The following is a 576,716-nucleotide window of genomic DNA, read 5'->3' as shown; positions in this document are numbered from 1 at the left end:
TGTCCATCATTTGACTAAATGCTAAGTAACAAAAATTTTAGAATCCTCAATCCCCATATTAGAAATCATCTCTTTTCTCATATCCAAGCAAAATAATTCTTAATTTTTTATTTTCCAATATTTAAGTGATTAAGGAAATGTTTTCTGTACCATTTTCAGTTTCTCTGATTTCTTTGAATTTTGTGAACTTCAGTTCTATGTGAGTACTAGGATAAAAGTGATTACTTTTAAGTACTCACCACCCTATTCCAAAATGTTAGCCTCTTCTACATAGCCTTTAGCTCACTAGTTTTTAACTTTCACCCTCATCTGCCACTTCACCTCCTGGAAAAATCTGGCAAACAACAACAAACACATACCAAGAAATTTTTTACCTTCCTACTTAGAAAGCTTGCTTAAGTTTATAGAGAAAATGTAAAATAAAATTGATCCTTGAGCTTATATATTATGGCTATCCTCTGAGAAATACATTTTTCTTAATAGGTAAGTAAGTAAATTTATAAATAACAGAAAAAGTGAGTTCAGGGTTAGGCAGTTCCTTGATTCTTGAAGTCTTCTGAATACAAGTCTATGGTTTTCATAGTCCTCAGCGAGGACTTCCTTCCTAAGATTTTGCATCAGGAGGGTCATTGGCAGCACTGCAGCTCACGGCAGCCAGGATAGCTCTCCCCACTGCAGGCCCACTGCAGGAGCCAATTCAACCCAGACTTATTGAGCATTTACTACGTGCTGAGGATGGTATGCACATTATCTCATGTAATGCTCCCATTAGTTCTGCACGCTGTGTCATACTGTTAGTTCACACATGAGGAAATGAATACTTAGAAGCACTGCATTCTCTATTCAAGGTCAACAGCCCATATCTGACAGAGTTCAGAACTCAAATCCCAGGCCTATTTGACTGCAAAGTCAATAACTTTACCCTTCCTGCTCTCATCAAATCTGTCCCTCTCATCATGTCCTTCCCACATTCAAACCAAGTGACAAATTCTGGGAATTTGTTATTTATCATCTCTATTTGATAAATTTTAACATGTTTTAAGTTGAAGAGGAAGCAACTTGGTACATAAATGACCTGCAAATTAACACAAATTTCAATGGCAAATGGGAACTACTGAAATAAAGTACCTGAAATACAATTGAATTAAATTGTAGTCTTTTTTACAAAAACACAACATAATGAGTGAAATAATTATCTGTTGCAGGGTACATTGTATCCCCTGACCTCAAGAGGCCTATTTTAACTAGGATGTGTAGGTTATGCTCAGATTAAAATACCTGCTTCAATAAAGCATTTTCACATTTAATATATTGCCATATTGGAGAGGGTATAGGCTGGGCTGAGGGACAACCCCCCTCCGTGCACGAATTTCGTGTACCGGGCCTCTAGTCATAAATATAATAGAGCAATTATTATCTCACAACATAAGAGATGAGGAATAGCCACATTTCGCCAAAGAACAATATTATTATTTGTTAAAATTTTATGGCTTTAAAAAATAATTCTGTTTCACTTGAATTTCACTAATTGACCAGTAAACAAAAATGAAAAAGTAAGTTCGAATAATGTTATAATGTTGAACAATAAGCAAAATTACAAAATATTTCTCCTTGGCTGACAAGTTTTTCTTTGTGTTAGGAGTATAATCCAGTTTCCAGTGAAAGTAGTCTGGCTTTGCTTTGAAAGCTACTTATTTGCTTCTTGACTACAATCATGTGCTTTCAATTTCTTTTGCATTTTACCACTTACTTTCTACAGGAGTCTTTTATGGATGAACGACTGCCTGGCAAAATAGAAACTGAACCACAGTATATAATTAAGTTCTTTGCACAATGGAAGTTAGTCATCGACACAATTAAACCACTGGCTTCGGAATCCAGCACTGAAAGAATGAACAGCATAACCAAAAAACACTCATTCCAATAAGATTTTCCTACATCACGGGACTGAAGGCCTCTGCCTGCTTTTATGGTGTCATGACAAGAATTCAAAATAAATCATCTTTCTAAAACTGAAAAGAATTCATGTCAGATAGTATCTTGTTTCTTCTACATTGTTTTTCTAAAATTATTTTATGGTTTTTAAACTCTGAAGAGAGATTTCAGAATTTTGGTGGCAAGATATAATAATGTAGATAGTTTTTGGTCAAAGCCTGGAAACAATTTTATAACATAAAAATGTATTTTCTTACACAGAATTATTTAATAATATTTTGCTGTTTTAATATAGTGCATAATGTAATAAGTGCAATAAAATATAATTGAAAGAGTTAAATGTATTTTAATATTTTTAGTTTTAATTAGAAATGATATACTTGGGAATGTTCCCAAACTATTTTAACTTATGATGCAAAATTAAACTTCAAGTGAATGGTCAGACATGGATCTAGAGTTTTAAAATCTAATAGAGAGCCACTATGTTGGTGAAAATGTAATGAAAGAAACAAGGAAACTGACTAGGTATGGTTTGTTTTTGAAATTTCATTTTTCAAGTGAGATGTGAGACTAACATTTTTTAAGACGAAACAATGCAAGGTCAATTAATTAATACAAATGTTTCAAATTAGCTCTTGCTCTTTGGTCAGGTTATTGAGTGAAATCATATTGATAGGTTCTATAGAAGCACCTACGCATACAGATAAAAACATAAAAAGAAGAATAACACATTTAAATAGATGTCATGAAGGTGTGATAATTTTTACTCTTCTGGTGACTGCAATTATTTTTGATACTGATACAGTGTCTAAAGTATTTCATGTAAAGAAGACTGAATGTAATATGGTCTTATTGTTTGTAAGATTCCTAAAAAAATTCCTCCTTTGATATTTTGTCATCAAGTTTTCATTATAATTACTATTTCATAGAGATTTGACTACAAACATATATATAAAAACATAAATATCTAGAGAACTCCAAAGATATGCTGCAATTAGCATTTCTGACACAACTTTTGACTCAGTGGGTTATTTTATAGAGGATCACAATTTCTGATAGATAGTAATTAAGTGTGATCACTTGACTTACTCCTATAACCCTCTGTCGTATTTTATAAAATTTTAATATGAGGTAAGGGGGAGGATACCCATTAATTTGCTGGAAGATTAATAAAGGAAATATAAAATATTGTAAGTACAGTTTGAGTTTGGTTTTCTAAAACCTTTTTTTTGTTGTTGTTGTTGTCAAATTGCCTATGATCCCCCTGCACTCACCTCTCACTGGATCACACCATCCTTAGCTTTTCCCTTAGGATATTAAAAACCCATTTCTCTTTCTTCCTTGAATGTTACTATTCCCTCACAGTACTCTGCTCAGGATTTCACTATGGCTATTTTCTCCAAGGAATTTATCTGTTAATTCATTGGTGGATATCTGTGGATTAATAAATTACCTCTTTAGGGAAAGCGAGGAAGTCATTGTGCTTTATACCATAGCAAACTCATACATGTGAAAACTTTCAGGTCCCGTGAGTTTTTGTTGGGAATGTACTGAGACAGATTTCCCTTTCCACACACGAGGCAGGCAGCCACGTACTGACCTAAAGCAGGGAAAGTCAACATCTGGCTTTGGGGTTGATATTACACAGACCATCATCGAATCTGATTTAAATAAGGTTGAAGTAATCTGGGTCACTGAAGAATAGAGTGGAAGGTATAATTAAGTATCCCAAGATCAAGTTGGAGAGTGACACAAGTGGGTGGTAAGAAAAAAAAAAAACTGGATTAAAAAAATAAAATATACATTGGATGAAAACATTGGCAGAGTGGAACTTATTAGTTTATGATTCAAAACATTTTCCAAGAGATTAGTTATAAAATGCGATGCTGCCTGGTGGTCATGCAAAGGGATCCGTGGAATGTCCAGGCATACGAGCTGCAGTCTGGTCAATGAAGCTGAGTCAGAGGTGGATAGCTGGGACAACATCAGGGGCAGCGTTATTCTGACCAGCAGCTGAGACCTTGAAAGTCTGGCAGCTCGTCTTTCTTGGCCTCTTGTGGAAATATTACTGAGACTGAACTATTTTAAAGAAGATTGATGTTCAATTCAATATGTTTATTCCTTTATGCATCTGCCAAAAATCATTATTGAGTGATTGTCATGTGTCACATAGTCAGCTACAATAAGGTATGACTCTTGATAACTAGGAAGATGTTAGATTCCAGCTAAAGAGAGAAATAGTGCCTGAATGAGACACCACAAGGGGCTTGATGAGAAAAGAGAATGTAGACGTGACCTGGACTAAGGGGTTCAGAGAGTTCTCAGTGAACAGGGCTCCTCAGCAGTAATGAAAGACAAAGAGGAGTAAGATGAAGAAAGATCAGAATGCTCCAGGGAGCTGTCATGCAAGGCTTTGAGGTGAAGGCTGTCCGATACGTTAGAATCATACAGAGTATGCAAGAGGGCAAGCAGCCCTTGACCCTGAAGGATATTTAATGCCCTGAACATAAACTTGGACTTTACCATCTAAGTTACGGAGAGCAATTGAAGAGTTCCAAGTACAGAGGGTAACACTTGTAGAATTGCCTTTTTTTTTTCTTTTTTTATTGTTGAAAGTATTACAAATAGTAGTACATATGTCTCCTTTTTTTCCCCAATTGACCTTCCCCAAGCCTCCCCTAGCCCCCAGCACATGCAACCGAGAGACTTGTATGCATGCAAATAAGCATAACCAATGGATGTAAGACACTGGGAGGGGGTGAGGGCATGTGTAGAATTGCCTTTTAAAATTGTTCTAGACACAGTGAAGAAAATTGTTTGATTAGAAGCAAGATTAGAGTCAGGGAAACCAGTTGGGCAGTTGTTGAAGTTAGGAGGAGAAATGAGAAGAATTTATTTCTTTTTAAAGTGGTGACCATGAAGATTATATTTACTGTAACTTCTTATTTGTTTAATATAGCACTCATCACATTATAAGCTTGCCTGCTTGCTTTTAAACTTTAAAAAATGTGATTTTTATTGCTTTAAGATTTTCTTCCTTGGCCTCACAACTAATTCATAGTTTCTGGACAAAGAATGTAATGGACTCTATCACATATGAATAAACCTTAATCAAGAGAAGATACCTTCAACAGATAAATTTATATATTAAGTAGTTAATTCAGAAATTGAGTATCATATGCTAAATACCTTTTTATAATTAATTTCAAGAGCGACATTTTATAAGAAAATTGTCCTCTAAAACAGTGTTCACTTATCAAGCATCAGGAAGGACTCATGCTTTTGGGGAGTGTGATTCAATTTTAAGGGTAGTTTGATCACTTATGAAAAAATATTATATTAGCAAAAAACTTAACTTTTCCTTTTCTACATCTTCACTAGTAGAAGCTTCATATACAGAAATAAAATTATTTTTTAAATGAGAGGAAATAATTGAAATGGACATTTATAGAATATTAAAAGTAACAAAAATCTGGCATATTGGTAATAAGAAAGCAAAATGTTACTTTTAGAGAGTAAGTCCTAGAAATTCTGCCTTCTGTTACATTACATTCAAATCAATAATTCTATTTTTTTATTATAGTTGGGCCATATTAATGTATAAAATGCCTGGGCTTATAATCAAAATATATAGGTTTGAATTTTAGTTTCTTCTGTACTTACAGACTATTGCCATTGTTTGTTTGTTTGTTTTTTGTGTGTGTGTATGTGTGTGTGTGTGTGTGTGTGTGTGTGTGTGTGCTGATTGTGAAGCCATGCAATAGTCTAACACTCACCACTTAAGAAATAGTGCTGATAGCTAGGTCACTATGTCAAGTGTTCAAAAAACACAAAAAGTACCTAAATACATAGATACACTTTTAAAAAAATTAGATATACAAAGTTCAAAATTAGCCTCAAGGCATCCTATTTATAAATGTTATATAACACAATTGTTAAATATATTTAACTATGACAGATACTATATGTTGATATTTATTTATCTTACCATTTTTTAATTTTTTGTTGAATTTACTTGGGGGGACTTTGGTTTAATAAAATTATATAGGTTTTAGGTGTATAATGCTATAATACATTATCTGTATATTGTATTGTGTGTTCACCACCCTGAGTCAAGTGTCTTTCCATCATCATTTATTCTCAATTTTTAAACAGAATTTTATTCGTACATGAGAGGTCTAATACCTAAGGCACTACAGAATCCTAATTTACTATAAACCTTTCAAGTTTATGATTATTCTCAAAGCAATGAGATAGAATCTGCCTTAAGTATGACTTAAATGTTCTCCACCAGTGCTACACTGTAGTGTTTAAGAAAAAAACTACATTGCAGAAATTTGAAAATTATGCTTTGACACCCAAAACTTTTTCTCAGGAGACCATAAACTCTGATGACTTGCTAATAGCCACAAGCTTGGAAAACATGAGAGTTTTATATGAACATTTCTTTTAGACATCTACTATTTTTTCCCATGTTACTTACAAGCTATATATTTGCATATATTCTGTCCAGTACATAAGGATGCTCCCAGTTGCAGAGAATTTGTATGTTTCGGTAACACTAGACAAAGGTTTGGAGAGTCTGACTGCTGGGATCACGGCTAAAATAAATTAAACGTCTGTGTGTATGTGATCCTTAGTGCCAAGGGTTAATATTCACTTCAAAAATATAAATGCATCTTGGAAAATGTCAAATGCTACTACATAAAATATGAACATTTTGATATTTTATACCATTTTTAAAAATTGCAACTTTACTCAACATGGTTTCTCTAGGTTAGCAAAATAAATGTTTCCACTGTATCTTCAACCAAGCATTGTAATTGTACTTTTTTGAGTTGAGGAAGAATGTCTCAAGTACAGCCAAATCAAAGTATGGGCAGTGGGGGGGTGCAATGAAATATAGATCTCAAAATCCAGATGTTCACTATTGAAAATTAAATTTCCACATATAAAGATTGATATATCTTAGGGTTGATCAAATAACTGAAGTTTCATAGTCTTGTGGGCTGTCCTTAGTAGGATCTAGAAGGATCTAGTTGGTGTGTGTCTATGCTTACTGATCACAGAGTTTTAAAAATTTTTTGAGACAACATTAAAAATTAGAAATTTCCATATAACAATCCAAGTATTACTCTTTTATGAAAAGCAGGAATTATATGGAACTGAATAAAGGTTTCTGTTTTGCACTTGTTCACATTCATTTGAGACCTATAAACATTTGAGTTTGAAACACAGTTTTATACCAACTTTAAGAGTTTTTGTTTGTTTGACACATTGCACAAAAGCAGCAAATTCCCACTAATATTATGGAAAGAAAATATATGACATCATTGATTATATACAGGGTCAAAAGCTGGCAAGATAGACTTTAATTTTAATGTTTGTACAAATACTTTAATTTCTTGCTCAATGTCAGATGCTATTCCTAAAAATCAGCCTTCCTTCATGAAAATACTAATTTAAGCCTGTTTCATGTTATTAGAAATACTAGAGGCCCGATGCAAAAAATTCCTGCAAGAGTAGGCCTTCACAGCCACGGTGGCTGCCTCCCTCCCTCCCTCGCAGCTGCGGTGGCTGCCTCAATCCTGTGGCTGCAGCCCCGGCTTCATCTGGAAGATTGTCTGGAAAGATGTCTGGTCTAATTAGCATGTTATGCTTTTATTATTATAGATAAGAAATCATAATACACCTTGCAGACTCAAGGTGTATTAGTTATTGTATGAATCTTTATGCAAGTCTGTGATATCTATTTTCACTCTTTATAAATCTGTTTTATTAAATAACTTGTTTTTAAGAGATACAATTTATGGATAATTAAATTAATCAGAGGTGATATTATTATATAACCAAAATAGATCTTCATTACAATAGACGATGAAGATTATAAAGGAGGACGAAATACTAAGAGAGAGGTTTGGAGACATCATAGTTAATCATGCCTATAGTTTTCTATCGAAAATGTCAGGCTTATTATAATAATCTGACAATATATTTTCTTGCTGAACATAGTCGTCAGATTTTTAAAATTTTGCTTTGGAGAAAAGCATATTTTAAGCTTCTTTACTAGAGGAGCTCTCAATTGTCAAGTAATCCTCTCACCAACTTTGCTTTTTAAGCCATGGTAAGTGAACATAAATTTGTTTAATGACAATAAAGGGAAATACTATTCTCACCATAGGCAATCAATTAGTATTGTAACTGCTTGCATCTACTTTGCAGAATTACAACACTACAAAATATATCAATAAATGTCCCTGTACTTACAGACTATCGCCATTGTTTTTGGTGTGTGTGTGTGTGTGTGTGTGTGTGTGTGTGTGTGTGTGTGTGTTGTTTGTGAAGCCATGCAACAGTTTAACACTCACCACTGAAGAAATAGTGCTGATAGTTAGGTCACTATTTCAAGTGTTCAAAAAACATAAAAAGTACCTAAATACATAGATGCACTTTAAAAAAAATTAAATATGCAAAGTTCTCTGAGAAATCATATTGGTTTTGTGCTGTAAAAATATTTTTTGAAAATGCATACAATTACACACATACACACATTTCAGATAGACATATTTCACTGTCAGTTTTCAGATAATAATAGGAAACATAATTTTATGAGTTATAGCCTGCTTGACTTTAATCCTTTTAGACATTGCAACCACTTGATTAAGTGCTATATGAGTTTTCTCCCCCAACACTTTCAAAGTGTCATCTGTCATAGCCTTGCTGTCACAGCTATGAAATATGATTGTCTAATGATATTAGAGCCAAGAAATATGAGGTTGGGTCTGGCATCTTAGACCACAATGATTCCTTCCTGTAAACTGTGTAGCATAGTCCTTGTGTACAGAATGAAAGAGAAGATATTAATTGAAACCAAGAATATGGCAGATATGGGGAAAAAATAAACTAAAACTGTAACTTTACTTTTCTACCATATTAAATGCAGAATATCATGAATAAAGGATATTGCCTGCTAATTTTGATTTTGTCTAAGTAATAATTTTAAATGCATCATTGTCAGCAAATGAAAAATTATGTATTTGGGCTAAATCACTTGATCAGAACATTTGCAATGGCTTCAGTTGCCTACCTTAATATTGCATCAGATTTGTTGTTATGTAGTCCCTAAAAATATTCTAATATGCTGTTGATTCTAACTGTCAACTAAATATGAAGCATGACCTTATGGGCTTTGAAATAAGAAAAAGTATTTCACAGGAACATGTAATTCAGCTGTGTATCACTGAACAAGTTATTTGTGTTCTCTTTTCCTTCTTACATTTCTTCTTTGTAAAACTGCTTCCAGGATCTGACTGGAAGAGTTTTGTGGGGTTTTTTTTGTTAAGTAAAAAAATGCTTATATATGAAAGTTTAGCAGAGTGCTTAACACATTGTAGGTGCTCAATAAAAGATAACTATATTTATCATTGTAAATATTATTGGAGGCGTATTGTAAATATATTCATGTCTTTGTACAATAATGTGGTTTAGACTTATAATTTGGAAATTCAGGTCACCATTCCTGAACATGATTATACAAGTTGTAGAGAATGTATGTAATTTTAGTCTTTGCTCCCTTTTCTCCCTCAGCTCAGTGTGGTAAAAGCTCTACTCCAGGAAGGTGCAACCAAGAAGGTAAGATTCACTCTTCTCCCAGCTTCTTGTTTAGGTGATGGTTTCTCCTTGAGAAAAACAGGCTGTGGCCATTACTCATACTCTCCCTTGAGATCCATGTTGCAGAAATTCTATTTCAGGAAACACAGCCAAGAAGTCTTGAGCTCCTTCTTCCATTCACTTTGTAAGATGTGCTAATAAATTCTGACACAGGAGTGCCTGGCTAAGAATACAGTGCCCAGTCTTAAGGTGAAGTTGTCGCTGAAAGCGTAGAGGGTCACTGTCCCTGGCTCCAGCTCTGAAGCAGCAGCATAGAGTTTCTGCACAGGGACAGATTCAGTCCATGAGAACATAAATTGCTATAGCTCTCTCTAGAAGAATTTACTTTATTTGAAACATAGGAGAAACATTCATGCCAACATCAGGATTAAGATCAGTGGAGTTCTTGGTGCAGAGACAACAACAATCTCCATTACTAGAGTAGACCAGTTAGAAGTTTACCATGAGGAGTAAGGAAATAATTAGACAACAGATCCTTCCTGGAGTTAAAGCAAGTTTCAAAGACTGACCTGAAAGAAGTTCCTGAGTCTACCACTGCAAATGGGGCCATACTTTATTTTGATAAAAATGTTGAAGAATTTGTACTCCAGTGATTTGTTGAAAATAGTTTATCAATCAGCTCATAATTGGTGGAAGGTAACTGAAGGTGATGCCACTATAGCTAAACCATTCAAAGTTTAACAGGGAGATCAGGAAAAGAGACGGTCAAAGAGCTCAGCTAAAACTGCGGTTGCCTCTGTGTAGGTTCAGGGTGCGCTGTGCACAAGCCCGAGGCTGCATCCTCTGAAGACCAATTTCAGAAGCTGTACACTGTGAGAGAAATAAAATTAACTAAGATAGCCCAGCCAAGTCCCTAAATAAATAAAAAAACAAACAATAAGACTGAGGGAATAAAGTCAGGATCAAGTGTTACTACAATATATTTTCAAAAATGTATAGCTTTAACAAAGAAATTAATCAGTAGTGAAAACAAAACACACCCAGAAATATGTGATCTGTACACAAGAAAAAAATATAATAAACAGGTGATATAAATTGCCTTTGTGAGTACTAAATGATGCATTTAGAAGACAAATACTTCTATTCAGCTTTTATTAGTATTTTCAAAGAAAAAAGATAACGATGCTTAAACAATTAAAGAAAGGCATGATAACAGTGTCTTGTTAAGTAGTGAATACTGATAAAAAGATAGAAAAATGTTCTTTAAAAAATAAAAAAAATGAAAACTCTGGAACTGAAGTTATTAGAACCAAAATGAAAACTTACTAGAGAGGTAAATTCTTTTATCTGGCAGAACTCAAAAATCTGTGAATTTGAAGATAAGTCAATAAAAATTATGCAATGGAAAAATATAGAGAAAAAATATAAGGAAAAACAAATATACCCTCAGAGAAGTGTAGAACATTATTAAATGAAACAGAACATGCATAATAGAATTTTGAAAGTCAAGGTCAAAGAGAAATATCTTGAAAGCAGCAAGCAAAACTGATCTGTCACATATAAGGGAATTCCAATAAGAAGATCTACTTCTCTTAGGAAACAATGGAAGTCAGAAGACAGTGGTATGACATATTCAAAGTGCTGAAAGAAAAACCCTTCAATATAGAATCTTATAATTAGTAACTAGAGGCCCGGTGCACAAAATTAGTGCACAGGTGCAGTCCCTAGGCCTGGCCGGCAATCAAAGCGTGAACCTCTGGCATGGAAGGGAAGGTCCCAGCTGACCTCTGGGCTCTGGGCAGCACCTGGGCACCTGAGCCCCAGCACATCCCCCTCTGCTTGAGTCATGGGGCCCCTGCCCAGCTCCCTCAGTGCCTGGGAGCTGGAGGGCAGCCTCACCCACCACTTCTGCCACTGGTCGCTGTCTGCAGGGCAATCAGAGGTGCAATCAGGCCCCCACTCACAGCCACCTTGGCCTGGCGACATCTGCTCACCTGCTCCACCATCCTGCCACAGTCCTGCTGTTGTGGGGGCCCATCAGAACCAGCAGCAACTCCACTGCCGCCCACTGCCAGGGCCATGCTGCCGATGCCCACAATGTTTTGTGCTGGCCCCTAGTGGTTGAATTCCATGTTCAACTCCTGGCCAAGGGGACAATTTACATATTAGGCTTTCATTATACAGGACTAGAGGCCTGGTGCACGAAATTCGTGCACTCAGGGAGCGGGGGGGGGGGGGAGGGGTCGGTCCCTCAGCCCTGGCCTGTGCCCTTTTGCACAGATATCAGACTGTCACAGAAGTGGGAAAGGCACCCACCACCACTGCTGCACTCTCCAGCAGTGATCCCAGCTTTGGCTGAGCACAGTGACCACCAGGGGGCAGCCACATCTGACCTGGAGCATTATAATGCCTGCATTAAGCGTCTGCCCCCTGGTGGTCTGTGCATGTCATAGTGACTGGTGGTTCCACTGTTTGTTTTTGCATATTAAGCTTTTATTATATAGGATATCCTGAAGGAAGTAGAATTAAATACCATGACTCCTCCCACTTAACACAGGCCCTATTTTTGCTTGAGGAAACTTTTAGTTTGTTCATTTTTGTGTTTCATCATTCCACTATACTGCACAAGTGCCTAACCTTGAAAAAGCGAAGCCACCCCCCCACCCCCCGCCATTCCTTGATGAGAAGTGGGATAGCACACTACAGACACTTTGGACAACACCTGGGATGCCAGTTCCCAAATCTCCCTCTGCAAAGCCTCAAAGATAATCAAGTTTTACCAATTGAGTTTACTGCTGAAGTACTAACAATTATGCTACCTGCTGATTCATCATAGTTGTCAAGAACCAAAATGCTTGAACTTGCATATTTAAAAAGAAAAACTGCACCTCTTTATGAGGATTCGGTGACTTATAGGAAGGATGTGGCTGTGGGAACAGCCGCTCATCCTGGTCAGCCAAGCGGCACTCTCACTGTGGGAGCGCACTGACCACCAGGGGGCAGCTCTTGCATTGAGTGTGCATCATAGCGACTGATCAATCAGTAGTTCTGGTTGTTCTGCCATTTGGTCTCTGGGCTTTTATAAATATAGATACTTTCAAAAAAGTTTTTGAAAAAACATCCCAGATTTTTTTTACTTTATTTTTTAATGTTTACTGTTCAGACTAGGGGCCTGGTGCATGAAATTCGTGCACTGGAGAGGGGTCCCTCAGCCCAGCCTGCCCACTCTCACATACTGGGAGCCCTCAGGGGATGTCCTATTGATGGCTTAGGCCCGCTCCCCATTGGGAACGGACCTAAGCCGCAGTCTGGCCTCCCTTTGCGGGAGGCGACCAGGCTGATCAGGGGAAGGCACCAGCCCCATCACCCCACTGCTGTAGCCACTGCCAGTCACTGCAGCCACCAAGGTATTTTCATCAACACAGACTCCGGTCCCTTCACAATGAAAAAATGACAATTTTCTTTAAGCATTTTCAAGATGTGTCTTTCATAGGATATGACATTTCTTTTTTTATTTTTTTTTATCCTTACCTGAGGATATGTTTCCATTGATTTTCCCCTTCCCTCCGATCCCAGGCTCGGCCCCTGCCCAAGCCTAAAGCCTCCACCCAAGGTTTTAGGCTTGGGAAGGGGGACCCCCAGCACCTCCGATCGCAGGCTCGGCCCCTTCCCAAGCCTAAAGTCTCTGCCCCAGGCTTTAGGCTTGGGAAGGGGACTCCCCCGCCCCTCTGATCACAGGCTCAACCCTTCCCAAGCCTAAAGCCTCCACCCCAGGCTTTAGGCTTGGGAAGGGGAACCCCCGCCTCTCCGATCGCAGGCTCAGCCCCTTCCCAAGCCTAAAGCCTCCACCTGATGGCCAACTGGGAGTGACCTGGGTGCCGAGGAGGTTCCCGGGATCCAGGTATGTATGCAAATTAACCGCCATCTTTGTTGGGTTAATTTGCATACTCACTCTGATGGGCTGTGGGCATAGTGGAGGTATGGTCAATTTACATGTTTCTCTATTATTAAGTAATATTATTACAGATGTCTCTATTTTTTCCCCCATAGCTTCCCTCCATCTGGTTCCAACCCCACCCCAGGCCCTTGCCACCCCACTGTCCACATCCATAGGTACTGCATACATGCATATAAGATCTTTGTCCAATCTCTTCCCGCACCCGCAAGAACTGTCAGTCTGCTCCATTCCCATGCCCCTGATTCTATTACCTTCACCAGTTTATCCTGTTCCTCAGATTTTTTATTTATTTGATTTTTAGATCCACTTGTTGATAGATATGTATTTGTTGTCACTTTGTTGTTCATAATTTTTTATCTTTACCTTTTTCTTCTTCTTCCTCTTCTTAAAGAATACCCTTTCATATAATACTGGTTTGGTTGTGATAAACTCCTTTAGCTTTATCTCGTCTGTGAAGCTCTTTATCTGACCTTCAATTCTACATGATAACTTTGCTGGGTAGAGTAATCTTGTTTGTAGGTTCTACAGTTACTCAATAGTCTTCTAGAAACCTCTTGAACTTAGTGAGACCTTCAAGGATCTTAGTGAGAATGCCAAAAAAATGGAAAAGGATCAGTCAGAAATTAAGCATACACTGACTGAAATAAAGAATAATATACAGAGATTCAACAGCAGACTAGAGGATCCCAAGAATCAAGTCAAAGATTTGAAATATGAGGAAGCAAAAAATACCCAACCAGAAGAGCAAAAAGAAAAAAGAATCCAAAAATATCAAGATAGTGTAAGGAGCCTCTGGGACAACTTCAAGCGTACCAACATCAGAATTATGGGGGTGCCAGAAGAAGAGAGAGAGCAAGATATTGAAAACCTATTTGAAGAAATAATGACAGAAAACTTCCCCCACCTGGTGAAAGAAATAGACTTACAAGTCCAGGAAATACAGAGAACCCCAAACAAGAAGAATCCAAAGAGGACCACACCAAGACACATCATAATTAAAATGCCAAGGGCAAAAGACAAAGAGAGAATATTAAAAGCAGCAAGAGAAAAACAGTTAGTTACCTACAAGGAAGTACCCATACGACTGTCAGCTGATTACTCAACAGAAACTATGCAGGCCAGACAGGAGTGGCAAGAAATATTCAAAGTGATGAATAGCAAGAACCTACAACCAAGATTACTCTACCTATATTTTTTTTAATGAGCATTTTTTGCTAGCAGATTCATTATACAAGAAATACTAATGGAGTATATCAGGATGAATACAAGAAGCATCCGGCAGTAATTTGAAACCACACACACTCAATAAAAAGAAATAAATAAATAAAAGAGTGCTAGTAAATATGACTATGTAGGTAATCATAAAAGACATTATAATTGCATACTACTTTTCCCTCTTTCATAATTCATTCTAAGAGGTCAGTATTAGCTTGAGACCAATGTCAGGCTGAAATATCACAAAAAAGAAAATGGAAGACAATAGATCAATATCTCTACTTAATAAAAAATGCAAAAATCCTCGACAAAATACCAGGAAAACAAATTCTACATATAAAAGAAATATGATGACCAAATTGGATTTATCCCAGAAATCCAAGATTGGTTAAACATATAAAAGTAAATTGATTAACCATATTAATAGAAAAAGGATAAAAACACATAATTATCTCAATGAGCACAAAAGATATTTGAAAATTCTAACACCCTTTTATGATAAATTTCTTTTAAAAGCTAACAATAAAGGGAAATTACTCAACCTGATAGAATATATGAATAAAAACAGAGATATCATCATACTTAATAGTGAAAGACTAAAAGCTTTCCCTCGAAGACCAGGACAAAGACAAGTAAATCCACTCTCTCCACTTCTATTCAATATTTCACTTGATTCTACTCAGGCAATTCATATGTGTGTTTGTGTGTGTGTGTATGTATATATATATATACATATATATATATATGTATATATATATATATATATATATATATATACAGACCTACTTATACATAGATACACACAAATTTTAAAGAAGGAATTAAAATATATTTTTAAAGCTGTTATGGTTATGTAGGCAAAAAATCTGAATGAATCAACTAAAATGTGATTACAACTAATAAAACTAATAAACTAGTTAGAAAAATTTGCAGGATTCAATAAAAAAAATTCAGTCAATTGCATTAATATATACTAGTAATAAATAATCATCAAATTAAATTAAGAAATCAATTTTAATTACAATAATATCAATAGAGAATAAAATAAAAATGAATCAATTTAACAAAAGAAGTACAATACCTGTCTTCTAAGGACTACAATACATTTCAACAGAAACTAAAGAAGACCTAATAGAAAGACATCCCACTTTCATAGGTTGGAAGACTTAATATAAGTAAGATGCCAATAAACCCAAATTAATCTTGATGCAATGCAAACCTATCAAAATTCCAATTGCTTGTTTTGAAGGAAATTAAAAAGTTCATGGTAGAAATTTATGTAGTAATTCAAAAGAATCAAAGCAATCTTGAAAAATAACAGAGGATTCATATTTTCAGATTTTCAAACAAATTATAAAGTTGCTATGATCAAGACAGGTTGTTATTGGCATAAAGATAGACACAAAGATAAATGGAATAAGACTTGGAATTCAAAAATAATCCTTTACATTAATGGTTAAATGATTTTTAACTGGCATGTCAAAAATTAATGGAGAAAGAATAATCTTTTCAAGTAATGGTGAAGGAAAACTAGATATCTATATCCAAAAGAAGAAAGTTGGACTCCTTCCTTATACCGTATCCAAGAATTAATTCAAGATGAAAATATAAGATCTAAAACTATATAAGTCTTAGAACAAAGGGTAAGTCTCTATTACCTTAGATTAGGTAAAGCCTAATGATAACAGAAGCACAAGCAACAACAAAAAAATAATTTTCAGTTCATCAAAATTGAATATTATTTGCATAAATTCACAGAATGAGAAAATATTTCCAAATCATACGTCTGATAATGGATTGTGTCTGTAATATATAAAGGACTATTGCAACACAAAAAGACAAATGACTCATAAATTAGGCAAAGGATCTGAATAGATATTTCTCCAAAGAAGATATACAAATAGCCAATCCTATATAATAAAAGCTCAGCGACCGAACGGCAGAACAACCAGAACAACCGTGGCCCCTCACCCCAGCCAGACCTGCCCCCTACCAGGATCCTTCACCCTGATTGGGGGCGGGTCTGGCTGGCAAATCGCCAGCAGGCCCTTGCCCTGACAAGTCCCACCCTCTATCAGCCCCCATTGAGGCAGGCTGGCTGGATCCCACCAGTGCACGAATTTGTGCACCAGGCCTCTAGTAGATATGTAATAAGATGATTAACATTATCTGTTAAGAAAATGTAAATCAAAACTACAATAAGATACCATTTCCATCCACTAGAATGACCATAATAAAGAGTAGATAACCAAAAAATTTGGTGAGGACTTGGAGAAATTTTAATACTTTTATATTGCTGCTGGCAATGTAAAGTGTTGGAAAACAATATGAAAGTTCCTGAAATATTAAACACTAGAGGCCTGGTGCACGAAATTCGTGCATGGGGGGGGGTGTCCCTCAGCCCAGTTTGCACCCTTTCCAATCTGGGACCCATCAAGGGATGTCCAACTGCCTGTTTAGACCTGATCCTGGTGGGATCGGGCCTAAACAGGCAGTTGGACATCCCTCTTACAATCCAGGACTGCTGGCTCCCAACCACTCGCCAGCCTGCCTGCCTGATTGCCCCTAACCGCTTCTGCCTGCTAGCCTGATCACCCCCTAACCACTCCCCTGCCAGCCTGATCAACGCCTAATTGCTCCTCTGCTGGCCCGATTACCCCTAACTGCCCTCCCCGGCTGGACCGGTAACCCCTAACTGCCCTCCCTGCAGGCCTGGTCCCCCCTAACTGTCCTCCCCTGCTGTCCTGGTCCCCCCCAACTGCCCTCCCTGCAAGCCTGGTCTCCCCCCAACTGCCCTCCCCACTTGGTCCCTGTGACCCCTGGCTGGGCAGACAGGCCCAAGCACTCCAGCCTCACTGCTAAGCCCCAGACACTCCAGAGGCGGCAGAGCAGCTAGGCTTGATCCGCTACTGGAATGGGCGGATCCGGCCTCTCAGCTTGGTCCCCGTGACCCCTGGGCTGGCCGACAGGCCCAAACACTCCAGCGGTGGGGCTGAGGAGAATGGGCACTGCCATCTTTGTGATGGAGTGACAGTTAATTTGCATATAGTTTTTAGATAGGACTAGAGGCCCGGTGCATGAATTTGTGCACCAGTGAGGTCCCTCAGCCTGGCCTGCAGGATCGGGCCGAAACACCAGCTCTCTGACATCCCCTGAGGGGTCCCAGATTGTGAGAGGGTGCAGGCCAGGCCAAGGGACCCCACTGGTGCACAATTGAGGCCAGGGAGGGATGCAGGAGGTTGGCCAGCCAGGAAGTGACCACAGGAGGGCTCCAGGGCATGTCTGGCCATCTCACTCAGTCCTGATCAGATGGACCCCAGCAGCAAGCTAACCTACCGGTCGGAGCATCTGCCCCCTGGTGGTCAGTGCATGTCATAATGAGCTGTTGAGTGGCCTTAGCATATCATTAGCATATTACTCTTTGATTGATTGAACAGACACCCAGACAACTGGATATTTAGCATATTAGGCTTTTATTATATGGGATTGTGTTATAATGTTACTCAGCAATTCCGCTTTTAGGTATATACCCAAGAAAAATGTAAAAAATACTTCCAAACAAAACTTGTGCATGAAGGTTCATGGCATCATTATTTATTATAAAAAAAAAAAAAATGGGAAAAAAAACTTAAATCCCCATTACCTAGTAAATTCTATATAATAAAAGGGTAATATGCAAATCGACCAAAGAGAAGAACGACCAGTCGCAATGACGCACACTGACCACCAGGGGGCAGACGCTCAATGCAGGAGCTGCCCCCTGGTGGTCAGTGTGCTCTCACAGGGGGAACACTGCTCAGTCACAAGCCGGGCTGACGGCTGGTAAGCGCAGTAGCCTGCCTCTGCGCCAACACTAAGGATGTCAGACTGCAGCTTAGGCCTGCTTCCCACAGGGAGCATGCCTAAGCCATCAGTCGGACATCCCCCGAGCGCTCCCAGACTGTGAAAGTGTGCTGGCTGGGCTGAGGGACTCCCTGCCACCAGTGAATGAATGTTGTGCATAGGGCCTCTAGTGTATAAATAAAATGTGATATATCCATACAAAAGAATTTTATTTGGCAATAAGAAGAAACGAAGTATCGATAAATGATACAACATGGATAAACCTTAAAAACATTATGGTCAGTGAAAAAAGCCAGTCATAAGAAACTACATATTATATGATCCCATTTACATGAACTGCCCAAAATAGGCAAATCTATAGAGACAGAAAGTAGGTTGATGGTTGCCAAGAGCTGGAACAGGGGTCAGCAATGACTACTGATAGGTATAAGGTTTCTTTTTTCTTTCTTTCTTTTTTACAATTTATCTTTATTGTTGAAAGTATTACAGATGTCCCCTTTGTGTGTGTGTGTGTGTGTGTGTGTGTGTGTGTGTGTGTGTGTTTCCCATTGACCCCCCTCTAAGGCATACCTGCCCCTCCCAGGCCTTCACCATTCCATTGTCTGTGTCCATGGGTTACACATATCTTATATAATAAAAGGGTAATATGCAAATAGATGGAACAGCAGAATAACCAACAACCAATCAAAGCATAATATGCTAATGATATGCTAAGGCTGCTCAACCACTCACTGTGACATGCACTGACCACCAGGGGGCAGATGCTCCAACAGGTAGGTTTGCTTGCTGCTGGGATCTGGCCAATTGATCGGGACTGAGCGAGAAGGGCCAGACATGCCCTGGAGCCCTCCCATGGTCCTTCCCTGGCCCAATCGTGTACCAGTGGGGTCCCTCAGCCTGGCCTGCACCCTCTCATAATCCAGGACCCCTAGGGGGATGTCGGAGAGCCGGTTTCAGCCTGGTCCTACAGACCACTCCACTTTGGAGGGCACCAGACGCAGGGCTTATGGCTGGTGAGCGCTGCTGAGGCAGTGCGAGTCTCTCCCAATCAGGACTGATTGGGCGCTAGCCCACATCAGGCACAGTGGGGCCGGGATCAGCGGGAGCAGCAGGTAGGAGCTGCAGGCAGCTTTGGACTGCGAGTTTTGGCCCGATCCCTGCAGGCCACCCAGAGGGAACCCACCCATGCACGAATTTGTGCACTGAGCCTCTAGTATGCATATAAGTTCTCTGGTTAATCATTCCTCTCCCTACTTCTCCCTTCCCCTCTAAAATTCTACAGTCTGTTCCATGCTTCTCTGTTTCTGGTTCTATCTTATTTCATCAGTTTATTTTGTTCATTAAATTCTACATATGAGTGAGATCATGTGATACTTATCTTTCTCTGACTGGCTTATTTTGCTAAGCATAATGCTCTCCAGGTCCATCCATGCTATTACAAATGGTAAGAGTTCTTTATTTTTTGCAGCTGCATAGTAGTCCATTGTGTAAATGTACCACAACTTTTTTATCCACTCATCTGCTGATGGGCACTTGGGCTGTTTCCAAATCTTAGCTATTGTAAATTGTGCTGCTATGAACATAGAGGTGCATGTATACTTTCTGATTGTTGTTTCTGGTTTCTTGGAATATATTCCTAGAAGTGGGGTCACTGGGTCAAATGGCAGTTCCATTTTTAACTTTTTTGAGGAAACTCCATACTGTTCTCCACAGTGGCTGCACCAGTCTGCATTCCCACCAGCAGTGTAGGAGGGTTCCCTTTTCTCCACATCCTGGCCAACACTTGTCATTTGTTGATTTGTTGATGATAGCCATTCTGGCAAGTGTGAGGTAATACCTCATTGGTATAAGGTTTCTTATTGGGTAATAAAAATATTCTGAAATTAGATTGTGCTAATCATTGCACAATTCTGTGGAGCACTGGTACATATGGCAATGTGGATGAACCTTAAAAATGAAAAGTCTCAAAGAGGCAACCCTGTGGAGACGGAGAGTGCATTAGTGATTTTAGAGGTGCCTGGGGTTTGGGGGTTGAGGGGTGAGGACAGGGGTTGTGAATGACTGATAATAGGTAGCAGGGTTTTTTTTAGGATAACAACAATGTTTTAAAATTAAATTGTAATGATGGCTACATAACTGTGAATATAAAAAGCTAATTGAGTTATACAATTTAATGGGTGAATTGTATGACATATGAATTATATCTCAATAAAGCTGTTAAAAACTGTAAGAAGGAAATGCAGTTAAACTTAGTAGAAATTTAAATGGGGGAAACTCAGGTAACATATGGCCATCACCAAATCAAGGAAGAGATAACATGTATTGATACATGGGTAGAGTCATCCCCAGGAGCATAGGAGCAGAAAAAATGTAAAATAATAAATTCAGATAATAGATATCTGAAAATTTTAATACTGGACATTTTCATAGATTTTTTTTTTCATTCTTATTCTTTTCCAAAGGATCTGGAAAAGAATAAGAATGAAGGTTTTTGTGAAGTGGTCACATCTAGAAAGAATGGAAAGTTTCACTGTCAAAGAACTAAACTGAGTCAGAGCTGACCCGGTAAACTGAATGAGGTAAAAAGTAGGGGAATAAATCTTGAAATACAAATAATAGAGAATTTTAAAAATGTATTTTAATTTTATTTTGCTCTACCATTCATATTAGGAATGAAAATAGCCTTATGATATTACTGTTATGTGAAGCAAATATACAATACATATATTTACCTATACTAAAACACTTCCTACTGTCTCCAGAAATTAGTGATTTACTAAAAGTCTGTGGGACTTTATCAGATCTATTTTAGTTTTTATTGACAGATTTTAATTTACACAGCTATTATCAAAACTATTTTTATTATATGTTATCAATAGACTTGTATTTTCATATTTTTAGAATTAAAATATTTTTATCGTCCATGAAAATTTGCATGGCATATTTTTAGGGCTTACACATCTGAAATACTCAAGATCTGCTACAAAATTCAATAATTTAATTAATATACTCTGGAACTTTCACCAATAATAATTTATAGGCAAACAAATGCTATGACCAAACAATTAATTAGCATTAGCTAGTATTTCATTATTACTACTAGAGGCCCGTTGCATGAAGAGATTCGTGCAATAGGCCTTCCTTCCCTTGGCTTCCAGCACCTGTTTTCCTCCAGCACCCGGGACCCAGGCCTTCGCTCCGGCCGGAGTCTGCCGTCTTCATCTTCGCTGCAGACTCCAGAGTCTGCAGTCTTCGCCTTTGCTGCACTGGAGTGCCGCTCCTGTAGATCCCTTCCTCCCCTCCCCCCCGCCTGCCCTCCCTCTCATAGCAGGCATCCTTCCCCGCCTGGCCACTCCCCGCCTGGAGCAGCTGGGTGGCCGCCATCTTTGGCCTTCTAATTTGCATACTCACTCTGGCTGTGGGCGTAGCAGAGGTACGGTCAATTTACATGTTTGTCTATTATTAGGCAAGATATATTTTTTAATTTTAACATGATGATGTCATGGAGAACCTGAATGTAGCACTTTAGTTTTGCCTTATGTATGCTAAGGCTCATGTTAGAGCTTTACCCATCCTCGAACATGGGTAATTCAACTAAAAAAGAGTCTTTAACTTTAAAGCGATAACTACTGTCTTTGGATTGAACAAATATCTGTTATGTCCACACACATAAAACAAACCAGATTCCTGTTGACTATCTCCAGTTTATATCCTTTCATTTCCAGTCAGACAAGAAGAATTTCACAGATAAAAAGTGATGCATTATTGGAGTTTAGAAATGGTGGTATTAGTTTTGCAGGCTTTCACCCTGAGCCAGTGACATGGGCAGATTTATATTAATTCTAGAATTGGCTGGGAAAACTTCAGTTAAGCATGGGAAGGAGCGTGAGATGTGAGTCACAACCACAAAATGCTTTATTTCATGTGAAACGGGTGTAAGTGGGAACTTTAAATGGTATTGACAGGAGTGTGAATTTTCTTTTTTGAGCGTCCCACCTGCCTAAAAGTGGGAGCTCCTCCTGCTGCCGCCCATGCTGTCCTCGTTTGAGGGATAAACAAAAGCCCTCTCCAAAAGTCTGTCAATCCAGCACTTTTGTGAGGCACTGAATTCATTTAAAGGGAAAAAAAAAGTGCTAAACGAATACATTGTCAAACTAAAAATGATTTTAATTTTTTAAAAGGAAACTTGGCATACCAATTATTCTGAATAATTATCTCAGCAATGTGTAGTTTTGGGTTACCAACTGCTGTGATAGAGAGAAATACTATGTTATGCACACTATTTCAATCAGTAGTTAACATTGGTCTCCAGAGTATAACCAGCAAGAAATGGCTACTAAATTTGCACACAAATACCATAGAGAGTGGGAAAGTAAAACTGCTGTTTCAATAAATAAACATTATTAGAATAAATGTTAATATCATTTAAGATGGTCTGCTTTCATTGTCCAACATTAAACATAAATCGTGTATAATTCAGGTATTTTGAAACAAATAATTATTTCATTACTTTTTGACAGATTCACACTAACTTATTCATAGAAAAATTTATTGAAGTATTAACTTTCTACCTTTGATTTTTACTTTTTTTATCTTTCTATTTTGGTTCAAGCAAGTTATTTTTTTTTTTAAATGCTTCATTATGATTTATTGAGGTAAAGAAAAACAATGCTGGGCGTCTCTTTCAACTAAGAGGTTATTATAAGTCATTCGTTTATGTTTATACAATGGAAACAATGTCTCCAGTCACGATACATCACCGTTTTCTCCTTCCCAATAATCCAGTTGGGAACATTTTTTCATGGGCTTCTTTGGAGTGCTGCGCTTTCATTTCGATTCATCGCCTTGTACACAGGACCTGATAAAAGATGGGATCCAGTTAATGCTCCAGATCCATTGTGCTCATATCGGCTGCCTCTGTGGTACTGTGATCATAAGCAGTTCACAAGAGGAGGCATTTTGGTACTTATGGTGCATAATTATTAAGGTGTGACAAAAGGATGAAGGAATTGTAGAGGCAATCTGTTCTTCAATCTGGGCTGTCTGGGACCCTTTCAGAGCAGAGGAGTGTTAATTTCCTGAGCATCTCATGATAAGCAAAACAAGCTTCTCGGACAAGGAGGTGCCATGAAAACATGCCATGGGTGCGTGATTTATCCCCAGTGTAATAAACCCCCGTGACATAGAGGGTGAGCTCTCTTAGGTAAAGACACTCTGGAGCTTTTATAAACAATTGATGTCCTCCTGCCAAGGGGGTGGGGGGAAAATTGTTTACATTTTGAAAGTTAATTTTATTTCCCTCAATTTACAGTACTTTTTATTTTATGTAAACAGTGATGAAAAAGATAATTTTTATGGTAATTCCTAGTGATATGAAAGTCCATTCTTCTTCAGAGAGAGTAGTTTGCAAAATAACCAGTTATAGAAGTAGTATTTACCAGCTAATAAATATTGTTTACTGGTGCATTGGTTCCAGATAACTGTGAAAATTAGGAAACACAGTAAAATTTCAAATCTATATACCATATATTTAAGTTTTTACTTTGAAAATAAAAACAGATCTGTTTTAGTAGGATGCGCTTGAAAATAAAGCCTGGGTACTTTTGCTTTACTAGCCTTCAACAGATGATCTTTAAATCAAATGTTCTAGTCAGGAAAACGAAATGAACAATTTGTCTCTCTTAACGTACCTGAAGCAGAGAAAAAGAAGTTTTATAATAAATAAAACAAAATACCCATTTTTCCCCTGAGTTGGAAATATCACGTTACATTATGAAATTTTGGTCCTAAATAAAAAGCCATGTTTCATTTCCTCCTGTGAGATTCCAGACTTAGCTACCTTGAGAATTACTGCCTGTCTTACTGTACACCTCAGGAGTTTCCGAATCATCCAGAGAGCTGAAAGCAGTGGTCTTCAGTCTAAGCCTTTTGAGAGGAAAGGGAAAAAAATCAAAAGCAGTAGCAGTTTGGGATATATTCCTTCTCGGTTCTTTTAAGATTTGACTCTATTGGAATGCTCAGTGGTTTAGGCAGTTCAGCTCTATATGAGTGGTTTTTAGATGTCTCTTATGATGCCTTTAAACATAGTTTCAACCACTTCTTTTTCTCGACCACATGGCTGGGAGTCCAGGTAGATCAACCCAGATACCATTTCAAACGGAGTGCCCATTCCATGTAGAGAAAAACCACAACCCATTCCCATTAGGGTGTTCACTAGGGAAGGTGTTATGAGTCTTAAACTGAGGTATGGAACAAAAAGGGAATATTTTAGCCTGACTCTGAAGATTATTGCTTCTAAAATTCAGTTCTATCAGAGAGCCTCACTCAGCTCCTGGTTAATGCCTGGGACTCTGCTGAATGTTGAACAGGTGCCTCCAGAGCCTCTGAGAAACGCCCTCTGATAGAGCTCACAATAAGTTCATTATTATCAAATGTACGGATATTTTAACCAATTACTGAACTTTACAACTAATCTCAAGCTATGATGTGGTGTAAGAATAGTTTTTATTCCATCTCTGCTCTGACAGAAGGACTGGAAACATTTACAGAATCAGCTATGTTTCTCCATGAAATGGCCTGACTGCTTGTTTCCTCTGCTTTGGACATTTTTTTGCTTTCAATATCTTATGTGAGGTGGTTTTGCCCATTTCTCCAAAATATTTTTCAAAGTCTACATATCTGTTTGCCATAGTTTTTATACTGATTACCAATCCTTAGATGTGCTGAAAATTAAAAAGGAAAACTATTTTTCTCAGGCTTCTTCATTACCACTTTTCCCAGAACTCAAGGTGAGGGTGGGATTGCTTATGCAGGAAATCTCTACTTCAGAAATGCAATGTCGCCTAACTTTCTGACAGTGCTTATAGGAAGTGTTGGCGCATTTTTACACAGCTGTCAGTGCGCTGCACACTGCTACTTATGTGGGTCGTCCAACGTGAGCATCCTGAAAACCAGGGTGCACACAAAGAGACTGTTAACTGCTCTGTAGAGGAACAACAACAACCACAAAAATTAGGGTGAAAGAGAACAGAGAAGAATAAAAATGTGGCAGAGGAAAGAGAGGAGTGAAAATGTATGTTTCCAGTAGCTGCTGCAAAAGTTAGCACAGACTTGATGGCAGAAAGCAACAGAAATTGATTATCTCACAATTCTGGGATCCAAAAGTCCAAAATCAGTGTCACTGTGTTTCAATAAGATATGGGCAAAGCTGCCGAAACCGTTTTGGCTCAGTGGATAGAGCATCGGCCTGCGGACTCAAGGGTCCCAGGTTCGATTCCGGTCAAGGGCATGTACCTTGGTTGCGGGCATATCCCCAGTGGGGGGTGTGCAAGAGGCAGCTGATTGATGTTTCTCTCTCATCGATGTTTCTAGCTCTCTGTCCCTCTCTCTTCCTCTCTGTAAAAAATCAATAAAATATATTTAAAAAAAAAGATATGGGCAAAGCTGTGGTCCCTCCGGAGACTATAAGGGAGAATCCATTCCTCACCTCTTTGAGCTTCTGATGGCTTCTGGCATTCCTTGGCTTGTGGCCACATCACTATAATCTTTGAGGTCAGCATCTTCAAATGTCTTTCTGCTCCATCTGCATATTATCTTCCCCTCTTTATATCTTCTTGTAAATTCTCCCACTGTCTCCTTCTTATAAATGCACATGTGATTGCATTTAGGGGTGAACCAGACAGAATACTCTGTTTCAAGATCATTAACTTGATCATATTGGTCTTGTGTGGACCAGATATAAGGTGACATTCACAGGTTTCAGGATTAAAATGAGGATACCTTTGAGGGGGGCATTTTTTAGTTTACACAGGCAGAAAAAGAGGAAAGCGAGAACCTATGTCAGGAGGCTGACACTAGGACAGAAAGTGGTCACGAGAACAGACACAGGCTGGACTAGGAAGATCTGCACTTAATTTTAAGAAGTGACCCTTGCTGAGATTTAAAAAAAAAATAGCTTGGTATTACTAAGCTGTCAATGAACACTGCTTCAAAAACAAAGAATTGTGGGAGAAACCATCTGGGTATCACAGAGGTAAAAACATCTTCCAGAAATGACCATGAGAATTTTAATGCTTGCACGTATTGGGATGGGACTCCCCACAGAACTTGGGATAAAAACTTGAGCTAATTTTATCTCACTATCAAAGGCCAGTGTTGCTTAGCTGAAATCTGGATCCCACTGTATTTACTGTGGTCTGCACTGAATTTTAACTATGACATTAGGGTTTTGTTATTTTGTTTTGCTTTGCTTCTGTGCTTCTTTCTGTCCTTTCTTGGCTGCCTACACATTTCTGGAAGCCATCTCAATTTACTCTCTATGACCTTTTCTATCTTCTTTGCTAGTCCATGTGTCCTGGATTCCTTCTCCCTAAGCTTGGATGAACTATTTTATTGACATACATTTCTATCCAATCTGCCTGCCCATTGGTTCATAGATTGCACCTATTAACTCTTTATTTTCCAATCTATAATGAGACAGCTTTTTAATCTCCATCAGCAAATACTCTGGTCTGAAAGGAAAGGAAAAACTCTGCCAAATGGACTTGAGAACTATGTAAGTGCTGTGTATACAAGGTATTGCCCACCCTACAGTAACTTGCCACATCTCCAAGACAGGCCTTCTGTGGCTAATGGCAAGGTTCACATCAGAGCTTATGAGGAGACAGAAAAAGGTTAGCCGGCCATGAGCCTGCAGGAACTGGGCTAAGAGAAGGACGCTAGTGCTGTGGAGCCTCCTGTGTGTGGGTTACAAAGCGTTCATTATGGTTCATGTCCACTTACATGTCCAGGTTCGTAGACATTCCCTAATGCCAAAAGTAGAGAGGCAGTTCCCAGTGAGGTGCCAGGCCGCCTCAGCAGAGCATGAAGCAGGCTGCATTTGAGCTGCTTCCTCTCCAGCATGGAGTTGAACAGTTGAGGACACAGGACTCGCCGCCAGGGTTAAGCACATGCACAGAGCCGGACGCACTTCCCCTCTGCCTCCTCAGGAAGCTTTAGGTATTCCCTCTAGAGCTTGAGAAGCCAGTGTGTAAAGTGTGTAAGTCTTGACAAGTAAAGTTTAAAGTCAGGGAACTGTGCCCAAAATGGATTCTTCTGACTGTACAAGGAGAAAGACTCTATGGGGTGAGCTGTGTAGTTAATTGCTGTTTGCGTGGTTAGACTTGCTCTACTTTAAATTATACATTTTCCGGTACTCTGCCAGACCAACATATTTATTTATTCTTTAATTTAATAAATGCTTGTTGAATATCTATTGTGCTCAAAAGACTGTGGGAACAGTCTTAAATAAACAGATTTTATCTAGGATAGTCGTCAGTAAAATAATAGTATTAAATATATGTTCTAAAGAAACAGCAAATAAAACATCAGTTAAATGCATCTCTGCACATATAATACCATATGTAGTAAAATGTGATACATGAAAAGCTATGAGTGTTCAACTATAGTGAGGTAGTGCCCTGGATCAGAGGCAAATTTCCTGGATTTCCTGGGTTACAAGTGGGGTCTTGCTAACAACTCTTTAATAATCCTGTATAAATCTGTTTACTTTTCCAATAAGATAACATGATACAGAAATATACTAGACATTCTTGTATCAAATTCTATGCAAGAGGGAAAGAATTGAAAGATGAATATAATCTATTCCCTGGCCTCAAATAAGGTTTGAACTCAATGGAAGCAATGAACATTTGTGGAAATTATTCTAATGAAACAGGTGTGTGTGTTTTGAAAATTGAGGTCCACACAAAGTGCTCAACCCTGTTGAGAAAAGTCAGGAGATGGGGAAAGAGAAAATCAATAATGATTTTAGAAAGAGCAGACTCTATTTCAGTATAAGTTTTTCTTACCCAAACCAAAGAGAGTCTAAATCCAAAAGTGGGTTTCAAGAAGCCAAGGAGATTGATTTAGTTTGAAGGGTTATTTGCCGCTCACTCTAACTGTCCTCAGTGGCCAAACAATATGTACCCCACGTGTCACCAGCAGCAGGACACAGCCCCTGGCACCACATGAAAGGAAACTTCCCTTCAGCACACACTCTGCTGACATGATGCTGGTTCTCTGCGGCAGTTTTACTGGACATAGAATCCAATTCTTTTCTGCATTAATGATCTCTACTACTAACCCTGCTGCTCTTTCTCCCATTTTATTTCTCTAAACTTCAAGTCCCTTTTTAATATTTAAAACTCTTTCCTGAAAACCATTTACTCTCTCAATAAGTTTGTGTGTGTGGTTTTTTTTTACAAAGGTTACTCTTAGGGTCATGTGTGTAAATATAGCTCCCACATTTATTAAGCTTTTTAACACTAACACCCAGAACATTACACTATCATCAAACATGCCCTGGGCAAAAGGGTGATGTTTAGACATTCTTCAAAAATGCCACTGTTCACAAATGTCAATAAAATAGGATTGATTGCTCAACAGAGATTATTAAGGTTTACAAGGAAAAAAAATGGAGAGCAAATTTAATTGTTTTTGAATGCCAGATGGCTTTTCTAACGTATATTTGAGTTAGTGAAATGTAAATACTCTGAAAGTATAAGTTCTGGAAGAACAAACTTTCCATGAAATATGTACTAAATATAGTATGGACTCACAATTTAACCTTGAGAAAATAAACCACTGAAGATAAAAAAAAAAAAAAAACTACAACTAAGAGCAGAACCAATTATAACGTTGCTAATTTGACAGGGAACAACAATTTAAATGTCTGGGGACTTAAATTTTATAAAATGCACACAGAAAAGACTGGGGAAAAAAGGAAAATACTAGTATATACTTTTTTCTCTTTTTACAAGGCTTAGCCAGCCATATCAGAAAGACCATATGTTAGTTGCAAGAAAAGTTTGCTCTAAGGGGTTTTAATTAGAATTTTGCATTTTGATTTCTCCAAATAAAAAAGATAGGCTTTCAGGAAGGAATTAAGACTCTTTGATAATGATAATGCAATTGAACTACATTATAATGCCAAGGGTTGTTACATTAGAGGTATCTATGTCAAAATAACCAAAATGCATTTTGTTGTGGTCACCCCATAGAGGTAACATGGATCCTCTAAAACTTAAGATTTCATTAGATATCAAGATTGATGATGCCACAGTCTCACAAAGAGAATATGAAAAGGTTTGTTACTAACAAATGAGACTTTCTGGGGCAAACCAGAATATGCTCACAAGCAGGTCTAAGAAAGGCTTGAAAAAGCAGAGAACTGAGGTTGTGTTTAGGGTATTGATGGTAGATAGAAGGGATGGGGGTAGGGTGAGAGTTCTTTCCTATGGGATGTGGCTTATGTGGTTTGGAATTCCCACCAGTACCAAAGGAGGGACATCAAGCTTCTTATCTACTTCCAAATATAGAGCAGAAAGAGAAAAGATAGTTATGGGGCTTGTCAGCAGTCAAACACTGAAAACTGAATCTGACTCTTCATTATAGCCCACCTCTAATAGTTGACTGTTGGCTAAAGTGTGCATCATTTCAATTAACTGAATTTGAACTTATTTAAATAAGCCAGAATCATGCTTTATAAGGCCTATAGTCTGAGGCTGGTAAGGAAGCCAAATGTTCCATTAATGTGTTGTTCAAGGATACAGGATTGTATAGTTTTGAGAGTGAAATGAGTGCCTTGGTTTCTATCAATAATAGGGTATGAAACTTTGAAAGGAGGAGGGTGTATTTTGGTAGTGCCTTGTATTGTGACTATAGTAAGTGCAAGAACTTGTGTGATCTTTATTTTATGCATTTTTATGGAACAAGAAATCATCAGAGTTTTTCTACACCAAAAGAGTCAACTTTGGTTAAACAACTGTTGTCATTGCCATACCAGATGGCCAAATCATTAGCAATGACCAGGAGTCTGTAAAAATGTTCAGATCGGGCCAATTATTGGCCAGGATACTCAGTGTTGAGATGGCTGCTTAAAGTATAGTCAATTATGCTGACCTTTAGATCCCATTTTTAATTAGGAACATCCTGTTAAAAGAATAAAAAGTAGAAGCCCTTCAGTGTGTCCCTCACATATGATGGTGGTACTGCTGTTCATATAGTATGAGAACTCACTTTGCTGTTCACTAAGGAACCCAAGGGATTACCCAATTGGCCAAGGGGGTTCAGGACAGAGGAGTCTTCCACTAGAAACCTGGTACCTGGCAAGATATGCTGGAGGACTTGCATTTGACACTATCCTTTAGAAGAAAGGCTCTTTGGTTGTGCTAAACTTGTGGGGTGCTGCTTCTATGACCCAAGACATAAGGGAGGTTATATATGGATCATCTTGGACTTAGGGCCTATTAGAACCTCTGTTTCTTTAAGAGCCCAGCATGCATCCAGAATGGCCACTCCAGTGGTAAGTACTGTAGAATCTAAGAGGGCCATTTCTTATACCAGAAGTCTGTGGGCAACTTATGGCCATCTTGGCTGGTACAAAGACTTTAGAAGGCAAGGGAGAAGATTGACAAAGTCTATACAGTGAAGTCTCTAGGGAACACTGATTAAAATGCTTGGTGTCTTTCCATTTGGGCAGATTCTTGAGCATTTTGTTGTAGAATGTCCCCATTCAAGGTAGGTTGATTTTCAGGTAACAGTATGAGTTGCTTAAAATGTTACAACTGAGGAGTATATTGCCTCAAAGAACCCTCAAAGGCCTAAAAGATGTTTGGCTTGTTTTAAAATTATGGATGCTGAGAGGGTCAATGGTTGTTTCTTGACAGTATCAGAGTGGTCTCAGTTTACCTAATAATTTTTAGGAATTTAAGTAGGGCTGTGGGGAAATGACCCAGTCTTCTTTTGTGAGCTTTTTTGCAAGTATTAGTATGTCTTAAATGAGTATATCAAATGAACCTCTTTGGAAGGGGATATCATAAATACAATGTCATACATGTGTTCCTTTATAGAGTTAAATGTGGTTAAGAACTTGCCTGCAAAGACTGTGCGTGATGGCAGGGCTGTTGCAGTACTCCTGTGCAGTTGGATAAAGATTATTTCTCCCTTTAGAGGTGAAGGCAAATTGCAGCTGAGAGGCTGTTGAAATAGGAACTGACTGGAGTATATTAGCTAAATTTATGACTCCAAGGTATTTACCAATTGCTGAATGGATGGAGTCAGTAATTTTATCAATACTGAGTATGTGGCCTTAATGCGTGAGACAGGACATTAAGGTTGGGGTAATGCAACATTAGGTGTCATCAAATTGAAAAACAGGCAGATTGGGCTGTTAAATAGAGAAGCAATGCAAATAATTACCCCTTCTCTCAATAGATGTTGCATAATGGTTTTCAATCCTTGGTGGTTCTGTTTTAATTTACATTGGTATGTGTTAACTATTTTAACCGGGGAGGAAAATGACCATGGAGTCTCATTTTCTCAAGCCATTTATAAATATCAGAAATGTAATTCATTGTAATTTATTATTCACATTGTAAAAGCCTCTATGGGCTATTTTAGGCCAATGGGCACTATGGCCGTGGGGAATTTTGCCAAGGTTAAGGTGAGGCATATCTTTTTGTCCACTATTTTATATTTAGGAATTCCTGTAAGGTTATAGGGAAAATTGTATTTAAATGCAGTGAGATCCCAGGTTGAACTGTAATTGAGCTCCAGTATTGATTATGGGTGTGAAGGTTTGCCAGTTGATGTATTTCAGCAGATGTTAAGGTTAATTCTGGATCAATATTATAGAGGCACAAAAGCCAATCATCACTCTTTCAGTTTTTATTGTACAATGTTTTTAGTAAATTTTGGATTTGCAATTGTGTTGAATTGTAGACCTGTGTTTTAGATTTTATCTCTTTCTCTTGTACTTCAGGTTTTTTTCCTTTATTTATTTATTTATTTATTTATTTATTTATTTATTTTTGTTTCATTGTTTATGAATGTAGAAATAGCATAGATTTTAGAGTCAGACAGACCAGAATTCACATCCCTAATCGGCTATTATTTATTCTTTGCCCTTGGGAAAATATACTTAAACTTTCCAGTTTCCTCCACTATGTAAAATAGAAACCTCATAGAACTGTTGGGGAGAAGAGGCCAAAGTGTGAATTCATGTGAACAGTGTGGCATGGTTCTTGGCATATGGTAGGTATTATTCATGCTAGTTTTGTTTCTTTTCCTTCAGTCATCCTGTGACTTCTATTCATTTCTGAATGGAAACTCTGGCACTAGTAAGGTTTTCCTGTGCAGCCAATTTCTGATTATTCACAAGTGACTTCTCCTCCTTGGGGATAAAGTGATGCCCCAGGATTTTCCCAGCTCTCATTTTAGCTGGCCAGCATTGTTCATCTTAGGGTAAGGCATGAGTCAAACTAACTAATGTAATCACATGTTAAAATTGGATTATTCAAGGTTGCTTTCTCAAATATGTGCCCTTACACCATAGAAAATATATTTGAACATTTCTATTCAATCCCTGTGATTCAATTATTTTCAGCTATGCATTGTGGGATGCTTATTTTGTGTATATTTATCACTCTATTCTTTCTTTCAATAAACATGTATTGAAAGCCTAGTGACCCACTAAGCTTCATGATAGGATATGATGTAAAGATAAGATGACAGTAAGAAAAATAAAAATAATTGAAAATAGCAAATCAAAATATGCTATTCATTAGTAGGTAGACTAAGTTACTTTACCTGATGGCATTGACATCAAAGGCTAAGAAAGCATGACTATGAGCCCCTCTAACATGTGGTTTCTTCATGCCATGTGGGCTATTTTTAGCACTGTAGTTGACACTTTGTTACCCCAATCACATAGCTTTAATCTTACAATTTCAGTGGACACAAGTTGATTCCAACTCCTATAGATACATTTTTTTATCCTAATGGCTTAATCCAGATACAACTTTGCCCATGCCAGGCATCTTGGAAAGCCAAGTATTTAATACCCCTCAAGATTAGCTCTTAATCAATGGATGTTGGGAATTCCCATATAAATATCCCATCATACTATCTCTTAGATGGAATAACTCTGAAGTTTTACCTTGACTTCTAGAGTTTTTATAGTGGGATAAAATCCATTACCCACACTAACAAGTGACTTTATATAATTATGCTTTTCTGATTGTTCTCTTCTTTGTTGCATTTCTCTATTCAACTAACAGTATTTTCTGCAATTTGTAAATAAGCTACTTATACTCACATCCTTGATTCAGGGTCTGCTTCAGGGAAAAGTCAAATTAAGATAATTTAGGTTTATTTTGTTGTGGAATTAGGAAATAATCAAGATGTTATAGTCATTTGCATCTTTCAAGAACTGTGAAAATTATTGGATTTCACTTAATTCTGAGTTAATAAGTTGTCATGGTTCTATTTCATGGTTATTGGAATAAGACACAAGGCATGCCACTCCTGCATCAGAGGTAAAGCACCTCATCACTTACAGCATAACAGGCATCATCAGCTTCCTGTTTATGTCAGTTCTCTTTGCCAGGCCCTAGGAGGGAGATACAGAGGGACCCATATGACTGCTGGATACATAACAGAATTATGTTATGACTTAGAAATACTAAATTTGAGGGCTTCACTGTTTTTATCATGAGTAACAAGCGATTCTGCTTTTAGATTGCATCCGTCTTTGAAGATGCAACCCTACGAAATAGTCCACGTATAGAGAAGTCAGTCTCACATTTTTTTATATACCCAGCAAGAATTCCCAGGTCATTCAGGGCCCAAGCCAAATAATTTCTCTCAATGGCACCTGGTTTATATTCGTTTTAGTTATATGCCCTTTTACCCACTAACTGGAATAAGCAGTTAGTCATCATTTTCACTCTAACATAGAGCATGTCTTTGTGTTCTGGCCTAACTCCTATAAGACAACAAGAGCTAAATGCTTTAAAACTTTCCTTATCTTGTAGGCACTAGTACTCAACTAGAGAGAATGCAATGTAGGAAGCCCAAGAAAAGAAGCGTAAATAAAGAATAATGGAATCGCGTAGACCAGCACCTCAATTTTCACAAGTGCCATTTGAGAGCTCAAGCCAAATGATTAGTTTTACAATGAAAGAGAAGATGGGTCACAAATGGAGGGGGAGCCTAGTTAAAGGCATTAAGATGTGGAAGCCTCATGGTGTACCCAGGGATGGTCAGTAGGTCAGTAGGAAGCTTAAAGGAAGGAAAGAAGTGACTAAAGTAAGTTTGGCAAAACAGCAGATTATGAGGGGTATTGAACACATTTAAAGTGTAATTAATAAGTGTAATTGCACTTCTACTATAAGCTGATCCAAAAATATAAGCTACTCTCCCAGGGTCTCCATTTGCTATTCTTCCCTCACCATTCCCCTCCTCAACTCTCTAATTAAGGTAACAGTGTCAGAGCCTTAGATCAGGTAAAATGAAATCTATAATCCCTTCTCTCCTGCTATCCAGAGGATCCTATTGTAGGTGTAAGGTAAAGGCCTCTGTTGAGATTGCCACCTCCATCAAACATTTTAGCAGTACAGTGCAATACATACGGGAATCTATGGCAATGGCATTTGCAGAAGCTATTATATTAGTTTCTGAATTCAAATTAAGTTATTCAATATCACAGATGAGACTTCATAGCCATGTGATCTTGGACAAACCACATAACATAAGGACTCAGTTTCCATCTCTGTAAAATGGATATGGTGGTGTTACATGCTTCATACAAAATGTTCTCTTGATTGAATAAGGTAATTCATGTACAGTGCGTGGTGGAAGCCTGGCACATTATTTTCATCATTGTTTCTGATGCAAATTGTTATAATCATCAGGTTTATATTATTATCACAGATGGTTGGAAGGTGGCAGCATTTAATAAAACAGCACATCTAAAATTAATCTACTAGATTTGTCTCCTGTTAAAGAATTTACAAAGAACTTTCCAAATAGAAACTAATCATAATGTTTACAAGTTTAACATCCTTACTAAAACTGAAATCTGCAACTACATCAAAACCTGATTGTGGTTTCTAAAGACTGGCTACACATTTTCAAATACTTTCTGAGAGATGGAACTGTGGTTTATTTTTTAGAAAATCCCCACACATTTATAAGCAAGGCCCAATGCATTATCTTTATATAAATTATTTTCAAATATCATAGTGGGTTGAAAGAATTAATGTAGTTGCAAAACACTTTTAAGCAACTCACAGTAGTTTAAATTGGAGGAAAGTATTTACAGAATGTAATAGTACAAACATGAAACATAGAACACATGGTTCAATACCTGATGTTATTCCAGTGTTTGTTATAATTAGAAATGAAAAAGATAAGTATACGTAACACTGTACCACAAGTGCCTATAACACTCCTCTTGGCCAAGTCCTAACCCAGAAGCCACAAAATATACCCTGTTGGATAAATCTGGGTCTTTCCCACTGGCATGGCTGCTGACACAAGTCACAAACAATGCTTGTGCCAACAATGACATAACTTGCTTGGTAGCTATAGTAATCTTGCTCCTTCCTCTCTGGGGCCTACTCACTCATTGCTCTTTTATTTTGTTTCAGGCTGGCCTGTTCACTTTATCCCCTTCCTTTAAGCCCTGGGACCCACACTCTTCACCGCTCAGCTCACTCCATGCAGGTTGGCATTAAAACTGAGCACATGGCCAGGGATTTTCCTCTAGCAGTCACCTCTAATGTGACCCTGCCTCCTCCAAGTTCATTTCTGAACCCTTCTGCTGCATCTACCTTTCTTTGCATTTGGCATAGATGTAATATAATTATTCGGGATGACCCTCTCATCCAACTCTCTCACTTTACAGATGATGAAATGATCTCACTTTAGTTACTTTTAGATTAGAATATTTCACATAGGCTTTTTGCAGATATATTTATCAATCTGTTCAAATATTAGGGTAAATTCTAGAAGGTCCCCACAGTGACTGGTCTTCCCCTCTGTGTTATACTGATTCCTAATAGCTTTATTCAGAGGATAAGATTTCTATATTGTTCCCTGGCTTTTTATTGATAAATTAGTGGCTAAGAAGAGAGAATCTATTGTCTGAAAGTAGATACACAGCATAATTTAAATTTTATTTATAAACATACAATGGAGTCAAGACAGTCTCTTCAATAAATGGTGTTGGGAAAATTGGACAGATACATGCAAAAAAAAATGAAACTAGACCACCATCTTACACCATACACAAAAATAAACTCAAAATGGATAAAGGACTTAAACATAAGACAGGAAACCATAGAAATACTAGAGGAATCCACAGGCAGTGAAATCTCAGACATATGCCGAAGCAATTTCTTCACCCCAGAATATATCCCAAGAAACTAGAAACACCAATCAGAAAAGATATATGCACCCCTATGTTCATAGTAGCACAATTCACCATAGCTAATATTTAGAAACAGCCTAACTGCCCATCAGCAGATGAGTGGATTAGAAAACCATGGTACATCTACACAATGGAATACTACGCTGCTATAAAAAAGAAGGAATTCTTACCATTTGCAGCAGCATGGATGGAACTAGAGAGCATTATACTAAGTGAAATAATCCAGGCAATGAAATAAAAATACCACATGATCTCACTCATTTATGGAAAATAAAAACATTATAACCTGATGAACAAAAAGATAGATACAGAGGCAGTAAAGCATCCAAGAGACTGTCAAATTACAGCAGGAAGGCTGGGGAGTGGTGGAGAGTGGGGGAAAGAGATCAACCGAAGGACTTGTATGCATGCATATAAGCACAACCCATGGATACAGGACACTGGTGGGGGTGGGGGGAGATGAGAGCATGTGTCAGGGGGTAGGGGAGGCTGGGAGAAGGTCAATGGGGGAAAAAAAGGAGATATATGTCCTACTATTTATAATACTTTAAATAATAAAAAATAAAAAATAAATTCTTTATACAAGGTTTTACCTCGTCATAAATCTTTATTAATTCACTCTCAAATTTATTTCCTCTTTACTTAGTTTCCCTGAAATTTACATTTTTATTTATATAGTACTTTAAGGGGTTTAAAGTATATTACCCCATATTCTACTAATAACAATGGATATTGTTGGGTGAGAAAATATACTACTCTATTTTATAAATGAATAAACCATGGATCATTTCTAGCTTTGTAGATTAGACCATTGAAAGAAGAAAAATAAATTGTGAAAATACCAAGGTCACTGGTGAAAAATGGAATGTTTATATACCTGAGATCCCCAAATTCCATAGTTTTATCTCCCCAAAGGGCACGTATTTTAAAATACTCACACATGGTAAAAATATCCAAGGTACTGTCCCATAATATGTCATTCTATGAGTGAGCCAAAATCAAGTCTTTAGGCACTTTAGAAACTAAATCCTCTAATGGAGTGCATTTCACAGTGAATTCTCTGCCTGTCTCACATTGGCTGCAAGGATCCAGTGTCTATAAGTGTCTTTTGAATTTGTTTGGATAGATGCTGAGAACAAACTTACTTGGAATTTTAACTATTTTGTTGTCTAAATAACTATATCAATAAAGCATAGGATGAATAATTGATTTAAAAAAAAACAACTGTCAAGGTATTTCAAAGTCTAGGAGAAAAATATCATTTAATGTTCACCCTGGGCAGGGAACATTTGAAAAAAGAAGACTAATGCCATGTCATTTTTTTCCCCCTCAAACCAATTTCCTGGTGTTCATTTGGAAACCTTGGCATAAGATCATGTTGAGGAAAATCAAAAGTGAAGCCATTCATGATTTCAGTGGCATGCATCCATCTTAAACATGAAGACCTTTCCACCCACTTACTGTTCTGTCCCAGTCTGGCACACTAATCCTCCCTTCTTTGTCTAGAATATGACAACTTCCTCTTCTACTTTGAAAGAACTTCAGTCAAAATACTCTATCAACTCTCTCTCTCTCTGTCCTTCTAAGACTGCTTCTTTCATGTCATTTCAAAGACTTCTGTAAAATCATTTTTTTTTTTTTTTTACTGTTTAAAATGTCAAGTTTTACTACTTAAAATATATATGCTACTATACCTCCATAAACCACCCGCCGGGCCTAGTGATTGAGTATGAGTTGGCTTCTTCTTAGGAAAGATGCTATATTTTTCCAACACCACCTCTACCCTGTAGCACGTGGCCTCCAAGTCTTATTTAACAGACCTTTTCTGTTGAAAAAGCAAAACACTTAACATAAAAATTAGATAAAATGGTTGATTATCTTGATGTTTTTTAATCAACTATTGCTTTATACTAACCTTTGCTCTTTGCATTGTCAACAAAAAATATTTTATTCAGAGTAATGTGTAATGCAGATGGTCACACTGTTACTAATTATATAAAATAAATTATGTGGCAATTATTTATTAATCCAATAATAGAACTAGCAGCAACATAAATCAGCAACATTTTAGCTTTGGTGTTCTTATATACATAGGAACTGAGTCTACTTCAAGTGTTTTAAAAGCCTGACTTATATCTTCCTGGTTGGCTGTAATACATTGGTTCTTTTTCCAGGGCTCCAGAGGAAGCAAGATAGTTCAATTCTTTAGCTAACTCTGCAGAAAAATATCTTTGTGACTCTAGGCCCGGGTGGCTCACTTTTGATCTACAAGCTGAAGAGTCTGAATGATGATCGATAGATGATAGATAGATAGATAGATAGATAGATGATAGATAGATAGATAGATAGATAGATAGATAGATAGATAGATAGATGATAGGTAGATAAATGTAAAGGTAGAGACATTTGTATAGCTATATATATGTAGATGTAGACATAGATGTAGATGTAGATATCAACCTAAATATAGTGACCTATGCCCTAGCTGGTTTGGTTCAGTGGATAGAGTGTCGGCCTGCAGACCAAAGGGTCCCGAGTTCAATCCTGGTCAAGGACACCTACCTTGGTTGCAGGCTTCTCCCAGCCTAGGCCCTGGTCCGGACTCCTGCAGGAGCCAACCAATCGGTGTGTTTCTCTCACATCTTTCCTTCTCTAATCCACTGTTTCTAAAAAATCAAAGGAAAAATATCCTGGGGTGAGGATTAACAACAAAAAATAAACAAACAAAGAAATAAAGTGAGGTATGGGTATATAGATTTAGATAGACTAGCATAAAGCCTCTTTCACTATGCTGTGCTATACTGTTTTACTCCTAAATTTATGAAAACTGCCTGGTTCCTGTAGGTCTGTGAGTTCCCATCCTTTATCTTAAGAAATGTGTAGCGGCCGTAAGATTTTGCTTCACAGCCAAAGGTCTTTCCATGCTTGGGGTAAGTCAAAGCCACTTGTCAGATGTGCTCATACAGCTCTTATTGAAGCATGGAGTCAACAAAGCATAGCAAATACTTGGCAAAGGATTGAGCCTATGCAATCTTCTGAGAATCTTATTAAGAAAGGTGTCGGTGTCCTATTACAAGTCACAGATGAGAATCTCTAAGTTACTCTTAAGAAACCTTCCTTCCAGCTTTAATGGCCGTTTTCTCAACTTTATTTAAAATTGAAGTTTATTTGCTTATGTTATGTAAATGGAGACTAACATGTTGGTAGAAAAAGCAAGCCATTTCTTGAAAGATCAATTGATTCATAGAGCAGTGAATGTATTAAAACACATACAAATGCACAAAGACACAGTGTACATACATACTTACATGCTATTTCAAATTAATTTATTAAAAATGATTTTAATAGACCACAGTGATACACAGATATAATTTTTAATTACTCTTTTTCCACCAGATATATATTTAAAATATATCCAATTCATCTAAGAAGTGATGAAGGTCAAACCAGGGTTAAACTGTTCCACCTTTAATTGGCAGGTCAGTAACTCAAATTTACATTTTTATTGAACTAGAAACCATTATATTCCCTAAATAGTAGTACTGAGTGACAATAGAAGGGAAAATAAAAACTGTAAAAGCAATACATTTATATGATAGATAGTGTGTTTGATATATATGTTTGATGTATATTGACTAAGTGGCAGTTTGCATTAGTAGTTGTAGATTTATCTGCCATGTACACTATATTCCTACATGTTGATATAAATTTGATTGGTGTTTACTTGTTCTGTGCACAAATGTTTTTGACTCATAGAAGATCCCTAGTTTATAAACTATTTTCCCCCGGGCTGAAGTAATTGGTTGCAAACATAGTATAAAATGCAAGACCCTTAGAGCTTAGGAACTGCCTAGATTATCCAGTGCATTTACATAGCTGACTAATGTTGAACCTGAGGAGAAAAACAATAAAACAATTGAAAAGAACCTATAAATAAATGGTATTTTATAAGCTCCCATTAAAGAAGATATTCCAGAACTCTCAAATTAATTTTGTTATGTCCTTAGGAAAAAAAAAAAATCAAAGTTTCTTTGAGTCAGGGAAATTAAAGGTAAAGACAATTATTTGAGAGGAGCACTTATTTTCAAACTTTATTGATTGAATACCTACTATTTACCATTCACTAATCTAGGCATTAAATATAAAGAAAAACAAAGCAGGACCAAAAAACAAAACAAAACAAAAAAAACTCTGCCTTATTTGGAATTCATGTTTTGGTGGAGGTGAGGTAAAGGAATAAAATTATGCACATTGTGTTTATAAAGATATAAACTGTAAGCAAATATTGTTACTCAGTAGTATGGTTACTTACATAGAGTGACAGAGAAATTATCACAGAATCAAAAGCCCCGAGTATTAGTCTGGAGTCTGAAACAAGCAAGACACTTCATAGGTTATTGACATTTTATAGCTCCAGGTTCACCCGAGGTCAACTGTGAATCCCAATATGCACCCGTCCTCCTCATAATATTTCTCTAAATCTACAAGGTGCTCCAAGGGAATTATAGCTTTTTTGTAAAATTGTATCAAGCTCTACACAAATTAAGGCATTATTTGGGAGCTTTGGTGTGGGGACAGAAGTGAACTGCAACATAGTAAACAAAACCCAGAGAGCATTCCTGGATCTTAGCAAGTGCTGGACACTGGCCAGCAAATTGACATAATTTACATGAGTCTCGTGAATGAAGACAGCAAGAATTTAGGACACGTGCACGCTTGGCTTTGCCCTATAAGATACACCTCTGGCCTGAAATATTCTAGGGAGTTCCCCTCAGTCAGTCCAATGACCTAAGGGGACTATTTTGCTGGGTGGTGAGTGGAAGTAATGCAAAGAAAACTGAAATGGAATAGCCATTCAGGTGGGATGAAAAGAAAGCACTCTCCCAACCTGTGCTAACAATCACTAAGGCTAACATTACAACAGGCTAAAGGTGAGTGATGACTCCTGTTTCAGGATTCACACTCTTATTTTTGATTTAAATTTGCTCTCAATGTTCATTTTAAACAGACTGCATCTGCTTTTAAAATGTTGGCATTGGGTCTGAAGTTAAAATGAGAACTACAGCAAGTATTTTATCTTAGATTCTATGGTTTCTATATCAGTGGTTTTCATATTAATGTAGGTTTAAAATCAACTGTTTATTTTGGAAAATACTGGCATCCCTGGGCCCTGGCACAAATATTCTGATTCAGTAAATTTGGCATGAGTTCGGGAATCTGAATATTACATAATACCTACCCCTCTCCCCATTCTAATTCAGTTGACCTTAAGAGTACATTTTTAAAAAAATATTTTCTCTATAGATAATAGAAAACCCTAAAAATAATCCAATTTTTAAAGTTTGCAAATAATTTTTACATAAAATCTTGATTTAGATATTTTTGTAAAATTTATTACAAAAAAGCTAGCTGTGGTAGGAAATAAAATGAGCTCACATAGACCTGTTTAAATCCTGCTCAGCTGCCATTTTAAATATGTGTTTTTTTCAATTGTTTAAAGTATTACAAATAGTAGTACATATGTCTCCTTTTCCCCCCCATGTACCTCCCCCGGCTTTCCCCAGGCACAGGCCCTCACCCCCGTAGGGTCTCTGTCCATTGGTTATGCTTATATGTATGCAAACAAGTTCTTTGATCTTTTACCTCCCCTACCTTCCCTCTGAAGTTTGACAGTCTGTTCGATGCTTCTTTGTCTCTGTATCTATTTTTGTTTATCAGTTTATGTTGTTCATTATATTCCACAAATGAGTGAGGTCATGTGATACTTATCTTTCTCTGACTGGCTATTTCACTTAGCATAATGCTCTCCAGTTCCATCCATGCTGTTGCAAATAGTAAGAATTCCTTCTTTTGTACAGCAGCATAGTATTCCATTGTGTAGATGTACCACAGTTTTCTAATCCACTCATCTACTGATGGGCACTTAGGCTGTTTCCAGATCTTAGCTATTGTAAATTGTGCTGCTATGAACATAGGGGTGCATATATCCTTTCTGATTGTTGTTTCTGTTTTCTTGGGATATATTTCTAGAAGTGAGATTACTGGCTCAAATGGAAGTTCTATTTTTAATTTTTTGAGGAAATGCCATATTGTGTTTTTGTTTGTTTTGTTTTTTACTGTTTTTATTCCAATTTGTTCTTTTTGCTTTCCTTGAGAAGGTTTTTCCAACTACCTAAAAAAAAAATCAGGAAAATGATGAGAAATAGTCATCTTTTTGGCTTTTACCCCAAAATAGAATATATTTCCTACAATAACCTTAATGGATGTTTGTTAGAAAATAACAAGTAAAATAACATTGATAAGAGAAGGAAAAATGTATTAATAAAGCAAGCTCAGGATCCCAGAAGATTTCATATTCAACTTAGGAACTCCCAATAAAAACCCTTTGTATTTGAGAACTTGTGTTTGATAGAGGTGGGAGGAGAAACAGAGAGAGAGAGAGAGAGAGAGAGAGAAGATGTAACTGATTGTGCACACAAAGCAGCATGCAGAACACATACATGTATGTAATACCACAAAATAATAAACTAATCTGTCTATGGTTTTGTTTTTGTGTTAAACATGATGCTGATACTTTTAAGAATGCATACTTCAAAGACAGCATGTGAAAATATATTTTTCTTTTGAAATATAAAATAAAAGGGAGGAGAGGAGAAGAATGGTTTTGATTAAGGTTTTCAATTGTCTTATATATGTCAAGAACTTCCCTTTCTCTTCCTAAATTTTAAAAGGTTTAGAAACTTTTGATGGGATTTGATTTTCCTCTTGGTATTTTCTTGGCTATTCTCTTGGGTTCTGAGAGTCATTACTCAATTAAATGAAGTTGGGGCAACTCCAAAGTTGAAAATAAATAGCAAAGGCTTAGGAAATAGTATGTATGCAGAATGGTAATAGAAACAAGAATTATTTTTGCTTTGGAATACATGAATAAAAGGCACTACAACTCTTTCAGCGATATCAAGGGCAATTACGTTGAGCACTTGTCCAGGTGTTCATCTTTGTTGAGGGCAGAACGAGAGGTAATGGATCAAATTGGGTTATTTACTTTGAAATAAGAAATAAATTCCTGAGATTGAAAATCAAATGCATTGCAGTTTTTGTTGTTGTGTTTTTGTTTTGTATTTTTTTAATGATTTAAGGAACCTTGTAATTTATTACAATAAGATTTTCAAATTGGAACTCCTTGATCTCAGCTGGTTTAGAGAAGTTTCCAATGAGGGAAAAAGTAGAGTAAGAAAACTCTTAGAATACATTCTATACTTATCATTCTGAAAAGTAAAAATTGAAGTGAATATTTTCTTTAGTCTTACACTATCTCATGAGATATTTGGGAGTTTTCCCTGAATTAAAGATAGATTTATCTCTCATGCCCCTCTTCTCCTTTTACTCTTCATCTCATTCATTACCAATTATTTTTCTCATGATAATGGTAAGAATGGTGTGACAAAGAGAGAATGTTTTCGATATAATCCTTTCTACATAAGTAAAAAAAAAAGCAGTGTTTGAAAATGTTCTGATATCATAAATTAAAAACTATTAGAATTACTTTCATGGAAAAAAATCCATAAGAGTAGTAGAAATTCTAAAATTTAGGGGGGGTGGGCATTGGGGGGATAAGGACACATGAAATAGCTTAATTAATAAAGAAAAAAAGGTGAAAGAATTAAGCAAAATAAAACAACAAAAATAGTTTATAAATGTAAAATGCCACTTTAATCATAATGGGGAATTTTGATTGCTCACTTGATTAATTTAAGAAATGCCAACTGTATCTTTCAGTTGCTATATTCTGTAGAGGTACAATGCAATGTAAGGTACAAAGAAAAGATGATATCAAAAACATATAATGTACTATCTGTGCCCATAGGTTATGCATATATGCATATAACTTCTTGGTTAATCCCCCTCCTTCCTTCCGAGATTCCTTAGTCTGTTCCATGCTTTCATGTCTCTGGGTCTATTTTGTTCATTAGTTTCAACATATAGGTGAGATCATGTGATACCTGTTTTTCTCTGACTAGTTTATTTCGCTTAGCATAATACTCTCCAGGTCCCTCCATGCTGTCTCAAAGGGAAAGAGATCCATCTTTTTTACAGCTGCATAGTATTCCATTGTATAAATGTACCACAGCTTTTTTATGCACTTATCTACTGATGGGCACTTGGGCTGTGTCCATATCGTAGCTATTGTAAATAGTACTGACATTAATGTATGCCTGCATATATTCTTTCTGATTGATGTTTCAGGTTCTTAGAATCTAAGGCCTGGGGCAGGTGTGGCAGTGGTGGTGAAGAGACTCAATGGGGAAAACAAAGGGACATCTATAATACTTTTAACAATAAACATAAATTTTAAAAAAAGAAAAAAAATGTAATATATCATATTGGATATGAGGTAGCTATTTTGCTTTCTAAAACAAACCCTATACTGTATTCTAAAGATAATAATTAACTTTCCATTCATATAATATTTTACAGCTTACATTTTTTAAATTTAATTTTATCCCAAAATACTTTTCAATAGTTCATTGTTTTCTGTCAGTAAAAATGTATATAACAAAGATATATATATATATATATATATATATATATATATATCTTACATCCTACTTCTCCAGCCTAATAAATAAAAATTATTTAAAATTAAATAAAAATAATGCTTGGTAACTGTTTCACTCTATCCTCTATTATGTTATAAAAAGAGTCATGATTTGGGGGCGGGGGTACAATGTTCCCAAATTCACGTTTCTTTCTTTGCCAAATGATTGTTTTCCTGGCTTTCTTGCAGCCAGAAGTGGCCATGTGACAAGCTTCTGGCCAGTAAGACACAGGGGAAATATTCTGAGAGTTTTCCAAAATTAGTATTGCCTCTTTTTCTTTGTGCCTTAAACCTGCATGTGGACCTAGAATTAAAGCAGCCATTTTTTGACCATAAGGAAAAAAAAAAATTTTAAAGCTCTGCAAAGCAGCAAATAAAGAAAGAGTTTCGTGATGATGAAAGTCTGTAAACTAACTCTAGAATGTTTATATGCAAGTTTCTGGTTAGTAAAATAATAAATGTTTTTATGATTTAAGCCACTTTAACAGAAAGTTCAGTTACTTGCAGCTGAACACATTGCTCAGTGGTGTATTCCCAAGTGAGTTTTCAGATTTCACGTTGGTGATAAGGAGAGGATGTGTGACCCAAATGTCAACCTATCAATAATCTTCAATTGGAAAATCGAATGCCATTTATTTTTTTACCTTTCAAAAGTTATCTCACAATTTCTTGGTTATAGAAAAGTATTTAATTTTACATGAGACCACATTCTATTCCTGTTAGCTTATACCAAGCACATTTTATATTTCTAAGATATTCATTTTCATAAGTCTAAATGTCCAGTACTTATATGTGGAAATCACTACATAAAACTTTATCAAAGGACTAACAGGTAAAACACATAAAAATATATCCTTAACAGAACACTTTTGGATGAAAATTAATATTTGTAATTATTGTGATTGCTGAAGTATTACTGAGTTATTTAAAACTAGAGGCCCGGTGCATAAAATTCATGCACGGAGATGGGGGTGTGTGTCCCTCAGCCCAGCCTGCACCCTTTTCAATCTGGGACCCCTCTCACAGTCCAGGACTGCTGGCTCCCAACCGCTCCCCTGCCTGCCTGCCTGATCACCCCTTAACCACTCCCCTGCCAGCCTGATCAATGCCTAACTGCTCCCCTGCCAGCCCGATTGCCCCTAACTGCCCTCCCCTGCAGGCCTGGTTGCCCCTAACTTCCCTCCCCTGCTGGCCTGGTCAATCCCAACTGCCCTCCCCTGCTGGCCTGGTCACCCCTAACTGTCCTCTCCTGCAAGCCCTGTCACCACTAACTGCCCTCCCCTGCAGGCCTGATGGCCCACAACTGCCCTCCCCTGCTGGCCATCTTGTGGTGGCCATCTTTGACCACATGGGGGCGGCCATCTTGTGTGTTGGAGTGATGGTCAATTTGCATATTACCTCATTATTATATAGTATAATTAAACTTGTTTTCAACAACTATACATTTTATTCACATTGAAGACAAATATTTGCTTATCAAAAGAATATAAACGTAATTTCTGCTCAGAATAAATACTATATTCAAAGTGTTTCTGTATGTCTTTATAATAAATACTGAAAAAATGCAGAAATATTTGCATTTGTTCCCCAGCACTCCTGCTGTATATATAATAAATGCAAGTAGCTCTATGTTTACATATTAATGTTTGCACACATTTATATTCCAATACACACTGGAATATATTTGATATTAGTATATTTACATAATTTTAGATACAGTATACTTGCTGAATTTTGAGATCTTGTAAAGGAGATTCTTTATTCCCATAGTGACTTTGAAGATATGAAAATAAACATTTAGGAATTATCAAAATTTTAATTCAATGTATCCTGAATTTAGGCAATTTAAATAAATACTTTGTATTGTACTTAATAAAAAGAGTTAAAAAGTTTTCCATTGTTTTACAATTTACCAGAAAATTTTTTAAAGAAGTTATCTTCCCCCTTTAATTAAATGAAATCAGAATAAGAATTTATGGTTTTTATTTTTGTTATTTTGTGAATCTATCTGAATGTGACACAGAACATTTAAACTTTTATAATGTAAATAAATTGGATTCCAATAAATTTATAAAAACTGTGGAATGCCACAATTTAACACATGTTGATACAAATATTATTATAATTAAGCCTCTATTATGTATTATATGGGGTTATCGAACAAAATAAATAAAGATAACAACTCGTTTGGTTTTCACAAACTTTTTTTTTAATAGTTGTTGAGTAGTGTGGTAAATTAATAAAAGTGAAAATAGCTCAGCCAGCATGGCTCATTGGTTGAGTATTGACCTATAAACCAGGAGGTCACGGTAATGTCCAGTGTCGGGCATGCAGGAGACAGCCTATCAATGATTCTCCCTCATCATTGAAAATGAAAATAAATCTGTCTTTTCATCAGATGAGAAAGGTAGTTGTATAATTTTAAAAAATAACTATTGTATCCATTATTGAGAAAATATACATTTTTTTAATGAATCTTTATTGTTCAGATTACAATTGTTTTTCCTTTTTCCCCACATATCTCCCCACCACCCAGTTCTCACCCCCCCTCTGCCCTTACCTCCCCCCCCTCCCCGCTGTCCTTATCCATAGGTGTATGATTTTTGTCCAGTCTCTTCCCATACTCCCCACACAGACACCCCTTTCCCCCTGAGAATTATCAATCCACTCCCATTCTATGCCTCTGATTCTATTAAGTTCACCAGTTTATTCTGTTCCTCAGATTTTTAATTCACTTGACTTTTAGATTCACTTGTTGATAGATATGTATTTGTTGTTCATGATTTTTATCTTTCTTCTTCTTTTTCCTCTTTTTAAAGAATACCTTTCAGCATTTCATATAATGCTGGTTTGGTGGTGATGAACTCCTTTAGCTTTTTCTTATCTGTGAAGCTCTTTATCTGCCCTTCAATTCTGAATGATAACTTTGCTGGGTAGAGTAGTCTTGGTTGTAGGTTCCTGCTATTCATCACATTGAAAATTTCTTGCCACTCCCGTCTGGCCTGCATGGTTTCTGTTGAGAAATTAGCTGATAATCGTATGGGAGCTCCCTGGTAGGTAACTAACTGTTTTTCTCTTGCTGCTTGTAAGATTCTCTCTTTGTCTTTTGCTCTTGGCATTTTAATTATGATGTGTCTTGGTGTGGTCCTCTTTGGATTCCTTTTGTTTGGGGTTCTGTGCGCTTCCTGGACTTGTAAGTCTATTTCTTTCATCAGGTGGGGGAAGTTTTCGTTCATTATTTCTTCAAATAGGTTTTCAGCATCTTGCTCTCTCTCTTCTTCTGGTACCCCCATAATTCTGATGTTGGTTCGCTTGAAGTTGTCCCAGAGGCTTCTTACACTATCTTCAACTTTCTGAATTCTCTTTTCTTCATGCTTCTCTGGAGGAGTGTCCTTGGCCTCTTTGTATTCCAAATCTTTGAGTTGATTCTTGCAATCCTCTAGTCTGCTTTTGGGTCTCTGTATAATATTTTTTATCTCAGTCAGTGTATGTTTAATTTCTAGTTGGTCCTTTTTCATATCCTCAAGGGTCTCAATGAATTTATCGGCCTTTTCCATGAAATTCTTGAAAAACCTTATAACCGTGGTTTTGAACTCTATGTCCAGTCGCTTGTTTTCCTCCATTTCTTTGGTTTGTGATCTGTTTCCTTGCCTTCTCATATTCTCTGCTTCCCTAAGTTGGTAGGGTAGTTTTGTGTACTAGGTGTCCTATTGGTTCAACGGGTCAGCCTCCCAGTTACTTGAGGTGGACACTCTTGGTGTACCCTTGTGTACTGTGTGTCCCCCAGCAGGAGCTACAGCAAGGGCTAGTTTTCTCCTCCTTTGCTTGGGCGGTTTTTGAGCAGTCTGACTGGAGCTGCAGTTAATTTGGTTGAGCTGCCCCAGAACAGGCCATTTATATGCAAAAGCCGCTGTGTGGAGCCTGGGCGGGTTTGTAGAATGTGTGGGGCGGGGCCTCAGGGCGGGGCCTCAGGGCTGGGCGGGGTCTCAGGGCGTCACTAGGCTGGGGCGTGGCCAACAGCGATGGCTGCCGTCAGCCGTCTCTGCCTTTCCACTTTTCCAAGTCCCTGCGCCCTGCGGTCCAGCGCAGTAAACAATGATTGCTGGGCGCACCTCTGCAAAAAAGTCACTCTCACTTTCCGAACCGATGGCCGAGAGTCCAGCCTCTCCCCGTAGGTGTCTGGGTCCCCCGAGTGTCCCCAGAAACTGGATTTCAGAGTGATCGGGAGCTTGTCTCCCTGCGGGTTGAAGAAAAGCCGCGCACCCAGCCGCCTGCCACCGGCCCGATTCGCGTGCCTCCGTACCTCAGCTTTTCAGCGATTGGGCTCCTTTCTCTTCTTAGTTGTAAATCTTCCACTCAGCCAGCTTTCCTGTGGTTCTGGGTGGTAGACGTTTTTGTCCTTTAGTTGTATTTTTGAAATTGTTGTGTGAGGCAGCAGATTAGTTGTTTAACTATGCCGCCATCTTGGTTCCTCTCACATGGCTCGAGAAAATATACATTTTCTTTGTGAAGAATAAATTACTTCAAAAGAGATTAAGGATACTTAAGAAAAGTATTGATGAAATAATAAATTTGGAGACTTGGAAATAAAGTGAATTTGTAAATTACTGCATATAATTCTGATTTTCTCTTGTAGGTACAGAAAGTCTGTCAGAAAATTTTTTCTAAATTTATTATGTCTTGCAAATTTGTGCACGGGGGTGGGTTGGGGGTGGGTTGGGGGGGTGTTCCTCAGCCCAGCCTGCACCCTCTCCAATCTGGGACCCTTCAAAGGATGTCCTACTGCCGGTTTACAGGGATTGGGTCTAAACCGGCAGTTAGACATCCCTCTCACAATCGGGGACTGCTGACTCCAGCTGCTCACCTGCCTGCCTGCCTGCCTGATTGCCCCTAACCATTCTGCCTGCCAGCCTGCTCACCCCCAACTGTCCCCCACTGCCGGCCTGCTCACCCCCAACTGCCCCCTGTGCCAGCCTGCTCACCCCCAACTGTCTATCCTGCTGGCCTGTTCTCCCCCACCTTCCCTCCCCACTAGCCTGCTCACTCCAAACTGGCCCCCCTCCCCACTGTCCTGATCAACCCCAACTGGCCCCCTTGCTGGTCTGCTTACCCCCAATGGCCCTTGCCATCCCATTCTGGCCTGATCACCCCCTGGCAACCCAAGGTCCCAGCCCCTCCTTTTTTTCTTTTTCTTTTTTTTTTTTTTTCCCAGCGCCTCCTTGAGTGGAGGCCAGGGCCAGCTGGAAGCAAGTATCTAGATTTATTTATCTTCTAAAATTGAAACTTTGTAGCCTTGAGCAGAGGCCAGGGCCGGCCAGGGTGGGAAACTTGGCTTCCTCCATCGCAGGGGGCAACCCAAGCCTCCTGCTCAGCTCCAGCTCCATGGCTGGCTGCCATCTTGGTTGGGTTAATTTGCATACTCACTCTTGATTGGCTAGTGGGCGTGGCTTGTGGGTGTAGCAGAGTGATGGTTAATTTGCATGTTTCTTTTTTATCAGTGTAGATTCTATTTCATGGTCACTAACTCAATTATCTTTGACACTATCATGGTACCTATTTTTTTTTAAATATATTTTATTGATTTTTTACAGAGAGGAAAAGAGAGGGATAAAGAGTTAGAAACATCGATGAGAGTGAAACATTGATCAGCTGCCTCTTGCACACCCCCTACTGGGGATGTACCCACAACCAAGGTACATGCCCTTGACCGGACTCGAACCTGGGACCCTTGAGTCCGCAGGCCAACACTCTATCCACTGAGCCAAACCGGTTTCAGCTATCATGATACCTATTACAGATTCAGGTTGAAAAATTCTAAATTCTTTATGGGAAATGTCTCAAGTGGAACTGTAAGCTGTTAATAGACTTTCATTTATTTCTTCTGAACTTATTTTATTAAACCATGTATAATACAATATGTAATAAACTTAACCATTAATGATTTTAACTTTTAGTTGCAAGATCTGGACAAAACACATAGTTCCTATCTTTTCTCTACCCTCTACTATACTACTTAGGAGGGGGTGGATTAGAAAAGGACTTACTTAATCAAACCAGGTAATTTGTATACAAATCTTTCTAGAACAATCAGAAATTTGATCAGATAAAAATAAGTCTCAGTTGACATTGATAAGAATGAGTATGCACTGAAAACAAGTCCTTAATCATTTTCACTATGGAATAATTTTTAAAAAGAGAGAGACCATAAACTTTACTATCAAATGAACAGAGGGGAACATTAGGCCTTCATGATAAGGAGTTACAATGCAGCATTTCTTAGAATTTTTCTTATCAAACCAATTTTCACACATGGAACAAAGAAACCAATGCTTTTTCTCTCATCTTTTTCTTGTCCCTACTGGTTTTAATATTGTATGTCTGACATGCTAACAATCAAGCACATGTTCTCTCATTGTTGTCTGATCTCAGCGATCTGATAATGACTTAAGAGGAATGATGAGTGGAATCACACATCAAGGGTCTGCTTTGTTGATAGTACAACCTGGGGTGTATTTCCAATTTGCAATTTGGTGCAGGAGCTTTAGAAGTGCCCCATTTGTTTGATATCTGCTTGGCTGTGCCATTGATCTACCAAACTCAGGGTCAACTGGTCTAGCAATGTGTGAATGAGAAATCAAAGATTTGGACTTTGCAGGAGTTTGTGAAAAATAAAGGAAACAGTTTGTTGTTTCCCTAGTTATTTTTTTTTTAAATTTCCACACATAAAACAATAAACTACCATACTGCAAAAATCTAAGTATACCATATGATATGTACATACGTTCTATACCATCTAGAGATTGGACCTAAAAAATGTTTCATATTATCCATAATGAATGAAGAGTCAATCTGTTCTGTATTCTGTCATTTGGAATTAATCCAAAACCAATTATTCTCACAAATTTTCTACATCTCAAACTTTTCTTTGGGGGAAAGATACATCTTTTCAATATTTTAAACTTGATCTACAATGATCATGTGCTACTTGAATAGTAATAAAATTATGTTTAAAATATAGACTGTAAAATTTGATAAAGACTTTCAAAAAAGTCTATGATTTCAAAATTAGAAAAGGCTTATGTTACAATATTAACTTTTACTCCTGCCAATAGTAACATGTTGTTTTAATAAAGTCCTCTTTCTGAGAGGAATGCCCCTCTCTGATTAACAAAAATGCATAACATTGATAATATATATTTTGTCTTATATAAACTAATAGTGATGGAAATTAAACCTTTTCAGGTGTTGAGGCCACATTCACAGTTAAGAAGTTTGAATTCATCTATGAAACATTTGTATTTTTAGAATATAAACTGAGTGGCCAGATTATTATGATCTCTGAACGCATAATAATCTGGCCACTCAGTGTATATCCTATATAATAAAAGGCTACTATGCAAATTTGTCCCCTCAACCAGGAGTTTGACCAGCAGGCAGGCCAGCCAACTGCCCAAGTCCCCTCCCCCTAGCCAGGCTGGCCGAACCCCATCCATGCACAAATTCATGCACTGGTCCTCTAATATATATATATTCCTTTCCTGTTTTCACTTTGATTAACACTAAAGGAAAAAAGAATCTATTACATACATATGACTTACAACATTTCAACATTAATTATTATCTCTCAGAACCTTATGTACAAATTAATATTTTAGATAAGCCTACTTTTTATGTAAGCACTTCTTTTAGAATTGGTTTTGACTCTAAAGCACAATTTTATGAAAGATTTTAGGAATACTCTTAGTTACATACTCAAATTGTGTCAATATGACAATACAGATATATTTAGGATAAGATTTTCTGTGCATGTGTGGTGGTTACTTGAACTTAGTATGTGGTAAATTTATCATTATACCATTTTTGTTCTTGTTATGATTGTCTTTTACTAAGGTGCTGTGCATAATAAGAAAAGAAAAAATTACTATGCATCAGTTTGGTGAATACCATTTAAATTAATGTTTGAAAAGAATAAGTGAAGAAAAATACAAAATCTGTGAAGCAAAGGGTTATCTATAGGTTTGGAATTCTTAAATTAATCAATCTGCTGTGCACTAATTTATGTCAATTCAATGAAAACTCCCCTGAAAAGAAAACTTGCTAAGAAAAGAAACTTTTTAATGAATACTGTTATTTAATTCAAAGTCTAAATACTTAAGGGAACTATTATATCCACTTCTCAAGGGGAAATGTACTAACCTCAAAGTTTCTGCAATAAACAATCCATTTTAGCTCTTTTCCTTTCATTATGCATTTTTAAGGTAGCAATTCCCCTGAAATTAGTAACATTTGAAATCAGCTTGTATATTATCTCTTCCAAAGACTCAGAATTCCAACTCTTACAATTCATATAATCCTTCTAGCTATATAAAAAAGGAAGTTTCAAGTGCTAAAATAGGCTGTATAAACCATGAGGGTGAGAATAACCTTTAATGGGACCTACACATAAACTATGACTTGAGCAAAAGGTTCTCCTGAAGCCTTTGTGTGATTAGATTTTCCCTGCAATGGTAACTCTAATTGCATGAGACAAAGGTGGGTTTTAATCATGGAAGAAAGGTAAGTATTATAGTATTTCTCTGGGTAAGGAAGAAGGATAGCATTATAATCACCAAAGCAGGTTCCATGGCAAGTACAAGTGGGACAGTTTACCCCTAAATAAACACTCCTTCGAGCTCCTGAATAGGTAGTACTGTTTCTAGGTTTTCAATAATGTCTCTCAATAGAACATAACATAAATTAAATGTTACAAGGTCTCTCATGCTAGGATGTCTCCAAATTTTAACAGGACCAAATTTTACCTTACAATGACTTATTAATTAAGTAGAACTTTTATGAAATACATAGCTGTGATATTGATAACAATTATTTTCATTTGGGATAAAAATAAATACTTAAAGAAAGTTTATATTATTACTGTCAAAAGATACCTTTTTTATAGGTGAAGTAAAATTGCATTATTTTAAATTCATTTTGAACATCAAAATGTCAAAGTTGTCTTCCTAATAATCTTTGACAGAGTTTATTTTCATTTCCTAAACATACATACTTTGAGGAAAATGCTAGTTGCCAGAGAAATGTTGATATACTTCCCTATATAATAATTTTTGTAAGATAATAGTCATCCACTTTGTCACAAAGAAAATGGAGGTTAAGTGTGATACAGAATTAAAAAGTAATAGGAACTACCAAGTAGAATTAATATAATATTAAACACTCTATCTCCAAAATACAGCAAGGTAGCAAAGTTATTCATATTAAAATGTGGGTGCAAAAAAGAAAAGTAGTTTTTTAAAATCTCATTTTTCATAAGGCCAAACTCTGCTAAATAAGAGAGATAACTTAACAATTGGACAAATATTCCAGTATTTTCTAGTTTAACAGACTCGTTTTTGGTTTAAACACTAGCTATTCAAGGTTTCTTTTCTATAGAATTAATTTCACTAACTCTCTTTAGACCAATGTTCTTTCACATTTTATCCTGTTTCCCTTCCCTCACCCCCAAGATGGTTAGGAGTGTGTGTGGAGAGGGACAGTGTGTTTAGCAACAAGGCAGCAGGGCCCCTTGGATGCAGAATACCCTGGGGACCCCTGGTCTTTCCTCGAACCTAGGCAAGACTCATGGCCAAGCCGTCATTGATAAAATGGCTTCTTCTCTTCATTGTGCAAGTAACTCTTGAGCCCTTTTTCTCCAGGTTTGTTTCTTAATATGTCAAAAAGTTAAAAATTCCTGTTTTCTCAAACTCTGAATTTGCAAAATTATAATTTGAATGCCATCTGTTAAATACAATGTGTTCTTTGTTTTCATACCTTTTGCAATAACCCTTCACAAATCTACTACCTTCAGATTAATAGGAGACAATGAAAAAAGCACAGAAGAAAAACAATATATTTAATATATCTTTTTTTTAATTTTGCTTTTTAAATATATTTTTTTTATTGATTTCAGAGGGGAAGGGAGAGGGAGATAGAAACATCAATGATGAGAGAGAATCATTAATCAGCTGACTCCTGCACGCCCCCTACTGGATATAGAGCATGCAACCTGGGCATGTGCCTTTGACCAGAATTGAACCTAGGACCTTTCAGTCTGCAGGCTGACACTCTATCCACTGAGCCAAACCGACTAGGGCTTTAGTTGTGTGTGTGTGTGTGTGTGTTTTTTTTTTTAATATGTTTTTATTGATTTTTAGAGAGAGAGGAGATGAGAGAGAGAGAGAGAGAGAGAGAGAGATGTGTCAAATATCAAATATTCACTGGCTGCCTCTAATCTGCAACCTGTGTATGTGCCCTGACCAGGAATTGAACTGGTGACCTTTTGGTACATGTGACAATGCTCAACCAATTGAGCCACACTGGCCAGGGCACATTTAATATTTTTTCAAAAGTGAAGATATTTGAGATATAAAGTAATTAAAATAAAATTGAATCTTAATAATAGTTCCTTTAATTACTTAATTAATGGATTTGTTCACCTAACAAACATTTAATGAGTCTTCATATATTCTAAGTAATATTCTGTGCTGTGGAAATACATCAAATAAGCTCTAGAATACACCAGATAAAGAGACAAATTCCTGCCTTATTTTAGCTATTTTCTTATGAACAGCATAGTTGTCAATCTTATTCTTTCCCTGACTTCCAGTATCATCAATATTCTGATAACTACTATCCTTGAGAGTCTAATCTGGAAAATAGAAACCACTGCAAGAATTTTTTTTTAAAAAAGAACTTTAATATATTCAATTGCTACATAGGTTATAAAATCGCTAAAAAGAGAAAACAATGAGGTAACCAACATGTTACCAATATCTACACTCTTAGAAAAGAGGACCAAAGAATGGAGATAGATTTAGCAGATATCAGAGGCAGGGACTCTGCAAATGGAAGCTAGAATGACAGCCAGTCTATGGTGCAGTAGCTGGAGTCACAAAAGGTATTCAGTCACTGCTAACGATGTTATTCAAGGCAAACAGAGGGAAAGAGAAATACCCATGATTCTCCACTCTTTTAACTTTCAGTCTTTTACCAGTGTCTGCCATCAGCCAAACCCAGTGTGAGACATTGGACTAGCAGAGGTCAGCCCACTTGTGATACAGAGCAGAAGAGGGAGGGATGGGAGTGTATCTGAGAATAAACAGGACAAGGTTGGCACAAATACCAAACTTATATCTCCTGTCGTTATTGCCCTCCTGAACTTTAGACTTACATGCTCAAATGCCTTTATGATATCTCCCTTGGATATGTAAAAGGCACATTATACTGAATACTAAAAAAAATCAAACTTTGATTTCTGCCAAACATGCACATGTCCCAACAAACCTTAACTAACTAAAATATGAGCCCCTATTTTTCCCTGGTGCACTAAAAACTGCATCATTTATCACAGTTGCTCAAGCATTAGTTAGGGATGCATCTTTCAATTTTCTCTCACCTTGACCTCCTTTCTCCTGACCCTATCCATTGCATACATAAGTCCTATCTCCAAAACATTCTGGGTCTATCTACATCCTCTTCATTCCCACAGCTAACACTCTTGTCTAAGCCGCCATTATATTTATCCTGAAGGTTTACAATATCTACTAACTGTTCTTCTGTGGAACACTGTATTTTTCATAGGTGGCCATATCAGAATATCTTATCTCACACAATGTTATGACACATGACCTTGCTATATCCCTATCAGGAGTTAAAAATCCATTTTCTACCTATCTGAATGTGAGAGAACCTGTGATAGTTTTGACCAGTAGGATGAAGTAGATATATTACCAAACTAGTATCAAGGCTTCCATTTCCTGCCTCCTGAAGCCAGGAGTCATGTTAAGAAATGCACCACCATGTCCAGGTAGCTTAGTTGGAACATTGACGTGACATGACAAGGTTGCAGGTTTAATCTCCAGTCAGGACACAAAGAAGTAACCAATGAATGCATAAATGGGTGAAACAGCAAGTCAGTGTTTCTCTCTCTCTCTCTCTCTCTCTCTCTCTCTCTCTCTCTCTCTCTCTCTCTCAAATCAATCAACAAAAATAATGAAGAAAAAAGCAATGTACCTACCAGAAACTATGATGCTGTGAGATGGCCAAGCCTTCTGGAGATCTCCTGGAGGATGAGGCCTCTATGAAGAGAGAGCAGCCAAGAAGCACTTATATATGAACAAGAAAGCTATCTTGGAGCCCCAGTTGCCCAAATGATTTCCTCAAACTGCCCAAGAACTCAGCAATTCCACCTCTAGATATCTACCCAATAGAAATTAAAATATATGTTCACATAAAAACTTGTACATGAATGTTCATAGTAGCATTATTCATAATTGGTAAAAAGTGGAAACAATTTAAACATTCATAAACTGAGGAATCCTATATAATAAAAGCCTAATGTGCTAAGTGTCCAGTCAGCCAGTCAGCCGTTCAACCAATCAAAGTGTACTATGCTAATGATATGCTAAGGCCACTCAACCACTTGCTATCATGTACACTGACCGACCACTAGGGGCAGACACTCCAACCAGTAGGTTAGCTTGCTGCTGAGGTCCAGCTGATTGGGAATGAGCGAGATGGGCCAGACACACCCTGGAGCCCTCCTGGGGTCCCTCTCTGGCTGGCCAACCTCTGCATCCCTCCCTGGCCCTGATCGTGCACAGGTGGGGTCCCTCAGCCTGGCCTGCATCCTCTCACAATCCAGGACCCCTTGGGGGATGCCAGAAAACTGCTTTTGGCTTGATCCCGCAGGCCAGGCTCAGGGACCCCACTGGTGCATGAATTCGTGCACCAGGCCTCTAGTGGATAAATAAATTGTGGTATATCCATACATATACATGGAGTATTATATATAGATATAAAGAGGTAATATGCTAATTGTCTGTATGGTGTCCCAGTAATGACCAATTTGCATATTGACAGACCAGCAGGAGGCTGCTCGCGCAGCAGGGGGCGGGCGGCCAGCCAAAGCCAAATTCCCGGGGGTCTGAGGAGAGTGCTTGACAGGAGCCCGGACTGCAAAGAAGGAAGAAGTGGCCACAGGGAGCTCTTCCAATCCCCCTACATGGACACCTTACCCCAGCCCCCAAACCCCTAGCGGGGGACGGGGAGGCTGACTGGACAGGGAGAAGACTCAGCCTCAGAGGGTAGCTACAGCCCACACCTCCAACTCCTGATCTCTTCCACCACCACCCCCACCAGGGGTGCCCACAACAATAGCACGCTGTCGACCACCCCTCAGTGCCCCCAAGGCCTGCAGCCCACCACTGACGGGCCCCCTCCACTGGGGCCGGGCACACCTCTCCTCCCTACAACTCCAGACCCAGGTGGAGGCAGGCCTGAGCAGCCCCCAGGGTCAGGCCCTTCCCCCCAACAGTAGCAGCACCATCTCTGCAGCTGAAGCGTGCTGAACCCGCCCTCCTAGCCTGCCTGGCTCCACCCTGGCCCAGCCCCCACCCCACTCCAGGAGATTGGAGCCCCACCCTGAGCAGGTACAGCTGCGAAACAGCCACATACGATTTAAAGAATGGTGCCAAGCAGGAAGGTTTGACAGTTAATCCCCCTTCGGCATAGTCGCTCCCCTAATGCCCCCTAACTCCCTGCCCCCCGCCAGTGCCTCTAGGGATGACCACCGCTACAGGGATGCTGGCCAGAACTTTAGACTTACATGTCCCTACGAGGCCTGCAGAACCCTCTGCAAAGCTTCCATAGCTACAGTCCCAGGAAACAATCATGCCCTCCTCCCCTAATCAGCACCTGCTACCTGCGAGGGTACCCATGGGCTTAAAAATAACAATCCCTTCCCGTTTAGATATCACTTACTTGATGAAACATTTCTAGGTTTATTAGCTCAGAACCTCCTCATGACAACCTAGTGAGGTAGGCGGAGAAGAGATTACAGTTCCCATGGTATATGTGTATGTATTCAGAAATGAAGCTCACAGAGAAAAAGTGTCAAGCCCAGTGGTTCCCAAGGTGCAGCACACGCCCCACAGAGGGGGTTGAGGCAATTTGATTTTAAGGGGGGGATAATTCCCTGTGAGAGGGCGCAGGCCAGGCTTAGGGACCGCCCCCCCCCTCACACACACACACACACACACACACACACACACACACAAGTGCACAAATTTCATGCATCGGTCCTCTATTTCAGTAATAAAAAGGAATGGAGTACTGATATAAGCTACAATATAAATGAACCTTGAAAAAAATATTAAGTGAAAGAAGCCAGTCATCAAAGACCACATATTGTATGACCTAGTATCTTTGAAATTTCCAAAATAAACAGAGCTATAGAGAAAAAATGTAGATTAATGGCTGCATAAGACAAGGTGGGATGTGTGTGTTGGTGGAAAAGGGTGAGTGGGTGGTGAGTGAAAATGGGTAAACGTACTGAATATAAGATTTGTTTTGGGGATGATAAAAATATTCTAAAATTAAATTAGAGTGATAGATTCATAAATCAGTGAATACACTGAAAAGTATTGAATTTAAACTTTAAATGAGGAATCTATGTAGTTTGTAAATTATATCTCAGTAAAGCTCTTAAATAATACTCTAATCAGATCTCTAATCAGATCATGTCAATCCCTTATTCAAACCCTTCTTTAACTTTATGTTCACCCAGAATAAATTACAAACTCTTATCCTATCCTAGGCCTATAACCCTAATAAGAAATACCTGAACAACATGATTTGAACTGCCTGGGACCATTTATAAGTGGCTTTTTTCCTCATAAATACCTGTACTCTTCTCAATCCTTGGTTGGGAGTCTTCGGATGCCGAGGGTTGAATACGTGCATTGATCTATGCCATTTTATACAGGGGACTTTAGCCATCCACAGTTTTTGGTATCCATGGGGATCTTGGAACCAATCCCCTATGGGAACTGAGGGACAACTAAGTTTTGGGAGAATCATAGGTTATACTCAGATTTTCTACAGCACAGAGATCTGAACCCTGAAACCAACCCCTCCCTCAGGGTGTTCAAGAGTCAACTATACGTATAGTCACAGTTATTGATTTAGTTGTCTGCCTATCCTTGAGACATTGGAACTGGGACAATGTTTCGATTTACATGTTGCCATTTTTATCATAGTATCTGGAATGAAATGAGAGGTAAGAATAATATATAAATTTATTCAGTGTTTAATGTCATCATACTTTTAATCTTCACAACAAATTTATGACTTAGGTACTATTATGACTTAGGTAATAACCCCATATTACAGATGAGGAACAAAAACCCAGAGGGAATAAGTCATTTGCATAATGTCACAGAACTCAATAAAAGTGAGCTGAGATTTTAATTCAGAGACTAACTCCAGGCCCATTAGACTATGCTATATTGCATTCAATCACTGCTTACTAAATGTAGAATAAGTTAATAAATTCTAAGTACCAAATGTTACAAAGTGGTTAAAAACTTTACTATAATCAGATAGGCTTTCCAACTCAATAGCTGCATGAATTTAAATAAATTGTCTCATCTTTCAGGGTCTCTTTGCCTTCATTGCTAACATGTAGATAAATAGTGCATCATCTGTTTTTAGAATTAAATGACATAACTTAAAGTAATATCACAGCAGAGTGAGTGATACTTAGTAGGTAACTGTCAGTTAAAGGAAGTTAATAAATATCTGAATTACTTCATATACACTTAGTTATTCTACATTAAACAAAAACACCAATATCTAGGTTGCTTAAAATAACTTTATATTTTTACTCATGTTACATGTGCTTTGTTGGACCCAGGCTGAGGGAGGGTCTATGAACTGGAATGTGAAAGGCCTCTAAGAGAAAAAGAAGAGAAGATAAAGAATTAGGGACTGCCTTTTAATTATTTGCTCCCTGGAAATGACATCTATTACTCTATTCACATGTCTTAGGTCACTTAGCTATATCTATCATCAAGAGGTTGGGTAACTTTCAATCTTACTATGGCTCAGAAATGGAAAGTAAGAAATATTAGTTAGCTATGGTAATGTCTATCACAGTATTCAGCATATGTTCACTATTCTTATTTTTTATATAAGTATTATTTTTAAAGGTCTCATATAACTGGATTGTTAGGAAAATAGACCCTATTCAATTCAATTTACAAAATTGTTTTTTAATCATTCTCATGTGCAGGCACTAGGGTTACCTGAAGAAGAACCAGAGTTCTGATGCTCAAGAAGCTTTATATTGATATGATGCAGACTGATTTGTATATGATTGATATTGGAGGTACAATATAAATGAGAAGGATGCTTTTATAAATAAATAATCTTGGGTCACAAAAATGCAGTAATATATTCTAACTGAAGAACTAAAGATCCACACTGATGACAGCCCAAGTAAATTATACTAAATGATTACCATCCACTAGAGGAGGATGGAGAAGTTGGGGAACACACCCCCAGGAAAGGAGGCAAGAAGAACAAAGAAAGCATAGTGTGAAAGTGCCTTGTGACTAGCCTTTAGGCCTTGTGAAGGTATAGGCCTTGTGAAGGTATGGAGATTTTGGAAAATAGAGCTGGGCCTTTATTAGCACTATGGATACTATGCTAAAGAGGACATGCTTTGTTCTTTGGGAAATTGGTACCCAACTGAGTGTAGATCAGGGACATAGATAATCAGAGTTATATTTTTAGAGAGGTGAATATGTGATTGTAAGTTTTTTTTTCCTCCTGGAGGGAAGTGGGAAGAAGTTTCTCGATACATTGATGAATTCCCTCCAAAGATATCAGAAGGCACTTTAGAAATGAAAAGAACTATCAAAGAATCATTAAAATGGCAGTGTAGTCCTGGCTGGGTGGCTAAGTCTCTTGGAGCATCGTCCCATATGCCAAAAGTTTGAGGATTTGATTCTGGTCAGGTCATATACCTAGGTTTTGGGTTCTATTCTCAGTTGGTGCACATATAGGAGGCAGCCAATCAATGTCTCTGTCTCACATTTCTTTCTCTCTCTCTGTCTCTGTCTCTGTCTCTGTCTCTCTTCTCTTTCTAAAATCAATAAAAATACATCATTGGGTGAATATTTAAAAAAATATGACAGTGTAGCTGTCAAACCCATAGGAATGGTGACCAGTGGAATGTAATTGTTAAGAACAGAGGAACAAATTGGGTAAGGATTGGGTATGGCAATAGGGTTCTTAGTACATTAGAAGAGGTAATGAAGCAACATCCAATTGAAGGTAAAAAAAGAAGGGAAGGGAGTAGTAATGAAGAAGTAGATTTGATTTACATAATATGAGTTAGAGGTATTTTTAGGAAATTCACATATAAACCTGTTTATAAATTAGCTAGGGATTCAAACACAAAAAGACTACAAACAAACAAACAAACAAAAACAAACAAAAACAGACAAGTCAAGGAGATAAAGATTGTGTGTGCCCAGAAGTGGATGGGGAATTAGATTCAAAGTCAGATACAAGATACATTTATGGAGAGGCTTGGCAACATAGCAATTAGAAAACCATTGGTGATTTTTTAAAATTTTGTCTTAGTTAAATAACGAGGGCAGAAGCTGCTTGTAGTAAAAGATATGAAAGGAGCAAATTAGGGATGATGAAGTGGATTATGAATGCAAGAAGTTTGGCAGAATGAGAAGTTATCACATTTCTCCACTGCTCTAACCCCTCCAGTCACTTCCAATCTCACTCCAAATGAAATATGAAGTGCTTATCACAGCCCAGAAGCCTCTGCCTCATTCAGCCTTCTGCGAATTCTGTGAAGTCATCTCCTCCACTCTCCTTGTGCTCTTACAGCCAACTCTGTAAGCACATGGGTATTCTGGTTATTTCTCCAACAAACACACAGGCCTTTTGCCCTGTCTCAGGTCTTCGCAATTCCTGTAATTTTCCCAGTTATTTACACAGCGCTGCAACAATTCTTTCTGAAAATGTCACCATAACAAATAGACTTTTCATGACCACCTGATTAAAAGAGCATACTCTCTTTCATCACTACTATCCTGCCGTATTAAAGCTCCTTCTTTTGAGCACTTATTACAACCTGACATATTAAAAGTGTATCCTTTTTCCTTCTTCTCCACTTTCAGTATATAAGCTACCATAGAGCAGAGATGTCCTCTGTTTCCTAGTACATACTAGTAGTTCAGTAAATATTGGTGAAATGTATGAATAGAAGTATGACAGCATGGGGATCTACTTAGAAAAAGGAATTGAAGTAAATACAATATTTTTTCAGCAGGAGGCAGTCTTGAGCATATCTGTGTCTGGGACTCTATGTGTCAACATGGAGGAAGAGGTTGATGAGACCTTGTAAACAGGCGATGAAGAAATACTCTGGAAAGGCTGTGCAGAAAAGGGTTGGATCAAGGCCACAGGTCAGGAATGAATCTCAGGCAGAAACAGGAGAATATTCCCATCTGAAATGAAGGGAAAGCAAAGGGATGGATAGAAATAAATTCCGTGGAAGGAAATTGGAAGACTCGGTTCTTAAACAATGAAGGAGAATTGAATATTTTGAAAAAGGCCAGGGGAAAGGCAGTGCCGTGCCTTGAGGAGAGCCAGAGGAGGGCGGCCTGGACATGCTGCTTAGACAAAGGAGAAAACCTGGAGCTCTCCTGGAAGTCAGTTCAGAGCAGGATTCCTTCCTCCTCCTCACACTTGTCTTGCAAATTGTTTTAATGAAATAATCTTCCCAAAAGAGATCCATTTAAACCATTTAAAATAATGTTTTACTCTACTAAGTTATTCAGGTATAGTATAATTTTTTTGAGATAGGCTAATATGGAATACCAGGGTATTTTATCTATCTATCTATCTATCTATCTATCTATCTATCTATCATCTATCTATCTATCATCTATCTTCTACTATTTATATGTATATACGCAAGAATCAAGACCTATCTTGATACCATTAATAGGTTTTTGGAAACTGTGACTTTAAACGAAAGGGCATGTAACAGAACCAATTTTTACCTTACACGGATTGATATAATCAAGAGTTAAATTCATACAGCATATTTCTGGTCACAAAAACATTACCAAATATCTAGATAAAGCCCCCAACTGCATTTAATGATAAACATTGTAATAAGTGTGAGTGATGAATAAAAACAAATAATTATTTTCCAACATGCTTATTCCACTTCAGGATGGGGGTGGGGGAGTGGCAGGAGTAGATCTTGCCTGCTCCGAGCACAAGGCAGGAACCAGCTCTGGACAGGATGCCCTTCCTTCACAGGCAGCACTCACACACACACTCACACACACACTCACACCCGCACCCACACCCACACTCACACACACACTCACACCCACACTCGGTCTGGGACGATTTTCACTTAATGATTCACCGCATGTGCACATTGTTCTGATGTGTGAGGAAACAGCACCTGGAGAAAACCCACACACATGGGAAGAACATGAAAACTCCAGGTAGACAGTGCTCTGGTTGGGAATTGATTTTTTTCTTCTCTTCAATGTTATAACAAATGACATGGAATGAAACAACATTATTTGAAGACCTTTTGTGTGTACATATTTATATATGTGTACATACATTTAGTGTATGTAGCTTCAATATAGTACATAATATAAGCTGAGTTTTAGTTTCCTTAGAATTATCTAGTGGACTTAAAAGAATCTAGTACCTTTCTACATGGAAACTACATTTTCCACTGGAGCCATCGTCATCTATTCAGAATGACAGCTGTTGTTTAAGTTTTAATGGTAGAAACCACAGAATATTTATACCCCTCTGATGATCCAGCTGCTTAATCAGATGTTATTTATTCAAACTGGCATGAAATCAAATGACAACATTTTTTTCTATCTATATACAACAAAGAACATAAAAGTTACCCATGATTTTACTACCCAGTGTAATTGTTTGGTAATTTTTTAATTGGTGTTTTTCTACATGTATATGAATATGTCCAATTTTTAAGTATTTTATCTAATAATGTATATAGTTCTATATTCTTTTGTGTTTGATTTTTTTACATTTTCTATCATTATCATATCTCAGGTAATTAAATGCTTTTGGAAAAAGTAGTTTTTATAGCTGCATTATATTTCATTTATGGCATTTATTTTACCATTGTTCTATTTGGGATGGTTTTGGCTCTTTATTTTTGTTGTAAATATTATTACAAAATTTATTCTACATAAATTCTTCATCTTATAAGTTTTAAAAATTCTTTGAAACATGGTTATTGTTTCTGTGAAAGATTATCATTATAACTGCTGTTAGAGTTTGTTTTTAAAGCAATATATCAGACAGAACATGGAATGCTAATATGTAATTATATGTTTATATATTGATGCTGATAAAGTCTGAAAAGTTGAATTTTGAGTTGTTACATTATCTCACCCAAATGTTTATATTTGTGAATTTTCATGAATTTATATCCTGACTGTTTTATATTATGCACTAGTGGCCCAGGGCACAAAATTTGTGCAAGGAGGGGGGGGGGGGGGGCGGTTCCCTCAGCCCATCCTGCACCCTCTCCAATTGGGGACATCCCTCTTGCAATCTGGGACCGCTGGCTCCTTACTGCTCACCTGTCTGCCTGCCTGATTGCCCCTAAACCCTCTGCCTGCCTGCCTGATTGCCCCTAACTGCCTCTGCCTATCTGCCTGATCTCACCCCCAACTGCCTTCCCTTCTGGCCTGAACTCACCCCAACTGCCCTCCTCTGCTGGCCTGATCTCATTCCCAATGCCCTCCTCTGCTGGCCAATTTAGTTCTAATTGGTCAGTTTCTATGCCAGTCAGTGTCAAAATCTCCACCTTCTAGTCAGCCATTGGTTCCTCACACTTCACCCAGATTTGGTTCTGATTGGTCGGTTTCTATGCCAGTCAGTGTCAAAAGCTCCGCCTCCTAGATAACCATTGGCTCCTCACAGTTGACCCAGATTTGGTTCTGATTGATCAGTTTCTATGCCAGTCAGCTTCACAAGCTCCACCTCCTAGGCAGCCATTGGTTCCTCACACTTCAGCCAGATTTGGTTCTGATTGGTTGGTTTCTATGCCAGTCAGTGTCTCTGGGCCTATCAACAGGGCCTGATCAGAAAGGCAGGGCTGATCAGCAGCCCCTGTGGAGGCCTGGAGAGAAATGGAGGCCTGGCTGCTGGCCAGACTGGGAGAGAAAAAGAGAGGCAAGTGCTGATCAAAAGCTACCACAGAGGCAATGGATCAGTCCCTCTTTCTCTCTTCAGGTCTCTCTCTGGTCCTGATTTGCAGCCCCCTCAGCAGTCAGTGCTTGGGCACTGGGCCTGGAGCTGAAGCAATCAGTCTGCAGGACTGACTTCTGGTTGGTAGAGCCTCGATTGTTACGGTTGTTAAGACCCAGGGTTTTTATACCTTAGTATTTGTTAAACTTAGTGAAGTTAAAATAAATAAATGTGCCATATGTGTTCTTGGATACACTGTTAGAAATAGCACTAAACTTTGTATTTTGGTCATACATTTGATAATTATCATGCAGGACTATATTGTTATAAATTTTGTTGCAATAGTAGATAATATTGTCATCATGCCCAATAGTCTGACACTGGGAATTACTTTGAAAAAAATATTTTTAACCTAAGTAATTTTTTGTATCAAAATATTCCCTGATAGCATTAAAACTGACATTATAAAACCTTTACAATATACCTTAAAATGAAATACATTTATGTGAAATATTTATTTTTCCCTGAGCAGAAATATCCTGCCTTGTTGCATTTCAAGAGCTATTTCTTTTGCTGTTCTTTTTCCAGGAACATAAGTGCTCTTGAGTGAATGAATATGTTGGTTGAGAGACAAGCATAGAGGAGGATAAATCTCACTTGTTTCTATTTGGAATTCATCAATGGCATCTTACTGATGTTCAAGGTGGACTAAGTTCCTTAAAATGCAGACTTTTTGCTGTTCCCACCACAATCAATATCTCACATCTTTCATTTTTTACTGATTTTACTGTAAATCTTCTGACAGTCCTCAGGTGATAAACAGCAGGCTTTTAGGGACCAGACCATTTCAACTAACATGGCATCTATATTTATATGATTAAGATCTATTAAAAATAAAATGAACTGTGTTTCTTATATAACAGCAAGAAAAAAAAAAAAAATGGAAGAATGACCATCATTTTTATCACTTCTGATGGCAAATCATAGGATGGTTATAACACACAGGCAGTGTTTAATTTCATTTGTGTGTGTATGTTTCTTATTGGAACTTAAAATGCTCTTCTTTAGAGCAGAGTAGTGTAAATAAAAGAAAGCCTTTTAAAAATATGGTACTTCTTGGATCACTTTCCTCTTAGGAAGTATATGTAATTTATAATGATTATTAAATATATAATATTTTCTGGGGAAATTATTACAAAGAGAATTTAGGAAAAGTTAATATAGTCTTAAAGTGTAATAATGTATAGAATAATTTATATATTATATAAAAATATATGTCTTTTAAATATACCAAGAAAATCAACAACTTAAGTGAAATGGACAAATTCTTTGAAGAAATATAACAAAAAAATTGACACAAAATAAAACAGAAATCTAAATTTACAATAAAATAATTTTAAAAAGATATAGAGAGAATTACAGTGAAAATTTTAAAACATTGCTGAGACGAATTATATAAGATCCAAATGTATTATAGAAATTGAATTCCTTGCTTAAGCTTGTCCATGAAGATATCTACAGGCCCAGAAGAGCTGATTGGTGATTACTATTAACCATGCAAGGAATTGTACATAAATACTGTCAGAAGTGAGAAGGAGGAAACCGATTGTAACACATTTTAGAGGCCTAATAACAAAACCTAAAAAATGTATTACTAAAAATTGTAGATTAATATTTTTCATGAACATATATTCAGAAATCATTAAAATATTAGCAAATTAAATACAAAAATATATTGAAGGATAATAGATTGTAAGTACATAGAGTTATTTCAGGAATACAAATTTAACAGTCAAAATCAATCGTTTTAATTTACCATATAAAAAATGAAGGATAAAAACCACCTGATGGAAGCTCCATACTGTTCTCCACAGTGGAAGCTCCATACTGTTCTCCACAGTGGCTGTACCAGTCTGCATTCCCACCAGCTGTGCATAAGGGTTCCTTTTTCTCTGCATCCTCGCCAGCACTTGTCATTTGTTGATTTGTTGATGATAGCCATTCTGACAGGTGTGAGAAGGTACCTCATTGTCCTTTTGATTTGCAACTCTCCAATGATAAGTGACTTTGAGCATGTTTTCATATGTCTCTTGGTCTTCTGTATATTTTCTTTCAAAAAGTATCTCTTTAGGTCTGTTGACCATTTTTTGATTGGGTTGTTTATCTTCCTTTTGTTAAGTTGTATGAATTCCCTGTAAATGTTGGAGGTTAAGCCCTAATCAGAGATAACATTGGCAAATATGTTCTCTCATGCAGTGGGCTTTCTTGTTGTTTTGTTGATAGTTTCTTTTGCTGTGTAGAAGCTTTCTATTTTGATGTAGTCCCATTTGTTTATTTTATCTTTATTTTCTATTACTCTAGGAGCTTATCTGTGAAGATATTGTTTTAGCAGATGTCTGAGATTTTGCTGCCTGTGGATTCCTCTAAGATATTTATGGTTTCCTGTCTTACATTTAAGTCCTTTATCCATTTTTAGTTTATTTTTGTGTATGGCATAAGTTGGTGGTCTAGTTTCATTTTCTTTTGCATGTATTTGTCAAATTTTCCTAACACCATTTATTGAAGAGACTGTCTTCACTCCATTGTATGCTCTTGCTTCCTTTGTCAAATATTAATTGAGCATAGTGGTTTGGGTTGATTTCTGGGTTCTCTATTCTATTCCATTGGTCTCTATGTCTGTTCTTGTGCCAGTATCAGGCATTTTTGAGAACAGTGGCTTTGTAATATAGCTTGATATTTGGTATTGAGATCTCTCTTACTTTGTTCTTCTTTCTCAGGATTGCTGCAGCTATTCGGGGTCTTGTTTTTATTCCAGATAAATTTATGGAGAGTTCCTTCTAGATCTTTGAAATATGCCATTGGTATTTTAATGGAGATTGCATTGAATCTATAGATTGCTTTGAGTAGTATGGATATTTTAATGATGTTGATTCTACCAATCTATGAACACGATATGTCCTTCTACTTCTAGGAATATATCCCAAGAAATTGGAAACACCAATAAGAAAGGACATATGCACCACTAGGTTCATAGCAGTGTAATTTACAATAGTTAAGATTTGGAAACAGCCTAAGTGCCTATCAGCAAATGAGTGGATTAGAAAACTGTGGTACATCTACACAATGGAATACTATGCTGCTGTAAAAAGGAAGGAATTCCTACCACTTGCAACAGCATGGATGGACCTGGAGAGCATTATGCTAAGTGAAATAAGTCAGTTGGAGAAAGATAACTATCACATGATCTCACTCATTTGTGGAATATAATGAACAATATAAACTGATAAACAAAAACAGATACAGAGACAGAGAATCATTGATCAGACCATCAAACCAGAAAGGGAAGGCAGAGAAGGGTTGGGGGAAGGGGGAGTGATCAACCAAAGGGCTTGTATGCATGCATATAAGCATAACCAATGGACACAGACACTAAGGGGGTGAGGGCATGAGTGGGTGACGGTTGTGGGGGCACAATAGGGGGGATAAGGACACATATATAATACCTTTGTTGATAAAGAAAAAAGAAAAAAGAAATTTAAGAAACCACACCTGATTCTTTCAAAAGAAACAGAAAAAGGATTTGACAACATTCAACATTCATTCATAAGAAAAGCTGTTCCCAAAAATTTCAATTAACTGCATAATTAATGTTGATTGTGATAGTTAATTTTATGTGTCAACTTGGCTGAGCCACAGGGTGCACAGACATGTAGTAAAATATTATTTTGGGTGTTTTATGAGAATGTTTTTGGATGAGAGGAACACAAATTGGCTGATTTGCATACAGTGGATTACCCTCCAATACTTTAAAGCCTGAACTGAACAAAAAGAGCAGCCTACTCTACTCTGAGGAAGAGAGAATTCTCCAGTAGACTGCCTTCAAACTTCATCTGTAACATTGGCTTTTCCTGGTTCTACAGCAGATAACCTATAGACTCAAACTGAAACATTGGCATCCTGTGTCTCCAGTTTGCTGGCTTCCAGACTTAATGCAGCATTAAGTTTCCTGAGTGCTCAGTTTGCCAGCCTACCCTGCAGAATTTGTACTTGCCAGCAGTCTTCATAGTTAAGTCAACCAATTCCTTATAATAAATATCTTTATACACATAAACACATACACACCTTATTGGTTCTGTTTCTATGGAGAACTCTAATTTAGTGATGTATTAAATGCTTCCCCCATAATATCAGGAAGGCAAGATTGAATGTTCTCATTACTTTTTTTAAAAAAAAAAACACATTGTACTAAAGATCCCAGTCATTGTAATAACACAAGGAAAAAAAGAAAAAGAAAAGTCATGAAGAGTCAAAAGATACAAGTAAACTTCATCTTTTCAGAGATGGAATGATTGTTTTCATAGAATATCCTAAGAACTATACAGGACTACTAAAACAAGTGAATATATCAAGGCTGCAAGACAGAGGTCAATAAAACTGGTAAATATACATTTGTATATTAGCAACAAAAAAGAAAATTAAAATCTGCAGTAGCATTAAACACAAAAAACAATAATAAATTTAACAAAATATTTGCAAGGCATTCCCTGAAAATTTCAAATTTCCCTGAGATAAATTACAGAATATAGCAATAAATAGATGACTAAATATTGTTACAATAGAAATTTCTAGAGTGCAATCTGTCATATTTTGTTTTTGTTTTTTCTTTCAAATGACTTTTCTTAATATTTATTCACATATTTGCACCCTAAGAAGTTTCCATGAAGCCTGCAGCCTCCAGAAAAATGTGTACTGCTTATAAATCAAGAAGGCTCAAACATTATCATAGATCAGTCATATTTTTTTAAATATATTTTATTGATTTTTTTACAGAGAGGAAGGGTGAGGGATAGAGAGTCATAAACATCGATGAGAGAGAAACATCGATCAGCCGCCTCCTGCACGCCCCCCCACTGGGGATATGCCCGCAACCAAGGTACATGCCCTTGACCGGAATCGAACCTGGGACTTTCCAGTCCGCAGGACAACGTTCTATCCACTGAGCCAAACCGGTTTCAGCAGATCAGTCATATTCTTAAAGCATTATTTTCACAGAAATTTTCAATCTCATGGAAAATTGTGTATAGAAATGTAAATGGCATAGAACGCCTAAAGCATGTTTAGATGGAAGAACTATGTTGTACGACAAAGTTATCTTAAGAATTATTCTATCTAAATCTCTAGTAATCAAGGTAGTGTGTTATTGGTGAAAGGATAGACATTATAGATCAATGAAACCCTAGATAATTCAGAAATAGGCCTACAAATATATGCTATATTGTTTTTGTTAAAAAAAGTCAAAACAATTCAATTAGTAAGGTAAGTCCTTTTAACAAATAGTGTTATAACAACTAGACATTCATATATCAAATTCACTCTAAAGAAACCAAATACTTAAATAGAAAAGCTAGACTTGTCTATAAAAAACACACAGAACTAAAACTTACCCACACTGAAGTACACAAAGAGTGCTTAGAGAAAACACAAAAGCACAATATGTTAAAGAAGGATGTATACATTTCAAATTTATCAAAATTGAAAACTTGTTATTTCAAAATTCAGTATTAAGACAAAAAAAAAGGTTAACCAAAAAAAGAGAGAAAGTATTCACAGAATGCAGTGTGAGTAGTGTCATTTCTGTTGCTGGCTGTTTGCAGTTGGGAAACCTAGGCAGGCTCCAACTTCCCCTAGTTCACAATAGAAAGCATCAACAGTAGAATAGAAGAAGCTTCAGAGGTCTGCATCAGTGAGCTAGAAGACAAGGTAGGAAAAAAATACCCAAGCAGAGCAGCAACTGGAAAAAAACTAAAAAAAAAACAAACAAAACAAAACAAAACAAAAAAACACAGGAGGAGAGCCTAAGGGAACTTTGGGACAACACAAAACAAAACAACATCCGCATTATAGGGGTCCCAGAAGGAGCGTAACCTGAGCAAGGAATAGAAAACCTGTTTGAAGAAATAATGACAGAAAACTTCCCTGATATTGGGAAGAAGAAAAAACTCACACAATTCCAAGAAGCTCAGAGTCCCAAACAAGATGAATCCAAAAAGACCGACACCAAGACACATTATAATTAAATTGGCAAACGCCAACGACAAAGTAAGAATCTTAAAGGCTGCCAGAGAGAGCCAGAAAGTTACCTTAAAGGGATCTCCCATCAGACTATTGACTGATTTCTCAAAAGAAACACATCAGGCCAGAAGGGAATGGAATGAAATATACAAAGTCATGCAAAGGAAGGGTCTGAATCCCAGCATGTCTATCAATCAAAGTTGAGGGTGAAATCAGGAGCTTCACAGACAAAAAAGGACTAAGGAAGTTTATTACCACCAAACCAGAAATGCAAGAAATGCTAAAGGGACTGCTGTAAAAAGAAAAAAAATAAGAAGGGAAGAAGGAACACAGGCATAAAGAATAAAAATGGTGACTAACAAATACCTATCAATAATAACTTTAAATGTAAATGGTTTAAATGCCCCAATCAAAAGACATAGGGTAACTGAGTGGATAAGAAAACATGACCCATATATCTTCTGTCCACAGGAGACCCACCTCAGAACAAAGGACTCACATAGACTGATGGTAAAAGGATGGAAAAAGGTTTTTCAGGTGAATGGAAAGGAAAAAAAGCTGGGGTAGCAATACTTATATATGACAAATTAGACCTCAAAGTGAAGGACATAACAAGAGATAAGGAAGGCCACTTCATAATACTAAAGGGAGCAATTCAACAAGAAGACATAACTCTGGTAAACATATAAGCACCCAATACAGAAGTACCCAAATACATTAAAAAAAGTCTGGAGGATATCAAAGAAGAGATTGACAGCAATACAGTCATAGTAGGGGACTTGAATACCCCACTAACACCACTGGACAAATCCTCTAAACAAAATATCAGCAAAGAAACAGCAATCCTAACTGACTCACTGGATCAGATGGAATTAATTGACATCTTCAGAACATTTCACCCCAAAGCCACAGAATATACATTATTCCCAAGTGCACATGGGTCATTTTCAAAGATAGACCACATATTGGGACACATGCAAAGTCCTGCAATTTCAAGAAGATAGAATTCATATCAAGCATCTTCTCAAATCACAAATGCATAAAATTAAAAATCAACTACAATAAAAACAATGAAAAAATATCAAACACCTGGAGGCTAAATAGCATGCAATTAAACAATGAGGATTGGGTTAGCAAAGAGATCAAAGAAGAAATAAAAGCATCATGGCAACAAACAACAATGAAAACACAACAATCCAAAATCTATGGGACACAGTGAAAGCAGTCTTTAGAAGGAAGCTCATATCTCTACAGGCCTACCTCAAAAAACAAGAAAAAATGACAATAAATTATCTAACCATACAACTCAAAGAATTAGAAAGAGAGCAACAAGAAAAGCCCAGTGTAAGCAGAAGGGAAGGAAATAATAAAGATCAGAGTAGAAATAAATGACAGAGACCAAAAAACAACAACAACAACAACGAAAAAAAGGTCAACAAAACCAAGAGCTGGTTCTTAGAAAGGATAAACAATATTGATGAACCTCTAGCCAGGCTCATCAAGAAGCAAAGAGAGAGGACCCAAATAAACAAAATCAGAAATGAAAGAGGACAAGTAACAACAGAAATACAAAGGATTATGAAAAAATACTATGAACCACTCTATTCCAACAAAATGGACAACCTAGATGAAATGGACATATTCTTAGAAAAATACAAGCTCCCAAAACTCAATCAGGAAGAATAAAAAACCTGAATAGGCCGATAACTTCCAAAGAAATTGAAACAGCAATCAAAAATCTTCCAGCAAACAAAAGCCCTGGTCCGGATGGCTTTACAGGAGAGTTCTACCAAGCATTCAAAGAAAAATTAAAATCTATCCTCCTGAGATTATTCCAAAAAATTCAAAAGGAAGGCACACTTCCAAGCTCTTTCTATGAAGCCAGCATTACCCTAATTCCAAAACCAGATAAAGACACCACAAAAAAAGAGAACTACAGGCCAATATCCTTGATGAACATAGATGCTAAAATTCTCAACAAAATTATAGCAAATCAGATCCAGATCAATAGAACAGAACAGAGAACCCAGAAATAGACCCAAGCCATTATGCTCATTAATATTTGACAAAGGAGGCAAGAGCATACAATGGAGTCAAGACAGTCTCTTCAATAAATGGTGCTGGGAAATTTGGTCAGATACATGCAAAATAATGAAACTAGATCATCAACTTACACCGTACACAAAAACAAACTCAAAATGGCTAAAGGACTTAAATGTAAGATGGAAACCATAAAAATCCTACAAGACTGCATAGGCAGCAAAAAAGCAAACATATGTCATAGCTGTATCTTTATGGACACAACTCCTAGGGCAATGGAAACTAAGGAGAAAATAAACAAAAGGTACTACATGAAAATAAATAGCTTCTGCCCAGCAAAAGAAACCATCAACAAAATGACAAGAAAGCCCACTGCATGGGAGAACATATTTGCCAATGATATTTTAGATAAGGGTTTAATCTCCAAAATTTACAGAGAACTCATACAACTTAACAAAAGGAAGATAAACAATCAAATTAAAAATGGGCAAAGGATCTAAATGGACACTTTTTGAAAGAGGACATACAGAAGGCCGAGAGACATATGAAAACATGTTCAAAGTCACTAATCATCTGAGAGATACAAATCATTACAATGTGAAATATACCATCTCACACCTGTCAGAATGGCTATCATCAACAAATCAACAAACAAGTGCTGGCAAGTATGTGGAGAAAAAGGAACCCTCGTGCACTGCTGGTGGGAATGCAGACTGGTGCAGCCACTGTGGAAGACAGTATGGAGTTTCCTCAAAAAGTTAAAAATGGAACTCCCATTTGACCTAGTGATCCCACTTCTAAGGAAATATCCCAGGAAACCAGAAACACCAATCAGAAAGGTTATCTGCACCCCTATGTTCATAGCAGCTCAATTTACAATAGCTAAGATTTGGAAACAGCCTAAGTGTCCATCAACAGATGAGTGGATTAAAAAACTGTGATACATCTATGCAATGGAATACTCTGCTGCTATAAAAAAGAAGGAACTTTTACCATTTGCAACAGCATGAATGGAACTAGAGAGCATTATGCTAAGTGAAATAAGCCAATTGGAGAAAGATAAATATCACATGATCTCACTAATATGTGGGATATAATGATGAACATAATTTGATGAACAAGAATAGATCCAGAGACAAATGGCAGTGGAGGGGGGTTAGGGAGCAACCAAAGGACTAGTATTCATGCATATTAGCATAACCAATGGACACAGACACTGGGGTGGTGGGGGCTTGCCTGGAGTGAGAATGGCTTGGGGCAGGGTCAAGCGGGAAAAAATAAGACATATGTAAAATTTTAGACAATTAAAAAAAAATAGTTGACTGGTACTCCTAAAAACTGTCAACAGAACAGAAAAAATCTAGAGAACCCAGATATCGACCCAAACCACTATGCTCAATTAATATTTGACAAAGGAGGCATGAACATACAATGGAGTCAAGACAGTCTCTTCAATAAATGGTGTTGGGAAAACTGGACAGATACATGCAAAAAAATGAAACTAGATCACCAACTTACACCATACACAAAAATAAACTCAAAATGGATACAGGACTTAAACATAAGACAGGAAACCATAAAAATACTAGAGGAATCCACAGGCAACAAAATCTCAGACATATGCCACAAGAACTTCTTCACTGACACTGCCCCTAGGGCAATGGAAGCTAAAGAGAAAATTAACAAATGGGACTACATCAAAATAAAAAGCTTTTTTACAGCAAAAGAAACCATCAACAAAACAACAAGAAAGCCCACTGCATGGGAAAACATATTTGCAAATGCTATCACTGATAAAGGTTTAATCTCCAACATCTACAGGCAGCTTATGCAACTCAATAAGAGGAAGATAAATGATCCAATAAAAAAAATGGGCAACAGACCTAAACAGAATATTTTCAAAAGAAGACAGAAGGAAGGCCAAGAGACACATGAAAACATGTTCAAAGTCACTTATTATCCGAGAGATGCAAATCAAAACAACAATGAGGTACCATCTCACACCTGTCAGAATGGCTATCAATCATCAACAAATCAACAAACGACAAGTGTTGGCGAGGATGCGGAGAAAAAGGAACCCTCGTGCACTGCTGGTGGGAATGCAGACTGGTGCAGCCACTGTGGAGAACAGTATGGAGTTTCCTCAAAAAACTGAAAATGGAACTCCCATTTGACCCAGTAATCCCACTCCTGGGAATATATCCGAAGAAACTAGAAACACCAATCAGAAAGGATATATGCACCACTATGTTCATAGCAGCACAATTTACAATAGCTAAGATTTGGAAACAGCCTAGGTGCCCATCAGCAGATGACTGGATCGGAAAACTGTGGTACATCTACACAATGGAATACTATGCTGCCATAAAAAAGAAGGAATTCTCATCATTTGCAGCAACCTGGATGGAATTGGAGAACATTATGCTAAGTGAAATAAGCCAGTCAATGAAAGAACAATACCACATGATCTCACTCATTTAGGGATAGTAAAGAACATTATAAAGTGGTGAACAAAAAGATAGATACAGAGACAGTAAAGCATCAAACAGACTTTCAAATTACAGGGGGAAAGTTTGGGAAAGGTGGGGGAGTTATGAAATCAAACGAAGGACTTGTATGCGTGCATATAAGCATAAACAATGGACGCAAAACTCTGGGGGGGAGGGCATGTGTGGCTGTGGGGTGGGGGGGTAACAGTAAGATATGTACACATATAATACCTCAATAAAAATATTTAAAAAAAAAAACAAAACAGAAGAAATCTGACAAATCGTCACAGCCAAGAGGAGCCTAAGGAGACATGACGACTAACTGCGATGTGGTCTCCTGGGTAGGCTCCTGACACAGAAGCAACAGGTAAAAGCTAAGGACGGGGGAGTAAGCCATGGCTTGAATTAATAACAATGCATCAATATGGGTTCTTTAATTGTATCAAATGTGCTGTATTAATGTGCAATCTTAATAATGGAAGAAACGGAGTACAGCATTTATGGGAATTTTCTGTTATCATCACAAGTTTCTGTAAATTTAAAACTGTCCTAAAAATATCATCTACTTAAAAAATAAAATATTTTTAAAAAGCAAAAAAAAGAAAAAAGAAAATATTCACAATACAATTTATGTTATATAGAGTTTATATTCAGAACATATAATTAATCTTCATAACTCAATAATGCACAGGCAATGAATTTTAAAAATAGGTGAAAGATTTGAATCAATATCACCAAGAAGAAATAAAATGGTCAATAAGCACAAGAAACAATGAATCACATAAAAAAAAAAAAAGATCCATCAATCATCAGGAGAAATGCAAATTAAAATTACAGTGAGAAACCATTACTCATCATTAGAAAGGCTCAAATTAAAATGCTAAGTATTCTCAAAGATATAGAACAGCTGGATCTCATATACACTGTTTTGTACAAGTCAGAAAGTTGCTTTATTGTTTAAAATAATGCTACTTTATGATCTAGCCATTTAATTTCTAGGTTTTTATGCAATAGAAATTAAAACAAATATTCACAAAATGCTTATATGTGAATGTCTACAGCAACGTTATTTACAATAGCTAAAAACTGGGCAAAACCAAATGTATATCCAGAGGTAAATGGGTTGAAAAAAATTCCATTTGTTTAATTGAATAATTCTTGGCAATAAAAAGAAGAAGATTACTGATGCATGCAACAACACGGATGACCTGAAACTCATTTCCCTGCGTGAAAAAAGTTAGACACAAAATAATCTATATAAAGAGCCAGGGTCATAACACCCACAACGACTGGAGGCTCGACTGATTGCCAGGCTGCATGCCCAGCAGGTAAGCAGGCTAACCTGCTGACCTCTGGGACAGAGAGAGAGGTGGGGCTGTTCAGCAGTGGCAGCGGCTACTGGTGAGGCCTGGATAGAGAAGCAGGGTGTTCAGACCCTGCTTCTCTCTCCCGGCTTCACCAGCAGCCAAGCCTCTCTCTCTCCCAAAGGTCAGCAGTTCAGCCCTCTCACCAGCAGCCTGGACTGAACGCCAGGCTGTGCACAGCAGGCTAGCAAGCTGAACTGCTGATATCTTGGAGAGAGAATGAGGCGGGGCTGATCAGCAGCAGAAGCGGCTGCTGGTGAGGCCAGGAGAGAGAAGCAGCCCTGGACTCACCAGCAGCCAAGCCTCTCTCTCCCCCAGAGGTCAGCAGTTCAGCTGCTCACCAGCAGCCTCGGGCAGCTGCTGATAAGTCCTGCTGCTATGATCAGGCCCGGAGATAGGCCCAGAGATGCTGACTGGCATAGAAACTGACCAATCAGAGAGAGAGAGAGAGAGAGAGAGAGAGAGAGAGAGAGAGAGAGAGAGAGATTTTTAGAGAGAGAAATTTTTAGAGAGAGAGAAAGGGAGGGAGGAAAGAGAGAGAAACATCAATGTCAGAGTGAAACATGGCGCTTGAAACCCCAGCATGTGCCCTGACAAAGAATGGAACCAGTAACCTTTTGGTGCATGGACGATGCCCAACCAACTGAGCCATACCATCCAGGGCTATAACATGTTTTTAAATGCTACAAAATGAATGACCTGATAGAGACTGTTGTTGTTGTTTTTAGAAAGATCAAAACTATGTAAATGTATACATGCACAATAAAAGTATATTTAACGTATGAAACTGAAAGTACATTTAAGTTATCTTTCAGTTTTTTCCCCTAGTTTTTGTGAATTACAAGCATTTTACACATAACAGAAATATCCCTTTTGTTGTAAAACTTCTTTTAAGTGATGTTGATGTGACAAAGGCAGTAGGATGGGCAACGATCCAGGGAATTTCCATGAACCTTTTCCCTTCACTGTGTCATGTTTCTTCTGAAGAGACTTGCCTAACAAGCTTCCTCAAAGTCAGATGAGAAGACAACCAGTAACTTAGTCATCACCTCTAATCTAATAATATTTGAAGCTGTGGCTTAAAAGAAATGGCAAAATATACAATAATGGCAATATACACTGATCAAGTAGGCAAGTACATTGCTATTGAGATTACTTGCTTGTCATACCAGTTAGCATAACCAATAGTATAATTCTTCAGGTGAAATATATAAAAGACAATGATGTACTATACAGAAGGTAATTGTACTTCAATTTACTCTACATGTATAATTGTTAGAGTTACACATGAACTTATAAATCATTAGCCAAAAAACTGATTTTGTAGATTAAAATGGTAAACAAAACACAGACTCTTGTGTAGAATGATACACCAATTTGGGGCAGAAATGAGACAAGTGTTTTTTAGAAGTAGGCTGTTTTTATTAATTCATGAATTTAATTCATCTATGGAAAATTACGGTATTAATTTTAAGTAAACTTTTGTGTTTTCTTCACTTAAAAAGTCTGGGAAGGTGTCATTTTTTTTATTCATTACTTACATGTCTTTTAATTCCTATTTTACAGAAAACAAACCAAATTATTGTATTTTCATGTTATTACTAAAGGTTTATATTTACATTACAATAAATCCTCTTCTTAAAGTTCCTAGTCTAATGAACTGTATCACTGTACAATCATAGGTAAATTATATAACCTGACTCCCATAATCATGATAAAATACTCAAATAAATTGGGTTTGTAAAATATAATAGAGAAAAAAATCCTTTTTAACTTTAACCTCTGGATTTCTCAGTCTTTTCTTTCTAGTGGTATAATATTAGGTCATAACATGACAAAAAATAATTATTTCTCTTTGATATTCCCTATTGAAAAAATAATCTCAAGAGCCTTTGTGTATTTTCACATGTGCTTTAACTAAAACAGTTTGGTGTCGACATTCTAATCATTACCTTCAAGTGGTTGTCATCATTTCCTTAACCAAACACGTTGATCTTAAATCTCCTTGGAGTTCATGTCACTGTGTGAAATTACCCTGTTTACCCTGGTTAGCGTGAACTTGCACGTTCTGATCAAGGACAAGAATTTTCTCTTTCTCCGACTAAATAAAATGTCAATGTTTTCACAATATTTTTGATATCTTTTGTAAACAGTGGAGCTCTACAGACAAGCTGTAGCTGATGCACTCTCTTCATGCCATTACAGTTAACATTTGATTGTGGTCATAAGTCTAAAATTAAGTGTTGCTATTGTAAGAGACAGATCATTTTAGTTAGAGATTATAGGGTTTATACACAGTAGGTGGTCCTGGATATTTAATTCCATAATACATGTTCTAACATTTTCTTGCTGGTAAGGTTTTGTTTTGTTTTTTCTACCATTGAAACAATTCAAATATTAAAGTGACTATGGATAGGTCCTTCCACCAAAATCGGTAAGTGGGATATTTAAATTATGCAGTTTTCCTTGGGGGCTTTTTCACCTAAGAAAATTTTGTCACTCCAATTTCTGTTGAAACATTTTTGGAAGAATATAATTGACAAAATTATTCTCTCTCCCAAACCACAGATACACCTTCTTTCAAATTTCCAAAAGAATGTATTTTATCATTTTGATCTAGTTTAGCCGATTTAAAAGCCCAGTAAGAAATATAAACTAATAATATAATTTCAAATAGAAAATACATTTAACTAATCAAAATATTTTATTAATATGTACCTTCAGTTGGTACTTTTTAAATTAAAATTTTAAAACACTGAGCTTCTGGAATTCTGAAACCCATGAAATAAGATTTAATTGTTCATAATTAAGTTACTCTTTTCAGGAAAATAACTTACATTAAAAGCCACTAAGAGGGGTGATAACTATTAAAGTGGAAATGTATTTGTGTGTTTGTGTGTATGTGTGTGAGTGTGTCTGCACTCTTTAAGTGTCATAATATCACATTGCTTTTTACTTTCACTTGCCATTTTTTGGGGGGTGTGGAAGAAAAATACAGGATCACTAAGAATTAGGAAAAATTCCTTCGTATAAGTAACAAATAAAATGTGTCTACTGATCTCTACCTGTGTCCTGCTATCAAATTAATTTTAAAAAATAATTTTTAATTTATTTTTAGAGAAAAAGGACAGGAGAGGGATAGAGAAATAGAAGCATCCATAAGAGGGCAGGGAATCATAATCTATTGGCTGCCTCCTGCCTGCCCCAACATGCCTTGACCAGGAACCAAACCAGTGACCTCTTGGTTCCTGGGTTGACACTCAACCACTGAGCAACACCAGTGGGGCTATCAAATTAATTTTAAAGAATGCATGCCTTCTGAGTGTCTGGAGCTTAAATATTTACTCTCATCTTTAGTTCTTGTTCTAGTTGCTGCCTATCATTGCTCAATTACCCAGCCAGCTTCCTCTGGAAGTCATTCATTAGCAAGCAATGAGATATATTTCATCATGATGATGCTTCTTCCCCAAACATGCAAAGCTCTGATTTTCCAGCTGTTAAGTAAGGAAGTTCAGATGAAAATTTTGTTCTTAGGAAGGTCTCTTGAAAAGGTACTAATAATGAGATCATGCAGGAATTTCTAAATATTTAGCAAATATTCATTCACAGAGTTAAATGTTGGAAAGTGGTGTCTTGATCAAGTGGTTTGAATCATTGTTTGTATCACTTAATATTATATTTATCTTATTTCTTAAAAAACGTACAGCTTTCTAGATACTTTGTTATTGAGCAAAACTCTTACTAGAACTTATCTGGTTGTTAGAATGATTTGAGGATGTTATAAATTTTTTATACTGATAATTTACATCTGCATTTTCTTTTCATTTTATTTATGCTACTTATTAATTATGCTACTTATATTGCAATATAACCTGGTGAAGTATGTTTCAAGAATTCCATGGCCTAAGATGTCTTTGAAGAATTCCTCAGTGAGGCAGGTCTTACTGAAACATCCTTCACTGAATTAATTCTTGGATTTCAATGATCTGTAAAGAAAATAAGCATCCAAGGGAATAAAGTTGCAAAACTTTTCAATAATATTCAGAAACTGTGTTAAATAGGTTAACTTCTATTTTCAGTACAACAAGGAAGTTTTTCTTCATCCAAAGCTAAGCCCATTTATTCTTAAATCCTTGGGTAACTAGATAGATATAAATAAATATGGAGGGGCTAGGTTTTTCTTTTAACCTCAAAAATCATGATTCAAAATTTCTCTAGGTACTTTCCTTATAGTCTTAAATTGATAAACTGAAAGTGGCTACAAAAGGCTTTTTAGGTAATTGTACATTGATGATTTTAAACAAATAAAAGACTATATATTAGGTATGAATTAACCCATCAAAATAGAGGGAGTTGGGTGGCATTATCTTTTTCTACATATGCTTGCCCTGAGAACAAATAAGGACTTTAAATCTCACAGATGCTGACCAGGCTCTCTGTATAAATCAGATGCTATGTTTATTCTATCCCACACTGAGTTATTTTTCATTCAAAAAAGTATTGCTAGTTTGCTAAATATCAATGCCACTAAAATAAAGATCACTTACATGTGGTATAAAGTTAATGAAAATATAAATTAAACTTTGTGGACATTAAATAGCCTTTTTAGAGGAAGTACAAAGATTGAAATTTGACTGAGCATAATAATTGCTTTCTTCTGCAGTCATTTAAAATATTCATACATATTTTCTTACTAGAGGCCTGGTGCATGAAATTCGGCATGAGTAGGGTCCTTAGGCCTGGCTGGTGATCAGGGCTGACCGGGGCCTTCTGTCTGCCAGCCAGGACCTTCCTTCCCTGGTTGCCAGCTGACGGCCGGAGCTTTCTTTCATTCCACACTGCCCCCTGGAGGTCAGTGCACATTATAGTAAGCCATAGAGCTTCCGGTCTCCCAGTCAAACTCCTGCTGGGACACTTTGAATATTAGCCTTTATATATATAGATAGATTGTTGTTGTAAGCATGAGGTCTAGAGCTCTCTGATAGTGAGATTTGATTTTCGGGGAGTGTAAACGTATCAGAATGCCCTTCTTCCCATTTAGGGGGAAAACTCACCAAATAAAATATTCCATTTTGAGGATGTTAAATTTCACAGAGTAAAAGTAAAGAGAACAATTTTAAAGATTGAACATATTTTCACTTTTAAAAAAATTATATTTAGTTTTGCTTCTATCACCTTTTAAATTTTTCTGCATAAAATCAATTTATCATGAATAATAATAAATTAACTAATGTAAAGATTGTTAGATAAATTCAATGGATATACAAAATATATTTGCTATTTTTATATTGGTTGCCTTAAGAATAATTTCTGGATCTTCCTCTCTCTAAGGTCAATATTTCATTTCAACAGCCCTTCATATTGTCACCCTAGTTGGCTTTCTTTTTAAAGGGGTAAGGGTGTAAGATTACTAGCATAATTTTTTCTATCAAAATGCAATAAATGTATTAATTTATTCAAATACAAGGAAATAAGTCTTATTAACAAACTGTTATGTAACTTCTTCTGCCTACATTTCGGGGTGATGTTAAACTGTTTGTAAAAGAAGATTATAGGAGAAATTTAGTAAGTTGAGTGTTGGAGTCTGATCTTAAATAAATCCCAAGAGAACAGCAAACCCCAAAACTTTAAGTGTATTATTGCATATGTGAATTATGCTTATAATTTTTTAAATTTCATAATTTGAAAAATATTGATTGCAAACCAATTATGTGCTCAGTACTGCTCTAGATGCTGGGAAGACAGCAGTGAACAAAACAGACCAACATCTCTGTTTTTCTGGAATTTACATTTTATTTGCTTAATTGCATAGTGTTTTGGATGCAGTCATCTTTTCACTGGCTCAGGCATTGGTCACAGGTGGTTCGTAGGCTACTTAGCAACCATAAGCATATTTGTATTTCTAATAATAGAGTACTGTGGACTTCATCAGGCTTGTAATAATAGAGAGTATGGCATGTCTTAGGTGCGATATATAATTTCATCAGTGAGAGGACTCTAGCAACCCACCAAATATAGTTCAGAGTTAGGAGATTCTTAAACAAGAACATTGTTGTGGGAATTATGCAAACTTGAACTCTAAAGGATATTAAACAATAGGGAATTCAAGTTTTTACAAAGAAGTTTCAAAACATTTATTTTTACATGTTCTGCATATTCCCCTCTGAAAGAAAAAGCTCATCCTTACAAGATCTTTTTATACTTATTCAAAGAGTGTATCATGTCACTCTTGATATTCATGGTGGGGTAAATCACTTTTACTGATAGAAGCATGACACATTCCATAGGAATATCAGGTATGTTGCTATCCCAAAAGGATTAAGACATTTGGTCTATTCTTCTTCTTCATTTTCTTTCTTTCTTTTTTTATTTTTTGATCTTTTCTTGAAGTTGTACACCTTAAAATTTAAAGTGCTAAGACCAAATTACTCCATTTTGCTGTAGTGGCTGCTCTCTGCAAAGGGCTTTACCATAAATGCTACAGGAGAGCCCTGTCTTCTCTTCGCCGTACACTAAGGGGGCTTCCTAGGCGATGTCTATCCATTTTGGAGATCCTGTTTACTTCAATGCCAGCTTTATTATATCTCCTCACTTTTTCCAGTACATTGTACTTAACCATATATTTTGCAGAAAATACCTTTAATGCATTGCAAATCGTACATTAAGGTCATTTTCATATATTTTATTGGGAAAATTTAATTAGGGAAAGCTGTGTATGAAGGAGAATTATAAAGAAGAAATCATGTCACTCATCTCAACATTTTTCAGTGTGGAAATAAATAGATTTATCTGGACCGTTAATTAAATGTGACACTTTATTTTCTTGGTTCCTCAGGGCTATGGTGAACTCATCACAGCATCCAGATAAGTAAAAGAATGTATGTTATCAGATAAACCCACACATAGGCATCCATAACCATTTTTAATTACTACCAATCAGGAAAGTAATTAAACTAAACCTAAAAATAAAGTTGTGCTAATTCCTGTGATGACCTCTGGGCTTTGTGTCAATGAGCTGTTCTAAACACCAGCAGCAGTGGCTGCTGCCTCTACAGAGCCCTCTAGTGGAGTGTATGGTCTATAACAGTTTTCAAAGCCAGGGCCTTAACAACAAAACATTTTTCATGAAATCAAGTGAAGTGAGTACTGACATATGACATTACTCCTTCATGTGTTTAGATATGGCAGTATTTCCTACAGACAGACTTCATATATGTGAACTTGAGTTGTAAATTTATTCCAGCTTTTCTACTTTAAAGATAATTGAAAAAGGTCCAACTCTTGTTTCAAAAAAATAATTATTAAATATCTGAGCCTAAACTAACTAAATAATAGAAATTGCAGAGTGAACACATTTTAAATAATAATAAGAGGGCATAGAGGGGATAAATGGTGATGACCGAATAAATAAAAAATAAAATAATTTTAAAAAAGAATATAACCTGTATATTTGAACTTTTTCATGGCCATAATTAAGAACTGGAGGAGGGTATATTTTTCTAAAAAATTGTATATCCTTATATTTTTAATTATTTCAAAACTAGAGGCCCAGTGCACAAATTTGTGCACGGGTGGGGTCCCATGGCCTGGCCGGCGATCTGGGCCAATCAGGGCCCTCTTGCCCAGTCCTGATCAGGACCTATCCAAACCAGCAGACCAGGGGGAGGAACCATGGAAGGTTAGCTGTGGGAGCACACTGACCACCAGGGGGCAGCTCCTGCATTGAGCGTCTTGTCCCCTGGTGGTCTGGTGGTCAGGTCATAATGGTCGATTAGGCTTATATATATACATAAACAGATGTTTTAGGTGCAATCTTTCTTACCTGGATTTATATTTTCAAATTTATTAACTTTTTGAGCTTCAATCGCCTTGTGAGTATGTATTTCTTTATTTGATAAAATATATTTGGGTGTATAAAAATTTAGAGTTTGAAATAGAAGTAGCTTCCATTTTAACTTGGGAAATACTGCATGGGTTAAGATGATTGACATTAAGAACTGGATAACCTGCCACATTTTAAATTATTTATCATTATTTAACCACTGTATTGACATGACATAATAGGGATCGCTGACCCATAGCACATTCTGGGAGACAAATTGGAAAAGCAGGTGAGGTTATTTGGGCACTTGTGGAAACCAGAGCATCCGTGAAAAATCACAAATGTTTGACACTGTTGAATATAAGATCCCTATGACTTAATATGAATAATTTTTCTGGTTCCCAGCTGAACTGACGACTATAGTTAGACAAGCACATAATCAGTTAATTTTTCTGTAATGAGTAATGCTATTTTATGATCAGGCTTACAAGATACTTGAGAAACAAAATTGAAGCCATGTGTTCTCAAAATATACTTCTATAGAGCATTTAATAATCCTATACCACCTTTTTTTTTTGTTTGTTTAAAAAATACTCAGGATATACCTACATTTTTCCCTGAGCCATAAATATAGCTTCAATTATGACATCTTTAAAAACATTTTCCTTCAATTAATAAGCCATATTATAATTATTTGTTTTACTGAACAAATCGATATATCAAGAAAATTAAAATTCTTTTTTTCTATAATTTAAAAAAAATTGATTTGAAAGAGAGAGAGAGAGAGAGAGAGAGAGAGAGAGAGAGAGAGAGAGAGAGAAAGGCAGAGGGAGAGAAAGAGAGAGATTGTTTAGTTGGTTGCCTCCCTTACACTTTGATTGACCCAAAACCTGGGCATGTGCCCTGACTGGAAATGGAACCATGACCCTTTGGTGCACAGGATGATGCTGCCACCTGGCCAGGGCTAAAATGCTGTTTTGTATTTAAAATTAGTTCATTATAAATGAGGGACATTACTTTTTAATCTTTAGATAAACTTTGTAATACCTATAAACACAAATTCATGTCATATTAAGTCATGGGTTTATTTTTACAATGATTTTCTTATGTTAGTTAAGCTTTGCAAATCTCCTTGAATTGTTGAAAAGTGGTCTTTTAATACATATTTTGGAAAATTTTCATCAAACTATAATTATCACATATTCAACATATTCAAAATAAAATGGAGCTTATAATACATGCCTGGTGTCTTCTCTCTTCTAAATAACATTTTGTATTTATTTCACCATTAAGGAACTTGAAATATTGGGCAGACAGTTCATACCACAGAAAAATTTAAGTAGCAATGCAGATTAATAAATTATATAAATGCTTACAAGAGCCCTGGCTGGTGTGCCTCAGTTGGTTGGGCATCCTACCCTGCACTGCAAGGTTGCCTGTTCTATTCCTAGTCATGGCACATGCCCTAGTTTCAGGCTCGATCCCCAGTAGGGAACAGGCAGGAAGAAGCCAATTGACGTTGCTCTCACATGATGTTTCTCTCCATCTACTTCTTTCTCTCTCTCTCTCTAAAATAATAATAATAATAATAATAATAATAATAATAAATATTTTTAAATACTTAGAAGAGTGATTTAGATAAAAGTGAAATAAAAGTTCACAATAGATCATTTAGTCTTGACTTCATACCTTCAATAACATAAGCACTTAAAGAAATATAGTATTATCTAACTAATTTGTGGGAGGGAGCATTAGGTTTATCTTAAAGTTTGTTGGTCAATAAGTTTGAATTGATTGAGCTGTGCATTTTTACCTCTGACTTTAAAATATTTAATGTTTGTATTTAAATATATATATCTACATATTTATACTCACATTCCAAGCAAAATTTATGTATTCTAGATCTTTGCAATACAAAATGTGGTCAGACCTCAGAGGACATCACTTAGGAACTTGTCAGAACTGCAGAGTCTCGGGCCGCATCCTAGATTTACTAAATTAAAGTCTGAATTTTAACAAGCGCCCAGTCTTCCCCATAGTAACATTGAGGCGTCCTGCCCTGGAGAACACTATTGGGTAAGTATATTAATGCAATATTTCATGTGTGTGCGTGTGTGTGTAATGTACATGCATATATTCATGTATACATGTGCAATTATATATGATTATTTCTCAAAAATGGACTTACAAGGACTGTGGTATAGGTTTTATATCAACCGAAACATTCCCTTCTCACCCCCACCACTGCATATCCCATATGTTCTTGCTCAGAGTTGGCTCAAAGCTTTGGGATGTTTTCCTTAGATTTTAAGATGAACTTTTGGTGTGTTTTGACTGTCTTTTGGCAAGAGAAAGAGAAGACTAGGAAGTAATGGTAGTAGTAAAGTTTGTTTTTTAAAAATGGAGAAATGTTCCAGAAGTAATTATAAAAGTGAGTTGAAAGTATGTTTTAAATAGCATCAGTTAATTCTAACAAGCAAATTACAATTATGACTCATTTCTTGCTTTTTTGATGATTTTATAAAAACTGTATTAAATCTTTCTAGTTTAAAATTACCATTTTTTAATTAATTCAGGCATGCTAATTTTTATATCAAATGCATAAACTTTCATGTTTAAATGGAAGGCATATTAATTCAGTGGTTATCAGTTAAAATACAGCAAATTATTTTGTGCAACCTACTGTGACGATTTTCAAATCCAAAATTCAGCAATTGTTCCTCAAAATATCAGCCCTTCAAGAAGTGTTCTTGGGTTATTTTATTCTTCTAATCACCCTGAAACACTTTAGAAACAAAATGTACCCTGTAAAGTTACTCATAAGTATATGTTTCCTAATAATTTCTTTGAATAATGGCAAGATCTTTCAGATACTGTCCTGTCCCTATTGGTGCTTTTGACTGTGAACATAATAAAGTCACTGATGTTTTAGTCTTTTTCTGTAAAATGATAGGCTCTAAAGAATTCTGCAGCTCTAAAGTTTTTCTGGGAGGGGATTCCCAACCCTGTGGTCTTTCCATTAGCTGGAGAAACTATTTGTTTTCAATTTTCATCAAACTCTTCCTTTTTTCCCACCTCTTTTGCTTGATTGCCCCCCTCCTGAAAATTTTATCTCTCTTGTCATTTCTGACTCTCTCTCTTTACCTATCTTTTATAATTTTTAAGTCTACTCAATTAATTATGATAATTATACATCCTCTGTTTGAATTTTGAACATTTTAGTTAACAGAATTGATATTCCCCTCACTGTTTTTGATCTTCCTAATTAATTTCATCTACTCCAGTGGATTAAGCTACTATCAATTGTCAAATGATTGCTTAACTTCCTGTTTTCAACCTGCCTTCCCTTCTAGAATTCTTATTTCATATCTTACTCACTTGAATATATTCATTTATATCACAACATGTCCTAAAGGAAGTTGATATTTTTCCCACCTTTTCTCCACATTCCAAATTTGATTCACTAAATTCTTGTCAATTAATTGTATTACTAGTCAGCAGAGTACATGAGAGAGAAATCTTATACGCCTCTCCAATTTTTATAATACTCTCATTACACCTCGCTTTCCCCTTTTCTTGGGCTTGCCTTCTCCTCTAAGCTTACCTACTTGAAAGTATAGTACACTTACTGTTTCTAATACTACTTGCAACCCAATTACTCCACCAAAACTGTTCTCATAGAAGTCATCAAAACTTTCTGTTCTCAAATCCAATTGTCGCTTTTAGTAAATGTCTAATTGGATATTTTTCATGCAGGTACTGTTGACCATGAACTGTTTGTGAAACCTTTAAAATGTCCAGCTTCTATTACACTAATTTAGTCTAGTTCTTTGCTCTTCTCTGTTTCTGCTTGTCTTTTAAATATTGATATACTAGAAGCCCGGTGCATGAAATTCGTGCATGGGGGTGTGTGTCCCTTAGCCCAGCCTGCACCCTCTCCAATCTGGGACCCCTCGAGTGATGTCTGACTGCCCGTTTAGGCCCGATCCTCCCGGGATCTGGCCTAAACGGGCAGTTGGACATCCCTCTCACAATCCAGGACTGCTGGCTCCCAACTGCTCGCCTGCCTGCCTTCCTGATTGCCCCTAACTGCTTCTGCCTGCCAGCCTGATCACCCCCTAACCACTCCCCTGACAGTCTGATAGATGCTTAACTGCTCCCCTGCAGACGTGGTCACCCCTAACTGCCTTCCCCTGCAGGCCTGGTCTCCCCCCCCCCCCAACTGGTCTCCCCTGCAGGCCTGATGGCCCACAACTGCCCTCCATTGCAGACCTGGTCCCTCCCAACTGTCCTCCCCTGCTGGCCATCTTGTGTCCACATGGGGGCAGCTATCTTGTGTGTTGGAGTGATGGTCAATTTGCATATTACTCTTTTATTAGATAGGATGGTAGGGTTTCAACTTTGGTCAACTGATCTTTCTGCCAACACTCTGCTTATGTGAATTTACCTACTTATTTTTTTATATACCAATTATTTGAAAATACTTTTTTTTTTCCAAAGAAACAATTTCAATCAAGATGTTTGTGTACTAACTGTCCATCTACCTTGTCTTTCACTCAGGTCACTTCAAGTAGATAAACCCACAATAGAAATGTTTGCATCTCATGCCCATTTTCTCTCCTCAAACATCTCTTGTAATTCCTGACTGCTTCTTCACTCAAGCCAGAGATTGAAAGGCCTCCTAAACATATCCATCTACTTTATTTTCATAATCAATCTATTATGAAGTTTTGTCTATTCCCCCAACTTATATTTGTGTGATTGGTAGTTCTACTGTCACTGTTCAATATGGTAACCCCTACATTTCTCTTCTAGATCAAGATAAAAATGTACTGAATGCTTTTAACATACACTTACACTTTATCTGTACCATACCAAATCTCATATAATCCTTACAAGATCCCTATAAGATAGGATCTGTTATTATTAGACTTTTACTAAGAGTAACAGAGCCTGGGCAGCTCCCTAGCTCATTCTGATTCAAGAGCCCCACTTAACATGATATTGGCTATCCTGTTGTAAATGAATCCTAATTGATCTCTTAGTTCCTAATTTATATTTTTGCTTCAATTTTACTCCCTCCCTTTAAGTATGCCAAAATGATCTTTTTAAAAATATGAATTGAATGTCTCTCTTCTGTTCCATATTACCCTCAAGTCCAAGCTCCTTAGAAAAGCTCTTCATTACTGCATGCCTTCATCCTGTCACCTCTTTCCCATACCACCTGACACTATGTCAAAATCCATGCTCTATGAATAGAGGTATTTGCCATTTCCTCCAGAAAGCATGCTTTTCATGTTTATTTTCTTTTCTTGGGCTCTTTTCATTAAAACTCATCTTTCTAGGTTCCAATCAATTGCCATCTACTCCAAGAAAGTATCCTTTAACCGCGAACTTGAATTACCTACCCCCTTCCCTGTACTATGAAATACTCTACCCAGACCTCTATTTAACACTTGCCATACTGTCTCCTTGTGATTATAAATTATTTTAAAGGAAGGGGCAAGTCTTATTCATGTTTTTACCCTCAGTGTCTAGCACATTATCAGGTACATGTTAGGCACTCACATTCAGTTGAACTGAACTATTACACAAACTAAATATTGCGAATGTCTTCGTTATCGTCCTCTTCTTCACCTCCAAATCCAGTATTTCTTGGAGAATATTATCTGTTTCACCTAAACACGTGTCTTAGTTTCATCTTGTATTTTCATTTTTTCCTGTTAGATGGATTCTTATTCAATTCTTTATTACTTTAGTTTTACTTCAAAAGTAGCCTTGCATCTCACCATCCTGCATGTGATCTTCCCTCCCCTCACACTCAGCAGTGGCTCTCAAATGTCCTGGGCCACAGGATCACCTGAGCAGCTTGTCCAAGTTTCAGGCTTCTGGGACCAACCTCAGAGATTCAGATACAGTGAATCTGTGGTGGGCAGGAGGCATATGCACTTTTTATTTATTTTTTAAATATACTGTTATTGACTTCAGAGAGGAAGGTAGGGGGAGAGAGAGAAAAACATCAATGATAAGAGAGAATCTTCGATCGGCTGCCTCCTGCACTGCCTCCTGCATGCCCCCTACTGAATGGGGGAATGAGCCTGCAAGAACCCAGGACCCTTCTGTCCCTAGGCCGGCACTCTATCCACTCAGCCAAACTGGCTAGGGCAAGGCATATGCACTTTTAACAGGCATTCCAGGTACTTCAATGGCAGGTGATCGATATACCACAGGTGGAGACATTCTGCTATCAGTAAAATTTCTTCCTAAAACTCATATTAGATCAAATTATTACTTGCTGAAATGCTTTTGATGTCTCCCTTTCATCTAAAAATACATTGTAAAATCATTATCATGTGGCCTAGAAATTTCTGCAGTTTCCCTGTCTGGCCTTTGAAGAACATCTCTGTCCCCACCGCTCACCTCCTTGTATCCTGTCCCTTTTTGTATCACACACACTCTGTGCTCTATTTATGCCAGATGCTTTCTTTGCCCTCACTTGGAAATTATTAAGATTTTATTTCTGTTACATCTGCATATCTGCAGTGCCTTCTGAGCCATTCTCCAGCTAGGAGCCTGCGGCTCGTCCTGCCAGCTACAATTCCCTTATTACTTTCCTGGTGAAGCTCTCTCTGAATCGGCTGCCTCACGGCCATCCTTCCTCTTCCTATTCTGGCCAAATTCTTGCTCCCCTGTTTCTTGGCATCACTCTTTCTCACACATCCAGAACATTGCTCAGATTATGCAAACTCTTTCTTATCTGGTGTCAGTTGACCTAGAGAGTCCATAATTGAGAGAACCTATATTGTTTATATTTTATTCCCAGGCCAGGAATTGCTTTTTACTAAAATTTCACACTATTGTAGCTTCCTTCAAACGGGAATGCCTCTTTCCACAGTGACAAGCAGCTTCAGTGTGAAAAGAGAAGTAATTTGAGGGAAAGCCAGTGTATGTGGATATCAGCACATTGGCATGCTTTGCCAAAATATTTTTAAATTGTCACTTCCAAATAAGATATTATTTTTTTTTCAAGTTTCAGAAAATTTTTATCTAACCCCAGAACAATGGAACTGTGCCTTCTGGAAAGACTAGAGTTGTGTTGGAACTTTAAAATATGCCAGAGTCACCACTATCTGAGTCCTCTGTTCAGTGTCTGTCAGTGTTTTCAGCTCTGACAGACTTGGCAGTGAAGTGGGCTCTACATCCAGTGACATAATGTGGGAAGGAGTTGGAGATGCAGAGTAAGGAGGAACACAGAGAGAAGTGAGCAGGGTCACTCCCCCGCCCCCTTCCGCTACCTTCCCTGACCCCCACTCAGGCAACAAAGGATTATGAGAAGTCACTAATTTAAATCCATGTACAAATCTGTGTTCTCTCCTTAAAAACAGTGTTTGTGAAATGAATGCCTTATTAAGGAGGGTTGTTCAAAGCCTTGTTGAAATTGATCTTCAAGTTGTTGACCTTTCTTTACTTTTCCCAATTGTGCAAAGAATGTAAGTCTTGTTTTGTTGTTGTTTTGTTTACGATAGTAAATGATGGATAAATGGGAGGATATTTGAGCAATCATCCTTTGGGGGATGCTTTAAAGATTAGTGAGAATAGTTTTCAAAATATGAATTACACAACGATTTTGCTGAAATAGATTGCAATCATGCTGTTCAACAGGGAACTGGAAGTAAGAGAAACCATTGATAATCCCACAGTGCAAAGTAAGTGAGAAAGCACAAGGACACTATGATTTACCCATCGGATTGGTAATGTTAAGGAAGAACAGTCTCCAACTGTTATCAGATTGGAAGTGGCAGAAAGCTGAATGAGGAGCTGTGAATTATTCAATGTTTATCTCACCGGTCCCAGCGATCCTAATGTAGAGGGTGAGGGAGGGCGGTGGTGACATGCTGCCAAGAGCTTCAGGTTTGGTTCGTGTTACTTTTATTGGTACCCACAGCACAGAACAAAGGGCGGGTGCTGACCTGCAGCTATTCCTAGGGCTGGCTTGCTCACTTCCTTCGGATAATGGTTACTTCCCAGTTCGGAAAAGCAAAGTGCACCCTCTGAGCACGGAATCGCTGTGCCCAATCTCTTTAAAAGCCCTGGTAGCGCTTGGTGTGAAACTGAAAAGACTTCCAGATCCGGGGTGTGTACTAATGGCCTTATGTCCCACAAAGGACTCGCGGAGAGTATGATCCCATTGAGCAGAGTAAAGACATAATCCCAACTTTCCTTTGAATTATACAATCATCATTGCTTTTTTAAAGCAAAAGGCTCCGTTCTTTAAATAAACATTTCTCTGGCATTTCAGTTTCTTTTCCACTCATTCTGCTATATGACACTCCTATGGGGTTTTCTGGTTCTTCATGGAATTAGCCTACAGAGCATGCACAGCAAACAATAAAATAGCTGCTTTTCATTGACAATAAAGAAGAGGGGGTGTTTTTCGCTCCCCAACACTACTCCCCATCACTGCCCCATCACGACTTTTTGCATTTCCTGCCCTATTGGCAAGACGAACCCCCACCCCCACCTTCTCCCTGCCCAGCTCCCCGTGCTTCAGGGCGGTTTTCCGAGCCTCCGCGTGCAGTCCGGTCCTTCAGCGTTCGCTTCCGTCGGCACTAGGACCCAGGGAAGTCCCCGAGCGAGGTTCGCGGAAAGGCAGCCAGACTCCTCCTTATCTCCAGTGTCAAACTTGACATCAGCCTGCGAGCGGAGCATGGTAACTTCTCCAGCAATCAGAGCGCTCCCCCTCACATCAGTGGCACGCTTCATGGAGATATGCTCCTCTCACTGCCCTCTGCACCAGCAACATGGACTGTCACCTCTCCATCCTCCTCCTCCTCAGCAGCTCTGTCCTCCGCTGCCGCGGGGAACTGAGTCCCCCTCCGTCCAATGAAGGTAAGCCAGGTACCGCGGCCGGCGCTGCCCCGCGGGGCGTCTGCTCCTCTGAGCACTTTCTCACCCAAACATTTTCAGGTCCTTAAGGTGCTCCCGAAAAGGAGCAGTTTGCTCTGGGAGGAAACTGAAGATATGTTTTTTTTTATTTTCGGCTGTCTTCTAAAGCATTTTAAGAGATAATTTTGGATTGCCTCAACCTAAAATGTGTTTTCAGTCGGATACCAATGCAAAGGACTACCTCGTTTGACAATGTTAAGCAGAAAGAAAGAAAAAGTCTCTAGTTTTTCAACCCAGGATGTTAGTTGTCAGATAGCCATGGCAGTATTTTATTTTCTAATTATGACCATGTAGTTAGTACTCTGAGAAGTTTAAAGAAAATTTAACCCACCCTCTCTGGATTTTTTTAGTAGGTTTTACCGTAATGACAGGTTGTTCCTACTTAGGATCATGGCATTTATGAATGAACTAAAAGGAAATTGGAGTTTGTAGAAGCAGAGGGGTGTGTGTGTGTGTGTGTGTGTTGTGTTTATATTGCAACTGCTGTATCAATGATGTGTATCCTGCCACACAATGCTTTGCTCCATGGTACAGTTCTAATGAGCAGCATATGCCACATTAACATAAGTAATATTTGCAGGAATTACAATAAGCTTAGGTTGGCTTTTCTTTGTTTAAGGGCTTATATTTGAATAGGAGCACGTATATAATGAATAGTGAGAAGATCCTGGGTAGGTATAGTAAATAACTGAACAGCAAATTAGGAAGGAATGTTCATGTGCAGCAAATGACATTTCCTTTATGTTGGGTTATTTATTTTCCTCCTAGTGGAAAATAAATATGTCTGTTTTCAATGAATTAACGTGCAAACTTAATATTAAAGACACCAATGTTTCCTATAAGATTGTGTACTTAATAGATGCATTACCTTCTCTCTTTAAACCTTTTCTGATATTCCTAATTGCGAATACAGTCGCTTACTCATAAGACAAACTTCTCTGAGTAATTGATTGCTTTAAAGCAACACTTACAACTTTGATTTTCCCTTAATCATTTTAACTTATAATGATATCTAGTAATTTATTTTGCAGTTTAGCAATATTGAACAATTGATGTGCAAATACTACATTATATATTATGTCACACACTAAAATTGTATTGTCAAGCCAATACTTTGCATATTGTATGCATTATTATTTTAATAAATTAAAAATATTTAGAAAATTTAAAATTAAATATAGACATTATCCCACATATTTAGTGACCTACTTTCATTGCTAATAGAGTAGTTTAATTTTGTTCTTTCCTAAGTGACTGCCTTTATCAATTTGGCTGATTTCATTATATTTTTGTGTGTCTTTTTTAAATTGGGAACTTGAAAATTCTAAAGATAAAGAAAACCATTTTACCTACAAATGACTTTTCTTTTAAAATCAAGTAAATATTTATATGAAAGTAATTGTCAATCATTCTTCATAAATGAAAGACAAGAGCAGTCATTTATATGAGTAACATATCAGTAAGTTAAAATTAGTGTTTGTTTAACCTCTTTCTTTCTTTGAAGACATTTAAATATTCACAATAACTAGAAAAAATAGCAAGGTTATTCCCATATTACTATGATAAACTGTATTTCTCCAGATGAACTATTTATAAACTATTTAGATCACAGATTTCACTGAATTAATAATGCACAGGGATATAGCTGAGAGTCAGTACCTTTCAGTGATTTGCAAGAGAAACAAATACCCTTTAAACTTATTTACCCTTCTATAAAATTAATGAATATTCATTTAACAGAGGGAGAATAAGCAAATGCAAACTGCTTTTAAGCCATACCTTGTGCAGGTCTGGGTATATAATGTACATTATTATATAGGCAGGTACACATTAACAATATGTATGTGGAAAGGTAACTGTACTCAGAAAACTGACATAATAGCATTTAGTTTGCTTGGGTAAAAGTTTATCTATTCATTGTTCATGGGGTTATTATTTGCAGATTGTGTCCTATGGGTAGTGTCTTCTTTCCATTCTGAGGTCATAAAGGAAAGCTTTGAAAATTTAAATGGAGTGATTTAACTTGGGTAATATTTGAGCCAGAGTTTAAATATGAATACAATAGCTTGGGTCTGAGGAATTGAGATGAACAACATGAAAAGGGAAGAAATTCAAGTGTGTGCCAAGAGGTCCATGCAATTCTTCTAACAGTATCATTTGAACGGAAAGCCATCCTTCTGAAATGTCACATAGTGAGCGGGTGGAAGGACTAAAGATAAAATGAATTTTCTTAATATGGCTTTGTAATATAAATTTTGAAAAAAGCATAAAATACTAGCTTGCATTAAATATACTACGCTAAAATTATATGTCAACACTATAGAAATTTGATTAGAAACTCACTAGTAAAATTTACTAGAACTTATTTGGTAATCTATCATGAAGTTAGGCATGAGAGAACTAAAAGAGAACAAAACCAATCCATTGAGTTAATTGCTAGGAAACTTGCTATTGTGTGACTTTAAAAAAAAAATTTGAGATTCTGATAATCAAATATCAATATTGAAATGCATGGGTCCATGATAAGGAAAACAACTTGAAAAAAGTTTAATCTGAACTTCCCTTTACCTGGATTTAGCTACAAATAATTTTCTAATATGTTTTTAAGAAAATGATTCCAGGGGATACATACTATTGCTGTCCTCCTCAGTGATACTACATCATTCATAATTTTAGTGAACACTTGAATCAAGAATTGACCTATATATTTAAACAGAAACTTTATAAAAGCTGCATAGAATTTTATTAAAATCTTATTACATCTCTGTTTACAAGACAGACCAAGAAAAGACTTCCAATGGGAAATCAGCTACTTTTCATGACAAAATAGGATTGTTAAAACTAAGTATTATTAGAAAAGTTTATGTATTTGCTCACAGTTCCCATCCCAGATAGATGATGATAATAGTAAACAAAAATAACTTTGGAAAGAGGTTAAAACTTGATATAAAGTGAAGTGTTTACTACTATTAATTCAATCTCTTTTAGCACTAGTACTCTCTTTAAATACTTTTATATTTGAAGGAATCTGAGGCAGAATGCATGGCTTATTCATCAGCACATCATATAGTAAATAATTTTCTATCCAACAATATTTATAAATTAGATTAACATTTACCCATAGAGCTCTTTACATTGGAAATGAGAGTTTTCAAAATGAAAGAGAATAAAATTAAATCTGCATATTTATATACTACTTATATGGGGAGACTTTTATTGAAGTGGCTGGGATACCATTTCTATGAAATGTATTTCTCTGAACATAAATCTTCTAAATACTGGAGGAGACCATGTGATTGTTAAAGCTTGAAAGTAAGACTTGCAGATAGACACTACAAGCTTCCCTTTGGATATTAGGCAGATGTTAGAGAAAATAAACATTTAAATAATGAACTTTTCCCTTTTTAAAAATTACTATGAATTGGCATCAGTTTTCACATATAAACACATCCTCAAATAATAATATATTGTGATTGAAACATTAATAGAGAACTAAGCTATCATATAATCTTTATAGGTGTTTTTTGTTTTTGTATGTTTTTTTGGAAGAGGATTTACATTTGCTTTTAATAGCATGTCATCATGCTACACTAAATAATTGAATGCATTACACATTTTTGTAATTTAATAGCTCTCCTAAAAGCTCTGCCTTACCTCCTCCCCGAGTTATAACTGTGTTATTTGCCCGGAGGTAGGAGAAACCTTAATTTCACTATTTTATAACCCACAACAGTTAACACTTGACCCAGGTCATTAACAGGATTATCAGCAAATTTGTTTAAGCTTTTACTGACAACCTGAATTGCTATGATAATATTTTGATTGTGCCGGAAAAAAACTTCTTATAACCTCTCAAAATCTATAATGAAATTAATTCATTCTGTATCTATATCTTCCCAAAGACTAACATTGATAATAATGATTCAAGTGAAGAAAATATCAACTTTGGTACCTCATTCTCCTCACTTTTATGTTTCACATATCACACAATTGTAGTCCTTGTCATAAATGAGCAATTAAATACTTGTTTAAATAGTGAATGTTTTGACAATAACAATATATTTATTAGTACAAACTTACTTCAATGTAACTATCAACACTTCCAATTTCATATTTTTTATTATTGATGGCATAGTTGATATCATTTTTCTGCCTATTTTAAGATATAGAGTCAAATGGATATATTAATAACTAAGAAGCAACTGGAACTTTTTATACATATATGTATAATAAAACGCCATTGCCACGTGTTAGATCATGATTGCATTTACCAGTACATAATGTTGTCTTTTCCATGAAACACTGGAAATTAGGAGCTACAATGAAAAGCACTTCAATTTAACATAAAAGTTTTAAACAAAATGTACATAATCAAAACTTTAAAGGTGTTTTTTAAACATTGTTAAATTTCTTTAGAAAGTTTCATATGTAGTTTTTTATTATTTGTATATAATTAGGGTTGGCTTCTTGTTCATTTAAACAATTTAGTAGTCACCTTGACTCTTAAGAAACTTATCCTTAAAGGATGAGTTTAGTTAGATTTTTTTTATCATGTTTATATATTATCCACATTTTAATATTCAAATGTGGGTGTGTTTTAAGGGTTCTTCCATTTAAATAGTTTCTTTTCTCACAATAACTTTCTTTATTAAGATTCCTAAATATCAAAATTGTTTCTGAAACTTTGAATTTTTCTGAAATAAAATACTTGCAATTTTTAAATATCAAATAATCAGTTACATATGCAAAGGATCTTTAAAGGCAAAACATATTTCCACAGTATATTTGATTTACTAACTTCAACGCAAATGGAAACAGCAAGAACTGTTCTTGAGAGGTACATTTTCCAAGTCATAAAATCTTCCAGAAAATATTAATAAAACTTTCCACAAATCATCAGAACTTGATAAGTTTTTACAGACATTCACTTACTAAGAAATCTGTGATGTGGGTTACCTTTGATTTTAGTCATTTTCCAATGATTTTGTTTGGCATAAATACTAGATGTAAGGGGAAGTAAGTATTTCTTGGAAGAACTCTACATTTTACAAATCATATTCTGTCAGGATTCTCAACTGGGTTTATTTTTAATACACACATTTCTCCTTTAAAATATTTAATAAGCCTTGTTCTTTTAATTTCTGTTAGATAAAAGATTTAGAAAAACAGATGCAGGTGTCCCCTTTTGGGTTCTGTTTTCAGAGATCTGGATTTTATCACCAGGGAGGGTCAATGCAGGGCTTTTACCAAGTGCACAAGTAACTTTCCACAGATTTTTCAAATAAAGGGTTGACTTCTGGTGTGAACCGTTCATTACATTATTCATCCAGGTACAGCAAAAACCAGCATTTGAAATTTATTCCTCGAGGACTTGAAAGGCTCAGAAAATTCTTCTGTAACGACTTTAGGAATAAAAGTAATGTTGTGACATTTATAGAATGCAAAGGATTCCAAGCCACAAAACAGTGTAGGAAGACACTCCCGTTGGGAATCAGGGAGTGGGCACATGTGTGCCCCTTGATGTCACTCTGTGGGCCTATGACCAGCTGCCTAGTATCAGGTAGTTCTTGGAATCTGGCAGGAGTTTTTCTCTTGGAAAAGTCTGCAAGTCAGCACGTTTTGGTTTGCTCCTACCAGCTTTCTTTGAAATAAGAAAAGGTGGTCGATTACAAAGTAAAAAAGTCTGCAAGTGAAAATAAAATAAAAAGTTGATTGGAAAGATGGAGAAGTAGACAAGTGCAAAGGTTCTAAAACCAACGTATTATATAAACCCTTAAAATAAAAACATTTATCACTTAAAACATCTGGCTAATCAATTTTTTATTAAATCCCTAAAAACCTGCACACTTAAAAAGGGGGTAGGGTTGCGTTCGTTTCCCCTTTCCAGTTTATACACTTTTGATTTTTCCCCAGAAGAAAATATTTTATCTGGGAAAGTTTTAAAAGAGTATAAAGCCAAAGAATGCTCCCCCCCTTTGGATGCCTGGGCGAATCCATGTGGAGGTTGGACGGAATCAAAACCAGTTCAGCAAAGAAAGCCTCCAACTTGGAGTGATGTTGTTCAACTGGGAGCCCTGAGTGTGCAACTCCCTCCCTCCCTCCCTGCATTTTCTAAACCACGTCCTGCTGTTCCAGTCAAAGCAAAGGGCGAAAATCCACATAATCCAAATCAACATGGTGAAGCCAGAATAATAGGCGGGGAAGGAGGGGGGGAACAAGCAGGCAGCACTGTACAAACAAAGTGATGTGAATCACCTTAGCCTTGGACGGGGTGGCCACCGGCGGGGATGACGGCGCTCTTTCCCTGGGCCTTACAACTCCCGCACTGGAGTGGGGTTCAGGAGCGTGCCCCGAGATCCGTTAGCACACAGCCAGGCTTTAGGGGTAGTAGTGACAGGACCGTGGCGACCGAGAGAAGAGCAGGCGCTCCTCGCTGCCACCACACCCACCACCGGGGCGCCCTAACCACAACTCCCCCGCCGCTAGGACCAGGCTCCGCGTTGCGGATGGGGTCCGGTGGCCCCCAACAATTTTTACCACGTTCTCTCCCAGTCGCATGAAAGATCGGATCATAAAAATCCCACCCCGGGCCCGCGCCCCCAGCCCCACAACTCCGGGGCGGTGGCGTCTTTGTGCGCCGGTGTCTCCGCGCCCGGTGGCCCGCGCGCCCGTCGCCTACGGGCTGCGAGCTGGTCCGGGCTCCCCGGGGCGCGGGGGGAGGGGGGGGCGGCGGGCGCACGTGGAGCCCCTGCGGCTGCGGCTCCTGCCTGGCGGCCGGTGAGCGGAGGTCTCAGCCCGGCGGAGGCTGGAACCCGGGGCCGCGAGGGCGCCAAGTCCCTGCAAACTAGCGCGAGGAGAGAAGGCGCGCCTGGCGAGTGGCAAACGCGCGCCCTCTGCCTGCAGCCCGAGAGCTGCTGGCGCTGGGAGAGGCGGGGAGCCCTGCCCCCCGGAGCTCCTCACCTGTGGGTCCGCCCACAGAGAGCGAGCTGCTGGGACCCGGCACCTCCGATCTCTAAGCTTTGACCCCAGATCTTGCTCCCCGCCCACGCACACACCCCATCGGGACCAGCCAGCCTTTTCGGCAGGACAACCGGAGGTGGCCCGGTCTCCTTCCAATCTTGGTTCCCTGACCCACCGTGTGACCGATGGAGGAGAGTTTTGAGGGGTCCCTGGAACTCCCTGCAGAGTTGGGAAAGCCTGCTCCCTGGGACACAGGGGGACGTCTGAGACTTCCAGCTGTCCTGCTTGCTGCCTTCTGATCCGCCCGCTTTGCTATTTTCCTGATCTTTTAGTTTTCTTTCCAACCACCTATCACTGCCACCTGTTAAGCCCCCCTGAGAGCTAAGGGGAATGTTCCATAAACTTTCCCTCCATGCACAGTTGCGAATGCCCTCTGTTCCTCCCTCAGCCCCATGTTTCATTGGCATCGTCTCATTAAAACATGACTTTCTGTCTTCCAATTTGGGCAGTAAACCTGGAATGGGCCACAAAGGGTTTCCGGGAGCAGTGTCTCGGAGGTAGGTTAGCAATTGGATGATGCTGATATTCCTGTGGTTGGTCGGAAATTTGTGTTTCATAGAAGATAAAATTATTGAATCCAGCGAAAACTCCCAAAGCAAATATGGCCTCAGTGCCACGCCCAACCTTGAGATAATAATTGCACAGAGGTCTGCTGGTTAGAAAGAGTGTACCCTCACGTTACCTTTACTATTGGATTTCATTTAATCATTAGAGCAGCCCCCAAAAAGGTATTGTGGCATCTTCTACTGTTAGAGCCGAGGACACTAATCATGGTGAAGTTGTAACCACCTCTCTTATCTTTGACTTTTGATTTTAACTTCCTGTGTTCCTTCCTGCATAGGAATGCCTGTGAAGTAGGAGTCATTTCGTCCATTCAGGAAAAGCACTTGCTTCTCAACTTTAATCCTAGTGACTTACACGAATTTGTCTTGTTACTTCACAAGAATTAGAAATTCGCAGAGTTTTGGAGTGACATAGTGTACCTTTAAAAGAGTATTTCAGAGATTACTTAGACACTGCAAAGTATTTACATTTATGCAATGATTATTAGCATGGGTGGTAGACACACTAAGAAAATAAAGAAAATTTGATGTGGACAGAGGACTAGGAGAAAAATGTCTGTGACGTCTTTTCTCCACCATTTTTACCTCTGTCTTTCTTTCCTGACACTCAGACATTACTTTCCTCACTCTGGAAAGATTTTGTCAGAAATTCCATACACAGAGATTGTGAAGCAATTGTCAGTATAACCCAAATGTTATTATGTAGGGTTTTATATATTAAAACAGAGTGTAAAGTAACTATTGGAATTGTGATAGAAGTCAATAATGGGGGTGGGGGCAGTAGAACATGGTCTAAAAGTAGACTTTAGTCTCTGTTGAAACTTTTTTTTTCCACTTAAAAGATAATTACAAATTCCTTAAGATGAGGAAGTAAATTATAAATGATTTATCTCCTCTTTCATAAAAACACTTGTCCTCTAAGTAGAAGGATTGTGAAAAGGTAGCTAAAACAGGGTTTTGAAAGGTAGCAAATTGAGCTAGGGGCAATTATATTTTTCACGTGGGTATTTCAGCACATATGTTTTGTATTAATTGCCGCAGTAAATTCTGTTAACCTGGCAAAGAGCAAACATAGCATATTGATGACATCAGACTTCCCAATCAGAAAGCTGCTTTAGTATCTTGCTTCCTTCACTATAACATGCGAAGGGAAAAATAAAATAAAATAAAAATGTTTTCTAACGTGTTATCACTTATGTTCCCAACAAGTTACCCAACCACTCAAGCTATTGGAACATTGTCTATGAGCAAAAGTGTTCGCTTAGCAACAAACTTTTTGTCTCTTGCTTCTGCAGAGTTAGAATCAATCACTAATTTCCCTAGTTTTTAAGTTTTTATTCGTATTTGAGTTTGTGGAACTCTCTCAAATCAAGAAAATGCAGACCTGCCTTGACTCTTGTTTAAAACAAAAATCTTGATTGATTACACAGTAGGCTCTCAGAGGAAATGGAACAAAGGGAGAAACCTAGGTCAATTTTATTGCTGATAAGTCTAATCAATGTAAGATGGTTTCATCTTAAATTTGTTATATAATCATTATGGCACAGTTAGTTTGTCTTCTTTTAAATAATTGTTAAGAAAAAAAACATGAATAAACTCCACAGGTCTTGTGAAGAGTAACACCCACCCCCTAACTCCTGCCCTCTTCCTCCCTGGATAAAAATATAAGGCTTTAAAATTAAATGTTTCCCAGTGATAAAAATTCACCCATTTCCAATCAATATTGAATTTATAAATTTCCTATCTACCTCAGGGTGACTAAGGGAAATGGAAAACAGTTTCTTATATTTATTTCCTGATTTTCAAAACTAATTTAGCAATTAGTAAAAGTTTGTAGGTTTTAGGAGGATTTCTTTTATTGCATATGATAGCAGTCTTCACTCTGAGAAGTTAGGCTGAAAAGCTGAGTTGTTTCCATGTGGATTATCTACATAATCCTTTGGGTAAGTAGAACACCACTCAGAGTTTAAAGTCTACTTGCAGAACTGTGTCTATGTCACAATAGTATTGCCCCCTTACAAAACTGAACTTTTCCTACATTGTGGGCAAAATTTTATGGAGTAATATATACCGTTTGGAATAAAATTTATATAAAAATTGTTTTCTAAGTTGCAAATCTATGGTGAGAAAAAGTAAAAACAAACTTTTATTTATTTATTTATTTATTTATTTGTGTGTGTGTGTGTGTGTGTGTGTGTGTGTGTGTGTGTGTGTCTGTCTAATCTTGTTAATTTTCTCCAACTGGACACTCATTCAACTTATAAATATTCAAAGATGGCATAAAGCTAGAGTTATCTCCAAATTGAGTTTTCTTTTCAGTATGTCAAAGCTATTCATGGTAGATTTTGCATATTAACAGAATGTAAAGAAACTGAATGTTATAATCACATAAACTTTAAATAGAAATTAATTGGTTTGCTATTTTTTATTAGGCAAGTGTCATCGAATATAGCAATTACCAAATATTAAAAATGTTTTCAAATAAGCAGATAAAGGGAATGGTATTTCTCTCTTTGTTTACTGTTACTATTTGGCTTGTCATAGATAAGTTGATACTCATTTACATTAGAAAACTCAAAAACGATAAACTCACATTTTAATATGGTATTCCTGACATTTCAGATCTGAAATTATAATACTTTGATAGTCCTTGTTTTGTGAAAAAAAGATTTCCTGTCATAGTTACATATATTCATCTGATTGGACATATTAGATAAATCTATGCTGAAATTAATGGTTTTTGGGGGTAGAGCTGCTTTCTTTAAACATTTGTTCATTGAATAAAGAAATATTTTCTTACCTTTGTTTACAAGTTATGTCCAAAATAATTCTAAATATTTGAATATCTTTGAAAAATCTATATGGAGTTAGAGAGGAAAAACTAAAAAGTATATGAAATTAGTGCTATACTTTTAAATTTCCTTTTTCAAAGGTGATCCTATGGAAAACTAATTAAGAATAATTTATTTGATCTTTGGCCCCAAATGTGGTAGATTTACTTCTCTAACCCTGGTAGTGAAAACTTCAGAATCCAAAATTTAATTTCAAAGGGAGAAATGCAAAGACCATTAGCATGAACCAAGAAAAACGTTTAGAAAAAATGCACTCAACTTTCATATTATAATAACGGGTTGTTTGTATTTGTTTATTTACCAACTCTGGCATACCTTAGTGTTGCTTACATACTGGATTTTGGAATAGAAGGTTATAGGGAATGCTATAGTTTATGCCCTTGAGATAACTTAAGAGGGATAGATGACCAAAAAATGAATACTTATATAAAAACATGTTCTAGGATACATAGAAAAATTATTAAAAAATAAGATATGAATCATCAGAGAAGAGAGCAGTTAGCCTCCTGATGGTGCTGGAATATAGGGGAAAGTATGTAAAAGATACCCATTAATAATAAAAATAATATATTAATAATAGCAAGGGAAAAGAGATTAAATAAGCATAATTTCATGTGGTGGGGATTATTATAACCCAGATTTTTTTAACTGAAGGTATCTAGAAAACTTTAAAAATAACTTTAATGAATGCATAATGAGTATATATAAAATTAAAAAGAAAACCACTTTGAAAGACTTCAGAAACAGCTATCTTAAATAAGCATATATCTAAGCTTAATGTAAATAATGTGTGAGTACATGCATGCACATGGTGCATGTGAGTGTATTGGAAACAGATTATTGAATATAAAAAAACCCTATCCCCAAATAAAAACTTCTGTAAGTGCAGCTCATAATGTGACAGCACTACCAAGGGAAAACACAGTGAGGGTTGTCTGAACTCTGCCTGCTCTAACTATCTTTTGTATCTCCAGTACTAGAAGTCTGATACTTTCCATTGACAACCTCCTCCTAGGATGGGAGGACAAGGCCTAGAGTTTTAAATTAAAGTAATAAGCATGTGGCACCTTTTTGATCTTTTGTGGGTACTTATAAAGGTCCATAGTAATACCATGAAGAGTTTGTTTGTATGTGTATACATCTATAACTGTAGACAACAGTCATGATGTATGGTGTAAAATCCAGACATAGTTATCCTCCAGAATATGATAAAATCAAAACTATATACTGACTTCAATTTTCTAGAATTTTAAACCAATTTATATATTCTGCAATGAACTTCTCTGGAAATAAAAGAACTTGTTTTTTGATATAAAAATATCCAGAGAAGATTTTTAAATTGAAACATTTTTATCACTACCTTTTTGTTTTCTGTGGTAAAATTTTGAACCCTCCTATCTAAGGGACTTCAAGTTATAAAACAAATAAGTCACGGGGATATAATGTACAGCACAGGGAATACAGTCAATAATATTATAATAAGTTTGTATGGTAACAAGTAGCAACTAGACATCATAGGGATCATTTCTTAATGTATATAAATGTTAAATCACTATGATGTACACCTGAAACTGATGGGATACTGCATGCCAAATATACATCAATAAGAAAAAATATATAATGCTATATTAGAGTTGGTCTATAGGCCAGTCTGCCTATTCTATTCCATTTTCACAGTCATTTGTCAAACATTGACTGAACATATAGCTATCATTTAGTACTTGAAGGCTGGTAATCAGATTTTAAGGTAATTTGATTAAACTGTACATATATACCAAGACATCTTGAATTTATGGTGTAAAGGCAAATGCATATGTTAAACTTTGAGCACCTATTGGCCTGAATGATTTTTCATATAATTTCCTAATAGGATAATGTATTTTAATTTCCCTTTTTTAATATGTCAAAAGTATTTAAATTAAAAACATACAAGCCATTCTGTTATTTCTAGAACATTTTAAAGAGCAAAAATGTGTTGAAAGTGTACAATGCTTACAAAATCATTAATGTCTTACTTTTAGTAACTTTTACATTTTGGGAAACACATTTCACTTGTCTAAGTGATTCACAATATCATTTGACAATGCACAGAAACAAAGAGACCTGTTATTCTAGGGACTGTTACGAAAGCTGAAGTTGTTAATGGACTAAAAGTTCACTGAAAGTAGAACATTCCTACGAATTTATGTGAAAGGATTATTTCATTATAAGAACACACTCCCTAGTGATATTTTGATGGCTGTTTTCTCCACAACAGTATTAACATCAGAGTGAACTTCAGATTTCTCTGATTTTTTAAAAAAGAAGAAATAACACTTTGGAAACAGCACAGGTTTACATTTACTAAAGGGTCCAGGTTTCTATTCAAATTTTAGTCTGTATTTTTATTTTCTGGAACCACTCTAGTCTTGAAAACCCAGACATTTTACTGTGTGACCGTGTTTTGATTCTAAGGTGTTATCCCTGCTGTTGGCAAAGATTGCGATGAGGCAGCTAATTAAAATTTGTCCCATATTTAGGACCTGTATAAAAGTAAAGCTAAAATTATAGCCCAGGAGGTAAAGCTTATAAAAAAGAATAAGTTGATAGTATGTCTCCTTGTCCAGAAATCTGCTTATATATCATAAATGAGTCATTAATGTACCATGTGACAAAACAGATTTTTCACAGAAATGTTGAGCACACCAGAATTTTTTCTTTAATTCTGACATATAATTTTAGTTGGTCATTTGATAGAGAAATGATCATAAATTAAATATCCATGAAACAAAATGCCTGTTGAGTTAAATTTAACATGGTTTACAGGAATTTTTATCTGCATACAAACGATACAGGCATACCTCCTTTTATTGTGCTTCACAGATGTTGCATTTTTTCAGAAAGTGAAAGCAAGACTCCACCAGCACAAATATTATCACTCACTTTATTGTGATACTTGCTTAATCGAGGTGGTCTGGAGCACATCCCACAATATCTCTGAGGTATGCCTGTAGTTGATTTCATTTATAGACTAAAAACTTTTTTTTTTTGTAATTTTTAGTCTATTAAGTACAATAGTACAATGTTTTAATTATGTTTAGGTAGAAAAAAAAAGTACAAACAGGAAGTCCATAGGAGCAATTAAACTAAGAATATGCAATCACAGTAGATAAAAGTTATGTTGAAATATGTAAGCACACTAATAAAGCTTTGACTTCTCTTAGTATCCGCTCACTGGCATACCATATTGTATAAAGTAAAAATGAAAAGCAGAACTTTGGTGCAGTCCTGTTAGAAAATACATCTTGATTTCTTGATTCCATATTATAGTTGACAAAGGTAGTACATAGAGAATTACAATGACGAGAACAAAATTGATTGCCTCCTGTATCATTTTCTTCTATTCGTGACATTTAAGTATAACTTAGAAGCAGATTAACCCCCCCTGCTATCTGTAACCAAGAGCAAAGCTACTCTTTTTATCATAACAGAAAATGATGAAAATGATAAAGATAAGTAATGTATAAGAAATGTGGTTTGGACAATTACAATGATGTATGAACAGTAAAGGACATGTCATCATTCTTTAGTAAAAGCAAGATGCAATCAAACCATATTTTTTCCCTGTGGTAGTGGTTTTGTGGTCATTTGCAATTGGCTTTAAGACACTATACAACTGAAGGTTTTATAAGAAAAGAAATACTTATTATTGTAAGAGTAGCAACTTCTTCAGCCATTAAACCCCACTGTTCATCTTAACATGATGGTTTGATACATTTTTATAACTTAATATTTTTCATAAAATACAACCATAGCATTACCACAAAATGTATTGATGTGTTATTAGATAATTGAAAAGATCTTTAACTTCAAGAAATTGTGGCATTTAATTTAATTTAATTTTTATACCGTGTCATTTCATTTTTTATTTATTTTATTTTAATATATATATATTTCTTGTTGATGGTATTACAGATGTCTCCCATTATCCCCCTCCTTCTTGTATGACAGCAGCCCCCCTCCTTCCCTCCTCTACCCACCTCCCTAGGTCTTCACCCACCCTATTGGCCATGTCCATGGGCATTTAATTTTAAAAATTATTTTAGCACTGTCTACATATTTGCACCACTTTGTCTATTGATAAGATATTTCAATCTCAGTCTTTCTAAGTGGACAAATAGTCACTATGAATCAAAACTTTGAAATAGTCTTGAAAAAATCTAGGTGTGTTAATGATGTTCTAAGAGTGAGAACTTCAGAAATTAATACCTAAAGTTTTTAATATGTCCTTACTAAAAGGCATATTAGTAACTGGGAACATCTGTTTCAAACAATTATTTTAATGACTGTGTTCTTTAAGAAATATTATTGCATCTTTATTAGTAAGAAGGGAAGGTGGAATAAGTTCTTGGTGTACATAATTACTAGTATGACATTGTCAATGCAAATGAGTGAAGGAGTGGACATTTGATTGTACCTCTCCATTATGAAGGAGGACAGAAAAGGAAGGGAAAACAAGACTCCTGGGCATCTTAAATTCACAATCCATCTAATTATGAAAAAAGACAGTAAAGATTGGTGCAGCAAGGTTTCCTCCTTTCCAGAAGTACTTACAAACCATTTGAGCCAATTTTCTCTATATTTTGCTCTTCTTTCTCCACTCCATTCTACACCTTCTCATTCCCATCAGACACCACTCTTCCTTTTGTCCAGTAAATCTCATGTTAGCACGCACCCTAAAACCAACTCAAGGAGTCTAAATATTTCCTTATCATTTTCGTTAATGCATCATTCACCTATTCATACATCTCTTCTATTTAAAAGTAATAAGACTAGATAAAGTACAGTGTGTGAAAGAAACCCAGATTCATATACATTCAGAATCTGGACAGTTATTTCCAAAAAATAAATTTTCCAAAAAGCACCTATTTATATCTCAAGTGAAATAGAATTTAACATTTAAAAATGTGTCCAATTTAAATCAGTGTAAGAAGGCCCTGGCCAAGTATCTCAATCGGTTATATCATCCTCCCAATATGCCAAGATTGCAGGTTCTATCCCACTCAGGGCACATGCAACAATCAGCCTAAGAGTGCTTAAATAAATGGAACAGCAAGTCAATCTCTCTCTGTCGCCTTTCTCTGAAATAAATTTTAAAAAGTAATGTATGCCACATAACTCTTTCAATAGAACAAATTCTGAAATTAATGAAATTATGTTTCCAGTTATAAACCAACAGTAATTGGAAATCACATGATTAGAATATGGTATCAGATAAGGAACAGTTTATATCTTTGACAAATGACCTGGTATGAGGCAGTCATTAAGGAATTAAGCTATCCATATATTCCCACCTACCTTTACCAATAATTTCCTCTCTTTTTGTTAACATTCATAATTATAAACTCAGATTTTTCATCAATTGAAAATAATCTCCCATATTGTAAGTTGTCATTAAAACTCAGACTGAAATATAGTATTTGTACACCTCAATTCTACATGCCTCTTCTCTCTGCCCTGGCAATGAATAATAATAGCACTTTAAAGATTATGGGCAGGTCTACATCTTTTTTACAAAAGAAAAGCATGAGTAACCAAAGTTCTTGCCTGTATCAGTGTAGAATTTAAGTTGTATGGGAAGGTTAGATTTAGTCAATGTATCCAGAGAAATCACTCACAACAGGAGGCCTTCAAATTCCATTAACATTCCCTTCTTTCTATCTCAAATATGCTGCACTCATACTGTAATGCAACAGATCACAAGAGACGAGAGGTTTTTATCCTTGAAAGTCGCAGTTTAGCAATAATCCACTTTAAAGTGACTAGAATTTTAGATTGTATTGTTCTCATTTTGCTACAAACAAAAGGTACCTTGTAACCTCAAAATAGGTGCTCTTAAAAAAGTGTTTTGATGTTACTATTCTTTTCTATTAGGTCATATATAGATTGCTGATTATAAATACAATTCAAAAGCCCAATGAATTAATTTAACAAGAACACTGAATCTGTATAGCATGTTATAAAGTCAGTAGCTTTAAATACATTTATATTATTTGACTAGAGGCCTGGTGCACGAATTCATGCACAGGTGGGGTCAGGCTGGTCTGCCCTGATGGGGGCCCATCTGGCCGGACCAGCAGGGGGGAGGGGACATAAGAGGTTGGCCAGCTGGCCCCACCCCCAATCAGGGTCGGGGGGGGGGGGGTTGATCAGGGGCCAGGCTGCCTGGAAGGGGGCGCAGGAGGTCAGGGCCCCAATTGGGCCTGTTGGCCACCACAGTGCACATCATCATAGCGACTGGCCATTCCAGTCATTCTATCATTCTGGTATTCTGGTCGCTTGGCTTTTATATATATAGATTATCACAGCAACATTGTGAGATAACCAGGGCAGATATAATTGTTTGATAGACACAGAATCAAAATCATGAGTAATGGTGCCAATAGTTTTCCTCATTCATGCAAATGGAGTGCACTAAAATTTTAATTTCTGAGTAAATGCAATACATTTAATTAATCTATTATATTTATTTTTAATTGATAATTTAATACAGTTCTTTTTGGTTTAATTTTTTATTCTCCTTTGAGTAGAAACCAAATGCTGATGTGATTAGTCCAGTTTTTTCCCCCTCATCATCATCACCAAAAAAAAAAAAAAAAAAACAAAAAACACTTAAGGGTATTTAGTTTTTTAGTTAGCAACCTTTATTCCAATGAGTAATTTGCTAAATTGAGAAGATATTCATATTAACTTTACCTGGGAAATTATTTTCTCTGATTACTAATGTTGAAATTAAATCACCCATTCATCTTAGCATATGGAGTAACACGTACTTATCACTAAGTACACATTCAATTATTATATATACACAAGAAGACATTGAACCATTTAAAGCCTTAAAGACATTGCAAATATGACCTACTAATCCTCATAAAACTCAGAAATCCACTGATAGCTGATAGTACCAACAATAAACTAGGTATATGTCAGAATATGTGTTGGTGACTCATGAAGGTGTATTCTTATATTTACAAAAAATGTTCTTACATTGATTAATCTGAAATATCTGTAACATTGATTAATAGGCAGAGGTTTTAAAAATATTTTGAGAGATAATTTTAATGTAATTAAGTATACTATTAATTTTCAAATTGATATCCTGGGAAATAATTTCATTATGGAAATTACACTGTGTGATCCATGCAGCAACTATATTCTTCTCAAACCTAAATATAATTACTTACCAGTGGGATTAATTTATAGTGAGAAAAAACTTTAATCATTAAAGAATTCAAGTATAATAGATTGATTTTATGTGTTTTTCTTTCACTACTAAAACTTAGAGAATCTAACTTTGAGAATTTTATCTCTTTTTAACTTAATAATGAGCTTTCCTTATATTCAACTAGTATATTTGTTATTTAACCAGCTAACCAAATATCATCCTTTAAAAAGCAGCACTTGAAAATTTAGAATTTTAATATTTATCAAATATATTATTTATTTTTCTTAACATTTTATAAGATAAATGTTTTTTTTGTAAAAACGAATTGGGGTGATTAAAGAAAGGGTGCTGCTTTCATACATGGAGAAACACTATTTGTCCACACATGGACATGTGCATGCATGTACTAACATTACATTTTGATTTGTGAATATATGGAACCCTTAAAAATGACTGTCTCCTATTGTAGTTATTTATTCACCTGTTCTGGTTCATGTTAATAATACATATATATTTTATGTAAACTTCCTTTACATCTTCCATCAGTTAATAGTGGGATTGCTTTCTAATTTAGAAGGATGCTGTAAAACCATAGTTTCCATTATTTAACAGATCAACAATAAAAGTGAGACCTTTGTTATTAATTAAACCTGGAACATCTTTTTATATATTAATTTCTAATCAATTACAGATTAATATTCCCTGTGTTGAAAACAAAGCATTTGTCTTCCTTTTTTTAATAATATATCCAAAATGCAACCACATTCATATTACACTTTATTGTTCATCAACATCAGACTTTTTAATAAGTAGCAAAGTTCTGAGTTAAAATCATTAAAGCTTTTGGGGAATAATATCTTCTTTAAATAAGTAAAACTTCACACAGGCAATATTATAAAACATATTTTTGCTTTGTTTTCTCCACATATTAATTGCTTAGCATTTTGTTTGTTACACATATGGAGACCATTTATATGGAATTAAATAATAGACATTACCACTCTGGTGGCTAAGTTAGTTGGAATGTCATCCCGTACACAATTTATGATTGCAGTTTCAATTCCCTGTCAGGGTACACACCAAGGTTGTAGATTCCATCCCCAGTCAGGGCATGTACAGGAGACAACACATTGATGTTTCTTTCTCTCTCTGTTAATAAAAACATATCTTTGGTTGAGGATTAAAAAAACCCACACAGTATAGAATATGTTTGTGATTGACCAGGGACAATATGAACATGCCACATTAAATATGCAAACAGAAATACTAATTTAGGGTGGAAGCATATTTAAGAAATTAATTTATAGTGAAATCATATGTAAATTTATCACATTTTATGATCTTTGAAGTTATTTTGATTTCAGGTTAGCATTAATATTGTTTCCAACTTTGTGTTTTAATTGTTTCCTCTTTAAATCTGTAATTATTCTATAAGAAATCATTATAAATGTATTAAATATTAACCTATCTTGTAAACAGAGTTACGAAAGTCACGGAAACGTTCAATCCCTTAACTTTCCCTGTGGTTGCTTTTCTTTTGTAATTCTAGTATAATTTTTATACATAAAAGGTCTAAAGAAAATGAAGAGTCGTGTGTTTTGAATATGTTATTATTTTCATATCACCACCAATAGCAGACAACATTAAGTTGAAAAAGGCAAATATAAATTCATTCCTCTTAACAGTGTTTGTGTATTTGTGTTTTCTTTTAGTCAATCTGCTGGATTCCAAAACAATTCAAGGGGAGCTGGGCTGGATCTCTAACCCATCACATGGGGTGAGTTCAGTAAACTATTGAGAAGGATCATGGTCCTGTCCATTATCCCTCATAGAGAGCAGAAGGAACTATTGGCATGCTCTCTTAGGCAAACTCCTGGAATGTTGGTGACCCATTTGTCAGTGTTTTTAACACATCAACAAAGAGAGCCTAATATTTGTGCCCAGTGGAACTACTGAGAATTTTTAAAGTGTTTCTTTTCCTTCTGAATTTATCAATTGCTTGAATGTGTTGAATTTTAATTATTATTAGTATCAGGCAGATGATCTAGGTGTGACCATCTAATGTTTTGTGATGCGGTTAAAATAAGAGATTGAGAAGGCAGTCTAAGTTTTAAGCAATGTAGAAAATGTATAGCCTGGCCAGTGTCGCTCAGGGTTGAGCATCAATCTATGAACCTGGAGGTCACGGTTCTATTCCTGATCAGGGCACTTGCCTGAGTTGTGGGCTCGATCCCCAGTGGGGGACATGCAGGAGGCAGCAGATCAATGATTCTCTCTCATTATTGATGTTTCTATCTCTCTCTCCTTCTCCTTTCCTCTCAGAAATAAATAATAAGTATTTGGAAAAAAAAAGAATGAAAATGTGTATGTACAGATAGTAGTCTCCAGAGCTGTAGCCATAAAATATACCTTGGTAATGCTCCAAGTAGTATAGGGTGTATTAAACCTGTGCTGTCCTAATTTCTTTGTTTAAAATATTTGCAACTTGTCTAGTTCACTTTAAAGCTGAGTATTTTATTTAGAAAAAAACTGATGCAGCTACATTTTAAACTTCTTAAAATATTTTTAATACTTTACCTGCCAGACACAGATTACTTAGGTGTGTGACATTTTGGTGGCCTGAATATTTATAAAGAGCCTTTTGTGTGAGAAAATTTTCTTTTTTTTTTCCAGAAAAAAAGGGCATAGATTTGTAAAATTCTTGTTTCTACAAAATTGTGTAATGAATGACCACGCATGTCCTTTCTATTTTCTTCCAATTATGGCCTGTAGAAAATGCAAAGTGTTACTTTGAAATATTTGATAGGAACACATTTATGCATCCCATATTCTTCTATGCCGGTTCTCTTTTCTAAGAGGTTATAGTTACTTCCACTTGGTATTGGTGTTCAGTCTTTAGACTTTGGTACCTAAACATACTAATTTTTATGATACGATCAGCTTTTTTACCAACGGATGTTTTGCATCAAGGATACTTCATCTATCTGTCATCTTTGTATCTGCTTTTCTTCCTGGTACACCTTGACATTGACACAATGCCAAAACCTATCACATAATCAGGCCATGGTTAGCTGCTTCGGAAGGGAATGGACGAAGGAAGCCAGGATTTGGTTTTCCCATAGGTGTAAAAGGATTCTCCTGGTTGGGATAAAAGCACATCCTGGGTTGTCATAAAGAGTGAACCAAAACTCAGGATTGAGCTGGAAAACTCATTTAAAAACGAATCATCCAAAAGTCGAAACTAAGTTTAATTTTGATTTTAGAAATTTGAGTTTATTACTCTTATCAGATAGCATACCATAGAAACCTGCTATTTAAGGGTCTACAAAAAGCCAAAACCACAGTGACATTTTACTAATAGATACTTACATGTGTATTTTTTAAACAACAAGAAATGAACTTGTATATCAAAGCCACAAATGGTCTACCTCCTGTTTTGTTTTGTTTTTTTAAGATGGTATAAAGAAAACAAACCACATTTCTATATAGTGACAATTTGGGGAAATGTATTCATTTCACGTTGTTAATCTCATAGACTGCGTGATAAAACAAAGCTGGCACTTCTACTTCCAGAGACATGTTGGGGGATGCAGTGTCTAGGGCCTTGCCACACAAAGTGTGGCTCAAGCATCAGCTTTCAACATCAATGCCTAGGTGGTTCTCAGAAATGAAATTCTCAGGTCTCACTCCAGGCTTTCTGAGTCAGAATCTGCACTTTAACATGGTCCCCAGGTGATTCCTAAGCACATTAAATGTAAGAAACACTCCTCAGAGTAATTTACCTCTTGACTTTTTCCATCTCTCATCCAATTTCCTCCCTCCCTCTGCCTAGGAACAGCTTTCAGTGTCTCCTCTGGCTCACTGTTGCCTCACAGAGCAGAGCTCAGGCTCTTCATTGTCTTCCCGGTTGATGTTGCAGCTGTGTGTTCCCTCTTTCTGATGCAATAAATAGCCTAAAACAGCTGGCCAAGCTCTGCAAGCTTATCATTAAAATTTGCAAGGACAAGAAATGAACATTTCCCCAGCAGGTCATGATATTTATAATACCTCAAGACCCCAACGCTAAATGCGCACGCACGCGCACACACACACACACACGCACGAAAATCAAATAGTGTATTTTTTTCTTTAAATTTTCTCTCTATATTATGTTAACCACAATGTCCACGAGGAAATAAGTACTGTGGATTTAGAAAATGTTAGATGGGTATTCATTTCTTGTTGAGTAACTGATGACATTTTGAGTGAAAGCCCGGCACAGCCAATTTAGCTTTGGTACTTAACGTCTTTGCTTGTACAATTTTGTGCTTTTCGATTCAGTTAATTATTTTAATTCTAAATTGGCATTTTCAATATGACAAAGATTGGTGAGTTTTGAGTTTTCTTGTTTATAAAGAAGATAGAACAATTTGATATGTTTGCTGCAAACTTTTCCATGAAAAAGAAGACATGTAGTAGCTGGAAACAACTTTGAAGTTTGTATTGTTTTAGTTAATGAACCCTAATAAATACAGTACATCTACTTTTTAAGTTAATAAAATATGAATGTAAACTCTAGAAGAAAAATTGTAATAACGATGTTATGCCATATTAAATCACTGAAAATCTGCTCTCTTTTTTCTTGTTCATCTTAGAACTGAAAGTTTGTTCCCTTCTACTAACCGTTCCCTATTTCCTCCCTAAGCCCTGTCACTCACTTTTCTACTCTCTGTTTTTATAAGTGTGACTTTTTTTAGATTCCAGTAAAAGTGATGCCATACAGTATTTGTCTTTCTGTATCTGGCTTATTTTCCTCAGAATAATGCCCTCAAAGTCCATCTATATTATTACAAATAACAGGAAAAATCCTGTGGGTTTTTATTTTTTTTAATTTAAGGTAATGACTCTGAATGTGATGAGGAGGTAAGGAGAGAGGTGGCTTTGATTTTCACCTGTGGGGAGGTCTGCAGTGTCTATAGATATCGCTGGTTGTCACCAACGGGGAGGCGGGGCACTGCTGGCTTCTGGTAGGCAAGGCCAGGGGTGCTGTAAACATCTTACACTGAACAGGGCAGCCTCCCACAACAAAGAATGATCTTCTGTAAAATGACGGTGCCCAGGTTGAGAAGCCCTTAGGGGATCAATATCGGTGCTCCATTAGAAGCTACAGTCGCTATAAACGTCCGGGAGACTGCCAGCAACTTCAAGTTCCAACCATACCCCCATCAGAAGCTCTAAATCCCAAATCTGTTGAAATAAATATTAAAAAATGATTCATTCTAAGCATAAATCTTTCATGGAATGATAATATCACCTGAGGTTTATACAAATAATTAATATATTGGTGGTGGAATTGGCCAAAAATGGCTCATTCCTTCATATCCACGCCCCCCCCCTTGGCATTTGTATTCTGTTCTTTCCCAGAGACATATTAATGCATAAAATCTTACAATTAACCTATGTAATTTTCTTGGGAAGAGTATTTATATCTCTGTTTTTAAGTGGTGCTTTGAAACTTAGGAGGAAACTTGGTAGGATGATACAATATTATTAGGCCTGGAACAAATTTTGAAGTATCTGGGAGGAAATTTGATGAAACTTTGGTTTTCTTGAAATGAATATCATGAAAATAATACTCAAATTTGTAAACTGAAATTATCAGGCAGTCATAAATAGCAATTTATTTTTCAATCATAGTGTTTTATTTGACATGAGCCTTTTCCACCACTAAGTTTGTTCAGTTTAGTAAAGCAGACATAGCAATTGCCTTCTTTGGCCTTAAACTATGAATTGTAATATTTAAATTCTAGACTCATTGTATTTAGTAATTTCAGTAAATAATTTAATAGTTTATATATTCTTTGATTTAGGAGATTAATAACACATATAAAAGCCCTTATATATTGTTGAATTACAACCCAGAACAATCTTTTGTTTACACATGACTACTAGATACATAAATAGATAGGTAGGTAGAGAGATAGATAGATTAATTGATAATGTCAATCTACAAAATAAGCTTTCTTAGTCTATGTGTCATTACAGAGGAAGGAGCAGAGGGAAATATAGGTACATAGTGTTATCTTCAGATAGTATTAACATGCTGATTACATAGAACAGAGGAATCATGAGCCTTGACTCAAAAAAACTCTCTTGAGGCCCAGCCAGCCAGGCTCAGTGGTTGAGCGTTGACCTATGAACCACGAGGTCATGGTTCGATTTCCAGTTCGGGTACATTCCTGGGTTTGCAGGCTCCATACCAGTGTGGGACATGCAGAAGGCAGCCGATCAGTGATACCCTCTCATCATTGATGTTCCTATCTCTCCTTCTCCCTTCCTCTCTGAAATCAATAAAAATATATTTTAAAAAAGAAACTCTCATGAGGAGAAGAAAATGAGGAGATGGTAAGGGGAGTGTAGAAAAAGCAAAGTCTGAAAAGAATTATTCATGTATATTTGCAGCTCTTAGAAATAATTCTCAAAATTAGCAATTGTGGAATTATTTTCTACCTTCCTCCTATTTTATATCCTTTAGAATTTTTTTCTCTCTAAAAGTTTTCCTTAGATATGTTTTTGCAAATAGAGACACTGTCGGTTGCCCACCCAATATTTGTTCTCTGACTTTTCCTTGGGGATTTAGCAGCAATATTATCCTGGTTTTCACCCTCTCATGTTCTCCTGCCACTCTGTGGGTTGAATGTTGATTCATCTGAGAGCTAGTCATGATAAGCATAGTCATCTTACCAGAGATTAGTTTAGGCAAGAGTAAGTAAAAGAGTAAGTAAAGTCATTGAGGCTGGAGGAGAATTCCAGTGACTCTAGAGAAGGTTTCCACCTGATAAAAAGAGATGGGGAGAGGTGGAGTTCTTCATGGCTCTGGCTTGCCCTATGAAGGCCCAGTATCTGAGGCAACCGCACTCTCTTTATGACCTGAAAGGTGGAGTCTATGAGCATTAGAGAAACCAGCTTGGGACTCTGACATCTTAGAACCACTGAATCAAGTTAAAACAACAGCAGCAACAATTTTCCTTGTTTAAGCCACTCTTTTTAGTATCTCTCAGACATTCAAATTGAGGGCATCCTGATAGAATACAATGTTTTATAACCAGGTCAAATATCTTAATTTCTAAATGGAGGCTATAGCAATGTATAATTGTATTCTACAAAGATATTTATATTTTCCCAGGTTATCTTTTTCTGTGCTTTAGCATAGATGATGCCAAAGGTAATAGAGTAGTGAAATAGAATAAGCACATTGTTTAAAATCAGGACATCTGAATGTGAATTCTGGCTCCACCATTTATTGCTGTCTGATCTGATGCAGGCCATTTAACCTCCATTAACATTTATCCTCACTTTTTAAAAAGGCATGACAGTAATTCTGATGTCACAGCACTTTAGAGTAAATGAGATTTGTTTGTATAGGTCTATATTTCTACCCATAAATATATATGCACAACATATATAGCTGATAATGCATGTGAAAGAACTATGCAAATGTGATTTCTTATTCTTAGACAAGTGTTTTGAGATTTTTCCATTCTAATCCAAGATATTTGTCAAAATTCACTGATATATCTTCTTAAATCACAGTATATACTTGATGCATTGAATTTGGATTGAAAAAAACAAAAACTGATAGTATTCCCTGAGGTGCCTGCAAACACATCTTCTCTGTTAAGATACCAGACATTTCCTTTGATATCACATGGTGGTTATTCCATTGAATTTGTGCAGACCAAAGTTTACATTTTAATTGAGTCAAACTATGTTTTTTGGGTAGTTAGTTCATGTATTTAAATTTTTAGTAATGAGAATTTCCTCAAGATATTAATATTTCTCCTTTGTTGAGACCTGACTCTTTCCTATGTATGCTCCTGCCATTCCCAAACTAGCACATAACACCTGCAAAAGAATCTAGCTTGTTCTTTGTTGTGTCTCCATAGCTTAATACAATTATTTCACTGATATTTATCTCAGTCAGGAAACTGAAAGCTCTTTAAGGCCAATTCCTTTTTCACTCGTCTCATTTCGAGTTCCTGGATTAGTTGCTCATACATTACAATTAACTGAATAAATGAATAATAAAAGCTTTCCAAAACAAGCATTGATAACTAGGTAACACTGATTTTGTATTAGTTGAGAAAAATTCGATCATTTCCAATTTGTTGTTTTAAATGGTGTCTTTAAATAATTTCACTCTCTTTTCAATGGCATAAATTAAGTGAAATTTTAATATATACTGTAAGTGTATAATATATGTATATGAACATACATTCTATACATACATAGTATATGAGTATATGGCTATATTAAATATAATATATTATTTTTTGTACTAGAAGAGAGCTACTTAGTTCAATGTATTTAGTAAATACTGCCAACCTGTGAATTGGAAGTTAGATGAAAAGAAAACAAGCTAGAGATAATATTGAAAATTATATTGATTGCTGCCTAATGGTAAAAAGCCAGAATCCTGTAAATTAATTCCATTTTAAAAATACAAATGTTTAGAATTGAATGAATCATAGAGATTAATGTAAATAACAAAAATACCATCTAAAGTAAATCATTACTTTACTATTCTCCAGTATAGTGTAATTTATGTTCAACATTAAAATTGTTGCAATTTGTGAAGTCTGGATCATAAAAGTCTTATCTACTGGGTTTCTAGCTTTCACTTTGTAAATGGTGTCTGAAATGCAGGAAGACTATTTTGATAACCGGGTGTCAACAATAACCACCTGGGATTCAGCCTTTATGAATCCTCGTTCAAATTCTGCTTCAGATGCTGAATAGTCAGTACAGGAAAATCAAACTTTTGACACGAGATATGTGATTCTTGTCATTTGAATTTTTTCTGCCTAGAATGAACAGTGCTACATATATTAAACATGTCACTTTCACCCATCGTGCTGACCTTTCAAGGAAGGATGTCTGATCAAATTAGAAAAACATGGCAAAGTTTTGCAGTTTTCTTTAACCTTTCCTTGAAAGAAAATGCACCGTAAAAGAATGAGATATGTTCATGAGTGAAAGAAATCACATTTAATTTAGAAAAAATTAAAATCTTATATTGTATTTGTTTTAGCAAAATTTTTCATCAGTGCTTTAAAACAAATAGAAACCAGTTTTCATGGCTGTTGTTGTATATTTCTATGTGAATCCTCATCACTGCTTCAAACAGTGTTCATTTATATTTTTGGGGTTGGATTAGAATTTTTAAAATATGACATGTAATGTACTTTGCTTCTTTTACTTTGATGTACAGCTTGTGGGATTTTAAGCAGAGGAGACGAAACATTTGGATGGGTTTTGTTTAGTTCGGCTTTACTCATAAATTTGTTTGTGCTACATGATCTTCACTTAACATGCAGTAACTATAAAGTTAAATAAATTCTAAGATATATTTAAATAATTTTATTTCTATTTTGAATGTTTAAATAGTACATATAAATTCACTGTGATTATTTATGATTTGTTTTTTGAAGTAACTTTAAAAATTTTTTAATCAAAGACAAATTGTGCTTCTAGTGGTTTCTCATATTGATAGAATTTTAAAAACAAAACTTTTGAAAGCAAAATTTGTTACTTTGTGTAACTTCAAATAAGTGTACTTTTTGTTAAAAAAAGGAATGGGAACCAAAAAGTAAAAGAAACCAAAATATAGATATGAAACTTTAAAAAAGAATGGCTTTCATACTCCTATGCTAAAATAGTACATACCTGTTTCCATATTGCTAAGAAATGACCACTTTCTTTAATATTTTAAAGAATGGATTTACAATAAACACTGTTTTCAAGCTTCCAAGTTTTCATTTGAATATAAGCTATAAATGCAACATAATTACTCCAATGGAGAGGAGTTTCAATTCTAACATTCCATTAAGTGCAATTTTGATGGGAATTTGTCAAAATAATTATTTGCTCCAAAGATTTGCTCATTTATTTTCTCCTTTTAAAAATTTCATAAATTGGTGGTTTTCACCCTTAGTTTTATTATTCTCTGGTGGTTAATTTATTTAGAAAATATTTAAAAGAGGAAATTAAAAATTGCCTGCAAAAATATGGAGTGAAACACTTTTTAAATAAGTCCCATGTCCCAAATGATAGCCAATGGACCTGAAAACATTTGAAGGTTATATTTACAATAAAAACTACATGGGGTAGTTATTCGACCTTAATAGTCTGTTGATTATCATCAGTTTGTCTTTTTTTTTTTTTCCTGAGAATGATACTTTATTCAGGAAGAATTATATGAATAAAAACTTTATCAATGTAGTATATTAAGGTTTGGGAGTTGATAAAATAATTTATCCCTGTTCCATGAGACATAAGAAAAAAAAAATCAAGGGGGAAAGTGTACTTAATTTTCTGAATAGTCTAAGTTTAAAAGTTATTCTTACTCATTCTGTTTTTTATTGAATTTATTGGGGTGACACTAATTAATAAAGATATACGTTTCAGTATACAATTCTATAATACATCATCTGTGTATTGTATTGTGTTTACTATCCAAAGTCAAGTCTCCTTCCATCATCTTTTATTGCCCCTTTAGCCTGTTCTAACACCCCATCCTCCTTCCCTCTGGCAATCACTATGTATAAATATCCATATAGCAGAGTGAATGTACATATATATCAATTATTACTTTTTAATTTGTAAACAGTAGTTGCTGAAAATGAAAAATACTTAGTTTCCAACCAACACCTCTCCCAGAAACCTGCTTCTCCACAGACCCTCCATGTGATTCTGATGCTGCTCAAGTGTGGGACTTACTGCACTAGGAAATCACTATGTGCTGAAATGAGACCGACATTCCTTACAAAGGTATTTAGATGTTGCTTGATACAGTGCTGTAGTTTATTCCAATATCATAATTAATACTGAAATATGCATGACTCATGATTATTATAGGTCTGAATGTTTTCAAATTTGGCATTTTACAATAAACACACAGCAAGAGCAATCAGGTATTTTACCAAAAAATTCAAGGGATCTATTCTTAGCAATTTGTAACCAGAATTTACTTTACAATCATCATGTTTCTCTCCTGTAACCTTGGAATTCAGTCTGAACTGAATGTCGTATCCTCAGTATTTGTCAATACTTAAGACATTTATACACCTTCATCCATTACTCTTGATAAAAAGATGACATTAAAACAAAAAGACTAGAAGCTGTGAATTAAATTATAGGGGCATTGGAATAAGGAATATAAACATTCCCCACCAAGAAGTTACTAGAATATAAGGTTGTCTGAGAAATGACTATGAAGTGTTCCTAGAAAGTTACTGGGATCAGCTTGTGATGGATTTTATGTGCCTCACTAAAGGTTTTGGACATCATTCAAAGGTAATATCTTAAGATGATTTTGGAGGATGTTGTAATTGAAAACAGAGAGGAATCAGAAAAATCCTTTGGAAATCACTGAGCAAATTCCCATGATAGATTATAAGAACCTAGGATCCACCCTCTATTCCTTTGCTTGTATATCTTAGTGATTTGGCATAGGTTGAATTTTTACTGTTTTGCTAATACTCCAAGAAGAGAATATTCTAAAAAGTCAATTTTGGAAACATTAACATCATTGCTATAGTAAAGGAATAAATTAAAGAGAAGTCAAATTTGGCCAATTACATTGTGAGAACTTTGGGAATGGGGGTTCAGTAGAAATTCAAAATAATAAACTGAGGAAAACAAAAGAAAAAAAGGAGGGCAGAAGGTGATCTAACAGTCAAGTAATCAAATTTGCCTTCTGTCTGACAATGCCAGCCAATGTTCTTTTGGGCCTGAGATTAAGAATAAACTAAAGTTTAGGAAAAATGTAAATGACAACCTCGCTTTATGATATTAAATGACAATACCATGAAGCCAGCAACCAGTAGATTTAGCCAGTGCAGGAAGAAAGGGAATACGATGTGATGGTTTCAAATAAACTTAACTCCCAGTCTACACATGGATACTTATTCCATGCCATGGGTATTAAGAAAGCTGGTAGCAATTAACTTTATGGATTTGCTTAAAAGTCTTCAATGGACTTTAAAGCTTGTGGATGACATGAATCAATTTTGTAAACTGTCCTAGAACTATTTGTCACCTGTATCCTTAACATTGGATGGATGTGCTGGGTTGTAATTTTTTAAAGTAAAATAATCATATAATTTTGACTTAAATTTATGTTTTCTACTGAGCATTGAAAAGATAGTAAATTAAAATGTAGTCATAAACCAAAAAATAACTAGAATTTTATGAAAATTTTTATTGATAGAGATGTCTCATTTTTCATTAAGAGCAGCACAATTTTATCTTATCTGCAGCAGTAGAATATATGTGGGTAAGTAATCAATTTTAGAGTCAGCAGAGACTTTAGAAGTCATCTAGAGCAATTCCTTAATTATGTAGAAAAGCAGTTGAATCTGGGATGGGGGTGGAGTCTTAGTGACTTGCCCAAGGTTAAAAAAACTAAAAATCAATACAGAAGTTTTATAACAAAAATATTTGTGTTAAAATTTGCCTTAGTTATCATTCCTTTTAAAATAGATACTTTTTATTTTTTGAAATAAGTGATCTAATTCAAAGAAAATTTCAGGGGTGGCAAGATTTTTGGGAGGACTTAGGGAGAGGACATTTTTTTAGAAAGAAAAGTACATTGGAGTAGTATTAGTTTCCAGAATCTATTGAGTTCTGAATAGTTTATGCAGCATAAAGGGGGGTTGTAAAAATCTTCAATACATTGGAATTCATTTATCCTGCTGATTAATAACTGCTTGAATTTCTATTATGTTTTGGTCACTATCGCAGGCAGTAGAGATGCAAACAATACCAATAGCTAATATTTCTACAATGTGCTATGTTCTGTTCATAGTGCTTTCTATAGATCAACTCATTTAATTCTCACAGCAATCCTATGAAGTATTACTCTATTTTTACAGAAGAAAGTAAGTGTAAAGGATTTAAATAACTCAAACAAGATCATACACTCAGTAAGTGACAGAGGTAGGAGTGGACACCAGACAGTCTGATTCTGTGTATTATATGCACTACCACTGCTCTATACTGCTTACTATTTGGTGAAAGAGACCAATCCATGGAGCATCAGCCACTATACAATGACAATCATCAGTTAAGATAGACAGTAGGTACAATAATATCAAATAAAGTAAGTCATCAAATTTAATATCAAGAGGTTACAAAGCTTTAAAAATAAATAGGAATGCACCCAGTATATGGGGCTGGGGACAACATTCACAAAGCACAGACTAAGACAGCAGACGGCCAGGTCATCTGAAGGCAGGGATGGGATTTTTGAAGTTAAAAAAGAGAGAATTATAGAGTGGATTATGAATAGCTTCATACACCATGCCAAGAGGTTGGGATTCTCTTAATGGAAAATATTAAGCAGTATAAGAATTAGAAAGTTTACTCTGTGACTTAGACAGGGGGTGCAGAGTGTTGGTATATTAAGGTCATCAAGAAAGAGACTTGGCAGGGCAGAGGAGGGAGGTGATAGATTCTGGGTAATTTACAGTGTCCTAGAAGAAATGTGTCAATTGGATATAGGCAGAAAGGAGATGGAGAAATAAAGGTTCATTTCTATGATATTATGTGTGATTGATGATGACTGATGTGTATCTTAGTTTTTCCTACATCAAAGTTTCTCTAATTTTAGAATACATCAGAGTCAACTGTAGCTTGCCACCTTGATAGCTACCTCTACAATTACAGAGTGCATGCTAACAGTGCTAGTCCAAGGATCACACTTTGAAGAACAATGTCCTGGGTCAATATTAAAAGGTTTACCTGAAAATTAATTTAAATAGTTTGATTTTATGAAAGTTTTATCATGTATTCCTAGTGTATATTTAACTTGTTTATCTATTATACTAGAGGCCCAGTGCATGTATTCGTGCATGGGTGGGGTCCCTCGGCCTTGCTGGAGATTGGGTCAATCAGGACCGTCTTGCCCAGTCCCATGGAAGATTGGCCAGTGGGGTTGAGGAAGGAACACAGGAGGTTGGCTGGCCGGAGGGGGAGGGACCAGGGGAAGTTGGCCAGCCATATGGGGAAGGGACTGCGGGAGGTTAGCCAGCTTGAGGGGGGGAGGCATGGGAGGTTGGCTGGCGGGGTGGGAGGGAACGAGGGAGGTTGGCTGTGGGAGCTACTGACCACTAGGGGAAGTTCCTGCATTGAGCATCTGCCCCCTGGTGGTCAGTGTGCATCATAGCGACTGGTTGACCCATCATTTGGTTGTTTGGTTGGTCAGTCGCTTAGGCTTTTATATATATATAGATGTATAGATAGACATTGATCATTATATACTGAAAAAGATGAGACATTGAAAAGACTAAAACAAATATCAATAGCAGGGACCCATGCACCTCATTTTGGAGACCTCCTACTGTAGATAATAGATGGCATTCTTTATTTTGTGACCAATGGTGGTTTCCTGAATTTAAAATTTCATGTAACTTCCCTAAATGCATAAATACACCTTTGAGTGTATATTGATAACAGATAAACATTCAGTGTTACTAAAATATTTACCAGGTATCAATTTAAGTTTTTAATTTTTAATTTTTTAATAATGTTTTTATTTTTATTTTAGAGAGAGGAAGGGAGAGGAAAAGAGAGAGAGAGAGATCACTGTGATAGAGAAACATTGATCAGTTGCCTTCCCCAAGCACCAAAATGGGGACTAAACCTACAACCTGGGCATGTGCCCTAACTAGGAATCAAATCCACAACCTTTCGGTGTATGAGAACATGCTCCAACCTACTGAGCCACTGGCGAGCACTCGATTTAAGTTTAATATGTGCTAAGATTTTTTCATATGATTAATTACCTACTTCATATCAAACAGTCAGAATGCCAGAGTGATACAGGTGGCCCAGAGCATCACATATATCTCTAGAACATTCATAAATGTTACATTTAAATGTGGGATTTGCACCTCATAATTTTGAACAAGTTCTAACACCTTTTCCTTTGTTAAACTCAGGACTAAACCTTATGGGCAAAGACATGCTCGGTGTTTTAACTTCAGCAATGAGAGATATTTTATTTAAAAACTATTATTATAAAGGGAATGGGACAATTGCTGATTCATAAAAGCAGCAGAGAAGTCAGTCCAGTTATCATGTCTGGGCTGCATGCCACTGAAAATAATTTGTGTCCAATTGCCTACTCCAAAATCCATTCTTTTTTTTCCCCCCTAATAAGACTGACACTGTACCCTGATAAACTAATACATTTCCCAGCTTCTATCGTTCTTATAAGTGTATTTCTAATAGCACATGATCTCACTCATCTAGGGGAAATAATGAACAACATAGACTGATGAACAAGAACAGACCCAGAAACAAGGAGGCATGGATCAGACTGTCGGGCCTCAGGGGGAGGGTAGGGAAGGGTGGGGGTAAAGGGGGAGATCAACCAAAGGACTTGTGTGCAGGCATATGAGCCTAACCAGTGGTTAAGGACAACAGGGGGGTGGGGGCATGTGTAGGGAGGGGTGTGGGATGGGAATGGGGGGACGAGGACAAATATGTGATACCTTAATCAATAAAGAAATTAAAAAAAAGATAAATAAAAAAATCACATATATAAAAATATTTTAAAAGGCAATATTGTTTGAAAGGAATTTTTCATTTGAGAAATACTTCTATCCCAATTTGTTTCCATTATTTCACATACATTCCTGGGTATTTTAATTCATTTTACTCTGGTTCACAAAAGTAATCATCATCATTGTGGTGTGCATCCATGTGTTCTCTGCTTTATTGATTACAGTTCCAAATCCTTTCTCATTCAATGAATGAACAGAGGAAACACAGCATATAGAGTAGGGCAAAGTAGGTTTATAGTTGTTCATATGGAAAATGATACAATAAGTAATAGTGCATGAATAAACTCTGTGGTTTGCATACTCACAACTATAAACCTACTTTTGCCCCACCTTGTACATAAGTCACATATACGTTAGAATTAACAAAATACTCTCAGTTGTCTACTTCTGGTAAATGTAAAACAACTTCCGCAAGCTGCTTCTTATTATGATTAAAGGCTCTCAGAAACTACACAGATCCTCCTTCTCCACTCCAACCTCTTTTCACATATGGAATTTTTAACTTAGGGTCAGGACCATTCAAGATGTCTATGTGATTTTGCTCATCTGTTTTTATGAATAATTCTCAGGACATAAAATGTTCATTCTGTTAAACATTTTAGAGAGGACTAATAGAATGTATATACTTCATATATAAAAATACTGGCATTTACGTTTTTCTTCTTTCATTTATTGTTTCAACCTTCAGAAATGAAATTATAATTTTCTAAAAATGTTTATAATTTCCCATTCAGTCAAATTATTTTTTGCAGAATAAAAAAACAATACAGTACAAAGTGAAAACTATTTTTATGAATATATGAATACCTTTAACACAAAAGTGAATGTGAAAAGCAATTGCTAGTATGTTTCTAGATAAAATAACAAATTCACATGTATATAAAGTTTGAAAGATTCATTATGAAATAGTGACTAAATTCCATCATTTGAGATACCAATTTGCTGGGTAAATTAAAAAAGTCTCTCTAGGTTCAGTTTTTAGTATTTATCTGTAAAATTTTCTAATTATTTTATTGTATACTTTTATAAATATTATAAATATACTGGTATATATTTATAACCTATGATAGTTGAATGGAGATAAAAATCTGAACAGAAGTTATCACAATAAAGCATACTAAAATAAACATAGCTATAATAATCACTAAACTGTATGTTAACTAACTGGTATGTATCAAATAAAAGCTATAGATGTTTAGATAATGATGTACATGATGAACTGGGTGGTAAGGAAAAAAGACCCTCAGTGCTGGAAAATTGGGTTTGCCTTGAAGAGTGTGTATGAATCCTAGAGAAGAGGAGACTGTTTCATATTCACTTCGCTGCTCATTTCTTTCACTCCTTTGTTTCACACCTTCTTCATAGACTTGCTGTTGCCTTTTCATCTCCACACTTCTCCAAAATGCAGATTTATATATTCAACTTCCTCCTTAATATCTCCCTCTCAAATTACACTGATTAAAATTGAATTTCCTCTTCTTTCCCTACCTCAGCCCCAAAACATACCTCCATAGTCTTCTTCAGCTCAGTTCATGGCCCCTTTCTCCTTCCAGGTGATCATGCCAAAGACTGCAGTCAACTTGGACTCTTTTCTTCCACATTTCACTTAAAATGGTGATAAATTTGTTTGGCTTTCCTTTCAGAATATTTCAAGAATATACCCACTTCTTACTACCTCCATTGTGGCCATCCTGGCCAGAACACCATGTCTTTTTGCCTGGATTATTATAAAAGTTGGGCTCCCTGCTTTTGCCCTTGTCCCCTCACAATTACAGTCCACTTTGAACATACCATTAGAGGGGTCCTGTTAAACTGCCAAGTCCACTATATCACTCCTTTGTTTACAACCCTCCAGTGGTTTCCCACCTCAGGGTAGAAGTCAGTCCTCAGAATTGCCATGAGGCACAGCCTATCTCTCTCTAGTGACGTCAGTGCTCTTACTCTCTCCCCTTCCTCATGCTGCTGCTCCATCCTGGCTGGCCTCCACAGTGACCTTGGGCAGGGCCAGTGTGCTTTTCTCTCCGGGTGTCAGCACTTACTCCTTCTTCCCTCTTCCTGCAAAGGTAGCACGTGTCTGAGGCTCCCTTTGTCATGCCCTTCATTTCTTTTCCCTTCAAATGCCAACCAGTAAGGCTTGCACTGCTCACTCTATTTTAAATTTCATTTCCTCCCTAGGGCACCTTCTACTTTTACTATTTGTATAACACTTATCATCTTCTTACATTCTCTGTAGAGTATTTAATTTTTTTAAAAAAAATCATATACCCTTCTCTTTAGAACAAGGAGGCAGGCTTTTGGGGTGAGGGCTGCCTTGTTTTCCAATTTATCCCCAGGGTCTAGGTCTAGGAAAAGATGAGCATTCACTAAACACTTGTTGAATGCTTCAGTTAAATAATTAATTAGTTAATTAATACATTAATTAATTTAAAAATAGTTGCCCCTATGTATTCTTCAGAAAATGTTATGAGTGTCAGATGACTATGAATGCTTATATAATGCTAACAAGATGTTTAAATAGGTTACAGAAAAGCATAGTCTCTAACAATTTTCAAACTACTGGGAGGGAGCCTAGTTTCTGAGATTGCTTTGTTTAACCAAAGAATTTGTATATGTATATGCATAATCTATGGACACAGACAATAGGTGGGTGAAGGCCTGAGCAGGGGCTGGAGGCAGGATAGAAGGCGTCAATGGGGGGGAAAGGGAGACATATTTAATACTTTCAACAATAGCGATTTAACAAAATAATTAATATCTATATTTAAATATTTTAAATTCCTTAATCAAGCTAGGATTAATTTCATAAATCATGTCAAAAAATTCAATCACTTGGCAGTCGTTTTGTAAACCACTGTCTGTAATTAGTAGATTATTCAAAACACTGAAAGATGTAATACAAAATTTTGAGAATCAAATGGATGCTGGTTTAAGAAGAATGGAGATTTAAAAAAATCAATATTAAATTTGAGTCATTAGGCCGTTATCTATATGTTTCATCCAAAGATAAATACTAGTCAGTAGACCAATTTCTTCAAGCCACACAAAGTATCTAAGAGCACATGTAATACTAGAGATTCGGTGCACGAAATACGTGCACGTGTAGGGTCCGTAGGCCTGGCTGGCGATCAGGGCCGATCAAGTTCCCCACCTCCCTGCCTCCTCCTTTCCTTGCTCCCTCAGTGCCCTGCTGCCGCCACCAGTCACCTGCTGTGTTCCACGCCACCCCTTGGTGGTCAGCATACATCATAGCAAGCCATCGAACTCCTGGTCTCCCTGGTTGAACTCCCAAGGGGACACTTTGCATATTAGCGTTTTATATATATAGATGATTGTGATTGTAGAGCAATATTAATTGTAAAATGTGGCAAATTAATTTATTCACAATCCATTGACAAGAGTTGATATATATAAGCCTTAAGTCCTAGATAACTATGGAGTAAATTATTATATATTCAGCTTCTTTTTCTTGAGCTAAAGAGAATAGCCTTTATAAAATCCTTCACAAATAACAGTCTTATCTGTTTTTTAGTTGTACTGTTACCAAAAAGCTACAAATAATTTTGGTCATTCGATTTTTGTGTTTTTATCTACACAGTCTAGAAAGGTAATTAATAAAGAAAAAAAAATAATTGTGTTAAAAGGTTTGGAAGTGTTGTTTATTTTTTAAAGATAAAATTTATTAAAAAATTCTTGAAGTCTGTTCAAAGTGACATCTATTAAATACTCACTGACTATGGGTCTGATAGTATTGTACAATAAATAGGACAAGATGAATGTATGATGATTCCTAGGCTGAAGAATTTTGAAGCTGGTAGGCACAATTGTGTACATAAAATTGATGATTAGTGAGCAGTGTTCTAAACTATGGATAATGATTTTGTATATTCTTTAAATTCAATTGCTTAGAAATTTCCAAAAGTTCAGAAAACACATTAATGAGCTCTTTATAGTTGTAAATAAGATTATGAAGTTGCATTTATTGAATGTTTACACTGACTGTATCTATACTAATAAAAGCATAATATGCTAATTAGATTGGGCAGCCGAACGACCTTCTGGACATCATTTTGGACGTCCTTCTGGATGAAGCTGCCATGGCAGGGGCCAAGGCAGAGGCAGTTAGGGGTGATCAGGCAGGCAGACAAGTGGTTAGAGGCAATCAGGCAGGCAGGCAGAGGTGGCTAGGGGTGAGCAGGCAGGCAGGCAGAGTGATTAGGGGCGATCAGTCAGGCAGGCAGAGTGGTTAGGGGCAATCAGGCAGGTGGGCAGAAGTGGTTAGGGGTGATGAGTCAGGCAGGCAGAGGCAGTTAGGGGTGATCAGGCAAGCAGGCGAGTGGTTAGGGGCAATGAGGCAGGCAGGTAGGCAAGCGGTTAGGAGTCAGTGGTCCTGGATTGTGAGAAGGATGTCTGATTGCCAGTTTAGGTCTGATACCTGGGATCAGACCTAAACTGGCAGTCGAACATCCCTGAGGGATCCCGGATTGCAAGAGGGTACAGGCCAGGCTGAGGAAGGCTCCCCACTCCCATGCACACATTTTGTTCACCGGGCCTCTAGTGTGTGTGTATATGTATATGTACATATATACATATATACATATATACATATATACACACATACATATATACATATATACATACACACACACATACACACACACACACACATACTAGAGGCGTGGTGCACAAAATTCGTGCATGGAGGGGGTGTGTCCCTCAGCCCAGCCTGCACCATCTCCAATCTGGGACCCCTCGAGGGATGTCCAACTGCCCGTTTAGGTCTGATCCCAGTCGGACATCCTTCTCACAATCCAGGACTGCTGGCTCCCAACTGCTCACCTCCCTGCCTTTCTGATTGCCCCTAACCGCTTCTGCCTGCCAGCCTGATCACCCCCTAACCACTCCCATGCCAGCCTGATTGATGTCTAACTGCTCCCCTGCCAGCATGTTTGCCCCCAACTTCCCTCCTCTGCTGGCCTGGTCACCCTAACTGCCCTCCCCTGCAGGCCTGATCGCCCCCAACTGCCCTCCCTTGCAGGTCTGGTCCCTCCCAACTGCCCTCCCCTGCTGGCCTGATCGCCCACAACTCCCCTCCCTTGCAGGCCTGGTCCCTCCCAACTGCCCTCCCCTGCTGGCCATCTTGTGTTGGCCATCTTGTGTCCACATGGGGCAGGATCTTTGACCACATGGGGGCAGCCAGCTTGTGTGTTGGAGTGATGGTCAATCTGCATATAACTCTTTTATTAGATAGGATAGAGGCCTGATGCTTGGTTGGGGGCCAGCTGGTTTGCCCTGAAGGGTGTCCCAGATCAGGGTGGGGGTTCCCTTGGGGTGTGGGGTGGCCTGGGCGAGGGGCCTGTGGTGGTTTGAAGGCCAGCCACGCCCCCCCAGCGACCCAAGTGGAGGCCCTTGTATCTGGAATTTATTTATCTTCTACAATTGAAACTTTGTAGCCTGGAACGGAGCCAAGCCTTCTGCTCGCTCTGTGGCAGCAGCCATTTCTGTTGGGATTTATGTATCTTCTATAATTGAAACTTTGTAGCCTGGAGTGGAGGCCTAGGCCGGCCAGGGCTGCAGAAGCTTGGCTTTCTCCATCACTGGGGGCAACCCTAGTCTCCTGCTCTTCCAGCTCCATGGCTGCTGCCATTTCTGTTGGGATTGATTTACCTTCTATAATTGAAACTTTGTAGCATTGAGTGGAGGCCTGGGCCAGCAAGGGTGTGAGGAAAGCTTGGCTTCCTCCATCACTGGGGAAACCCAAGCCTCCCTCCTGTTCTCTGTGGCCACAGCCATCTTGGTTGGGTTAATTTGCATACTCACTCCTGATTGGCTGGTGGGCATGGCTTGTGGGTGTAGCAGAGTGGTGGTTAATTTGCATATTACTCTTTTATTAGATAGGATATACATATATATATATACTAAGGGCCCAGTGCACAAAATTCGTGCATGGGGTGGGGGGTCCCTCAGCCCAGCCTTCCCCCTCTCACAGACTGGGAGCCCTCAGGGGATGTCCTACTGACGGCTTAGGCCCACTTCCCACGGGGAGCGGGCCTAAGCCGCAGTCTGGCCTCTCTCTGCAGGAGGCGACCAGGCTGATCAGGGTAAGGTGCCAGCCCCATCACCCCGCTGCTGCAGCCACTGCCAGCCACCACAGCTGCCAAGGTGTTTTCATCAACACGGACTCCAGTCCCTTCACCACGAAAAAAATGACAACTTTCTTTAGGCATTTTCAAGATGTGTCTTTCATAGGATATGACATTTCTTTCTTTCTTTTCTTTTTTTTTATCCTCACCTGAGGATATGTTTCCACTGATTTTTAGAGAGTGTGGAAGAGAGAGGGAAAGAAAGAGAGAAACATCAATGTGAGAGGGACACTTTGATTGGTTGCCTCCAGCATGAGCCCTGACCTGGGCCCCGGCCAGTGAGGAACCTGTAACCTAGGTACATGCCCTTGATCAGAATCGAACCCAGACCCTGTGGTTGGCAGGCCAAGGCTCTATCCACTGAACCAAACCGGCTAGGGCAGGATATGACATTTCTTAGCCCCTCCAGCAGCGGACCTTCATTTTTTCCTCCAGGAGTGTGGTGGAAAAACCCTAGATCACCTTCTTGGATTCTTATTACCCATGTTAACAAGAACACTGCAAGTGGCGGCTTACAGGAGCTTAGCCAATGAGAGGTCAGAAAAGGTGTTTACGCTCTAAACTGGTTTGGCTCAGTGGATAGAGGGTCCGCCTGCAGACTGAAGGGTCACAGGTTTAATTCCCGTTAAGGGCATGTACCTTGGTTGAGGGCACATCGCCAGTGGGTACTGTGTAGGAGGCAGCTCATCAATATTTCTCTCTCATTGATGTTTCCGACTATCTATCCTTCTTCCCTTTTCTCTGTAAAAAATCAATAAAATATATTTTTTTAAAAAGAAAAGAAAAGGTGTTTCCTTTGCAGCTCACTTGCAGAGGACCCTCTGCGTTGTGTCCACTGGGCTAGGGGCATGTCCCCGCATTGTGGACGCTGGGCTAGGGGGATGTGCAGCACAGCCTGGGTCTGCATGCCCCCCAGGCTGGCAGCCAGTCCTGCCTGTTTTGGGCGCCGGGCTGGGGGGCTTGCGGACCTAGGCTGGGAGGTGTGCAGACCTGAGCCGCATGGTAGGTGCAGGGTCTGCATGCTCCCCAGGCCGGCAGCCAGCCCCGTTGTGGGCACCACCCTGGGGGGCGTGGACCCGGGCCACCGCTTGGTGCCGAGCGCCACATCACTATGGTGACGTGGGGGATGTTCCCGCCCCACCCTTAGCCGCTTGGTGCCTACGCGCGGGCCTACAGGCTAAGAGCAGCCTGGGTCCTAAGGATGTTCCCGGGACCCAGGCTGCTCAGAGTTTGCGTATGCAAATTAACGGCCATCATTGTTGGATTAATTTGCATACTCTCTCTGATTGGCTGGTGGGAATAGCAGAGGGACGGTCAATTTTGGGATGGGCAATAGCAGAGGGATGGGCAATAGCAGAGGGATGGGCAATAGCAGAGGGATGGGCAATTTTGCGCACTGGGCTCCTAGTGTGTGTGTGTGTGTGTGTGTGTGTGTGTGTGTGTGTGCGCGTATCTACACTAATAAAGCTTCTCTTTTATTAGTGTAGATACGCGCGCACACACACACACACACACACACACACACACACACACACTAGGAGCCCAGTGCGCAAAATTGTGTGGCCCCGCCCACCCACCCGCTGCCCTGACTTAACACCCCAACCTCTCCACACAGAGCTCCAACATGCCTGGTCCAGTCCCCGAACCCTCTGGCCTTCTCTGGCCACTTCAAGCCCCACCCTCAGTCCTTTGAGTCGCTTCAGGCTGGTCCTGCCTTCTCCATGCGCCTCCCCACTGCCTCCCTGTCTCCAAAGCAATGTGGCGGCTCCGCCCCATCATGGTGCCAGAGGAGAGTGTGGAAGCCTCCTGCCTGCTACTCTGTGCTCCTTCCCCTGGCAGGTGGGCAGCAGGGTGCTCTGAGTGCGAGCGGTGGGTGGCGAAGGACTGGTGAGGGGTGCACTACGGGCTCTCACCCCCGCCCTCCCCAGCACAGGGTGGTCCCGCCTAGTCTGGGCGTCTCCCTGCTTCCGCCCCACCTCCGGAGCAATGCTCTGCCATGCACATGCAGGCAGCCTCCTGTGATCGGTCGTTACGCATTATGGCGTTCCGGCCATTATCATATTAGCTCTTTGTTATTTTTATGATATATATACACTAGAGGTCCAGCACACGAAATTCATGCACAGTCCATAGGCCTGGCCTGCGATCAGGGCCATCTTTCCCAGCTGCCTGCAGCCAGCCCCGCCCCCCATTGCCACCCACCCCAGGGGAAGGGACTGAGAGGTCAGCCATTCCCATCAGCTTGCTGGCCCTGCCCCCACCACAGATTGCCTGTTGTGTGTGGGGCGAGCAGTGGGGCAGGGGCCTTGGCCTAGCTCTGCCTGCCCCCACCACCACCCACCCCCAGTTCCCCATTTGCCATAGGGTGATTGGAGCCTGCCTGCCAGGGGAAGGGACCAAGAGGTGGTCAGTGCACCTCACAGTGACTGGTTGAGCTGTCATCCTGGTCATTCCACTGTTAGGGTCAATTTGCATATTACCCTTTTATTATATAGGATTTAGTTTTTTCAAAAATGAATTAACTTCAAGTATTATATTAAACAGACATATGCTACTACAGATGAGAGAAAACAAAATTTTTACACAAGATTTCAGATTAGATCACCTATTATAACAGTCCATGTTAATTTTTTTGTTAATTGATATTTTTAAAAGGGAAAGAATTAATATTTTTTCACAGTGCCAAGTTTTACAGATATCATTTGTAAAAGAAAGATACAGCAGCATAACTCCAGTTTTAGTGATGTTTTAACAGGTTTAAAGTTTTTAAAAATCTCACATACCTACTGTTGAGAACTGAATTATCTTGAGAGTGAAAATATGGCTTTAATGATTTCTTTCCTGAGATCCCCCTTTCTCATCTTTGAAAACATCAAGCGGATACGTGGCTTATACAGTGTGCAGTTGAATGTAGTTCAGTGTTGGGAAGCAAGTCCTGCTGCCGTGGTAGGAGTAATTACAGCTGTCAGTTCTTTCAACATGAGAAAACAACCTTGTTTCGACTTTACAAGAAACAGATTGTGAGTATCCCCCAAACAAGGAATAACAATCTTTGTGATGAACAGTGTGGTGATTGTTAAACTAGTCAACTTGGTCACTTGGAGGGATATATTTACTGGATGCTGTTGAGAAGAGGATACAGTTTATATGCAAGTCCAAGAGTATTTTATGAATGAACAAATGGAAACATGAATACTGAATATCTAAGATACAACAAATGGCAAGTGGACTTTTCAGGGTAGAAAAATGGTATCTGAAGAATTCTTAACTGCTTTCCTGTGAGTTTTGTTTTCTGTGAAAGCGCTCCCTTGGTATCTGGGTGTTCCTCACATCTGGTTTATTTGGATGTTAGAAATCCAGGACTTCCTTTTACTAAACAAGAAAGACATAGATGAAGTTGAAAAAAGTTGAAAATGGGTTATAAAATGAAGAGCAAATACTCTTATTTTTAACTGGTGCCCAATAAGTAAAGTTTATATCTTAAGCAATTTGTTTCCCATATAGTGCTTCCTCTCTCTCTCTCTCTCTCTCTCTCTCTCTCTCTCTCTCTCTCTCTCTCTCTCTCTCTCTCTCGTAAGGGTGATTTGGTGTGCTTTTTGTAAAATTAGGCCAAAGTGCCTGCCTCACATGTCTCAGAAACTGGCAGAAAATATAAGCTATTGTTTTTGATTCCACTGTGTGGTAAGACTTCAAGGTCTGTTTTTTATTGTCTACTAAAGTCCCAATGCATGAAATTCGTGCAAAAGTAGGCCTTCCTTCTCCTGGCTGCTGGCACCAGCTTCCCTCTGGCACACGACCTGGGCTTCTGCCACAGAGGGAGGCCCCACCCACTCGCCACAGCGAGTGACTATGGGTCGGTGACCTGGGCCTCCCTCTGCAGGACAATCATGGGACAATGGCTGGACCCCCAACCAATCGCATCGCACCCGCCTTGGCTGGCCTGGCACCAGTGGGTGTCATAGGGTGGTCCCGGATGGTCGTCCAGATGGGCATTCCGCTATTTGGCAGTTGGGTTGATTTGCATATTAACGCTTTTGTTATATAGGATTTTCTACCCATCCCTTTTATTAATGAAAATTTTTGTTTCTTATCTTAGGAAAAATAAGAATGCACTGAGCTGGCAAATTATCATAAACAGTTAATGTGCAAAAGCTAAAAATGATATTATAATGCCAGACAGAGAGGCAAATTTTTATTAAAAAAACAAAACAGATTATAAGTGCTAAATAGATATGTTTTCCTCAGTAACTTTTGCTAGCATCACTTTTTTTCTCTTCATATCCATGCATGTCCACTACATGTGTTGTTTTTTTTTTTCCCCTGAACAAATTGTAAGAAAGGGCAACCAGATGGCCGAGGACAGAAAACAGGACACCTCTCATTGCCTGGACAGGCTTCAGAATGGACACAGCATCAGTGCACAAATGAAGTCAGATAATGTGGCAGAAGCAAGGTGTCCAGCTCTTAATGTGTGGAGTGCAAACGCTGAAGGGATAGAATAAACTTTCACGGACAGTTCTGGTCCGCAGATATGTAGGACTGAAATTGTGATGAAGTGAAGATTTCCACTGGATAAGAGCCAGGACACTAAGGCGGTGCGATCCAGTGTCCCAGGCTTGGCCAACTGAATTCCAACCTTTTCTGATTAAACCACTTACTTCCAAGTTTCACTTCAGAAAAATTAAGAAAAAAAAAATGAGATGCCTTCATCTAAAAACACACACAAAGCTACCCTATTTCTTAATGCAGCTTTCAAATCATTTCTAGGCTTGCTAAATTAAAACATTCTAGTTGACCTTTAATAACAGGCACCCTGCTTATACTTCAGCTGTTACCCATAACACCTGTAGTAAATTCCTATGTGTTCTTTCACAAAACCAGAACTCTTACAAAACTGATGGAAAAGGAAGAGGAACAAGTTGCATAGAATATCACATTTCTTTTAGGTGTTTTTCCTGATTTCCTTTGGGTTCTGGAATTTGTGCTTAAGTTCATGGTTGTCTAACTAAGCATGCTGTTCTGAGCAGATGGCTGTTGTAAAAGGGTAATAATAGGGGGATAAAGACCAGGCTACGGGGCCCCAGAAGCAGAGATGAAATCCTCCGGAAGCTAATGGTGTCCATATATTGATTTCACAATTATCCTACAGGTGGTTAATTCTAGGAGTTGTCTCTACATGTTTCTGGAGATGCAGTAGTAAACAAAGAAACAAAATTGTCCTTGGAATAAGAGAAGATAGATAATAAACAATGTTAGTCATATATATGGTGTATAGACGGTGACGTACTATGTGGAGAAAAACAAAAGTTAAATTAAAGCAGTGCAGGGAGATACAAGAATCAATGGGTAAGGTTGAAATTTTAAATAAGATTGACAGAAAGAGCCTGAGAAGGTGACATAAAAGGCTAAGATGATAATGTCTTTCTACCTATCTCAGATAGAAGGCCCTTGTTTATCTATTTACGTATTTGCTTTGCAAATGTTATTTTAATTCATATGGTAACCCTGTGAGACATTCTATTATCATTTGATAGGTGAGAAAACTGAAGTGCAATGAAGGTAAGTACATTGCCTAAGGTCAAACAACCATCAAATAGCAGAGCCAGGATTTAAACCTAAAGAGTTTGGCTGTCTTAAACATTTGTAAGTGTTTTCTCAAAAAGTAGAAATGTCACTATCTACTCTACCACTCCACTGAGCATTACCTTTAATGCTAATGGTAAAGGGTATGTGTTTTCTAATTACAAGGACTCATCTCTCAGTTCTCAAGGTACAATTGTAAATTGATGAGGTTTTGTTTATTTATTCTTTTTACTATTACATGGAAATTTAAAAAAAAAAACATACTATTGATTGTTTGGATATTTTATTTATTCAAGAATTTCCAAATTTTTAAAGCAGAAATCCATGTATTATTCAAGAAAGTTATAATTATAATGGTAAAAAAGGTAAAACAAGTTTATATGATGCTACTTATGTGTCCTTCCAGATACATAACAAACCAACATGTTACTATATTAAATATTTTTGAGAAGTCCTGTTTTAAAGAGACATGATTTGTTTTTAATAAGCCCATTGTTTATTTAACATCTTTTATAACAGGACTTTCTTCTTAGCAATAACTTTTCATGTTACAGAGGATGCCAATGTCCAAGGGAATAGTGTTTAATAATAGTACCAAGAGAGGACTATTAGGTAAAGTTGTTTTTCAAATTTGAAACTAATTTTATCTCAAAAGAATAAAAATTTGGTAGGCCATTTCATATAAAATGTATAAATGCACTTGACATTAATTTCCTTAAATAAAAAAATCTCTTACATATACAATGTGGAGAGGAGAAAGGAAATAACTATATTTTTCTTGTTATTTGCCTAAATAATACATTTTTGTCTGGAAGGACATATAAATAATTGTACCCATGTTTTAATAAAAGTGTTTGCACACTCTATTTAATGACTTATTATATTAGTTCATTTTGCACTAAAATGGCTGTCATATTGATCAAATGTTTCTAATGAGATTTCTTGGATTCATTAAGCCAAATTTATCAAACATCTACTAATGCATTTTGATTCACTAAGATTTACTTCTAATGTCATTTCTGTAGCCCTGATTATTTTACACTAAAGTGCAATTCTAATAATCAGATCAGATACTCATCTTATGAATCAGAGTTCTTAGTAGTAAGCATCAGAACCCCATTCAGGCTGATTTAGTGAGGAAAGGAATTTACTGAAAGGAACCTCAGCAACTGACAACTCAGCTAAAAAAGAAACCGGATCCAATAGGGAAGGTACAGTGAGGACCACAGCAGACACCATCAAAATCCATTGCCTCTGTCATCAGGACCTTCATTCACTCCCAGCTATGGCTCCTGGCAACAGTAACAAGGCTGCCACTGGAACCTAGAGCACGCTGCTGAGGCCAATGTCACAAGAATACATTTTCCACGGTCACTCCTTTCCTAGTTCTGGCCAGGAATATTCAGTGATACGAGCACTCGCTGCTAATTGGAGACAAGAAAATAAGTGGAGAGCATTTGATGGTTGTGCACCCAAATAAATGGAAGTATCTCAGTTCCTGGGGGTCCAAAGTGGATAAATATTTTTGTGGTCCTCAGTACTTTTACTGTAATTATATTTACCGTTTTAATTGTTATGTTAGAGTATACCAAGTACTCCATGTAATAAAACAGTAACTTCACCTGATGCATTGTGGGATTTGGTGTGGAGTATAAGCATGATTGCTAAGAAACCAAACCACCGACTTGGCTTTATATAGTTTTTAAATACTTGTTTTTTTTTCCTTCTCTCTCTCTCTCCTCCCTCCATCTGTTCCTCCCCTACTTTCCTTTTGTTGTATTTTGTTTAGCTCAGTGCTTCTTAATTTTTATAAATATTGACAAGTTTCCCTCCAAGATTGTACCAGTTTTCTCTCTAGCTGACAATCAAGCTATAAAGGCAGTGGTTTCCCCTGCCCCTTGCCAATACAAACTGGTATCAGGCTTATGGATCTTTGGTAATCCTTAATTTATCATAACTTTTATTCTTTTAAACTGTGCTTAAGACCCTTCTTATCCCAGTGAGGTATTCATTTAAAATCACTAGTAAGAGATTTATCCATTGTGGGAAATTAGTTAGATGAATACATAATTATCATCCCTGAAAGGATTCATGAGACTAAATGGGGGTACTACTTAGATTAAAATGCGGACAACAGGTATAAAGTGAGACTGTCCTAGGCATAATAGTATATGTGGAACCCTAGGAGTTATGCATTGTAGAAATGGAGAAAATTTGAGTAAATAAGTGAACATGCCACATGTGGGAGAAATTAGATCAGAAAAATAAACCACAAAATTCATAAATAATATATAAATAATATATTTTAATCTACTTGGAATTTTATGCAGAACCAAACACAACAAACTGGGAAGGTGTATTTTTATTACTTGATTTCTCATTTTGTGCAGTGTAGCTTCCTTCAATGTTGCTCTTACTCCTCTCTTGCCCAGAAACCACATGCCCAGCCTCTCTCTCCTCCTCCATTCCTGTGAGTTGGGTTTCCCTGGAAGAAGACTCTAAGGCATTTAGCATGCTGAGCATTTATTAAAGTAGCATATCTGTGGAAAGGAGAAGAAGGTTACAGGAGTGAGATGCAGGATGTAAAGTGGTCTCTTAGGGTTACCTTGAATTAAGAGGAGATGGCCAGGGCTCTCTATGCCTGCATGCCAAGTCATTGGATGTGGCACCCTGGTAGGGGCATGAGCTCTGGCCTGGCAGCTCTTGAAACAGAGGCAACCTTAGATGGGTCTGAGAGATGCTGGCTGCCTGCTGAGAGCACCCCCAGCAGCCAGAGCAAGTCCTTCCAGGAAGAGGTATCCAGGTGGTGAGTTGCAGTGTCAATACAGTCACTCAACAAAGATTATTTATACCAAGTTACAAAGAATTAAGGCTTAGGTATACCAGGGATATTTAATTTATCCTGAGAACAATAAATGAGCCAAATTAGAGTGGTTATAGATTTGGAATCAAGTAGACCTAAACTTGACTCCTGCCACTGCCTCTTATGCAATGTAACCTTCAATTTCTCCATTTATAATATGTAGATGATGATGCTTATTTTGGGCTACCACAAAAATTATTTAGTGGTATATTTTATATAGTTTAAAAAAATGAATAGTAAGCATTCAACAAGGATGATTTGTGTGTTTTTTAAAGGATAAAGACAAAAATGATGGTAATACATTGGTTATCTTTTCGTTTCAAGTATAATACTTTGCCTTTTTTGGAGGGAAAGTGGAGACAGAGATAAGATAGAAAAGCTTTTCCAGAACATCTATTTTATATGACTGCTGATTTCATTAAGCTATTTCTCTTACCATATTATTCTATTCTATTCTATTCTATTCTATTCTATTCTATTCTATTCTATTCTATTCTATCATGGTGTTATAATACCACATGTGTGTTTTATTCTTATGATATAAGAGCTATATATAGAATCTTTGTGAGTTCCTTTACTCTCTAATATATATATATATATATATAATGTGTATATATATATATGTGTGTGTGTGTGTGTGTGTGTGTGTGTGTGTATCCATCCCTCAGTATACACATGGACTTGTTCCAGAACCCTCATGAAAACCAAAATTCACAGATGTCCAAGTCCCTTATATATATTGACATAATATTTTCATATAATCCACATAATTCTCCTGTATACTTTAAATCATCTCTAGATTACTTATAATATCTAATATAATGTAAATGCTATGTAAATAGTTGTTATACTGTATTATTTAGGGAATAATGACAAGAAAAAAAGTCTGTACATGTTCAGTACAGACACAACCATTATAGATCTAACTACATAATAAACATCAGCAGCAACATAACTTTATAAAAATATATATATATTTTTGATCCACTGTTGGTGGAAACTGAGGATGAAAAACCCAGGGATATGGAGGGACTACTGTTCATCTGTTGAAAGATGGAAATAAAACTCTAAATGCCTTAAATAAATACAGTTGTATGTATCTGAACTCCATTCTTGGGATTTGGGAGACCACCATTTTTTTGTTTTTCTGGCATGGGCTTTGTGACTCTACTACAGCTGTATGGCAGAGAATAAAATGCAACATTCCTGAAGAAATCAGAAACAATTGAGAGGATAATCTACAAATTTCAATTCCAAGTGATGGATTGGGGAGGGAAGACACCCCAAAACCTATCCTAAAATGAAAGATTCTCTGTTTGAGGTGAATAAAAGAACAATGAGATCTTGAGCATCAGACTGTGCTTGGGTTGGGGTACAGAAGTTAAGAGCATCAAAGCAGGGTAGAACATGATAGCAAATGGTATCAAGGGAATAGAAACAACTCAAATTAATCCAATGATAATGTTGAATTGTTCAGACAGAGGTAGCATTTCAGACAGGAAGAGAGAAAAGTAATTGATCTAGAGATCCATGGACATGCCAGACAGCCTAGACAAAATCCAGCCTTAAAAAAGCCAACTTTTGTATTGCACATGCCATTGCTTGAATCAACTGGGAATTCCTTGTCAGGGGACATTTTCCAGAACTCATTCCATACCTGACCCTTCCTGATTCTTGCCATCATAGCTCCTCCTGCCCACTGGGTTTGCTTCCAACCATACTCTCTCCTGAGTGACCCCATTAGTTTTGCCTGACTTCCTCTGAGCTACCAAAAATTGTTCAGCACAGAATTTTATATGCCTTTATGATACCTTTATTTCCTGGAAAAAAAATTAAGTAGGTGGAGAAAATGATCTCCAGGTTATTCCATGAAAGCTTGTGCTTTTCTTCCCATTAGCTCTCCTAAGAGCATCCAATTAGTGCTAATAGATTGTGTGCTGGTGTGCCCGTGCCTCAGATCACCAACAGAATAGCTGTGGGACTATATCTCAGGGACTAGATGAACATGGTTAATAGAAGGAATATACAGAAGATAAGCAGGATGCTTTAAACGGCATTTTATTTACACAAGAATACAGAGACCATTGGTCGTACTACTCAAAGAAAACACCTTTGAGTGAAACATTGCTGGTTTGGGGTTCTCATTTACTTATACTTTCGAAAGGTACATGTTAGAAACTTGGCTTTTAAAGATTGCAGGGGCTTCTTATAATCTTTCTGTCACTTTTAATTCTAATCAGTAAGGAATTAGGAACATAAAAAAGGATGAATACAGGAGACATTCTGTAAGTGATTCTGATTCCATATCCTAAACCATCGCACTTCGATCCATAGGAAAAGCCAATCTAGTATTCTTTCTAGCTACAATGGGAAAGCAGAGAAAAAAGCAAAGAAACTTCATTTAACAATAAGACAATTTGCCAATAAGTTACCTAATCCTCAAAAAATGACCTTCAGAAATAAAACATCATAGCATGCAACATCATCAATGTGTATTATCAACATATAAAATCTTCTCCAAGAAAATAATAATTTTTATAGAAAAATTTTATTAATAAGTACAGTTAATGAAAACACATTTTAAAATGGTAGGATTTTTTTCCATCCCCAATGCTGCCACCATAGTCCAGACCACCATATCTTAGCTATTCTCATGCATGAACCCAAAATGCCACTGCTCTTTCTGTTGCCTTTCCTCTTTAAAATATCTTGTTGCTGTCAAAGTGATCTATTTAAAACACACATTTATCTTAATCCTCTGCTTAACTGTTAATGTTATTACTTAAAAAAAAGATCACTTTTATATTGTCCCTTTCTACCCTCTATTCTATTGGACAATTACGTACACATGTTCTGATGGAAGAGCAAACATCAGCTCTTTTACACAACAAACAAAATCCTTCTCGAGGACCACTGAGCCTTGGGTGATAAGGCTGTCACTGCTCTGGAGCTTCATCTCTGCCAGACTATACTGTGTCACACTGGCCAACTTTTAAAGTCACAGAAGCACCAAATGCTTTCACTCTTTAGGGCACTCATTCCTGTGTTTTCACTTTCCCAGAACACTTTTGTCTGGCTTTTCACATGTGGTTCACCCTGTGTTTTTAAGTACTACCATCTTCCTTTTACAGATGATGAAATTGACAGCAGGGAGATTAAATAACTTTCCCAAAGACTAATTACTAGCATAGATGCAGAAGAATTAAAACATCAGTGTTCTAACTTCCATCCTGGGTTCTTTACCCACAGCAGATTTCCATCGCATCACCCTGTATGTCAAGTTCTAGACTTAAGTGTCAGGCATTCCCTGATCCACTGTCTAAACTAGGCTTAGCAACCAAGATTTTTCTTGCCTTATCGTCTCCCTCATATAATTTATCGCAATTTGCAATTATTTATGATGCTAATTTGTTCAGTTCTTTTATTGTTCACTGAATTGTAAGTTTTCTGAGAGCAAGAACAAAATATACCCAGCACATGTTCCCTTTTTTCAGCATAAACACAGGTGCAATACATTTTTATTTTAAGTAACTAATCTACACGAGGAGGCCGGACAGCTATTGGCTATGTCTATGACTCTTGAAATGACACAAAGTCATTTAAGGTATAATAACTGCCCTTTTCTATTGTTCACTCCGATACCATCATAACAGCCATCTTACAAGGTTCTCTTTTGTGAAAAATAAAACAAGGTCAACAATAAAAATATCAGAGCTCTTTAGATTGTTGAAGACAAAATAATTACCTTTTATCTCTAAGCTATCTCCTTTTCTTTCCCAATTTAACCATTTTCCTTGATATGCTCTCATTATTCCTTGTGCTTCTTGGAGCCATCTACTTGTTACAGGTTTCTAAAGCAGTTTCATCAGAAATTTCAGATTCTCAAAATATTTTGGAATGAGATTCAGGAAGGTTCCAGATACAACTCATACTTTGAGTGAATTGACCTGACCTTGAGTGGATGATTCTCTGAGAGTATAACTTAACAAAAAGCATAAAAACACAAGCACAGAAATCCAGCAAGTATGAAGTCTTATTAAAAAGAGGTGGAGTGGAGCATTTACCTGATAGATTAGAGCCAGAAAAAACATTCCTGCAAATTGGCCCATTTCTTCTCAAAATGTGTCTGAGGTGAAATGGAGCATCTTTTGTTTTACAGAAAGAAAATAACTCAAGAGAAGGGCAGTTTGTTGATATATGTCTTCATGGGCTAAAAACTCAAGGGTTTAAAAAAAATAACAGGAAAGGTTAAAATTTAAGTAAAATTGGAAAAGTCAAGGGAAGATCATTTAAAATCTCACAATTGTTTTCTTTTTAATTAATGATTTTTTTTGTCTTTAAATAAGAAAAATTATAACCACAAGATACAGCATGGGTAGGGGAAAGGGGAGGAATGAGGAAGGATAATGGATGCATGTGACCAGAACATTCTCCCCATCTAGGGAAAAATAATATCAGACAAAAATAGAAATTAAAATGCATTATTGTTGTTCTGAGTGTTACACTTACTGCATAATTGGAAGTATTTGTTGTTATTAGAAATCCTGACATCAGTGGTGAAAGGCACATATGTCTCAGTTCTTACTTTAAAGGAAGGTCAATGTCAAAGTGCACGTGGGCTTTCCAATGACAAGCAGAATATCAAGGGTCCCTACCTTAAGAAAGTATCGTGATTGTCTGAGGACTAACTTGACACTAAAGGGAAATATTTGCATGTTGCTAAAGCTCTTCTGTTTTCAACAGGATAGAATTCTGAAAGCTAGGTCATTACCATATTTTGACTTCTAACCCCTTTTTTTATACCATTTATGAACATATTTGAACATGCAAAAGGCGGGAGCAATACCTTCTGCACTAACTCCCATCTGTCATTTAACATATATATGTTTTATAATATTCTGATGACGTTTTATTTGAAGTGTTCAAAGTACCAGAAAGTCACTAGGAAGAAGGTTTGAGGTTGGCACTGGATAAAACGGCAACCTTGAACTAATTTTAAAGTTTGCAATTAGTAGAGATCACAGTGTGGCAAGTAAAAGTTTTAATGATAGACTGGCCCAGGCCTTGAGGTAAATTATGCATAATTATTCATAACTGCTATTTTTGGCTTGCCTGATTTGTCCTAGACCTCTGGCTGAGGAAACAATTTGAAATAATTAGTGTACTAGTGCACTGACAATGATGAATGTATTGAATACTTCTTGTGCCAAACATGGGTCTTGATAGGAAGCAGATAACTTTGGCAACTGTGGTATTTTGTTATTGGATGTCTGAAAGTAAAAAGTTTGTGGCTTTTGTGTGCATGTGTGTGTGTGTGTTGTGTGATTTTCATATGTTGTTTCTTAAGTAGTTCTCTAAAGATCCCAATCATTTAAAGAGGCTATAATTAAAAACAAGCTAAAAAAAACCCAACAAAATGAAAAAAGAACATTTGTTCCTATAAAACTTGCTTATTTATACCTACTTTTTGTATGCTTAATGTTGAAAGTTAAAACTATGGTAAATATAAACTAAATATAATTTCACAGTAACTAAGAAACTTTCTTTAAATTTTATGGGAAATCTTTCAGAGTTTAGTATATTAGGTAACTATACTTAAGTAAAAAGTGCACTGAGAATGAACTAAATGCATTTCTTTTTGAAGTAGAGATTTTAAATAATACATATGAATACTTACCAATTTCTTTCTTTGCAATTATTTTAGAAAGTAAAAACAAAATGCATATTAAGGTGTGTGCTGAATTACTATTGCTAGGTAAAGAAACCTTATCTCTTTATAATATATATAAAATAATTTTCAATAACTGTAATGAATACATTTGCTGAAATAGAAATGTTGAGTAATTCTTGTGTATCATCAGAAGATAAAATTAGAAGAAAAATTAAAGAAAGGGAGTCTCAGATCTTTTTAATTAATTGTCCATAAATTATATAAAGTTTTTTTCTTAATGAAGTAAATACTCAGAAACACATATATTCACATTTTTTAGTAGGAAAAAACAACAACAATTGTCTCTGTGTGGAAACAACAATTGCCTCTTGGATAGAGGTTTAGACAAACAGCCAGACAATCCTTGTTGAGGTGAAAAAGCGTCAGCCCATTTAAGTCATCTGAATGCAAAATTAGGTTTCCTTCTTCCAAAACCATAAAGTAACTTAGAAGTATAAAAAGATAGAATTTCCAGACAAACTTTGGAATATAAACCAGTTGAATTTTGTCACTCTGCTAATAGTAAATGTTATTTTCTCTATTATAAAATAGTTTTTTCAGACACTCAAACCTACAGTGAAAATTGCATATTTTTTTCTGATATATACCATATATACATTTTTAGGTAGAAAATATGTCTTTATATTATGTACACATTAGGTAAAATACTTGCATATTAGCTTTGCTTCTGAAATGCTATGTCTACTCCAATGATTATATCTTTTATTACTTTTAACCATGACAACATTCTTTAAATGATCTTGTCTTTTATATATGGGGTAAACTACAATCTTAAGTAATCTGAAAAGAAAATGTATCTACTAAATAGCTGATTGTTATATATAATGAAACAATTCTTTTATGTAATCTTACCCCAAATGAAGAGGAAAAGTAATCCTTTTTTTTCTATATGTGTATTATCAGATATCATATATGTCAGATGCTGTGTCCAGAACTTGAAAATGCTGTTTCTGCAGGTCTACACGGCCATCAAAAAAGAGGTCTCTCTCAAATTAGTTCTTTTGCCATTTTAATCTTTGGTTTAAAACCCAAATGTAACATAGCTTCAGTTTTACTGAGATACACAAACCACTTTGTAGCCTTAACTTTGGTTTTAGAGTTGCATTTTCTAATAGAAATTGGTGGTGATAGAAAAGAGTCAAATGAGTGATTTTGAAAGTCAACAGACCCAAATATTGAGATTATAGTCTCACCAAGTAAGATTCAATCATTAAAGTAGAATCACTGAAGTTTAAACACGGAGATACTAGGCTTAATTTGTTTTATTTTCCTCATAAAGCATTTATTACTTTGAGTTACACTGGATCCAAACCTTCAAGGGCATCTTATTTTGGCTCCCCACCTTGATAGGAATGGAACAGCAATGTTCTGGCAGTGAATACACACAATGTGGGGGTAAATGGGTGTCCAAGGAACGGATGGCACACCAACTGGCATTTCTAAGGTTTTTTCTGTGTCCCCTGTGACAACTCCCTACTGAAAACAGAGCATGAGGACAGACAGTGAGAGCCAAGCACAGATATAGTAAATTCTAAGTTGGAATTATAATAATAGGTATATTTTAAAATAATATATGAATGCACACTACTCCTGTTATTTTGGTTAATATTACCTAGCATTAGGTTCAGTAGTTGCCTTGTCCTAACAGGTCGTTAAAATAAAAAGGTGTTCACAGCATAAAAAGCAACTGTTTACTTCTTATAGCCATGTTTTAAGAATTATATTCTTATACTTTCGCTTGGCTGCATGAGAGAAGAAAAACTTTTAATAGATTTGATCCTAGAGAAAGAGGCTCTGTTTAGCATCAGCTAGCTCATGGGCACAATATTTGCAGGTGGGTAAAAATCCGCCTCGGCACTACCTGCAGCAGAATTTGATGCTCTAAATTTATGAGTGCTGTTTCAAAAGCTATAAAAAGAAGGGAGAGTTTACCCAGCAAAATAAAGTGAAATGTTGTACAAGAGGTTTGCCTACTTCTGCTAAGTTCCTTGTGTCAGAATTTAAAACAAGCACATCATATTTTTCACATGCTTCTTCTCACTGGAAGCCAGGCAGATTCATTTTCATGGCAGCAGCCCAATGTTGAAATCTATGGGAGCAGTAATTTTTCAAATTGACTGAATAACTAATCAGCGCTAAAGAAAGAGTTGCTGTCTTTCTTTAAGGCAGAAGCAATGAATTCTAACAAACAATGTAGCAGGTGGTGCATAGGATAGGGATTTTTTTTTCTTATGATAACACAAATTGGTGTTTCATTTTGAGGCTTATGTTGAATGACTGTGGTGGAACATAATAGTACAAACTGCATCTCCCATTTGTTTGAGTCTAAGAAAATGACAAATGATAAAATATCGGGGAATAAAACATCTTTTACACTTTATTTGGGACTGTTCACTAATTTCTTCATTGCTGCAGGGTACAATGTCAGGCAGGGCCTGTTTCCACAACGCCCCATTTTTTCTTGGGATATGATTTTTCACAATCCTAAAAAAAATGTTTGTTCTCAGAGCAGATGTTCAAAGCTCTACCTGGAGTGCTGTGGAAACCCGAGGGAGGCACTTGAGAGAAGCCATACACAACCACAAAAGGCCCACAGCTGGAGTAAAAAATAGTTTGAATAAGGAGTCTCAAGGAGATGTGTGTGTCATTGCTAACACGTCCCTGGGGCATTCTGTGTGAATCTGCCTGCCATCCTTCCATAGACAGAAGCCCTCTGTTCGGGTGGAAGGCATTTTAAATCAGTTTTCTGTGAGATAGATTGCAATTTCTCCCGTTTGCTTTCTGTTTTTTTTCATCTTCCCTAACCAACTGCCCCTTCCTCTCCCACCATTTCCTTTTAGCTTGAAGCCATCAATTCATGTATTTAAATGTCCTTGGGAACTGAAAGTGATCTAGAAGGTTATTAGCATATTGTTATACATGTTAATGGCCTGACACCAAGGATGGGCTTTTTCTTTTATGGGTGTTGTGAACATTAGGAGTTTAAATGGGGGAAAATCTTCCCCATTCAGAGTGTCTCCCTGGCCCTTCATTCACATGTCAGGAGCCCATTGTGTGACCAAACCTTGTCAGAGGCTTCTAGATGTTTCAGTGGCAGCAGCCTGCCATTGAGAGCTGGGAGGAAGGCCGCTGGGATGGGGGAAACACTGGCCTCAGCAGCCAGGTGGTGGCCAACTGGCCAGTAACTGACAGACAGTTTAACCTAACCAGGCTGTACAGTCAGGCCTGCGCTACAAAAGGCCCACATGTGTCCTTAGCAAGCTTCATTAGCTCTTTTGGCAAGGGCTGTACTCCTCTGACATGTTAATTAGTTGCATTGCTTTCTCTTACTCCAGTATAACCTTTCTGTTGGTCACTCAAGTTGATCCATTGGAAGCATTTAGAATAATATGTATGCAAAATAACTGTGGGAGGAATAAGATATTTTCTGTCACTGGACTGATTTTATATGAAATAATAATGATAAAACAAAAAGAGTGACCACTCATATTTTACCCAGAAAGGTGGTCTATTTTATATTGTTAATAAAGATAGGACATCAATTACCATGTAATTATGTGCTGTGATAGGTATAAAATTGTCTTCTTTTCTCCTGTCTTTGTACTGAAAACAAAGGAAAATACTATAAAACAATGTTTTGCGGTATTTTAGGTCATTTTAATGACCAGAGTTGACCTGACCTTGGGATTATAAATTGATTCAGGCTTTTGACTAATTTTCATAAATTAAAAAAGAAGTGTTAATGAAGGCAAGCTATTATGTTTTTAAAATTATAAAAAGTACAGAGCATTCAGAATACATTAAATGTTTCATATGTATATAGATAGATATAAATATATATGTAACCCTATTTACTGATAAAGAGTGATGTGATTTTTTTGAGTGTAGTCTTTTCAATTTTATATTTCATAATCAAGTGCTATATTATATGAACTATGACTATAGATGCATCAATATTAAATTTAATGATGGATGAAGATAATTTGTATTTGTTGTTCATTTTTCTTATAGAACATTTCTTGGCATAGTTATTCTATAGATGTAAATTAATTTAGAAAAGGCCAAAGGCCAAAAATGCATTTTCTATATCTTCTCTTGCTAAGCAATAATTCTCCAATGATATCATACTTTAAACTTCTCACAGCAGATTAGTCACCTGTCAAGTCTACTGAGAGTAAATTCAGTCTTATTTGGTCATTGTATATTTTGTAATTTTTTTCCAATCAAGCATTTTTATTTTATAACCAATACAATATTCCAAAGGGGGGAAAAACACTATATAGGAACAAGTACAATGTGCTATTTTTGTACTTATTGTTAAGTTATGAGTTTTTTATTAGCTGTGTAAGATCACTCCTGAAAGTAAACATTGTCCTCCTTTTAAGCTGCATGGCTAGGGAGAAAAGCTGTGTTCAAACTCAATAATGAGCACTACCCCTGCTTATTTTTCCATCAGCCTATGTATCTTGTTCCCAGAAGTAGTTTGTTAATGACTTTCATCTAGACTGACTCCAAAATACTGTAAGTATAGCCAATCTAATACCCAGGGCCTTAAGAGTGGGAGCTTTATAGACACAGGTCCATATTTGAGTCCTGGTTCTTTGCCACGTGTAGCTGTGTCACCCTGGGGAACTTGCTAAGCCTCTCTGAGCCTGAGCTTACTTACCTGGAAAGCAGTAAGAGCTAATTGGGGGGGTGAGATGGGTTATAGTAGCTCTTATTATTATTTCATAATAAAATTCTGGAAAACCATGGCATTTGCTATTAAAATATAAGCAATATCCTCAGCAATCATTGAGATTTAAACCCATATTTGTTAGTTTTAAATCATATAAAATAAAATAATGTCAGAGTTTAAGGGGAAAAAAAAGATTCCTTAGCCCAGCAGGCATGGCTCAGTGGTTGAGCATCAACTAATGAACCAGGAGGTCATGGTTCAATTCTGGTTGGGTCACATGCCCTGGTTGTGGTCTCAATCCCTAGTGTGGGGCCTGCAGGACGCAGCCAATCAATGATTCTCTCTCATCGCTGATGTTTCTATCTCTCTCTCCCTCTCTTTTCCTCTCTGAAATCAATAAAAATACTTGAAAAAATGATTCCTTAGACACTGACTGATGTTTCCTAAACAATATTCAATAAAACATAGAGTGACTTTAAGTACTGGTGGTAAGCACTGGCAGTCTGGTGGCATCCTCTTCTCAGGGTATTCACACTGGTGTATTTTGGGTATATGCTTTGGGGAAACAGAATTGAAGCTGGAGGTAGAAGCAAGAAAAAAATGATCCAGCTATTACCAAAAACAAACTAAAAAAGAATACTATGTAAGAAAATGATTCACAGAAATGGGTTATAATTGTTTTAATTTTCATTAATGTTTACATTTGATAAGTGTTCATAATTATGTGAATTATGTGTTGGTGAAAGTTCCTTAAATATCAAGGAGGCTCGGTTAGGTTTCTGTGACACTAGTGCTCAGTTACCTTCTCCTTGGCCCTAGGTATTCCCATGGCAATGAAGTAAAGATAACAATGCCTGTCGTTAGAGTGTGTGAGTCTTCCTCATAATCAGGAAGAAATCTGAAGAGAGCTGATCAATATATGTACATGATCATTATGAATATTTTATGATTGATTTTAATAGGAAAATACAATTATTTGCAGTTATATATCATGAACTTATCTGGATTGTGTCTTGGTTGGTCTTTTTAATCCATTTCTTTAAAAAACATGTTTTTATTGATTGCAGAGAGAGAAAGGGAGAGGGAGAGAGAGATAGAAACATCAATGATGAGAGAGAATAATTGATGGGCTGCCTCCTGCATGCACCCTACCAGGGATCGAGCCCAGAATGTGCTCTGACTGACTGGGAATCACACCAAGACCTCCTGGTTCATGGGTCATTGCTCACCCACTGAACCACACTGGCTGAGGGTTTTAATCTATGTCTAAACAGCATGTGCACTTACATGATTTATATATTAATTCAGAGAGTGAAATTATGAAAAGACTGATTGGAGAGAGTATATTTTTATTGTATTCTAGCAAGTCTGTCATTTTTTTTCCCTAAGAATTCCTGTCTTGAATGTAAATCATAATTTATTATTACCCTTAATTTTCAAATTATAAGCTAGAGCCAACAGACTTGGAAACACACATCTTGATGAAAAGTTATTCTTCCTTTTTTTCTAAGCATCAGGTGAAATTATGAAACAAATATCATAGTATGATATTTATGAAACTGATAATAGTTTATTAAGGCAGGAAACTTGGAAAGAACATACATTAGTCAATCAATTCAGTGTCAAAAATTATAAGATTTTCTAGTTATGCATTTAAAAAATATCAAATCAAGCTTTGTCAATTTGACAACAGCATTTTCAAAGAAAAAAAAAACATGACAGCATTTTGTGATACTAGTTTTGTTTGTCTCAATTGCACTGGGTGTATACAATAAAAACAAGCTCTGGCCCTGCATAATTCATTTTTAATTAAACCAAGCTTTGAGAATCTGATGACAGTAGGTTTTGTAAGGGGGGAAAAATCTCATTGCATTTTTTATTTGACCCTGAACCTTTCACCTGAAGAAATAAACAAGAGTTAGTTGTATTTGGCAATAGAATGTTGACTTTGAAAATATACCCTTTTTATTTGATGTGATATAAAATAATGCTTAAACAAATTGGGTCACAAGTACCAGCACTTGATAATTTAAAATGTTGTAAAAATGATTGGTGTTTACAAGTACAATTTGCTCCAGGAAAACTTGGCACCACTTTAACTTGGAAAAGTGTCAATATTTTATGATATATTTTATACCAGCTATGCTCATATTACCAGATCCGTTCCAAGTACACGTTCTACACAACTTTAAACTATTCATCTAAAGTTGTGATTTACAGGTGCAGTGCAGTTGCTGGTCATTTATGAAAGTTCATCATTTTTAAAACTAAAACACAGCATAGACAAATATGTATATTTTATTGTATTTTTAAAATGTGTTGAATAATTAACTTTTTAAGATTTTTTAAATAGCCCGGCCAGTGTGGCTCCGTGGTTGAGTGTCTACCTCTGAACCAGGAGGTCACAGTTCAATTCCTGGTCAGGGCACATGCCCAGGTTGCAGGCTCCAACCCCAATGGGGGCCATGCAGGAAGCAACCCATCAGTGATTCTCATCATTGATGTTTCTATATCTCTCTCCCTTTCCTTTCCTCTCTGAAATCAATAAAAATAAAACAATAAGATTTTTTGAATAAATTGGTAAAATTTTGTTTTCTCCTATTAGGCTTTTAAAATAACTATTGCTAAATATTAGTTTGCACAATTTCATTTTAAATATTTCATCCCCACAAGGGAATAAATTCCCAAATATTTTATAATATTTTTCTTTAAAGAAAATTTGTCATCTAAAAATTTCCTTTTGGTTCCAGAACCATGCCTGTGATTCTCTTCTGGTTCTCTTATATTCTGAAATTCCTGGTGTAAAAAAAGGGAAGTCAGAGGAAAAAGATGAGGAAGAGAGGAAGGAAAGGAGGAGGAGGAGGAGGAGGACACAAGACCATCATCCTGCTCTCTAGAATTTGATTTATCGTTCTGATTAGATTTACTCTGTGTGTGTGTTTTTTTAACTTTTTTGTTTATGCGTTTGTTTAATTCTATCTTTAGTGTAACTTTCTTTTTATTTTATGTGCAAGTTTCATATTTGCTTTGAGAGATAATTTTGATATTCTAATACAGAAACTAAATCTTCTAGCATTTTCTCATCCTATTTCTGTGTTAGTGATGCAAATCTCAATACATTCCCATTTGTGACTATCAGTAACATAGCACAGTTGAAAAATTATGGATGTTCTTTCTAGCCAAAAACTTGACTTGTACATAACTTTTTCACTTACTATTTATTCTTGTCCTAGTCATTTAAGCTTTTTAATTCTGAGTAAATTTTTATATATATATAAAAGCCTAAGTGGCTGTTACGACTGGACGACTGGCCGGTAGCTATGATGCGCACTGATCACCAGGGGGCAGATGCTCAATGAAGGAGCTTCCCCCTGGTGTTCAGTGTGCTCCCCCAGCCAACCTCCTGGGGCTGGCCAACCTCCTGTGGTCCCTCCCCCGGCTGGCTGGACCCAATCAGGACTGGGTGAGACGGCGCCTATTGGCCCCAATTGCTGGCCAGGTCGACGGACCCCACCGGTGCACAAATTCATGCACCAGGTCTCTAGTAGAGAAATAAATAAAATTCAAAGATGACTTTAAAACTATGTAATTTCATTTTTTATAAAAATTAAATAAAGACATACAGTTTTTTAGTGTTTCAGACACTCATGCAAGAACAAATACACACAAAACACAGATACAAGACACATATCACACATATACATACAAGATTTTTCTAGACACTGATGAATAATTTGCAAAACTAAAACACTTGCCTATAGGTAGCATAGCATAAAGGGCTGATGTGTGTGTGTGTGTGTGTGTGTGTGTGTGTGTGTGTGTGTGTCTTGGGTTTATCACTTCCCCAAATCCTTTGCAATTTTCCAAATATTTAAGAGTAGTTTTTCTTTTTATGTCTGATTCCCTATCTTCACAAACACTTTTACTTCGAAGATCGTGAAGAACGCAAGCCAGCTCCTGACAGCGATTCTATGCAGCAGGCCTCAGAAGACACTTGTCTGGGTGTTGTGCTTGACTTGGTGCGTTCTGACAACTGAGAGTTGAAATCTCTGGGGGGGCTTCCAGGAGGGACTGCAAGTCTGATGCCTCGGACGGCCTGTCTACATTGGAACTCGAACAATAAAAAAAAGATTTATCTCTCATGCATCTGCCTTCTCTCTTTCAATCTGATGCTCTCTCCCATTGGTAAGATTTCAGTCAACAGCTTCAAAGACTGACACAGGCTGACAGCACACTGCAGGGGCGAAGGGTTACCTGTCTCCATTTCTTCTCTAGATTTCAATTTTATTAAATCTTTTTGAAATTATTAATTAGATTTAAGAATTTGTTTGTTACAAAGGGTTTTGAAAATCCACTCAAAATGACATGAAGTATAAATAAAATAGCAAATATTCAAGTGTTAGTTCAAATTAGAGGCTGCAAATTAAATGCATTTTTTTTTTATTTTTTTTTACCATACTACCCTGTACATCTTCCTCTGGTAATTTAAAGTGTGGTCAAGATGGTAACATTGAAAACATTTTATATTTGTTTTTACTGTTTTTTTTTTTTTGTGTGTGTGTGTGTGTGTGTGTGTGTGTGTGACTACTATATGTCCTTTTCTTCCTCTCCTTTTTTCCTTACTCATTTTTTCTCTCTCCTTTTTATATAGTGCATCATTCAAGTAAATGTTGATTGGTTAGCTTATTATACCCAAAAGCTTCCAAATAAGCTTGAGGCACAAAGCAAAAATATAATAAGTTTAAAGATAATTGAAGCAAGCATTAATCTCGAAAGGAACCAAAGTATTAGAGAAAAATCCTAAGAGTTGGACTATATCAATATCCATTTAATCAAGTATACTTTCTATTTCTATTTAAACTTTTTACCATTGAAACATCATCTTGTTTCTGGATAGTCCTGCAACATTGAGAACAACAATTCTACTAATCCAATTCAAGGTACAGTTTCTCTAGCATTGTGATCCATAAAATACTGTAAACTAGAAAAATATTTTTAGGGCTTATTATCAAAAGAGACATATAAGTTTTTTATGTATAAACTTTTAAATTCATGTTTTAAAATATTTATTATAATTTATAAATGTGTTTGATTTCCATATGGATTATTTTTCATTTGTAGAAAGATGGGACAAATATATAACAGAATGTTACTAAAGAACTTATGATTTCACATGTATTATAATTGATTTATGCATTAGATTTAGAAATCTGTCAGTGGAGTCATATGTCATTTTAAAGATGCACCAACTGTTCTGAAAGACATTCTTGTTCTGAACTTTTAGACCTTGAGAAATAATGGCTCCTCTGAATTCATTACTTATTACTATACATGGCACATTATCTATGAAGTTTGTGGCTTAAGAAAGATTTTGCATTAGTTATTTTGGGTTTATTAAAAATATACTTTAAGGTTTTATCATATTATAGATATTATTTATAATTTAAGAATAATGTAATTTAATATTTAAATTATTAATATTTTCATGACTGTTACATTTTAAAAGATCCACATTTTTAAAAAGTGCTTTGAAAACTTTAACTCCTATTTGCTGGAATTAAATAGAAATTTAATGTAATATTTTAGAGATAAGTAAAGCGAAAAAGATATATTTTCTATATCAATTACTAGTTACCAACAGCTTCTGAATCTTGAAACTAAAGTGTTTCCTATATGTTTAAGGTAAACATTTTATTGCTTTTGGTCATGATATACCATAAGAAGATAGTCAATAACTATGTCTGATATAAAAACCAAATTTTAGGTGTAATGTATTATTAGTGTGTAATATTTTTCTAAAAGCAAGGGATATTAAGTATATCACATATTTATTATAAAATTGATTTTCATTCTTACTTTTTGTCTTGAAGAATATAATTTCTGTATTCCCTTCCCAAGTATTTTAGAAAATTTATTTGTGATTCTTCCAATGTTGAATTTTTTCATGGGCATTTTCATGCTTTACAAATATTGTGAAATGATACTGGAGAAGGAAATGATTTGAGAAACTAATTAATATGTGTTTTGCTAATATTTTTTAGTGTAATTCTGATCTTAATACTTCTGATTTTCCCCTCAGTTATCACAGGGAGGGTTACAGACAGGGTTATGAGAGAAGGGATTCTAAATAGGTCTAATTAAAGAGAAAGACGGGGGAGCTTTAAGAATGAGTTACCATCTTTATTTCTGATATCTGACTTTACTTCTGATATAATAGAACACATGCTTCATCATCTAAGAAGAAATAAAATCATGATCCATACTGAAGCTCTTAATGATCTTTGGTCCAAACTAGTCCAAGGGGAATGTAAAAGTATAAAGTTCGAATCTTCTCTCATCTTTGTTTGGGTTGAGGTCACTGGTGGGGCAGAGCAGGGAACTATGTGGTTAGCTGTAGTGAAGACAGCTTTGAGCCAATGCTAAGTGTTATGTTCAAATGTTGCCAATATTTTTAAACTCTACTACAAAAAGAAACAAAGATCTTCAAAAAATGTGGACAATGAATTCCTTGTCTAGCTCCCTTTTACTTTTTTCTATTAACACATAGAGTCACAAACCCGTGTTACCAAGTCAAACACACTCACACTTGTAGATACATGTTCCCAGCAGGGTTTCGTTTGTGCTTAGTGCTGTGGTTTGGTGAAAAACCCTCTCATGTGTGTAGTTGTTTTCATTTTTGAGCTTGTCACAGCATGAAATCAGTGTCTCACTGACAGCAGATTTTTTTTTAATAGCCTAAGACTTTCAGGCTAAGTAATTTGAATGTCTGAATATGTAAGGATATGGCTCAAATGCGGTTTGTTTGTTTCTATCATTTCCTGTTATCAAAGAGTAGAAAAGTTACAGTAAAATAATGTTGTGTAGTTGATATTTGGAAAACCTGTTCTTTATGTTTCCATGATTTTCTAGGACAGAGTGAATAATTTATTTCCTAAAAATCTACAAATGCATAGTGTATCAATTATAAAATATCCAAACATCTATGCACTCAAAAAAGGATTCCAATTAAAGCCCCCCCATTCCTTCCATATTTCAAAAATATCTTAGAGACCAGTTTTGAATGTAAGATGTTTAGACATTGTAGTTTTATATAATTCCAAACCTAATGTTTCTTTCTTCTGTAAGTTTTACACTCTACAATAAACTGAATCAGAAGTTAGTTACTCTTAATGTTCAAAGCTATATTCTCAATTCCCCAAAGAGAAAGATGAGACCATGACCTTAAATTTATAGTGTGTATATTCACTGACTGACATGCGACAGGAGCATTGGATGAGAAGCCTCAGCTTTATGATGCTTTGGGTCAAATGTTGTTTTGACATCATGCTTACTTTACAGTAATCGGCATGTTAAACTGAGGAACGTTTGCTCATATATGCAAAAATCAGAATATGAAAAGCAGCAGTTTAGTAGCATTACAAGGCCAAGGGAGATTAAGGTTTACTTGCCTTGTGGTGCAGCTGATAAAACAGTTGGACTGCTTCCAAGATTCCTCAACTCCAGCTTTGTCATTTATTTTTCTCTGTCATTATTTTTATGGAAAAAAAAAGAGACTTATTTCCATGAAACTCTGAGGTGGTAAACCTGTACTTTGCATGAAATAAAAACATTTTTTGTAAGTGAAATGCATATGGAAATACTCCAGCAAGTTCAGTTTGTCTAGTTTGCTAAGACTTATATATAGGAGGAGCTAGGACAATTTTCAGAGAGTTAAAGAAAAAGGAAAAGAAAATATATTTTTATAGCCTTTGACCGAATGTGAACAAACCAAGTGAATGGTTAACCAATTTAAAAGTAACATTGTCCATATTTAACATGTAATAATTAACATTTATCTTTATAGTTTTGAAAATACTTCTTTTTATGTAAATATAAGTGTTCCTATGTTATAATCAAGCGATTTATGTTTGACAGACTTTAAAATAATCTCCTAGTTTTATGTTTTAAACTACTTCCTTAGCCTACCTATTTTTGTTTATACTGCAGTTTATTTTTTTAGACTTTCAGTAAATTTACATGTATTTATTGGATGCCTGCCTTATTTTCAAACTGTAGTTAGTATTTTGAAAAACAGAGAAGAATTAGTGAGGAGATTACAATCTAACTGAGTAAATATAACAGATATATTAAGTAAATGAACAATGACTCTTCTGATTTCTACTGAAGAATTTTTTTCTTACAGTAACAGGCAGCAACTATAAACTGTGTTACATAGATTAGTTCTGCACACGGATTGAAATTTTTGAGAAAACAGACATTCAAATAGTCCTATTTGTTAGTAAATCAATAATTATCTTAGAAGATGGAGGCAACTATTTTTTTTAATTAGAAGATAAGACAATATGATAATGATGGTAGTGGAGAAAACTTTTGAAGCACTTAATACTGTGTCACATTTTAAAGCTGTTTGAATTTTTCTAAATTTTTAGTGCAACAATCAATATGCATGCCTTAGCTTTATCCACCAGTGTTAAAAGGTATCAGTTCTAGCTACATAATTTGTGGGACACAGGGAATAATGAAAATTCCTTGTTCACAAATAATGAACAATTTTAAGGCAATGATAGCAGAACATTAAACCAAGTGCTCACCCCTCTGAATTGACATGGAGTCTTGTGTGTGCGCACAGGTTATAGACCCAAAATGCCAAGGCTCTGAAGCAGGGTAGAGTGAAAGTCTTGGTCAGACCTGATTTCCAATTCTTCAAATTCTTGTTCCTTGGCATAATACTAGTCCCTGATAATTAATGAAAAGCTGCATGTAAACTATGTAAGTGGCTGTGGGCTCTTAGAGATCCTTTGACAAATGATAATTATCATTTCCATTCTTATTTAGATGTTAGCTCTCTTTCTCTGAAGTTTTTCTCTTGCTATCAGACATTTCTCTGTACTCCTTTTTTCTTCACCTTTTCTTTGTGATTTTACCCAGTCTCTTCCCACCCCACTCCTTTCATTGGGAAATAAATCCGGGTCTTGTCCCGCCCTTTATTTTCTACAGCAAGGGTAGTCTTAGTGGTGGCACTCTACTGTCCCAACCACGACTCCATTCTGAGAACATGCTTTCATCAAACTTCCTTGACATCTGTAACAGATCAGTCCCGGAATGCATAATTGCTGGTTGTGTAGCCTGTGCAGTACAGAAAGTATGGCTATTCATCGTGGAGAGAAGCCCAGTCACTGAAGTTTAAATACACAGTAGTCCCCCCTTATCCGCAGGGATACATTCAGGACCACCAGTGAATGCCTGAGACAGAGGATAGTTCCACCTTTCACTTAAAGGAAATGTTTTGTAGCTTCTCGTTGGCATGTCCGAATTGAGAGGATCACTACTCTTGTGCTCTGGAGCTATTGTTGCATAAAATAAAGGTTACTTGAACACAAGCACTACAATACTGTAACAGTCACTCAATAGTTGAGATGGCCACTTAGTGACTAGCAAGCAGGTAGCATGGAGTGTGCAGAAGTTAGACAAAGAGAGGATTCAAGTTCTGGTCAGAGTGGGATGGGATGGAGAAGGTTGGGGCAAGATCCTATCACTCATTGCAGAATAGTGTGCTATAAGACTTATGAATGATTTATTTCTGGAATTTTTCATTTAATATTTTTGGTTAATCATGAGTAACTGCAACGTCAGAAAGTGAAACTATAGATAAGGGTAAATTACTACATTTGGTATCCTTTATAATATAAATACATTAATAGTTTGTTGTAGGAAATGTATAGTTTGAATAAATGTTTGACTCTCCATATAGTCCACATAGATTTCTACTCATTTCTATAGTTTCAAAAGATACGTCTTATATTACTCCATGAAGAGGAAAATGTTAAAAAATGTTGAAAAATAAAAGGAAAAGTTAATGTATATACAAAATCTGAACAGAAAAAAGTATGGCTGAATTAAACAGTTTTTTAAATTATAGGTATTAAATTTGTATGTGTGTGTATGTATAATTCTTTTGCTTTACATGGAAATGATATATATGTTTATGAACACTCAGATGTAACAAACACAAAAAGAATATCTTTGTACTGTTGGAACAATGTCAGGGAAGTAAGATATGCCTCACACATTTTTAGAAAAAACTTAGAAAGATGAAAATCATCCTATGTGATATAAGACTCAATAAATTGTGCTTTACATAATCACATGATATATGTTACTTTGTTTTTAAATCTTTTAAATGAAAATTATCTGTGATAAATAACTTGAGTTTGGATTAGAATATGCAAAGCCATCACTGGAACTTGTTAGAATGTCAGACATTTCTAAATCTGAAAGGAAAATTGATTACAAATGTATTTTTAATTTGGAGGTTCAAAGAGTTAATTCTTGAAGTCACATTCCCAATATAATTTAAAATCATCTAAGTTTTTGATGATTACCATGATAATTACAATAATTATTTATCTTCCACTATATGTATATTCAATACTATCTGTAAATTTACTAATTATTAAATATGTACTTTTACCTCTGAATATGTTATATGCAAAATTGAAATTAAATATAGATTAAAATAGAACCACATAAGCTGAATTGAATTTTTGATATATTCCCCCTGCCTCATATGTCTTACTGAGACCTTGATGTGTTTATCCTATTTTGGGTAGTGCTTACTATGGACTAAATGTTTGTATCCCTCCCAAACTTGTATGTTGAAGCCTAAATCCCCAGTGTGATGGTATTTGGAGGTGGGCCTTTGGGAGGTAACTAGGTCATAAAAATAGAACACTCTTGAATTGGATTAGTGCCATCATAAAAACAAAAAATACAAAAGGGAGATCATTTCACTGTCTGCTATCTGTCATGTGAGGATACACCAAGAAGATAGGCATCTGAAAATCATTAAGTGGGTCCTCATCAGACACCAGATCTACTAGTACTGTCACCATGATCTTGGACTTCCCAGAATCTGGAATTGTGAGAAGTGAATATTTGTTGTATAAGCCCATCCAACTCATGGTAATCATACCTAATAATAGGCAAACATGTAAATTGACCATACCTCTGCTATGCTCACAGCCAATCAGAGTGAGTATGCAAATTAACTCAACAAAGATGGCGGTTAATTTGCATATGTAGGTGCCCTGCAGCCTGGGTCCCAGGAACTTTCTCGGCACCCAGGTCACTGGAGGTAGGCCCCTCGTGGGTCCTGAGCAACCTGGGAAGGGCCTGAGCTAGGAGGCTCCTGGACAGGGGCGGAGCCAGTGATTGGAGGGAGCTGGGGGCCCCTGCCCAGGCCCCTAGGCTTTAGGCCTTGGCAGGGGTGGAGCTGGCGATCGGAGGGAGCTAGGAGGCCCCTTCCCAGGCCCCAAGCCTTGGCCAGAGGCTTTGGGCCTGGGCAGGGGTGGAGCCAGTGATTGGAGGCTATGGGCAATGGGTGTGAACTACAGAGGAAACACCTTTTCTGACCGCTCATTGGCTAAGCTCCCTGTAAGCCACTGGTAATATTCTTAGTAACTTGGGTATAAGAATCCAAAAAGGTGATCTAGGGATTTTCCACCACACTCCTGGAGAAAAAAATGAAGGTCCGCTGCTGGAGGGCTAAGAAATGTCATATCCTGCCCTGACCGGTTTGGCTCAGTGGATAGAGCATCGGCCTGTGGACTCAAGGGTCCCAGGTTCAATTCCGGTCAAGGGCATGTACCTTGGTTGCAGGCACATCCCCAGTGAGGGGTGTGCAGGAGGCAGCTGATTGATATTTCTCTCTCTCTCCCTCTCCCTTCCTCTCTGTAAAAAATCAATAAAATATATTTTTAAAAAAAAGAGAAATGTCATATCCTGCCCTAGCCAGTTTGGCTCAGTGGATAATGCCTAGGCCTGCCAACCACAGGGTCCGGGTTCGATTCTGATCAAGGGCATATACCTAGGTTGCAGGCTCCTCCCTGACTGGGGCCAAGGTTAGGGCTCATATGTTCCCTCACTTTGAAGTTTCTCTCTGTCTTTCCCTTTCTCTTCTACATTCTCTAAAAATCAATGGAAATATATCCTCAGGTGAGGATAAAAAAAAACAAAGAAAGAAATGTCATATCCTATGAAAGACACATCTTGAAAATGCCTAAAGAAAGTTGTCATTTTTTCATGGTGAAGGGACTGGAGTCCGTGTTGATGAAAACACCCTGGTGGCTGCGGTGACTGGCAGTGGCAGCAGCAGTGGGGTGATGTGGCTGGTGCCTTCCGCTGATCAACCAGGTCGCCTCCCAAAAAGGGAGTAGGACATCCCTTGAGGGCTCCCAGTATGTGAGAGGGGGCAGTCTGGGCTGAGGGACCATCCACCCCCCCAGTGCACGAATTTCATGCACCGGGCCCCTAGTTTGTTATAAGGCCCTGAACTAACTAAGACAACCCTGGGCCATGCTTGGGTGGGATCTACAAGATTTGTTCTTTTCTTTTGCTGTGCCACTCCATCAAACACCCAAATATATGTTAACATTATCCTGTTCACTGGATATGTTAACCCTACAAAACTTCAATATTTTCCATTTTGCAATTCTTCTTCTCTATCACTTATGTCCTTACTGAATCATTGCCAAAAGTTTAAAAAAAAATCCTCTTCTCTTCCCTTCTCTCTCTATCTCTCTCTCTCTCTCGCTCTCTCTCTTTCACACACACACACGCACACAATTACACTACACAAATTTTATCTGTGGTTATGTAATATACTTTACAAAAAAGTATTTGCTTATAGAAAACATATATTTTAGGCCTTTTCTATTAATGTAATAATTATTTTCAAAGAATTTGTGTTATTTTTAATTTATAAGCAGAAATCTTGAATTTGAAAATTTATACAGTTTTTTTAATGATTCATGAAGTAGCTGTCTATTTTAGGAATTTGGATGAAGCTACAGATTTTTATACTGGTACTAGTGGCCTGGTGCATGAAATTCGTGCATGGGGGAGTGCCTCTCAGCCCAGCCTGCACCCTCTCCAATCTGGGACCCCTCAGGGGATGTTTGACTGCCAGTTTAGGCCTGTGGGATCGGGCCTAAACTGGCAGTCAGACATCCCTCTAGCAATCCGGAACCATTGACTCCTAACTGCTCACCTGCCTGCCTGATCGCCCCTTATCACTCTGCCTGCCAGCCTGCTCACCCCCAATTGCTCCACCAGCTTACTTTCTCGCCCCCAACTGCCCTCCCCTCCTGGCCTAATTGCTCCTAACCGCCTCTGCCTCGGCCCCGCCACCATGGCTTTGTCCTGAAGGATGTTCAGAAGGTCTCCCGGTCTAATTAGCATATTACCCTTTTATTAGTATAGATTCTATCTGAAATTCCTTTGCAAAACTCTAAGCTTGAATAGAATTATAATTGTAAGGTCTTAGAGATTATGTGAATTAAATAAAATTATTGACCTTTAAATGATCAATTAAATCTCCTATGAATATAAATATGTTTAAGGATATTATTTTTAAAAGGTAGACTTTCGTTCAAGGTAGAAACATAAAGATAGACATGTAAAAGGAGTTGAGTAGCTTTTTGACTTAAGTGACTTCATCAAAAAGGAGGCCCCCGCGCAGCACTACTATCTTACTAAGTTACAAGCCACAGGGATTTCATGGCATCAAAACCACCGTCCTCTATTTGTGCTTAAAAGACCTCCATTCATTAGACTGGTAGGTTACATTGGCATTAATCAAATTACATTCTGGTTGTTTTGAATTCAGTTTAGATATGCCACAACTGATTCTCCTTTCAATAATCATATGCAGAAATTACAAAGCAGCAGTGAGTAGAGGACTTTAAAATAAATGAGTACTGGAACAACCAAACTCTTATATTTTTCAGGTGTATAATCCAAAATCTAAACACATGCTGAAAAGCTCCTTTTAAAAAATCAATAAAACATACTGTACTCATGACACCCAATGTTTTTTCATGCCAGAATTTCTGGTATCCCTTGAGATTTCCACAAAAAAAATGAAATAAAACTCTTGAAAATGAAATAGTTTTACCACCCCCGCCCCACCTGCTTTTCTAATTAGGCTGTTTTATAGTAAGATGACGATGAAGAATCATATGGGAAAATAGGAAAAGGGAAAGCAGCAGTGGTATTAAGATATCAAGGGAGAAACTACTACTTCGGGGATTAAATCATCATCGTGGCCCTGGCCAGTGTGCTCAGTTGGTTGGGCGTCCTCTTGAGCACCACAAAGGTTATTGGTTGGATTCCTGGTCAGGGCACATGCCTGGGTTGTGGGCTCCATCCTCCAATCGATGTTTCTATTTCTCTCTCCCTCTCCCTTCCTCTCTAAAAATAAAAAAAAAGTATTTTTTTTAATAAGTAAATTAACCGTCTAAGTGCTCTCAAATCTCCTGTCCATTGCCAACATGGAGTTTGATATCTCCAGTTTGGAAATCATATTCTTGATTTCTATATGTCTAAAATAGAAGAGCCAACTTTATTATTTGTGTCTTCTCTATTTCTTGTTTTTTTTGATATGAGCGCTTAGCTTTATCTACATATATATGTGTTCTGTGAAGACATTGTTTGGCGATGGACGTGCCCCTTTGTCAGATGACATTTAAAAACCTCAATCTTGAAACATTATGCCATCTCTTAATATATAATTCACAGCAAAACAGTATCATTAATATAATAATAGGAAAGTTAGGCAAAGTTCCAACTTTTCTCCTGAAAAAAGTATTATTTTTATGTTTCTCCTTAAAATATATCAAACATATTTTTAGATTTTGAAAATGTTTCTTTTAAAAAAAACCCACAAAAACAACAACTAAAGGTTTGATGATCCTGCAGTCCCTTGATCTGCCCAATGGGTAATGCAGCACTAGTTTTAAATGAAATGGGCATTTAACTGGCTAATTATGCAGAAATGGAATTACATTTGATATATATTTAGTAGATGAAAAATAGATACTTCAAGATAGTTAAGCAATTAACCAAATATCATGGAGACATCATTAGAAGCAGAATTAAAATTCAGTCCTCTTGTTAGTTTCTCATCACTCTCACCCACTGATATTTCACTATTGCCTGTAGGGCTATGTCTTTTATGTCTGCTCTAGGGCTAAAACTTGAAGAAATTATAGAGTAGGTGGGATTTGAAGAATGTGTTTTGTTTTTCCAGTTATACCCTCTTAATTTTCACTGCCCAGGGTCCTCACTATTTCCACACAGTCCTGACCTTCAACCCTATATGTTATCAGAGCGTTCTGGGTTCACATATTCACACTACTAAGCAAGTGATAGTTTAGATTTAATATAATATCACACTCAGGGATGTGTTCACTTCTAGTTGTCTTTTAAAAAGTGGTATTTTGAGAGCAGGATCATCTTTTTGTCAATCAGTTACATTTGAGGCATATACAAAACAGCCTATTTTCTTTGCAAGAAAGGTCTCCCTTCCTTCCTTCCTTCCTTTCCTTCCTTCCTTCCTTCCTTCCTTCCTTCCTTCCTTCCTTCCTTCCTTCCTTCCTTCCTTCCTTCCTTCCTGTTTATTTTTCCTTCTCCTCTTCCACCTCTTTATCCTCCTCCTCCTCCTTTTACTTATCCCCTTTCTACCTATCATCTATAATCTATCATCTATCTATCATCTATCTATCTATCTATCTATCTATCTATCTATCTATCTATCTAATCTATATCATCTATCATCTATCTATTATCTATCTATCCATCCATCTATCTATATCTCTTCTTTCTATCAAGAGATACAAGTGTACTGTTTAAAGTCTACTGTTTGTTTCTAGAAATTAAAACCTAAATCATTATATATTTTTTTGATTAGCACAGTTAGTTGCTTCCAACTTTTCATATAAACCTCTCACTTGGTAAAATCTCTGTATTATCATGAGATATTAATTTATTTTGACAGTAGATTTTGAGTCCCTTTAGGGCTTAATAACTTCCCCTTGTCTGAGAGACCCAGGGACCTGTCTAAATAGCTCTGTTCATCTGTATAATGGTGAAAGCTTTACCTATCACTATATATCCCTGGTTAAATAAAATGTAGACCAGATGGTAAGCTTACAACTCACCTACAGATTAGTTTACATTTTTTCTTTTAAAATTTTTTATTGTTTCAAAAGAAAAATGTCTTAAACTTATGTTTCATTGTCACAAATTCAATTATGTGAAATGAGAGTCAGACTTCACATTGAGAAGTATTTTCTGACATTTTGTTAGTTTTGCTTGTGTAGTACTTCCAATTACATTTATTAGCCCTAAATATTAAACAGCTGGCAGAATTCCACTGTATATAAATAAGTCATTTGAGACCTGGACAAGTGCCATTTTGAATACAGCCAGCTGGTGCTTTTTACAGTTTCATTCAGCCCAGCAGTACTGATTCCACAGTGCATGCAGTGTTTAGGTAAATGACAATAGAAAAACATGTTGTGAATAGGGAACCTTATAGGAAATTCCACTGTGTAGAAATACAGCACTTCAGCCCTAACTGGTTTGGCTCAGTGGATAGAGCATTGGCCTCCAGACTAAAGGATCCCAGGTTCAATTCTGGTCAAGGGAATATGCCCGGGTTGCAGGCATGATCCCCAGTAGAGGGTGTGCAGGAGGCAGCCGATCAATGATTCATTCTCATCATTGATGTTTCTCTCTCTCTCCCCCCTCCCTTCCTCTCTGAAATCAATAAAAATACATTAAAAAAAAAGAAACATAACACTTCAAAGATTTGTAAAACCAAAGATTTGTAAAACCAAGGATATGATACAATATGCACCTGTTTGTTGAATTTGTTGAATATTTTGTCACCTGAGCTATGTTTTTAATCTTAGTTTTCTATGTGCCCATTTTGTAGAGCTGAGTTATGCCATGCAAATAATTGCTGCTTGGTTTATTTTTATTTTCTAATAAAATTGAAATTAGTTTATTTTCAGATTTATATTAATTATAAAAGTGTATTGGACCTAATAATGTGCAGTTTAGATTCTCATGTCATGTGGTGAATTTACTCTTTTGGGATAAGACAGAGTTCATTTATTTATTTATTTATTTATATTTTTAACTAATAATGCCTTCTATATACTGTATCTTTCTTATTGAGTAGATATGAAAGTCCTTCATCCTGTTATTATATCAAATTAATATTTTTAAAATGTAAATATATAACACCATTATATTGATAACATGCAGAAATGTAGGTACAGTGACTTTAAGATTTATGAATATAGTAAATATGAAGTAAATATTAATAAATGTAAATTAAATTATAAATTTGGACTTATAATTACAATTCTTAAAATATTCCCTTGTTTTGATTGAGTGTATGTTTCTATAAATAATTGGTAAATATCCTAGAAAATATTAATTGATGTATATGTTGTGTGTGTGCATTTAGGTGGGTATAAAAAGTCTAAAGTAACCAGCAGTCTTGTCACTGAAGGCGCTCCTCTGAAATAATGGGCCGTGACATAGCTCTGTGCCCTCACTTAAGGACTAGATTGAAAAAGATAGTATAACAACTCTCTTGACTTGTTGAAAATGAATCTATTATATGCTAATTAACATAAAAAATCTCTTAGCACTCAACCTGTTTTTGACAACATTAAACATGTTTAAACTATATTATTAGTATATACTAAATAAAAATAAGCATTCTGAAGAAATAGGTAATTTTAATGGGCAATAAAAAAAAAAGCTTACTTTATCCTAATGGTAAAAAAAAAAAAACAATAATAAAACTATCGCTGAATTTTGTTTTTCATTTGTTTTGTGATTTAATGGTTTGCTTACAAAAATAAATGAATTCATTCCTTTTCATAGTTACCCCTTTAACACCTACACATAAGAGTTGGTCAATAACGTGTTTTTGAAAAACAAACAGATGAAACACATCCAGATGGGAATAAGCACAGCAATGGCATCGTGTTGCCAAGGTAGTGACTCCACCCTCAGCCCTCACTTCCCGTCTAGCAGGAGCCTTTGACAAGGCTCATCATTAGCTTATCTTGTCCTCCTAGAACCCTTTTCCTCATGTGGTGTTGGAGCACAATTTTTATAGTTCTCTTGCTTTACTTGTCACTTCTTTTTTAGGCTCATTTGCTAGATTCTCCCAATATTCTTTATTTCTAATAATTAAAGAGCTCCAAACTCACTATTCAAATCTTTCTCTTGTTTTCCTACACTTATTTCCTAGCCATGGTCACCATCTTTATCACGACAAACCCTATCCATATTGCATCTGTCTTCACTGTGCTTCTGGATCTCAGATTCAGAAAGAGGAGAGCTTGTCATCTTTGCTTGGAAGTCTAATAGACATGCATAATGCACACATCTAAAATACCTTCATATCCCTTCCCCACACCTGCTCCTCCTGCAGTGAATCTTTTCCATCTTCATAAACCGGTCTCTTCCTCACACCACTCAAACCTCTGCCCAGAACAGTTTATTAGCATAGTGGTCCTTGAGGACTCTTTCCCTTCATACCCTCTTTCATTTTCTATTATCTGCTCTCGTCCACTCCTGGAAAATAAAAGTTCCATGGAACTTTGCTGTTTGTTTTTTTCAGTGGCTCTATACCCACTCTTGAATATTCTCTGGTTCATAATCAGCCCTCAATACATACCTTTGCAGGATTGAAGTAAGCCGGTAATAAGTGCTTCTTTCATGTTCTACCTAGACAGATGCTTGTACATAGAGTGTAGTTGTTAAATGGATCCAAGTCTACTTAGAAAACATTTATAAGGTTTTCTGAAGGGGATAAATTGCGGTTTTTCTTAAGAGCATGAAGAGGACCAAACAAGAATAATTGATCTTACATTATGAAATGAGAAATATACCATATGATACAAAGTGGAATGGATTATAGTATTAATGTCCATACTTTCATTGCATTAGTATTAATACCCTATCATTTATCCCAAGTATATTATTGAAAACTATACTTAGACCTAGCTAGTAGCTATATTCTGGGCTACCTTTCTCATCTTGAAAACTCCTGGTGTCCTGAAGATGCTACTTTGAGCTGTTAATTGCACCACATCAACCTGCTCTGACACAATTCTTTTTATTCCAAAAAATAGCCCATGCTTTCATTGACAATATTTTTCCACATCAGTTAGTTATTTAAAACAGTTATTATAAATACTCTATTTTTAACAGTGGAATGAGTAAGAAGACATTAATTTTGCTCAATATGCTCTGTAATTTATTATTACTATGTCTTCCTTTGGGCAGTAGCTCTGCCATTTTCTACTCAGATATAATAATGCAAAACACACTTTAAACTCAGCTACTTTTATTTAGAAGCATAATTTCAACAGCTGAAAACAGGTCTCTCACTGCACAAAAATTGGACCCTAAGACACTTCCTGTATGACACTATTAAACATCCTCCATCTGTAACAGTTCAAGGGTTTACTGCTTAACTGTTCCATGACCAATTAACCTAAAAGCTATATCTGTTTCTTTGATATATTTTACATATTATATTGAAATCAGGTCACACTTTCTTTTTTAACACTTCCTAGGAAATGCTGATAAATGAAAAATATTTAATCACTTTGGACCAGTTTAATTATAATAAAAGGTCTTAAAGGTTTGGGTGTTTTTTTGTTTTGTTTTTTCTAACTTTCTTCAAAACTCTGCCAGTCATATCTATGAAAACAGATAAAGCAAGACTTTTGGAGAATATAATAAATCAACCAATTAATTGAACACCTATTAGTATAAACTTCATTTGAATACTTTTACTTTAAAATTTTGCTTAAATGTTATCACATATTCTTTGCTAGGGTTGCCATACCAAAGTACCACAAACTGTTTGGCTTAAACCACAGAAATTTATTTTCTCATAAGCTGGAAGTCCCAGATCAAGTTGCTGACAGGGAGAGGTAGTTCCTCCCAGCGCTGTGAGGGAAGGATCTGTTCCGGGCCTCTCTCCTGGGGTTATAGAGAACTGTATTTGCCCTCTGTCTTCACATAGTCCTCCCTTGGTACATGCCTGTGTCCAAATGCCCTCCTCTTATAAAGACCCCAGTCATATTGGATTTGGGCTCACCTTAGCAACTTTATCTTAATTTACTTAACTCTTTAAAGACCCTATCTCCAAATATGGTTACATTCTGAGGTTCTGGAGGTTAGCACTTCATCTGATGAATTTGGGAGAAGGAACAATTCAGTCCATAACACATGGTTAAATGTCTACCTGTTTATTGGAAAAATTAAACTATATTCTTCCTCTTGCATTAGTTGATCAAGTATTTATTGGTGACCCCTAAATATTGTGAGATTAAGAGACAAGAGTGCATATGAAAATTAAAGTGGACTTTCTTCTCTAGCTTATCATAGTTCCCTTGAGTCTCCATTGTGCCCAACCAGCTTTAAACCTTTTTAAGAACTACCCCTGCAAGTATGTACATTTTCAAGCACTCTGCTAGATTCTGCAGCCACACAGAGGTCCCACTTAAAGATCGAATGAATTTACCTTCAGGGAAAATGTAACCTCTTTGGAGAAAAATGTTTGGGCAAATCGGTGCAGTATGAGGTAATACATACAATAGTATAACTGTTAAGAAAATGATGGAAGTGCACAGCTGAGGAGCCAGTGACTCAATCTCAGTGGGAGGGGGAAAATCTTAACAGAAAAGGCATCGCATGTATTGGGACTTAAAGATCAATGGCTAGCTCACTGAGTGGGTACTCGGAAGCAGCAGAGCAGGGAAAGGATGAACTTTGATTTCTGTGTCAGTGGAAGAGTGGCACAGAAGTGTGTCTTTTGGAACTGCCTCTCCTCCCAATCTATAACAATAAAAGTGTAGTATGCTAATTAACCGGCATCCTTCCAGATGTCCTTCCTTCCAGACAAAGCCACTGCGGGCAGGGGCGAGGCACAGGAGGCAGAGACCCATGGCCGCGGCAGTGGCAGGCGGCAGGCTGGGGCCAAGACCCTTGCACAAATTTCATGCATCGGGCCTCTAGTAATAACAATAAACACCAGGAGGAAAATGGGATAAGCAAAACCAAATCAACCATAAAGAGTGATTAAGATTACAATCTATGAGCTAGAGTGCTTGAGTTCCAATCTCTTCTGCCATATGCTAGTATGAAACTACAGGATTTTACTTAATCTTGTGGTAGCTTAATGTCCTCATCTGTCAGAATAAGATACTAATGATATTTAAGTGTATAGGTTATTTCTGAGGATTATATTAGACTAGAGGCCCGATGCATGAAATTCGTGCAAGAATAGGCCTTCCTTCCCCCAGCTGCCGGCACCCAGGACCCAGGCTTCCCTCGCAGCCCAGGCTTCGTCTGGAAGGTTGTCCAGAAGGACGTCCAGTCTAATTAGCATGTTATGCTTTTATTATTATAGATTGTATATAAAAAGAATTTAGGAAAGTGTCTGGTCAATGAAAAGCATTCTGTGCATGATTATGTTGAGGAGCAGGCAAGCCTAGGGAAATAGCACCAACGTATCAGAGAAGAATCCTGGGCATTTTGTGCTAGAATTCATGCTACACTAACCTAGGTTCAACATCTATAAAATTATTGGATGATTGTTTATATGGTAAATAATATATTCTGAGCCCTCTTGGATCCAGAGTTATAGGTAAATGGGTTAATTATCTTCAAAATAGCAAGGCTAAGATTTTAAAGTAGGAAACTATGAAAATAAATACAAATAGGGGTAAAATATACTGACTATAAAAATCACTATATATACTGCACTTATTATAAAGTAGCATATATACTATAGATAATATGCATGTTTATAATTAAGTAGAAATAAATGCCAAATGGTATTTATAACAACCTACATGGTTGTAGGATGTTGGAATTAGTTCTCCAATAACCAAAGTATAAAATTGATTGGAGTATCACATAAGAATTTTTACTTTCCAGTGCACTTATAAAAATCTGTAAACTGTAGAGTTAATATTGTTTTTCTTTAATACACTGCTACTATCCTACTTATAACCTTAGAATTGACTCAGGTTTCATATTTTGAAAATGATCATAATACAGAGTACAAATTGGTATATTTCACCATTAAGTGCTATGTAGTTCTAGATGCTGGAGGCATGTAATATTGGGAAAATAATATTAAGAACTACCCTGATGATAACCCAGCAAAAACAATTGCTTTAAAATATACCAATGTTAGTCTTAGCAAGCAGAACAGAAACTGGTCATCAGTTGTAATATTTGAAGGAGAATTTAGAGAAATATTTTTAAATAGTTAATTTTGGTACATCTATTATTTACATTTAAAATTTAAATTAATCTGTAAATTTTCTCTGAAATATTTTGTAGGAAGTGGGACAAAAATTTATTTGGATAATAAGTAGAGGTGCAATAACATACAGTTGTGGTTTTTATGGCTATAATACTTGAACCCACAAAATAAGATGTTCTGTTAAATACCTTTCTTAATATGGGCCATTTATAAAAGTTGTCAATATTTGAGATATCACACATAAATAAATAGTCAAACTGTAACAAAGAAAATAAGAATTCTGTAACTTATATAGTTAGCCATGAATTTTGAATTCAAATTTTTTAAAGTTCAAAATTGATCTGGTGATAATTAATAACTATTCCCCCAATTGACAGTGGATTTTGCATTACTGTGTGAATAATTGTTAGGATTTGATAAACCTATTTTCATAATTTAATTTGTCAATACGAAATGTTCTCTGTTCTCAATAATTTTGATATTGGAGCAATTACTTTTTGTTTGAAATTTTTAACAATTTGTTATTGATTTTTTTTTAAAGAGAGTAGAATGGAGAGGGAGAGAGATGGAGAGAAACTTCATGTGAGAGTACAACATCCATCCACTGCCACCTGCACACCCCCTTCCAGGTATCAAGCTGGCAACCTGGGCATGCACACTGACCAGAAATCAAATTGGCAACCTTTTGGTGCACAGGCCAATGTCCTACCAGGACAAGCCACACCAGCCAGGGTTTTGTTTGAAAATTTATTACACAAAATAATGTTCTAAATACATATCATTTAGCTCTTTGAGTCACTTCCAGTATGTTTGATATTTAAATATTAAGTAAATAATCTGGAATCATATTTTATGAACAACCCATGTATTATACATATTTCTAATCCTGAACAGGTGGTTATTTGAGATCCAATTTATTTCATTGCTTCAGCTTCTAATCGAATTCACTTTGGGCAATGAAACTTATATACCATATGTTGCAGCATACACACTATATATACAGATCATATATATTGCTAGAGGCCCGATGCACGAATTCGTGCACAGGTGGGGTTCCTCTGGGTGACCTGCAGGGATCAGGCTGAAACCCACAGTCCAATGCTGCCTATAGCTCCCACCTGCCATGCCCACTCATCCCAGCCACACTGTGCTTGCCGTGGACTTGTGCCCAATCAGTCCTGATCAGGAGAGGCTCACACTGCCACAGCAGTGCTCACCAGCCATGAGCCCTGCATCTGGTGCCCTCCCAAGGAGAGTGGCCTGTGGGATCAGGCTGAAACTGGCTCTCCAACATCTGCTGAGGGGTCTCCTATTGTGAGAGGGCACAGGCCAGGCTGAGGGATCCCACTGGTGCAAGATCAGGCTGGGGAGGGACCATGGGAGGGCTCCAGGGCATGTCCAGTCCCGATCGGCCAGACCCCAGCAGCAAGCTAACCTACTAGTTGGAGCATCTGCCCCCTGATGGTCAGTGCATGTCATAGCGACTGGTTGACCAGTTGACTGCCACAAGGATCGGGCCTAAACCATCAGTCAGACATCCCTCTCACAATCCAGGACTGCTGGCTCCTAACCATGCACATGTCTGCCTGCCTGATCACCCCTAACTGCCTCTGTCTGCCTGCCTGATCACCCCTAACCACCTCTACCTACCTGACTGATCACCCCTAACTGCCTCGGTCAGCCTGCCTGATTGCCCCTTACTGCCTCTGCCTGCCTGCCTGATCGCCTCAAACTGCTCCCCTGCCAGCCTGATCGCCCCTAACTACTCCCCTGCCTGCCTGCCTGATCGCCCCTAACCTCCTCTGCCTGCCAGCCTGATCATCCCTAACTGCTCTCCCCTGCTGGCCTGATCGCCCCTAACCACCTCTGCCTCAGCCCCCACCACCGTGGCTTTGTCTGGAAGGACGTCCAGAAGATATCCAGTCTAGCCAGTCTAATTAGCATATTACCCTTTTATTAGTATAGATGATAATACTAGAGGCCCAATGCACAAAATTCATGCAAGAGTAGGCCTTCCTTCCCCTGGCTGCTGGCACCAGCTTCCCTCTGGCACCCGGGACCCGGGCTTCCCTCGCAAAGGCTTCCCTCGCAGCCTGCAGGTCAGTGGCCTGGGCCTCTCTCTTTGGGGCGATCATGGAGCCCCTTGATTGATTGCCCCACCAGCCAGTGGCCTGGGCCTCCTCTGCTGGGCAATCATGGGTTAATGGCTAGGCCCCCGACCAATCGCATTGCACCCACCTTGACTGACCTGGCACCAGTGGGTGTCATAGTGTAGTCCTGGATGGTCATCCGGATGGTCATCTGGATGGTTGTTCCACTGTTCGGCTGTTCAGTCAATTTGCATATTATGCTTTTATTATATAGGATGATAATTTTTGTAGTGGAATATCTACCACTTTTGATTTGTTTACAATTGTTAGGTGAGGATTGAAACTTTCAATCCTCAAACATCTTTCCAGAAACTTTTTTTCTTTAAAAAAATACTATTATTTCAAAACATGTTAATATAAACTATGAAATACATAAATTGATATGCTTAAAATATGAAATTTCAATAAGGCAACAAGTTTCATCTAAAAATATAGCAATACCATGTTCACATATTTATTTCAAACCCATTAATCTTTGCCTATAGCTGAGGGGAATTTCCAGGTAAATATATCATATGGATTACTAATGAATCAAGTTTCTACCAAAACTGACCTTAAAATTAGTCCTTTCTGTATTGCAAAGACAATATTGTTTATTGTCACTAATACAGGACTGAGAATAAGACCCGAACCTTGGTTGGGCTAGGTTGGACCCTTATTAGCATTGTGACATTGTTCACTTTTATCTCTCTCTTTAGATGTTAATTAGTAAAGAAAATTTCAAGGTCCCTTTATATCATAAAATGCTTTTTCCAGGCCCTGTTTAATAATAAAAATTGTCTTAAAAATCTGTAATTACTGTAACTTATTCCTGGCTGTACCCTCCTTAGTTCAGCAAAGTTTTGGAAAAGCCTCTGTTGGCTAAATCAAAAATAAAAAAAAAAATTCCTTCTAGTCTCCAATATCCTCTGCTCACCAGTTCATTCTTCTTAGACCCTATGTTTGTTTTTTACTCTATAGTAAATTCAAAGTTTTTAAAATTCTCTCCCTTCTGATATTGTTGGCATGTTCTCTCTGTTCTACTTCCACCTCTAAAAAGGCTTCTTTTCTTAGTATTTACCATGCTCAACTTGAAAAACTTTTTTGATGTGGAAAACATTTCAATATGTATGCTTTGAAGAAGCCATTTTTACATTTTCATTTCTTTCATCAGCTCATCTTTCTCTTTCTACCCTGTAAGCATAAGCATTTCAATATAATTTCTGAAATTATTATTTTTCTTTTTTAATCATCTTAATTATTTCCAAAGTTTTAATTATGCAACTCCAAAATCTGAATTTCTATTTTTATGCTTCTTTCCCCCTGACTTCTGGATGACCTTTCTAATGTTTGAAAACATCTTTGTCTGTGTTTCATATTGATATAGCAGATTCTGCATATATTAAACAAAATTGATCCTCTTTCTCGCCTTTTTGTTGCCTCTTTGCTAGTGACTATTTTCAAGTCACCAAAACAGAATAGTGGCAAATAAGAAAGTATTTGTAACTAAAACATTCTGGATTTGAATCTAGGCTCCACCATCTACCAGGTTTTTGATTTGGGGCAAGTTGTTGAATTTCTTTGTTAGCTTTATTTGTCTCATTTGTAAAATTTGCTAATAACACAGCAAAGGATAGTGTTGGACAAGGATAAATCATGATTCATTGCCAGGAAAGCCCATAATTTCTACATAAAATGGTCAATATAATAATCAAATGTTAGCTTATAACCTCAGAGTCATTTTCATTTTTTCAATTTTCTCAAATCAAATATCCTTCAATTGCCAAGTCTTCATCCTGCCCCTGAAATATTACTGTCATTAAAAAATTAATTAATTCATTTGCCCACTCAATGAGTAGAATATGTGGGATTGTGCTGGATGCTATCCTATATAATAAAGATGTAATATGCAAATGGTCATTACACCATGTAGCGTAACGACTGACCGTGTAACGACTGGATCATGGATCAGCAGACGGGTGGGGCAGTGAGCTACAAGTGGGCGGTGGAGCAGCAAGCTATGGGGGGGGGGGCAGGGGGCACAGAGCTACAGGAGGGTGGGGCAGGGCAGCAAGCTATGAGGGGGGGCAGGGGAGAGGGGGAATGGAGGGAGCTACAGGAGGGTGGGGCAGTGGGCAGAGAGCTACTGGAGGGCAGCAGCAAGCTACTGGAGAGCTACTGGCACATGGATTCGTGCACAGGGCTATTAGTTAATCAATAATGAGCAAAATGGATAAGACCTCATCACCCCTCTCTTAGCTAACCACAATAACTGATTCATCTCATTCCATTTTTCCTTCAATCTATCCTAATCACTCTTGTCAATATAATGTCACCAAGTCTCATCTTTTTTTGAATCACTTGAGTGATAAGAAAAACCTCAGTTGCATTCCAAACAATCTCACACGATCATCTCCCATTCCTACTCTATTTTTTTTTTTTTCTGTTCTCCTTATAGTAACCAGTGTGATCCTATGAAAAGGTGAGTTTTTCCAATTTTCCATTTAGATACCAGGATTGGACCCTAACCTCCAACTCTTTCCTTTTCTCCCTCTGCCCTGGCCATGTTCATTTCCTCCTCTTCCTGGACATACTAGGTACACTCCACTCTTTGTGGTTTTTATACGCTTGATACCAGTGAAATCCTCCTTCACTGTGAGCACTTCTTCCAGGTCTTTATTGAAACATCACCTTTCAGGTGAGGTCTTCCTGGGCCATTCTTTTTAAAATCTCTTCTCAACATACACAACTGTCCCCCCTCCCTTGCTTCCTTTATTGCTTCTTCTTAAAGCATCCTACCTAATAAAAGGGTAATATGCAAATAACCATCACTCCGCTATGCCCATGATTGGGCCGGCAGGAGGCTGGGGGGCGGGACTTTGGGTGGCCTATCCGGCCCTTGAGAAGATCAAGATGGCGGCGCCCAGTCCTCTTAGCCCCAGCAGAGTCTGCCCAGTAGCAGCAGTCCAGGGTGTCCGGCTGGGAGGCACAAACGCCCAGCGTGAGCCGCGGGATCGCTGGCAAGTGGCGGCGGTTTGGGGGCGGGGGTCTCAGCCGCCCCCAAGCAGCAGGATCGCTGGCAAGCCAGGGCAGCTGGGGGGCGGGGGTCTCAGCCTCCCCCAAGCCACAGGATCCCCTGGCAAGCCGGGGTGGCTTGGGGACAGGGGTCTCAGCCGCCCCCAAGCCACAAGATCACTGGCAAGCCTGGGCGGATTGGGGGCAGGGGTCTCAGCCTCGCCCAAGCCACAGGATTCCCTGGCAAGCCTGGCTGAGACCCCTGCCCCAAATCCTCATGATCCCCTGGCAAGCCGGGGCAGTTTGGGGGCAGGGGGCTCAGCTGCCCCCAAGCCGCAGGAACCCCTGGCTGTGAAGACAGCTTGGGCTGGGGTCTCAGGCCTGCAGGGCCCGGCACCCAAGCCGCAGGATCCCCTGGCCGGGCTGGCTGCCTGGGCTGGGGTCTCATGCCTTCAGGGTCGGGCACCCCCACTGCATGATCACCCAGCCAGTGGCAGCAGCCTGGGCTGGGGTCTCAGGCCGGGAGGGTGGTGCACCCCCACCATGCTATCTTCAGGCCCGCGAAGGCAGCCTGGGCTGGAGCCGTGCACCCCCACCGGGCTATCCCCAGCCAGGCTGAGATGGCAGCCTGGGCAGGGGTCTCAGCCTGGCTTGGCTGAGATGGTAGTCTGGGCTGGGGTCTCAGCCTGGCCAGGGCTCGATCTCCTTCCAGGGGTGGCAGCCTGGGGTCTCAACCATTGAGTCACACCAGCCAGGCAGATATGGAGGAATCTTAAATGTTTTTTTTTTTTTTTTATAATATATATTTTATTGATTTTTTACAGAGAGGAAGGGAAAAGGATAGAGAGCTAGAAACATCTATGAGAGAGAAATATCGATCAGCTGCCTCCTTTACACTCCCCACTGGGTATGTGCCCCCAACCAAGGTACATGCCCTTGACCACAATCGAACCTGGGACCCTTGATTCTGCAGGCCAATGCTCCATTCACTGAGCCAAACCAGTTAGGACTGTCCAATATGCTAAAGAAAAAACTCTCTCTAATAAAGAGGGAATATGCAAGTGAGGGCATTTGGGGGTGACTGGGGTGTCAGGGGAGGGCAGTTAGGCATTGATCGGGCTGGCAGGGGAGTGGTTAGGGGGTGGTCAGGCTGGTAGGCAGAGCGGTTAGGGGCAATCAGGAAGGCAGGTAGGCAAGTAGTTGGGAGACAGCAGTCCTAGATTGTGAAAGGGATGTCCGACTGCCTATTTACAGGCAGTCGGACATCCCCCAAGGGGTCCCAGATTGGAGAGGTTGCAGGCTGGGCTGAGGAACCCCCCAAGTGCACAAATTTTGTGCACCAGGCCTCTAGTCCTATATAATAAAAAGCCTAATGTGCTAAGTGTCCAGTCATCCAGTCAGCCATTCAACCAATCAAAGCATAATATGCTAATGATATGCTAAGGCTGCTCAACTGCTCGCTATGAGATGCACTGACCACCAGGGGGCAGATAGTCAACCAGTCAACCAGTAGCTATGATATGCACTGACCACTATGGGGCACACCCTTCAACCAATATGTTAGCTCGCTGCTGGAGTCTGGCCGATTGGGACTGAGGAAGATGGGCTGGACAAAACCTGGAGCCCTCTCTTGGCCCCTCCCTGGCTGCCCAACCTCTTGCATCCCTCTCCAACCAAATCATGCACCAGTGGGGTCCCTTGGCCTGGCCTGTGCCCCCTCGCAATTCGGGACCCCTTGGGGGATGTCAGAGAGCCAGTTTTGACCTGATCCCAAAGGCCAGGCTGAGGGACCCCACTGGTGCACCGGCCCTCTAGTACCACTGTATAAGAACACATAACTTTTACTTCTTTATCTTATTTTTTTGGTATGTCTTTCCCATTATAATTTAAACTCCCTGAGAAGAGAGATTTCAGGCCATTTTGCCACTACTATAATTCCAGCACCTAATAGAGTTTCTAGTACATAACTGGTATATAATAAATACATGTTGAATTAACCAATGAAAGATAGCTTCATTTCTCACATTAACTGCTTCCTGATACCCAAACTCAGTCAGTATTTTTGTTTGTTATGCCTTTGTTCATATTCGCTTCATCTGCCTGTAATGTGTTTTTTCCTCCTTCTCCCTCACCACCTACTTTCACTAGTCAAAAGTGAACTTATTAAATTTATTGCCTGAACGCCAGTTCTTAGCTGTGGTTCTCTTTCTCTGGTCTCACATAGGCATTGCCACTCTTTAACGGTGCATATCCCATTCTTCACCTTTCAAGTTCTTTTGGCTATACTACCAAAATATTTCCAGAATTTGATCTGTTCTCCCTACCTCCACTGATAATATCCTATCCTCTGTTGCCTGGACTATTATAATAACCTCTTAATGATCTCACTTCTTATACCTTTGCTCTCTTCATTTTGTTTTCCACACAGAAGTCTATGACTATTACATGAGTCATACCATCCTATCTAATAAAAGTGTAATATGCAAATTGACCATCACTCCAACACACAAGATGGCTACCCCCATGTAGTCAAAGATGGCTGCCCCCATGTGGACACAAGATGGCCACCACAAGATGGCCAGCAGGGAAGGGCAGTTGGGAGGGACCAGGCCTGCAAGGGAGGGAAGTTGTGGATGATCAGGCCAGCAGTGGAGGGCAGTCAGGCGTGACCAGGCCGGCAGAGGAGGGAAGTTGGGGGTGACCGGGCCTGCAGGGGAGGGCAGTTTGGGGGGCCCAAGGCCTGCAGGGGAGGGCAGTTGGGGGGGCCAGACCAGCAGGGGAGAGCAGTTAGGGGCAATGAGGCTGGCAAGGGAGGGCAGTTAGGGGTGACCAGGCCTGCAGGGAAGAGCAGTTGGGGGGGGATCAGGCTTGCAGGGGAGGGCAGTTAGGGGAGACCAGGCCTGCGTGGGAGGGCAGTTGGGGGAGAGCCAGCCCAGCAGGGGAGAGCAGTTAGGGGCAATGAGGCTGGCAGGGGAGGGCAGTTAGGGGTGACAGGGTTGGCAGGGGAGGGAAGTTGGGGGGGACCAGGCCTGCAGGGGAGGACAGTTGGGAGGGACCAGGCCAGCAGGCAAGGGCAGTTAGGAGTGACCAGGATGGCAGGGGAGGGCAGTTAGGGGCAATCGGGATGGCAGAGGAGCAGTTAGGCATCAATCAGGCTAGCAGGGGCATGGTTAGGTGGTGATCAGGCTGGCAGGCAGAAGCAGTTAGGGGCAATCAGGAAGGCAGGCAAGTGAGCAGTTGGGAGCCAGCAGTCCTGGTTTGTGAGAGGGATGTCCGACTGCCTGTTTAGTCCTGATCCTACCGGGGTCCCAGATTGGAAAGGGTGCAGGGTGGGCTGAGGGACACACACCCCTGTGCACGAATTTTGTGCAACGGGCCTCTAGTGTCTGAGAATAAAATCTGAAGTCTCTTACAGGACCTCTTCTCTCAACATAAATGCTCTTGTACTCCACTGCCTCTCTGATGTATTGTTTCAGCACTTCAGGCCTGAATCACTCAGTTTCAGCCACAGTAACTCCCTTGCTCAGTCTTGATTGCAACACCACCTTCAATCTCACAATGCATGGGCTTTCTGTCCCCTCAGTCTGAGATGCTTTATCTACAGACTAGAAGCATAGTGCATGAAAATTCTGCACTCAGGTGGGAGGTGTTCCTGACCCCACCCTGCGTCCTCTCGCAGTCCAGGAGCCCTCAGGGGATGTCCAACTGAGCTTCAGTCTGGGCTCCCTCTGCGGGAGGTGACCTAGGGCAGGTCAGGGGATGGCACGGGTGGCCCTGCCCTGAATTGCCCCCACCGGAGTCACTGATGGCCTCCCTCTGCAGGAGGCAACCTCTGTGGGCTGATCTGGGAACAGCAAGCGGTCTGCCCCGCCCTGCCATGGTTGCTGGTGGCTTCCCTCTGCAGGAGGCAACCCCTGTGGGCCTCTCTGGGGATGGCGAGCAGCTTGTCCCGCCCTGAATCACCTCACAGTGGTCGCCGGTGGCCTCCCTCTGCAGGAGACGACTGAGCAGGTGATCAGGGTATGGCGCTGGCCCCCATCACCCTGCCCCTGGTCGCCACCATCCCCCGCCCACCCTATTGCTGTCTCCTCCCTCTGCTCACTGGCATGTGCCTTGGCTGGCCTGGCGCCACCTGCTTGCTGGCCTCGGCTCCGCCGACCAGACATTCCACCATTCGATTTGCTTATTACGCTTTTATTATATAGGATATTCTCTTGGCCTGTTTTACTGGTTTTATTTAAGTAGCTGCAAAAATGAGAACTGACCTCTGATTACCCTATCTAAAATATCATATTCATCAACCCAAGTATGGTCTTCTATCTCCTTACCTTGTTTTCATCTTTGTTTTTTCATCATGATCACAGCTCACCTATCATATGTGTGTGTATGTATGTGTATGTGTGTTTACTGTTGTTTTCTCTTGAGTAGAACATAGCGTCATGAAAACACTAGTGGCTTTATTATTGTTTTCCCAGGACAAAAAAAGGGCCTGGCCCACTTAAGTTTTCTGTTCAATGAATGATTGTCTAACATTAGACTTGCACATGCATATTTCCATTCTTATAATGCAAGATTTTCAAGGGCAGGAAACCATGATTTCTGCACCTCTATTATAATGATAGCCCCCAAAAATAATTTTGTAGCATGTAGGTATTCATTAAATAAAATAAATTAGTTAGTTTGCAGGTAACAGCCATGTAAACGCTTATTAACTACCAATACTATCTGTTAAGTATGTGAACAATCTTATAAGAAAAGTACTATTATCTTCATTTAGACATGAGATAACTAAAGCTTAACACACTGTTCTGTATAGTGTAAACTGTAATATAACAATAATACATAATGTTGGGTCTGAGCCCTTTTGCTGGGGACAGGACCTCTGTAGACAACGGGCATTGGAAGAAGTCACGAGCGGCTGCAGGCAGATGGGAGAGACTCTACTGTAGACACAGCAGCCATTACACATAAAGTAGTGCTTGCAAACACAGCAGCCAGACAAAGTAGTCTCACCACCAGCTGGTCAGCAGTATATTCTATACTAGTTCAGACAAAAGAACCTTCTTATGTAACCTCAGTGTTACATAAAATAAAGGTGCAACTGTGTAGTATGTACAGTGAAACTACTGCACATGCATACGGCAAATGGAACTTTATCATCTGGTGTACTCTGGTCAGGGTTCCCATACATAGTTGATTTTATTAAAACATAGAATCTGCCTATTAATGTCTCATACAAATAGATTATATACTTTTATATATATATATAAAAAGAGGTAATATGCAAATTAGTCGGGACACCATAACAGTCACAACTGGCTCAGGAGGAGGCTGCACACACAGATGGGCCCAGAGCAGAGACACAACACACAGGGGGGCCCGCCCCTGCTGGGAGACCCGCCCCTGCTGGGAGACAGTACCCCAGCAGTCCCGCCTCTAGCACAAGCTCCAGAGGAAACACCTTTTCTTACAGCTCATTGGCTAAGCTCCCAGTACGCCACTCACAGTGTTCTTGGTAACTTGGTTAATAAGAATCCAAGAAGGTGATCTAGGGTTTTTCCACCTCACTCCTGGAGGGAAAAATGAAGGTCTGCTGCTAGAGGGCTAAGAAATGTCATATCCTTCCCTAGCCGGTTTGGCTCAGTGAATATAGCCTCGGCCTGCGGACCGCAGGGTCCAGGTTTGATTCTGGTCAAGGACATGTACCTAGGTTGCAGGCTCCTCCCTGACCAGGGCCTAGGTCAGGGCTCATGCGGGAGGCAACCAATCAATATGTCCCTCCCTCTCACATTGATGTTTCTCTCTGTCTTTCCCTCTTTCTTCCACGCTCTCTAAAAATCAATGAAAAAACATCCTCAGGTGAGGATAAAAAAGAAAGAAAGAAAGAAATGTCATATCCTATGAAAGAGAATTCTTGAAAATGCTTAAAGAAAGTTGTCATTTTTTTGTGGTGAAGGGACTGGAGTCCGTGTTGATGAAAACACCTTGGTGGCTGCAGCGGGCGGCAATAGCAGCAGCAGTGGTGTGATGGGGGCGGCACCTTCCCCTGATCATCTGGTCGCCTCCTGCAGAGGGAGGCCTACTGATTGCTTAGGCCTGCGGGGAGCAGGCCTAAGCAATCAGTAGGTCATCCCCTGAGAGCTCCTGGACTGTGAGAGGGGGCCGGCTGGGCTGAGGGATCCCTCCCCCAGTGCACAGATTTTGTGCACCAGGCTTTTAGTTTAAAAATAATAGTAAAAGGTAGTGAAGTCAATGCCTAAAAAATTACAAAACTATAGTACTTGGTAAAGTGTGGAATATTATTGGCAAAACTATTACTCCATATGGAATGGCAATTTTACCATAGAAATTGTGGTTACCTAAAACAAGTTTGAAGAAAACCTACTAAAAAAAGAAGAAGAAGAGGATATAGGGAAAGATAGAACTTAAAATATATTTGGATTATTTTATACGGAAAAAAAGTCAGTGTATTCCAATCACATGTTTAGTTAACTGGGCTTAAACTGAATAACAATAACTTTACTTTACTGTTTCCCAGGCACAGTATACTCTTTAAAATAGACAATCTATTTTTGTTTACAACATCTCTAGAAAGAGTTCACAGTTATGTTCGGATGTGTGAATTAAATTATAGTATATTAAACTATTAAGTAGCAGAGCTAGGTTTCAAACCCAGAGTCTGTCCCTAGAGTTTTGACCCTTAATCTGGGCTTTGCAGATGCTCCATGGATAAAGGATTAAAATGTTCCCGTGAAGCATGGTTGCTATCCTTGTGGGAAGAGCAGGAGAAAGTTTCTGTAGCTTTAAAATTGGTTCTATAAAGCCACTTATATTTCAGGGAAATGCTCTCAAAAACTATATTTATAGTGTTAAAATAAACTTAGTTATCTGAAGATCTGTGAAACTTAGCATATGCTCCACAGTGACATGAGTTAATTTCATTTCCGTCACTGTGAGTGCTCCGCAGGTATGTGGTAAATTACTATGATTCCTGTGGCTGTAACCCATTATCATAGCAGGAAATTACATGAATCTCACAACTGATATGAAATGTACTGCTGCCATTGCTATGCATTAATATCTTAGTAGTTGGCCATTTGTAATAATTCTTTCAATGCCCATCTTAGCACAGTCTTCAGTCTAGACATGTTAAAGTCATGTGCATGGAATTTCCCCCCATTATTTTCAAGTAGTTATACTGAATTCTAAGATTATCTTTTTATTGGGCAATTGTATATTGAACCTTTTACCAAGAATTGAAAACATGATATCCTAATGGTCCTATACCCTAAAATTTAAGGGAAATTTATTCTGTAAAATGTAAAGTCATTTAGCAATATATATGAACAGGAAGACAGAGTAAGAAAAATATCTGATAGCATAAAAATGTTCTGTTTTTCTGTTTCATGGAATAAGCAAATGGTTTATTAAATAATTTTTAACTATATTGATCTCCTCTTCACAAAGATCATTTTAGGTAATGTTATATTTCATGGTTATAGTTTTTAAAATAACATTTTTGGAATTATATGTCTGTCTTACTTTATAAATAAAAAAATATTTAACCATTTAAATCAAACCTCTGTAACATAAATTATATCTTTCCTATCCTTCCTTTGATATTGATCTTCTTCCCCACATATAAAATATAACTTACAATTAGCAGATTTAATTGAAAAACCTTGACAATGGTAAATTTAAATAATATCTTTATGAGGTATGTTTTATATTTTAATCCATCATATCTGTTGCAAATCAATTCATTTGGCTAGATAATCACATTTTCAGTAGTTATTTAAACATTTTACATTATTTTGGTAGTTTTCTCTTTTTGAGGATTTTTTTATTGTCTAAAGTTTTACATATGTCTCTTTTTCCCCCAGTTGATCCCCCTTAGCCATTCCCACCCCAGGCAAGCCCCCACTGCCCCAGTGTCTGTGTCCATTGGTTATGCTAATATGCATGCATATAAGTCCTTTGGTTGATCTCTAACCCTCCCCTCCCTTACCATTTGTCTCTGGATCTCTTTTTGTTCATCAAATTATGTTCACTATTATATCCCACATATGAGTGAGATCATGTGATATTTATCTTTCTCCAACTGGCTTATTTCACTTAGCATAATGCTCTCCAGATCCATCCATGCTGTTGCAAATGGTAAAAGTTCTTTCTTTTTTATAGTGGTGTAGTATTCCATGGGGTAGATGTACCACAATTTTTTAATCCACTCATCTGCTGATGGACACTTAGGCTGTTTCCAAATCTTAGCTATTGTAAATTGTGCTGCTATGAACATAGGGGTGCATATATCCTTTCTGATTGGTGTTTCTGGTATCTTGGGATATATTCCTAGAAGTGGGATCACTTGGTCAAATGGGAGTTCCATTTTTAACTTTTTGAGGAAATGCCATACTGTCTTCCACAGTGGCTGCACCATTCTGCATTCCCACCAGCAGTGCACGAGGGTTCCTTTTTCTCCGCATCCTCACCAGCACTTGCCATTTGTTGATCTGTTGATGATAGCCATTCTGACAGGTGTGAGATGGTATCTCATTGTTGTTTTGATTTGCATCTCTCGGATGATTAGTGACTTTGAGCATGTTTTCATATATCTCTCGGCCTTCTGTATGTCCTCTTTCAAAAAGTGTCCATTTAGATCCTTTGCCCATTTTTTGATTGGATCATTTATCTTTCTTTTGTTAAGTTGTATGAATTCTCTGTAAATTTTGGAGATTAAACCCTTATCTAAAATATCATTGGCAAATATGTTCTCTCATGCAGTGGGCTTTCTTATTGTTCTATTGATGATTTCTTTTGCTATGCAGAAGCTTTTTATTTTGATGTAGTCCCATTTGTTTATTTTATCCTTAGTCTCCATTGCCCTAGGAGCTGTGTCTATAAAGATATTGCTATGACATATGTCTGCTATTTTGCTTCCTATTGAGTCTTGTAGGATTTTTATGGTTTCCCATCTTACATTTAAGTGTTTTAGCCATTTTTAGTTGGTTTTGTGTTTGGTGTAAGTTGGTGATCTAGTTTCATTTTTTTGCATGTATCTGACCAAATTTCCCAGCACCATTTATTGAAGAGACTGTCTTGATTCCATTGTATGCTCTTGCTTCCTTTGTTCAATATTAATTGAGCATAATGGCTTGGTTGGATTTCTGGGTTCTCTGTTCTGTTCCATTGGTCTAGATGTCTGTTCTTGTGCCAGAACCAGGCAGTTTTGAGAACCCTGACTTGTTAATATAGCTTGATGTCTGGTATTGTGATCCCTTCAACGTTGTTCTTCTTTCTCTGGATTGTTGTGGCTATTAGGGGTCTTTTTTTATTCCAGATGAATTTTTGGAGAGTTTGTTCTAGATATTTGAAATATGCCATTGGTATTTTAATGGGGATTGCATTGAATCTGTGGATTGATTTGGGTAGTATGGACATTTTAATGATGTTGATTCTACCAATCCATGAACATGGTATGTTCTTCCATTTGTTTATGTCTTCCTCTATCTATTTTTTCAATGTCCTGTAGTTTTCCAAGCACAGGTCTCTTAGGTCCTTAGTTAAGTTTATTCCTAGGTATCTTAATTTTTCCTTTTGGTGGTTTCTTAAAAAAAAATTTTTATTGATTTTAGAGAGGGATGGAGAAGGAGAAAGAGAAACATCAATGATGTGAGGTAATCATTGATCAGCTGCCTCCTACATGCTCCATACTGGGGATTGAGCCCCTACATCCTGGGTATATGCCCTGATTGGGAACTTAACTGTGGCTCCTGGTCCATAGGTTAATATTGAACCACTGAGCTATGCTGGCCAGGCAAGTTTTTGTTTTTGCTTTTAATTGCAACTCCACCATTTCTTAAATTTTAATATTCTTTTCTTCATCTTTTAAAATTTGTTACTATCATTTCCAAAAATATTTATCATAAATTTACTGACATGTTATTTCTAGAAACTTTCCTCTTCTTTCAAACATTTTTAAAAAATGCTTACATTCATGGAATGGGTCTTATATTTTCTCATTATAAGGTCACTCTCTGACACATAACTATACAGAGTATTGATTTTTTTATTGAATGCCTTCCATATCAAAAAGCACACTCTGTGCTTTGTTAGTTATATAAGCTTAACATTTTATACATAATATTTAATTCTAGTTATTCTTTATAAATTACTTGGTTTTAGATACAGAAATAGATGTTTAGAAGGAGAAAAAAGACCAAACTAGGAGGCATGTTGGGTAGAAAGAATAATACATAAATAATTAAATAAATATGCCTTTTAAAATAAAGACATATATAACAATGGATATAACATAAATACAATAGGTATTTAAGAACAGGTAATCTGTCTTTCTTTTCCATTACTCAATTTTTGATGCAGACCTTGACTCAGTCATTCAATAAATATAAATTGATTATTTCTGAAAGGAATTCTAGAGTATAATGAGAACACTGTTCCATAAGAGAAACATTAAAGACATGCATGGATTTATATCATGCAATTAGATGTTTTTTCAGCTGATACAATTTTTCAGTACAGGGATCTTTCTGAAATATGAATTAGTAATCAAAAAACTCTAACATAACGAGCAGCTGTTACGCTGCACTTGTAGAGGTAACCTGTACGCATTCATAAAAAATTGTGTATGTCTTTACGATCTTTTGAGTAATGTTCAGTGTACATTTATTCAACAAAGGTCACCTTATGGCTTCTCTTCAGATTTTTGTAGTGCTCTTTCTAAAGCCCCTCACCCCCCTTTTCAAGAGAACCAGCACCCAGTTTAGAATTAACCTTGTATCTGTTTTCCGTAGTTTCTCACGGTAGCACATGAAGTAGAGACATGTCAGTGGATATTGTTCAAGTGGGCCCAGACCTTTCTGTCCTAAGTCACTGCATGCATACTCATTGCTCAGTGCCCTATTGTTTAGCAGTAGTGGAACCCAACTTATTAAACAGGTCTGTCCTTACACATCTTCTGGTTTGCTCACACTTTTTTTTCTCTGTATTTGCCCTATAGAAATCCTAGCCTTACTACCCTTCCATTTCTTTTTTTCTTATTCCTTCTCTAGGACTTTTCTTGTGGTGTTAATTCTTTCTCTTTCCCCACTACTTTTTTCAGGAGGTCACATAGAGAGCATTTCATCATTTGCTTGTGTGACACATATGTCTCTCCCTCCAGCATCAAAACTTCTGCATAACAAAAATCACACTTTAACTTTTGACTATCCATGGTTTCTGACCTAGGTTTTTTTGCATATTTAATAAATGCATGTGGAGTTGAATACAACTTCTATCATACAAGCATCTTTAGAAATCACCAATCACCATAGAAGACTGCAATGGGAAACTATCAAACTATAGCAAACATAAAAGTAGCAGTATGTCTAAAACAAGTTGTCTCATATTCATACCTCAAGAAATATGTGACTGAAGGTAACCCTCCTCCACACACTGTTTACATCTATTTGTAGTGCACACGGTTTGCATTTACAGCCAGATGCGAAATAGAACACTATGATTAGATTTACTTTGTTTGTTATAATAATATCATACAGTTCTTTGTGGAAGGTAGAAGATGAGGTTATTCAGGTGAGCTTCTACATAAGCTGTACCTGGGCTTTGGCAAAACTGGAATTAAAAAACAGATGGAATGAGGGCTGAGCTAAGGCCATTCTACAGAGACAGGGGCAGGGCTATCTAGAAAATGTACACATAGTTTCTGAGGAGATTTGGAAATCTTGGAAGCTGTTTCTGAAATATGCTGTCAGGTCAGGTAGAGAACAGAAATGACAAATCCAGTTAAGGGACATATAGCATTGGTTCTCAACCTTAAAGGTCCATTAGAATTCCTAGGTAGTTAAAAAAATAATTATGAAGCACCCATGAAGCAGTATTTTAGAAAAGTTTGCTTGCTAATTTTTATATGAGAACCATAGATGTAAGGGAATTAGACAGATTGTGGTCAGTAATACGGGACATTTGTCCACAGGTACAAAGTTATGACTACAGCAGCCCTGAGATCTCAGTACAGTACGGTATCACTGAATATAGCTGAGAGGAGAATAACTAACATTAAAGCCGTAGAATGGTGAAGCCAAATGCTCTAGCTCTTGTCTCAGTCTGGGGGTTAAAGGAGCTGAGAAGCACTGAGAATGAAGATGGAAGCATCTGTGAACATGAAGTTCTGGGTAAAGACAGATAATTCAAGGGAGAGGGTTATAAGGGACACAAGGATCCCCATGCCATCAAGCTTTCTAGAGACAGTGCCCTTAATAATCTGTGTGTTTTTATAACTACAAAAAGTACCAAGACCTACCCAATATCCTTGATAATCCTAAACAGGTTTGTTACACCATCCTGGTCCTAACTCTTGCTCTCACTCTCTGAAATCCTTCGTTGGCTGTCCTCATTAGTAATCTCTGTCCTGCCCAATCAGCATGGTGCAGTGGTCGAGTGTGAACCCTTGAACCAGGAGGTCACAGTTCGATTCCCAGTCAGAGCATGTGACAACATGACAGGGTTGCAGGCTTGATCCCCAGTAGGGGGCATGTAGGAGGCAGGTCATCAATGATCCTCATCATTGATGTTTCTATCTCTCTCTCCTTCTCCCTTACTTTCTCTGAAATCAATAAAAACATATTTAAGATGTCCTTTCACCCCTGCCCTGGTTTTCTTTTTAGTACACTTATCCAAACTGGGGCATTGTCCTCCCTATATTCATTAAGACAGTCCTAATACCATTATCAAATTTCTGCTGAAATTTAGAGATGAGTGTGGGGGGATAGATAGTGGTCATTACTATGAAGATAATGGCCTACTATCCTAGTCAATCCCCTTCCAGGAATTTCTATTCTTCGTCTCTGGCCTGCATCTTGTTACTGATACTGGCTTTCCAACATCAAATCTCCTTCTTCTTCCTCCTTGATTTTCTGGTTACAAATGTAATTCTCTGATTTGACCAAAAGTCAACATCAATAGCAACAAAAACCCCAAACCCAAACAATTCTATTCCTTATTAATCTCAACTTTTTACTCTAATTTTTTATATAATACCAGAGGCCTGGTGCATGACATTTGTGCACTGGGAGGGGTGGGGTCCCTCAGCCCGGCCTGCACACTCTCGCAGTCCAGGATAACTTGAGGGATGTCCCCACGGGGAGAACTCGCTAGCAGTGATCCTGGCTTCTGGTTGAGCAGCGCTCCCCCGCCCTGTGGGAGCACACTGACCACCAGGGGACAGCTCCTGCATTGAGTGTCTGCCCCTTGGTGGTCAGTGCCCATCATAGTGACCAGTCATTCTGCTGTTTGGTCGATTTGCATATTAGGGTTTATTATATAGGACTGTTAGAAATATATGTATGTATATACACACAGATAGATACATCTGTATGTATGTCCTTTGAGACCAGAATAGGCTAAGAATGACTATTTATAAATAACTGGAAGTATAATGACTTTGATAAGTATTTCTGTGCCTGACACTTGATAGTGACACTTTTATTGTAAGCAGTTATGCATCTCCATGCTTAAAATATTGATGAGTATTGTCCTAGCTGGTTTGGTTCAGTGGATAGGGCATCATCCTGCAGACCGAAGGGTCCTGGTTTGATCCCAGTCAAGGCACATACCTCCGTTGCAGGCTTCTCCCTGGCCCTGTGCCTAGTCAACTAGTCAAAGCACATGCAGGAGGCAACCAATCTATGTGTTTTTCTCACATCGATGCTTCTCTCTGTCTCTCCCTCACTCTGTCACTCTCTCTAAATATCACTGGAAAATATCCTTGGGTGAGGAATGTACACACACACACACACACACACACACACACACATATGCATACACACACACACACACACAGATAAACATTGAATTTTGAAATGAGTGTGTGCAAGGGAAGAAAAATGTAAGAAATATAGAGAAAGAATAGTATGGACCAACTTAATATCACTTATAATCATTGAATGCAAAGTTAATTATCAGCCTTTTATAATGAGCAGAAATTGATTCTTATTAACCAGTGAAATGCAAAAGCAATATTGTAAACATAAGAATATTGATTGTTTTTCTATTAACATCTGCAGATTTTTAAGAAATTGAATTTATGTCTTATTAATTAAATCATGAAGTTATTTTTTTCTCACTTTCTTGATATGTTCCAAATCATGTTTATCTATGCCCAAAATATATTTCAGGTTCTCCATCTTTAAAGAAAGAAAAATGCAAACAGCCCTGGCCAGTGTGCCTCAGTTGGTTGGGTGTCTTCCCATTCACCAAGAGGTCACTGGTTAGATTTCCAATCTGGGGTACCAGCTCAATCACCCTGGGGAGTGCAAGAGGCAGCTGATTGAGTCACATTGATGTTTCTCTCCTTCTCCCTTCCTTTCTCTTTAAAATCAATACAAACATATCTTTTTTTTAATGCACACATTTTCTCCTTTTTCCAATTACCAAGTAACTAAAAATGTATCCAAGAGAGTAATTAATATTCATAAAAATCCTTAATTACTATAATTGAGGTTTGTCAGAATGATAGTTATTAGGTTAAATGCTGATTAATTATTAAAATATAGGTTTTCCCAAAAAAATATGTTTGAATCAATTGTAACTGGACAACCAAGAGATTCAGGCTGCCTGTCACTACTTGAGCCAGTTAAGCAGAGACAGGGTTGAATCATATCTGAGCATTTATTCCAATAATGCCAATGGTATGGGCGAGCAGCAGATCATCCCAAAAAATCCGCTGTGCTCCTTCCCATAGGCCAGCTGCTCATATTGGGTAGGAGGCAAAGTTTATGTGGGAGAATAAGAATTCCAAGCATAGGCAAGTAGGCAAGGTATAATGGTTATAGGTTACCGGCAATGCAGGTGGGGATGGGGGGGGGGGTGTTGCCAAGGGAGGGTGCCTCTGGACACCTCCGGGACCAGATTGCAGGCAAATAGGGGCTGGGCATTGCAAAGGGTAGGTGCTTCCAGGACTAGATTGTCCCAGCCATAAGGTTGTACATCTTTCTATAATGTAGGCAGTTCTTGGAAAAGGAGGATGGACTGCATTCTAATATTAGCTCCCATGTCCCAGGGCATACAACTCTCAGCCAGATTAGAATGTGCTTTCTCTAACCAGAACAGAACAATCATGGTTAAGAGAGCATGATTAATATTTCTTATACTTGTAGCTATTTTTCAATATTCTATTTCTGCCTCTAGCACAATGACATAGAACTGCTATCTAGAAAATATGAATTAAGAGTCTCCTTTGTATCTTACACTATCTTTTGATGATGGGGAGGTTCACTGTGATTATGCTGTTGAGAATAGATTTCAGAGTGACCTTGCTAGGGAGAGGATATCTAGATACAACTGGTTTCCAGTGCTATAATTTGGAACAAGAGAACACAACACAACAACAGGGCACTGAGTTCTGTCTGACTTCTGTGGTCTAATAATAAATGCTTGGAGTAAGAATCTACATATCAGAATTGTTGACTTGGGAGCTTTAGAAAGAATTTGAGCTCCTCCTAGTTCAGTATCCCCTTCTGCTGAAGACAACATTGCTTCTGCGTACGCCTTGCAGATGTTTTCTTTTTTTAATTTCTTTATTGATTAAGTTATTACATATGTGTCCTTATCCCCCCTTACTGCCTATCCCCTCCACTCATGCCCTCATCCCCCTGCTGTCTGTGATTTTCTTTAGGAATTAATACAGTGAAAAGAAAGAACCTTTGAACCACCCACTTCTATATGGCACCTGTTTTCATTTTCTGAGTCTGCCTTAGGACAGTGATTGTGGCAATAACATAACTATAATAATGTATGAACATTACATGTTAGTTCTTGGAGTAAGAAAATAGGGTAAATATGGACATTCTTTAAAATTATATAGTGTAAGGTTTACAACAGCAGTTTTAATTAATGATTTTTGCTTAGCTGCTGCTGTGTGAAAATGCTCATTTAGGGATTTTTGTTTCTACTATCTTCAGTCCTTAGTAAATTCCAGAGTTAGTGACAATGTTTTTGTAAGTGGTCTGAGACAGCAAGCCACTATCACTTACAGGCAATTTGGTCTTCATTACAAATTAATGAAGTGATAATTGCTCTCTATAACCTTTTACATTCAAAGCATTGTGATGCTGTTTGCATTATCTTTCTGAGATTTATACCTCTGCATTCAAGGACTTGTGATAGCTTGCCGAATTAGCATTGAGAGGGAAATTGTTAAACCAGAATGAAAGCTCTATAATTAAAATAATAGTTTACATCAAATTATGAACATCTCTTTATAATCTCTTCTCTGTTTCATGACTAGTACAAATGCTGCTCATACATAGCAGAAAAAATTTGCAATCGATTCATCAAAGTACAAACTCATATTTATTCTGAAAAGGAAATCTTGACCTAAATTTTTTAAGTCAATTGGTTTGTTTTTAAATAATGATGTCATGATCTAACTTTCTTAAAAATGTCCACAGAAAACATTTACTCTCTGGCGTTTTTGTTGGCCCTGTCTTTACAGTGCCATTGGAGAACCAATGTGATGACCACAGAGGTGGTTCCACATCATAATGACTTTTCAACACCAGAGTATCAGAGTTTTGAGGAACTACAACTCGGTTCACTCTTCCTTCCTTCCTTCCTTCCTTCCTTCCTTCCTTCCTTCCTTCCTTCCTTCCTTCCTTCCTTCCTTTCTTTCTTCTTTCTTTTTCTTTCTTTCTTATAATTTTTTAATCTTCACCTGAGGATACACTTATTAATTTTAGAGAGGAGGGAAACCCACAACCTAGGCATGTGACCTGCCTGGGAATCAAACCAGCAAACCTTCCTTATTCAGGTCTATGCGCTAACCAACTGAGCTATGCCAGTCAGGCTTTTTATTTTTCTGGTATTAAACATATACATTAATTTTGCTTCAAATATGACTATACTATTATAAACATCTCAGTGTAAAATCCTGAGGATTGAGACTCTCATGTATAGTTTTCTTCTTAAAATTTCATAGAGTGGATGGTTGGAAATGGTGTATTGTTGATTACTAGTAAAAGCACAGTGTGAATATTTTATTTTCTTGTATTAAGATATAAATGTGTCTTATATATTAAGTCTAAGGTTTTCCAAAATACTCCAAATTTGTTTCTTTGTTGGACCTAAGTCAAAACAATTTTGTCTCCAGAAAATTAATGCCTTTTTTAATATTCTAGATCTTGAATGATTGAGATTATTAAAATAAGTAGTGGTTTTTGTTTTTGTTTATTTTTAGTTTTGTAGGAGAGGTAGGGGGAATAAGAATTGTTTTAACTGTATTTATGGTGGTCCACAAATTAGTTTTGTTAATTTAAACACCCTAATGCAAATAATTTATTTTTCTAATGATGTCAAAAGCCAAATAAATGTCATATTTATTTTCTTGTGGTTATCATCAATTTAATATATTAACATTTCATCTTATTTTGTGATCAGAAGTTATGGATTGAAATTAATTTCTATGTGTTTTTAATAAATACATATAGAAAAAATGTCAATGCACCTTAAGTGACATTGATTTTGTTTAAAGGTATGTAAAACTTGCCATTCCCTTAATGGAGAAAAATTTAGGATACATTTATAAAGGGATTCACAAGGATTGTGTTTGTTTATTTATTTAAAAATTAAGATATATTATCTAACAAGAACTTTATATGTGTTACTTCCTTAAATTATTTCTACATGTATTATAAGAAAAAAATTATATGCATCTTCCGAAAGGTGAAGTTTTATGTTGCATACTACCAAGCATATGAAGAGGTCTAATATTTAGCAAAGGCATTGAAGCAAAACTAAATTTACCTTAACATGTTTCATGAATTAAATATGGCATTTAATAAGAGTTATACAATACATTCTTATGTAATAGGAATGATTGGGGTATGGAAGACATCAAGGAGAAAAGAACACAGTCCACTTGGGGTAATACCATAAACAAAATAACAATCAAATGTATATTTAAAAATAGCAAAAGACTTCATATTGACGAGAACATGGTATGTGCTTAGTGAAAAATAATTCACTAATCTCAATTCAGACTTCTAGCAAAATATAAATGTAGGTTAGCACCAGTTTTTGGAAAAACACAAATGTCAAATGAGAGTTATGCATAGGTAATGGGGAGCCTTTTAATTCAAGAATGTCATGGTAAATATTGTACTTTCCGGGCAGCAGTAGGCAAAACTGTTATAATCATGGAATTGTAAGCAACACAAACTATCTGATGCCAACTTAGAAGCTTCTCAAAACCTGCTCTAAGGATCGGAGAGGCAGGGCTTCAGTCTTCTAAAAAGTCTCAAAACATTTTAAATGTTTTTACAATAAAGCATTTGTATTAGGGTAGCCCTCACTGCTATAACAGCAACAACACAAATTGCCATTTACTTATTTTTTCTTGTGTAAAATTAAATGTGGATAAAATGTATTAAGAATTGAAATGTTTACTACACTTTTATCTTTTGTTCTTTGTGCATAACTATTTTATCTTTTATTTTGAGGCAGGAAGAAGGGATGCTTATATTTTTACTTCAAATTTTTTTTCATAGTCCACCATTGACTATATTAAAAATGTCATACATGAAGATACATGGTCATAGCATCCTTTAGATTTACTTTGCTTTTCCATATACTGATTTTACCAAAATGTGGCCCAAATTGGGAGAATATTAATTTAGGCAGTCATATTTTTTCATTATCCTATCTAATAAAAGAGAAACATGCAAATTGACCATACCTCTGCTATGCCCACCAGCCAATCAGGAGAGATTATGCAAATTAACCCAACCAAGATAGCGGTGGCCGTGGAGCTGAGAGAGCAGGAGTCTTGGGTTGCCCCCGGTGATGGAGGAAGCCAAACTTCCTGCCCGCCCTGGTCGGCCCTGGCCTCCATTCAAGGCTTCAAAGTTTCAATTATAGAAAAGAAATAAATCCCAGATACCTGCTTCCAGCTGGCCCTGGCCTCCTCTCAAAGAGGTCTCCACTGAAGGAGGCGCTGAAAAAAAAAAGAAAAAAAGGAAGGGCTGGGAGCCTGCATCTTTGGGGGGCATGGCCAGCCTGAAAAAAGCCCTCAGCTCCTAACCCAGGGTGGCCACACTTCCATGGGTGAGAGTCCCTGCTGGGGAGGTTGGCCAGCCTGCAAACAACTATCAGCCCCTCACCCAGGCTGACCACGCCCCCCCAGCGGGGACCCTCACTCCATGGGGACATGGCCGGCCTGAAAACCACCACAGGCCCCTCACCCATGCCGCTCCATGCCCCAAGGGAACCCCACCCTGATCTGGGACACCCTTCAGGGCAAATCAGCCGACCCCTACCCATGGACCAGGCCTCTATCTATACTAATAAAAGGGTAATATGCTAATTAGACTGGGAGACCTTCTAGGAGACCTTCCAGATGTTCTTCTGGACAAAGCCATGGTGGCAGGGCTGAGGTAGAGGCGGTTAGAGGCCAAGAGGGGAGGGCAGTTGTGGGTGATCAGGCTGGTGGGGGTGTGTGGCCATTGGGGGTAAGCAGACCAGCAGGGGGGCCAGTTAGGGGCAAGCAGGCCATCAGTGGGGGTCAGTTGGAGGTGATCAGGACAGCGGGGGGGGGGCAGTTTGGAGTGAGCAGGCCAGCAGGGGGGCAGTTGGGGGCAAGCAGGCCAGTGGGGAGGGAAGGTGGGGGTGAGCAGGCCAGCAGGGGGGGTAGTTGGGGGTGAGCAGGCTGGCAGGGGAGGCAGTTGGGAGTGAGCACACTGGAACAGGGGGCAGTTTGGGGTGATCAGGTTGGCAGGAGGGCATTTGGGGGCGAGCAGGCCGGCAACGGGGGCAGTTGGGTGCGAGTAGGCCAGCAGGCATAGTGGTTAGGGGCAATCAGGCAGGTAGGCAGGCAGGTGAGCGGTTAGGAGCCAGCAGTCCTGAATTGCAAAAGGGATGTCTGACTGCCAGGTTAGGCCCGATCCTTGTAAACCGGCAGTAGGACATCCTTTGAGGGGTCCCAGATTGGAGAGGGTGCAGGCCGGCTGAGGAACATGCCCTCCCCCATGAACAAATTTTGTGTACTGGGCCACTAATTTTTAACAAAAAACAAACAAAAAATATCCAAAAATATACAATAAAACCATTTTATAGTGTTATTGAAGATGCCTGAGTTGAATGTTTTGTGTGTTTGTTTTAATATATTTTTATTGATTTCAGAGAGGAAGGGAGAGGGAGAGAGAGATAGAAACATCAATGATGAGAAAGAATCCTGCATGCCCCACACTGGGAATCCAGTCGGCAACTCAGGGATATGGCCTTTGCCAGGAATTGAACAGTGACCTTCTGGTTCTTAGGTGGTGCTCAACCACTGAGCCATGCTGGTCTGACTGAGTTGAGGTTTTAATGCTGGAATATTTTGTGGTCTAATGAAATGCTAAGCAACTTTTTCCCTGAATGTCCCACAAACTTCAATGCAATTCACATGTATTCCTCAAAAGTGTAAATTACTCTGTGTCAGTGAATTCAGAGAACCTTGCAACTGAAAAACTCAAGAATGTTATGGTGTTTTTCTGCATCATGACCTTTAATGAGTAACACTAAAGTTTCAGCTTATTTATTTTGTATTTTCTGTGACACCCTCATCTTATTTATTCATTATTCTTAACTTATTAAGTGCCTCTTTTTTTTTTTTTCCCTCCTTTGGTTCTTCAGTGGGAAGAAATCAGTGGTGTTGACGAGCATTACACACCCATCAGGACTTACCAGGTGTGCAATGTAATGGAACATAGTCAAAATAATTGGCTGAGGACCAACTGGGTCCCCAGGAACTCAGCTCAGAAGGTCTATGTGGAGCTCAAGTTCACGCTACGAGACTGTAACAGCATCCCATTCGTTTTGGGGACCTGCAAGGAGACTTTCAACCTGTACTACATGGAGTCTGATGATGATCATGGGGTCAAGTTCCGAGAGCACCAGTTTACAAAGATTGACACCATTGCAGCCGATGAAAGTTTCACGCAAATGGATCTTGGGGACCGTATTCTTAAACTCAACACTGAAGTTAGAGAAGTAGGTCCTGTCAACAAAAAGGGATTCTATCTGGCCTTTCAAGATGTTGGAGCTTGTGTTGCCTTGGTGTCCGTGAGAGTGTACTTCAAAAAGTGCCCATTTATAGTGAAGAATCTGGCCATGTTTCCAGACACAGTGCCGATGGATTCTCAATCCTTGGTGGAGGTTAGGGGTTCTTGTGTTAACAATTCCAAGGAGGATGATCCTCCTAGGATGTACTGCAGCACCGAAGGTGAATGGCTTGTACCCATTGGCAAGTGCTCATGCAATGCTGGCTACGAAGAAAGGGGTTTTATGTGCCAAGGTAAGTCCTCCCTATTTTCCTTAAAGTGGTATTTCTCACCTGCGAGTTTATCGTAGAGTAATTGAAACAAATTAATTTAACCTATACTCACTTGGCAGCCAAACGTGCCTTAAACAGAAGAGTCTATTTATAGACTAAGTTTATCCCACTGGATGTGTTGATTCATAGTTTATTTTAGAAATATTAACATGTTTGAGTATGTGGTGCTGGCATATACCCCACTAGAGGTGTAACTTCTGCTATTTTTAAGTTTTCCCTGCTATTTAATGACTATGGAAATGTAACTCTAAGAAAAAATAATCCCCTGTCATTTTCATGTTGAGAAAAGAAACATCTTTGACACTCGGGCAGGTAAACTAATTCTAACAGAATTAGAGTGTGTTGACTAGGTTTGTGCTTTCCTATCTCATAGTAGAATGTATTATATTGCTATAAAACTAGTTTTTTTCTTATACATTAAAATTTTAAATGTATAAATGCATAGAAATACTTAAGTACCTAGTCTGTAGAATCTAATCTGTTTTAACACTTTTATTTGCTATTACACTATGGCAAAGAAGTTGAGTTTGTTATTATACTTAAGGCCATTCAGTAAACCTCAAGTCCACAAGGGAGAAATCACTATACTTTATATATAAATTTACCTTTCTAACAATCTGAATGGAACATAGCATTTTGCTTTTGACTACAGATATAGTTTATAGAAAAAAATTTTAATGAGAACAAATGGTACACGCTAGCCTCATACTTCTTGGTTTTATTTAGATCCTTGGCAATCACCTTTAGAATACTGTTACTAAATATAGTTTTGAAAGTTCTAAAATTGAAACAACATACTAGCTACTACTTACTTATATACATGAGTAGAGGGAAAACTCAATAGTTTCATTATCCACTTGAATGGTGTTTTATTTTCAGTATTATTTGTGATATATGATGTTTGTGATATTAATTTTAAATAAAATGATTAAGACTTAGCTGAAGAGGAATTAAATATTGTCCACCATCTCTAATTTCATCCCTATGGAACCAATCTCTGATACTCATACCAGGAGTGGAATCATGTGTCTCCATTTTAATAATATGTATCGATTTAAACAAAGATATCTCATGAAGTATTACATTCAGCAAGAAGTCTAATCATTAGATGTTTGGATTTTAAATAATTTTACATAGTGCTTTATATCTCATTCGAAGTTATAAGAAACAGAAAATTAAGTATCAGTGAGATAAATAGAATCACATAAAAGCGATAATAGACATAAAGGATTCAAATTATGAGCTCATTATACATGCTAACTTGAAGACAAACTTCAGAAGAATTTTTTTAAAAAAGAGTAATGTTAAGTGGTATTCAGAAAGTTCACAAGAAATTCAGAATTACTATTATTTTACTAACTGCATCTTAATTTATTGAAACACTTTTTTAAAGTAACTACTATGCTATTCAGTGATATTTCATGTCAAATTACTCCTAGAGAACACATTGATGTCAGTTTTACATCCTTGAATTGTGTACTTTATTATATTGAAGGACATCACAGCACCTCTTTGATATAAAAATGCTATATTATTGCAGACTTTATCAATGGTTAAAAATACTAGTTTTAGAATAAGATATATATATATATATATAGATATATATATATGCTTAAATACAAACTATTATAAGAAAATATATTGGAGATAAACTAATAGCAATAATTTTAGTAGAAGTGGAGATGGTGAGATGGTGTGTGAAATGGGATGTGATTGGAATTTAAAAAGGGATGATTTTTAGTCATGTGATTTGAAGGTGGAGCATAGCCTTAGAGTTATTTGTTGACATTTGCTAATTTATCAAGTTCTCAACACCTTGGTTCTGTAAGAGCGTAGGCCAGCTTGGCTTGAGGCTTGTAATTCTGCTATTGTTGTCAGTTCTGGTGCTAGTGTTTGTTATGATTTCCTTCCTTAACTTTTAATTTTATGATCGGTTTTTAATAAGATTGTAGGCTGGTCAGAATAGCTTGCTATGACTCTCACAAATCAGTGTTTGATCACAAGTACTTCAGGCACACAGAGACATGGTAATGCTTTAAAAAGGTAAACATGACAAAATAGCTAAACATGTGTTTCATTAGTTGTTTATTTTGTTGTTTTTTGTTTATAAAATATGTCACTCTTTTGAAAAATAATCATAGGCTTTTAATTGACTAAAACAGAAGAAAATGAGACTCCTTCACTTTATTTCAACAACTTTTATTGAGAACCTACTTCATTCCAAGCACTGTAGTAACAATGCAAAGGATATTTAAACATTAGTTAAGCACTCAGGAGATGCCAGACACTGTGCTGACTTGTTAAATAATATTTATGAGTTATTTCATTTTTCCTTTGACATAACCTATTGATGTATACTGTTATTACCTCCATTTTTAAGTGAGAACAAAGTTTGATAGTTTAAATGTCTTGCCTTAAGTTCCTTAATAAGTGAGTGTGAGAGTTGAGATCTGAAATTAGGCAGTCTGATCCCAAGGTCTGCAGTCCTAACCTCAACCCACAAGCTTCCCTATGATTCAGTCCAGTGGTGACAGAGACTAGGAAACCCCCAGGACACAAATTCCACTGGAGTTACAGTTCTGTATATTGAAGAGGGATGAGTGGGACCACAAAAAGTTGGCACAAAGTAACTAAGAATCTGTTAATACAAGGTTTATCTATTTCAGTATATTTCCCAGATTTTTCTGTTTCTAGATTTTTAAGAAAGAAGCATTGCTAGCCAAATGCCATACTGTGGGAAGATGAGGTTTAGCCTAATTTAGTAAAATCTGGTTATGTGGATTGTCATGCAATTTATATATGCATAAAATGTCTGCCAAATTTAACTCAATAAGTGTTTTTGACCATCTATTAATACAAATGAATAATGTACCAGGCATAGGGGAAACATGGATGAGTAAGTCATTTTATCTACCTTCTAGGAGCTCACAATCTAGTAAGAAAGACAGATACATAAGTGGATAATTTTAGTGCAAGACAGACCAATAAATCTTCTACCAGGGGAACAGAGGTGCTTTGGTAAATAGGGGAAGAAGACACTAATTTTGAGTATTTCAAAATTATTAATGGAAATTGTTCATTTATAATGAGAAGCCTTTGCATTGAGATTTTGGACTCTTTATTATTGTGTTTAGAAAATTTTGGCATAAAGAGAAAGAGCTAATGACCTTACACAGCTTATACATTTCAGAAGTTGAGTTTTATAATTTGTTTATTGAGTCATTATCTCAAAATGTGGAAAATTCCCATTAGAATTCTGGTTGTTCCACAGGGAGGCCTTACAGGGGGTTTACATTTCATAACACAGTTATTTTATGACATCAAATGAAATATTTTGAATTATCTGTCTTACTCTTGACAGTCGTTGGGACAGTTATTAAATTATGAAAACATGAAAATCTCTGCTTGATTGGAAAATTATATTGATAAAAATATTTTGTATTAAAAAAACTCATCCATCACTCTCAGAGCTATAAGAAAAACCAAAATTGTCTTTGTATAGGACTACAGTTCTAACCAAGGCATTATCTACTCTCATACATAATGCAAACTTTCACAATAGCCCACTTATTCCTAAAGTGAGAAAAAGTAAAATCATATGGTATTTGTCTTTCTCTGGCTGGCTTATTTCACTTAGCATAATACTCTCCAGATCCATCCATTCTGTCCCCAAAAGTAAGATTTCCTTTTTTTTTTTTTTTTACGGCTAAGTAGCATCCATTGTGTATTCGTACTGTAGCTTTTTTATCCACTCATCTGATGGCCACTTATAGGCTCCTTTCACATCTTGGCTATCGCAAATAGTGCTGCAATAAACATAGGGGTGTATATATTCTTTCGAATTAGTGTTTCAGGTTTCTTTGGATATATAACCAAAAATGGAATTGCTGAGTCATAAGGTGGTTCCATTTTTAATTTTTTTAGGAAACTCCATACTGTTTTCCATAGTGGCTACACCAATCTGCATTCCCATCAACAATGAAAGAGGGTTCCCTTCTCAAGTAAGGCAAATACCATACTTGCCAGCACTTGTTTGTTGATTTATTGATGATAGCCATTTTGACAGGTCTGAGGTCAATCTAATGAACAAAACAAACAAAGTAACAAAATAGAAACAGACTCATAGAAAAAATAGCAGACAGACAGCTGTCAGAGGAGAAGGGGGTATGGGACTGAGTGAAAAAGGTGAAAGGATTAAGCAAACAAACAAACAAAAAGACCACTCATAGACACAGGCAACAGTATGGTGATTTCCAGGGGGAAAGGTAAAGAAGATAAAGGGGGACAAATGGTGACAGAAGGAGACCTGATTTGGGGTAGTGAACACTAATACAATAAACAGATAATGTATTATAGAATTGTACATGTTAAACCTATATAATTTTTTAACCAATGTAACACCAATAAATTAAATAAAAATAAAAAGTTTAAATGAGAAAAAGTAGATGAAAGTATCTTTTAATCATTTATTCAGCTAATGAACATTTATTGAACCTCTAATATGTGATAAATTCTATTAGACATTAGAAAAGGAAGATGAACATTATGACTGCTAAATTAGTTTGGTTGTTTAAAAATATGAGGTTGTGTGTGTGTGTGTGTGTGTCTGTGTGTGTGTGTGCACGCGCGCGCGCACATATAAGTGAATACGTGTCTTAAAATGTAAAATGTTTTGGTCTCTGTCTCAAAAGGAACATAGATTTTTAACCTAATTACTAAACAAGATTAGGTTAATAATAGGCTGAAACAAAGGTATTAGTATTGTTGAGGAAGGAGATATTGATAAGGGAGGACAGAGTGATGGGAAATTAACATTTTCTGCAAAATGCTTTATGTTGCTGGTCTCTTTTCTTTGCTACCTAAGAAACATGAGAAAGTAAGAGTAGAAAATGCAGATTTCTCTTTAAAAGATTGGTTGGAGGAAGAAAATTAGGGAGCAATGAAAGGCATATTGGTAAAGAATCATTCAGGAATTGTGTGCTGAGCAAACTCGAAATACAGAAAAAGGCAGCTCTAAGAGAGTAAAAAGTACTAATTATGATAAATTTGGTAAGGTAGAAATCCACATTAAAAAATTACACAAGCTTAAACTTATAATGGGGTAATGTAAAGATTAGTAAGAAAAGTAAGAAGTCATGCATCAGACTTGGTTTGAGAGTGCAAGAAGCACTTTCTTTAATATATAATTTTAAACTATGGTTTTTGTTTTAAAAAGTCATTTCTCAACTTAATGATAGAGTAAGAAATTGTGGTATCTCTTAATTTACTGTGTGTGTGGCTTAAACCTCATTTAGGTCATGTTTCTGGGATCTGGGCAATCTTTCTGGATGTTGAGAAAATAGTCAAATTTCAGGTTGAGTTGTTTTTATAAGATGTCAATAAACATCCTTTAAAAATATAACATTAAAAGTTAAAATTATAAACCTAAATCATCTGCTATTTGCTTTCATTCATTGACTATCATGTTTTATGTGATTTATTTCATTTAGGAAATCCATCATACTTCCTACATTTCACCATAACTCTTTTCACTTTTAAAGATTGGAGGTTTGGGAAAATTTCACATTAATTCCAAGGGGACCTCATGATCCTTATTATTTTTTTATCTTGGCTAATGAATTCTATTATCTGCTTTGATTCAGTTTGAAGAGAAGAAATGAGAATGCTAATGGCTTTTTATATAGTCAATTAATTACATTTGAGGCAGATCCGGGAGGTTACTATAAATATTCCTGCTCCTACAAACTTTGTTTAGACTTAATGTACCAAGTACCTTATTAATGTCACTGAAGAATCTGTTGCTCTGTGTTTTATCTCTGTGCATTCATCGTGGAATGTTAACTTTCTTCCTTGTTCTTGTACATTAGCAGCTTTATAGAAAAGTGTGTTTGATGTGATGTATCAAGGCATGGAGACCTGTTGAGGATTATTTGTAATTATGTTTGTTTCACCTAAGACTTAACAATACCAACTCTTACTCTCCACTTACTTCTCTGTCAATTCAGAAACTGTCTTAAAGGAGCTGTCAAGGTTTCCATAACAGAAAGGTTCTGCTTGCTTTGACAGAGGAGCTAGAGCAAAGGAAACATCTCAGTAGAAATTGCTTAGCACCTACTGAGTCTATGTGCACCTTCTAACACTGCAAGGTGTTCTTTTGTTGTAATGAATTCAGAAGCAGTTCTTCCAGTTTTAAGACAGGAAGTTTCTTTTCTTTTTGTTGGAGCATTATGCTTAGAACCTGGTAGAATATAATTAAGTTCTCAGTTAGACAATTACTGAGTGAATAAATACTGGGGGACTTCTATGCCAACTATGTATTCTTACAATGTAAGTTCTGGAGAGAACACACTATATATTATTTATCTTTGAATTCACAAGACCTTTTAGAAAGACTTGAACATGAAGATGTTCATGTTTGTAATTTGAAACAAATGCATTTGTTAGATCACATACAGCTGCAACAATTAAATATTAGATTTTATCTGAATTATCATTATAGTGATGAATAGATGAAGTAAAGTAATAATATTTCATATGCCTGAGAGAATATTTTTTCATTTATAAATTTATGATGAATATTATTTTTCTGACTTGCAAAAATCAATTAACACTAGTTTCATACCTATAGTGAGAAGATGTTTATGAAGATGCTGAATTTTCTCCCTTACTTTTATACATTTAGTTCTTAATGTATGGATTCATCTTTTAATGACTGCACTGTAATGATCAGGTTTATTACCTTGAATTACAAAAATTTTGTTTTTCCTTAGCTTAAATTGATAGTCCTTCATTCCCACTCTGCCTTTAGCATTACACAGCCATAACTTTTCAAGCAAATCAATTTATTTTAATAAAAATATGCCACTTATAAGCAATAATCTAAATAGCTTACAAATGAATTAAACAGATACATTATGGCAGCTTACTAATAACTATAAAGCCTCTGATTTATACAAGTTTCTGTCTTCTCACCAATTTAGATAATAAGTTATGGCATCATTAATATAGTACAGAAATTTGCCAAGTTTGTTCCCAAATTTCAGTTTTTATTTTGTTGTTCTATTTAGCAAAACTCTCCTGCTGCTTAGTATCTTAATGCTTGAGCTCAAGAGTTCCAAGAATGCTACTGATCAATTGTGTGGCTAATCAGTTTAAGCCTCAGTTTTTTCACCCACAAGTTTCACCCTTTGGAATTGCCAACCAATGTGATGCTTATCCCAGTGTAGAGTACCTAGCACTGGATGAAAGGAATTTGAACCTCATTGTTATTATCTGTCATCAGCATTATTGAATATATTGCCTTTCCTGCTTTCTTGTTTTAATCTGTATTAAAACACTTAGATATGACACCCTTTTAATAGTCTGTATGATACTTTAAACCTTAGAATTTATAGAGATATCTTGAGGGAGAGAAAATATCTTACAATGTATTTATATAATTATGTGTTTATGATTTCATCACTGTTCTATCCACCTTCTTTCAAACAGGATTCTTCCTCCCACCCGAACCCTCCCCACACCCCAGGATATTCCATTTTTATTTCCATTAAACCTCTAACCTATTCAATCATAGAGGATATTTCCTCTATTCTCTTATGTTTAGCTTTTATTTTTCTCCTTCTTCTTCTAAACAGTTCTTGATTTTTCCCATCTGGCATATGTCTCAGTGGCTTATTGTTTCTAGCATGGGTCTTTCCATTGGTTTTTAAAAGCAGCCTTGAATTTTTACATGGACAGTTTTATATTGTATACCCAGAAAGATACTCAGGTTTTAGCGATTTAAGAAAATATAGTTTAGAAAACAAGCAAACAACAGTAGCACAATAAAATAAAAATGCTACATTTCAATAACATTAAATCTTGAATTATTTCACACTGTGATCTGTTCTAACATTCATTGTAAAAATGATTAGATTACAGAGTTGAAGAAGATGTAACAATAAATAATATTCTTACCTTGCAGAAATTATGTGAATCAAAAATAAAAAAAAGTAATCAAATAAGTAAAATATTTATCCAGCCATTTTACTTGACTCTCTGTAGTGCTAACTATATCTATTTGACTTATTTCAGGTATTTATTATGCATAATTGAGAATCACCCAAATAGTAGAAAAGGCAGCAGGGAAAACAATATAAATTGTATGAAGTAAAAGACAAATGTGCTAGCATGAATTACTATGTGATATTACTGGAAACTTTCAATCAAATTACATGGATGAACTGTCTAAACAGTAATTAAATAAAAACTTGTTTCAAATATGAAAAAGAGAGGAAAAATAAGGAAGCATATTTTGTTTGTGACTTGTTTAACTATGTAGTTTATCTTTGAGTCTGTATAAAAACAAACAGTATAAATTTGAACCATGGATTTGCATCTTTAAGATACTAGGAAGAAATGCGAATTCTTTGCTCTGTGTATACTAAAAATCAGACTATTTTGAGCAGCCAGAGACAATTTAATTGCAAACATATTTAGGAGAGATATGCCTGTCCTTAAATTTAGGGAGTAGAACAAATTCCTATCCAACCATTTAAATACCTCCTAATGAATAACAACAAGTTAAATGATCAGCAATGAACTACCATAAAAGACCTTAAAGAAAATCACAGGCAGTTTTATAAATGTTAGTAACATTCTAACACAGAATTACAGCTAAATAAGAATTACAGTGTTTTTAGTAAAATAGTATTCTTGTACCTTGTATGGGTTAATTTAGTTATATAATCTTATTAATCTGTTGTTCAAAGAGGGGAAAACAGAATGACATTTTCTCTTTAAGAGGTATTTTACTAGTCTTTATCATAACCCAGAAGACCGTTTTATAGATCAGTCTTAAGGTATTTTCCTAAGGTTATAACCTAGTTTACAGTCAGCCCTTATCAAATAGCTGTAGGGTATCTGCTTTTGAGATACCAAGTTCTTTTTCCTACATCACTATGTTGTATGAACTTTTAGAGGCTTTGCCTGGTTTGGTCCAAATAATAATTTAGGTAACCCCTACATGCCAAATGTATAGTCTTTAGAGAACACAAATAATTTTCCCCTTGAACCATTTATTTGTTTAAGGGTCTGTCTATGGCAAAATATGAATCAAGCTTTCCAGGACAGAATTCACTGAACTAATTTAAGACATGGGGGGAAAAATGACTTCCAATTCCAGAAAGAAAAATAGTTCTGATTTTACTCAAAAGAAGTATTATTTGTCATTTCATTTTCAGCCTCATTGTTCTGTATACCACTTACTAAGGATCTATTAATGTAAACTAATCTGAAAAGTGATTAAAATTTTAAAGAAAATGCCACATTTCTTTGTAAGAGAAGGAATATTGGTTATTTTGAATATAAAAAAATTATACTGACTTTGACATCTTAATAAATAACACCTTATCCTATAACTCATGGGTCTGTCATCATAAATTACTGTCAAGTCTAGTAAGACTCTACAGGAAGTCTTGAAATTTCATTTCAATTTTTATTTCTTTAACTTTGACTACTTTGGGGTTTATGTGGATAGTCATTTTTTGTTCTGCTTTGCTGCATGCCATTTCATTAAACACATTTTTAAAAACCTTATATATTATATAATCTATGGCTTTTGTAAATAATATTATTCATCTTTGATTTTCCAAACTATACTTTTTCTTTCTAGCTATTAAGATCTTTGCAAACTTCTATATTTTAAAACTTAGAGAATGCAATATAATTTTTTCAGAATACATGTAACAATTCTGAAGAGGCTATTGATATTTTATTAAAATTTTCAATTATTTGTCTTATTGTGTTAGCTGTCCCCTCCCAGAGGAGGAGAAATCAAACCCTATGCAAAATAAACTGAGAACTAGGTCTTTTCCCCCCTCCTGAGATTCTTAGATTCTGTGAAATGCATTGGTAAAAGTTTCAGAGTGATTGCTTTGCCAGTACAGCTTCATCGAACACTTTCCACCTTCTTTCCTGTGATTTCTGCCCCCACTTAGGTCTGTGTTTGGAGTTTTGACAATCCCTTATTAGTTCCAGAGTAGAACTTATAAGAGCTAATAAGGGTTTGCGTTACAGCTTTGACAGCTGGCACTAAACTTTAATGGAAAACAATTGTAGAGAGAAGTATAAGTTTTGATAATATTTTATGAAAGTGCTCTTAAAGTAAGAGCCCTTTGAAAAGAATCATAACTAGAAAGACTTCATGTATGACCTGCTGCTGTCGCTTCTCATCCTCCAGGCTGTGGACAAGCATCTTGCTGGCAGATAGCTCTGTGGTCACTTAGGGATGCCTCCTTTAGGGAACAGAATCCGTGAGAGTAAAAAAATACGGGTGTCATACACTTTGGTCACTTTGTGATTTACTGTTCTGATAGCCCTCGGAGATGTGTAGCTGTTGATTGTCCTTTAGAAACATGATCGCGATGTGAATTTCTAATCACAGAGTTTTTCTGTGAGAGGAGGGAGACCCAGGGACCCCAAGGGGGTGACTCAAGCTCAGGAAAGTCATAAACCTCATATAATCAGCCACAGACTTTTGCATTTTAAGTAGACAAATAAGAAGTAAGAATGATTTCTGATAGCAAAAGATCTGAATGTAAATATTCCTGAATTCTCTCTTCAGTGGTCAGTTACAATGCTGCAAATGTTAAACATGGGTGCTGTAATTGAAAACAGCTGTTGCTTTTTGATATGAAAACTCGCTTTCAACAAGACAAAGCATATATGCTATGGGATGAGGGGATGCCATTCTTGAATTAGTGCATAAAGAACATGTAAAGTTTTGTGAAACTCAGAATCAAATCTGTATGCGTAATTGGTTGGAAAGGAACATTTTTGCTTTTCTGGTATTTATCTATATTTCAGAGACTTGGATCCATCTCCTGTCTTAATAGTGCTGCTATACTGCAGATGAGATATTTCAATCTATCCATCAGCATGTGTAAAAATTTTATGACATACAGAATTGATTAATATGTTGAACTGGGGAGAAGGAGAGTACAATACTTGCTCCCAATTGTCTTATATTCTAAAGGTGATATGAACTGAATTTATGCTAAATAAAAGCAAGCACAAAATTCTTAAGGAAAAAAGTGCTGCTAAAATGTGATAAACGGAGTTTTCAATCTCTATGCAGTTAGATACTCCATCATTGTTCATTGTTGGCAACAAAAATCTAATGAGTGTCTGCTATACTAAGTATCCACTGAACAAGATAGAAAAAATTCCCTGCCCTCAAGGAACTCAGTGTTAGTGTAGATATCAAGAAATCAAATGCTAATGCAAATGCTTTCAGTGTACCACCCATAGCATTGTAAAGCCTAGAGTAATCCCTGGCCAGATCGCCCCCAAGGGATATTTGGCAATGTCTGAAGACATTTTTGTTGTAGACACTGAAAGAGGGGATTGCTACTGGCATATGACGGGTAGAAGCCAGAGCTGTTGCTGAATGTGCTGCAGTGCACAGGGCAGCCTCCACAACAGAAAAGTCGCCAGACATGCCAATAATATCAAGATGGAGAAACTCTGATCTAAATTCACCCTTTCTTTAAAAAATTGTATTTTTTTTATTATTTTTGAGAGGGAAAAAACATCAATTTATTGTTTTACTTATTTGTACATTCATTGGTTGATTCTTGTATGTGCCCTGACCAGGGATTAAACCCACGACCTTAGAATATTGGGAGGATGCTTTAACCAACAGAGCTACCAGTCCAGGGCCTCAGAATCACTCCTTCCTGGATAGAGATACAAATTTAGGCTAAAAGGTCAATGCGGAACCCTGGCTCTAGCATCTCAGGAGTGTACCTGAGTACTCAGTCTTTCTGGGGCTTACTTAGGAATTTCTATAACTTTCGAAGGCATATGATGTCCTACCAAGTATTTAAATCAGTAGAAAGTGGCACATTTGCAAAAACAACAAGCAAACCAAAAAACAAAACTAAGATTCCTTATCTGGAAGAAAGAATAGAGAGATTAGGAATATTAACCTGAGGCTGGATGTTTGAAGCCTATTTTAAAAGAGGGAAAGAGTATGACCTGAAAAGAGCTGGACAAAGTGATTGGCACTCAGTTGCTTGAATGTAATAGTGCAAGAAGAGACAATGTGGAGGGAGTAATAAAAGAGACATCAATGAGAAAGCATTGGGAGATTGAGGGTGTTTCCTTATGCAAAGGGTTCGAACAGCTGCTATGGAGTTAGTTCCCTTTTAGGGTACTCTGAAGTGCTGACAAGAGATCAAATCTGACATTTGACTCTTTTTTTTCTGTAATGTGATATTAATGCAAAGATGACAGGTAGATGCAGTTATATTACACTACATATTGTATTAATAGTCTTCGTATAAAAATGCCCGCGCTTCTAGTTCTATGACTGTTTCTTCTTTGAAATTAGAGCAGCACCTCAACATCAGCTGTTTCTTTTAAAAATAGCATTTCTGTCCTCTGACATGTAACTGAGCCTGGCAGCTCGTTTAACCCTCCCAGGGACCTATGAGGAAGGTGCCATCACGTCCCCATTTCCCATGAGGGGAAAGTAGAGACTTGTAGGACTTGGACAATTGTCTGATGTCAGTAAGTGAGTCACGGAACTGAACTTTTCGAAACTGAACTTTGAGCGCAGAGCACCCGTGTGTGGTCAGCGTTCACCCAGCGTCTCTGGTGCAGGAGGGAACCGAGGCCCACAGCCTGTGCTGTCAGAAACAGCCCCTGCAGCGCAGGGCTGTGGTTGTTTGCATTCCCCATAAAAGCTCACAGAATTACGTATCTTCCTACATCCAACCAACAGGTATGCCCGTGCAACATACCTTTTTGATGTGAAACTCACAATTTCATTTTTTCCCTTTGTATTCCCTTTGTGCTCTATTGTTCACCTTTAAAATATTTTATAGTAATTTATTCCATCTTAAATGGCGGGTGGTCAGTCTCAAGTATGATAAGTCATAAATACATTTGAAGTGCCATTTATTGATTGGCTAGTGTGTACCCAGTGATCAACATACCTCTTTACCCTCAACAAAACCCATTCCAGGTAAATATTAATGGCCATAATTTACCAGGGCAGGGCTAAGAGAGTATTAATTTGCCCTGTTGCACAATGCCAGGATGTAAATTAGGGTCTCTAATTCTGAAACCCAAACCTTCTGTAACATTCTAAGTCAGTATTTTTCCTTTAATGATGCTTTTGCAAGTCACTATAATGTGAATATTTGCAAGTTCTTGCTGCCTAAGGGGTAGCTGGAGAATTTGGTTATTAGTATTGAGATAAAAAGATTGACAGTAGTTCTTTAAAAAGACAAGAACTTCATGTTCATTTATATAACACTTCCCTCTTTTTACAAGATAGGTTTGCGTAAAACTCTAACACAGAGATGTTTTACAGGGTTTCTCTGGCCTTTATTTTCTGGCCATGTGGAACTGAGTCACGCCTCTAATTACCTTTGCTTCTCTTTCCATTGCCCCTGCTGTTGCTGAGGACATAATTGATAGGAGATGATGGTGAGTAGGAACCAGGCTCCAGAAAGACACTCCTATGTGCCCAATGTGTGCGCTTGCACAATATGCTTCATTACTAGCTTGACAGACCTCCAAGTGGCAGATTGGGAATGATTTTTGGAGATAGCTGACATATCTACTACACATACTGGATTTATAAAAAGTTCGTAAACACTGCTATGTATAAAAATATATATTCATATGTGAATATATATATATAGCATGTATATTTACATGAGTATAAGTGTGCATGTATATAAACCTATGTAACATGTATATATAATATGTGCATATATGTACATTTATTCATGTTATGTATTTTATTAGCATATATACACATTTAATTATTTAATAGGTAATATGTGTACTTATAAATGCACTTAAATGTTTATTTTATTTCCATTCTGATTTTTATTATTTCCTTCCTTCTATTTACTTTGGATTTTGTTTATTTTTTTTCTTTAGTTTCTTTTTTTTAAAATATATTTCATTGATTTTTTAAAGAGAGGAAGGGAGAGGGATAGAGAGTTAGAAACATCGATAAGAGAGAAACATCGATCAGCTGCCTCCTGCACACTCCCTACTGGGGATGTGCCCGCAACCAAGGTACATGCCCTTGACCGGAATCGAACCTGGGACCTTTCAGTCCGCAGGCCTACGCTCTATCCACTGAGCCAAACCGGTTCCGGCTCTTCAGTTTCTTTAGGTGTAAATTTAGATTGATTATTTTGGTGAAAAGGGGAAGGGGAATATAGTCAGTAATATTATGATACATTTATCCAATGAGAGATGATTACTTGAATTACTGGGGTGATCACATCATAAAGTATAAAAATGTCCAATCACAATATTGTTTACCTGGAACTAATATAAGCAATATAAGATTGTATGCCAACTATAAAAATATCTTTATTTCTTAAAACAATTTAAGAAGATTGAAATAAGGAATAAAATATCAAATAACTTCAGATGCTGTTGGGTGCGGCACACATTTTTATATTCCCTGCTCCTTTTAAAGTGAGGCAGCATACAAAATAAGTTAAAAGCTATAATATGCATAAGTTTTAAATTTTGGAGGGAAAACATACTAATAAGTCTGTACACTTTTTAGGTAAATAAATGTGGTTTAAAATGTACATATTTTCTAAGTTACTAATCAGGTTGTTTTATATGTGAATAATTTATGAAACTATTTTCCCTTTGTCAATAATACTGGTGTTACAGATTACAAATTTTTGTGTTGCTATTAGAAATTTCTTAGCCTTTTAAGCTTTCCAGAATATAAAAGCTTACATAAAGCAACTATTTAATTAATATAGTAAAACTCCCTTTAAAATGTTGTCATGGACAGAAGTAATTCTCTAGAGCTTTTGCTGTTTACAGTAGTTATGTTTTAGTGACAAGATATATACTGCTTTATATCCAAAACTGTGTAAGGATGATGAGTGGGATGATGGTGCTCTATTAGTCCTTCAGTGAGAACTACTGGGAAAAGGAAGCTAAAAGTAAAAGCAGACTATATCTTTCTTAAGGTTGATGGTTGCTCTTATTAATGATGAAAAGGAAATGAGAAAATGCATTGACTTGCTTTTTATTAAGCACAGTAGGTAAAGCAGATGAATGTTTGAAAGCTCATTGAGCTGCCATAAAGAAATTTAAACATTGTTCATGTTGGCTAGTATCCAAGCTCATGCTGTAAACTCCAGACAAGGGAAGGCATTGCAGAGGAATTGTCAGCTCTATGTGTAGAGGATGGTTTCTGTACATTCTTAGTCCAGTAATAAACCTGAGATTTACCCAGCAGGGTTGGTGAGATAACATTTGTTTGACATGATTTAATATCCACCTACATTCAACACAAAGGTCTAATAAGATTATTTAGCATAAAATTATTGTGTCACTTGATTTTATACATTTGGATCTTGTTTATATCACATTATTATAATATTTTACACCTAAGAGTAAGTTTGGTGCTGCAAGTCTTACCCTAGAATATTATTTAAGAGTTAGAATTAGGAGAGAACCATAAAATATGGGTACTAAATTGTTTTAAAGTGAATAAAAAGCAAGCTTTGTTATTGCTACAGACTGTGGTCGTTCTAAGATTGGCAGATTCCCTTCAGAATCTAGTACAAAATTTGTACATAATAGATTCAGCTTTTGGGTGCTTATGGACAACTCATTTCTTCATTAATATTTTTTCATTAACATATGCATTAAATCAATATATAACATGTGAATGAAACAACAGAAAAATTTGGGTAACTTTCTCAAATGTAGGCACCCATGGTGGAGATATAAGTACTTAAACAGGAATTTGCTATACCCAAACCTTGTATTATTTTGTGAATTATAGCATCTCTCCTTTCTACACAGACATTTTCCCATAAAAACTATTTAATATTAAACTTCATAAAATAGAAGCAAAATTTAAATGTTTAGTTGATCAACTTACTGGTTGACTGGAAAATTAAAATATTGAGACCTTCAGTAGGCAAATTTATTGGAATACTTAATCTATAATAATAAAAGCATAATATTCTAATTAGACCAGAAGTCCTTCCAGACAAAGCCGGGGCTGCGAGGGAAACCCGGGTCCCAGGTGCTGGAGGGGAGCTGGTGTTGACATCCGGGGGAAGGAAGGCCTACTCTTGCAGGAATTTCATGCATCGGGCCTCTAGTTAATAATAAAATGATAAAACAAATTCTACTATATTAGTTAGCACATAGTTTGCTTAACACAAGCTCATCTTTTATATTTCCTAACTTCTTTAAAAAATAATAAAAGGCTACACAGAGTAACAGAAAAGTAATTCCCTTAATTTCTAAAGAAGGAAGAAGGCTAGAAATAGCCCTTATATTAGTTTATAATAAAGTTATACTCTTATAAAGTCCATACATTTGAAGTAGTCTTTAGATGTTGAAGAAATAGACAGTAAAAATAGTTGCTTAATTTTTATACACAAATAAGAAAGTCTTCTGTGATTTGCAAGATTACTTCCCCAGTTTGAAGCAAAAGAAAAAAAAAAAATTAAATTTGAAAATTGATGGATTCCTTATGAAAATATAAATTGAAGGTGAAAAGGTATTTGGAAATTGTCAAGTTATCCATGGCTGAAATTATCCATTCTGGAATATCTATTTTAAGATTTTAGGGTTTGAAGGGTTCTAACTTAGTAATTACATTTTATTTTCTATTGCTCATTTGCTGGTCATTTATGTGGCATGATTATGTGCTGTTGCTTAGATTATTGTAATGATAAGGGGAAATGCCTCTATAATCTAGTGCATCCTAAATCTAGGAAACTCAGTGGGTACTTTCTGTGAACCTCTAGGACACTCTACACTTCCTCTGAAGACTTTTGGTGTGATCACAACAATTTCCTAAAAGTACACTGGGTTTGAAAGTAGACTAGGAGGAATATTTTCATTTTCTACCAATTATAACACTTTACACATCTCAATCATTCACATACTTCTGTATTTATTTTAGCTTAATAGTTATGTTCTTAAACTGATGTTAGTTTAAAAAATTAGTTCATGATAGCCTAGATTCTAAGAAAGATGCATTTTCCCAAAATAATAATATTATAGGAGATACCTATGCTAATTGTTAAGCTAGCAATCCAGGGTGTCAAATATGTCTCCTAGATATGCCACAATTTTGGGTAGGGAGGTTATAGCAACACCCCAAGTCCGCCAGTCAGAGTTCACCTTACTTAAGAAACATAGTTATGACTTGTGGGGGATTCAGTTTCAAATCCAACAGGAGAAGAATATTAAAGGTTGTAAATAGTACATACAGTGAGTATGGTGAACACCACAATTGGCAGCCTGAGTATAGGACAAGAGGCCGGAAGGGCTATGATAACATACACACGTGTTTATATTACATTTGCCTGGGGTCTCTGAGGGGCCACAGTTTTCTCTGCTTGAGTAAACCCTGAGTGCACCCCAGGACTGAAGAGTGCAGAAAGCAAGTGGAAATATTCATAGCTATGACCTTAAGGTTTCAAAAATGTTGATGTTATATTTTCTCCACTCTGGCAAAGAATGAAGTGGTTAAATATTTTACTATTTTCCTTCATAGAAAACAATGGTTAGAAGCATCGTTGCTTTAATTGGGATAAATGGTATAAAAAAAGAGGCTCTGGATTTTGTCTTGGTCACTGTGTGAGCCGGCAAAGGAACTAACCGCTTTCGGTCCATCTCCTTTGTAGTACTGTGGAGAGAATAAAGTGAGATACTGTAAAATTTATAAAATGTTCAACACAAGTCCTGGCACATAGTAAGTACTTAATGTGTTAGATTTTTATCACAATAAGAAAAAAGCTCTAGTTATGGGAGAAAATCAGCTAGCTATCATCAAAGGACCAATAATTTTCTATATGTCAAGTAATAGCATACAACAAACAAAATGAAATTTAACTAAACAGCACACAATTTGTCTTTTAACATACACCATTTCTTTACTCTAAATTGAAAGATACTCTATTCTTATATATTTAGACTTGGACTAATCTGGGATTGGATAGTTTTTCAGAAACAAATAACACTACTTGGTTAGGTAATTGGTTTTGATGGTCTGACTAACCTGGTTCAGGCTTAATTCTTTTAAAGCAAGGCATGCCATACAGTTCTGAATTCTTTATATTTTAAAATATGTTGCTGTGCAGTATTTTTTCTTTAGTATGTGGAAAACCAGTTCTTATTCAGGGCCAAATAATTAGCTACTTTGCAAATGTCATGAAGTTTGAAGCTCAGGCATGATTATTAAGACTCAATTACACTTAAATCAATGAGATGCATTCCTTTGTATAAGATTGTATAGGGAGACCGAGGTGCAGAAATAAGTATGGCAAAGTGTTTATAGAAATGAAGGAAAGCAGAGGACAGTTTTTAAGGCAAAAAGCAAAAGAGTGACTGAGTATGTATATATTACACAGTAAACTTCATTTTCAATGGTCAAAAGAGAGAAATCAGTGAAGATCTGATATTCAGGAGTCCTTCAATTTTATATGTAAACTAGAGGCCGGATGCACGAAATTTGTGCAAAGGGGTTGGCCCTCACAGCCCTGGCTTCATCCAGAAGGTCATCTGAAGGTTGTCCAGGTGGTCGTTCCACTGTTCGGCTGTTCAGTCCATTTGCATACTATGCTCTTATTATTATAGATTCTGGTTAAATATATAATTGGTATATGTTATGAATAGTATGTGTACAATACTCAAATTATTATTTTATGTTTTCATATCTACTTTTTTCCAATTAGAGAGACAGAAGTTCTCACATTGAGTTTCTAATTGTGGTTATTAAGTGAATTGTTTCAAATTGCCTTTAAGAAATAAGCAATAGCCTCTCTCCTGGAAATTTTGAAAATGGATCCTGCACTTTGGAGGTAGTCTTGTTTAGATATTGAGGAAATAAGCTCAAGGGATCACTTCCAGGTGTCTGATTACTCATTCATCAATCATAATGTATTTCCTGTGTGTTTCTGAATAAATATTAAATTGATGTAAGGAATTTATACATCACTGACAATGGAATACATAAGTCAGTATGTTAAGGAAAAAAATTTGAAAGTCATGATAGAAACTTTAATCTTGAAACTTGAAGCAACATTTCTCCAGTTCCTGTGCCTTTTGAGGAACAACTGAGAGTCCTGCTGTTGTGTGTACTGGGTACCAAAGGAGTGATTGATTCATAGCTTTACCTGTGATTTCAGGGGGCTAATTATTACTTTATTCATTTTAACACTTCAGGAAAATTTGCTATAATAATGCAGTCAGGATATCCCAGAACATGATGACTATTATTTTCGGCAGTTTATTTGTAATGTCCCAAGTCCAAGAATGACTAACTCTTGTATTAGGTTGTTTAAACTGGAAAGGTCAAATGACTTAAGCTTCCAAAAATTCATTTAGCAAATTTCACATTTGCTTTCAGCACTTTGGTTCCTTTCACCAAAGTACAAAATGTTAGGGCTGTAAGCAGAGTGAATTCACAAGGTTAATTATAGTGTATTGTGCATAACAGTCATTTTGCTGGTATTTCAATATTATGTTTGGCATGTGTGATAACATTGCAAAGTAGATTTGCTGTAACTTTGACTTCAATATCCTTAGTTAGAAATGACTGGTCTGTGGGATACATGATCCCCAGATAAAATGCCTACTCAGATTCACTTTAAAAACTTTAATATACTTTCTGAAAACAATTTCACCCATTGGTTGGTATTCACTGACAGAGTGTGTATAATTGACAACATATAATTAAGTGGTGCACAAAAATCTAAAAATGGCAACATAATATTGAAGACAAAAACTTGACTGAAATGTAATAATCTTAGAAAAATTAGAGGAAATGCAAATGGGACAGCCTGTCAATTCAGTTACAGTGGATTAATTTCCTGGTGTTCACAGATAAGCCTAATAAATACAGTATACCCACAAACAAGCTCATTGTACTATGTATATAGTTCTCTTTCTATTCAAAATATTTAGGAATAAATATTGAAAACATAGTAACAATGTCATGTCCATTTAAATAAAAATTGTGCATTTAGTATGATTAGATATACTAACATATGGTATACATTTGGCCTCAGGAAATATTAACTTTATATATACACTAGCGGCCCGGTGCATGAAATTCATGCACGGGGGGGGGGGGGGGGGAGAGGTGTCCCTCAGCCCAGACTGCACCCTCTCCAAACTGGGACCCCTCGACGGATGTCCGACTGCCCATCGGGCCTAAACGGGCAGTCGGACATCCCTCTCACAATCCTGGACTGCTGGTTCCCAACTGCTCGCCTGCTTGCCTTCCTGATTGCCCCGAACCGCTTCTGCCTGCCAGCCTGATCACCCCCTAACCACTCCCCTGCCAGCCTGATTGATGCCTAACTGCTCCCCTGCCAGCCTGTTTGCTCCTAACTGCCCTCTGCTGCAGGCCTGGTCACCCCTAACTGCCCTCCCCTGCTGGCCATCTTGTGGCAGCCATCTTGTGTCCACATGGGGCAGCCATTTTTGACCTCATGGGGGCAGCCATCTTGTGTGTTGGAGTGATGATCAATTTGCATATTACTCTTTTATTAGATAGGATAGAGGCCTGGTGCATGGGTGGGGGCCAGCTGGTTTGCCCTGAAGGGTTCCCTTGGGGCATGAAGTGGCCTGGCGAGGGGCCTGTGCTGGTTTGAAGGCTGGCCACGCCCCCCAGCAACCCAAGCGGAGGCCCTGGTATCTGGGATTTATTTATCTTCTATAATTGGAACTTTGTAGCCTTGAGCGGAGCCAAGCCTCCTGCTTGCTCCATGACCACAGCCGTTTTTGGTGGGATTTATTTATCTTCTATAATTGAAACTTTGTAGCCTTCAGTGGAGGCCTAGGCCTGCCAGGGTGTGTGGAAAGCTTGGCTTCCTCCATCGCCGGGGGAAACTCAAACCTCCTGCTCTCTCCAGCTTCATGGCTGCCGCCATTTTTGTTGGGATTTATTTATCTTCTATAATTGAAAATTTGTAGCCTTGAGTGGAGGCCTGGGCTGGCCAGGGTGTGCTGAAAGCTTGGCTTCCTCCATTACCGGGGAAACCCAAGCCTCCTGCTCTCTCTGTGTCCGCAGCCATCTTGGTTGGGTTAATTTGCATACTCGCTCCTGATTGGCTTGTGGGTGTGGCTTGCAGATGTAATGGAGGTATGGTCATTTGCATATTACTCTTTTATTAGATAGGATAGTGGTTGACTATTAAGTTCAAGACATTATGCAAAACACTGTGTAGTATGCAACACTTGAGTATCACATAAACAGGAACAAGGAAGTATGTACTAACAGTGGCTTTCAAATTGAGGCACACATAAACTGGAGAGTCATAGAGAATGTCCAAGGGTTACATGGGCATATATGGCTTTAAGAAAATTAGTTTTCACATCCTCAACTTTCATATGTACTGAAGTTGACTTGTATAAGAATTAGACTGTGTTTAAACCCAAACTCTCAAGATAATTCTTCTTCCCCACGTCCCTTTGCACAATTGCTCTTTTCCTTCTTTTCTAAAGAAAAGCATTCCTCTCATCCTTCAGAAATCTTAAGGTGCACTGTTCTTTGGATATGTGTTCAACAAAGGGAATGAAAATTTACTTTTGAGAAAGTGAATGGGTGTGTATAAAACTCTATTTCAAGTCAAGCGGTTTTTAGTTCTCTGTTTTTATTCAACTGAAGAAAAACCTAATAAACTGTCCATTGATGAAGTTGTAAAAATCATTTTAATGATAACTTACTATTGTATTTAACATAACTTAAGTTCAAAGAATGAAGTCATTTTACTATAAGAAAATTAATTCATTCCTACTTATGCAAACCTGATTTCCTAATGTATCTAAAACAATAAAAATAGAAAGTAAAGTGATTCTGAATATACAGAAATAAGTAATATCCATCTTAATTGAAAAATAAGTTAGTTCATCTAGAAAGACATGACTTTCAAATAATAAATTACTTTTTGTTTAAATTGTTTTTAAATGTATGTATATGAATTTTTATCATCCCTTCAGAAAATATTATAAGATAATAAAAATATAATTTGCAGCTTTAGAACATTAGAAATACAAGTTTATTAATTATAATATTTTATTGTAGCAATATACAATAGATTAATCAATATCAGATTTTCAAACATAAAAATATATTACCTTAGCATAATATTTTATTGAGAAGTTGAATGAAAATATGAACTCAAGGGGAAAAGGAAAGAACAAAATATCCAGACAATTAGAAAAGAACATTTTAAATTATTTTTACATGATAGTGGGTATCAATATGGTATTTAGATTTCATTGGATGAATTTAAAAGAGTAGTATAACAGCTTTATTTAAAATGTCAATATGTACAATATGCTTAAAATTACATCATTTCCAATTATTGACACTCATGAGGAAACATTTAAATGTTGACTTTAAAAATGAGTCAGTATATAGATTTTAAATGTCTATTTTAGGGTGCACGTGAACAATAAAAGTTAGAAATTCATAGATCTATACCAACTACTTTATATTTCTAATGAAATGATTAAGATCCAGAGCAATCTATACTAATAAAAGGGTAATATGCAAATTGGTCAGGTCACCTTCATAGTAACGAACGAACAGCAGGCTGCATGGGGAGAAAAGGTTGGCAGGGGGGTTAGTGAGGGATGACAAAACGACTGAACAGCAGGCTGCATGGGGCAACCAGGTCGGCAGGGGGGCCATGAGGGGTGACCAGGCCAGCAGAGGGGGCAGTTGGGGGTGACCAGGCTGGTGTGGGGTGGTGCAGTTGGGAGCAATCAGGCCAGCAGGGGGGGGCAGTTAGGGGTGACCAGGTCAGCAGGGCGGGCAATGAGCGGCAACCAGGTTGGCAGGGGGGGCAGTTGGGGGTGACCATGCCAGCGGGGGGGCAGTTAGGGGTGACCAGGCTGGCAGGGGGAGCTGTGAGGGGCGACCAGGCCAGCATGGTGGGCAGTTGGGGGTGACCAGGCCAATAGGGGAAGGCAGGGACAACCAGGCCAGCCGGGGGGGGGGCAGTTAGAGGCGATCAGGCAGGCAGGCAGGTGAGCAGTTAGGAGCCAGCAGTCCAGGATTGTGAGAAGGATGTCCGACTGCCGGTTTAGGCCCGATCCTGGGGATCGGGCCTAAACCGGCAGTTGGACATCGCCCAAGGGGTCCCCGATTAGAGAGGGTGCAGGCTAGGTTGAAGGGACTTCCTCCCTTCCCCCCATGCACAAATTTTGTGCACCCGGCCTCTAGTTATATATATTACCAAGGTCACCCCAGCTGTTAATATAACAGCATCTGACTAAAAGAGTATGTGGAGCAAGAAAAGTGTCATGAAGAGAGCAACACTGAAGGTAAAGTTTTACTGAGTGAAATGGCCTCTCAAGGCTGTGGAAAGACTTGAAGATAGGAAATGTTTTCACCTAGATGTATCTCTTCCATCCCTGAACCATAGACTATTTCAGTCTGCCTGAATTACACAGTTTTGTTGGAATGAATTGGTATATAAGGGTGGGAATTTATGTAGGGGCTGGATGGTTTATGAAATATTTTAAATTTTCTTCAAATATTGTATGTGGGTGGTAGCTTTTGAAGGTTTTTTTAGAAAATGAAGGAGAAAAATAATGTAAGTCTAACAGAATTTACAAGTAACACTATATTACATGGTGTGATCATCTCAGGGGAGGTGATTTGGTCAAGTCGCTATTTTAGGGAAATCAATCAAGTGTCATTTTATTTGGTTTTACTTTCTTTTAGATTTTATAGTATGGCTATATCCACTGGTATGGCTCCACTCCCCCAACATGTGTGTGTGCGCCCACACACACACACACACACACACACAACTGAATCTGTAAATTTGCTCTCTCAAGGGCTTTATGTTGAAGGTGCTGGACTTTGTTTTAAGGCACAAGCATGGTGGCCTTCATCACTGGCTCCCTCCATGCCTAAATATCTATGCTCTTGTAATATTCACCATATTATGTTTTAAATTTTAAAAAATCATTAAATACACACAGAAACTTTTATTTATTGCACATTTCTCCCCATATTTCTAATAATTGAATTTACCTATGAAAATGAATATATATTCCTATTTTTATTAATAACTTTCACTAAGCTAAATCCGTTATGTTTTTTGGCACAATTGCCCACCAAAGAATAAATATTTCAGTGTCATTTTATTAAAAAAGTGAAATTACCTTCCATTTCTTTTAATGTGTTGGTAGTAAATTATTTATTATACAAAATACTAACAATCTATTATAACATTTGGATCATGTCATCATATTTTAAAATACTTCCTGTATTTTATTATATATATACTAGAGGCCCGGTAGCATTTTTAATGCAATAGATGCAATAAATTTGTGCTAGAGTAGGCCTTCCTTCACCCAGCTGCCAGGACCAGCTTCCCTCTGACACCTGGGATCTGGGCTTCCCTCGCAGCCTTGGCTTCATCAGGAAGGAGGTTCAGTCTAATTAGCATATTATGCTTTTATTATTATCCTACCTAATAAAAGAGTAATATGCAAATTGACCATACCTTTGCTACACCCACCAGCCACGCCCACCAACCACGCCCACCAGCCAATCAGAGTGAGTATGCAAATAAACCCAACCAAGATGGCTACAACCAGAGAGCAAGGTTTCCCAGGCAATGGAGGAAGCCAAGCTTTCTGCCTGCCCTTGCTGGCCTAAGCCTCCACTCAAGGCTACAAAGTTTCAATTATAGAAGGTAAACAAATCCAAACAGAAATGGCGGCAGCCACGGAGTGAGCAGGAGGCTTGGCTCCACTCCAGGCTACAAAGTTTCAATTGTAGAAGGAAAATAAATTCCAGATACCAGGGCCTCCACTTGGGTCACCAGGGGGCGTGGCTGGCCTGCAAACCACCACAGACCCCTTGCTCAGGCCGCCCCACGCCCCAAGGGAGCCTCCATTCTGATCCGAGACACCCTTCAGGGCAAACCAGCTGGTCCCCACCCGTGCACCAGGCCTCTATCCTATCTAATAAAAGAGTAATATGCAGATTGACCATCACTCCAACACACAAGATGGCTACCCCCATGTGGTCAAAGATCCTGCCCCCATGTGGACACAAGATGGCCACCACAAGATGGCCAGCAGGGGAGGGCAATTGGGAGGGACCAGGCCTGCAAGGGAGGGCAGTTGGAGGCAATCAACACTGCAGGGGAGGACAGTTAGGGGTGACCAGGCCAGCAGAGGAGGGAAGCTGGGGGCAAACAGGCTGGCAGGGGAGTGGTTAGGTGGTGATCAGGCTGGCAGGCAGAAGCGGTTAGGGGCAATCAGGGAGGCAGGCTGGCGAGCAGTTGGGAGCCAGCAGTCCTGGATTGTGAGAGGGATGTCCGACTGCCTGTTTAGGCCCGATCCCACACTGGGATCGGGCCTAAACAGGCAGTCGGACATCCCTCGAGGGGTCCCAGGTTGGAGAGGGTGCAGGCTGGGCTGAGGGACAACCCCCCTCCGTGCACGAATTTCGTGCACTGGGCCTCTAGTAGATATATAAATTAATATATATGTACATGTACATATATATATATGAGCATATCTAGGTATTTTGTATTAACACATAACTTACAAAGAATGCAGTAAGTTTGACATTTACTTTTTTCCTTACTCTTCTTTCTTACTTCTAGCTACTAGTTTTTTTCTTGTTTGTGTTATTTTTTGTTTGTTTGTTTGTGTTTTGGGGAGAACAGAATAGTGTTTTGGAAGGTAGTGTGCATATCGATTACCAGCAGATCTTGCAAAAAATGCAGATTCTAAGTCGGTAGGTCTTGGAGGCCTAAGACACACAACAAGCTCTCAGATGATATGGACAATGCTGGTCCACAGACCACAGGGTAGTAAGACTTTAGAGACAACAATGGCACATACCTACTTCTGCTCATAAAACAATTTTCTTTATAAAGTTTAATTGAAATGTATGTATTTTAAAAATGAAAAGCAAAAACTTAGTGGTTGGGCAAGAAAGACCCATTTCTGGCGAGGCTGATATATCTGAGAAATCTTTGTTGGTGGGAAAATCCTGAGGTAGGCTAGTATACGTGGAGATAGCAGGTCGTCTGAAAAATGTATTCAAACAGATGGGCCAGATCAGGTGGGCAAGCCAGAGAGGTGAAAGACTTGAAATACAAATTAATATTGGAAACAGAAAGGTGTCTGAAGCTTCAAATAATTTTAAGGGAAAGGTTGATCTGGTAAGATTTCATGTAAAAAAGTACAAATGCACCTTGTTTTGGAGGGATGTTTAACTTTTAGGTATATGGAAAATTTAATGTACTAGTGGGTGGGGAAAAATAACATTTTTAATGATGTAATTTAGGCACAGAAGTCATTTCTCAATTTTATGCCAGATTAAATAATGGAAGACAATTAATATTACAGTGTGTTACATAAAATAGTTTTTCATACTTGAGACTATTCAAGTAGCCAAGAAAGAATTGAAGTGCTCTGTAATTAATTTTAAACATACACCCACAATGAAAGGGATTGTTTTTTTTTTTTTTTAATCCTGATATAAAAGGCCACATACTAGTATATGCCATGTCTACATATTTACTTTTCATATATAAAACGACACCTAAAATAACAAAGATTAGGATTTAAGAGCAGAATAACATTTTGTCCTGGGTATTTATCATGTATTGTTCACATACTCTATCATATGTGAAGATACACCATTTAAAAAATAGACAATATTTATAAAAAGTTGAAGACCTCACTCATTTATTGGGGAAACTAAATAAATTATTATTGGTAGCATTTTAATGCAATAGATGCGATGATAATGCTATAAAGTTAACTGCAATACTTTCCCAAAGGCCTACATTGTCTTCCCCACTTCTCTGTCTTTGGCATTGAACTAGCATGTGTAAATGAGGTTGTCTGCTCTTTCTGCCCTGTTGTTAAGTCATGAGCAGCAGGCCTTGCCTTTGGTACCCAGGCTATTCATAAGATCAAAGATTTAAAAATGTTTTCATTGTTATTGTTGTTGACATGACTTTTTGCTTCTACTTCCCCTGCTGGGCCAGACCCTAAGAACTTTGCACCAGCTGTTATTTTTTCTCATGTGCTGAAATGCTGTTGGTTTGAACACTGCAAAGGCAGAGTGAACATTATACTGGTTCCTCAATTAGAGTTGTACTGTTTCTAACCAAAGACTAGAGTATAAGTGCTACCTCTCTCTGAGGGAGACAGTGAAAAGCCTAAGAAGATAAATGAATGCATTTTGGAGTTGTCTGCTGGGAAAGGCAAAAAGTTAACTAGAGGGAGTATTTCCCCCATAGACTTTCAATTACATTTTCCATCATGCAAAGATGTTACGATTGCTTGAGGCTGCTTAAGGTGGGAATACTAATAATAATTTATTTATTGTAGATGCTTAAGTTCATTCTTGTATTAATATTTAAGGGGGCTGCACGTACCATTGAAGCAAATATCAGGTGCCTTCCTTTCAGTCTGAAGTCTTATGTAATCACTTAGATATCTCATAAAGAAGAAAATAGAGTGCTGATGTCTAGACTGCTTTTGAAGTGCATTTTTATTTAAAACTAGAGGCCCAGTGCATGAATTCATAAACAGGCAGGGGTCCCTCAGCCTGGCCAGCAATCTGGGCTGATCTGGGGCTGGCCGACCCCAGAGAGGGACCACAGGAGGTTGGCCAGCCACCAGGGGGAGGGACCATGGGAGGTTGGCTATGGGAGCACACTGACCACCAGGGGGCAACTCCTGCATTGAGAATCTGCCCCCTGGTGGTCAGTGCGCATCATAGCAACTGATCGACTGGTCATTTGGTCGCTTAGGCTTTTATATATATAGATCATAGCTGGAATGTCAGCCACTCATTCTCTACTCCAGAGATTCCCTGGTGGAAAGAACCTTGAAAGGAATGGTTTCCAGTCCTACAGATCTTCAGGTGGTGCCTATAGAATCAGTGGGCCATGGAATTAGTTGCTCATGTAGCCCAGCTTGGCTCTCAATATGATGAATGATTTATGGTTAAAATAGACATGCATGAAAAAAAAAAAATAGTTGACAATTTCTGCCAGAATTTCAATGCCCCATTAATCCTTAAAATGTTATTATTGAAATCAATTTTATACGTACAAGCTTATGGAGAAATTCTATGTGACATTTTTTATAATTTTCTATAAAGATGATCTACCATTTTTAAAACAGTCAATTAAAGGAAGTTATTTCACTTTATTTTCTTTTTAGTGAGATATATCTATTTTTTCCCTAGCTCATACAATTATCATTTGGTTTTTGCCAGAGACCAAGGCCTAAATGAGCTATTTATAAACTAAATAAATTATTATTGCCATTACTAACGTGGTAAGGATTTTTATATTTTCTTATCCTTTGCACAGGCAGAAAAAGTATTTTTGGAGGCTTGCACTTGAGGTGTGGTTTAGTTGGAAGGTAGAACAGTAGAAGGAAGCCTCTGATAAAATAGCACAAATCTGAGTGGTAAAGCTCCATAATAGTTTAAGAGTTTCACTTTTCAGGTAAACCTAAAGCAAAAAAAATGTGGGGTAAAAATTTTACAAATTATGCCATAAAAATTGCCACTTTGAATTGATATGAAATGAAAGATCAATTTAAATATAATTCAATTTAGAGTACTAATGATGCTATACAAACAGAAATTAAAAATAGCATAATGAAGTAATTCTATAAAGTCTTAATATCAACAGAAAAATAATTTGATTTATCCTGGAGCTTAGTAAATTTTGATGTTACTAATTTTCCATATGACAGCTGTTTTCATGTATTTTAGCCAATAAAATCTGTAATACACTACAAAATCATGTAGAAAAATGAATTATTTTAACTGCATAGTAATGTACCACAATTCAGTCTGTGAATGGATTTCATTTATATTTAATTGTTTGTTTTCTGTCAACATTGTAACTAAGTAAGGTGATGTTGGTTGGTTATGATTTGGCATATGTGGACCAATAAAACCTGCCACTTCCTTCCTTGGAAATAAGGACTGCTAATTACTTCTAGAGGTGAATTTCAGTAGTATACTTGAGCAGTGTTTGGATGGGATTCGGCTTGGTTGTTTACAAGATAAAAGCTTTCGTAACACACATTGATAGCATTATAGAGTAGAAAAATATTCATGAAATGGGCACTCTTTTCTTGAACAATATTTTGACATTCAAAGGGACAAAACAAAATGATTTTTAGTGGCAATATGAAGATTTAAGCCTGAAATCAAATATATTTGGCATAAATACGTATGTGTCTATAATTTATGAATAATTTCTATGTATTAAAAAATAAGCAATGAAAAGTGAGTAAAAGTCATAAGCTGACATTTCTTGCAAAAGCAAACACAGATGTTCAATAAACATAGAAAGGATGTTCAATATTATTAATGATCAGAAATCCAGGACAAAAAAGCAATAGGTTATTTTAAACTATTTAGTATGAAATATAAATATATGTTTATTTAACTCATATTTCAAGTTTTAGAGAAAATATAGTTTTATAGTTTTGAGTCAAATTTTAATATTACTTGTAAGACTTTAAATGCTTTAACCACTTTGGGAAATAGATTAGTGTTATCATCTGAAATAAACCAAGCCATTTTCCCAGCTATATAGCCAAGAGAAACTCTTGTTTATGTTCATAATGGTACATTTTTCTTGAAGCACCTTTCAAACTACATAAGACCTGGAAATAATCTAAATATCATAAAAAAGAGAGTGAATAACCTATAGTACATTAGCAAAATGGAACATTATATACATCAAGCAAAATTAATGAAAAATAATGACAAAAGTATGTATGAATCTTAGCAGTATAACACTGTGACAGATAAGTCCTTAGAGTGCATCTATTATGATACACTTTTTTATAAAATTAAAGAGAACTAAATTTTTAAAAAGTGTTAAAACATTTATGGAATTAAGCTGTATAAATATACATATAAAGAAAGCAAGAACATGGTGAAAATGCAACTCAGAGTATTGGTGAAATGGAGGGATTCAGGAATAGGATAGGGGAAATAGTGTGGTTAGATGTGTGTAGTTAGTTGTTATCAAGTTTCCATTCTAGATGATTGACTTACAGATACATATTACAGTATTATAAGAAACAAATGAATGAGTAAGTGAACAAATCAGTGAACAAATAAGAAAACAAATATATAAATTATAGTCATACATGAACCAATCTAAAATGGTTTTCATAAATCAAAGGTTATATATGACTAGAGGCCCAGTGGATGAAAATTCATGCACTTAGGGGGAGTCCCTCACCCGACTTGCGCCCTCTCAGGGAGCAGGCCTAAGCTGCAGTCTGGCCTCTCTCTGTGGTAGGCAATGGGGCAGGACAATCAGTGGACCGAGGAGCCAGCCCCACTCCCATCACCCTGCTGCCGCCGCAACCAGGGGCCTACCTCTGCGGAAGGCGACCAGGCAGGCCAATCAGGGGACTGCACTGGCCGGCAAGCGGCTGGCCCAGCCTCCCCGATTGCCCCTCTGTCACCGCTGGTCACTACTGCCCCTTCCACCCATTTCTGTCCCCTCCCTCTGCCAGCTGGAACACGCCTTGGCTGGCCTGGCACAACCTGCTCACAGGCCCCGCCGCCCACCGACCAGTCATTCTGCCATTCAGTCCATTTGCATATTATGCTTTTATTATATAGGATTAATTTAATTCTATCCTACCTAATAATAGACAAATATGCAAATTGACCATACCTCCAACACACAACAAGCCACGCCCACCATCCAATCAGAGCGAGCATGCAAATTAACCCAAACCACGATGGCTACAGCCATAGTGAGCAAGGTTTCCTAGGTAACAGAGGAAGCCAAGCTTTCCGCCTGCCCTAGCAAGGCCTAAGCCTCCACTCAAGCTACAAAGTTTCAATTATAGAAGGTAAACAAATTCAAACAGAAATGGTGGCAGAATGCAGCTTGAGAGAGCAGGCCAGGGTTGCCGCTGGCAACAGGGGAAGCAAAGCTTTCAGCACACTGTGGCCGGGCCCACCCGCTTAAGGCAACAAAGTTTCAATTATAACCCCAACAGAAATGGCTGCCGGCCTCAGAGGGAGCCCCAGGCTTGGCTCCGCTCCAGGCTACAAAGTTTCAATTGTAGAAGGAAAATAAATTCCAGATACCAGGGCCTCTGCTTGCATTGCCAGGGGGTGTGGCCAGCCTGCAAACCACCACAGACCCCTCGCTCAGGCCGCCCCATGCCCCAAGGGAACCGCCACCTGATCCGGGACACCCTTCAGGGCTAACCAGCTGGCCCCCACCCCTGTACCCGGCCTCTATCCTATCTAATAAAAGAGTAATATACAGATTGATCATCACTGCAACACACAATATAGCTGCCCCCATGTGGTCAAAGATCCTGCCCCCATGTGGACACAAGATGACCACCACAAGATGGCCAGCAGGAGAGGGCAGTTGGGAGGCACCCGGCCTGCAAGGGAGGGCAGTTGAGAAGGACCAGGCCTGCAAGGGAGGGCAGTTGGAGGTGATCAACCCTGCAGGAGAGGGCAGTTAGGGGTGACCAGGCCGGCAGAGGAGGGAAGTTGGGGGCAAAAAGGCTGGCAGCAGAGTGGTTAGGGGTTGATCAGGCTGGCAGGCAGAAGCGGTTAGGGGCAATCAGGAAGGCAGGCAAGCAGGCAAGCAGTTGGGAGTCAGCAGTCCTGGATTGTGAGAGGGATGTCCGACTGCCCTAAACGGGCAGTCGGACATCCCTTGAGGGGTCCCATATTGGAGAGGGTACAGGCTAGGCTGAGGGACAACCCCCTCCGTGCAAGAATTTCATGCACCGGGCCTCTAGTAAACTTATAAACTCAGTATCAACAAAAATAAAGTGATATCCATAATTGTCAGCCATCTTATTTTTTTGTCTACCTTTTTTAAGTTTTTCTGCCTATGATTCCAATTAACTTCTATGAGAACTAAGTTTGTGATAGATGGTTAGTATTTGCACACAGAATAACTTTGACCTGTTAAATCATGATGAATTTATAGTTTGTAAGTATGTTAGAATAATAACAATTTATTTTTTGTGCTTAAAACCCTTCATTAGTAGAAAAGATCAATTGGCTTTTAACATATTAAAGTGAAGGAATCAAGGCAAGATTTTTCTATCTGAGATACTCGAGGAAATATCAATGACAATATTTAGTACTAGAGGCCCGGTGCATGAAATTCGTGCACTCGGGGGGGGGGTCCCTCAGCCTGGCCTGTGCCCTCTTGCAGTCTGGGAGCCCTTGGGGGATGTCCGACTAATGGCTTAGGCCCGCTCCCTGGACATCCTTAGTGCTGCTGTGGAGGCAGGAGAGGCTCCCACCACCACTGCTGCACTCACCAGCCATGAGCCTGGCTTCTGGCTGAGCAGTGCTCCCCCTGTGGGAGTGCACTGACCATCAGGGGGCAGCTCCTTCATTAAGTGTCTGCCCCCTGGTGGTCAGTGTGCATCATAGCGACCGGTCATTCCAATGTTCAGTCTATTTGCATATTAGCCTTTTATTATATAGGATATCCTGTAAATAACTGTTTTCTATTCATTAGAATGTTGAGTATCTTAAGTTTAAGAAGAAATGTATATTTTTCAAGAGGAGATTAGTGCACACTATAGAATAGTCAGATGGATATGTAAGGCCAGTTTCTATTCAGTTTGTCAGTTGTCTTAACATTCACTGCCAAACAACCAACACAAGGAATTTGCATAAAAATCTAAATAAAAACAATAGAGAATTGGGAAACCTAAGAAAATGTTTAGTTATGCTACTGGCTTAAAATATTGTTGAGGTATGTGAGCCCAGCTTTGAATTTGATAATTGCAATATTTCCTAAATATTATAGTTGATATCTTCTGCCTTTAGTCAGAACTATAATTAAAATAGTCCCAAGATCACGAAACTATTCTTTAAGCAGTTTTTCACGTAAGAAATCCATTCTTTAGTTTAACAACCCTAGTTTAGGGAAGTCTTTCATTTGTTTAAAAGTGGATAGTTGTCATCTATGGCAATTTACCTGTAACCAATAGGTTTGGGGAAGCAGTGTTGCCCTGGAAAATTTTTTAAATGATGGCCTAAAAATATATGAAGTTGATCTTTCTTCTTTTATTGCGATGTTAACCTCAACAAATTACTTACTTCAACTCCACTATTTTAAATGCCAAGTACTTATACAATAGTTGCAAATATTTAAAATTAACCTGCTTTATAACTGTTTGTTCTAAACTATACCATGGACTTGCTTAAATTTGAGAGAGAAAGAAAGCTTCCTAAGAGTTATTTGGTAGTCATGAATCTACCCTTTATTTTTCTCAGAAACAGAAACCAATTGTATTCTGTCTGAGACAGCTAGGTTTATATTAGGTTTTAAAAAAAAAATCCTTCCCAGCATGGTATAAATACATCTTAAATTTGGCCACATTTCCTTGCTCAAGTGTATGATGTAAGAAGTTACACAGTATACTGGAGTGACTGAATATCTTTAATCTTGGGTCTTTCTATACTTTGTAGCTCAAAGGAAAAAAAGAAAGCCCCATATGCTCTATCTATAACTGAACATTGACTATGGGATATCAAAAGCAATCAGTGCTCACTCAAAGAGGATTGTACTGTTCAAAGTAAATGCTTTCTACTATAAGTTTTATTCCTGAGACCAATTCAAGTAACTTGAAGATAAAAGAACACAGAGAGATATTTTGCCAATGATCTCATTGCTTTCCGCATTTCAAAATACTAGTTCTATAATTTAGATGATTTTCCAATCTAAATTATTTACTACCGACACTGCATTAAGGTAATAGCCTAGCCAAGCCAACAAAATAAATAAATAAATAAATAATAATAAAACATTTTATATTTTAGGAATATTATAAAATTACAGGTGCTGTCAATTTTAAAACTGAAAGTAATTTATACAGTATATATTTTAACACCACAAGAAAATGTTAGGTTCAAATAAAGTAAATGGGAATATACAGAAGTTTTTTTTTTTACTCGACTAGCCTTTTTGAATCCATAACTTGGGTTCAAGGATTTAAACATATCTCAGACATTTATCATCACTCCACTTTCAGGACCTCTTGAAAGGAGCATAATTCATCAAGAAAATATTTTTCAATAATCTCTGCACAGGATAATTTGCTTTTTTTCTGATCTTCAAAGTGACAGATTGCACAGGTTGAACCTCTGTGACTAAACCACAGACAGTTTCATGTTTCGGTGTGCTTTTTTTGTCTTGCTGGCAGACTTGATTTATAATAGTTGAGGTAGCACAAAATTAAAAATTAATTAATTTGAGTGAATTGATAATAAAGGGAGCTGAGTGGCTGTATTGAGATGCTAATAGGTCTATTCCGGACCTATTCTGGCCATCTGATCCTCAGGAATATCCAACAGCTGTGGTAGGCAAAACTAACTGAGCACATTCAAGAGGAAGGGTCAAGAGTTTGGCATCTAAACCCAGTGGGGCCAAGCAGGGGCTGCTCTTGTTGAGATTCTACTTTGGGATGAAAGCAGGTCAGATGGTTGAAATAATGTATTTGTATGGCAGTGCTAGAGAATATCTGTACAGACTCAGTGATTTGATCTCAGAATGTGATTTTCTGGTGATTTTTGTGGAAACTGACTTCCTGAGCAGTTTTCTGTAAGACTTCCAGGATCTACGATGCTTGCTTCATTGACTGCTTTATTGGGAGAATGCATAATTAATGAAATTATGGTTTCTAGAAAAACACACCATCACTGGTCTTTTGAAGTAAATATACTAACTGTTATACAACATATACTAATTATTATATATGCACATTCAAAATGTAATATATTTGTACTCTTTGAAAAACAAATATATTTTACATCTACAATAATGTTTTTTATTTTATATAACTATTTGATTTATAAAATAGCCAGTATAATATGCTTTACATCTACCACAAAATAAATAAAGGAAGTCCCAAAGAAATGTATACACTCTTTAACAGCTGATAGCTCACTTTTGAAAATGAAATGCATTTTAATAAGCATTGTGTTTATAATTATTCAAAGTGTGTGTATACATTTTTGGGACACCCTATATATCATGCTTTTTCTATTTATGCAAATTAAACACATTCACTTATGAGGTATTTTTGTTTAAATTCAGAATAAAGAAAATAAAATCTTTCACATTTCAATTATTTAATATAATAATGTGACTGTGTGACTAAATGGTAAAAAATAATAGTAAAGTAATAGGAATCACTGATAATTGGCTGTCAATAAAATTACACAAAGCAGCATTGATTTAAGTTATAAAGATTGACAAAGCTGTTTTGAAACAATTTGTTTGAATAATCCTTGTAGATCAAAACTTTAAAATTGAAATGACAAATTAAAAAGTGACTAAAGCAACACAATACTTCTTGGAAATGTTACATATGTGTAACAAACAAAAACCAAACAAAAATTTGGTGTTATCTTTTTAACAAAGATATATATCATTTTTGCTTTAAAAAAAAAAAAAACTTTCATTTTTCTGAAGAACACATTATACACCTTGTAACTCCATAAATCACCAGTACAATATTTAGACTGCCAGTTAAAAAAACAAAAAAGTCATTGGATAACAGTGTAATTTTTAGTGTTTCTTCTCCTTGATTTCTTCCTGTTTTTCCTCCAGTTTAATGAGGAAAAGTGATTAGCTATTTCACTACAACCCCATTACCTCCATGTTTCAAGAGGGAATTTTCATTACACATATTAATCAGTGAATCAGCCAATCGCTCTTGACCTCCTGTAGCTAAATGTTAGGTAATTGAAAATTGATTGGCATTTGCCCCTGACCTAATGCATTCAGCTAAAATTTGCTATGGTAGTGGTGATCTTCATATATTTTAGCAATCCTGTCATACTATTTCTATTTCATTCACCAACAACACCTCTACTATTTCTGTCTCTACTAAATTGCTACTACCCACTAATTAATACCACCATGACCACTAATACCTAGTATTTATTGAGATGTTTTTTTGTTGGCTTTTTTAAAATCGAGTTTTTCCTTTTATACTTATTGGCACATTTAATGCTCATAGCCACTGTCTTTGCCAAGTACTATTACTTTCCCTGTTTTAAAAAGGGAATAAGTTAGATGTTATATCAGTCAATTTAAAAAAATAATGAGATGTACATTCTGTTTCTCATTTATGTAGTTTACTAGAGGCCTGGTGCATGATATTCGTGCACGGGGGGTGGGGAGGTGCCACTCAGCCCGGCTTGCACCCTCTCCAATCTGAGGCTCCTCGGGGGATGTCCAACTGCTGGTTTAGGGTCATTAACTCCAGCCACTAGGAGAATTACACAGAATGTCCTTGACATACAAACAGTATGGTTTTATGAGTTGTTTTAGTAATAATGGCCATTCCTTTAAATAATATCTGCTTCCATACAATACAGATGGTACTATGTGAATTCAGAATGTTAATATCACAAAATCATAGAAGGTTGTAGTGGAAATAACCTTGTATTGTCTAGTTCAAACTTTTATAAATATTGGAATTCCCTTTTCAAATATTTTGAATGCTTTTTGTCCTAAGAAGCTTAACCAACTTTTGAGGCAACCCATTTTCTGTGAAAGGACTGGGGACTCTGGTGACAGGGCTAAAAGGACTGGAGGACTCAGGCGGGGCTGAAGGGACTTGGCGCTGCATCTTTATGATGGTGTGACAGTCAATTTATATATTCCCTCTTTATTAAATAGGTTTATTTCTTGTAACACAAGTAAGTAAAAATATAATAGTATATTTTATTATGGGTTTTTTCCTCCAAACAAAAGTATAAGAGAAAATATACTTCAAGAAACAAACTAAATATATCCTCTAATTAGTGAATAATTTATTTCCCCTCTTAGGGATACACTAAAGGGACCATAAAGTGGAATAGTCAATCTTAGGCTTGTATTGATGGGGCAGTAAATAAAATTATACTTCACTGTTTCACAAAACAAGATTAGGTTGTCCTTTAGTGCAATAAAATGCTGATTTCAAACCTAGGTTGATTCTTTTAAGGTGCTTTCCAATCAATGAGGATATGAAAGGAAATGCCTGGTTGGCAGAGTTGGGAATTCAACTCAAAGTCTAAGAGTAATGTAATTGCTACAAATGCTGTAATATGAGCCAATGATTTTTAGGGCAGTTTCAAGTCAAGAACTATAATTCTACTGAGGCAACCATTCCCACTACAGGTTAAAATCCATAAGCTATTCCTGTTCAAAATAATAGTAACCATTTCTTAGGAGATACACAGGATATTAATGTTTCAAATAAAATAATTTAATAATTACTATAATGTCCACTGTGAAAACCATGTTCAGTTGTGCACTGCAGTGTAATGTTTTAGTATTACCTCTATAATTTTTATTTGCTATAGTTTATAATTAATCAAAATATTTGGATTGGGTGGGGTTCTCCAATTCATTTGACAGATATTAGGTAAATATTATCTCACTCCTGGGTTCATTTATCTCAGTCCCTGTGCTTTCATAGTTTTTTTTTTTTTTTTAATTGTATTTATTTAAGTATTAAAATTCTTCCACTCAGAAAAAAATAAAGCCTCTCCCTTTAACATTCTCTTTTATTCTACCTCTAATAATGCTTGCAACTATAACTTCCTAACACAGTGCTGTGAATTGGATCTTAGGAATTTAATTATTTTGCATTTGAAAACATGGCCTTCAAATCTTAATTTGCATTTTTGCAATACTGATTTAATGTTACACTTGATACACATTATTAATGTTATACAAACTTTAATTATAAAAAAATTGGGGGAAATTTGTCTATAATGAGAGATTTTAACCAAAATTACAATGATTTTTAAGTTATTAATAGAACTAGGTTTCCAGGAATTTCCATTTTTAGGAAATTGGAAGGAAAGCTTGAAACTTTGTTATATTTTATGTTTACATGGCTTATGTATAAAACTTTAATCATATAAACCTTTATATGGTAATATTTTAAGGTTTAAATAGTGTAATTTTTAAAATATGAGCTAATTATATCACATGAATCACATAATTATCTACATCCAACATATTTAAATTATTTTTCTATAAAAGGGAAAATAAACTTTAAATATATTTTATGCCATCCATTAATTGTTAAAACAAATATGTATTATTATTACTTTTTATTTAAAATTTAGTGATTATATACTTTTTATAGTAGTATTTCCACAAATACTAATATGAGAAAATAAGTGAAATAGAAAATGTAAAGAAGTATTTTAAAGGTTGTTTGTTTCTCATATTAAAGTACTATTTTAATCACTATGGTGCTAATAGCAGTAATAGTAATGTTGATATATAATTTCATTAGTGGCTATCATATGGTGTGAGCATTTCATCAGCTGCATGCTATGAATATGAATGATCCTTTTAGATGTATTGGCTTTTTAATTTTTTCAAATTCTGCCTTTTGTGCTAAGCATATGTTTTTCAAAATGAAGTGAGCCTTTTTCTTATGAAAGTGAAGTTGAATTTGTTGTGAGCAAAGTTCAATTGCACTTAACCCTCCAGATGAACAATTGTACCCTCATAACTCGGTGTCGTTCAGGTCAATTTCAATTATTAAAGAGAATTTCAGGCAGGGTAAGTATGTTTGGATATTCTTAAAGAAACATTTAAAAAAAGAAGAATAACCAAGCCACAATATCAGTGTCTGTAATGATTTTTAATCACTTTCATTTCATTGTTTTTAAAAAATAAATGGTGCAGATCATATCAATCCTAGTAATAATTAATACACAGTTGGCCTTTAAAAAAATGAAGGCTTTGAATCATGTTAAAACTTTTACCTCATAAATAAGGAGGTAAAATTTAAGCTATTATAGTATATTAATTCATTTTAGACCAATTATAATTACCTGATTAATATTTGAAGGAGAGTAGAAAAGAGTGCTTTACATATCAGTGCTTCATTCTTCTTTTAAAGCATTCCATTGTTAACAATCTTAAAAATTAGCATCCTGCAATTACGAATCTCTATATAGTCAAACCTTATATAATAACTTCTTATATCTTACAAATGATTAATGTTGTAAATGTTAAAATAATATTTACACATTGACAAAGAGGTTATTTTCACCTTGGAAAATGATATGTAGAGGTAAAGAAAAATATAAGATCTTTATGTTGATTGTCCTGGTGATATAGAACAAAAATAAAAATCTACTAGGCTCTCCTAATTGTGAAAATTCCTACTGCAATGGACAAGATTAATCTGAAACACCTTCTCTGAAGTGTGAATTAAATCTGCTGCTTCAGGATCATTGGCAGTCAATGTGGATGCCTGTGTATAACATGGAACTGTTATCAGAATGCTAGCCTTGGCTGGTTAAATGGATTTTGCTTCAGGTTAAAAGTCTTCAGGGAATGGGTCAAATTGTTCGAGGACATCTTTTCTATTCCTGGGCAATGCTGTAAAAATGAGAGCACAATAAGGTTACTTAAAACCCGGCAATATACAAGATTATTGAGATATACTAGAATAGGGGATCTCAAGAGGATGAATTAGACCCACAGTTTGATACTGGCCAAGTCTTTTGGTGAAAGGCTAGAATGCCAGCCCTCTCTACTTTTCTCCCATGCTGTGTGATTCTGGTATGCTCACTTTAAACCAGAGAAATACTGACACTTCAAAGGGAAACCCTCTGAAATAGTGGCATAACTTTCACATATCATATGAGATTGTTACAATTATGCTATCTTCTGCATTTAGATAATGTTATTCCAAAGATTATCATGTGGCTGAGAAATATCACACTGAGCTAAAAGCCCCAATAAACTTCCAATACAGTTATTAAATTTTGAAGTTTATATTTTACAATTTAATTGAGAAAATAGTGTTTTGGATACATACTTAATTGCCCAAGGAAATCCTCTCAGCAAAGTATAAACTCTTACAACTCATTAAATCCTATTATAAACTAATTATTTTATATGCTTTAATTTTTAGAAGAAAATAGATATGAAGTTGCTATTTTGTATATGTCATGAAACTCTGAAGTTTAAAGCTATTTATTTGGAAGATGAGATAACATTTTAATGGCTCCCACATCAATAATGTGACACAGGACATAGCTGTCTATAACATGATCCGCTATTAAATAGAAGTGGCCCCCTGCTGGCCTAATTCTTTGATTCTCCCATCAAAAAGCTTGCAAGGGACACAATAAAGTTGCCATTATTTCCATGGGCTATGACAGTTCGATTACTTCAGATGTGAATATACCGTGTGACAATTGCAACTCTGCACTTTCTATGATACAACAGACATACTTTCAATCACTTTTCTTTGACAGAAATGTCAATATCATCTACGAAAGTTAAATATGAATTGTAATAAGAAACATTCTGGGCTTCTTCAGAAATTTACTGCTAACATTTTAATGATTTATTCATTTTGTCTGGAATTATCTTTGAAGTCATCAGAAAGTAATGTCAGATTAATGTTTTGTAGAACAGTGAATTTTTCTTCTTGATAATATCAAACTGAACTTTTTGTCCTAGGAGTTCTTAATGATGCTGGTATATCTGACATATATATATATGTAAGCATATACATATATATGTATATATAGATCATACGTTTATAGTTGTGAGCACTTGAAAGACAGTTTATTTTTGTACTATTACTTATTAATTATTGTGTTATTTTCCATATGAACAATTGTAAACTTACTTTTGCCCCACCCTGCATATTTATATAAAATGTGCTAAGAGCAAGAATTAGCATATAGTATGTAGGGCTAGTGGTTTTTGCTGACTTAGTCTTAATAAGAACATCCAGCACCATTCAACAAGTATTTATTGATCATCTATCTGTGCTAGTACTTTTCTAGATACTGAGGATAATTGCAAAGATCAATGAATTCCAGTCATTATCCCAAACAGCTCCCAATTTAGAAAAAAAAAATAGAAGAAGTTAAGTTAAGGAAATAATTTTGAGGAACAAAAATTAACAAACACCATCCTCTGAGATTAGAAAAGACTCAGCCTAATTTGAGGGATAGAGGATTATTATAAAGAGCAGACAAACTTAAGGGAGAACTTGAAGAATTATTAGGAGCTAATTTGACACTAAAAGGTAAGATTAATAAAGAAATTTGAAATAAGGTAAATTATAATTCTGAAGGTAAGAAATAAGATGTTAGCAAGAATGGCAAATATTTTAGTATTGCTGAAACATAAATTGTGAGTAGTGCAGGCAGGGATGGAAAATGTTATCTGAGAAATAGGCAGGGGACAGGTGATATTGCATCTCATGTACCATCCTAGGAATTTTAATTTTATTTATGTGTACGTCTGTGGTGGTGCTTTTTTTGAAGCTGGGGTTCAGGGCTGGCCTTGACTGCATTAAAACAAACAACTGGCCTATATAAATCTTTGTGACAGAAAGAAGAAGATATAAGAAATGGAGGATATTATAGTTGTCAATTCAAAAAATGGTGATTGCCTTATTTGGACCTGTTTTATAAACTAAGGAGAAGGAAGCAAACCCCAAAAGTACATAGAGCATAAAATCCATGGAAATAGGTTGAGAGAGAGAGAGAGAGAGAGACTAAGTGACCCATTTTTCTGATAAAAGAAATGGGAAACATGGGAAAAATATAAGTCTGTGAAGAAAGTGATGGTGATGAGTTCAGTTTGGGGCATTTTGTAGTAAAAGTCTTTGTGGGACATTCAAGTTTAACTATTAAACAAACTTGAAATTAAAGTATAATTTTTATTGCTAAAGACATGATTGGCATGCAGGTTTGTGAAATTCATCAATAACAACTGTAACTAAAAAGCTAGAGTGGATGATGTTGCCCAGAGAGAACTGTGAAAGTGAAGACAATGTTAATGTCTTGGGAAACATAGGTGTTTAAAGGAATTTTCAATTCTTTTATGCCAGTTTCCTATTGTTTACGACACTTATCTTTAATTCACCCATGTTACTTGCTCCCTCTGTCAATGAACATACCTAAATATTCTCAATTAAAAAAATACTTTTGCAGTGTATTTTCTCCAGGTACCCTATTATTTAACTTCTTTCCTTATTCTCAAATAATAAGGCAACCGAATTATTTCTTAGTTAGAGTGAAACATCTACTGCCTGTGCTTTTTACCCATGAAACCCTGCTTATTGGTTCCCTGTGGTCCTGTTTGGAAGTAATGTTCTTGGTGTCCCCAACACGGTCCTCCGTCCTAATGACCCTTTTCCCCATCAACTCACATCGCCCTGGTCTCTGTGAAGCAAGTGCCCTCAGACGTCACTGCCACACTCGTTGTAGAAGGTCTGCCTTTCCACTGCTCACTTCCGCATTCCTAGTCTACATTCCTGAATAAGGACAGCCAATTTTGGTTTAAAACTGAGAAAGTTGGTTTTATCCAAAACCAAAGTCAGCTGCTCTGAGCCACTTATGTCCATCAGCAAAAGCTCCTTTATTCTTTGCTTACATCCATAGAAGCTTTATTGACTTAAGTATCCTCACACATGTTCTCAGTTGATTCCTTTCTTTGTACTTATTGGCCAATCTGCATATCTTCCAACTTGTTTTAGGACTTCAGAAATGTTCACATATATCACCAAATTATTACTTACTAGAGGCCTGGTGCCCGGAATTCATACACTGGGGGGGGTGTCCCTCTGCCCAGCCTGCACCCTCTCCAATCTGGGACCCCTCAGGGGATATCCAACTGCCCTTCCCTGCAGGCCTGGTCACCTCCAAACTGCCCTCCCCTGCCGGCCATTTTGTGACAATGTGGGGGCGGCCATATTGTAATGATGTGGGGGCGCCCATCTTGTGATGACGTGGGGGCGGCCATTTTGTGATGACATGGGGGCGGCAATCTTGTGATGCGAGGGCATGAGGGTCAATTTGCATATTACCTCATTATTATATAGAATTGTTGGTTTGGGGGAGTGTTTTCCCCTTTTTAAAAAATATTTGGTCTTTCTTTACTTCCTACCTTTATTCTATGTAGAATTGCAAGACTAATTTCCCTAATTTCTTGTTCTAGCTTCTTTTTCTACTTAAATCCTCAATGTCTTCCATTGCATACCTGTACTGACCTAGTAAACCAAACATGAGGTCCTTCTGAGTTCAACAAACTGATGTACTGACTCCATTAAAATTTTCTTAAAAGACTCAAAACTTAAATCTTTGTTCATTACTTGGGCTTTATTCTATTGCTCTTTTTCTTAGGATGGTTTCTGTATGTAAAAATCCTATCATATGTTTTTTTCAATATTTTATGTCTAATAACACTTCTATGTGAAGCCTCATCTGATCCTTACCATGATAAAAATTCTCCCAATGAATGCTTGATGATGGTTCTCTATAAGACTTGCAAACTTTATAACAAGGATTAGTCATGTTTGTCCTCCTCATGAGGATACATATTTAGACAATATTAACAACAATGTCTCAGAGAATCATTAGAGAAATAGATGTAGAATTAGTGGTCTGAGACTATTAAACATAAGGTCCAGCCTTAGGTCTAAGCAGTTAGACCTGTGATGTCACATCTAACGGTTTTGCTCTTGAAAATTTGAAAGTCTTCACAAGTTCAGTTACCAAGTTCTAGACATATTCTTGTCAAAATATTGTGGGGTTTTTTGTTTCTTTTTTTTTACATCAGAATCCCCCATTCTAAAAAACAAACAAACAAACAAAAAAGAAAGACAAGAAAAAAATAAACAAACCCTGATAAATCAGAACTTAAAAAACACTTCTTTTCAAGATTTATTTGTTTTAACTCTCAAATAGATTATAGTTATTTCTTTAAAAAAAGAAAACAAATGTTTTAACTTATATCAAGTAATAAATGTTTCAATCATCATAGTAATTCTGGGCCAAATTAATTTATATATATAAACATTGAAAATTATATATGAAGAAGGTGACTAACATATATGAGAACATGTTATGTGTTAGATATGTTTTACATAATATTCAACCCTGAGGTAGGTTATATAAATCTAATTAATAAAGATAAAACCATAATTCTGCAACATTAAGTCATTTTCCAAGGTAACATGATCAGTAAAAGTCACAACTCCAATTTAAATACATATTCATCTGATTACTGAGCTCCTGCTCTTTCAACTATTACATGATTGTAAAGATAAATGTATCAAGCAATCAAGAGCAAGTCACAAAAATATTCAAATACCATTTATTTTAATAGAATTTGAAGTTTTATTAATTTGTCTTACATAATTTAATCCATTGATATGTTTTGTTTATTCCATGATATTGTTGTATATGGATAAAAAATCAAACTTTAACATTATAAAACATATTCTATTTAATAAAATATATATTGAGGCATTTTACCATTCTGAGTACCTCAGGATATCTCTATTTAAATATATTATGTACATTATGTTAATCATTGTATTTTATTTTGTCTTTCTACATGGAGGATATATGGATAAAAATAATTATGGCACATGCAGCCTAAGAGAAAGAAAATCATGAATTACACTTTAGTCTTAGTTTCTATAGATCTTCTGTTTAGGAATAATAAATTATAGAGCAAAAACATGTCATAGTTATAAGAACATTTCTTTTCAAAAGAAATATAAAATATTTGCAGAGGAAATGTGATTCTATATATTTCTCATACTGCAAACCATTTCTAAATTTCTATATATGCTTGCCAAGGAAAATGATAATTAATGTTTCATTGAATTCTTTGAGAAATGTTGAATTCCATGACTGGTTGTACCATTTTTAAGCATATTGTGATAGACTAAATTCCAAAAGAAGAGAGAATATTTTATATTTTTGGCTACTTGGGTTTAAAAGATAATCCACAAGTGGAGTTCAGAGTCAAAATATATTGGGTTAAAAAATGCATATTCCGTTTGCCAGTTGCTACTTTAGCAAAATTTATTTTTATTCCTGGATATTTTTTAAAATCCTTAATAATTAGAAAACATTGAAACTTTTGTCCATGAATTTTTTTTTTTTAATCCTCACCTGAGGATCTTTTTTCAACTGACTTTTCAGGCAAAGTGGAAGGGAGGGAGGAGGCAGGGAGAGAGAGAGAAATATTTATGTGTGACACATTGATTGGTTACCTCCTGCATGACCCCCGACCTAGGCCAGGGATCAAACCTGCAACCGAAGTAAGTGCCTTTGATTGGAAATCAAACCTGTGACCCTTTGGTCCAGGAAGCAATGCTCTAACCACTGAGCAACCGGCCAGGGCTGTCCATGCATTTTAAAAAATATGTTTTTCCTGTTTATCATGATCTTTACCTTAATAGATGCCAATAGCAGGTACAATATTATTTGCAGGAGTTCATTTTTCATCTTGAAGACTATATATATAATGTGATATGATTCAATATAATCATATTAATTTAAGGTAATAGTATAAAAGATCAAAAATAGTTTAGGGAAAACATTGGTAGAATTTAGTTTTTTAACTGGTTTGCTTTAAACTTTATTTATCTTTGACCCCAACTTAGTCATTCCCCATTGCCAGATGTCATCTAGTTATTCTAAGCAATAGAAAAAGATTTATACATTGACAAGTGGAGAGGTGAAACACTGGTTAAAAGAATTCTGCAAATGATACTTCTGATCCCAGTAGGAGTTATAGGTTTACATTAGATAAATAGACAAAGTTTTCTCTGATAATAACTATAAATTATATACTACAGTATTTTATCCTTTTTCTCTTTTTCCAATGACTAAATATACTTTAGAAAAAAAATCCTCAAGTACATGACTGAGACAGATGCCATACATTTATATTTAGGAACTCTTGAAGTTTACTTTGAAAAAATTGGATTTACAAAATTGAAAGATTCATACCCATACCTTGCCTGACTCTCCACCTCAAAGTTACACTTAAAAAAAAAAAAAAAAAGAATAAATGAAAGTTCTCAAAAACATGCCTGGCTTAGGACAGCCTGTAATCATTAGCTACTCCTGTTCTCTTAACCTCTCTGAATTCATGTATTATATCTTGATCTTTTAAGTATATGTAAATATTTATTAGAAAACTACACTTAAGAAGAAGGTCAAGAAAACTGACAATTCCTTGCAAAAATTCAAACTTAAATATATAATCCTATATAATAAATGCCCAGCGACTGAATGGTGGAACAACCAGAATGACCGGAACAACCGTGGCCCCTCACCCTGGCCAGCCCCACACCCCAGTGGGTCACCCCACCCCAAATGGGGGCCCCCATCAGGGCAGCCCAGTTGAACCCCACCAGTGCACAAATTCGTGCACCAGGCCTCTAGTTTTAAATAAAAGGAGCAATCTGCTGAGATGCCTATGATTACATTTTCTTAAACTCTAGCTTTAATTTTATATTGGCTTAGACACGGAATTTAGTCAATTAAGAAATTCTAATGTGAAATTATAGTTTGTGATTAGTTTATTTAAAATAAAGAAACTGAGCTTTTTGTTTAACAGTAGCAAAAGCAAATGATATGGTGAGCTCATGGTCCTGCTTTGTGGAATTGAAATACCTGCTTCCTTTAAGGTGATTAAAGAAATTAGGTGGACTATATATTAGAAAATATACTATCAATGTTAAAATGTTGGAGTGTGATAGTGTTATTGAGTTTATGAGAATGCCCTTAGTTTTAGAAACATATTCTGAAGTATTTTAGTAATAAAGTGTCATTCTGTATGCAAATTACTTTGAAATGCCTTACCAAAAAGAGGAAAATTAACAATAACAACAACAAAAATATATACAGAGAAATGAAGCAATGATGCAAATATAGTAAAATGTCAATATTTGGATATATAAAATAAATGGAACACAGGGGTTCATTTTATTTAGTTTTTTCATCATTTTATAGTTTTGAAAGTTTTTGAAGTACAAAGGCAAAAGAAGTAGCTATATCTACATCTATATCTTCTAACAATTCACGTCACTCATTTTCTTAAAACCTTTCAAAGGAGTACATCTCACTCAAAGATAATGTCAATACCACTGAAAGCAAGGTTGGATGGTTATCAGGGATTAGGGTGGGGTGAGCATCCTAATATATAAAAACCCTGGGTCATAAAGACCAGTAACGACCGGAGGCTGACCAATCACAAGTCAGTGCTGGCCCCGCCCCCAAGCAAGTGGTAAGGGACAATCAGGCAGGCAGGCAGAGGGGTTAGGGGTGATCAGTTAGGCAGACCAGCAGTTAGGGGTGATCAGGTAGGTAGGTGAGTGGTTAGTGGCGATCAGGTAGGCAGACAGCCCCTTGCAGGGCTGGCCCTGCCCGCCCCCCAGCAAAGAAAGAGGGAGGCCCAGGCCAGCCAAGCCATTGAACCCCAGCCTGTCGCCTGGAGAGGGAGGCCACTGGTGGCAGGGGAGGGGGGCAGCCCTGCACAGATGGCAAGCAGTGGCAGCAGCAGGGGTGGGGCCAGCTGCCTGCAGCCTGGGGAAGGAAAGCCCCCATAGGCCCTGATCTCAGGCCAGGCCTAGGGACCCTACCCGAGGGGTCCTGGATTGTGAGAGGGTGAGGCCGGGCTGAGGGATCCCCCCCACCCCCAAGTGCATGAATTTTTGTGCACCGGGCCTCTAGTGTAATAATAATTGGAGGGAGTTCTAGGGGATGACAGAGCAGTTCTGCATCCTGACTGTGGTGGCTTTATATAAACCTATATACATGCAAAAAACTTCAAACAACTTTACATCAAATGACAACAATAAAAAGTAAATGTATGGAAAATTTTCTGGAATTTGATTAATCTTGTAATTTAGTTTAATCTTTTGTATCCATATCAGTTTCCTGGTCTGATGATATACTAATGTCATATAGTGTGTTATCATTAAGGGAAGCTGAGTGAAGGATTTGTGAGGATGCTGTACATTTTTTCCCAATTCTGTGAGTCTACATTTATTACAAAATACAAAGTGTTTTAAAAGTTGCCTGTGAGAAAATGCATAACCAGCCCAGTTACCTGCCTGACCTTTTCCCAACTCTGCTTCTTGCTTTTGCTGCTAGGCATGTCCCATTCTTGGGCCTTTCTTCTAGCATTTTCCTCAATTTTCCCTTGGCTAACCTCCAAGTTTTAAGGAAATATCAAGTACAGTGGCCTTTAATACTGCAACATGTCACTGCTCCATAGAACTCCCTAATCCTCTTACCCTGATCCAATTTATTTTTTCAGAGCACTTATCATCTTCTATCATCATCCTAATTTTCTCAGCTATTATCTTTATTGTCTTGTCTTTCTGACTAGAATAAAAAGTTTAGCAGGGCAATGATCTTTATTTTGTCTATAGATGATACCAAGTGGCTAGAAAAAAATGGTTGAGGCATAGTAGACATTCTCTAAAAAGTGTTGAATTAACTAGCATATCTTGGATTTTATGTACTGGAAGTTTCTTTGTGATTAATGGGACATGTGTTATTTTAAGAAAATATGGCTTCTTATCACTTTCTGTGTATAAGATTGACTTAAAGCTCCAACAAGGGACAAATAAATAATATTCTTCAGTTCGCTGCTTCAGGCATTATTGACAGAATATAATGTTACTTCTTTTTTTGCCTCTTTGCTTTGCCCATGGTCAAAATCTCCCTCTGTGCTGACTTCCATACCAAGCTGATTCATGGCGGACTGCTGTTCCCCATTGTTTCATGTTAGGACTCTGTGAGCCTCCACAGAGTTTCTACTGAAATCTTTGAGGCTATCCTGCTTTTGCTCAGTCCACAGAAGCTGTCTAGGTGTCCTGCTGTCTTCCATTCTCTGCACATTTCCTTCTGTGAAGTTACACTCCAACAAAGAACACCAGCAGGCTGGCTGAACTTGCTCATCTTCCTGCGCCATTTAATTTGCAGTAGGGCTTGCGGGCGGATGATGCGATGGCACATGAAGCCAGTTATGGTGTTTGTTTTCAGAGTCAGTCCTCCAGAGGCTATAAAGACACTCTTGACTGAAAATCCACTAACGATGGTTTTACATATTATAATTTTAGAAATATTTTATATTTTTATTTTAGCATTGTATATTCTTTTTTCTTGATGCATTTGAAAATATAATTCATTGCTTAAGTTATCTACAAGTAGGGTGTCCAAAAAATGTATACACACTTTGAATAATTATAAAGGTGGTGTTTATTAATATGCCTTTTATTTTCAAAATTAGGCTATCAGGTGTTAAGGTGAATATATATTTTGGGGGCATCCTATACAGGTAGTGTTTTCCCTCACAAGGCTGTACTCTAGCCTTATGCTTTGTATGTCCAGCCCCTTTTAACACTATAGCTTTCTGTTAAAAGTCAGATGCACAGAGAGCTCTTTCCTGACCAAGGAATGAGAGTATATCGATTTGCCCTTTTCCATGAAAATACCCTACAGAGAAATTATTTTCTATGTATGTTTAAATTGTGTGGGTTGTTTCCCACTGACCTGAATGCTCAGTGAGAACATGAGGGAGTTTCTCCTTGGCATGCCACTGTAACCTGGCACCGAGCAGGGGTTTGTATATGATCAAAATAAATAGTTTTTAAATAAATGGATTTTTTAGAAAATTAATTTCCACATGCTATTTGAGTAAATTCATATACCCAGGAAATAATTATTTACACAAAAGATAAACACAGCATTAGATATTGACTAATTCATAACTCTGGTATATTATATTCATATTGTCTTTTGAAAGTCATTTTTAAGCATTTGATATTTCAAGTAGTTATTTAGAAAGTTACACTACCTTTAATCTTTAAGCACACTGACACTGACACATAAACACACACATTTATGATAGCACTGTCTATAATACTATTATAGACAATACTAGTAACCCTGCACAGGAATCCGTGTGCCAGTAGGTTGCTGTCACCTTCCTGTAGCTCTCTGCCTGCTGCCCCACCTTCCTGAACCCCCTTCCTCTCCCCCTCATAGCTTGCTGCCCTGCCCTCTCCTGTAGCTCTCCTCCCCCTGGTTGTAGTTCGCTGCCCCACCCTCCTGCAGATCCATGATCAGACTTTATGTGTTCATTGGTTATGCCTCAGGGCATAACAGATAATTAGCATATTCCTCTCTTATTATATAGGAGGCCAGGTGCAAGAAATTCATGTATGGGGGGGGGGTGTCCCTCAGCCCAGCCTGCACTCTCTCCAATCTGGGACACCTTGAGGGATGTCTGACCACCCGTTTAGGGATGTCTGACTGCCCAGTGGGATCGGGCCTAAACGGGTGGTCGGACATCCCTCTCACAATCCAGGACTGCTGGCTCCCAACCGTGCACCTGCTTCTGCCTGCCAGCCTGATCACCACCTTACCACTCCCCTGCCAGCCTGATTGATGCCTAACTGTTCCCCAGCCGGCCCAATTGCCCCTAACTGCCCTCCTCTGCCATCCTGGTCACCCCTAACTGCCCTCCCCTGCAGGCCTGGTCCCCCCCCAACTGCCCTCCCTGCTGGCCTGCTCACCCACAACTGCCCTCTCCTGCAGGCTTGGGTCCCCCCCAACTGTCCTCCACTACAGGCCTAGACCCCCCCAACTGTCCCCCACTGCAGGCCTGGTCCCCCCCAACTGCCCTCCCCTACAGGTCTTCCCCCCCAACTGCCCTCCCCTGCAGGTCTTCCCCCCCAACTGCCCTCCCCTGCAGACCTGATTTCCCCCAACTGCCCTCCTCTGCTGGCCCGGTCACTCCTAACTGCCCTCCCTGCTGGCCTGATCACCCACAACTGCCCTCTCCTGCAGGCTTGGGTCCTCCCCAACTGCCCTCCCTTGCTGGCCTGGTCTCCCCCAACTGCTCCCCTCTGCTGGCCTGATCACCCCTAACTGCCCACAACTGTCCTCCCCTGCGGGCCGGGTGCCTCCCAACTGCCCTCTCCTGCTGGCCATCTTGTGGCAGCCATCTTGTGTCCACATGGGGGCAGCCCTCTTTGACCATATGGGGGTGGCCATCTTGTGTCTTGGAGTGATGGTCAATTTGCATATCACTCTTTTATTAGATAGGATTATTTTATTATTTATTTATTTATGAGAAAGAATCTTTTTATTCCAATGATTCCATTACAGGTCTTTCTTCCTCCAGTCTCTGTTTTTTTTTTTTTTTTTTTAATTGATTAAGGTATTACATATGTGTCCTTTTCCCCCCATTGCCCCCTCACCCTACCACCACTCATTCCCTGGTGTCTGTGTCCATTGTTTAGGCTTATATGCATGCATACAAGTCCTTTGGTTGATCTCTCCCCTTTACCCCCACCCTCCCCTACCTTCCCTCTGAGGTTTGATGGTCTGATTGATGCTTCTCTTGTCTCTGGATCTGTTTTTGTGGAACTGCAGAATATAATGCTAAGCGAAATAAGCCAGTCAGATAAAAATAAATATCACATTATCTCACTCATTTGTGGAATATAATGAACAACGTAGACAATATTATTTTATATCTTACCTAATAATAGACAAATATGCAAATTGACCATACCTCTGACATACCCACAAGCCACGCCCACAAGCCACGCCCACCATCCAATCAGAGCGAGTATGCAAATTAACCCAAACCAAGATGGTTACAGCCACAGAGAGCAAGGTTTCCTAGGTAACAGAGGAAGCCAAGCTTTCCGCCTGCCCTTGCCAGACCTAAGCCTCCACTCAAGCTACAAAGTTTCAATTATAGAAGGTAAACAAATTCAAACAGAAATGGCGGCAGAATGGAGCTTGAGAGAGCAGGCCAGGGTTGCCGCCGGCAACAGGGGAAGCAAAGCTTTCCGCACACCCTGGCCAGGCCCACCCGCTTAAGGCAACAAAGTTTCAACTATAACCCCAACACAAATGGCTGCCAGCCGTGGAGGGAGCCCCAGGCTTGGCTCCGCTCCAGGCTACAAAGTTTTCAATTGTAGGAGGAAAATAAATTCCAGATACCAGGGCCTCCACTTGGGTTGCCAGGGGGCGTGGCCGGCCTGCAAACCACCACAGGCCCCTCGCTCAGGCCGTCCCACACCCCAAGGGAACCCCCAACTGATCCGGGATGCCCTTCAGGGCAAACCAGCTGGCCCCCACCCCTGTACCAGGCCTCTATCTTATCTAATAAAAGAGTAATATGCAGATTGACCATCACTCCAACACACAATATAGCTGCCCCCATGTGGTCAAAGATCCTGCCCCCATGTGGACACAAGATGGCCACCACAAGATGTCCAGCAGGAGAGGGCAGTTGGGAGGCACCCAGCCTGCAAGGGAGGGCAGTTGAGAAGGACCAGGCCTGCAAGGGAGGGAAGTTGGAGGTGATCGACCCTGCAGGAGAGGGCAGTTAGGGGTGACCAGGCCGGCAGAGGAGGGAAGTTGGGGGCAAACAGGCTGGCAGCAGAGTGGTTAGGGGGTGATCAGGCTGGCAGGCAGAAGCGGTTAGGGGCAATCAGGAAGGCAGGCAGGCAAGCAGTTGGGAGCCAGCAGTCCTGGATTGTGAGAGGGATGTCTGACTGCCCTAAACGGGCAGTCGGACATCCCTTGAGGGGTCCCATATTGGAGAGGGTACAGGCTGGGCTGAGGGACAACCCCCCTCTGTGCACGAATTCCGTGCACCGGGCCTCTAGTATAATATAATAATGTCACTTTATAACATTGTCCATAATATAACTATTGACATTATTTAAATTGTTTACCTTATTGAATTTCTATATCCAAAGGTAAAACATAAAACATGCAATATTTCAAATCTACACTTTTTGTTTTTCATGGGAAAGAAACCAAGTAATACAATTTGCCTCAGAGGAAACTGTCATATTCATATATGCCTTGCCTACCTAACTGGGAAAATCAACTCTTAGGCTCCACAGAGTTGGTTTTGTAACCAGTATGTACACTGATGCAAAAATATCTGTAACCAGTATGTACACTGATGCAAACAAAAATATCTCAGGGTATTTACTCTGCTGAGAAGCTGAAGTAATTTCCTAGGGCTGCTGTGACCAGTTACTACAAATTGGAGGGCTTAAAACAACGAAAGTATGCTCTAGTGTTTGTAGAAGCTAGATGTCTATAATCAAGGCATTGGCAGGGCCACACTCCCTCTGAAGGTTCTAGGAAAGGATTTTCCTTGCCCTTCCTAGCTTCCATTAGTTGCTGCAATCCTTGGCATTAAGTGTCTTGTAGCTGCATCAATTTCTGCCTGCCTCCACTGGCATGACTCCCTCTGTGTTTTCACATGACCAGTTTCTAAGGACTCCAGTCATTAGATTTAGGGCCCACCCTGTCCAATATTTAGATAAGTCCTTATCTTAACTAATTACGTCTTCATAGACCCTATTTTCAATATGTATACATTCAGAAGTTCCAGTGTACATGAATTTGGTTGGGGATGGGGGAATCTATTCAACCTAGTAGAGTCTGCCTTCTGGCCTTGAAATTTACATTCATTCCATGTGCCAAATACATTCACCCAATCCCAACATTATCAAAAATCTTAATCTATTCTAGCATTAACTCTATGTTGAATACCTTATCTAAATATCATAGACTCAAAGAAGTTTCCAATTTTATCATTTAAATCAAGTCTGGGTGAGACTCTGGATATGATCTATCCTGGAGCAAAATTCCTATCCAGCTCTTTACCTCTGAAACTAAGAAATAAGTTATCAGCTTCCAAAATACAATGGTGGGTCTGGTGTAAGACAAACATTCCCATTCTCTAGGGAGAAAATAGAAGGTCAAAGAAGGTGTCATTTGTCCCAAGGAACTTCCAATCCCAGCATGGCAAATCTATTAGGTTTCAAGGACTGAGACTATTTTTATGTATCTTGATGTTCAGTTCTATAGAGACTAACAGCCCTGTTCTATGTTTCCTTCCTCATTAACTCCCCCATCTACTCTATACCATACTCAGTGAAATCTTAGTCATCTTTTAGTTAGTTTACCTATTCTATAAATATTCTAAGCTAGATGAGGTCCCTTTGGTATAAATACTCATATAAACACTCAGCACTATATGGTATATTAATATGTGCCAGAGAAACAGAACAAATAGGATTTATGTATAATATATCAATATTTAAACTATATATGGATATACTAGTATATGTCAAAATAATGTTGTTGACAAAATGCTTGATTCCATATTAAGGTCCCAAAGAGTCATAAAAATACTGATAAAGCAGAAACTAACTAAGATTTGGACAGAATTGGAGACTTTTAAAATTATTACAATAACTTTTGGATATTGATTTAAAATTATTTTCAATATTAAATAGATTATCTCATGAAATTTTCTTTGGTCTATTTTAACATTTGTTTGTATCATTTTCCTAATGTAAGTACATCTCCAAAATTATAATAGTAGAAAATAAAAAATGAAACAAAATCATCTTTGCTTTTAAGTAACCTTTTATTTAAGGCTAAATTTCCCAAAACTGGCATTATAAAGTACAGTATTTATTTAGAGTGACATTAGGAAAATTGGTAAGCCCTCATAAAAAAATTTTACTCGATATCCTCCTTCACACATTAACTTTAATTAAGCACATTAATGAGGCAATAGCTCTCAATAGTTCTACAGAAAATAAATTTTATTTTATGAAAAAATACTGCCTCTCCAAAGACTTTTATTTTAGTAACTAGAGGCCTGGTGCATGAATTCGTGCACCAGTGGGGTCCCTCAGCCTGGCCTGCAGGATAGGGCCAACATTGGCTCTCTGACATCCCCCTAGGAGTCCCAGATTGTGAGAGGGTGCAGGCCTGGCCAAGGGACCCCACCAGTGCATGATTGGGGCCAAGGAGGGATAAGGGAGGTTGGCCAGCTGGGGAGGGACCACGGGAGGGTTCCACGGCATGTCCGTCTCCGCTCACTCAGTCCTGATGGGTCCGGATTGTTAGGTCAGCAGCAAGCTAACCTACCAGTCAGAATGTCTGCCCCCTGGTGGTCAGTGCACGTTATAATGAGCAGTTGAGTGTCCTTAGCATATCATTAGCATATTGTGCTTTGATTAGTTGAATGGATGACCAGACACTTAGCAGATTAAGCTTTTATTATATAGGATGTTTGTAAACCTCCTGATGTACCATTATTTCAAGAGATACTTTTTGGAAAATTTGTAAAGTAAAATGTGATATGATTTTTATTATTTAATTAATTCCTGTCCCCATTTAGGTTAAAGTAGGTAAAAAGATGTCATCTGTTTTCAAGAAATAGCATCTGATTTTTTGGCATATCCCTTCATTTGCAGAAATGATTATTTTAGGGAAAAGTATAGTAGAAACAACTGCTTGATTTCTGAGACAACTGCAGAGGTTTGTTCCTTTCTCAAGTGGACATTACGAAACCTAGAACATTCTAAGCAAAAGTCAGGTCCTAAGGACGAGGACTGCTTGAATGCAGGGGCAACCTTTTCCTTATACATCTCTCTTCCATGTTAAAGTTCCTCTGTTTAGGTGAATGCAATACTAGGAAAAATTTAATACAACAATATACACAAGGAGATTTTTATTTCTTGTTTCTACATTAGAAATGTTCAGGATTAGAGATAAAAGTTTAAGAACTTGTAATTTAGGATTATTTGGTCTGATGGAAACCAGCAGAAGATGCCTAAACACACTTCAATTCCTAGGTTGGCCCTCCACTCTATCTCCTGGATACCTCAACCTCAAGGTACTCCAGAAGAGCACATGCTGCAAACAACAGAATGACACTCCATAATCATTTAATAATAATGAACACAGCATAAAGAGTGGACTCATTTATCATTCACAAAAATCAATGAAGTAAAAATTATCAATTCTACTTTACAAAGAAAGAAACTGAGATCTAGACTTTAAGTTACTTGTCCTGGGTCACAATAGGATTTCAACCCAGGTCACCTGACTCCGTATAGTTACTCCTAATTACTGTACCATATAACCCTCTTGTTAATTGAAAACTGTTGTTTACTGAAGCCAACATAGTTTCCATCTGGCTAAATATAAATTGATCTTCATATTAGTGGGACTTACACAGTTCTGTTTTATATTTTAAGTGTCAATATTGAATTAAGGATTTAAATTCAATGGTAGCACAACAGATAAATCAATTAACTTCAATTACTATTACAGATTTTTGAATAAAAGACTCAACTTTTATAGGTAAATGTTTATTAAAAATTCTTAATTTTCCTCTAATCCTAAGGATTTAACTTTCTTTAGCATGTAGCATATTGAGACATCAGAGTGATTTAAATATGTCCCTATGTTTCTTTCCATATTAGGCTTTTTCATATTTTTATCTTCTCCCTTAATTTCTATATGTGTTATATTACTGTTATAAAAAGAACTAATTTTATTAAGAGGTATATCATTAAAAATAAATCAACAAAGTCAAAGGGATCATAATACCAGATATCAAGCTATATTACAAATCCACTGTTCTCAAAACTGCGTGATACTGGCACAAGAACACACATATAGGAACCAATGGAATAGGACCAAGAACCCAGAAATTGACCCAAGCCATTATGCTCAATTAATATTTGACAAAGGAGGCAAGAGCATACAATGGAGTCAAGATAGTCTCGTCAATAAATGGTGTTGGGAAAATTGGACAGATACATGCAAAAAAAAATTAAACTAGACCAGCAACTTACACCATACACAAAAATAAACTCAAAATGGATAAAAGACTTAAACGTAAGACTGGAAACCATAAAAATCTTAGAAGAATCCATAGGCAGCAAAATAGCAGACATATGTCATAGCAACATCTTTACCAATACATCTCCTAGGACAATAGAAACTAAAGAGAAAATACACAAATGGGACTACATAAAAAAAAAAAAAGCTTCTGCACAGCAAAAGAAACCATCAACAAAACAACAAGAAAGCCCACTGCATGGGAGAACATATTTGTCAATGTTATCTCTGATAAGGATTTAATCTCCAAAATTTATAGGCACTCATACAACTTAACAAAAGGAAGATAAACAATTCAATTAAAATGGGCAGAGGGCCTAAATAGACACTTTTTGAAAGTGGACATACAGAAGGCCAAAAGACATATGAAAACATTCTCAAAATCACTAATCATCCAAGAAATGCAAATCAAAAGGACAATGAGGTACCATCTCACTCCTGCCAGAATGGCTATCATTAACAAATCAACAAACAACAAGTGCTGGCAAGGAAGTGCAGAAACAGAACCCTAGTACACTGCTAATGGGAATGCAGGCTGGTGCAGCCACTGTGGAAAACAGTATGGAGTTTCCTCAAAAAATTAAAAATGGAACTCCCATTTATATATCCCACTTCTAGGAATATATCCCAAAAAATCAGAAACACCAATCAGAAAGGATATATGCACCCTTATGTTCTTAGCAGCACAATTTACAATAGCTAAGATTTGGAAACAGCCTAAGTGCCCATCAGCAGATGAGTGGATTAAAAAAGGGTGGTACATCTACATAATGGAATACTACGCTGCTGTAAAAAAGAAAGAACTCTTACCATTTGCAACAGCATGAATGAAGCTGGAGAGCATTATGCTAAGCAAAATAAGCCAGTCGGAGAAAGATAAATATCACATGATCTCACTCATTTATGGAATATAGTGAAAGACATAAACTGATGAACAAAAATAGATCCAGAGACATAGCAGCATCAAACAGACCGTCACACCTCAGAGAGAAGGTAGGGTAAGAGATCAAACAAAGGACTTACATGCATGCATATGAGCATACCCAATGGACACAGACAGTAGGGAGGTGAGGGCATGTGCCGGGGGGCAGAAGTGTTCGGGTGAGATCAATGGTGAAAAAAGGAGACATATGTAATACTCTCAACAATAAAGAGTTTAAATTGAAAAAAAAATAAATCAACTAAAAATAAAAGTAGACTAGAAGAAAATTTAACAATAAAAACTATCATAATCATTTACCAAATATAAAATAACATTCTCAAAACCTACTTTATTGTATTCTAACACATTTAAAAAACAAACAAGCAGATTCATTTATCCAACTTTGAAAGGGCTAAGACTTTTGAAAGCCAATGACCTTTAAAACAGATTTAAAATAGCATTTCTTTAAAAAATAAATTGTCTAATATCTCCTACCATTTCTTCTCATCTCCTACCTGGGTACTTTTGTTTCTCAGAGAACATAAGAAAATGTGCAGAGTAAAAGCAAACTGAATGAAGGGAAATCAGACTCTAAAAATTTAGGCAGAGATAGAAATGAAATGAAATGTAACAGAAGGTGAGTGGTAACTAAACAGGGTAGTGGATAAAGTGAGCTTATCTTGCCATACATTATATTTACAAGTTATAGTAGATAATGATAAGAACTCTACAAAATTTAAAGAAGATGATGAGCATCGTTATAATTTTCTTTGTAACATTAAAAAAAAAAAGATGACTGTGTACTTGAATTGGAAGTGAACGAGGGATGACTGGAAGCACATAATTAATTATCCTTGGCTATTTTACACTGTGGCTAATTCAGATGTCATTCTCTCAGGCAGAGAGGAAGAAACTTGATTTATTCAGTCTGGAGTCCTATTCTCATTAAAAAAGAAAGTCTTGGGCACCATTGACATGCTTGCAAGTCATAGCCCTTCTGTTCTCCTTGGAAACCGGGTAGCAGAACAGCAAACAAAGGATGTTTCTAAATGAGCATTAAAAGCCCTTCATGTTGGAGGAAGGTGTATTAAAAGTAAAGGATGGAAAGGCGATATTGCCGGTTAACCAATTAAGTTTTTAAAAATAACTTTAGAAAAACTGTCCTGGTATGTCCAAACAATACAAAATCAATCGTTTTTTATTTGAACTTTGAATTTTTTTAATTAAATACATTTAAAAAACAAACACATAAAACACTGAGAAAAAGTGGGCACCAAGCAAAGACTTAAAATTGTATACTAGATTGCTAACACTTTCTGAGTTACTTCTGAGTTTGTTTGAGACGAGAACAATGGATAAACCAACGTAATATTTTGTTTTAAAGCAATGTGATTCCATTAGTCTGCAAGTATGTTTTGTTAATAATTTTAACTTGTTCCAAGGAAGCTTTTTTTGTGACAAGTCTCATTTCATATTGGCCTTCAATAAAGGTTCTGCCAAATGTTTGAAGTGATGGGAAACTTATGTGAAGTTCTTAATAGCTCGGATGTGCTTCCTAATGTAGGTTAAGAAAAATTATGAAGTTAATTATTTGTGGTAGGTTAATGTAACTTTATCCATTTTTCCTAAGGATGCATTTAAATGCCAAAAGAAACAACCCACTTGCTCCAGGCCACACAAGTCAGTAGCTGTTGGGTGGTACTTGAGAGGGATTACAATTCACAACTTCTGACACCTAGCCTACTAGGCCACACCAGTTCCAAACTGTCCCCAATAGATCAACTTTCTCCTTTCTGAAAACATGTGTTTCCTAATGCTGTTGCTGCTGAAAGATATGTCTGTTCATGTGGCTAATCTTCATTGCTTAGAAAGGAATAATAAGAAACAATCACTCATTTTCAAGTTCATGGCCTTCTCAAAAATTTGAAGGGATACTTCAAGTTTCTAAAAACTACAAATTTGATTTGCTCTTTTTTAATTTCTTAACATATGGTGTCTCTGGCTCTTTATGTTTCTGTTTTTATTATTTTTAGACCAACATTTTATTACATAATCAATGTTCTTGAAAGTGAGGAAATTGAATGTATTTTCAGGATTGTAGATAAGTAGACTAATATAAATTATATTGATAACACATTAAAAGAGAAAGCCTAACTGTGCTGATTTTCAGGAAAAAAAAATCTTGTCTATAACTAGCACTTTAGCTATAGCAGTAAATCAGCTGAGATAGAAAATTTACAATGTTCTTTGAGGAAGGTGAAATTTATTATTAGCTTTTATATACTCCATTATTTTCACAAAGTGCTATAAAATAATTTTACAAGTCATTCTCTTCAACTTTCCTGTGTTGTGGTAAATGATATAATTTTCTTGTTTACAAGTAAGAAATTTTTTAAAAAACAAAACACCTGAGGTCAAAGCCAGATTTTTTAACTTATACAAGGTTACAAGATAAACCTATGAGCATTAGTTAGAATTGGAAAAATAATACAGCTTTATAGCATGACTATTTCTATTTTCTTACTCTTTTAAACATCACAGTTTAATTTAGATTTTTTTATAACCGCACTACCCAATACTATTATTTATGCATTTAGTGTTTATTGTGTGCCAGATGCAATTTTACATGGTAACTTACTTAATCTTCAGAACGATCCTATGAGGAGGATTTATTTCACATTTTACAGGGTTAGGCACAGAGAATTTAAGTGACAAGAAAGAATACATAGTGGTAGTTCTCAAAGTCTGGATTCCAGGCCTGCATCATGGGCATCACCTGGGAGGATTATTATGCAAATCCTCAGGCCCCAATCCAGACAGCTAAGTGAGAAACTCAATGGACAGGGTTTTGCAATATGTACTTAATAGGTGATTTTGATGCATGCTGTAGGCTGAGAACCAATGATTTAGAACACAGATTCTCCAGGTAGGCTGCATGAGTTTTAATGTGGAGATTTTCAGTTATGAGATGTGTGATTTCAAGATCCTGGTCTCTCAAGGCCTTGATTGAGTTATCTTTACAATGTGAGTGATAGTAATAGTTCCCATTTGATGAGGTTGTCAAGAGCACTAAACCAAACCTCAGGAAGTGCGTATATCTTCTGTGAATAGCAAATACAAAAATCAATTTTATTATCCATAGGATCAGAATTAATTATAATATGGGAATCCTGTATAATAAATGTCCAGTGACCGAAACAGCAGAATGACCAGAACGACCAGAGACCAGAATGACCATGGCCCCTCACTCAGGCCAGCTGCCCCCCAGCGAGTAGTTAGGGATGATCAGGCAGGCAGAGTGCGTAGGGGTGATCAGGAATCCAGAGGCTGTTAGGGGCGATCAGGCAAGCAGGCGAGTGGTTAGGGGCGATCAGGCAGGCAGGCGAGCAGTTAGGGGCCAGTGGTCCCGTATTGCAAGAGGGATGTCCAACTGCAATTTAGGCCTGATCCACTGCAGGATTGGGCCTAAACTGGAAGTCGGACTCCCCCGAGAGGTCCCAGATTTTGAGAGGGTGCAGGGCAGGCTGTGGGACCCCCACCCCATGCACAAATTTGTGCACCGGGCCTCTAGTTCATTAACATAATAGATTAAAGCATTCTACATGGTATTCCACAGTAAACGGTCAGTATCTGAGAGCTCATATTATTATTTTTATTGTTGTTGTTAGTAGTATTATAACTAGTCATTACCATTGCCAGTCTTTTTTTTAAGTATTTTAATTTATTTCAGAGAGACATAGAAACATCAATGATGAGAGAGAATCATTGATTAGCTGCCTCCTGCACGCCCCCTACTTGGAATCAAGCCTGCAACCCAGGTATGTGCCCTGGCAGGGAATCGAACTGTGACCTCCTGGTTCATGGGCTGATGCTCAACCACTGAGCAACACCAGCCAGGCAACCATTGCCAGTCTTGAACTTGTAGAAGATTGGGGTTATTGTTTTATCTTTAACTTTAGACTCAGAAATCTGCTTCCACCCTCCGTTTGACAGGACTTCTGTCCGCTCTGCTCTTCAGTGTGCCTCTCTGTCTTTGGTGAGCTGGTGCTCCACCTGTTCTTTATGACTAAGAGCTTTAACCACATGGATAGCTTCTTGACTCTCACTTGTGTCTTATTTCTATAAGAAGAGATGCTACTGTGTGTGAAATTCTGTACCTTGACTATGAGTTGTGTCCAGCAGAGTTTTTCTAATAAAATCTATCTATTCTTTGTTTTAAAAACAAACAAGTAGCCTGGCCGGTGTGGCTCTGTTGACCCATGAACCAGGAGGTCAGGGTTTGATTCCATTCCCGGTCAAGACACACATCCGAGTTTGGGACAGGATCCCCAGTAGGGGCTGTGCAGGAGGCAGCTGATCAATGATTCTCTCTGGTCATTAATGTTTCTATCTCTCCCTCTCCTTTCCTCTCTCTGAAATCAATAAAAAATGTTTATTTAAAAAGGAACATGGGCCTTTGAGACAGTTATTTTAAAAAACAACAATAAGCAAGTGAATAAAACACTGTTCCTTCATCAGAATCTGTCTCAAGTTGTAGCAATAATTATTTTTGGAGCAAGAATTTTTAAGTTAATCAAGTATGAAAACTAATATAGAAAGAATACTGCCCTTCCTTTTACATATATATACCTTTTGTGTACACAAAATATAGATTCCTCTCAGCAAGTATTACTTTCTTGTTGACATTAACTTGTTCCCTGTTTCAACACTGAGACAAAAAAAAAAAAAAAAAATGTTTATTCTTATTCTCCAAGGAATATTAAGTACTAGAGGCCCGGTGCACGAAATTCGTGCATGGAGGAGGGTTGTCCCTCAGCCCAGCCTGTACCCTCCCCAATATGGGCCTAAACGGGCAGTCGGACATCCCTCTCACAATCCAGGACTGCTGGCTCCAAACTGCTTGCCTGCCTGCCTTCCTGATTGCTCCTAACCGCTTCTGCCTGTCAGCCTGATCACCCCCTAACCACTCTGCTGCCAGCCTGTTTGCCCCCAACTTCCCTCCTCTGCCGGCCTGGTCACCCCTAACTGCCCTCTCCTGCAGGGTTGATCACCTCCAACTGCCCTCCCTTGCAGGCTTGGTCCCTCTCAACTGCCCTCCCTTGCAGGCCAGGGTGCCTCCCAACTGCCCTCTCCTGCTGGCCACCTTGGGGTAGTCCATCTTGTGTCCACATGGGGGCAGGATATTTGACCACATGGGGGCAGCTATATTGTGTGTTGCAGTGATGATCAATCTGCATATTACTCTTTTATTAGATAGGATAGAGGCCTGGTGCATGGGTGGGGGCCAGCTGATTTGTCCTGAAGGGAGTCCTGATCAGGTGGTGGTTCCCTTGGGGCATGGGGTGGCCTGAGCGAGGGGCCTGTGGTGGTTTGCAGGCCGGCCACGCCCCCTGGCAACCCAAGTAGAGGCCCTGGTATCTGGAATTTATTTTCCTTCTACAATTAAAACTTTGTAGCCTGGAGCAGAGCCAAGCCTGGGGCTCCCTCCAAGGCTAGCAGCCATTTGTGTTGGGGTTATAATTGAAACTTTGCTGCCTTAAGCGGGTGGGCCCGGCCAGGGTGTGCGGAAAGCTTTGCTTCCCCTGTTGCTGGCGGCAACCCTGGCCTGCTCTCTCAAGCTCCATTCTGCCGCCATTTGTTTGAATTTGTTTACCTTCTATAATTGAAACTTTGTAGCTTGAGTGGAGGCTTAGGGCTGGCAAGGGCAGGCGGAAAGCTTGGCTTCCTCTGTTACCTAGGAAACCTTGCTCTCTGTGGCTGTAGCCATCTTGGTTTTGGTTAATTTGCATACTCGCTCTGATTGGATGGTGGGCGTGGCTTGTAGGTGTGTCGGAGGTATGGTCAATTTGCATATTTGTCTATTATTAGATAGGATAATAATATGAGGAATATGTATCTTTAAATATAAAGTCCCTCTATTACCTTTTGATTCTCCAGGAAAGCAATAATTAAGAAAATTACTTCAGTTATAAATGGCAATCTGACATGATAATTTTAAAATTTCAAAGTAGGATTTTTTTTTTGAAGCATACAACAAAGTTAAATATAATTTTGAAAGGTGTTCATAACTGTTTTTTGGTATTTTTTGGGGGGGATTATCAGATTTTTTAATGAGAGAAACACAGTAAATGCTATTGCCATGCTGGAACTCAATAAATCCATTGATTCAGAAAAAACAATCAAGTGGCTAAAGGAGTTGGGGTCATGGGTAGGGAGCAGTTGGTCATTGTGTCAGGTTCTGGTGTCAGCCATGACATTGTTCTGTCTGGTTTCATGAGGGTGTGGTCCATAGGGTTGTCCTCTTTCATGGACCTGGTGCTGAAACACAACTTCTCCCTGCTGCTTTCCTGGAGGCAAAGATCTCACAAGATTCAAGGCAAGCATGCTTCTATAAGGTCCAGCACACTTTCCTTTGGAGTCTTTCAGTTTGCTATGGGTTCTTACAACCTAGACAGCAAGAGCTGTGAAAAGAAAGTCTGGTGAAACTGAAAAGATAATTTTATGAAAGTTCTTCCAACAAAGAGGATGTGTGTGCAAATAAAATGAGAAGAAACCATAGCAAAAAAGCCCTCTGAAAACCAAATAAACAACAATATAAAACACAAGGTAAGAAGCAGAGCCAAAAATGTTTTTGTTTGCTTGTTTGTTTGCTGAGAAGATAAACATAATGCCAGTCAGTTGCATTGACTTATCTTTCTTCATAGGGGTTTTCTTGTTTCTTTTTTTTTCTTTTCTTTCTTTTTCTTCAATTTGTTGAGGTGACATTGGTTAATAAAATTATATAGGTTTCACTTGTACAGTTCTATAATACATCATCTATGTATTGTATTGTGTGTTCCTTCTGTCACTATTTATCCCCTCATACCCTCTTGTACATTCTCTCACCCCTCCCTTTTCCTTCTGATAATCACTAGCAAAATTTTTAAACAGTGGCTGCATTTCCTAAGATTGGATTTCAAATGGGGACGTTAAGGATCCTGCCTGAGCTTGGCCTTTTCTGGTGGTCAGTGTCCTTGATCTTGATAATCTTTAAGATGTTTTAGATTTCTGGATTTATGTTCAAGGAAGAACTCGAAGAGGAGGAAGGATGAAAAAAGGGAAACAAGAAAGAGGAAGAAATGACCACAAATAAAAGGAAAGAAAATGATGTCAAATGATTCAGTTTGCATTTATTATTAAATCAGTTATATTACCAATTGTGGCTACTATGTTTACAAATAAATATAAAACATTTTAATTATAATTTTTACTTAAAATTTAAAGAAAAGATATTAATAAATTATATAACTCATCTAAATGCCACACGCCTGTGGTTGTATTAACAGAGTATGCCACGACCTTTGTGGCGGGGTTCAGGGTCTGAAGGAAGGGCTGACGCACAAATGAAAATGCTATATAAGAAATATGAATTTAGAAGGGATTGGAGGCCAAGTGGAGCCTCTTTCTTGAAGAGACACACCAACTTCTGGCCTGGTCCACCTTTTATTTACTTGAATACACATTTGCCTTTTTAGCAATGCATACAGGCATATCAAAGGTAAAGTTTGGTAAACAGTAAAAGGATTATCAGGTTAGGGAATTGCCTTCAGCTACCACTTATCTCAACACTAACAATTGGTGCTTAGTGTCAGCCCTGCTAACTCCCAAGGTCCATTGGCCTTCCACGTTCCTTGGTGCACTCTTGTGATAGTATCGGCAAGCAGTGGCTTCCCACAAGAGTGCACAAAGTTATATCACATTAAACTAAATCCCTGTCTTTTACAAATAATACAGTGTCTTTGAACTTTGCCTTGTTGCAAGTGTCAAGGAATTTTAACCCATTAATACTTGTTAGAAAATGGAAAACATATCCCATGCTAGTAAGTAGTTTCATTAAAATTGAAGTTCAAGTCTGAGTGACTCCAAAGTCCATCATTTTCCCACTATACAAGGTTTAATATATGTGAACCAAAGTTTCTACTATTGTATATGCTATGACACAGCCCTTGGGAAAGCAATGTCAATTCTATATACTTCTTACCCTGGAGATTCATATTCTTCAAAAATCACTGACAGCTCCTAAAATAGAAGACATGACAGAAAAAAGAATAATCCATCAGGATCAGACTATGATGTTTCTGAGATATGGCATCCTCATGAGAGAGGAAACTGGATTTCATTCTACAACTATATGTCTCCTAAATCTTCAAACTCTGTGGCTTGGAGAATGTCCATTTGTGTTCACACTAATAAAGTTATTAATTTGTGAGAGCACCAAGCTTTCTCCTGTAACAAGTGAGAATTAGGATTCTTATCTATCTTGGATGCTAAGAGCTTCAAATGAGATATTATAAGTAAGATTACCTTTCAAAATGGAATTAATACATTTACAAATGTGTTTCTAACTCATTTATACATGTGCTCACTCCAAAATAATTCCTTCTCCAACCTCGAATTTTTTCAGTGATATATTAAAACTTTCAATCTTTCCCACAGTTGATAGTTGACAGGATATAATATATGGTTTGTGTGATTTTATGTACAGTTCTTCATAGTTGGTTTAGGTAATGTGACTTTGTATCATGGAAAAAAATATTGGTTTATTTGTTTATTAAATAGATATTTACTGAGGGCAATTGGAGAAAAATGAACTTTTCTGAGAACTGGTACTATAATAAGTAAAGCAAAATATCTTCCTTTGGTTAAAAGAAGTAGATGGAGGAAGGGATTAAGGAAAGAAAAAGTAGAAAGATTCCTGGACACAGACAACAGAGGGAAGGGTAGTAGGGGAGGTAGAAGAAGGTAAAGGGAGGATAAATGGTGATGGAAGGAGATTTGACTTGGGGTGGTAAACTTACAATACAACATGCAGATGATGTACTGTAGAATCACATATCTGAAACCCAGATACTTTTATTAACCAATGTCACCCCCGATAAATTCAATAAAAAATAGAACAATACAAGGCAGTCAACACCATACATATTCTATGTGACCCAGGAGATATACTTGACCAAGTTTTGGAGGGTTGAAATCTGAGCTGGAGCCCCTGAGACGTGTAGCAGTCAGTAAGCATAGGACTGGGCAGACAAAGCAGAGGAAAAAACCCTGCAAGGGGCCGCAAGGTAAGAGAGCACACACAAGATGAAATCAGAAATGGCAGTGCCTGCATTTTTAAAATAGATGCTCTAAAGGATATGGGTCTCCAAGCTCTCAAATTGTACATAGGTGATTTCTACTCCGGAATATATTCATATTGATTTATCAATGTCACAGAATGCCATTCATAAAAATATGTCAGCCTTTTAAATAATAAGTGATGGTATGAAAAGGTTGATAACACCTTCCCTTAATTCCTTCCTTCTCGGGTAGGAGATCTGTAGAGCAGGCACTGCACAGTGAGGATGCCTCAGCCAGGTGCTTACATTATTGATGGAACCTGTCACTAGCCCATTCTTTAAACTGAACGCATTTTGATTGAGTAGGAAAGAATGTTTAAATGGATTCCTGACTGTGAAGAGAATGGTTTTGCAAATTCCTCCACAGAGCTCCTAATTAAAGTTCTGATAATACAGTATTGTGAGATAACTTGTTCTCTTCTATTTTTAATATGGCAATTTAACATGTGCATATAAATTTAAAAAACAGGAGTCAAAAGCAGCAAAGATGAATAATAGCCCTTCCCTTACCTCTTAGATGTTATTTGCAGAAGAAAATATGAAAAAGGTTTGATTGAGAGAGAAAGTTTTGCCAGGCTTTTTATATTCAGGAGAAAGATTTATGATTCTAATCTGAATAGCCCTCTCAGGAAGTCTAGGTTCCCACAGAACACAGGAAATGATGTATTTTTCTGTGGCATTAAAGGACACATTATGTATTAAGGAGGATATCTGAAAATCAGGCTGTTTTGAAGCTTTCCAGCTTTAGTGTTAACTTAGATCATAGCAACTTTTATAGTTTCCAAAGAGATATTAAAGATCAATTTAATGGTTTTCAACAAGTAGTATCCTTTTAAGATGTCATCTTATAAAGCTCATAATTAATTGCCTGGAGATCCATATAAAATAACATTGCCTAACCCATATTCCACCTCCTCAAGAAACAAGCACATTAGAGTAATCAAAACTTTAGAGGCCATGCTATATGTTTGCTACTATATTGCTAATTTTCATGTCTTGGAAATAGTCTAATAGCAAGGCTTGCATTTTCCTCTGAAAACCATTTTCTTCACCATATAGATGGCTCTGCTCTTTTGTCTTAATGAAAATAATGAGGATGATGATGATGATGATGATGATGATGATGATGATAATAATAATAAACACTCTAATTCTGAATTTTAAAGTGGAATGATTACAGGCACATTTAATGAAATAATGATATGTAAAGTCCAAGCATAACTGTATAAAAATCCTTCGTGCTTTTGAATATATTTCTAGCCAACACTAAAATGGATATTTCATGCATTGGAAATTCTTTATTATTTGGTCACATTAGAATATTAGATGGCTAGATTTGATTCTTGAAAACTATAACTAAATTGGTATGAAAGTCTAAAGGACAACATAAATATAAATCTGCAGCACAAAACTTTAATTGAGAAATACGAGGCAATGGTAGAGTTGTTCTAGGCCACTGAAAACAAGATGCTTTTAAATGAACTCTTTTTACTTATGTATTTTAAGATATGTTATTATGGGGATAGCACACCCTGGAGAGCGTTTATTTCATAGGTTTATAGTTCAACTCTAAACCACCCATTTTAATGGGAAAAATGATCCCAGTATATTCCATTTGTTGTCATAATATGATGCCCTAGTGTTTTCTTGCTCTCTTTTTCCAAAATTTCCTGAACTTTATTTTTAGGACTATTTTCCCACTTATGAAAATTCCCTATATATTAGCTAGTAGGTTTCAAAACACTTTTCTTTTTAAAAATCTTTTACACAATGATTCTCTATCAGAACCCCCCTTGGATGGTGAATATAATATTAATGGGGTGTTTAACTCTCTAACTTCTCACAGCATAATAAGGAACTGACTTTCTAAGGAAGGTTCATGAGGTTTGTCTCAAATATATTATACTTCTTCACAAAGATCTTTGCTTTTACACGCTTCATGATAGGTTTATATTTTTACAAGATGATTTTCTGAAAACATGTATAATTCCCCAGCAGTCCTTTAAAATAGAGTCAAAATACTTTTCTTTTGGAGGAGTTTTGCCCCAAAGGCTAGTATGCTATATATATTTCCTGCTTTACTTTTCATTTTAAACAGATTTATTCTTAATCCTAGGCATATTGGGACCCTTTTCAGGCCGGGTATCAGGTTTGCTGGGCCTCAGTGGCATACTGGCGGACGGCTTCTTGCAGAAGAGTAGCTTGAAGCAGGTCTCTGCCCGGTAGGTGGTCAGGGCCCCTGGAAGCTTGGCCCTTCCAGGTGGGAAATCAACCTGTCAGGACGAGTCACGGAAACATGATTAGTTTACTAACTTCATTAAATGAAAACCTTTGCGGCACAGAGCTCCTTTGCTCTCAGTTGTCTGCCATGGCTAAACAATCCAGGGTTTCACGGGCTGAGTAGAATGCCATGTGTACACCCAGCAGGAGGACATTCCAGAAGGCTTGTGGCTTCCTCTGCCTGGGATCTTGTGGACTTCATGTGCAAGGCCCTGTTTCTGTGATTCCTTGTCCCCTCCCTTTCTCAGTATCCCACAGCCACAAATACACAGCTTCAGAATAAAGTGAAAGAGTTTACTCTTTTCAGAGCTCGATAAAGCTTATTAAATATGTGTATATAGCAATTGCCAACTTCCCAGGTAGAGCGTTTCTAACATATAGGCCCAGTGCCCCAGAGGGTTTCCTAATTCCCAGAAGAAACGCTCTAAAATGAGTGCAAATTAACTTTTAAAAAGAGGATAGATCTCATTACTCTAAGTGCCTCATGCTGGGGGAGGGGTGTGGCTGAGCTCATATTTAAGAGTGTTTAGAGCTGCATCCTTAACTGCATTCTTAAGTATGCATCTGGCTTGCTTGGTGGTAAACTGTGGAAAATTTGAACCAAATGTGTGTATGGTGGGGGGCTTTTCCTAGGTTTTTAAATAACAGACTACATATCATTTAAATTCTTGGAGTAGTCTTTTATTTTTAATTTAAAATAGTTTTGCAAGTAAATAGCTATGTCAAATGAGCTACACTGTGTTTTCCTAGAGATTAGTGCACATACATATACAAAGCCTCATTCAGGTAGGGAGAAATATCTTCTCTTGTTGTAAGTATTGGGTTTTAAAGAAAGAATTTTTTTGTTAATGAAATTTACACACTCTGTTTACCATTCTAGAAACAGTGAGAGAAAAGATCATTAACAAGTGCTCACTCTACACTTTAATATTTATTGTTTTTAAATAAGTTATATTCATATACCTCATGCTGTCCATGTCTAATTAATTTTTATAGTTTCTTTTTATGTATAGCTGCCTTTTGGTTAGTGACTTAGACATATGTTCAATAAATGTTCAAAATAAATGGTACTAAAATTTCAAAGACATTACTCAATTTGTTTAAAATTCAATGAAGTGAGCTAGTATGTAAGCTAATTTTTAATATAAGACTTAGACTAAGTGATTTTTTTAACAACTAAGTGTTCCTTAATAAGGCCATCTGTTACAGTAGTGAATCCTATAGTACTCACTTGGCAAGATCCTAAAGTAAGGGTAGAATGACTAAGTTATGTACTTAACTACTAATCTCTCTTCTTGTTAATTGTTAGTTACAGTCCTCTTTGCTAAGTAGCCAATGATTATCAAAGAAAGATAAAAGTAAATAATATATGAGCCATCACTATTATTGTAAACTGCAGTGGGAAATGCCACTTTAGACTAACTATGATATGAAAAGAAAGATTTATGTCACTAACAAAAAAATCTTTATTAAACCCATTAAAACATAAAATCTGACAATGGTCTATTACTAAGATGTGAACTGTGTTTTATTCATTCCACTTCTAAACTCAGAAAAAATATGTAAAATTACTGACTATAGTGTATCAACATTCCTTGTTGTGTGCACCTATGTGTATGTGTAGTTTTGTGTGTATGTGTAGGTTTGTGTGTGTGTGTGCATATGAATGTGTGTGTGTGTGTGTGTGTGTGTGTGTGTGTGTGTGTGTGTGTGAAATGGGAAGCCCAGAGTAAAATATTACTTCTTATAAGCCAGATAGCTAGACATAGAACTGATGCAAAGGCATTTACTCCCTAAAAATGTGAATGGATTTAATTAGTTATGTTCATATTTCATGACTTTTGAATAGTATTCATAGAAAACACTGCTATTTCAGGGAGGAAGCTTGATAAACTTTACAATAGGAATTAAGAAATATGTGGTTGCCAAAACTGGTTTGGCTCAGTGGATAGAGTGTTGGCCTTCAGACTCAAGGGTCCCAGGTTGGATTCCGGTCAAGGGCATGTACCTTGGTTGCGGGCACATCCCCAGTAGGGGGTGTGCAAGAGGCAGCTGATTGATGTTTCTCTCTCACCAATGTTTCTAACTCTCTATCCATCTCTCTTCCTCTCTGTAAAAAATCAATAAAATATATTAAAAAAAAAAAAAGAAATATGTGGTTATAGATAGTCTGTCCACAATTCTGTGATGCTGGTATAGAAACAGCATCTCCGTGTTCATAGTAATTAGTAAAAAGGCTCCAGAGGATTGAAAAAAGGTCTGGAGTTGGGAAAGGGGTGGTGCTGTCACCTGTCTCCCCTCCGTTGGACAGCTTATACAAATCAAAGCACTTGAGTAGTGACAAGTAGTGTTTCCATTCTCATTAAGCAGGCTGCACCGAGTCAAGTGTTCTGGAGAGGTGATTGCTTTTCACAGAGTAAAGGCTGATATACTAGTAATCAGGTTTCACTTGAATTAAGCAACACATCAATCTATATATATATAAAAGGCTAATATGCTAAGTGTCCAACCATCCAGGTAATGATGTCACCTAGCAATGCCCAGCTTCCTTCCCTAGCAATTAGCCTCCTTAGAGTTTTTTCAGCCCAGGATCATGCTTCATAGCCAGATGGGAACATTTTACACTTTAACCAAATGTCTATGAAGCATTTTCCCATGACTCATCTCATTTGACCCTCACAGAAGTTCTGGAGTAGGTAGATAGGAGACTCAGTTGAATCCTATTTTCTTTTCATTAGCCAGAAAACAGAGTTAGAAAGCTTAGAAACTTGACCCAACTGAAAAGAAGTAAGAAATGGTGGACCTTGAAAATGACTTCAGGTTTTCTCACTGCACAGAATATAGTCAAACACTGCTGCAGTTAAATATTTTACCCTTTGTTCTCCCTGCATTATCGACAATAATAATCTGCTTTGTGTTGGTATTTACTGCTGTGTTACTGACAATTACCTGAAAGAGTAGTTGGGGTGCTTCACTGGGCTGGAAAAAGTTTAGCTAAATAAGAAAGCATGGTGCAATCATATGTATTACAGAAAACATATTAATAATGTCATCTTCAGAATTGCTATTAAACTATGATTAGAGTAAATTTTGTATTATATTCCCAGAAGTGGGAACATAATCATGATCCTTGCTATTAGCCTAATATATTTTACTTAGAAGAGTAGCTCATACTACTAATAAATAAATATTAGGAATTATTTATAAAATATCCACCATGGTGTTCACATACCTCTGAACATTCCTTCAAGTAGCCTTTCACACACTATTATTGAACATCTACTATGGACTAGACATACATCTAGGCTCACAGAAAATGATGAGTAAATATAGACACTATGTTGGCTTATCTGGCAGTTTCAATCTTTAAGCAAAAATCCACATTATTCAGATATTGATTTAATCAGAATTGTATTGATTGCTCACATAACATATACTCTAAAGTTACTGAGAAGTGATATTAAAGCTGATATACTACAAAAATTTACTGAACTCTTATCTCAGACACTCTAATGGATGTTGAGAACATAGCAGTAAACGTAGATTTTTCTAATATATGTTATCTATTACTGTCCTTGTTGATAAGCATAAGACAAACACTTTTTCTTAGAGGTAGATCTGTAAAATGTATAGGTCATCTGCTGTGTACCTTTCATTTAAAAGTTTATTTTCCTGCCTCTTGTATATTTCCCATCCTCTTCCTAAACAATTAGAAAGTGACCCTCCATTTATCCATTCTAATGGGAATTGATATATCATTACATTATGATAGATCCTAATTTCACTTGATGCATACCATGCTTTCTGCCATGATTTCACTTAATATATTGGTATTTTTGAAAGATCCATTATCTATATATATTAAAGCCTAAGCTACTGTCCAACTGTTCAACCTTCTGACAGGTAGCTATGATGTGCAATGACCACCAGGGGTACAGATGCTCTGACCGGTAGCTATGACAAGCACTGACCACTAGGGGGCAGACACTCAATGCAGGAGCTGCAGAGCTATGGTGACTTGGCAGCTGTGGTTCTAGGGTGACACACCCAGAACCAGAGAATAGGGGACCTGATTCTGGAGTGTGTAACATTAGAACCGCCCTCTTGTAATCCAGGATCCCTCAGGGGATGTTGAAGAGCCGGTTTTTGCCCGATCATTGCAGGCTAGGCCGAGGGACCCCACCAGTGCACAAATCCATGCACTGGGCCTCTAGTCACCTATAAGTGCCAATACTGTGATTTCAACTTAACACATTAATAAATCTGGAAAAATGAAGTGAGTTATTACAACACCCACCATTGCCAGCCAATAGATTGATTTTTCTCTATATTCTGACTCTTTTAATACAAATATCATTGTACAGCACAGAAAACACAACATGAAAGAGAATTTATATTCTATATTTGATATTTAACTCCTACAAACTTGAAAATTCTCTTTCTTCCCCTTATATAAATATTCACTAGAATTGAACAAAGAAAAGAATAATAATGAACCAAATGGAATATATTTAGTTTTCTCTTCTGGATTTTCTTTTTAAAGATAAATTGGAAACTCCTCAATTACAGGGTTTATATTAAAAAACAAAATTCTAGGAATGTCCATGGACTTTTCTATTCATATCTCCATGTCAGATATATAATCACTAGCTTTATCATTTGTATTAATAGTAGGCTAACATAAATACAGGACATTTGTTGTAGACACAAATATCTACATTTATACCACCACACTATAAAATGCTAAAATTTATTAATGCTAGAATATTATTAGCAAATTTATTCATATCTAATGAATTGCTTTTGAATTTTATTAATCTAACACTTATATTAAAACTAGAGGCCTGGTGCATGAAAATTCATGCACTGGAGAGGGGGGTCCCTCAGCCTGGCCTGCCCCCTCTCACAGTCTGGGAGCCCTCAGGGATGGGAGGTGACCTGGCGATCAGGGGTAGGCGATGCCCCCATCACACCTCTGCTGCTGCCACTGCCAGCAGTACAAGCCTTGGCCGGCCCTAGTTACCTGAGCCTCGGGCGGCTCTGGGCAGCTGGGCAGCCACCATCATAGGCTTGGCTACATCTCAGACCAGACTGGTCCTCAGTGGCTGGGGGGCTGAGGGGACTGGGGGACACTGGAGGCAGGTGCGCCCCTGCTGCCCCAGTGGGGCTGAGGGGACTGAGTACTGCCATCTTGTGGCTGTGGGTGCTGCCATCTTTGCAAGGGCTGGGCAGTCAATTAGCATATTCCCTCCTTATTGGCTGCAGGTGCCGCCATATTTGCGATGGCATGAGGGTCAATTAGCATATTCCATCTTTATTAGATAGGACTAGAGGCCCAGTGCATGAAATTCATGTCCCTCAACCCAGCCTGCACCATCTCCAATCTGGGAGCCTTGGGGGATGTCCTACGGCCGGTTTAGGCCCTGCAGGATCGGGCCTAAATGGGCAATCGGACATCCCTCTCACAATCCAGTACTGCTGACTCCTAACTGCTTGCCTGCCTGCCTGCCTGCCAGCCTGATCGCCCCCTAACCACTCCCCTGCCAGCCCAATCAACCACAATTGCCCTCCCCTGCTGTGACCCACCTCCTCTGCTGGGTTTGGCCTCCTCCATGCCGCATGGAGCCATGGGACCCCCAGGCCTCATCGCACAAAGTGGCATGTATCTCAGTTACAGGCTCAATCCCTGGCCCTGGTCTGGGTGTATGCCGGAAGCAACCACTCAATATGTCTCCTCACATTGATGTTTCTCTCTTTCTGTCTCTCCTCCTCCCTTCCACTCTCTCTAAAAATCAATGGAAAAGTACCTTGGGGTGCAGATTAACAACAACAACAAAAAAACCAATAATAAAACAAAGTGCACACTTGTTATCACAGGAATATATTTTGAATCATAATACATATTTTTAATCCATTTAATCCATACTAATTATATTTAATAAACTACATATTTGGGAAGTTCTATTATTGCAACTTGCTGCTTTTTTAATAGCTTTTTAAAGATTTATGGAATGTAAAGTTAACATAATCAAGGTGAAACCTTTAGAAGTGTAAGTCATTCCCAGTAATGGTAGTGAGGCCACTGATAAACTCAACCTAGACTATTTGGGAATATTTTTATTGTATTGAAAAAATGTAAAATCTGAAAGTTTTATGTAGCATCAAGCTTTTTTCAAATATGAAACCTTAGTGACAATTTTACAAACAATTGTCATGACAATTATTTTAAAATCTTGATAATGATTTCCCTGATTATTTTCTTCAGGAAAACAAAACAAAAACAAACTTTCTATTTCTGGATGACCAAATGAATTTTAAAAATAAAACTGAGTTTTTGATAATCTCCTTCTTCTCTTTCTTGGACAGAGGGAGAGTGAGAGAGAAATCATTTCATGTCTCTTCTTACTGTTCAAAGGCTGAAAGTTGTCAGGTCATTTTCTCTATTCAGAATATTCTTTGCCCCCAAATTGTCTAATAGTTGCCTTCTCTCCATATTTAGAGCTCAGAACAAATGTTATTCCTCAGAGAAGACACCTGGGCTACTTCATTTATCCTTTCTTTACCTTTCAAATTAACTCAATAAATACTAAAAAAATATCTGCGAGGCAATGCCTCTGCAATTGGAATGAAGCATTGAATGTCATGGACAAAAATCTCTGCCTTTATGATGTTTATACCCTAAGGGAGAAGAAATATTTCTATAAAATAAATAAATTTATTAGAAGATTATTTATATGGATCAAAATAAAGCATCAATGAAGAATAAGAAGTGTTAGGTATTAAAGATATATATATATATATATTTCATATATATATGAAATACAATTTTAAAGAGATTATTAAGGAAGGTCTCACTGGGAAGGTGACCTTTGCACAAAGCCCTGATAAAGAGAGAGCAGAGGCCCTGAACTAGAAGCATTGCTGGTGTATTTCATGAACATTAGTGGCCCAATTTACTGGCACAGAATGAATTAGGAAGAGAGGAGTGGGATATTAGTAAGGTAAGGGAGGCGGGACAGATCAGATAGAGCCATAGGTGAGATGTCTGCTTTTATTCTAACAGAAATCGGAGCCATGGGAGCTTTTGAGCAGAGGAGGCTCATCATCCAGTTTATGCACATCTGGCTGTGTGTGTGGGCAAAGGTGAAAGCAGGGCCAATTAATTCAGGAGATCTTAGAGTCTAAGAAAATGGCAGCAGCAGCGAAGGTGGTGAGAAAAGGTAAAATACTGGGTGTATTTGAAGGTAGGTTAACAGAATTAGCTGGTGGTTTGTATATAAGATGACAGAAAAAACAAAAAGGTGTAAGGGTGGCCCTAGGACTTTAGGTCTTAGCAATGGGAAAATGCCATTGAATGTTATAGGTAAGACTGCCAGTGCAGCAGGTTTGAGGAAAATAACCACCTTCTATGGTATGTTTGGGAGTCCTATGAAAGCCCAGGCCTGGAAGGCAATGAAGGAAGGGTGTGTCAACAAAGCAGAGGCAATGTGCAAGTACTGGGCCTTGGTTCACTCCAACATGAAGAAAAGCAAGGAAAAGCACCTTTTTTTCCCATTTTACTCTCCTAACCCTCTTAATCTCTTTTTCATGCCCTTATTTTTATTTTTCTTAGCAGTTCTTCCCTGTACCAGAAAATATCTTATTCATTTTTATATTTACTCGATATCACCTTTTTGCATCCACTGGGATGTAAGCTTTATTTGAGCAGGAAAATAGTCTACATGCAACATATTCACAGAACCTGAATCATGGGGAGCTCTCTAAAAACACTTGTTGAAGGAATTAATTTTTGAAACGAGCTTTATTTTTTTACAATAAAAACATCTGTAGCTACAGAACAATTAAGGACAGAAACCAATAGCTAACATTGATTGAGGGCCAACCATAATGAGTTTTCTGCTTTTACATGTATTAAGAGCAGACCAACCCTTCAGGGTTAGAACGATTATTATCCTCATTGTACAGATGGGAAAACTGAGATACAGAAACACTAAATGCCTTGCTAAAGATTATGTGGGTCATAGTAGGCAATGGTGATGTCAATGAAAGTGTGATATATGCAAGGTTGGAGATGTTCCTGGGATGAATAAGTTAAGAGAGGGTGTGATGTCAACTAAATAAGAGAGAGAACCATCACCAGGAGTAACTATAGTATTCTGGGAATATATATTATATTGCACAGGCCAGCAAGTTTATCAAATGTTCCCCTCCAAAAAAACCTAAGGGCAAAAGACAGAAATAAAAGAAGTGTGGACAAATATATTTAATTTTGGCATTAAAATTATTTTAGAAGTAGAAAATTTTCATAAAGATCTTTGAGGTCAACACTTATTTATAGACTAGAGGCCCAACGCATGAAATTCATTCAAGGGTAGGCTTCACAGCACCAGCTGCCTCAGCCCTTTCAGACCTGGCCACCTCAGCTGCTGCCTCGCAGCCCCAGCCACATTGAGGCCCCACCCCCCACCCACTGGTCATTCCAGAAGGTCGTTCTGGAATGTCGTGGGGGTGCCAGAAGGTCGTTCTGCTGTCCAGTCTAATTAGCATATTAGCTCTTTATTATATAGGATAGGGACACTTAAGGAAGTTACCTCAGGTTACACAAATTTGGGTCAATATCATCAGCCATTTCTCTCTATTCAAGATTCTCCCTAAGTCAAACCTTAGAAGGAAATACAACAAATTTTTCAACTTTTACTTTTTTTCCTGACACCTAAAAATGTGTCTAAATATGGTACTGTAACTTAGATTGCTATCCTGCCCCACAGAGGTATGTCTACCTGATAAGAAAACATCAGAATTTATTTTTTAATGAAAAATAGCCTTAAATGTGCATGCTTCCTAAGAATATGATTTACCAAGAGCTACAAAAGAATGCAATTTAAAAATTGGTTCAATGTTTGTATATAATAGTTACCATGATGAAACACAATTCCTTACATACATAGTCAATGTTGACATATTCAGTTTAGGGTACATACGCATTTATCTTTTTAATATAATACTCTCTGTGAGCAGAACATTTTTCTAAATGGATGTGTCATACCATTACTTGGTAGGACATGAATGATTATAGCTTTAAACTGGTAATGTGCCTTCCTGACACAAATATAGGACTATGATGCTATATAATGTTGACATTTATAGCCAGTTTCATAGACTTTATCTGGAATCCTTGAATGGATGCAGAATGTACTGCATATCTATTTTAAAGTGACTGTATACAGACAAGCACAGTGACTATTATGTTATGAAGAGTGTTATAGGCTTCAGTGTTCCATTTACTGCAGGTTGTTTCAGAGCCAATGGAGATATAGAGTTGAACCAATCCATCTACACCAGTGGCGAATGGTGACTTTAACCTAGTAATGTTCTTAGACCGCAAACCCAACTCAAGGTTCCTCTATTAGTCTGCTAATACATTCTGTTTATGACAGCCTTGAACATTAGTAAGCATCTATATATAGAAAACCCTAATATGCAAATAGACCAAACTGTGGAACAACTGAACAACCGAACAATTGGTCGCTATGACGTGCTCTGACCACTAGGGGGAGCACACGCAACATGGCGGGTGACGGCAGCAGGTGGCAGAGTGCAGAATATGGTGGGCACTGGCCGTGGTGGGATGGTGGAACAGGTGAGCGGGGGTGCCAGACCAAGAAGGGTTGTTGGTCTCTGTCATCAGGGTGAGCCTCTGGTGGTTACTGAAAATTCTTTGCTTTTGTGCGCCATGGTCCCACCGGGCACTCTCACCTGCTGCTGGCGCCAGCCCCATTTGCACCTGCTACTGACGCCGGCCCCATTTGCACCTGCTGCTGGTGCCAGAGCTGCCACTCGCACCCGCTGCTGGTGCCAGGGCCTCCAATCACTTGGCGCTGTCAGCGGTGCAAGCGGCGGCTGCCAGCCCCAATCACCCTTCAGGGCTTCTTTACCTCCTCCTGCTCCTGAGGGGCGATCAGAAATAGGAGCTGCCTCTTTCATCTGCTGCCAGCACCAGAGCCGCCGCTTGCACCCACTGCTGGTGCTGGCCCTGCTTGCACCTGCAGCCAGCGCCAGAGCCGCCGTTCACACCCACTGCCAGTACCCGGGTGCCAGTCCCGATCACTTGGTGCCATCAGCTGGTGCAAGTGGCCGCTGCAGGCCCTGATTGCTCTTCAGGGCTTCTTCACCTCCCCCTGCTCCTGAGGAGCGATCGGGAATGGGAGCCGCCTCTCATATCTGCTGCCGGTGGCAGAGCCACCACTCACACCCACTGCCAGAGCTAGCACCAACCCTGATTGCCCCTGAGGGCTTCTCCACCTCCCCCCTGCTCCTGAGGGGTGATCTGGGCAGCAGCTGCCACTTGCACCTGCTGATGGCGCCGGCCCCACTCACACCCACTACTGGCGCTGGCCCCGGCCCCAATTGCTCCATGCCATCAGCGGGTGTGAGCAGGGTCAGGGCCATAAGCACGTGGGAGTGGCGGTGGCGGGAGTTGGGCTGCCAGCAGACAGGGGGCGGGGGTCTGCAGCGAGAGAGGCCAGGCAGGGGTGCAGAGGATGGGCCGAGACCCACATCTGTGCCCACCACAGTTCCTTTCATGGAGCATGAATTCATGCACTGGGCCCCTAGTATTATACTAAAACACACCATGATGGTTGTATAAATGACACTGTCTTTCTTTAGTGTTGCAGGAAACAAAGCACTGTGGTGTAGATGGTTGTCAGCATAATTAAGGTTTAAACCTCAAATGTGAAGCATGTTTATTTACTGTAATATTGGTGGAAATGCTTTTAAATAGTTTTAAATGTTCTTTAGTCTTAATAAAGAATTCTGAAGATACTTTGAAACTTTATTGAAGGCCAAGTATCAATTATGAGCATGCTAATTATTAATACAGCACGTACTTGACAGACAAGATTCCAAGTCTTTCTATATGTTAATACATATGGTCATCAGTACAATCTTATGAAGTAGCTACTGTTATTACCCCTGCTTTACAAGCTAAGGAAGTGAGGCTGAGAGGTGAGTGGACATGCTCCTGCTCACAGAGTTAGAATGTGGGGTCACTGAGGTGTACAGAGATTAACTCTCTGGATTGGAATGCCCTTCGTGTGCAGAATGGGGGCTGATAGAGAGAAGCTGGCACTTGGTCCTGCCTTTTACTCTTCATTCCCACTGACAGCCCAAAGTGCTAATGAAGTTGCCTATGGTTAGCTAAGTTCAGTATTAAACTTGGTACTAAAAATCAACAGTTTCAGAGTTTACCCCTGAAAGTATTCTATGAAAAAGAAAGACATGATAATATATGTAGTATATTAAACTAATTCATCCTTTGTAATGGGATCCTGGAGCAGACACGTTGTACCAGGCAAGTTTATTTGAGAGTTTTGAGCCAATATTGAATTTGTTAAATTTCTATATTGAGATGGATACATATATATCTCTTTGTTATTTATAGAACCTCATGTAAGAAATTATTTTTTTTAATTTTAATTTTCTGAATTCTCCTCAATGGCATAAGATTAAATATGTGTGAATGTGTTCATGTACTTTTGGAGGGGATGACACTGAGACTTGAGACTTACAGAGACATGCACAGAGGGAGGAAATGTATAGAGAGGACAAAAAAGCCATGGGTCCTACTCCTTGGCATTCTTCCTTTCCTTCCACCCCTGTTTGACTAGTGGAAGTGGATCCCTTTGCATTGTGATTTAGTGAGGGGACTTTCTGGCAAGTGAAGCCTTTGTGGGTAAAGCTTAGCTTCTGTGTTATAAGCATCAAAGGAAGCTCAGCCAGAGAGTCGCCTGATGTAACAGATCTCGCTGTCTGGCCTTCATTTTGGGATTCATTCTCTGAAATCTCCCTTTTGTTTAATCAGTAATGTCAGATAATACAAACTGTGAGGTCACCATCAGCTCCTGCTTGGACAGTTCCTCTGTTGCTGCTCTAAATGTTCATTTCTGTAGGTTTTATTACCTGTTTGTCATCATTCTAACTAGGCACTTCTCCCTGGGGTTTTATTATATGTTTCTATAAGCAATAACTGTATCTTACTTTATAAATTTGTCAAAGTAATGCATGCTATTTTAATTAATTCCATTATTACTTTCAACAATCTTTTGAGAATTTCTGCTTAACTTGCTCTGATATATTCCTCTCTCAACACATAAAATAATTTTGAAAGCATGGACTCATCAGAGTTACATATAGAGAAAAAATGGATAGAACCTCTCAAAAATACACTTGAAAATAATTTAATAGTAAGTCATGAAATAGGAACTGCAATAATTAAAGTATTCATTAAAACCTTACTAATTCTTCTTTTACTTTTTCTTTCTTGGTACAGTTGGCAGTAAAGTATAGCCATGTGTTTAGTTAACAGTAGAACTGTACTTATTGCAAAGGAGGGTGAAGTCATATTTGTAAATAAAAATTACATCCACCGGTCAGTTTTAAACCCTGATTTGCAAAGCTTCCACTGCATGACAAATTTTTTTTCACTGTTACTGTATGATGTGTAGGTCAAATACAAACTACATGGTAATCATTCTTGGAAAAAAGAATTTGCAGACAGCTTTTCTTCTCTTTTAGTTAAAGGGTGTACTCTGTAATTGAAATAAATTAAAAACACAAACCCATATTGTTTGATGTCCTGTTATGAGTATGTCTGTAATATATTTTTAATTTAATTAATTGGGGTGACATAGGTTCACAAAACCATACAAGTTTCAAGTGTAGAACTCAACAAAACATCATCTGCATACTGCATTGTGCACCCATCGCCCCATACAGAGTATCTTTCCATCCTCATTCATCCTCTCTTTGCCCACCTCCACTTAGCCCTACCCCCTTTCTCTAATGTCTTTTTAATGGCAGATTTATTTTCAGAAATAGCTATGCATACCCAGAATCGATTGAGTTGAATGATATACAGCTGGGTGTCTTCCATGCCAGACTCTATAATCACTTGGACAACTGGCTTTGTTCATTTTTTTTTTTCCTTACAACCCTTGTAGTTCACATAATATATCACTTATCATGAGAATTTGCTAATTAATTAAAGAGTGAAGCGGGATCCAAGTCCAACTAAAGCATTTACTCAGTCTATGACCATGAGTTAGTCACTGAACCTCTTCCATTTCCAGTATCATAATTTATATAATATGAAGATTGGTCTAGACTACTTCACACTTCCCATGTACTTTGATTGTAGGATTTTATAGGTAAGATTATATATCCTATATAATAAAGAGGTAATATGCAAATTGACCCTCACACCCTTGCATAAGATGGCTACCCCCATGTGGTCAAAGATGGCCCCCACAAGTTGGCTGGCAGGGGAGGGTAGTTGTGGGCAATCAGGCCAGCAGGGGAGGGCAGTTAGGGGCAACCAGGCCAGCAGAGGAGGGCAGTTAGGGGTGACCAGGCCAGCAGGGGAGCAGTTAGGCATCGATCAGGCTGGCAGGGGAGTGGTTAGGGGGTGATCAGGCTGGCATACAGGCAAGCGGTGGGAGCCAGCAGTCCCTGATTGTAAGAGGGATGTCTGAGATTGGAGAGGGTGCAAGCTGGGCTGAGGGACACCCCCCACCCCCAGTGCACAAATTTCATGCACCAGGCCTCTAGTCTAAGAGATAATTACAGAAGGTGCATAATTCAACTATATATATTTTCATGCTTAGTTTGTACTATAGAGGAAAATAAGTCCACCCTACACTAGGCTCTGCAAAAAATGATTTGCAGGTGTTTTTTTTTTTTTTATTTAGAAATGTTTCTCTAAAATTTATGTCTTGTGAAAAAGAGATAGCATTTACATCTGTTTTATTAATTAAAACTTGTTTTGAACCAGCCTTCCCTAATAATAAAATGATGAGAAATTATGAAAGATACTTAAAGGATTCTTAAGTAATGAAATTAATAGGCAAGGAATGATGTAAGATAACTACTGGTAAATTGTAGGTACTTTCTACTGAGAATTATTCCTAAAGAGCTAACTAAGGACCTTGAAGTGTGATGTTGCATGAGATTACCTGTAAAGATCATTTGCTCCATTTCATGATATTGTCACTTAAAAAAATAAGAACATGCCACACTGCAAGACTAAAAGTTTGGCCTGGTTTTATAGGACATGTGCCAGATGGCCAGGGTAGATGAAAATATGTGATTCCTAGATTAACTTGTGATAATGTGTGATCCTTAGTCTACTTTGTAAGGCAGGATTAATCTGGAGAATGGTACTTCAATGTCTGGGGAGCCAAGATAAATGTAAACTATCTGGCAACCAAATTAATATTAGGTCGACAAAACTCATGTTCAATAATATTTTGGACCTTCTGGATTTTTAAGCCTAGTTGGTTGAAAATAATAGAATTCTTTCCAGAAAATCCTTTAATCCCAAATTAAAAAAAATGTATTTTATTGAGAAGGTACTAAAGTCTCTGTAAAGTCTCCAATATTTAATTTAATTTTCCTTAATATTGTTCTTTCTCTCTTACACACACACAAACACACACACAACACACACACACACACACACACAATGTCTGCTAAAATTTATTCAAAATTTCAAAAGTCTTTGAATTGAGTACACATTTGTGCACAAGCCTTTATACCCATGTATCATTTTGTTTGGATAAATACCAAACAGTAGCCTGGCTGCATCATGTGACATTTAACCTTTTAAGAAAGTGCCGATATATCTTCCAAAGTGTTTGAAACATTTTTTATATTTGCCAACACTGTATGAAAAGTCCAGTTTGTTCACATCCTTGCCAAACCTTGGTACAATCACTCTTCTATGTTTGCCATTTTTATAGGAGCATTACTGGTATATTGTCATTTTGGTTTGCATTTCCATAAAGCTCATTATCTTGAGAATATTTTTTCCTATCTGTATAGCTTCTTTTGTAAAATATATGTTTAAACATTTTGTCCTTCGTTTTTTTGGAGGACTATCTAATGAATATATAATTATTTTTAGGACCATTTGCTCAAATGACTGCATTTTCTCCACTAAGTGCTCTTTGAATCTTTGTAGAGAATCATTTGCGAGTCTATTGTTGGACTCTGTTCTGTTCTTTTAACCTATTTGTCTATCTTAACACCTATACCATACTGACTGGACATGTCTTAAACTTATTAGTGCTAGTTCTCCAACTTTGTTCTACTTTTTCAAAATTAATTTATTTAATAACATTTATTTAATGTATGTAATTTTCAGGTTATTTATTTCTTTTTGAGTGAACTTTATAACTTTTCACTTTTAAGATTTTTTTTCATTTTATCTAAGTTGTCAAATTTATCAGAATAAAATTTTTGACAATATCTGCTTATTATCCTTCTCATACTATATAATCTGTAGTAATGTTTCAATATTTACAAAAAATTATATATAATGACCAGTGTAGTTACTGATGCTGGTATCTTTAACCCTTTATATAAATCTATATTTCCATGTACTATCATATTTTTTTCTGCCTGAAAATTTCCACCAGTGCCCATATAGTTTATGCTGGTGATGAATCCTTCAATGTTACTTGTCTGAAAAAAGGTTTAGTCCACCTTCATTTATAAAATACACTTGGCTAGGTATAGAATTCTAAGTTGCCCTTTTCTTTTCAGCACTTTGAAGATGTCTAAATCTTTTCTGGTTTTATGATTAGAAATCTGTCATATTCTGTATAGTATTTTATGTGAGGTGTCATTTTTCTGTGGTTGCTTTGAAGATTGGCACTATTACAGGTTTTGAACAATTTGTTTATAATGTGCCTTGGTGCAGTGTGCTTTGTGTTTCTTATCTGTGGATTTTATTGATCTTAGATCTGTGGGTTTGTAGTTTTCATTAAATGTGGACAATTTTTAATTATTATTTCTTCAAATATCCAGCCCCCAATGGGTAACCCCAGTTACACAGATATTAGGCATTTGAAGTAGTCCTAGGGTTCATGGATGTTCTTCACATTGTTTAAATTGTGTGTTTTTTTCTGTGTTTTTCACGTTAGGTAGTTTCTATTTCTATGCCTTCAAGCTTATGAATCTTTCCCATTATTACATCTGATCTGCTAGCTTTCTAATTTAGTGTATTTTTCATGACATATGTCAAAATTTTTACCTCTAGAAGCTTTATTTTGATCCATCTTATATATTCCATTTTGTATTTAACTTTTGAACTTATGGAATAAACAATATATGATTATCCTCTAAACATAAAGTAAAGACAACAGTTCAACATAGTAAAAATTTCCTAAAGATTTTACATTTACACACACCTTCATAAAGAAGGTGTAATGTTGATAAATTTTTTGAAGCTGCTGTAAGATATTTGGAAAATAGTCTTTCCAGGTGGGTAAACTATATTAAAGGTGTGTTGAACAGAATGATTAATGGAGATATATTTTTATGGAAGAGGGTGATAAAGGATGATACTATGTTTGAAGAAGTATGTAATGCCAGAGGGAAAATTTCTAAAATGACTAAAATTTAGATAAAGGAGCATAATAAAACTATCAACAGAAAATTGAACATCAAGAGAACTATGTCTAGAAAACTAATACCAAAATGAACCAATGAAAAAAATGACAGCCTAACTAAATAAGAAAAAAACAATTATTAAATGTGTAACATGTGCAGACATTATACAAATGTCTTTACATGGATTACCTCCTTTAAATAATCACAGTAATAATGAGCTTCTATGATTGTCTGCAAGTTACAAATGAGGATTTGTAAGGTTCAGCAAGGAAATGTCAGGAACAGCATTTGAGTATCAATACAGCCAGCTTTCTGTTATGGATATCACTATTAAATGGTATAGGTCAGTGGTTGGCAAACTGTGGCTCGCGAGCCATGGTTTGCCGCTCTGTTGACTAATGAGTTTGCCGACCACTGGTATAGGCGTAGTTTAAAAAACAACATTTTGGTAAGGAGTTTCTCTAAAATAGTATATCAAATAGAAAAATATAATTGAGTTATGCAATATATAGCCTTAAGGAACAATTTTGATAGCCCTAAGCTATCAGACCACTCTCCTATATTTGCCCATCTACAATCTGAGGTAGTATTGCATTTTAACTGCATGTTTCTGTATCAATTAAATTGATTCTTCTTTTGGACATATGCAAATTATTTTATTTTTGTTGTCCCATCATGTTTTTGCCCCTAAGCAAAACAAAGGTAGAATTTAAAATGCTAATGTTATGCTTACTAGTACTTGAACCACAGTAGATTTATACCCCTGGTAATTGTGATTACTTTGTTTATTATGTAGCTACTAAGTAAATCTTCTAATTGACAAGCAACTATTAAAGAGTCAAGCCTTATGATATTTTGTCTTTCTCCATTGGATTATTATTTTTTTCTATCAGGAAGGTAGCATTCACCATAACTCATTTCTTGATCTGTAATAAAACAGATGCAGTTAACATCAACATAAACTCAACATAAACTACTCTTGCAGGCCTTTAGCATTGTCAGTATATATAAAGTTTAATATTCTGACAATGCTAAACACACACGCTAAGAAGCAGAAAGAAAATGGGAGGACTGAATTACTTAGTACAAACTATGTTCCAGAAACCATGCATAACTGTTTTATTTAGATTATCACATTTAATATTTTCAACAATTTTCTCCATTTTCTGAAATATGTATAATGTCACTCAGGTAATTGGCTTTGGAGACAAATTTCAAGCTTTACTGTCTGACTTCAGAATTCAAGGTTTTTAACCACAGTGTCATACTACTCTGTAGTAAGATATAGTGAGTTGAAAAAGTGTCTGTCATTTATTTTAATATAGGAAATCCTGAGTGGTAAAGCCAATTTCTTAAAAGTAAAAACTCTCAGATAAAATTCCTAAGTCTTTCTTCCGTATTGCCCTAACTGCTCTCCACAGGACTCAGAGGATCTCTTTCCACTTGCACTTTTACATTTCCTCATTTGTAGGACCTGATTACAAAATAGTGTGTCTGTGTTTCCGTGAAGGCAGCAAAACATACCTTCAGAATAGCTGACCCATGCCTTAATTAAACGTTATAGCAGCACATTTTTATTAATTTTCCAAAGTAAAGTTTACTTTTTATTTTTTTGTGGTCAAGAATTATCCAGAGTCAAACCTGGTTGCTAAAATGAATTACCAAATGAGAAAGGCCATTTAGTATTTAAAAAAAAAAATTGAGTGATGGATTTAAAGCATTGAAGGAAATTTTCTCAGGGAGCTCATAAAATACCTCTTGGGGAAATATAATAATTTTTTTCAAAAATGTTTTGATGTTTTAGCCATATTTTAGGATAAATGCGTAGCCTTCTCAATTTGCCTCATTAATTTGGAGTGGTATATTATGAGATTTTTTTTTTTTTTTGTAGAACCAGCTGATAATGTCACTTACAATACTAAAATATATATCCAGTCCTAAAATAGAGATAGTTTACTAAGCTTATTTTGAACAGACTAGTACATTACTGCACACAGGGGATTAATAAATGTGCCTTTCAATAATAAAATTGTGTTTCATATTAATTAAACTGAGTAACATGATACCCTGGTTTACATGTTTAAATATTTGCATCTTCCCATGCCTGTGTATGTTTGTTATAGATTTAGCAACTACATTCACAGAATAATTTTAGTTATCTGAACCCCAATGTATTATAGTAAATATAAATTATTGTGTGCATGGAGAGAGGTGTAAGTTGGGAGTTAAGCATAATTTTAACTCTAACAAATGATGCTTTTTTAGAGTTAAAATTATAATCTATTTTACAGACTTCCATGAATGGGAAGGTATTCTAAGGTTTTATTTTCTAAGAAGCTCAACACAACGAACATACGCTTGAATGGTAGTCTAGGACATTATGATAGTAGTGTTGACAAGCTCTGTAAGAGTACATATATGAAGCTTAAGAAAAATTGTCAGGGATATGAGAACCAAATACAATCTGATGTGGCTATTTTGTGAATGTCAACCTTCTTAACTTTGTGTATATTCAAGTAAGTAAAGAAAAATAAAATGTGACTACCTTATCACCGTAAAAAAAAAAAATCTAACCATTCAGAATCTTGTCTTGTCCTATTTGGACATTCAATATGTAAATATATTTTTTAAACATAAAACAAATTTCATGTTTGATGATGGCATAGCATTAACTTTTTTATTTTAGTTTAAAAACAATAAAATCCTAAACATTGTGTCATCTATAATTGAAAAAGTTATCTACTTAGTCCATATTCTAACTTCAATCGTTTTAATATTGTAAAACAATTGAAGTTTTAGTAATGAATAAAATCATTCTATATGGTGTCATGCTTTCCCTACTTACAGTTTCTTTGCCTATACTTTATAATATTTGTATCTGTTTTATAATTGCGTCTCTTTATATTTTTATTCTGGTTGTTAGAAAGGAACAAAGGGGTTTTAAAGTTTAGCTTGCTTTATAGGAAGTAAAAAAGCCTTTCATTTCATATCCATTTGAGGAGTTTGACTCTGTCCTAACTCAGTAGAAGTTGAGAATGAGGAACTGAGTAGGTGGAAATGATTAGAGACTTGCAGTCAGGAGCAAAGTGGTGAAAGATATTGTATGTGAATGAAGAATACCATATGGTATTAATTTCATGTGTACATCATGGCTGCTTATTTTTCTAATACCCTTCTCCCCACATGTTTTAAGATGTCTAAAAAATCTTCAAAATGCCTTTATAGTTTCTGAATTTAGAATTATAGCAGCTTCCTACTTGCTAATACTCTCTTAAAGCTTAAGTCTTTTCTATTGCTCTTTGATCTCTCTTTTTCTAAATAACATTATAAATTCAAAACAACAACATTGTATGGTCCAATAACAGTGTTTATTACAGAATTATGCAAATAATATTGGAACATATTCTTTTCTCATTTCTTTGCTTAAACTGTATCTTGACTTTTTAAATAATTTTGATTTATGATACCTGTGCTCCACATGCTGGGTCTTCTTTTCTATGGTAATTCCTGTAATTTCTCTTTTCTGTCTTTTGCTGTCATCTTCAAAAGCTTCTTTCCAGAACCAGTTTCTTTAAGTATGTTCTCTTTAATTAAAAAAGGTGCTCTAAAAATGCGAATCATAAAATTTGGAAAAGGGGAAGGAAGAAAGTGAGGGAAGGAGAAAGGAAGCAAGGAAAAAAAGGGAGGTGAGTGAGGGCTTAAAAAAAATAAGGAAGGGGTAGCTTATTAAATTGGATTGGTTTTCATACATTTTATTACTCTTATCCATGTGATACATGTGTCTATAAATATCAGTTCTTGAGACAAAATATAAAGCAGGCAATTTAGTCCACATTTAAAAGTATATTTGAGAAATATTTTGATTATTTAGAAACATTTTAAATAAACAAGTATCTCATGTTGTTTTTACTATTTTTTTATGGTATGAAAAAATGGACTTTTCACATCAGGGAGAAAGCAAGCAAGTTTAGTGCAGAGAACTATTATAATCTATCTAATAATAGAGTAATATGCAAATTAGGCATCACTCCACAACAAAATGGCGGCCCCTATACCCACAAGATGGCAGCGCCCAGTCCCCTCAGCCCCGCTGCTGGAGTGTCTGGCCTGTTCCACCAGCAAACAGAGCACTGAGAGCAGGGCATGGTTGCTTCTTTAGTGCTGCGGCAGCGGGAAGCCGCCAGGCCCTGCACACACAGAGCTGTCAGAGGAGCAGGGCATGGCGTCTTCCTGATGGTCACCGCGGTGATCGGGAAGCCGCCAGGCCCTGAGCAAATGGAGCCAGCGGAGGAGCAGGACATGGCTCTTCCCAATGGTCGCCGAGGCGATCGGGAAGACTCCAGTGCCAACAGAGCAGGGCATGGCGGCTTCCTGATCTCGGCAGCCGGGAAGCCGACAGTCCCTGCAAAGCCAGGCATGGCGGCTTCCTTAGTGGGGCAGTGGCAGGGAAGTCCCCAGGCATGGCAGACAGAGCCCAGACAGCAGGGCTTGGGGGCTTCCTTAGTGGGGCAGTGGCAGGGAAGTCCCCAGACATGGCAGACAGAGCCCAGACAGCAGGGCTTGGGGGCTTCCTTAGTGGGGCAGTGGCAGGGAAGTCCCCAGACATGGCAGACAGAGCCCAGACAGCAGGGCTTGGGGGCTTCCTTAGTGGGCAGTGGTGGTGGGAACACCCCCAGGCCCTGCAGACAGAGCCTGAACAACAGGGCATGGGGGCTTCCTTAGTGTGTCTGTGTCTGGGAAGCCCCCAGGCCCGGCAGACAGAGCACACTGCAGGGCATTGGGGTTTCCTTCACATGGCACATGGCGGCAGCAGGCAGAGAGCGACAGCAGGGCATGGGGGCTTCATCTCCATGGCTGCAGGGAAACTTCCAGGCCTGCAGAGAGTTGCGAACCATGGGGAGTGGGCCTAAGCCATCGGTAGGATATCCTCTGAGAGCTCCTGGATTGTAGAGGGTGCAGGTTGGGCTGAGGGACCCCCGTGCACGAATTTCATGCACCGGGCCTCTAGTCCTATATAATAAAAGGCTAATATGCAAATTGTCCCCATGGGTGGGAGTTTGACTGACAGAGAGTTAGATGTGTGCTGACCACCAAGGGGCGGCACAGAACATGACGGACATAGGCTCCCCCCAGCCTCCGGCCAGCAGAGGCAGCAGGCAGCTGGGGGAAGGGAGGCAGTGGCTGGCAGCAGCAGGCAGCTGGGGCAGCTAGAAACCCTACCCATGTACGCATTTTGTGCACTGGGTCTCTAGTTCACAAATAATTCAGATGGCTCTTTGTGTAACTCTGTTTTTATGTCAAAGTCATGAAGGGAAGTTTAAGCTTAATGTTCCTTCATGTATTTTAAAAAAAAATAAGAGTTAGAGCTGAAATTTTTAAGATTTAGAATCAGAACTACTTTTCTGTTCCTTGCTGATTTTCAAGCTATTTTCTTTAGACTATTTTCTTTATTGACAATTTTTTGAAAACCATAACTAAAAGAAGTTTTATTCCCTGTAGTATTCTAGCCCCTGCTTTGCTGTTAACTTGGGTGCAAATTTAAAGGTACTTGAATATTTGGAACCACTGTTGCTTCTGATAAAAATTTCATCACCTCCATGTTCATCAGACTTAGTCTTTTAACAACAAACTCCCCACTTCTTATCTTATCCAGTTCGAACTGTATTTACTGACTCATAGCACCCTTTTACCATTCATTCCCAACACAGACATGATGCTAGTTTTCAAATTAAACCGTTCTTATTTCTTCTCTGCTTCATAACCTCCAATGGCTCCCCCATTTATTCAGTATAGAAGCCAATATTCTTACCTTGAAGGATTGATACCCACATAGAGATATCCAATGTTCTTAAATACCACACATAATCTGACTTTGTGGATTTATCTCTTATTACTCTCAGCATCAGTTCCTCCACTCTGGGCACTCTGGCCTCCCTAATGTTCCTTAAATATATACTCATCTTAAGGTCCTTGTCCTGGCTGGTCACTAGGCAAAGAACAGTCTTTCCTTGCTCAAATGCATGACAAGCTGACTATTCTATTCAAAATAGCTCCTCGTAAACTCCCTTATTTCTTTAATTTCCTGGTTCGTTTTCCATATTAATTACTATTGTATCTAACATAAAATGTAATATACATATTAACCATATTTATGAATTTTTGTCTATTTCCTTTTCTCTTCTTTCCTTCCCCTCTGCTCAATGCACACTACAACCTCAACTCCAAGAGGAGAGGACTCATTGTTTTGTTTACTGATAAAACCTATGCACCTGGAAAAGTCCATGAAACAGAGTTACCACAACGTACATATTTGACAAATTTATAAATGGAAGTGTTTCCAGAAGATTCATTAGGTTAATTGTGCATCTTACTTTGATGTTGATCTTCTCTAGTCACATGATTAAAGATTATTCTTTTTTAGAATTATTTTTCAATTTTATTTATGACTAAAATTACATTGATGAAAAAGTTTTATATGATGCATAGTGTTCTCTTGTCTCATAAATCATTACTATTTTTAAAGAATTATCTTATACACACACACACATATATATATGTGTGTGTGTGTATATATATTCCATTTTTTACTTGCTTAATTATCTTTTTTCAGTACCTTATAATCATCTTCTTCATCTATTTCATCCCTCTTGGTGATTTTCAACATGATGAGCACTTTAGCACAACACATAAAACTTGCTGCTTCTATTTGCCTCCTAAAGGAAAATGTAAAAATCTAAGAAAAGTATTACTTTGCAGGACAGCTCTTGCTATCTAATAATGGAATATTGAGTTGACATGCTGTAACTTTAGTTTCATTTGATGAAGATTTGTATGTTTTAAATTTATAGGCACAGGCAGTCTTCTTTTTTCACCTACCATGTAAGGTAAAGGAAAGACTGTTAGACCAATATTTGGGCAATCATAGATAAAAATGCTTTAGTGTTACCACATTCATTTTGTGTAACATGACTACCAGGTAGGTCACTTCATACCTATGAAATTTATTCTTTAATATCTTATTTACCTCTAAAGTTCAGTCATTCTGCTATAAATATGGGGTTCTTGATGTTAGAAGAAAAAGTACTGTGTGTCATTTCTGACCCTGGTGTTTACCACCATTTTTCACATTGACCACATTCAGATCACTGCTTTTCTGGATTTCCTTTCTCCTCACTATGTATGTCCAACCAGATATTTTATGCAGAAAATAAAACTTTGTAAAAAGCAACCTACTTGCATTTTTCTTTATTATCCCAATAAATTGGCAATAATACATTAGATCAAATATTATGTAGAACCAAAGTAATTTTCATGGAAAGGCATATTTGCTAGAAGGAGAGAAGTGGTGAAAAAGTAAGGGGCTACTATTGTATACTTTTATCACTGATGAAATCAATCAGTATATATAAGATATATCATCATCATCATCATCATCATCATCATTGGTGTGTTTTTTTTGTGTGTGTGTATGTGTGTGTGCTTACCCTGTCCCAGGCAATTGTTTAATTAGTCTACATTTAATAATGATTGATCTCAACAATTATAGTATGAAAGAGTTAGTGTTTTGATACCCATTATACAGGTGAAAACCTGAGACACAGAGAAGTGAAGTAATTCATCTAAGGTAACAGAGCTTCTAAATGGCTAAATTCATATGAAGTGTCTAGCTTCGAAGTCCATTTTTTAAATTACTATACTATTTTGATTTTATCCTACCCATGAAACTATGGACATGGAATTTAAATCACCTTAAGACTATTAACTCTATTGAAACCATCATTAAAAGCAAAAGTAGAGGATTTTAGATGGCACCATGAGAATTTTGTCATTGGAATAGATTTCACGTTAGCACTGGTTCTCAGAACATTTAATTTTCCTATTTCAATGATCTCAACTCCCAAACAATACTTACTGAACATATTAAAGTCCTGCATGACAAATCATAGTTGAGTTTTGGGTCAGACCTTTAGAAAACAAATATGTGAGCTGTATAATGGCCGTAAAATTAATGATATAAAACTCAGGTCTGATAGATTACCAGACTCCCTGTCTTTCCAGGTCAGTTCACCTAAGCTCAGTCTAGCCGTCCATTCACAGCAAATTGTGAGTAATCCTCAGAAAAGCTCTGTGGGTTTGGACTGTTCGGTCCTGACTATGCTGTGGTTTGGCTAGCCTGAAAGTGAGAGTAGAAAGCTGTGCTTTCCACTACTTGTTAAGTGATACTTGCCAACTGCAAAGTATCCTTTTGAATTTCACATAATCCTTTCTGGATGAAGCACCTTCCAGGGCTTCTTTGTTTAGGAATAAATAAAAATGTCTCAGAATTTAAAAATTTTCACATTAAAATAGCAATTTCCCTCACATATCAAATTTAAGGGAATAGCAAATTGGAATTACATTTTATATTAATATATGTATACTGGTATAAGTGACTAAGTAGTTAAACTAAAATCATCATCATCATCTAGCATAACCATGGAAAAACTCCTAAAATTTCTTGAATGTTTTTAAGAGGAAAACAGAGAGAATTACTAACAGGCAGAATCCTTGACTAGTTTTGGAGTAGCCTTGTAATTTTCAAGTGCAGAATCCTAACTCAAATAATTGTGAGTTGCTAAAATTAGTGAGGACCAAAGAAAGCGAAGTCCATAAAAAAATTATGGAAAACTGAGAGAAGTCTGATAACATGAAAAATGTTAAGGTTTTAATGATTCAGTTGGCAGCATTATTAGACTAGTTAAGAGTGTGGGAAACATAAAAATATTAACTCGCCTTTGTATTAAACATATAATCATTTTGCTTTAAATAGAGCACATATGCAGTTACTAAAATAATAACCATGCTTATGGGTGTCAGATTAGGGATCATCTTGTGTTGATTATTATAACTTTCTTTAATTTACTTCCCAAAGTTTAATTAATATAGTAAATTTAATTAATAAGATGAATATGATTTAGCTAATAGTTGTGATGTACAATACCATTCAACAGTTATTGGAATTTAAGATTAACTACAGGAAGTGTATTCATTAGAATTTTAATGATTGCCTGAATCATCTAAGGAAGTCTTGGCAAATTTTAAATGGACTCTGCCTCAATTAAGCAACAACTAAGTATTTGTTGAATAGGCATTATGTTTGGCCCTGTGTTGAATAGCGTGAAATGTATGGAAGAAGGATAATATAGTAAGTACCTTTTATAAAAAAATCTAAGTGTTTACCTAGTAAATCACATTCCCTATAAAAAATAAAAAAACAATGCATACCAAAGGCAAAACAAAACACAAAAGTGCAAGCATGATTACTAGATATGGCAGGAATATTAGAGTCATCAGACTGAGCATACAAAACATCTCTGATTAATATGCTAAGGGAGCTAATGGATAAAGTACACAGTATCTGAGAACACATGGACAATGTAAACAGGCAGATGAGAACCCTAAGATAGAACCAAAGGAAATGCTACCATTCTGGTGAGTCATGTCCATAATGAGAGTATTCATGTGCAGGGGGGGTGGGGATACAAGGAAAGTCTCTGTACTCTGCTCTTAATTTTGTTACTTAACCTAAAACTGCTCTAAAATTAATATTAAAATAAAAAATAAATCAAATAAGAAAAAGCCTACCTAATAATAGACAAATATGCAAATTGACCGCACCTTCTCTATGCCCAAGCCACACCCACCAGCCAAGCCACACCCACTGGTCAATCAGGACAAGTATGCAAATTATCCCAACAAAGATGGCGGCTAATTTGCATATCAAGACAGCGTAGAAAGAAGCCAAGAGCTGCAGAAGGGAGCAAAGCAGGCAGGCTGGCGGAAAAGGCGGGGCGGGAGAGAAGGGAGGAGAGCAGGCAGCCTGGCGATGAAGGTGGGGCGGGGGAGAAGGGAGAAAAGCAGGCAGGCTGGTGGAGAAGGCAGGGCGGGGGAGAAGAGAGGAGTGGAGGTGGGGCCGGGGGCGAAGGAAGGAGAGCAGGCAGGCTGGCGGAGAAGGCGGGGCAGGGGAGAAGGGAGGAGCGCAGGCGGAGCCGGGGTAGAGTGCAGCAGGAAACCCTATTGCAGGATTTTTCTTGCAACGGGAATGCTAGTATATATATAAGTATACAACAGTAAAGAAAAGACCTACACATGAAAAACATGAGCTAAGAAAATTGTATTTAAGTAAAACTAAACTGCCTGGTATAATTTGTGAATATAAAACATATATATACACTGAGTGGCCAGATTATTATGATCTCTGAACGCATAATAATCTGGCCACTCAGTGTGTGTGTGTGCATGCATGGGGTCCGGCCAGCCTGGCCAGTGGGAGGGGACATGGGCGGTTGGCCGGCCTGCCTGCTGGTAGAACTCCTGGTTGAGGGGACAATTTGCATATTAGCCTTTTATTATATAGGATATACACTGAGTGGCCAGATTATTATGCGTTCAGAGATCATAATAATCTGGCCACTTCAGTGTATATCAAATCAAGTTTGAGAAGGGGCATCAATGTCAACTGGATTCATCAAAGATGAAAGCCAAATTGGAACTTAAAAGATGAAGATGGTTATAACTTAGAGTAACAGGGAGGAGACATGTAACAGAGAAAATAAAGAACCATGGAATTGGGAGCAACTGAGAATGTTGAAGTGAATGTTATACTAAGAATTCTAATTGGAGTAGTGGAAGGTAAATAGGAATAAGTCAAAAGGGAACAAGTTATTTATAGACTATAGATAAGGGGATATAATTGAAATTTGTCAATAATGTGCAACTACAGATTTTGAGCTGAGAAATATTATTCAACTCAGCAAATGTTATGAACCATCATCTCTTTGGTTAGACTGACATGTTGAGATTTCTGCAGTGGTGGTGATGTTAGTGTAAAAGGAGCTGGGAATAATAATTTAAATGAATGAAACTCAGTAAGTCTTTGTTGATAGTATTAAAATTAATTAAATAAGAATATTAATGTACATGTAAAATAGATTAGAGACAAAAGGAAATGTATTCAGGAAGATACTCAGTCTCTTTTCAGACTATCTTTTCAATATGAATGATCACTGCTTCCTAACCACAGTATTTAGGAGGCAAATAGAGGAAGATTCTTAGGAATATTTGAGAAATTAGTAAGAAGAGAGAGTGTTTTCCCAGCCTTGTGAAAGCTTTGAAGATGGAGGGAGTGCTGAAAGTATAAAATGTTGCTTTAAAATATCAAGCAGACTCTAAGTGTTACCCCAATAAATTCAATTAAAAAAATAGTGTCTTGAGCTAGTCTTAAAACCTGGAGAAAGGCTAGTAAACATGAGACATCAGAACTAATTATTTCTAAAATGGGAGAAGTGGAGAACATCAAGAGTGCAGGTGGATGTAGTGTGATAAAGGAAAAGGCTAATTTTTAGTTTTAGACTCTCAAAACGATGAGATTTTTTATGATTACTGCTATGCACCTTCAACTTGCAGCTGTGCACAGATATGCAAGTACAGAGTCCCCAACTCATACACAGATCCCCACATGTACATGAACCTGCATTAGCCTATTACTCATATTTAGACACAAATACTAAACATAGGTAGCTTAGTCTTATCTGGTATTATTATTTTTTTTCATTTCTTAATAAATCTTTATTGTTCAGATTATTACAATTGTTCCTCTTTTTTCTCCCCATAGCTCCCCTCCACCCAGTTCCCACCCCACCCTCTGCCGTTACCTCCCCCGCACTGTCCTCATCCATAGGTGTACGATTTTGTCCAGTCTCTTCCCGCACCACCCACACCCCTTTCCCCCCGAGAATTGTCAGTCCATTCCATTTCTATACCCCTGATTCTATTATATTCACCAGTTTATTCTATTCATCAGATTTTTTATTCACTTGATTTTTAGGTTCCCTTGTTGATAGATATGTATTTGTTGTTCATAATTTTTATCTTTACATTTTTCTTCTTCTTCCTCTTCTTAAAGAATACCTTTCAGCATTTCATATAATACTGGTTTGGCAGTGATGAACTCCTTTAGCTTTTTCTTATCTGTGAAGCTCTTTATCTGACCTTCAATTCTGAATGATAGCTTTGCTGGGTAGAGTAATCTTGGTTGTAGGTTCTTGCTATTCATCACTTTGAATATTTCTTGCCACTCCCTTCTGGCCTGCATAGTTTCTGTTGAGAAATTAGCTGACAATCATATGGGTGCTCCCTTGTAGGTAACTAACTGTTTTTCTCTTGCTGCTCTTAATATTCTCTCTTTGTCTTTTGCTCTTGGCATTTTAATTATGATGTGTCTTGGTGTGGTTCTCTTTGAATTCCTTTTGTTTGGGATTCTCTGTGCTTCTTGGACTTGTAAATCTACCCCTTTCACCAGGTGTGGGAAGTTTTTGGTCATTATTTCTTCAAATAGGTTTTCAGTATCTTGCTCTCTCTCTTCTTCTGGCACCCCCATAATTCTGATGTTGGTACGCTTGAAGTTGTCCCAGAAGCTCCTTACACTATCTTCATATTTTTGGGTTCTTTTTTCTTTTTGCTTTCCCAGTTGGGTGTTTTTCGCTTCTTTGTATTTCAAATCTTTGAGTTGATTCTTGCTATCCTCTAGTCTGCTGTTGGATCTCTGTATATTATTTTTTTTATTTCAGTCTAGTTGGTCCTTTTTCATATCCTCAAGGGTCTCACTAAATTTATCGGCCTTTTCTAGAAAATTCTTAAAAAACCTTATAACCATGGTTTTGAACTCTATATCCAGTCATTTGTTTTCCTCCATTTCTTTCATTTGTGACCTGTTTCTTTGTCTCTGCATTTTGGCTGCTTTCCTGATGTTGATAGAATGGCCTTGTGTGCTAGGTGTCCTATAGGGCCCAGTGGCTCAGCCTCCCCAGTTACCTGAGGTGGACACTGTTTGTGCACCCCTTTGTGGGCTTGGTATTATTATTTTAATTCATCTATTTGCTAGCCTTGAAATAGTAATATTTTCAGTTTTACTGCCAAATCTATGTTCTCTGGGCCAATAATAATTCAAGTAAAATTTCTAAATGTTCAAAAAGTACATATTTTTAATAAGGAACTGAATATAGTTTTATAGACCTTGAGGGATATTTGGGTCTATTCTTCTTTTCTTCTTATAACATGCACACACACACACACACACACACACACACACACACACACAAATTCCTCCACAAAGAAACACTCTGTTTCATAATGCCACTCTCATAGCCTGTGGTTTTTGTCACTATAAGTCACATATCTTGTGAAATAAAGCTCAGAAGAAAACTGGACTCATTATTGCAGAATCAAGATTCCTATACTAAGTTAAATATCTGGTGGAAAGCACACAATGTGATCTTCACACTCTCTGTTCTAAGTAGAAAGTGACAAAATATTCACTGACTGTCTCTCAATATAGCTTTTAATGAGCTGATACCTGTAAAACCCTTTGAGTAGTTCAAACCAGGGTACTTTATATAGAAAGCATATGTAGAAAATTAAAAGACAGTGAGGAAAAAGCATATTAAATCATGAGAGTACTATTTTTAAGAAAAAAAGAAAAAGATACAATATAATAGCTTTAACGAAAAGGTAAAAGAAAATGAGGACATTTTCACAATAATCTGTACAAATCCACAGAATAATGTCAGACTGCTTTGGGAAAGCCACATTATGCTTTTTTAAAAGCTGTTAGTATTCATATAGCATTTCTAAGCTTTATAGTCTTAACTAGAGGCCTGGTGCATGAATTTGTACATGGGTAGGGTCCCTTGGCCTGGCTGGCAATCGAGGCCTATCGGGGGGAGGGGGGCCCAGCCGTCAGGACTGCAGGAGGTTGACCGGCCAGCCCCTGATCAGGGCCCATGGGTGTGGGGGGGTAGGGTGCGGCCAGGTGTGGGGAGGAGCCACAGGAGGTTGGCTGGCCACGGGAGGTTGGCTGTGGGAGCGCACTGACCACCAGGGGGCAGCTCCTGCATTGAGCTTCTGCCCCCTGGTGGTAAGTGTGTGTCATAGCAGCTGGTCAACAGGTCATTCGAGTCGTTTGGTCATAATGGTCACTTAGACTTTTATATACTAGTATATAGATGATTAATAGTTAACTCAAAAGCACTTTAACTGAGGAGACAAAGCTTAATTTAAATTATTTTAGCCCCACTCTTTCTTGATATTGGCTACTTCTTAACATTTTTTTACAGTATGCATATAACTACACTAACTTATTCAACTCTCCAAAAGACAGGAACACTGTCTGCTAAGCAAATCATCTATTAATTAGTAAAGAACCCCTGGAAGTCAATAAATAAATAAAGTCTCCTAATAATGCATCACTGTTATTTCTCATCAGCTCTTTGAATGTAAGTCCTAGATAATTTAGTTGAAATGCTGATGTTTTATGGCAGATATATTAAGTATCAACAATAGTCAAGAGCAAACTAGAGTCTTTCTGGAGATATCTTAGTCATCCCACCTTTTTTTCTGTTTTGTTTTATTTTGGGTTTTTGTTGTTGTTGTTGTTTTTAAATATATTTTTATTGACTTCAGAGAGGAAGGAAGAGGGAGAGATAGAAGCATCAATGATGAGATTCATTGATCCGCTGCCTCCTGCATGCCCCCTACTAGGGATCAAACTGCAACCCAGGCATATACCCTGCCCTGGAGTCAAACCAGTGACTTCTTGATTCCTGGGTTAAAGCTCAATCTTTTTACCACACCCAGTTGGGTTATTTTTGTTTTTTAAGCATGGTCATTGGCAGCACAGTCTCTGGAGCCAAAATGCCTGGTTTCTTGTCCAGACTCTGCCATTTCCCAGCTGGTTGCTTCACTCCACTGGCTCTTGGTTTCCTCATTCATATAATAGAACTCATAATGGTACTGATATGAAGGATTGTAAGTGAAATGCCAGGAAGATATCTGTCAAGTCCATAAGCATTCTATGATCTTCCCTATGTTTAAAAGAAGAATAAACTATATTTCGTATTCTGGGTTACAAAAAAAAAAAAGAAATATAAAAGGAAAGAATTTAACTTCAACACATTTTCCTTTGTTCTCCTTCTACTACACTTGATAAAAGAGTGATGACATTTTGGAGAAATGAACTTTAGGATGAATATTATGACTGCTTTGTTCTTGCTTTTAACACTTACTGTGTCGACTAACATTCTGAGTGAAACCATGCAAATCTTGGTGTCCAAAATGGTGCAAAATGTAGTATATTTGAGTAATAAAGACAGACTTTTAAATTCTGCGTTTTGTTTCCATATGTATCACTCACTTAGACTAGGAAAAAATTATAATCATAATTGAGTCAAGACATTTTCAGAATTTTCAAATGTCCTCATGTTCAACGTTCTCGTCAGTGCTAGCCAAAGAACCCCATGGGTGTAGGGGAGTCATGGTCCAAACCATCAGCTGTCTCTTAAAAGTCATGTTTATTATTCCGGTTTAATGAACATGGATTGTCTTTCTCCAGCAAATACCAGCTCTGGGATTGTTTATTGAGTGTCTATATCATTAATGCTTCCAGGGGGCTCTTTAACCTCAGGGTATCCGTCCTTGGCTCAGGCACTTGTATTTTCAACACTGCATAGCTGACAATGTAACTTGGAATATTTTCCATATAATGTCTGAAAGAATTTCTGGGATTTGGTGTCTCAGGTGAAATTGCCAAGAATATTGAAGAGTGACTTTGGGCATAGTACAACTGAGGCACAATTTAGTTAGAAAAGGGAGGGAAAGGTGATTACCAAAAATGAAAAGAAAATAATTAAAGTAAATTAAATAGTATTTAAAGTTATAACGGTGGACATATGGAATCTATGTGGTTGGTTTATCTAAGTCTTGGCACCTCAATTTCCTATGGTCAGCACATTTCCTCCACAGGGTTTTCTGATTTTACTTCTTTCAGATATTTTGGTAGAATAAATTTGGAACCTCTGGTAATAATAAAATCAACATGTAATGTAAACTCTTTGCTAAAGAACTTAGAGTACTCAGTGATTGTAATAATGCTTATCTTTTATTTTTACTCCTAAAACTCACACATTCTAAGAAAACTTTTGTGAAGTTGGAAAGGGTGCTTTTTAGAGACAGCCTAAAATCTGAGAATTCATTTACGGTTATGCAATAACATTTTTCATTGATTCTTCAGGATTTTATACATAAAAAATCATGCAGTCTCTGAATAAAGACAGTTTTAAGTATTCCTTTCAAACCTTACCTTTCTCCTTTAAATTTTGTCAATTTTTGCTTTGTGTTTTTTTTTTCTGCTATATTTTTGGGTTCAGATTCATTTATAACTATATTATTTATACTGTGTTTATATTTTGATTAATTCTATGTCTAGTAGTATTCATTTTCTTAAAGTTCATTTGTCTGATGTTAATATAGGTAGTCCAATTTTCTTATACTGCTATCTGCATGGTATATCTTTTTTTATCTTTTCTCTGCCAACTTATTTTCATTTTAGTCTTTAAAGTGAATTTCTTATGATAGCATATAATTGAGTCTTGCTCTTTTGATCTAAACTGACTGATTGTGATATATTTAGCATGTTTAATTTTTTCACATTTAATGTAAAAGTTAATATGTTGAAATTTAGGTGTGCCATTTGCTATTTGTTTTCTACTTGTCTGAGTGTTTTCCCCCCTTATGTTTCTCCTTTAGTCTTTTTGGTTTTGTCATAGAATTAGTTTAACACAATAATTAGTTAGTATGTCATTTTGATTCCTCTATTTAATTTTAACAACAGTTCTTTGCTCAACTTTTTGGTGGTTTTTGTAGTCTTGTCAATGTACATCTCTAACTTATCAAACTCTATGTCAAACTTTAAGTTGATACGAATTACTTCTCATATAAGATAGAATATTTTTATACTTTTAACATTCTCCACCTCCATGCTATTGTTATCTTAACATATCATAAAGTGAAATGTAAAATCTGTTTCACTTAACCACTCAGGTGGCTTTTAAGTAATTTTTTAAAAATGATATATTAGTGAATAGTAACAGGATAGGAAAGGAGCAAAAATTATCAGACTTTCTGTAGTCTTTGTTATTTCAGCTTCTAAATATTATATATTTTTGTTCAAAGTTATCATCAGTAAAATAAAATGACACATTCTTTTCTTATCATGGGAGATATATACTTTTGTAAACTTCTCTTGTAAGAATTCCAAAACTGATTTTATGACTTATAATCAAGCTAATTATAACAATACTAGAGGCCCAGTGCACGAAATTCGTGCACAGGGTGGGGGGTTGTCCCTCAGCCCAGCCAGCACCCTCTCCAATCTGGGACACCTCGAGGGATTTCCGACTGCCCATTTAGGCCCGATCCTGGTAGGATCAGGCCTAAACGGGCAGTCGGACATCCCTCTCACAATCCAGGACTTCTGGCTCCCAACTGCTTGCCTGCCTGCCTTCCTGATTGCCCCTAACCACTTCTGCTTGCCCCTAACCTCTTCTGGCTACCAACTGCTTGCCTTGCCTGCCTGCCTGATTGCCCCTAACCTCTTCTGATCACCCCCTAACCACTCCCCTGCCAGCCTGATTGATGTCTAACTGCTCCCCTGCCAGCCTGTTTGCCCCCAACTTCCCTCCTCTGCCGGCCTTGTCACCCCTAACTGTCCTCCGCTGCAGGCTTGATCACCCTCAACTGCCCTCCCTTGCAGGCCTGGTCCCTCCAAACTGCCCTCCCTTGCTGGTCATCTTGTGGTGGCCATCTTGTGTCCACATGGGGGCGTGTGGTGGTTTGCAGGCCAGCCATGCCCCCCTGGCGACCCAAGCAGAGGCCCTGGTATCTGGGATTTATTTATCTTCTACAATTGAAACTTTGTAGCCTGGAACAGAGACAAGCCTTCTGCTTGCTCTGTGGCAGCAGTCATTTCTGTTGGGATTTATTTATCTTCTATAATTGAAACTTTGTAGGCTTAAGCGGAGGCCAAAGCAGGCCAGGGCTGCAGAAGCTTGGCTTCCTCCATCGCCGGGGGCAACCCTAGCCTCCTGCTCTTTCCAGCTCCATGGCTGCCGCCATTTTTGTTGGGATTTATTTATCTTCTATAATTGAAACTTTGTAGCCTTAAGCGGAGGCCTGGGCCGGCCAGGGTGTGCGGAAAACTTGGCTTCCTCCATCACCAGGGGAAACCCAAGCCTCCCTCCTGCTCTCTCAGTGGCCGCAGCCATCTAGGTTGGGTTAATTTGCATACTTGCTCCTGATTGGCTGATGGGTGTGGCTTGTGGGTATAGGGGAGTGATGGTTAATTTGCATATTACTCTTTTATTAGATAGGATTTTGATATTGTATATGCACACACATGGACACACAAACTCTAAGAATCAACATTTTATATTGCTCTTCATTTATTGAGCATTTCAACATGGTTTTTCCTATTTGATTATATATGAGGTATCTACAGTTACAGAATATTACATGAGTTAAATATGTTCTGAAAAGACAGTTTATCTGCCAGCTATATATATAAAGAGTCAGTGTCTGTGACGACCAGGACAACCAAATGACCTGTCACCATGCGGTGGCATTGACCACCTCTCGGTTCCTCCCGGACCCCCGGCCTGTGAGAGGAGCGGGGCAGGACTGGGGACTGGCGAGTGGGCTGGCTGAATGGCTGACTTCTTGGTCCCTGCCCCTGGCCAGCAGGCTCCAATGGATCAGCGATGGTGAATGGGGAAATTGGGGTGGTTGGGGGGAGGACTGGGCTGGCTGTCAGGCTGTTGGGATCACCAGCTGCTTTGGGGCTCAAGCCTGTGGGAAAGCAGGTGCTGGAGACTGCTCACGCCAGGGCAGGTAGGTCTCGGGCACACCCCGGGACTTTCGTCAATGCCTCAAGCCTCAGCAGCAGCGGCAGAGGTGGTGTCCTCATGAGCAGCCCCGAGTAGGCAGTGCATTCCATCAGTGTCCAGCCCAGCACATGCACATGGAGGTGAAGTCACCAGCGCCCACTTTCCCACAGGCCTGAGCCCCCAAGCAGCCGGGGATGAGCTGGTGATCCCAACGGCCTGACAGTCCTGTGGTGGAGGCGACATTTGGCCTGGGGACTGACGAACAGGCAGAAGATGGAAGCTAGGCATAGGAACCTTACCCGCATGATTTCGTGCACTGGGCCTCTAGTAAGTTATATAGTCAAATTTCAAGTTTTGTCAAATTTAGTCACCTTCTGCACTATAAAGTTATGCATACCTGGTCAAGTTTTGGAGCTTACATAAAAAGCTACATTTCTAACTTTTAAAGTAGTTTCTAACCTATATTTTTCTTTTCTTTTGTTTTATTATGACACTGAGAGTATGTGACTAATGTTTTATGCAAGCTATATTCCTGAGGATCACATGGAGATGAATATGATACTTTGCTCAAACAATGGGAGATCTTTAATATAGTAAGGATTAATACTGGTACAGTGCAAAACAATTTATAATGTGTTTATCAAAGTTTCTTTAATATAGTAAGGATTAGTACTGGTACAGTGCAAAACAATTTATAATGTGTTTATCAAAGTTTCAAAGCACGCTAATTGGAGAGTGAAAGCTTGTGGAAATAACTTATGAAAGGATACAAGTGAAAACACGTTTCCATGGCCGCGCCTCTCCAGACCCTGGTGATAGATAGTCCTGCTGCTCTCAGCATGCTACCCAGGGATGACCTCATTGGTAACAAAGATGCATTCAGCGTCTGGCACCTAGAAGGCAGCCTACAGAATATAAACACAGTGCCTACAAATGGACCATAAACCCTGACTACAGTCTACAAGTTAGTAATAGAAATACCTGTTACATCCTTGCATCATTTGGATACACCCAGCAAATGAATTCCTGATATGTATGTGTATATTGGTGGGGGGAACCTTACATACATCTGTGTGTGTGTGTGGGGGGGGGTGTGCGCGCGCGTGCGCGTGTAAAATTTATTCTTATTTTATGTTGGTTAAAATGTAATGTCTCTTAATAGGAGTGTATGCCAACAAAGACAGACTTGAAAAGGATAGTGCTGGGAGCATGTTTTGATTGTGTCAGCCAAATTATGTAATGAGACTTTCGGAATAGTGTTGCATTTTAGAACTCAGTGGACAGGAATTAAAAAAAGCTGTTTTGTCTTATGGAAGATAGTGACTCACACAAATGTGTTACCATTGATCTGTTTCAGCAATGACATTAAATTTTATTTTAGGAGACGTTTTCCTAAGGTTGAATGAATATACCTGTATCTTTTGATTTAGGATGTATTTTTTTAATTAATTAATTTATTTATTTGTATTTATTTATTTTTTTATTGTTTGAAGTATTACAAATAGTGGTACATATGTCTCCTTTTTTCCCCCCATTGACCTCCCCCAGGTCTCGCCTCCCCCCCAGTACATGCCCTCACCTGCCCCCCCCCAGTGTCTTGTATCCATTGGTTATGCTGATATGCATGCGTACAAGTCCTTCAGTGGATCTCTTACAGCGCCCCCCAACCAACCTCCCCTGACTTCCTGCTGTAGTTTGACAGTCTGTTCAATGCTTTTTTGCCTCTGTGTCTATTTTTCCCCCCATTTCTTTCCTTTAAAAAATCTTGCCTCTGCAGACTAGAAATAAACATATAACAAAAAATGTTTGAGTCCCAATTTTAATGTCCAACAGTTCTGAGTCCCCGGTTCATTGTCAAACAGTTCCTTATGTGTACATGTCAGCAATGATATCTGAATGCTGGGCACATGGTGGCAATGCAGGTCCAACCCTCTCTGGTTTGGTCCTAGGCAACCTGCAGTGACGCACAGCTGCTGACTGCTAGCATGGAAAGGCGTCGTCAGCATCTTCCATCTCTGGACTGTTTCTCCTCTTGTCTTCGTGGTTGGAGCAGGCCTGTCAATTACTCTCTGTTGCAGGAATCCACCTGGTCTTGGAGTTGTTTTCTGAAAATATACAAACATATTCTCGACCAAAAGTTAATAAAGGAATCTTTTCTATATAATTGATTTGGGATCCTTTTTATTTTTGCCCAAATGATTTTCCTTTGTCTTATTTAGACACCATGTATGTTTTTCATGGGTGTCTTGCTGTTAGCATTACAAATGAAAATTAATTTTGTAAAGTAAAAATTTTCTAGATGTAATTTACTTATAGGATATTTTTCCTTACATGATATTACCCTACTATCCCCCCTATTTTTGATTAATGGAGGCTTTTGTAAATTTTATAATGCAGTCTTGATAACTTTAAATTTTAATTTTTTGCACAAAAATATGATTGCTTTAGGTTCATTACACGTTCAGGAATTTTACCATGAGATGAACTACCAATAGAAATTTTAGTTACTACTTTAGGAACAGCTTTTTGTCCAGTACAATTAAATTTTCTTGAATATTCACTTATTTCAATTAGCCTATTTAAATTAATCTGAAAATTTGATTACTATTTTACTGTCAAATTTAATACTCTACCAACAATCTTAGTTTACCCTGTAAATATTAGTGGAAAGGATTATTTGCATTCTTGAGTAGGCCATGAGCATTCCTGGTGCTAGGCTGGATTTAGATATGGGGCAGCTGCTGTCGGCCAAGTCTCTGTCTGTTACCTGGGTCCCGATCTTAGCTGGGCCAAGTCTCTGTCTGTCACCTGTGTCCCGATCTGAGCTGGGCATGGGAAGTAAAGCAGCCATGGGGGCAGGAGACCTCCCTCTGAAGGGGTGAGGGTTCAGGCCCCTGTAAGGTTGGGGGGGTGAGGGTTTGTGCCCCACCTCTGTTGACCACCAAGTTCTCTCCTGATGGCCCCTCTGCGACTGTGCCTGTCTTAGGTTGTTCTTCCCTGAGGAATCTTACCCGTCTCTGGCTAACCAGTCATCCTCCAGGGCCAAGCAGGGTGATGTGAGATTCAGTTCTGTCTCCTTGGTAGCCTATGCCCCCATGACCTCCATGCCCAGCACCTGCCTTGGGATATCCTCACCTGCTGGCGGGGCCCCAGCACTGATCACATATCTCGGGGAACTCAGGTTTCTTCTCCAGGGAGGTCCCAGCTCACAAGATTGGGCGAGACAGATCCATGGTACCAGCCACCACGAGGCTTCAAGCTCAGCATGTACAGAAAGCTCAGGCAACAGCTGAGGGCAATTGGATTGTGAGAAGAGGGTCCCTCTTGGCACAAAAGGCAAGAGGAGCCAACATAGAATGCTCAAGTGCCTTCCCAGCTTGAAACCTGTGAAGAAGTTTTCTTAAAAACAAAAGTTGCAGTGTTATATTTTTAACACTCTAAGTGTTAGCAGTTCAGGCAGTTTCTTTTTGGGGGCCTTATACTGGACTTGCCTCCCATACAGTTTCATGGGAGAAGCCAATGATGCTCAGCTGGTAGGTGCCAGCAGGTCTAACTGTGATAGATGAAGCATGAGTCCAGATAAAGATTTATTCTCATTTGAGAACTTCATATTCCTTAAGGATACAAATCTGAGATGCAGGTCCCCTGAATTATCTCTAAAGCACTTTCATAAGGAAAACGTGCCCACTAAGGTGTTTGTCAGTCAAGGGGCAGCTTACGTGGAGTACCTGTCAACCAGATATAGAGGCCAGGAGAATGAATGAGTTGTGCTTTTGTGCCCACTTGAAATGCCATTATGATACTTACTATAAATGTAAGAGGTATTCCTTGAAAGGAATCACACTGGAAGATAAGTCCTCTTATAACCTTCTCCTTGCTTGGGGAGATATGATGAGGGAGAAAGTGCTCAGCGTTAACTCTTTCAAATACTGTAGCTGGCACAAAAGTAAACACAGGAAAAACCATCCTGAATTATGAATGTTTTTTCTATTTTCATGGCACCAGGTGGGAATGTTAACACTTAATCAGTCTCTCTGACATTATGTCCTGTCCATATTGCCAGCTTTATCACCGTGAAAGATTCTTTGATCCTCTCCAGTGGTGTCAAGACCAGGCCACAGCTCGCTCTCTCTCTCTCTCCTCTCTCTCTCTCTCTCTCTCCTCTCTCTCTGTCTCTCTCTGTCTCTCTCTCTCTGTCTCTCTCTCTCTCTCTCTCTATATATATATATATATATATATATATATATATATATATATATATACATATATATATATGTATATATATATGTATATATGTATATATATATATATATATATATATATATATATATATATATATATAATCTTTTAAAATAAAATATATTTCTTAAAATGGAGATGAACTACAGAGCACTTTTTCTTTCACTGTTTTAGATTTTGAAAGAATAAAATATTCTCTTAAACAATGTATGGCAGCTCTCTCCTTGAGAATACTCAATGCTTTTTTATGCAAAATGAAATCCGTAGATTTAGGAGATACTTGATAGTTACTTCAAGTTAAAACAATACCAAGGTTGAAATGCTAAGAATTGAAAAATCCTAGTGTTGCACACAAGTTCTGGTTGTAAACTATACCTGTTAAATACTGGTCAAAGCTTTTAAAAAAAAGGAGCGCCTGTTCCATGTTAGACACTCATTAATGGTCATTTCAGTGCTACAACCACTCTCTGTAGGAGACATTTTTGTACTTAGCATGCACATGTGGGAATTAAGTTCTGAGTGGCTGAATAACTTTCCAAGATCACTTAAAAAGTGTCAAAGCCCTGATTTTCCCTGAGTTCTAACTTAACCATACTCATGCACTCTCCACTGCCACTGAAGGTCGCCCTCCCTACTTATCCAAACATCAAATTATTCTAATATTAGGTAAAATGCCATTTGGGGGGCATAATTGAAAGAAAGTGTTGCAGTATAATATGAAATGATCGTCAAATAAAGTTATATTAATATCTCCATATTATATTTTCTCTTTGGAACTGACCTTTTTACAGTTGTTTAATAATCAACTTAAGAAAGTTAGGAGATATAACATCATTGGTGTTTTCAGGTAGTAGAAAAGAAATAAAAGGACTGACAAATATTAATGTGTTGATCCAAGATAGATTTAGAGTGTAGGAAAATTTCAAATATGGGTCTGTTCAAATCTGGCCCTGTATTGTAAAAGGGAAGAGCAGGATACTACTGTGAAATGGGAGTAAGGAGGGACATGTGTGAAGAGAGAGTTGTAGAGAAGTAGTAAAGCACCATAAAAAATTAGTAACCTACCCACTGATTCCCAAATCAGTGCATTTTATACAGTGAGCAAATTCATCTCGGTATATAATTACCTGTAAAGTCATAACTGAGATATCCTGTATAAAAAACAATAATTTTTGCATTGTAACTTCAAAAATGGTAAGACTTCCCCATTTTCCTCCAAAATGTACAGTTTTTATTTTTTATAATGCAAGCTATTAATATGAACGTATGCTATTTACTCATGTAACAGACAGATGACATTTTCCTAGGATTATTTTCACAATAAAAAAAAGTTGGGAGAACATTTTGTATCAGAGCAAAAATAATTCAAACAGATGAGGTAACGCATTCTTTTGCATCACTTCTGCATAAGCAATATTCTTTGAGGTTTCTAAGTGGCTTAAAAGGCGATTTTATAGGTTGAAATATTGTTCTTTCTGGTTTTATTGCCAGAGCAAAACAGTATTCATCTGGAATGCATATAATATTGCACACGGGGTTAATTAGGTTAAGGATGAATTAATTTGTAACAATTTCCGTTATTTGACAGGCATCAATAATGTAGTATATTACTTGCATTCCAGACATCAGCATACTGCCATGACCCAGTCAGATTCAATTTGGGAAAATCTTGGATCATATGAATATGTTATTATTGATTTTTTGTAACATCATATTTTACAATCATGTCTAGTTATAAAACACCATAATAACTTGAGGAGATATTTTAGAAAGTCATATTGTTGATGAATGAGAATCATGCTTCTGTAGTGAAATAAAAACCTGCTGTCTTCTTCCTGAAATGAGATGTTAAGGTATAATTTGGTACATTATTAACAGTTACTAAGGAAGTTCTTTTTTGAAGCAATCTGCAAAACCTTTGATTGGATATTTTCATTTGGAGTGTCGGGGGGAGTATGATGACCATTTATAGAACTCTTTTCAAACCCTTTCTGTTTCAGACCATTTTCAGTTGAATAATTTCCCTCCATGTATCCAAGCTCCTGTTTCATTTGCACATAATGATCAGATAAAGTATCCAATTTTGCACATAAATGATCAGATGGCAGGCCAGCTTGATACAGAAATGTCATGTTCATGGTACCTATGGTTAAATGCATGCATTTTTAAATAAGAGCTTAACATTCATCATAAAGCTAATTGTATAATATTTACTTATAGAGATGCAAAACTGAATCTAGTCATAATATGGAAAGATGTGAAAATGACACCTTTAAAGAATGATAGATCTATAAATCACAATAATTGCTATCAGTACTGCTATGTGTATTTTACAAAGGTATAACACCTTACACAGATGGTTATACTGTGTTAATTATATTTAAGTGGATTTGTTAAATCAGAATCACACACACACACACACACACACACACACACACACACACACACACACCCCTCCCCAAAGGAATGGAAAATATTGATGTTTCTTAGCCAAATTACAAATTGCCTATTCAAACTCACTTGGTATTCATATTTTCCATATTTTATTTATAATATTTTATTGTTGCTCATGTTCATGTTGAAATTACTAACTCGTAGTATTCATATAGCCCATTTATCACTCCCAATATCTCCTTCCCAATACCATTGACTCTTTTCCCAGATTCAAAAATGTAGGCAATTAAAAAAAGTTCTCTTCATAAATGTCATGTCTTATTTTTCTCTACTTTTTTTCTATAGCATCTAAGAACACTTGAGGTGAGAAATTGAGAGTAGGGTGTTGGGAGAAAGGTTGGGAGGGGAGCTAATATTGTGGCCTAACATGTGCACTCTAGCTGCTGTAAATATACAACCATATACACACCTTTATGTATGTATGTATGTATGTATGTGTGTGTGTGTGTGTGTGTGTGTGTGAGTGTGTGTTATATGTATGTATTAGAGCTAATTGGTTTCAGTAAATAGTAACTACCAATTTTATATCAGGCAGTGTTAAAATATCTAAGCAAAGATATATAGAACCTAATTCCTCTTTTCACTGTAACAGGGCTGAGAAAGAATGAGAATATAACATACTAAGATTGAAGAACATTCAAGAATTAAAATTACAAACAGAAAAATCTTACAGTTATTAGTATACTAATCAAGATGATGAGGAAAATGAAACTAGCAGAAACTAAGACAGTGATGCTACCCATGGAAACCCTACCCAGAGGAGCAGCTTGCCCCAAACCTGTTCTATCTAGAGACAGGCTTATCCTTTGTGTGAAAACAGGGGGACTGGATTGTGTAAGCCAATGCCATAAATGTTGGAACAGCTTCTCTCTCTTTTAATGCTAAACTACCATGTGAATACCAGACGAATAAAGATTAGGAGCTTTTCAGTGGAGGCTCATAGTGTAACATCTTGCTTTGAATATGCTTTCTGAAAATATCTGTAAAAATGAGCTGAAAATACTCGTAAGTTTGTCTCTACCAGTAATGGTAGACATATACATGCATATAAAACATTTAATGCTAGTCTGTTCTGTTATTGTAAAAAAAAAGTATGTATTTGAACAATGGCTGTGTTAAAAATGTTCAGACTTCTGAGCACTGGACACTTTTTTATATTTAAAAAGCATAATTTTAAGAAGAGAGATATTTCATTCATATTATTATACTACTTCTTTTATTATTAGTACTTAGAAGAATCATAGGCATACATGTAAGTGCAAATAATTCAAATAAAAATAATGGAGAGACCAGTTGTAAGTGCCAGCTCCCTGCTGTTGTCCCCCACGTAGCCCAAGCCTTTCACCTCATCTGGTGCAGCAGCATTTCAGCGGCCTCCAGCTGTGGTCAGAATAGTGTTCATCTCCTGCTATTCCCTAGTGTCCCAAAGGTGTTTAATTTTCAAGTTATGGTTGACAAAGAGGAAGAGAAATTCAGCAAATGAAAGAGTAACTTGAGATAAGAAACTAAAGGTGGCTACAGGGATATTATCTTTGCTTTAGGGGAAACATAATTCTCCAAAGTAATCACTGAACCATCTTGTGTCATCTTCTAATCCTGGGAGACCAATGCTAAATAGATGAGGAGATATAGTTATTCTAGAATATGGGATTTTAAATAGATTAATCCTGTGAACTTTTTTTTAAAGCTAAGGAGCTATGTGTCAAGAGTTTTTAATCCTTGTTTAAACTCAATTATACGCTTATTTAGGATCTTGATTAACAATAAATAGTTATTAGGTTACCAGCAATTAATATAGGTATGTAATATTGTGGTAAGTATTTGGAAGTATTCTAAAGCCCTGAAAAAAATCACTAATAATCAAACATGGTACTATTGACTAAAATTAATTTATTCATGTGATAAGTAACAAAATATCTCTATAAATATTTGCTATAATTTTTTTTTGTAAAGTAAAATTGAAAACAGATTCCTAAAACACAATCAATATCATCCTAGCTACTGAAAACCCAATCCTGTACCTAGAGTAATCCATGGAGGAAAGAATGATGAATAACATAAATTTGAGGAGAGTTATTTGTTTTGTTTCTATCTCTTTACAAAGAAGTTCACAACACTGGCTTGTCATATTAAACTTTGCCCAGATTCAGTATGGCAACATGTATGTAGAGTAAAATATTATCAAAAGTACATTCATCCCAGGTAAATTGACCAACAAAAATGTGTTAACTGATCTTAAAGCTCTATGCTGTGAACATAATAAGAGCAGCATGTGAGCTGAAGGAAGAAGACCTGGTGTCAAGTCCATCTCCACCACCACTGGCTCTGGGATCTGGGACAAGCTCCCTCAATGTAAGACAGTACACAGGCAGGGAGCCCGGCAAACTGGAACATAGGTCTATTGCTTCCCAATTTGGGGCTGCTGTGCCTCCTACATGAAAATATAGAGCTGGAATAAGGAAGCTGAGCTTATAGTTCAAAACTAAAGTAATAATTTTAAATATTTAAACGTTAAAATGAAATAAATCCCAAAATATTTTTTGAACTAAAAATATTCTGAGACCACTTTATTAAGCCAGCATTCTCTTTAAGCGTCTATTATTTCTTTAGAAGTTATACAATATTCTATACATTTGTTGACTGCTTGTAAGTCTGAAGAATGTTTAATTTACTATAAAGTATGAATAAACACAGCAAGGTTAGAGAGAAACAGAAAGGAGTACAATAGAATCTTATAAGCCAGGTTGGACAAAGAAGCAGGCTTAGAAGTAGAAATAAATTACTGCATACAAAATTCAATATATAAATATTAAATTAATAACTGCCTCAACAGAAATAGACTCATGTTGTCCTACTTTTGAGAAATCAAAAGAATGAAAAAGATTAGTTAAAACAGCAATCTATTACTGCTATTATCTTTCTTGAAAGAATATTATTTACAAATTTGAGCTGCTGCTCCTAGTACTATGGTATTTACTGTATAAATGTATTGGCTTCTGCTAATTCAATCTCTAATGCCTTAGGCAGTGTGGGACTGAAGCATCTTATTCCTGAGGTTTCAATTGCTATAGAGTTAGGTCTAGAATTTTTGTAGAATTATATAAATTCTGGCATAAACTATTCAAATGAATGGGTTTCGCTGGAAAAGTCCTTTTTTTTTTTTTCAAAAGCAGTAACTTTACAAAAAACAATATATACTTATCTTATTCAGGAGAATTTCCTATTTGGCACCAAGGAATTATTCAAGTATCCACTGGGACTTTAGAAGTAATGCTGTGATCACCTAAAAGAGCCTGCCAATTATTGCCATATGTGAATGTGGTTTTTGTAATCTGGACACTTATCCCCTAGGATTTGGACTAATAGCCGTAGCCTTTTACTTCTCATTAACTGTCAGAAAAGCTATCAGACAGAGGAGATGTTGGTCAGTGCCAACATAATACAAATTTGGACAAGTGGCTGAAAGTTGAAAGGATCAGTATCACCTTAGCAACAGTCTGTACTTACGGAGAAGTAAGACTCAGGAAAACGAAAGAATTTTAAAGTCAGGTATGTTTTGATAATAAAAGAAAGCTCCTTCAAGAAGTGAGGACAGGCTGTGGAGGGAAGTCAGCCAAGTTTGTAAGTGTTTGCTAGTGTCTGTGGCAGCCAAAAGAATAAAATAAAGAGTGTCAGTATTGGGGGTGGGAAGAGTGAATCTATATAAAGAAGCAGAGAGGTTTTGAACTACAAAGTGGAGGTAATTATTTCAATTACCCCTAAGGGGAACCCATTTAGCTTTGGTCCTTCCACCAGTAAATGCAAGAATTACAGAGGAGAGTAAAAGCATTAGTTATGTGTGACAAGATGATGTGGAATATCAACCAGCCACCGAGGGCAAAACATTGCTCTGATTTTTCTATGTTAAATAAAAAAAATTTGCAGACATAATATATCTATGGAAATCTCCAGGGCCACAAAGATGTAATTGAAAGTATTGGGTATAGCAAAGAAGGGTTGAACATGTATTAATAACTTACTTGAACAAGAGGTTCTGTTTTGTGATATATTTTAGCGAATTCTCTGGGAAAAAAAATAATTCTAACAGAGAAGGATATTGCAATATTATTCCAAGGAGAAGTAAATGCCTGTTAAGTCTGAAAAATTAGAAAACTAAGAAGGCAAATGTGGTTTAATATTTTCAAGTACTTTAACAGATAGATGGATTTATGTAACAGATTTTAGAAATGTTGGTATACATTATGTAAATGCTTAATTACTTATATATTAATACCAATTCTAATATGTTTTTGAAACTTATTATTCCCTCAATTTGATTCTTACAAAATCCTAGCAGATATTTTTAACTATCCTCACTTTATGGATGCAGAAACTGAAACATAAAGAGGCTTTATAACTTGTTCAGTTACATAGGTAGTAAGTGGAAGAATCAAGATTTGGACCTGTGTTCTGAATAATTACATTCTCCTCATCAAAATAATATCTCCGACTGATTTACCATCACTGATGCTACATTTTAAATGGTTGGTCCAGTAGACATGATGTATTTGTGTTGACCTGCTTGTAATTTTTCTTTTTTGTTATTTGATAGTGTATATTAGCAAAATCGTGCAAAAATTGTAGTTAGTAGAGCACAGTTTTTGTGTTTTTAAAACCTAGTATCTGAGGAGATCAAAATCAATCATGTTCTGAGAAGATTCACCCAACTCAGTAAAGACAATTTATTTTTCTAATGTGTTCGTATTAGGGAAGACTTCCCCAGTAATCTATTTTTGTATTCATTTTACATTAAAAAATCTCTATATAGTTTGATTATGTTTGCTTCTCTGGAAAACCATATTTTTGATAACCAACTTCATTAGGTGTCAATATACAAAAGCCTTTATAACAAGGAAAACTAAATGCTGCATTTTCTCAACATGAAAATATTGGAATCATATTTTTTTGCAGTACAAAGACTATAAATACCTCACAATTTAGTATAGCAAGTGCTTATTTGGCTAACTTGATGTAACATAAAAAATCAAACTCTGTGTCTTTAGCTATATATACCCATTCATTTCCTAACTCAGGAAATAGACATAGCACTCAACAACTTCAACAAGAAGCTTGGAGGTCAGTCCTCAGGCTTTCTTCCACCTTATACTCTGCATCCATACTACCTGCAAGAACTCTCAGTATGATCTACATCATATATCTCAAATGAATGCACATCTTTCTATACCCATAACTATTTCTCTATGTCATGTCATCTCTAATTTGAATTATTTCAGTAGTTTCCTGTCTGTTCCATTCTTGACTCAGTTAAATGCATTTTCCTCATTGGAGTAAGAAAAATCTCTTTGAAATGTAAATCTCATTATGCTATTGTACCCCATACATGAACCCTTTCAGTGACCTTCTGCAATACCTATGTAAAACCCTTTCAGTGACCTTCTGCAATACCTTAATGTAACCTGCAAGGCACTCCATGGCATGATTGGTCTGCATGCCTTACCAGACTGACCTGAAGCCCAGGTATCCTCACTGTTTCAGCTATAACCTGTTTTCTTTCGTTTTCAGAAACACTCAAAGCTCTTTCTGCCTCAAGATTTTCACCCTAGAATGCTCTGCCTTCCAGTTTTGGCTTCTGTCTTTTACATATCACATAAATATTTTAGTGCTTTGTACATACCATAGAAAATGATAGACCTCATTTTTAAGGTTAGATGGTGTGCATACTATAATTATTATTATTCAATTGGAAATTTGCTAACTCTTTTTTTCATTCTAAACTAACATAGTATGTTTATTTAAGAGACACTTTTTTCAGTATATATACCTCAGATTTATTTTTTTTATCCTAAGGATATTTGCTTAAACATAATTAAAGATGTTTTTAAAAAGGAATGTTTAGAATAAACTGGGAAGTTTCTTCATTTCTAGTTTTAATATATCACTTATAATTACTGTAAATCACATGTATGATATATATTACATATATATTTCTGCATTTAATAACTAATGGAGCACATAATTTTTTTTAAATGTACCCATCTTCTTTTAAAATTTAATAATTGATTCATACCTTGAGATTGATTCTTTTCAGGAAAATTTGGTCTACTAAGATATCTATGATTGGTTCAACCTACTAAATGGGCATAACAAATATTATGGGACATTGCTATGGAAATAGTTTCCATTCTTCTCTCAAAACTTTTGTCTGCTTTTTATGAACCAAGCATTCTAGTAGATGCCTTGAAATGAAAGCTAAAAAAAAGGAGGGGGAGGAGTCTATGAGGTACTTATTATGTTATCAATAATACTACAATAATATGAGTAGAGTTTTAAGGCTATAATTTTTTACACATGTGTTTTATGAAAACACTAGAGGCCTGGTGCTCAAATCTGTGCACCAGTGGGGTCCCTTGGCCTGGCCTGCAGAATCAGGCTGAAACCCACTCTCTGATATCCCCTGAGTGGTCCTGGATTGCTAGAAGGTGCAGGCCAGGCCAAGGGACCCCACCGGTGCATAATCGGGTCTGGGGAGAGACCGCGGGAGGGCTCCAGAGCATGCTGGGCCGTCTCACTCAGTCCCAATCGCTAACCTTCCAGTCAGAACATCTGCCCCTTCGTGGTCAGTGCATGGCATAGTGAGGGATTAAGTGGCCTTAGCATATCATTAGCATATTGCACTTTGATTGGTTGAATGGACTACCAGACAACTGGACACTTAGCATATTAAGCTTTTATTATATAGGATTAGAGGCCCGATGCACAAAATACGTGCAAGCATAGGCCCTTGCAGCCCGGGCTGCCTTGGCCCTCGCTGCCCTGGCTGCCTTGTGGCCCTGCGGCCCTGCCCCCTACCCACTGATCATTCCAGAAGGTCGTTCCAGAAGGTCATTCCAGAAGGTGGTTCCACCGTTCGGTCTAATTAGCATATTAGCTCTTTATTATATAGGATGATTATACAGTCAGTGTTTATTTTACATGTAGATCCAGTAACTAGATAGCCTTGCAAGATATATTAAGTATCAACTGAGTAAAGCACACTGTTTGGAAAGAAGATTTTCAGGTAGTTAAAATTTTCTCAGGCTTGTAAGTCTGCAGATGATAAAACTTGAAGGCAATCAGAAGTGGATGCTTGACTATGAGTTTGAATGATTTCTGCTATTCTTGAAAATTAACTTAGCTAGTTGCAGCAATTTATTCTTGTCTTCTAATATAGAGTCCTTCTATATATCATCAAACAAATGCACAGTAGTATGAAACCAAGATTTGCTCAGAAGTAAAAAAGTCCACATCTAGCTGTTATAACTTATGTTAAAAGCATTTTAGATGTACTATTTTCCAGTCCTAATTAATAGTTTATTGGTTTTAAAATTGTTGTTACTTAGTTGTGTCATATTTATAATCAGAGTGACAGTACTAGGTAGGGGCGGTGCTGAAGGCTTTTCTAGGTATCTTTTCTGAAGTGCCTCAAATCTACCCCAAGTCTTGGAAAAGGAGCTAATATTTTTCACTCTTGTTGGTATTTTAAATATTTACTCTTTAGTAGACATTTAGAAGAACTCCAAATACTATGTTATGCTTTAGCGAGAAATCACATATCAATAATATAATAAAGTGGAGTATTTGATATTCCTATGCTCCTTGAGAGTTATTAATGTTCAGCTGAAGCAATAAAGTGGAATTGCATTAGTCTTTATAGTATTTTATTGGAAACTATTTATGGTATGATCCCCCTCCTCCCAGCCGCCCTCTCACACACACACACACACACACACACACACACACACACACACAGGAAAGTTCCTCTTTCAGCTGATAAGAGAAAAGTAGAAAATCCATTCTATGGTAAGCAGGCAGATTCCCTGAAAAAAATAAATCTTTCACAAACCACCCTCTAGCGGACCTACAACAGTTAGCACTGTTTCCAATGGTAGACTTCCCTCCCACCAGAGCCATTCACCTGGCTAGACAAAGGCTTGACGAAATGGTGAAGGAAACTACTATCGACAGTCAGTTACGGTGACGGAACGACGTGATGAATTTTCCTGTGTGCCCTCTGATGACCTGTCTAATATTTTTAGAGTCACACCACATATATTTGTTACATTAATTTTAGGGTGCTGGATCCATTGTCAGTCCTACATTGGTCATCACTTTTAAATTTGACAAGATGAGAAGACAGTAGATGCAAAGCCCATACATACCAGCATCTAGGAGGCCCTCGGGCTTAGGTTTCATTTCTGGTTACAACACTCAACAGCGGGATAAGCGGCCAACGCACTTCACCTCATTAAGCCTCAATCATCTCCTCAGGAGAGTGGGCAATACCTGTCTGACAGGGTTATGTTAAGTACAAGTGAAGCACAAGTGCAGTGCTAGACCCGGAGGACATGGCTTTAAATGGTGTTTATTATATGTCATGGAGGTGAGAACTATTCTCTTCAGGCAGATAGACCTGGGGAAGGTGATGCAAACAGGTAATGTAATCTGCCTGGGATTCCAAAGGCTATTGGGATAAAATGTGACTCAATGTCCCATTCCCTTCCTATCCTTCACTTCTCTAGCCTCACATACAACATCTAAACCCCTAAATTTGCAGATTGTAAGAAGAAAATAAACAATTATCCTGAATAAATTCCTCAAGTCAATCAATAAAATTATAAACAGTAACTTGAATGGGTGGATAGAATATATAATAATCTCTTCCCTGAAGAAACACTTTTTAAAATGTACCCAGTGGTCTAAATTAGAGAAACATGCACACACACAAACACACAGACACACACACAATGTGGCTATTTTAGAAAATACAAAGATACACCCACTCTCTCGCTTCCTTCTCTCCTTCCCTCCCTTTCCCACCTCCGTTTCTTCTCTCTCTCTCTCTCCCCCCCACCCCCCGCGCCAATCCACATCCTCCTTTCAATGGGAAGTAGCATCTGTTAACAAATCTGGATATGTGAAATGACCAGATAAAATAAACCACAATGGGAGACGGACTCCCGCTCTTGTCCTTCTTCCTATGTTCCAAAATCCTAATGTGCCCCAGTTGTTTGTACTATAAGAGTAATAGTATTTGCCAAATACAATAAATTCATTTGAAAATTTCCTAATATTTTCTCATCTTTATTCCATTCTTTCTATCCTTTAATTATCTCCTCCTAGTAGATAGATTAATCATATCCCTTTTATTGCAATATATATATCTTGCAAGATTAATGTAAAGTTCTAGGATAATAGAGTCATAACTAAAAAAAAAAAATGTTCATCTTCAAATTTAGAAATTAACCACATAAATGAATCAAGCTTGTTGCACTTTATTTTCACAACACCATAAATACTACTATTGCTGTGGCACCTACCTATGAAATTGTTCTATATATTTTAAGAAGTTTCATTACACCTTAATTGTGAGGATTGGGGGTTGAGAGTAGTGTGGGAAAGATATTTTTGTATTTTTGAAATATACATATACATTTGAAACCTTATGCTGGCAATTTTTAAAATGTATTCTTATGCAAATGGGCCAAAACCGGTTTGGCTCAGTGGATAGAGCATCAGCCTGCGGACTGAAAGGTCCCAGGTTCGATTCCGGTCAAGGGCATGTACCTTGGTTGCAGGCACATCCCCAGTAGGGGGTGTGCAGAAGGCAGCTGATCGATGTTTCTCTCCCATCGATGTTTCTAACTCTCTATCCCTCTCCCTTCCTCTCTGTAAAAAATCAATAAAACATATTAAAAAAATGTATTCTTATGCAAATGGAACATTTTCCTTTAATAAGACAATTAATTTTATGTGAAATTCAAATATATAAACATGCTATTCTACACAATTATGAACATTTATGTCTTTCTAAACAGTTTCAAAATAGATGATTCGTTTAATTTTTGCAAGACACTCATTTGGCTATCGGTTTTGATGATTTAGTATACATAGTTTTTATGTTTTTGTTGTGAAATCCATTCTTATCCATTTAAGAAGTGAATTTCAAAATTTCTTGAGTAGAAATCCCCTCCTATCTCAGAGCAAATATTTACCATAAACATCAAAATAAGCAACAAAAAAGACACCTTAGAGTTACATTAACTAATTTTTGTTACCTTATAAATGGCTGTTAGCCATGAAGCTACTCAAAGCCAATTTTAAATTGAAAACATCTCCTAGATTGTAATATTTTGTGATTAATGTATGTATGACACATTAGTTTTATTTTAAATCCATTCTCTTTATAAAGATAATATTATCAAATGTTTCAGTTTAATAAATTTCAAAAAATAAAAATAGAATAGAAAGCTGATAGGATTATATGAAATGTGAGGTGGACATGCAAAAGTTGCATGCAGAGGTACTTCCCCAGGATAAGAACTGACATTATTATAAAATAAATGAATGTTTATTTTATAGATATGTTTAGGACACACAGTTCTTCCTTAAATGTGGAAGACAACTTAAAAGCTGGCAAAACACAATGTCCTGAGGACCAGGGCTGCTTTAGCATTCTCTCTGTGGCACACTAACATTGGGCATATTTCACTGCTACTGGCACCTGTCGTGCTGACTCTGATGGAGCAACAACAAACACAATAAAGTCTTGTTACTGAGCTATCTTTGAGCCATACTAGATTGTGATTGATTCTGTTGTGTTTAATGGTGTGGTGGCATTTCCCTTAGGCTTTTTTCATTGAGCAGTGGACAGAACAGAAGAAGGAAACATTTGATCACTTTGTAAAAATGCTGCACATTGCAGGCAGAGCTTAATTACTGAATGTAGCCACTTCCAGTGCATTGAAATGCCTCTGCCTTTCCTCAAAGCATTGTACCTCTATTCAAATGGCAAAGAATAGAGTTCCTGTAAGATTGTGGAGTGCAGCTCATTTGGGGAATAAACAGTTGCTTTGACCTTGTACCGGCAAATAGACCCTGTCAGGCCTGGAATTGCAAGGCCAGGAAATCATCTGTTTAGTCAGTGCTGGTTCTGGTGATTAGTTTGTGTTTATGGCTGGGAATTTATAATATAGCCCTGTGTATATGAAGCTAAGGTCTGAATACTAAAAGGGTCCTATTTACCAACAGCTTCATTTTTTATTTTAAAGTTAGTTCAAACTGAAATCATTCTTTTAACCCTTAATTAGGACCATGTTTTCTCTTAAAAGTCAACCACATTAGTCAACTGGAGACAAAATTCACTTTGCAATTGAAAGGCTGTCTACTTTCTTTCAACAGTAGCCACCATGGTTTACTGAGTGCATTTGTTTTCCTTTCACTATGGTAACTTTACCCATTCTCTGTATCAGCGGAGCTCAAACCCATCAATTACAGCTTCGAGGAGAAGTGTGCTATGTGCTGTGGGACTGAAGCCAAGATTCTATCCTGAAGGTTTTCTATAATTATTATTCATCGTATAGGTAGTGCTCATAATACTCCCTATTTCATACTTTTTTCTTCTTTATTTTCCAAAGCTGGCTGTTTGTTATTTTACCCCACTTCTGACCCATAGTATTTAGTTCCTGTTTTATTGTTACCTCTTCATAAAGACAGATTCAGCAGATTCCCAAAATATTTTTAATTCATGTGCTACCAATTCGTATTATTTTGGCTTCCTCCTATTATTCATATTTTTAGTGTTTCTCAATAGAAAGTTAACATTTGGCAAGGGTGCCATAATTTTGTTCCACTGTGGCCCATCAGGGCTTTTTCAATAGGATTGGGGTTTGCTCAGAAAATGAGCAAGCATACTTTAACTACTCAGCAGTTAAAATACAGGAACTAAAAACAAGATTAGCAAGGATAAGGCAAATAAAACCTTACTGCAGACTAACAAATGGGACATGTATATTGTTTTAAATTGTATTTTCAGTACTGTGCTTCTTTTCCTTGCAAGAAAGAAAAAAATGACATCATCTTACATTTTTATTAATATCATTTTTATTCATTCCCACAGATTCCCAAACTTCTAACATTCTAATATATAATGTACATTAAATGAGTAGTATAATTAAATATAATTTTATTATGCTATTGGTTAAGATGAATAATAGGGAATTAGTTGTTTGACTCTTGATTTACTTTTTAATTCATTCAACTATGAAATGAACATGCCCTTTGAATACATACTTCTCTGATACTGGAAAACATTGAAAAGGTCAAAATTTATCAGTTTTTGTGGAAGTATATTTCTTTTAGGTCAGAAGAGAACCTCATTTCTTTGTCTCATTCCTTCTAAGTGATTTTATAATTTCAATGACTAGTTATATTCCTTAAAGCAATCATGAAGTGAAGATAATTTGTTGTATTTTTTTTCTATTTAGAAAGTTCTAGGAATCTTATAAATTTTGGTTCACACGTATTAAACTTTTTTAAGTGTCTAGCCTGAAGAGTTTTAGAGACAACCTAGTCAATATCTGCCACTTAATAAATGAGGAAATTAAAGTCTAGAGAGGACAATTGATTGCAAGTTATTCATTCACTTAAAAAATGAACCCCATAAGTCCTAGCCAGTTTTGCTCAGTGGATAGAGCGTCGGCCTGTGGACTGAAGGGTCCCAGGTTCGATTCCAGTCGAGGGCACATGCCTGGGTTGTGGACTCGATCCCCAGTAGGGGGTGTGCAGGAGGCATCAGATCAATGATTCTTTCTCATCAATGATGTTTCTATCTCTCTCTCCCTCTCCCTTCCTCTCTGAAATCAATTTAAAAAAATGAACCCCATCAGCTGCTAGGTTCTAGAAAATGTGATAGACACAGGGCACACAAATTGAATGGGAATAACTTCTGTCTTTATATTGCTTGTGGTCTAACCTAGGAATACATAATAACTACCAAATAAAACTTCAGACATATTTATAGAAGAGAGTGCCGCTATCCCAACCACCTCATTGAAATTTGAAGACACCTCATCAGTGAATTTGAGATAACACTTATCTATCAGAATAGACTAGATCAAAACCTGCATTCCCTCCCCCCTAGTCCAGTGCTCTTCCTAGAAGATGCTGTACTCTCATAGAGTTGACATTCAACGAATATCTACGAAGTTGTGGCTAAAGCCTGTCAGCAGAAGATGCAGAGTGGACCTTGTCCCTGCGTGTCCCCCAACTTCCTGCATTGCAGTGTCCACCAAAGGACGTACAACATACAGACTGGCCCATGTGATGTCTGAGGGTCTTTCTAGCGCCTTTAAGCTATGATTGTATTTAAACAACACATCTCAACTGAATCCTCTTGTCTTTTATGTCATTTAGAAGTGCTTTCTGCTGTGAGTAAAAGAAAACTTGACCACAGTGACTTCAACAAATAAGCTGTTATTTTTTGACATTAAAATAAATCTTGAGCTAGGTGCCTGCTGGGTCAACAAGTGCAGGATACACATCCTGTGGTTTTCTTGGCCTTTACCTTATTGTCACATGTAAGCCATTAAGTCCATAATCAATTCTGGAACGATGCAGATGAGGTGGCTTCAGTTGCATTTGGACCCCCTTGTGAAGGGGGCGGACGGGGCGGGGGAGCTATCCCAAAGACTTCCATCGGATCTCTGTTTGTATCCTTTTGGCCACAGCGTTGGCCCTCCACCACTGTTTGCAGGGAAATCTGCGTTTGGGGCCGCTGGGTTGGACACAGTTCTGAACGAATCAGGATCCTATTAGCAAGCAGCAAGCAGAGTCTGGATACTGAGAGTATGCAACCAACTGTACCCACCACATCCCCCGGCCTAACAGTCTGTCTTTTCATGTAGATCTATTTGTGTATTTAATTATGCTTCGCACAGGCCAGTTCCTTCCATCTTTTCATGATCTTTCTCCGATGAGATTCCTCTGTGTAATCTCTTCCAACAGCTCCATTGGAATGGGGTGCTTGCTCCATGTGGCTCGTGTTAAGTGTCTGGTGCCCATTTTCGATTTCAGGGGCCCTTGGGGGATGGACAGAATTAGGGAATTTGTATCTTTAAGGGTACCCGAAAGCCTGAAATAAAGGACATGATTTGTTGAACTGCATGTGTATGTGCCTACCTATATTGTACTAGTGTCATTTCTAAAATTATTTAGTCATAATTAGGTTAAGTATAGTTACTAGTTTGAATTAACATTCTTAACTTCTAAGTTGATTAACTAGTTATTAACTGATAGAATTCAAGTTACTATCAGAAATCCTTGGCTGTAGTGGTGTAGCTAAGAAGTGATTATATGACTGTCTTTTCTTTAAGTATCACATACTATTTATAATAGTAACAAAAAGTGAATGACTGTTTAACGAATACCTTTATGCTAAATGTTGTAAAATCCATAACAGCCTCAAATAAAGACACAGAGATAAACTTATGAGCAAACAAAACAACAAAGCAACTTAATCTTGAAAGACTCAGTAATTCCCCCTTGCAAATTTAAAGTCACTTTAATGATGAGCTAAATTGAAACCAGAAGTTAAGTGCATAGTTTGTTTATACTTTGTATCATTTTCTGTGAGGCAATATAACAGGAGATGGGAGTAGAATTTTCTAACCAATGCCTACAGACAATGTTCAAAACTTTATAATCCCAACCCATGTTAGGGCAATGCAGTTTATTTTAGTGGTTCTCAATGTGGCCCCAAAAGTTGTTCAATTTAATGTAACCTCATGCTAGAGCAGCCCTTCTTAATAGGAACTGGAAAACAGCAAGACTGAATTAATGATTGCTATCATTTTAAGTTATTCTAATTGTTTGTTTTGTCCATGTATTTCCCAAGAACCTTAGTAGGCGGAAGCTATACTATTACGGATATCATGGGTTACCTTTCAAAATGCATTTAATTATTATAAAAATTAATATTTGTCCAACAGGTTTTACTTAAATGCAAATATCTTGTTATTCGCAATATGAAGTTGATATGAGATAATTCTTCAATTCAATGATAAAGATAATCTATAGGGACTATTCTATTTGTAAGTACTTTGAGTAATAAAATTTCAGTGTAGCACTGAAATTGAGTTTATAGATTCAAGAAGTTACTGACTTCCAAAGATGTTCTGAAGGAAATTTTAAACATTTGGGCCCCAAATTCCTTCATCAAAGGAATGTCAAAGATCTTCTTGTTGGGATTTTCACCATGAATTTAGTTCTCAGTGGTTGAGCTTTGACCTATGAACCAGGAGGTCATGGGTTCATTCCCGTTCAGGGCACATGCCTCGGTTGCAGGCACGATTCCCAGTATGGGGCGTGCAGGAGCCAGCCAATCAATGATTCTCTCTCATCATTGTTTCTCTCTCTCCCTCCTTCTCCCTTCCTCTCTGAAATTAATAAAAATTATATTTAAAAAATAAACAAATAAATAAAATAAAAAACATTAGTAATAATTCACAAGTATGTCAGTTTAAATAAAAATTGTACCCCCCTATGTTTGATATATGTGAAAGGAAATATATTTATTTAAATAGAAATTGTACCTCCTTATGTATTTGAGATACAGAAAGGAACTATATTTCACTCTTTATTTTAGAGCATTACCATATAATTAATAAGTAATAATATACGAATGAAGTCTGTGTTTCAAGTGCTCACAATGACAGTGCTAACTGTAGTGCAGATCGTGTACACATTGCATCATGTTTTAAAAGGGAATGGCTACACGATGACATGGCTTCGCTTTATTTTCTCCACAAATACTCCAATGCCAAGTAAAGCTGTGAAAACATGAGCTGGAAATTTCATCACACTCTGGTGCCAAAATAATCTAAATCTTGTAGGTGTATTTTTTTTGCTTTAACATTTGGTGCAAATTCAAATGTAGATGTGCAGAAACTACACTGGGCCATGTTATTTGCTTCTGTAAAGGCTGGAAGGAAAAACGAATTTTGATTCATAGTGAATGCATGCCCTAACATCCTGACGTCTGTTTGACATATTTCCAAAAATATGTTTTCAAAATAATTGCAGAATTTTAAAAGCGTTATTTTGTTTGTAGCTTGTCAACCGGGTTTCTACAAGGCCGCGGATGGTAACACGAAGTGCGCTAAGTGCCCACCTCACAGTTCTACTCAGGAAGATGGTTCAATGAACTGCAGGTGTGAGAATAATTACTTCCGAGCAGACAAAGACCCTCCATCCATGGCTTGTACCCGTGAGTAGTTTTGCTGCAACCCATGCCTCCATGTTTGTTTTATTTTGTTTTTTATTGTGTTGTTGTTGTTGTTGTTTTGCTTTTTGGTTTTCTTTTTCTTTTTTTTTTTTTTTTTTTTTTAAAGCATTTGGCCCATTTACTTGTGCTGCCCATGTGCAAACTAAAAGCTTCCTCTGCTTCACTCTCCATGCTTGGCTCACCACAAATGCAACATTTATCACATGACTTAATTTATAAAGCACTTACTGCAACAGGACCCGGACATTCTCTGTATCTTGTTTTAGATTTTTGCTTTTTATTAGACAGGATAGGGGAGATTGTAAACATGGGATTTGTATTTTTACATTTCGATTCCCTCTTGCTACATGTTGGTCATAGGTCATCAGGAAGAGGACTAAGATTTATATAAGTAACACTACAGTTTTCATAACTATTCACAAGGGCATTGGATTTAATGGTACATACCTTTGTTGGACTTTCTGAATGCATATTCAACCTTGAGTCAAATCTCCCTCACCCATAGCTTGGAGAGAACAGTGCTCTTGAATCCATGTGTCTATAATCTCATGGATCCTCTAAGGACACATTAAAATATGTAATAAAGACAAGATGGTTATTTACCTCTTTCAGTCCCATTGTAAATAATCTCTTTCCCTTGTAGTAGAAACCAGAAGTGAGGCTCATTAATCTTTGTTGAACTACTTTGCAGGACCTCCATCTGCACCAAGAAACGTTATCTCTAATATAAACGAGACCTCGGTTATCCTGGACTGGAGCTGGCCCCTGGACACAGGAGGCCGGAAAGATGTTACCTTCAACATCATATGTAAAAAATGTGGGTGGAATGTAAAACAGTGTGAGCCATGCAGCCCAAATGTCCGCTTCCTCCCTCGACAGTTTGGACTCACCAACACCACGGTGACAGTGACAGATCTCCTGGCACACACTAACTACACCTTTGAAATCGATGCCATTAACGGGGTGTCAGAGCTGAGCTCACCACCACGACAGTTTGCTGCAGTCAGCATCACAACTAATCAGGCCGGTGAGTACTTCTGCATCTCAGAGTCGATTAAGAGTCTTAACAGAGAGGGGAAGAAAGGAGGGGAAGACAAAGATTTGAAAGAACTTCAGGATTTCCTCTTCTAACACTTTTGGACAGTTGTGGTACATTGAATAATTCAATCTTCAAATAAGAATGAATCGTATTTGTTAGATTATTTTAAATTAATTTAATCCATGGCTACCCAATTTGGAATCTTTAAGTAGTTGGGGCTCTGGAGATAGTACTTGTGGTTCTGACTGAAACATTTTCATATTTCAAAGAATTTAGACATTGAAACTTAGCTGTGAAAAGGTTATGTAGGATATTTTTAAATTTGAAATATCTTTACCTTAGTTATAATTATATCAGATTTTTATGTTGTTATTCAGTTATTTTATGATCATCAAAAGATCTGAGTATTTTGCTTAGGAAGTTATAATTCTTCGATTAATTAAAAATAAGGAAAAGCAATTTTATTGAATAGCTATAATTTGTATTTAAAAAATTAAAATATGAAATTTGTGGAGAAGCATAGTGAAAAGAGGTCTTGGTGAAGAACAGTTAGAAGCACTGATCTAAAAGCAAATTTCTTAGGGAAAATTTCACCAACTATTTTCCACTGACAATATTTTCCTAATTTTAAAAAAAATGCTACATCTAACAAAGGCAGGCAAAGGCCCTTTGATGTGGAATTGGAAAAAGGAAATAAGCAAACAAACTTCTCATCTTTCTTTATCTTACATCCACAGCATTTCTCTTCTCTTTACTGCTAGCACATCTTACTCTTTCAACCACTCATTAAATCTTCTATGTGTTTTCTAGTTCTGAGATAATTCCTGAGTTTTTAATAGTTTTTTTAACAACGTGATGTTCAAAATTATGTATGGGATTTTAGTTGTGAGTCTCTGAAACATATAGAAGTGTTATACTTTGCAGAGAATACAGAGACATACCAATGATACTCCTTTGGGATAAGACACTCATCTCTTCAATGTAGAGAATTGATAAACACATATTAAAGTTTCCTTTTGAACCAACAAAACTTGTGCACAGTTAAACTGAGAGATATTTATGTGCATAATTGTTGCTATTAGATATCATAATTAGGAATACATTTTAAAATGTTCAATGCAAAGATATTATTATATCATTTATGCACAAATAAACATTGGAGCCAAAAAAAGGGGGAAAGGAGGAGACAGCATGCACCCTGAAATGCAGAACTACAGACTCTTGAGTCACCTCCCAGGTGGGTTAACCCCTGAGCTGGAAGTCAGGATGGAATGCAAACTCTGCTTCTTTTCTGCATCTGGCTGAAATTTTGGAAGTCCCTCTGCTCTGCAGTGGGACTTGCCGTCGCTCTGGGGATATGCATACTGGATGCCTGAGGAAAAGAGAGAGGAGAGATGAGTAAGTTCCCCATCAGCTGGAAGAGGTTGTAGAGCAAACCAATAACTAGTCTGAAAAACTCATCACTTTCATTTCTCTCACGTGGCTGGTTCAGTAAGGTTAAACTACCAAGGATAAACAATTAATAGGTGTCATCCAAGGGCTAATATATTCAGCATGTCATCACTTGTTAAAATGTTGTACCACTTCTGTATTGGTTAGAAGTAGTTCTAACTACTTCTGCAGGTTAGTATAGAAATGCATCTCCTCTGGTTAATTCCTCCAGTACCCTGAGTAAGCTCCTAAATTTAGTATTTCAAGTCTACCCCATCCTCCCCGCTCCCCCCATAATCCAGCAACTAAAAGTATAAATCCTGGTATAAGAGAGGTTTCTAGATCCCTGTGCTGGAACTCCTCCCTCTTGAGGGGTCTATGTCCCTGAAATTCTAGTTGATAAATATTTTGAATATAACCTCTGATACATTCTCACATGTGTCTCTTTCTGATTCCAAACCCCTCTTGCATTCCTACTTTGCTTCTATTCTCTCTGCTGATGAAAGTCATACACTTTCAGTGGTTTCATGATGATAAATAAACTTTATTTGTTGATAAGACATGACTTTTCAATGAAGTTCATGGATTTATTACTTTAATCTTGCTTCCTGGAATCTCCCACTTAAAGCTAGATCCCAGACCAACAAACATAAGTTTTTGCTTTGCTTCAGTTAATGATATTTAAAAATCTGTTACTTAACTTTATTTAACTATCTTCCATGAGAGGAGGGAAAAGAGTAATGCTACTGGTATGTATCACATGATTGTAGCTTCTCATATGCAAGGAACACAGGACTTTTAAGAAATTATAATGATGTGTCAAATGGCTTTCCCAAATCCTATATGTCATGCTGATTTAGTACCTTGTTTAAAATGGGAGCATCAATTTGTATTATAATTATCTCCTAAGTCAAACAGAACCATAGACAAACAAGCAAGAACTCCTTATATTCTGCCTCATCTTCAGCCTCTGGCTTTCTGACAACTCATTTATCTAGAAATTAATACTTCCAGGTATGTACAATGAATGAATGTAGGTAAAGTGGTGACCAAATGCAGGCCGAGATACTAAAAATAAACAGGTTGATGCTTTGGCCCTCCCAGTTACAAATCATAGTGCAAGACAGAGCTTCAACAGGGATGATATCAGTTACTCTCCCTAAACCAACTCCCCCTTTTTTTAAAATCACAAATTTGTCTACAATATGCATCTTTAGGCATTTTATACTTATCTCTGAGTGTAGGTATTTTTTTGTTTGCCTGGGGAGGTAGAGGTCTTTGTTCCATTTTCAAACCCCACAGCTAAGATCTATAAACAAGATTAGAAGCAATGCATTTCTCCAGAGAGTGTTTCTTTGTTTTGCTTTATTTTTGTTCTTGTGAAGGTTAATGGACTTGTAGCCTTGAAAAATGAGCTCCATATTCCCAGACAGATACTCCTGTGACAGATATGATGCCATAAAGTTTAAATTCCTCCTAGTCTATCTTTGACATGAACATAAAGGGGAAATGTGAATGTGTCCCTTTTAATCTAGTTTGTGAGAGGAGCTTGTTACTGTTTCTCTTGATTATATTGTAAAAGCCATGTGATGAGCACATGACAAGGCACCTTCTACTTTGTAGTGGATTATTCAGTAAAGTCTGATGTTAGTTCTCAGCTCTCTAAACTTTCACAAAGTATGTCGGTGAGATTAAAAGCACGGCCCCTACATAAAGATGGTATTTGTGAATCCATCAGTCAAACATGTGCAGAAAGAATTGCTGATTGCAAAACAAAAATCTATAAAATTATAACTTGGTATAAATTTCTACTTCGTGTTTTCTTCCTTGAATGAGTATATTTACCTTTCAGTTCTGGAAACAGTCATTCTAGAACATTAGTGGAATATACATCTCTGCTTATTCTCATCATAAAATCTGCTTTCCCCCCCATTACCTTATAGCATATAATGAACTCAGATTAGAATAGGGACACTCACAGAGAATTTATGGGCATTCCATTTTGAGGTCTACTCCCACTCCCATTTTACAGCTGAAGAAACTGAGATTTGAGAAGCTTCTTCAGCATTTCATCATGAAATCAAACTTTCACTTAAGTCTCCCAACTCCACAACACTTCCAAATTCTATGCTCCTGTGATTCCTACAAGTGTCTACAAAAATAAATGCTGCCTTCAAGACAGACAGGAACTTTGCTGGGAAAATCTACTATAACCACCCTAACCGGTTTGGCTCAGTGGATAGAGCATCGGCCTGCGGACTCAAGGGTCCCAGGTTCTATTCTGGTCAAGGGCATGTACCTTGGTTGTGGTGCAGAACAAAGGAAGGCCCTGGCCGGCATTCAGCAGCCAGGGAAGGGAGGCCCCAGCCTGCAGCCAGAAGGCCCTGATTGGCCCTGATCGCTGGCTAAGCCTAGGGACCCTACCCATGCATGAATTTCTTGCACTGGGCCTCTAGTTTAAAAATTAAGGTAGAGCCCTGACCAGCATTGCTAAATGGTTAGAGTGTTGTCCAGGGCACTGAAGTGCCCTGGGTTGGATTTCCGGTCAGGGGCAAGTACCTGTGCTGTGGGTTTGCTCCTGCCCAGGTCTGGGCCCGTGTGGGAGGCAACTAGTCCATGTGTCTCTCTCACATCAATGTTTCTCTCTCTCTCTCTTCACCTTCCTACCTTTCTTTTTGCCTTCCCACACTCCCTCCCTCCCTCCCATTCTCTCTGAAAAGCAATGGAAATAAATATTCTCACATGAGGATTAACAATAAATAAATAAATAAATAAATAAATAAATAAATAAATAAATGTAGAAAAGATGTGAAGCTGGAACTTCTCTTAAACCACAAACATATATTTGAGTAGTCTCTATAGAAACATGTGCTGCCATGTAATTATGTTCCCTGGGAGAAAAGTAGATGTCAGAAAAATACATATGACTAGAGGCCTGGTGCACAAAATACATGCACTGGAGGGAGGGGTCCCTCAGCCCAGCCTGTGCCCTCTCACAATCCAGGATCCCCCAGAGATCAGGCCTAAGCTGGCACTCAGACATCCCTCTTGCAGTCTGGGGCTCTTGAAGTCTAAGACCCCTCGCTTCTTACTGCCCGCCTGCCGCGGAGGTGGGAGAGGCTCACACCAGCTCAGTTTCACTCACCAGCCATGAGCCTGGCTTCTGGCTGAGTGGGGGGGGGGGGAGGGGGAGGGAGGGAGAGGAGGGGAAGGGGGAGAGGGGGAGGGGAGGCGGGGAGTGCCGCTCAACCAGAAGCCAGTCTCTCTGCTCCTTAGAGCTGGCCCTGACCCCTGCCCACTGGTGTGTGTGTGGGGGGGGCGATCTGGGGCCAGGCTGGCCAGGGGGAGGGACATAGGAGGTTGAGGGGCCACAGTCGTGCCTCATACCGCCTCCATGGAGGCTCTGGGACTGCGCCACCCCCTCCCTCCCCCCCACCTCTGTGGAAGGTGTGGCACCAGGACCGGGCCCTGGCAGTCCGCTCTCGCGCTGCCTCTGCAGAAGGGGCAACGCAGGAACCTGGCCTCACTTCAGCCTCTCCCACTGCCTCTGTGGAAGGGGCAGTGCCGGGACGGGGCGGTGGCTGGGGCCTCTGCACAAGGGGCGGTGGCGGGACTGGGACCGGGCCCACATCGCTGCCTCTCCCACTGCCTCACCGAAGGGGGGGGCGCCAGGACCGCCATGGCTGGCCTGGCGGCACAGGCTCGCTGGCCCTGCTGGAAGGTCATCCAGAAGGACATCTGGAAGGTCGTTCAGCTGTCTGATCTAATTAGCATATTACGCTTTTATTATTATAGATTATTTCTCTGAATGTGAAGGAAGATGTTTTGTAGCATCAGGGTAGCAAATCAGAATATTAACACATAATGAAAATCAACTGTGAAACAGTAGAGATAAGACTCTAGTAATGTACTCAGATGACTCTCCCCCTTCTTTTACTTTTGTGATTAATTAACCCTAAGAATTAAAGCCTTAACGTTTTATTTCTCTCCACAAACAAGTGAGGTCTGAATCAGGCCCAGAGATTTCAAGTGGCTACACACATTTTGATTTTCCTGGTGCATTGTACTTGTATGGTAATTTAGCTTCTTCCCTCTTGATTTGTAATCGAGGCAGGTACCTGTGCATCTGGGACTATCACTCTGTAGTGATATGTCATAGTGTGCCTGAAGCATTCCACATCATTTAACACATTAATGATGCCTTTCAGCCATCGCACCGTGGTGTGGAGCCACAGCACATATGCACAGTATGAGCAATAAGGTGAACACAAGCAGAACCATCCATTGTCCTGACAGTCATTCAGAACCTTCACAGGAGCTTAAAGCCACAACTGTAGGGAACACCAGCAAACAGGGGCAGTTTGGAGGCTTCCAGGATCTATTGAGTTATTGTCTCAACTGCATTTCTTACCTTTAATACCACTACCACGAATGGAGCAGACATGCGCCTGATGGATGTGGCCACGCTTTTCCCGCTGGCTTCTCCTAAAGGGTACGCATGAGATCATGAGCTAGGGGAGGAAATACGGTGTTAACTAAAGCACCTACACATTAAGAAAGAAATAGCCACTGAATGCTAACTTGTGCCATCTTCACTGCATCTTTCAAGAGCAAAAGATACTTATTCAACAGAAATATTTTGTATTCTCATTTTTGCCCAAGAGAAAAATTTTAGTATCAAACACAGTGAATATAAAAACTTATCTTTATCTATATAATTTATTTTTAAATGTGTCTCATTCCTCTAGAGTTAAATTAAATATAAGTCCTTGGAGAATAGCAATATGTAAAAATAATTTTGAAATTAAACAAATGCAAATATTTAAAAAGAAAAGATTCTCTGTCCTCAAAAACAAAAATCTTACTACTGCAGGTCAGGCTATTTTATGATAAACTGTTTACATTGTATTATAGTATCTCCAAAAGTATTATCTCACTGTTAATAACTGTGATATAGCCCAGAATTCTGATTCTTTAATCTTGTAAATATAGTACCATGCCTAAATTGAAAAAGGGCACCCCTTCCTCAAGGGACTTTATTGTCATCTGCCATAAAAAAGTTGCAATAGTATACAAATTAAAAGAACTGTGAGGACCCTGAAATGCTATAACATTCACACCAAGGCAAAGGATGCCAAAGCTCAAAGATGGGAAGCTCACATTTCTACCCTGCTTCATCAGTAATAGTTGCTGATCTAAGTCATCTTGATAAGGTTAGCATTGACCTAAAGTCTATTGCATTATTATCTCATTTAATCCTTACAACAACTATAAGTGGTTAAACCTCTTGCCCATGATTACATAACTCAAAAATTCCTGGCTTTTACTATTAGAATATTCTTCTTATGGCTCAGGAAGGAGGAGAGGGTTTGCATAAAATATATGTGAAATTGAATAAATCAATCTATAAAGATGGCTATGCTCTATAATAATAAAAGCATAATATGCTAATTAGACCAGACAGCTGAACGACCCTCCGGACCTCCTTCCGGATGAGGCCAGGGCTGCGAGGGCCGAGCAACTTGCATGAATTTCATGCATTGGGCCTCTAGTGTAATTATGAGATGCTGGCTGGCTGCCTAAAACACAGATTGCATGACTTTTTTAAAATCAAAAGTTCACATGATTTGAGCAATGTTCCTATGTACTTGAAATCTCAGTTGCTTTATTAGGAAGTTATTTATCCAATCCTTAAACTTCTAAAGTAACTTTGAAAGATTATATTTAATCACTGTTAATTTAGAAATATTTATCCTGACAATTTGTTATCATCCACTATAACTGGTTTTCATTTTAATTCCAATAGCAAAGAAAATGATTATAATTAACTAATAGAAAGAAAATCTGTCTCTGGTCACAATTTTATCCAAGAAATAGCTTTTAAAGGAAGGCTGTATGTTAGAGCAGGAAGATCTGGAATGTGTGTCAACAAGGTAAAAAAGGTGTCAAAAGTCCAGTTAGCAAATCCAGGTGTTGCCACTTAATATTTGTAACTATTTTTTCCTGTTTTATTTTATTGTTTAAAATATGACATATGTCACCTTTTCCCTGATTGACCCCCGCACCACCACTCCGGCCCCCCAAGACAAGCACCCACCACACCAGTGTCCTTGTCCATTGGTTATGCTAATATCCATGCATACAAGCCCTTTGGTTGATCTCTTAAACCCCCCCCCCCACCCCTCCTTCTCTCTGAGATTGAATGGTCTGTTCAGTGTTTCTAAGTCTCTGGATCTATTTTTGTTCATCAGTTTATGTTGTTCATTATATCCCACATGTGAGTGAGATCATGTGATATTTATCTTTCTCCGACTGGCTTAGCATAATGTTCTTTAGGTCCATCCATGCTATTGTAAATGGTAAGAGTTCCTTCTTTTTTATAGCAGCACAGTATTCCATTGTGTAGATGTACCACAGTTTTTTATTCCACTCATCTGCTAATGGGCACTTAGGCTGTTTCCACATCTTAGCTACTGTAATTGTGCTGCTATGAACATAGGGGTGCATATATCCTTTCTGATTGGTGTTTCTGGTTTCTTGGGATATAGTCCTAGAAGTGAGATTACTAGGTCAAATGGGAGTTCCACTTTTAACTTTTTGAGGAAACTCCATACTGTCTTCCACAGTGGCTGCACCAGTCTGCATTCCCACCAGCAGTGCACGAGGGTTCCTTTTTCTCCACATCCTCGCCAGCACTTGTTGTTTGTTTATTTGTTGCTTTGTTGATGATAGCCATTCTGACAGGTATGAGATGGTACCTCATTGTCTTTTTGATTTGCATCTCTCTGATGATTAGTGATTTTAAGCATGTTTTCATATGTCTCTCAGCCTTCTGTATGTCCTCTTTCGAAAAGTGTCTATTTAGGTCCTTTGCCCATTTTTTGATTGGATTGTTTATCTTCCTTTTGTTAAGTTGTATGAGTTTCCTGTAAATTTTGGAGATTAAACCCTTATCTGAGAGAGCATTGGCAAATATGTTCTCCCATGCAGTGGGCTTTCTTGTTGTTTTGTTGATGGTTTCTTTTGTTGTGCAGAAACTTTTTATTTTGATGTAGTCCCATTTGTTTATTTTCTCCTTAGTTTCCATTGCCCTAGGAGCTGTATCGGTAAAGATAGCGCTAAGACATTTGTCTAATATTTTGCTGCCTATGCAGTCTTGTAGGATTTTTATGGTTTCCCATCTTTTTAAATCCTTTAACCATTTTGAGTTTATTTTTGTGTATGGTGTAACTTGGTGGTCTAGTTTCTTTTTTTTGCATGTATCTGACCAATTTTCCCAGCACCATTTATTGAAGAGACTGTCTTCACTTCATTGTATGCTCTTGCCTCCTTTGTCTAATATTAATTGAGCATAATGGCTTGGGTCAATTTCTGGGTTCTCTGTTCTGTCCCATTGGTCTATATGTCTGTTCTTGTGCCAGTACCAAAGAGTTTTGAGAACAGTGGCTTTGTAATACAGCTTGATATCTGGTATTGTGATCCCTCCAACTTTGTTCTTCTTTATCAGGATTGCTGTATCTATTCGGGGTCTTTTTTTTTTTTAATTTCAGATGAGTTTGTGGTGAGTTAATTCTAGGTCTGTGAAATATGCTGTTGGTATTTTAATGGGGATTGCATTGAACCTATAAATTGCTTTGGGTAGTATGAACATTTTAATGATGTTGATTCTACCAATCCATGAACACGGTAGGTTCTTCCATTTGTTTATGTCTTCCTCTATCTCTTTTTTCAACGTCCTGTAGTTTTCTGAATACAAGTTGTTTACCTCATTAGTTAAGTTTATTCCTAGCTATCTTAATTTTTTTGGTGCAATGGTAAATGGGATTTTGTTTTGTTTTGTTTCTCTTTCTGTGAGTTTATTATTGGTGTTTAAAAAAGCCATAGATTTCTGGGTGTTAATTTTGTATCCTGCTACATTGCCAAATTCATTTATTAATTCTAGCAGTTTTTTGATGGAGTCTTTAGGGTTTTCTATGTACAATATGTCATCTGCAAATAAAGACAGTTTTACTTCTTCTTTTTCAATTTGGATGCCTTTTATTTCTTCTTCTTGTCTGGTCTATATGGCTAGCACTTACAGTACTATATTGAACAGGAGTGGTGAAAGTGGGCATCCTTGTCTTGTTCCTGTTCTTAGAAGAAAAGGTTTTAGTTTTTGTCCATTGAGTATGATGTTGGCTGTAGGTTTGTCATATAAGGCTTTTATTATGTTGAGTTATGATCCCTCTATTCCCACTTTGCTGAGTTTTTATCAAGAAAGTGTCTTGGATTTTGTCAAATGCTTTTTCTGCATGGATTGATATGATTATGTAATTTTTGTCTCTCAATTTGTTTTTGTGATGTATCACATTTATTGATTTGTGGATACTGTACCATCCTTGCATTCCAAGAATAAATCCCATTTGGTCATGCTATATGGTCTTTCTCATGTAATGCTCAATCCAATTTGCTAGATTTTGTTGAGGATTTTAGCATCTATGTTCATCAGAGGTATTGGCCTATAGTTCTCTTTCTTTGTGGTGTCTTTATCTAGTTTGGAATTAGGGTAATGATGGCTTCATAGAAAGAGCTTGAAAGTGTGACTTCCTCTTGAATTTTTTGGTGTAGTCTGAGGAGGATAGGTTTTACTTCTTCTTTGAATGTTTGGTAGAACTCCCCTGTAAAGCCATCCAGACCAAGGCTTTTGTTTGCTGGAAGATTTTAGATTACTGCTTCAATTTCATCGGTAGTTATCAGCCTATTCAGGTTTTTTTTATTTTTCCTGATTGGGTTTGGGAAGCTTATATTTTCCTAAGAATGTGTCCATTTCTCTAAGTTGTCCAGTTTGTTGGAGTAGAGTTGTTCATAGTATTTTTTCACAATCCTTTGTATTTCTGTGGAGTCTGTTGTTACTTCACCTCTTTCATTTCTGATTTTGTTTATTTGGGTCCTGTCTCTTTGCTTCTTGGTGAGCCTGGCTAGATCTTCACCAATCTTGTTTACCCTTTCAAAGAACCAGCTTTTAGTTTTATTGATCTTTTGTATTTTTTTCTCTATGTCATTTATTTCTGCTCTGATGTTTATTATTTTCTTCCTTCTGCTTACTTTGGGCTTTTCTTATTGCTCTCTTTCTAATTCTTTGAGTTGTAGGCTTAGATAATTTATTATCATTGTTTCTTATTTTTTGAGTTAGGCCTGTAGAGCTATGAATTTCCTTCTCAGGAATTCTTTCATTATATCCCATATATTTCATTGTTGTTTGTTACCAGGATGCTTTTCATTACTTCTTTGATCTCTTTGGTAACCCAATCATTGTTTAATAGCATGCTATTTAGCCTCCAAGTGTTTGAATTTTTGTGATTGTTTTATTGTAGTTTATTTCTAATATTATGCCATTGTGACCTGAGAAGATGCTTGATATGATTTCTATCTTCTTGAATTTGAAGAGACTTTGCCTGTGTCCCAATATGTGGTCTATCTTTGAAAATGTCCTGTGTGCACTTGAGGAGAATGTATATTCTGTAGCTTTGGGGTGAAATGTTCTGAAGATGTCAATTAATTCCATCTGATCTAGTGAGTCATTCAGGATTGATGTTTCTTTGCTAATGTTTTATTTAGAGCAGTGGTCAGCAAACTGCGGCTCAAGAGCTACATGCGGCTCTTTGGCCCCTTGAGTGTGGCTCTTCCACAAAATACCATGTGTGGGTGCACATGTACAGTGCGATTGAAACTTTGTGGCCCATGCGCAGAAGTCGGTTTTCAGCTCTCAAAAGACATTTCAATTGTTGTACTGTTGATATTTGGATCTGTTGACTAATGAGTTTGACGACCACTGATTTAGAGGATTTATCCAGTGCTGTCAATGGGGTATTAAAGTCCCCTACTGTGAATGTATTGCTGTTGTTATCTCCCTTGATATCTTCCAGTAGTTGTTTTTTTTTTTAATGTATTTGGGGGCTCCTGTATTGGGTGCATATATGTTTACCAGAGTTATATGCTCTTGTTGAATTGCTCCCTTTAGTATTATGAAGTGGCCTTCCTTATCTCATGTTATGGCCTTCACTTTGAGGTCTATTTTTTCAGATATAAGTATTGCTACCCCTTTTTTTTTTTTCATTTCCATTCACCTGAAAATTCATTTTTTGATCCCTTCACTATCAGTCTGTGTGAATCCTTTGTTCTGAGGTTGGTCTCTTGTAGAGAGCAAATATATGGGTCATGTTTTCTTATCCATTCAGCTACCCTCTGTCTTTGATTGGAGCATTTAATCCATTTACATTTAAGGTTATTGATAGGTACTTGTTTGTCAACATTTTTATTCTTTATGCCTGTGTTCCTTCTTCCCTTCCTAATTCTTCATTTTACAACAGTCCCTTTATCATTTCTTGCATTGGTGGATTGGTGGTAATAAGCTCCCTTAGCCATTTTTTGTCTATGAAGCTCCTTATTTCACCTTTAATTTTGAGTGATAGCCTTGCTGAGTATAGTATTCTTGGATTCAGTCACTTTGTGTATTTCATTCCATTCCCTTCTGGCCTGATGTGTTTCTGTTGAGAAATCAGTTGCTAGTCTAATGGCAAATCCATTATAGGTAACTTTTTGTCTCTCTGGCAGCCTTTTAGATTCTTACTTTGTTGTTGGTGTTTGCCAATTTAATTATGATGTGTCTTGGTATTGGTCATTTTGGGTTCATCTTGTTTGGGACTCTGTGTGCTTCTTGAACTTGTGTGAGTTTTGTTTTTTTCCCCCTCAATATCAGGGACATTTTCTGTCATTATTTCTTTAAACAGGTTTTCTATTCCTTGCTCAGTGTCCTCTCCTTCTGTAACCTCTATTATGTGGATGTTGTTTCATTTCCTATTGTCCCAAAGCTCCCCTAGGCTCTACTCCTGATTTTTAATTTTTTTTTTCCAGTTGCTGCTCTTGCTTGGGTGTTTTTTCCTTTCTTGTCTTCTAGCTCGCTGGTTTGGTCCTCTGCTTCTTCTAGTCTAATGTTGATGCTTTCTGTTGTGTTTTTTATTGCAGCTATGTCATTCTTCATTTCCTCCTGGTTCTTCTTCATTTCCTCTTGATTCTTACACATGTTGTTGAATTTGTCATCCATTCTTTTCAGCAGCCTTATGACCAATGCTCTGAATTCTTTCTCTGACAAATTGCTTGCTTCCATATTGTTTACTTCCATTTCTGGTGATACTTCTTTCGTTTGTGGGCTGTTTCTTTGTCTCCCCATTTTTGCTCCTCTCAGGGTGTGTGATTGTGTGGCTCACTTTCTACCATGTTGAATGAAAAGCACAAAATACAACTCGATAAGACATGACACAGAGGGAACAAAACATGAATGTATTCACAACACCAATAACCCAATAAAGGAGACCACAAGAGAAAAGAAAATTAGGGGAGAGAAAAGATCTCAAAAATTATGTTGAGAAAAGGAAAAAGGTAAGAGAGAAAAGAAAAAGAAGAAAAAAGAAGGGGATAAGAATATATGGGAAGAAAACTCCACAAAACAAACAAATAAAACAAAAATTGCAAACAACAAATACCCAGAAAAAAATGGGGGGACTGAATTGAAGAGGCAGATCTTATTTCAAGAAAGTAAAGAAATTTAATGAATGGGGGAAGGGCCACGGTTCAGTATAGAGGAGGTAGAAAGAGAATGAGTAGATAAGAAGAAAATTAAAAAACAAAATAATCAATAAATAAAAGAGAAAAAATACCCCATTTATTTAATCTACCTATCTATATATTTATCTATTTTTGGAAAAGGAGAATAGAGTAGAGAGCAAATAGTCTTGAGTTTTGTGAGTGAAACTAATTAAGCAATTAAGAGAAGAAGAAAGCAAGCATGGAGAGGAAAAACAAAAGCATAAAAAATTGGCTAGTGAAGAAAGAGAAAAGAGAAGGGTGCATGGACTTGAAGCAGGGGAGAGGAAATTTGATGTATGAGTAAGCCAACAGAAACTACTATAATAGCAATGTGTCAATAAAGCAGATAAAGATCAATTTCTAACAAGGAGTAAAAAGAAAGGAAAGATAAAATTAAAGCAGGAACAGAACAGAAACAGGATGAAAAAGGGAGAAATGAGGAACAAAAGGTTTGCAAAAAGAAAAAAAAATGAAATAAAGTAAAATAATGATAAAAAATAAAAATAGAATGTAGAACACTAATCCAAAAAAATAAAAGGTTAATAATAATAATAATAAATAAAATAAAATAAAGTAAAGAAAACATTTTTTTTTCCTTTTCTTTCTTAAGTAAAAGATAAAAATTGAAAAAAGTGAAGTAGTGAAGTGTTGTTCGTTTCAGCTGAGTTTTAATGTCTCATGTGGGTTGATTTAAGACCCCTGTCTACTGTTCTGTCCGCCACTTCTCAGTTTCCTGTTAGGTAGTCAGCACCGTGTTGAAGTTCCCAGTGATACACCACTCCACTGGGTCTGTCTCCACAGCCTTAGCTTCAGGCAGACGGGATCAATCTGCCCACTTTGTTTGTCTGCCTGCTTTCTGTCCTATTTACACAAGCATCTATTTCTGACACGGGCTCTAGGTGGTGGTGTTGCTGTATTAGTTTCCAGAACCAAATGGCCCCTCAACCCAATCTCTGAGGGCTCCCTGGGGGTATTCAGAATCCTTGTTTCCCTGCAGAGCTCGAGGCTAGGTGTGGCTGCACTGCTAGGAAGGGCTGGCTCTTCAGGAGAAAAATGACTGTTTAGGTTTTGAGGGATCAGACTGTCCCAGAGCTGGATTCCTGGTCACCTCTCCCTGTTTTGCTCCCCAGCTTCCACAAAACCACCTCCACCTGCAGTGCAGCCTCAGTGAGTGTTTGTAATTGAACGATCCTATGTATTGGGTTTAGCAAGTAAAAGCATGGTAAATATAAAGACAGAGCAACCACACTGCTGTATGTTTCTATCCCCCTTGCACTGCATGGCCAGTGGAGGGCTTCAGGCTGCCTTTCTGGGTGCAGCCTCCCATGGCTGTGGACTTAGATCTAGATTCTTTGGCTGCCAGCAGCCCTGTGGACCCCCTTCCACAGTAGAGTGTTACACATGTCCCCAATAGATGCGGACTTGGTGAAGTGCACTTTCCTTCTGACCCTCTAGTTCTGGTGGTAGCAAGTCTCTCTCCAGCCCAGTTCCCTAATCCTACCATTCTCCAGGTGTCCTCTGTCATTTCCAGCCATGGATTGTCTCACCAGCTGTGTTTAATTCACCAATTCTGGGTGGATGTTATTCAATTTAATTATTTCTTCTATTTGCTCCATGAGAAGTTGCAGAACACACCTATTTGACTGCGATTTTGTCTCCCCACCCAGACAAAATTTTTAGAAGCCCACGGCCAAGGAGGCTGGAGTCTCAGTGTTCATGGGTTCTCAGCCAAGGCAGCAGATCCCTGGCCAGTGTGACTGTAGGGTCCTGGGTAGTGTCTGAGGGCTCCCTAGGTAGAGGTGAGGCTGGGCTCCCAGTCACAGCTGCTCTCCCCTTCAAAATGGCACAGCCTCTGTGGCAGAGCTGGCTGCCCCAGGAGAGATTGCAGCAGTAGCACAGGCTGCCCAGCCAGGGGAGCCTGGGCTGCCAACCCCCAAAAGTCCTGTGGAATATAACTGTCCCTCACTCACACACACACATACCCAACACGTCCACACACTCCCCTCTCACTCCCTCACTCACTCACACTCTCTTCCTCACTGCCGTCCTGTTGGCCGCCATCTTGGATTCTCCTGTAACTATTTTTTAAAAATTTTAAATTTGGTTTACTTATACATTCATTACCAATTTTTTTAAAGATGAATTTAAGCGAGTTATTAAACTAAAGTTAATGGATTTTTTGTGTTTTTTTGAAAAATAGTATAATAATGACTATACACAGATTGTTGTGAAGACTAAATAAGATGAGAGAGAGCATGTGTAGCTGAAGAAGTGCTTAAATAAATTATTGTGCCCTATTTCCAGCATAATCATGCTGATCTTGCTCTACCTATGGGAAATAGACACTCCTTTTAAAAATAAAATGAAATAAATATTGGAATGTGAGTTCAAGCTCTGAAACACCCTACTTTGATGTGATGCAATTGGCTTAAACCCCAATTTTTCATAATTCATATGTGTGATCTATAACAATCCTCAATGTAATAAGCCATTTTTGCTTCATTGATGACACATACATATGTATGTGTATATTGCCTTTGTGCCTGCATTCAGGTGTTCATGAGAAGGTCTAATGGAAATGTCTATTGGGCAGTTGGAGATATTGGTCTATAACTCTGAAACTGGGGCTAGTACAAGACCCAAAGGCATCCAAAATATAAGGTATTGGTAAGAATAAGTAAGGGATAGTGAATAAAAACATGTATATAAAGATTAAAGAAAAGAAATAAGAGATATAGGAAAAAATCAGGTGGCAAATAATGTCTTAACAATTATTCTGGATAAAGAGTTAAAATAATAAACTTTTACCAGAGAACATGTTGTGACATAAAACAAATATTTTGCAAATTTTTAGGAGATTCAAACCTTTTTCCTTTAATTATTAGAATATTTGTAATTTTAAGTATATTTTAGTAATTTTAGTATATTTACAAAAGAAGAAAATTCTAAGTGCCCCAAAAATAATTACTACATAGTAAAGAAAAATGTTGCATCTCATGTACTTTTGATTGGTTCATCATATTATTTAAATATACCTTTTGGGCAGAGTTTGTTCATCGTTGTTCATTTATGGAGAATAATTGTATGTGTCCTCTAAGAGGGAATATATGTCATAGTTATTCATGCAGATGTCACCATGCTAAAGAAAAAATTCTCTACTTCTGTTTCATTAAGTAAAGCTTGTTTCATTTTCCTTCTATTAAAATGCTTTCAAAAAGTTTTTTCATAGTTAACAACATATTTCTTTCTTGATATGAATAAATATGGTAGAAAAATTTGGTTTAATTTAAAATCTTTTTACCTAAAATGTTTAAAAGATGTATTTTATTAATCTTACATGAGATATGTTTCCATTCTAAACTACTTTCATAAATTCTTATTATGGTAGAAAGAAGATAGATGTCCTTATTAGTAAAGTCCCAACAAAAAATAGCTAGATAAAGAACTAGGTTTTACAACAATTTATTATTTAGGTATGTATATAAGTATCTGTGTTTGTATGTTTGTGTATATGTATACATGCATTTATCAAGAAAAATACAATACAAAGTTCTAGAAAGAGTAAAGTTTAAGAAAGTGTCTGAAGTCTAACAGATCTGAGATAATAAAGCCTCTTTTTTTACAACATTATTTGAACTTGGATATTTTAAATCTTAGCTATCATATCAATTTAGTAAATATTTTATACTGAGATGTGATAAAGACAAGAACAAATGCCTATATGAACATTTATAGTGCTTACTACTTATAAGTGATCTATACTTGGTAGTTAATATCTTTAGTAAACATTTGGAATTATTTAGCAATAAACATATTCTTAAAGATCAAACATGGTCCTCACTTTCTTTGGCAATAAATATCACACTTGATTAAGTGGTTTTTTTTTCTGTTCCCTAAGCATTGACTGAGCACTTAGTTGAGCCAGGTACTATGGTGGATACACTTGGACAAAATGATGATATGATTAAGATGTAGCTGCTCTCTTCAAGGAGCTTTCAGTTTAGTAGGAGATCTTAAAGGTTTTTATAAACCAGCATGAAATTGATTGGTTTGGCCAAGAAAAGGCAGGCAAGGCCAGCTGCCAAGAGACTTCAACAAGCAGCAGCAGCTCGGTGAAACCACCCAAGGAAACAGATTTATCTTGAATTCACAGATAAAGTCAAAGTAGATATTATAGTTTAATGTGTTTTTTTCATAAGAGATTTTTAAAATTATCTTTTTTTGTGATTTTTGTGATGTAATGCTAAAAATCAGTCTACTATACCAAAAATTTTCACTAAGAGGAAGAGGAAAAGAAATAAAACACTTTAAATTGTATACAAATTAAATGACAGCTGCATGTGTAGTTGAATGGTCTCTCAGTTGAATATGACTGGTTTGTATAAGCACTTAGTAAAAAATGTGAAACTTTTTCCAGTGAATCTTTCCACATCAGTCTTGCATTTTTATCCATCTATTTGTTCATTTATTCACTTATTGATCAGTCCAGTTTTTTTTGGTTTGTTATTAGTATGGAATGGAACATTCTAGTTCATGAAATATACAAATTTATTAGCAGTTACCACATAAAATATTTGAAACTAGACTGCCCTAAAATATAATTGATAGTAATTATCATGAAAGTCACTATCTAAGTAAATTAAGAAAATGTCAAAATTTTATAAATGTCCATAATAATCATAATAAACATGAATTATAATTGTTTTGAAAGTATATGGCCATAACCTAGCACTGATGAGATAACGCTATACCAGCTAATATTTGTCTGCTTATATTTGTTAGGATACTCATGTTTACAAATATTGCCTGTTTATAAAAGTTAAAAGATATTGCTCTTTATATACACTGAGTGGCCAGATTATTATGATCTCTGAACACATAATAATCTGGCCACTCAGTGTATATCCTATATAATGAAAGGCTAATATGCAAATTGTCCCCTCGACCAGGAGTTCGACCAGCAGGCAGGTCGACCAACCACCCATGTCAGGCTGGCCGGACCCCACCCATACACACATACACACACACACACACACTGAGTGGCCAGATTATTATGTGTTCAGAAATCATAATAATCTGGCCACTCAGGTTATATTTAAAATAAAAACTATTAAAATTAGTTTCAAAAAAAGAAGTATATCAGTTAAAGTAGATATAAGGAATAATTCATTATTCTTTGTTCAGGTCAATCTGCATATACATTTTATTGAGATATAATAGCTTGTCTTCTTGGGAAATACTTAAGAAACTTCTAACATTTGAATGCATTTCACTTGTAATACTGGTATTTTATAACTACTTGCTATAATTTTTAGAATACTGAATGAATATTTTAAAAATTATATATTAGGCAGTAACATTATTCTTGCTATTTCTTATTTAGATAAATTAACAGGCATTAGATATTTGTTATATATTTGTGTGTGTCTTTGAGTTGTGGTAGCCTAAAGGACCTGTTGAATGGCCACAGAAATCAGAATAATTATTATTTAAAGTAGCAACTCAAGTGTGTAGTGTCAGGTATTTGCCAAACACTGTACTGAGTATTTCATAGCTAACATTTAAGCCTTAAAACAACCCTGTGATTTAAGCATTACTGTCATTATTAATGGAAGAAGAACTTGTTTTCAAGAGGTTACTTATCTAGCCCCATTTATCTCTCTTAAGTGGCAGAGGAGAATTTAAACACAGGTCTTTACAATACAACAGTATTTCCCAATGTTCAGTAAATAACTTACAACTATCAGGAATTTTGCTTCAACACATACCATGAAAAAATCTCATAATGTAACAATGTACTTCATTAAATCAAGCTTCATTTTCTCTCCCTAACATGTATTTGAAAGAGATTTTACTCCCTAAAATGTATTCAACAGAGACTTTAATATTAATGTAAATGAAAACTTAATATTACTTACTAAATATTTATGACTAATTAGATAAGAAATATTTGCCCATTTAACTCCTAAGACCATTTCACAAGCCACCAAGGGTGGAACACTGAGTGATATATTGCTTCCCACCAATACTGCCTCACTAGCTGTTGCAATATAGGGTCAAGTAATCCATAGATCTCTCCTTTTGAGGTCATAGAAAATGCATCGTTCCTAGTTATATCAAGCCAGTGAAGTCATCCTCTCTTTCTCTCACACCTTACATTTTATCATTAGCATATTTACAAAATATACCTTCAAAATATGATGGGCGTCTAACTGCTTCTTATCACATCCATTGCTATAAACCTAGTTCTATCATATCCTGCCTAGATTATTTAATATGCCTCCTAACTTCCTTCCTTCCTTCCTTCCTTCCTTCCTTCCTTCCTTCCTTCCTTCCTCCCTTCCTCCCTTCCTTCCTTTCTCCCTTCTTTGCTTATCTACTCTACAATAACCAACTTCTCATAACTACACTGTTTATCACCATTCATTTTATTATATAGATTAATGGTGCTTATATTTTTCTGAATAGTTTATGAGTGGTAGAATTTCCTACTTAAAATATTTTATTCAGTTCCCCTCTTTCCTTTTAAAGGGGACATACATTGTTTTCTATTTGACCATTGAAAAGATGAAAGAAATAACCTCTCATATGACCAGAGAGGTTTGTTTAAAAATAAAAAGTGCTCATGCAGAAATTGCTACTAATTGTGTGTTCTTAATACTGTCTCACAATTAGATGACTTGCTATGTCAGTAGCTTTCACAGTTGGCATTTCTTTCCTCACTTAACATCTCATATGTAAAACATTCACCTTCATAATCTTACCTAGAGTACACATATGGTTTTGAACCCCAAAGAATACACTAAAACAGTAAGAAAAGGAGATGCATTGGTATTGCCCAAGGCACAGCTCAGGCCTTCTTTACATCATTTGTTCTTTGAAAATAAAGACCTATGATTTCCTAATCTATACATTCGGTTAAGATCCATTTTTAAAAGGGTGTCTTGTGTAACCTAAGATGTAAGCTTGAAAGTTGATATGAGTGGTGCTGTGTGACAGAACCACAGATGTTCAGTACATGATATATTTATTTTTTACCCCAGTGGCCCTTATAAAAAGGGCTAGAAGATCAGCTTATAACAAGTCAGCTAATGACATGATATAGAGAGGCCCCTGGTTCAGTGGCTGTTATTACAGCTGTGTCCCATTACATACTAGATACCTAGAACATGCTTGCATTCCAAATGGCATTTATCTTTTGAATTTCAAACATTCTTGCCATAAATAAAGATTTTATGCTTTTCAAAAATGTTTCACAGTTTAGTCTAGGGAATACTGAAAGGTTGCTTTTTACTTAATGAAATTCCTCCTGGAAGGATTCCTGGAGATAAGATGAGCATTTTCTAAGTAGTCAGCTCCACAGACCTGTGTCACTCTCCTCTCTGCCCATTCCCTGCCATTCCCTTAGCCTGGAGACATGATAAGAACTTGAGTTTCACAAAAGCAGCCGTGTGTGGACCATATGAGGGGAGGCCTTTGATCATGCTTTAATAATTCCCTCTCTGTTACTTCTTCCAATAGGGGGTATCTGAATTGATCACAGACTTGTTACCTTTGTATGTCCCCCTAAAGTTAACATTATGTCTTAAATATATTCTAAATGAAAGTATAAAAGAATGATGATCACTCCCTCTCTCCCCGAGATCCTGATTATAATAGAAAGGAGTTAAAGACTCATGTGTTTAAAGCACACTAACTTGCAATCTTAAGAAGGACCATGTGAGATGACTCCACTCCAGGAATAATGATCATAATTATTTCTTTAAAAAATAAGTACAATGGTCCATCTCATTTTGTTGAAGTGGAACTAGCTGCTATTAATCAAGTTCGTCTTCTTTTTGAGATGTACATGCGTCATATCTTGAGGAATGAGCCATCTAAAGAAGGAAATTTCATCATGTATGTCCTTAATTCAGGGAGAAACTCAATTATTTTCCTTTTGTTCTCCAAATAATTGTTGAGATGATGGGAGATTAGCCTGGGTAGTTATTGCTAGAGTAGCAACTGCTGCCTAGGAGTGAGCTTTGTTCCACCTCGATGTAAAAAAAGCAACTGCTCTTCTATTGCAGTCGGTGCCAGGCAACTCCTTTTATTGTCTCTGTTTCTTTGTAAAGCTTCTCATCCTAGCTGTGGTCACCTGCACACAACCTACAGATTTTTAAGTCACAACGGTGACATCCAGAAACCTACATAGAACCACTGTAATGAGCAATGCACAGAGTGGAGTGGAATGACATTTCCCTTCAACATTGGGTAAAGAGTGTACATGTGTGTTTGTGTGTGTGGAGTGTTGGGTGGTGGGGCAAAGGGGAAAGTGCTTAACATATGTGATTGAGTGTTTGTGAAAAATGCCAGATTGACAGATGACAGGAAGTACACAACATGGGAGAAATGACAGAGAAGGCTCAAGACAGCGGCCCTCGTCCTGCAAAGAAAAATTACCAACACGATCAGAAACAAAATTATTCCAGATGAATGAAGTTTATATGTGTCCACAGTTAAAAGAAAATGTCTTCATTAAGCAGCTTTATATTTATTGAGTCAAACTAAGATTTTAGTCTGGTACCCATTTCAATCTCTATTTTTCTGCTAGAGTTATATGAACTAAAGAGGATTTATACAAGCTCAAATTGTGAGGAAGTATGTAAGATAGTTGGCTGTGGCAAAAAATAAAATATCTCTATTAATGTATCCTAAATAAAACTATGTACCTATCCTTCCTTTATGTATATACGAGAGGCCCTCTCGCAACCCAGGACCCCTTGGGGGATGTTGGAATACCAGTTTCGGCCCGCTCCCTGCAGGCCAGGGGACCCCACTGGTGCACAAATCCATGCACCAGGCCTCTAGTATGCATATAAGATCTTTGGTTAATCTCTTCCCCTTCTCCCCACTACCCCCTACCCTCTGAGATTCATCAGTCTGTTCCATGTTTCCATGCCTGTGCATTGAGCATCTGCCCCCCTGGTGGTCAGTGAACATCATAGCTACCGGTGGAACAGTCGAATGGTTGAAAAGTCACTCAGGCTTTTAAACATGTACTAGAGGCCCAGTGCACGAATTCATGCACAGGTAGGCTCAGGCAAGCCTGCCCTGATGGGGGCCAATGGGACCAGGCTGATGTGGGGGGGGGGGGCAGGGGACGTGGGAGGTCGGCCAGCCCCACCCCAGATATGGGTGGGGGGGCTGATTGGGGTCCACGGGAGGTTGGGGGGTAGAAATCGGGGCCCGGATTGGGCTGGTTGGCCACTGCAGTGTGCATCATAGCAACCAGTCATTCTGGTTGTTCTGTCATTCCAGTTGCTTGGCTTTTATATATATATTAGTGGCCCGGTGCATGAAATTCGTGCATGGAGATGGGATTCCCTCAGCCCAGCCTGCACCCTCTCCAATCGGGAACCCCTTGGGGGATGTCTGACTGCCAGTTTAGGCCCGATCCCTGTGGTCAGACATCCCTCTCGCAATCTGGGACTGCTAGCTCCTAATCACTCACCTTCCTGCCTGCCTGATTGCCCCTAACCCCTCTGCCTTCCTGCATGATCACCCCTAATCTCTCTGCCTGCCTGCCTGCCTGATTGCCCCTAATTGCCTCTAATTGCCTGCCTGATCGCCCCTAACTGCCCTCCCTTGCTGGCCTGATCTCGACCCCAACTGCCTTCTCCTGCAGGCCTGATCTCATCCCCAACTGCTCTCCTCTGCCAGCCTGGTTGGCCCCAACTGCCCTCCCCTGCTGGCCTGATCACTCTGAACAGCCTCTGCCTTGGCCCCCACCACCACGGCTTTGTCTGGAAGGAAGTTGGACGTCTGGAAGATGGCCTGTTGACCCAGTCTAATTAGCATATTACCCTTTTAGTAGTATAGATAGATTATATAGGATAGGATTGCTTAAATGGGGAGGAAGCCTTTTTCAGCAGGAGGAGATGCTCTTTGCAGACAAAAATACATAATCTGGACTGATAGCCAGCCATATGCACTATACTGCCAAACCGATCATTAACCCTTTGCACTCGCTTGCTTTTTTCTCGATTCCTTTATTCTAATGCTAACCGTGTCAAGTCACACTCGACATCCGAGTGCAAAAGGTTAAAAAATTGAACCACTTTCTTACACCTTACATCAAACAGCTGTTGCTCTTAAAACCCCTCCTCAGCCCCCACCTTAGGTTGTGCCTTTGCAGTTCACCCAGATTAGGTTCTGATTGGTTGGTTTCTATGCCAGTCAGCGTTAGAAGCTCCGACTCCTAGGCAGCCATTGGCTTGTCACACTTTATTCAGATTTGGTTCTTATTGGTCAGTTTCTATGCCAGTCAGCGTCTCCAGGCCTATCAAAGGGCCTGATCAGAGAGGCAGGGCTAATCAGCAGCCTCAGGGGAGACCCCAGAGAAAGAGAGGTGTGGCTTCTGGCCAGGCCCAGAGCAAAAGAGAGAGGCAAGTGCTGATCAACAGCTGCCATGGAGGCTACAGATCAGACCCTGCTTCTCTCTCCCCGGGCCTCTCTCTGGGCCTGATCCGCAGCCTCCTCGGCAGTTAGTGCTGGGTCGGGGCTCCCGCAGTGACTTCCAGTCGATTGATCCTTCAGTCATTTTGGATGTTATGGACCATGGGTTTTTATATATTAGTATATATATAGCTTTGGTTTTCTAAGTAATATTGGAATGTGTTTGTGGAATGATATGAGTCCCTATACTGTATTAGAGCTGTCTAAAGAACAAAACAATAAAGTGTGTGTGTGTGTGTGTGTGTGTGTGTGTGTGTGTGTGTGTGTGATTGCTCTGTCTTTCTTTTGAATGAATTTATAGACCATATGTCTAAAGAAAATAGCAGGATAAACTCTAAAAGAAAATGAAAATCTTTGATATTCTCCCACTGATTTTGTTGAAATTCTCTTTGACTCTTGAGTCTTCTATGGAGGATGCTTCTCTTAGGTTATTTTTGGAATACAGTATCTAGTACACCAGATAATGTCCCCTCTTCTAATCCTAGCTCAAATATATTGAGTTTTAAAACCTCCCTGGGGTGCACACTTATCAACAGCAATGTAATTTGTGGAACGTCGCATTATATAATTTTTATTGGTAAATGTTTTCATGTTAATATTTTACATTTAGAGGTTCTTTTATTTGTGTTCTCCCTTTAGGAAGATTTTCAGGAACAGTGTCAGGCTTAATAAGACAACCTTTATTACACATCTTTCCCTTATCTATAGGGGGCATCTCTATCCAGGATGGTATTGTGACTACCACTAGTACCACTCAGTACTGGTTTATCATCTTTGTGTGGTCCTATTGATGATAACTCATAACTCAGTAAATTTAAGGTGCAGAATTACCTTAAAAATCACTCAGAAGCTTTTCAATACACCAATATTGTACCCCCTTCAAGCCAATTAAACAGATTCAAAGTCTCAGCAAATAAACGTAGAGATTCCCTAACACATGTATATTTGAAACACTCTACAACTGAATCTGGTCAACAAGTACTTGGAAGATTTGGGGAAGAAACTTTTTCCTAATTGCAAGGCTAGAGCGGCAGAAAATCTAGAGTCACCTCACATTTGATGTCTCTATTCTGTTTGTGCTTGAATGCACTGCCTGGCCTGAAGCCATGCATATTGAACTTGTAGGCACAGATGGGTAAGTCTTCATTAAAAATCAGATTTATATATGCTAATATTATCTTGGCCTCAAAGGCAACACATTTTTCTAGATTTTATGAAAATTTAAAAGATTGTCATTTTATTAATATATTCCAAATCCATTTAATTCTGAAGGATTTTACCATCCGTTTGTATTTGCTTTATGGAAATATACAGACCACACCCAAAATATGCATTACCTAGTGCTGAGTTATAGTTTTCTTTTTCATTTTGATCATTATTTGCTGCTTTTAAAATTTTTTTCTTAAAATTCATTTAATAAATAACTACATTTATAAAAATTAAAATTTTTATTTGTTTAGTTTAATTTCTAATATATTTATTGAATACTATTATGTGAGCAACATTGTGCTATGTATTCTGGGGGAATACAATGATAATTAATACATGTTTACTGCCCTCAAGGATTTATAATTAATTTAATATTTAATCAACTAAATATAGTTTGTGCAATCTAAATGCATCAGAAAATAGAAAAAAATGCAATTGTTATTTTTGGTTTGAGAATTGAGGAAGATTTTACTGAAGATGTGGGATCCTAGGTGGACAATAAAAAGTAAATAAGGATTTAATAAGCTCAAAAGGGAACAGGGACAATAAAGGCTGGAAAATGACACAGAGAGGCTGGCGAGGTAATTATCTCTTCAGGCAGGTCCACTCCCCTGAAATAAGGGTGAGGGGAGGGCTGTATGGGGGGCATGTGCTGGAAAGGGCTACACTATTCAAGGGAGATTCAGTTTGAGTTAGGTAGACATATCTTCACTCATCCTTATTTCCAAGCGTATTTACCCAAGGGTACAGCACTTAAGCAAGGGGCTGTAGGCACAAGAGCAGATACAGCATCTCTTGGCTCAGCTGGCTTCTGGAATGTTTAGAGGCTGACAGCCTCACATGACTGTCTATGCAGCAAGGATCCTACCAGACTTGAAAACAGTAACAACAACAAGAATTTTTGCTCCTTGTTTTAGGGGACTACTTACAAGGATTTACCCTTTTTATCTCCTGAACCAGCTCATGAAGACATACCAATAGGCAGATGGAGCAGGGGGCCAAAGCAGAGACAGATCACAGTCTCCTCACAAAGTATCTCTGCCTCCTATCTCCCTTTGACATAGAAGGCCCATCTCCCTCTCCAGCCTTGTCAAGCATGCATAGGAAATTTTTCTTCATTATACATGAAGTGTGCTTGTGTAGGTTATATATGGTTTGGGTTGGGATGGACAGGAAGCCATGCAGATTTTTTTGTGTAGAGGAGTGACTTGATGAACCTATGACTTAGGGAAATAAATGAAGTTGCAAGGGAGACCAGTTAACAAACCCACAATAATCCAAATGAGAGATAGTAACATCTGAACTAAACCCGAGGAAAGGAGAGAGGATGACCTTTCAGAGATTAAAACCAGAATGTATGAATTGACCAGATTTGAATTAAAGAATAAGGAGGAGTTGTAGGTCATTGGAACATGAAAATAATGTACATAATTGTGGAATAAAGGATGATGATGCTATTGATTAAGATCAGGAAAGAGGATGATCATGTGATAAGATAACATGGAGCATTTTAGACTTGATGAAAACATACAGGTGGTTCATCTAAATGGTCACACAAAGTAAGCAGTTGACAGTTAAAGTCTGCTTCTTATGAAAGAACTTAAGGAGTGGATATAGAGTATATAATTTAAAAACATAGGGCCAAAGATATGATCTTGGGAACAGCAGCAGATAGCTACTGAGCATGGGAGATAAAGCCAGCTTTGGAATCAAAGCTCATACTTTAACAGGAAATAATTGCATCCAACTATCACCTATGAAATCTTATTCTCTTTTGTCCCTTCTCTTAGTCCTCCTCTGACATATAAGCTTCATGAGGTCAGAAAAATGTTGCCTACTTTGGTTCATTGCTGTATTTCTGATGTATTTCCTAGGTTCTTGAAATGTAGTGGGTATTAATGGACATATATTCAATTATGCCCGTTGATTCCACCAACACAAACTCTCTCCTATTTCTTATGACATCCATGTCTCTGTTGATATTTATAACTTCAGGTTCTCATTGACTCTCCTCTGGACTATTACAGTAACCACTAGTCTGGAGTTGCTCCTCCACTTCATTTGTTTTATAAAGCACCTTAAATCTGAGTGCTTTACAAAATTCCCCATAACCTGCTCCATGCGTACTTGTCATTTAATGCCTTTCCAATCTATGCCCTATGAATATATTTCCTTGTAATCATAAACTATCCACAGATTCATGTTAGTTAACCATTTTAGTTAGTTCCACTTACTATAGGACATTCTGTTATTCCCCTTCTCCACCTGTTCATTTCTTATCTCTCAAAAATTAATTAATGAGTCACCCTCTGCAGGAAGTTTCCCATTTCCCAACTGGAGTAAGTGAGCAAGGTACCCTTGAGGCCTCCATAGGAAACTGTATAGCTCTGTCACTTTCAGATGCTCTCACTCCTGATTGTCTTATTCACATCTAAGCTATCATGAAAATGGAAAGATTAAGTTTATTGAATACAGTTTTGATCATGTCACTTACCTGCACTGAAACTTTGATAGCTCCCCATAATATATAGGAAAAAACTCAAACTTTATAGCCTGGAAATTAAAACTCTTCTAAAGTAGGCATCACACATATTTCCAACCATAATCTTCTTTACTCTTTGTTACAAAGATGGATTTAACTTTTTCTAGTTCTCCAGGAATTTTGCAAATTTAATGACCTTCACCTAAAATTCACTTATTTAATAGCTATGTGTCCATAGATCTTTTATTCTGCAAGGCCCGGATTAAATGCCAGCACCTCCATTAATTTGTTTCTAATTCTTCTCAGCTCCATGTGATTGTGCTTTCAATTGAACTCCCATGGCACTACATTATCAGTTACTGGTATCTTTAATGGTGCTCTTCTACTTTACATTAAAATGATATTTTTATGCTTTTAATCTTCCCTACTGTACTCTAAGTTCTTTGGGGGCATGATCCAGGCATGACCTACATTTGTCTCCATAGTGGCTAACTTGGTCTTTATCCAAACAGACCCCTTTGGGTATTTCTTAAGTGAAAAATATATAAGAAGAAGGGAAGGATAAACAGAGAATGTAAATGCTAGAGATTTTACATAATTAGATTAGCAAACAAAAACTATTGCAGTTTCTAGTTTTGGAGGAATAGTATCATTTGAGACAATTTAGAGTGAAATTTGGGACAGAAGATGGATTGCAAGTATTAAAGTACAAACTATGTGGCAGGAACTGTGCTAATTGCAATCTATACATCATTTAAAGCAATCTTCACTAAGAAAAAAGGCCATAAAGTTAGAATCTATTATTTTCTCAGTTTTACAATGGAGGGAACTGAGGTAAGGATATGAAATAACATGACTAAATTTACACAGATGTTGCTGTATCATGATTTGAACTCAAATAATCTAACAATAGTGTCTTAATTCTTAAGCAACACTTTCTCCTCTATTGAAGCATACCACTGCAGGGAATAAAAATATGGATTAGCAATTTACTGAGAAGGCTGTTGAGAATTAAAGGAATGGCAAGAAGGAATGGAATCAATGACAGGTATTAGTTATAGAAAGAAATAAGAAAACCTGTTTCTCTCAACACAAGGAAGAAAGGAAAAGGAAATTATAGGTGAATCTTTAATAACACTTTGCCTGAAATAGGTTGTAAACTGAAATAGACAAGGAATAAGAAGTCACTATACCATGAAGTAAAAATGTAATTTGCTTTCTTAAACTGGTACCACTGTTTCACTGTTTCTCACCTTCTTTGTGCACCTAGGCAAACCTTTTGCAGCTCATTATTGGATATCCTATAGAATAAAACCCTAATATGCAAATTGACCAAACAGTAGAACAACCAGTCACTATGATGCTCACTGACCACCAGAGGGCAGATGTTCAATGCAGGACCTGCCCTTTGGTAGTCAGTGCACTCCCACAGAGGGAGCACCACTCAGCCAGAAGCTATGCTCACTGCTGGCGAGCACAGCGGCAGTGGCAGGAGCCTCTCCCGCCTCCACTGTAGGCAGGTGGTAAGGAGAAAGGGGTCCTGGACTCTGAGAGCCCCAGACTGCGAGAGGGATGTCTGACTGCTGGCTTAGGCCTGATCCCTGAGGATCGGGCCTAAGCTGGCAGGCGGATATCTCCCATACAGTTCTGGAGGGCACAGGCTGGGCTGAGGGATGCACCCTCCCCCACCCAGTGCACGATTTTTGTGCACCGGGCCTCTAGTAAATTAATAAAATAAAAGCACTACCAAGAAATTAAGAAAGCCAATTTGGAAATTTTATTACATCTTCTCTTAATCTGTATAAAGATAAAGGCAGTCAGGTTTTCCATTTGTATGCTTTTGCCACTCCCCCTCTCTCTCTCTCTCTTTTTTTTTTTTACAAAACTCCTCATGTTAGTTGTTCACATATTTGGTTTACAAAATGATAAGAAGTATGGAGTGATATCTTAATATTTCTTGCCAAGGAAATGTGTGGAGTTCCTAAATACTGACTGTCAGCAGGGTTTTCTCTGGTTCAGTAATCTAGCTATGTGGTCTGACACATTCAGAATATTTAGAGAAAATCTCCTCACAAGTAAGGTTTGTTCTAGTTGATGTACCTCTACTTAGTTTATTGCACAGAAAGCACTGTGATATTAAAGAAAAAAGAAAAGGCTGGGATTGATAGCTCACCAAAAGTTAAGACTAGATATAACTTCTTTGATGACATTTTTTCATATCCTGGTCAATCTTGATTACATATTTTGAAGAGAAACACCATTTCTAATAATTCAACACTTGAAGAAATACTAGAGTTATGTCTGAGTTGGACTTTAGAATCAAGTCCATTGTTTTTATGGGCCAATCTCTATGACTCACTTTTTGTAAAGTATAATTTTATTTATTTCAGAGAGAGAAAAAGAGGGAGGTAGAAACATCAATGATGATAAAGAATCATTGATAAGCTGCCTCCTGCACACTCCCTACTGGGGATCGAGCCTGCAATCTGGACATGTACTCCATCAGGGAATTTAACCATGACTCCCTGGTTCATAGGTTGATGTTCAACCACTGAGCAACACCAGCCAGGTTCTATGATTCACTTTCAGCCCAGGAATTTATCTAAAATCTTTGTGTAGTTACAAAAATTTTAAATTCTTATGGCACATAGAATTAAGGGAGAAAACGCTACCACAAGTTTTTTTCATAATAATCAATCTGATCGGAAAGACTCAAATCAAATTAATAACATTTGTCCACCTTGGAACCGAAGATTGATCCATCCACAGATTTTAAGATTATTCAGCTCCAGTAGACTCAGCAGATAAGAATACAGGGTGTATCAAGACTACTTAGAGTTTAATCATGATCTGGAACTTGAAGAGGCCTCAGAAACCAATTTGGATTTGAATGGCTCTATAGCATATGGAACATTCTGATAATTTCTGAGGGTCCTTCTGTCACTCTCCAGCTTAGGCTCAGTCTTCTGTATTTCAATATATTTTTTAAAAACCAAACATATGGTAGTTTTTATTCATATCTAGCACAGACTTTTTTTATCTCCTCTAATTGCAAAAGGCTGATTCATTGGCATATGTGCCACTTCAAGGAATGTTCTTAACCACTTCGTGAAACTTGGCACTGTCTAGATATTGGTTTGACTGCCAACTTACAAAAGGGAAGGGAAATCACAAAGGAGAAAATTAACCTGTGCACAGTTCCAAATTCTGTTTTACAAATGTGTTTTAAATAAAATGAATCATCCTTTGGCACAAGCTAGTCACTTTATAGTCATCCATTTGAACAGCTTAGTCTCTATCTCCTGAAGGCATTATTCTTGATGAAAGAGACAGTTACCTTAAGTCATAAATAAAACAAATAGAATAACTTAACATTTGACTCTCAGAAGAAGTTGTGTTATCTCCCCTTGCACTGACAATATATTTTAAAAAGAAGTATCCAGAAAATCTGTTTAAACCACAAAAAGAACCATGGACATGCCTGCCTGGAAATGTTGCATGAAAAAGGTAATTTGATCAAACAAATGCATCTTGATTAAGAAAATATGAAATCCTCCCAAGTATTTTATCACTTTGCTATTCTAGTCTTTTTACTCCATAAAATGGTTTCAATTCTTATTTCTATAACTTTCTGATTTGATTAGAAGTGTCTGTCACTAAATAGAATTCATGATATGGAATATTTATATTTATTCTTGAAGTCAAAATTTTTAATTAATTTTAAGTGTTTGCAAGGATAAAGACAAAGGTAGATAATATGCAAATATTAACCTTCTAAAAGATAAATTTGTCCTTTTTATTTATTTTAATCTTTAACCTTTTGCACTCGGATGTCGAGATTAAAATTAATCTTTGAATGTATCAATAATTTGAAATATAAAAAAAATCCAAATAAATAAGTTTGTATGAAAAGAAACTCCAGTTTTTTTATTCTACTGCTGCGCTTTGTAAAATCTGGGGTATTTAAAAAATTAAATCCCAAGTAGAATAAAGGAATCGAGAAAAAAGCAAGTGAGTACAAAGGGTTAATTTAAATAAAAATTTTTGCTCATTCATTATTTCTTCAAGATCATTTTTTAAACTGGTCCTCATAGCCACAATAAAACAATACTTTTCCTCATTTTATGTGGGATATGTGTAGATAAGTCTGCATAATTCTGAATCTCTTTCTAACATCAGTCTTACCTCATAAAACAAAACTTTGGGAATAATAATTGTGAAATGGCCATGATATTTTTAAATGTTTTTATAGAAGCAAGTGGGAACTGAGGAAGTAGAGAACAGAAAATATTTTTGTGTGAACCGACTGTCTCAATTCTTATCTGACAGGTGTCTGTTTTGGTGAAGTCTGCTAGGCAGTGGCATGCCAATACATCATCTTCCTGCTGTGAATGAGTCTCTCCCAGAGGGAACTTAAGCCTATCTGCCTCTTGCTCTGCTTCCTACTGAACTATAATTTCCACCCACTCACCAAGTGAATTGACAGGAAGTATTTACTCAGATATGTTTTATCTCACTTTCAATCCTAGTTAAGGCTTCTATTCATGGGATTCTGTAATATGTTGCCCCAGCATAGAACTAAATTGCATTCTGTAAGGCTTTGAGAGGTATAGAATGAGGAAGGTGTCATTGCATGGTTTTACTCATTCTCAGTATAAGCATTTAACTCTGAGAGTTAAATAGAATAATTTCACCCAATTATTCTGATATAGGCATTATATATAGTACTATCTATACTGATAATAGCCTAGGTGGTCATCACACCCTGACGCAGTGATGCCCTCATGCCATCACAAGATGGCTGCAGGCCCAGCACAGGCTGGGCCCAGTGATCGCTCCACACGTCAAAGCCTGAGGGTCCCATGGATCCGTGCAGTGTGGACGAGGCGAGGCAGCGGGTCCCGTGGCTCCATGCACTGCGGAGGCGGGACCCCTGGCTCCGGGCTACTTCTTTGGGGCAGTCCATCAAGGAGCCCCGGATGGGTGGGTGGGGCCTACCTCTTTGGGGCTATCAATCATGGGGCTCCCACACTGTGAGAGGGCACAGACCAGGCTGGGGACCCCCTCCTCCCGAGTGCACGAATTTTGTGCACCAAGCCTCTAGAGCAGGGATCCTCAAACTTTTTAAACAGGGGGCCAGTTCACTGTCCCTCAGACCATTGGAGGGCCAGACTATAGTTTAAAAAAAAAAAACTATGAACAAATTCCTATGCACACTGCCCATATCTTATTTTGAAGTAAAAAAACAAAACGGCAAAAACACCCGCATGTGGCCCGCAGGCCGTAGTTTGAGGACGCCTGCTCTAGAGGATTATAAATGAGTTTAAGACAACAAAAGGATTTATTAAAAATAAGTTTCCAAACTAAAAGCTAAAATATACACTATGATACGCCCTCCACACACACACCTACACAGATATACATTCATATATAAAATGTTTAGTAAAATATTTTTCAGTGGCTTGGGAATTGACAATTAGGGCCATAAAATAGGATAAAAATGCATGGTACCCATCTTGAGGTTTTTTAAAAATGGCTCAAAATTTTGTGTGAAGACTTCAGAGTCCTCTGAAAAGGCACCAGTGTCTGCAGAGAGCCAGTGCTGAATCCAACAGCTGATGCCAGCCCAGACAGCAATGGAACTCAACAAACACAACGTAATTGTCAGCATAGAAGTATACACTTTCCCCCACTACTGCTCCACAGTGCTCCAGCATCAGAAAAGGGAATGAAGGAAACAGTGCTGACTTTTTCTCTTTGACTCAAGAATTTGTTCTTTTATACTGTTGTACACTGAACATTCATAACTGAAAGTGAACAGAAAGCTATGAGGTATTCCAGCAATGTCATCAAAGAACAGGAAAGCAAGGTTCTACAGATCAGAGGAGCTCTGTTCTCTGTATTCCATTTTTAAAAAATCATGTTTCTGGTCTGTGTTACAATATCTGCTTCTTGTTTGAGAGTACATTGCCGTGATACATCTCGGTATTCTCTGTGAATCCCAAAGAATGGAAGGGAATGAAGCACCTTTGCTTCTCTAACCTGAGGATTCTACATTGTAAGCATTTTGTTCAGAGGAGTCACCCTGCTTAGAGTAGACAGAAAAACAAAGGCTTATTGAACAAAATTGATGCCACTAAATTTCTATATAGCACCACACACTATCTCCTCATCCCCCTATAACAACCATAGCCCTATTACTCAAATATTTTATATTATCTGTATTACAAAGTATAACTCCCAAGAGGGAGTTTGAAAAATAAATGCTGCTAGGATAAGGGTAGTAGACATGTGTGCATGTCAGATCTGTGTAAATGTGCATGTTTGTGCATGTCTATTTTCCCTAAGCTCAAGTCCAAAGGATACCAAAATGTCCTAATGACACAGTTGGCTACTAACTAGGTAGATGTTAATTGTTTAAGTGTTTTCAAAATCAAAATAGAGCTCAAGATGATCTCAGCTCTCATCAATATCCTCAAGTATCTTCAGAGACCCATGGTGTCTTAGTTTGTATTCCTCCAGAAGTAAAGATGGAGATGAGAATTTAAGTAAATGTTTACTGAGAAGATGATACTAGAAAACACAAGTAGGGGAGTATGAAAATGAACAGAGCCGAAACCGGTTTGGCTCAGTGGATAGAGCGTCGGTCTACGGACTGAAAGGTCCCAGGTTCGATTCCGGTTAAGGGCATGTACATTGGTTGCGGGCACATCCCCGGTGGGGGGTGTGCAGGAGGCAGCTGGTCGATGTTTCTCTCTCATCAATGTTTCTAGCTCTCTAACCCTCTCCCTTCCTTTCTGTGGAAAATCAATAAAATATATTAAAAAAATTAAAAAAAAGAAAATGAACAGAAAAAGGAAGGGAACAAATGGAAGGAGAGATACTGGTCCAGTTAACCTGTGGAAAAACTGGAATTTAATTTTGCTTCTGAACAGTGAGAGCCAGTGTAGAACATTTGCTTCAAAGTTGTACCACCCAAGAGAAGAGGAAGCTTGGGTAGTTATGCATTGACTACCCGTCAGTCCTTGACGGAGAGCTGTTTCAAGAATGAGAGGTATTTAAAGGAGTATTAATTTTTAGATGTCCCAGCTTGAAGTGGTTGGGCAGAGCTGACTCAGTTAAATACAGTGAGATGCTGGCAGCTTGGAAAAAAAAAAAAACAAAAAACTTACCTACAGTTGTAAATTCCAAAGGGATATTGCTGAGACACCAACAAAATATGCCCATTATGGGTTGGAGTACTTGAAATCATTTCATGTTTAACTGAGATGATAGGTTCCATATGCACTTGGGAGAACACAGGCTATCAGCAACTTGCAAAGAAATTCAAATCTAGTGATGACAATATTTCACTCTCCATTAAGGCTGGCTCTATGTCTGCATTTTACACTGCTTTAATTATTGTACCTCTCACAGTGCCTGGCAGGTAATAGGCACACAAACTCGTGTAGATGTGTGTGTATGTGTGTGTATATATATATTACCCTAATATGCAAACAGACCAAACAGTAGAACAACCGAACAACCAAACAACCAGTCACTATGACCTGTGCTGACCACCAGGGGGCGTGCGAGGAAGATGGCGGAGGTTGGCCATGGCAGGATGGTGGAGCAGGTGAGCGGGGGCACCAGACCAAAGCAGAATGCCAGTTGCTGTCATTGGGGCAAGCCTCTGGTGGTTACTGAAAATTCTTTACACCCACATGCCATGGTCTGGCCCAGTGCTTGCACCTGCTGCCAGCGCCAGCCCCACTTGCACCAGCAGTCATCGCTGGAGCTACCGCTCACACCAGCTGCTGGCAACCGGTGCCGGCCCCGATCACCCCTGAGGGCTTCTCCACCTGCCCCTGCTCCTGAGGAACAATCGGGGCTGGCAGCTGCCTCTTGCACCCACTGCCAGCGCTGGAGTCACTGCTCGCACCTGCTGCCAATGCCCAGTGCCAGTCCCGATTGCTCGGCACTCTCAGCAGGTGCGAGTGGGGCTGGTACCATCAATGCATGGGAGCAGCGGCAGCAGGAGCAGAGCTGCCAGCAGAAGGGGACCAGGGCCCAAGGTGGGAGGGGCCAGGCAAGGGCTCAGAAGATGGGCTGAGACCCGCCCCTGCGCCCACTGCAGCCTCGCAGCCCACAGTTCCTTTCAAGGTGCATGAATTCATACACTGAGCCCCTGGTCCTATATAATAAAAAGGTCATATACAAATTAACCCTCATGCCCTCACAAGATGGCTGCCTATGTCCAGGCCAGCAGGGGGGTTAGTGAGGGACGACCAAACAAGTGAGCAGCAGGCTATGTGGGTCGGCCAGGCCGGTAGGGGTCCATGAGGGGTGACCAGGCCAGCAGGGGGGAGGGCAGTTGGGGGAAACCAGGCTGGCGGGGGGTCATTGGGGGTGACCAGGCCAGCAGGGGAGGCAGTAAGAGGCAACAAGGTCGGCAGGGGGGCAGTTAGGGGCAACCAGGCAGGCAGGCAGGTGAGTGATTAGGAGCCAGTGGTCCAGGATTGTGAGATGGATGTCCGACTGCTGGTTTAGGCCCGATCCTGAGGACATCCCCCAAGGGGTCCCAGATTGGAGAGGGTGCAGGCTGGGCTGAGGGGACCCCCACCAGTGCATGAATTTCATGCAAAAACTCTAATATGCAAATAGACTGAATGGTGGAACAATCGAACAACTGAACAATCAGTTGCTATGACATGCGCTGACCACCAGGGGGCACATGCAGAACATGGCAAGTGTGGGCAGCAGGCAGCAGAGCATGGTACATGGCAGGCATCAGCTGTCTTGGGATGGTGGAGCAGGTGAGCAGGGGTACCAGACTAAGGTGGGGCGCTGGTCACTGTCATCAGAGTGAGCCTCTGGTGGTTACTGAAAATTCTTTGTTCCCATGCTCCATGGTCCTGCCCCATGCTTGCACCCTCAGGGCTTCTCCACATCCCCCTGCACCTGAGGGGCAATTGGGGCTGTCAGCCACCTCTCACACCCACTGCTGGAGATGGCCCCGCTTGAACCTGCAGCCAGAGCCGCTGCTCGCACCCGCTACCTGTGCCCAGTGCTGGTCCTAATCGCTCATGACTACCAGTGGATGCGAGCAGTGGCTGCCAGCCCCGATCGCCCCTGAGGGTTTCTCTACCTACCCCTGCTCCTGAGGGGTGATTGGGGCAGCAGCCACCACTCGTACCCGCTGCTGGCACTGGCCCTAATCACTCCATGTTGTCAGTGGGTGAGAGCGTGGCCAGCACCATCAGTGTGTGGGTGCAGCAGTGGTGGGGAGCAGGGCTTCTGGCAGACAAGGGGCTGGGGGCCACGACAGGAGGGGCTGGGCAGGGGCACGGAGGATGGGCCAAGACCTGCTCCTATGCCCACTGCAGCATCGCGGACCGCAGTTCCTTTCAAGGTGTACAATTTGTGCACTGGGCCCCTAGTTATTTTATGATACTTAATAATTTTTACTAAGGAGTTAAAGATTTCTGAAAAGGAATCTAAGGAAATATTCATGGCAATATTAATTTAAAAAGAACCCAAGGCCCTGACCACTGTGGTTCAGTTGGTTGGGCATCATTCCTTGCACCAAAAGGTTGCCAGTTCGATTCCCAGTCAGAGCACATGTCCAGATTGTGGGCTCGATCCTGGTAGGTGACATGCTGCAGGCAGCCGATTGACATTTGCCTCTCACATCTATGTTTCTATCTTTCTCCCCCTCTCACTTCCTCTCTCTGTAAAAATCAATGAAAAATTTAAAAGGACCATAATAACAAGAGCTGTAAGACTAATTAGAATTGTTTCTTTATAAAATGAAATACAAAATTATGCTATCTCAGCTGTCTTTCCAGAGAACTATTGGAATACTTCTTTAGTCTTATTCCAGTAGGATGATAGAAAGAGGAAAGAGTATGGGGTTAAATGCTAGGTTTTTTCTTTTTCTTTAAAATTTTGCCATTTTTCTCTTCTGTAAAATTGAAATTGAAATTATCTCATTGTTCATATTTAAATAGTTCCTGATAGGTGTGAATGAAAGAATTCAAATGAGAGAGGTATGAGGAAATTAATGGCACCACTATTTTTTTAACTGTTTAGTTGAGTTTTGTAGTTTTTTTAAAATTCTGTTTCCTTCTTTTATTAAATCAGAAAAACAATTCTCATTTTTAAAGATTGCTGTTAAAATTAAATAAAAGAATGCGTGACTCATATATAAAATGATCAACAATTGAGCTATACATAGGATGTGTATGTATTCATATAAACATGTTTCAATATGTATACATATACATGTATACATGCATGTATGTGATAGTAAATATATTGCATATTTTCATACATATAAATATGTCTCCCTGTTTGAAAAATTTTAAATTAATTCATTTCATCAGGTTTTTCTCTTTAAATATCAACTATGGAATATATTTTTTCTGGTTTTGGATTTTTGATAATTTATAAGTTTTAAAGAATTTATGTTCAAATTTCATAAAATATTTGTGCCAATCAATACTTTTTTGTGTTTTGTATTTATTTGAAAAGTATTCTATATGTCATGTCTTACATCTACACTTTGATTACAGATGTGTAGATTTAAGATGTGAAAGTTACCAGGAAGTCCAACACTAATTGTCCAGTTTTTGCAGCAGCCACTTCTGGGGTAGTTTGTCATCAATGTTATCCCTTGTTTCCTTAAATGAACATTGGTAGTTAGCAATTTATAGTAATCTTTAAAAGTGACTTTGAACATGTTATTTTGTTAAATTATAGATGTTAACTGAATTTTTTGTTGCATCTTTTTTTTCTACAATCATTTGATTGTTTCCTGTAAAACCCTGCTGACTTTTCATGGAATGTGTTGGAAATTTTTTCTTACAATTTTCCTTCTGTGTCTGCAGTTCTTATAGTCAGTTCCCTTATTATAAGCTTAAATTCAATAGTTTTGTAACAAAGGTATAACTTTCTGTTGCTGTTGTTGTTCAATCTTCATACTTGGGTTGAATTTTTTCTTATGTGATTTCATTATCCACCATTTCACTGGAAGCCAGTGATGAATTACTTAAAGTACTTACCAACCTGTGGCTATACATTTCTTAAAAATTTATGAATGAAGACAACACAAACATTATATTGATTATGTATATTCACCTTTGCATTTGGGCATTTTATGTTAAACACAAACGTTAATGGAATATCCATTCCATACATACCCATTTGAAAATTTTATACATTGTTTAGATAGAACCCAATGTCTGGTTTTATAGGACTTGTATTTCAGGGTTCCCTTTCAGAGGATTAAACCAGGCCATTATAGCCCAAAATCATTTTGACAGTCAATTATTCCTAAGGTTAAGAAAGAATAAAAGTACCACACTTTAGCCATCCCTGAGAGCAAGATATATACATAGATCCATACCTACTTATGTGGTAACCAACTGTGAGCCCCCTAGATTGCTACAAGGACAGGAAAATCCAGTTGTGTTTAGAGAATAGACTGCCAGACTTCTCAAACCTCAAGTTTGCTTTGCCTTTAGCACTCCCTCCCCCGCCCCCCTCCCCTTTTTTAGCAAGGTGCATTTTGAAGGAAATTTCATTTGAAAAGCATGTTTCTGAAGTGAAACCACAGACTGTGCAATATGGATAATACTGATCCATAGTTTATTGTTTTTCAATTACCAAAGAAATCTGACAGATCAGGCCAGTAACAAGTCATATTTACTATATAATAGTTTCACACAGACTATTTTTTTTATAAACAAGACTGAAATTTAGAAAAAAATATAGAACACATAAAAATGAAACAGAACATAGAAAAGTGGTTAAAATTATTCACAGCCATACAATTAATTTAACCACCTCGTAACACTGGCAAACCATGTATACTACATTTTATTTCAGGTTTTTTAATATACACATAACTTTTTTGAGTTGTATTTTACATCCTATAAAATCTACCTTTATCAATAATTTTTAGTAACTCTATTGATTGATGCTAACATCACCATTAATCAGTGTGAGAATATTTTATACCCCCAATTAGTAATAATTATGATACTATCACTGCATTTTTAATTCAGTTTTTTTAACTACATGCCCGTGACTGGAATCAAACCTGGGACTCTTCAGTCCACAGGCCGACACTCTATCCACTGAGCCAAACCGGTTACGGCAAATTTCTTAAGTGGTAAAAACAATAGCAATGTCTTTTGTTCTAACATTTGGTCTTTGACCCTGGTTCCTTACACAGAGCTCCTAAAACCCTTGTAAGTTCCTGGGTGAGAGGAATATCTTTCTTTCTAATGAGGATATTCTAATGAGGGGATCCCTGGATGGCTCCAGGTTTAGGTCTGGTCATCTGAAAGAACAAGTTATGATTAGAAACTTGGAATATTCAGCAAGCACCTTCCCTCTCTCTCAAGAAGAAAAAAGGGCATATGGGACAAAGCCTTCATAAGAATCCCAAAAGCATGAGGTTCTGTGAGCTTCCAGGTGATTGAACACATCCACACACTGGAGGGTGATCCATACCAACTTCATAGGGATGGAAGCTCTGCCCGTGGTACCTCCCAGGCCTTGCTTTGTGTATCCCTTCCTCTGGCTGTTCATCTGTATTCCTTATCAGATCCGTTATTAAACCGGTAAGTGAATGTCAGTGCTCTCTGAGTTCTGTGATCTGCTCTAGCAAATTAACCAAACCTGAGAAGGGGGCCCTGGCAACCTCCTATTTGTAATCAAATTGGGCAGAATCTGTGAGTAACCTGGGGACCTACTATTTGGGTTGGTCCACCCCATCTGAAGTGGGGTGCAGCCTCAGGGTATCTTGATAGTATCAGAAATCAGCTAAATTGTAGTACATCCAGCTCATGTCACAGAATTGCTTGGTGAGGGGGAAACACACATTTGGTGACTACAAGTGTCAGAAATAGCAGTAATGTGAAAGTAAAGAAGAAACACAGGAGGGGAGAACTAGTTTCATTGTGTGCTTTTTAACAACAAATTTGAAAATTGTTCTGATTCTTTGAGGATATTGGATAATAGTAAATGAAGGAGAAAGTAACACTAAAAAATAAGAAACGTGAAGAGCAATTGGAAAAAGTGAAAAACAAGATCTCATCTTGATAAATCTATGCAATGAATATTTACCAAATGAACTCTTATCACTACTGTGTGTGTTTTTCTTTTATTGCTCCATGCTGAATAGGAAGAAGATTAATATTGTAACTGCATTCTCCACTTTTTAAAAGTACTCTGGGGTCTCCAAAATTTAATATTTAAAATTTAAAAAGTTTTCTAGAAAATCAGAATTAATTTTTAATGTATATAGCTTATACTATATATATCTTACAATCTTTTTCCCCAGCATTATTGATTCAGTTGAGGAAATTACTTTTTATTATAAAAAATGAATGATATAATTTTATTAAAAATACTCTCTTTGCTAAACATATTATAATTTTCATCTTGGCTTAAATTTTAACATCAGAAAGTAAATAGAATTTATCTTTCAGAGGAACTAGCCACAAAATATACTGTATGTTTTATTATAAAAATAACTATATAACAAGATATATGTAAGGTGGGCACTATGCTAGGGATCAAAAACTCTGAGGGACTCACAGTCTAGTGGGAAAATACATTGGTAAACCAATGATGTAATTACAGCATAATGCAGTTAGGTAACTAATAAAAGAATGGACAACTATATTATATATCAGAATAGAGGAAGAATCTGATTAACTATTTACTAACAGGCTCGAGAAAAACTCCATGGGGGGAATGATATTAGCAGTAAATTTCTAAAAATAATGAATAGACAAGCTTTTTCAGGTGGAAGGGAATAGATTGAGTATTCCAGACAGTGAGTCCAGCAAGCACATGGCAGAAAGATGACCAAAGGGATTCTTTACAATTGTAGCTTTGAAAGAAGAATAAAAACTGATAAATCTGGTATGTATTTTTCAGTCTTATGAGAAGTCTTAACTAATAACGTAATGAATTTCAGGATATGTATTCTATTATGGTCTAGAATTTTCCTAATTTGTGATCTTAAGAGTTTTCTGATATCAACTTCTTAAAAATATTGACTGTAAGACCATCCTTTTAAAGCATTTTCTTAGTTAATAAGTTTAGAAAAATGGATTTGAAATGATATTTGGAAGAAAGAGATACTCCATGATTCATTCAGTTTATAAAATTATAAATCATCAAAATATGTAGAAAGTTGAAATTCTGGAAAGAAGGAGATGAAAAACACAGAATACAATGCACATGAAAAATGGCAAGGGTTTGAACTAAGGCAGGGTTGGAGAACTAGAAAGAAAATTCATCAGTTTTCAGATGTTGGAGCTGATTGGCATGCAAGGTTGTTGGAGAGGGAGAACATAAAAAGAAGTACAATTCTGAAATCCAAACTGAGCAAACTGTAAAAATGGTAAGTCTTAGGACCCAAACAGGATATTCTGGAGAATGACAGGGTGGGGAAATTAGAGGAGGGGTGGTGAGATGGAAAACATTAAGCTATGGATGGTTATGCTAATTCAAACCCAACAGTATTTCTGGATCTAATAGAAGTGTTCACTTTTGAAAAAAACTGAGAAGGAAATGTTCTTATGTGGGCATTATAATGAATGTTACAAAGTAATAAAAAGTAAGCGAGTAATGCTTTTAAAGGCATGTCTGATTAAAAGTAAGTCTTTCAACCATTTACTGCATGATACTTTCTCATGGAGATAATTTTTAAAAGCTTTGGCTCATATATAAAAGAAATGCTGAGCCCTTTTTGTTATTACTTTAACTTGTCTGATCTCTAAACCACAGAGACACCTCAGAGGTTCATTAAAAATTCCCAAACTCAGAAAGAACTAATAAAGACAAACTAACCAAACCAGATCCTTTAGGAGTTGAATTTTGAAGTTTTCACTTCCTGATTCTAAGCATGGGTCATATTTTAGTTGCTGAGTAATGGTAAATGTAGCTTAAAAACACCATAGATAAAATAGCGAATCCTTTCCACATCCGTCAGTAGATGTGGCATGCACAAAGATCGAGCGGGGTTCTAATACAAATGGTCAACTACACAAGTCCCATCTCCAGCCTAATCCCTTTACATGGGAACATTTGCCAACCTAATTTTGTGCTTCCTATTGTAATTTGTTTTCCTATTCTTTCATTAGATGCAGTCAATGTCTCAGGTTACATTGACAATGAGAGAAAAACCTATAAGTAAATGACTAGGGTTCTATAATTAATTATCGAGGGTTATACTTCTCTATGTCTCTGTCTTTTGGACCAGTCATTGCATGACTGATTCATGAGGCTGCCACTACAGGGGCCTGGAACTAGGGAACAAAACATGCAGTGAATAATTGAACCTTTGGTCCTAGAAAGTTGTATCTCTTTAGAACAAAAACTAAAAAAACATTTTAATATAGTTTTTTTGTGAAACACACAGTGCTAGGTAACATAGGGTGAAATTATCTGTCTAGTCCTATGTCATGACCAAAAAAAAAATTTAAAGAGGAAGGAATTGAAACAGCCATGAGCTTGTCCATAGCAACACAACAAGGTCAGAATTATTTTAATACTGAGATGCTCAGAATGCTTCAGAAGTTAGTTGAAGAAAGCTTCGTGGAGGATGATTAACTGTGTGATCCATGAACCTCCCTAACCTTCACCACTCCCTCCTTAACCTTCACTGTCTTCCCCTTGTATTTGCATTTGTTTAAAGAAATATTTTAATTAAAATATATTTCATTTTACGTGATATATCATGTTTCCTTTCTGTATTTTCCAAATACACATATATCTGATTGTACCCAGAATAGAAAAAGCTAAGAATCAAATATTTGTTCCCTATTATATACCAACTAGAGGCCTGACGAACGAAATTCATACAAGGGCCTCGGCCCTCGCAGCCCGGCTTCATCTGGAAGGTCGTCTGGATGATCGTTCTGCTGTTCGGTCTAATTAGCATATTAGCTTTTATTATATAGGATCAATACAACAAAAATGTATATTACACACCAATATATTATTTTAAAGTGGGCTATTAACTTACTAAAAAGAATTAGCTTCCTACTGTTTAATTTTCCTGGTTAGCAGTTTCTTCTTTTTTTTTTTTTTCCCCCCCCTTGCAAAAATGTCCATTTACTAAACTTCATAACTGCCTGGCCATTTTCATGATAGCCTATTGTGTTTTCAACCTCTTCCTCTTAATAAGAGGGAAATCACTTGTATCATTTAAGGTACATAAAAGAAGCACCAGATTTAAACTCTTAATCCTGGGTTATTAGGGTACTCACCAATAATTGCAATTTTAGCATGTACACCAGCATTTTGCCTGGGAAAACCTGTGCCTTCTCCTTCTATATAAATTTTCACTGTTGTTCTGAGCATTTCTCTAGTCTTAAGATAGATTTCTTTTTTATTTCATATGACTATTACCCATCATTCTTTCAAATCACAAATTTTAAAAGCTGAGAAATAAGGATAACATAAATCAAAACTATTTTATGATATACATTACAATATCATGTTACTTTAGACAGAAATAAAACTTAAGGAATTTCTATGGATTTTGAAAATTAGTACAATGAAAAATCACCCTTTGATACATGAAGAATAGCTAAAAAAACATAATCTGTACCACTGATTTTAACTATTATTATAAGCTGTATTAAGCACATGTGGAAGTATGGATAAATTATACTTCAAGACATGAGTTAAAAATGGGTTCTAGAAAACTTTTTAGAAAGCATGGATACAGTAGAGTGCCCATAAAATTTCTCTTTTTCTGCAGGTTTTATTATGTCTTAAAATTATTTATTAGGGGAGAGAAAAACAATTCTGTTAATTATTTATTAATATTAAAATATTGATGAGCATTACCCAAATGTACCGGGATTCCAGCTGGTGCACTGGGGTGAGACTGTGAAAAAGCATCCAACACAGGGGCGAGGGGTTATATTAAAAGAGCAGAACAAATGACTTAACAGGGGCCTAAAAGCAGCAATCAGAAAAGGTTCATTTAACTTAGAGATGACACAAGCTTTGAGCAATTGCCTCTGCTTAAGTAAGTGTGGAATTACAAAAGGCTATTTATTACAGTCCAATAGGGTCTGCAGCTTGCTCAAAGACCTTTGAAGAATTTCAACAGTTATAAAGTCTTGCTCAGTGCAGAAGCAGTAAAATGTGGGCAGATCCCCAAAACAGCCTGCAAAGCTTTCCTGAAAAAGTTAATTCAATCCTAGCCACAATTGTTCTTTGATATGAATTGCTTTCTCTTTCTCTCTAAGAAGAGATGCTATACCTGGTAATTTTCAAAGCTTCTTTGAAAATGTATTTTAACCATTAAGGAAAATAAATCATATTCAGGGTGATATGGAATGAATATAGGGTCTCCATGGTTTCACCAGGAAAGTTTTCCAACATTTAGCTTCTTTGAAATGCTCTGTAAGCATACATTAGTTACTCTAAAATGGGTTTCTTTCAACAGGAAAATTTGTGATATTTCTCCATTTTTTGTATAAAAAGCAAAATTTGGTTCCAAAGGCATTGGAGCAGAAATTTTAATATTAGTGATTGGATAATGACTTGATTTTTCTAAGTATTAGAATACATAAAAAGAAAATTATTCTCAATGATTTAACAAATCCGTTATTTATGGCTCAGTGATATGTTTATAATTCTTGAGTATGTTTATAAAATTTCATCTAAATATAACCAAAATAAATTACCCTTTGCTTAGAATCAATTTCAGAGCAGCAACCACCCAGGGGTGAGGGATGGGGGTGTTGTGAGTCAATTTTGGTTATAACAAAATAGTATTGAATTTAAAAAAAGCAAACATGAATAGAAAATGATGTTTCATGAAAGGATATTAATTATTAATAGGGGCAAAAAGTAAATAAGGAAATGAATTTACTTTTCCATCAGAAAAGCAAGACCTACATTTTTCCTTGGTAAAAGGTTCAAAATCATTCCCAGGCCAATCAATCAAAGTAATGATGCTTTAGTTACAAAAGAGGTCTTAAGCAGATTTTACAAGTAATAGAGATAGAAGAATGGGAAATTTATTGCAATGGAGTCTTCATTTAGGTTTACATTTTCCAATAAAGTGTCATGAGGCAGGCTTAATGAAACTATTTTTATGTGAGAATAAAAGATAAAGGCATTTATAAACAGGAACAATATAAATGAGAGGATGTGAAACCAAAATTTGGTGTTTGGGTCCAAGTTTGTTGTCTCACAAAATCAAGTAATGAATTCACGTACAAAAACAGATAGCGGAAGCAAATTTTATTAAGAGAAGCCAGTCCTGGAAAAGGTGTAGAGAGGATTCCAAAAGCAGGCTAGTGTCTAGAGTTTCCATTCGCTGCACAGGGGAGCACAACTCATGGAACCCAGCACAAACCAGAGAAAGAGGAGCGGGGATAGAGAGGAAGAGAAAAACGCGTGTTTTGTGTTTTTTTTTGTGTAGAACTAGATACATGCCTTGCTAGCTTCTGATTGGTCCTTTCAAAGAATTCTGTCTTAGTAACATTATTGGGATTGGTTATATGCCTCACTGCCTTGTGATTGGTTATCTGCAAACTGCCTGTCTTAGTAATACCAATACATTTTAAAGCTTACATCTCCATCTAGCTGGGTTGTCTTAGTAACTCCACCTAGCTGGGTTCTACTCCTTGCCCTCCCCTCCCTCCCCCCCGCCCCCCCCCCCTCCCATGATCCCATCCCTGTCTACCTAGCTTCTTTCTGTCTCCTCAGTTGTATATATAAAGGTTGACATGTGATAATCACAGAAACATCAAATCAACAAGTTGACTAGCCATTGTGGGAAATACAAACACAAGGTTTTAATAGTCCTTGATTTGAGAAAAATTGATGAGAAAATAGGTCCTTCAGCAATGAAAACAATTCAGCAGTTAATGTACCTAAGAATTCTTGATTTTTTTTTTCATGTTTGTAATGTGTTTTGCTGGATTCCATTAAAGCAGAAAGCCACTGAACCTCAAGTGAGATATTTCTGTTGCCAATGTACCAAGATTGAGATTTGAAACCAGAAGTGCATTGATGGAGAGTATGGATTTTTCTTTTTAATGGAAGGATTTGAAGTAGGATATCACTTAAAATATATTTAATCTTCCATCAGAAATGAAGGTGACCCTCTGATATCTGATCCAAACAGATGGTTTTTATTCATGTTCTATTCTTTTGATAATGCATAGCAAAACATAACAAATATTGAGTCACCACCCAATAAGAAACTTCACAATATAGGTTGAGAGTTGTGGTACAAACAGCAGTCATTTCCTTGGTAGTTCTTATTAAATATTTTTAAGGAAATAAAAAAAAATGTTAAAGCAGAAGTTTGCTACATTTTTCTGGTATATGTTTTTATTCATTAGAGATTTTTGTCAGTAGTCAAGATATGTCCTACTATATGTCCTAAATCTTATCTGTTTTACAATACACTCAATATTATTATTACCTATTGATACCCTGGGACTCCTTGTGCATAATGGATTCCAGTCCTCTTACAGAGTTGCGGATGAAAATGTTATCAATGAGCTGAAGAATCTGGTATTAATAATTTTGCAACATTATAACAAATAGGTAGTCCTGATGTTTTGTTCTTATTTTAATATATCAAATATATTTCATTGCTTACATTAGAGTAGCAGATTGAAAACATCTGCTCACTTGCCACTATTCCACCAGCAGCTGAAAATCTCAGCTCATTTTCCATAGGCCTGTATGTACCAGGGCTATAATCCAGCTGCCGAGGCTTGATATGGGGCCAGATTAATACTCAAGAGCCTTTGAAATGGAAATAGTGTTTTCTTGCCAAAAATTAGAACAATGATAGACTCCATTTGCTACTCCCTTTGCTCTCTGATCCTCTTTACCACATTCACAACCTGATTAATTCGCCCCCTGCTGTGAACCCTCCATCCTCTCTTTACAGCTCCATCACCTGTCATGACAATTAAGAAGGACCGGACATCCGGAAACAGCATCTCTTTATCCTGGCAAGAACCTGAACACCCTAATGGGATCATATTGGACTACGAGGTCAAATATTATGAAAAGGTGGGGAGACAATGCAATAGAGTTGGGTTGGGTAGGGAAAGAAGTTACTTACTCATAAGCTGTGCTCTTACAAAGAAAGGAATGACATTGCTACAAAGTGGCAGTGCTTTGTTTAAATCTGTAGTCATGTGGCACTTTTTTGATTTATAGGTCAAGAGGGGTTTAGAAATTATTGTGTAGAAAATCCTCCATTCAACTTCAATGAGCCACAGCAGAGATGTTACTACCAAACTTAAGGCATCTAGTTATTAGAAATGACATTTATGTCCTTCCACATCAAGACCTGTTGCTCTACCAACTATTTCATAGTGATTCCTTAACCCATTGATGAACTATTCCTTAGTTTATTGCCTGAAACCATCATTACTTGATCTATGCATTCACATGAATTTTATTTAATAGGAACATTGAACTAATAACAAAACTCCTGTATTATTATTGAACTGACAAAGAAAAGTTTTCTTGGCTTTGTACAAGGAAATTTAGAAGATGGGAGTGGGTGTGTAAGTCTGCCTCACATCATAAAATTGTGGTTCAGTAATAAAGTTGGAAAAATAGGCATATGGTTATTTATAAGTAGAATTTAGACTGTGCTATTTCATCACTAAATAGGACTTATTTCTCCCTGGTTATAAATGATTGTGAGATTTGGAAGCAAGATGTATTCAAACCTCATCATCAGAGCTGGGTGGTTTTATAGCTACTAATATGAACACAACATATTTGTGTATTTGTTGCAGTTTACAAAGTATTTTAAAGTGAATTAAAAATAAATTGTATATTATATAGTAGTTGATATTTATAGAAAATGTTTGCATACATTATTTAACTTGGAGCTGTCTGATAATCCTGTGAAAGTGGGAAAACAGGCTTTTTTTACAAATGAAAAACAACAACTTGGAGTCAGTGAAGTTATTTGCATTTCTCACATCCTCACTGCTAATGAACATTAGGTCTCTGTTTTGAATCCTGGCAGCCATGACTACTCATTAGTATGTTTTTCCCTGTGTTACCTCCCTACCTCCACATGACAATGGATTATTAAGTATGATCAATTGCACAAAAGGTATAATGTATGATTTTTTTTGCAAATGTAGATATTTTCTTTATTGAAGTTAACATATTTCACAAGTATCATACCATTCTTTTCTTACCCCCTTCTCCCCACCACTCACGCCACACAAAGAAAAGGTATGTCTCATTTCATTAAAAGGAATAGAGACCTAATGAACTTCACTGGGCCAAATCACAGTATAAATAAGTTATCTCCTAGTTTTCTGTGATCCAGTAGCGCACTGTCAAATACTCATGTGACCATGATCTTCTGTTTTTAAAAGTGTGACAGTCTGTGAAAACACAAGAATCCATATCATAGCTGATGCAACAAAATAAAAAGAAAAGTAATGATGTGCCTCAGTTCAGACCTGGTAGCAGAACCACAAAGCACCCACCTTTTAGATATATGGGGCCATTTGAAAAAATAATGAATCTAAATTCATATCGTTTGCAAATATAAAAAATACTCTGAACTTATTTTTTTCTCCACCAACAAAGCATAACACAAGGTTATTTTTAAGCAATATTAACCAGTGCAGGAAAAAAAATGTCTAAATCTATTTACTATTCTCTATGCATTTCTAAATTTGATACACTTATGTAATATTATTAAATACATATGTAAGTATTTATATCAAACATACATAAATTTAAAAACAAATTCCATATATATGACACTTAGAAATATTGTAATATTTCACTCTATGAGGGCTAGTGCAAGTTTTTTTAACAAATGAAATAATTTTTTATAAAATAAATATATTTATCTCTCTTCATTATTAAATATATCAACTCCAAGTCTATCATAACCAGCATATTTAACTAAAAAGTATATATAATCTACATACAACCTTATTTCTGCAATGTTCGATCTAGTGTTGGCTGAGGACAAGCATTATTTCATCTTCCCCACTCCAGACCCCACCCCAGATACAGGAACAGTTCATCATGCTCAAAAACAGGCTCTCCGTAAAGTGCTCAGGAGATATTAATATATGTTAGAGAAAAAATGAGATTCTGTGTAAATTCATTTTTTTTAAACAAAGCTTGACACAAAAAGACTTTACTATTGATGTGTAATGTGAACCTGTTCATGTACAATGCATTGATTCTCCTAGATGAGATTCTTTGGGAAAATATTTCTAGACTTCAACCTGAGGATTTGTGTTTCTATTAAATCACTGTGACTTCGATACAATGCAAATACAATACAACTCAATTGATGTTGATAAAGTTATTAATGTAAAGCTATATATAGAACTTTGATCTTTTTTTTAATAGTTTACAATTGATAAAATATTTCCTATCTGAGAATCAGTGGGACATTCCTATTAGGAACAATGCAAAGGAGTATTTTCCTCTTTGCAAATGTATTCTTTTAATCAGGTTGAAAATTTCAGCCTTATGCTTGAAGAGAACAGATTTTTTTGTTCAGAGATTCACTAATTGGCAAGAATGAAAACTAACTTTCCTGCTTTATGTGCAGGACACACATTATTATATCCAAATTAGGAATCTCTAGATGTTTTTTTTTCTAAAAAATGCCTTCAGAGAGTGAAATGATTATCATCTCTCTTTTATTTCTCCTATGCTACATTTTAAAATAGTTTTGAGTGGTTTACTTTTTACCAGTTAATACATTATGAAGATTTGATTTTAACTTGATCTTTCTTACCTCAAAGCAGGAGCAAGAGACAAGTTACACCATTCTGAGGGCAAGAGGCACAAATGTTACCATCAATAGCCTCAAGCCTGACACTACTTACGTATTCCAAATCCGAGCCCGGACAGCAGCTGGATATGGGACCAACAGTCGCAAGTTTGAGTTTGAAACAAGTCCAGACTGTACGTATTACTTCAGTGTACTGTGGTTGGGGGGAGGGGAGATGGTCCAAAGGTGTCTGATATTTCACTCTCACTCTCCCTGCATTTTAACTGAGTGTGATACATTGAAAGTATACTGCTTGGAACATTGAACAATTTGCATAGCATTGGGTCTGAGCATTTGTGTTTGTATGTACATCTGTGGTTTGTTCTTTTACAAATAAAACATATTATAATGCCTAGAATGCTTTTGGTTTCCTATTAGTCATAAATTGTTCTTAGGAACATTAAGTAGTATGGTAACACACTTCCAGGACCCACTAATACAGATATTCCAAGTTCAGTGATTGATTGACAAAACTTTCTGATCCATGTGATCCATGAGGATCTTAAGTTTGTTTTAATCCTTAAGACAGTCAGCCTTGTATTACTTGGACATTAAGGATTTTTTAAAATCTGATTTATGACCATTTGAATAATCCCATCTGTTTGACCCCAAATTTGGCTAAAACTGATCTAAAATTTACAAACATTATCCTAATAATATTTTCATTTTCTTTAAATGAATTTGCTTCATGTTAGAAAAGTTTTCTGTTAAATATATATTTTCAAAAGATAAAATCATGGCTGTGGTGCTAATATAAAATGAACACAAGCTAAAATTTTATTTGACTTAATGTTACTAATAAAAGGTTAAAATTGGTTCAAAGGAAAATTTAAAGGACAGATTCATATTTGTATGTGTGTGTAAGTAATCAGCAATACTTAAACTTGATAATAAATCCCAAACTAGTGAATATTCTATAGAAAAATAAGTGTAATTATCCCACCCACAGCACATATCAATTATATCTCTATTGAATAAGTGTCACTGTGACTGTGATGAAAAAATCATATGCGTCACTATAAGTTCTCTTCAACTTAAACTCACAGCTGTAAAATAGCCCAGAATCAAAGGCGAACACCTTTTAGAAACAGCTTATCCAGGAAGGATGTAATAATTCCCAGCCCTCCACTGAAAGGAAGCCAAGTAATCTCTTTTGACTGTTCTAATTTGTCATTCTCCCGTGGCACCGATATTTTCTATTATATAATTATTTTTTTTTCTGACATAAAATCACATTGTTATTGGTATGGTAAAATTTTATGCTCAAATTTTATACCTAATAGAAACATTCATGATTAACAAAAAAAAATTATAAACACTGTTTAAGTTAATGTGCTAGACTAAATATTTTATGGCACACTTTTTTTGTCAGACAATCTGAAATGCAGCTTATAATAACAAGCTGTACATTCTGCAAAGTATTGAGATTCTAGTGTTTTAGAAGTCATTGGCTCACAGCTGAAACCTGACGATTCTATTTGTAGGAGAGCTGCCATCCTGAAATACACAAATCTGTACTCAGGCCCTCCCCTAATCCTCCTGTGATGGAATGAGCACAGAGAAACCTCTCTCTTAGGATACTTGAAACAAAATGCTGTAAAATACCATGGAAGTGCATGTGAACAATGTTTAAAACAAATTAAATATTTTAGATGACAAAATACCATTCAGTTTAGCATTAGAAATTATACATCCTTTCACAATTTTAAGAGGTACAAAACTAGTTTCTTGCTTTGAAATGATTATAGATTGCCTTTTATCAAGATTTTACATGGTTATTAGAATTAACAACAACAAAAGCTATATTTGATTCACCAAGAATGATCCGAAATCACAGAAATAACAAAAGCAAATGTTTTTTATATCTTGTGCTATAAATTAGGCATATTGAAGGCAGGAATGTCAGATTGCCATTAGATAAAACTTTATGTTGATGCACTATTTTGCAATATCAATCTAATCGTATATGTTCTTCATTGGTACTAACCCTATCTGATAAGTAAATTTGTTAAAACAATAACAATTTCTAAACTTCTAATGTAATTACATATTTACCACAGACATCGCTGTGGTTGTGTTATACATGAACTTCTCATGAGGCTTCAGTGTGTGAGACTTAAGGAATATTCCATTTTAAAACTGCAGATTCCTAGGCTTTTTGCCAAATAAGGTATTTTTTTTTTAGTTAAAACATATTTTATTGATTTTTTTACATAGAGGAAGGGAGAGGGATAGAGAGTTAGAAACATCGATCAGAGAGAAACATTGATCAGCTGCCTCCTGCACACTCCTTACTGGGGATGTGCCCGCAACCAAGGTGCATGCCCTTGACCGGAATCAAACCTGGGACTCTTCAGTCTGCAGACCGACGCTCTATCCACTGAGCCAAACCAGTTAGGGCACCAAATAAGTTTTTTATAATTGCAGTACTTACATTGCTTGAGAGAGAGCAGATAAAAAGAGGATAAAATGAAAAATACAACCTTTTTAACATCTCTCTCTCCAGTTATTTTTTAAAAAGCTGAGTTACACAGTTTGATTTTTTTAAAAATATATAGAAACTTATTCTTACTGCTTCACCATAGAATTCTTCCAGACTTTAAATATAGATGAGAAAAAACTGCCCATTGCTTTAAGGGGAAAAGGATAAAATCAATTCTTACTCCATTTTTTAAAAATAAAAATGATATACAGTTGACCTTTGAACAGCTTGGGGGTTAGGGGTGCCGACCACCTGTGCAGTAAAAAATGCACACATAATTTAAGTTGGTCCTCTACACAGATGGATTCCAACCACAAATCAAAACTACATTTTCATAAAATACTCTAAGGATTTAAGACTCTTCTTTGTTACATATTAATATTTAGTAGACATAAAAAGACTTGTGTTTAGATTTTTTAACAGCTTGCTGTTTGCTCTGTTTTTTATTTATTTATTTTTAAAATATATTTTTATTGATTTCAGAGAGGAAGGGAAAGGGAAGAGATAGAAACATCAATGATGAGAGAGAATCATTGATCTGCTGCCTCCTGAAGGGCCCCTGCTAAGAATTGAACCTGTAACCCGGGCATGTGCCTTGACTGGAATCAAACCTGGGACCTTTCAGTCCGCAGGTCGACGATCTATCCACCGAGCCAAACCAGCTAGGGCTGGGTTTTATTTTTAAAAATTATAAAAGTTCTCATTCATAGCACAAAAATATTTCTTGGTTGAGTATAGTATATTTTTGAGCTGGAATTCAGATAACATTTTCTGAGCTTGATTTATAGTAAAGATACGAAGGCACAGTAAAGCATATATTTTTCTAGGTGATTTAAAATGTTTTGTTTTTTTACATATCAGTGCTTTACACTTACTCTCACCCGCCTTTAACAGATTAGGAAACTGAGACATAGAGAAGTTAAGTAAGCTTCCCAAAGTCACACAGCTGGTAGGGAGGGGTCTGATTCTAGAACTCATATATGAATACAACAGTATTTTATTTGATCTTGTTCTGCAAGCTATTCAAATACTATTATTTCTTTTTATACTCGGTCTATGACAGAGAACTTATGTTTTTTCTGAGGTTGCATGGCTAATAAGTGGGGTCAATGAGCCTACAACCTCCAGATTGTGGACTTCTACTGATTCAGCCCTGCTAGTTTACATACTAAGGAAAAGGATGTTAAACTAAGACACAGAGAACATAGAATGTATCAGAGTCAAAGGACTTTCCTAGATAAAGGCAACATCCACAAAAGCAGGGAGTGCCAACATGCTTGGGAAAACAGACAATCCATCTGTCTGAAAACCCTCAGTGGGCAGAACCTGTATCCTCAATAAGGCATCTGTGGTGATTCAATTATTATTTGTAAAGTAATTATAAATGTTCCTGGTATAGTAGGCGGCGTGTATGTGTGTGTGTTTGTGTGTGTTGTGTTTAAATAACAGTGCATAATTTGAGCATCCAAGGAATTTTAAAAGCAAAAACATGTGGAATAAAACTGAGTTTTGGAATTGGAGGATTCCATGAATGTTATTACTCTCCAAGAAGATGAACACTAGGGACAATTTAATTAGTATTCCTGAGTGCTTCCCACCTCCTTTTTGTTGTTTTTAATACAATGACATGCAGCAACTTTAATCTCTGGGACCCTATTATTAAGGCAGCCTGACAAAGGTGGAATGGGATCACTATATAGAGAATTCTTATACCAAGATTAGACATTCATATGTAATTTTGTAGAACAGAGTACTTTTGCAAAGCTTTCACTAGGGAAATGCAATACTAAAAAATATGTATTTATTAAGCACTTGCTATGTGCTTGGGACTGTTCTAAATAAGTGTTTGACTTTATTAACTCATTTAATCTCACAAGATCACATTATGTCACACAGCAAGTAAGTACCAATCCAAGTGTTCTGGGTCGGGAGAGTGAGCTCACAACCATTTGATTTCAGGGAGAAAAATCGGCACAATGCCACTTAAAGCAAGGAGAGCAGTTTGCTTGTAGGAAAACATATTTAAATTGAATTTCTAAGACATGGAATACCAGTTTTTAACAGTATTCCACGTAAAATTATTAAACAACTCAATAACACAAATTTAATCGATATTATTAACTCAAATGTTTGCTCATTTCAGTAACAAACAATGATCTGAGTTTATATGTCTCCGGGATTCATAGATATTGAGAGCTGGTGGAATGGTAGAGAAGTCCTATTTTAATACTGTATTTGACAGAACAACAGCGACTTCTTTCTTCTATCATTTTTCCCCTTCCAGTTTTGCAACCTTTATTTTTAAAACTGACTAAAATTTACCAAATAATTCAGCACTTGCTGCTCTCTGTAAGTTACCACAGTGTACAAAATAAAAAGCATGAGATAGAGTTAATAGTATGTGTTTATAGAGCATTATTGAATCGCTATGTTGTTATTTTACAGATTATTCACAAATCTATAGCTAATGGGTAGAGATGTAACAGTCCAGGTGTTTAGGAAGCGGATGTTCAGATAGAAGTATGAGAGCTTTCTATGGGGAAACGCAGATAACCGGTAAAAACGCTGGAGCAGAAGGGGACAAGCAGCGCCTCAGACTGAGATGTAGCTCAGCCATCTGTGAAGAACCAAGGGGAGGAGAAGGGTGGAGGGAGGGGAGTCTCAGGCAGCAAGGCAGTTCAGAGGGATTCGCCAATCTGATGGGTCGCTCCGGAGTGAAGGAGAGTGCTGCCCTGGGCAGACTGGGCTGGCTCCTGTCCCCTTGTCAGGTGTAGTCACTGAGGAAGCCTGGCCTGTGCTGTGCGTGTGGCTGCAGGGGATGCTGGGGGTGCAGCAGCTGGAGGCCGTCTGCCCACTGAGGCTTGGCATCAGGGAGATCCAAGCAGGCACTCCCAGGACTGCCACCGTGGTGTAAACATTAGTCCGCTGGCAGGAAAGAATAAAGCGCGGCAACAGTTTATATTAGGAGTGTGCATGCCGTCCTACAGGCTCAGAGCTCCTTTTACAAATGCTTGCAAAACTTCTACCAGGCCATCAGCCATGTTTCTTTATCTGCATCATTTAACCAGTCCTAAAACCGCATTATTTTAGAGAAACCTTCCAAATGTAGATTTCGATCAGGCTGAGCATAGATATTGGCTTGCTTTCGGAGAGGTGATGGCATTCAGATAACCAAACTTCCTCTTCTATACATCATTCATTCATTTGTACGTTCAGCATTTACTACAAAATAAATATAGGTTAAAGTATGAGCAACTGAAGGTTGTTCCAGGAACTGTGTGTGTTTTAAAAAGTCTAGAATAGGACATTTATGGAGTTTGCTAGCAGACGAAGCTGGGGATTGGGACAGGGGACAGATTTAATGAGCTTTACATCTTCTGCTACAGAATTTGCATTTTATCCTGAAAGTGGAGAGCCCTGCAGAAATTTTATGCATTATAATGACATAATCAAATTTCATGGTTTAGGAAAAGAGACACTGGTCAACAGGAAAAGAGAAAGACATGCAAATAGAGACTAATTAGGACTTTCTAATTGTAATCCAGAAGAGAAAGACATAAACTAAGATATCGTAAAGGGCTTTGTGGTGAATTGGATATAGAATAATCAGGAGAGGGAGTGGACAAGGTGACTTCATACTTATGGTCCACACCTTTGCCACCAAACGTGGTCTGCATCACCTGCATCAGCATCACTGGGAGCTTGTAGGAAATGCACAGTCTCAGTCCCCACTCCAGACTGAAATAGAAACTGCCTTTTCCAAAAGATACTCAAGTGGCTTGTGTGAACATTAAAGCTAGAAAGCTTTTGTCCAGGACAAGGGTCAGTAAACTTCCTGTGAAGGCTTAGATAGTAAGTATTTTAGGCTTTGTGTGTATATATAGTCTCTGTTGTTCCACTCTACTGGGCTATTTATTATAGTGCTAGAGGCCCAGGGATCCAGTCTAAGCTGGCAGTCAGACATCCCTCTTGCAGTCCAGGGCTCTTGTAGTCCGGGACCCCTCGCTCCTTATTGCTCGCCTGCAACGGAGGCAGGAGAGGCTCCCGCCACCGCCGCTGCGCTCGCCAGCAGTGAGCCCAGCTTCTGGCTGAGCAGAGCTCCCCCTGTGGGAGCACACTGACCACCAGGGGGCAGTTCCTGCTTTGAGCGTCTGGCCCCTGGTGGTCAGTGCACATCATAGCAGCCAGTCATTCTGCCGTTTGGTCGATTTGCATATTAGGATTTTATTATATAGGATAAAAGCAGCCATATACAATACACACATGAATGAATGTGTCCAAAACAATTTTATTTATGGACACCAACATTTAAATTTTATAAAATGTTCAAGTCACAAAATCTTTTGGTTTTGACTTTTTACAACCTTTACAAAATGTAAAACCATCCTAAGCTCCTGATTTATACCAAAACTGATGGCTGGCCAGACTTTGCTCCTGGGTGACTTTTGCCAATACTTTGGTGAGTAGATGAATGATGGGCCATTTGCAAAGGTAGAGAATACAGGGAGAGGAACAATGCATTGGTGGCATATGTTGAGGCCCATAAGACAGCTGTTACATCACCTTTCAAATAAATGTAAATATTGGAGACTAAACCAGCTTAATTAGGAAGCTTTTATAATTCATTCTGAGAAATCATATCTGTTCTCTGTGTCGTTCCTCTGCTGACTTCCGGTGTATCCGTTGAGTTTCTTGCCATTGAGGATAGAGAAAAGCAGTCCAGCACATTTCACACACTAGACACTCAAGTAGTATTTGATTGATGCCATTGAAACAGAATATTTAATCTCATTAATTATAATTTTCACACAAAATTGTAGTAAATGTCTGTTTTTTTCATTCTCAATGAAGAATTACTTCTATATTATACCAGACAGTAGCCATATTTCAGGTGAAAGCAGAATAAATATGACTGAATTTATCAGATTTTCCATGTAGCTTTTAGTTACGATGTGTTAATGCCTGGTCTTTTAAATTTTTTTTTCCCTCTTCAATCTCACAGCTTTCTCTATCTCCGGTGAAAATAGCCAAGTGGTAATGATTGCCATTTCAGCGGCGGTAGCAATTATTCTCCTCACAGTTGTCACCTACGTTTTGATTGGAAGGTGAGTTCACAGTCTGTTTTATAACTTACTTTTATTATTGCTTTGCTAGCTCCCCCAATTGTTGCTAAAATCTGAAGTGTGCTCAGTAATGTATGTTAACAAATCAGAATGTCTCCATTTGCATTCTAGATCTTTCTTTCCCTTTTCCCCTCTCCCTTTTTTCTGTTTCTTCATCTCTAGTTTTGGTTTTCTTTTTTGCATTAACTTCCGGCCTCACTCTCCAATACACACCCCGTCTCTTCTCTCTTTTGACCACATTCCTAGTTTTTACTTTTCCCCCTCACTCTTAAAATACACCCCAGATTTCCCTGACACTTTCTCACCCAGAACAGCACTAATCACTAACAATGGAGACTTTACCCTTCGTTCATTCTAACAGCAGTTGTTAAAAAAAAAAGAATGCTATAAACACCTTCGGAGGCCATTATAAAAATTCAGCTGAAGGGGTCTGCACTGTGGGAAGCAGCTCTACATATCTCCTCATTAGGCAGCCTCCCAGGGTCCCCAGGGAAAGGGGCTTTCTATGGAGGATTTAGGAAATACAAAGTCATTAAACTTTCACTAAAGCATTTAATTGTTTAAGAAAAACGCTTTATGTTTTCTGCTTTGTACGTTCCGAGCATAGATAATTGTTTAAGTATATTTTCTTCCTGTGTTCTCTTCCCTCAATTTCCCTCTAGGTTCTGTGGCTATAACAAGTCAAAACATGGTACAGATGAAAAAAGACTTCATTTTGGGAATGGACATTGTAAGTTTCTAAACTGTTGTGGTGTTTTGGTTTTACCATTTCGGTTTCAGCAGTGGTTCATTTATGATTGGGTAACTTTCCCCTGACAAAGATAACTCAAAAGTAGTATTTTTGGGGGGGAAATGAGCAAATTAAAATTATTTTAAACAGACAAGGAAATGCATGACTCTGCATCAAGTAATTCTTGCATGGCCACATTTAAGCAGACTTAAGCTAAAGCAAAGGGTAACCGGTGGTTTATATTCAAATAGTGCACATGACGGGAATCAGAACTGTAGTCAGCTTTGCGTAGCTGAAAGGCAAAGCGTATCTTCAAATTTCTTATTACTAGTCCTTTGCTAAAATCTAAATAGGATCCCTTTTTCCGTCCTAACTGCCAGGTAAATAGAAACAACCTCTGTTTATGTAAAATGCCTCACTCCATTTTGTCAGCCAACCAGGAGAATAAACTGTTTATTTTGGAGTTACATGATATCCAATCAGTAGGAAAGCCAGCACTTTCCCCCCATATTTTAATACCAACCAATTTAGTATTTGAAAAAAATATTTTCTAAGAGAAATACTCTTTTAGGAAACAAAGTGTTTATGTCTAATAAAAAGACTCATTTTTATTTTCTTCTGGTGAAAGGAATCATCCCAAATTCTTTGCTTTTCCAGAATATGGCTCAGTTTAATGTGGGAATTACTAATCAGTGGCCTTAATTCTCATGGAAATTAGTATGGAGACGATACTCATATATAACGAGGGTAGTCTTGTAAACATTCCTTTCTTTGGCATTCACTATTGCCTTGCCAAGTTATTTTTAAGTCAGTGTGATGCTTCATTATCAGTCATTGGCTCTGCATCTAAACATTATAGCGTTAGTTGTAACTCAAGTAAAAACTTGATTCCCTGTTGCTAACGTGCAAGAGGGGCATACAGTAGCTTGAAGGAAAAAAAAAATCCCAAATGTAAATTGATGTGATGTTGACACAGTACCAGAGTTTACAGAGAGCATTGTTTGTTTTGTCCTCGTTGCTGTCATTATAGAATAATTCACAAAAAGAACCCACAAACTACTACCTTCCTAATATCAACATTTCATCATTTCAGATTAGTTAGGTTCCAAACTCAAAAGTCCTCAAAGTGTACATGAACAAATGACAGGATACTTGTTTAGCTTTTTCTTCCTGGTCTCTCAAAACACTGAAAATTGCCATGCTTAAATTACTCAGAACAGTTACGTTCCTTTGGATTAAGTTGCTTTTAATTTGAGTTGGACAATCAGTGTAAATATTGTTTTTAGAGCAAAACCATACTGATTTTGTTCTTTATATGGGAATTATAAATCTCATGAATTTAGAGCATTGATAAATTCCTGTGAGCCAATTGTAAGTAGGCTCTTTTATCACTCTGATCTGTTTTAGCTGCTGGTTTTTATGGTAAAGTTTGTTGAAACTTTAATTTTCTTCAAATGCACAATATCCTTATGATAGACAAACAAAAAAGAAATGCATTTTATCCTAGCTGCACAAAGTAACTTATATGCATGCCATAAACTTTCTGTGTCTTAATACTACAGCTGGTTTATTTCAGACCATTTATTTGGTATTACCTTAAAAAGCTCGAGCTATGAACTATTCCCCTCAGCCTTGTTACAAATCCCATAATATAGCTTCAAAAGGAAAGAAATGTGTTTCACCTCCTAAGATCCTGTCCCATTGCCCTCTCTGGCTGAGTCTTTCTACTTTTTTGCTATCCTTAGGGCAACTCATGCTGGTAAAATGGAAATGTAAATTATTGTGTTTGCACAGAATGAGCTGTAAAGTAGTGCAGCTTAACACGTGTGCATGTGTTTATTATCTGGTTTTCTTGACACAGCCCAGTTACTCTGTATGTTGCCCTTAATTATTGGTGTGGGGGGATTATGTGCCTTGTATCCTGACTCACCTGATTCCTGGAATCTCTGGGGTCAGCCGTTAAAAATCAGCAGCCAACACTACCACAGTGAGCAAGTCATTTTACTTGAGGGCGTGTGTGTGTGTGTGTGTGTGTGTGTGTGTGTGTGTGTGTGTGTGTGTGTTTGTGCACGCATGTGCGTGCGCGCGTGCATATTTGTATTGTTTCCCCAAATGTCATGTGGATGGAAAGCCATATACTTCAATGTAATTAATCAGAATGAATCAGTTGGTTTTATGTGGGAGTGATTATTTAATGTTCAGATTATTTGGTATTGAGGGATCACTCTAAAGCACAATTTCAAGGCTTTTTAAATCCAGTGTCATTATAATATTTGAGACATTGTTTCTGATCATCCACTTCATAACCTTCTTTGTAAATTCTGATGTCAGTAAATCTCTCACAAATGTATTTCCTTAAGTTAAAACAGGCAAGATATTTGTAGTCGTGTACCAGAATACATTTTTTAACCATATTTTTAAATTTTTTTCTTGGAAAATAAGCTAGGTTTTCTTCTGATGTTAACATTTTCTTATCTTGTTATTACTATTACTAGAGTAAAAGCAAAACTGGTTGATCATAAATCATAGCCTCCATTTGACGTGAGTCTTTATTAAAATGTAACCAAATTGACTTAAACAAATTCTGACAAGGCTTTATTTCCTAACATCTCTTAGAGTGTCTATGGTTACTTTTATTGTTTTCCTTACTCCAAAGCTTTTCTTTGCATGATAGTTTGAAAGTATTATAGGTTTCCTTAATATGTTTGCTTATTTTAAGGGTAAAGTGTTTTAGTACAGATAATGCTAGGAGTAGTTTTAGTGTCGTAATAAATTATAGTGAACCACCATAAGAAAGAGTGACTCTGCTGTCTGTTTTTATAGGAAGCAATAATGTTTATAATAATGGCAAAGCATGAGAACTGATCTATGAGCTCAAGAGAAATGGGCATTTCTGAGCCCAAATCCTGTATCCAAGAAACCTCAATGATAATAATAATTGTGAAAATATGAATGATGACTTTTAGGGGCACTAACTACATTACAGGCACTGGAGATAGGCACTTGAGTAACAAACTTTCTTCTCCTAGGTCCTCCACTTGCTCCCTCGCTCTCCCATTTCTATTTTGCTATCTCACAATCATCTGAAGAAGTAGTGAGGAAAATAGACTTTTACCTCCCATTTCTTCTGGTCACCATTTTTTGAAATAAATTTGATGTCTATAATTATTTACTTAAAACCTCTATGGAAGCTTTGCAGAAGCAAGAAGTATGTGGTGTAACCATGGAATTCCCGAAGTTGTACTGTAGGTCCACATACTGATCATTTTGTAGCCAAACTGTGGTCCTGGACTCACTGGTCTAATGTCCAGTGTGCTGAAGTTTCTCAGAACAGTTGCTGTCATCAGTTTCCACACCTCTTCTGTACAAAATACACACTGACGCAAAGAAATGTTTGAAAAGATAGAGTATTATTTTCTTTGTTATTTTAGGATAAAATAATCACTTAATATTCTAGTGTGATCAATGAGAAAATATATCATCATTAAGCAACCATGTTCCTTGCTAAAAGAATGTCATATACATATACTAGTATATATATTCTTTTTACTGATGTTATTAAAATTAAAAGGAAAATCAATAATATCAATTCATATACTATAGGAGTTAAATTACAATTTCCTTTAATGTTAGAGCATGTTTATGTACTTTAATAGCTCTTAGGTTTACTTTTTTAAAACTTAGTTTTCTTTCATAGAAAGTATATTGAACATTCTAAATTGTTTTTAATATGAGCTATTTTTCCAAATGATAGGAATATAATTAATATTAAATCAAATCCAAAATGACTTTTTTATATCTTTTGTCTTTGCTATTTTAATTGCAGAATATCATGGAAAATGTCACATTTAGAATAATAAAATAAATTATAAAGGGAGTTTATATTCAGTAAGCTATAATATGATTTATGTTTGGAATTTAGCTCCTTAGCACCATTATTAAACCTATATATAAATACTTACCTTGCCTTTAACTATGTTGAAAAGCTACACAATAAGATTTCACTTAGTTGATGCTATATTACTATATACATGCAATACCCACATTATGTATACATAAATTCACAGCTTAAAGTAGACCTAGAGTTATTGTGGAGGATTTTGATTGTGAACATATTTTAATAAAAGCAGAATAATATCTGAGAGAAAACATACCGTTTTATACACTTTAATTAATTTATCTGTATTACAGCACTTATCCAACCTTATGAAAATATTTCATACACTTTTATTTATTGTCAGATGTGGCATTGTAATAAATACTTGGTTACTGTTTGTAGAATCATAAAGGTGTGATAGGGTGATAGTGTTCGCTCACTAATGCTACTATGAAATTACTGGACCTACACAATTTTGAACCATCTTCTCCTTAAGATCCCCCTTCTTCAATGTCCTTTTTTCTTCTAGTGTTTTTACAGAGAAAGCTCATTGTGGTTCCTCTTTACATTTTATTATGGGGAATATTTTGTATTAAGTTGTCAGTACTTAGTCCAACCTCTTTGCTGATTTCTGTGATATCTCAGAATAAACTAGAGGTTTGGTGCACTTTATCATAATGAGGATTGTTTTTAACCAATAATGTTATAAAATTTGTTCAACAAGGTTTTATAAACCTAGCTACAATAATATTTCTTCATCCTTCCCTTAAACAGTAAAACTTCCAGGTCTCAGAACTTACGTTGATCCACATACATACGAAGACCCTACCCAAGCAGTTCATGAGTTTGCTAAGGAATTGGACGCCACCAACATATCCATTGACAAAGTTGTTGGAGCAGGTAACCACCACAAGAAATCTCACTGCCAACCCACAATGTCAGTTACATGTTTACAACTATGAATAAGCATTCTCCCTGATGCCCTGGCGGGTGGCTCGTTGGTGGGAGCATTGATTGTCGCGTACACCACAAAGGTTGTGGGTTCAGCTCACTGTCAAGGCTCATACCGAGGTTGTGGTTAGAACCCAGTTAGCTGATGTACAGGAGGCAGCCGGTAGCTCTTCTCTCCCTTCCTCTCTCTCTAGAATCAGTAAACATCCTCAGATAAAGATAAAAAAAAGAAAAAAAGAATTCTCCTTGAAATTGCTCAGGTTCTCAGGCCTAATCATAGTGTGTGGCAAAAGAGTTTTACAACTGTGAGTGTGTGAAACACAAAGTTCATTCTTGTATTAATATTTATTAATTATTGCATTATTTTTTTTATATAAACAACTGTAAACCCACTTTTGCTCCACCTGTATATTGCTATGAAAAGGGACATTTTCTGACTTAATGATCAAAGGCAAGCAACAAATAAATGGAGTATTTAATGGAATGTAATGATTTCAAAGGTGCCAGACCTACAGACTCACAGACCACAGGCCAGCTTTTTATTTATTGAATTTCAGAGGCGGCAGCAGCAACAGCTCAGTCTTCCCAGGGCTACGCTGATCATGTGTCACAAAGACCATTAAGCTAAATAGGGATAATAGGATAAAAGTGTGTTTTACTTTAAGCCCACTAAGTGGAATTTGGGATTTGTAGAAAAAAGGTAATTTTAGAATCCTCTTCAGAATTTAAAAAAATAGACAGCACAAAATAATATCATAAACGAGACATTCTAAAACACAGATTTCATGACAGTTAGCTTGAGTAGTTTAAGTAATGTGAAGTGCTCCATTTTAATGGTTGCCTGTAACTTTATAAACTATTAATTTATTTGTGTCAAAGCTTGTTTTCATATAGAAATCTCTTTTTCTAATCAGTAATTTTGCTATACCATAAATTCATAAATACCATTTGAGTGATTATTAACCGCTGTTGCATATTTTTAATAAAATTATAGAAAGTTATAAAATAACTATTTTACACACTGAGACATAACATATGAACATCCGCAGTGCATGCAGTGTGCATTTGAACAAAACTACTACTCCAGAGTAAAAATACACAATGATGTGCATTAATGGTTTTACACCATCATCTCATTCTTCAATATTGGTCTAAAAAAACCTCACAAACTAGTTATTTTGATGTGGGAAATAGACTGAAAAATTAGCTTATTAAATTATCCGTAATACATCAGAACACATTTTCTGTAGTTGTATATTTATGACTGATGCTTCTTTATACAAATGGGCATCTAATGTTCTCTGCTGGGTTTGTTTGGTTTTTTTTTTTATACACCAAAGCAGTATTTAGAATGCAAGCAGTATTTCCTATTATCCAGGACAATCAGAGTAATTCATATTATCTAAACAAAATGATAACTTACTAACTTTTCTCTTCTAGAAGGAAATTTGAGGTGGTGAACACACAATGCAATATACAGATGATGTATTATAGAATTGTAAAAAAATTATCTTCTAATGTTCTCAATGTTGTATCATCTTAAATGTCACACGTGTAGGCAATATTAAAATATTTATCTAGTGCCTGGCCAGCGTTGCTCAGTTGGTTGAGCATCTTCCCGTGCACCAGGAGGTTGAAGGTTTGATCCCTCAATCAGGGCACATGCCCAAGTTGTGGGCTTGATTCTGGGTGGAGGAAGTGCAGGAGATAGCTGATTGATGTTTCTCTCTCATAGATGTCTATCGCTCCTTCTCCCTTCCTCTCTATGAAATCAATATAACGCATTAAAATATTCAGTTAGTGATTCATAAAAGCAAACTAGAGTGACTTCTTTTTTCATAGTCTAAGACTTAAGAATAAACAGTCACCATACATCTAATCCAGTCACAAGAGTTCTGCATTGCTTATTCTTTCATGTGTGCAGTTCTGCTTTGTGTACTGCTCTCTGGTGCACAGGCTTCTGATCACTGTTGGATGTTGCCCCAGGAGAGTTCAGTCTTCTCCATCATGGAAGCTGCAGTAGCATATGCAACACACGTACTCTGAGTGCTCAACTGGCCAGGAGGAAAAACCCACTATTCTCAGCCAAGGTCCAGAAGGCCAGACAGACACATTAGGGCATTGAAATCTGAGACCCTCCCCATAAGTTAAAGCGTACATATGCAGATGCTATTCAAAAAGCCAGAGATCTATTTCACAGCGGTGTGAAACAAAGCACACTCATTAAAAGTGGTATCTGATAAATGAGATAAAGGGAAAGCCTACTATACTAACTCAATAATTCCTGATTAAAGATTAGGACAGATCCTCTTTTTTTCTTTTCCTCTTCAAACGTATTTGTAAAAAAAATTAGACATATGCCCCATTTTCAGGGTTCTGCAGCCAATGTTGTCATTTGCCACATTAATGGCAATAAAGCAATGCCTATTTTGTTTGCAAATAGGTATATCTTCAAGGTCAGTTATGCTTGTCCTGGAAGACTTCAGTGTAAAAGGCTTGGCATTACCAATTATAAATTGTGAAATCAAGATTTTGAAATATTTTGTTGTAAAATTTTAAATATCTACAAAAACAGATGAAAAATAAATCAAGAGTATAATGAACTATCAGGTACCCATTTCCACAACAACTACAGTCACAATCTACTCATGGCCAGCTTTCTTTCATCTATACACTCACCCAGTTTTACATCCTTTTAACTTTTACAAATAAGGTTGTACATTAAAGATGAATATTTGTGCTAAATTGATTAGCAACTATCTCATATTCTTAAAAGGGTTGAGTATCTTGGTCAATGACAGAAATTTCACAGCCAATGACATATACAGAAAGACTCTATAATTGTGGGCTAATTCTCTAATTTTCAGTCAGACATTTTATATACAAAGAAATGGGTATAACAAAAATTCCTAATTTTATTCCCCAATCTATCATTTCAAAGATTAAATATTGAAATTTTTCTAAAGGTAGAATATATTTATTTAACTCATAGTCTATGCTAAGCATTCACATGTATTTAATTTTATTAGCCTTGTAGATAAGTATTGGTATCTTAATTTCACCAGACGAGGAAACAAAAGCTGAACATTTGAATGGTCCATGGTCACATAGCTATTAATTAGGAAAACAACATTGAAAACTTGTACTTTTCAACTTCAAAGTCCATGCTGCACATTGATGATCACAATACACTTTTTCTAGATATTTGTGAGGATTAATTTGATTATTCATGTATAGTACTTAGCTGACATACCAACTTGTTTCTTATGTATTTTTATTATGATTTTTTATTAAAACACTAGAAGGAGAATGGGCTTTGAAGCTAGTGCAGAGAGTCATTCTACTTAAAGTACATGTTTCCTCTATTTTAAATGAAATCAGTGTAAGAAAATTTACTTTGAGCAATTTTGCATTGTGCATCTTAAATCAGAAAACAGTATTTTAATTCTCATAAATCACACTTTCTTTCAAAAGACAAATAATGCTGCATTTATTGAATTAAAAAAACCAGCAGTATCTTTCTAAGTGACCCTCCTAGAACTGTGCTTTTACATAGAAATAACTGAACCTAAATTTCCTTTCTTATAGGTGCAAAGTTAATTGAATATGGCCACATAAAACTGGGCTAAATAGAAAGATCAGACACTGCATTTGCCCAGTCTTTGTTAAAATTTTAAGAGTTCTTTTAAATTATTTTAAAGAGAATTAAGTAAATATTTCTAATATCTACCTGATTAAATAATCACATTTCTAAATTTTGTAATTTTTATAAATTAGCATTACTGAAACACCATTTTCTGAATTTTGAAGGTAGATGGATATGTACAGATATCCCAATGAGAACATAGAAAGAAACTCTAAGTGGTCTACTTGAAATTCAAACTCTTTCCTTTGGTCTCCCTACTGAGGGGTACTTTTACAAACTGCTGTCCTTCACAAATACTCATCCAATATGACATTAATTTTGCTATCACACTCATCATCACAACCATCTCTTCTTACATTTAAACAGTATTTGAAGTGTTAAAAGCACTTTTATATTTGTTCTTCAATTTGATCTAACACTTGAGAGGTAAGTTGATAATTTATTCTTCTTAAGGTAGGTTTGAACTCAGGAAAATAGTGACTAACACAACATTTACTATGTGTCTGGTACTCTCTTAAGTGCTTCACATACATTAATTCCTTTAACTGCACAAAAATCTTATGAGAGACACAATTGGTGTTCTTATAGATAAGGAGAAAAAGGCACAGAGAGGTTAAGACACTCACTTAAAATCATACAGCTAATAAGTGACAATGGCAGAATTACACCGTAGACAATGTAGTTCCAGAATCCATGCTCCGTCCCACAGCTCTGTGCGGTCTGGCCTGTAACCTGACAAGTGACATGTCACTTAGAATAAGTGGTGATGACATCCAAATTTAAAACGCAATGTATTACACCATGTTGGCTCATGATAATGGCAGAACTTTCAGAAAATGAAAATTCATTATAAATGCTTCCTATAAGGTTTGCTCAAACTTAATGCTTACACAAAGGAAACTGCAGCTCTGGCAATGTTCTTATGGTTCTGTACAAGGAAATAAATTCTTACTCTTGCTTACAAACTCTAAATTCTTGATTAATTTGCATCATAATTTCTCCTCCTAATACTCATATAACACATTTTCCCTTGGATTTAAAAGGATCAATGAACGGTCTCAAGTTCTTCCCCTAATTCTCCCTATAATCCTATGGAACACTCTAGCTACAGTTATTGCTATCTTCTCTGCACTTCCTCAAGGGGAGAAATTAGATCTGCCTTCTTTACCATTACATCTGTGTTGTTCACCGTGTCTGTCATAATGGTGCCAATTGATGAGTATTTATTAAATAATGTCTGACTAACTGATTCTGGGGCCTTAAGTAACTTTGACAAGTTGCAGCATGTCATGGTTTTTAAAATAGGGGCAAGACTGGATTTCTAAGAAAGCATCAAGCCTGGTCAGTTTAGAGCTTCCTGGACAGAAGCAAGTCATTTCTAGTGATGGAGTTACGAAGTCGATAGGGCCACTTGCTGTTTCTGGGGCGAAAGCTACTTACCTGGACAACAAATAGAGAAGAAACAGCTCGCTTCTTGACACCTTCTTTCTGGTTGACCATTGGGGCATGGAGCTTGTACAAAAAGTCACAGTGAGGAGGTTGGACCAAAAATATGACCACATTCCACACACATTCTGAAAATTGAGCATGTACTGAATCTTTGTCAAAAACAAATCTTTCTTATTTGATATTTTAAAAATATTTTAGATGCCTAATAATTTACACAATATTAATAATTCTTCTGTGAATATGAAACATTATAAGTGTAGCACTACTTTGTGGCTACTACTATGGCAACAGTGGGGACAAAGAAAAGAATGTAAAAGGTCTCTGCTCTCCAGAAGCTAAAAATCTGCTGAAAGAACAAATAACAAAAACAATGGATGTGAAGATATTGCTCAAACTAGTTCTAGGCAATTTTTTACCAATTACATTAGACTATTTAAAATCAGCAACACTTTATATTCAACAAATTATGGAGTATTCATTTAAGAAAGTTTTTATTGAATCTAAAAAATATCTCTACAGTGATTCCATAGATAAAAATGTGGTATCATTTTTTTGTTGTTTTTTCAATTTTTAAAAATTGATTTTAGAGAGAGAGGCAGAGAGAGAGAGAGAGAGAGAGAGAGAGAGAGAGAGAGAGAGAGAGAGAGAAGGATTGATGTCAGAAGAAATATTGGTTGCCTCCTGCACACCCCTTACTGGAGATCCAACCTATAACCTGGGCATGTGCCCTGACCAAGATTTGAACTGGTGACTTTTTGGTGTACTGGACAACGCCCAACCAACTGAACCACACCAAACAGGGCAAAATAAAATGTGGTATCTTTTATTTGATGCTGTTATATTATGGTTCTCCTTCCAGAAGCCCAGGGAACTTTATAACAGTTTGTCAATAATGCAATATGCTGATACTCTAATAACATAAATTGATAACAGATGGTTTCATTTCCAGAGAGTCCAAGTATATAGTTAAATTGGCCCTCTTAGTAAAAACAGAAGAGTTAGAGACATCTGAAATTTCAATCAATGCTCAACCCATGCTTGTGCTGGTCTGTTGATTACTCTGAGGAATGGTAGCTATGAGAACAAGGAGTAAAAATTCTAATAGATATAGATTTCAACTGCCCCATATTCTTTCATATTACATTATCCACAGTGTGCTTCTTAAAAATATATGAGGCTTGTCACAAGGTCCATTTACTACTAGAGTGTGGATGTCCTGGGGCTTCTTAGGGAGGCTCAGGTTACCAGCTTCCAAAATAATTTGAAGGCCTACAGTGTACATCTTACAGACCCAAGGTGTAAATATTTGAATACAATTATTAAAGGGAAAGAATTGTTCTCTACTGATTTTTTATTACATGACTAGAGGCCCAGTGCATGAATTCATGCACAGTTGGGGTCCAGCCAGCCCAGCCCAATTGGCATATCAGGGCTGATCCTGTCAGAAGGAGGAGATGACGGGCGGTTGGCTGGCTGGCCTGCCTTGATTAGGGGTGGATCAGGGCCGAGCCTGCTGAGGGGAGGGGTCATGGGCAATTGGCCAGCGGGCCCAGCCCCCAAATGGGGTAAGGGGGGCTGATTGGGGGTCAGCGGCCAGGGGGAGGGGCCATGGGTGGTTGGCCAGCCGGCCCTGACCCTGATCAGAGTAAGGTTGCCGATTGGGGGCGGAGCTGGCTGGGGAGAGGGGCCACAGGGCAATTGGGGTGGTGGGGGCCCATATGGGGCAGAGCCGGCTGGGGAGAGGGGCTGCAGAAGGTTGGCTGCTGACCCCACTCCCCCATTGGGCCAGTTTGCTGGCCGCAGTGGGCGTCATAGCGACTGGTCATTCCGGTTGTTACGGCGTTCCATTGCTGGCTTTATATATATATATATATTTATATATATATTTGTTGTTGTTGTTGTTGTTGTTGTTGGGGTTCATTCTTCTGCATTCTAACAGGTGAATTTGGAGAGGTGTGCAGTGGTCGCTTAAAACTCCCATCAAAAAAAGAGATTTCAGTGGCCATCAAGACCTTGAAAGTGGGCTACACTGAAAAGCAAAGGAGAGACTTCCTGGGAGAAGCGAGCATTATGGGACAATTTGACCATCCCAATATCATTAGGCTGGAGGGAGTTGTCACTAAAAGTAAGTAAAGTCTAAAGTCGTAAGATCAACTTTTGTGTATGTTGAGCAGAGGTCATTTAAACCTGAACTCAGTCATTTAAGAAATTTGATCTTTTTTTTGCATAAGTATCTAAATGTCCTAACAAAAAGACCAGTTTAAGATTACCATGTCTTTATTTGACAAGAGAGCAAATACTAGTTATTTAACTGATCTGAGTGGGGTTAGCTAGTATTATATTGACAGTGATCTTAAAAAGCTTTAAAAAATTTAGAAGCTAAAAACTGGACATTAATACATGCTGATTAAAAGACAGGGAAGAAGTGAATTTTGGAGAAATTTCTGTTATGTAGAGTAGCAAGGAAAAACAATGTTTCAAGTTTGATAGAAATTGTCAGGAACTCCCAGCTAGCTGTCTTTTATTTTATTACTCACCACCTTCATTTAAGCTTCCAAGTCCTTACCCACCCCAACCCCCGGCTTTAGGGAAATTATGGGAGTTTCCGGAACACTTCTGAGCTATGAAGGTTGGGATCACTTTAGACCCAATGCCTTTTCTCTGTTCTCTGTGGATTTCAAATAATTCTAATCCACAGTCCCATGTGGCTTCTTGACTTGTCTGGGGAAGCTCTAGCTCACAGCCTGTGATAGAGATCTGAACTTATTTCCTTGATGGTTTCTCCAGCCAGACTCTAAATGAATCCCATGAGACAACTATGTGATTTTTGGCTCCGATCCCAATGAAAAGCTCTTGAGAATGCTCTGGGATTTCTTCTTTTTCCTTAAGATTTTAGAGCACAAAATGAAGAATAAGTTAAATTGGCAGCAAACTCTTTAGAAAGAAAGACAACATGGCAGGGAATTTGGCATCCATTAGAGGATAATTGATTGGCACCACATTTACATATTCTGTGGTTAACAATAGACATTACATATTATATTTTTCACAATGATATTTTTCTTTAACACTATGCAGAGCACTTTCTTAATGGCACTAATACCTATTCTCATTTTAGTGTGACTAAAACAGCAGTTCCTTCCTCAGAAAAGCATGGGATAATCAAAATATACTTTGATATCCTTTATAGTTTTCTTATATAATAAATGGGATTAAGAATTTAGCAATGTAAGAACTTAACCATAACATGTAAGCCCACATTAAGTCACATAAGAATCATTTTTTCTCTGTACTACTAAAAATTAGGCCATACTACTAGTAACACTAAAATATTTTCTGACAAAAAGACTTTAAAAAATTTTTAAATTAATAATCAAAACACTTTTCTCGGTAGTACAGATTAGGAAAATGTATGAATCCTTTGTTCCTTCAGGGTAAGACCAACCTACTTAATATCCACGGAATAGGATGATATCTCAGTGGTGTTTTAATAATCAGTCATTTATTTTTCTCCATAGCTTCCTTACAAAGTGGTTGTGCTTCATATCTTTAACCCCGCTGGGAGAGGAAACGCATTTAAACTTATGCAACCATTCTTCTTTTAACTCTCAATTTTTACAAGTTTTTCTTTCTGAGTTGGCTATTATATGTCCAACATTGTAGTGTGGAGATTATTTTTTTCCTACTACTATACTGTGAATTAGGTATATTACAATTTTACATTTGAACAAATGGTAACTAAAGAACAAGTAAGTTGTCTAATTGGAAAGTTCTAGATGTGGCATTGGTAACTTGGTCTGTTGGTTTTACCTCTATCACCAATTCTAGGCAAAAATATGTTTCTACTTTTTATCATTGTATTTGACTTATTTTATATATATATATATATATATATATATATATATATATATATATTTGACTTATCATATATATATATATATTGAATTATTTATCTTCCCTAAAACTTGAACATAACAGGGCATCCCTCAAACTTCAAAAACTTTCAGTGGCCAATTAATAACCATTAATGCTTAAAACAAATGTAAACTCTCATTGGAGGCAAGATCCATTTTATTTGATAATCAGCAACTTAAACAGAACCTGAATCATAATAGGTATTTAATTGACTAATGTTAGGAAATAAAAGATTGCTTGCTTGCTTGATTGATTGAATGAGTGAATTTTTAAAAAACACTCTAGTTTTCTGCCAATAGGTCTTCAGTGTTGGTTTATTTAACTGAATTCGTGTTTCCGAGTAGAATTGTGAAGCTGCTTGTAGCACGCCAGGAGTAATGAAGGAAGTGATTCCATTTTAACATGGGCACCTAATTTCTCCAACACCTACAACTATGTAAACACAAGATGCAAGTAACTATGAAAGTAAAAATTAGGTTTAAATTTAAGCTTATTGATAAGCTCTCGTATATTAACAAGTAAGAGTTGATTTTTTGCTTCCAGTGTTAAAAATTTTTATAACAAGTTGTTATATTTTGCTAGCTGCTTTTTATAAATTTGTTTACTGAATGGTAAGTAACATTAAGTTATAATAATTGTGGTAGGTTTTCTTTAGATATAAAATTGAAATAATCAAATATGAATTATGATCACCTGGCAAAGAAATCCATAAAACAATCCCTAAGACCAAAATTCAGGGGGAAAAGATTAAGAAAAAAAATGACCTTTAAATATTGTCAATAGTATGCATTTAATACCTTATTCAAACCTGATTCTGTGACATTCTAATATGGATTGTAACTACCTTATTCTTAGGGTAAAAGTTCTAAATTTGATATATCTCCCTGGTCAAATAGACATGTAAGAAGCTGCCAAATCTGACTGTATAAATCCCAGTCATCTCATATAGTGCAAGCATAACAGAGTAGCAGACTGAGAATTAGGTTTTGAGCTCCTTTACTGGCATATGTAAAAGCTCTAAGTCTGGCACCTGTAACTAAGAGAAAATAGAAATGCCTTAGAAAAAAAGTAATGCATTGCTTTTAACATATGAGTAAGACAATTTTTTTCACCAGAAGAAGTTATTCAACCCACTTCTATTATTTTCTTTGTTTCCTGAGACTATATAAAGGATAAAACAATCTACCTTCAAAGTCCAAACACACACACACACACACACACAGCTAGAGTTATGCAGAGCTTAAAATTTAATGAATAAAACAGCATTTAAAGAAGAGATATAATTGGTATCTGGATTAAAAATCAGGTCAAAGTTCAAGGTCTTACTCAACCCCACTGGTTATGAGACATCTGCATATCAGACCACTCACAGAGACTCACTTTCTTCAATTGTAACATGGAAGTAGCATTTCTATTTTACTATTTCCAGATACTTTAAAGATCAAATAAGATTATGTAGAAATGCATTGTTAAGTGGAATAGAGCTATAAAAATCTAAATTACCACTTCTGGCGAGCTTGAGGTTTTACCAATTAATCTTGGGAGTACAGAAGTAAATGCTTGAAAACAATTCATTTTATTTTTACTCAAAAATACCTTTTTATTATTGCTATTAATTGTGCTTTGAAGCACCATGTCTATTATAATGTATAATTTTCAGCTCATTTGGAGAAAGCCCTTTATCCGATCATTATATTTTCATTTATTTAAATTGAGCCATAAACAATTTTAATGGTACATTTTGAGCCTGATAGTCTTAAACAAGAGAAGGTGAGAGAGTCTCTGATCTCAAAGTAGCAGAAAGGTGGGGGCACAGTCTCTGCTCAGAGCTTGGCACTAACATGTGTTATCAATTTTAGTTGAAGTTCAAAAAGATGGAACTTGCTTTAAGCAAATGTTTGAGATTTCTGCCATCACACCATTAGTCAAATGATGTTCAGACTCCAAGAAGACCTCCACTGGCCACTTTTCACTTAGTAAAACTGAAGGAATTATGTAGATAAGATTGATGTGGGTTTTTTTATTGTTGTTATTCGGGGAGGAATTATTTACTGAAAATTTTAGAAAGTAATAACAATGCACTTAACTATAAACTTGTATTACTAAAGAATGCCATAACCATAACATTAAGATGATTTTTTTAAATAAGTCAAACATTTCTGTATTGGTGTGAAAATCCACTTTACCAAAAAAAAAAAAATACTTGTTTGTTTCCACCTTTCTATCTGTTCCACATATGATAAGAAAACATTACTGGAATAAAATGTCATTTTTAGAGAAAATGCCAAATTCTTGCTATTTTCTCTTTGCTTCTCTTAAAAGGCTTTTTTCTGCACTTGTCTCAAGGGTACTACACCCCATGTCATAATCTTAATAGACAATATATAGTTATACTTATTTTATTAATAATGTACAGAAATAGTTTGTCAGGATAATCAGTTTTGGAAACTCTGTGTTCAGGATCGTAATTTGGTAAATCAGTTGAAGCCAACTCATTCTAAGCACCCACATAGCAAAACTAAGAAAATCTCTACTCAATATGTGAAAAAAGTAAGGCAGGAAGTGCTATTTTCATGTATTTTCTTATTTCTTCAACATGAAATAATGTGTTGTGTACTCCATCAATAATTTTAGATAGGATGAGTTTTTGATAGTTTTGGAAGAACAAATTCAACTTATAAAATTTGTCATGGGCCCAGATACTGTCTTTAAAGAAGTTTAAAAATACAATATCTATCCTAAAGTAAGGAGAAATATAATTACATAATTGTGTAATAGCTGTCTGAGTAGTACTGTTCTTATACAAACTCTTGCCGAAGGGGAGAAAAAGAAACATGCCTAACTCAGGAGGCAAGTAATATCTTGACACCAACCCACACAAGAATATTATCAAAAAGCAAAATTACAGGTCAATGTAACATATGAATACATTTTCAATAGCACTGGAATAATTTTAAAGCCATGCATAGCAATGTATTAAAAATGATACTTTATCATACCCAAGTTAGTTTATTCCAAGCATGCAAAGTTGGTTCAATATTTAACATCCAAGAAAGTCACAACATTAATAGATAGAAAATAAAAAGGCAATCTCAATAAATGCAAAAACAAACATTTTAACCTAAAATATTTTCTTAGCACATCATACATAGAAAATATGTATGTCTGATAAATGTATATAAACACGCAACACACATATAAACTTCATATTCAATGGTGAACTATTCAAAGCATTTCTTTTAAAGTAGAAATAAGAAGCCTGCTATCATCACTTCAATTCATTATTATACCTAAGTTATTAATTTTACTATTTGAGAAGAAACAAAAGGTAGGAGCTTGAAAATAAAATAGAAAAACTAAGCTGTTCTTGCAATATCACACTCAGCACTTTCATATTACTATGTTCACTAATTGTCATTATACTTATGAAGCACATCAGCTGTGAATAGAGTAACAGAGAGCAGGAATATTGTTCCTGTCTTTAAAGATATTAAATTTTGTTTTAAATTAGCATCAATACATTTAAAACTTTTAAGGTCAGCTGAGTGTAAAACATTTGGTGTGTTAGCATTGATCGAGTATGATTGGTTAAAGAAAATTTGGAGAAACCGTTTTTTAGCTTAATTTTGAAGGCAGAGGTTATCTTTAACCAGCCTTAAATGACAAACATGATATGATCAATTGTAATTAGCACTCTGCCAGGTACTAAATATTGAACTGAAGTCAAAATGGAGTTGGCCCCTGCTCTCATTAACTCATAAACCAGTGGATATAACAGAGGTTATTCTTAACATGAATAATGTCTTGATTAAAATGGAATTTTGAAAAGATTGTCTGTATTTTACATGATTTAATGGGCAACTCACAGGAAAAAAATACTCTAATTCAGTGCATTACAATATTTCCATCAATCAGTTAGGTATAGTATGTGAAAATCTATACCAAAACCTTTTGTTTCTAGTCAAAGGTGACTTAAGACTTTCTTCCTGGAAATAGTGATGCATATTTTGTCAATTTTCTTCAGTTTTCTTTATCTTGCTTCTTATTTTTGCTTCCACCCTGATTCTGATTACATTATACTAATACTGAATGTGGGATAATAAGGCAAAATATATAATCTCATAATAGATTGTGTTTAAGACTTTTGAAAAAAGAATTGGATATGTAAGACACACTTACTGTTAATAGGAGTTAATAGCATTTCTTTTGGAAATGAATTAAATTTCAAAATTTGTGATATTGGAGTCATTGGTAATTTTTATGTTTGCATAAAATATATTAAAGTAACATTTATTTGATAATTAAAATAAACATTTCTATGTATTGCTATATCTCACATATATCTGATTCTTCTTTTTATAAAAAGGTGATTAGGAAGGTTGAGGTGAAATAAATAGTGCTGAACCTGGAGTTCCCCGACATTCTGAAACACGTTTCTTCTGTCCTCAAACAGTGACTCAATGATTAGTAATATCTCTGAGCCACTAGGGAGAATTGGGGAAATGAACTGATTATAACATGCTGATATGCTTCCCTTAAGCTTTTAATTATGAAAAAATCATGATTTCATGTGTACTCATAAATAAGTTTAAGAACAAAAGCAAAATTCTCCTGAAAATTTTGTTTTGCTCATTTTTGATAAAATTTTATTTTAGCCAGACACCTAACAATAATTTGAGTTCACTATGCATACTTAGACTTGTTTTAGTATCTCTGAAGGCAGTAAATGATAAATGTTCTTGATAATGTCACTTCTAAATCAAAATATACATGAAAGAGTAAGCAAACTTCAATAGAAATACATTGCATTGTGTGCAGATGAGCTGGTAATTTATGATTTCCAACCATATTTCATATTATTAGAACTAGTTCTCATCATTATTGCATCTCTTTTTCTTTAACCCCATTCATCCTAATCAAAATCACAAGGGAACCTAGGTAAAGATACCGCTTTCCAATATAGATTATTTGTATTTGTTTACTCTTTATCTGTACATTTCGGCTTGCTGAATCTTTGAACTTAATGTAAAGCACATTTTTAGACTTGCCCATTTTAACTGATGTGTTTATAAATACCTAAATTATAGAGCTAAATTCAGCCTGATCCAATTTCTGAACGGTCATGCGGCTTCGGCTTAATTGACTGGTTTGAATTTTCAGCTACTTTCATTTTCATTTCCCTTGCCAAACATTCTACTAGACATGTCAACAAAAAACGAAATGGTCATAAGGCCGGGATCCCGAAGGAAGAGAGGCAAAGGTCTGGGTAGTGCTGTATGCAAACACAATAACTGGCCACTGTAACTGAGAGTTGGCTGTAAGAGGCAGAATATCTATGGCTACATTCTAGGTATGCATTGAATTTTGCTAGATAGTATTCTTCCTAGAATTCTGTTAAGAAAGGAACACAAAAATGTATACTAATTTATGAAGAATATACATATGCAGAAATTCATCCATTCATCCATCCATTCAGGTCACAGGTCTCTGGGATCAGTCTTCAGGCATTTCATTTACCAGTTCAGGAGAGAGAGAAGTTTACAAGGAAATATTGAATCTTCCTTTTTTCTTTAATATCTTAAAATCAAAGCTCAATTATAATTTTGAAGAAGCAAGTTCTGGAGACTTAAAGTTTTGGCTAAATTGACTTTTCAGACATCACCAGACTACATATATAATGTGTTACTCAAAATTATAACTAAATTAGAAAATAGATTGATGTATCAATTGGTTGTTACATATATAAAATTATTTGAGAAATTTCATAAAGTTTAAATAATTTTTATTACCTCAATAAACAAAATATACAGCTTGGGATACATTCAAGTACCAAATGTAGGAATTATAATCTTCACAGTACTAATCCATAATTCACAAGCAGCATGAATTAAGAGTTTTCACCTATGAAAGGAAAAAAAATCAAAGAAAGCTATTTTCCATGATGAGAATGGCAAAGTAAGCTTTAAGATATAGAAGGATCTTAAGAGGAAAAGCTATATGTGCTCTTCACTTAAGTATGCATTGATGTTTGTGAAAAATCTCTTATTTGCTCAAAGTCTTCCATCAGTAGTCAGTCTTAACTCAAATCTTCTAGAACTGGAAGAGGGGTGATTTTTCTTCCTCTGTAACATGATTGTTTATAACTAAAACAATATCATAGCAACAATAAATAAAGAGAATTTCAGTGTGGTAATACTGTATATGTGAGCTTTTAATCAGAGACAACCATGTTGGGGATCTGCTGAAGTACTAACTGTGTGACCTCAGCAAGTTTTCTAAATCCATGATGCTTTCCCCTAAGGAAACAAAATGGGAATAATACAATTACTAAAGCATAACGATGATGTGAAGATGAAGTGAAGTAATTATGTTAAGTACTAATGTAATTCTAAATATGGAAACTTTACTAATGTTTCCTATATATCAGAAATATCAATTTTATATGTCTTTTTGTATTTGAAATGTTTGTTTTATATTACTTATTTTCATAGTTGTCATGATGCATGTAGAGTTATATGTTTTCAGCTTTGGTCACATAACATTATTGTGTAACAATTGTTTAAAGTACTAGTCTTCAATCATTTTAATTCAGAATAATCATAGAATTTTAACCCACAATTGTCTAAATCATTACCAATAGTTGAACATTTGTTCATTTGTAGATCTATATATTAGTATATTTAACACCTTTGTGTTTAATGCCTTTTTATATACCTTAAATGTTTTTCTCAGGATGAATTTCCAAAAGTAACAACCTAGTATATTCAGGTTGTGGTGTAATTTCATTATCCTCTTTAGATCTTCGTTTTCATATGTGTAAATGGAAATGATAAATAATAAGTTAGAGCATATAAAATAATCAGACCACAATCTTGTACATTTTATAAAGGGCTATCTAAATGAATCTATATGCTTGTTAAAAGATTTAATAGCATTTAAGGCCACATATTCCAAAATGGTTGTTACAAGTTACTGCCAACAGAAATTTTAATTTTATTTTCTTTTTAAACATAGCATGGATTTTATAATCTTTAATGTGTTAAATGTATACAGATAAAAATATAATTATTAGTCTTAATTGTTTTGTGCAATTCACATGTTGAATCCATGAAGGCAGGGACTTTGATTTAATTGTTTCTGACTAACTAACACAAGAGAATATCTAGCACATAGTTCTGTAACTACTTGTAGAAAGTATAAATGATTGTGGAATTCTTGGCTATATCTTGAGCTTGAAGGCAGAAACACTTGATTTTGTAGATCAGCTAAGATGCAATTAAAGTGAAGAAAGGGTCATATTTTGCGTTCATGAAAATACATGCCAAATAAGCCAATTTAGGTAGTATAGATTATGAGCTCTTAGTCAAAAAACAAAACTTAATTTTTAAAAAAATTATTTTCTATTGAAATTTAATTTTTTAATTGCAACTTTGCAAAATTGGAAAGGCAGGGAAAACTTTTACTTTTTTTAATTTATCAGGTGTGTCAAAGTGTATTATATATGTCCATTGCATATTTGTTGAACTCTAATAATGATTATATATTTAATTTACAATATATCTAGGTAAACCAGTTATGATTGTTACAGAATACATGGAGAATGGTTCCTTGGACAGTTTTTTACGTGTAAGTAGAAGATTTTTAAATACATATGTGTATCTCTCTCTTTCTATTTATGTACATACATACATAAATATGGAATGAATTACTGAAAATGTTGGAGACAACCTCTGATACAGTGCCAATTAGATAATCAAAGTTCAAAATAAAACTAAAATTTGCAGAGACTGAATAGCAAAGGGAAGGCTATAAATTCGAATCTTTATCTTGAAGCATCCAAATGTTAATGGTTTATATTTTTTAAACAAATATGTTCAGTCTTCTTCAGCTTTTTAGTACTGCCAAAATTCACATTGGTTAAAATAAAAATTAAAAATAATCTTAAAGTAAGACATAAATAATATTGATTTAAGACATATAACCTTTTTTATCTAAAGTAACCTCAGACTGCTATAAGATAGCAGACCATCTATCTCTCACATAGTTCTGTCCACTCAGAAAATAGGCATGTTCTATAATGCCAAAGTATTCTCAATTCAGAGATATCATTTTGGAACAAATATAATGTTCAAAACATACAAAAATTTTACATTGTCAATCACCAGTCACTGCAAGGGATAAAATAAAAAATAGACCCATCCTAAAAGGAACTTTCATCAGGATATATAGAGACAGATGGTAGATAGATGATAGATAGATAGATAGGTAGATAGATGATAGATAGATAAATAGACAAACAGTACATTTCATTACTATGGGGGAAAACTCTAAATTTTATATGAATGAGAAATTGCATTACTAATATTCGTGAGCCAAATATAATTTTATTAGAAATTATTTTCACAAACATATTTCAAAAATAAGCAATTGTTCAAATTAGGTAATTAAAATCATAAAAATATTCTTTTACAATATTATTGTTCATGTAGATATAACTAGACATAGAATTTTATACTTATGTATGTATGTATTTGTGTACTACATTCATATGTGTGTATCTATCTATTCATTTATTTACCTATGGTCTAAACCAGCAGTCACCAACCTTTTGGACCTCACAGACCACCAGTTGGCGAACACTGGTCTAAACTATATATTTCTACTTTAATCCAAGAAGATTGGAAGCTTTTCTAAATCCAGAACTCCAACATTATGTCCTATTTATTTCTATTTTATAACCTATAATTCAAAGTTGGGTCAAAAAACACATATTTAATAAATAATTTTTACTAATTTTGAAGTAATTATATAAAGTAATTAAATATATAACACCCACCTTATTTGAAAAAAATTCACGAAATATCCAGAAAACTAGAAGGAAGAATGAACACTCAAACAATTGGCCCTGATCAGGGTGGGCCGGCCAGACCCCACCTGTGCACGAATTAATGCACCGGGCCTCCAGTGAATAAATAAAACTACAATGGCCACATGATACATTTTACATTTTTGTTCCTGAACTGAACATTTGTAAGGTGTTAGTCTATCACATAAACATGATATTTCAGGTTTGAACTTAAAGTCAAAAGGATACTAAGGTACTTCTTGTTACAAAGTATTTAGTAATAGCACTTATGCTATTTTGTTTTAGCCTTGTATCCATTTATTTACATATCTTGTTAGGCTGGAGTGATTAGAACTAAAATGTATAGTCAGTATTATTACAATTCCATATGTGAGATTTTAACCAAAATATATCTTTAAGAGACACAACACAACAACACATCTTAACTGTACATTTGAAATACTTCCCAGAAACATGATGCCCAGTTCACAGTCATCCAGCTAGTGGGGATGCTTCGGGGGATAGCATCTGGCATGAAGTACCTCTCAGACATGGGCTATGTTCACCGAGACCTTGCTGCTCGGAACATCTTGATCAACAGCAATTTGGTGTGTAAGGTTTCTGATTTTGGACTTTCACGTGTTCTAGAAGATGACCCAGAAGCTGCTTATACAACAAGAGTGAGTAACTCTTTCCTCCCCTCTTTTATCTTTGTTTTCCACCTTGTATTATGTTGACTCACAAAGATAGAAATCATGTCAATGCTTAGTCATTTACATCTGCCCCAAAAGGAAACTTATCCTTTAACATTATAATATTGTTACGTGTATGGGAAACTAGATATCGCTATTCATGAGGATGCTAATGATTTTAATTCTGAAATGCTCTACATTGATTTAATGTTTCCCTCAAAAGGGCAGCAAGATTCTCATATGCTTGAAGTCTGTGTTTTTATTTTTTATATTTATATTTGAGGCATTTTTAAGTAGACTGTATAAATTCTTAGCTACCCCCACCAATATCTACAATTTTAAAGCATTTTTAAAGTAATATTTATATAGGAAACACATGTTAATATTATAAAAATTTCAAAACAAAGCAATAAAAAGAAGAAAAGTCATCCATAGTTGTGCCAACCGCAAAGAACATTTGTAGTTTTGTAAGTCAATTCTTCCATATTTATCCTGCATATTTTTCATATATATATATATATATATATCCTCTATAATAAAAGCCTAATATGCTAAGTGTCCGGTTGTCCATTCAACCAATCAAAGCATAATATGCTAATGATATGCTAAGGCCACTCAACCACTCACTATGAAGTGCACTGGCCACCAGGGGGCAGACACTCCAACTGGTAGATTAGCTTGCTGCTGGGGTCCAGCCAATTGGGACTAAGAGAGATGGGCTGGACATGCCCTGGAGCCTTTCTGCAGTCCCTCCCCAGCTGGTCAATGTCCTGCGTACCTCCTCAATTCCTATTGTGCACCGGTGGGGTCCCTCGACCTGGCTTGCGCCCTCTCACAATCTGGGCTGAAGGATTTCCACCTCCTGAGTGCACAAATTTCGTGCACCAGGCCTCTAGTAATATATAATGGGATTATTCATAATAACACTAGCTTATTTTTCTCTTTAAGAATATAATTCTATTGTTAGCAATATACTTCTTGAACATAGCTACTATAAATAAATAATATTTATATTTTTCATGTTTAATAGTGTGATGTATTCTATTTTCTAGTTGTACAATATTTTAACCAACCCCTAATAAGTTGACAAGTTATTATTACATATGCTTTTTAAATATATTATACAAATGTGTAAATAATTCATCTGCATTCATAATTATATGAGTCTAGTAATTTACCTGAAAAATATTCCTAAAATTGAGTTTTTTGTATCAGAGACTGTGCTGTTTTCAAAAGATATTTAACTAGACTGCTGATAATATTAGACTTTATAATTTTTAGTATTTACTTATTAGTTGTGACCAGTTGTACTTAGTGGTTTTAATTTGTGTCTTTTTGATCAAAATTCATTTGATTATTTCACCATACATTTATTGGCAGATTTCTTTAAAATACTATTTCTTGGGGAACATTTTCTTTCATGGCAGAATATTTTTAAAGTAAAGATATAATAATCATTACTAATTTTACTACCCCCAGTTTTAATATTTTATAAATTACCAACTATGCATTACTTATAAAAATGGTATCATGTTTTATATACAGGGTGTCCCAAAACATGTATACACAATTTGAATGATTATAGAGTTAATGTTTATTGACATACAGTTCAATTTCAAAATTTAAGAGAATCTACAGAAATGAATACCTTTTTTTATCAACCCCTGTTTTCAAACTGATGGCCATTCTGGTCCAGGCACTGCTGATAATGTGAAGCAATGGAATCGCAAACATCAAGAATCATTTTGTTTGATATTTGTGGACTGTCAATTCATCGACTGTTGTTGGTTTTGTACTGAGAACTTTATCTTCTATGTATCTCCATTAAAAAAAAATCTAGTGGCACTTTAGGATAAGTTTTCTTTGTTCAAAAATTAGCCTGGCTTCACCCATTATTTCCAATCACTTAAACCTGAAAAGGAATTAAAATTAAGTTTGTTACTAGCTGTTAAAGTGTGTACACATTTTTTGGAACACTATATGTATACTGATACATAACATTATTTCCTCTTATCAATAAATTCAGTATTTTTACATATTAATTTAATGTTATTTTGTAATCTGCCTTTTTAAACATATAAAATATAGAAAATTTCAGATAACAAATATTCCTTGTACAGTATATCATTACATAGGGTATAGTATTCCATTTTTTCATATACATAATTTAGTTATCCAATCCACTATTAATTGGAGAGTTTCAAAGTCTGGATATTTTTAACAATACTGTGATATATCCTGATATGAAATTCTTTTAGAATTAAAATAACTGAGTGTGTAACTATGTGAGGATTTTGATATATGAGTCACTCAACTGTTTTGCATGTAGTTTGTTACTGTTGGTTACTCCTTGTAGCAAAATATAATATAAAGGAACCAGTTCCTCCATATTCTCACCAGTCAAAAGAATTAACAGTTGTTTTTTTTAAGTCAACTTATTGTTTAATTCTAAAAGTTTATTCCTGATTAAAAGAACCAACTCATTTTTTTTTTCTAAATCTTCAACCTTGACAATTCCATTAACCACTACCAAGATTGTCATATAGCATCAATATCACACTCTGAGAAATGTCCAATATGCCAGACGGAGTTTCATCTATAAATAAAGCTGTAGTGATAGGGCCACAGAAATATAAAACACAATATTCTGGAGATGTTCTTAGATGTGTTGATTTAAGGCTGGAACATTCCTGAAGACTTTATACATCACATTAATGTTTGCATTTTCCATTTTCAATTAGACTCTGTAGCGGATTCACTGTGTTCAATTTAAGTATTTTTAAGTATTTAAAAAAATGTTCTCTGCATAAAAATGTTATTCTTAGGAATACAGTTCATTAAGTTAAGAGTAAGAAATAAAAGATAGTTGTATATCTAGCAGCTAGTTGAATTGCTTGAGAAGAGTAATTATGACTACACAGCTCTTAAAACTTGATGGAATTGCAAAACAAGGGTAAATATCTTGATTGTGGTTTTTAATGTTCCTTCTCAGGAGTCCAGGAAAATTAGTCAGTGAGCATTCTGCAGAAAAGCATCGTTTGTATGACTAATTATCATCCCAGAAAACAACATGTACAACAGATGATAATATATTTATTGTCTCCAAGGTTTTTTCTTTTTATTTTACTCATGTAACTCTGTATCCTAAAGATTTCCTTCATAAACTTCTGCTATTATATGAGTGTTTAACATACTCCATAAAAAAATGAAATTTTTGCTGGTATTATACTTGCTATTGCAGCAATCACCTTATCAAAGAAATATTTCCAGTTATAATAAAAACTATTTGATAAAAAGACCTTTATTTAAAATATTCAATTTCTGGTGATTCAGCCAGGTTCTAATCCTATGCTTCATTCCATTGTTACATGAGAGCACACTTGTTCTTGATAGCAGTCTTGATTTCTAGGATACTTGAAGGAATGGTTTCTCTTGTAGTAACTTGAAAGACCCATACAAATCGAGATCATCTGCTTCCTGGAGAATGTTAGGTTAACTTTCAGGACTTCATTTACACTGAATGTTACTTTCTTAGGACCTAGAGTTCCAGAAGTCTACTTCTTCAGCCTCAGTAGGTGTTGCTGTGTCAAAATTCCTCTTTAGCATTTGTGACATAAAAGTGCAACAGGCCCTCTGCATTTATGTTTCATTCTTAAAGATTCTTAAAAACTGCACAGAACAGCTGGGCTCGTTCACTACCAATGAATAGCCGTTTAGAGTTATTCAGTGTTCACCTTTTTAGTTTTTTGAAACTCCTCAAAATATCCTTGGAGGTCCTACCTAGATTCCTTCTGAGAAGCGGTAGTTTGCATCTGCACTTCGAGAATAATTTTGGCATGCTTGATTTAGTCTTCCAAAGTAAGTCTTGTTTGGTGCAATAATTTTATAATTTACTCTAAAGTACAAGGTATGGCTATAAAGTAATAAGACTGCTATTTTGTTTTTTAAACTAACACACTGAAACGACCCGATGAGAATTGCCATACTAAGATGTCTTTAGGAAACTTATACGTACTGCAGAGACACTGCTATTACACACACTATACTGGGAGTTCGCCTTTTGAAATCATCTTTACCAGTCAGGTTACTTTAGTCTCACTTACCACGTTTAACCTATTGTCAGTCCAATTCAGAAATTAGAATTTGGTGCTCCAATGCATTAAACCTTTCCTGATTGCTCCACTGAGACGCATTGCTTGTGTGTGTTACCTACCCTTAAGTTGACTCATTCCTGGTGACCCTATGAATGAGTGATGCCTAAAATATCCTGCCCTCAACAGCCCTACTCACCTCTTGTAGACTCATGTCGATGGTTTCTTTTATGGAATCTATCCATCTCATATGTGTTCTTCCTCTTTTTCCGCTGCCTTATATTATTCCCAGCATAATTGTCTTTTCCAAAGATTCCCTACCTTCCTTCTCATGATGTTTTGTCATTTTTGCCTCTAACAATATATCAGCTTTGATTTGCTCCAGGACACATGTTCTTGTTCAGCTTCAGGTAGAGTGCAGGATTTGATTCAATGCCACAGAATGAATGTACAGTGTCTGCTGCTCTCATTCTAAAAACATCTCTGAGATAGACAGGCAGGGTAGAAGAATGAAATAGAAATTATATAAACTAATTATATATTTATAAATTCTTAAACTGGAAGGAGCATCTGAGATGTTGAAAAAAATGTTTAGCCTTAAATCTTAAAACAACTTATCAGACTTTCCCAATGCTGCTGTTGGTATTGTCTTAAGCATTGTCACAAGTTTCCCTTCCTGATGTCTTCAATAGTATGCTCAAAGGAAAGAGTCCCAGCTAACTCAGTAATGTACACTGTCTTATGTTCTTCCTTTTCCATAAAGATATTGGATAAGAAGTCAGATTATTTTTAATTTTCACTTCCAGTCATTTCTCTTCATTTCTCACTACTGATTTAGGCAGAAACTCCATACATGGACACTTTCAATTATACAATATAATTATGCATCCTGTAACCTTTGTCCAATTCCACTGTATATTTATGAGATGTTGAGAGTGAGAAATGCTATAATATTTTATTAAGTATTATTATGAAAATAGTTCAGTCTTACAGGCACCCTGAAATGTTCTTGGGGACACCCGGAAATGCTTGGATAACACCATGAGAACCACTGTTATCTAAAATAGAAACACTTTAAAAACTAAGTAAATGTTTTAGCAGTTAAGTGATATAGAGTGTGACCTACGATACAGCATTATGTGATATGACATTTGGAGAAAAGCCTGGAAGGATAAGTGCAGCTGCATACTAAAGGGTGCCGATCGTCTGGAAAGGCCTGTGGCTTTATTTGGTGTGGATATGATGGGAGCATTTAGCTCTGCAAATTTAAAACATCAAAGAATTTTTGTTGTGGAGAAAGGCAGGCAAACAAAAAATGAATTCTCTCTCTTTGGTTCCTCATAATGTGAATTTCAAAGTATAATCATGGCATATGTTTTATTTTTTGCACCAAACTACTAACTTACTTTACTTCATTCTAATAGAACCATAGTATTACTGGTGAGAATTCTTTGTCCCTGAATAATTTTTCAATCTTTCCCTTTATAAAATTTTATGTTAAACAAGTTAGCATTTTTATATATGCATGAATGCATCTATGCATGCGAACATTCTTATATTTATACGTTTAAATAGATGATATATAAAATTCTAACATAATAGTATTCAATATGATGTTTTACACCGTATTAGAGAAAATTTAGACTTTTATCTAATTACGTTATCTTGTATAAAGCCAATCCAATTCTCAAGCCCCCAAATTCATTTTAGGGACACAATTACCACATAAACTGATTTGGGAAATTTGAGAAAATCAAATGATTTATTCTTGATTATTAGATTTTTTATTTAATTTTCTGTTATGAAGATGAATAAATTGTAAATACCAATTGGGATTTTTTTATTGTATGAGAATGTTCTGTCTTTTGTCACATTGCTGTATGTCCAATTAAAACCAATTTAATTTTTAGAAGATAATGACATTATGTGTTAGTAATAGGAGAAAGAAACCTTATTTTACACAATAATTTTTTTCTGGACCCTCTTCTTTTGTATTCTTTAGATACATCTTATGTCATTTAATCTAGTGCCATTGCTTTAAATACAGTTTATATGCTGGTGACTCCCAAATTTATATCTCCAGCCTGTACCCCTCCCCTGAGCCACAGATTTGTATATCCAACTATTTATTCCGCACCTCTACTTGCAGGTCTCTTGAGCATCTAAGTATATCCAGTTTAGAACGCTTGATAATTTCTTATTCTGAAACCTGTTCTTCCCCCAAACTTAAAATTGCCGTAAATGCTATCACTTCTCACCGGTTGCTCGAGCTAAAACCTGGGAGTCATCTTGAGTCCTCTCACCCACTTCCCCTTAACTAAGCCAAGAAAAAATTCCATCAGTTATATTTTAAAAATACCCCAAACTTGTTCCATAACCTCTGCCCCCTGACCCGTTTTGGTTAAGTCACCATAGCTATTGCCTTGGAACAGGCATCCCTGATTCCACTTTTGCCCTTCACCATGCACGGGGCAAAGTCATTTCCTAAATACCTACACTAATTTATTTGCATTTTTAGCTCTGTGATTCTACCAAGTTGGTGCCAGAATATTCAGATACAGCATTGTCTTACCTAATTTCATTTGCAGGATTTAAAAGGAAACACAAAATGTAACTAAGTGGTTAAAAGCTAAGTCGTTAAATACTCCTGTTCAGAGTAACTCCATTCCAAGAACATAAATAATAAATAATATGAGCCTTTGTTCTGTAGATCTTAAGGACTAAAAACTCTGCACACCAAAAACTGGTGTAATATAAAAAGACAATTATTTTTGATAAGTAATATATGTCACGTGTCATTTATACATGATTTAAAAAAACAATAAGTAAGTATCTAATCAGCAGCCTTCATATAGTAATGCATTTTAAGCTTGAACCAAAATAAATAGTGTCAACCCTTAATTTATTTCTTACTCTCTTAGGATCAGTATGAATATGCCTTATGTAGCTTTACAAAGTACAGCCACATTAAAAAATCAGATAACTTTAGCCCTGGCCAGTTTGGCTCAATGGATAGAGCGTCGGCCTGCGAACTGAAAGTTCCCGGGTTTGATTCCAGTCAAGGGCACATGCCCGGGTTGTGGGCTCGATCCCCAGTGGGGGACTTGCAGCAGGCAGCCAATCCACCATGATTCTCTCTCATCATGGATGTTTCTATCTCTCTCTCCCTCTTCCTTCCTTTCTGAAATCAATAAAAGTATATTTTAAAAAAATCAGATAACTTTAGAAGACTTAGTAATCTCAGTTATCTATGTTGCATCAAAATTTAATGAGAGTTCTAGTACTTTTCATTTCAGCGAGATGGGTAGCAAAAACATTTTATCGTGTTAAAATAATTTAAATAATCTAAAATAATCTCCAGATTTATATGGAGAATCCTATCTAATAAAAGAATAATATGCAAATTGACTGTCACTCCAACACAAGATGGCTGCCCCCATGTGGTCAAAGATGGCTGCCCCCATGTGGACACAAGATGGCTGCCCCCATGTGGACACAAGATGGACACCACAAGATGGCCAGCAGGGGAGGGCAGTTGGGAGGGACCAAGCCTGCAAGGGAGGGCAGTTGGGAGCGATCAAGCCTGCATGGGAGGGAAGTTAGGGGTAACCAGGCCTGCAGAGGAGGGAAGTTGGGGGCAACCGGACCTGCAGGGAAGGGCAGTTGGGGGGGACCCAGGCCTGCAGGGAAGGGCAGTTGGGGGGGACCAGGCCTGTGGGGGAGGGCAGGTAGGGGCAGTCAGGCTGGCAGGGGAGCAGTTAGGCATCAATCAGGCTGGCAGGGGAGTGGTTAGGTGGTGATCAGGCTGGCAGGCAGAAGCAGTTAGGGGCAATCAGGAAGGCAGGCAGGCGAGCAGTTGGGAGCCAGCAGTCCTGGATTGTGAAAGGGATGTCCAACTGCCCGTTTAGGCCTGATCCCGGTAGGATCAGGCCTAAACGGGCAGTTGGACATCCCTCGAGGGATCCCAGATTGGAGAGGGTAGAGACTGGGCTGAGGGACCCCCCCCCCCCCCGTGCTCAAATTTCATGCACCGGGCCTCTAGTCACAATTATAATTTTGGAGTGCAACACAGGAATGAAGAGTTAGTATGTAAACATATTACACACAGTCTCTAGCAGGAACTACTTCTACTAAAATGCAACATTTATTCACTCAGCATATATTTATTTATTTTTAATTTTTTTTATTTATTTTATTGATTTTTCACAGAGAGGAAGGGAGAGGGATAGAGAGCTAGAAACATCGATGAGAGAGAGACATTGACCAGCTGCCTCCTGCACACCCCCCACCACCGGGGGATGTGCCCGCAACCAATGTACATGCCCTTGACCGGAATCGAACCTGGGACCTTCCAGTCCACAGACCGACGCTCTATCCACTGAGCCAAACCGGTTTCGGCAACTCAGCATATATTTAAGTGCCTACAATATACTAGGCACTATTTCTTTGGTTAATTAAGTAAATATTAATACTTCTATATTATTATTTCTATTACAGATATATAGTATTCCTGCTATATTGAATAGATATTTTTTACTTATTTGCTTAAAATATTGTTTCTTTGGAAAATTGTATTTAGAGGGCTAAAAATTCAGACATTCAAGTGAATTCATGTAACCTTTTAAAAAATAAATAAGGGATTGATTACATATAAACCACAAAGTTTAACATTTACAACTTCATTGAACTTTGACAAAGAACTATACTCATATTAGGATATATGTTTAGCCTTATCCTGAAATTTTTGCATTGTTTTTGTTAAAAGGAGACATTATACATCAAATGACCTAATTTTATATTTATGAAATTAACATAAATGTTTTTTTTTGTATTTGAATTTGTAGCCTGAAAGTATCAGAAATGCTATTTATATTTCATTTCCTAGATAGACATCTAGTTACTTAGAATGCAAAGTGAAAATTTTCTGGATTTCAAGAAATTCTTAAGCATTTCGCATAATGTTGAAAAATCTCAAAAGTTCAAGGGATGGGCTTTTGCTACCAAGGAGATCATTTGTCTCTGATCGCTTGTGGCAATCAAACATCTGCTGAAACGATTCTCAATGGCTTTTAGATTTGAACTACTGGGGGTAAGGACAGATGCTTCCTCTGGGAGTCTTCCTGGATCGCCCTTCACCTTGTTATCCACAGTGAGTTGAGTTCAGTCCCTGCAATAGATAGATGCTATTGAGTAAAATGATTTATCTCTACAGCTCCACTTCCAACCTGAGAAGCCAATATTTGTCTCCAGGTTAAACACTCAATTACTTAGGGTTTACTAAGATAACTCTCGAAAGTCCTTTGTCACTCTAAGTATGACTTGACAGAGCTCACCGGCAGTAACCATGAACTGTGGATCAGCAAAGCATTTCCTAATTCAGCAAGGAGAGATTTGTATATGTAATTAGAGAAAAATTGGGGCAAATATTAGATATTATCCCTCAATGTCCAGAGATTTCAGCAATTACACTCCCTTTCTTTAGAAATCAAGCCTTGGAGTCCCCTAACCCATAGTAAATGAGCTGACTTCATTTAAAAGCTTGAAAAATCCGGGCTTTTAGCCAAGGATCTCATTTGAACTGTCTAACTTCATTAAGCTTAGAGAACTGAATTGCAGGATCTTTTTGAGAACAGGTTTACTGCATGATTCCTACTGTAACTGCTGTTTATGGCCAAAGTGAACTAGGTTTTGGACTACTTTAACTAATCCTGGATTAGAGTTTAACAATTAAGTAATGCCTCTGCCCACAGAATCTCTAGTATCATTATTTGCACTTTCCTTTTTTAACTTTTCTGTAAACAATTACATAGAAGTAAATTCAGATATGACACTCAATAGATATGCAGTTTAGTTTAAAGCTAGGATCATCTTTAAGAGTCCTAAATACAGAACATTGAAAATGCCAGTATCCTTTATAGTCCTATAGGTTTTAGACAGAAATTTGAAAGTTGTAAGAGCTAAGGTTCATAAGTCAGCACATCTGTTAGAGATAGATAAGACAATATAAAGTCATGTTTTATATTTCTCATGACCCTCAGTTTGTCCATGACAAGATATCTGCAGAGGGGTTAAGAAACTTGGTTAAAATTTAATAGTAGGATCAAAGCTGAGCCCAGAAACCAAGACTCCTGATTACTACTAAACTTTAAAATTCAAATGGAGCAAGTGACCATAAATCTCCCTACACCCCAAATTACTGAGCTAAAAATAGATGAGACATCCGCATTGAGAGGAACTGGTTCTAGGTCTGACAGTGCAGATATGAAGAATAAACATTAACTTCTGATGATGTTAAGTTTGGATTGGAGAGAGCTCTCAGACACTCCTTATGCTGTAACTCTGGGCTTACTCCAGGCAATTGGAGACTTCTCAGATACATAAATATCTGGAAAGCTTACATGTAGATATAAAAAAATATATTTTATTTTAAAATATTTTTAAATATTTGAAAAGATATTTGTAAATTATTTGCATAGTAAATATTTGTGCTTTATAATATTCCAAGCACCAAGTAGCATTTCACCAACCAAAATATAAATTGTGGACTGATTTCAAGATGTAATTCATTTACAACAGTTGCATTAGAATAGTTTTCCTGTGACAAGCAAGAAGTATGCCAAATGCAGCATTTTATCTCATCAAATCCAAATTTGTGGATAGCTATTGAAGAATGTGTTTGTCAGTTACATGGAAAGCATCTAAAATTTTAAAATGACTCCCCAATCCTATGTATAAACTGGAAAATAAATTTCTGAACCTGAAAAATAAAAAGAAAACAACATGTCAAGCAATAGATGAGCTTAAATTTGTTGAGGAAGGAGATGGGGGAGGAAGAGATATTGTTGTGGTCTAAACAGGAGCAGAAGTACAAATAAATTCTGCAATGGAAAATAACTCTTGTATATTCAATTTGTCCTCTCTTCAGGGTCTCAAATCTATAGGTGCTCAGCTTGAAGGTAGAGAACATTATCATGAAGTATATCTAAATTGAAATGGATGGGCCTCGGCTTCTTCTTTTACCCTATTCTGTAACGAAATTGGTCCCGCAAGGACTCTTATCTTATCCAATGTCTCATTATGCCAGTGACATTTATGTTTTTGGAGCTGTAGGTAATGTTTCCTCTTGGAGTAAACACTCATTTCTTAGTAAAATCTTTGGTCATTGATGCTTTCATCTGATAAAGAAATTGTTGCTTAATGTATAAGGTTAATTTAAGTTTCATTAGTATTAGGAAGTTATCCCCTTTTCAAAAAAAAAAAAAAAGGAATTAATGAAAAAAGAAAGGAAAATAAAAGAAAACATTAAAAAATAGAGGGAAAATCTCAAAGGGAGCCCCAGATAGTTTGGCTTAGTGTTTAGAGCGTCAGTCTGTGAACTGAAAGGTCGCAGGTTCAGTTTGGATTCTCTCAAGGGTATGTACCTCGGTTGCTGGCTCAATCCCGGCCTTGATCTGGGCCCAAGTGGGAGGCAACCAACGGATATGTCTCTCTCACATCGATGTTTCTCTCTCATCTCTCCCCCTGCCTTCCTTTCTCTCTAATAATCAATGGAAAAAATATCCTTGAGTGAAGATTAACAAAAAAAAAAATAAATTAAATAAAAGCTCAAGGGATGCTGTTATAATTACCAAAACCCGGGTATCAGAAGATTAGTTCAGATGAACTTGGCCCTTACTTTTGTAGATTAGTACTGAAATAAAAGTGTCCACTGAAAGTGTGTGAACAGTGAGGAAAAAAAGGAAAAGGTTAATTCTACTTAATCTACATAAAGTCCTAGATAAATCCTGAACATTTTTGAATTATTCTCCCTCGAAGATCAGAGTTTGTCTCATATCATCTGAAGCAAGAGTTCTCAAGCAAAGATGATTTTCTCCCCAGGGGATACTTGGCATTGTCTGGGGGCATTTTTGGCTGTCACATTTGAGAGGATGCTAATGTAATTTACTGGGTAGAGGCCAAAGATGCTACCGAACATCCTACAGTGCACAAGACAGCCCCACAACAAAGAATCAATATAGTCATATGTCAACAGGGCTGCTGAAGAGAGACCGCATTTAAAGTTACTTAACATATGTAAAGAATGTATAAAGGATGAGAGTGGGATAATTTCTCAGGTACTTTATAACTTCTCCTATTCACACTGGACTGCAAGTTGCATGGGGCAAGGTGGAATACATTGCAATTTGTAAAATAATATGGACCAGTCTAGTCATCTGCCATGAGGCCTCCTAGAATGTTGACCTTTGGGATATCACAAACATAATGCAACAAATAGTACAATTTCACTTGTATTAAATTACATTTTCATTTGATATCAATCTAGTTCTTAAATGTCTATATCCCCCAATGCAATAAATTTTAAGCATTGTTCATTTATTTTTGATGTTTGATCTTATTAAGATGACAATGGAGTAAGTTCATAAGTGAAGATATTCATAAGTATGTCATATTTTAGCATATATCTTAATGCATAATTATTTTTATATTTAATTTTTTTTTACTTAGCTTCATCCTATAATGGAATAGAGTAATATTCATGTGCATAGATTAAGAATATTTATTAAATTATTGGTGCTGTTTGAAGTTGGTAAAGTACCTGCAACATTAATATTGAGGCACTTGTCATAGGATGCATATTGTTTATAAAGTCAAATGAAAACCTTTATAGCATTCTGCAAATTCTAAAATACTTAATCTATATGAAACCCAGTGACATTGTTTTATAATTTTATATATACTTTTAAAAATTGATCTTCAGTGATTCTTATATTTACTACCCACATGGAACTAATGGCATTACGAAATAGTAGCATGAAGGGTAAAAGGAGACAATCAGAAAATAGTATGATTTTTTAAAATATTGTTATTATGCTACATGTTGCCTTATTCTTATTTCATATTTACATATATAATGAAAAATTGGATTTTTTCTAAAAATGAATTGTATATTTTAAAAATGATAAAAAGTATCAAAGAAATCACTAAAATTTACTTCTCTTAGTTCATAAAATATTAATCATATTCTCTCTCAACAAAACACTTCTCCAGAAAACAAGGCTTTGTAAGCAGGAGAGCTGAAAAGGGAGACTCCAGATTTAAACTGTGGGAACACAGAGAAGAAGGAGGAAAGGCAGTTACTTCTATAGATATCTCAGTCAGGTCAGGATAATTAAACAGTAGACAGATCACAGGACACTGAGTAACCAACTTGGCTGCAGGATTCCCAGCCAGGATGTTCAACTAAGAAGTTTGCTAGTTACAAAAAGCAGGCAGGGAGAAAGCTTTCCAGTAAAAAATATAAAAAAAGAATAGCATGTATTATTTAAGAGAAAAGAAATTATATTCAAGTCAGTGAGCATTGTTGAGTGCCTACTTTGCACATTTGCCAAGATAATATCTGAAAAAGACCATTGTTCTCTGCAGTGAGTGAGCACAAGCTCATGTGGCTTATGCTAATTATCTTCAGCTTTATAAGCTATTCAGCTTTCATAGCCCTATGATTTCAAATTATAGTTTAGGCACGCTAATTTTATTTATAACAATGGACAGGACAAGAGCTTCTACTTGAATTCATTTTACTAGTGTTGAATATAGAGAATTTAAAAGCGCGATGTTTAATTTAAAGAGTTTATGATAACATATCTATCTATATATATAAAAGGCTAAGCGACTGAAGGACCGATCAAATGACCACTCGGCCAGTCGCTATGATGCGCACTGACCACCAGGGGGCAGATGCTCAACACAGGAGCTGCTCCCTGGTGGTCAGTGCGCTCCCACAGCGGGAGCATTGCTGACCAACGGGCACCAATCGGGACTGACTGGGCACGAGCCCATGGCAGGCGCAGCAGGGCCTGGATGAGCAGGAGAGGCAGGCAGGGGCGGCAGGCAGCATTGGATCAGTGGGGTCCCTAAGCCTGGCCTGCGGGGATCTGGCCAAAAACTGCAGTCCAACATCCCCCGAGGGGTCCCAGATTGTGAGAAGGCACAGGCCAGCCTGAGGGAGCCCACCAGTGCACAAACCTGTGCACTGGGCCTCTAGTTTATAATAACATTTACCTTTCCTCAAACTCTATAATGATTTGCTATGTTGGAATCTCTCCTGTAGCTTGTTTTTATGTTTAGTGTATATAATTATGGTTCATATTTCTCTCATTTAAAGTCAGAGCCAATTGACATGTTTTACCAATCAGAAAAAATTTAAAAATTATAATATTCCTCTTAATTTGATTTATTTTTAGCAACAATAGTAACAAATGCTAAGTTTGAATAGTGCTTTGAAGTTGACAATAAGCTTTCCCTTCTATCTGCATTTAATAAATTCTTTATACCAATGGTAAGGATGTGTTAGCCAATGGAAGAGAATTAGAAAGGAAGAAAGGCAAACATTTATCGAGTACTCTATTAAAATTAGATACACTATTAGTTTCTTTATGTATATTATAAATCAAGTGCTAATGATAAAAATGTCCCTTAATAATAATGAATATAATATTCAATCAACTTTATTCTTTTCCTGATTCCCTCCATGATGGATGGCACCATTTACCAGATGGCTAAGTAGGGTCAAGATGAGAATTTTCAATCTATGCTTATCACATCAATGTGAGAGCAAAACTAATCAGTCTAAAACACTATCTGGACACAGATAATGAAAGCTTTCTAATAAGAAAGCTATGTGTTCGAGGGTTAAAATTCTAGGATTCAAAGCTAACTATCTAGCGCATTCAACATGGCATTAAGCAAAGGCAAACAATACTTATTAATTCACACTTTCTTCTAAATAAAAAGTTCAAATTAGCCCCAGTTGTTTATTTAGAATGAGTTGTGTAGGTATAATATAGGAAAATATGAATTAAGGGTATTTTATTTGTTATTAATATAAATATATTAACTTTTAAGTATATGGACTAACTAAAATAAACAGTGACATGGAACAGAGCTCAGCCATTAAAAAAAACCACACACACAACTAATACACTAAAAGGTTAATTAATGGAAACTTCTAGATAAGTTAAGGAAACATATAACTTCGCTAACTGATTTAATTGTTAAACTAACTGAATGCCACTTATTTACTTTTCTTGAGTTTAGAATAACATGTTCGGAATAAAATGAAAAACTTCAAATAATCTCATTTCTTTATGCCTAAGAGTGGCAACTTGAGCTTTAGTCTAGTTTGGAGCCAGAGGAAAGCTTAGATTAAAAACCTGACTGACAAACAAGTAACGAGGCCATAACCTGCGTGTCCAAGGTTAGCAAATATTGCAGTGAGAGGCTTTTGTCATCTCATGGCGACTACTGTGCAATGTGGTCATCATACTTTCCCAATGCAGCACAGTGAGCTGACGGCCAAAACATTTTGTTAAGAATTAGTGCGATCCAAGTTAAAGAACATGTATGGGCTATTTGATCAGCCACTGTTAACAGAATTTTTTTTAATTTTATTATTATTTTTTAAAAATATATTTTATTGATTTTTTACAGAGAGGAAGGGAGAGAGATAGAGAGTTAGAAACATCGATGAGAGAGAAACATCAATCAGCTGCCTCCTGCACGCCCCCCACCAGGGATGTGCCCGCAACCCACGTATGTGCCCTTGACCAGAATCAACCCCGGGACCTTTCAGTCCGCAGGCTGATGCTCTATCCACTGAGCCAAACCGGTTTCGGCAGAATTTTTTTATATTTTCATACTTAAAAGTTGAATTTGTTACTCTAACAAGTGTGTGTGTGTGTGTGTGTGTGTGTGGCAGGCACATATTAGCACAAGAGCAGAATTCAAAATGTAAGCATTTTCATCAAAATAATTCTTTATGCATTTTTCCAAAATACATTTTCTATTTGTGTAGGTTTTAATACTTTAATAAGATTTATACAGTGAAAGCAAATAGACAGCACTTGATTGGAAAATCATTCTGGAAATAACTTGCTTGAATCTGTAACCATGTGCTGCATTAGAGAATACACTGCAAGAGGTGCAGTCAAGCTTATGGGATTGTGGAGAGCACAGCCCCACTGACGAGATGGGCTTGGCTGTGGCCGCAGAGATCCATCCAACAGCATGTGCGTCTGTATACAGAACAGCACGTGAGAAGATTCTCCTTCCAAGCTTAAACACAAGCTTGGCTATGTCCTTCTAAAAAAAAAAAAAAAAAAGATCACTTTTTAGTATTCACTCTTTTAAAGAAATTCATTAAAATATGCTCACTGCTCCCCTCTCTAAAAAAGAGAGATGAATCACTTAAGATGAAACAGCTTTGGCAGGCACCATTTTAATCCTGGTTGGAGTAATATGCGGTAAGTTCATGGTTGTCATCAATCTCTTTTAATTTCAACAAGAGATCTTAGTAAGGTGGCATGTATCGGTGCCTTGTATTTTCTAAGTAAACACAACCGTTTTAGCATGGAAATAATTTTCTTTTCATTTTTTGGTGTGTGCCATTTTTGTGGCACACAAAATACCCTGACAAATTCAGTTAGATTTCAGATTCTAATGTATATTATATATCCTATGCATTGATCATGTATGCCAGGAGATTTTATATTCAAAAGGAGGAAAGATTCCCATCCAGTGGACATCAACGCAAGTTATAGTGTATGGCAAATTCACATAATTAGCAATTTAGTTCTGGGCAAAGGAAAGGAAATAGCAAGGTTTGGGTAGCAGAGATAAGGCAGTTAGCTGAGATTTTAAAATAGTATCCTTTTTTTGGGGGGGATTATGAATATAGCTTTGTTTGACTTATGTTAATTCTAAAAACTCTTTATGAGACATAAAGTGTGCCCAATGATTCTCTTTGGCATCTTGTATAGATTTTGCTAATTGCCACATGTATAATTCTGTTTTCATCGAACTGCAGAGGTATTATTTGAAATCTTGACTCTTTAAAACCCAAACTTTGTCTAGGCAGGTGCAAATATGTTAATTTGGGGGCTTTAAAATACTATTTTTAAGTTTGAATACATTGACAGAGAAAAGGGCAATATTAGCTTGACACTAGATCCTCTGAATTTAAATATGAAAAAAAGACCTTTCAAATTTTTGCTGGGAAAAAAAAAAAAAGAACACACACTGTAAAGTAAAGAGTGAAGGAGTGAATGTGAGTGTGTGAGAGAGAAAAGAAAGGGGAAAGTCCTAGGACAAGGCCTCTCACCTACGTGACGGTAAACCTTTTCTGTTTTTCTGGTTCTACACCATCGTTCCTCTAGTGCATGCTGAGCACTGTAGTGTCTCCCACTAACTCCCAAGGCTTTCTTAAACTGGCTCCCATCTCTCCAATTGATTTCTTTTTCTTCACCGATATAAGTCATTGACTACCTTAGGCTGGAGGCATCCTAAGAAGGCTGTGTGCAGGCCCCTTCTCTGTGCTTGCTTGTCTACAGTTTCATGCAGTTTTCAAAGCCCAGTGTAAGCCCTGCCTCTCTCAAAGCTCTCCTGGCAGTACTCTCTCTGCACAGCTCACTTGAGTGAAAATGTCAAGAAGGGTTAAGTTTTCCAAGGTCCTTAAAACCACGTATACCTTTTTCCTCTACGGGATAAAACTCAGTATACCTCTGAGTAAGTTCTGATTTAACCCTTTACTCATCCTCTCTCATTATATTTCTCCACACAATCTGTTGTATTTTTACACCAGAAACTGTTCTTCCAGAACATATATTTTCTTCCTCTGTGCTTTGATGTATGCCATTTCCCACAGAGTGTGGGGGTAGTAAGCTAATGTTTCTTGAAGCTTTACCACGTGCCAGGGACTTTGCTAAAGATTTTACTGAAACTTGTCCTTTAGCCCAACAACAAAGCTATGCATTGGTTCTCTTACTTTCCCAAGTAACAGATGAGGAAACTGAGGCCTATTGAGGTTAAATAATGCACCGCCTGTTTCCCATGTGTTTCTCAAAAGCAATATATTGTTCCCCTTGAGCATTACTTCAGACCAGCGAAGTGCTATGAGGTGCAATGTTAGTGGAGCACATTTTGGTGAATATAGCTTAATATTTTGATTATGTAAATTCTTTGGAACATCGATTATTTTTTCTTGTTGAATCAAAAATTGATACATCTTTTAAAGCTCAATTTATGCATGACCTCCCCCCTCAGTCTCTCTAGTGATAATTGGGGCTCCCTCCTCGGCAGCACGTCTTCCCTACCCCCTTTCTGCTTAGAGTGGGGTTCATGACCGGCATGGTCAGCATCCCCTGGAGCCTCTTAGAAACGCAGGCCCTGCCTACACTCTGAAACTACTGAATCAGGATTTCCCCAGGCATGAGGGCGAGCCACGGATGATTCATATGTGTTGTAAAGTTTGAAGCAAAATTTATCTCTTAGATAAGATAATTATTTTTTCTGCATTTAATTATGCACAACAACTAATACTTATTCCTTTTTGCCTGATATTTTCCAATTAGGAGGACAGGCATGTTATCTTTATTGGTCTCACCCAAAGTGACTAGCATAATACTTCCCATATGGTTGCTACTTGGCACATCTTTATTAAATGTATTTATTAAACTGAGAGATAATTCCATAGGAGGCATACCTTTATATATACTATAACTCATAGAACCAATATCCTTCTCTAGAAAGCTCTGGGAATGCAGTTATCATATCTTTCTTGTTTATATTGTACTTACCTCATATATGAAAGTAGGTCAATGGAGGAAGAAATAATGATGAAGTGCGTCAATGGGGGAAAGTGGGGGACATCTGTAATACTCTCAATAATAAAATAAAATTTAAAAACTAAAAAATAATAATGAAATGAGGCACTGAATAAATTAAGATAATCAAATAATGTATTAAAGAGAGATGGTAGACGTAAAATTTTATTTTAATTTGTTTAGTTAACAAATACCTATAAGTGTCAAGGAATACTAACTTATTCACATTATGAACTAAGATTGTAGATAGAACATAAATCTAGTTAAATCAACAAAGGTTCATTTGAGATTCCTCATTCTCTTCTAACTTAATAGTATTGCACATCCACATCAAGTCGCTTTGTTACAGATGACTAACTAAGGTGCCACAGCTGATATGAAATGTCAGTGTTTAAGCAATTTTCAATTTTTCTTTTTATATTAAAATTATTTCAAATCTATTGGAAGCAAATATTGCAGTAAATAATATGCCATACAGTCCTGCTTGCCATTAATATAGAAGAATAACAAGATACATAAAGAGAAACCCACGTTCCATTTCAAAAGAGAAATACCCTGACAAATTCAGTCAGATTTAGATTATAATGTATGTGTCTTATGCATTGATCATGTATGCCCATGTGATTTTATATTCAAAGGGAGGAAAGATTCCCATCCGGTGGACGTCACCAGAAGCTATAGCCTATCGCAAATTCACGTCAGCCAGCGACGTGTGGAGTTATGGCATCGTTCTCTGGGAGGTGATGTCCTATGGAGAGAGGCCATACTGGGAGATGTCCAATCAGGACGTAAGTATAAGCAGTCCATGAATTATGGAGTCAGATTAAGAGATCAAGTTATGCAAGGAAGTGGAGCCTAATGAGACCAGCTGGCTCCTAGTTTGTGACATTGAAATAGAATACTTAAAAAATGAAATTGTTTTCAAATCTTGCAAGAACATCAATTGAACTGCTTTTAAGGCTTTACAATGTTCCCTCAAGCAGGGGTTTAGAATTGAGGCAAAAATGAAGGCATTTGTATTAAAATGTAATGAAATAAGTGACTATCAAGATAACCAGTATATGTCAGGGAGTGTTTGAAATATTTTTGCTACACAATTGTTTCTAGGTAACATTAGTAAGATACACATGTCTGCCAGCCTTTGTAGATTTAATTAATGCATCTATGCCAACATTTTGTTTATTTAAATATAGTATTTCCCAAAGTCAGACAAAACAATCAATCTGTAGCATGTTGTTCCTCATTATGTATTAATGTTGCACATGAATTTCATTATACAAATTGAAGTCTCCGGATGAAAAAAATAATCTTTAACTTTCTGTTATAACTGTGATATGATTTTTCAAAAGGATTTTTGTTTTTATAAAGTCATGTTTGCTCAGGCTTAGTAAAAGGATGCTCTTGGCATGTGGGATCAGCACTCAGAGGTTTTTCTTTATGCTCAGCCAGAAACTGTGAGCGTGATCTCAAAATGCACAAGAAGGAAAGCTGAGATGCTTTTAGTCATTTCCTACTCACCACATATAAAACTGCTTTTAATGTGTTTGGATATGAAAACCTTTTTGTGCGTCTTCAAACAAGCTATTTTTTTTTATAACAGTAATGGGAAAATCAGCCTCCCTTTTCCACTTTTCTATTTTCCAAATTTTCTCTGTGTCAGAGCCCCCCAAAATGTGGCCTCTGGACCAGCAGGTTTAGCATGGCCTGGGAATCTGCAGTAATGCATGTTCTCAGGCCTTACCCCAGAGTGATGCAATCAGAATTTAGTCATCTGTATATTATTAAGTTCTCCAGATGACTCATTCATGTAAAATTTAAAAACACTGTTTTATGTCATTTAAAAATACTAATAAACTGATAGTTACTTAACCGTGCAACTCATGAGCTTTTACCAAAGGACCTGACCATGATTTGAAAGGTATAATTTGAAATGTGGTAAAAAGAAAATATGTAAACGGTTTTGTTTTGTTTTTTTCTGCATTCACTCATATATAGTTTCCATAGAAATTTGTATTACCAAACAAAATTTTCTTTATAATTCACTGAATTTCCTATGTCATAGAAAATTTTTTTTTTAAGTTTTAATCTGAAAAGTATCTTTACAAACTCTTCTAAATTCACTTTCTCTCTCTCTTGATCTTCCTTTAGATAACATTTTGGACATTAATAATATCATAGTTATTTGATAAGCTATTATTGTTTAAGCAATTTAAATTGAGAATTTTTCCACTTAACTTTAAAATACTCATATTAGTGTGTTCTGCCCATAAAGAAGTAGGAAGCCCTACCTCTTAAGTCCCGGGAAATTTTGCTTCTTGCCCAGGTAATTAAAGCTGTGGATGAGGGCTATCGACTGCCACCCCCCATGGACTGCCCGGCTGCGTTGTATCAGCTGATGCTGGACTGCTGGCAGAAAGACAGAAACAACAGACCCAAGTTTGAGCAGATTGTCAGCATTCTGGACAAGCTCATCCGGAACCCAGGCAGCCTGAAGATCATCACCAGTGCGGCAGCCAGGTGACGCGTTAGTTTGCATCATGCACCCGCTCAAAAGAATGCATTTTCTATCTCCAATTGTTAAGTTCTATCTCCCACTTCTTCACCTGCATTCGTTGATACTTATATTCCTCAAGACTGAAGAGACATTTTTTTTTCTATTTTTAAATTGGTCAGGAAGAAATCTCATGCAATTTAATGATAAAGATGAAATTCTGTTATTTTAAATTTTTATCTTGACTAGAAGTGAATTTACATTCAGGCTTAAGTCTTTGGAAAATAGGGACCCAGGACACATAGCTTCTTTTCACTCTCAACTATTTAAACAGAAAAAAAAATGTCCTGGAGTGGTAAGAAATTCTAGTGAAGTCCTGATTTATTCTGCACTTAAAGTAAAGCTACAAAGATAAAAATGCTTCCAAAACTTTACATTGCGTAGCAGAATGCAATATTCCCTTAATTAAGCAACTATTTATTCAACCCATATTATGTGCCATTTACATTTTTAGGTTCTGTCAAGGATAAAACTAAGGGTAAAAAAATGTCAATGTTGCAAGACAGCAACACAACATCAATGCATCAGATATATACAGCAATCCAGAATGCACAATGTCCATTAGATTTCATGTTTACTCCTCCATTCTCTTAATGGTTTTGAAGAATGTAAACTAAAGTGTCCCTACAAAGTGCAATAGAAGAAATGGGTAAGGCAGGATAAATTATGTCAGGGGCCATATGAGAAGAAAAGAAGTGTTAATATTTTGGTGCTTCCCAGGGAAACTAAAGGCAAAACTATATTGTTTAATAATTTATTTTCTCATACATAAGAGAAAAACAGGTCTTCCACATTTTGATGATGTGTGCTTTAATGGAAAAATTACAGAGTTTTAGTAAAAGGATCTACACTTAAAGTGTACACAAATCCACAGTATTAAGCGATATGTGTAAATACTGCATAATGATGAAGCAATATGATTCACATGTAAAGGGTGTAATATAGTGCCTATTGGAAGTTTTCTTTGCTTGAGTCTTTTTTGCACATCTGCTCTTTTTACTGACAGTCATTGAGAGTGATGACTTGCATACTGATAGAGCATTTACTAAAGTACTTTTTAATAGAACACATGATTTTTTTTACCTGAATAGGTATAATTATGTTGAATATTCATGACCCCATTATTACATTGTGTTCAAATAAGATGAATAAGGGGAATCTGAACCAAAGTCTTAATATCAGTATATAAAAATTATACATTATTTGTGGGAAATAACATTTAGGGATCACTGAACTAAATGATATTTCTTAAGTAGGTGAAACTACCTCCCGCTTATCCTGCAAGGATGAATCTCTGTTCTAAGTTTCACAGAGTGAAGCTACACAGACTCTTTTGGAAATCTACCTGACAATGTAACAACGAACAGGATAACAAACTTGTCCTTTCCTGGGCCATATGGTCCTCATTTTGTACCCTGAAGTCATTTCTTTTGATCTTCACTCAATAGCAATCATAGCGAAAAAGAACATCTTTTCAATTCTTTCCATATAATAAAAAAGACATTCAAAAGTATTTCCACAGGGTGGTATTAGCAATATAAAGACTAACCAATATTGTATGATCTAGGGATATTTAACTCCAATTAGGGGGGGGGAAATTGTCTCAATATCAGATCATAGTATGTCAGAATATGCCCTGGCATCTAAATTTTAGCATATTTCTTAAATTCACCTTTTCATTCTTATTGAAATATGTTGAATATATTTTCTCCTAATATTTAATTTTTAAAACCTGAATAAATTAATGTATTTTGTAGCAACAAATATAATTTTAGGGAAAATAGGTATTTTTCTAAAAAGCACCATCTTTTTAAATTTACTAAATACAAAAATTTTGGAAATTGTTTTTATATGTGTACTTATTGCCATCCTATATAATAAAAGCCTAATATGCTAAGTGTCCAGTTTTCTGGTCATCCGTTCACCAATCAAAGCATAATATGCTAATGAAATGCTAAGGCCGCTCAACTGCTTGTTATGATGTGCACTCTGGGGTCCGGCCAATTGAGACTGAGTGAAACAGGCCAGACACGCCCTGGAGCCCTCCCATGGTCCCTCTATAGCTGGCCAACCTCCCGTGTCCCTCCCCAGCCCTGATCATGCACCAGTGGGGTCTCTCAGCCTGGCCTGTAGCTTTTTGCAATCTGGGACCCCTTGGGGAATGTCGGAGAGCCAGTTTTAGCCCAATCCCACAGGCCAGGCCAAGTGACCCCACTGTTGCATGAATTCGTGCACTGGGCCTCTAGTTGAAATATAAAACAGGGAAGATTATTTCATTATGAATTTATTAACAACAAATTCAAATTGTCATACATTAAGAAATATTTTATTGTAGAATATTTGATTTCCCATTTTTGACAATGATTATTTCATTCTTTTTTATAATTGAGTGAATTCACTGCCTTTCACCTTTAATTTCCCAGTGATGCCCTTGCCACATACTTTATTGAGAAAATACAAGCTATCAAATGGGAAATTCTAGCAGCTAAATAGAAACTTAGTGGTGCCTACATTCACACAACATGTCCTTCTTATCTCTAATTAGAAGAGAGGAAGTGTCCTTCTACTTGTCAGAGGCAAATCCTCTCTCTCCTACATATCCCATTTCTTCCTTTCTATAGGTTCATTATCATAGAAATATATTCTACTGCATTGTTTCTCAAGTTTTCCTAGTGATAAGAATAACAAGGGTATTAAATGTACAACTATCCAGGTCTATCACAGGCTAGCATTTCAGAATCTCTAGGAAAGGTGAATTTAATGTGGATGCTTAAAAAAACAACAACACACTAAGTAATTTTTATCAGTAGGTGAATTTAAGAGATTCTGTTTGTCAACATAACCTCTGTTGATCCCACATCACTATTAACTACTTCCTGATTTTTTTACCACCCTTCACAGCAAAGTTCTCAAATAAAAGACTCATAAACATCTAAAAACTATATATTTTTATTTTCTTCAGGTAGCCTTATTGTTCCACTGCCTTTCTAATTTATTTGAGCATGCCAGCACCTATTCATTTACCCATCAGGATTAGAGCAAGTCTCGGTACCTCTTTCCTCTTCCCTACACTTTTATGCTGGTGATCATTGGATCAACACACCCTGTCTACCAACATTTTATATATATATATATATATATATATATATATATATATATATATATATAAAACGTTCCCCTCTGCTAATGTGGACCACTGCAATAGCCTTCTAATGTGTCCCTGCTTCCATTCTTGCCTGTCCCAAGCATCTTTTCATATAGTCTTCAGAATTTTCTTATCAAAATATGTTTGATATCTTGGTAACCATTTTATAACCAATCTTGAGTTCCCATTACACTTAGAAAAAATCTGGACTCATTTTGATGATTTTTTTTAATTTATTTTGCCCTAACCGGTTTGACTCAGTGGATAGAGCATCGGCCTGAAAACTAAAGGGTCCCGGGTTCGATTCCAGTTAAGGGCATGTACCCTGGTTGTGGGCACATCCCCAGTAGGGGGTGTGCAGGAGGCAGCTGGTCGATGTTTCTCTCTCATCAATGTGCCCACACAGCTTCTACATCTTATATTAACTAAGGAATTCTCTGACAACACAGTCAAGAAGTCCATACACTTATTCTTTTTTAAAAAATATACCTTTAATGTTGAAAGTATTACCAATGTCCCCTTTTATTTCTAATTAAAGCTTTCATATTCCATAGAATCTCCCTTCCTCTCTGTAAAAAATCAATAAAATATATATAAAAATAAATAAATAAATTTATTTTTTATTGATTTCAGAGAGGAAGGGAGAGGGAAAGGGAAAGATAGAAACATCAATGATGAGAGAGAATCATTGATCAACTGCCTCCTGCATGCTCCCTACTGGGGATCGTGTCTGCAACTCGGCCATGTACCCTGACTGAGAATTGCACCATGACCTGCTGGTTCACAGGTTGACACCCAACCACTGAGCCACACCAACTAGGCCATTTTGGTGATTTAAATAGTCATGCTTCTCCAATGTCATTTATTTTATTCAAATGTTTATTTATTCATTTTCCAATGACTATTTATTGTATGCCAATCTACTTTGTGCTATAATCCATTTTGAGTTTATTCTTGTATATAGTGTAAGTTGGTGGTCTGCTTTCATTTTTTTGCATGCATTGTCCAATTTTCCCAACACCATTTATCAAAGAGATCATTTATACTCCTTTGTCAAATATCACCTGACCATAAATGCATGAGTTTATTTCTGGGGTCTTTGTTCTGTTCCATTGATCTGTATGACTGTTCTTGTGCCAGTACCAGGCTCTTTGATTACAATGACTTTGTAGTATAGTTTGATATCTGGTATTGTGATCCCTACAACTTTCCCTTTTTCTCTCTTAAGATTTTTAGTCTATTCAGGGTCTTATTAGGTTCCATATAAATTTTGAAATATTTGTTCCATATCTGTGAAATATGCTATTGGTTTTTTTTCATAGAAAGTACATTGAATCTATAGAGGACTTTAAATGTTTTGTTTATTTTCTAGTAATTGATTTATTTTCCAAAAAGTAGAGTTGGAGAATACATGTATAAATTTGAAATTTTTATTGCATACCAATATGAAGCTACACCTTTTTATTTAGTTGTATTTTGTGCAAGGCATTATGCTAGGGCCTCTGGTGTTAGTATAGGTAACCCAACCTCCATCCTCAACAGCTTGTATTTATATACTAGAGTCCCAGTGCACAAAATTTGTGCATTGGGGGAAGGGGTCCCTCAGCCCGGCCTGCACCCTCTCCAATCCAGTACCCCTGCAGGATCAGGCCTAATCTGGCAGTCGGACATCCCTTTCGCAATCTGAGACCGTTGGCTCCTAACTGCTCACCTGCCTACCTACCTAATCGCCCCTGACCACTCTGCCTGCCTGCCTGATCGCCCCTCACTGCTCTCCCCTGCTGGTCTGATTGCCCCTAACTGCCTCTGCCTCGGCTCCCGCCACTGTGGCTTTGTCTGGAAGGAGGACCAGACAACTGGAAGATGTCTGGTCTATCCAACCCAATTAGCATATTACCCTTTTATTAGTATAGATGGGAGGGAAATACATCTTCATAAATACTTTAATAGTCCTCAGAATATGGAATTATTTGAGCAAAAAGACAAGATATTCAAGAATGTGAACTCAGAAAGTTTTACTGGAGTGAGTATTGTGGGACATGGTGACTAGCGAGATGTGCAGAGTGACAGAGAAAGTACCAGAGAGTGCTTCCAGGCTCTGCACAGGAAGGAGCCTGAGAGCAGTTCCTACGGACAGCAGAAGGAGGACAGACTGCGAGGCATGTTAGCATTCTGGATGCAGTTAGATTGAGTCCACAAGGAGCTAGAAGTTCACATCTCAAGCTGGGGAAAACATTAAAATTAAATCTAGGCATACAATTTAGTGTTCTCTATATGAAGATAATAAAAGAAGCCTCAATCAAAACCATGTTTAGCAGGTACAGATCTCAATCTAGCAAAGCTGGCTTTAACCACTAATGTATCCACTTTTATTTTTCTAAAATTATTTTCTTTCTAATTAAAGTTTTCATATTCCATGGACCATCAGTAAACTTTAATCTGTGAAGAGTGGTATTAGTTCACATAGGTTGACATTGAGATTCCCTCATTCCAATCTGTTGCATGTTTTAGCTTTGCCTTGCTACTTCTGTGCTGCCCTGGGGTCCAGGGATCTTTTTGAAATCTCTAAATGCCTCAATTTTTTAGTCCAGAAGTCACTAACTCAAATGTCTACAAGAGCCAAGAAGCTAATTGAAATGAGTGAATGTTTCCTTCATATGTAGTAGAGTGTAATGGTAGCCAGTGGAGATTTCAGGCTCCTTATAAGGAGACTAAAGGCCCGATGCACGAAATTCATGCACTGGGAGAGGAGGGAGCGGGGAGGGGAGAGGAGTTCCTCAGCCTGGCCTGCGCCCTCTTGCAGTCCAAGAGCCCTCAGGGGATGTCCGACTGATGGCTTAGGCCCCGCAAGCACTAAGGACATCCTTAGAGCCAGCCATGAGCCTGGCTTCTGGCTGAGCGGCTCTTCCCCTGTGGGAGCACACTAACCATCAGGGTGCAGCTCCTGCGTTGAGTGTCTGCCCCTGGTGGTCAGTGAGCATCATAGTGACCAGTCGTTCTGCCGTTTGGTCGATTTGCATATTAGCCTTTTATTATATAAGATTATAGAACCAATCTATGCCAGTGGATGGCAATCCTAAAACATCTCAGACCATTATCCTCCTGCACAGATTCCAACACAGAAAGAAGGAAACAGTTCTCTACAAGCTTTGGAGAACAGTACCAATAACAGAGCAGAACAGAGTTAAGAATGAAATTTAGACCACTGCAGAGAATCCAGCTGAAGGAATTAATTTTTCAGAAGTAGGTAGAATGAACTATTATCAAAAGTTGCAAAAGGGTGAAGGGAAACAAACAAAAAAAAAAGACAACTGAGGGAAAAGCCTTCAATGAAGTAATGAGGACATCAGCTTCTTTTCAGAGGACTATTTTGATTTTTTTTAGAGTAATAGATGAGATACACATTTAAGAGGTTTTGTTATAATTGGATGATGAAAAGGGCAATGTGAAAATAGTGTTTTTGAGGAATTTAGAAAAAATGGATATAATCATAGTGCTTTTGTGTAAATGGATAAAAATAAATATCCCTTACTTTTTTTAAGAATTGAAGCAATCCTTCTTTAAAAAGTTATTGATAGAAAATAGTGCAATGTAAATAAGTTAAAAATGGTCTTACACCAAAATAGTGTTCTCTTACTTTATAACAGATGCTTGTTATACATAAAACAACAATAAGAAGAATTTATATTTTAAAGGAAACTGTTTTTGCAAGATTAGTTTTATAATATAGCTCCTGCTTTAAATAAATTGATTCAGTTACTTTTATGAATGTAGATAAATTAAAAATAAAAAAGGCTAATAAAAATGAGAAATAAATTTGTTTCTATTCAGTCAATCAGATACTTTTTATTTTTGGATGTTAACTATCGAATGAAATAGAGAAATGACTTGTTCTTTAAATCCATAGAATTTTTACACTTCAGATCACTAGATTCTTCAATACTATTATAAATTTAAGGAATCCAAATTCTTGGTATAAAGTATTAAACATTATATTTGATACATTGAAAATGGGGTTTTAAAAGGTAGGCAACCCAATTCATGGAATAAAGACCTAAAAATATGTTAAATGTATTTAGAATGAGATTCTGAAAACTCAACTCAATACTTAATTTATCTGAATTGATATTAAATATACTGTTTCATTGCATTGCTCACTGTTTGAAGAGAGTTATTTTTATTAATTCACAAGATAAATATAGAAAATATAAGCAATACAATTTTTTTCATTATTAATGGCATTTATTATTAATAAAGTGCTTCTGATCTCTAAGAGTACATAATAAATTATTTTAGAGAATAACTGCTGTTTGACAAATATATCCTTTAAAATATCAAATGACCCAAAAGCTTTCTGTTTTTCCAAATGACTTTGACCTCCAATTCTGAAACTGACAGGGTGACTTTCCTCACTGAACAAATGTGATACGGAACCTTTTGGAGGGGCATAAATACATGTTAAATACCCAGGTGATTTTTTTTTAATCTTACTAATCAAAATAGGTAATTTTCTACTGGAAAGAATTAAAACAGATACAATAGCTATAAGTGCTAAGATTTTTGTCTTTAACACCTACAGATAATTAAATGCAATGACTTTACTTCTCCTTAATTTGTTAATTGCATATTAGTCCACTGTTGGGAGCTATACATACTCAACATTACCTTTAGTTACTGATAACAGATTACATTTATTTATATTTGATATTTTAATGTTAGAGATAAAATGATAAAGATCATCAAACATCCACACTTTTAAAAAATGGGCAAATACAAGATTTCCCCTTGAAATACAGTATGTCATCATTATCCTTTGAAATAATAAAAAAATAACACTAAATTATAAAAGGTATTGAAAAATATTATTATTTTCAGACAATCATAAAAGTAGAAATAATTAATATTTCTTTTAGAACTTACTCTTTGGAATTAATATAGTTCAGAAACTATTCACAACAGAAAATGTATGTAAATACAGTGGTATAGCATACATCTCCAATATTATTACTATTTCTAGACTCAGTAAGCATCTTCTTATTCATTCAAAAATGTGTATGAATCATTATTTTAATACATGAAAAATAAAGCCCTTTTTAAACCAAAAGGAGTCTTCTTATGTTACAGAAGGATAACTGAGCATTCAATTCCCATAGTTTAGAATCCTAACGCAATATGAAATAATATCATTATGAGAAGATATTCTTGGGACTGGCAGTCACTTACTGATATTTGTTTCCCAGTATCCGGGGCTAATTGATATGACAGCATTTACAGATAAAATAAGAATTGATGGGAAGAAAATATAGATGTACCTGTAATGCAGCAGTATGAATATCCATAAAAGAATAATTCACAAACCTAAATACAAGGAGGGAAAGAAAAAGGGAGGAAAGTTATTTTTTTGTTTCCCCTGAGCAAACATATAATTCCCGTGATTTCTTTTTAATGGCTGTGTTCCGCAGCCAGTGGGTACTGATTTATGAAAAGCTGTAAAAGATCAGGTGGAACTCTGCAGGACATCGTTTACAGCTGCACGGATTGAAACCTATCTAATTTGTCTAGTAAAAGTGTGAGCTCACGGTGCACATCACCCAGCCTATAAATTTCCCCTTCAGACCCAATGTCTGGGGCTGGGTCTAAAAAAACGCCAATGCCTGCAGCTGCTCAAAAAGCCCACATTCCCTTGGTGAGCATGAAGAGACATCACAGGCTCTTCACAGTGAGAGACAAATTCCTATCCATTGATAAACTCTCCAGATGTCCTCTCCGAGGAGGAAAGGAACCAATTTTATTTCAATTCCCCAGAGAAATCCTGGAAGTGGAAAAATGATACTTTGCAGGGCTGGTTAGTCTGAGGTCACTGGCATTAAAATTAGGTCATTCTCTGTCTTCCTTGCACTTTGATCCAAGTAATAAACAGAAAAGCTCGGTTGGGGTCACTCTAATCCCTAATCCTCACATCCTGTTCTATTTGAATCTGTTTATACTAATTTTCTCTAAACTCCTTTTGAGTCTGGCTATAGTGTTGAATTTTAAAATACAAACCATTTTGAATTGAGAAGAAAGAAAAACTACTTTTTGCTATTAGGCATGCTTCATAAATATTCTAAATAAATGTCCTGGGGTTTGATTCTTTATACCCACAAACCCATAAATAAAAAGTATTGCTATTCATGAGACCAAGAGTCTACAATAGTTGACATTAGAGTCTATGTACAGCTACTGTGGAAATCCAAGCTGTGGGGTGTGGTGTGTGTGTAGCGGGGTGGGGGGCATGCCTGTAGAGATTTTAATATAATATCATCTTCTTTCTAGGTCTCATTTCATTTTTCTTATAAAATTTTCTCACATAGCATTTATTGTTGTTTCTATCCAATCTGTTTACTGACTCAATGATTTTTTCCAATGGATCCAATGTTATATTTAACTAGAGGCCCAGTCCCCTCAGCCCAGCCTGCACCCTCTCCAATCTGGGATCCCTTGGGGGATGTCCGACTGCTGTTTTAGGCTCTATCTCTCTCACAATTCTGGACCATTGGCTCCACCTGTCTGCCTGCCTGGTTGCCCCTGACTGCCCCCCTGCTGGCCTGATTGCCCCTCACTGCCTCTGCATGCCAGCCTGATCACCCCTAATTGCCCCCCACTGCTGGTCAGGTTGCCCCCAACTGCCCCCCCACTGGCCTAGTCACCCTTCACTGCCCCCCCTGTCATCCTAATCGCCCCCAACTTCCCCCCCTGCTGGCCTGGTCACCTCTTACTGTCCCCCACCAGCCTGGTCACCCCCAACTGCCCCCCTGCCAGCCTGGTCACCCCTCATGGCCTCCCTGCTGGCCTGGTCACCCCACGCAGCCTGCTATTCAGTCATTTGGTCATCCCTTACTAACCCTCCTGTGGGCCTGGTTGCCTCGTGCAGCCTGCTTATTCAGTCATTTGGTCATTCCTCACTAACCCCCCTGCCAGCCTGGTTGTAGGCAGCCATCTTGTGAGGGCATTATGGTCAATTTGCATATTACCTCTTTATTATATAGGATTCTGGCTAGTGACAAAGGCTGTTTCATGCATGATAGCCATGCCAAAACAACCCAAGAATATCATGCAAGTTTTGGGACCTGGGTTCCTCAAATTCTTAGAAAAAACAAGAGATTTTCAGTTATTAAAATAAAGTTCTAAAGAACAAACAAAAACAAGAGATTTTCAATTATTAAAATTAGTTGTTTTATCTTTATCTGATGAGTAATTTAAAGGATTATAGAAAACTAGAGGCCCGATGCACGAAGATTCTTGCAAGAATAGGCCTTCCTTTCCCTGGCTGCTGGCACCAGCTTCCCTCCAGCACCCTGGACTTGGGCCTTCCCCCTGGCCACCGCCTTCCGCCTTCACTCTGGCTGGATCTGTGCCGCCTTCTGCCTCTCGCCTTTTCACGTCAATTTGCATAATCCCTCCTTATTGGCTGTGGGCACTGCCATCTTTGTCATGGAGTTACAGTTAATTTGCATTGACTATTTGAATTTTGTTAGATAGGATTATATATACATATATATATTCCATAAGAGAATAATATACAAAATGTTATATTTATATTTTGTAGTTTACATATTCCTAAAGGAATGAAAATTATTGTTTTGTAAAGTAATGCCTCTTTTGTCTCTACCTTTTTCTTAAAAAGATAACCTCTGAAAGTTAGTTAAAATTTAACCATAAGACATAAACATAAATTATAAACTCCATAATTTTAAGTTTTAATTTATAATCAAAATGCTTAAAGTAGAGAGGATTTAAGTAGTTGATTTAGTCTAAGGCAGTGGTCGGCAAACTCATTAGTCAACAGAGCCAAATATCAACAGTACAATGATTGAAATTTCTTTTGAGAGCCAAATTTTTTAAACTTAAACTTCTTCTAACACCACTTCTTCAAAATAGACTCACCCAAGCCATGGTATTTTGTGGAAGAGCCACACTCAAGGGGCCAAAGAGCCGCATGTGGCTTGCGAGCCACAGTTTGCCGACCATGGGTCTAAGGGAAAGATAATTGAAAAGTCTTCCACTTTCAGCTGTCCTCCACTTCACAAATGATTCTGCCAGTGAGAGAACTAGCTACTGATCTGTATTTTCCACTGAGGATGAATATATAGGGCAAACCAAATTGTCACATTACTATATTTTTCTTAAACTCAGCATTATAATTTCATTAAAATTTGACCATATTTACCAAATATGTTTATGTGTCTCCAACAAAATTCCAATAGTCAATTGTATTCCTCTCATGTGTCCCCACAACAGGATGCATGTCTAGAGCATGATATAAAAGTTTTCAGGTTTAAAAATCATGACCTCACACTTATACATGTCTCCTGTATGTCAGGGGGTGAGTTGAAGAAATGTCATCATGGTAATAGAAATTGCCCAATTAAAAATTTCTTTTAAATAATGGGTACAGTTAGCACATACATGGACGTGCCTCACAGAGACATTTTCTCAGGAGAACAAAAGCTTTTACCACATATCCCAGATTATATTCAGGGTTAGTATTCACAGGTAAAACCCTTATAGTTTAAGTGTGTCTGGAAGGATCATTTGCTGTTATTTCATACTATTTCTAAAAATATTGGAATTGGTACCTTAAAAAGCTAATTTGTTTCTAAAATAATGATAAATTCATGTTAACATATTTTTCACTAGTTTTGGTGTCTTTTGAAAAATAATTATAAATTTTGAACTTAAAAAAAAAACATTTCAAAAGGTGGGTTACATTTAGGCCAATTATTAATTTTCAATATATATGAAAATGTGAAGTTCTGGTTTAAAAATATTCTAATATTCACTAACTTGAAATAATGTTTAAAGGTTTCAAGAGCTCAATGCTGATTAAATGGTACTGCAGTATCACAAAATATAAAATGTTCAGAAGAGGTAAAAATCCAAATGTACCCTCTCAGTTATAGGATAAAAAATAGGTTATGACACTTTAAAAGACAATGATACTGTCCAAATGTCCATGGAGACATTTGGTCCACATCGAAAAGATCCTAAAGTTTGCAGACATATTAATTAATGCACCATGCAACCAGAGATCCCATCCTCAGCTTGCCCTCTGTGCATTTTCTTAAGAAGGACTATTCTTCTTTAAACATACTTAATATAAATCTAGCTCTTCTGCATGATTCAAACCCTGGTCCATCTACCTAACCTCATGTTCCATTACCAGCTAAGCTACTGATGTAAGAAGAATAATTAGCAATACAACTACAACAAAATTATTGGACCAAGAAAATATGGTAGTATTTTTCATGTATTAATCCTATAGACTAAAAGTACAAATAAATATAGACTATTTGAACCCATGGACCTTTCTAAGATAAAGTAATGGGACAATTGTCCACCTGGGGACTGGTTTCAGTCTCATGAGTTAAAGGAAAATTAAAGAGTTTACTGAGCCATGGCTGGTTTGGCTCAGTGGATAGAGCGTTGGCCTGCGGACTGAAGGGTCCCAGGTTCGATTCCGGTCGGGAGCACATGCCCGGGTTGTGGGCTCAGTCCCCAGTGGGGAGCATGCAGGAGGCAGCCAATTGATGATTCTCTATCATCATTGATGTTTCTATCTTTCTCTCTCTCTCCCTTCCTCTCTGAAATCAATAAAAATATATATATAAAAAAAAGAGGTTACTGAGAGCTGAAAAACCTACCCTAAGGGCAGTTCACCAAAAGGCTGCTTCTTTGGGCTCTTCTGGGGTGAAAATATGCTCTCTTCCATTTCTTTCACATCCCTTTGGTTCACCATATGACAGTTGGTAATAGATCTATGGTTAGGCCTGTAATTATATAAAACAATGCTAGATCTTCTCTTTTTAAAAAAATCTTTTTATTGATTTCAGAAAGAGGAAGGGAGAAGGAGAGAGATATAGAAACATCAATGATGAGAGAGAATCATTGATTGGCTGCCTCCTGCACACCTCCCAATATAGAAGAAGCCTGAAACCAGGGCATGTGCCCTGACACAGAATCGAACCAGCAACTTCTTGGTGCATGGATCAACATTCAACCACTGACCCACAATGGCTGGGCTATAAAGTCCTTTTAATGCTGGTTATATTGTGCAATACAAATCACAGTAACAATTAATTTCTCTCTCTTTTTTAATTTTATTAAATGTGTTGGGATGACATTGATTAATAAGATTATATAGGTTTCAAGTGTACAATTCTAATAATACATGATCAGTATATTGCATTGTATGTTCACCACCTAAAGTTAAGTCTCCTTCTATCACCATATATTTAACTCTCTTTACCCTCCTCTACCTCTCCTGTAACCCCCTATCACTTTGGTAACCACCATACTATCATCTGTGTCTATGAGTTTGTGTGTTTTTTTGTCTTGTTGTTTACTTTCTGTTTTATATCCCACATATGAGTGAAATCATATCATATTTAGTGAAATAAGTAGAATGAAAAAGTCTCTCTCTTTTTATTATTCACTTATCCATCATCTATCTCTCTATAAACTATATAGACAAATGTACATATATATATTGAACTCTACATATACAAGTATAACTCTCTATATAGGATGAACTCTCCTTTTGGTGTTGTCACATATGCAATGATTTCATTTGTTACTCATCACTGCTTTTCACTCTTTTTGTTATTTTTATTTTTAATGACATTTGTGACATTATTTAAATCTGTGCTGACTTTGTGTCTTGTTATAAGTATAGTTGATGCTGTCCAAATTGTCATTTAGACAGACAATAACCTGAACATTGGCCAGGATTTAATATGGGAAACCAAATCCATAATTAAAGTAGACAACAACTTATTCAGTGCATCATGTTTGTAATAACTGTATCCTAAATTAAGATCATCTTTGCTAATGGTTAAATGGATTAAATTAGTAAAGTATGTATGGATATATTTATGCACTTCACTGGCCAAGTTTTAGTGTTTTAAAAAGGTATCAAATCTTGACATCCAGAAACTCTGCTGACTCCTGGCCTCTCTCCCTTTGGTATTTTCTTTTCTTGCAGGCCATCAAACCTTCTTCTGGACCAAAGCAATGTCGACATCACTACCTTCCGCACAACAAGTGACTGGCTTAATGGTGTTCGAACAGCACAGTGCAAAGAAATCTTCACAGGCGTGGAATACAGTTCTTGTGACACCATAGCCAAGATTTCTACAGAGTAAGAAAAAGTTTTTAAGAGGACTGAATGATTCTAAACTTTCTACTGAGCATACATGTTTTAGATTAATGTGTTATAAATATTAGTTGAACCTCTGAGGTACTTACTATCCCCTGTAACCACTGAACTGGATCCTGGGTCTCTCTCTTTATAAATAACACCTTTTGGGTTTATGTGTATTGATGTGTCTTCTTCCTTCACAAAAGGTGTGTTCACTCAACTATGACCTACTTCAGATAGACCAACAGATACATATCTGTACCCAACTTCAAACACCCAAGCCCCTAACTGAAAACATGAGTAGATAGGGCATGATGATTTTGTGTTTTCTGTTACTTTTAACAAAACATAGTCCCTGTGGAAATGGAAAAGAAAACTTTAAGTGGATAAGCTGCTATACAGGGAGACATGCTAAAGTCAGAAGCAGCTTTCACAGCTGCTAAATAAGCACATTATCATCTATGATTGAATCTATGAAGGATATCATCTTTAAAAATTAAGTTACAAATAAGTTTAAGGTATTACTTTATTGTATTCCTTAAAAGCTTATATTCAGATTAGAAAAACAGAATCTACACTAATAAAAGAGAAATAAGCAAATTGACCGTACCTCCGTGACACCCACCAGCCAATCAGGCGTGAGTATGCAAATTAACCCAACAAAGATGGCATATGCAGGCACAGAGCAGTTGGGCAGGGAGGGATGCTTGGTATGAGGGGGAGGGCGGGGGGTAGAGGGAGCTGCAGGAGTGGCACGCAGGCCAGAGCAGAGAAGACTGAAGGCTCCGGCCAGAGTGAAGGCCTGGGTCCCGGGTGCCAGAGGAAAACCGGTGCCAGCAGCCAGGGGAAGGAAAGCCTATTGCACAAATCTTCATGCTACGGGCCTTTAGTATCCGTAATTAATATGGATTGATGTGTTAAAAGCCAATAATAAATATAATATGATGTATTTCTTAGACAGAGATATTTGGATAATAGCAATTCTTTGACTTGGGAAACCCCTGGGCTTAACGGAAGGCGGTTTATCAAGTGAATCCAGTGACTATTCAATAACAGTTATCTTTGTTCACAAGCTATGGTAATTGGGAACTGGCAGTAAAGAACTAGAAACCATATTCTTCTCTCTGTGAATGAGAGTCAATTTACTTCATTTCTTAATATAACCTGCATCATTCTTTTCTTTTTCTGCACAGTGACTTTTGCTGCACTCCCATGAACATTAGATAAAAATGGCTTTCTCAGCCCTCAATCATGCATTCTTAGTTTGCTACTCACCTGACTAGGGCCCAACTCTCTTAACTCTAAGTCATCAAAAGAAAATTTTGATGGGCTCAGTCCTGCTTATAGATGGCACCTTCAAAGTCATATGTTTCCTATTATATAACTATTTCTGTTCAAAAGATGGCATGAACTTGGCCCTAGGAGCCTTTTCCTGAGGGTAAAACAGAGAACTGTTCCAAAAACAAAAAAAGCTTTTGTGTTGGTCAGATACACCAACGTATACATAGTTTTGCAGCTTGTACAGTTTGTTTGCAAACTGTGTCCATCTTTGTTTCTGAATCTTCTATCTTTCATCTTTGTTTCTTAAAACAATCTCTTTGTTGCCCTCGATTTCCTTTGTCTTAACCTCTCCTACCAATATTTGAATATTTAAATATTGTTGAATATTTAAATATTGTTGAATATTTAAAGCTTTCATTATCATCTTGTCAATCATTTAAACAAAGCCAATGTGGAGAGCTACAGAATAGCTATCAAAAAGGAATATGCAGTGCAATTAATCTATACTAATAATAGCCTAGGGCCATCATGACCTAAACAACCAGACTGACGACTGGTCACCAGGAAGTGCATGGAGCACCTCTTCGTCCCTCCCCTGTGGCCCACAAGGCTGGCGCAGGCAGGCAGGTGGGGTGGTGGGGGGGGGGGGGGTGGTCAGGGCGAGGCGGGTGTGGTGAGGTCGTTAGGCCTCTGGCCCAAGGTCGGGCCAGAGGCCTAACGACCTCACCTCTGCCAAAGCGACTGTGGATCAGGCCCAGAGAGAGACCTGGAGAGAGAGGCAGATCCTGATCAGCAGCCGCTGTGTCTGCTGGTGAGGCCTGGAAAAAGAGAGAGGCAGGGTCTGATCAGCAGCCCCCTCAGCTGCTGGTGAGGCCCAGAGAGGAGAGAGGCAGGGCCTGATCAGCAGCTGCTGTGGAGGCTGCAGATCAGGCCCAGAGAGAGAGACAGCTGTCTGCAGGGCTGTTCTGGATTTCCCAGAAGAGCCAATGGCTGCCTAGGAGGTGGAGCTTTTGACGCTGACTGGCATAGAAACTGACCAATCAGAATCTAATCTGGGTTAACTGCGAAGGCACAACCTAAGGTGTGGGCTGAGGAGGGGTTTTAAGGGCAACAGCTGTTTGATGTAAGGTGTAAGAAAACAGTTCAATTTTTTAATAACTGGTTTGGCAGTATGGTGCATATGGCTGGCTATCAGTCCAGATATAGGGATTATGTATTTTTGTCTGCAAAGAGCATCTCTTCCTGATGAAAAAGGCTTCCCCCCCCCACACACCATTTAAGCAATCCTATCCTATATAATCTATCTATACTAATAAAAGGGTAATATGCTTATTAGACCAGGTCGACCAGCCATCTTCCTGATGTCCGACTTCCTTCCGGACAAAGCTATGGTGGTGGGGGTTGAGGCAGAGGCAGTTAGGGGTGATCAGGCTGGCAGGGGAGGGCAGTTAGGGGCGATCAGGCCAGCATGGGAGAGCAGTTGGGGGCAATTAGGCCAGCAGGGGAGCAGTTAGGGAGTGATCAGGCAGGCAGGCAGGGGTTAGGGGCAATCAGGCAAGCAAGCAGGTGATCAGTTAGTAGCCAGTGGTCCCAGATTGTGAGAGGGATGTGCGATTGGAGAGGGTGCAGGCTGGGCTGAGGGACCCTCCCGCCGCCCATGCACCAATTTCATGCACTGGGCCTCTATTAGAAATATAAGTACCTAGTAAGTAGGTAAAGAAGTTTGTCATTCATGGCATAATATTCCAATCAGAAACACAAGTCACAAAAGGACCTCATATATTACTATGGGAGAGGAAAATAGTTCTTAAGAAATAAGCTCATTCTAGTCTATTTAACCTGTGTTGGCATTCCTGTTTAGAGGGAAATTCACTGTTTATTGAATAGACTTCTGACTCAAATCTGCAACATGCCTTGAGTTTCCGTAGTAGTTATTTTTATCATAAACAATCACAGGATATAGTAATATATTTAAATATTTTTAATTCTTACTTTATTAATATAAACAGTGGGGTTATGATATACAAGACACCTGCCTTGGGGCACAGAAGCATAGGAGAGAGCAAACACAGTTGAGTATTTCTGCACCATTGCTAGATTTTCAAAGGCAACATTTTATAAATGTTTATTTTAAATAAAATATCAACACTTATAGCTTTTAAATAATGAAGTGGATGAGACAGAACATTGTTAATATGATTAACTGCCAGCTCACAATTTAAATACAGTCAGACATTGTAAGTTGTGAATATGTTAAGAAACTATTTGCTTAAAAAGGTGAAGTGGCAGCATTTGTTACATTTCCAATTGAGAAATGTATTTGTCTCAACCATACAGTGTTAGACAGTAAGCTCTTTTTTGCTGGTTAGAATATTTTCACTTTATAGTTGTTATTATTATTTAAACAATCTGTACATTCAAGATGAAAACTGACTTTCCTGAGACTCAACTCTTTCAGGTTTGTTCTTCACACTGTCACATGGTTTCAGATCTCTCTGTATTTCAAACTCCACAATGATCTTTCTTCTGTCCTTTCTCCTGAACTCAGGAACAAGATAGAATTAAAATCTATTGGCCTGAAATTCCTTGAAAAAAATTATTTCTTAGATCTCAGTGTGGTGTACCTTCTGCCCATAGTTTATACTACAAAAATGAGAATTAAAAGAAAAATACATTTCATACACTAATTATTTGGGGAATTCTAATGAGGCAACATTGATATCTCAAGTCCTTTAAAATATTTAACCCAATATTTCATCCTTTTTTCAGTCTTAAGTTTATTGTTTGAATTTGATTTCTTTCAATCCTTATTTTCTTTGTGCCATTCAGACTCAATTCAGAAATTATTCCCTTGACTAAATAACACTAGAGAGTCTTCTAAAATAAGATAGTGATAGCTGAAAAAGGATATTAAATTATTTTTTTTATCCAGACTATCAAATCACAGAAAAAGTTCAATAGGGCTTCAAACTTAAATAAGCATTAACTTATTTCAGTTAGTTCAGAATTTCATTTACAGCAAGCTACTCAAGTCATTTCATTTTCAGATGAAATCCAGAAAATATGCAATTTTATTCAGTATATATAACATATTTTTTAAAATATGTAATAGCCTAAGATGGATTTCAGAAGGTTAATGTAAGAAGGAAGAAAAGAGAATGAGAAAGGGGGCAAAAGTGACCATCGACTCTGGAGAGAGAATGAGGTGTGTGGAATGAATATTAGGCAGATTAATTGCAACATGTCATTATCCTGTTCTCTTAGATGCCATTTTCCAAGTGTCATCACCTATCCTTTTGCCTTTGAAGTACCATATAGCTCATTAACCTCTGGTCTCAATCTTGAGTTGTCCTGTGGTCTTGAACTTATCCACTGCCCTTCTGAACAGGGTAGTCAAAATGATATAAGCATGTGGGAGTATTATTGAGACTATAGCAGCTGCATGTTTAGAACAATTTTGTACATGGCAAGGTGGTGGGTAGAAGACATGGAGAGGGTAGATAGAGTGGAGACTCCATAAAAAACCCAAGCTAAATCATAACCTAAAGGGATTATTGCTTTAATTCTCTTTTCCAATATAATCCTTGGCATTAAACATAGAATTATGCTTATTATTAAAATTTTGCTTATATTGGGTTCTGAGACATGGAATCTGAAAGTTTTATGAATATTTCTTGAGGCGTTAGCTTGGAACATACATCTATAAAGAAGTGATGAGTGGGCATTGGGCTGAAGAAGACTCAGTTCTTCCTAGTGAATCAGGAGCCTCAGAGTTGGGCTGGACCTTCGGAGAGTTCTGTGAGTGCTCAGCATCTGATTTTTACCTGGCTGCTAAGGTCCAGGTGCTCCAGAGGGTGGTCAGAGCCAAGAGTCATAGCATGGCACTGTGTCATATTACTCTGTCATTGTGCTTAAATTTCTCAAAGAGCTCAGGAAATTAGTATACTGCCTTGAAACATTCTTTTTTTTTCTGCTATCCATTATTATCTTTTTTTGAGCTTTTAAAAAAGGAGAAAAGGAAGAGACAAATATTAGTGAGTCATAAAAATATGATATAGAATTGGAAGAAAGATGTTAGAAGAAATACAAAAAGAGAAAGGATCTATTGATTTGTACACATATATTTATATCTGCCTTGTTTTCTGGCTGTACATTCATAACCTGACTTTGATATAATTTGGAGACTAGAATGGAAATGTTTGTTGTTCATTTTGAAGATAGATGCAAGGTATATAAAGAATCAAAATCCCATAGAATGCACATTCTTTCAAAAGTGGGGATCAATACAAATAGCCTATATTCTCTAAGTGAAGGTTTCATTATCCACAGTTACATGAAGAGTGACAAGTCTGATGTCACTTCCCACTAGCCTTTCTGATGAAGCAAAGCAGCTGAAGAGTATAATCAGAGAGGACCTTGGGAAAAATACAAGGTGTCCATAGAAAATTTATCAGCCCCATGAATGGCACCAGGATGGTGACCTGCAGATCATCAGAAATTTCGTTGCCAGCTCAGGTGATAGGCATGCAACCAGTCTTGGTTAATTTTATGCAGGAGATACTTAATTCTCATCTAAATTGATTTTAAATTGTTACCTATTTTCTGCTTGCCCACCTTTACTGCTTGGGAACTCATGTCTTAAGGAATCATTAGTCCATGTAGTTGAAACTCCCAATTTCTCATTCTTTCCTATAGGCTCAATATAAAGGAGCCCCGTGTGTGTGTGTGTGTGTGTGTGTGTGTGTGTGTGTGTGTGTGTGTGTGTGTATGTGTTTTCTTCTTGCCATTCTCAATTTGCCTGGGTTTCTTTGACAAGTGATACTTTACTCCTCTATCAATTTCCCCAGATAATTGTATTTTGGACTATTGATTCATTCTTTACTAAATACATATTGAGCCCCTACTAAATGATAACCATTGTTCAGAGTATGGTTGCTAAGCAGAGTACAAAACCAACAAGAATGCCTATTCATATGAAATTCACATCCTTGTGGAGCAAAATAGAGAATTAAGAAAATAAATCAGAAAGAAAGGTAACATGCTGAATAGTAAAAATGTTTGGAAGAAAATGAAACAAGAAAATAAAATATGAAGTGGAGGTATGAATATAGAGAGGTTTTATAATATTAAAAAAGAAGGGTCAGGAAGGTCTCATGAGATGGGGATGTTTGAGTCAATATCTGAAAGAGGTGAATATATGAAATAATTACATGAGTCAAGAATATTTAATTAATAATTTGCACATGTTCATATAACATTTTTTTAACGAAATTTTTTTTGTTCTTATAATCTTCATTTTATGTCTGGTTTCTAAGTTTAAACTATTTTAAATTTAGTAACTTTGATAGAAATAAATTCTTATATATTTTTTTACTTTGAAAGCAATTTATACTTTTAAGAAATTGTTCCAGTTATCTATGGCTGACAACAAACTGTTTTAAAACTTAAATGCTAAAACAACAATTTTCTTGCATATCACAATGTCACGGGTTATGAATTTGGACAGAGCTAGGCAGGCAGTTCTGCTGTAGTGTTAGTGCTGACTGAAGTATTCATCTAACAGGAATATGGTCTTGTCTGGAGGGCTGGAGATGGTCTCACTCCTGTCTCATGGTGCACATGGCTACATAGTGGAGACTGCAGACTAAGTACTTTCAGATGGTCTCTCCAATGTCTCCGGGTAGTTAGACTTCATATATGGCACTTTGCGGCCCAGAGAGAGTGTCCTAAGGGAAAAGAAGTTGAATCTGGCAGTTTCTGAATACCCGAGGGTAGAAACTGATACAGTGTCACTTCTGACATACTCTGTCAATCAAAGTGGTCCTGGAGCTGGCCCAGACTCAAGGGAATGGGATAATGCCCCACAAAGAATGTGTGACCATCTATATCAGTGTCCTACGGTTGTCATAACAAATTACCACAAATGTATTGGCTTAAACAACCAAAATCTGTTTTCTCACATTTCTGGAGTCCAGAAGTCAGAAATCAAGATGTTAGCAGGGCTACCAGTCTTTAAGGGTGAATCCTTCCTTACTTCCAGCTTCTGGTGAATCGCAGCATTCCTTGGTTTATGGCAACATAACTCCAATCTCTGCTTCCATCTACACATGTATCTCTTTTCTTTGTTATTGTGTGTCCTTTTCTGTCTCTAATAAGAATAGTTTCATCAGATTTAGAGTCCACCCTAATCCAGTATTATCTCATCTTGATCTTTGTCTTAATTACATATGCCAAGACCCTATTGTAGTTCTGGGTGGACATTAATTTTGAGGGGACACTATTCAACCCACTATAACATTTATATTCTTCTACAATATTAGAGGTGAAATGGCCAGGATACTATACATGGATGATGTAAAAATAAAAATTATGTCCAAACCACTAAGATATATGATTTTATAAGCTTTGCTAACTGAAAATCTCATGCTTACATACTATCCAGGAAACAATGTTTCTCACCAAACATTTTCTCTTTTTTTTTACAGTGACATGAAAAAGGTTGGTGTCACTGTGGTTGGGCCACAGAAGAAGATCATCAGTAGCATTAAAGCTCTAGAAACACAATCAAAGAATGGTCCGGTTCCAGTGTAAAGGGCTATTTCTCAAAGGAAGCGGTGGCTGTGGAAGATGTAGCGTCACTCTGCAGACAGATGATAATGCTGGAGATACTGGTGGAAGTTTCAAACCCTATAAGACACTCATATATGAGTACAAATGCCTTAAAATGGAATTTAAAAACTCTATATTTTCCCATATCATTTAACGGATTGGGTGGGTGTTATTTTGTTTTGCAATTGATTTTTTATATTAGTTGATGGATGAAATTAAAATTCTTCAGCATGAAATGATGAAGAGCTAGCCTAGAGCCATGGATCATATACTGACTATTATAAAAGCAAAACAAGTGAAATAACATAATGAACATAATGGCTCTGTTCAGTACTAGCCACAAAGAAAAAGACTTGTGATATTTTTCTATACAGAAGAAATCTGTAACAGGTATTTTTTTTCTTTAAAAGCAAGAAAAACAGAGGAATTTATACCTCAAACTATCTGGCCATATTTACTACCTTTTCATTGTATTATTCTTTTTTATCTGTTAAAAAGCATATAAAGTTTGTAGCTGTTTTAAGTACCATACATTTATAATTATTAGCTTTGTTAAGTATTATCATGTAAAATGTGTCTTAATTTTGAAGAAAAGTACATATTTATTTTCTTTCTAATTGTTTTTATTGTTTTCTATTTATGCCTCAATTACTTAATTTGGATTTGTCACAGCCCAGTGCCAAATGCTCTCTCAAATTGTCAGCAGTAGGAAACATGGAAAACTAAACATAGGGAATGATGGGCTTCTTTCCAGATTTTCAAAACATCCATGTATATATAGGAATCAAATCATTCCCCTGTTCATTCACTAACCAAATGTCACAGTCTGAATTATCTCACACATTTTTGTCTCTCCATTTAATATAAAATGTATGCTCCTAATTTAGTGTAATATGCTGGCTTGTAAGTAATGGATTCTCAATGGCATACCTGCCCTACTCTGGTGTTTAGGAAACAATTCGTTGGTAAAGAAGCTAAGTTAGAGCTCCTAAATAGAGAATAGCTACACTGGAAATTATTAGAATCCTATTTCAATTGCTGCATTAATTGGCAACACAGCCTATTGGCCAATGCATAAGTAAAAAACAATCACTTTCTGACAGGCTATGAAATGTCACTCAATATATTAGCTTATAATTGCTGAGCTGTTTTTAGCTAATGATTATAACTAAACTATTCATCTGAATAATGGGGGTTTAGTTTAATTAATTAAGCATTGTAATAATCTATTGCAGGTATTATTATCTTAAAGAGTCTTTCACTGAAATGCACCTGTTGTAATGTTGGTGTATAAATTAGAAGCATTAAATTACTTTACATAAACAGTATTATTTTTGAAATAAATAAAATGGTTATCTAGCAATGATTCAAAATCTGTAGGCAGTGGAGAGATCTCTCATTGTGGGAACTTAGACTTACTATTCATAAAGGTCAAATATGAGCATAATCAGTAATATTTGAAAAGCTGTACCTGGTATAGATCTAGCCACTAAAACATTTTAGCTCTATCTTTATCTTCTAGTGCTGATATGATCATTTTATGAGAATAATAAATATGTATGTCATAAGAATACAATGGATAAAAATACTGCAAACTTTATGTTTTTATGCAAACTGGAACATTATACAGCTTACAATCAAATCAAAATTCACAAGTGCTAATATGTTGTAAGTTTACTGTAATAAGGTTTAAGTTTAACCTTCACATATGAGATTATTTCTTAAATCCGGCAATATTCCTTACAGTCAAATCATCCAACTAGAATTTTATATTGGATATATAAGAGCATGAATTTTTATAAAGTTATATGCAACGATAAAATTAATTACAAATTTTACTTAAGCCTAGAAGCAGCTAAAACCATTTTGTAATCAAAAATTTGTGTTGTGGAATGTTAGACTGAGACCTAATTCTGGCTTCAATCTCATTTTATCCCCAACTAGCATTTACTTTTGTATTCTGAGCATACTCAACGAAATCTGTGCATTTCATCAACTAATAGAAGTTGAGGATTGTTATTTTGGCTATGGTTTCCGTTTGAAAGTAGAAGTCATATACACAGTATATTGCTCTTCATTTTTTCACTATTTTTCTACCCAACCTCTTATACATTTACTTTACACAATTCTTACCCTGTACATATGTAAACATAACAGTGTACGATTCTTAACTGTGCAGTAGAGGTACTAGATGCTGATGGCCATCTCTTTGTACAGAAACTGCATTGACTTTCCATAAACATGAAACCATATCTCCATACAATGGTATGTACCATATTATCTGTTTTGTATCGTAAATTTGATTTACATATATTATTTATTTCTGGTACCTTGCCCAGATTATTCTGTACTAAGTATCAACTAAACAATGTATAAATGTGATATGATTGAAAATATGTATTTACTTTAAACTTGTCTTTTCAAAACATTACTCATTTAGTTTATGTTGTACAATGTAGATGGCCTCTTACTAATGTAAAATGATTTGTAGTGGGAACATTTATATTTTTATAATAAACATAATGAAAATATTTTTTACAGATTGAAATACAGAAGTGGTCTTTGAAACTTTTAAATATATTATTAAAATCTGTGCTTATTTAAACAACAAAACAATGAAATTTATATAAGTCATGAAGAATGTGCTTCTGTTTCTTTTTTCTCCTTTAGTGAAGAGGGATTCATGTTATGCTCTTGGATGTAGTGGGTGTGATTATGTGGAATCATTGATCTATGGGATTAGAAGTGTCAGAGTAGGTTATGTCAAAAAGCCAGAGTATCATTTATGAAAAAAGGAAGGAATTCTGAACAGGCCAAATAAAACAAACAAACACAAAAAACAACAACCACAATTTCAGAAAACACTAAAAAACAACTCATACTTTGTAGAAAGTAGGTCCCTAGTCAAAGTAGTGCAATCTACTTATAGAAAAACCATTGTACATGAAAACCCAAAAGCTAACTCACAATGTAAGGCTAGATAACACCTGTGGTCAACATTTCCACAGTGGTGGAAATAGATAAGGAAAGATCATAAAAGATCAGATTTGGGCTTGCCTTGAAGGAGAAATAGCATTTGAAAATGTTGAGAGGAGGAAAGGATAATTTGTAAGCAGATTAACTAAATAAAAGGAAATAGGTAAAGAACAACATATTTATCCATTTAATAAAGGTACATTATGCACTCAGATGAGGCAGGTGCTTTGCTATCACCATTTACAAGTTACCAAGTCTTTGCAGCAATCCTGTGAAGAGATATTATCCCTTTTAGTAGATGATGGAATCAAGTCGTGGAATTCTTCCCAAGGTCACTCTAATGAATAGAACAAAAGTTATTTCAAATCAGAGTCTTCTTATTCTGTGTTCTTTCCATAATATAATGGCTACTGTAATAAAAAAAAATTATCTGGGAACAGTGCCAGTGGCTATTTGCAAAGGTGATTTGGGGAAAAGCTGTGGGATAAGTAGAACAAATGATATTGCAAATCTGTTTTGGTGTTGGAGACATGAAGCAATGCACTTACTCTAGAGCAGTGATTTTCAACCTGTGTGCCAAGGAAGGCACATTGGTGAGCCATAGAACTTTTAAAACATGTAATACCTGCCTTGGTGGGTAGCTCAGTTGATTGGAGCATTGTTCCATATACCAAAAAACTTGTGGGGTCCATTCTGTGCAGGGCACATACTTGGGTTGTAGGTTCAATCCTGATTGGGAGGCAACCTATCAATGTTTCTCTCTCTCTCTCTCTCTCTCTCTCTGTCTCTCTCTCTCTCTCTCTCTCTCTCTCTCTCTACCCTCTCTCTCCCTCTCTCCCTTCCTCCCTCCCTCCCTCTCCCTTCCTCTGTCTCTGAACTCAATAAACAACAAAAAATAAATAAACCCAATAAAGGAAAAGATAAAGTTCAAATGTAAAAGGTGTCTTTGACACTAAGATATATATATATATATATATATATATATATATATATATATATATATATATATATAATCTTGGACCACCTTTCATAAGTTAATTCTGGCTGCTATAATAGTTAAATTCCAAATGTCATCAGCTTAAAAAAAAAGAAAGAAACACCATCACCATCATTTTAAACACAGAATAACCCAAAGTAGTTGCCAGGTGGCCTTGCTTGCAATGATTCAGATCCCACACTCTCTCCATCTGCTGGCCTTAAGATCTTTCTATCAGCCAGTACAACTGGCCTAAACCCTTAAGATCTATCAGCCAGTACAACTGAAGCAAGGGAGTGGTTGTCTAGCTGATTTTATGAGCACTGCTTATGAGTGGCACATATCACTTCTCTTCTATTAACTAGAAATCAATCATATTGCTGTACTTAATGGAAGAGAATGTGGGAGGAGTAGTGTGCCTAAATGGAAAGGGAAAGTTTTTGGAATCTATATAGCAACCTCTGCCACAAGTCATTGTCACTTACATATGCAATATGTAAAGGCAGATAGTTCTAAAATGCTATTAAGAAATCATCAATCTCTTGCTAACTCCACTCATTTCTTACTCCATACAGACAACCATTTTTAACTCTTTTTTCTTATTACTTGAATCTAATACTTCTAAGGGTGTGAACTGTTCAGATCTCCTTTCAAGAGAGAACTTACTAGAAGAGCAATTAGCTGACAACCCCAAGCTGTTGTAGTTTCAAACTCCCAAGCAAAATTTACCCCAGGACATGGTAGTGGAAGTACTAAAGTGTATCCATTTCCTCTCAAGTGACAGAATTTTGTAATAAGCGATTTTGGATCTCATGCTCTAATCATCCTGGCTGAGGTTTTTCTCAGAGGTCCACAGCAGTCTGAGCTTCCTATCCAATCCTCCCTCCTTTGGTCTCTCCATATATAGGTTTCAGATGTGTATTTCTATCTAAAAGCTCCATATGCCTTCTTTTATTCCTGGTCCCAATCCTTCTTAAGCATTCCCACCAAAATTTTTCTTGCTGGTCTAATTCCTTCTTGGTGTCTGTTTCTTGCTTATCCTTAACTGAAACAATGATTCACAATTTGATTAACCTGGCAATTAGAATGCCATCCTTTATTCTTCCCTCTAGCTCATTTTAGATCACCTAAACCATTATGCCATCGTAGGAATTCTAACTTCTTTTCTCTGTCTCCCACCACAACCTCATTACTTACATAGATTTCCTAAATAAAGGAATGTCCTAATAATGCATCTGCCTCCAGTCCTGATATCTCCAATATCAATCAGACTAATGTATTAGAGCACATTTAATTTTGTAGTTCCTCTGACAAACACAAATGCCTCCAGGGCCTAGCAGGTTATAAAAATGAGTGAAGCAAGTGAGGAATGTGGTGACTCATAAAAGCACCCTTCATTGCCCTCTCAGAGACAAGGCAACATGGATCCAATGTAAATTTCTGATTTTTCGAGAGAATTCCTAATTGATCCTGCATAACATATCTTATTGAAATTGCCTCTTTTTTATGCCCCATCCCAACTTATAGCTGAGGGCACCTTGAACAGGAACTGTGCCTTGTAAACCACTGCGCCCCCTTGACCTTTGCAATGCTAAGTATATAATAAGCATTCAAAAATTGAAGTGGAATTAAATGTATTAGAACCATTTTTGATAATATAATAAAGAAGATGTCCCTGGGATTTTTGTCCTTATAAGGGAAAGTGTAAATTTCCTTGAGGTCAATAAAGCTAGTCAATGTTCCAGTTGTGTATCTTGGATCATTAAACATACTTATTTCTGCTAGAATTGGGTCATTTTCATAGAATTTTGTGGACTCTTTTCATTGGTCTCAATGCTCCTATTTTTCTTAGTGCAGTTAAGTCGTTTAAGTAGACCCTTGAACCAGAGCTTAGCTATAAAAATTTAACAAGGTAAATGCCAAAGCTTTTCTGATCCTTTATACTCTATTACTCTGTACAAATAATGTCAACATGCCTACTAAAACTACCCTTCTTATGGGGCATCTGGGATACACATTCTATTGACCCAGGGGATCTAGACACAATTTAGGAAAATAAGTGGTAGAGTTTAGTACACTATAAAATGAAGATTTTGGAGGTTTACTGAAGTCCTCACCCTGAAATTCTCTGGGAAAACTCAGTTACAAGTTTAATGAATATAGTCATAATTAAATCATATTTTCCCACTAGGTGGACTATCACCTTTCTTTTTTGAAGAAATATAATGTTCTACTTAAATTAAAATGTAACAATAGTAACAATAACAACAAATAAAAAAATTTAAATTGCTTGATAGCCCAACCAGTGTGGCTCACTGGATGAGTGTCCACCTATGAACCAGGAGGTCATAGTTGGATTCCAGTCAGGGCACATGCCCTGGTTGCAGACTCAATCCCCAGGGGGAGGTGTGCAAGAGGCAGCTAATCAATGATTCTCTCTCATAGATTTTTCTATCTCTCTCCCTCTCCCTTCCTCTCTGAAATCAATAAAAATATATATTTTTTTAAATAGAATTGCTTGATAATTTCCCAGAAACTCTATGGACTGAGTATGTTATTCACCTTATAGTGTGAGGCATAGAGTTAATAATCACACCAGGTCATATTGCTAACAAGTAGAAGAGATGAAGTCCAGATCAACTCTAGGATCCTTTTTCTGAATAACTACACTCTATTACCTGTTAGTATAATATTACTAATGATGATAAAATATGAAGGCAATTATGAACTGAATTCTGGATTTAAGATCTTGGGCAGTCTCCATTTTGCCACTTTTCTATGTCCATGATTTTACTCAGTGATTCTGTTAGTAGTTACTCTGCTTCATATTTCTGAGAAATACTTTGATTCTTACTACCATGGTAGAGGAAGGAATAGGCAGTTACCCTTGATTTCATTTCTGTGAACTCCATTTCAAGAGCATGAGATTTGTCTGACATATGGTGAACTCTTCAAGCAAATATGCTCCCTTGAACATTCAACAAATAATCTAATTTGGAAACACCAAATACCACAAGGAAAAAAGTAGTACTCTTGTGCCATTTTATGACAGATTTCCACACCAGTGATTTATGGAAGTGTGTTAAGTTGGGATTCTTATATGAAGCCAAAAAAAAAAATTCCCTTACATTTTTGAAGCCTATCATCCTCAATGATGGAAGCCAAAACCTTGGAATGTTTGCTAAAATCAAGGATGAGAGAACAAAAAATGTCATGTACTATCAAGAACTTATTGACTTTCATATGGTTCTCATTTATTCTCATACATAGCAAGTCAAAAGCCTTGGGAGGAAGCCAATACAAATTGTTATAGATAACATTATCTGAATTTAACTGCCATAGGTATGCTTCATATAATAAATATATATTTCATATCAGCAACTCAGCAACACAAAAATAGAAAAAGACTCTAGTCAAAATTCATTTGGATATTCTATTTCACAGAATGCTCAACTTGCCAATATTATTATTTATCTTGGGCTAGAGATCCCTTAATACTCAATTTGTTTCATGTTTCTGATTCTAGAGACAGAATATTGAAATCATGTTACAATGATATCTTAGGGTAATACAATTTTTTTAATACATGAATGGTTAGTATAGCCTTGCAGACTTAATTAGATTATTATTCTGTTTTTAATTCTTTTCAAAGACATTTTGCAAATTGCAATATTTTCTTTATTTTGCCTTGCTATCATTTAGGTTTAGGCATCAATTGAGCATGGAAGTTTCTAGCCTAACATTCCTGTAAAGTTTAGCCTAATAGTGATGTGTCATTTATCAAATGTCTAACACAGTAACCTATAACTGACACACAATAGATAAGAAGGTACAAAATAAGTATTGCTTGAGTTAATTTTTAAATGTATTGTGAGAGGACAAATTGTTAATATTACCTTTTTCAACTAAGACAGCATGGATGCAGTGAATAATATACAACTAAATTCCACTTAGGTTAATGCTTCTCTCAAAGAGAGAGAGAGAGAGAGAGAGAGAGAGAGAGAGATTTTTGTAAAGGCAAGTCTATTCTAACATGACCCATATAATAAACTCATAGCTGTTGAATAAGTATTTTTAAAATATATTTTATTGATTTTTACACAGAGGAAGGGAGAGGGATAGAGAGTTAGAAACATCGATGAGAGAGAAACATCAATCAGCTGCCTCCTGCACATCCCCTACTGGGGATGTGTCCACAACCAAGGTACATGCCCTTGACCAGAATCAAACCTGGAACCCTTCAGTCCTCAGGCTGACGCTCTATCCACTGAGCCAAACTGGTCAGGACAATAAGTATTTTTAATGCAGTATCATTACAGGTAACAAAATAATCCTATTATACCTTTTTCTACTGTGAAGAAAGGCAATGCATATATGACATATTACTAATATTCAAAGAATCAACAACTGTCAAAAGCAAAAATAAGACTAACATTTTTTAAGGAAAGCTTTCCTTCTAAAACAGCATGTACATAAAAGAAATCAAGAACTATTAGAGCAAATTGGTTTGGTTTGGTTCTCTTTGTTAATGAACTTTCCTTACTATGGTTATGTAATATTACTGAGTGGCATAAATCACCAAGTCACTTAAAGTCACACTTTTCTCATATTTTTTCGGGTCAGAGATTCAGACATGACACAGTGCAAAGAGCTTGCCTCTGTTCCATGTTTTCTGAGCTTTAGATGGAAGACTCAAAGCCTGGGGATTAGAATAATCTGAAGGCTCATTCATTCCTATGTCTCATTACTAATGTTGTCTGTATTTGGGGACATAGAAAGGTTATAGTGTAGAACACTCACACATGGCCTATTTTTGTGACCTGGGCTTCCTCACAACATGGTGTCTAGTTCCAAATACAAGTATCATAGAGGAGAGGGAGGGGAAAGAACTATCAAGAATTGTGAAGTGTCTGGGAATTTACCCAATATATAAGCCAACAATTTGGCTTGTCACACTTCCATGGATGCTGGTGGAAGATATGAGATTTCTAGGTCAGAGACAATGGATGTACTTTTCTTTCTTTCTTTAACTTCTTTATCTTTTCTTTTACTTTTTTTTTTGTTGTTGTTGGGCTTTTGGTATGGGGCTCCATAAAGTAAGTTAAAGATCATTCGTCCCTCCTTTATTTTCTAGAAGAGATTGTACAAAATTGTGTTAATTCTCTTTTAATTGTTTATAGATTTCTTCAGCGAAGTTATCTATGTCTGGGGATACATTTCTAATGAGATTTTAAATTATAAATTTGATTTATTTTACTGTTGTGTGACTATTTAGTTTATTTCATTTTTGTTAAGTTTTGGTCATTTGTAGCCTTTGGGAGATTAATCCATTTTGATGGTTGTCAAATTTATGGATATAAAGTAGTTTGTGGTATTCCCTTGTTGTCTTTCTAATGAGTATGTGGTCTGAAGTAATATCACTGGTTTCACGACTAACACTTAAATTTTATGTATCACTATTTTCAACTTTTATTTTCTAAAAGTTTTACAGGTTTATTGTTTTTTTTTAAGAACGATTTTTGCATTTATTGATTTTCCTCTTTTTATTTTCATTAGTATTTGCTCCTATCTTTATTATTTCTTTCCTGCTAGTTCTAGTCATCTTATTTTTATTTTGTTGAGCATTTTTAGCTCTTTTTTTCTAGTTTGTTGAGGTAGGATCTTAGATTATTAATATATCTTTCCTGTCTTTTAAAATATTCATACAGTACTATAAATTTTCACCTTCTTGCTACTTTAGGTATATCTCATTAATATTAGTAACTCCTAATCTTTTATTTCAATTTTCATTCAGTTCTCTATATATTTATTTATTTTGAGACTAACTCTTTTAACCATGGATTATTTAAAAGTGTGTTGTTTAATTTTCAAATGTTTTCAGAATTTTCTGTTATTTTTTCTGGTATTTATTTCTAGTTTGATTCTATAATGCTTAAAGAGCATATGCTGTATGATTTCTGCTCTTAAATTTCTTGAGGTTTGTTTTATGACTCAAGGTAAGGTTTATTTTGGCGAATGGTCCATGTGCACTTGAATAGTATGTATATTATGCTGTGATTGGTGGAGTATCTATAATAATAAAAGCATAATATGCTAATTAGACCAGACAGCCAAATGACCTTCCAGACTTCATTCCGGATGTCCTTCTGGATGAAGCCACAGCAACAAGGGCCAAGGCAGAGGCTGTTAGGGGGCGATCAGGCAGGCAGGCAGAGTGGTTAGGGGCGATCAGGCAGGCAGGCAGAGGCGGTTAGGGGTGAGCAGGCAGGCACAAGGATCAAGCCTAAACCAGCAGTCGGACATCCCTCAAGGGGTCCCAGATTGCAAGAGGGTGCAGGCTGGGCTGAGGTACCCTCCCATGCATGAATTTTGAACCATGACCTCCTGGTTCATAGGTCTATGTTCAACTGCTGATCCACACTGGCTGGGTTAATTTGTAAATTTAAGTGATTTGTTTGTAAAATAATTACACTGTGGCTTAGGTCTGTTAATTTACTATTTATTTTCATTTTCCCTCTAGTTCTCATTTTGTTCTTTCTCTTTTCTTGCCTTCCTGTGAGTTACTTAATATTTTCTTCAGAATTATTTTTATTTTATTTTATAGTTTTGGATTATTGTTCTTGAGCATACTTTGTATAATTTTTAATGGTTGATTAGTGTATTATAAGACACAAGTGTAATTCTAAAAACACATATAAATTCTGATAATGTTTAGATGAACAAATTAATCTGTTTTTTACCTGTAATAATGAGAATTGGTGTAGATATTTTCTTTAGGATTTTTGTATTCTAACAATTTGTAATATGTGATTAATATTCATGATTATAAATGTATCTTCATTTGAAAATTTCAGTGTTCTATGAATAATAGCCCAACTGGCATGCTCAGTGGTTGAACGTCGACCTATGAACCAGGAGGTCACAGTTCAATTCCCAGTCAGGGCACATGCCCGGGTTGCAGGCTCAATCCCCAGTGTGGTGTGTGCAGGTGGCAGCCAATCAATGATTCTCTCTTATCATCAATACTTCTATCTCTCTCTCCCTCTCCCTTCCTCTCTAAAATCAATAAAAGTATATTTTTTAAAAATAAAAATAAAACATGTCCTAGCTGCATATTTTGATTTTTAAGTGAGAAGGAATGCATATATATATATATATGTATATATATCAGTGAAAACATGTTTTGAAATGGTCATATTTTTCTAAAGGAATTAAGATTAAAGATGAATTTATTATCCATGTTACTAATGAGAGGGTTTTGAACTGGCTTCTCCAGAGTTTAAGGAGTTAATTCAAAACAATTTAGAGTCCTCTTATAATAATTCTGGATGATTTGGTATGTGAGAGTAATTCTGCCTATTCTCTTTAAAATAAAACTCATCTTCATTTTATTTTTGTAATTGTTATACTTACACATATTAATGAAAGCATCAATGTCTTTAAAATTTATAAAAAAACCACCACTATAATATAAGCTCACTTCTGGGATTTATTTCCTTGTAGATCACTGAAATAACTGAGGAAATAGAAACAGAAGTATCAAGTTAGCTGAGTTACTTATCAATTTTAAAAAGCCAAAAAAAGTCTATGCATTTATGCAATAGCAACAGTTAATGCATTTTTGTCTGTTTTCTTGTTTGGGATACCTTCTCTCTGCCAGGCATGTTTCTAAGCCTTGGATTTATTCGTGAAATAGAGAGGTAACAAATGTACTGAAGATGGATATTGAAGTTAATGTTGAAGCCTGAAAAAATTTTAGTCCTCTGACTCCTGCAATAGTTCAGAGACTAAGATAATTTGCTCTTCCCGCAATCCATGCATTATTAAATAAACTCCCACTTGTTGAGTGAAGTTCATTTTTCTTCGTTTCTACATTCTGAAACAGTCTAAAGGACATTCTTAACCTTTACACTGTGTACCTGTATGCACCCAGATGTTTTTAAAATTAAAGGGCTATTTAAAAGTGACTATTTTAAATGGATATGAAATAAGCATAAATCTAATCAGATATTATATGTTACTGTGAATACTTTCTATTTTGCTTGTTAAAAATTATACTGTAGTAGTAAGGAATCAGGATTTAGAGTCAAACAAACCTGAGGTGAAAATCTTTAGCTGCTTTTATCAGTTAAATTGAAGGTTTGATGAATTCTACACTCAGTTTCTTTACTATGAACATAAAAATAATTATATCAAGCTAACTAAGTTAGAGTGTTAAAATGGAATATTATAGGTAGAGTGTTTTTCCTTAGTTTCCATACTCAAGTAGTACTTTTCCTTTCCCTACTTACTTATCTTGGTCCAGTTAAAAGCCTGGTTTTAGGATTTATGTTCATCAAAAATGAACTTTGAAGAAAATTGGCTCAAAAAGTAAATATTCAGAAGCCATTTGGAACCATTGTTAGATGCTTGGTCAATCCTGATAATAATATTTTACATTAAAGTGATCAATGATTATTTTCAAGACACAGAACAAGCTTTCTCTTATTTCTCATTGTTAGTAAAATTATTTTTGTTTTTGACATTTGAAGAATATTATAAGAAAGCTATATAAGGTGGAAAGTTTCCTTCATGAAATAGAATATTTTGACTTTCTATGAAAGCTATTTTTCAATCTCAACATAAATAATACAAAACTTAATTTCCACTTTTTGGTTTTAAATTATAAGGTCATATATTTCTAGTTTACAGTAGACTACATGTGGTAAATGGCTACTCAATGAGCATAGCTTCCTGCTATGTAGGGTACATAAATTATTAAATTTAGTCTGAAATGATTGAAAAAAGTTCCAAAGTCTTTTAACAATTAAAAAACATGTATGTGAGGCTCTGAGACAAACTGATTCATTCAGCAAATTTGTATTTTGATTAAAGGAACGATTTAATCCTACACAGTAAGTGCATGGAAAAAGTTGGCCAGCTATTTGATTCAATGTGGTTGTTAGAGAAGAAAATAGGGCCTTTACGCAGGCTTTTAGCCTTGTGTAGCTTGCGATTGTATCTGTTTAATCGTGGTGGAAATGTCCTTATTATCCTGTGGGCAAGAAGCACTTTTATTGGTTTCTTAACAGTAACTGCTTATTTCAGGAAGCATTAGCTTAAAATGCTACATGCAGATCTCTGGATTGATCTTGTAACAGAGCTAGAACACGCTGCCTTGAACACATGTGTAGGAGAGGACAATTTCCTAAGAGGCTGGATGCAATTTCTTTCTTCAGTTCTAAAATAAATTTTAATAATTTATTCTACCCTTAGTAAAGATATTGACATATATATCAAAAGCTGAAGTTTTATAAAGCCTCTAAATTTTAGTTTTACATGTATATAAAATACTACTAAAAATAAAAGCTCAGTTCTGTATATACAGGTGAGCACGTTAGTGGGTATGTTCTTATTAGCTATTATATTACCAACGCTGTTATCAACATGGTGCTCACCTTAGACTGTTTCCTCTTCCCCACTGAGAGCTGTTTTCTCTTTTCCACTGTGAGCTGTGCACGCCTCTGGTTGTTGGGCCAGTTGAGCTGTACATCTTTTGTCCTAAACCATATGGAGCATGTTTTTGTATGAACTCTCATGATTGAGGACATCTGTTTCAGCCCCTACATTTGCCTTCAGGGCATCTTTGCATCCTTTAATGATACAGCTAACAGCATGTTTTTATCATGAATTTAGCAACATACAGCTTTATGGGGAATTCCACTCTTTCCTTCCTAAAGAACACATGGAAGAGTCTATATTTTATCTTTTTTCCTCTCTTCTTTATTTTTAAAAGCCTCTCCTTTCCTTCCTTCCTTTCTTCCTTATGTCTATTAATATTTACTGGGTGTCAAAAAAGTGCTAGGTAAGGCTTATAATATATCAAATTGCAAGTTTTTAACAGTATAAATATTGTCTGCAATTTCTAAATGCAATTCATTTTTTTCCCATTCAATTTCATGTTTTGAGTACAATTTAGATGCCATAAAGTATATGTGTCACTTTTAGATTAATTCTCTTATATATTCCTAGAAGAAATTTTAAATGAATATATATAATATGTCCACATGCCTCATAAGTTAACAAACCAAATGTGAATAGATCTCTATGGAAATTCTACTAATCCATCCTACTTTAGAGATGTTCATTATGATATAGTCATAAGTGTATAAGTATTTAATTAAAATCTATTTTAATCACTTTTAAATGGGTATAGTATCACTAAATAAGAAGTGAGATGTAATTGAAACTCATAATCACTGGGAAATATATAAAATTATTGAATCAATTACATGATTTATTGTTGCTGATTTTGACTTTATAATTTGTGAAAGACACCCCTTTTGTTGTTAATACAAAGGGAAACTTTATTGAAAAATCACTGAGTAATGAAAAAATCTTAATACACGACTAAAGACTTTAGTCATTTTTGTTTCCTCATGGGTGAATAGACACTTGTCTCATTTATTGCTTAATGAAGTCTTCAACTATGCCTCCAAATAATTCCAAATTATAGAGATGAATAAATTTAGATAGTCTCGGTGAAAACATATTGATTAGTGAATTGAAAATATTGATTTATTCTTTCTAGTGCTTATATTTACTCTTCATAATTCAGATGTTCAACAAAAATATTATTAAATATCTATGGATGCCAGGTATTGTGTGTGATACACTAAAGATACAAAAATGAACACAATGTTGCTACAATCTGATGGAGGAATGCATTTGTTGGTACGAGAGTTTGAGAGGATGATACAGAGACAATAATAATAGACTTTTGTTTTTAAGGGTGTGGCTTCTTAAGTAGGGTATAGGCAAATTTTGGCACATTTAAATCAATGATGTGAAGATATTGATATTCCCCAAATGCAAACATATTATATACTACTACTAGTTTTTATATCTTATTGTTAAGATATAATTGACATATCATAAATTTGCCTATTTTAAGTGTACAGTTTTGGTAATTTTTAGTAATTTTTACAATTGTAGTACCATCACCACGATCCAGTTTTAGAACTTTTCGTACCTCAGAAAGTTCCCTTGTAGCCCTTGGTAGTTCCCCAATACCAGTCCCAGGCAAATTCTGATCTGCTTTCTATCTCTATTTTCCTTTTTTTAGAAATTCCATAAAAATGCAGTAATATACAGGGTGGGGCAAAAGTAGGTTTCTAGTTGTTTGTATGGAAAATAGTACGATAATCCTTTATAATAAAGATGTAATATGCAAATGGTCGTTACTCTGTGAAGTGTAATGACTGATCCCATAACGACCAGATCATGGATCAGCAGGAGGGTGGGCCAGTGAGCTACAAGCAGGCAGCAGAGAGCTACAGGAGGGGGCAGGGCAGCAAGCTATGAGGAGGGTCGTGGGGGAGGAGGGGCAGGGGAAGCTACAGGAGGGTGACAGCGAGCTACTGGTGAGCTACTAGTTAATAGTACAAGAATAAACTCTGTATTTCATGTGCTCACAACTATAAATCCACACTTGCCCCACACTGCACAATGACTTCTGTAACATACATAGCCTTGTTATACATTTCATGTTTCTCAGCTTATTTTTTACTAAGAAAATTATATTTCAGGTGGTATATTGAAATGTGGAAGATGTATTTTGACTAAAAATTGTGGGGGTACCAAACCTGATTCTGGAAGCTTGCCCCCACAAAGCCATCAATCTTTAGAAAAGAAACCAATGGAGGTGTGTGAGAGGCATTTTGACTTTCCATTTTAAAACTCTGGATATCATCTTTTTCTAATATTACACCATGTAGGAACCTTGTGATACAATGTAATTGCTAATATTGAAGTTCTCAAATTTTACAGAATAAATCTCTTATCATTTTGTATTTTAAAGTCTTCTGATAAAAGAGGGAGGGACTAATATTTATTGACTGCTTTGCATGAGACAGCATTCCAAAGTAATTTATTTTAATCCTTTGCCATAGCTATGATGTAGATATTCTTTCTTTCTTTTTATATATGTAGAAACTGAGCCTTGCAAAGGATCAGAATTTGCTTAATGACACAACTAGTGAGTGACAACTAAGATATAAAAGCAGCTCTTTCTCATTCTAAATTCACTACTTTAGCCCCTCAGAAAATTGAAATACTTTATAAATTTATTGGTAGTAGTATATTATTTCTGTTATTGTTTAATGGTACCCTAAGATATGAAACCATGCTCAGCACACAAGAGAATTTCAATTTATAATCAACTATTCTATTATTTCAACAGTTATTAAACACTCATCTACCAAACACTACACTAGTTGTGTGAAATTAAACTAAGAGAAAGAAATGGAATTGAGTTCAAAGTAGTTTTCACATGTTCTTAAAAATCTCCCCTCATAATGTATCTAAAATCACAAAAAAATTCTTGTCTTAAAATTTCAAAAATCTACATTATATCTGAAGAAAAAATTGTTTTACTGCCTTCTCTCTCTCTCTCTCTCTCTCTCTCTCTCTCTCTCTCTCTCTCTCTCTCTCTCTCTCTCTCTCTCTCTCTCTCTCTCTCTCTCTCTCTCTGCCTTCCCTAAAACAAAGTTTATGTCACTTTGCTGTGCCAATCATATAACTTCTTTTTGGTACATAGATTACTAGTATATTATTCTTATTTTTCTTTTATGTAGGACATAAATACTAATAGGTGAGTCAATTTAACTATAGCACATCTACATTATTCAATTACTTAAATTTTTAAAAAGCAAATGCTACTATAATACATTCAAGTGCAGTCTAAAACTCTATTGGGAAGTAATGCTTTTAGAACCAAATTCCCAATCTGTTTTACTAGACATTTTTAGCAATAAGTAAAATCTTAATGTGTTTTTATATGCAAGATTTTCACACACTTTTTATCGGGTACTAGAGAAACACTGAATGTTAATGCCTTCAAATTTTGCTGAGTTGGTGAACTATATACTAGTAACTTCTTTCACATTAATTAAAGATTCATTCTCTTAACTTCGCCAGAAATCCTGCTTTCACAATGCATGATAATGACAAGAACAAAATGACAAGAAAGAGAAACGTGCCATCAGGTTCAGAGTCAAAAGAAAGAAATCTTTTTTTTTTTCTTTCATTTACCTTTTTAATTTCAATAAAGAAAAAATAATAAATTTGCAACAGTTTATCAAAATTTACTTAAATTCCTATTTCCAACTTAAATCAGAAACCTCACTTATGAAATTGTGTGTCTGCAGGTATGATGTGTTATGAGAGAAAAGACATATATACTGTGAATTTGACATTTTTTTAAAAGTTTGCTGTCAAAATATGTTTAATTAATTGGTGCCAGCAATTGATAGATGTATTAATACTAATACACTATTTTGTGCCAGTATGTTTCTTGTGGAATTCTCTCTTGTCTTTCATTCTTTTTCTTTCTTTCATTTTGCAATAGGAATTTGAAGTTAGGTCATGTGACCATACTATTAAGTCTATCATTTAAATCTTTATCAGGATATTGGAAATTTAAAAGCTACTTATGCATTATGTATGTGATGCTAAAGACAAAGGCATAAACCAAAATGGTGTTTCTAAATGTCTTCCAATAACAATGAAAAAACGGAAGTTATTTGCGATCTTAGAAGATGGTTAAGGAAAAAGTGAAACCTGAAACTAAGGAAACAAAAGTTTAGACAAGATAATCCTAACATCAGAGAGAGCATTTGTCATTGTCAGAACTCCAAAGGGCAATAAAGCTTTAATCCATTTCATGGACCCCAGGCCTCATGGTCTAGTAATTCTTATGTCACCAAACCGTCTTATGATCTGTATGAAATTACAGTGTGTCACCACTCTCCATCTGCAATCTTAATGTTTCCGTCCTTTGATTGCATGACAAGAAAACTCTTGAACCAAAGCACTCCACTTCACAGGAGTCGGATAGAACCAGCTGCTCATAATTGTGGAGTTTTACAAAAAGGGCTTTTTAGCTCCAGAATTCCAGTCTGACCTGTGCCTATTTTCAGAGTTCTTCAGGAAAAGTTTTTGGCTATCTTTTAATATCTTAAGCATTTTTTTTAAATGCTAAGAAAGATATTTCCAAAGCTACCCACAGATTATCTTTCTCCACTGTTTCTTCAATTGTGTAAGTTATGGAATCTAAGTGATCACTTTAAATTATACCCAATGATTTAAAAACAAGCCATTTGTAGATGGCTCCATTATGCCCCCAGAAAGAGGCATCATTGTCTAAAATTAATATTTACCAAAATTGATGCCATAATTGATCATGTGTGTATTTCTTCAAAATTTTTATTGTGAAGCATCAAAAGGGAATTGTTGACTATTTTTGTTTGGTATGAACAAATTAAGGGGTGTTTAGAAATATTATTGATAGAAAAATAAATTTCAAATTGTACAGTTCTCTGATAATTTTATGGATAATTAAAGATATTTAATTTGGCATTAATTTTCCTCCAGAACACAGGAAATGTATGACATAACTTTGTTCTGTTAAAAACAGAACTGATATCTGAACAACTGCTTATAATGAGAGCTTTGCAGTTTATATGTTTTGTTAATATTTTTCTATGATATCTTGAAATTTTTGTAATCTAAGTGTAGCGGAAATCAAATCAGTGTCATTAGGAAGTCTCTACCCAAATAAGAAAATTGAACTGTCACAGTCATGTACCTGTGAGGCCAATGGTAAATGGTTTTTCATGACAATTTGTGCTTTCTTTTTTCCTTTTATTTTTTGTCTCTACTGCAGACAAATAGTAGTTAACACACCAATTTGAGTTACAATTGATTCATTTCCAAGTAGTACAATGAATGTACATTGCTAATAATTATTCCTACGAATTATATACATTTAAATAAAAAAACACAAAGGACTCCTAGGGTGAGGGGAAGATACGGGTTTACACAAAGTGCTCTGCATTGGGAAAAGCAGTGGAAGTACCGTGACTGAGTTCTGTTATATACTCTATACATCCTATCGGTGGATCTTTATGCTTGTTCTTTGTTAATGTCTCCAGAAAGTACAGCACTAAAACATCTGTTTAACTGCTCATTCTACATCATTCAAATTTATTTGACCACAGGATGCTTTTCTCTAGGTATGTGTTTTGCAGAAAACATGCTGGAAAATGCTGTTCTGAGCCTTACAGAATCACAGTACAACAGTTTCTACTGACATGATAGTCAAAGGCTAAAATGGTTTCATATTTTTTGTGATTTTTTTAAGTTTAGAAGTTTTATGGCAAAATATATAAGGTACTCCAAGTATCGTGTTATCCATTATATTGTGTGCAGGTTGTGTTTCCTGTTTAAAGATGCTGCTTACGCCTCATCAGAACTAGTGATTCAGCAGGAAATTTTATGACTATTTTCTCTTTAATCGTATCCAAGTGGAAAGAAGTTAAGATTTCTTCAAAGTGGCTTAGTCATGAAGATAGAATTAAATACCTATAATTCCAGGATTCAGCTGGTATAGAATACAAATTGTATTTCCTCAGACCTAAATCAATTTAGCTTTATATATATGTCCCTTTTATGTTCTCCATATAATACAAAATGAACTTCTCTGAGAAAAATATGAATTATCTTAGACTTGGATTCTCTTATGAAACATTTAATAACTTCATACCAGAATGTATGAGGCCACCTTGCAAGCATTTGAGAACAAATATTAAACTTTCATCTGATGAAATTGTAATATCACTGAACTTAAACATGAAAATAACTCTTTTCAAGTAGAGCAGCAATTTCCAACATTTTCCATCTCATGGCACACGTAATCCAATTGCTAAAATTCTGCAGCCTATCTGACAAAAAAAAAAAAAAAAAAAAAAAAAGTATAATTTTGATTCATTCACACCAGACGGCTATTGTTGTGTTGGCTGTTATCATTTTTTTGTTTGACAATCTAAGGGGGAAAAAGCTCAGGGCCTCTGATTAGGCAGGTATTGCATGTTTTAAAAATTATTGTGCCCCACCAGTTAAAAATTGCTGAAATAGCCTTAGCCGGGTTGCTCAGTGGATAGAGCATCGGCTTGAGGACTGAAAGATTCTGGCTTCGATTTTGGTCAAGGGCACATGCCCAGGTTGTGAGCTCCATCCCCAGTAGGGGGCGTGCAGAAAGCAGCTGATCAATGACTCTCTCTCATCATTGATGTTTCTATCTCTCTCTCCCTCTCCTTTTCTCTCTGAAATCAATAAAAATATATATTTTTTAAATTGCTGAAATAGAGAGATAGTCAGTTTTATTTTATACTCATTTTATCCTTTAATAATGGCCAAAGGCATTAGGAGCCAACGAAATCTAAACAGAAGTGTTTAGCCAAAACTGGTTTGGCTCAGTGGATGGAGCGTCGGCATGCGGACTCAAGGGTCCCAGGTTCGATTCCGGTCAAGGGCATGTACCTTGGTTGCGGGCACATCCCTAGTAAGGGGTGTGCAAGAGGCAGCTGATCAATGTTTCTAACTCACTATCCCTCTCTCTTCCTCTCTGTAAAAAATCAATAAAAATTATATTTAAAAAATAATAATAAAATAAACAGAAGTGTTTACAGTTGCCTTGAAATAGACACCACCAGGGACCTAGTAACTATGACAGATGATGTTTCTTTGGTAAAGTCTCTCATGCAGAGTTATAAAATATGGAAGGTGATGCTCCTTATATGTCAGTGAAATTTTGATTTGCTTACCTTTCTCCACATTGCTCCAGTAGTGACCCAATGTCCCTTTGATGACTTAGTTTGACATGGATAAACATGTGAGTGGTAAATGGCCTGAGGCCCCAGGAGGCCTGAGGGAAGGGAAAGAGAAGAAATCAGAATCAATGCTGTTTGGGCCAAGATTTGTGTTGGTTTCACTTCCGGGATGGTAGAAAGAATTAGTAATTCTCCTTCTGGAACCATCAGCAGGTAACAGTACTTTCCTGCTGCCATCTGAATCTCCCAGAGCAACTGGGCTATGTCCCAGGGTGTGAGACACAAAAGGAATGGAGTCAGAGTTCTGATTACTGTTTAAGTACAGCTGCTCAGTACTGGTCTATCAGTGGCCAACATATACTAGTATGTTTAGAATAATGTTTTTTGACAGGAAATGGAAATGCAATATATGACATAAAATTGAAAGCAGTGATCTGTATCAGAATCAAATCAAGAGAAAAGTATTTTCATATACATAAATTCTCCCCTCAGATTATAACTATATTTTTCTATTACTTTTAACCTTAACCTGACCTTTTTTTAAAATCCTGTTGTCACAAACTAAAGTAATAAAATGACCTCAACTCTTTTTTGAAAGCTTCCTGCTAATAGTTTAGACCCTTAAATAATTCTGCATGTTTCTCTAGGCTGTTTCAGCCAGACCAACCAGTCACCCTGAGGTATACAATATAGATGCCATATTAAGGCTTTTAATGGCAAAAAAAAAAAAAAAAAAAAAAAAAAAAAAGGCACATGGTACTCATAAAGTCAAACTGAAATATGTGTAATTTTGTTACTATGTTTTGCAAAATTGCTATTGAACATCTTCAAAGAGTTTTAATGATGACGATCAGTTTTCAACCAGAAGCATGGTCCGTGATAGAAGTAAAACTGCTTGAATAAAGGAAAGATGTGAGAATGTTCATTTGTAGCTACGTTATCAGAGTTGGTCGTGAAAATATTTTCATACAACGTATTTTATCAAGAATAACACATGGCATAAAGTGAAGACCAGTGTTTGATTTTCAGTGAAACGAATTCTCTTTTTAAATATGTGTTTTCAAGCAATGGGATACAGCTGGCTAGTGACCTCTTGCAGAAATACTGAGCAGATTTCTTCATTTGTCTAATATAAGATATAATGTTTTACACAGGGCTAAGGAAAATTTATCATCGTGACAGGAAAAGATAAAGCATCTAATAACTGAGTGATACCATATGTAGAATCTTTCAAAAGTATTTAGTACTTTTACCCTATATAACAGCTATCTCAGTTTTATCTGCAGCCACTCTTTTTGGTACCTTTGTGTTGAAGTCAACATTATAAATTCAGTGACTTCCTGAACTTCTGCTAGCAGAGAGCTGATTGATGGTTCTAACAGGCAATAGGCATGTGCAGGCAGAAGCTGAGCCTTTATTTTCAAGTAGCATCAAGCCAGACACAAATCAGTCAAATCAGAAATTGCTTCTCTACAGCCATGAAGCTGTTCGTGGATAATAGGATGCTTCCACATATCATTTTTATCTTACATCATGGAGATGTAAGTGATTCCAGTCACCCTTGAATAAAACTCTGTGGGATGAAATATTTATTACTTTGTTTCAAAACAAAGTTAACCTTTCAAACATCTTTAAACTATATCAGATATAACCTTTCTCTGATGCACGAGTAAGAAAGAGAGGATTTCTCAGGCATGAAAGTACAAAACAGTGACATAACTACAGCATTCTTATAATACCACCTTTACTCATTCCTACCAGAAAAAAAAAAAATATTTCTTGGGTCTCTAGTGCTAGAACTTCAGGTCCAAGAAACATTTGATAAAACTATTCAGACTTTATCTTTTGGGAGCTTTAAATGTCAGACTTGAACTCTGAAACTCAAATGACATCCTGATTAGCTAGGGAAATTACCTCGAAAGTCATGAGAAGTAAGTTATCAATAGCAGAGTTTTTCTTTGCCAAAATATAGTTTGAAGAGTGACTACCAAGAGCAATACATAATAGTGCCACAGGTGTTCCAGTTTGGAATGATATTTGATTAAAATACTAGTACTTCACGTTTAGAAATAAGCTGTTATAGCCTCACAAGTTTTATCGCTCACAAGGGGCACAGACATTTTTTTTAGAATTTGTAGTCCCACAAAAGGAACGTTTTTTCTTCTAGGAACACTGACGAAGTAAAATGATAGGATTGGTTTATGTCTGTGTGTGCTTCTTTTTTCTGCCCTGCAGCTGTTCCCAGTTCATACTTACCTCCCAAATAGGAATATGGATGTCTACCCAAAACAGTGCTGCATGCTGCCAGTTGCTGATGTATCCCACTGAATATTGTGAAAGAGGGTTTCAAGCCCAGAATTTTTATTTTACTAAATTATTTCATCTACTTTTTTTTTCAGTTCAAATCAGAAGAGTTTGTTTGTTGTTTGTCTCATACAGGACAAGGTATTACATTGAACTGGAGAGGTCTGCACAGTGACAGGGATAGATAGAGTGAAAGCACAGGCTTCCATTTAATAACTGAGTGATACCACATGTAGAATCTGAATGTTTACAGAACTGTGTGGGTGGGTTCATGGAATCAGGCCTTTTGCTGGATGTGGAAATCTGTTTACAGTTGTACTCAAGTAGGAAGGGAAATATCACTGGGCTTGATTAAAACACCATTTCCGAAAAGATGACCAACTTGGATGGGCTTTTAATCTTCAATTTGAAAACAATATCAATATAAGGTTTGTTTTTCCTATTTCTTTATTGGAACGTTGGCTTAATGATTATGCTGCCATTTTGCACTTGACTTCACTAAAAGGCCCCGGGGGATGCAAAAAAGCTGTTGCACTCATGGTTATGGTTTATTCCAATGAAAGGATACAGATTAAAATCAGGTAAGGAACAAGTTGTATGAGGTGATATACAGAGAAGCAAACACACAAACACTTAGATGTCCTCTCCCAATGGAGTCACATGAACATGTTCAATCCTCCCATAAATTATGTGGGGGTTTTTAATTGATTTTTAGAGAGAGAGAGAAACATCTATATGAGAACATAACATCAATTGGCTGCCTACTACACACCCTTTAGGAGGGATTGAGTCTGCAATCTGGGCCTGTGCCCTGATCAGAAATCGAACCCTGGACCTCTGGGTGCATAGGATGATGTTCAACTAATAGAGTTACACCAGGCAGGGCGATGTGTTTCTTTTTGAGCTAAATTTTATGTGTGGTGTAAGTTAAAGATGCAAAGTCATTTTTTTGCATGTGGTTATCAGTTTCCCCAGCACCCTTTGTTGAGAAGATTGTTCTCCCAATGGATTCTTGGGCCACATTTGTCAAAAATCAAGTAAAGGTTTATTTTTGGTCTCTCAATTCTATTTCATTAATTTATATGTGTATCCTTATATCAGTACCATACAGTATTAATTACTACATATATATATTTCTTCTGTTTTGAAATAAAGAAAGTGTGAATCTTCCAACTCTGTTTATTTTTCTTATTGATATAACTGTTCTGGGTCCCTTATGTTTTCATTTGAGTTTTGGAATCAGTTTTTCAATTTCTTCAGAGAAGCCAGCAAAATTTTTACAGGAATTGTTGTATAATTGCTAAATCAATTTGAGTAGTATTGTCACTTCCAAATGTACATTTTCCATGTCACTATTTACTAGTACTGGGTGTGTTTCCATTTATTTAGATCATTAATTTCTTTAATGATATATTTTTAGTATAGATTTTCTGTCTTTCTTAAATTTATTCCTAGGTAGTTCATTTAAATGCTATTTTAAATTAATTTGTTTTCTTAATTTAATTTTCTGTATCCCGAAATCTTGCTAAATACATTTATTAGCTCCATATTTTTTTTCTGTCCTTTTTAGCATCTTTAAAAATTCTTCTTTAATTTTGTAGTATAATTAATTAGGTTAATTTTCAGTTATGTTGATATGTGTGTGTTCTTCTCATGTTCTATTATTTTCTAATATTTGAATTCCAGGGAAAAATATTTTTGGTATTTTTCTTTAAGTACACTGCTAGAAATGATTTATTAATATTAAAATAATTTTTACATTTTTTTACGTAAAGTTAGATTTATCTAGAATGTTATTCTTTTTTGCACTAAATTTTTCTCTAAATTAACATCGTATCAGAGTCCCAATTTCCAAAATCTTTCTTCACTTTTGAATTATAAACTCTCCAGATTTCTCAATCATTCTGTTCTAAATTATGGGTCTTAGAAAATGCCATTATATTAAACTAAGCAATATAAAGTGTGCTTTTTAAATTTACTTATATAGCTTCACAAATTCATTTTGAATCCATAAGTGATACCATTTACCTTAAATATGCATTTCTACTATTCTAGTATAAACTCAGCCATATACTCTTTCATTTTTAAAATATGCCCAACTTTCATAAATGAGTCATGTGACATTAATTGGGACTCCCCCCTCTGTGCCATATAAACATAACTTTTATCTTAATTTGTATGATACCACACAGGACATAAAAGAAAATGACTGCCTTATCTATTCACTTCTATTTTCTTTTTTTTTTAATATGAGATAAAAAGTATTCCTCTATGTGTTCAGTTTCCATTGCTCAGACAAGCTCATTCACTGAGATAGCTAGTTTATATAAAGTACATTCTTTAATAGGGAAGATAAACAGACATGAGATTCATAGCAGGAAATTTCTAACTATTCAGCCAAATCGCTTTCTTCCCTTCTTAACACCTCCAGAAAAAAACTCAAAAACTTAGTAAAACATTTAGTCAAGGTGTTTTATTATAAGTATGACAATCGTGGCTTATGTATTGAGCTTTAACTATTAGCTCTGTCCTCAACTCAACTATGGTGCAAGGAACTCCCAGAGACTACAATTTTACTACAGTAAATATAAAAGTGATTCTTGCTGTCCACCCCAAAAAAGATTAAGACAAAGAATTAAACTAGGAACCAGGACACCTGATTAGCCTCTTATCTTTACCATAAATGTTGTGAGACATTGGGCAAGCTGCATTTTAATCTCTGCAAATACTGCTTCCAAGTAAAACGAGAGAGTTGATACAGCTATCTCTAAGGTCCACTCCAAACGTAGAATTATAGTATAGTGTGCTGATTAGAGACATAGTATTTAAGTGTTTCTTGATAGTGTAAAACTGGAAGTTTAACCTTCATCTTAGAAACACATTGATGTTGAAATTAGCTAATTTATTTTGAAAGAGCTTATCATTTATCTAATGTATAGATTCAGAACATCACTATTTGCTTTAAACACTGTTTTAACATAAAGTGACATCTGAAGAGAGAATTATTGGTAGGCACAGCTAAAACAAAATAAAACAAAACAAAAAACTTATGTTGCAATTTTAGCCTCAATTAGCCAGAGATTTAAGTTCTAGTAAAGTCCTTATAAAATGTAGACTACCATTTTTTGTTTGCTTGCTTTTTTTTCCAAAGAGCCTTTAAAATAAAGCCTCAAATAATTATTATTACAGAATATAGTTAATATGTAGTCTTAATTTACTACAAATATAAACTTTTAATATTTACAACACTGTTAAATATTTATTTAAATGATTTAAAATCAAATTTTCAATTCTTTAATTATGACAAGATAATCTTAAATAATTTTTCTTTAAACTTATTACATAAATTAATATAAATGCAGTTAACTGATCAAAATTGAATTTATTTTATATCTACATATATTTTTATTATTTGACAGTATTACAGATGTCCCCCATTTCCTCCCCCTTTTTCTTCCTTCCCCTAGTTTCTCTCCCCTGTTCCCCAAGCCTTCACCACCTTATTGTCTGTATCCATGGGCTATGCGTATCTTATATAACTAAGAGGTAATATGCAAATTAACCCTCACACCCTCACAAGATGGCTGCCTATGACCAGGCTGGCAGGGAGGTTAGTGAGGGACAACCAAATGACTGAACAAGCAGGCTGCATGAGGTGACCAGGCTGGCAGGGGGGTTAGTGAGGGGTGACCAAACAACTGAACAGCAGGCTACATGAGGTGACCAGGCCAGCGGGGGGTCCATGAGGGGTGACCAGGCCAGCAATGGGGGGCAGTTGGAGGTTACCAAGCCAGCAGGAGGGTATTTGGGGGTGACCAGGCTGGTGGAGGGCAGTTAGGGGTGACCAGGCTGGCAGGGGGTGCAGTAAGAGGTGACCAGGCTGGTGGGGTGGCAGTGCAGTTGGGCATGATTAGGCTGAGAAGGGGACAGTGAGGAGACAGTTGGGGGCAATTAGGCTGAGAAGGGTCAGTGAGGGGCGACTAGGCCATTGGGGGGGTAGTTGGGAGCAACCAGGCCAACGGGGGGGGGGCAGTTAGGAAGTTAGGGGCAACCAGGCTGGCAGAGGGAGGAAGTTGGGGGTGACCAGGCTGGCAGAGGGGACAGTAAGGGGTGACCAGGTCAGCAGTGGGGGGCAGTTAGGAGTGACCAGGCTGGCAGGGAGGGGGCAGTTGGGAACGACCTGGCCAGCGGTGGGGGGCAGTTAGGGGTGACCAGGCCTGCACACAGAAGCAGTGAGGCTTGATCAGGCCGGTGGAGGGGGCATTTAGGGGTGATCAGGCAGGCAGGCAGGTGAGCGATTAGGAGCCAGCAGTTCAGCATTGTGAGAGGGATGACCGACTGCCAGTTTTGGCCTGATCCTTGGGATCAGACCTAAACCGGCAGTCAGACATCCTCCAAGGGATTCTGGATTGGAGAAGGTGCAGGCTGATCTGAGGGGACCCTCCCAACCCTGTGCACGAATTTCATGCACTGGACCTCTAGTAAGTATATAAGTTCTTTGGTTTATGTTTTCTCATTACAAACACACACACACACACACACACACACACACACACACACACGTCAGCCTGTTTCCTGTCTCCATGCATTGGGTCTTATTTTATTGGTCAATTCATTTTGTTCATTAGATTCCACAAATAAGTGAGTTCATGTGATATTTGTCTTTTTCTAAATGGCTTATTCCACTTAGCATAATAGTATCCAGGTCCATTCATAGCTAAGACTTGGAAAGAGCCCAAGTGCCCATCAGTAGATGAATGGATAAAAACGCTAGTGGTACGTTTACACAATGGAATACTATACAGCTATAAAAAATAATTTTTAATGTGGATTATATGTCTTTGTTTTATCTGCCTGAATTATGGTGGCAAGCTTCACATTAGCTTATATTTTGATTTACATTTTGTTTTCTATTATGTTTCTGTAGATGTGTGTAAAAATTTTTCTTTCATTTTGTACTTTAGTCAAATTTATAATAGGAAAATACCCAATAACCACTTGCAAACATTGATTTAAGTTTTAAAATTTCAGAAGATTATTTAAAATCATGGCTCCACAGCCTAGATCAAATTTACTCAATATAAAGTCTATATGAAGGTAAAGTGACAGAGAGAGAGAGAGAGATGTGAAATGCAATTAGTGATAGAGTTGACAAACTTTAAGATATATATATATATATATATATATATATATATATATATATATAACTTTCTCACTTCTATTTTATTCTAATTTAGGGTAGTTATAGAGGAATTTGTTAAAATATTTATTAAATAAACTCATGAAAGAATTCTATTTTCTCTTCTATTTATCAGTTTTGTTTTTTTATTATTTTCCTTTTTTCTTTAATAATAGTGTTTTAAGAAGTTGATGTGACAAACAAGTGTATGACTAGGTTCCCATACCCAAGGTGCTTAAGATCCACTTGGAAACTCAGAATATAGAATGGAGGAAGGAAGGGAGGAAGGAAGGAAGGAAGGAAGGAAGGAAGGAAGGAAGGAAGGAAGGAAGGAAAGAAAGAAAGAAATGAAAGAAGAAAGAAAGAAAGAAAGAAAGAAAGAAAGAAAGAAAGAAAGAAAGAAAGAAAGAAAGAGAGAGAGAGAGAGAGAGAGAGAGAGAGAAAGAAAGAAAGAAAGAAAGAAAGAAAGAAAGAAAGAAAGAAAGAATCAATTAGTTGTGTCCACTTGACTTTTTCTATTATAAAATCTTAGAACTAACTCTATGTCCATTGTAGCATTATTTACAATGGCAAAGATCTGGAAATACTTAAGTGACCATCACTAGATGAGTGGAAAAAAAGTTGTGGTACATTTATACCACGGAATAGTGTGCGGCCATTAAAAAAAAGAAAAAGAAAAAAAAATCTTACCTTTTGTGACAGCATGGACCTTGGGGTCCTCACCTTGACTCCTGGAGATTATTATGCTAAGTGAAATAAGCCAATAAGACAAAAACAAATACCATATGATCTCACTTATATGTGGAATCTAATGAACAAAATAAACTGACAAACAAAATAGAAACAGAGGCATGTATACAAGGAACAGACTGACAGAGGTTAGAGGGGAAGTGGGTGGGGGAGACTGAATGAAGAAGGTGAAGGGACTAGCTAAAAATATATATATACATAACACATCGACACAGAACACAGTGTGGTGATAGCCAGAGGAAAAGGGGGTAGGTTCTAGGTGAAGGTAGACAAAGTGGGGGAGGAATAGGGACTGAAAGAGGCTCCCTTGGGTTATGGGCACATGATACAGTGTGCAGATGTTTTATTGACCTGTACACAAAACCTGTGTGATTTTTCAAACCAGTGCTACACCAATAAATTCAATTTTTAAAATATCCTATATAAAAAGAGTAATATGCAAATTGACCATCACTCCAACACACAAGATGGCCACCCTCATGTGGTCAAAGATGCCTGCCCACATGTGGAGACAAGATGGCAGCCACAAGATGGCCGACAGTTGTGGGCGATCAGGCCTGCAGGGGAGGGTAGTTAGGAGTGACTGGGCCAGCAGAAGAGGACAGTTGAGGGGGAACCCAGACCTGTAGGGGAGGGCAGTTGGGGTTGACCAGGTCTGCAGGGAGGGCAGTTAGGCGCCATTGAGCCGGCAGAGGAGGGCAGTTAGGGGTGATCAGGCTGGCAGTGTAGTGGTTAGGGGGTGATCAGGCTGGTAGGCAGAAGTGGTTAGGGGCAATCAGGCAGGCAGGCAGGCAAGCAGTTGGGAGCCAGCAGTCCCGGATTGTGAGAGGGATGTCCGATTGCCCATCGGACATCCCCTGAGTGGTCCCAGATTGGAGAAGTTGCAGGCTGGGCTGAGGGACACACACCCCCGTGCATGAATTTCATGCACCAGGCCTCTAGTATGTATATAGGTGAAGGTAGACAAAGTGGGGGAGGGATAGGGACTGAAATGTGTGTGTGTGTGTGTGTGTGTGTGTGTGTGTGTGTGTGTGTGTGTGTGTGTAAAAAGCCAGGGCCCATAACATCCAAAACTACCTAAGGCTTGACTGAACTTCAGGTGGGGGGTGGGTGGGGAGGGGCGAGGAAGGTGCAGCAAGGTCGTTAGCCTCAACCTGGGCAGCCCACTGCCTTGGTGGTTGACTCCAGAAGGACCTGGGCCCTCCCCTCTGTGGACCAGAGGCCCTTTTCCTGATACCATGTTCCCGGGATCTCTCAGACCCATTTGTGGAAGTCAGGAAACACTGCGTGTGGTCATCCTGCCCTGGGGACTCCCAGGGCTGACAGCAAGGGTGGGCTTCAGTGAGGTCCCCTCTGTTATGTGATCCAGGGTTGCTACATCCTAATGTTGACTCTGGCAGGACTTGTGTCGGTTCTCCACGTATCTGAGGTCCCGCTTCCTATATCAAAGCCTCCAAGTCTCTGAGACCAGAATGCAGAAATTGCCTGTCATCGTCATCCCACCTTGGGGACTCCCAGGGCTTACACTGGGGGAGGGCCTGGGTGGAGTCCCCTCTGTTGTGGCATCCAGAGTCCCTTTAGTGTTTCCTTGGGGTCCTCACCTTGACTCTGGCAGGACTTGGGCTGGTCCTCTGCCCTCCCTATACCAAAGCCCTGAGTCTCTAAGACCCGGATGCAGAAATCACCTGTTGTCGTCATCTCACCTTGGGTGGGATGATTCTGTTCTAGGGTCCAGGGTCCCCCCCTCCTCCCTCATGTTCCCCACTTTGAGCCCTGACAAGTCCTGGGATCCTCCCTCTGTTGAACCAAGGCCGGACTCCTCAGATCAAGGCCTCACTGCCCTGAGTCCTCTGTAGGAAGTCAGTGTACGTCACATCTGGTACCAAGCCCAGCAATTCCAAAGCCTGATGGCAGGGGCTGAGATGGATTCCATAGGGTCCTTTAGCCCTCCCTCTGATCCATACTTTGACAGGCCTGGGCCTCCTGTCCTTTATGAACCTGAGTCTGCAATCCTCAGACCAACAGTCTGACTACCCGAGTTTTCTGAGTAGGTGGGGCAGGGGAGGTGCAGTTTTCAACATACAAACAGGAAGTCCAACTTCGGGAATTTAAGTTCCTGCCTCATTCACCTTATACTGTTAAACCCCAAATCTAGATACTATACCTACTATGATCACCCCCAAGATTTTAAACAAAGCTAAGATAACCAGTTGAGCAACTCTATTCATTAAGACAGCCTAAAGGCAATGATTTCAACCTTGAAAACAGAAAGTTGGGGAGAGCCACATGGACAGTGGAAAAAGGGGGGTGAGATAGAAAATTTCTCTGGTAGTAGCCAAGAAGTGAATGGTTTTCAAGGTGCATAAGAGCAACCTGTACTAGGGAAGCAGGATGATTCACATCTCCACAGAGACAGTCACATTACCTCGAAAAGATTTTAGGTAAATCTTATGAAAACTAGCTAATGGTGAAGGATGAGAAAGAACAATGAACACTGAAATGGGTGGCCTAGGGAAACGTTTGGAGGAAGCATCATCTCCCTATCATGTGACCCATCAGAATTGAACATGGGGTCAATACGTTTGAGAAGGCTTAGGAGTGCTAAAGAAATGCCCCCTTTCTCTTACCAAAGCATCTTGACCTCACCCCTCCCCATGGAAGTGTCAGGATGGTGCTTTGTGATGTCTAAGTTTCTCTCCCAGAGCTACCATTAGCTGGAGGAGAGGCTTCCTGATTAATTAAAGCCTAGGGGGTGTGGCCCCTCATTGTCCTAGAGAAAAGCATATGTTCAGGAGGCCTGGGGTAGGGCCCTGGGAAATTTTGATATGGTGAAGATGACCAGGAAACCACAAACTGCTAGCAAAGTTATGTAACAACCAACCCCATTCACCAAAAGAAGGTAAAAGAGGAAGAAGCCCTGTTAACCCAGGTCAGTGTCCAGGATGAAAGGACAACACCCAAACTTCTCCTCTTCTTTAGTGGCATATCCCCAAGACTCCCTGGTCTTGCCTGGCAGATTCCATCCTCAACCCATACTTTTTCTCATGAAGACTTTTTTCCCTTTCATCCCAGCCATTTCCCCACAAACCAATGTCCTTCTGCGCTCACTCTGTTGTCCGTCCAGGTACTAAAGACATCCATGGGGGTGAAAAGATGTCTTTAAGGGAGTTCAAGGAAAGGAGCCTTTCCAAAAATTCCTACCCCTTCAAGAAAACCTACGAAAGCTATAAAGCCAACAATATGTGGCCATTATCACAGGCCAAATGAGGAACTGAATAAAAATGATCCAGAAAAAGACCAAGACAATGTAGAAAAATTCACCATCTCAAATGATAACTTGGGCAGCCAGTAACTTTAGAGCAAGGCCAAAGACCTCAGAACTATCTATAAAGTCTCTGAAGTCTGGCCCCCAAGAAATGCTGACAGTGTGGAAACCAAATTTTACACCTACAAGGTACACCATTAGTGATGATTAAAATAAAATTGATAAGTGGTTCACTTCCAGTGTAAGCATAATTCGCAGACAATTTTTATTAAATTTATTGGGATAACATCTATACTAATAAAAGAGTAATATGCTAATTAGATCAGGAGACCTTCTGGAGAACTTCCGGATGTCCTTCCAGACAAAGCCATGGTGGCGGGGCCAAAGCAGAGGTGGTTAGGGGCAATCAGGCCGGCAGGTGAGAGCAGTTGTGGGCGATGAGGCCATCAGGGGAGAGCAGTTAGGGGGATCAGGCAGGGGAGGGCAGTTGGGGGTGATCAGACCAGCAGGGGGGGAAGTTAGGGGCATTCAGGCTGGTAGGGGGGCAGTTGGGGGTGATCAGGCCTGCAAGGGGGAAGTTTAGGGCATTCAGGCTGGCAGGGGGGCAGTTGGGGGCAATCAGGCTGGCAGGGGAGGGCAGCTGGGGGCGATCAGGCCAGCAGGTGGAGGCGGTTAGGGGTGATCAGGCAGGCAAGTGAGTGGTTAGGAACCAGTGGTCCCAGATTGCGAGAGGGATGTCTGACTGCGGGATCAGGCCTAAACTGGCAGTTGGACATCCTCTGAGGGGTCCCAGATTGGAGAGAGTGCAGGCCAGGCTGAGGGACCCCCCACACCCACCATGCACCGGGCCTCTAGTATTAAATATAAAATGTTTCATTTTCAGTCTCTCTCATGACATGTCATGGTGTTTATTATTTGCTATTCAATGTTGTTCTAAGTAAAATACAATAAAAATTTATAATTTTTTTTAAAAATGAGTGAAGAATAGACAGTGCTACTGGTTCTCATAGAAACTAAAAAGAAATTCAAATTGACCCTTGAGAATAGTACGTAGAAAAAGACGAAAAGAGAATGTACACATTTCTCTAGTGGAGCACAAAAATGAATACGTATACACTTACACTAATAGCATAATTAAATAATAATGAGTGAACCATAGATTTTTTTCTCTAAGTAGAAAGATATATTTTGAAATAATGTACTTTTTAAGTTTTAAAAAATCAATAGTATTAGAACAGTTTTCTTGAATCCAGTTTTGCATATTTTTAGTAGAAATAAATGAAGTTGAAAAGAAACAAATTTAGAAAGATGAATACATGCAGTCTCATTTTGCAAAATAAGAATGGTGGAAACTTTGAGGAAATTTAGCACAAAGTGACTTGTGCAAAACTATATTTTAGAAAGGCTTTAAAATTTTTTCTTTTGTTTTTCTCTGTACTCATTTTTTAAATTTCTTTATTAATATTGTAGAGAGAGAAACGTTGATTTGTTGTTCTACTTATTTATGCATTCATTGGTTGATTCTTGTATGTGTCCTGACCAGGAATTGAACCAGAAAATGAAGCTCTAACCAACTGAGCTACTGGCTCTTCTGGCAGTCATGTGTAACATGTATTTAAGTGAGCAAGAACAGCTGAAGAGAAAATAAAAAAGGCATATATGTATGAGTCTTCATAGCTTGGACTGGAAGATGTTAACATCAGTGAGAATGGAAAGAAGGAGAAGAATAAAAGTAACATGAAGTGGAAGCATTTACACAATGTAATAATTAAGTACATTGAAAAAGAAGATTCAGGAAGGATTGCCAGAGCATGAGCATGAGAACTTGGGAAATGCTAGCTCTAACAGAAGAAAATAAATCTGTTTGGGGGACAACCAAGTCTAAATAAATATATTTGGGGGGGAACCAAGTCTGGAAAAAAACTTGCTATATTTGATATTTAGTCAACAAGAGTTTGAAACAATGATCATACATTCCATTGGGAAAAAAAGTTTTATATGGGGTTGAACCAGAGAAGTTAGGTAAATTTATAAATCATTACTGCAGTGTACAATTAAAGTCAGTAGATATAAAATCTCCAAGAAAGAAAATAAATGATGATCAGCAGGATAAAAAATGAGTCATGTAGCACAATTTAAACAATTGTCAAAGTGAGAAGAACAAAGAAAACAGAAGCAGTAAATAGAGAGTAAGGGATAGAAGTAGAGCTCTATAGTGACCATGAATTCAAGGGAACAATTTCAAGATGTTCAAAGTGTCACATTGTTTGGAAAACATTAGGAGTAATGATCACAGTTGTTTTATTTGTTATTTTTGTTGTTGTTTTTGTCAATTTACATGAGGAGATCATGGTTTACTTCAGCTAAGCCACTTGGGAGAAGTTAGAAACTACATCAAGAAATTAAGTCATGAGATTAGGGAATGGGGGCATACCAAGAGTGGAGTGTTCTTGAGAATTTTAAGAGAATATTTCATATAGGTCACTATTTGGGTTTAGGAGTAGAAATAGCACAAAATTAGAATAATTTTTTCACATATATGAGAAATTTCATAAATTTTTCATATATTTGGTTCAGAAACAGTACTGAGCAAAGCAATGCAGAATGAGACATTATCTAAGTAATTCATAACCTAGATTAGACTATTGACATATCAGGGTTCAGTGATTAGTCTATGTACTGTAATCACCCACCTATGTGCCGGTTGTAACATCCTAAAGCTTAAAATATAAGAAAGCAAAACAACTGACTTAACAGTGCTTTGTACTTTGCATTTAGTCAAGAAACTGTACCCAGAGAACAGAAGCCATCTAGGGAAAATATGTTTTTTAATCCTCACTCGAAGATATTGATGTTGATTTTAGAGTGGAAGAGAGAGAGAGAGAGAGAGAGAGAGAGAGAGAGAGAGAGAGAGAGAATAATGTGAGAAACATGCATCATTGGTTCCTATAAGCACATTGGCCTGGAATCGAACCCACAGCATAGGTATGTGCCCTGATAGGGAATCGAACCCGAAACCTTTTGGTGTATAGGATGATGCTCCAACCAAATGAGTCACATGGCCAGGGTGGGAAAACATATGCTTTTTGATTGGCTGGAGCCTACATAAAGAAGCCTCTGAACATTTCAAAGGCAAAACACTACTGAATCATGTCATTTGTCAATATAGAAAGTTGTAAATCGTGAGCTGAGTTTTTTTTAATTTCCTTTTTTATCCTGACTTTTGATAAATATATATTCTAGGATTTTAGTTTTGTTCTTAAACCGTATTAATGGTTCAAATAAAAATTCATTTAGAGGTGATTATTTTATTTTATTTTATTTTTATTTTCAAATATATTTTATTGATTTTTTTAGAGAGAGGAAGGGAGAGGGATAGAGAGTTAGAAACATCAATGAGAGAGAGACATCAATCAGCTGCTTCCTGCACACCCCCTACTGGGTATGTGCCCGCAACCAAAGTACATGCCCTTGACCAGAATCAAACCTGAGACTCTTGAGTCCTCAGGCTGATGCTCTATCCACTGAGCCAAACCAGTTAGGGCAAGATGTGATTATTTTAAAATAAACCTTTGAATGATGTATTGAGCATTTTAAATACTGTCACCTATCATCATTTAGGAAAATTTATATATTTATATTTTTGTCTCATTAAATACTTTTGGTTTTATCTTCTTCAGCCACAAGTTTCACTGGAATGATGATGAAAAAGGAAACAGATGCCGACATTAAGTATGTTATGATATATTGCACAATATTGACAATCAAACCACAAAGCAAATCAGTGACAGACTGACCTATTTTATTAACTACATTCTAGATTCTAGACTCTAAGTCATAAAAAATTTAAAAGGTATAAATGCAAAGAAAAGAAAATATATGTGGCAAATAAAATCAGTTTAAAACACTGAGAATTCTGAAATGACAGATGACAATAATTATTTATTAAATTAATTGATCCCATTTATTCAAAATCATGTGTGCCATTAACAATTAAGTACAAATGTTTTACATATATATTTTTAATTGTTGTTAAAAATGAATTATCTTAAGATATTATAAACTAAGTTCACTTGCATTCTACATTATCTTAACATCATTTAAGACAACTGCTAAAATATTTATACAGGTTGGTATTTGAAAAAAGTATGTTACTTTTGATTGCATAAAAAGAGCAACATTATCACCCATTTACCTCCTTATTGTGTGACTAAAATCCCAAATATTTTATTATTCTTGAAACAGCAGAGTGAATTTTCAAGATATTTGAATTCAAAAACATCCCTGTGGATTTTAATTGACTTTACTTAAATAAGCATTAGATCATTTTAATAGAAATAGTTACTTCTTCTACAATCTTTATTTTTCTTTCCTTTTAAAATCTATTTTCCTTGTATCTACTGTAGTTGTATTTCATACAATCTCGGTCAGTTTTTGCTATCTTGAGCAATGAATTATGGTTCTTGAGACAGATCTAAAGCAACAGATAGAATTGTAAAGTAGGGAAGAGGTTTGATGATATAAAGATGTTAACACACCTGAACTTAGTACTTGTCTGTGATTTCTCTTCAGGAAGCAAGGATGAGGCACCTAAAGGTCATGATGCTGAGAATAATTCAGGAAATGTTTAAAAAAAAAGGAAGAAGAAGAAAGAAAAGACAAGGCAAGAAAAAAATGCTTGAAAAGTTATAGCAAGAAGATAAAATAATAATGAAGACTTATTCTATGTTGTGTTATCCATTGCAGATGCCAAAATAATATAACATAAGAAAGGCTATAGTCAACTTAAGGTAATATGTAGCCTGATGCTAATTAGACAAGTTTTGCTCCACACATAAGCCTGGCTCTTGTAGTTCTTTCTAGTCATAAACATAAAGGGTTACTGATTTAATGACAGGCAGAATTTCCTGCTGAGCCAGGAAGAAGAATGGTTTAGAGATTAAAGTTAAAAGTGTTAACTATGAGACATATTCAAAACAGCTAACACTGATCAATTTTTTGGAGGAGGGCCTGCTTATATTAGTTTAAACATATTATAGAAAGCAATAGCTCTATTTATAACTTTGTTATTGACTAAACAGGAACTTTTGGATGTTTTACCAGGTGAAATGAATTCATCTTCCCTCTCTTTTTTGCCAAGATGAGCACTCATATACAAAAACATTACAAAGGATATCATCAGGATATTTTACCCAACTCCTTCTGCAAATCAATTCACATAGCTGGAGAAGGTTTTATACATACTGATATCTGTTAAAAATGGAGGGTTACAAATAAAAATATTTTATGGATGGAGAAAATCTCAGACTTCTTACCATTCTCCAAAAGACAAATTGTTCCTATTACCATTACCCATAACTCTACTAAATTTCACCACAGGTTGCCTACCCCTGAATTCTTGTCTTGTTCCTTTGAGACAACATAAAAGGGAGACTTTACAACAGGATTGTAAAACATGAAGTCCTGTAGGTATTTTAAGTTATTATACATATGTGTATTTGAGTATAACCTTTTCAGCTGAAAAATTTTATTTATTGTTTTCTTCCTTAACAACTAATATATGCTCCCTGCTTAGAAAAGTAGATCTGAGAAAATAAGAAATGAGAAGTGAAATACAAGGAAACTGTCCAATATGCACACAGTAATGATTGCCGTCTGATTGTAAATGAAACGTTCTCCCCTGCATTGATAAGGTCCACATGGAAGCCCACAGTCTCCAACTGTTTTGTTTTCACAAAATGTACAATATGCCCTCCTATAAATGAAGCTTCATTTTATCTCTTAAATAAAACTCTATAAATTATCCCAGAAAATTGAGGCCCAGAGAAATGTAACTAATTTATTTAAGGTCACAAGGTTAATTAGTATGAGAGATGAAACCACATTTCTAGGTCTTCTGGTTCATTCCTCTCAGTCTCCATTATAGTACCCATGGAACACTGAATTTACAAAGAAAAATGACAAAAGCAAAAGTGCAGCCAGGTAAAAGAAACAAAAAGCATAATTTCATTTGTCTTCTGGGAGAATAGAAAATGATGACACTCATTCTAGATTGCATGGAACTTGACCTTGAATTGTATAACTCTCCATAGTTTCCCCTCTTGACATTAGTACTATTTTACACTTCATTAGTCATTTACTTATTACTAGATCTACAGTGGCTGCAAATAGCACCTGCTGCATGGTAGATATTCAGTAAATATTCACAGAATAAATAAATTGTACTTTGTATCTGCAAAACTCTAATATTTTTAACACCAGCTGAATTAAATAAAGCCTTGAAATTGAACCATTAATATTGACAAATTGTGTGTTAGCAAACTACAGTTTAAATCACTTTAGTGCTGCTCTATAACTAATCTATTAATGGGAATGTCAAACATTCTGGATATACTGTAAATATGAAACTATAAAATGTGGACTTTTTTGGCTGTAATACAATTATTTAAATTGTGTTAAAAATGGAAAATATTTTATTTGACACAGGAAAACACTTGCCTTCTCATTCTCTCAAAATATGCAGATTTTAAATAAATATTAAAAAACAAAAGGTAGCCAAAACCGGTTTGGCTCAGTGGATAGAGCGTTGGCCTTCGAACTGAAAGGTCCCAGGTTTGATTCTGGTCAAGGGTATGTACCTTGGTTGCGGGCACATCCCCAGTGGGGGGTGTGCAGGAGGCAGCTGATCGATGTTTCTCTCTCATCGATGTTTCTGACTCTCTATCCTTCTCCCTTCCACTCTGTAAAAAATCAATAAAATATATTTTTAAAAAAGGTAGCTAAGTGGTATTCCATTTATTATCTTGTAATCCATTGTTATCTTCCTCCCACTGCAAACTTATTCACAATTTTCCTCAGTATCTTATAGTATACTAGTGGCCCAGTGAACGAATTCATGCACATTGGAAGGAAATTAATTAGAAGAAATATTTTAATATTACTATTCGTCCTTTCTCTATAATAGAAGTGTAAACCAAATTCATAATCAACAATGACAGATCGAAACACACACGTGCAATTGGCACCAGCAAGAGCTTTTTATGTATCATGCATGCGTGAGTCAACTTAGTCTTTTATATATCCTCCTATCTAATAAAAGAGTAATATGCAAATTCATCATCACTCCAACACACAAGATGGCTGCCCCCATGTGGCCACAAGATGGCCAGTAGGGGAGGGCAGTTGGGAGGGACCAGGTCTGCAAGGGAGGGCAGTTGGGGGCAATCAAGCCTCCAGGGGAGAGCAGTTAGGGGTGACCAGGCTGGCAGAGGAGGGAAGTTGGGGGTGACCGGGCCTGCAGGGAAGGACAGTTGGAGGGGACCCAGGCCTGCAGGGGAGAGCAGTTGGGGGGGAACAGGCCTGCAGGGGAGGGCAGTTGGGGTTGACCATCCCACTTCTCTTTCAGGTAATTGTCAGCAACACAGCAGTAAATATCAACACAAAGGAGATTATTATTGTAGATCACGCAGGAAGAACAAAGGGTAAAATATTTCATTGTAGCAGTGTTTGACTGTATTTCGCACAATGAGAAAACCTGAAGTCATTTTCAAGGTCCACCATTTCTTATTTATTTTCAGTCGGGTCAAGTTTCTAAGCTTTCTAAATCTCCGTTTTCCAGCTGATGAAAAGAAAATAGGATTCCACTGAGTCTCCTATCTACCTACTCCAGGACTTCTGTGAGGATCAAATGAGATGAGGTATGGGAAAACGCTTCACAGACATTTGGTTACAGTGTGAAATGTTTCCACCTGGGTGTTCCTGGGCTGAAGAAGCTCCAAGGAAGCTAGTCACTAGGAAGAGGAAGCCAGGCATGGCTACATGACGTCATTACCAGACAGACACTTAGCATATTAGCCTTTTATGTATATAGATAGTCTGTACTTTAAAATGTCTTGAATATATCTTGTTTTCATATGTAGTTTAATAGACTATAAAATAATTGTTACAATATGCTTGTTATTTCAAATACAATGCATATGTTATTAACCCTTTGCACTCGCTTGCTTTTTTCTCAAGCTGCTACCGATGCTAACCGTGTCGAGTCACACTCGACATCCGAGGGCAAAAGGTTAAAGAAATACAATTGACCACCTTTAAAGTATCAGAGTAGTTAAAGTTTATGTTAAAATGTGTGATGAGTTGGTGTTGACTCCATCAATAATGAGTAGAGATATAAATTTCCAATAGCAGTACCACATGGGATCTGACATATACAACAGGATGTCTGGCCCTGGGGTGAATGTAAGGCTGAAGTGTGTGTTCTTTTTTCACTGGGGGAATGTTTCCCCCGCAAAGGCCCTTAACACTCACAGACTGGGTTTCCCTTCAGGTTGGTGTCTATTAATCTTACCATCTTCTGCCCAGCTGAGTCAGCCCTTCTAGATTCAACACTTTGTCTCCCCAACAAGCAAATAACTCTTCAATTGTCAAATCTTGCTCAAGGGAAATAGGCAATACAGTGGGAAATGATTAGGCATAATACATTTACAGTTCAAAAACCATTAATAATTTTGGTCAAAATAAATAGACTTCTTTGGATATTTTTATGCCCTAGATGATCTTAATAGTGAGTGATGTGAGCATTTCTCTAGTAAAATTAAAAATTAAACTTCTCAAAAACATCCCACAAATAAGCAAAAATGTCCATTTATTATCTTCTTGTTAAATAAACTCTCCCAAACTATGTAAGCACCTCTTAGTTTCAGGTAGGTTTAATTTATAAGTTTTTGAGTATTTGGAGATAATTATTCTAGTTCAACTAGTAACTTTTTTTTAATCTATTAAAGGCATGTTTTTCATTGATGAAAAAATCTCAACATTCTTTAGGATGGTCTTTGATTTCATACAGAAATAAAAGATCATGATAAATCACCTATTTTATCTTGCTAAAGAAACACATATTTTTAGAAAAGTTACTGATTTCTAGATAAACTAAGTTCAAATATATTTTTACATATCTGAAAACAAAAAAAATTGTCTAAGTACATGTTTTTTTCAGATTACCAAAAATAAGCATTTTATTAGCTGATCCTGGGTTTAAATTACATCCTTTAAAATATGTGCTATAGTCTTAGTTTTTATTATAAACAACTGCTAAATGTTAAAGGTAGATAACCTTAAAAATGCATAATATAGACAATGCAAAGCAATAAATACATTCAAATTTATGTCATTTTCTCTCTTAAAAGGAGTTCTTTACAATATCCCTCCTATAGTCCTTGATCAAATATTTCTCTTAGGGTGATACTTGAGGGCAAGTGCAACTTGTTGTTCCCATGTTTTTAAATGTAATAGCATCTTGCACAAACAAGATGTAATCACGTCTTGAGTCCAGTGGTGGGACAGTGTGCTGTCTTGGCTCATCTTGGTGAATGTATGCAGGCTAACTTTACACGAGTCATTCTGAAATTTCTGTGTGAGGGAACATTGTAAGTGCTTGTGCAAAATTTATTTTCAGGTGCTGCATATACTGGTGTTATTGTTTAGAAGGCCTCAGTGTGATATCAGAATCTGAATTTGTTTACAGCCATCACAATGATACTGGCACAGGTGTTCCCTGGATAATACTTTGAAAATTACTGCTTTTTAACGATACAGCATGTTGTCTTCCACGATTCCATCCCTGTATTCAATCAGGAGCTAATTTTTAGAACAATGTCCTCTTACGCTATTATTCTCATGATTTTTCATATGCTCAGGTTTTTGCATGGACTAAGGGAGGCCGTCTTTGAGCAGAGCACACAGCTGATTGACAACTGGTAATAGCCGAAGGTCAGTGCTAATTACTGTGCCTAATTTGCATGAAATGCTTTGAAAGATGGAAGCTAAAGTATCTATGGCACTTTCTGCCAACAAATTACCTGGCTGACAGGAGGGTGTCACTGCTCATCAATGCTGATGGTGTATAAACTGGTACTTGTCCAATTAAGGAGAAGTGAAATATTGCCTCAGAGAGCTATCTTCCTGGGAATAATTACTACAGGTGTCAACAAGGCTCGAAAAAGAAGGGGGTCTATTTGCTGTTCTGTGAGTAAAGGTTGGGAATAGTGAAAGGGCCAGTGCTGACAATCATCAATATCTCTATTCCACCTCTCAGTTTACTCTTTGTTACTGATTATAAGAGCATGAGAAAGGGCTCGGAAAGCAGACATTCACGAGGTGGTTAAGAACAAAATCCCTGTTACTTAGTCCATGAATTCCTGAGACATGTCTAATATGAGTTACTATTCTGAAATACTGTAATGTCACTGGGTAGATTTCAAGAACCAACAGAGGGCGTAAGAACAAGAGGAATCTTTAGAAAATAACTGGGTAAGGTTTCATCAAGAAAATGTTATGTGGAATTGGAGCCCACATTTTCTGGGGTCCAGATATTTGAAGCACCTAGGGCTTTGGTTTATGTCTCCACAAAGGTTTGCCAACTTCCTTCACCAATTTGAAGCTGCTCTAAGTGTATGCCTTCCCTCCTTGCTCCACTTGCTTCAGTGTCTCATGCTGGCTACACGCTATCCACACACAAAAACAAACATACCCTGATTTTCATAAGCTTTTCCTTGTAGCCACTGCCATCAAATAGCAGTTTGGAGCCCTCTCTTGGAGATGGAGCATATTTGAACATTTGTTAGGAGACAAATGAAGGCTGGAGCTAGTGAGCAGAGGCCTTTTCATCTGGTTTATGCAGCTCGGAGTTCACCACCATCATCAACACTGATCACTTCAGAGCTCTGTAGTTCTGTTCTGTGTTAACCCTCTCAGACCCCCATGGCCTCTGGGAGACCTGACCCCTACTTTGAGACACATTGAACTGGAAATAATAACTCCCATATGGGAGAAGAATACTTCAGCCCCATGAGCTTACCAAGCTTTGTTTTTTCTGACTGCTAAGAAAAGGAGAGTGTATTGGAAGCAATTCTCTCAGCTTATAGCTATTTTGATAGAGGTTCTATATTTAATAAAGGTTAAATCCATTGAAACTCTGAGTCAAAGGCACTTTTCATGGCCAACAATTTCACCTACTTTAGAAGCTGGTCTCTTCCCGCTCTCCCCATGTCTACTCAAAGCGGAAAATGGGGACATTGGCTTTGTTTAATAGGCAAATAGGCCGTCCCCCAAAGAATATGAATAAGTATTCTCAATCTGAACTTGTACATCACTCTCATGTGTCTCTCTCCTCCTCATAAAAGAAAGCTCTTTCCGTAATTGCAAGACTTAATTAGCCAGTGTTCACACAAAGGCTTCTTTTGTTCACCTATCAGCAGGCTGCTTTCATTGATGCTTCTCTGACTCTCTGAAGACTATTCTTTTCCTGAGTTTAACACGAACTTCTATTTTCAGCTTTGGAGTCCTATGATATAAATGCTCTGCATTCCATTCCCTGGCGTCTTTGTCTCTATTACAGATAACTCCTCCATGGCTGAAGGCGATCTGATCACCTTCCCAGACTGCTAGTCCCTATCTTCCGTGGGACAGAAACAGATTTCTGGAAAAGCAGTGATGGAGTGGCAATTATGGTCCACTAAAGAGATCATTTTATTCTAGTTACATTTTCCCGTTTTTAAGTCAGAGCTAGAGCAACAGCAGGGAATGTGGGAATCATGAACACCTGAAAAATACAAGAAAGATGTGTTGGTAACTACACTGTACAAATTTAAGCAATATTTGTTTTATGAATTAAAGGAAGGAAAGCACATTTTAGATTATTCCACAGATTTTTTAAAAAGCTTAGATCCCTTATCAGCAAATCTATGGCAATCACATCCTGAGTATTACCTGATCTTACTCTTTGAAATGACCTCCTTTTTCTCCTCTGCTATGTCAATCCTAAGGTAACATTTCATGACACTTTTTATGTTGACATTTGAAAGGCTACTGTCTTAGAGATTGCTCTTTTCCTTCTAGGTAATAAGCTTAAACTGTGCATATCTTTTGGAGGCTGACATCTATAGTCTTAGATTCATAGTATTTCTGCCACTAATGTACTAGTACCACAAAATTCTTGGGATGTCAGTTGTTAGTGAAGAGGAAGTTCTCACCGTCTGGGAAGTAGTAATCCCTCCAGAAAAGGTACTTATTATGATTATTCACATCCAGTTGTAAGTGATGCTTGTAATTTATATCCTTAAAGATGAATACCTATGATATTCAAAAGCATAGATTTCCATATAAAATAAAATTAATTGAAAAAAATCATGATTATTTTTATAAAGCTTTCTGTTAAGTCTATTAAACACAAATATTAGTTCACATTTTAATTTGAAAGATAATACAAGGTTCATAGAATGATGTTTTTAAATCATAAACATTTCATTACTATAAACCTAAACTCAGTAATCTTAAGTTGTCATTCAACTTTACTACCATAAATCGGGATATTTTTCACCTGTTTTAGGAAAGAACAAAGTACTAACTCTTCCAAAGTTTGCTAATGGAATATCAGTTCCAACACTTTCATGGGTATTAGGTTGCAAAAGACTTACATTTGGAGTCAAATATAATTAACCAGGGTTGTGTGACTTGTGTTTTTCTGCTATAATTCTCAGATTTTGATATGCTGATGGACAGTTATTTCCAAGATGGGAAAACAGAGAAAACTGGGTAGAGAAACCCCTATTTCTCGATTAATTGGATATAGCAGTGGTCAGCAAACTGCAGCTCGCGAGCCGTGGTTTTCTGCTCTGTTGACTAATGAGTTTGCCGACCACTGGGATAGGGGCTTAATTAGAAGGAACAACAACAGCCTGTAATTATTGGAATCGAGAGTCTAGGAGAAACCCCTCTTTAAGGGAGCATCTCATGAGATTAGAGTTGCATCTTGACGACTTCATTCTAATTCACTATTGGCTTTTCTTAGTTGTGAAGCTGTCTATAACTTTTAGTCATTTCAGCAGCAGTTTAATCAAATACACAAAACAAAGTTTGCTTACAACTCTTGTAATAAACAAATTATTTTCCCAGCACTCAATAGATGTTTGTTTAATTTCACTATAGTACCTCCTCAATTCTTTGTGGTCTGCATACCCCTGCTTTTTTTCTCTACCACAACTACAAGAACACAGTCTACATATCCTGTTTATCATAAATTTGCCAATATGACCACTTTTAGGAAAAGTATCCCTTTTTCCAGTTAGATGAAAGTCATTTCCTTGATATGCAAATATTTCTGCAGAAACAGATTTTGTTTACTGATAAACTTATTTCCACCTACAATTGGCCCTATTTTATAGCCATCTATACTTCATTTCTTCTTTTACAGCCTGGCCTATGATACCATTGTACTCTATAAAGTTACTTAGTTTATTGCAGAACAAACTCATTAAACCAATAATTAAATAAAACATGTGTGATTAAAACATTTTTTATCATCATGAAAATGATAGTCTCAGGAAGAAATAAATCACCCACAACTAATAGTAAACAAATTGGTAATAGTGTTCTGTATTTAGGTGCAGATATTTTTCTATCAAGGTTAAATCCAGTTTTTACACAGACCCATTAGGGATGACTTGCTCTACATACAAACCTCCTTAAAGTCTCAACTTAGTTAATTTTTTCTCCAGTATTTTCAATAATAAATATTTTTAAATATCAGCCATGCAGGGGGCAATGGGGTGAAGCATGTCATTGCTGTGGAGAGAGAAAGGTCACAGCAATATTCCTGCCTTTAAAAGACCCTCAGTACAAGTCAATAATTCAGGCATAAATCCTCTAGAATATCATAAGTCATATAAGGAAGTTTATGATACATGTAAAAGGATTAATGACAAGGTAAAAATACTGAGCATTGGCATGGTCAGAGAAAGAGCATGCTACGCTAAGTCATATAACATGCAGACTTTAAACATCTCTGAAAATGTGCAGCGAAGGAAAAGAAACAATGACCCTAGGGCATTGTAAGAGAGGGGAGCTGAAGTCTACTTTCCTAGATTGTTTGTTTCTGCAGTCATTTTCTTAAAAAGTTAATGGTTAATAAAATTATATTAAAATTTTATTATATTAATTGGATTTCAAAGGTCTTTTTGGTATTGGGGAGATGCAGTACTATAATTAAGTTAAAAGTATATTTTCCTTTGTATCTTGGAACTGTTTGCAAACTTTTTTTTTAAAATTAGAGTTTTAGCACCCTATTATTAGTATAAACAAGTTTCAATAGAACTTTCAGTTGTCATGGCATGCTGTTATAGACTGAATTGATTTAACGTGGTGAAAATATTTTCATATTACATTAAATTTCACTTTAAATAAGACAAACAAATCTACATTTTTACTTCACTAAGTAATTTAGAGACCATATTAAAATTTTTTTAATATAATTTTATTGATTTCAGAGAGGAAGGGAGAGAAAGAGAGAGATAGAAACATCAATGATGAGAGAAAATCATTGATCAGCTGCCTCCTGCACACTGGGGATCGAGCCCACAACCAGGGCATGTGCCCTGACCATGAATTGAACCATGACCTCCACAGGTCAAATGCTCAACCACTGAACAACAATGGCTGGGAAAAAATATTTTTTAATGCTGTTTTGAACACTCAAATATTCAGTAAGAACAGGAAATCCTTTGCCTAAAATTGATTGGAATTAACAATGAAAAACAATCTTAAGAGCAGAAATATTACAGAGGACATTTTCATCAGTTTAGTGCTGTCATCTATTGCTTAATTTTGTTTCATGAAAATCAGCAAGGTTATTATTTAAATCTGCCTATGTTGAATGACAAATAGTTAAATTTGAAAAACAGGTGTTTTGGTTTTGGGTTTTTTTTTTTTTACTATGGGTTTTGACATATTTGATTTCTTGCTACCCCTTCCCCTGTTTTTTTCATATTTTATAAGAAAAGTATCATAACTCATTAATAACTGCAAGCAGATTCTAATGTAGTTCCAGTTCTTCAAACTCAAGTGTATCACCTTCGGGTGCACCTTTTACTATCCTGGTACCTTGGGTGGGGAAGGTCAGGATCTTTATGCTCTCCATTTTTATGCCTATCAAAATTTGTTCTCAGAATAAATCTGAAAAATATGTAATAGTTTTTTAAAGAGGGTAGAATTTAACTTAAAGTGGTAATTTAAAAGTATGTTATTAGGGATAAAGTTTTGTTTTTTATTGCAGGACCTTCCCAGCACCTATAACTACTTCATGTAGACAGTCACTCACCTTACAGAAGACTAATCCAGCAAGAGATTTGAAATGAATTTAGCTTTTTTTATTGAACAGTATGTAAACATTATATCACACAGCTCCTGATTAAACACTAATTCAGAAATAAGGCAAAGTGGATAGACACAGCATTTTATTCTATTACATCAATATAAATATACTTTCACTGGTTAAAATAACCAAATATTCATTCTAGGTATATTTGAGAAATAAAATATTTTATTGAAAGTCTCTACAGTGTGATTTAAGATGTAATTCTAAATAGCAACCAGTATCAATGAAAACATGATTTCTTATAGAAAATATTCCAACAGTTCCCTAAATTTCTAAATCTCAAAAAGCTCACAGAACAAAGACACAACTCTGGCTGTATATTTGGGCAAGGGAGTGAAAAAAAAAACTAAATGCAGAAATAGTAAACCTAGTAGTGAAATGTTCAATAAGATAGGTAGGTGATTTCTATAACTACATAATAATAATCTATGTACTTGTTAAAAATATATTAAACATTTTCCTTACTTATTATTTCTTGCAAGTCTTCATTTGAGTGAAGTAGTAAACATGTTATCCTTTTCATTTTATCATTAATTTAATCATTTAGGGCATTCAAAAATCATGTGAGAGACATAGTATCCAGTTGAATGACATTTAGTCTAACACACAAATATAGCATACTTTTTCAACTTGGAAAAAAATTAAAAGTGGTCTAATCCAAAACCTTGCATGATATCTCTGCAGTACTGCATACAATTGGCCATTGATCTTCACAATAGTCTTTCTATGAAACTTGTGTGGTCTTTCTTAGGAAGCCAAACAGTGAGATAATGACAATAGCACTTATTATAAAGATCACATTTTTGATCACTATGTTTGCTGCCTCCAATTTGTGGTTTAAGTTTCCCTTTATTAAGAAAAACTGGCTGAAGTAAAATCACATACTAGACAGTGCAGACTCAGCTCCCCTCTCCTCCAATTTTCCATGGAACCATTGGCCACCACACACATTGCTGTCAACTTGTTCTGCTTCTTGTCAGCTGCACACTGGACTGAAGAACCGGAGGCTGGCCTTGTACTAATTAAAAGGGCAGGCATTTTCTTAAAAGTCCATATTGAGAAGTATAGGTGCCAAATACTAGCTTATGTAAAAGTTATTTAAGGAGAAAGGGCAGGGATAGAAGAATTACAAAATATAATTTTTAATGTCTTTGAATTAGAATGTTGCATGAAAATTTTCAGGATGGCACTGATGTTAAAGTCTTTCCTGAATCAAGAAAGGGCTGAACTATGAGCCCACTTAGAATTGATAGTTTTAGAAAAATCCCAAAGACATAGAATTCCTCATGTGGATTTGACCAAGTAGCTCTGTTTTTCTGAAATAATTATAGACTAATAAAGGTGATAAATTTATCAAAAGGACACTTATCTAGTTTGACAGAAATAATCAAGTGTAAACCTGTAGTACATTCAAACTTTTCATAGCAGAATGATCTTTTAATATTATTAGTTATGGATGAAAAGTGCAATAAATAGACATTCCCTATTGAATAAATTGGCTTATGCTAAATATTGCTTAACATAAAGCTAGGGTCTTATGCACAAACAATGTTTTAAAATATTTATGGTTATAGAACGGTATGCAAGTCAAAATGTATTAGAGTACATAAATGATTCAGAGCCTCTGAACTTATTAATTTTGTACATATATTACTTTATATATGTATATATGAATATTTATGATACAAATGGAAAATTATTTACAAACACCATAAGGTCGCCATCTCTTGATAATATTGGCAACATTTAATTCATCTCTATTATATATGATTTTCTACTGGGAATGAATTGTTTATTAATAATTATAATATGTTTTCAATTTTTTTGAAATTTTGGATAACATTTTAAATATTAAGTAAACTAAACTGATACTAAAACGATTATAAATTAAGTAATATCCACAGTAAGAAGAAAAAAAGATTATGAGTTCATATTTGAGCACTAATTTTAAAATGTTTAAAATTAGATAAGATCAGAACAGTAAAAAAAAAAAAAAAAGGACTCCTTCTCAGCCTTATAGTAAGTTAGGAGTACTGAGGAGATTTAGTGGCAAGCAATTTCTAATGTTTAGAAGAACATGTAGTAGCTAAGATGCTAATGTCAAAATTAACTTCAGAGAAAAACTTAAATTTTAAAAGAATTTTTATAATGTGCCATTTAGTAGCACATTGGATGAAAACTTCTAGAAATACTCTAGCTAATACATTTTACTGAAAATACAAATTAATATTTATGCAGCTTTTTCTTGTATTAATTTTAGCTAAAAACTGAGAACAAAAACTTTAATAGAGTATGTATGTGCATTCTTGCATTCTTTGTTATTCACCATGGTGCTCAGAATGAATTCTGATTAGATGAGTAATTGAATTACATGTGTTTTAAGCTATCTGATTAAGAATGAATGCGTGATAGATCAAATAAACTATGAAAGTAGCAATCCTATTGTTGATAGTATATCAAATGAGATGAAAGAAAATATGGCAATAATTAATAGTGGAGTGGTTGAGACCACAACTTATTGAGTTATCTATTATACCAGACAGAGTAAATATATGGCACATCAGGAAAAATGTAGATATAATGATTTTTTTAAATTCCTGTAATTAAAAGATAATTTCATGCACACACAAAAAAGATAAAGTAAGTATGAATTCATGCCAATGTTGATGTATTTGAAAACCACATTAAATGTGTAGTTCCTAAAGTTGGGGGACATAGCATTCTGTGCATGATTTTGCTTTCTTCATTTTCAATATGTAAATAATTTGATCCATTTTGAGTTTAATTTTGTGTATGGTATCAAATAGCAGTCTAGTTTTATTCTTTTGCATGTAACTTTATAAAACAGAAAATTTTAACAAAATTAATGGCATTTTTGTTAAGTAAAAATTTTAAAAATTAGACTACAACTTAAGAGTAATAAAAATATTGTCAAGAAAAACAATCAGAGATCTACTGAGTATATGCTAGAAGCATACGGTTTTACTAGTAATTTGTCCCAAGCTTCCAAATAACAGAACAGATAAATTGACTAACAAAGTGGAAACAAAAGCATGGATATATGGAACAGACTGACAGCTGTCAGAGAAGAGGGAGGAGGGGACTGGATAAAAGAAGGCATTAGCCAAAGAACATATATGCATAACCCACAGACAACAGTGTGGTGATGGTCAGAGGGAAGATGTGCAGGGTCTGGATGGAGGTGGGCAAAGGGGGAAACTGGGACATCTGTAATAGTGTCAACAATAAAGAAAAAAATTAATTTAAAAAAAAAGATTTTCATTTCTGGAATGAACTCCACTTGGTAAAAATCTATTACTCATTTGTTATATTGCTGATATTAATTTAAGGAGTTTTACGTTGTTTTTGTTCTATAGTTGTTTTGTTTTGCAGTGTCTTTGCATGCTTTTATTTTACTAGCCTCAAATAAGTTGTGAAGTGTTTTTCTCTTCCATTTTCTGTAAGAATTTTTGCAGAATTGGTATTATTTCTATTTTAAATATTTTATAAATGTTCTATTTAAAGACATCTGATCCTCAAGTTTTCTCTGGGGGAATGTTTCATAAGACTTTTTTAGAGAAGTTCCAGGATGATAATAAAATTAATAGGAAGGCACAGATCTCCAGTCTATCCCCCACTCCCATATATGTATAGCCTTCCACATTATCAACATCTTCCCCCCTAGCACTATTTGTTACAATTAAATAACCTGCATTGATACATCATAATCTTTCAAAGTCCATAGTTTACATTAGGGTTCACTCCTGTTGTATATTCTATGGGTTTGTACAAATGTATAATGATATGTATCTACCATTATCGTTTCATACAGAGTAATTTCATTTTGCCCTAAAATCCTCCGTGCTCTTCCTGTACATCTTTTCCCTCCTCACTGGTCTCTGGCAACCAGTGATCTTTTTACTCTCTCCATGGTTCTGCCTTTTCCAGAATGCAATATAGTTGTAATCATACAGTGTGCAGCCTTTTCAGATCGGCTTCTGTCATTACGGAATATGTAGTTAAAGTTCCTCCATGTCTGTTCAGGGCTTGATAACTCGTTTCTTTTTAGCACTGAATAATATTCCATTGTTTGGATGTACTATAGTTTATTTTTCATTTTATCTACTGAAAGACATCTTGATTACTTAAAAGACACGACAATAATTATAAACATCCGTGTGAAGGTTTTCATGTGGATTCTGTTGATCAGTCCTCCAGCTCACAGATCCTTTCTCAGCAATTATTTATTTCTGTTGCAGTGTTTTGTTTTGTTTTTGTCCCTAGTGCTTCCTTTGGGTTCTTCCTCAGGATTCCCATCTTCTGCTTACATCGCCCATCTGTTCTTGCATGCTGTTTACACTGTATCCATTAGAGCCCTTAGTATATTGGTCATCGTTGTTTTTAAATTCCTGACCTGGTAATTCCAACATCTTTGCCATGTCCGGTTCTGATGCTATCCATGTTTCTTCAAATTGTATCTTTTGCCTCTTGGTATGCCTTGCAAACTGTTTGATATCTGGGTATCATGTAATTTGTTTGATGCCTGTTCATAACGTGGGAGAGGGAAGCATTCTATTGCCTCTCGATTAGGTCTCAAGTCACACGTGTTTCTCAGGATTTTCCCCTCCCGCTTAGCTGGGACAGGACGGCTAGAGGGACTGGAGGTGGGTGTTTCCTTACACCAGGTCAGTGAACCTCTCAGCAGGTTAGGCTCTGGTTAGCTAGCTTCCGGTGAGGGCAGGCCTTGTGAGGCGCAGAGTGCTCCGGTGTGTGCGCTCATTCCCAGCCGCTCTGCGCAAGACCCCCTGAGCGCCAGCCCCAGTCCCCCACGGGGCCCCACTTCCTCTCCAACACAGGGAAAGCAACCATCCTGATCCCAGAGAAACTGGCCCAACTGCAGGCACAAGAGCACAGTGGTCGGGAAAGGAGCTGCTCCTAGAAAGAAGACGGCGGTTCTCCAAACAGCTACCGCAGATGTCACAAACGTCAGTTCTTAAAGTTAGAGGGAAGCCGTACATCTGGTATTGAAGCGGAAAATACGCTCATAAGCCAAGGAACAGTGATCCACTTTAACAACTCAACGCGTTCAGGCATCTCTGGCAGCGAACACTTTCCACCACTGCAGGCCATGCTGAGACAAAGCAGCTGACAGAAATGCCACCAGCATCTTAACCCAGCTTGGTGCAGGCAGCCTGGCCAGTGTAAGGAGACTGGCTGAAGCTGCCCAAACAACCTGTGGATGGGAAAGCACCACTTGCTACTGGAGAGGATGAGGATGAAGATCCAGAGCTTGTGGAGAATTTTGGTGAGGCTGCCAAGAATGAAGCAAACTGGGATTGAGTCAGCTTCTGAAGAAGACAGTGAACTTGAAGGCGTTTCTGGGAGCTGCTGTTTTATATTATGACTGCGTTTTCAAATTTTGTGTATGGATCTGATAAAATCTAGATCTCTAATATTTTTCAGCCCAACCCCCCTTGGACATTGCAGTTCTTTTTTGGGGTTTGCTTATCCATAAATCATTCTTTGCAGCTAATTAAGATGAAGGAAGTGTGGGAATAAAATTTGAACCAGGTTAATTTTTTAAAAATGGTAACTTTTCCTCTCATCTGCCAGAGCGTGCAGGGATTTTTCTCTGATATTTACTGTGGGAACATAGTCAAACTCCTAGAAGTCAATTTCACAATATTATGGGGGCCCCCCTTTACTGGGTCCCCTTTCAGAGTTGTCTACATTGATCCCTCAACAAATTTGTTAATTACACTTCAGTTTCTCCTAACCCAGAACTGGTTCCCAAGGTGGCTTTCAATTTTGAGTCTCTGCTCCAATAAACCATGACTTCCTGTATTCGTCTGTCTTGTCTTTTCAAGCCAAGACACAAGCCACTGTGTCTTCTCCTATTATGAATCCAGGAAGAGTTGCTGATTTTTCAGTCTATTTAGATTTCTACTTCTTGTTAGGACAGAGTGGTGACTTCCCAAGTGCTTATGTAAAACCAGAACACAGAAGTATGTGAGAATATTTAAAAAAAAAAATTTTAAGCCTCACTTGAGGATATGTTTTTTAATTGATTTTTAGAGAGAGAGAAGAAGAGAGAGAGAGAGAGTTAATGAATTTGTTGAAAGAGAGAGAGAGAGAGAGAAACATCAATGTGAGAGAGAACCATTGATTGGTTGCCTCCCATACGCACCCTAACCAGGGATCAAACCTGCCACATGTGCCCTATGTATGTACAGAAGTGGAAGCCACAACCTTTTGATGTATGGGACCATGCTCCAACCAACTTAGCCACCCAGCCAGGGTATATGTGAGAATATTTTCAAACTAAATATTAATGTACAGTTCCAGGGTTACAGGGTCATCAGATTATTTCTTCATGAGTAAATTTTGGTCATTTGTGTTTCAAGGAATTTGTCCATTTCACTTAAATTATCGGGCTTAGAAGCATAAAACTGTTAATAATATTATCTTATAGTTTTAATATTTATAGCTTTTACAGTGACTTTCATTCATTACTGTTGTTGATAATTTGCTTCGTCTCTCTTTTTTTGTTGAATAGTTAGGCTACAGATCTATTAATTTTATTGATCTTTTCAAAGAACTATCTTGAGGGTTTCATTGGCAGTTTATTGTTTGTTTTAAAACTAAAGTTTTTCTGCTCTTATGATAATTATCTCATTTGTTCTACTTACTTTGGGTTAATTAACTCCTTACACTTGTTTTGATTTTTACTTTTTTTAATTAATTTTTAATTACTGTTTATATTCAGTATCATTCAGTATTCGTTTCAGGTGTACAGCATAGTTGTTAGACAATCTTATATTCTACAGTATATTCCCTCTGATATTTCAAGTACCCACCTGACACCATACATAGTTATTATAATATTATTGACTTTATTATCTATGCTGTATTTTATATCCTATGACTACTCTGTAACTACCAATCTGTACTTCTCAACCCCTTCACCAGTCCCCCAATACCCTCTAAATGTTTGTTCATTTATATTGTTGTATTTATTTCTTAAAATGAGAATTTTAGTTCATTAACTTCAGCCAATTTTTCTTTCTAATATTAGTGTTATTACTATAATTTTTCCTTTAAATATTTCTGTAGTAGGACACTACAATTTTGATATATTATTTTTATGCAATATGAAATATTTTTAAATTTTATTTGTTACTTCTTTGTTAACCCACATGATATATAGAAGTGTGCTAATTTGTATACAAATATTTGAGGATTTTTCAGACATCTTGGTTATTGAGTTCTAATTTAATTCCACTTCAGACTGTGAAATTATATTTTAATTTAATATTTTTTAATTTGTTGAGGTTTAGGATATTTTAGGCCCAAAATATGTCTTACCATAGTCAATGTTCTATGATGAGAATACAAATTATTTTTAAGAGCATATATAACATAACATTTACTATGGTAAATCATATTTTAGATCTCATCTTGTAGGCCAGTAGTTGGCAAACTGCAGCTCGCGAGCCACTGCGGTTTGCCACTCTGTTGACTAATGAGTTTGCTGACCACTGGGATAGGGGCTTAATCACAAGGAACAACAACAGCCTGTAATTATTGGAATCGAGAGTCTAGGTCAGTGGTCGGCAAACTCATTAGTCAACAGAGTGGTAAACCGCGGCTCACGAGCTGCATGTGGCTCGCGAGCTGCAGTTTGCCGACCACTGTTCTAGGCTATTAATTTTTTATTGATTTCAGAGAAGAAGGGAGAGGTAGAGAGAGATAGAGACATCAATGATGAGAGAAAATCATTGATTGCCTGCCTCTTGCACACCCCCTACTGGGGATTGAGCCTACAACCTAGGCATGTGCCCTTGACCAGCTAGGGTTAGGCTATCAATTTTATTCAGAATTGAGCTGAGTTTTTGTTTTGTTGTTGTTATGATTCACAATTGGCTTCAAAATCCTCTGGAATTCCTTACATTTGTGTGCTTAGCCAGAAAATTTTCCTCAAGTCTCATTATTCTCAACTCTAGGTCTTCAATTTGTATGTGTACCTCATAGAAGGTCTGCCTATATTCTTGTCTTTCACAAGGCAATACAATTGATATTGCTTGACACCTGATGCTTGATACCTGCTGGTGGGATCCAGGGGGTTTTCTGTTGTCCTACTCTAGCCATGAGTCCTTGTGTCTCAGGGGTTGAAATCATTCTCACTCAAGGGTTAAAGATAATTGCTCAATGATCCTATTGCTCCGCAAATTTTTAAAAGCGTTTGCCCTAAAATATCATTAATCTGATATTAAAGGAAAAATAATTATTATATGTTATAGTGACTTTTTTTATTATTTTGGGTGTTACATTATTTCCAGCTATTTGCACCTTAAGCTGAAGCCAGAAGTCTCTCCCTTTCTTTTAAATTAAAAATAATTCTTTCATATAGTTTCCTCTGAGTGTACTATACATTTAACTGTACATCATCAATTTTTATGTAAAATATATTGGCAATGATTTTTAAGTTAACTAGTTAGTGTTTCTTTGAAATTTAATCTATATTAATAGTACCAACCAGATATCAATTTTTCTTATTTTTTTCCTGGGAGTACATATAAACTTTAGTATTAATTTCTAATTTTATTACACTTTAATCAAAGATATAATACTTAAAATATCTGCTATTTTGTATCAATTCTTTTAATGCTTCTTCAACAGTGAATGAGAATTTGGATGCCCAAAGGGAGTGATTTTTAAATAGCACTGAAAAGTCAACTGAAATTTAATATCAAAAATAGTACTAAGCCCTGGCCAGTGTGGCTCAGTTGGTTGCAGCATCATCCTATACACCAAAAGATGGTGGGTGGTGGGTGGTGGGTTTAATTCTGATTCAGGTCACATACCCAGGTTTCAGGTTTGATCCCCAGTTGGGAATGTCTGGGATGCAACCAACTGATATTTCTCCCTCACATTGATGTTTCTCTCTCTCCCTCTCTCTCCCTCTCTCTCTCTCCCTTCCCTCCCTTTCTTCCATGCACTCTAAAAATCAATGGATAAAAATATCCTCTAGTGAGAATTAACAAAAAAAAAAATAATAATAACAATAGGAGGAGGAGCAAAGGGAAGGCCAGACATTGTAAGCATGGTCATCTGGGCAGCTTCATCAGGAAGCTGCAACTTTACACTCCCCAGGGAACCAACCACCCATCCATTCTCTGCAAATCACTGGGGGAATGGGTCCAACAGAGGAGAAGGTGCACATGCTCAGTGAAGTTGGGGTGACAGAAGGAAGGTGCTTGCCTGTCAGTCTAACCTGGGAACAAACATAATTGGCTAGAGGGGTAGAGCCAATGTAAGCCCATTAAAATTTGGGAATATAAAATTCCCAGACAAATAATTTTCTCTTTCTTGTTCCTCTTGCTTTGCTCCTGCTTCCTTGCATTCATTTGTTCCATGACCCACACTCGTCATGTACCTCCATGGCCATGTAGCCATAGAAACTGCATAGCCCATGCCATGCAGACCCTACATGCAGTGGACTGCAGCTGAGAACATGAGCTAACCTATCCAGATGCTGGTCTGCACTATGTTTCAATATGGAATGAAGGCTTTGGTCAAATGGCTTTGATCTCAGCCCTGATGACAGCAGAATGGGACTTTTTCCAAGGTGGACAGTGGGAGATGGGATCTTGAAAACTCAGAGGTTTTATGCCACAGAAATAAAGCTTCCTACAATGCCTCATCCCCCAGGGGGGCCTTAGGGAATTCTTGTTCCTGCAGCACCCCAAGAATCCCAATTCCACCAACAACAGATAGGGACTTAGAGGACACCACACAGATAACACTCCCAAAACCACATAAAAATTACAACTAACCTACAGAATGACCATTATTGAGAACCACCTGAAGTCTAGGTGAACAGAAGCTCTAAAACTAAGAATTTACAGAAGAAGCCACCTCAAGACTGGTAAGAGCGGTGGAAACAAGAATCAGGCTGCTCCAACACCCTTATGTGGTGGTTAAAAATTGGTTCCAGAGGTCCACCCTGGGGAGCAAGGAAGCTCAGCCTCACACTGGGCTCCCCAGCCAACTACTCCAGTTACAGGAAAACAAGTCTCCATAACTTCTAGCTGTGAAAATCAGTGGAGGTAGTGGCTGAGTGAGACAAAAGGCTGCTGAGGTCCCAGGAGCTCCTCTTAAAGCGTCCATGCATGAACTTATTTGCTGACTCACTGACTCACTTTGAGCTCCAGCACTTGTGCAGTAGTTTGAAAAGTATTATGGACAAATGGAGGGAACTGAATTGACTGGCCTTAGAGCAAGGACTGGAGGGTCAGCATTCTACCAGATAGAAGTGCTGGCAGAAGTCATTGTTCCTTCGCTGATCCCTCCATGTTATAAGCACAGTTGGGTACCATATCTAAATCTCCATCAACATGGCTATTACTGTTCACACAGCCTTAGGGATTCCATCATCCCTGTTCCACCCAACTTACAGGCCAATCCAAGCTCCTTCCAGGGGATTTTCTTTACAAATGTCCTGTCTTGGCTTATGCTAGAGACTTTCCTAAAATTTCTTAAAGGTTCACAAACTGAAAATAAGTAGTGTTTGGCCTCAGCATGCCGGATAACTCTTTCTATGCATCAAGTTCAGTACTAAAAGCATCCAGCCTCAATTCACAGCTTAGCCTCTCTCTCATAGGTACCTCCAAGCCCAGCACAAGTGGCAACCATCTGCAGATCACTTTGTATCTCATACCAAGTATCAAAATGGAGATCATAGGCAGCCACTAACCTTGGCCTGCATGCCCCAAAAGACCCCAGAACCAACACACTCAGTGGCCAGCTTCAGACCACACTATAAGATAACCTAACCACATCCACAAAGGCAAACTCAAAGACAGACTTAGCAGGAACCAGAGTTCTCTGAAGTTAATCCTGATCTATAGGGTTAGCCCCTGAACAATAGCTCCTCCACTATAGTCATGGCCACTCCTCACAATCTGCCTGAGGGTCAATCCCTCCTGTTGATATGCCAACAGCAATCAAGTTTCAACTAAAGCAGAAGGGCACAAACAACTCATATCGGGGGACCTCTACAGCACCAAATCAGGGGAGCCCCACTGGGCACCTACTATATAAGGCCACTCTACAAAGACCAGGAGTCACAGTAGATCTGCACATTGGCAGCCAAATGAGGAGACAAGAAAACATGCCCCCCCAAAACACAAACAAACAAAAGAGAATTCAGAAAAAGAATTAAGCAAAATGGAGACTAACAAGCTAGCACACGCAGAGTTCAAAATACTGATTGAAAGGATGCTCAGTGATCTCAGTGTGAACCTCAACAAAGAGATAAGAAACATAAAAAATAAGAGAGAAAACATTAAAAAAAAAAAAAGAACCAGTCAGAAATGAAGAATACATTAAAGGTAATCAACCATAGATCAGATTAAGCTAATGATGGAATCAGTGATTTGGCTAATGATGGAATCAGTGATTAGGAAACACCTAATCAGAACAGAAAAATCAAAATAGAAACCATCCAAAGAAATGAGGATAGTTTAAGGAGGCTCTGGGAATGACATCAAACACACCAATATTTGCATCAGAGTGGTAGTAGAAGGAGAAGAGACAAAGCAAGGAACTGAAATCTATTTGAAGAAATAATGATGGAAAACTTCCTTAACCTGGCAAAAAATAAATAAAAATACAAGACCAGGAAGTGCAGAGAATCCCAAACAAGATGAAACCAAAGAAGCCCACATCTTGGACACATCATAATTAAAATACCAAAGGTTAAGTAAAAGGAGAAAATCTTAAAAGCAGCAATGTAAAAGCTCCCTTAAGACTATCAGCTGATTCCTCAACAGAAATTTTATAGGCCAAAGAAGATTGGCACAAAATATTCAAAGTGATGAAAAGCAAGGACATATAAACCCAGATTATTCTATTGAGCAAGGCTGTCATTTAGAGTAAAAAGACAGATAAAGATCTTCCTAGACAAGAAAAAGCTAAAGGAGTTAATCACCACCAAACTAGTATTACAAGAAATGTTAAAGGGACTGGAGAAGAAGGAGGAGGAGAAGGAGGAGGAGACAGAGGAGGAGCCAGAGGAGAAAAAGGAGGAGGAGAAGGAAGAGGAGGAGGAGGACGAGAAGAAATACAAGGTGTCCCAAAAAATGTATATACATTTTAATAACTGAAAGCTTAATTTTGAAAATGAAATGTATTTTAATAAACAGTGCCTTTATAATTATTCAAAATGTGTGTATACATTTTGGGACAACCTATCCTATATATTAAAGAGGTAATATGCAAATTGACCATCACTCCAACACACAAGATGGCCACCCCCATGTGGTCAAAGATGGCCGCCCCCATGTGGACACAAGATGGCCACCACAAGATGGCCTGCAGGGGAGGGCAGTTGGGGGCAACCAGGCCTGCAGGAGAGAGCAGTTAGGGGAAACCAGGCCTGCAGTGGAGGGCAGTTGGGAGTGACCAGGCCTGCAGGGAGGACAGTTAGGGGTGACCAGGCCTGCAGGGAAGGGAAGTTGGAGGCGATCAGGCCAGCTGGGGAGGGCAGTTGGGGAGACCAGGCTGGCAGGGGAGGGCAGTTGGGGAGACCAGGCCAGCAGGGGAGGGCAGTTTGGGGGCAACCAGGCCTGCAGGGGAGGACAGTTGAGGGGACTCTGGCCTGTAGGGGAGGGTACTTGGGGGTGACCAGGTCAGCAAGGGAAGGCCATTAGGGGCAACTGGGCTGGCAGGGGAGGGCAGTTAGTGATGACTGGGCCAACAGGGGATTGCAGTTGGGGGTGACCTGTAGGGGAGGGCAGTTAGAGGCAATAAGGCCGGCAGGGGAGCAGTTAGGCATCGATCAGGCTGGCAAGAGAGGTCCTGCAGGGGAGGGCAGTTGGGAGTGACCAGGCCTGCAGGAGAGCAGTTAGGCATCAATCAGGCTGGAAGGGAAGTGGTTAGAGGGTGATCAGTCTGGCAGGCAGAAGCAGGTTAGGGGCAATCAGGCAGGCAGGCAGGCAAGCAGTTGAGAGCCAGCAGTCCTGGATTGAGAGAGGGATGTCCGATTGCCCGTTTAGGCCCGATTACAGTGGGTGCCAGCAGTCCTGGATTATGAGAGGCATGTCACAGATTGGAGTGGGTGCAGGCTGGGCTGAGGGACACACCCCCTTGCACAAATGTCATGCACCGGGCCTCTAGTATGAATAATAAAATGCAATAACTACATATTCACCAATAATTACTTTAAATGTAAATGGATTTAAATGTTCCACTCACAGGACATATGGTGATGAGTGGATAAGAAAATAAGATCCTTACATACATTATTTACAAGAGACTCACTTCAGGTTGAAAGACACACAGACAAAGTAAAGAGATGGAAAAAGATAATTCATGAAAATGAAAACAGAAAAAAAAATTGGGGTAGTAATAGTTATTTCAGAGAAAGTAGACTTTAAAACAAAGGCTATAACAAGAGACAAAGAAGGACCCAGCAATGCCACATCTGGGTATTTATGTGAAAAAAAGCCACATCACTAACTTAAAAAGACATATGCATCCATATGTTCACTGCAGCATTATTTAACATAACCAAGATATAAAAGCAACCTAAGTGTCTATCAAAGAATGAATGGATAAAGAAGAGTGGTCCATATATAAGGTAGAATATGACTCAGCAATTTAAAAAAAATTAAAATTTTCCATCTACAACAATATGGATTTACCTAGAGGATGTTGTTCTGAGTGAAATAAGTCAGACAGAGAAAAACAAATGCCATGTGATTTCACTTACATATGAAATCTAAATAATAATAATAATAATAATAATAATAATAATAATAAGCAAACAAATAGAACTGCTACAAGCTCAGAGATACAGAGAACATTTTAATGGTTGCCAGATGGGAGGGGTTGTTGGGAGGACAGAGTGAAAAACAGGAAGGGATTAAGAAGTACAAGCTGGTAATTACAAAATGGTCATGGGAATGTAAAGTATAGCATAGGGAATATAGTCAATAATATTATAAAAATTATATATGGTGTCAGATGGGTACTAGAATTATTGGGGTGGTCACTGTAAGTTATATAAATGTCTAATCACTATGCTATATCCCTGATCCTATATAATAAAAGCCTAATATGCTAAGTGTCCAACCATTCGACCAGTCTCTATGACACGCACTGACCACCAGGGGGCAGATGCTCCAACCAATAGTTTAGCTTGCTGCTGGAGTCCGGCCATTTGGGACTGGGCAAGACAGGCCGGACATGCCCTGGAGCCCTTCCACGGTCCCTCCCTGGCCATGATCGTGCACCAGTGGAGTCCCTCAGCCTGGCCTGCATCCTCTCTCAATCAGGGACCCCTCAGGGGATGTCGGAGAGCTGGTTGCAGCCTGATCCGAGGGACCCCACCAGTGCATGAATCGTGCACCAGGCCTCTAGTACTAATATAATATTGTATGTCAACTGTAATTGAAAAAATAAAAATTTATTTAAAAATAAATGAATAAATAGTTCAACTCATATTAGCAGAGAGTAGAGTGGTGGCTATAGTTAATATTACTATATTTTACACTTGAAATTTGCTGAAATAGATCTTTTTTTGTTAATCCTCACTCGAGAATATATTTCCATTGATTTTTAGAGATAGTGGAAAGGAGGGAGAAAGTCAGAGAGAGAAACATCATGGATTGGTTGCCTCTCGCATGTGCCCTGACCAGGGCCAGGATAGAGCTTTACCAGAACTAAAACCAGGACCCTTCAGTCCATGGACTAATACTCTAGCCACTGAGCCAAACTGGCTAGTACTAAAATAGTAGATCTTAAATATTCTCACCATACCCACTCAGAATATAACTATGTAAGGTGATGAATATGTACTAGTAAATTAGCTTGTTGTAGTAATTTCTCAATGTATGGGTGTGTCAAAGAATTAAATTATACAGTTACAATGGAAATATATATAATTTTTACTTGTTAATTATATGTTTAAAAAGCTAGAAAATATAATAATAAATATTTGCTGCATTAAGCCACTAGGTTGTAGTTGGGAGGGATTAATCACCAATAGATAACTGACACTTTATTCATTTTACCTTTTATGAAAATTGGAATAATTTACTGTCTATATTTGTCAGCTTCTTATCTTTCCTTTTTAGAATTCTTTAGAAATTATCTATAAATTTATATTTGATATCATTAACATATTTATTTCCCTAATTGTGTATTTCTGATTTATGGGCAGTGATATTGTATCAAGAAAGATTGTATAGGTTCTTTCAATACTTATAAATGACTGCTGTGGGCACAGTATAAGGTAACAACAGCATGAGTTCAGTACATTTGTTATTCTTGCTTTAGAGTGTCAAATGTATTTTGTGCACCATAAATTTCCAAAATTATAATCACTTCCAAGTTATATTTCAAAGGTAAGAAAGGACACTGACTATATTGTCTCTTGGTGATTACTATTAAAATAATTTTACATTAGCTGAAAAGGTGATTTACTTGCTTTCTCTATCATTTATTCATTATGATGTATCTACTAGAGGCCCAGTGCACAAAATTCATGCACGGGGGTGTGTCCCTCAGCCCAGCCTGCACCCTCTTCAATCTGGGACCCCTAGAGGGATGTCCGACTGCCCATTTAGGCCTACTGGTATTGGGCCTAAACGGGCAGTCGGACATCGCTCTCTCAATCCAGGACTGCTGGCTCCCAACTGCTCGCCTGCCTGCTTCCCTGTTGCCCCTAACCACTTTTGCCTGCCAGCCTGATCACCCCCTAACCACTTCCCTGCCAGCATGATTGCCCCTAACTGCCCTCCCCTGCAGGCCTGGTTCCTCCCAACTGCCCTCCCCTGCAGGCCTGGTCCCCCCCAACTGCTCTCTCCTGCAGCCCTGAGTCCCCCCCAAGTGCCCTTCCCTGCAGGCCCAGTCGCCCCCAAATTCCCTCCTCTGATGGCCTGGTCACCCCTAACTGTCCTCCGCTGCAGGGTTGATCCCCCAAACTGCCCTCCCTTGCAGGCCTGGTCCCTCCAAACTGTCCTCCCTGCTGGCCATCTTGTGGTGACCATCTTGTGTCCACATAGGAGCAGCCATCTTTGACCACATGGGGGCAGCCATCTTGTGTGTTGGAGTGATGGTCAATTTGCATATTACTCTTTTATTAGATAGGATTTCCTAGATTGTCAAGTTTTTACCTTAAAGAGACTAAACCTTGGTCCTAAGATGATTGGGCAGATAGAAAAAAATCAGTCATCATGGAAAATAAGGGTACAGAACAAAGTTTCATACAGAATACAACTTCAAGAGTTGTCCATCCTTCTGCACTCAAGAAATTGGAGCAAGATGATTGTCTGTTCCAAGTGGGTAATTCTACATAGATGACAGTGAGCCACACTGATAGAGGAATTTTTTGATAGCTGGTTTTTAGCTTATATCATTAATGCATGGAGCTAGATTTTACAGTTGGACATTTTCTTTTGTCAGGAAAATCCATTAAGACAGAATAACAATAGAAGTGTGGGTGTTTTCCAAAATAAAGGCTAAAATAGAGAATATTTTAGGTGACTGAATTTTTGTTTGTGTGTTTGGGCATGGAGCTATGACTTCTCTTTATTCTTTGTGTAACAATCAACTTATTACATTTAGAGCACTAATAAAAAATATCTCAAAGAAATATACCAAATTCCTCAGACATTTAAAATTGGCTAGAAATACTAAAATTCCCTTAAATATTTATATAAAATAATAGCTTTATGTTACCTTCCCTATAGTACATCAAATAATCAAATAATATAAAACATAAACAAAACATTCAAATGATTGTCAAATGATTCAAAACTTCTTGTTATTTCCACATAACTTATAAAAATGTACCCAGAAACTCTAAAGGCTGTACCCAGTAGTTTGTTCCACATGCCCTCCAGGAGATTCTGATAGTGCTCATATCTGAAAATCACTGATCTCTATTCCTTTACCAGTAGCTAATCTGTTTTCTCCTCCTTTTGTCCTCACCCAAGCTCTACCATATATTTTTGGTTTATAGAAAAATTGAGCAGAAAGTCCCTCAACACTATGATTCATCTTTCAAAGTTGCCAAAATATTTCGTAAAGTAACTTTTTGGTCTGGAACAAATGCATACTAAATATCACCTATATTATCATGAGAATTAGAGAATTCTTATTTTGTTATTTTTCTGTGTTGATTTACAAAATTCTATGGGTGCGGTTCAAAATTTTTTCCTATTTCTGTCACTTAGAAGGGGACATTGGCCAAATATATGTTTGTCAAGCATTTGTGCACATTTCTATTTCTTTGAGCTTATAACTATATTGTCCATTAAAAAGAAATATTTTCATGGGACATATTTTCACCTATAGCATTTCTAACACCTGCACTTCCTAATGTAAAAAAGGGACAACATTGACCAAGTTTAATTAAAACATAACACGTTTGTTAGGCTGTACTTCTATTTTCTTCATTGTGGATATTAAAAAAATAAAGTCTAATAAGAATTAACCATGTGCCGACTTAGGATGTGATGAGAATTGAGTAAAATGACACTTCAAAACCACCTTCTGATCAAGTGTAGAGAGTTCAAGTAAGTAACCAAAGTTATTGCTAAACTCTAAATCTGAGTTACATAGTAAATGCAGATTGAAATCACTTAGGTAAATGTAATTGTAGATTAAGACGTGTACTATGTTTGAGTTTTCTCATTTCAACTTGAGAGTATAAAATGTTTCCTTCATGTTTATGTAAGTCTGATTTTAAGCACTTTCAAATTTTATACACTGCGCAAATCAACTTAGGAAATGGATACTTAAAATCCTATATGTACTTCTATATCCTAAAAATATGTCTGCCTCTGGGCCAATAAAATAATAGTATTTGGCTGAAATGGAAATTCTGAATTACTACTTTCTGTAATAATGTAATATCCAGTTATATGTCCTTTTTTCAGGATCAAATAGGATAAGGAAGCCAAGTTCTACATGCATGTCAGGTGTTATTAGAGATTAGTTAACAGCTGGAAATGAAAGGCCTGTGACTCTAGAAATGATAGCAAGGGAAGTAGTTCCTGAATTAAACAGTGACTCTGCTCACATCCTCTGGGAGCACATTGACCAGTTTCTGTTTGTGGAGCTGTGAAGTCAGGAAAGGCTCAGGAACAGGGTGGGAATTGCCTTAAACATAAAGTGGGAAAAACAGAAAACAGAGTCAAGAGACTTGCATTGGCAGTGGCTCCATGTTCACACAGTTGTTGTCCTCCTCATGCCCAATCAAGCTGGCTCAGACACTGCTCCTTGCTTCTCTGCCTTGCACATTGCTGGTCGTGAATGCTTATAGGTTTGTGAAACAAGAACCAGGAATACAGAAATGTTTGTAGAGACTTTGTTGCACACCAGAATCGTCTGGAAAGCTTATTAAAACACAGGTCCAAAGGCACCACCCTCTTTTTTTCACTAGTTCAGGATGTCAGCCAAGAGCGAATTTTCAAGCGTCTCAGAAGTTCTGATGCATGGGTCTGCAGCAAAGCAGCATTTCTCAAAAGAGCTTCTAGATAAATTTAATTGAAATTACTTTTTTCACTGTGTAAATTCCCAATTTCTGAGCCCAAGCCTAGCACATTGAATCAGCGTCTAGAAACTGTGAAACCTGAGGTCTGCAATTCAGCACGTAACCTAGGGATTGTTACTCAGACTTCACATGGACACCCAGGACTAGTGGTTTAAGGGCAACTGCGGCACCTGCCTTCTCACCCCTGACACACTCTCACTCACTTTACATCTAATTGCATTGTTTTCCTAAAGAAAACTTTAACTCCGATTTAAACTAAACTTAAAGACAATGAAGTTTAAAGTGCAAATACCTGGTAAAGTTGACTGAAAAGTAAATCATGACTTTGATATTTCTAATCTTTCCTGAGCTCAATCCTGCTCTTGGCTTTCTCTGTAACCGCTTCTGAGGTTGGTGTTATTCTTCCATTCCTTATGGGGAAATTTTCAGTGTTCATTTCACTTGACAGTATTTGTCACTTTGGGGTTTGGGGATTATTATACACTTTTTAGAATGTTCTCACTGACTCCTTTATCTGGTTACCGCCTACTTATCCTTCTAAGTTCATCTTAACCATTACCAGCTCTAGTAATATTTTCTGATCTCTCAAGTCCAGGCTATCAGCATCAAGGACCCTTCATATTATATATACAACACACGACTCTAATGTTCATTATTTTGCCTTGTTTTCCCACCTGATCAGTTTTGTCAAACTTTTTTTCTAAAAAGTACCAGATAGTAATTATTTTAGGCTTTCCAGGTCATGAGATCTCTGTCACAATTATTCAACTCTGTCAATATACTAGGAAAGCAGCAATAGATAATTGTAACGGCTGTGTTACAATAAAATTTTATTTATCAAAACAATGGGGAGATTTGACTCATGAGTTGTAGTTTGCTGACCCCTGCACCAGAGGGTTAGCTAACCATGTCCATTCTTATTCACCATTGTAGTCTCAAATTTTGGAACAGCCCCTGGCCAATGGTAAGCATGCTACATAGATTGGCTAAATTTAATCTGTATTCTGTATAGAATTTGGTTCCATTTTCAATATACAAGCAAACAAAGGCATAATCAGTGTTTTAAAAAAGGTAGAAGCTTATTTATCTGTCCTGTAAGAAAAGTCTGTAGGTAAGAAATTCAAATTAGTATGACAGCTTCACTATCCTCAGTATTTTAAAGTCACTGGTACCCAGCTATCTACTCTTCCAACATGTGACTTCCATTCTCAAAGGGACTTCATTTATGCTTGAATGAAGAAAATAGAAAGTTCATTTAAGGAGACCTCCTGGAAATCTGCTACATATTCACTTACATGAAATTGTCCAGAGAATGGTCACATTTGACTGTAAGATAGGATGGGAAATATACTTGTTTAACAAGTAGTACTAGGATCAGCTAAAAATGGGAAGGAGTCCAGTCACAAAGGTAAAAATGGGAAATGGGGGTTGGCATTTTATATGCATGTTAATACCTATCATTGGAGCTTCCTTGGTATTCTGTTCTAAAGCTAAATCGATATCAGAAAACAAACCCCAAATATCTAATGAATGGCTGAAATGTGGCAGTGGGAAGGAGAAAATGTTCATAATGTTTCTTCCCACCTTATGATTATATTCCTTCTTAAGCATGAGGAAATGACTCAAGCAATTTCAAAACTTTCATTTTTTTATTGCTGACACTTACAGATGAGCCCCATTTCCCCCTCTTTACCCACCTCCACCCATTTTTGAGTGACACCCAGAAGTTCACAAGTAAATTGCCTTCTTAAAAATTTCATTTCATGATTAATGTGTTTGCATGTACTCTGATCGCTCATCCTATGCTTCAGAAAGGCAAATAATGTTTATGTTAGGCCAGCCCCACCCACAATTTCTAAAGCAACTGTTGTTGTGCATGAAAGGCAGCCTGAAACATGCATAATTACAAATGTTTATATCTGTTTCCAATCGCTAGACCAGAGCACAGAGTTACTCTTGTGCTGGGGCTTACACAGTTGGCCCAGTTGTTTATTGATGTTTTGGTTCTTGGATTATATGTAAACATGCACAATAACAACAATGTTCTGATATCTGACATCTGTCAGATGGCCAGATTAGCACACAGGAAGAGATTTCTGTCTTCTTCATGAAAAATGGGTATTTGATCTTCAACAGAGAGTTCTGGGGTTGAAGATTTTAAAAAATAAAAACTTGCTAAACTAATTAGTTTTCATTATTGAGTCCCTTTTTTTTCCTATATAACTTTGTGGGATTTTCCACAGTCATACTGTATTTGGAAAAACATGGATCTCTCTCTCTTCCTCTCTCTCTTTCTCCCTTCTATACTTAGCTAGATTTATGCATGTAAATCTAAACCTTACTCAATAATCATGAATCTGTTTTAGTTTTAATATTGTCTCAATATTCAAATTTTATATATTATAATCCTTTTCTTGGAAAGTAGAAACATTTAAACCTTCCATTTGTTAGTTCACTATTTTTACCATGTTGACCTTGCCTAATTTAAGGAATCTAAAATATTAGAATGTTGGTCTCATATTAGTTCACTAATACTTTTTTAATATTTGTGTACCAGAAGAAAAACAGGTATTTTATAATACTTATCATTATATTTATTTTTATTCCTCTTCCATTCTTCAACATTTGAAATGTATTTAAAAAAAAAAAAAAAACACCACAAACAAAAAAACGCTGACCTTTATATTTGGGAAGATATTATAGAAATAGCAGTGGTCCTCTAACTATAGTGTATGGAACCTGTAAAAATACAGGTTCACAGTCTTTGTTTCTAGAGGTGCTAATTCAATAAATATGGGATTTTGCCAATAAATCCATATTTTTAAATAAGCAGTGGTCTATGGTTCATGCTTTTAGGATAATGGGACAAGTATGTTTGATTACCTCTGCTCATATCATTTTCTTCAGGAGAAGCCTGATATGTGTGTGTGTGTGTGTGTGTGTGTGTGTGTGTGTGTGTGTGGTGTATTCTCTTGTATTGACCTTAGGGGTGTTTTTTCATTCTTTCTTAATTAGCACCTTTGATTTTTTTTTAACTGAATACCAGTATATTGGAGTGGCATCGGTTAACAAAATTATATTTCTTGGGCTACTTCTCTGAAACATCTCTTTCCCACTCTCTACTTCCCCCTAGTCCTAGTTTACTTCATTTACAGCAGGCAGTATGAGTACTAAAGTTCTTTTAGCAGAGCTGAAGTACCTGGTACAATTGGGATATTGGCAGAATGCAGTGAAGCTAAATTGCTTTTCTTTTGGTTACAATTTTGTACCGTTATCCTCCTTGTATTCCATGGCTGTTCCCAACTTTGCAGTCTATTTTAGACTTGGTGCTTTGTGGATATTTTGATAACCTAGAACCCTGCAAGGCCATCATGTCTTTCTTCTCCAGGAAGAGTTGCAATATTTTTATATAATGAGATTGAAATATAGTTTTTAAAAGCCATTCTTAATTTTCTCTTCAGTAATCTAAATACTGTAGAAAAATTAACATGTTCAGCTATTTGCTGACCATGGTACTACTAATTCCAGGGTTTTATAGAATTCTAGTAAAAACTTAAAAGCTTATTCACATTCCAGTATGCTATTTACATATCAGTGTTGACTACTGAAAGTCCATATCCCTTTGTATATATCAGATTACTAAGAAGGTCATGACCATGTCCTCAAAATTACTTGATTTCAACTGTAAAAGTTGTAATTTGTTTGGTATTCATCTGTACTATGTGAGTTCTTAGCCATAACCTCATGAGAATTCTCATTAGTTTTGAATGTTTAAAATATAACTAGTACAAATTGTTCCATGACCCTAGGATATAGAAAATATGACCCAAAATAAAAAGATACTTTTTATATCAGAGTAAATATCCTTAAACCCCTCATTCCCTGACTAAGAAAACATAAATACCAGTTGTTTGGGGATATCCACTCCCCTTACTATGTTCAAGAAAATGTGGGGACTCAAAGATGCCCACACAACTGTTTCTCCTTGGACTAAGGGAGGATGCCATAGCCAATTGAGAAGCTGTGTTCAGGATTTTAAGGTGGCAAATGTGGCTATGGCCTAAGGCAGAGTTAGAGTAAAGGGGAAGAATACATGATTTGGAGAATACATACTGGAAGTTAGGGAAGCAGGGTACAAAAGGAATAGAGAAAGTATCTATACCTATAAATACATTGAGTCCTCGGGTCCTGCTAAAGGCATTTCTGTAATAGAATGAGCACACTATAATTTAAAACTGCTCAAAACTAATAGTGTAAAAATATTACCCTGAAGGATAACACCATTCATCAAAACTGCCACCTAGAGACTGGGGAAAATCTGTCCTGGAAACGAGCTAATAGGTTGACCTCAATTCTGTATTGTCAAAAGTGTATCTGAACTGCTCCAAACCAAGAGTATAAATTGAAAAAAGCACACACACTAAATATTTACCCTCGGGTAAGGAAACACTTGAAAACGGTAAGTGGAATTGCTCAAGGACACAGTCTCCATTCAGAAATGAATGTTTTATATTCCCTTTCAGGCAGCATGAACTCTTCTGCTAAGACTTCTAACTCCTGCTTAGTTAAAATCCCATCTGGTGGAGCTAACTGCTGTGTCACTCTCAGCAACAGTCTCATTGAGTCCCACATATTGAAGAGGTATACCAGATCTCTGTCTCACTTGTACGTGTACTTGATATCTCCAGGCTGTATTTGAGGCATCCAGCTCCAGGCCAAAGTCCTCTGTGTGATATTTCATGCCTGATCATAGGCAAATACAAGGCTTTGCCTGGAAAGCCTCAAGGTGGGGGGGAAACTGTCCTCCCACATAAGATTTGGTAGGTGGCCAGTACATTGCAATTTTCTGGAGGGAGTTGTAGTCAAGGATTCACGCTCATGTGCATATCCTGCATTCCTAGCCCATATGCCTCTCATTGGAGGTCTCCTTAATGCAAATCCTTGCCTGAGACACTTTTCTCACTCCGTACTTCTCTACTGCTAGCACATCCTCTCTCCCTCCCCTAGCCCTGGGGGTTTACAAAACAACAGGTGACATTCATTCAGGGATCATCTGCAATGGGAACGTCCCCCTATCTGCGCAGATCCAATGCCTGGTGCTTGACCAATGCCTGGTGCTATTGTTCTATGGGGAAGAAATGGAACATCAGAGAGCCGGTGCCTATTTTTAAGTCTTACTTAAACTATATCAGAAAGGGAATAAAGTTTTGATGATTACCTTCAGTTTGGCTCATTGTCCTAATTGACCACCTAAAAACCTGGCAGCTTGACAGTGGTGTGAAACACACAAGTCTCTCTCCAGGAAATGCTGGGATTAACAATATAGCTGGGGGAAACGTGTTAGGAGAGAATGAATGTTTTTTCTCTTTATCCAGCTAGTGATTAACATATCCAATCAAGTTTTTATCTATACCAAGGCTGGCTAACTTCCCACAATATAATTATTTCAGAATGTGAGATTTATACTTAAAAGAGAAAAGACATGACTAGCATGTGTCTGCAAATTGCATATTCCTTTGATGCATATTCTGTTTTGAGAATTATCAGGCCACTCTCACTGAATGCCTTTGCTGAAACTAAGCCAGGCTTAGTGTTGTGGCTTTCAGGGAACAAGGAGCTGGAGAGAGAGAATGTACATAATGATCTCTTACTGACATGAGAGAGCTAAAACAATTTTCCTTCAGTGCTGTGGCTTCCACTTGTAAACTCAGGGTAGCAACTGGAATGCAGAAGAGAGTAGAAAACCAGAGGAAAGGGAAGTAGGAAACAAAGTGGATTATTCGAGGTTCCTCTGCATTATATGCATATATATAAAATCTGGCTACCCAGAGACATCTCAACCCAGTTTCTCAAGTCATCTTGTTCAAGTCATCTTTTTACCAACTTGGGGGTTCAGGCAAGTTGTGTATTCCCAACTCCAGGACATTATTCACATAGATATGTCTCAAATTTAATTGGCATACAAGTCATCTGAGATCTTACTGAAATGCAGATTCTGAGTCAGTAGGTCTAGGGTGGGATCTGAAACTCTGTGTTTCTAACAAGCTCCTAGAGTTGATATCTCAGCTACCAATCAAAGGCTATAGACTGTGATGGAAAGGGACCCCTGGATTTGTGCCCTGTCCAAGTTCCACAGATATTCAAGTCCTGGTCTGGAGCACTTGAGATCCCGCAAACCATGTTACTTACTATACTTTTTATAAACTTCTTTAAAAACATTTTTTATTGATTTCAGAGAGAAAATGAGAGAGAGAGAGAGAGAGAGAGAGAGAGAGAGAGAGAGAGAGAGAAACATCAGTGATGGGAGAGAATCATTGATTGGCTGCCTCCTGTACACCCCCTCCTGGGGATTGAGCCTGCAACCCAGGCATGTGCCCTTTGACTGGAATCAAACCCGGGACCTTTCAGTCCACAGGCCAATGCTCTATCCACTGGGCCACACTGACTAGGGCATCTTTTTTTGCCCAGCAAAGGAAAAAGCAAAACAAAAATTCTTCCTTTTCACCTACTACATTCTTCCTACTACTTTTCCAAAAACCACTTCCTTGCTAGCCTAAGTTACTGCTCTTACTACTCTCACTTCTCGCAGAGACCATGTGACACATATAATATTAAGACCTGCTTCAGGTCCTCTGTGGCTACCTGCTTTATTCTTGGCTGGCATAAAGAATAGCGTTTTAGGGTCCAGCACTAATATTTCATAATTTGAAATCATAGAATATTCAAGACATTTTTAAAAATGGCTCAAAAGCTAGGGAAGACTCAGTATAATAGAGCTACCAAGCAGACTTTTACTTTTGGCAATGATGGAGTAAGAGGAATTACATTTATTCTCCAGTCTCACACAATTCAAAACATGAACAAAATGTATGAAATAATGATTTTCAAATATTAGACAACAGAAGCAAAGAGCAGTCATCCTAGAAGGAATAAAAATCCTATATAATAAAAGCCTAATATGAAAATTGTCCCCTTCGGCTGTTGTTTGACCAGGAGTTCAACTGCTCGCTATGACGTACACTAACCACCAGGGGGTGGCACGGAACATGGCAGGCATTGGCGACTCAGCGCTGGCAGAGGGCGGCAGTGGAGGCTCTGCCAGCCCAGACAGGCCCTGATGAGAGCGGGACCACAGCGGGATGGTGGAGCAGGTGGAGCAGGCACCAGGTCAAGATGGGTGCGAACGGGGGTCCGATTGCCCCACTGATCGCCCAGTGGACAGCCCTGCCCCAATTGATTGCCCCACAGGCGGAAAGGTGGAGCAGGTGAGGGGGTGGCACCAGGCCAAGGCGGGGTTCCAGGTGGGGCTGTGGGGCTGTGAGGCAGGGGGTGCAAGCTGGGGCTGCAAGGCTGGGGGCGTGAGCTGGGGCCCGATCTCCACAGGCCAGCCCGAGGGACCCCACCTGTGCACGAATTTGTGCACCAGGTCTCTAGTAAACAATAAAAGCCCTATGATTGCCCAAGTTTCAGAGATAGAGTTAAGCATTTGAGGAGGCAAAACATGAAGAATTCAAAGGCTATAGTACGGGAGAGCAGAGTTGCACAAAGAACTCTGGAGATGTGAAGCAGATTCTCCTTGAATCATCAGCTGAGTATTGATCAACAAATATATGTTGATCAATGTATCAGAGGCTGGAGGAAGGAGGAAGCAGAACAACTACTGAGACTGAGGCTCCCCTAGATTGTGTATTCAAGAATGAGAGAAGACAGGAAGCATTAAAGTATTGAGAAAGTCACTGTCTCTGGAATGGGATCCATCAAGCCTAGACTAAAAGTTACTCTGACCTTGCCTACAACAGTTTAAACAACCAGCCTCAGAGAATCTGTTTTCAAGTAACTTAATTGTGTCTTAAACAAAGATAATAAATATTTAAAGGGATTAAAAAAAAAACCAAACACTAACACATACAAATGAAATGTCACAAATTATTTGAAAAAACTGGCTGAAAATTTTCCAAATTTATGATAACACTTTAAACCTACAATTCCAAGGATTTCATGAAACTCAAGCAGAATATATATTTAAAAACTTCACAAAGGTATAGGTAATCAAATTCCTTAAGTCACTAGAAAAGTTGGCTTATAGTGTAATGTTTTGTAAAATGGAATAATGTCAGATGACCTTCTCAATCACATTTTTCACAGGTGTGTAAACAGAAAAGATGAGGCAATTCTATTGCAATAGATTAATAATGAAGAAACTTTCATTTTGTTAACTACATTTTTATGTTAGAATAAAAGTCCACAGTTAATATTGAGAAGGGCTTCACAATCATAGCTCCCAGTTCTACTGGCTGACCACTGGATTTCATTTGTATTTTCAAAATTGTCAGCTTATCGTATGATTCTTTAAAAATGCAAGAAAGAAAACAAGAACCAATAGAAAAAGTTTTCTCATGGTAGAGAAAATAATAAAAAGAGCTGTGCCCTGGCAGGTGTGGCTCAGGTGGTTGAATTTTGTCCCATGTACCAAGAGGTCTCCAGTTCGATTCCTGGTGTGGGCACATGCCCAGGTTTCTGATTCAATCCCCCATTGGGGGCATGAAGGAGCCAGCTGATTGATGTTTCTCTCTCTTTGTCACCCTTCCTCTCTCTCTAATATCAATTAAAACATTTTTTTTAAAGTTTCATTAGGTACACTGTAATATGAAATTTGACATTGAAAATCAATTTTAAATCAATCCGTCTTTCCTTTGATATTTGCATACTGTCCTTCCAGTTAGATGTGGTTATATTACTTACGTCCATTCTTTATATTAGGCTTCATTTGGAGCAACAAATACTGAATGCTCACACTACAAAACTGTTAGAGGTTCTCAAAAAAACCCAACACTAATAAATAAAACAAAATCATTCCTCCGCAATGTACATTCTAGAATTTACACACTTTTTTGGGATATTTTTAATGAGCATACCTAACATTAACTATTGTGAAAACATGTTTATAAGGGAAAACTACAGCAAGCTCACTTTTTAAAAAGAGCTCTCATTTTCTGCCTCATGTCTGTTGAAATATAATTATAAGAGAGAAAAAATTGTGACTCTCATACTAATATGAAATGAACCTTGTCAAAGATTTTATTTAACCCACTATGATAAACTGTTAAAATCAATTCAATGAGAATTCTAGAGATTTATATTCTGTATAAAATTTATTTTCATTGCCATGAGCAAGAATCACTTACAATGCTATGCAATGCAATTCCAGGATGCAGTTGCATTACCTCAGTTTTCTCCAAGTTAATTTCTGTTTTTTATAGGTGGACAGTCCTATAGAATGAAATCATTGCAGAAGGTCACTTATACAATGCCCAGTATTCCATTTAAAATACATCTGGCAATATCTTTGCACATTTCAAAACTTTGCATAAATTTCTAACTAAGAATATTTGCCATTATATTAGTGCTGTTAAGATTCACTAAAATTCATTAAAACATCATACTTAGTTACTTGGAAAAATTTATTTTATTATGATTTTTAAAATTTGTTTCTTATGAAATTTAATTTCAGCAAAAGGTAAAATCAGATGAATTCTGGAGAGAAAAGCTTTAACAATTATTTACTTTAAATTGTAATTAACTTGTAAAAATTATAGCATACAGGTTTTCAAACAATAATTAGACTGTTATTTCATCTGAAACAAATATTGACGTCTGGGAGATAAACTTATTATCTGTTCCCCAAATTAGAATACTATTAGTTAATTTTTAAATGCCAGGAAAAAAATGTATTCACTATATTTTAATCACTTCCTAAATTTCAAGGTAATATATCAAAAAGTAACTATTACCAGTTATCTCTTATTTTGCCTCAATAATTTTTCCATATTTTCTTCTATTGGTCAGTAACTAGAGCATGAAAGGTGACTATTCAATTTCCTTAGGTTTTTTGGTCTGAGGGTAGAATGAAAACCAAGTACTTTAAGTACTATAAAGATAGTGCATTTGAAATTAAATTTTACTGTTTTAAATTATAAATGTAAATACTTAAGATTAAAAAAAGTAATTCTAACACTTGTCTTTGTTTTTCTTGGTAGCTCTTGGATACATATTGTCAATCATATGTCAACATCTAAATGAAAGAATACTCATTTTTATTTTTATTACTCATTTTATTTCTCTTTTAAACACAACTGCAACCTGTAGTTTTGTAAAATTTCATGCTTACTTATGTAAATATTTTTTCTGTGCCATCTAATGACCAAGTCAGAGTGCAGCAATACGTTTACCCTGTAATGAGTTGTTTTAAAACATACTAAAAAAATCTATTAGCATTACTTCATGCGTGTCTCCCCCACAACAAGCTCAGTGCAGACAGACCCAGGAATTTCTTTTCCCCTAAGATACGATGGAGTTAATCCATCTTGTCCACTAACACAAAGTACAAGAAATATTTCACAGGCAATTAAAGTGACAGAAAAATATATAACTCTCTCCTCAACCTCTTTGGGATGCACCTTGTGAATTACTTCCTCTGGCACCTCTGTGCCAACTTTGTTTTTCTGCTAGGCGACTACAGAGTAGTTTCATTTCAAGTCACGGATTCTGGATACCAACCAAGCTGGCAAATGAAAAATAACTCAGCCGGGGCCATTTCACCCACCAGTGATCTCTGTCTGTGAGATAATTCCTCCCTGAGGTTTCTTTCTCTCCACTACTGTGTTCTTACAGGCCTAACCCAGGGCAGCAGGCTGGTGCCACTGTTTAAAGTTTCAATTAAGACATGTGGAGATATCAAAGAAGTCACAAGCAGGCCTCCATAACAATGCCTCATGTTTCGCTCTCTGTTCTAGTTCAGAGATGGCAAGATGCTTGAAAAATGTAGTTCATTAATCCCCGCAACAGATCCCAGAGCTGGAGAGGACAGGGAGGAAGCCAGCAACAGGATCAGGCTTGAATAGTCTCTCTGTTGGTTGTATACATTTGGAACTGACTGTGAAATCTATGTGGACATACTGAACCCCCTGGTTAACCTCATGGTGCAAATACGTTGATCAAAGGCACTCTGTCAGTATCTGATTAAGAGCTATGTAAGAGCACTGAAGACATTTCCTTCTGGTTAACAACTCTGATTACAGGAGCTCCCGGAGTGAGTTTTCCTGTAAGCAGTCAAGCAGGTCCCTGGGCTCCAGCTGGAGCTCTAGGGTTTCCCAATGGCAGAGCTTCCTGTTGCTGAAGGCTTCAATTCATTCACAGCTTGTAAATCAGTAGCCTGTAAATCAACAGATTGAACTACTACTGTTTAAAACACAGTTTCCTCAGCAACCTTCCTTCTGGTTTTGTTTTCATATATCAAGGGCATGAAAGAAAAAGTGTCCAATTTTTAACACCTGGACCGATGGGGACTCAGCAGGAGACGTATGTTACACCGAGCTCTGCCGTTTTGTTTTTCCTTCAGCAGAGCAAGAATTTAGTGGCTAAAGTCATGATAGCATTTACTTAGAGAAATGATAGAGTTCTATTTTGTGGAAATTAAAAATTATATAGTCTACATGCATTTCAACAAATTTTAATGACTGATTAAGAAATATAATGCTAAAACTAGAATGATAATCAAGACATGTTGACTCTCCTGTATTTAATATGTGTAAATAATATTTGAAATTGATGTGAGTTTATTAATTCAATTATTTTGAATATTTTATATGACAATGCTTATTAAAACAGGATCAATATCAAGAAGACTAGTTAATTACAGAAAACCTTCTGTTAATATTGACGTCTGGGAGATAAACTTATTAACAGTTACATAGGGTAAGGTATCAAAACACAGATACCTGAAAATGTAACAAACTTCTAAATCTGTGGCTCTACCTATTATCAGTGTGTTCTAGTTAGCAAAACAGGTGTCTTATATTATACAAAGTATTATAGCAAGCTTTTACTCATTATTGCCATGTCTACTTAAGAATTCTGTGAGAGATCATTTATAAATTGTAATATTATATTCAAAGTCAATATTAAGCATTGATAATTATTATACAAAAAATTAATAATTCCATTTTGTCCTGGTCCCTCTACTAAATGTAGCAAAATTCACCTTAATCTATACCCCTTGCCAGGAATCTGGGACTGTCTATAGCTTGATTCTAGTTTCTATGATAAAGGGAATTTTAGAACTAGCCCTTTGAATAACATTGGTAGTAGTAGTAGTTGTAGATCCTTTAAACAAACATGGATTTAAATGACCCTGGCTCCTAGAAAGAAGTCTTTAGAAGCCAGAAATCTCCTTCTGGGGTAGAGTAGAGATGTGGAAATCTTACTCGGTTTTGGTAAGGAAGGCTAAGATAGCTGTTTATATGGTCACATATTACTTAGTAGCACACAGCTTTGCCCTTGGGGAATTCGGTCTAACTTCCTAGAAAGGAAAGTGTAATTCCTGGAGAGAAGACTACATAAACAAGAACAAAACAAGTAAATTAACTTCAGGGTCATATCTTACTTGCAGGTAAAAAGTTTCCCTTTTAGTATGAAGGAGCTCAGATTCTCCAAAGAGTCTAATGAGCTCAGTGACAATGGCAGAGAGAGTGGCAAATAACCTGCCCCAGAACTTGGGGAAAAGGAAATTGCAGATTATGGGAAATGCCCCATCCATAGTGATATGAGTGAGAGTTCCAATTAGTACCCAGAGAGGAGGGGGAAGGGAAGGGCAATCCAAATTCCAGGATCAAATTTAGATGGGACTGTTTTTCAGTGCATCCATGATGGATGTTGAACCCTGGCTATATTTTATAACGAACAACTCTATATACACACACAATTAAGTTTTTAAATGACAACAAGCTTACATTTTTCATGCATTAGTCCTTCCATGATAAACTTTGTCTAATTGTCCCCCCTTCTTCATACCCTTTCTATAGCTACTGTCACTTCATTAGCAATATTTTTTTTCAGAATTCCCACTTTCAATAACTATTTGTCTCAAAGCATCGAGTGTTTATTAATTATTCAGTCCACATGCAAACCTTAAAAGAAAACTAAATGTTCCCTCAATTCATCTCATCCATAAAAATAATAATTATTGCTACTTTACATGCTCAGTCCCGTTACACAAGATGTAGGATTGTTCCCTGTTTATTCTTGCTCACTAAAGGTGGTTCAAAGTTATTGTCATTTTATTGTCACCTAATGACCTTTCTTTTATGACATTCTTTGTGTCTGTTTATGGCAATGATATCTCTGGATCATTATAGTCAGCATCAAGCACACTCTCCTTAATTGATTAGTGCTCTTCCAGTCTTCCTTATCATAACTTACGGTATGTTTTGACTTCCCATATTCTCTGATTACTAAACCTCAAAATCTGTCATTAAAAATATTCCTATCTCACAGATATGACATATCTTCTAAAATACTCAGATTTCTTCAGTTATAATTGATGTGGTTAAACTATCTGGCTGTGTATATTCTAGGGAAGTCCCAGTTCCAGTCTTCCATGTCAATTCATCAGAGACTTCCAAGAATGAAAAAAGGAGGGAGGAGGAAATCAGTAACTGGAATCATTACAAGTTCATTTCATGTATTCTCTAAAATATGTCATATAGATCATCAGTAACCCAGTCCATGTTCATTTTGGGCGAGACACTACATTTCAATAATTGAATTAAATTGTGGCATAGGAACTGTTTCAATCTCTTCATGTAGTAAGGAAAACAACTAAGGGGAAACACTGACAATCCATCCGGGTTTTCTTATAATTCAACCCTGATCAAGAAATAATGCTTCATATTAGACTGCTTGAGGCAATGTTTCCAAATGAGGTAAGGCTAAGAAATATACATGGTGTCCCAAAAATATATATACACTTTGAATAATTATTAATTCCAATAAGTTAAATCTGGAAAGAAAGAAACATAAATTCAGCTATCACTGTTAAGTGTGTATATATTTTTGGGGTTGCCATATGTATATGAAGAGAGAGAGGGACAGAGAGAGAGAGACTGCCTGAAACACAATGGGACAATAGGTCATTAAGAATGTTATTTCCTTTTGAGAGATGAAGATTGTTTTCTAAATGCAAAATCAAAAAAAGGGGCTATCCTATATAATAAAAGCCTAGTTGGTATCACGCCCTCACATGACGTCATCACAAGGTGGCCACCACAAGATGACCATCACAAGATGGCCACCACAAGATGACCACCATAAGATGGCCAGCATGGGAGGGCAGTTGTGGGGGGACCAGGCCTGCAGGGGAGGGCAGTTGGGGATGACCAGGCCAGCAGGGTAGGGCAGTTAGGGGTGACCAGGCCTGTAGGAGAGGGCAGCTGGGGATGACCAGGCTGGCAGGGGAGGGCAGTTGGGAGCCATCAGGCTGGCAGGGGAGCAGTTAGGCATCCATCAGGCCAGCAGGGGAGTGGTTATGGGGCAATCAGGCTGGCAGGCAGAAACAGTTAAGGGCAATCAGGCAGGCAGGCAGGTGAGCAGTTAGGAGCCAGCAGTCCCAGATTGTGAGAGGGATACCCGACTGCCAGTTACCGGCAGTTGGACAACCCCCAAGGGGTCCCAGATTGGAGAGGGTGCAGGCAGGACTGAGGGACACCCCCCATGCATGAATTTCATGCACCAGGCCTCTAATATGGGTATAAGAGACGGTCCAAGTGAGTTAACTTTACCATGAGGAGACAGAGCACCCATGGGGGCACACCATCCTTCTGAAGAAATAAATCTTGAATGATACTCTCCTTTCTAACTGATATAAAGTAATAGCTATCTTAGTTACCATTTCAACCTTTATTTAAGATACAATAAAATGTGTTTCTTAGAATTTTACATTTAAAAAAAATAAATAATGTGTGTATTTCCATGGTAAACTAGCATAACTATATTGGTAACATTTGATGATGTAAGGATGGCTCAAAGAGAGCAACAGTCTGACGTGCCTAGTAATTTCCTGAACAACTCAGCATAAACAAATGGGAGAGGAATCAAGCACATCTTGTATAGTCAGACTCCTATGTAAAATTCTCTTTGGTTCATAAGTACTGGCAAAGATATCTAAAATGCTAGGAAATGCCTAACATCTACAAGATGTTGGAGAAGTAAGAACTGATTGCCACTTTATATGGTAGGAAGTTTGGCCTATGGAAATAAAAAATATGAATGTGACCACTGCCACACCTGGATGATATTTATATCTGTATTGATCTTTTTTTACTCCTTATTGAATTTCTTGCAGTTACCATCACTAATAGAAAAGTTACTATTACAACTCTTAAAAACTTACTTCCAACTCACACTTTACTTACCCCATAATCTCAAAGGTTACCCATCTGGCTATACTGGAAATATTAGGACAACTTAATAAAGACCCTTCAAATTTTCTATTGCATTTTTAACCTTATAGATTTTGCTAACGTCTACTTAACTATATAAAAATGCATTTATGTTTTTCCTTCCAAAAAGAAAACATAATGAAATGTTAATTGAAGCATTAAGATTTCTGTCACCTGTTACTGTTATATAATTTATTCCATTTCCCCTTCTTCTTACAATGGACATTAAAAACCATTTTTTCATGTTGTCAGAATTTATAAATGTTTAAGTAATCTTTTAGAGAATTTTACCTCAAAAACATGTTTGTAACAGTTTTTGTCACTATTTCACATTGTTTCTTAATCCTAAGAGTCACAGCCTTACATCAGTAAGATCATAGGGGATATCTTATTGAATTTTTACAAAAGAAAATATGAAGTAGGTAGTATTATTTTCTTATGTTATAATTTAAGATGTCAAAAATAAGTAACTTGTTCAACATAGCCTTATGGGTATGTGAAGCAGATCTCAATTTGTCTTTTTCTGGATCTTACACTTATTAGTTAAGTCTACCAAAAAAAAAAATCAACAATCTACCAATTATAATACACTGTAAAATAAATACAACTTAACAATCTATAATAATAAAAGCATAATATGCAAATCGACCAAACGGCCAAACAGAGGACAACCGTCTGGACAACCTTCCGGATGACCTTCCGGATGAAGCCAGGGCTGTGAGGGCCGAGGCAGCTGGGGCTGTAAGAGTTGAGCCCCTTGCACAAATTTTGTGCCTCGGGCCTCTAGTATGTTATAATGACAAAATATTTATTTAATCTTAAATTATAGTAATAAAAGTGTAGTGTTACTATCAAAGGAGCAAAGTATATTAACCTCTATACTTTTAATTGGTCAAACTTTAGCATATATTATGTATTTACTTTTTTAATGTTTTTATTGATTTCAGAGAGAGGAAGGGAAGGGGAGAGAGAGAAAGAAACATCAATGAGAGAGAATCATTGATGGGCTGCCTCCTGCATATGCCCTACTGGGGATGAAGCCTGCAATCTGGGCATGTGTCCTCACCCGGAATCAAACCGTGACCTCCTGGTTCATATGTCAACATTTAGCCATACTGGTTCAGCAAACATTGGCAGATTTTAAATAGGATGTTAGTAAACAGGAGCTAAATTAATGGTAGTAAGAATAATGTTAAGATCTAAAATCATATCATATGAATAATGTCTTGAGAACATATAACATAGAAATATAGACATAGGAAGAGAGAGAGGCATTTTGCAATTGCCCATTGGAAAGAGGTTAAATTTGATATAAATAATATTAGGAGGTAGAATGAAGACCAAGAACTAGTAGATATAGAAATGCAGATTTTTCTCAAAACAAAACAATATTAAAGTTATTAAATTTGGAAAGATTTAAATAATCATGGGAAGAACATAACAAATGTTGGGTGGCCAATTAAGGCATGATGTAGAATAAAGTCCTTTCCTAAAATAAAAGTTTGTCATGTAATTTAAAATAATTCACTTCTAAAATAAAAAGCATGACTATAGTAACAAAACTTATCAGTAATGAAAATATGTATATTTTCATAGACCTCTGCATATATTACATAGACCTCTACTTTCTATTCTGTCCCTTCCTGGGCCCTAGGCCTATTCCTTAAAGACTTACCTATATCTTCAGTTTCTTGTGCATTGCTCTAGAGATGTTCTATCTCTATACAAGCATTTAACATAATTAGTAGAAAACACTATAGACATTTCTGAACCTTCTCTTCCCATTATAGATAATTTTATATCAGGATTTAAGACATGTCTTATTTTTCTTAGTAGCTACATAGAGTTCCCTTTAATATATGAAGTATAATGTATTGCACTAGTTTCCTATTGTAATTATATGGATGTTTTCAGTATTGTTCTGTAATAAATATAAAAATGTGCTTTGTTTATATCTGACTCTATATTAGAATAACTATAGTATATATTTCTAAACATGAAATTCCCCAGTTAAAGGGGATCTTTATGTTTGAGATTTTGATAGATATTTGTCCCACACAGAAATTTATATTGTTCTGCACACACAAAAAATGTGCAATTAAAACTTTCATAAAAATGCAGTTTTGTTTAATTTTTCTTAACATAAAGTTAAGTGTCCTTTCATATTACAAAAATGCATTTGTATTCTATTTTACAAATAACTTCTGTTTTCATGCCTGTACTATTTTGTTAATGAGCTGTTGATCTTTTTCATATCAATTTGCAGGAACACTTGATATTTTAAGTAAAATCATTAGAACTGAACTGTCAAATTGTTGCAAATAGGTTTTTCAAAGTCTGTCTTTTGATTTTGTTCCTGCTATTTGTAATGTTAATCTATCTTTTCCTCGCTGGTATGTGACACCTTTCCTGTGTAATGTTCCCTTATATATGGTCTATCCATTCATGTGTCAGAATCTACTATGATGTTTCAAATATATATTAACAATTGTGTAGGTTGGTTTTGTCCAATTACTTTTATTTTTTAGATATCTTGTAACTATTATTACATATTTTTCTCATATCAACTATAGTGTCAATTTAGATTAAAAATAAAGCACACTTAAATTTGTTTGAATTATTTTAAATTTTTAAATTAAGCATCAGCTAATTCCAATTCAGATCCATATTTATTCATTTAGATACTATCTATGGTTATTTTTGTGCTATGACAGTAGAGGTTAAGTAGTGACCAAAACCATATACACCGTAAAACCAAAACTAATTAATATCTGAACTTATACAGAAAAAAATTTCTTGATCTCCATTCTTGATTAATGTTCTGTAGTTCAATATGTTACCAAAATTCCAAGGTAATCATCAAAACTCAGTGACTTAACACAATAACATTTTATGACTTGTGTCTATTATTCATTCAAAGCAATTCAACAAGAGTAGTGGTGGGGTAGTCAGTTATCATAATAGCTACTCGGGGACTCAGGCTAACAGATTTCATTTTGAAATTTGCTACCATAAATTCTGTAGAAAAATGTAGTAAGTTAAACATGTTAAATCATGCACTGGCAGTTAAAGCTCTTTCCTGGAAGCAACACATGTAACTTCTCATGTTTTATTGGCCAAAGTAAGTCATATGGCCATATTTAACTTCAAGGAAGCAGGAAAGTCAATTCTACATGCCCAGAAGAAAAAAGAGACAAAAGATTTTTGATGTGCAGTGTTAATGACTACCATAATTAATGTAGGCAGAGCTGTCTTTTCTTGAATATTGAGGCATCCTACTTAAGAATATTATATGCTTGGAATATTCATTAAAATTTCATATCAGTCCTTTGTATAGTTGTTCATTTATTTCCATCAAAAAAACTGTTGAATAATGTGTGGTATGTTTACTGCTCAATACTGTAATTTGTTATTTATATAAATGGATTTATAATTACTTGTTGTTTACATAGTGGAAAATATTGATTTTATGTATTACATTTATTCCTAGCCATGTTATTAAAGAGTATTATTGTTCTTAGTGACTTTTCATGTGTTCCCCTTGGATGTTCTAGGTACACAATAATTTCTTGAGAAAATAATAATTCATCTTTGACTTAGCTTATATTTAAGATGCTTTCAATGTTCAAATTTCTAGGGTATGCTTTGCCTGAATTGGTATCCTACAGTTTCTTGCTTGATTTATTGAATCATTGATTTATTCACTCATTTAGTATCCAATTATTATTTAACATATGAAGAATATTTTATTATGAACCACAGATTGAAAGTTGAATAAAGCAGACTAAGTTCCTACAGGAACTTATTTATATAGGCAGATATATTAATAAATAAGCATGTAACATAAAAATCCTTATGTAAGATAAAAATGATGTCATGTGGAAAATCTAGTAAAGTATGTCAGGTTTAGTACTGAAATTTAGCCATGAGTAAGTGCATAGGTATGGTCATATTCCAAGTTCAGCTAATGTCATTGTAAAACTATTATTTAAAAAATCATTGAAAATAAACATATTTGTATCTTAAAATAGTTGTGTCCTTTTTGGATTTAAATATTACCATCTGCAAATTATAAATTTCAAAATATAGGGGAAGTGTAACTTTTTTATTTTTTGCAGCAGTACCTAGTATTATTGTAACCAGTGAATTCTCAATTAATTGTGTCTAAATTTGTAAATAGCAGCTTGGTTACTACTTGATTGAGTTCATATTATTTCTAGAACAAAGGAGAGATTACTGAGCTAACAAACATAAAAAGAAAAAAAAAAATCTTAGCAGGTTTGAATGTGTTTTAAAATTATCAATACCATGTTTAGAGACAATAATCATAATAATAATCATGATAGCCTTTATACAGATAATTTTATTGTAAATCCACTTGCTTAACTTTCCTGAATTATGCACTTTGATTTTTTATTCATGGCTGAAGTAGGTGACCTGACAAAATTCAAGAACATCTAGAAATATTTACTTTGCCAGTACCAGTTTTGAAATAGCTCCACTAGGGAGGAAGTGGCCTTTGCCAGTTGCAAGGGTCTCAACACTTCTGCTTCTGTTTCAGAAGCCTGGGGGTGATTTGATGCCTGATTCTTTTTCGGCTCCCTAGAGGATATGGTTAAATTGAGAAGAAAACAATCATCATAAATCATACACAATGTCTTGAGACTTAACATTCTTCATATATAACTCAGAGGTTTCTCTAATCATGACACTTGAATGACATAAAATAATAAGGTACATGTATCTCCAATTATCAAATCATCGAGGTCTCAAAGGAGGATAGGCATTTTTAAGATTGCAATATATGGCTAACAAGTTGTGATTAAACACTGGGTCAGGTTAGCAGAGAAACTGTCTCATTTTGATCACTATCCATTTTATTAAGTTGGGATTCTAGCAAAGCTTAACAGAATTACAGAAACAATCATACAAACTGGTTACTAAATCATAACTATTGCATCAGATCTCTGCTCTAAGATATTTTTTTCTCAATTATTTGCAACTTTATTCTGGAGACACACATTATTATAAAGAACCCAGTGGTACATTCAAAAGTAATAGCTCAAGTATACACACAATTTCCTTTTAGTCAAAGACTTACACATGTTGAAGCTATACACATATGTCTATCCAAAAAACTCATTCTTAGATTGTGGTTACATTCCTAGAATTAGATTTTTAGTGAATGTCATTTAAAAAATCAAAGCATTTTTTCAACTCTTTGTTTATATTATATCTAAGAGAGGTAGCAATAATTGATGAAAATAATTTTATGGCCATTATTTGATAACTCATGAAGGAAATGGAACTAAAAATCCAGAGATTAAACCTCCAATGCCTTCTCTTCATCTACTGTCATTCATGGGTCTCCCAAAGCTTCCCTCAAACCTACTTTCCAAATTTATTTCCCACTATTCCCTTATATTAATATTTTTTGCTAAAATCAAATTCACTTATTCATTATTGCCTTCACAAACCTTACAACTAAAATGCTTATGAAAACTACACTCATATTTTATGGACTCTTACATACATTTTTAAGTGTATAGTTTCACAAATTCATTCCAATCTATAGTGATCTTTTTTATCTAACCTCAAGAACTTAGTAAACAATGCTTCCCAAGTTTTTCATGCAATGATAGCATAGGAAATCAATAGAGCTGTTCAACACACTGTGGTAAACCAGCATGTCTTTTTACAACACTTGAGACAAACAAAATAGACACTCCAAATGCCCCAGATCCAATAAAACCATCCAAGATTCAGAATGTGGTACAGGGAAAGTCAGGCATGCCTGTAGGAAAGAGTTGAATTCTATGTAAACTCCTTGATGGCTTGTTGGGCACTTGTCTATATCACGACTTGCATCATTCTTCATTATTGGACTCCTCCTGCTCTTTTTCCTGAACAAACCACACACTTTTTAAAACTAGAGATAATGTATTCTTAATCTTATCTATCATCTATCTATCTATCTATCTATCTATCTATCATCTATCTATCTATCCATCCATCCATCCATCCATCTACCTATCTATCTACTTAAAATTGTGATAATATATGCAAATATACATATATATGTACTGTTTTGAACATTTCCTAAGTGTGCAGTTTAATGGCATTATATACATTGCATTTTGTGCCCTCATCACTATCCTCTATCTCCAGAACTTATTTCATCTTCCTAAACTGAAACCTTGTATTCCTCCCTCTCTCTTAAGTTCCTGCCACCTACCATTCTACTTTCTGTCTCTATGAATTTGATACTCTAGGTATCTCATCTAAGTGGAGTCATATAGTATTTTAATGTTGTGGCTGGCTTATTTAACTTAGCGTAATGTATTCAAGGTTCAAGAAACAAATATATATGATTTTGTATTACTCATGCTGCTCTCTAAGAAGCTTACATTGCATAGCAAAAATTATATATTAGGCAAGTTAGTTTCTGAATACATTAGAAATTGTGATCATCTTTAAGCTTTATCTTATCTAATATCTTTGATCTCCTTTAAATTATTGTTATGAGAATCAATATAACTATTTGTTTGAAGACAGTTATGACTGACTGACTTAATTGCCAATTGACTTTGATGTATGGATTATAGTTTATAAGACAAAATAACTTAGTCTTCAATTAATTATAATAACTCAATTATTTTAAATTAGATTATAGTGTCATAGTCATTAATAAGACCATGTCTCTTGGTATTTCTTATTTTCTGGAAGGCTTCTAATATACTTCTTAAGATGATTATTTCTAAAACCCATCATTTCCTTAAAAATAATAGTGATTTACTATTTTACATAGGCAAATGTAGTATACTAGATTTGTTAGAGTTTGTTTTGAGGAAAAATATCACTTATCTATAAGAAAACTCAAATATCTAAGAAATTCCAGTTTGAATAAATCCTATGTTATTATATCACTATAATGCAGTTTATGTGTGGATGAGAAAACTATTATTTAGATTTACAATCAGATGTATTTCTAGACAGAAAACATTGTTTTAGAAAAATGCTATAAACTGACTCTGACAACTATAGTTGAAACAGGAAACAAATCAGCAAAGACATTATTACAACTTCTATATTCTGATATAAAAAAGGTACTAGTTACTATTCAAATTAACCTTGAGAATGTGAATGAGTTAGTACTTGGTGGATGATCTCACATATTCAAAGGAATCTCTTGCCTTCATTTAGTTCTTCCTGCGCTTAAGAATTTTCTAAGACATGGGATATTCTGAAAGGCTGAGAAAGGCTGAGTGCCAATACAGTCACAGCTGAGAGAGAAACAATACCACCCATCAGTAAGCAAGCGAGTGAACCACTGGAGGAGCTCCGTAGAGTAACGCCGCCACAGGAAAGGTGGCAAGGCTGTCTCAGGGTATTTTAATACATCGTGCATTCGTATTTACAGGCCACCTGCCGAGAATGTGGCAACCTTCCTCTGCTGTGATTTTTTAAAATATCCCTAAATGTTATGTCTTCCCCAAAACACTTGGTCCTGGAGTACTTTCTGAGTTAAGATTGAGGGGGTTAACTTGAAGCGCAGGCAGACAGGGCAGGGTCCAGTGGAAAACAAAGGCAGGTGGAACCTGGGCAGGGGCAGACGCGGGAGCAGCCTAACCACGGGAACCAACCAAGCAGAAATAATAAAATGTTTCTGAACTCGAAGCGGGAGGCCTGGGAAACCAAGGGAGGGCCTGCAGTAAGCAAGATATAGGAAGACACAGAAACAGAAAAGTTCAGCACAGGAACAGAGAAAGAACACATAGAGACAGGGAAAGTTTAGGTCCATGGCTCAGCAAACACAATTGAGGGAATCAACCAGGTGACGACACAGGTAGACATAGAAGCAGGCTTGTAGCAACTATATACCCGGGACTACAAGGCTTTAGCGGGCAGCCCATTCCTGGTCCCCCTCCCCTGGCGGGGAGTCTGAATCTGCTTGTAGTAAGTTTTCCACACTTTGCTTAGATCTTCTGGTCTGCGGAGCTCATTCTTCGGCATCGTGGGACACGACCCGGGAAAACACCTCCGCTCACCGCTCCGGTTATCAATACGGAGCACGCTCTTGCTTCCCCCTCTTAATTTAAAGGAAGGTAAACAGGTTCAAGCTAAAATGTGTTGATCTCACATTTAAAAAAATCAATCCTGTAGTCTTCTACAATAAAACAGAAACAAATGAGAAAACAGACTAAAAGAGAAATAATCAAATACATAATTTAGCATCCAAACATTAAATAAAACACTTAGCACAACTGATGAATTTATTCTCATTTGGAGCAAATTTTAACGTGGATCTGGTATAGATTTATGCTATCCATATAGCTACATATTATTTCACAAATAATGTAACTCCTACAATAACAGTATTTTTAAAGAAAATATTAAATGCCACTTGTCGAGTTAATAGCCTATTACAGTCAAGTCCCCTTAAAATATGTACCTATTATATGGATTAATGATCTTTAGTAATTTAAAATTGCATAGCATAACTGTGAACTGAAATGGAACTCTGATTGATTCTTTGTGGAAGATTAAAGTTGCAAAATAACCTAATAGAGTTTCCCTCAGGAAAGAGTACACAAACAAATCTTTAAAACGATGGACAATTTTTAAAGAGAGGATTCATTTTAAAAATTGTCCATCGTTTTAAAGATTTGTTTGTGTACTCTTCGGCTGAGTCTGTTAAATGTATTCAGTACTTCCCTGTAGCGGGTTTGTTAGAAGTGCATACTGCTTTCATGCACAAGGTATCCTTGAGTAGTGGAACAGTGCAATTTATTGCAAAGCAAAACAGATCTATATTAAATAAAAGAAAAGAACATCTTCAACTTGACTCACCTTGCTAACACAAGTACACCTGTCTGTATTTTGCCTATAGTACATTAGCATTTACTCAACTATTAAGATCATTGTATGCTTTGAGAGTTAACATAGCATAATGGTAAAGATTATGGCAGTTGAGTCCATTTATGTGGATTTAATTACTTATAGATGAGGCCAGTTATGAGGTACAAGATTTGGGGCAATTTACTCAGTCTCTGTGACTCATATTTCTTATCTATTAAATAGAGATTCTTTACCTTTGAGCTTGTTTGAGGACTAAGTATACAATCCATATAAAGTTCTTATTATTGTCTCTTGCCCACAATAAATGATTAAAGAGAATTAACTATTATCTTCATTATTATCTTTAAGAACAAAAATTTAAAATTATGTTTTAGTTATTTTTTGTCTATTATTACCTATTGTTCCATTCATTCTGTTATTTTGTCTGTATAAAAGGTTTAGGCTATTACCTTATAAAAATATTGATCAATATGTTAAATAATTCACCAGAAACAAAACATCTACTATGCTTTGAGCATTGTTAGTTCCTGATGAAATAACAGAACAAAGTAGATTTGTTCTCTGTTTATGGGACTCTCATAGTTCATTATGGAAAGATTTAGATAACCATGGAAGGGGAATTTTCTATTTTATTATAATAAAAATTACCATCCTATTTTTAATTGAAAATTTGTCTACTTTCAGACTAATTAGTGAATATAAAGTTAAATATGGATGAGATGTAAAAGTTGGCAGTTTCTGTCTAGCAACTAAATGCTGCCTTATATGTACTAGTAAGTACTACATTTATTTTTATAAAATGTATTTATTCTTATACAGTTTACTTATTCTTATAAAATGTGATCCATTGAATCAAATGGTTGAGTTTTTCTGCTGTGCCAGCTCTGAGAGGCACCCTGAACCAAAATCACTGATAAGAAATTCTCCCCTCTGCCCTCTGAGTGTTAAGGAAATAGATATGTAAATAGAATGTGAGTTTATTTATAGTTAACGTGTGAGCAAAGTGCTTTGGAAAAAAGAGAAATAAGCAGAAAGAAGAAACGTTTTATATTTTATATTTAACAGTTAATATATATAGATACATATATAAAAAAACAAAAGTTCTAAATAAAACAATCTATGTAAGAATATTATAAGTATTATGTAGTATTACTACTACATAAGTTTTATTAGTAGTAAGTAATATATTACTTAATATATAAGTAATAGAAGAATATTTTATTGAAAGTGGAATTGAAATTACAAAAGTAAAAGAAGAAACTGATAAACAACAGCTGTTTTTTGGCTTGGAAAAAAAATGTGTGGACAAAAAGGGGCCACATGCTAACCTGACTAGCTCAGGAAAGGCCTGCATTTTGGCCTTACAAACTCAGAAACCTAAAGTAACCACAAAGGATGGTCTGAAATTAAAACTTTAATTAAAAAACAGTCTGTGGTATGTAGTCACGTCCTAGGAGGGTACCTTCCCTGACAAAGATTAACTTTGATCTTAACTGAACTTGTCTTTTTGCATCAAGGATAACATACTTTGGTTATCCTTTATAACTTCCCTTTTTCTGGATCCCTCAGGGCACAATCAATGCAGCAGGGTAGAGATCACAAATTCCCTCATTGTTATTTTTATTGTGTTAACTGTTGACTGTTAATTATCCTGTACCCACCTATGTAAAAGAAGCAAGTGTCCATCATTTTACTTTTTATTCAGTCCCAGTGGTCCCCCCTGAATTTGCTTTCTCCCACCTCTTTAATCTATCATCAGTGAATTCATGTAATCCACTTATGTCTCCTCCTTTGATGAAATTTATACAAATAGGTGAAAAACTGCCATTCTCTGGAGCATTATCTCAATACTTTGAGATTCTGCTTCCTGGCAATTGTCGACCATTTGGCTCAAATAAATTCACAAAAATTCTTTACAGGTTTGAATGTTTCTTATGTTAACAAATATTATGAAAACACAGTGAGTTATAATTTTCTTTTTACTGAAGACAGTGCAAAAGGAATCTAGCCTAAGGCTCCAAATTAAAAAGAATTCTATCATAACACTGGGATATATTTTAGGAAGGTTGTGAAATTATTATTGGTGAATATTTACCAGTTACAATACAGAAATTGTTTCTTAAAGAAAGAAGACATGCCTTACGCACTAAGAAAGTAAGTTGGATCTTGCAGCTATCTGTTGGATGCCTCTGAGGCAGAGCATTAACACTCAAAATGACTCTTATAAATGGCCACATGTTTACAGTCTATAAATTTAAAGACAAACATACACTAAGTTTGACATGACATTATATTCACAGAGTAGCAAGACCACCTTCAGATTTCCAACATAAGGATGTCTTCTAAATCTGGGGAAAAGCCTTGATTATTAGTTAAAAGACATATGTAATAAGAACCTGTTTTTAACAACCAATGAAAAAAATCTTCTGTAATTACAAGGACAGATGTAATCCCATTCTCTATTTCTGATGATGCTTACCTCCAAAACCAGGGCCACAATGATAGCAACTTGGAGCTTTTAGTTTAGGATTATTTATATAAATATTCATTTTTTTTATTTTTTTATATACTAAATATTTTTTATTCTTCAATTACAGGTTATATCCTATCTAATAAATGAGTAATATGCAAATTAACCATCAATACATTACACCCACAAAGCCATGCTCACCAGCCAATCAGGAGCAAGTATGAAAATTAACCCAACCAAGATGGCTACAGCCAAAGAGAGAGCAGGACAGAGGCTTGGGTTTCCTGAGAGATGGAGGAAGCCAAGCTTTCCGCACACCCTGTCCTGCCCAGGCCTCCACTCAATGCTACAAAGTTTCAATGATAGAAGATAAATAAATCCCAACAAAAATGGCGGCAGCCACGGACCTGGAGAGAGCAGGAGGCTAGGGTTGCCTCCAGCGATGGAGGAAGCCAAGCTTCTGCAGCCCTAGCTGGCCCAGGCCTCCACTCAAGGCTACAAAGTTTCAATTATAGAAGATAAATAAATCCCAGATACCAGGGCCTCCGCTTGGGTCGCCGTGGGGGGGGGGGGGGGGGGGCCGTGGCCGGCCTGCAAACCACGACAGGCCCCTCACCCAGGCAGCCCCACTCCCCAAGGGAACCCCCACCCTGATCCGGGACACCCTTCAGGGCAAACCAGCTGGCCCCCACCCATGCACCAGGCCTCTATCCTCCTATCTAATAAAAGAGTAATATGCAGATTGACCATCACTCCAATACACAAGATGGCTGCCCCCACGTGGTCAAAGATCCTGCCCCTGTGTGGACACAAGATGGCCACCACAAGATGACCAGCAGGGGAGGGCAGTGGGGAGGGACCAGGCCTGCAAGGGAGGGCAGTTGGGGGTGATCAAGCCTGCAGGGGAAGGCAGTTAGGGGTAACCAGGCTGGCAGAGGAGGGCAGTTAGGGGTGACCAGGCCTGCAGGGAAGGGAAGTTGGGGGGGACCCAGGCTTGCAGGGGAGAGCAGTTAGGGGTGACCAGGTCTGCAGGGGAGGGCAGTTAGGGGCAAACAGGCTGGCAGGGCAGCAGTTAGGCATCAATCAGGCTGGCAGGAGAGTGGTTAGGGAGTGTTCAGTCTAGCAGGCAGAAGTGGTTAGGGGCAATCAGGAAGGCAGAAAGGCAAGCAGTTGGGAGCCAGCAGTCCTGGATTGTGAGAGGGATGTCCAACTGCCCGTTTAGGCCTTATCCTACTGGGATCGGGCCTAAACGGGCAGTCGGACATCCCTCAAGGGGTCCCAGATTGGAGTGGGTGCAGGCTGGGCTGAGGGACACCCCCCACCCCTGTTCACGAATTTCGTGCACTGGGCCTCTAGTACTATATTATACTAGTTTCAGGTGTACAACCCAGTGATTAGACATTATATAAAATACTAAGTAATCATTCTGATAAATTTAGTACCCATCTGATATTATACATAGTTATTACAATATTACTGACTATATTCCCTATTTTGTACTTTAGATCCCCATGATTATTTCATAACCACTAATTTGTACTTTTTTAAAGATTGATTTTACAGAGAGAGAGGAAGGGAGAGAAAGAGAGAGAAAGAAAGAGAGAAATATATACAATTGTTGTTCCACTTATTTATATATTTATGTATTCATTGGTTGATTCTTGTATGTGCCCTGACCAGGGATAGAAATTGCAACCTTGGCATATCCGGGTGATGCTCTAACCAACTGAGCTTCCAGGCAGGGATTCAATTTGTACTTTTTAATCCCTTCACTTTTTCACCCAGCCCTCCAGCACCCAGCCCCACTGTCATCCATCAGTCTAATCTCTGTATCTGTGAATTTATTTCTGTTCTGTTTGTTGGTTTATTATGTTTTTTATATTTCACACATAAGTGAAATCATATGGCATTTGTCTTCCTCTGACTTATTTCACTTATCACACAATACCTTCTAGGTCCATCCATGTTGTTGTAGATAGCAATATTTCATATCTTTTTAAGGCTGAGTCATATTCCAATGTCTACATGCACCATTCCTTCTTTATCCATTCATTTATTGATGGAAACTTAGGTTAGTTCCATATCATGGCTATTGTAAATAATGCTGCAGTGAACACATGGATATACAGTAATTGTCTTTTAAATTTAATGTTTTGGGCTTCTTCAGTTAAATATTCAGAAGTGAAATTCCTGGGTCCTTTTTTGCCTCCTGTTATATAGCCTTTGTTTTAGTCTGTTTTGTCTAGTATAAGTATTGCTAACTCAGCTTTTTGCTTGTTTGTTTCTTTCCATTTTCATGAAATATCTTTTCTATCTTTTTAATTTTACTCTGTGTCTTTTTTTTCAATGTGAAGTTTTATTTTACTTTCTTTTCTTTATTGATTAAGGTATTACATATGTGTCCTTATCTCCCTATTGTCCCCCCCCCACACTACCCCCCACTCATGCCCTCACCCCCCTGGTGTCTGTGTCCATTGGTTAGGCTTATATGCATGCATACAAGTCCTTTGGTTGATCTCTCCCCCTTACCCCCACCCTTCCCTACCTATCCTCTGAGCTTTGACAGTCTGATGCTTCTCTGTCTCTGGATCTGTTTTTGTTCATCAGTTACTTTCACTCTGTGTCTTTTGATCTGAAGTGAGTCTCTCTTAGCATATGTGTCTTGTTTTGTTATCCATTTAGCAACCATATGTCTCTATATTGAAGCATCTAATCCATTTACATTTAAAGAAATTGTTGATAGATTTGTATTTATTACCATTTTATTTTTCATATTTTTAATTTTTTTCTTCTTTTTAAAGAAAAGCCTTTAACATTTCTTGTAATACTGGTTTGGTGGTGATGGGTTCCTTTAGCTTTTTCTTGTCTGGGAAGTTCTTTATGTCCTTCAATTTTAAATGATAGCTTTTACCAGTAGAGGTAGGTCTTGCTTTTTATACTTTGAATGTTTCTTGCCAATCCCTTCTGGCCTTCAAAGTTTCTGTTGATAAATCAGCTGACAGTCTTGTGGGAGCTCCCTTGTAGGTAACTATTTACCTCTTGCTGCTGTTAATATTCTCTATCTTTAACTTTTATATTTTAATTATGATGTGTCTTGGTGTGGGCTTCTTTGGATTCATCTTATTTAGTACTGCCTGTGCTTTCTTGAGTTGTAATTCTGTTTCCTAAACCAGGTTAGAGAAGTTTCCATCACTATATTTTTAAAATAGGTTTTCAGTTCCTTGCTCTCTTTCTTCTCGTTCTGGTATCTCCATGATGCAAATGTTGGTATGCTTGAAATTGTCACAGAAGCTCCTGATACTATCCTCACTTTTTAAAATTCTTTCTTTCTTTTTTTTATTTTTCCTTTTTTTTTTTTTTTTTTTGCTATTCTAATTAGTGTTTTCTGCTTCATTATATTCCACATCTCTGGTTTGATCCTGTGCTTCATCTACTCCATTGTTGATACCCTGTAATGTATTCTTCATTTCAGTTATGGTATTCTTCATTTCTGACTAAACAAGCAAACAAGCAAAAAAGGTTCTTCTTTATTTTTTTCTATCTAGGTTTTTGTTTCCTATATCTTTGTTGAAGTTCTCTCTAAGTTCATCTACTCTTCCTCCAAGTTCATTGAGCATCATTATAATCATTGTTTTGAACTTTGCATCTCATAGTTTGCTTGTCTCAATTATATTTAGTTCTTTTTCTGGAATTTTATTCTGTTCTTTCATTCGGGATATGTTTCTTTTTCTACTCATTTTGGCTGCCTCTTTGTGGTTGTTTCTAAGTATTAGATAGAGCTGCTGCATGTTCTGGGCTTGGTATAGTGGGCTTAAATAGTAGGTGCCCTGTAAGGTCCAGTGGAACAGCCTGCCAGAGCACCAGAGCTGGGTACTCCAGCTGTGTCACCTGTGTGGGCAGTGTATACCCTCCGGTTGTAGTTGGAGCCTTGATTTCTGTTAGCACCACAATGGGAGTCATTTATCACCAGACCAATCAGCTGCAACCACTATGGAACATCACCTGTGTATGAGCTGACCCCAAAAGGCAGGACTTACTTCACTGGGGCTCTAGTACCCACTGAGTCTGCTCCTCAGTTTGTTGCTTGTGGAGGTGATTGGGTGTTGCTTCAATGTGGTCATATGCTGTCCACCAGGTGTACTGACTCTGGGGCCTCCTCAAAGGTTCAGGCCAAGGTTAATTGCTACCTGTGCCTTGCCCAGGGCCACCTGACATAAGCTACAAATCTATCTACAGATGGCTGCTACTTATGCTGGCTTGGAGGTGCCCAGGAGAGGCCAACATGCAAACTGAGGCCAGCTGCAGCTAGTACCAGGTCTGAGGACACTTAGCAAGTGGTAAAGGACATGTCAAAGTCAGATGCTGCTTGCTTGAGAGATTTTAGATAAGTCCAAAGCATGAGCCAAGACAGGCTCTTTGTATGGAAAAGCCACTGGAAAGAGCTTGGGTGGGCCCAAAATTTGGATGGGATGATATCATAGGGACTCGGATATGGCACCTGCCTGCCAACTCTGTTGGGGGAGGGCTCACTTGGCAAAGGAACAATGGCCTCTGCCAGCACTTTTGTCAGGGAGTAAACTGCCCTTCCAGATCTCAGACTTGGACATCCTAAGTGTGAGGTACCTGTTAGCATTCCAGAGAAGATGTATGGAAAGAAGTCTGGGATGAAGATATAAATTAAGATATAAACATAGTCACTGTCAGCATAAAGTTGGGGCTTAAAACACAATGATAAGAACATAAAAAAGTAACTCTAAATATAAAAAAGTAGATATCCATCCAAGGACTGAACTTGGATACTCTGAAGTTTAGAGATAATGGAGGTGAGAAAACTTGTCTAATGACACTGAGAAGGAAGGGCCAAATATAGTAGAAAAATCAAGGGAGTGCTATCTCCTAAGTTTAGAGAAGATGGAATGGTTGGACTTGGCTGTGAGTATAGAGTTCATTTATTTTAACAGAAGAGAATATGGACTCTTTTGAGGGCAGAGGTGGTCATGGGAGCCTGTGGAATTTCTTTTCGGATTGCTTTTATTTTCCAGAGAAACAGGAAGCCCAGTCATCATTTGTGCATTAGAATGAGGAAGGTTTGAAAAATTTGAGGGGAGAAAAGAAGCTATGAATGTGACAAACAGGATGGTTTCATTAAATTTTTCACCAAAAATTAGCAATGGATTTTTTGGGTATAGAATAGAAGGGAAGGTGACCTTGGACAAAATATGAGCAACTCCAAATATTAAGTTATAGGCAGGGAAAACAATTTCTCAAAAAATGCACTGAGAAGGAGTAAACAAGATTATTTTTTTGGGGGGAGGGACAGTGGTGACACCAGTAGTGTCAATTAGGCATATATTAGGAATAATAATTTACATGTACTAAAAACTTAATTTATTTCAGGAATTGTATAAGTGACTTTATATGTGTTATTTTATTTGTTACCTAAACAATTCTGTGAGTTAGGCATAGTCAAATTCTAATTTGACAGATCAAACAATAAAGCAATTGAGGCACAAAGAGATTGGTAAATATGTCAATGATGCAGGGAACATAGAGATTTTGAACCAGGCCTTTTGCTACAAAACATTCTACCTTAACCACTACATTAAACTGCTTCCCAGAAGTCAGATTCCCATGGCTTATGGGTGAGTGGATGTCAGGAAACACAGGAAAGAGTATAGACAACTTTTCAAGAAATGTACTGTGATAGAAAGAAGAAAGATGATGGGAAAAGATAGTATTGGGAGAAGGTTTTAATTATTTTGTTTGTTTATTTTTCACTTAGCTTGTAAGTTCGGAGAGTCTTAAATATGTTTAAATATTAATGGGTAAGAGCCACTAGAGCAGGAGACATGGAAGATATAGAAAAGAGAGGTAGAGAAAAAGACAGAGACAGAGAAATTGATTTGTGGAGTGCAGTCTCTAAGGAGATAGGCAAAGATAGAGTCGAAAGTGCAGGTTGAAATATTTAAACAATGAACTTCAAATAATATGCTAGCCACTTTGTATTTCAAGAGAAGGAAGACATTTCTTTTTTTAATGGATGAAAATGTAGGTCTATTTCTATGTTTAGTGACAGGAATTTGAGAGTGCTTCTTTCAGGTCAATTATATACTAAGAGGCAAGATCATCTGCTAAGAGTTGGACAAAGGGAAATAATGAGGTTAAAGACATGGTGGAGTGAAGGACATATCTATTAACCTTTCTAGGTGGTCATAGAAGGACGACTTGTGAATCACAGTGGGAGCAGGGTTGACAATGTGTATGTAAGGCAGAGTTGATAATAAAAACCACACATGTTTTATTACACCTATAATAATATTAATAGATAAAACTCATACAGCATTAATATGGACCAGACAGTGTCTTAGGCACTTCACTATATTAACTCATTTACTTTTCACTACCACTCTATTGGGTATTATTAATGTCTCCATTATAAATGAAGAGCTTGAAAACAAAGATATTAAGTAAATTAGCCAATATTATAGATAACAAATTACAGAACTGGTATTTGACCTAATGTGTTTATCACCACTGTTTTATACCTCAAAACTATGAAGTTCTATGTTTTGCCTTTACCATTACAAAGAGCTCAAGGAAATGGGACAGTAAGATGATAGGTCAAGTTGGTTAAGGTTTTTGGCAAGAGACTACTTGAAGTGAGAACTCTACCATATAAACTATATATGGAAGGCAAGTAGGAGCTGCTGTATCAGAGAATATTATAGTGGAGTGTGAGAGCATTCTGTCTGCATTTGAGAGCACAAAAGTGGAAAGGGAGTTCTAGGTTTCAATGTTCAGGAAAATGTTAGATTTGTTACAAAGGCCTCATATATTAATACTAGAGGCCCGGTGCACAAAATTCGTGCATGGGGGGTAGGGGGGTGTCCCTCAGCCCAGCCTGCACCCTCTCTAATCTGGGACCCCTCAAGGGATGTCCAACTGCCCGTTTGGGCAGTCGGACATCTCTCTCACAATCGAGGACTGCTGGCTCCCAACCACTCGCCTGCCTGCCTGCCTGATTGTCCCTAACCACTTCTGCCTGCCAGCCTGATCACCCTCTAATCACTCCCTTGCCAGCCTGATCAACGCCTAGCTGCTCCCCTGCCGGCACGATTGCCCCTAACTGCCCTCCCCTGTTGGCCCGGTCACCCCTAACTGCCCTCCCCTGCCAACCTGGTTGTCCCCAACTGCCCTCCCTTGCAGGCCTGGTTGCCCCCAACTGCCCTCCCCTGGGTCCCCCCCAACTGTCCTCTCCTGCAGACCTGGTACCCCCCAACTGCCCTCCCCTGCTGCCCCGGTCACCCCTAACTGCCCTCCCCTACAGGCCATCTTGTGGTGGCCATCTTGTGTCCACATGGGGGCAGCCATCTTTGACCCCATGGGGGTGGCCATCTTGTGTGTTGGAGTGACAGTCAATTTGCATATTACTCTTTTATTAGATAGGATGCCTTTCAAGTTAATTCTTCTGTAGCTGACTTGTGTAATAATTTTTTTTTTTATATTGGACTTTAAAAGTTAATTTTTGTCTTTATTTTAAATAAAATTTATATTTAAGGTATAAAACATGATTTTTCATATACATAGTAAAATAATTACTACAGTCAAGCTAATTAACATATCTCCTCCTCACATAGTTACTATTTGTGTGTGTGTGATGAGAGCACCTGAAATCTACTCTTTTAACAAATTTCCACTGTTCAATACAGTATTATTATCTATAGTCATCATGCTATACATTAAATCTCTAGACTTGTTCATCCTACATAAATGCAACTTTGTACCCTTTAACCAAAAGCTCCACATTTACCCCATCTCCTCACCCTCAGTAATCACAATTCTACTCAGTCATTGTATGCATTCAACTTTTCTAGATTCTACTTATATAAATAAGATCATGCATTTCTTTCTTTCTGTGTGGTTTACTTCACTTAACAAATGTCCTCTAACTTCAGTCATGTTGTTGCAAAAGATAGGAGGATCTCCTTCTTAAAAGCTGAATACTATTTCATTGTGCATACATACCACAATTTCTTTGTCCATTCATCTCTCAACAAACACCTAAGTTGTTTCCATATCTTGGCTACTATGAATAACACTGTGATGAACAGGAGAGTGCAGGTTCTCTCTTTGAGGTACTGATTTTATTTCTTTACAGTACATATCCAGAAGAGGGATTGATGGATCATATGGTAGTTCTATTTTTAGTTTTTGAGGAGCCCCCATACTGTTTTCCATAGTGACTGCACCAATGTACATTTCTACCAACAATATTTCTACCAAGGTTTGCCTTTTCTCCACATCCTTGCCAACACAAGCTTGATGTGATATTTCATATGGCTTTGATGGGTATCCCTAATAATTCATGCTGTTGAATCCCTTTCCATATGCTCGTTGGCCATCTGTTCATCTTCTTAGAAAAGTATCTATTCAGAGTATTTAGTCATTATCTATTGTGTGTGTTTTTGCTATTGAGTTTTCTGAGTTCCTCTTATCAGATAGATGGTTGGCAAATATTTTTCCCAATCTGTAAGTTTTATTTACATGTTTATTTATTAACATGGCTTAGAATTTCAAGTGAAAACTTATCTTTAAAGTAAATAATATAAACAAACAAACAAGCATGCAACCAGGACATAATTTCACAAGCCATGTGATCTTTGTTTTTTAATTTGGTTTTTCTTTTCATGATTTAAAAGAGATACTATATTATATTGTATAATGCCGTTTCTACACTCTGTCCATAATGAATGGAGTTACATTTATTACTAGATATTCTGTTTCAAATTAAGCAAGAAAAGTGGCAATAACAAATACGTTGTGTTAAGAGGAAGAAATTTGAATGACAGACTGCAGTTATCATTTTTATAATATTAGAGAACTCACTGATGCTCCCAATTGAGTCTAGATAAAATGGTGCTGAGCTGATTTTAGTATTGCCTGGTTATATTTATACATGAAGTACGTGAAAAATAAGTTAAAACAGTATGCTTCCTTTATTGATTATTATTATACTAGAGGCCTGATGCACGAAACTCGTGCCAGAGTAGGCCTTCCTTCCCCCGGCTGCCGGCATCTGCTTCCTCTGGCACTCAGGACCCGGGCTTCCCTCACAGCCCCAGCTTCGTCCGGAAGGTCATCCAGAAGGACATCCAGTCTAATTAGCATATTATGCTTTTATTATTATAGATTATTATAGATTTAATCCACTAATTGCCATGTGAACTAAAATTAACTTAGCTTCTAAAGAGCCTTAGGTGTGGCTATGTGTGCATAGTTGAGAATTACATAAATTTTGGTATCCTTTTGGAGAATATGTGTATTTATATTCATAAAACTTTTAAGAAACACTAATTAAAGGTAGAAAAAGCTCCCTGTAATAGTTCCTAGAGCTGTCATAGCAAAGTACCACAAATTGGGTGGCTTGAAACTACAGAAGTTTATCCACTCATGGTTCTGGAGTCTAGAAGGTCAAAGGTTATATGTCAGCATGATTTGTTCCATTCTAGGTGTCTCTCTTACTAGTAGCTTCTGGTGAGAGCCAGCAAGTATTGGTATTCCTTGGTTTATAGAGGCATCATTCCAATTGCTGCCTCCACCTTCATGACATTCTTCTTGTGTCCCAGTCTTTACATGCTGTCTTCTTATAAGGACGCTAGTTATATTTGCTTAGGGACCCAACCTACTCCATTATGGTCTTATCTTAACTAATTAAATCTACAATGACCCTATTCACAAACAAGGTCGAGTTCTGAGGTACTAGTATTAGGACCTCAACATATATTTTTGCAGGAGGCATGAGCTCCTAATGATGACCAGAACAGTGAGCCGAGATGTTTTCCCAGGGCCCTGTCTCATGACTCCGAAGAATGAGCTCTGTGGACCAAATGATTTAAGCAAAAGTGTGGAAAATTGATTACAAGCAGATTCAGACTCCTGCAAGGGGAAGGGGGCTGAATAATGGGCTGCCCATTAAAGCCCTGTGGTCCAGGAGTATATGTTTGCTACAAGCCTGCTCTATGTCTCTCTGAGTCGTCACCTGATTGATTCCCTCAATTGTTCTTGCCCAGCAACGGACCTGAACTTTCCCTGTTTCTGTGTGTTCTTTCTCTGTTCCTGTGCTGAACTTTCTCTGTTTCTGTGTCAGTACACCTTATTGTTGCAGGCCCTCCCTTGGTTTCCCATGCTTCCCGTTTAGAGTCCAGAAACATTTTCTTATTTCTGCTTGGTTGGTTCCTGTGGTTAGGCTGCTCAGACTGCCATGTCTGCCCCTGCCTAGGTTCCACCTGCCTCTCTTTTCCACTGGACAACTCCCTATCTACTTGCATTTCAAGTTAACCCTCTCAATAATACTGCCCTATAGATGCATTTATAGACATGACTTAAAAGTAAAGATTTTTTTCTAGGAAACCAAATTAGATTGGAATTTGTTTTTTACTTTTTCCTATAGAGCATGTGGTACTATTTTTCTATGATTTTTAACTATTCTTCTCTTATAAGCAGAGATCAAGAAGAAGCTGAAAACTTAAGTAAATATTTTGGTTACAGGCTTAAGTACATAGTCCTTGAGGTAAATAATATTTTAATTAATGTAACTCAGGCTTCGTTCACAGAGAATCCTTTATTATAGGCAAATAAAAATAATTCAGTGATGATCATAAAGATAAATCAAATTTGTCCTTACTCATAACATTGAAAGCTTACTAGTGTACCAAATTTCTACTAGCCTCACTATCACCAGAGGTCTGTTTTAAAAATACAAATCCCTAGTGTTAAATAGGTTAAAACATGTTGGTTTCTCATGTATCTTGTTACATAGATGAAAGGAGGCTTTAGGATTCCATATGCATTAAAAGTATTGTCATATGAGACAGCATGCTCTCATGGGAAAAGAGTGGGTCCTGAAGTAACACATGTACTGGTTTGAATCTCATAATTTCCTCAGTTCTTTATTGTGGCATCATGTGTAAGACGGAGATAAGCTCACACCTAAAGAACTCAAGAGAAGATAAGGTAAAATATAATCATTAGAGGGGAAGCAAAGCAGCCAACGTAGTGCTGTCATATGTTAGGCACTAGAAATATCGATTTCCATTTCCTTTCTGATTTTATGTGGTTATTATGTCATTGCATTGCACATCTTTATCAGGAAACCAGTGCTCTCCTCTGATCACCTTAATAGTATAGAGGTAATGAAACAACACACCTTGCCACGAGAATCAATTGATAATGGTTAGGAATCTCATGAAAATATAGTTATGAAAATATAGTTATGAATCTCATGAAAATATAGTTATGCACAAGGTAGATATCTGTATGTGGTGCTGACAGAATCCAGAGGCATTTTGGGATTTAAGAATGTGAACTAGTCACTATAGCACAGGACATGGAGACATTACTCAAGTGCGGAGGTTCAGGAATTTACTCCAGAGATCCCAAGTTATCCCAGAGAGTCCCCATTTCACTGGAAGCCCTGAAACAAATTTTGAGCGTACCTCTCGCTCCCATTTGGAATACAGGCACATGTTCAAAGTTCAGGTGTTCTCCAGGACTTGCCCCCTCATAAAATGGTGCTCCATGAAAGGTAGGGGCCATTGAAATAGAACCACATTTATTATGTATTCAAATGTTTCTAAATAAATGTTACTTGCAAATCAGGGATGGCTTGCTGGAAGATGTGGAGTCTCAGATAAACACTAAAGGAGAAACAAATATTTAGCTAGTAAAGTAAGGTTGAGATTAAGGAGAAGAGAAGCTTTAAAAGCAGAGGAAATAACAAAAGATAATTAATTCAGAGTGAGGAAGTAGTAGATTGGTTCAAAGCACATAATATAGTTCATTAGAACGAGATTGTTAAGTGCAAGTAAGCCACCCAGCTGCTGTGGCTCAGTGGTTGAGCATTGACCAATGAACCAGGAGGTCATGGTTCGATTCCAGGTCATGGCATATGCCCTGGTTGCTGGCTTGATACCCAGTGTGGGGAGTGCAGGAGGCAGCCCATCAATGATTCTCTCTCATCATTGATGTGTCTGTCTCTGTCTCCTTCTCCCTTCCCCTCTGAAACCAATATGTATAAAATTTCCAGAGGGGCAAGAAGGGACCCTTACTATATGGTCCTATAAAATGTATTTTACTCTGAACAAAATGGGAAAACATTGAAGGTTTTTAAGCTGGGAAAAGGACTGATATGTTCAGTTTTATGCTGTAAAACAATATGAGAATGACTTCTAGGGGCTCCAAACTGGAAGCTAGGAGATGTTAGGATGCTGTTTCAGGAAACATAGTACAGATCACAATGGATTTAAGAATGGCAGTGGTGTGAAAAGAGAATAAATTATAAAAATAAAGAGCTTCTAACAGTAAAGAGGAAGCTTAAAAACATAGGACCTAAAGATAAATTTAATATAAGAGCAAAGAAAGAGAGGAATTTAGGATTATCTAAGGATTTCTAGATAAGACACAGAGCAGGTGGTGTTGCTGTCTTTAGTTCAGTGAGCAAAAGAAGTGGAGAAGGATTGGGGAGGGGGGGTGGAACCTGATTACTACTAATTCTGTGCCACATTATATGAAAGTGATTATGATATTTCAGGATGAAACTTAGAACTACATTCACCTCTACATCTCTGAGACTGTCTCAAAGACAATGACTTTTCATACCAATATATCCAAATGCTATCATAAAGCTAACATTTAAAAGGCATTCAACGAATATGTATGCATGTATTCACAAATACTTATTGAACATCTACTTTGTGCCAGGCATGTCTATGTTGGAAATTTTTGATAATGGCTGCATTTTAAAGCAGCTTGAAATGCTTAAAAATCACTGAGGCACTTGTCTTTCTTTGACTGGCTTATTTCACTTAGCATAATACTCTTCAGGTCCACCCATGTTGTTGCAAAAGGAAAGATTTCCGTTTGTGCTTTGTTTTTTGTAGCTGAGTAGTATTCCGTTGTGTAAATGTACCAAAACTCCTTTATCCACTCATCTACTGTTGGCCACTTGGGCTGCTTCCTAATCTGCACTATTATAATGTTTGTTTAGGATTCTTGAACTTTCATAAAACTAAATATTTACAGTGAAACATATTCTTGGTTTATTGATAAAAAGGCTTGAGCACTTTTAGTGTAGGTAAAGGGATTAAACAAAGAAAAAGAACTCATAGACACAGACAACAGTATAGTGATTACCAGAGGGAAATGGGGGGTGGGGACAGGTAGGAAAGGATAAATGGTGATGGAAGAAGACTTAATTCGGGGTGGTGAACACACAATACAATATACAGATGATGTAATATAGAACTGAACCCCTGAAACCTATATAATTTTATTAACCAATGTCACTCCAGTAAATTCAATAAAAATAAAATATTATAGTCTCAGGGTCTTTCAAAAGCAATGAGAAAGAGTAAATATTTTATTTCAGAAATTAAGCATTAATTATCTGGAAATTTTTACTTATCCTGAACATCTAATTTCCCAGAGGGTACAGTATAAATGAAACATTACTAGCTTATTATAAAAGGTGATCCATTATTGCCCATTACATGGAGAAAACTATTAATTTCATTTACATTTGCCTTCAAGTAGATCTTGAAAGTCATTACTCAAGAGATAATTTAAACCATGGCTGCAGCATATTATCCAGAGTCAATAAGCACAAAATAGCATATAGTTATTATATACATTTGCTACCTTAAATAAAAATTATATACACAAAAAATTTAATTCAAGATTAACAAATTAAAGCATACATTTATCATTACTTTAGAATGATACATAATATAGATTTTATAGATTTTCATAGTTTTTCATTATATATAGTTCAATTAATTTAATGGATTAAATATATTAGAATAAAAACAAGTCCTATGTAATCATATTTATCAAGTACCAAACAATATACTAGAAATTTTCTCATGTAATTTCACAATAATTTCTACAAAGTCATTCAAGATAAACACAAACATTCTCAGGTTTTAAATAGATGAATTAATTAATAATTGATAAATTATTATGTATGAATAGATAAACCTCTGAACATCAGAAAAGTTGGGAGAATTAATCATGATGTCAAGCTACAAAAAAGCAGAATCAGGATTCAAAACCTGGTTATTCTGATTCTACAGTTCAGTGGTTCTCAAAGTGTGGTCTCCTATAGCATCAGTGACATTTTAGAATTTGTTAGACGTGCACATTCTTGGGCCTCACTCCAGACCCACTTACCAGAAATACTGAAAGTGGCCTAGTCTTCTAATAGCTGCTTCTTATTCAAGTTAAAGACAGAGGATCATCATGAGAGTCAACGCTTTTCTCTCTGTGCCACACAACTCATAATTTAATGAAATTTCAGTCACAGCACTTTAAAGCCTTCATTTTTCACATGTGCTTCTCCAAATCCATGCTCATTCTGCACCCAACTTTGCAATCAGAGAGAATGACCAGTATAGACCACCATAAAAATGTCCCCTGATGTTGGACTTCTGGTTGGATTCTGTCAAAGGATGATAATGGAGGGAGATTTGAAAAAGGAAAAAAAAAAGGGGGGGGGGGTGTTTCAGTTGTGCTTAAGGCCCCAGTTCCTTCCCTGTCATATTGCTAGGACTTAGCTTCACCCCTAACTAATTTTAACAGCTACATTTTGGCAGTACATTCCAAACAATTCTTTCTTTGGGCCAAGGTAACCATCTCAGCCCCTTGTGCCTTCATTAATTGGAATAGAAATAAAGCCATATATATATATTTTTTTTTATCCCAGGCTACTATCCACTGTGTTTTTCCTACACAATAACCATACCTTTTATTATATTATTTTCAAATTTCCCAGTTAAGTATACCATATTTTACCCATAGGGACACTGACCAATTTACCTCCATTTATAATCACTAACAAAGACTATTTTATATTATTTATTTTTCAAATGTTCTTTATTAAATTTGAACTCACTGCAAGGGAATCTGGGTAATATGGCAAAACACACAGAATATTTGTAAACACTGCCAAAGAGATGGTTTTCATTCACTATGGAAAGGTCAAAGTATGAGGAAAAAAAAGTGATATAGAAAAAAAATTCCCTGGCATAACTAGTATAAGCTTCTTCCTAATAAATGGAGTCACCTTTTTAGTTTGTTTTTAATGTATAACAAATTTATTAAGATATATTCACACTCTAAAAAATTTACCAATTCAATGGTTTTTCATATGTTCACTGAGCTATGCAACTATAGCCACAATTAATTTCAGGGGATTTTCACATACCCATACTTATTAACAGTCACTCCCCATCTCTCCTGATCTGACACAGCTTTAGGCAACCATTAACCTATTTTTCTGTCTCTATACTTTTGTCTCTTGTGGACATCTCATATAAATGGAATCAGGCAATGGGACTTCTATGACTGGCTTATATAACTTAGCATAATGTGTTCAAGATTCAGCCATGTTATGCATGTGTAAATACTTTATTCCTTTGTATTGCTGATAATAATACATTATATTGATATTTTACATTTTGTTCATTAGTTGATGAACATTTGGGTTGCTATTACTTTTTAGCTATTATGAATAATGCTGTTATGAATACTCATTACAAGTTTTGTGAAGACACATCTTTTAATTTCTTTTGTATAGACCTAGGAGTAGGACCCTATGCTATCCTTTTGGGAAACTGCCAGACTCTTTTCCAAAGTGGTTGCATCATTTTACATTCCCATCAGCATTCCACGGGGATTCTGATTTCTCCACATCCTGCCAACACTTTTGATTATAGACATCCTAGTGAATGCAATGTGGAATCTGATTATGGTTTTCATTTGCATTTCCCTAATGACTAATGTTGAACAACTTTTCATGCTCTTGTTGGTCATTGGTATATCTGTTTGGGGGAAATGTCTATGTATAGCCTTTGACCAATTTTTTATTTGGGTTGTTGTCTTTTAGTTTTGAATTGTAGGTTTCTGTCTGTATCCTGAATACAAGTCCCTTATCAGAGACATAACTTGTGAAAATTTTCTCCTGCTTTATGGGTTGTCTTTTCACTTTTTTATGATATCTTCAAAGCAATTTTTTTTTTCATTTTAAATCTTAATTTTTTTTTAAACTTTTATCAGATACTTTTGTGCTCTATCTAAAAAGACTATGCCAAATCTAAGGTCATGATCATTTACTCTCGTATTTCATTTGTTCTTACATGTAGGTCGATGAACCATTTTGAGTAAATTTATATGTATGGTACAAGAAAGGGATTCAACTTTATTCTTTTGCTGGATATTCAGTTATCCCAGCATCATTTGTTGAAGACTATTCTTTCCCTATTGAATTTTCTTGACATTAATGTAGAAAATCGATCTCCCATAAGTGTCAGTTTTTTTCTGGAATATAATAAATTCTACTTAAATGAACCATATGCATATCCTTATGCCAGTACCAAATGGTTTTAATTCTTGTAAGTTTGTAGTAAATTTTGATATAGCAAAGTGACTCCTCTAAATGTTTTATTCTGTTTCAAGATTATTTTACCTTGTCTTAGTCACTTGAATTTCCATAAGCTTAGAATCAGCTTGTCAATTTCTACAAAAAAAGAAAGTTGAGAATTATATAGCATTTGTATTGAATCTGTTTAGAGAATATTGCCATCATAATAACATTGTCTTCCAATCCACGATTATAGAATATGTTTCCATTTATGTAGATATGCTTTGATTATTTTCAACAATATTTTGTAATATTACAGTATATTTTTAAACTTATTCTTTTATACATATATATTCCTAAGTATTTTATTATTTTCACTATTATAAATATAATTGCTTTTTAAGTTCATTTTTGTATTTTTCATTGCTATTCTATGAAAATGCAATTGATTTTTGTATTTGACATTGTACCCTGCAAACCAGAACTATTTTGGTTAATTTTGTTTTAGTTCCCATAGCTTTTTAGAGAGTTGCACAGTATTTTCTATATACAATATCATGTCATATGCAAACAAAGATAGTTTAACATCATTTCCAGTTAAGTTCCTTTTGATTATTTTTACCTAATTGTACTAGCCCTAAAGTCCAAGAAAATGTTGAACCCAAGTGGAAAGAGTGAAAATCCTTGTTCTGTCCTTGATTTTAGGTGGAAAGAATTTAATCTTTCACCATTGGGTATGATGTTAGCTGTGCTTTTTTAAATTTTTTTCCATAAATGTCTTTTATCACATAGATTGTTTCCTTCTATTTCTAGTTTTCACTTCATGTATGTTGGAGTTCTGTTTTAGTGCATAAATTTTTATAATTATTGTATCTTTCTGATGTACTGGCCTTTGGAAATTTTGATATCCTTGAATATGTAGATTGAGATTTACATCAAATTTGAAAAGTTTTCAACTCTTATTTCATCAAATAAAAATATTGAAATAAATAGAAAGACCTCTTATATTCATCCTTTCTCTCCTCTAATTCTGTTACTTCTATTATGCATCTGCAGGTGTGTTTAAGGATGTTCCATATTTCTCTGTAGCTTTGTTAATTTTCCTTCATTCTTTTACCTTTCTGTTCTTTGAACTGAATATCTTTAAATCTATGTTCATGTACACTGATTCTTTTATCCATTAATTTAAACCTACTTAATTTAAATCTACTAGTACATTTTTAATTTCATTTATTGTATTTTCAACCCATGTTTTTGTGGTCAGCCTCGCCTCCTCGGCAAATCTCTGAGCCTCCGCTCTGGAAATAGGATAGGAAAATGTCCTACTTCTCTCAGAATGGCAATACTGGTTTGCAATATAGACATTCAGCAAGATGGTAGCCTTTTTGGTTTGCTATTTTTAGCATGGAACCTTTACTCTATGAAGTAATTAGGGTGAAAGTACTAAGAGCCAAATATTGTTGGCCTGCCATTTTTATTTATAGCTTCTATACTATAATTTGTGGCTGGTTACACTCTCCAGTAACTAGTCTCTATAACATAGAGCTGGAGGGTAGGTGAGAAATGCTGACAGCCTGCCTCTCCTATAGAGATACCTTAGCCCTTAACTGGGAACTGAAAGAAGAGTGATTCCCAATTTCTTGGCAATACCCACCAGGAATAGAGATTCTGTCCTGCTAAGCTGAGGTATGGTAAGAAGGAGTAGGTCCTCTCTGGAATGCCACAGACTCTCATTCTAATTTAGATTAGTAGTTTTCTTAAATAAAGTGTCTTTATGTACTGTTTTCTGTTATTAAAAATTCCAGACTTTAACTCGTTGTGTTTTATATTTTGTGTTCATTTATTATTTTGCTGGGGAGTGTATCGATAGAACACTTCATACAACCATTCCGTAAGTGTCTAAGGGTTGTTCACACTTTTTAAATTCTAATTAATTCCTTGAGAACTCACTTTTCTGATTAGTCAGAAGACCAAAATCCCTCGAGTACCCCATTATTCCATTAAACACAGTGGTTTACTCAGTATTCTTACTCAGTGGTTTATAAGAATAAGATATCATTCTTATTGAAAGCTATAGATAGAGGAAGAGGAGAAAATCTTCAAAGTTTCTGGTTGCTCTGGACTAAATTGTGCCTCTTAAAATTCATATGTTGAAACAGAAACCCTGAATATGACAAGTATTTGGATCTGGGAGTTTAGGGTGAAAATTGATTTAGATGCTATTATGAGTGTGGGGGCCTCATGATGGAATTAGTGCCCTAATAAGAAGAGACACCAGAAAGCGCTCTCTCTCTCTCTCTCTCTCTCTCTCTCTCTCTCTCTCTCTCTCCCTTCTCTCTGCCATGTGTGGACGGAACAAGAAAGCAGCTATCTACAGGCCAGAAAGAGAGCTCTCAGCAAACCCATCCATGCTGACACCCTGATCTCAGACTTCCAGCCACCAGAACTGTGAGAAAATTTAAATTCTGTGTGTTGTGTGTTTTTTAATTCACTCCATCTATGGCATTTTTCATGGCATCCAAAACTTACTAGAAACTGATAGTTTTACTTTTGGTCTTATTATATGATGTTGCTATTGGATATTACTCTCATGTAGTCTAATAAATATCTGTTCCCAACAAGGGTTCTGTCTTTGGTGACCTAGATCCATACACCAAACCTGGCATTGGATTTCAGTGTTATAGCTCATTCTGTTCATTCACAAATGCCAAGTTTATACTTCCATACCACTGGAATTGATTCTAGAAAAGATTGCCAGCTGAAGACATATATATTCTGAAACTAGATATTCTTTTTCAAACATCCAGCCCTGGGGATTAGCTTGGGTTATTAATTTGTATTCCCTCTTCCTTGTTGTGAGATTTGTTGGGGTCTCTTTAAAAAATTTCCTTCCAGTCAACATCAGTTAGGCCAATGACAGTTCATCAGAGACATTTTAATAATGTTAAACTTAAAAAAATGGCTATGCTCTCAATCTTTTTCCTTTCACAAGGTTTATTTGTCCCAATTCAAATATGTCCACCTCCTCCCTACTGATCAGTTCTACATTCCAAGCAGCTTTGGGAGAGAATCAAGGTTACAGATGTTTTATTTCACAATTCTCCAGACACAGTGGCTTCTTACTTGGTTTACATTTATACTAGAGGCCCGGTGCACAAAATTAGTGCATGGGAGGGGGTGTCCCTCAGCACAACCTGCACCCTCTCCAATCTGTGACCCCTGTACTGCTGGCTCCCAACTGCTCACCTGCCTCTGCCTGATTGCCCCTAACCACTTCTGCCTGCCAGCCTGATCACCCCTAACCACTCCCCTGCCAGCGTGATCAACGCCTATCTGCTCCCGGCTGGCCCGATTGCCCCTAACTGCCCTCCCCTGCAGGCCTGGGTCCCCCCAACCGCCCTCCCCTGCAGGCCTGGGTCCCCCCAACTGCCTTCCCTTGCTGGCCTGGTCTCCCCCAACTGCCCTCCCCTCAGGCCATCTTGTGGCGGCCATCTTGTGTCCACATGGGGGCAGCCATCTTTGACCACATGGGGGCAGCCATCTTGTGTATTAGAGTGACAGTCAATTAGCATATTACTATTTTATTAGATAGCATATGTAACTACATAGGGAACAATCCAGTGACTTCCCTGAACAAGCAACTTTCTTTTAAGGTGATTTGCTCTGTCCACCAGTAAAGAGAGCTGATAGTGTCCTTTTATAGAGTTTTATAGGCTTTTTAAAAATCTTGCTAAGAAATCACATTACACATTGAAGAACATTTTAACTGGAAGATTAGCAAACCTAAAAACTGACAAATCATCTAATTCATTCTAAAATATGCATTCATATTTTAACTAAATTTCCATTATTATATCTACCAGGCTTGCAAAATGAGCAATGCATTTTAGCTCTTGTCCTCATGGGTACACAAGGCCGCTGTTGATATATTTTGTTACACAAACACAAGATATAGTTTACATAAGAGCTCAGGTTTTTATACATTTCTCCCCAAAGGGTATTCATATTTGATAAATCACTGATTGAAATCTGAGGCAATTAAGTTGTGATGACCTTGGCATACTAGTAGATGTATTTTCCATTAAGACAATGTCAGTACTTTATTAGAGTTGGCCTGACTATAAGAGAGCCAAGTTAAACCCACATCACATTTAATTTCTTATCCCTCAAATACACACAATGTTTGAATTCACACTGATCAAATCTACCTGGCAGCCTCTTGCTTTATTAGGCCAAGGTGAATGCCTTGCATAGAATTTCCATTCCTTAATTGAAGTAATAGCCATTAATCACCAAAATAGCGAAACAAGCATCTAACATTTAATCAATTTTAATTTTTTATTTGTCTTTTTGAAATAATGAATAGAAAACTCTACCATAGTCTATGTTGTTATAATCCAATACTTAAACATATTTTGAATATAAAATATTCCAACAATATCCAAGTTTATAGACAATATGGCCATTCACTTTCACATTTTGTTCTCACTCTCTCTTTTCTCCTCAGAGGTAACCTTTCTCACTAGCTATTATGTTTTTATGCAGGCCTTTCTATTCATTTTTAGACACAATTTGCAAGTTGGTGAATGGGACTTCTCCTGTTACCTTTTTTTTCTCTAGGGTAATCCCAGATATAGCACATAGTACCCAATCTTAACAATCTGGGCTTCCTGGAAATTCTGTGAACCATCTAACTCCCCTTAATAAATTATTGTTCTGCTTACACATTTAGAATATATTCTGTTGTTGGCATAAGAACCCTGAATGACACAGGCTTTTCTTGACTCTTGTCCTCAGACAACAGCCATGGATAATAAACTTCTTAAATTTCTAATTACCATTAAATGAATTTATCAAATGATAACTTAACTAAGGACAGTGCTTTCATGCCACTGTCCTTTCAGCTTAACATCGTGCACACACTTTTCTGTTTTTCTCTTGATGTGTGTTTGCAGATAAAAAGGGAACAGTTGCTTCTCCTTTGAAGGCACCTTGTTCTTTTTGCCTTAAATTTTATAAGATTTTCCCTGTTAATTATTTTTTGTTAAATTGAACTAGAGAGAGAGAGAGAGAGAGACAGAGAGAGAGAGAGACATCAATCAGTTGCCTCCTGCATGCACCTCAACTGGGGATCAAATCCTCAACCTTGTTAATATACGCACTGACTAGGAATTGAGCCGGACAGCTTTTGGTGTATGGACAATGCCAGTTGGGTACTGGAAATACCAAGAGAAACACTATATGAGGTATATGATTGCCTAACCACTAAGCTGTATCCCTGAAACTAATACACAATAAAATTGAAAGAAAAAAATATTGTGCAATATTTTCTTTTTTATATTTTAATACTGTTTTTCCTCTTTTCTTAGTGGACCTTAAACAGAATGTGAAATAAACAGAGTGGATTCAGCACCTGTCTTAAACTTAAAATTAACCTTTCACCTACTTATCTCATTTGTCTCTAAATTTTTATACCTCTTCTCCCACAACTCCACTTTTCATACCTATAACACTTCCTCTCAACTGACAAGCATGTCAGTGAGAATCAGTGTTGATCAGGGAAGCTGTACAGTGCCTGTCAAATCACACCACGTGGAAACCCATGCCCATAGTGGCCTTGCTTTTAGCATCTAGCCTTTGAAATTTTTGTTTCTAGATTTTTAAGCCATGATTTCCACCTTCACCGTTTACCTGTTGAGATAATATCATTTTATCATCTTACATTATTATGAAACAAATACATTCAATATAACTTGAAAGAATACCCTTGGAATCATTTCTATCAGTTCTGAACATAAAAATAAGAAAAGAATGAGTTTGAGATGTGTCTTTCTTGCCTTGTTTTCCTTTGGACAACACATTCCTTTGATAATAAAAGATCATTTAAAAGCAGACTGTATCTTGCTCAGCATTTAGCATCCTCCCTGATTTTATAGGTCTCTTTAAATCAAATTTTTAAAATGACAATGTAGTTCAAAGATTTCACCAAATTTAATCAGTTAATTGAATCCTACCACATGGAGAAGGTTATGGAGTTGCTAGAGTTATGATATTTTAGCAGAATTTTAAAATCTCCATAAACATATTAAATGTTTTATTCTAAATATTTTGCTTTTTACATTAAAAGCTTTAATCAATCTGGAATTTATTTTTGTACTTTTATGGCTATTGTGTGGGAAAGATCTAATTTCGCATTTTTTCATAGAGTAAGACAATCTCTCATGATTTATTTTTAAAAATGTATCCCTTTTCTACTGATTCTGCTAAAAGTATGGTTTTATATTTAGAATTATTTATTTTCATGTCAGTTCTTGTTAATTATTCCTAACATATTGGCTTTATAAGGCAAATGATAGACTCCAAGAATTTTAAATCTAAATGTTGACATCTAGATATTAAACCAATAGAGGAGCATCATCCAAATAAAAAAAAAAAGACCATTGCTTTTTGGACTTAGTTATTTTTGTTGAAGAAATCACTGTACTCACTTTGAATCAAATGTAATCTTTTCTTCCAGATGTATTCAAGAGTTTGACAATGTTTTTGTATTTTGAATAACTGAGTCCCATACCTGTTTCACTTTCTGCTACATGATGGTTAAACCTTCTTAGGTGGCACTGTAAATTTCAGTACAGACTTAATTTATATTTTTTTATTATTGCAAGGATATATATGCCACGTTGAAGAACTGGAAGGATCCCCTAGAGAGTTTCTGTCTGGCATAACTATGCTTCACTAGGTAAAAGTATCTCATAGTACTGGAAAAATCTGAGAAATGGGAAGAAGGAATAGTGATGTAATACACACAAATATTTTTTAAAGCAGAAAAAGATGAACTTTATAATTTGATACTTGCTTTTGCATTTGAAGCAAAAGATTTATTTTTACTCAGAAAAGCTATCACATATCTGAACATACCATCTTACACAGATATTGTGTTTTATTTTCAATTTTAAATACAGTCCTAGATTCACCTTGTAGATTGGAAGTGTTACTTTTAGACAGTGCTCTCTGTGGTGCTAATTACAGAAAGGTATTGGTAAAAGAAGCTGCATCATATTATATGGGCTGAATGTGAAAAAAACACACTATTTTGACGTATATATCCTTGCAATAATTAAAAATATAATTTAAGTTCTGTATAACCTTGTGATTAGAGAAACTTTTTACTATGTCTGACTGATTCATGCACATATTTAAAAGAAGTAGGAAGCTCAATTTCTAATCAAGAATTTACAAACTTCCATTAAGAAATTTCACTTAAAAATTAATGGGAAATAAATAAGAGATCTTACTTATTTTAAAATAAAATGATATGATTTTTCTTAGAGTAGAAGTGAGAATGCCCTTGATAATTTGCTTCAGGCAATAGAATATATTTAATTCTTATATACACAAATATAACTTTGATTTCAACTTCTTATATTTTATTTCTTTTTAGTTTGAGATCCTAAAGACGAATGGAGCCAGAACAGCTGCTTCATCCTTGTTGTAGCAGATAATATTAAGTGTCTACTAGGAATTTGGCCCTCTATGATTACATTGGCAAATATATATTTCTCCAAGGAACCAGTCAATTGAGACCATATTTCAGAAACATATGAATTTTAATAACCTCAGGTTTAAGCTGAATTAGCCAACTAGGTGAAGACAGCTCTAGCCATTAGCTACAATTTTCTAGAGTTCCCATCTGCCAGGTGGTTTAGACCAGATCTCAAATAAAGGAAGAAATACATATCAAAAAGTTCCATTTGAAATCTAACTGTCCCCCTGCTACATCTGTGAATATAAATGTATTATATTTTAAATTCATTGTGTTATAAATCAAAGCCCTAAGCTTTCACTTGCATGATTAACAAAAAAAAAAGTCCAATCATTTCCTGGTATCTTCATCAATTATCTAGGTATCTGGAGAGGCATGTATGTCCAAATATGTAGGGGTTGGTTGGTTACCATTTGATATTTTGTGGTAAATCCTTGATCTTAGTGTTATTTACTTAACAATTATTGGTTATCTATTATATGCAAGATATAATTCTAGATACTTGGCATAATTAATATATAAGATATCAAAGGCCTCTGGCCTCCTGCAGGTAGTATTCTAATATTGCTGCCTTCACCATTTTTTCTGGGTCATTAATACTGTTGGTCTTCTGCCCTCACTGCTACCTAAGTCCTGGGCCCCGACCTCCAAGCTTCCCATCAGCTGCCTCTCGGTAGCTGCAGCCCTCTTCTAGGTGCCCTTTCTCTACTCAGGTCAAAAGTAAACTTCTTATGCTTCCTGGGACAAGCTCTTTCAAAGAAACTCACTACAGCAGAGCTCTTGCACATTTTATGAGACAGTTTTTTCTTTTATGCCAGTGCTCCGTAACCTTGGCTATGGATCAGAATCACTTAGTGAGATGTTTAAAGGATTCAGATCTTCTGTTTCACTTCATGTTGGCTTAATTAGAGCAATTAACAACAAAACCCCAACATCTATAATCTTAACAATCTCCCCAGGTGATTTTGATAGATGTGAAGCACAGCCTCATATTTCATGTAGTCCTATTAATCCCTTCAAATCTGAAACCTGTTGCTCAGTTTCACTCACTCTAGACCAGTGGTCGGCAAACTCATTAGTCAACAGAGCCAGATATCAACAGTACAACGATTGAAATTTCTTTTGAGAGCCAAATTTTTTAAACTTAAACTTCTTCTAACGCCACTTCTTCAAAATAGACTCTCTCAGGCCGTGGTATTTTGTGGAAAAGCCACACTCAAGAGGCCAAAGAGCCGCATGTGGCTCGCGAGCCGCAGTTTGCCAACCATGGCTCTAGACTATCCATGTGTTTGTTGTGGGCTTGCTTGTTTCATGATCCCAACTTTCTTTTCCATCCTTCTGACCCCGTACAAGAATTCTCAGTCCATCAGGTTAGTTTGAATATGCCCAAACTCTAATAGTAGATAAGCTCAGTTCACTCTCACAGAGCTCTGTAAAACTCAAAGTTGTGGTTTAAATTTTTTATGTCCCTGGGCTAGAACCAGCATTCCACATAACTACGATTTTTTCACTACTTACTAAAAAAAACAAAGGCAATGTGCATGAAGAACAGTGAGAGACTCCAGAGGGCATTGGTATCAAAACCCAGGAAACTAAGTAAATGTCATCTTCAATTCAGCCAAATACAGTTACTCATAAAATTTCCGTGGGAAAGAACATTATTAAAGATAAAGATAAATATTAGAACATTAATCTAACAAAAATATCTTTAGATTTGTCTAAGCTCCGCATCTGGAAATATGAAGTTATCTTTGGTAGGACAATGGTGGTAAAGAGCACATGCTGATGATGCAGAGCCAGTTGGATGGATTCAAGTCCTGGCAAAGACGCATTCTATCAGGGTGGTCAGGATAGTGTTTCACTTCCAGGCACTAGTTTCCCCTCACTGGAGCAGAAACCCTAGCAATGTCTACTTTATAGGGTTTTCCTGAGCATTAGTTTAAAAAATGTACATTAAGCACTTACTATAGTATGTAGTACATTTTAAGGACTCAAGAAACTTATGACAGTTATTGATATTATAATCATTATCATGATTAAATGTATGAAGTCAGAAGTCATGATGGGGCTTCCCTCTGGGTAACTTCTACAACAAAAGTATTATGGCATGTATCAATAAGCATTTCCTTTTCAATGGTCATTATGCATTAGTTATCATAAAACATTTTTTTAGGCCCTAACCAGTTTGGCTCAGTGGATAGAGCATCAGCCTGCGGACTGAAGGGTCCCAGGTTCGATTCCAGTCAAGGACATGTACCTTGGTTGTGGGACATATCCCCAGTGGGGGGTGTGCAGGAGGCAGCTGTTTGATGTTTCTAACTCTTTATCCCTCTCCCTTCCTCTCTGTAAACAAATCAATAAATTAAAAAAAAAAAAACATTTTTTTTTTAATTTTTAAAATTGATTTCTAGAGAGAGTGGAAGGGAGAGGAAGAGAGAGAAACATCACCAGGAGAGAGAAACATCTATTGGCTGCCTACTGCATGTCCCCCACCAAGGACCCAGCCTGCATCCCAGGCATATGCCCAGACAGGTGATCAAACCAGCAACCCTTCAGTGCACTGGACAATACCCAACCAACTGAACCACACTGGCTAGGACCATAATTTTTTTTTTTTTACTCTTTTTTTGGGGGGATGAGGGGGAGAGGGAGAGAAAGATTCTCAAAATCTCTCAAGTCATCATGAACAAGCCTGTTCCTATCTAAAGTAAAAATATATATCACTTTCTTTTGGTAAAAATAGCAGCTGTGTTTATATTCACAAAATATGTGTGATACGACTACAGTTCACAAACTATTTCTGGTTCAGTTAGGAGAGCTCAAAAGTTTACTGAATTTTTCAGGGGTTTACATTCTAAAAAATTATTTTAAGCAGATAATTTTTTTTACAACTTCTGTTCTCAAAGAGCACTTTCTAAGTAAATCTTTTAAATCAATGTAAGGGATAATTTTAAATACAAATTTTAAATAATGTACATTTCTGCTATGAAAGAACATAATTATGATACAAAATCGTTGTGAATTCTGTTGTTGTGGTTTTTTTATTTTATTTTATTTTTCCATCACCTTTTATCCCCTCTATACCTTCTTCCACTTCCCTATCCCCCTCCCCCCTCAAACACCACACTGTTGAACAGAATATCACCAACATAATGATCTGACTTCATTTATGAGCATCATAAGGGAATTAACTTATCTGACTGCTACCTATATCTAATCCTAAAACAGTTTTGCACTTCCTCTCCTCAAGTGCCCTTGTGAGAGTGACATCATTTTTAAACCTTGTGTGGCAATCCCTGATGCACCGCCTGCTGCTGAGGCACCTGGAAGTCCAACTACTTCCTTAAGATAATCCAACTTCTGGATGATTACCCAAAATGCTTCATTGTGCAGGCAACACTGTGGGCTCCAAGCAAATGCAGCCGATCTGCATGTCCCTGTGCAGGAAGGCTGTGGTGCTGGTGAGCAAGAACACCATGATACACCGGCCATCCCAGGACATCTGGAAAACAGCCCAGCTCTGGAAAAATCACTGTCTCATATCAGGGGAATTCGGGCCTTATGTTCACCAAGGAGGACCTCACTAACATCAGGTCTCTACTGCTGGCCAATAAGGTGGCTTGGACCACTGCCATGTGTGAAGTTACTGTGCCAGCCCAGAACACTGGCATCACCACTAAAATCTCCAGGTGTACCATTGAAATCCTGAGTAATGTGCAGCTGATTAAGACTGGGGACAGAGTGGGAGCCAGCAAAACCACACTGCTGAACCTGCTCAACATCTCCCTCTTCTCCTTTGGGCTGATCATCCAGCAGGTGTTTGGCAAGGGCAGCATCTACAACCCGGAAGTGCTTGACTTCCCAGAGAAAACGGCATTCCCACTTCCTGGAGGATATCTGAAATGTTGCCAGCATATGTCTGCATACTGGTTACCCAGCTGTTGCATCAGTTCCCGATCCTGTCACCGGTGGGTGTAAGTGGGCCCCAGCTTTGTTTGTGGAGACTGTTGACAACTTCCCACTTGCTGAAAAGGTCAAGGCCTTCTTGGCTGACCCACCAGCCCCTGTGGCCCCTGCCTCCTCTGCTGCTCCTCCTGCTGCTGCTGCTACTGCTGCAGACCCAACCAAGGTTGAAGCAAAGGAACAGTCAGGAAGTAGGACCAGAATATGGGATTTGGTCTCTTTGGTTAATAACCAAAGAGCAACCTCCTCAGCCAGCTTTATTTGTGAAACAAGGAAATAAAGGCTTGCTTCTCTTAAAAAAATAAAAGTTTTGCAAGTTGTCACTGGTTCATTGCTCAATATCTAATTAAAAGTGGTCTTTATAGAGCACCAGCATGGAGCTGAGGGAATATGCAATATAAGTTAATGGAATCTAACATACTTACTTACCTCTTTTCACCTTCTTTTTTTTCCATAAAAGGAGGAGTTAGTGATAAAATTTTGAGCATGTTTGCTATACTAGTAGTGTTATTTGTTTCTTTCAGAAAGTCTCAAATATTATAAAATTGAATATTTAGTTACTTTTAAATAAAATTTTGTTTTATACTGTAATGAATAACACTGGTTTTCAAAAGAAAATCTACTTACAATGTATATATTTACCTTTTGTAAATTATTATAATTTAAAAGTCTTATACTCCCTCCCAGTGATAGCTTCAGAATTTCCAAAATACAGGGAAATTCTAGGACATGGTTATCTGTTTGAAAGAACATCTCTTGACAGGGTGGTAAAATAGCAACAGCATCACTGTGACATACAGCTTTTCTATCTGCAATGGCTTGGGCCAACAAATA

The 576,716-nt window shown here is 36.9% G+C and overlaps 1 protein-coding gene and 2 pseudogenes across 3 annotated transcripts; all 3 read left to right on the top strand.

The window, feature by feature from the left end:
- The first annotated feature begins 95,107 nt into the window (after positions 1-95,107).
- Positions 95,108-455,465, top strand: EPHA3 (EPH receptor A3). Of its 3 annotated transcripts, none has more exons than XM_008155577.3 (17): positions 95,108-95,195; positions 114,604-114,668; positions 201,477-202,137; positions 328,976-329,131; positions 329,841-330,176; positions 377,369-377,493; positions 380,235-380,394; positions 387,745-387,847; positions 388,528-388,595; positions 393,247-393,372; positions 400,458-400,643; positions 409,998-410,059; positions 411,749-411,958; positions 431,357-431,506; positions 433,042-433,235; positions 447,438-447,593; positions 455,360-455,465. In XM_008155577.3, the coding sequence occupies exons 1-17, from the start codon at positions 95,108-95,110 to the stop codon at positions 455,463-455,465; spliced, it is 2,952 nt and encodes a 983-aa protein (XP_008153799.1). The 3 variants fall into 3 exon arrangements, with proteins under 3 accessions (XP_008153799.1, XP_008153798.1, XP_054568242.1); XM_008155576.3 differs by having other exon boundaries at positions 380,232-380,394; XM_054712267.1 differs by having other exon boundaries at positions 380,232-380,394; positions 388,528-388,610.
- A 44,117-nt stretch (positions 455,466-499,582) lies between these two features.
- Positions 499,583-508,133, top strand: LOC103298807 (transcription factor BTF3-like; annotated as a pseudogene).
- A 24,563-nt stretch (positions 508,134-532,696) lies between these two features.
- On the top strand, positions 532,697-576,110 carry LOC103298806 (60S acidic ribosomal protein P0-like; annotated as a pseudogene).
- The last annotated feature ends 606 nt before the right edge of the window (positions 576,111-576,716 follow it).

The sequence above is a fragment of the Eptesicus fuscus genome, chromosome 3, assembly GCF_027574615.1.
Source record: "Eptesicus fuscus isolate TK198812 chromosome 3, DD_ASM_mEF_20220401, whole genome shotgun sequence".
Taxonomy (NCBI): Eukaryota; Metazoa; Chordata; class Mammalia; order Chiroptera; family Vespertilionidae; genus Eptesicus; species Eptesicus fuscus.
The sequence above is the reverse complement of the archived record's forward strand: the minus strand, read 5'-3'. Positions and strand labels throughout refer to the sequence as shown.

What these genes read in the sequence shown, in the direction of transcription:
- EPHA3 (XM_054712267.1), top strand. Translation starts at nt 95,108, where the DNA reads ATGGACTGTCACCTCTCCATCCTCCTCCTCCTCAGCAGCTCTGTCCTC. An exon ending in TCCCCCTCCGTCCAATGAAG is followed by an intron (nt 95,196 to 114,603) that starts GTAAGCCAGGTA and finishes GTTTTCTTTTAG; the next exon opens with TCAATCTGCTGGATTCCAAA. An exon ending in AGGTCAAATATTATGAAAAG is followed by an intron (nt 377,494 to 380,231) that starts GTGGGGAGACAA and finishes CTTACCTCAAAG; the next exon opens with CAGGAGCAAGAGACAAGTTA.